This window comes from Ceratotherium simum, chromosome 10 (assembly GCF_057802395.1).
Source record: "Ceratotherium simum simum isolate JZ-2026a chromosome 10, ASM5780239v1, whole genome shotgun sequence".
In the NCBI taxonomy this organism is placed as follows: domain Eukaryota; kingdom Metazoa; phylum Chordata; class Mammalia; order Perissodactyla; family Rhinocerotidae; genus Ceratotherium; species Ceratotherium simum.
This window is the reverse complement of record NC_141909.1, coordinates 15,983,549-16,560,264: the sequence shown is the minus strand read 5'-3', so window position 1 is coordinate 16,560,264 and position 576,716 is coordinate 15,983,549. Positions and strand designations below refer to the sequence as shown.

Genomic DNA, 576,716 nt, shown 5'->3' with positions numbered 1-576,716 from the left:
TTTATATGTCACCTTAACCTGGGGACAACCTCAAGTCGTGTGAGTGTCAGTTCACCTGCTCAGAACGATTTCAAGCTCTTGAAAGCGATGTCTTCTGGGTCTCTTGCACACACAGTGTGACCTCAGTTCTCATTGCCTGAAATATTGGTTGTAATGTTTTTTTAGGAGAAACAAAGAAAAGCCTGTTGCAGAAGACTCTTTGGGAATCACAGGACAAGTAGGTCGGAGAGCATCAGTTAATCCTTGGGAGCTCCTCTGAGTGATAGCTGTCCAGTCGGGTCATAGATATCATGGGGAAGCCTCTAGTTGGTGCCCAGGGTCATGCCAACTGTAGAGGTTATCATTTTTGCCTCTGGCTTCCACAAACAATGCTAATAATGCACAAGTGGCCTGGATTCCTGTTCCCCCATGAAATTTTTTTAAAAAGAAGAAGAAAAGAGAAAAAAACATAGACAAAGAAAACCTAACATCCTCAACTATCTAGTGTTGCTTTTCTTACAAAGTTGTGCTTTTTTTTTCGTGGGTCTTGTCTGAAAGTGGGAGGAAAGTGGGGGAAGACAGGAAGAGGTATTCTCTCCTCAAACGCCTCTAAGGAAGGTTTTTCACTCCTGTGGTGATGGCATGTGAGATTTTGAGTGCTTGATCTCGAGACTCCACTGAGACAGAAGACTCTACAGGGATAACTCCTGCAGGGATACAGTGAGTTGAGGTGAACTGTAAGAGGGAAAGTCCCTTGAGATGAACTGCACTTCTAGCTAGCATAGAGCAGGGAAGACACTATCTGCTTGTTGTTTTTTTTAAACCACCAAAGCCTCTTCAGGGCAAGGTACCTATATTCTAATCAGAACTAAAATGCAACAGAGAATCAAGAGAATCACCTGATGCTGCCCCATGCCTGGTGTACCATGCCTTACTCCCACTTGAGTCTACCATAAATGCAAAGAAGGGTAGAGCTACACACTTCTGAACACTTAGATGGAAATTATAACTTAGGTGATAAAACAGTTGTGCCTACTTTCCCTTCAGCCTCTCCACCATCCCACAGCCATGCACAAGAGTTTCCTCCATTGTATTCCTTAGTCTTTATGGGTGGAGAGTAGTACCATCTTTCCCTACAAATGATTTTCTCTAGCATTTCTCCTTCTTTAATTATATCTCTATGGGATTGGTTGAATTTAACTGAGCCCATTCACACCAAATAAATTCCCCTTATAATTTGACAGGCCAATCACCCATATGGGTTGTCCCAAATTAAAAGGACCACAATGGACATACTATAGCAGTTATTTCCATTGGCCATCAAACTCCAAATATCTTATAACCAAATCATATCATAATTGGTATTTATTGGGCATGGCAGGCAGTGAGTGGTGGTGGTGATTATAATGAGAGGGAGATATAAACATGAATCCGGAACAATTCCTGATCTTAAGACACATATAGTTGAAGTAGACAGAAAACACAAGCACTTCAAAAACTAGATAATAACTCATGACAGGCTATGATATGGGGCGTTGAGTATTCTAGGAGCTCTGAGGAGGACACAGTTGCCCAGGGAAGAAGTCTCACAAAAGGAAGAGGACCTTGACATGGGCCTTAAAGAAAGAGCACAAATCTCAGTTAGAGGTTGGAAAAACCATTCCAGGTGGATGAATGGAGTGACTAGACTGGTGTTAGTGGAGTCTCTGAAAACTGTGGGGAAATAGAGGGCAATAAACTGGAAATGTGGATTGAGGCCAGATAGTGGAAGGAAACTAAGGCGCTTGGACTTTATCCTGGTGGTAATGAAGAGATAATGAAGATTTTTAATTAAGGGTTTGGCATGATTAAATGGTGTTTTAGGGAGATTACTGTGGCAGCAGTGAATTGGACGGGGAGAAACAAGTAAGCGATTAGTTAGGAGGCTATTCTAATCATCCAGGCTTGAAGCGGCAGGGGTCTGGGGGCAATGGGAATTGAAAGGAAGGGTGGGGTGTGAGAGATAGTACAAGGGAATGCCCAACAAGCCTCTGAGACTCATGGATATTCTGGACAAAGGAAAGGAAGGTGGCAGTGAGCTTTAGTACCACAGACAGTGAGGGAAATCGGGAGGGGGAGCCATTGGGGAGCAAAGGGAGAGATTGGAGCACAGAGTAAGCAGACTTTGGGGTAACTACAAGGCATCCAAGTTCAAATGTCCAGCAGGTAGGTGGGGATGCAAGACTGAGGCTCTGGAGGGCAGCAGGGAGGCAACTAGACCTCTCTCTTTTATAAGTCCGTATGACTTCTTTCCTCATCAAGAACTGAAATTCCATGACTAAGCAATTATGATAGGATGTGTGTATTTTAGGATGTGTCTCTACATATCAACAGGAAGGAAGAATCCAGGTCCTTCTTTGAATATTGTAAACTTCTGGAGAAGTACTTTTTAATAAATTACCCAAATATTTACAATGAATGTTTTCTAAAGCAAAATTTCCCAGATAATATTTCCAAATGTTCAGATTTCTTCCTTCAGGGAAGCTGAGCCTTAGTGTCTAATAGAGTTCAATTACAGAATAATTTCCGTGTTGAATGCAGTGGTGATCGCGCTATCTACACGGGGTTCTGTAACTGCCACGTGACTCAGATGAATGGTACAAGAGCCCTTGTAATCCTTGCAGGCCCTCTGCCTAATTCTCTCATGCAAATTAGAGAGAAGAGAGGTTTCCAGATTTCATTTATCAGGAAAGTGCATCCTTCTAGCAAAAGGAATCAGCAAGAAGAGGCACACGTGTCCTTTAATGTGTGCTGCATAATCATGGCACGTGGCCACTTGGAATTCCACCAGAGTAAATGCTAACTGGCCGTTTCCTTCAAACAGTAGCACATCATGGATCAAAATGTGACCATGATGGGAAGAAAACAGATTTGGACTTCACCCTTGGATGTGTGAACTCAGCTGCCAAAATCCTCCCCACACAACTCAGATCTTAGTGGTCATTGTTTGAGTTTTGCTGTGAAACTCAAGGGACCAAACAAGTCAGTCAAATCAGCCATTATCTGAAAATCAAGGGGAAAACATTTTTTTTAACCTGAAAACCAAATACTGGTAAACAATCGGCTTCCAAATCTAGAAGACTGATTCCTCTTAATTCACAAATGCATTTGAGTAGTGCTTGCCCTCCCGTGAGACTTACAGGGCAAATTGGAAGGCTCTATTGTCCTCTGTGAATTTAGGGGCTCCATGGTGTTTTTAATGTAGGGGGTCCAAGAGCAGAATCCCAGTTTGTCAGGGGGGTTATAACCACTATGTCTGGTTATCATCTGGCCACAAAGAGCTTAAAATCCTGTCCACTATCATTGATTCCATCAGCAGAGCTTGTACCTGCCTTCATCCAGAGGCAAGCTCCGCAGACTGCTCCAGGAGGGCACCCTGAGCCATTTCTAGTTGGACTAGGGAAGTGGTGATGTGAGTTTCTCACCTACAAGAGAAGAGTTTTTAACTGAAGCCTGAGCTCAACTTCCCAACACCCCCAGGAAACCTGGAAGTGGATGTTGAGATCTCTTGGGCATCACCATCTCTCCATCCCCTACCCCTCCTTACTCAAGAAGCATCTGAATTTAGTGAACACTCAAATTTCTCAATCCTATGCATTAAATTGAAGCAATTAACAAAGAATCCCATCTAGGAATTCTGCTTTATTTGTGAACAAATCTTTTCATTGGTAGATAACAGATAATACTAAGTAATCAAGAAGTTTTATTGTACAACCAGCCAGACTGGATCAGGTTGGGGAGGAAGTGCTTCCTCCTCCGCCCCTCATAAGATAGCAAGCTATCAGTAGAGCCTTTTTTTGAACACAAGGAGGTAGGATTAGATGATTTTTAAGGGCCCTCCCAACTCTGAGATCCTATGCCTTTGATTAAGATGGATATACTTACACGTTGTGCACTATCCCATGGGTCTCTACTCAACTGAAACACTGCCTCAGACCTCCTCAGTAATGGCTTCAGCACTTGAAGCCAGCACTTGGGAAACCCTCATAGGTAAATGTCTGCTGGATGCTCCAAGCCTCAAAAAATAGTGGGAAACACACACAAACACACATACATTTAATTTAAATTTTAACTGAGTTGATCCAAAATTTTCTGATGTACGTAAGATTTAACTTTCTCCATATTTAAACAATAGCTTTTAAATTCTGGTATTTAAAGTACATACACCTGTATATGTTTTAGCTTGCTAATAATCATTCCTTAGCAGCATATAAGAAGACACTATGGAAAGAAATCTAATCTTGGTTAATTCAAGGTAACCAAGGTTGATAGTGTGGTCTTAGTTCTCCTTAGGCAAAGAAAGACAAAGGTCAAAAAAAAATCTTTTTCAGTTGTTCTTGGTTGAAAATAAATTCTGAATTTCTCTTTTATTAATATGTTGCCCTTTATTATGTGTCAGAAATAGAAATGGTAGAGGGTTGGAATGTGATCTTGATATATGACTTTACTGCTCTTTCTACTAACTGCTGAATTATTATCATTTCACAGAAATTACATCTGAAAGGGAGGAATGTGTTTTTAAATTGCATGATTCCAAATGAATAACCTTTGCTGAAGTGATAGTAATTTCTCCAAGTGATGAGCTTGAAAATACTCAGTTTCAAGGATCTACACAACCCTTTCTTTCGTCCTCTACTACTGTCACATGCTAAGCAGAAAACACAAGGAGGATGTCTCCAGTACATGGAAAGCGTTCGACTATACTAGGTATCAGGAAAAAGAAAAAATACAAACCAACCAACAAGTTACTCTGGGGAAGAAACAGTGGAGGGTGGAGTGGGATGGAGATACTGTTAAATACTTAAATTAACAAAAGTTAATTTCCTAGTGGTGCCTCTATACATTAATTGTATGAGAGTGCCGCTCCACGGGCAAATTTAACTTCAGGAAGTGACTTAGGCACTGGGAAGAATAGGCCACAATATTTCATCAAATACAGCAAAAACAAATTACCTCAGACTCAGGAATCCTGAGACCACTTTCTAAAAGTGTGTGTTGCTTGAAGGGGAAGGAAATTACTTTCTCATGGAATGATGGTGGCAGAGGGTATGGCAGGGAGTGGGGGTCTGGCTTCCCAGGTCATTTACACTCGCTTTGTGAGGGGACCTTATAAATACCAAATTGACAGCCTCTGGGCACGCCCCACTTGCTGCTGAAGGTGACTTTATACTGCTGCTGTGAAATGGACTTTCTTTTGCTTTGTTCTGTGTGCGAGGGAAGATGAGGGTGACTTTCGCGTCTGCTCAAAATCCCTGGGAAGCATTTATGAGCACGTTTGTCAAAGTCAGCTGCAGGCTTGACTTGAAGACACAATGACGGGTTCTAGTAGGACATGAGTGGATTTCAAATGGTTCTGGCAATCCACTCATATTCCACCTTCTGTATTTAAGAAGAGACCCCAGTAGGTTGTTTTATCTCCTTGTGTTCCAGGAGGGGTCTCCCTTGGATCTAAGAGAGAAGAGCCACCCTGTGTCCTCCTTTCTCTTGCCCTTCTGGTCTCTAATTTCTGTATAACCAGGTCTGTGCCTGGTGGCTGGAGAAAGGCAAGATGTGATAGCGGTTAAGATCATGAACTCTGAAGACTGACTGCCTGGGTTCAAACTCTGGCTCTACCACCTATAGCTGTGTTACCTTGGCCTAGGGACTTAACTCTCTGTGCCTTACTTTTCCCATCTGTAAAACAGGGATTCATTTGTTCATTTACGTTTACAAATGTTTATTGAATGTTCTAGGCACAGGGGTGAATAACATAGATTTTGTATGTGGAGTTTCCGTTACAGCAGGGAGAAAGGCAATAAACAAATTAGGATGTATCAGATAGTAATAAGTGCAACAAAGAATTAAAATAGGTTTATGTGGTAGAGTGACAAGATGGCTGCTTAGCAAAAGCCTCTCTGAAGAGATGACCAGAATGAGAAGGAGTAAGCCATGAGAAAATCTTGGGGAAGAGCTTTCCAGGCAGAGGGAACAGCAAGTACAAACTCTAAGGCAGAATGATCTTGGTGTGTTCAAGTTAGAGAGAGGCCAATGTGGCTGGAGCATTGTGGGTAAGCAGGAGAGGTGATGAAGTGAGGCCAGAGAAGGGGATGTTAGTGCCTGGTAGTCAGGGTGTTTTATTCTGAATATAATGGAATTATATATATATTATACATATATATATATATATATATATAAATGCTTAAAACAGGGAATGACATGATCTGATTTACATTGACTGTGTTGTGTGGAGAATGGATTGCCTCAGGGCAAGAATGGAAGCAGGGACACTAGTTCGGAGCAGCAGTGACTCAGGGAAGTAGAGAGTGGAGCTGGAGAGAAGTGAGTAGATTCTGGATACGTTTGGAAAGAAGAGTCAAAAGAAGTCGTTAACGGGGCCGGCCCCGTGGCTTAGCGGTTAAGTGCGTGCGCTCCGCTGCTGGCGGCTCGGGTTCGGATCCTGGGTGAGCACCAACGCACCGCTTCTCCGGCCATGCTGAGGCCGCGTCCCACATGCAGCAACTAGAAGGATGTGCAGCTATGACATACAACTATCTACTGGGGCTTTGGGGGAAAATAAATAAATAAATAAAATTACAAAAGAAGTCGTTAACGGATTTGGATCCAGGGATTAAAGAAAAGATGACTCCTAGGATTTTGACTTGAGCAACCAGGTACTGTAGAGGACAGTTTCATTTATTACGATGAGAAGGACTTGGGGGAAGAGCAGGTCAAGGTGGGGGAGGATCAAAGTTTGGGTTTTTTGACATGATGCTTGAGATGCATATTAGATGTGCAAATAAAAAGAAATGTCAGGCAAAAAGTTAGATAAACGAGTCTGAGTTCTGGGAGAATGTCAGGGCTGGTGATCTGCGGATGGCAGGAATATGTGTGGCATTTAAAGCCACAGGACTGGCTGAGATCAGCAGGCCAGGGATTGCAGAGGGAGAAGATAAGAAGAGGCAGTAGAGGTATGAGGGAAGAAGAAGGAGCCATGGAGACTGAAATAGAGAGAGAGGAAGAAAACCAGAAGGGTTTAGTGTCACAAAAGCCAAAAGAAGTGTTTTCAGAAGGAGGGAGCAGTCAACTGTGTAAGATGCCACAGAGGGTTGAGTAACACAAGGACTGAGAACTGACCCTTGGTTGGATTTGCCAATTCAAGGTTGTTGATAATCCCTAGAGTAGTGTCTGTGGTGTGGTGAGGGCAAAGCTTGTGCGGAATGGGCTCAAGCAGGGGCAGATCGGATTTAATTATAGACAGGTCTGCGCCTGGTGGGTGGAGAAAGGCAGAACATTATGGTGGTTAAAAATCACTGACTCGGAAGACTGACTGTGAGACCTGAGGTCTCTACAACTTGGGGGCTCTTCTCAAGAAAAATAATACGAAATTAACACAAATAAGGTGTGAATGTAAATATCTGTTTAGAATGAGAAATCACAAAATAAATTAGAAAATTTAAAAGTCTGGCAAATTCCATATACAACAAAATACAGAAAAATAACGATATTTTTATTAACTGCCAGATGCACTTTTATATTTTTCCTTCTTTTTTGTCTAGATATTCTTCTTGATATGACAGTGATTTTTACACAGATGATACATCATCTGTGTAAAAATATGGAAAAATCATCTATATAAATATATATATGCTATATAAAAATATATATATGTCAACCTCTTCACTTACCCTCCGGATCCTATAAATATATATTTTACACATGACTACAGTTCACTGCAGTCACTGGTAGGATTTTGAGTACTACTTGTTAGGAGGATAGAAATCTGAACTATTCGCCACTATCATCTGGAAGCTCAGCCAGAAAGGTTGAACCAAAAAGGTTCAACCAAAGCCTGTGAAATACGCTGAAAATCAAAGATAGGAAAAGTCCTCTTTGGTATCCTATTACACCGAGGTTTACCTTACACATTGTTTTAATTCAAGAATAATTGACATACAATATCCTATTATTTCAGGTGTACATCATAGTGATTGGATATTTATATACATTTCCAAATGATCACCACGATAAGTCTAGTTACCATCTGTCACCATTCAAAGTTATTACAATTTTGTTGACTATATTCCCTATGCTGTACATTACATCCTCATGACTTATTTTATAACTGGAAGTTTGTACCCCTTAATCCCTTTCACCTATTTTGCCTACCCCCCAAACACCTCCCTTCTCTGGTGTCCACCAGTTTGCATCCTGTATCTTTGAGTCTATTTTGTTTGGTTTTGTTTGTTCGTTTGTTTTGTTTTTTTGGATTACATCAATAAGTGAAATCATACAGTATTTGTCTTTCTCTGACTTATTTCACTTAGCATAATACCCTCTGGGTCCATCCATGTTGTCACAAGTGGCAATATTTCATTCTCTTTAATGGCTGAGTAATATTCCATTGTATGTATGTGTGTATATATACACACCACATCTTCTTTATCGATTCATCTATCGATAGACACTTAGGTTGCTTCCATATTGTGGCTATTGTAAATAATACTGCAATGAACATAGGTGTGCATATATCTCTTCGAATTAGTGTTTTTGTTTTCTTTGGATAAATACCCAGGATCAGAACAGTTGGATTGTAAGGCAGTTCTATTTTTAATTTTTGAGGAACTTCCATACAGTTTTCCATAGTGGCTGTACCAATTTACTTTCCCACTAATAGTGTACGAAGGTTCCCTTTTCTTCACATCTTCACCAACACTTGTTATTTTTTGTCTTTTTGCTAATAGCCATTCTGACAGGTGTAAGGTTGTATCTCATTGTGGTTTTGATTTGCATTTCCCTGGTGATTGGTGATGTTGAGCATCGTTTCATGTGCATGTTGGCCATCTCTGTGTCTTCTTTGGAAAAATGTCTATTCAGATCTTCTGCCCTTTTTATTAATGCTAATAAATAAATTAGCATTCAATAAAGTTGCAGGATATAAAATTAATAGACAGAAATCAGTTGCATTTCTATACACTAATAACAAGCTATCAGAAAGAATTATTAAGGACTGTTAAGAAAACAACCCCATTTACAATGGCATCAAAAAGCATAAAATACCTAGGAATGAATTTAACCAAGGAGGTGAAAGACCTATACTCTGAAAACTATGAGACATTGATGAAAGAAATTGAAGACAACACAAATAAATGAAAATATATACCGTGTTCATGGGTTGGAAGAATTAACATTGTGAAAATGTCCATACTATCCAAAGCAATCTACAGATTCAATGCAATCTCCATCAAAATACGGCACATTTTTCACAGAACTAGAACAAAAAATCCTAAAATTTCTATGGAATTACAAAATACCCCAAATAGCCAAAGGAATCTTGAGAAAGAAGAACAAAGCTGGAGGTATCACACTCCCTGATTTCAAACTATGCTACAAAGCTATAGTAATCAAACAGTGTGGTACTGGCATGAAAACAGACACATAGATCAGTGGAATAGAATACAGCACCCAGAAATAAACCCACACAGATATTCTCAGTTAATCTATGACAAAGGAGGCAAGATTACACAATGGGGAAAAGACAGTCTCTTCAATAAACGGTATTGGGAAAACTGGACAGCTACATAAAAAAGAATCAAACTGGATCACTATCTTACATCATATACAAAAATAAATTCAAAATGGATTAAAGACTTGAAAATAAGACCTGAAACCTTAAAACTCCTAGGAGAAAACATAGGCAGTCAGCACTTTGACATTGATCTTAGCAATATTTTTTTACACCAGTCTCCTCAGGCAAGGGCAACAAAAGCAAAAATAAACAAATGGGATTACATCAAACTAAAAAGCTTTTGCACAGCAAAGGAAACCAACAACAAAACAAAAAGACAACCTACTGAATGTGAGAAGATATTTGCAAATCATATATCCAATCAGAGGTTAATATCCAAAATATATAAACAACTTACACAACTTAGTATCAAAATATACATAACACTATTGACATTTGGGGCCAGATGGTTCTTTGTTGTTGGAAGCTGTCTTGTGCATCATTGTAGGATGTTTAGCAGCATCCCTGTCCTCTACCCCCTAGATGCCAGTAGACAACCAAAAATGTCTCCAGATTGCCAAATGCTCCCTGGGGGGCAAAATCGTCCGGGTTGGAAGCCACTGTGTTATACTAAGTATGTGTGGTCCTTGGTTGATCTTTTCCCACAGTGAATTTGTGGTCCAGGATTAGTTGCATTTATCCCAGAGTTCTTTTTGGTTTTTGCTCTTTGACCAGGCTTGACTTTTAACTCTACGTGAAATTACGCAGGAATGAAAATGTCATGGCATGCTTTTGCCCTCTTTGCATCCCAGTTCTGACCTAGAAACTCTCCCTGCAGCCAGAGCCCTCAGCACACTGAAAAACTCAGAACTCTTGGACGACAAACCCTGACAGGATGCATCGTGTCTGCAGAATATTAAAGAGTAAGGAGGGGTTGAGTATGAAAAGCCTCAATTAATGGATGATTAGGCCTAAGAAGTAATTTGTGAAAGTTGAACTAATTAGTTATTTTTTTTAATGACAAAAGCAAGCATTATTTTAGACAGAGAGTACATTTAACAAACTTGTTACTCCAAGATGTGGTGCAAGTTGAAAACATAAATTAATTTTAAGAATTGTTTAACAAATGTATGGCTAATATTAAGAGAAAGAAGATGATAGGAACATTGGGAGGGAGCATCACTAAACTTTCTGATGTAAAAGAGATAACCAAAAGCAAATCAAATACCACTTCACACTCACTAGGCTGGCTAGAATCAAAGAAACAAAATAACAAGTGTTGTAAAGGATGTGGAGAAATTGGAACCTTCATATATTGCCAGTGGGAATGTAAAATGGCACAGCCACTGTGGAAAACAATTTGGAAGTTCCTCAAAAGTTTAGACATAGAATTTACTCTATCACTCAGCAATTCCTTTCTTAGGTATATATATATTTACCCAAGATGATTGAAAACATATCTCCACACAAAAGCTTTTACACAAATGTTGATAGAATATTCATAATAGCCAAAAAGTAGAAACAACCCAAATGTCCATCAACAGGTGAGTGGATAAACAAAATATGGTATATCAATACAATGGAATATTATTCAGCCGTAAAAAGGAATACATTCTATGACATGGATAAACCTTGAAAGCATTATGCAAAGCGAAATAAGCCAGACACAAAAGGCCCCATATTGTATGATTTCATTTATGTGAAATGTACAGAATAAGCAAATCTATAGAAACATAAAGTAGATTACTGGTTGCCAGGGGATGGAGGGAGGAGAGAATTGAGACTGACCCCTAATAGGTACGAGGTTTCTTTTTGAGGTGGTGGAAATGTTCTGGAATTAGATAGAGGTGATGATTGCACAACCCAATGAATATACTAAATACCACTGAATCTTACACTTTAAAATGGTGAATTTTATGTTATGTGAATTATACCTCAATTAAAAAAACATGCAACAACCAAAACCTAGAACGGGAAGAGTCCCTGGGAATCATATGGCATAAACTTCAAGTTTTCTAGTTGAGAAACTTTGAGGGCATTGTCCAAGAAATTATCTTTAAAACTAGTTTTAAGTGGATTCCTACTTTACTTAGAACCCATTGAGACCTGAGAAGGACAGCTGGCATTAAAAGCAGTATGATCCCCAGAACAGGACAATATAGACCACATCCATAGAGTCATCATTTAAATAAGCAAATCTTTATTGAGGGCCTACTATGTGCTAGGCACTTTTCCATGTTCTGGGGGTACATCAGGAACTAAACTGACAAAAAAAGTCCTGTCTCCGTGGAACTTATATTCTAATATAAGTCCTTCCTAGACAGCACATTTCAGAGGCTGTGTTGTCAAACTAGTGAACATTTGGAAATCAAAACCAGTTTTCATAAGGAATGGTTGAATGAACCGAGCATTTTCACCTTTAGAAAGAGGAGATTGAGGGAGGACATGATAACTGCCTTCAAAAGCTATTTGGAAGGGAGAGTCGTTTCATTCTCCACTGCTCCCAAGAGCAGAGCTCGCGTTAAAGGGTAAACAGTACAGAGGTGGATTTGGGGGTCTCATAGAGGAAGGGAGGAAACACATTATTGTGTACCTACGCAGTAGCAGGCATTCTTCTGGATCTTTTCACCTGTGTTATCTCATTTAATCCTCACAGTATCCCTACAAGGTGCTATGAATAGCCCCCTATTTTTAAAGAAAAAGAAATAGAGGCTTAACAAGGTTATGTAAGTACCACAGGTCACACAGCTGGTCAACGGCAGAGGTGACAGACCTTTTCCTGCTGACTGCACACTCTTGCCTCTGCGCCATGCTGTCTTCCCAACAATTAATGCTGTCAAAAATGTGCACATTTGTGGAGGGGGAGCCTGCACGGGATGTAAAGGACTGGATGACCCCAGGCTTCTTTCTGGAAATATTTTGACACCTCACAGTGGACTCTCTCACTGTCATGTCTCATTTGGCTCACTCTGTGAAGAGGGTTAAAGTGGAAAAAAATTAATAATAATGCACAGTTTGTATGGGTCAGATGAGATAATGTATGTGCAGAATCTAGCACAGCGACATCAGCATTATTCAGCAGATATTTACTGAGAATCTGCTCTGTGTCAGATCTTCTGATGTGACACCAGCCTGGTCTTCATGGAGGTTACAGTTTGTTTGACAGATAGAGGACGCTCCGTAAGACGTAAGGTCCGACCCCTTCCCCTAGTCCCAAACCCACATTTCCTCTACGTAGGGGGGCCCACTCTCCCCATTTCATACTCAAGTGTTCAAATCAAATTCAAAATTCACTGGGTGCCTTCTGTGTGCCAGGCATGTTCTAGGCATTGGAGATAAAGCAGTGAACAAAACAGACAAAGATCTCTACTTTAACGGGGCTTGCTTTGGTGCTTACAATAAACAAATATACACAAAATATTTACTGCTTTTGACAGTGAAAAGTAGAGAAAAATAAAGCTTGGAAAGGGAATAAGGGGGTCCTGGGGAGTTTGGAGGTTGCACTTTTAAATAGGTGGTCAGGAAGGGCCTCGCTGAGAAGGTGGAATGTCGGCATTGACTTGGAAGAGATGAGGAGTGAGCCATGCAGATATTGGGGGGAACGGGGGGTGCACTTGGTGTGTGAGCGACAACAAGGAGGGCAGTAAGGGAGACGAGGTCAGAAAGGTAATGAGGAACCAAACCATGCAGGTTCACGGGCGTTGTGAAGATGTGGATTTGCTCCGAGTGAAATGGGAAGTCATCACAGGTCTGTCTACTGTGTTGAGAATAGGCTGTAGGGGAACAAGTGTGGGAGCAGGGAGACCAGTGTAGGAGGTGGGGCAGGCAGAATGATCCCCCAAAATATTCACCCCCTAATCCCCGCAATGAGTGAATATGTTACAATGCGTGGCCACAGGAACTTTGCAGATGCAATCAGGGTTATGGACTTTAAAACAGGGAGATTGTCCTGGATCTTCCAGATAGGCCCAATCTAAACTCAAGAGCCCTTAAAAGCAGAGAGTTTCCTGCCCCTGGAGTCAGAGACAGCAGCAGAAAGAGAAGTCAGGAGGATGCAATGCGTGAGAGGGACTCGATCTTCTGTCGCTGAAGGAAACCATGAGAAGCAACTGAATCCAGTGGACAATTTTAAGGAAGTGGGAAGTACATTCTCTCCTCAGAGCCTCCAGATAAGAGCCCACACCAGCTCACACCTTGATTTTGGTCTTGTGAGAACCTGAGCAGAGAACCAAGCCAAGCCCCCTGGACCTCTGACCTACACAACTATGGGATAATGAATGGGTATTGTTTTAAGTTGCTAAATTTGTGGTGGTTTGTTAGGGCAGCAATAGAAAACCGAAACAGGACTTGTTGCAAGAATTCACATGAGAGATGATGATGGTTTAGACTTTTGAAACTAGATTCCAGAGGATTTCCTGATGGATGAAATGCAGATGTTAGAGAAAGGGAGAAATTAAGGATGACTCCAAGGGTATTGGCCTGAGCAACTGGAAGGATGGAGTTGCCATTCACTGAGGTGAGAAAGATTAGGGGAGGAGCAAGTCTGGGGGGGATGATCGAGAGTTTGGTTGCAGCTGTAAAGTTTGAGATGCCTATAAAATATCCAAGTGGAAATGTCTAGGAGGTAGTTGGATAGATAAGTCTAGGCATCAGGACAAGTCTGGACTGGAGAAATAAATCTGGGAATCATGAGCATGTAGATGATTTTTAGAACCATGAGACTAGAAAAGATTACTGTGGTAAACAGAATTCCAACATTACCCCCCATGATATAGCCCTTTTAAAATCTTCTCCCCTTAACGGTGGATGAAACCTGTGAATATGATGAGATTTCACTGCTGGGATTTTGTTAAAATATACGCAAAAGGGGTTTTGCAAGTGTAATTAAGGTACTGTATTAGTCTGCTTGGGCTGTCGTAACAAAACACCATAGACTGGGTGGCTTAAAAAAAGAAATTTATCTTCTCACAGGTCTGGAGGATAGAAGTCTGAGATCAGGGTGCTAGCATGGTTGATTTCTGGGGCGAGCTCTCTTCCTGGTTTATAGACAGCCACCTTCTCACTGTGTCCCTACATGGCAGAGAGAGAGAGAAAGCTCTCTGCCATCTCTTCTTATAAGGGCACTAACCCCATCATGAGGGCCCCACACTTATGACCTCTTCTAACCCTAATTACCTCCCAAAGGCCCAATCTCCAAATACCATCTCACTGGGGTTAGAGATTCAACATATGAATGGGGAAGGGAGACACAAACATTCAGTCCATGACAGTTACTAATCAGTTGACTTTGAGTTAATTCAAGGGAGGTAATCAAATGAGCCTGACCTAATCCCATGAGTCCTTTGAATCTGGCTCTAGAGGGCAGAGACAGAAGAAGAGAGAAATCTGAAGCAAGAGGGATTGCATGCACAAGAAATTCTCCAGTGCTAGCTTTGAAGTTGGAGGACAAGGGCCATGTAGCTGGGAATGTGGGCAGCCTCTAGGGGCTGAGAGCAGCTCCCAGCTGACAGCTAACAAGAGAATGGGGACCTCAGTCCTACAATCTCGTGAACTGAATTCGGCCAACAACCTGACTGAGTCTGGAAGGAGATTCATCTCTGGAGCCTCAAAATGAGAACTCAGTCCAGCTGACCCCTTGACTTCAGTTTTGGAGACCCTGAGCAGAGGACCTAGCCACTCTATGCCTGGACGTCTGACCTAGAGAACTGTAGGCTGAAAATGGGTGGTATGGTAAGCCACTTAGTTTGTGGTACTTTATTGTGCTGTAATAGAAAACTAATGCAATCACCAAAGGAATGAGTGTAGACAGAGAGGAGGAGAGGCCTAAGGGATGAGCCCTGGGGCACCCTAAGTGTTAAAGATAGCAAAAAGAGGAGAAACCAGACAAAGGAGATAGGAAGGAGAAGACAGGAGGAAAGCCAAGGAAGAGTGAGGTCCTGGAGGCTGATTGAAGAAAGTGTGTCTAGGAGGAGAGAGTACTCACCTATGCCAAAGACTGCTGATAGGCCAAGAAAACAGAAACTCGGAGAGGGCAAGTGACTTGTCCAAGTTAACATAAATGGAAATCTGTGGAACCTGACCTTCTGGCTTCTAGTTTTGTTCTCTTTCATTCACACCATGTTTTCGCCAACACAATTTTTAAATTTTTTTAATTGAATTGAATGGAAAGGCAAGATATTTCATCTTCTGTTTATTTATTTATTTGCCAAAACAAATTCATAAAAGTTTACTACAGCATAAAACATTACAATTATCTGAATGTGGGTATTACTGGATACTGCTTTCTCATGTCTGAATAATGGTTATCAATCCTGGGTATGCACCAAAATCACCAGGGGAAAATTTTAGATATATAGATGCCTGAGCTCTAGTCTTAGGAAATTGTAACTCAGTAGATCTTCAGAGAGGCTTGAGTGCCTGTAATGGTTCAAAAGCTCACATTGATTCTGATGCTCTGCTAGGTTTGAGAAACACTCTCCTAGAACATTTCTTGTAGCCTGGGTTCAGGGAGAGAAGAGCAATATCTGATGGAAAGAGGATCCCTACGTAGCTCCTCATTTTTTTTTTTTTTTTGGCGAGTGAGTGAATTCTGGGTTTTATAGGAAATAGAGAGGAGTAGAAATTAATTGTTGTTATTGGAGAACTCCCCATACCGCCTTTATGTGGATTTATATCTTCCTGTTCAGGAAAGTGTTGGAGCAGTGTCTTGATATTATAAAGTGAAGAAATGACTTCTTAGTCCTTTGGAAGAAACGGCTTAGATGTTCACCAATCTTCTTTTCTTGGTCTTGGCACACTCGTAAATTGTATTTCTCAGCATTCCTTGTAATCAGGTTGGCATGTTGGCTAGGGGAATATGGGCTAAAGTAACCATTGTTCAGGCTTGGCCATAAAACTCCCTGCAAGAGCCATTGGCTGTCTTTGCTTGTCAATCAGCTGAATGCAGGGAATCCAGAAGGCCCTAGGTGATGGCCTTGCAAGAAAATGGAAGAAGTCTGGGTCCTGAGTCTACTTAGAAAGGAGCCACATGTCCTGCCTTGGACTGTGATACGCTTGAAAAATATACTTTTATTGTGTTCAGCCACTGAGATTTTGGGGTTGTTTGTAATGGCAGCTCACACTAATCACCCCAACTAATACAGGCTCTTCTTGTGTTGTATGTTCAATGATCTCCTTCCTTCAGTCCCTTCTAGGCCCAACAAGATACAAACAAGAAAGACAAGATATGACCTCAGAGGATTTATGACTTAATCAGGTATTTAAAGGCTAAGATTTAGGCTTCTTTGACATAGATCTGGCATTTAGATCTGAACTGACTGAAGAGCTCACAGTGAGACTAGACATAGGAAGATCGGAAGAGGAGAGAAAGCTGAGACTGATTAAAGCTAGAAGTGTCTCCAATTGTTTGTAGGTCCAGAGGTATTAGAAGATACTCCAACATAGAGCAGAGTAAATTATTACAAATATTTGTTGAGGGCCAGAGTCTGAGCTAGACACTGAGGGAAGGGGAGGGGGGCCATGCTAATATAAAAGGTAAGAAAGACCACCTCTGCTGTACACACAATTGTGTTGATACAGACACATATAGAGAATTACTAAATTCAGTTAAGCCAGTAAGTGCCTAACGGAAGACCAAAAACAGCAACAACAGAAATACAATGAAAAACACAAGGAAAGAAAAATTCCAAATGGCATCAAAAGTTGGCAGGATGTGAGATCTAGAAAAAGATGAGATTTGAGCAGATCTTTGAAAGATGTGTAAGACTTCAGAGGGGGGGACAAAGGCAGGAGAATTACCACACAAGTTCTTGAAAGAGAGTCATTTAATGGGACGTGTGTATAAGGATGAATGTGTACAGGAAGGACAGAGATAAGATTAGAAACACGGAAGGAATAGCTGAGGCTATGTAGTTTGGCCTTCTTTTTTTTTTTGCACAAGCACAAGAAATAAGAAACTCTTTAAAGCCCTGCAGAAGTACAGTTTCAAATCCCGTGGTGTGGTTATGGACCTTCCAGAAATCCTCAGCAGCAACAGACCTGCCTGGCAAGCTGTGAATTCAGAGAGGAGATGGAAAATTTTTATCAAAGACTGAGATGAAAGGCAGGGCTGCAAGCATCACAAGGCTTTCCCAAATTTGGCTACACCTGCAAAGCAAAGGGAAGTCTTTTCAATTACGGAAGGTGAAAAGACCACTGGTTAAGTCAGGAGTGGTTCAGTCACACTTTCTTCCAGATAACATTGTCTCTTAATACAAAGGAGCCCAGTTGGTAATGTTTTGTTTTCAGATTGAGGATATTTGACATAAAACCTATTGAGGTGGTCAACAGTGCAGTTCATCAAATATTTGTGGCCCTCCACCTTCTGGGCACATAGTAGGATTGTATGTCTATGCCCCCTTTGAGGTTTGGTGTGGCCATGAGACTTACTTGGGCTAAAGAAATGTGAGAAGTGATTTGTATAATTTTTGTTGAGAAACTTTAAGAGCTAGCATATGGTTGTTACGTTGTATTTTTCTGCTGAGGCAGTGAGAGAAACATAGGTCACAACGGAATCTCTATCACCCTGGATGAGCACAATCCCCCTGCTAACCCAGGTGGGAGTGAAACTAAACTTTTCTTGTGTTAAGCCACTGAGATGAAGGGTTTATATGTTATTGCAGCTTACTCTTGCTCATACTGACTGATAAATTTATATTGCCAGTTATGAAGGTATGTAATTGACATTATATGTGTTCCTACTGAAACTGTTACAATAACATCAGAAGACAATTGTAGCTTGTTTAAAGATTGGAGAATGTCTTAGTATGTTCCAGTTGCTATAACAAAATACTATAGACTGGGTGGCTTATAAACAACAGGAATTTATTTCTCACAGTTCTGGAGGCTGAGAAGTCCAAGATCAAGTCCAGATTCTGTGTCTGGTGAGGGCCCGCTTCCTGGTTCACAGACAGCTGTCTTCTCGCTGTGTCCTCACATGGCAGAAGGAGCTAGGGACCTTTCTGGAGTTTCCTGGCACTAATCCCATTCATGAAAGCTTCACCCTCGTGAGCTAATCACTTCCCAGAAGCCCCACCTCCAAATACCATCACATCGGGCATTAGGATTTAACATATGAATTGAAGGTGCGCGGGGGGGGGGGGGGGGGGGGGGAGGCACAAACATTCAGTCTATAGCAGAGAATATTGAATGAATTGCTATCTTTCCTGATAAAACTTGATAAGAGGTTGTAGAGAAGTGGAACCAGGAAGGGAGAATGGCAAAAAGTGTCCAGTGTGGTAGTAGAAAATCCAGGTGAGTGTGGTGCCCTGGTAGCCAAGTAGCTTCCAGGAGAAGCAACCAACTCTGTTAAATGCTGTAGATCAAGGAAGATGAAAACTGATCAATTTAGGAAGTCACTGGTGACCTGGATCAGAGCAGGTTTTGGTGGAGGGTGTTGAGGGAGGCGGACAAACGCTAAACAGAGGGAGTTTAAGAGAGAAGAGGAAACACGGAATTAAAGATAGGGAATACAGACATCTTTTGTTTTTTAATGAATTCACTGTAAAGGGGAGCAAAGAAGTTGAATGGTAGCTAAAGGGGAAAATCGGGTCATGAGAGGTTTTTTTAAAGAGAGAATAGCATTTTTTTTAATATGCTGACAAGAATGACTCAGTAGGGAGGGAAAATTTTGATACTACAAGAGAAAGGGGAAAGCTTGTCTGGAGCCCTATCCTTAAATACGTCACATGGTAGATTAGTTATCTCTTGCTGTGTAACAAATCATCTCAAACCTTAATGGTTTAAAACAACAAACATCGATTATCACATGATTTCTGTGGGTTAGGGATCCAGGGGCACCTTATTGAGGGCCTGTGATTCAAGGTCTCTCCCAAGGCTACAACCCAGGTGTCAGCCAGTGCTGCTGTCATCTCAAGGCTCGACTGGGTGAGGACCCATTTCCACATCACTCACTCTAATGGTGGCAGGCCTCAGGGCCTTGCTGGCCTTTGGCCAGAGACATCAGTTCCTCACTGCATGGGCCTCTCCATGGAGCATCTCACAAAATGGCAGCTGGCTTCCCTCAGAGAAAGAGCTGAGAGAGAGAGAGAGAGGCAGAAGTCATTGTTTTGTAACAATCAGGAAGTGACAGCCCATCACTTTGCCATATTTCATTTGTTAGAAGTGATTCACCAGGTCCAGCTCACACTCCAGGGGAGAGGTTTACACAAACGGTGCATGCCAGGAGGGGAGGACCATTGAGGGCCATCTTAGAGGCTGCCTACCAGATAGGGGATGGGATCTAGTGCCCAAGTAGAGAGGCTGGCCCTACCTGGGAGCAGGGATTGTTCATCTCTAGTCGCAGGAGAGAAGGCAGTGTTTATGGGCACACAGAAGCTAGTGGTAGGTAGCCGCAGGAGTAGAGGTGAAGGTATTTGCTCATTATCACTGAATACCTTGCAGAATGCTGGAGATGACAGGAGGAACCAGGGCTCTGTTCCTCTGTTGCATCCTTCGGCATAGCCAGAAGGATTGTAAATCCAGCACAACACAGCTCTCTACCTTCTCAATCCTTAACAATGAAGCATTTAAAGCATCACTCCAGGTTTACTAACACTTTTACTTACCTGGACTGAGAAAAATGTCAGAAGACCCACAAGGAACTAGGAGCAGGAGAAGGAAACAAGGAAATGGGGAGAGAAGAAAAGATGAGGCATCATCTGAGGACTCTGCTCACCAGCTGGGTTTTCATGCATAGGTTTCTCTCACCTCTCAAAAGTCATATTAAGCCAGAAGCCTTTGCCATTGAACATCAGTGGTTCCAGGGAAAAGGCTTTTAGGTGGTTTGTTTCGTTAAAGCAGAAAAGTGAGACAAACTTTTTTTCCTTCACTAACAGCATCCCCAGACCCATCTGCTGGCAGTCACGATAGAATGGATTTCAACTTGGAGAGTGGGGTACACCAGAAATAGCAAATTATCAAGGAGCTTCTGTTTTGATTTTCAAGGATGTCAGGGGAAATCTTACTGTTGCTAAGATTGTGGAAGGTTTCTTCCTTTGGTCTGTAGTGAGGGGCAGCAAGGCGAATGAAAGTGTTTAGGCTCTGGGGCTGCTACATATGGTCTGGAATCCTGGCTCCACTACTTACCTTGGGAAAGCCCCTCCCGGTCTGTAAATAGGAAATACTTATCTGGAAGGTTAGAGAAAAACCCGAGACACGGCTTCCAGGGGGCGCCATTCACACAGAATGCAAGGTGAACCATGCTTCCGGCCTTGCGCATCTGAGAGGCTCACCTGGCACAACGCAGGAGCTCAGGAATAGCAGGTGTTATTGGGGGCACATCCGAATCCCCTCCGAAGGGCTTAGAGTTCTCTGCCTTGTATTGTATAGATGAAACTTCTCCCAGATGCGTTCTGCCCAGCTCTGCCCCGCTCCCTATCTTTTAGTCCAGGATCCCAAGTGCCTTCTCTTTGCCCACTCCCGACCGTCTTGTGAGAGCATTTTCCCAGCAGGGAGCTCTCCTTAGCTGACGGAACCATCTGGAATTCTCCAAACCTCCTTCATGGCTTGCCCTGTACGCCTAGAACCACCAGCCTCTTGTTCTTCCTGCAGAGAAAAGAGCTTCCCGTTGCGGACCACCGCGGCCTTTACGCCCGCTTCACTCTTGAAGATGGCCCAGGATGTAGGCTGCGGCGAGTGGGTAAATAGATGCCCCAAGCCAATGGTGCGCCTGGAGAGTCCCGAGGCCGACTTGACTCTGCTTACACTCAAGGAGGGGGCGAGGGTGGCAGCCCTGGGTGCGACGTGGGGCGCTGGCGTTCCCGCAGCTGCCGAGGCCTGGATCCAGGCTAGTCCCCGAGGGCCTGCGCCAGGGCCGCCAAGCCCCGGCCTCCTCGCTGAGCCCCGGGGCTGCGCTGCGGGCGCCGGCACAAGAGTCGTGCCCGGCCCAGGCCGGTCACCCAGGGTGTGCGTGAGAAGAGCCAGACGTGGGGCCCGGGGGCGGGTGGTGAAGCCGCCGAGGCCTACGTGTACTCTCAGCGCTGTCACTTCTCGCGGCTTCCAAAGACCAAGGCGCCCGGGCTCCAGGGAGACAGAGGCCGAAGGGCGACTTTTCCGAACAGGAGGTGGCGGGGGCTTTGGAAGAGTAGTGGGTGGGTGATTATTCCCCACGGCCGCCCATCCGCCTGCGGACATCAGAAAACAGTCGCCTTGAGCGAGCGCGGTGCCCTCCCTCGAAGCCACAGCTCGACGTTTTCTTTCCCGAAGGTGATCACGACCTCCATCCGGCGCACCCGAGGATACCTTCAGGGTCCCCTAGTTTTGCGCAGAGACTAGTGTTGAGTAACGCTCGCCCAAAACTTGGGGAGGAGAGCACCCCCAGGTCCCCAAAGTCTGCATTCCTGTAAGAGAAGTCGAGGTAGCTTTCTAGAAAGAAAGTAAACGGTGTCCAAAGACCCCGGGGAGTGGGTGCGCGCGGATCTGTGCCACCCGCCGTGCGCTCAGGCACTCAGGTGGGGTGTGTGTACCCGGGTGTGGGGGAGCAGAGAGACTCAGGCCAACCTCCGTTCCCCGCCGGTATCGGGAATGCGAAACTCGCCTGTTCCGGCTCCCCGCGCCCCACGGAAGCGAAAGGGAGTGGGTGGGCGCTGCCGCCGCCGGCTCATGTTTATTCACGCGGCCTTAAACAGACCGTTCGAATACATATTAATCAGCCGCTCCACTTACTCAAGTCTAGGTTTGCGGGAGAAAACCGAGTCCCTGAAAAGGAAGAACAGCAACTTGGGCTCTGGAAGGGCAAGGAAGCCTTGGTTTGGGGCAAAGCGGTCGGTGCCTTCGTTCCGCCAGCCCGCTCTGCAAGCGGCCCCGAGTGGCGCAGTGGCTGGCAAGGGGGAGGGCGTCGATTAGCCGAGGGCCTTATTTACGCCCCCAGGCTCTCGCCTCACCGTTGCAGCTGGGAACAAGCTCCCGACTTGTCCTAAGGGTCTCTCAGGGGCAGATTTCCCGGGAAGGAAAAAGACCTCTAGCTTCAGAGTCCCTCCCTTGCACCGACCCCTCTTCTAAAGTGCTATCGTAAGTGAAATTTAGTTTTCTTAAATAGGTCCCCACGAATACATTTCAGACTGCACAAAATATGTTTTCCACTGTGGGTCTGCAGGGGTTAAATTAGTAGGGTAGAAGCTGGCCCCAATTTCAGAGACTCCTCTTTCTAAGGTAGCTTCTGCCCCAGAGGGAGGGGTGGCCGAGGTAGGGGGGAGGACTTTCAGAAGGCTCCCTGCCTCCAGTCCCTCAGTTCCACGCGGAGCCCGCCGGAGCCCGCCGGAGCCCGCGTGATCCTCGTCTCCCGCTCCCTGCCCTCCCCAGCCCGGCCAGGCTCTTCTCTCAGCTGAGGCTGAACAGGCAGCAGCCTTGCGGAGGAGTCGGGCTTGGGGGGAGTGGGGAGGTCCGGGTCCTCCACCACCTCCTGCTGTTGGACGTGTCTGGTCTCCCATCAGCCCTTCGCAGCGCCTTCCCCAGGTGTTGAACCTGAAGGCAGAGGGACTGTCAATAGTGCTGCACTTCCCTTCTTTCTCTCGTGCTGATTTTCTTTTTCTTTTATCCTCCGTCTCCTCCTTCCGTTTCTCTCAGCCCTCACTTTTCTTACGCTTCCCCGAAGAGGTTTTCCGTCTCCTTTCCCGGGCTCTACGAGCATAGTCTCATTCCCAGTCAGTGAGCGGGTCTATGCAGGCAGAGTGAGGCCATATAGGCCACTATTCAGATGATCCAGTTTAAAACAAACATCCTTACCAAAACTTCAGCTAAGTGGGAGAGAGCAAGGGAGACCGCGCGCAAACGTTTGTAGGGCAGAATTTGCACCGTTTGCGCGCGGTCCTAATCCCACACAATTTCCCCCGATTCCTGATGCCCGCGCGTGTAGACCTCCAGTCTGTGGCAATCTCGGCGACGACTCTCAAGCCCAGGGTTTACCGTATGGTAATAAATAAACCAGGGTCTGCTCCAGAGTCGGTGTGTGTGTGTGCGCGCGCGCGCGCGCGTGCACAAGCTTTTGGACAGGAAATACCCGCAGGGCAGATGGGGAAAGAGCTAAAGGGTTCCTTGAACTCAGCGGCAGTACCTGCGGGAGACTCTAGGGAGGACAGACTGCGCTCCCTGAGAGTGTTACGGTGGTGACATTCTAGGAAGCTTGCCTCCCCCGGCCCCCCACACGCACCCCTGAGCTCCTGAGAGCCCTTTTAAAGGCCTTCCCTCTTCTGCAAACAGAATTCTCTCCCCTCCTGACTTTATGAAAAGGTGGCACCAGTGGAGCCAACCGATCTGAAAAGCCTCTCTCGGTTTCTGTTGTCCCAGGCTGCGCCTCTCCTTTCGGGATTTCAAGCTTTCTGCGAGCAGCTAATTACCTTGGGGTGATCCTGAAATAAAATGGTGGGGATGGGGTGGGTAGGGAGGAGGGTGCGGAAGTGAAATTGACAATCCAGTAATATCATTCCGTGAAGAGAATCTGAAGACGTCCTCGTAATTTCCCTTAAGAAATCTGGTTTTACTGGTCGATCTCAGTAGGAGAATTCTTTGCCTAGAGGCTCGAAATGAGTAATAGGCCGTGTGTCTCCAAGTCCTCGGCTGATAGATGATAAGTACATTCAAGGAGAGCAACGGGGTGTTTACAATTACTAACTTCTGCTGTTTGTCAAAAAGTCCCTAAATAACCCCTCCCCCAATCAAGCGAGGAGCCCAAAGGAGGTAGAAATCAGGTGGAGACATCTTCAAAAGGAATTAAAAAGCCAAAGCCGATTTTATTTCCTCCAGTCAAGTGTGAATGACGGGGCGGCGGCGGCAAGGGTGACGGAATCTACCTGACAAAGCGTGCGGTGAGGGGCTGGGGTGGGAAGTGGGAGGGGTCACATTGCGCTCCTCGCCTTTCGAGTACCACTTCCCTGCTCTGCGCCGAGGCCGTCGCCAAAGGCCCAGCGGCCACCTTGAACCTGGAAACACAATCCAACGGGTCGTTGCCTGCCCACAAATGCCCATCACCCCGAATCGCTGTGCGTTTTATCTCCTCAAAGTGACTCCCAAAGGGTTTATCCGGATAGAGCTACTCGCAAGTTTTTCAGATTTGTCCATTTCTAGGAATTTGCGTGTTTTAAGTGAAGCTGAACCCGCGAAAGCTCAGGTTACACTTTAAAATCTGCAATTCTTCTGCGCGGCCCTCTTCACTTGGTAAGGCTTAGTTGCTTCAAAAAGAAAAAAAGAACCCTGCTTTGCGAGTTTGGGATTCTACCCCCCCCCCCCCGCCCTTGTCACAATTCAGAAACAGTTGTCTCTGCTTCTCAAAACCCAGTTTCCCGCCGGCCATCGGGCAGGTCGGGAGATCTGCCGCTCCGAGTGCCCTCTGCGCCTCGCATGTTCACAGGGACTTGTCGGCTGGGCCATCTATAATTTGCATTATTCATTTAAGTCAGGGGCTGCGCTGAAAGTGACTGGAAAGTTCGACGGCTGGGTGGCCCCTACAGCGGCTGGGTAGGCCTGGCAGTCAACCATCAAAAAGAAAACAATTGATATCGTCGGCTGCAAAGGCTGCTACGGACGCCGGCCTCCAGGGCAGTGCAGGGAACCCGGGGACCGCACAGATCTCCGCCGGTTCTCGCCCTGCCTCCGCCGGCAATTCAGCCAGGAGGTTCTCTGTCCCATGGTTCAGTCAAAGACGTACAGCCAAGAGGGGAAGGGCGGCAGGGACGAAGAGGAGAAACCGAAAGAGCCAAGCTTTAAATGTAGTCTAATTCTTTAAGGGGGTGGGTACAATGTTTCTGGGCAACCAGGTGAGGCTCCTCACAAGCCCTGGCTTTAGAGTGGATTGGGAGTGAGGACAGAGATGGAATGGGGGTGGGGGGGGGCAGTAGTCGGTCGTCGCTTATTTGGTCTTCACATCTTTTCCAGCAGCCCAGGTAGGCTGAAGGCAAAATCCTGAGAAAGGTGGTGGCCACCTTCCCGCCTGGACCACTTCCCTAGATAAGGGGGGAGGGGCGGTGAAAGGCAAAACTGGGCCTTGATATTCCCCTCCTCCACATCCATAGGACGCCCGGGTTCCCCATTAAATTTATATTTATTCACTCATTCCACAACAATTCATTCAGCACCCAGCATGTACCAGACACTGTATTAGACTCTCAAAAACGCAGTATAAATGAAACCCCAGAGCCGAAGGATTTGCTCCCCGGAATGTTTTAAGATCAGCATGCATCTTGGAATCGCCAGACTTGCTGCTTCACAGATTCCAACGCTGGGCAGTCGGACACAAGGAAACATAACTTCTGCATAACTTTTACTTCTCCTTTCCTTTTTTCTTTTTTCAAGTAGCAAAGGACCATTAATTAGAAGAATAATTACTGCTACCCTGTATTATCCCAACCTGTTCATTTTCTATCTGCTGCAGACAATGCTAATAATGGCAATTATTGCTTCTATAAACATCCCGAGGCCGCACTCTTCTCCCGCAGTGTGTGTGTGTTTAAAGAATATATATAAAAAGTTCCCCCGCTCATTTGCATAGCTTCATCTTTACCTTTTCCCATTCAGCCCTTGCAAAAAGCATATCTATTCAAAGCCCCTGCAAAAAGCATATCTATTCAAAGGGCATTTAGTCCATTTCTTTCTTGGCCGGTAAACCTATTCATCAATTGTTCTGCCTTGTAGATCGCATTCTAATGCTAATCTAGCGTGTTAAATATCTTTTTGTTCCCCTTTCACCGTTTTGTCATTCAGTTTATCCAGTTTTGGTCACCCATTTTATTTATTTATGCGCCTGCTCCTATTCAGGGGCTCATGTATTTTTTATTATGTTGTTTCACTGTCACGCAGTGTCAACTTAGTCTATTCAATGGGGGCTACTTGAAGGCCGGAGGGACAAAGCGTGTACACATTGCACCGCTATTCATTCCGGCCAGCTGGATCGGCTGAAAAAAAAACCTTGTGAAAAGAAACGCCTCACAATGGACACAGAAGAAGTGCACAATGCTAACAGTTTTCCAAATACCACTGATTGGTTTCTTCACAATGAGGAGAAAGCCGCGGCTTTTTCTTAGCTCCACTTCAACAAACAACACTCTCACAAAACCTCCCAACCCTGCGTTTTGTTCCCGGACAAAACCTCCTCGACTGTCTAAACGCTCCCACTGAAGGACAAAAAAGAAAGAAAGAAAAAGGATAAAAAAAAAAAAAAAGCTCTTTTCACTATTTCCCCCCTTTTTTTCCTGCAAGAGAGAAAAAAGAAACGGGGGGAGGAGGGATTGTCAGTGAATTAATAATATCAGTCTTTTAAAAGAAGAGGGCTGACCTTTGAGATGCACTGGGCTGAGGGAGAAAGAACGGGGGAGAGATTAATAAAGTTTGGACGGCGCTCCCGGCCTCCGCTGGGCTGCGGGCGCAGGAGGGACATAGACACTCCAGGCGGGCGAGTTGCGGGAACCTCGCTGGCCCGGAGGTGGCGGCGGCGGCGGCGGCGGGGAGCGCCCGCGCCGAGCCGCGTTCTGATTGGCTGGCGCGCCGGTCCCTATCTGTTCCGGGAAGACGGTGGAATCTTCTCTCCATCTTCTGCGCCCCTCGCCGAGGCGGTCCCGAGCCTGGAGTGAGAGGGAGATCCGAGCTGTCTTGTTCTAGTTTCGGGGAGGGGCGGGGAGGGGGGGAGAGGAAATTGTCAAATGAAGTGACAATAGCGGCCAGCTCCCCTGCTCCCCGGAAGCCACCCGGTGCCCGGCAGCGTCCCGTCCTTACCGCTCAAACAGAACCATTCCACCTGTTTGCGCAAAGCCCGAAGGCGACACGCGCCTGGCCCCTCGGAGGGGAAGCTTGTTTAAAGCCCTTAGGCAACCGTGACTACCTAAGAAAAGGCGTGGTGGCTTTTTTAAACCTTAAAAAGAAACGAAAACGGAAAAACAAAAAGAAGGAAGGGAAAGAAGCAAGGAAGGAGGAGAGGAAGGGGAGAAAGAGAGAGACAGGGATGGGTAGATGTATACACAGAGAGAGAGAGAGATCTCGAGCCAGCAGCAGCTCTTTGCCTAGTCCCAGCGCTGGGTTTGTGGGGCCCTCCTACACACACCCCTGGCCCTTTCTCCACGCCCTCTTGCCCCAGAGTCGCTCCCTCTTAATTCTGCACAGTCTAACTTGGCGGGAGGCTTGCTCCAGGCGTAAAACCCACCAACTTGTTAGCAAGCCCACTGGAGTCAGAGTGGTGATAAACGAGTCACCCCTCTGGGCCTGTGGGCTTACTCAATCAGCCGCACAATCTGTTGGCGATGTGACCCTGTGTGCTCACCCCTGGCAGCCTCCCCCCTCCTCTTCCCCATCTTTCTAGTCTTCTTCTCATTCATCCACACTCCGGAGCATTGCTCCCAGAAAACGCTGATCTTTGGGAAAAGGGGAGGGGGCGGGGAGTCTTCAGGCCGGTGGGGCCGAGCTGGAAGCCTCAGGGAGGTAACTAAGATTTAGGGCTGGGGTGATTTCCAGCGAGCTGCAGGAAGTTCCGTGTTGAGAAGTGATGGGCTGCTACAAAAGGGAAAGACGAAGCCCTGAAAGGATTTAATTAACCGTGTCAGGGATAATTACCCCTGGACAGTCCAAATTAGTTTTGCATAATCGCTCAGAACCATATGAATTAACTTATAATATTGCAAAGAGCTCGGGGAATAACAGGAGAGGGATCGTTTTAATTAGTGAATCAGGGTCAAAACCAGCAGAGCCTATTTCTCACATTTCCAAAACTTTTCATGGTTTTTAAAATATTATTCCATTGGGGGAAAACAATGACTTTAAAGAGTTGGGACGCTTACAAAGACATGCAGCTCCAGAGATGGTCTCTGTCAATGGGGAAACTAGTTTAAGACTAGTTGAGTCTTGTATCTTGAGAATTTGTATCTCAGTTGGGGGGAAAATAAAGATCTCCCTACAGTTAATTTTTTTCTCTCTGATATTCTTTACAGTGCCCTATAATTTCTTTTCTAAAATTAAAATCCTTTATGATTTCAAAACTTTCTCCAGTGGAAACTTGTCTAGCCCTGGAAATTCAACCCTCCCCATTAGAATTTGTTATTCTTCTGTTTAATGCCATTAGCATGACAGAATAAAGCCCGAAAGAGGCCAAAAGTTTTACATTGTCGTTAGCAGTGATTATCCTGCCAAATAAAATCTTCAGGTGTAAATAAGGAATATGCCAAAGATCCGTGAACAAATTACACTGATTTAAGTGGTGGGGCTCTCCTACTAACAAGATAAAGTGGTCGGGCAACTTTCTCCTCTTAGAATGTTACTGGAAACTAGTGAAATGCTTTGAACGGTCTGGATGTTTTCAATGGACTCTGTTCTACTGGTTCATGAATGCCTTTTTTTCCCCAAGATAATACAACTACTTGGGTTTTTTTTATCTTCTTTCCTATTCACGATTAAAAATGTGATAAATCAGGTTTTTGGCTCTGAATAACAATGGGTTGATTTAGATTTCCTAGTAAATCTATTCAAAAGTGAAACAAAGGCTGCCTTTGGAGGATACCTTACACTTCACCTGGACCAGGCACGTTAAAGGCAATTCAGATAAAAATCTTGTTAGGAACTCAAGAAATAGAGGATTTTCTCTTTTCCCTGGTTCAGGCTTTATTTAAACTCTTTGTTCAAAAAAAATGAACAGAGTGATAGTTGGATTCTAATTTACAGATATAGTTTAGACGTCTAATATTAAATTAGATCACACAAGAAAATCATTTACACATAAAGGTTAAAACCAATACTTAAACTTTTAAAAACTTTATATTACATAAAGCCAAAATGAAACTAAATACATGTTAGCCAACTTCATTCACAAACATTAGTCAAAATATATACATTTAAAAAGAAACAAAAAAAACCCTATAATTGATGGTTTCTTTTCTCTAAAGTGTGTTTTATCATAACTTGCAAACGAATTGCAGGTGATCTAAAAAATAAGCTAATTGGGGAGGGAACTCCAAAACACATTTGAACGGTTCAAGTTGGTGGAGAACTGCTAGCTGAAATTGAGAGACATCTGTCAAAATAATTCTGGGTTTTTTTTTCAATTTTGCTAAATAATAAATATATAATTACCACTCAGACAAAAAAGTCTGATTTAATCTTAGATAAAAATTGCGATTCTGAAATAGTCCCGCAATTTTTAAAAGTTAACTTTGACATTTGCTCAAAACGCTTTAGAGTCTAAAACCGACTCAAATTTAGGGCAACGCAAATACATTTTCAAAGACTCAAAGTTTTCACTGACATATACACATTTACATCTTAAGGTGAACTCAGCCATAAGAGGAAAACAGGAACCGTGCCTTTCCCTTTCTGTAAACCGTGTCAGAAATCCAGGCGAGCGGACTCAGGGAGACTTCTAGTAGTTTTGTTTTGTTTTTTAAGGGAGAAAATCCAATTGATAACTTTTCATCTCACACATTTCTTGTTTGCGTTCCTTGCTCTTGAGAAAGAGCTCTTGCTCTGATTTGCAAATGGCGTGATAAACAAAAGAAACCGTGATCATCTCACATACAAAGGGCCAGATTCGAGCCGGTCACTGGTCAAGAATGGATCCGGTCTGGGGGTTCTGCTTGAGAGGACAGAGATTTGCAAAGTTCAAATAGTACAAATAGGGAGCAAGGCTGCTCAAAGCCATCCCGCTCCGAGAAACTAATGACACTGATCAGCTTTTCCCTTGTGCCAGCCATTTCAGACCTAAGATTTGAACAGATGCATGCAACACAGACCAGGAGGGGGTAAAAAAGGAAGATAATGAGAAACAAAAACAAAACCGACAATAAACTTCCAACAAACGAAACTGGAAAGCCCAACATGTCAAAAGTTACTCCTCCACCTCTATGGGCCAAAATGCAACAGGTTCCGAAGTGCAAAGCAAACACCAACTGCTGCCGGATGCAATCGCCCTCTTTCAAGTTGGCTGCCGAAGTGTGGGTCTGAAATGATCCTGTGAATCCACACGCACACTCGCCCGCGCACTCGCGCGCTCGGCCACTCGCGCCCCGACTGGCATCTCTGCCTCTGCCTGGCACCTATACATCTTATGTACATATAAACCGGGGCCCCTGTCGCGGGAGGGCGCACGGAGAGGCCGTAGAGCTCGTACCTATACATATGTACACGTGTGCACACTGGTCCTCGCAAGACAGCCCCGCGGGGTCATAGCGCAGCGGCGTAGGCTGCAGGGTAGGGGTCCAGCTGAGGCTTGCCCATGCCCGGCAGCAGGATGTAGGCGAGCGGCGGCTGCAGCCCGGGGCTGGGCCACGCGCTGCAGTTGCACGGGATCATGTAGCCCGGGTTGCCCGGACTGGGGTGCGAGTGCGTGTGCCCCCCGGCGGCCGCGGCCGCCGCTGCAGCCGCTGCTGCCGCGCCGTGGAAGGCGCCCGCGCCGGCGGTCGGGTAGCCCAGCGACGACGCGTACGAGAGGCCGGACGACGACGACGAGATCTCTGCCATCTTAGAGCCCAGGTCTAGCAGCGAGTAGGGGCTGCCGGCGGCGGCGGCGGCGGCGGCGGCTGCGGCCGCGGCGGCCGACTGCGGGAAGAAGACGCGCGCGGCGGCGGCGGCAGCGGCGGCGGCCGCCTTCTCGGGGTTGGCGAGCAGAGACTCGGGCACCAGGCCGCCTCCCGCGCCCGCGTGCAGCCCGGCGCCCGCCTTGAGCGCCGGGTGCTCGGCGTCAGCCACGCCGCCCAGGCCGTAGGGCACCGGGAAGGCGAACTTGTCCTTCTTGAGCAGCGTCTTGGGCTTGCGCCGCGGCCGGTACTTGTAGTCGGGGTGCTCCTTCATGTGCATGGCGCGCAGGCGCTTCGCCTCGTCGATGAACGGCCGCTTCTCCGACTCGGTGAGCAGCTTCCACTCGGCGCCCAGGCGCTTGCTGATCTCCGAGTTGTGCATCTTGGGGTTCTCCTGGGCCATCTTGCGCCGCTGAGCCCGCGACCACACCATGAAGGCATTCATGGGCCGCTTGACGTGGTCGACCGGCTTGGACATGCTCTCGCCGTGCCGCGGCTGCAGCCCGCCGCCGCCGCCCGGGCCGTCGCCCTCGGCCCGGAGGAAATCAATGTTGGCTGTCCGCGGGGACCCGTTCGGCCCGCCTGCGCTCGCCGCGCCCCACTTTGCACCCCGGCGTCGCTCCCGCCCGGGAGGAGGGGGCTGGGGGACCAGGCCAGGGCCGCGCCGCGCTCCCTGCCGCCCTGGTCTCTGGCCAAGCGCTCGGGAAGATCCTCTCCCCGGACCTGTAACTTCTCGGCGGTGCCCCCACCCCACGGTGACAGTATGCCCTTTGCTTTCTTTTTGTCCTTCCGCTCCAGTTGCGTTTGCTCGCGAACTCCCGGCAGGTAGCCGCTGCCGGGCAGAGCTCTCCCCCTCCCGGGTCTTTTCTCTCTTAAATGCACAGCAGCCCGGAAAGTTGCGTCGCGGAGGCTCCACCAAGTTGAGTCGAGGAGCCCGCCGCCGCGTGCTGCCAAGTGCCAAAGGGGGCTCTCGGCGGCGGGAGTGTTTGGGTTCTCCTCGGTGACTTTCTCATTTGACAGTAGCAGATGGGGGTGAGAGGAGGAGCGGAGGTGGCCCCCGAGGAGGAAGAGGAGGGGGAGGCGCAGGAGGGTCCGGGAGCACTACCGGAACGCAGAGCACAGCAATGGATATAAATACAAATACAGCAGCGCCAGCCGATCTTCCTGGTTAGGGGCAGGGCGCACTGATGGAACCTCCCCTCCCCCCCGCAATCGGCTGGGGTTTTTGGGGGGGAGCTGTCCGCGCCACCAGCACCTGCCTCGCGGGTCTTCCTCTCCGGCTGCCGGGCAGGGACGGAGGGTGAATGAGGTTTGAGCAAGCTTGGGGTCGCCGGGCCTCAGAGGAAATCCTCCCGGCTCGCCGAGGCGCCGCGTCTCGCCTTCCCCCGGGCCATGCTGGCTCCTCTCGCTCCGAGCACCTCCAGGCGCGCCGGCCGACTCGGGCTCCCGGAGCGCGCCGGGCGTGGAGGGCGGCGCTGCCCCAGCGCGGGGCGTCTAGCTGGGCACCGGCCGCGTCCACTCCTCGCTCCTCTCGGCCGCCGCCCGGCACTTGCAACTAACTTCGCGCAAGTTTCCTGCGCCGGCGCCGCCGAGCCCCTGCGGTCGCGCTCTGCTCGCAGCGTCTGCCCGCCTGTGCGCCGCGCACGGGCCCTTCTCTCGTCGGTTCTGCGGCCTGAGCCGAGCAGGCGCGGAGGCAGAGGTACTGGAGGAAGGGATTTAAGGAAAACGCGCCATCACCTCAGTTCGCAGGTCCGCTCTGGGGCCGCTCCCGCGGCGTGATGGACCCCTTCCCGGCCCAGGCCGCCACTCCGCCGCTCCAGAGGCGGCAGGAGCCCTGTGCACGGGCTCAGGTGAATGTTGCTACCTGCGTGTGCACGCGCCCGGGGCCGGTGCTGGGTGTGCATGTCCAGCCGCGGCTGAGTGTGTGTTTATCTGGGGACTTGAGGAGGAGGTGGAGCCCAGGACTCCGGGAGGGAGGAGGGACCAGCGGAGCCTCCTCCTGCTCCCACACCCCCAGGACCTCGAATTAAACAGGATCCCCTTCACCCCACCCCCCCATACTCCTCCTCCCACCTCTTTCACTTGAGAGCAGGTTTAGGCGAGTGGAGATCTCGGAGCGCGCCGTGGAGTCTGCGCACTGTTTGGCGTTGGCAACCCTTGGTGTCATCCTTGCTACCCTGGCCGGCCCGAGCAGCGCTGGTCGCGCACGGCTCTGGGATCCTCCGCTCGGAGGAAGGAGGCACGCGCGAGGAGGAGAGTCTCGCGAACATCGGAGGAAGAGGGGACGCACCCTAGAAAATGTTGGAGACTTTTCCCAGCAAGCAAGTGTTCTTTTCCTTGGAGGTCAAGATGTTACTCGCAGCAGATGCTTCCTGCATTTTCTTGCACTGGTGATGCCCCTAGTCAGAGGTAGTGGAGTGAAAAATAACTGAGGAGGGAATGAGCGCGCTCTCCGAAACCCTTTCGAAAAAAAGCTAGCTGAGGCTGAAAGTAGGCATCTTTGGCTGACTTTTCAGCTCTTTAAAAATTCTGGGTGTTTTGTTTTGTTTTGTTTCTATCTCTGGTCGTCAGAGCCATCTATAAGCTGATCTCTTTCAGGTACAGTTAACTTACAGTATCTCACTTAAATTCAGAGATAGGGTGAAGGTGTTCAAAGTCAGTAAGAAGTATAAAACGTTTCTCTGAAAGAAAAAAGTAAAACATACCAATCAGTCTCTACTGAAATATTTTTAAGCTGTTAAGCACAGTTGTCTTTAGTAAGTAAGAACAGTTTTTTCTTTATAATTGACATGATGCAAAAATCAAACAGCATAATTTTGTTTGCATATTTTTCTCATTTCTTGGTATGCTGCAGCACACTCACATCGTGATCAGTCTGGCGGTTTTATTCTCAAGCTGGCCTTCCCTTCAGGGAGAACTCGCCTGCCTTCTTTCTTTGGCAGTTTGGATGTGACGAGCCATGTGGTGTGTGCAAGTAGGAAGTTCTATAAGTGGTTAACTTTTTAAGTCTTCCCTGGAATTTATGTTCTGCTCATACACAGACACACAGATACAACGCCATTGATTTTAACTATGAACTTAACTATGAACTTAGGCCATCAGATTTATTTAAAAGTTAGGCTTGTTTTATTGCTCATTTTAATAAAGAATAGTGATTATTGCTTTAATTTTAGTTGCTGTGACATATAGAAATGTGAATCAGCAGTGAAATGTATGGGAGTCTATTTTTCTTAAAATGTCATATTTACAAATGTTTACTTTGTATCAGTTATGCTCTTGTATTGCTAAAACAATTGGACTCATTTCTCTAGAACCATGTTCCTTTACAGGCTCTATAAGACACTGTCATTCACAGACTCAGGGTGGAGCAACTTTAAAACACTGGCAGGTATAATTACATAGACTAGAATATTAAATATACTGTTTTGTGATGATAAACTACAAAATTATCATCCTTGAGCTTTTAACCTACTACTTGTGTAATAGATTTGAGACAAAAATGTTAGACACTGTCATACAAAGAACATATGTAAGAGGGACGCAAGGTATGAAAAACTGTTATTCACTAAACATTGGGAATAAAGTTCAGTCTAATCATGAAAATTATCTTGACATATACAAAAGGATACTGATTGAGAAAAGATATTTCATATTGGTGAGTTAAATTAGAATATACTCTTCAAATTTAAATTTAAAAATCGATTGCAATAAATTATCACCATAGAAAGAAATGTTTGTGTTTGTGATTGAAATGTGTGCTTATATGTGCAATATCTTATAAAAAATAAAATACATAAGCTTCCTTGGATATAGTTTTGTAACTTGTGCAATATTGCCTGCTTAGTGATATTAAATGAACCAAATTTGAAAGTTCTTAAGTCCAAGATTGTTGAACTGTGGAAAACAAAGGTGCTTTCCACACCTAAAAAGAATATTGCCATTTGTATGTTTGTCTATTCACCAAATAAAATTTCATACATTTCAAAATAGGAGAGACGTGGTTTTCAATTTCGGTTTTTAGGGGATCAATATTCTTGGCCCACACCCTTCCCAGCCAAGGCGAGGCCCTCACGGTAAGCCGTGGGTGAAACGAAGGCAGCGTGGCTCTGCTGTTATCAAGCAACCTGCACACCTCTTGCCTGAATCTGGTTAAGCTTTTCACAAAGTAAGTTTTTGTGCCGTTCTCTTTCTTATGTGCCAAAATGTAAATTCAGTTTTAATTTCCACAGATCTTAAGTTTGAATTGATAGAATGTTGTATTTTTGTTCTTGTGCATTTTTGACCTAAAGATGGAAAATACCAAGATATAGGAAAGAGCACAGTCTGCGTGAGTGAATAGCGAAGGAAAAATAAACTGAAAGAGAAGTTTAAGTTAGATGGGCTTTCTATTGTCAGCTGCTGATTGTGAGCACCAGAGACCAGTGTACCTTGATCAGTAGAGTCTGTGTGGCCTCTGGATTTGCCTGGTAGCCACAGTAACACTTGTGGTCACAAATATATCTAATCAGAAACTGAGGGACAGACACTCTCTCAGAAAAAGTTTGGGGGGCTGTGTAAATTGTTTCTTCTTTTTCCCCGTTAGTCCTCCCCGGTAAGTGGTCTTTTTTCAATTCTAAAACTTTCACTAGGAGGCAGCAATGAGGTTATTGAGGAATAAAAAAATACCTTGGCAACTCCAGACCGACTGGCTTTCTTCCTTTCTCTCTCTCTTTCTCTTCCATAAGATAGGAGAATATTTGAGTCCCAGTGGAAGATGAGGGATCAGAGTGAACTAAATCATTTTCCCCCATCCTTTCTGTGTCCACTCTCTCACTGGATTTTCACCCAGATGGCTGACGATCATATTTTTCTAGAACCACGGAGGTGGTAAATTACAGCAAAGAGAGCAAACCAATGGGGTACTGGGAGATGACCAGATGGTAGTGACTGAACAGTAAAGGTGATGCCTTCAAAGTGCAGGGGCCAAGTCATGGAACCTGGAACACCGAGAACAGGCAAATATAATCAGGGAGCTTTGGGTTCTGGTCTTAAGCAAGTGTAGTGAAAGAGTTCAGAAGCTTTCATACCTGCATAGAAAAGTAATACAGCCTGTTTGTCCTGTTAAGGAGGAAACAAGCAAACTGTGACAAAACCTAATGTTAGGCTTTTGTCACAGTTCTCTAGTATTGCTCCTGTAGCTCCCTAGTTGTACTATCAGCCCCCACAAGGGGAAAAATCCCCAAAACACGGCCCACATAAAGCGTGAGAGACAAGCAGAGCAGTCGAGTCCAACAGTCATGGCAGGGGCGAACAGCTGCAGAAGGGGCCCCTTCCGGTTACTGCTAACTTGTCATCTTGATTCTCACTGCACCTGCCATACTTGGACACTGGGACTATACAGATCAATGATGAGAACCCCTTCCTCATTTCTCCATAGCAGCTCTCATACAGGCTGGCATTTTCAAAAGGAGCTTTACCTAGACAGCAGAGCAAGAAAAACAAAATAAGAAACAGCTCCTTCCCACCCACTTCTTCGCCCGACCCCCCAAAAAAACACCTAAGGGAAAAGAGACAGTACAAATAATCCAAGACAGACAGCTTCACCAAGTCCTGATTTCAGATCCCAAGAATCCCGTAAAACCAATGGAGAGATTTCTTTCTCTAAGGATAAGTTTTTTTTTAAGTAGGAGTAAGCTAGTGGTGAACAAAACCGGAAATGAATGAGGAGAGTTGGACAGTGGGCATATCACATTGCCTGTGTAATGAAAAATCCTGCCAACCCACAGTTGTTAAATGAGGAGACTGGGTTCTGGTGTGGTGGGGTGACTTGTAAATTTCATCACCATGCGTGCTTTGGTTGATTTTGAGAACAAACCGGAGAGAGGGAGTACACCTTAAGTATTCCAGCAGGGTGGTGAATAAGCCAGGCTTATGGCTTTACAAAGTCCCTCTGTCTGGCAATCCTCCCTTCTAGCTTCCAGATCACCCTGCCCAGTGTTACTTGCTCTCAGATTCAGTTTCCTATCTAAGGATAGGTCTGCTGTAGACATCATTTGCTGAGCAGTTTGATTATTTTATAGCTATCATTTATTGAGTTCTTAAGATACCATACCTTTTACATACATTATCTTACTTAATTTTTAGGAATACTCTATGAGGTCACAGTTACCACAATTTGCAATTGGGTAACTGAGCCTTAGAGCAGATGGTTAAGTAACTTGCCCAAAGTCACACAACCAAAAGTGGAAGAAATGGGATTGAACTAAGCTGATGTTCTTCATCACTACCACTCTGAGTTCCAGTAGAAGGCTCCGCCCCTTCCTGGCTCAGATTCTCAATTCCACCCACTTCTTCAAGCCTTCTGTGACTCACCCAGTGCCCCACTTCCTCTCTGAGGGAGTGCCCAATGGCAATCTCTCCAATAAGGTGTTCCAAACCCACAACAGCACTCCAATCACCAGAGGTAGTCTCTCAAAGTCAGGTCCTGGCTGCTGGGCAGCCAGGCTGCCCCTGGCTCTCGTCATTGTCAGCACAGATTTGGTCTCAGCTGCAATCCACTAACCCTGACTCCGGGGGCCTCCCACTGCAAATACTGGAGAGTATTCAGGCTGAATGAATCTGATCTCTACTCTTTCTCTGATAGCTCAGGGCTGCTAAAAGAGACTCTCATAACAATAATATCTTTATGCTCCCCACAACCCTACTTTCCATCCCACCCTCTCTCCTTTCCTCTTTCCTTCCCTTCCTCATCCCTCTCTTTCATAAACTCCAATACCCAAAATTGGTTTGATCACAATTCCTGGTTCATGATACATTCTCATAGTTGCTCCATCAACGGCCCATTTATTTACTTATTTATTTAATAATATAACAAGTACCTCTGAATCCACCACCCAAAATAAAATCTGCTGGTAAACCTATAGCAAACCAAATGATCTCCCCTGTGAACTATAACAGTTACCTCCTTAACCCAATGTAATCATTTTCATTTCCTTGATTTTTTTTAATTTAGCTACATAGCTTTTCTCATCTATATGTATCCTTTAAAAGTATGTTTTTAATTTTTTTTAACTTATAAACGTTTTTAGAAGTTAAAACTTTTGTATGTAATCTTTATTGATGAATTTCATTTAATTATATGGTTTGGATTCAATATGACTGACTGTCACTGAGTTTATTCATCATAGCTGCTATCTAATGTTCAGGGGTGTAAATGGACCACAGTGCCATTGCTTATACTCTCTTGTTGATGAGCATGTGGGTTGTTTCCAGTTTTTAACCGTGTGTACTGGCTGCTATAGGCATTCTTGTTCGTGTCTACTGTTGTACACCTTCAAGAGATTTCACAGGCAAAAAGCTGTAAAAATGGGGAACTCGCCTAGTACTGTACCCTTTTTCCATTGTGTCCCTTTGTGTTTCTGTTCACTTTTGGTTTTTAACCAGGCATTCAGAGAGTTGTTTTTTATATTTTGTCCCAAGTTTATGGTTATTATCTATGGGAAGGTTGGTCTCATAGGAGCTATTTTTCTATTTCCAGAATCCATCTGAAATTTATGTTTGTGTGTAGTATGCGGTTTGATTTCTTCCCATATGGATACTCAATTTTCTAGAACCATTCATTGAAAAGATTTTTTTTTTTTTGTGAGGAAGATTAGCCCTGAGCTAACATCCGATGCCAATCTTCCTCTTTTTGCTGAGGAAGATGGGCCCTGGGCTAACATGCATGGCCATCTTTCTCCACTTTATATGGGACGCCACCACAGCATGGCCTGACAAGCACATCGGTGCACGCCCAGAATCCAAACCTGCGAACCCTCGGGCCGCAAAGCAGAGTGTGCGCACTTAACCACTACGCCACCAGGCCAGTCCCAAGATTGTTATTTTATACTGCTCACTAGTGCTGCCTTCACCATATGATGTGAGTTGGTTTCTGAGCTCTCTATTTTGCTTCATATTTTTCCATTTTTCTATTTTTGCACTAATATCGCACCATTCTAATTCTGGAGAGCAAGTCCTCTCATCTTCTTATTCAAAAGTATCTTGGCTACTCTTGGCCTTTGCATTTCCATATAAAGATTAGAACAGATTACCAGATTCCAAACAGTCTTTAAAAACCCAAGTATTTTTATTTTTAAAATTGAGGCATAATTAACATATAACATTATATTAGTTTCAAGTGTACAACATAATGATTCAATATTTATATACATTGTGAAACGATCACCACAATAAGTCTAGTTAACATCTGTCACCATACATAGTTACAAATTTTTTTTTTGTAATGAGAAGTTTTAAGACTTAGTAAAACCCAAATTTTTTTAAAAGTCTTTTAATTAAGATTTCTATGAATCTCTAGGTCAATTTAGGGAAAACTAACATCTTTATGATTTTAACACTTCTAACCCGTGAGCCTAGTATCCCTCCGTTAATTTTGTTGTTCTTTAATTTCTCTGAGTAATATCTTACAGTTTTCTGGTAGAATTCTTACTCATTTATTATTCTTAGGTTTTTAAAACTATTTTTTGATACTATTATAAATAGCATATTTTTAAGATGGTATCTTTTTAAAAAGATAATATCTTTTAAATCATTTTATTTTCTAACTTTGTTGCTGGTATATAAAAATACAATTGATTTTTGTATACTGACTTTGTAAGTAGCAACCTTGTGAAACCATTTTTAATTCAAATAATTTATTTGTAGGTTCTTTTGGATTTTCTACAACAAAATCATATCATCTGTGAATACTGAGAATTTTCTCTCTTTCTTTCCAATTTTTATACATTTTATTTCCTTTTCTTGCCTTACTGCACTGTCTAGACTCTTGAGTTCATTGTTGAACAGAAGTCATGATGGTGGGCGTTCTTGTCTCTTTCCTGACCAATGTATGGCATAGTGGGGGGAGGGTCACTGTACTCTTTGCAGAGCTAGGGGCTTTTAATGAGTTAGTTCAGCCCTGGTCCCACTGCCACCCAATCACACACATCTACATGTGTTTCCGGGATTCTGCTTGGTTATGCTTTTCTTAGTTTGGACAGCTAGTTGACCAACGAAGCCATCCAGTCTTTATCTCTAGAACAAGAACCCCACCTAATTGGGTCCATGAACCCTGCACACTGGAGGAATAACTCCATTGGTATAAATTCCTCTGTCTTCCATTCCTTCATCAGCCTATCAGCCTAGCAGAGGTTTTTGCCAAATATAGTTGCTCATCACTTGCCTGGTTATCATGTTAGACTATTTGCCCCAACCTGCTTTTACACCACTGTGTTATTTGCATCTTGCAGTAGGAGCCATAACCTCTGTGCCTGCACCATTAGGGGCTAGGTAGTGGGGCCGGTTTTCTGAAGTTTCTTGCACAGTCTATGGAGAGGGTGACTGCTTGGTCCAGCCCCATGCTCAGTGTGCTGAGGACAGGCCAAGCCCCCCAATCGCTCCACATGGTCCATGCCTAAATGAGGACCTTTGTTTTACCCCGCAGCACAATGTTCCCTTCCTTTAGAGGTGAGGTAAGATAACTCATGAGCAAGCAAACGCCATAATTTCTTCTAATTTTTGTGATTTGAATGTAATAAGAGGGCACAAGGCAGGAACCCAGAAGCATTAAAGCATGGTGCTTAGTCAGATAGCAATCTGCACCCAATCATTCCAGCTGTCTGAAAAGTTCACTCGTGACCTTAGTGGACTTACAGCCCCCCGGTATTTGTAGAGCGCATTGTATTTTAATGCTTTGTTTGTGCACTAAAGTGTTTCTATACACTAACTTCCTAGCTGACATGTCCTTTTGTTCATTATCAGCCTCCAATTGCACATTCCAGTCAGTTGTCAGAGTGGCCAGACTCCATGATCGTAGGCATGCCTGCAGTGCCCCTTTTCAATGCACTTTTAAAACGGTATCTGACGTTATGCATGTACATTGTCTACTGGCAAGTACATCTATTGCTGTCAAAGCCCTGTATTTGATGAAATTTGTCTTTGCTTATTTCCTTGAGGTAAAAGGGGCTTTCATTGTGTCACAGGGTTTACTTTTTAATAAAATTCTGCCTTTACTAATAGGACACATGGGAGTGAGTTAAGAGCCTGGAAACAACCTGACAAGAAAATATTATCCAATAGATTCATTAATAGTAGTTTAGAGTTGTTTCTTCTATAAACATACCTCCAAGAGGCTGGGTTGACTACTCCAAACTTCTTTATGCTTCTCCAAACCCTGGACCAACTATTATTCTAGCGCCAGTACCTCTTGGTTGCAACTATTAACTCATTATGTGTTTCCTTACTTAACTTGAAACATCCTAAGGGCAGAGACCATATCTTATTGATCTTTATACCTCAGCACCCAGCAAGGCCCTTGGCATCCAATAGGAGCTCAATAAATTGTTGATGAATGAATGAATCAGCCACATGCTCTAAGTCTGTGTGTGCACAGCCAAGGAGAAAGGAGAGGTGGAGGATTTAACCGCATGCTTCAGGTACCAGATTATTAAGCAAATCTTAATTAATTATTTAATTAATCTTAATGAAGTCTCGAGTAGAGCTGGAAATGAGATGACTTAAATAAGGTCTCTGATACCCCAAGTAAAATTCCCACAGTCTTACCTTCTATCATCAGGATATTTCATGTATAATCTACTCCCCTCATCACCCAAATAATATGGTCATTATTTAAGTCCTTAATCTTAAATTGCTATTTGAGGACATATCTGTAACAGCGGCTTTTAAATTTCGACTATAGAGGTTGTTTCACCTGGTTTTTAAAGTTCCTTGAATATAAAATGAAAATTTACAGTAGAATTGAAGCAACATACACTTTTGTATTTTTATAGAATGAATGGAATAATTAAAGGACGTGATTGTACATTTCCACTGGATTTGCTAAAGATCACATTGTTTTTTCAGTGCTTTTCCTGTGAATGGTACAATTTTGACTCTAAGAGTTCTTTGGACCTGGGGCCATGAATCCTCAGGGAGCTCTTGAGTGTGTCAGACTCTCAGGTGTTCGAGGAGTAGCCCTTTTCCAAAACTACATTTGAGTCACAAAACAGGAGCTTGGAAAGAGGGCAAGTGAAGGAGGGTTTAAAGGTTTTGTTCTAAACTTCTGCTATGGGCTGAACTGAACTCCCAAAATTCATATGTTGAAGCCCCAACCCCCAGTGTAGCTATATTTGGAGACGGGGCCTCTAAGGAAGTAATTAAGGTTAAATAGGTCATAAGGGTGGGGCCCTGATGGGATTAGTGTCCTTGTAAGACAAGACACTAGAGAGTTCGCTCATTCTCTCTGCATGCACCCAGAGAAGAAGCCTTGTGAGGACAAAATCACTGTCTGAAAGCCGGAAAGAGAGGACCCTGCTGGAACCTTGACCTTGAACTTACCAGCCTCCAGAACTCTGAAAAAATAAATTTCTGTTGTTTAAGCCACTCAGTCTCAGGATTTTTGTTATGGCAACCTGAGCTGACTCAGGTTCTATATATACACTTCAATAGCATTTGATATTTTACACCAAAATTTATTTTTGTCACAAAAAAAGCCCATAAATATAACCCTCAGCCACTGACACCTTGGCTCTACCTCACCTCAGAAATAAAGATTTTCAGGGGCCGGCCCCATGGCTTAGCGGTTAAGTGTGCGCTCCGCTACTGGCAGCCCAGGTTCAGATCCCGGGCGCGCACCGACGCACCGCTTCTCTGGCCATGCTGAGGCAGCATCCCACATACAGCAACTAGAAGGATGTGCAGCTATGACATACAACTATCTACTGGGGCTTTGGGGAAAAAGAGGAGGAGGACTGGCAATAGATGTTAGCTCAGAGCTGGTCTTCCTCAGCGAAGAGAGGAGGATTAGCATGGTTGCTAGCTCAGGGCTGATCTTCCTCACAAAAAAAAAAAAAAGAAATAAAGATTTTCATTCTGGGGTAGATAATGTCCTTCATTATCCTCAAAGTATACTGGTTCCATTTGTATGTACAGAATAGTTTGGTGGCATAACTGTGAGAACTGCTCATGTTTTCTATCTTTTTTTCTAGACAAGCAGAGGGCTGGGCTTTTGAGCTGGGACTGAGGAGTTCTATCTGGGAGTCTGAGACAGGGATCTTCGAGGCGGAACTATTTTTGGGTGACTCTGCAATGCTTAGAGTGATGATCAGAGAGGCAAAATTTGCTTGTGGGGGATGGGTGAAGAAAGCTACTATGAGCATTCACACTGCACTACTTTTAAAGAATTATTGTGATTAAGTCTACATGGAGTTGGGATGACAGGCTGAGGATTACGTGTGTGAATCTTTAATTCCGTGTTACTGTAGAAATTCAATTGGCTGCTTCCAGCAACCTGTGCTCAATGGCTACAGTCTTCATGGTAAATTAAAGATTGAGGCAAATTCTGTTACTCCTTCATTGAGAGATAAAGTCTAATAACTAACCCTATGAATCTGGGCTTGGCTTACTGACTTGCTTGATCAATAGGACATGGCAAAAGTGTCATTCTGAGACTTCTGAGTCTAGGTTGTAAGAAGGCTTGCAGCTTTCACCTGAGTCTGTTGGTCTCTGGGAGCCCTGAGCTGCCATATGAAATTCCAACTACCCTGAGACCACCACTTTAGAGATATGCTTTGATGGACAGGACGAGTTGATTCAAGCCTTCTGGCCATCCCCACCAAGATGCCAGACAGGAGAGTAATGCTGTCTTGGATCCTCCAGAGCAGCTCATCCACCAGCAGAATATCACCACATGACCTTTGTCATGCCATGTAGGACAGAAGAATCGCCCAGCTGAGCCCTTATACCTGACCTACAAAATCATAAGATACAATAAAATGCTTGTATTAAACCACTAAGTGTTGGGATAGCTTGTTATGCAGCAATAGATAACTTCATCTGGACATCAAAGTCCAGAGTTATAATAATTAACTAAACAAACCAATCTACTACTTTATGAGTTGATTCTGTTGATGATTCCTTAGTTCCTTCAACCTGGAGAAGCCAGATTTAATATATCAAGTAAAAGAGGAAGATGGCTTGTAAAGCCTGCAAGAGGAGACTTTCTCTTGGTGCAAAGGGTATGGCTCAATAGCTGGAGAAATTCTGTAGTTGACAGCTTCCTCCCCACCATCCTCAACCCCCCACCTTATGAAATTATAGATAGTTTTGGGGGGAGGAGGAGAGAGAAGCTAGGATCCCCTATGCATAGCTGGGACCACTCTGTCGTAATCTCTTCTGGTTTCCAGTAATGGACCTTACTTTTCAATCTTGAAAGACATTAGCCTTTTCTCACTCACTGCCTAGATAAAATCTCTTCTAGATTTTCTGGGAGTAGCCAGTCAGGAATAAACCCTTTGCTTTCCACAAGGAGAGAGACAAACTTTCTATGACCATATATGTCACTTTTCACCTGTACGATTATAGTTTAAAGGAAATTCTTTAAAAAATCAATGCTCCAAATCTAGAGTATAAGAATATCTTAATTAAAAAGATGAACCCACAGACTTCTAATATTTTATATTCCTTGGTGATATTTGTCTATGTCATGAAGATTCCAGAGTCGCTAAACATAGCCCTAGTTTTAGAAGTTATGTTCAGGATTACATTTCTTTTTCTTTTTAAACTCTTAATTTCTGATTTTATTATTTTGAATTACATGTGAATAAATTCCCTTCATTGGACTGAGAAAATAATCTGTTATTTAATGAGAGCCAATTGCACATCTAACAATGATACTGTTCAAAACAAAACAAGAGTAGAAGCAGAAGCCGTCACTAGAGGACACAAAACCTTTACTGAAAGATTCACATCTAACGATACACTTCGATGACATTTACTTGGTGGGGTTCTACCCCATGAGCTTTCTGCTTTCGTCTCTTTTCAGGGATACGTTGTTTAAGGAAAATATTAGTAATGTCTGCAGTAACAGATTAATAAATTCCATAGCTGACTGAACTCCTACTCAATCTGATGAATCAGTGGTTTTGTGGTTTCTGACATCAGCAGAGCCTATCAATTAAAATACATGCTGCAATTAATGAGTTTTTAATTATAAACACTCTGAAGAGGACACTGTCATAGAGAATCAGCAATATGTGTTAAAAAGGCAGGTAGGAGGAGCACAATATAAGGAAAATGAAACTGAGAATCAGACGTTCAGCATTGGAGCTCCACATTCACTTTGTGCTAGCTGCGAGCTCAACTTTTGGAGCTTCAGTCTTCTTATCTGTAAAATGGAAATAATAATGCTTGTCCTAGCTAATGCATAAAGTTACTGTGAAGACTAGAATGAAATGAGGTAATGCAAATAAATGGTAAAGTGTTATTTTTCAGAAAAATATCTGTTAACTGGCCAAACCAAGAGTCGAGACAGAGGTGTATCCAGTTGACATGGGACAGTGGGAGGAGATGGCTGGACAGTAGGACCAGTAAGGAGAAACCTCTTGATGTTGAGTTGGCTAGAACTGTTAATGCTATTTTTCCCCACAGGATTTTTTTTAAGGCACATTATAAAGCTTGTTTACTCTGTTTCCTCCACAGTCACTCTGATTCTCAACACCCTTCTATTTCACTCTTTCCAGAACTCAGTCATCTATCAAAGTGAACTGTCATGTCATATGAGGATTGTTATTTTTTATAACTTCTTTTTAAAGATGTAATCGACATACCATACAATTCGCCTGTTAAAGGTACACAAGTCGATGTTTTTTGTATATTCACAGAGTTGTGCAACCACTACAACAATCAATTTTAGAGCATTTTTATCACTACGGAAAGAAACCTTCTATTCTGTAGCAGCCATTCCCCATTATTCCCTAGCTGCCTCCCTCCACATAGCCCTAGGCAACCACTAATCTACTTTCTGTCTCTGTAGATTTGCCTGTTCTGGACATTTCATATAAATATAATCATAGAATCTGTGGTCTTTCATGAGAGGCTTCTTTCACTTAGCAGGATATGTTTTCAAAGTTCACTCATGTTGTAGCATATTTCAATGGTTTATTCAGTTTTATTGTTGAATAATATTCCATTGTATGGATATACCACATTTTATTTATCCGTTAATCAGTTGATGGACATCTAGGTTGCTTCTACAATTTGACTATTGTGAATAATGTTGCTGTGAACATTTATGTAGAAGTTTTTGTGTGGACATATTTTTTATTTTTATTGTATATATGCCTAAGAGTGGAATTGCTGGTCATATGGTAACTCTGTGTTTAACCTTTTGATGAACTCCTCATTTGTAGAATGATAATAATAACTGTCTTAGCTAACTGTTTAGCTATTTTCCAAAGCAACTGTATCATTGTAAATTCCTACTAGCAGTGTGTGAAAGTTCCAATTTTTCCAAATCTTTGCCAACACTTGTTATTATCTGTCCTTTTGATTACAGTCATCTTAGTTGGCATGAAATGGTATCTCATTATGGTTTTGATTTGCCTTTACATGATAGCTAATGATGTTGAGCTTTTTCTTATGTGCTTTTTGATCAATTGTATATCTTCTTTGGAGAAGTGTCTGTTCAGAGTCTTTGTTCACTTATAATTGGGTCGTCTTTTTTTGTTTTTTTTTTGCTGAGGAAAATTAGCCCTGAGCTAACATCCCTTGCCGATGTTCCTCTTTGTGTATGTGAGCCACTGCCACAGCACAGCCACTGACAGACAAGTGGTGTAGATCTGTGCCCAGGAACCAGGCCCAGGTTGCCAAAGGGGAACACACCAAACTTAACCACTAGGCCACCAGGGCTGGCCCTAGGTCTTCTTTTTATTATTGAGTTGCAAGAGTTCTTTTTGAAATAGGGAAGTGTGATCCTCCAATCTTGTTTTCTTTCAAGACTGTTTTGGCAATTTAAGGTCCCTTGCATTTAAATATTAATTTTAGGATCAGTTTGTCAATATCCTCAAAAAAGCCAGCTGGGATTTTCATATGTATTAAGTTGAATTTGTAAATCAGTTTGGGGACTATTGCCATCTTACCAATATTAAGCCTTTGGAACATGAATATAGGATGTCTTTTCATTTTTTAGGTCTTCTTTGATTTCTTTCAATAATGTTTTGTATTTTTTAGTGCACAAGCTTAAGTTCTTTTGTTAAATTTATTCCTAAGTACTTTATTCTTTTTTTTTTTTTCTGAAGAAAATTCACCCTGAGCTAACATCTGTTGCCACTCTTGCTAATGTTGCTTGAGGAAGATTTGCCCTGAGCTAACATCTGTGCCAATCTTCCTCTATTTTGTCTGTGGGTCACCACCACAGCATGGCTGCCAATGAGTGGTGTAGGTCTGCACCCAGGAACCAAACCCTGGCTGCCAAAACGGAGTGCACCGAACTTAACCACTAGGCCAAGGGGCCAGCCCCAGTACTTTATTCTTTTTGATATTGTTATAAGTTGAATTGTTTACTTAATTTAATTTTCAGATTGTATGATGCTAGTGTATAGAAATATGATTGATTCTTGTATACAGATCTTGTATCTTGTAATCTCGCTGAGCTCATTTTTTAGTTCTAACAGTTTTTAGTGGATTCCTTAGGATTATCTGTATACAAGGTCATGTCATCATCAAATGGAGAAAGTTTTACTTCTTCCTTTCTAATTTGGATGCCTTTAATTTCTTTTTCATGACTTATTGCCCTGGCTAGAACCTCCAGTACAGTGTTGAACAGATGTGGCATGTTTTCAGTCTTTCACCAATAAGTATGATGTTAGCTCTGGGTTTTCCATAGAGGCTCTTTATCAGGTTGAGGAAGTTTCTATTTTTAGTTTATTGAGTTTCTTTTTTAAATCATGAAGGGGCATTGAATTTTTTCAAATGCTTTTTATGCATCTATTAAGATAATCAAGAGATTTTTGTCCTTTTTTCTATTGACATAGTATATTACATTGATTGTGGAACCAAACTTGCATTCTTGGGATAAATCTCACTTGGTCGTAACGTATAATCCTTTATATATGTTGCTGGATTCAATTTTCTAGTATTTTGTTGAGGACTTCTGTGTTTATATTCATAAGAGATATTGATCCATAGTTTTCTTCTCTTGCGATGTCTTCATTTGTTTTTGGTATGAGGGTAATATCAGCCTCATGGAATGATTTGGGGAGTGTTTTCTCCTCTTCTATTCTTTGAAAGTGTTGTGTTAAGAGTTGGTATTAATTCTTTAAATGTTTGGTAGAAATCAGCGGTGAAGCCATCTGGGCTTTTCTTTGTGGGATGTTTTAAAATTATTAATTCACTCCTTTTATTTGTTAAAGGTCTACTCAGATTTTCTATTTCTTCCTATATTGGTTTTTGTTTTTTTTAAGACTTTTTATGTCTTTCTAAGCTTTTTCCATTTCATCTAAGTTGTCTAACTTGAGGGCATACAATTGTTCATAGTATTTCCTTATAATTCTTTTAATATTTATAATCCATTACTACTGTTAGGATGGAAGTACTATTCCTCTCTTATTCTTGATTTTAGTAATTTTAGTCTTTTTTTTTCTTGGTCAGTTTAGATAAAGGTTTGACAATTTTGTTGATGTTTTTAAAAAGACAACTTTTGGTTTTGTTGATATTATCTATTGTTTTCTAGCATCTATTTCACTAATTTCCATTCTAATCTTTGTTATTTTCTTCCTTGTTATTGCTTTAGGATTAGGTGGCTCTTCCTTTTTCTACTATTTTAAGGTGGAAAGTCAAGTTACTGATTTGAGATCTTCCTTCTTTCTCAATATAGTCTTTTATAGCTATAAATTTTCCTCTAAGCACTGCTTTAGCTGCAAGCCATGTTTCAGTATGTTTGTATTTACATTTTTATGCATTATAAAGTATGTTCTAATTTTCTTTGCAAGTTTTTATTTAGAAATATGTTATTCTATTTCCACATATTTGTGAATTTCCCAGTTTTCCTTCTGTTAGTGATTTCTAATTTTAGTCTATTGTGGTCTGAGACACACTTTGTGTGATTTCAGTCCTTTTAAATTTATTGTGGATTGTTTTATGACTTAACATATGGTATCCTGGAGAATATTCCATATGCATTTGAAAAGAAGGTATATTCTGCTGTTATTCAGTGGAGTGTTCTATAGATATCGGTTTGGTCTAGTTAGTTTATACTGTTATTCAAGTTTTCTATTTTCTTGCTGATGTTCTATTTGTTCTATCCATTATTGAAAGTGGAGTAATGAAGTCTCTAAATATTATTGTTGAATTGTTTGTCTCTTCCTTCAGTTCTGTCAGTTTTTGTTTTACGTATTTTGGGCTTTGTTATTAGATACATATATATTAATTGTATATAATTGTTACATCTTCTTGATTGATCGACCCTTTTATCATTATATAATGTCAATATTTATTTCTATTAACACTTTTTCCTCTAAAATCTATTTTGTCTAATATTAATATAGCCACTCCAGTTTTCTTATGGTTGCTGTTTGTATAATGTATCTTTTTCAATCTTTTTACTTCCTCCCCATTTTAATCTTTGGATCTGAAGTGTATCTCCTAAATACAGCATATACTTGTGGTTTTTTTTTTTTTTTTTTAGTTTTTATTTATTTATTTTTTCCCCCAAAGCCTCAGTAGATAGTTGTATGTCATAGCTGCACATCCTTCTAGTTGCTGTATGTGGGACGCGGCCTCAGCATGGCTGGAGAAGCGGTGCGTCGGTGCACACCCGGGATCCGAACCGGGGCCGCCAGCAGCGGAGCGCGCACACCTAACCACTAAGCCACGGGGCCGGCCCTACTTGTGTTTTTTTAAATCCAGTCTGACAATCTTTGCCTTTTGATTGGGTCATTTAACCAATTTGAATTTAATGTTATTATTGATATACTTGGATTTACGTCTGCCAATTTTCTTTTTATTTTCTATATATCTCATGTCTTTTGTTCCTCTATTCTTTCTTAACTACTTTCTTTTGCACTAAATGAATATTTTCTAGTCTAGCATTTTAATTCCTTAAGTTAAATTAATTGCCAGTTTGGATGGGGCTAAGAGAGGATGGTGTATATGTATAAATTTATCACCACTATTGGGTGAATTATTCAGGCATTTTCTATCAATGAGGAGGGAGATATTATCAGATACATAATAAATAAGAGAGAGCACTATACCCATGGCATGAAAGAATGCAGAGAGGAAATACAGACCTTATTATATCAGACAGAAAATTCTGCTTAAAGATTAAAAATATATGATTGAATGTATTGAGAATTAACTTGAGAAAGAATACTTGTCTGTGAAAGGCTGACATATAATTTATAAAAGCTACAAGAACCCAAATTATTAGTTGATGCAATTATTTTCTTAGAGCTGGTGTAATTTATCAATGTCCATGGAATTATATGGAATCTCCAAGGATAATATTTCAAAATTAGAGATATCTTCTAGATCGCCCTCTGCCATTATTCTCTCATTTATTTATTCATTATACATCAAATACTTTAAAGCTGTGAGGAATTATATGACTTTTCTTAGACAAACTATTTAATTTCTTTGTTCGTAAAATAAAGGATTGGATTTGGTCATCTCTAAGGATATTTTTCCTCTTCTAAAATCCCATGATTCTAAAGGGCATAGTTGAAGTAATTATTCCTTCATTAATTAGCAAATATTTATTGATTATCTACTAGGCGTGAAGCATTGTGTTAGGAAGAGTCAACATAATAGACATAGTTCCTGCCTTCATGAAAGTATTAGACATTTAAACAAATAATAAGAGAGTGATGGCTTTCATGAAGGAGAAAGGATAGGGTACTGTAGGGATATAAGTTAGGATTTTCTAATCAACCCTGGTAGGATAGAGGATGTTTGAAAGAAGGTTTTCCTGAGGAAGTGAAATTGATGCTGAAACTTGAAGGGTGAGTAAGAGTTAACTGAAAAAGAGGCAGTTGTGGGGTTGGCCCAGTGGCATAGTGGTTAAGTTCGCGCACTCTGCTTCAGCAGCCTAGGGTTCGCTCGTTCGGATCCTGGGGGTGGACATATACACCACTCATCAAGCTATGCTGAGGCGGCGTTCCACATAGAAGAACTAGAAGGACATACAACTAGGATATACAACTATGTACTGGGGCTTTGGGGAGGAAAAAAAGGAAAAAAAAAGAGGGAGATTGGCAACATATGTTAGCTCAGGGCCAATCTTCTTCTTCTTCAAAAAAAGAGACAGTTGAAAAGGGGATGGTGTGGGAAAGTTCTAGAAAGTGGTAAAAACATGTTCAAAGCTCAAGGACAAGGGATAGCCTAAGGGGTTTGAGAAACATAAAAGTCCAGTATGGCCAGAATTCAATGCAGAAAATGGGTAGAAATGAGGTTGGAGTGAGAGGAAGGAAAATCACAGGGAGTCTTATATCAGCCACTCAAAGAGGTTGGTACTTCACCATAGCTTTCTAAGCTGAATCAGATTTGTCCTTAAAACAACGTCTGGCTGTAGAGCAGAGGGGAAATTGGAGGTCTATGAGGTATCCAGATGGTCTGGACTAGGATGTGTGTGACGATGGAATGAAGTGAATGGTTTGAAAGATATATAGAATATTAAGTGGATAATATTTGCTAATAGATTGGATGGGGAAGCTAATTAAATAACTAATAAATTAAAACTTTACTCTGTGCCTAAAAGATTTAATGCAACTTATAAAGATGCTTACAACTTAGCCAGACAAAATATATTTATATGCTTTCTCAAATGAGGACAAGGGAAAATAAGAATAAAAAAAAATAGCAGCCAGGAGGAAGATTAGTTCTTGAAATGAAAGCCCTAAATGCCTACTTTTTAAACAAATGAATAACAAATTTTGGAAATTTGGGCATATTTATGATTATCTCAAGAACTGAGAAGCAAGAAAATGTATTTGTCTGAAGAGATGGGTTTTAATAATAGTATAGTTGGTTTTAATCTCAATTTGCATTCTCAAGTGTGTAAGAAATTCTGCTTCTCTTTATTTTCTATGAGTGAACTTGATCTAGACTTTGAGGGCAGCCAGAATGACAGAATATTTAACATCAGTTGTTCTGGGGTTCTCATCAAATTGCTGGGTCTTATGCAGTGCCATTCGACCCCTCAAGCCCAGGGGCCCTCTGTGACTTCCACGCTGTGCCTGGGACTCAGGAATCTGAGTCAAGTATGGGACCTGGATGTCACTCAGGCCTCATTAGGAAAACAGAAACCACACCAGGTTTTTCAAACAGGAGGGATTGATATGGAATTTGTTACACAGGTGATGAAAGACTGAAAGAGCAAACAGGGATCACTGAGCAACCAGAGATACTAACTACAGGAAGCCACTACCATTCCTAGCACTAGAAAAATAAAAGGAAAATGGGGGTTACCAGAATCTGAGAGCCCAGGAGGGGTCCAGCAGAGTTTGATTCTCAGACCTCTGAGTAGGGGTTACCACTCTTCTGCTTCTGGTATCTCTGGAATGATGAGGCTGGTTCTGGTTGCATAAAAAAAACGGAAGCCGAAACCAACTGTTGCTGGGGTCATGCTGACAAGATAAAATAAAAAAGGGAGGGGAAGGTTTTTCTTTGATCTTTGAATCTGCTCCTAGAGCCTCCTATTGGCAGAACATAGCAAGGATGCCAGATGACAAAGGAGTCTGGGAAATGGAGTTTGCAGAATCCCAGGTGCAGCATCACAGGTAGAATATAGGGTGATTTAGAGCTGAGATGCATTAGGTAAATAACAGGCTTATGAGGGGACCGTGTTCCTGGCAGCCTTGCTACCCCAGGGCTCCTGAGTCTGTCCCCTTCCTGCAGGCCACTCTCTCTCCCTAACCTGTGGTCATTCCTTTCTGCTATTGGCCTTTCAAAGTCTCTCAAATCCTGCTCCTTCCTCATGATCATCCACAATAAATGGTGATGTCCATTAGAAGCAGAGCCTAAATCACTAACAACCACAAGACTAGTTCATTTTTACTTGAGGACAGATCTCCCAGGAGGTGAGGGTGAGTGTTTGCATTCTATCCTTCTTATACAGAAAAGAAAAAGAAGAAAAACGAAGTTACCTTCTGTAATAATAAAGCAGAACAGCCAACGGTGGCCACCATCATAATACTGACTGTGGTGGGCTGAATAATGGCCCTGAATGACCTCCAAAACTTAGTCCCTGGAACTTGTGGATGTGTTACCTTACATGGCAAAAAGGGCTTAGCAAATGTAGTTAAGTTAAAGACCTTGAGATAGGAGGTTATCCTGAATTATCTGGGTGGGCCCAATGTAATTACAACAGTCCTTCTAAGAAGGACACAGGAGAGTCAGAGTTAGAGAAGGAGATGTGACCACAAAAGCAGAAGTTGGAGTGATGCAGGGCCAAGAGTCAAGGAATGTAGGTGGCCTCTAGAAGCTGGAAAAGGCAAGGAACAAACACTTGCCGAGAGACTCCAAAAGGAATGCAGCCCCGCTGACACTATGATTTGAGCCCATAAGACTCCTTTCAGACTTCTGACCTCCGGAATGGTAAGATAATAAATTTGTGTTGTTTGTGTAAGTTTGTGGCAATTTGTTACAGCAGTTATAGGAAACTAATACACTGACCATTTACTGTGTGGCTATAACTGAGCCTCAGGCCTCGGGCTGGAACCTAGGCAAGCACCATTTACACTCAATTCACTCAACAACTCAATGAGGTTGAAGATGATTATTCTCGTTTCACAGGTGAGAAAAATGAGACTCAGAGAGATGGAATGAATAGACCTCATATACTGCCTGGGAGGTGTGGTCAGTACGGATGGAGCTGCCATTTGGAGGCTGCGTGTCTGACTCCAAAGCCTGTACTTTTAACCATTGTGAAAACTGCCTCCCGACTGGAGCCTGTTACAGAGCCTCGGGAAGAAGTCCTCCCACACAGCCTTTAAGGACTGTAAAGGCAAATAGTTCTGTGTCTATGTGTACATATTTGCATACTAGCAATTAAAACAGCAAAGTGCTAAACATATGCGTTGAAATGGCACCTTGAAATTTTGTTTACAATATTAATTTTTGAAGATTTTTCTGAAAGATAGTTGCAAAGGTAAATTTTAATCAGTGTGGATTGATCTATAAATGCAGAAATAGTGGAATCTAATAAAGTGTAACTCCATTTTTATGGACTGACAACATACTTCTTAAGAAGACAAGTCTATGCAGAATATCATTACTTTAAAACTTATAGGAAATGAAATATTGGTATAAATCAGGAGACTGATAAAGATATTTTGAGGATTACAGGCTTAAAAAAACTACTTCTTAATCCCAAAGTGTGTGAATGTGTTTAGAAAACAGGAAAAAAACAAGAAAATAAATATTAATTACTTATAAGTATGTGCCAAAATTAATACAAGATGAAAGATTTTGAGATTTGTGATGGACACAAATTTACCTACTCTACAGCATAGATGTACATAAAAATATAGTTTCTTTATTTTGTTTAAAATCAGTCTGATTTTCCTAGTGAGCTCTCACCTCCTAGGATATCTCATTTATTTTAGACATTTGTCTGAACCAATAATTTAAACAATTCCTTTAGATAATGCTCTATCTTTGGAGATAATTACAGATGATCCCACTTCCTCTGCTTGTCTCTAGAATGAGTCTGAGTATATTGGGCAGCAGGGCTTGCATGATCTCATAGAAGCCGAATGAAAGGATTCTCAATCTAGGCGGTGTCCTTCAGTCTTCACTTGAGCAAAGAAATTTGAAGAGACACTTCACAAAGAGGAAATCCAGAAGGCCAATAAACATATGAAAAAGTGTTCAAGGTCTTTAGTACTCAGGGAAAGACAAGTTAAAAATGACAATGAAAGAGGAGTCAAGATGGCGGCGTAGGCAGACTCGGAACTCACCTCCTCCCGTGGACACAGCCAATTTACAACTACTCGTGGAAAAATTACCCCTGAGACAGAACTGAAAACTGGATGAGAGGAACTCCTGCAACAACGGACAATCCTAACTGAGGTGGAAGAGGCAGAGACTCCCTTCTGGAGAGGAAAAACGCCGCCTTCACAAGCCGCCAGCTTCCCGGCCGCCGGGAGCAGCTCACAGGTACGCAGCCTCCCTGGAGGCGCGGGGCCCTGAGCCGGGGAGCGCCCCCGCTGTGGGCATTTTGTGGACCCAGCACAATCGAGACAAGTGGCATAATATCTGACTTTGCTGCTACTAAAGCATTGGGGAGCACCCCCAGAAAACCCGGTTCACAAAGAAACTAAAACTGGCTCTTAAAGGGCCCACGCGCAAACTCACCCATTTCAGAAAGCATCCTAAAATCACCAGAAAGAAAGGTGCACAGTGCTGTGGTGAAAAGAGACTCACCTAATAGGCCCTGTGTGCATCTCGGTGAGGGGTGAGACCTCTCCAGGGACTGGGACATTGGCGGCGGCCATTGTTGTGGCCTGGTGTGAGCATGCTGACACAGACGCCATTGGAGTTCTCCCTGAGGCCTGCTAGCCCAGGGTCTGCTCCACCCGCTAGAGCACCGATTTAATCCAGCTCAGCCAGGGCAGGCAGCCCACCCTAGAGACTGGCCCCACCCAACAACAAGCCCTTAGGCAACTTGTGGGCCTGCATAGATTGGTGACTGGATTCTCTGCAGCCTGGCAACTGAGCCGACTTTAGTGGGGCAGGGTGTCCACAAGGAGCGGGTGGAGAGTGTGGGGCGGTGGTGGAGTGTGTGGGCCTCCCGCCGTGGAGAGACTGGGTACGCTTGGGGAGGTCGGGGCGTGCACACAGGGCAGGATGGTGTTGACTGTGTGTGTGGACCTGTGGGCGGCAGGGCTTGTCACCTGCAGAAGACTTGTGCTTCTCAAAGACCCACATAGGAGGTTTGCTCCACCTTCCAAAGCCTGAAACAATTGGGTGCTCCTGTGCCTGAGGCCAGCACCACCCAGCTGCAATCCTCAGAGAGCTGACAAGAGACCTAATAGGCTAGAGGCTTACAGCAATTGTAAGGCCCTGAGCCTAACGACCTGCCACACTGGGGGCCTACTCACTTAAAAGAAATACTGCAACACAAATGTGGTATTAGAACTTGCAGCCAACTGTGCTGGGGCTCTCCACACCTGATAAAGAGACTGAAGGGCCCACAACAACTACAAGCAGCTGAGCATTACAACAGCTGGCCAGGAGCATAACTCAGCCTCCCTGGGTGCCTACAGGGAGAACAAACAGGCCACAACAGAAGGACACACATAGCCCACATAGGGGTCACCCCTGGAACATTGAGAACTGAGGGAAGTACACTGGAAGCCTCCTAAGGCATCACTTACATAAGGTCACCTATCCAAGAGCAGGAGACGTAGCTGACCTACCTAATACGTAGACACAAGCACAGGGAAAGAGGCAAAATGAGGAGGCAAAGGAATACATTCCAAGTAAGAGAACAGGACAAAACCCCAGAAAAGGAACTAAGTGAAACAGAAATGAGCAACGTACCCAACAGAGAGTTCAAACAAAGAGTGTTAAGGATGCTCACTGATCTGGGGAGAAGAATAGATGAACTCAGTGAGAATGTCAACAAAGAAATGGAAGATATAAAAAAGAACCAATCAGAAATGAAGAATACAATACTGGAAATGAAAAATTCATTAGAGGGACTCAAAAGCAGAGTAGAGGATACAGAAGAGCAGATCTGTGAGCTGGACGAAAGACTAGAAGAAATTACCCAAGGTGAACAGGTAAAAGAGAAAAGAATTAAAAAGAGTGAGGACAGTCTAAGGGACCTCTGGGACAACATCAAGTGCACTAACATCCATGTTATAGGTGTCCCGGAAGGAGTAGAGCGAGACAAGGGGGCAGAGAATCTATTTCAAGAAATAATAGATGAAAACTTCCCTAACCTAAGGAAGGAAACAGACATCCATGTACAGGAAGCACAGAGAGCCCCAAACAAGGTAAACCCAAAGAGGCCCACACCAAGACACATCATAATCAAAACGTCCAGAATTAAAGATAAAGAGAGAATTCTAAAAGCTGCAAGAGAATGTCAAGTTACATGCAAAGGAAACCCCATAAGGCTATCAGCTGACTTCTCAGCAGAAACCTTACAGGCTAGAAGAGAATGGCACGATATATTTAAAGTGCTAAAAGGAAAAAACTTACAGCCAAGAATACTCTACCCAGCAAGGTTATCATTCAAAATGGAAGGAGAGATCAAAAATTTCCCAGACAAGCAAAAATTAAAGGAGTTTGTCACCAAGAAACCAGTGCTACAAGAATTGTTAAAGGGACTGATTTAAGGGGAAAAGAGAAGACCACAAATAGGAAAAATTATCCCTTTCCATGATAAGAGGGTAATGGATACAGAAGCACAAAAAAGAGGTTTGATATGATATCAAAAACATAAAAGGAGGGATGAGGGGAGTTAAAGAGTACAGCTTTCAGACAGAGGTCAAACTAAAGTGACCATCAATTCTGTATAGAAGAAGAAAGGAACAGAGGACTACTAAAACACTGAGAAAAAAAAAAATTAAAAAATGGCAGTAAGTACATACTTATCAATAGCAACTTTAAATGTCAATGGACTAAATGCTCCAATGAAAAGGCATAGGGTGGCTGACTGGATAAAAAAACAAGACTTATGTATATGCTGCATACAAGAGACACACTTCAGACCTAAAAACACTCACAAACTGAAAGTGAAGGGATGGAAAAAGATACTCCACACAAATGGCAATGAAAAGAAAGCTGGGGTAGCAGTACTCATATCAGACAAAATAGACTTTAAAACAAAAACTGTAAAAAGAGACAAAGAAGGGCATTACATAATGATCAAGGGAACAATCCAACAAGAGGATATAACACTTGTAAATATCTATGCACCCAATGTAGGTGCACCTAAATATATAAAGCAATTATTAACAGACATAAAAACAGAAATAGACAGTAACACAATAATAGTAGTGGACTTTAACACTCCACTTACACCGACGGATAGATCATCCAAACAGAAGATCAATAAGGAAACATTGGCCTTAAACGATGCACTAGAACAGATGGACCTAGTAGATATATACAGAGCATTCCATCCAAAAACGGAAGAATATACGTTCTTTTCAAATGCACATGGAACATTCTCCAGGATTGATCACATATTAGGCCACAAAACAAGTCTCCATAAATTTAAGAAGATTGAAATAATACCAAGCATCTTTTCTGACCACAACGGTATGAAACTAGAAATCAACTATAGGAAGAAAATCAGAAAAGCCACAAATACATGGAGATTAAACAAAATGCTACTGAACAACGACTGGGTTAATGAAGAAATCAAAGAAGAAATCAAAAAATACCTGGAGACAAATGAAAATGAAAATACGACATGCCAGAATTTATGGGATACAGCAAAAGCGGTTCTAAGAGGGAAGTTTATAGCGATACAGGCCTATCTCAACAAACAAGAAAAATCTCAAATAAACAATCTAACAATGCACCTAAAGGAACTGGAAAAAGAAGAACAAACAAAGCCCAAAATCAGTAGAAGAAGGGAAATAATAAAAATCAGAGCAGAAATAAATGAAATAGAGACCAAAAAAACAATAGAAAAAATTAATAAAACCAAGAGCTTGTTCTTGGAAAAGATCAACAAAATTGACCAACCTTTAGCTAGACTCACCAAGAAAAAAAGAGAGAAGGTTCAAATAAGTAAAATCAGAAATGAAAGAGGAGAGGTTACAACAGACACCTCAGAAATACAAAAGATTATAAGAGAATACGATGAAAAGCTATATGCCAACCAATTCGACAATCTGGAAGAAATGGATAAATTCTTAGAATCATACAACCCTCCAAAACTGGAACAAGAAGAAGTAGAGAATTTGAATAGACCAATCACCAGTAAGGAGATCAAAACAGTAATCAAAAACCTCCCCAAAAATAAAAGTCCAGGACCAGACGGCTTCCCTGGTGAATTCTACCAAACATTCAAAGAAGACTTAATACCTATTCTTCTCAAACTCTTCCAAAAAATTGAGGAGGGGGGGAAGCTCCCTAACTCATTCTACGAAGCTGACATTACCCTGATACCAAAACCAGACAAGGACAACACAAAAAAAGAAAATTACAGGCCAATATCACTGATGAACATCGATGCAAAAATCCTCAACAAAATACTAGCAAATCGCATACAACAATACATTAAAAAGATTATACACATGATCAAGTGGGATTTATTCCAGGTATGCAGGGATGGTTTAACATTCGCAAATCAATCAAAGTAATACACCACATTAATAAAATGAAGAATAAAAATCACATGATCATCTCAATAGATGCAGAGAAAGCATTTGACAAGATACAGCATCCATTTATGATAAAAATTCTGAATAAAATGGGTGTAGAAGGAAATTACCTCAACATAATAAAGACCATATATGAGAAACCCACAGCTAATATCATCCTCAATGGTGAAAAACTGAAAGCTATCCCTCTAAGAACAAGAACCAGACAAGGATGCCGACTGTCACCACTCCTATTTAGCATAGTACTGGAAGTCCTAGCCAGAGCAATCAGGCAAGACAAAGAAATAAAAATGATCCAAATTGGAAAAGAAGAAGTGAAACTGTCACTATTTGCAGATGACATGATTTTATATATAGAAAACCCTAAAGAATCCACCAGAAAACTTTTAGAAGTAATAAACGAATATGGTAAAGTTGCAGGATACAAAATCAACATACAAAAATCAGTTGCATTTCTGTACACTAACAACGAAGTAGCAGAAAGAGAAATTAAGAATACCATCCCATTTACAATTGCAACAAAAAGAATAAAATACCTAGGAATCAACTTAACCAAAGAAGTGAAAGATCTGTACACCGAAAACTATAAAACATTTCTGAAAGAAATTGAAGAAGACACAAAGAAATGGAAAGATATTCCGTGCTCTTGGATTGGAAGAATTAACATAGTTAAGATGTCCATACTTCCTAAAGCCATCTATAGATTCAATGCAATCCCTATCAAAGTTCCAATAACATTTTTCACAGAAATAGAACAAAGAATCCTAAAATTTATATGGAACAACAAAAGACCCCGAATAGCTAAAGGAATCCTGAGAAAAAAGAACAAAGCTGGAGGTATCACACTCCCTGATTTCAAAATATACTACAAAGCTATAGTAACCAAAACAGCATGGTACTGGCACAAAAACAGACACACAGATCAATGGAATAGAATCGAAAGCCCAGAAATAAACCCATACATCTATGGACAGCTAATCTTTGACAAAGGATCCAAGAATATACAATGGGGAAAAGAAAGTCTCTTCAACAAATGGTGTTGGGAAAACTGGATAGCTACATGCAAAAAAATGAAAGCAGACCCTTACCTTACACCATACACAAAAATTAACTCCAAATGGATTAAAGACTTGAATGTAAGACCTGAAACTGTGAAAGTTCTAGAAGAAAACATAGGCAGTACGCTCTTTGACATCGGTCTTAGCAACATCTTTTCAAACACCACGTCTGACCGGGCAAGAGAAACAATAGAAAGAATAAACAAATGGGACTACATCAAACTAAAAATCTTCTGCACAGCAAAGGAAACCATCAACAAAACGAAAAGACATCCTAACAATTGGGAGAAGATATTTGCAAACCATACATCTGATAAGGGCTTAATCTCCAAAATATATAAAGAACTCATGCATCTCAACAACAAAACAACTACCAACCCAATTAAAAAATGGGCAAAAGACCTGAACAGACATTTCTCCAAAGAAGATATACAGATGGCCAACAGACACATGAAAAGATGTTCAAAATCACTAACTATCAGGGAAATGCAAATCAAAACTACAATGAGATATCACCTCACGCCCGTCAGAATGGCTATAATTAAAAAGACAGGAAACAACATGTGTTGGAGAGGATGTGGAGAGAAGAGAACTCTCATACACTGCTGGTGGGAGTGCAAACTGGTCCAGCCACTATGGAAAACTGTATGGAGATTCCTCAAAAAATCAAGGTTAGAACTACCATATGATCCAGCTATTCCACTGCTGGGTATTTATCCAAAGAACTTGAAAACACCGATTTGTAAAGGTACATGCACCCCTGTGTTCATTGCAGCGTTATTCACAATAGCCAAGACTTGGCAGCAACCTAAGTGCCCATCAAGGGACGAATGGATAAAGAAGCTGTGGTATATATACACAATGGAATACTACTCAGCCATAAGAAACGATGAAATCCAGCCATTTGTGACAACATGGATGGACATTGAGGGTATAATGCAAAGTGAAATAAGTCAGAGGGAGAAGATCAAATACTGTATGATTTCCTTCATTAAGTAGTAGATAATAACAACAATAAACAAACACATAGGGACAGAGATTGGATTGGTGGTTGCCGGGGGGGAGTGGGGGGCGGAGGGGGGGGAAGGGGATGGTTCAGTACATGTGTGTGGTGATGGGTTGTAGTTGGTGTTTTGGTGGTGAACATGATGTAATCTGTGCAGAAGTGGAGGTGTAGTGATGTACACCTGAAATTTTTACAATGTTGTAAACCAATGTTACTGCAATAAACAAAAAATTAAAAAAAAAAATGACAATGAGATACCACTGCACACCTACCACAAAAGCTAAAATTTAAAAAGCTGACAGTTATCAAGTATTGGAGAAGATATAGAGTTCTGGAACTCTCATTCACCCTAGTGGGAGAGTAAATGGATTCAACTACTTAGAAAATTTTTGGTTGTATCTACCAAAATTAAACATACACCTACCATATGCCTCAGCAATTTTTCTTTTAGGTATTTATTCAACAAAAATAAGTACATATGTTCACTAAAAGACATGTTTATGAAAGTTCATAGCAGCATTATTTGTAATAGTTCAAAACAGGAACAATTGAAATGTTCATCAACAGTAGAATGAATAAATAAATTGTGATATAGTCGTCAAATGGAATCCTACACAGCAATGAAAAAGAATGAACTCCTGCTACGTGCCACAACTTGGTTGCACGTTATAGACATAACATCGAGCAAAATCGTTCAGCCACAAAAGAGTTCAGACACACAAAATTCCATGCTACATATGAAGTTTAAAAAGCTAAGATATGGTGTTACAAGTCAAGATAGTGGAAGGTGGGAGGGGGTATTGATGGGGAGGGTACAATGAGGGCTTTTAGGGATGCAGATGCTTGTAATTTCTATTTCTCTCTCTCTTTTTTTTTTTTTTTTGTGAGGGAGATCAGCCCTGGGCTAACATCCGTGCTGATCTTCCTCCACTTTATATGCGACGCTGCCACAGCATGGCCTTACAAGTGGTGTGTCGGTGCGCACCCAGATCCGAACCCAGGTGGCCAGCAGCAGAGCGCATGCTCTTCACCGCTACGCCACAGGGCCGCCCCGGAAATGTTCTGTATCTTGAGCTCGGTGGTGGTTACACAGATTGTTTATTTTGTAATAATTTATTGAGTTATATGCTTAGAATTCGTGTTCTTTCGTGTACACTTCCAGGGAAAAAGTAAAAAAAAAAAAAGAAATAACTGGGCCGGGCCTGGTGGCATAGTGCTTACATTCGTGCTCTCCACTTCGGTGGCCCAGGGTTCACAGCTTCAGATCCCAGGCGTGGACCTACACACCGCTTATCAAGCCGTGCTGTGGCAGGCATCACACATATAAAGTAGAGGAAGATGGGCACAGATGTTAGCCCAGGGCCAAACTTCCTCAGCAAAAAGAGGCAGATTGGCAACAGATGTTAGCTCAGGGACAATATTTCTCACCAAAAAAAGAAAGAAAATTAGAAAAAGAGAACGCACCATCCATAATCAATATGTAATTTGGGGAGTGTTTGGCTACTGGGAAACATTTTTTGTTTGTTTTTTTGGTGAGGAAGATTGGCCATGAGCTAACATCTGTTGCCAATCTTCCTCTATTTTGCATGTGGGAGGCAACCACAGCATGGCTTGATGAGTGGTGTATAGGTCCACACCTGGGGTCCAAACCCACGAACCCCCTGAACCACAGGGCTGCTGAAGCGGAGCATGCCAGACTTAACCACTACGCCACCAGGCTGGCCCCTTGGGAAGCATTTTTTTAAAGTTCATTCTGTTACGCTCGTTGTGTCACATGGCTGGAAGGGGTGTGCCACAGTATTTCCATGTGATGTGGTACAGAGAAGAGCTTCTGACGCAGAGAATGTTCACACTGTTCCCTGCACAGAAAGAGCTTAGTTCTGTGCTTCATTGCAGAATGTGACAGTGCATCCAGCTATTGATGAGAATGGCTTGAAAACTTTTGGCTTCTCTGAAAATTATAATGAAAAAATCCTGTTGCCGGACAAAATAAGTTTTGTTATGATAGTTGTGACACCTGAACCAATTATCTTTCTTGTATTTTCTGGATGGGTAAGTTTTCTGCTTCTTAGAATGTTAATTATGTAAAAGTTTGGGGAAAAAAAACCCAGATGTCTCTTTACTCAAAAAATGATTCACTGATTCTAATAGCCATAAGGGCCCACCTCCTCTCCTGTCCTTCCATTCCTTTAACTCGAAGCTTAGGCCACTTAACTCCCTACCAGTAGGTTCAGCTCAACTCCAGAATCTAGAATAAATTTTACTCCTAGGCAAATATTAAAAGCCATTCCATTCTTTTGCTTTTGATTCTTCTCCCACTTCTGATTCTCAGCAACATTTACAACAATAATAGTCATAGCCACCTGTTATGGCTGAGGGTTTGTGTCCTCCCCAAGTTCACATGTTGAAGCCTTAATCACCACTATGATGGTATTTGGAGGTGGGGTCTTTGGTAGGTAATTAGATTTAGACAAGGTCGTGAGTGTGCAGCGCCCAAGATGGAATTTGCGCCTTTATAAGTGGAAGAGACGAGAGCTGGCTCTCTCTTCACTTGTGAGAATACAGCAAGAAGGCAGCTATTTACAAGCCAAGAAGAGAACTCTCACCAGACACCGAATCTGCTGGTGCTTTGATCTTGTATTCCCCAGCCTCCAGAACAGTGAGAAATAAACGTCTGTTGTTTAAAGCACCCAGTCTATGGTATGTTGTTATAGCAACCCGAGCAGACTAGTACACACCGTATACTGATCTGCAAGGGGAATTCATCACAGATTCAACTCAAGTCATGCACAGAAAGGGATTTCTTTTTATTGCATTGAAGACGGATAAGGGTGAGGTGAGAGAAGAATTTAAAAAGATACTTAGCTAGGCTTCCCAAAGTTGAGTTCCCCCAAATAACTTCTTACCACAGTCCCACTGTCAGGTTTCTAGCAATGGCTATCTGTGGATTTTTGTGATTCTTTTTTTTTTTTTTTTAATTTTTTATTTTTTTTATTTTTTTATTTTCCCCCAAAGCCCCAGTAGATAGTTGTATGTCACAGCTGCACATCCTTCTAGTTGCTGTATGTGGGATGCAGCCTCAGCATGGCCGGAGAAGCGGTGCGTCGGTGCGCGCCCGGGATCCGAACCCGGGCCACCAGCAGCGGAGCGCGCGCACTCAACCGCTAAGCCACGGGGCCAGCCCCCGATTTTTGTGATTCTTCAAGAACTTTTCTCATGGTTCAAAACTCAACCTTTTTCCCTGGTACCAGTGCTGCTATTTTGACTCAGATAAGGAATATTTTTTGCAAGAAGAGGATGATTTCACTTATTAATGATCAACCAGATATTATAATTTATTTCTATTTATTTTAGCACTTATATATTCTTCTTCTCCTCCTCCTCCTTCCTCCCCTTCTCTTCCCCTCCCCCCTTTCTCCTCCTCCTCCTTCTTCTTCTATATTATTGATAACTATGTGTTGAAATCTGTGCTAAAAGTTACACTTGAATGAGCTCATTTAATACTCATAAGTACTCTAGAGTGTATGTACTTTTTCTTTTTACTTTTTTTTTTTTTTCATTTTAAAGATAAGGAGACCCAGACTCTGAGAGTTCAGGGAAAAACTCTAAAAGATGGAAGGGAAAACACAGTTCATGCTGTTTGTATAGGATAGCTCTAAGTTCACCCATCTACCAAAGCCTCGGCAATGAGATAATGAGCTACAGCCTTTCTTCTTTTTTGACTCCTTTGACAGAACTATTGACCAGGGTATGGTCAAACAGGCAAACAAACAATCAGGGCATGAACCAGACAGTTACTGGGGAAATTTTTCTTCCTCGGTGTGTAGGCGTCTTAGGGAAGGTGAAATGAGGCATTAGATATGAAACCCTATGACACTTTCTTCATAGTGAGTGCATTCAGGATCTCAGAGAGGGAAGGTATGGTCATCTGTATTCAGCCTCATGTGGTGAACATCACAACTTTCTTTAGTACGGCCCACGGCTTCAACCCTTGAGAGGTCAGTAGCCAGACCTTCTGTCTTCAGAGACAATAATACACACCAAATGCTGCTATACCCACAAAGGGAGAAGCTTTTAAAGACAGAAATACCATACACAAAGGCTCAGAGGTTAAACTGTTATAAGGAGGGATGTGGAAGCCTAGAGTGAGGATCAGTAGGCATAGGGCAGAGTGACCTTGTGTCCTATCCACAAGGTTTCGGGATGGTCTACCAGAGTCCCTAGGTGTTTGTGCATACACTAGAGACAGCTGCAGGTGTGAACACTTTTGAAGGTGTTAACCTTTAACCTCACAGCTAGTTCATGTTCTCCGTGTTCATTCAACTATTTTATCCATTACCAGCAAGTTGTCTGGTAATGCAAGCTTTGGTTGTTCAGAAGCAAAGAGGCATGGTCCTGGAGCTGGAGGAGTGCTAGAAATGTATCCCACGATGACGCCAGAAGAGGAAGAAGCTGAGCACTGGCTTGAGGAAGGCCAGCCACTTGGCCCTTGTGCTTCTGTGCCCTCATGACTGACCTTGAAATAATCACCCATCCTCCCTTTCCTGCCTGCACCATGGGACTCTACTTCTGGCCAGGAAGATTGTCAAGAGTTTTGGCAATTGTTTATTTTTCATTCTTGTATTATGAAAATCTTCAAACATAAATAAAAGCAGAGAAAATAGTATGATGAGCCCATCATTCAGTTTCCACAATTATCAACATCCTGTCATCTTTTTAATCTAGTTGTCTCGCATCTTTTTTTTTTCTTACAGTATTTTAAATGAAATCCAAGAGATCATGTAATTTCCCTACTAATACTAATACTAATACTTCAGGATGTATTTCTAACAGATACAGGCTCTTTTTTTTCTCCCCAGCAGAACCACAATATCTTCGCACATCCAACAAAACTAGCAATAATTATTCAGTATAATCTAATACTCAGTCTATATTCATTTTTCTCTCAAAAAAATTTTTTTTAATTGTTGATTTGCTCAAATCAGAATCCCAACAAGGCCTGCCTGTCGTATATGATTGCTATGTCTCTTTAGTGTCTTTTAATCTAGACAGTTTCCCTTCCTCTTGTTTTCACGTTGCTTGTTTTTTTTTCATGTTGCTTGTTTCTTGGTTGCTTGGTTTGGAAAGGAAGTGGGGCTGGAGATGAGAACCAAGCAATGATATCACTGAGTTCTTTTCTCATTTTTAATTTTATATCTTTATCTGATAAATAAAATTATTTTTCCTATTCACATCTCAAATATTATGCACTTTGCCATCACATGAAACAGCACATAAAACATTGACCAGCTTGGGGCCGGCCCGGAACACCGCTTGTCAAGCCATGCTGTGGCGGCATCCCATATAAAGTAGAGGAAGATGGGCATGGATGTTAGCCCAGGGCCAGTTTTCCTCAGCAAAACAAAAAGGAGGATTGGCATCGGATGTTAGCTCAGGGCTGATCGTCCTCAAAGGAAAAAAAAAAAATAACATTGACCAGCTTAAACTAGTTTTGCTTCCTTAAAACTGGTTGTTGATTAATCAAACCTTGCTCAATAACAAGGAGGGCACTGCGCATGTGCCTAGCAGGAACCCATAGCCTCAGGATGACCCCAGCCTTCAATACGGAAAATCTGGCTTCCAGCAGCCCAAGTAGCTAGATTACCATGTATGGACTGATTTGAAACTAGCCAATCGGCTTACATGGGCCCAACTGCAGCTTAGTAGCCCCTAACTCCTTAAATTTTGCCCCGAACCTTGGATCAGGAGACAGACTTGAGAGCTTTGCCTCCTGTCTCCTTGCCAGTCGACCTCACAATAAAGCTCCTTCTTTTCTCAAAGCCAGTGCCATAGTATTGGCTTCTAGGTGTATCGAGTAGTGAGCCTTTGCTTGGTAACACTTAGAATTCAATTAGTATTGCTATGTTACTTTCGAGACCCAATAACAGCTACTTGAAAGGTATTGTTTACATTCTACAAACAAGTTTTGGTAAAGTGTTTTGGTGCATTGCCACATCTTGAGTTTATAACCTTCTTTTTTTCAATTTCCATGTAGGTATTGAGATTTTTTTAAAAAAAAACATAAATTATACGGTTTAATCACGTTACTCTTTATTGATCCAAATTCCACCAAATCATTTGGATGTATCAGTTGTCACTGTTTCATATTTTCTTAATTTGATGACACTGAATTCTCTCTTTAGATTGCTCAGAAGAATATTATGAGCAAATAAGAATGCAAGGCAGATGGTCTCTGAAACACATACATGTATAAAGATATTAAATGGAACTCCTGCTAAACTGATGGTATATTTAGATTTGATATGGAGAGATGCAAAAATTATGGAGTTTTTATTTATTATTTTTATTTATTATGAGGATTCACTTGTGTACTAAACATAGAACATGACCAGGATCTGCAGAGACCTAAATCTGTATCCATTTCCTCCTTCACCACTGTCATAAGTACCTGACCATTTTATTCCAGTATGTACTATGCATGTCTACCCCCACTTAATAGCCAGGATCTATTTCTGATGCAGTTAGCATTTATGATTTTATTTCTTTTGATAAGTTTTCAGACCATGAACTTTTCCTTCTTTTATAGGCAATAACATTATCCAGTAAAGTAGTGAAATCGACACAACAGCTGGGATGTCCAACTTTCACACAATTGGCTTTCATTAGGTACAACACTATTGATCAAATAACTATAATATGTATACTATATATGCTGCTGGGAATACACATATAAAACATATCTGAACTTCCTTACTTATAGGGAGTTGAGAAAGGGATCACAGGAAAGTAAGGAGGTGCAATTCAGAAGCATATTTCTCCTTGGCATTCTCTTCTGTATCCACTCTCCGTATATTTCTGGTACGTTTGGACAAAGGGATTTAACCTGCAAACTAGGAAGGCAGTGCTGTTGAAAGCTGATGAAATGATGTTTGTTATGACTTCATTCAGTTGTGGGGTGGGAGGAGGGTTAAAGGAAAAAAGAGAATAAGGGAAGGCTAAAAAGAGGAGAGTCAAGAGAGAGTATGGGTAAACAATGAGAAAACCAACGGAAACAAGGAACATGAGGAAAATAAAGCACTGTTAGCGTGGAATTGAATTTCAGGAAGAATAACTCAAAAACTCACTAACAAAAGTTTATAAATGGCAAATGTTGGGTTTAATTGAAAGGTAATTCTTGCTCAAATCATAACAGACTTCTCTTTATCTTATTGTCCTATTTTAAAGTCCCACTGTGTTCATTAGCTCAGTTTTTCGTTATTCTTATAAAGAAAAAAGTCAAATAGTACTTTCGTTGGTTACAAGGTTATTTTGTTTTGTGGATATTATTTTATAAATGTAACCTTGGCTATCTTTTATTATTTTTATTCACATAAAATAATAAAATATTAAAAGGTGACTTTTTGCTATTTCACATTATATTCTTTCATTTTTACTCTTTGTTAGACAAACATATATATGCACACAAATGCTAATGCATGCACAAATCGTTTTCACCCTTGCTGAAATCAAGAACTTGGTCTTGTACTATTTTAAAATATTTAGGTTATTATTTATAAATAATCTCTTCTTTAGGTATAATCCATGATTTATTTTTATGTAAAAAATTAAATAATAATTTGTATAAACTATAAGTTAGAATTGAACACTTTTAACTGAGCCAAGGGTATAAAGTTAAGTTTATGCACTCTTGAGCTATTCATAAGCCAATTTTCAATACCCTTGTGTTATAGAAGGATTAAATTACAGCTTTGCAGTAGATTAGGTTTCTTTGTATTATTGTACTTATACATCTGGTTGGTCTATTATGCATTTTCTCCATACTATCTTATAAACTGATTAGGACATAACTCCTTCTCTATTGTATTCATAAGAGCCCACCATAGCATGGATTTAAAAAGCAAAATTAAATACCCAATATCTCTGGCTTAGAAAATCATTGTTTCTCAATTGCAGCATTGTAATTCTGTCTATAGATCTGCCTACCTACGTTGAGCTTTAAAAAGAAAATGCAATTAAAGACACAGATTGCCATGAATGAGGAATTATATTCTGCCAATAATAATGAGTAAACTTTCCCCGTTTCTGACCCCGGATAGGCCATCTTTGAGCTTTACCGTAGAAAGACTTGGATGATACTCTTATGTCTTAATACAATACGTAATATATAAGTATGTTCACAGATCAGTTGGCATTTCTTTTGGCTTTAAGAAGCTGAGCCTTTGTGTCCTAAAATTATAGGCACATAATCCTTGAATCTGCTATGCGGCCAAAAAAAAAAGTCGAGCATGCTCTTTTTGTTTGCTGAAGACTGGCTATGCAGTATGAAAGCAAAATATTTCTTATTTTACTAAGCGATAAAATGTCATTCAAGTGACAATACCCTTCACCACTTAGCAGTTTCTGGCTTTCGTGTTTAAGAAAAACAGACTAGAAGGACTGGTTAAACCCAGCCAGAGGTAAGGAGGCTTTACAAGCTCTTCTCACAGTGTTGAGGATCTGGCTACAGTCTGCCGAAACGGGTATACACATTTAGAACTGCAAGTTGGGCAGAAACGGGCACCAGTGAAGGTTTGGATATGCAGGAAAATATGCCTAAAACTTGGCCCAATTTGTTAAATCCAGTGGCATTTTCATTTGAAAACAATGAGAAGTGTAAGTTAAAAATGTTTCTGATATCTCTCCTCTGAGCTTCCGTAGTAACCAGAGCATCTTACTCTCTTGTAATTGTTTCCTTACTTGCCCCTCTGCCCCGTTATCTGTGAACTCCTTGGGGGCAAGGACCCAGTTTATATAGCCCACTCACAGTGGCTGGCTCAGTGCCAGGCACTTAGTAGGTGTGCAGGAAATGTTTGTTGAATGAAACAAGGGAGTGAATGAATGAGTACAATGAGCTTCTTTTGAAATATTCTTTTACTCCCATCTATGAGCTCCATGGACCAAGCCTTTCACTGTACCTAGCACATCATAAATTCCTAAGTTTGTTGCCTGATTGACTGAGAGAAGAATCCAGAAGCATTCAGATTTGTAGACTGGAAAATAAAAGTGACCAATAACTTATATTTAACATGCTTTTGCTTTCTATGACCTCAAATATCTAACTGTAATTGTCCCAAAGGCATTTTAGACCATACTTCACAGACACTTACATTCTTAGAAGGGAAATGTAGAGGCTATATTAGGTTATATTGCTTTCCTTGGCTGCGTGGAAAGTCTAGAAAATTATAATTAGTGTTGAGAGGTATAAAAGGAGGGTTGCAGATCAAGTAATAAATCATCCATATTATTTTCTTTTTTCTCGGTCTTCCTCCTTTCTCCTCTCTCCCTCATTTCCTTTCCTATAACCTCCCTTCCCACCTTATCTCTTGTCTGCCTTTGACTGCAGGAGCTCCTCTACCTATGAAAATGTGCGTTGGACCATGACCTGTACAGTCCCCAGAATTGTTCTAAGGGTGAAAAACCTTTATGAGTGTTAGAAACAATTAACGTTTCCATTTACAACTAGACTTGAAGCTTTATGAGTGGCAAAGATGTAAATTTATTTTAACCTTAAATCTAAAGTATAATTTTTGTGTGTGGGAAACCAGTAGTTGCAGACTAGTGTGATTGGGAGATACATTTCAATTAATTCTTCCTCCAACACCTTATCTCTTCTGCATCAGAACCTTTTATAGCATTAAAATTAACAATTATGCAGCTGATGGCTGGCTAAATCCGCCAGGGGACCCGGCGAGAGCCTCAGATAACACGACACATATAAATCATTCAGGAGAACAATTCATGAAAGAAAAGTTATCTGTGTTTGGGATGACATTGGAAGAACCAAATAGGAGTCAATTTGAAGAAGGGACATTCAGTCCCATTGTCCAGCTTGCCTTTTTCTTTTTTTTCTTTTTTTTTTTTTTTTTTTTTTTTTTTTTTTTTTTAAAGATTTTATTTATTTAATTTTTTCCCCCCAAAGCCCCAGTAGATAGTTGTATGTCATAGCTGCACATCCTTCTAGTTGCTGTATGTGGGACTCGGCCTCAGGATGGACGGAGAAGTGGTGCCTTGATGCGCACCCGGGACCCGAACCCGGGCCACCAGCATTGCAGCGCGCGCACTTAACCACCAAGCCACAGTCTAATTGTGTCATAATATACATTTTAAAAATTAATTATCCATTAGTGGCAAGATAAATGTCTCTTCTTGTGCTAAGGAAATAGTGGCTTCAGTGGTGAAAGATTATTTCACGTGAGTAGCGTTGGTAAAGAAAGCTGTGACGAGATAAGGTGGCAACTCTTCTTTGAAGAAGCACAATGAAAGGTGACAGGCAAGCCCATGTTTACCAAACTGAATAGAAGATTGGCGGATTTCAGGCCACCGATCAGTTACATAAGCAGAGGGAACTAGGTCTGGAATGATGTTATACCAGAACACATAGATCACCAAGTAGTAAGTACTTCAGAATATGACAACCCATGAAACTAGGTCCTAGGGAGTACCAAGCACTATTTTCAGGGTTTCTTTCCCTCACAAAATGTTTTGCAAGTACCTCTAGAATTGGCTTCATGCTTAAACCTTCAATCACCATAAAAGATGTCTATTTCAGGGCATTTTGTAAATATATTGTTTTTGACGCAGGGAAAATATATACTCATAGATACAGACTGGAATAAACTGGAATTTAATAGGACCAAATGCCAAATACTAGCCTTGCAAGTGATCTATTTATTTATATATGTATACATATTTTTTTGTGTGAGGAAGATCAGCCCCATGCTAACATCTGCCAATCCTCCTCTTTTTTTGCTGAGGAAGACTGGCCCTGGGCTAACCTCCGTGCTCATCTTCCACTTTAGATGGAACGCCGCCACAGCATGGCTTGCCAAGCGGTGCGTAGGTGCGTGCCCGGGATCCGAACCTGCGAACCCCCGGCCGCTGCAGCGGAGCTCGCGCACTTAAGCGCTTGCACCACCGGGCCGGCCCCTATTTATTTATATTTTTATTTACATTTTATTTTTATATACAATTTATTTCCTTGATACTTTTAAAAATCATATCCGTGTGGTTTTGATTCATCTTTCTTCGCTACTGGTTTTGAATTTTAAACTTCACTCGTAGTCAACAGAAATATTTAACTTGCAGTTTCCACATATGGAATAGTAACCAGGTTAAAAGCTTTACTAAGCACCTGAGTGACAAAATTGTCATATAATTTTCATTTCTTTAAAGTAATTTATTCTCTTCCCCTCACTCCCACACCTTGCTACTAACCTGCAGAAGAAATACAAATCATGAGAGGAGAAAAAAAGATATGGCTTTTTGACAAGGTTCAATAACCATGTCACAGTTTAGTGAACTTTTTACTGTTTGTTATTCTTTAGTGAAGTATGAATTATAGTTGCCTTAATATTTATTTGCATCCAAAATACCTGGATAAAAATTTATTGTTTTGTTTTTATAGTCCATTAAATTGTGCCTAAAAGCATTTATGATGACACACAATGTTTTTAATGATTTGCTTTGATGAGCCTATCAATTAGAATTAATATAGGTTACAATTATAATTAATACAAGGTTACAAAACTCCTCCAGGTTTTGTCATTGAAGAATGGTGAGACTGGGTAGACCCGCCAGAGTGCTTCACCCCTTGGCCAGTGAGACCTCTTCCACAGAGGTCTTTCTGGTCTTACACTCTATTCAAAGATGATTTTTTAAAAAAAAATCTAGATATTATTCACATATCATAAAATTCACCATTTTAAAGTGTGCCACTCAGTGGATTTTGTATATTCACAGAGTTGTGCAGCCATCAGTGCTATCTAATTCCAGAACACATTCTTCACCCCGAAAAGAAATCCTTACCTGTTAACAGTGACTCCCCACTTCCCCCAACTCCCAGCCCCTGGCAACCACTACTCTTCTTTCTGTCTCTAAGGATGTACCTGTTCTGGACATTTCACATAAATGGAATCATACATTATGTGGCTTTTTGCGTCTGGCTTCCTTCACTACGTGCCATTCCCTGTGCTAAAGTAGATGAAGATAAAAAGAGGGAAAACTTTTCTGCCCTCATGGAGGTCATAATATTGTAGGACAATCAGGCTAGATAAATATATACTATACACAGTGTGGGCAACACGTTTTCCTCTTGATTCTGTCTCCAATTTCTCTGGTGTACCGTTTACAAATACAAAATGATGGCCCCTATTGTGGTCTTTCGAGGATGACATTGCCTGCACAAACCAGAACTGGGGTCAGCCTACACTTCATCTTTACCTTCCACTTTCTGCTCAATTTTTACACTCAACTTTTCTTTATTTCTTAGTCAAGGGTCAAGAGAACGTAAAGACCCAGGATGGATTCATGGGTCACTTTCAAGTCGCCTTTAATACAGTGGGCAGACTTTCTTTGCGTTCCTGTTCACAGTTTAATTTCCTATCCACTCATGGAGCATGAGGATGCTGCCATACGAGCTGCCAACATTAGCACACATTATTACACGGACCCCCAGGGTGCCATCTTTTTGTGTGATTGGAAGACAATATTCTGAGTTATCTAACTAAAATCTGTCCCTTAAAATCCACGCAACAACCAAAAATCCTCTCTTGCCTCCTTTAAAATGTTCTGTGAACATCTTTGATAACCCAAGTAAATTTTAAAATTATTTTCTTTACTCATAAAAGTTATAAAAATTCTCTGTAGAAAACCTGAAAAATATATTGTGCAGAAGAAAATAAGAATCGCCTATAATCTTGCCACCTAGAGTAAACTAATGTTGATATTCTGTATTTAATTTTACTCTCTTTGTGCACATATATTCTTTCAAATTCAATAAACATTATTAAATGGTTCCTTTGTGCAAGGAGGAAATCAGTGGTAGATAAGAATAAATCTCTTGGAGTTTGGAAATTTATAAAAATTACGATCACTCTGGTTGTGTCTTCCCCTCCCACTAATAAACATTAAAGCAAGTATATTTTCCCGCATCCTGAAATAGTCTTCAAAAAACATGACTTTTCATACCTGCATATGAATGGGCCATAATTTTAAGAGTGTGGCTTATTTATGTTGATTTCCTTTTCTTTTTTACTATTTAAAATAATGCTGTGTTAAAAATACGTTGAATAACCTTTTACATAAAATTTTGGAAGAATTTGTAATTAAATTCTTAGAACAGATTGCCGAGAGAATTAGCAAGTCAGGATATTTTTGTTTTATCTTCCAGTGTATTTATACCTATTGACTAAATTGGCTCCAAAATATTACAACAATTTATATTCATCCCAGCTTTGACTAAGAGTGCTCATTTTTCTATTTCCTTGACAACACTGACATTATAATTATTAAGATTTTTAGCTAATTTCATAGGCAAAATGCTATCTTTAACTATTGGTAAAGTTGAATGTTTTTATATGTTTATTTGCTATTTATGTGTATGTGTGTCTTGTATATGATTTGACTATTCATGTGCGTGTGCAGGTTTTATGTTGCAGTGTTTCTTTTTGTTGATTAACAAGTGCTCTTTATATAGCAAATAATCTGTCAGATATGATGCAATATATCTGTACTTTGTTTTTTGCCTTTAAATGAATTATGAATCTTTTAAAAAATATAGGAGCTTTAAATGTTTTCATAAGTTACATTTATTAATATTTTCCTTCCTGGCTTTCTGCCTTTGATTTTATGCTTGAATGTCCTTTTCCAATGTAAAGTAAAAGAAAAAAAGTCATATTTTTTCTTCTTCTTGCTATGTTTATTTTTTATATTTAATCTATCTGAAATTTATTTTGGCATGGGGAGATGTAGGCATTCAACTTTACTTTTTCTCCAATAGCTATCCAATTGTCTCATTTATTGCATAAATCATCTTTTTGTAAGTGATTTATGACATCTTTATAAAACAGAAAAATTGCTACATAAGCCAGAATATGTCAGTTATTTTCTTTCCTGGGTACACTGAAATCTCATGCATTTTGCTATTCTTGTCAATTATTCCAGGAAGAGCCCTGCATAAATCTTACTGTGAAAAATATAGTGAAATCAGTGTCTCCAGATTCTAATGTTCTCCATTCCTATCCTTAAAAAGAAAAAAAAAAATGTGAACACTTTTAGCTCCTTTCCTGTAGTGTCCGATACAGAGGAACGCCTAATCTATATCCATTGAACGCCCGAGGCAACAGTCTGCATGACAACTTCCCTCTGCGGGACACCGAGGACCCCGGTTGGAGGCGTGCATTAGGCAGTCTTTAGACATCTCCCAGAGCCCAGCACTGAGGCCCTCAGACCCAGGCACACTTTCCGTTTTCCACAACAGAATCATACAACTCAGGTCTTGAGTTGTGTTGTCTTTGGTTAATTTGTTTCCCACCTTCTCAAAATTCCAGAACTTCTTTACTTTTGAAAAAAAATCCTATCAAGAATGTCTCCATTGCTGAGTTCACCTCAGACATCATCTCATGCATCTCGTTTTTCTCTCTCAAGTCCACCCCACCCTCTTTTTTCCTGTCCTCTTTCTCCTACATGCTAAGAGACTGGGTCCCTTGGAAGCTTTCTTTGTCATTAAAAACAAAGTCCTTGACAATTTTTCAATACATTAAATTCTAAATTTTTGTCTAATCATTACATTGAGAGTGAACAATTTTCTGGGCCCCTGACAAATTTTCCAACTTTTAAGAAATTGGTTTTAGCTGTTACCACGTATGAAATAATATATGCAGGTGCTTGCCACACTGCACATCCTTGTCACAGAGTAGGCACCAAAAATACGTGTTTCATTCCTCCCTTTCCTATATTGAAGTGTATCTATTTCTCCCCATGAGACCAGGGCTTGGTACAGGTCAACCTCAAATAAGTATTTGATGACTAAATAACCGGAGGAATGAATAAACAATAAATAAATAATAGGATTAGAGAAGGCAGTATCTTACTGCCTTACTTACTTTACTGCCTTCTTATACGTCCAGTTTTCAACCTTAATTACTATTTGTCAACAAATTTTACTAATTCTGCTGGCCCACTTTTCTTTTCTGTACATATGTTCCATATATATATATGGAAATATATATATATATCCTTTAATTCCATTCTCTTTCACATTGATTCTAAATATTTGATGCTTCAAAGGTTACTTTTAGGTTACTTCCAACTCTATCATCATTTTCCAATGATGCAATTCCTTTCCATATGTATGTGTGTCCTAGCACAGACCTGATATATAGTAGGTGCTTAAATAAGAGTTATTAAATTTTGGGGCCGGCCCAGTGGCGCAGGGGTTAAGTGCACGCACTCCACTTTGGTGGCCCGGGATTCACAGGTTCGGATAACGGTCATGCACCAACACACTGCTTGTCAAGCCATGCTGTGGCAGCGTCCCATATAAAGTAGAGGAAGATGGGCACGGATGTTAGCCCAGGGCCAATCTTCCTCAGCAAAAAAGAGGAGGATTGGCATCAGATGTTAGCTCAGGGCTAGTCTTCCTCACAAAAAGAAAAAAAAAAGTTGTTAAATTTGAAATCTGATTCTTTTCTCTTCCCCAATTCTTATTAATGATCTTATCTCTTCTTTACTTGACCCAATATATTTTGAATAACTATATTACCTTCATTTCCTATACTAAAGTTTACACTGCTTCTTTTCTGAGTACTGCAGACATCTTCAGCTTTTATACATAATTTTTACATAATATTAATATTAACATTAAGACAGATTGCACTTTTAAATTATTCCTTTACCATATTTTGTGATTTCAAAGAGCTCTCAAAATTTCTTTTTGCCCTCTTCTTCTTCTTTTTTTTTTTTGTGAGGAAGATCAGCCTAGAGCTAACATCTGCCAATCCTCCTCTTTTTTTTTTGGCTGAGGAAGACTGACCCTGGGCTAACATCCATGCCCATCTTCCTCCACTTTACGTGGGACATCGCCACAGCATGGCTTGACAAGCGGTGCATCGGTGCACGCCAGGGATCCCAGCGGGCGAACCCCGGGCCGCCGCGGCAGAGCTCGAGCACTTAACCGCTTGTGCCACCGAACGGGCCCCCGACTTCTTCTTCTTAAGACTAGCCTGGGTACAGCATCTTTTCTGTTGTTGTTTTGGTGAGGAAGATTAGCCCTGAGCTAACATCTGTTGCCAATCCTCCTCTTTTTGCTGAGGAAGATTGGCCCTGGGCTAACATCCGTGCCCACCTTCCTCTACTTCATGTGTGGGGCGCTGCCACAGTACTGCTTGATAAGTGATGCGTAGGTCTGTGCCAGGATCTGAGACCACAAACCCCAGGCTGCTGAAGCAGAGCACCCGAACTTAACCACTATGCCACCACTATGCCACCGGGGGCTGCCCCATCTCTTCTCTGTGCCTAGCAGCATGCTATTTCCTGTATGCTGCCTTCTTCTGGGACTCAAATTCTATTAGACTTGCTTCTCATGTTCTTTGGTCTTTCCCTTTTCTGATCACTTCCTTCCTTCCCCTCTCCTCCCCTCTTCTTTGCTTCTCTTCCTTTTCCTTCTCCTCCATTTCTCCTTTGGGAAACTTCAGATAAAGCTCTCCCTTCTAAGGAAGTGTTCTGTATCTTGTTCTCAGTAACATGTATTACCTTCTATCTGTTGTTTCCTTGACTAGTTTCCAAACCATCATTTGTGTTTCATTTTCTCCCATGTCCCGTCAAGAAATCTATTTTATTAACATTCCCCACCACTCCATTCCCATCCTCTTCTCCCTGTTTCCTTCTCTTATACCCCAGAGAACTTCCATGCATTTATTTGGGCTTATTACCTGTTTCAGTTTTTCTTCAACATTTTCATTCTGGGCCCTTAGAGCTGGCCCAGCAAACCCGCCTGGGCTTAGCAGTAGTCCTGGGTCCTTTTTCATTTCAAAGAGCAGACACATCCCCACAGCCAAGACGTTCTGGCAGAGGAATTTTTGTGTGTGGTTTTCTGTATCAACTTTAATCTTTTGCTGACTCTGAAAACCAAATCAAACAAAACCACAAAATAACAAAAAAATGACAAGTTTTTTAAGAGTAATTTTCTCTCTTGCCTCGTTTCTATTTTGTGTCTGTGTTTCCGCACTCCAATCAAAAGCTGACTATTATTTTTACTGAAATTGTCAATGCAACAAAAATATCTTTTTATTGAGGTCACAATGTTTCCCATACCCATAGTTTTGTTCTTAAGGAGAATGAATTGCATTCTGAATTATTATGAATGTCTTTCCAAAGTACTTATCCTTTTCTCTTAATGCTGTGTCCAGAATAAATGCTTGTATTTTTCCCTGATTATATGAATCACCCATTAGACTCTTTGCTTCCTGGGATTTGAATTGCAAAGTTTCTTGTAGAAAGAAAAAGTTTTTGTTGGATGAATGGTTAAACCTTATCTGATGCCAGTTGTAATAATAATTAATGTCTTCATCTCCACCATTGTTACATCACCTTTACCACAACAGCTAACGTTTACTAGCACTTACTATGTGCCAGGGACTAACCCTCCAGAGGCATTATCTAATCATAGCAGCTGCACGTAACTTTGTTTTTCTTTAGAATAACTTAATCTAGATTTCAAGACCCCATTCTACCATGATTATAGATGCTTTATCTCAGATACTTGAGGGTTCCCCCTTTTTCTGGGGTCATTTCTAAACTTCAAGGTTGTGATAGACACTGTTATTAACCAATATAATTCACCAAGTTCCTTATTAACAAAATGCTTATATTATACTGGGCAGCAAAGTGCCCAGCTTAATACTCCCTTTCTCTGCCTCCTTTGCAGCTGGAGTAGCAATTCTGGCCAATGAGACATAAGAGGAAGCCAGCTGGAAATTTCTAAGAAAGCTTTTGCTCCCACATGGGCTGACGCTGGCTCCTCTCTGCCTCCTCCTACTTCCTGCTTTGATCTCAGATGTGATGCCTGGAGTGGGGGCAGCAATTTTGTGACCATACAGGAAAGGCCCAAAATTGGAAACACAGCATTGAACTGTAGAACCATTTTGAGTAATCATCTATTTTTGGACTTCCTATAATATGAGGAAAATAAATGCCTATTTTTAAAGTCCCTGAAGTTGTTTTTTATGCTCTTTGTAGCTGAATGTATTCCTAAGTAATACAGGAGGGGCTATAGAGTACTGTGGGTGTGAGGGGCCTATCATTCTTCAGTCACTAGCATCCCATCTGGTCCTCCATTGTCTTTGCATGTAGGTGATCACTGAGATCCCTTGTACTTGGCTAGTGATTGTTTTTAGGTCCTGCAGCTTTCTATTCTAGTTCTTTACCATGATGGTGTTGGTGGTGGTGGCAAGGGTCTCAAAGTTTTGGTGCCACTCTGCATTATGATGATATTTGCACAGCTAGTTATGACTCTGTGATGAGCTATTACAATGGCAGCTCCCCTTTGACCACCCCTTTAGGTATTCATGCCTTGTCTAGACCTTCCCACATTGACTCTAGGCTTAGTCTCACGACTTGCTTCAGCCAAAGGGACATTAGCAAGCATAGTGCAAACAGAGGCTCAGTAAGCTGTTTATACATTGGAGCTTGTCTGGTTGGAATGTTCCCAGCCACCGTGGTCTGAGAAGCCAATCGTTGCATAGAGAGGCCAGTGGAAGAGAACTGAGGCACTCCAACTGATCCTCATCTGAGCACCCAGCCAACAGCTAACACAAACTGCCAGCCATCCCAGTGAGCCATCTTCGGTATTCCAGCCCAGCTGAGCCTCCAAATGACTACAGCCCCAGATGAACCATGTGAAGCAGAAGAATTGCCTAACTGAGCCCAAGCAACCCACAGAGTCATGAGACGTAATAAAATGCTTGTTGATTTAAGCCACTAAGGTTTGGGGTAGTTTGTTACACAGTGATGGATAACTGGAGAAGGTCTCTTCTTCCCGATACATCATGATTTAGAGAATTGCAGTATTATAATGAATAGCACAGCTATAAAATTAGAAAAAGAGATAAGTATTTGCTTTTACATTTTTGCTTCAAGTCCTAAATATAATTTTTGTGTGTTTGGAACACAAGAAGCCTGATACATTTATGACCCAATTCAAAACATTACATTTTCTATTTTATTCCACTTAGCATTTATATAGTGCTCATTATCACAGAACACAGGTACTGTATAATATTATTATTTAGCATTTATAGAACACTTTTTGCTTTCAACATATACTACAAATTATTTTAATTTTTATATTTGCAAAGTACTTTATAGTCATTTAAATTTTAAAATTATTTCATAACCCTCCTTGCGAAGGAGAAAATATATTACCAATATTGGGCCCAAATTTGTATCTTCCTTGAGAATGTACATATGTTGTCTGCATAGAGGGCTGGGTCCAAGACAATGAGTAGAAATGGAGCATAAATACCAACAAAGGCCACACCAGAAAACCTGTATTGAAAAAATTAATCTCAGCCAATTGCTTCCTTCAAGCAATATTTGACACAAATGTCCCAGAAGCCGTAAATATATTTGTACAGCAATTCAAGTTAGAGGTAGTGCACTATGGTAGACCAGAACAAAAGCTTTGGAATGAGACAGTTGGACAAGGTCTTCAACCTCTCTGATTATTAGCTTTTTATCCATAAAATATCCATTTTATAGGGTGATTGTGAGGATTAAATGAGATAACACAAGTAAAAACACTTCCTGTAGGCTGATACACTGAAAGTGCATAAAAAATCAGAGCTATTCTTATTACCAAGATTGTGTTATTAAGATTATTACTAAGATCTTATTACTAAGATTGTGTATTAGTTGAGAATTAATTTCTTAGTGTCACAAAGTTGTCTTGGTTTGAAGTATGAAGAAATGCTTCAGCCCTTTTAGCTTATGAATTCAGTAACTTACTACTTTTCTCATACTTTCCACAAATAGTCACAAAGAGTGAATCCATTGCAGGGTTTATGAATCCTGTGGTCTTCCTTATCAGCAGGGAAGAGTGTCTGTCTCACCCCTACTAAAGAACGTTCTTCCTTTTTTTTGGCTGAGGAAGATTCACCCTGAGCTAACATCTGTGCCAATCTTCCTCTTTTTTGCAGAGGAAGATTAGCCCTGAGCTAACATCTGTGCCAATCTTCCTCTATTTTGCTTGTGAGCCACTGCCACAGCATGGCCATTGATAGACAAGTGGCGTAGGTCCGCACCCGGGGAACTGAACCCAGGCCGCCAAAGCAGAGCATGCTGAACTTAACCACTAGGCCGCCTGGGGCTGGCCCAAGAGTGTTCTTCTTTATCATTATGAGAAGAGATGTGGTCTAGGATTTCTCTACAGAGGGGAGGCGAGGGCATCTCGCGGTTCTGTTGAACCAGGGCTACCATACTCTTTCCTGGGGAGACAGAGGATTTTCTTACTTTTCCAGCAGAGTCACCAAGATAATACTTCCTTCTTAACAATGCCTTGGGGTGGCGTTGGCCATTAAAATTCCCTGTTGCTCAAGAGAATATTTAGCTGGTGCCTTCCACGTTCAAGGAGGAAAATGGAGCCACCGTCCTTTTGTTTCTCACAAAAAGGAAGTTGATGAATGGCTGTCAAATGGCTGGTTATACCTCCTTAGTGGCAGAGTTATAATTTGAACTCAATCTTACATTCTAGAGAGGCATATTATTTACAGAGCTGCACAGACAGTTTTCCCTTGTAGCCTTATATTTTGAAATTATACAATTATCTCTGTATCTGTAGAGCGAAAATCTGTACAGCAAAAGAACAAGCTCAGGCTTGTTCCCAGACCGTTCATTCAGTCGCTTTGATTATAGCATTTGGGGGCTTGGTTTCCTAAGAGAAATGCATGTTTCCAGCTTGTTCTCAGATATAGCAAGGCAGAAATCTGGGCTTAAAAAACGACTTGTGTTCCTGAATGCCTTCACACTTTAAAAACTCTTCAAAACTGGAAGTCAAATAGAATGATAATGTAGCAACTACCACAAAAAAAAGTTGCCCTTTTTTTTTCTTTCAGCGATTATGAACCAAATATGGACAATTTTCTAAAATTCATATATATTTTCAAAGTGAAATGTAAAATATAAGGCCCATGCATTTGTTTCAGAAGGACTGGCTGTCTTTAGAAGGAGCACAGTTTTATTACCCTTGTTGTTCTATCTCTGTTTCGAAATTCATTGGCCCTGAAAAGCTGTGGAAACATTTATTTGAATATTTTGTTGATTCTTATATATATAACAGATAAAATTGCCAAACTTTTCTGAGGTATTAGATCTTAAATATTCTTGAATCACTAGATTTAATCATTCTCAGGAATTTTCAAATCATTTTACTTAAAGATTTGGCTCCGGTATCATTCTCAAGTTAATTCTCCCCTAAAAATAAGAGCTTTGGGGGAAAAAAAGAAAGTACTAAAAGTAAACCGAAAAATGAGCCTTGAACTGTGCTATGGGCATAAGTGTAGAGTGTCAGGAGAAGACGATATTCAAGCTTGCTGCTCATTTTACGCTTCTGTAAGAGCCTAAAGGCCGATTCCTGACCAAGTAGGGCAGGAGAATCTGGATAATTTGAGGGAGGTTCTTGTCAGAAACTGATAAACTGCAAATGCTGAAACACAATGAGAAGAGAAAGAGTTGGAATTCAAGAATAGCTAATAAGGAATATTTAAGAGGGAAAAAGATGAGAGGAAAAATGTTTGAAGTGAAAAAAAATTGATTCTTGAATACGACACATGCAAAAGGAAAAAAAGAAGCCCACAAAAGAGGTCTTAAAGAAATGTGAAAAAGCCCTGGAGATGAAATGTTATATAAATATTGCTAGTCAGTTATAATCAACCATGGCAAAGCCGCATGTTTTGTAACTGAAAGAACTGACAAAAGCAAAACCACCACCTCAGCATTGGATAAAGGGAATTGGGGAGAAGAGCATTTATTAATTGCAAAAACAAAATGGAAGAGGGCCGGTATTTAGGACAGCTGAGGTAAAATACAAGGAAATCGTGGATGGCATGAAATGTTGAGAAAGAAGAATAAATGCTAAATCAAAAGAACTGGAAAATGATCAGTTTCCCCCTTGGAGTTATGCTGACATTAAATAGAAGCTCATTATAATGAACGATTATAGCCAATTTCAGTGAGACAGAAAAAGAAGAAGCCACATACATGATCTAAAAAGTAATACTGGTGGCAGGTAGAGGACTACAGATAAAATTCTTAATACCATTCTTCTCGGGTCAGTCCCCTGCTGAAAGCCCTCAGTCCTCCCCACCACCTGCAGGATGAACCCACCCTCAGGGTGTCTGCATGACAGCCTCCCGTCCCGCTTCCTCCAGGAGCTGCCATTTCCACCAGCGGGAACCCTCCAAACCCGCAGAACCATGGCTGGCCCATCCCTGCTCAGGGCTCTTGCCTTCTACCTCTCCACCAAGACCTGTCCCTCCACCTTGAATAAATGTCCTCTGCTCATTTCAGCCTTTTTATCTCGTAGATCAACTATATCTCACATCACATTCTCCACTATTCATTTGTTCAGCAAATACTTATGGACAGCCTACCACGGACCTGGAACTTTTCTATAGTCTGGGATGCAGCCGTGAAACAACAAACAGAAATCCTTGCCCTCATGGAGCGCATTTTATTGAGGGGAGGGTAGAGGAGCTATCCCATGTATAAATAATTAAAATAATAGTCATGAAATGTTTCCCCATCTCTCCTGTATTAGTTTCCCATGGCTGCTGGAACAAATTACTGGAAACTAGGTGACTTAAAATAACAGAAATTTATTATCTCACCGTTCTGGAGGCCTGAAGTCCAAATCGAGGTGCTGGCAGGGTCCTACTGTTTCTGGAGGCTCTAGGGGAGAATCCCTCCTTGCCTTTTCCAGCTACTGGTGGTTGCCAGCATTCCTGGAGGCAACATCACTCCAATCTCTGCCTCCGTGGTCATATTGCCTGCTTCTCTCTGTCCGTGTGAAGTCTCTCTCTGTCTCTCTCTTATAAGGACACCTGTCATTGGATTTAGGCATCACTCTAAATGAGATCCAGGATGCTCTCGTCTCAAGATCCTTAACTTAATTACATCCACAAAGACGCTTTTTACAAATAAGGTCACTTTCCAGGTTCCAGGGATTTGCAGTGGATATCTTCTAGGGGACTATTTTTTGGACTCACCACCTTTCCCAATTCTATGTAAAAAAAGTTTCCAATTTTCTTTTTGAAATCGCACAATCCACTTATTTTGTTTTTTTGAAAAATCATCTTCTACTTTGTATAATGACCATCTATGAACTTGTTGTTACTCTCTTCTTTGCTTTCTCTTTTTTCCACACCACCTGCACGTAATCCAGCAGCAGCTCCTTTCGAAATAGATCACAGTTCTTTTATGTTGGTCTCCGCTGCTTCCACTCCAAACAGCATCTTTTTTTACCCATATTCTAGCCATAGCCTCCTCTCTGTCTTCCCTGACCCATCCTGCCCCTTTACAGATGCAGCTCACAGCCAGAGTGGAAGCTCTTCTAAGACTAGACCAGAACCTCTGTAGGTCTCTCTGACTAACGTCACCTGCTCAGAGATGCTTTCTGGGACGACCTTGGTTAACATTCAATGTATCATGATCAAAATGACTATGTGGGGCCGGCCCCGTGGCTTAGCGGTTAAGTGCGCGCGCTCCGCTTCTGGCAGCCCGGGTTCGGACCCCGGGCGCACACCAACGCACCGCCTCTCCGGCCATGCTGAGGCTGTGTCCCACATATAGCAACTAGAAGGATGTGCAGCTACGACATACAACTATCTACTGGGGCTTTGGTGGGGGGGGGAAAGGAGGAGGATTGGCAATAGATGCTCACTCAGAGCCGGTCTTCCTCAGCAAAAAGAGGAGGATTAGCATGGATGTTAGCTCAGGGCTGATCTTCCTCACAAAAAAACAAAAAAAATGACTATGTATTTGCAGTTTACAGGTTTACTGTCTGTCTCCTCACACCGCACTAGAATGTAAGTGCCATCCGGGCATTTTATTTTCTGAGGAAGTTAAGATGGACGTCAGGAGTGTAGAATTTAACATGAACTTCCCTAGTAGCTCCTGGAATCTGAAGCAAAGCAGCCCACTTAGGGCATCATTTCCACTCAAAATTTGGTGAAAGACTGGTGCCCTTCAGAAGGATCGCCCTGGGGCATGTCAAGACCCTCACTCAACAAAGAAGCCCTCAATTAGGCTCAGAGCACTCGGTTTCCTTGGGCAAGAAGAGGATTAACACCTTCTGGAAACAGGGATCAAATAAGGAATTTCTGGCTGTCCTTTAATGAACCTAAATTTAAATAGTTATTTTATGTAAATCTGCAAGTGCTCAGAATTTACTCTACTTTAGTGGTTCCTAAAGTGTGGCCCCCAGATCAGTGCCGTTAAATTCACCTGGGAGTTCCATAGAAATGCAAATTTTGGGGTCCTACCCCAGACCTACTAAACCCGAAACTTTGGGGGTAGGGCCCAGTGGCTGCGGTTTAACAAGCCCTCCAGGTGTTTCTGATTCTTGATAAGTTTGAGAACCACTGCTCTAATTGATTTTAATGGCTTTCACCACTCTCACTGTGTTAGGCTTGTTTTAATCCCATCTTTGTTATTTGAGTATTAGGCAGCCTCCTGCTATGTCATGCCTTCTTTCTCTCCCTAACTGAAACTTCTTGGAAAAATGCTTTCTTAATAGTTATATATGAATATATATGCGATATATATGTACACTATATATATATGAATATATCTAATTATTTATATAAGACATAGACAATATATATCAAGGTGTTACCCATTATAATGCAATTTAGGTGATTTTTATTTTTTTCCTTACACTTAGAAAAATTTAATATTATTATTTTTTTTAAATGTTATTTTTCTCTGTACCACAGATTAGTTGACCTGAAGGAACTCTTTTCTTGAGCTTCCATGGAGCATTCTTTCTTTCTGAAAAATTATATTACTTTAAAAAAATTATATGAAAAAAGTGGAAACTCAAACAAGTGTGATAAAATGAGGGTTTTTTAAAATTAAAGGTTAACAGAAAAGTCCCTTCTTTCTAATGATTTTAAAAAGACTCCTAAAGTAACTGAAGGACTGTAGCCTTCACTCATCCTTCCGTTCCTACACATGGGGCACACGCAGGACAAAGCTTCCAGGATGTGTTTGACAGATGGTTCCCTTAGCCAGGCTAAGATGCTGTTTTGCCACCATAACAGGGGGCACCGTGGCAAACATTCTGGAAGGCTTGTTAAGAGGCACATTCATTTAACACACAATTCCTGAACTTCACCAGTGCCCATGGCTATTGCTGTTGATGACTGGCGGCCTTGACAGTGTTGGGATATTTCACTATCTGTGATTTCATATCTGTCCTTTTCTTGTCAGCAGAACTGGGGAAGGAGAGGAAAGACAGGACGATGTCAAGAGGTGGTCCTTGTTTCATACCGGGCTCTTCATAAGCACATTCATGACGTAGCCCTTCCAGCACGGTGGGAGGGAGGATGTCCAGTTTTACAAATGAAATAAACATATTTGAAGAAATTTAGCAAGGAGGTACCATAGTCTTGTGGTTAGGCATGGAAGATTTGGAGTCAGAAAAATTTGCATTTGAATCCTGGTTCTTTCTCTAAAGACTGTCCTTCGTTTACTCCCTGGGGGGAGGGGCGGGGAGGTGCTTCCTCCTTCCTACTCAGGGCCCTTAGCCCTGCTAAACTCCAAACTAAAGAGTCTGAACTAGATTTGGTAGGTGTCTCTTTATTTTTAAAAGATTTTTAACAGGAGTATGACATGATCAAAACGAGATTTGGCAGAGATTAATTTGGTGATGATCTGGCAGACGGAATGGAGAGAAGAGAGACAAGCAGAGAGGAGGACTCGGGCTGTTGAATCATTTACATAAGCGCCTTCGTGAACGTGAACGTGAACCTGAACGTTGGGAATGATCCGAGGGAACAGAAAGGAGGGAATGGAAATAGGAGAGACTGAAAGAAAACGAGATGGGGTCTGAAAATTGCTTTAACGCCTGGGGCAAGGGAAATGGGGAGGGAATCAGCAAAAAGACCTAAATTTAATGAGGCAGGGTGTGAAGAATTAGTTTGGAGGCGGGAAAGGGCAGATGATGAGTTTGGTTCCAAACAAGCTGAGCTTGAGACGCAATATACAAATGAAGAAAGAAGGGAGGGTAGTGACACGGGCAAGAAAGCTTGAATATGTGAGTGAAAGAACTGAGATAGACCAGAGCTGGAGAGAAGTGGGAGGGATGCCTAGATGGTCTGGCAAAGGTTCTTTTTGGATCCGGAAGGCAACAGGAAATACAGATTATTTAATGGAATTGAAACAATAGGCAGATAATTCAAATATGAGGCCAAGTTCGACCAAAAGCACTAGTCTATTCTTGTCTTTGTTTGAGTCCAGACATGATTATGGAGTGGTCTTGTTTTTCTCTTGATCTATCCTGGTCACTAGGTGGCCTTGAATGACATTGGTGTCCTGTGAAATTGTTTATGTTCAACAGGAAAATACCACATTCGCGTGTGAGTGCCAGGCCAGCTCGCAGCAACACTGGGCAAACTGATGGGACCAGGCTTGCTCCCACTAGCGGGGGCTGCTTTTCTCTTTCTTAATACGAGCTCTCCCCAAATGCTACTAAGTCCACTGTTTCTCAGTAATTAGCAACATGTGTTTGTTTGTTCATTCAACTAACATTTATTGAGGACCTCCTACGTGCTGGGAATACAATAGTGTCAAAGCAGACATGGAGTCTTTTGGAAATTAGAGCCATGGTGGGTAAAAGGGAGAGGGAAACACATTAATTTAAAAAACGAACAAATATTTAATTACAAGCTGTGATAGCTATTATGAAGGAAAAGCACAAACAATTTTCAGATGTACCACAGAGCTAATCTAGCATAAAGAGTCAGAAAATGTTTGAGCAGAAATCCAAAGCATAAGTGAGAGTTACCTGGGTGAAGAAGGTGGGGATGGAAGGTGGGAAGGGCATTCTGGGTAGGCTGAATATCAGCTGCAAAGGCCCTGAGGCAGAGAGACTTTGCAGAAACCAAAGAAGGCCAGTATGGCTGGCTCCCTGCTCATCTCAAAGCTACTTCCAAGTCTTCTCTTGGACCAAACAATATTTATTATAAGATTCAGCATTTTAAATAATGAGTTTAAAAATCCAACAGGCTGTTTAGAAGCCAGTTGGCTTTAGCTGAGGAAAGCTGCCATACGAGTTTGTACGAGTTAATGCAGCTTCCAGAAGCAATGGTTTTATTATCTGGGAATTCATCAAAACTTGAGTGTTCCAATTTGAACCTAGAACCTTGGTGTTTTCACACTGAACACTTGGCCCATTCCATCTTCTCTCCCCTCATTTCTTAACTACTTTCTTGTGTTCTATGTTTCTCATTAAATCCCTAGCCCCTCTAAGGGTGAGAGTCTATCCTATTCATCTTGCCAAGTCCTCTTAGCACCTTGGCACTTAGTGAGTTTTGTTCGTTTAACTAACTTTTACTGAGCGATGTGCCCAGTAGAACTCCACTAGGACACAAAATCTAACAAGGTGGATCTCTGCCCTCTGGGAGTTTAGAGTTATTGCAAAGATCTACCCACCAACCTAAAAAATAAAGCACACTTTTTGACCCCTTTACCAAATTACTCCACATAAATTTCTACAAGTGCTTCTCCTATGATAAAATAATCTTTATTTTATACTTCAGAGTCTAAGAAACTACTTTTAATAATATTTAGATATTTTAAAATAAAGTTTGAAGATTACAAGATGGTATTACTGTTAAAATCAAATGACTTAATTGTGATCCCATTTATAATTGATGCTTTCACCTTGGGGTATTTGAAAATGAGGTGCATTTCCTTTTATCTTTTCAATGGCAGCCCCTCGTAAAGCTTGTATGAGCACAAGACTAAAAATTAGGAACTCTTCTTTCTGCCCCTGACTCACCAGGTTACCCAACTTAACCTCACCGTGTCCTCTATTGTAAAATGGGGATAATAGTGCTTACCTCTCTCACTGAGGTGTCATGAGTATTAATTAGTGTTTGTCAAGTGCTTTGAGATCTTCAGATGAAAGGCCCTGTGGAAGCCCAGTATAAAGTATTATTATATAAAGCCTTCTCACCTCCCACTTTCACTGAGCAGTGATTACCAATTATGGCCAACTCTAAATGACAGTAATGCTGCATTCAGACACGACAAGGCAAGTTTTATTGGTCCATTAGGACATGCCTGTTTGAGGGAATTAGTTTTGTGAAAATGGTTATTATGCCAAGGACTTTTATTTTAGGCAGTTGTTGGTCTTAATAGTTAATAGTTAAATATTAAGCCATTTGGAAAGGCTGGTTTCACATTTCAATTGGGATGACAGGACTTCATGACCATGCCATTTACATCTAAAGAAGCTTAGGCATGTGGTGTGGGAGAACTTACTTCCCATAAAATGAAATTATATTTATATGGAAGGCCGACTTCAGTTTCTGAGAAACCAGCTGGATAGTGAAGACAATACTACTTACTTAATTAGGAAAGGAAGAAGTGTCTCCCACGTATAATTTTCTGGATTCTGATTTCAAAGGATTCATAACTTGCAAAAAAACATTAATTTTCTCATTAGAACCCTGTTTAATACATGGCAGCAAGCTAAATCAATTCTTGGTAACTAGTTTTTTTTTTTAACTCTTTTTTGGATCAGTTTTGATGACCCAGTATTTGAAAATTAGCAGATTGGTTTTGGACCTCAGACAGGGAACACAATTCTTACAGGTGATTGCTGATTTGAAATAGTGTATATTCTTTGAAGAATACAAGCACCATTAATATATCTTGTTCCAGGTTTATCTGGTTTTTGTTTTGTTTTTTGATCTACCATCAGTCTTAGCATTTTCCTGATGCATAAGTAACTGTTAATTTCTTCTTCAGGAAGCAGAGTGTTAGCTGGATAAGTCTATTTCGGAAGCTACCTGAGTTGTTAACATGATGATCTTATCTAAAAGATAGATGATGTATTCACATTTTTGTGACTACAAATTTCTCTTTAAAAATACAAAACAAAAATTCTATAAGAGCCAATAATCCTCAATCATTGCAGAATTGTGTTTTTGATTCGTCTGAAAGGCAAGACAGAAAAAGATGAAGTGACAAAATTGTACTAAGTTTTTCTCATATAGAAAGTAATAAACTATTTTCCTATCATGTAAATCACGAGGTAACATTTCATCATGAAATGAATTCATGTCATGTTTATAAACACTGTATGACCTCATTTCGATTCATTCCTGATTTGTGATAATGTAGATGTGAAGAGAAGTGAAACCACCGTTGTTTTGCCCATGAAAACAGAGCTCCTTAAGCAAATTTGTTGTGTAAACAAGGAAAACACTTTCTTTACTCAAGAGTGAGGCCTGACATTGTTCAGGGCCTGAGAAATCTGTGAGTCGCATTGCTGGGACACAAAGAGCACGCCAATTTCAAATGATTCTTATCTACCCATTAACAGACTTAGCAGTCACTCGGTAACACTTATAGTTCATTATCTTGACCATAATTTTGCTATGTTTGCTTACTAAAACACACGCACACACACCTTTTTAAAAATCACTGATTTAAGTGATCTAATGAGTTTTCTTCTATGTATATTTTGTTATTTAAAAAATCTTTTCATTAACACTGAATATCATTTGTTCATTCATTCAGTAAACACCACACCACTGAGAATGCCATTGTCCCTGACCTGGAGATGGGAGGGAAGAAAGACTACTACAGAAAAATTGTTGTGTAGTGTGGCAGAGGAGGAGAATCTTATTTATTCTGGTGAATTCTGGGGAGGGCAGATGGTAGAAAGGGTGATGCCAGACTGCATCTGCTGGAAAAATGGTGCGCAGTTGTGGAGAGGGGCTAGGAAGGGGGCAGGAAGGAGGAGGGTGGAAAGAAGTGGAGGGGTGGCTGGAATGCCTGGTGGGGGTGGGCGGAAGTGGGGAAGCAAGGCAGGTCTGATTAAAAATGGCTTCACCACGGATCAAGCTAACTAGGTTAGATTTTATCCCAAAGATGCCTGGACGTGCTTGGAGGGCTGATGTGATCAGATATAAGTTCAGAAAGGGCTCACAGATAGCCCTGCTCAGTGTCTCCCAGACCTGGCTTATCATCAGAATGACTAAAAAACACAAAACAAAAGCAAAAAACATTTATTTTATTTATTTTCAAAAAGTTACACATTCAAACATTAAAATCAAAAGCATTTTATATGCACTTAAAAGCATTTCTCCTTCACACCGTCATTAATATAAGAAAGGTTCCTTCCACTTATTTTTATGTTTCCTTCCCATCTTTAGGCAAATACAAGCAAATATGAATATAGATTCTTATTTTCTTCCTTTTCTTAGCCCAAAAGCAGAACACTATAGTCACTATTCCACATCTTGCTTTTTTGGGTTTTTGTGAGGTTTCATTTCGAGTGGGTAAGCTCAAGAATCTGTATTTTTGCAAGGCTCCTTGTTGATGCTGATTATCAGGTGGAAACCGCTGACCTAGGGGATGAATGAGAAGAGTATAAGTTTGGAAGCAGTGGTAATGGAAAGGAAAGTACACTTCCAGAGACATTTAGGATCCTTAGTATGGGAAATTCCTATTGTCCTCAGGATAAAATTTCAAAAATATTCAACCTAGATGTATTCTACTCCTGGTAAGTCAGGTTTCACCACTACAGCCCCAAAGATGGAGAAAGGGTAGCTATCGCCAAGGGGAGGAGCCGGACCTGGGGCAGGGGAACATTGAAGAGGTGGAGAAAGAGCAGGCAGGGAGGAGCTTGGCCCCACTTCCTGCAGGGTGGCAGAGGAGGGCCTGGCTTTGGTCCCCAGGGTGTCTCTCAGTCAACTGTCATGTGGGGGCCTGTGGAGGGATGCACATGTTGGCAAGCCTCCTAGACGATTACTGCACCGGGGTCCTTGACCTTGAGGTCTCCCAGGGGAACCACCTACAACAGAGACCAGTGGGGGTCACAGCCCAGTCTCAGGACTGCCATAGCACCCGGAGGGTTGAGGTGGGCTCCTCAACAGGAGGGAACCCCAGGCCCAGGCTGAGCCAACTGAGCCCCCAGTGCCAACAGTGGCCATGGGGTCAGGAAGAGACCTGCACTGAGAGCCACAAGCCCCACTCTTCCCCATCACCTGGTGTACACTGAGCCACCATCTAGGCCAGGAGCAGAGGGAGGGACAGGAAATCTGGAAAAGTGAGCATTTATCCAGAAGAGACTAGGTTACCTTAAACATATGCTTAAGTTAGTGGGTCGGGCTGAGTTTAATTGTATTGTCAACAATGAAGAGCAGGTCAATTATAGTGGGGAAAAAAGCAGCCCGTCTTTTCTTTGCACACGTAAGTAGTATAAGTACATTTGCACCTCCACTACAATACTATTTACATTTTTTATAGCACGTGGAACTTCGTGCTTCTCCCAAGATTAGAGCATTCAAAGATAGCTAAGAGAGTTTTGCCCAAGGATCAGAAAAGTGCTTTGAAAATATGCAGGTCAGAGAAGAATTGAGTTGACGGGTACATATATTGACGCCATTTTGTGAAGCTGGGAACTAGGCCAGTGGTAGAACTGGTTTTAGAGCTGCTGCTCATGAGGTTGGGCTTTCTCTCCTTAAGACCGTTCTTTTCTTATTTATTTATCACTTTTGTGTCTTTTACTATGAAAGCGCGTTAACAGATCTTTGCAAATAGCAGTAGTTGTAGATCCCTAAATGACAAGGGCAATGAGAATTAGGCAGCCTAAACCTCTGCAGCCCGGCTGGAGAATTTGCTGCATTGCTGATGACAAATCGTTGATAGTTTTTTTCCAAAAAGTGAACTGCCTGCTTTGATTGACATGTTAGAGAAATCATTATCCCTTTAAGGCTGGAAGAATACTTGCTCTCAACAAGGATATGATTCCTTGGTAGAAAAACTTGACCCCTGAGAAAAATCACCTTTCAGCAGAGCTGGTTTCCTGGATACATTCCTTCCTTCTGAGTGGGAGAGCTACAGTGGCATTTTCCAGATCAGGGTCCAGAAACCATTTACATACCATTAAAAAAAAAAAGCAGATCTGCAGTGTTCATCCCCAAATGGTTTATTCTGTTAATTGAGGTACAAGATATAGTATGATAAACAGACAAAAACATTTTTTTCTTGGTCTCCTAAATGTTTCTGTGGTCCAGAATTCATCAGTAATGAGGTGTGCCTCATAAAGAGTTTGATATAAATTACTTAATCACAAAGTTCATGTCATTCTTAGGTAAATGGTTTAATTGCATAGTATTTTTTATTAGGTATAGTTGAAAGATTTTGTGTTATATAATTTGGTTGCTGTTGCTTTTCAATAAAGACTTTTACTAGTTAATATAAGCCCTGAGTACGTGGTGATGCCAAGGGCTTTAACCATCAGATGCAAGTATTATTGGACCAACAAAACATGCCTCTAATGTCTCCTAGTATAGATGTTACTTTTTCTTTTTTTCCAGGAAGATTAATTTTAAGAAAAAATTTAAAAAATAAAAACTATTTAAAATAACATTTTTACTGTAGGACAAATAATTCAAAGAAAAAATAAGTAATTATGAATTAAAACATTTCAAGTGCAGTCAAGAATTTGCTATAGAGAATAAAAGATGGACCAACTATATTATTTATAATTGTTGAATTTTGATGTTCTTTTTATATAGGTGTTTTTATGTTTTGAGTTCTTTTTTGGGAAAATTTGTTTCGTTTCTTAAATCCTCTCGCCTCCGGGATCTCCTTTCACCTTAACTTGAATCTTCCCTCCCTTTTCTAAAAAGATGCTAAGCCTGCATTTTCAGTTTGTTTCCTGGTAAAGTGAAAACAAACAAATAAAATTTTAGCTGTTTAAAATTAGTCAAAGTTGCCCAGATGCTATGAAAGTTGACTGGATAAACATTAGGGGAAAGTTTTCCATGGCTAGCATTTCAGAGACTTCTCTTAGCTTTTCAATTTTCACAATGGATTTCTCCTTTTCAGTCCACTTTTGGAAGCATTTGGGTGGAGATGGGAGAAATTGAGTGACTTGTCAAAATTATTCCCTGCAAGAGAATACGGTGTTTTAGGATCTCTACGCCTTGGCAAGTTTCTACAAGTTGGGCGGAGGCCCAGAACTCATATAAGGAAATGGATAAAGTACCTGCCTACGGCCTTTGCGTGAACCGATTCATAAAATAACATATTTATTAAGTGTCTATGACTTGCCAGACCTGTCACGGTGTTGAGAACACAGCAGTGAACATGGGAATTCTGATGGGATTTTACTCAGAATCATGCATGTTAAGTTCATATTTGATGAATCAAAAAGCAGGTTTGGACCTGGAAGCATCAGTTCTCTCCTAATCTTTGGGAAAAAGAAATGTAGCTTCTTTTTAAAAACATAATTTGCAATGCTACCAAATTTTCATCTTTTTTTCTAGCTCACATGCTCATCTGGGTGATAGTGGGAAAACAATTTATTTACACTGGGACTTGGTTTCCTCATCTAAAATTAGGGAGTTCACCGCAACGGAAGATGTCAAAGGGCTTCTCAAACTTTCGTGGGTGTTAGAGTCACCGGAGGGCTTGCTGAAACTCATATTGCTGGGCCCCACCCCTAGAATTTCTGATTCAGCAGGCCTGGGATGGGCTGAGAATTTGTATTTCTAACAAGTTCCCAGATGATGTGCATCCCAGGACCACTCTTTGGGAACCGTTGGTCTAAAATACTTTGATCTACCCATAACTCTGACTTATAGTGTGTTTCAACATGATATGAATGTGAACTTTCCCATTTCTAACTTCCTCAGAAGATTTTACTTGTGATAATTCCATTTAAGGCTGTGCAAACTAGCACCTAGAAAATTTACTTGATCACCCTTCGTGCCAGTGTAGATTTTCAAAATTTAGATACTGTGAGAGTCAGAGTAACTCTCTTACATCCAAGAACGCATGAAAGTCATCTTCATTTTTGGATCCATGGCTTATTTGTTTACTGTGAGTAATAATCCAGCTCCACTCACTAAATCTTTCAGCCCCTCTTCCTTCTTTTCCTGTCTTCTTGGCAGATATTAAGTTTTTGGGGGAGGGGTGGAGTGAAGAATATCTCCTTGATACATAAAGTCAGGCAGGTACATGAAGTCAGGCAGATACGTAAAGTTAGGCAGGAATGTTGGTAAGTGGATGGGCCAGTAAAATTCTGGTCACGTTGATGAGTTTTTATATAATCTAACAGGTTCTAAAAGTCTATCTGTGGGCTCTGTGTGTAGAAGTTTTGATATCTTTGTGGAGAACAGTAACTCTAGAACGAACCCCTTATATGTACCACATGTGAGAAGAAATTGGAGAAATCATTGTGACCAGATCAATGTTCTTTGGCTTCTAGTTTTGTTCTCTGATTTTATCCCCACATCCAATCACAATCTCCTTGATCAACACCTGCCATGAAAAGTCTTCGGCTTTCCCCACATTCAATCACAATCTCCTTGATCAACACCTGCCATGAAAAGCCTTCGGCTTTCCCCACTGGAGGCCCAGAGGAATCTAGAACCTGAGCAAGTGGCAGCGACTTGTTCTTGGGTCCCTGGATCATGCCCTGTTGGGCTGTCTGGGCCTTTGGGTGAATGGAAGAGGTGGGACCTCCTCTCGCCCCCCAATACATCCAAAGCTGCTGTGAGTGCCTGGTCAGCCCGTGTCTGGCTGCAACTGCTCAGTTTTATACTCTTCCTTCCTAAGTCTCTACTAGACCACATATTTATCAACAACAACATACATGATACTGATATTTGCCTCTCACCTTACTATTTTGCTTTTAAACAGGGAAGGAGGGTGTTCCTTTGGGGATAGTTTAGAAATTACCTATTCAGGGAATTTTCCACTTTGTCCAAGAGCACCACAGTTCAGAGGGTGCCTTTGGGGCTGCCAAGGACGGGAGTAGGGAGAGGACTGGACAGACCCTTCACTTGGCTTTTGTCTGTTTTATACATTAAGGTTCTACGTAGGATTTTGTTTAAAAGATGTTAACAGCTTTAAAAATAGCAGTTTGAAAATCACTCATTTGGTATAAGATCCCATTATACCATCGAGAAAACAAACTCAGAACTTAGCCCAAGATCATGCAGTCACAGTTGGCTAAGTGAAAGGTGTGGCCTCTGCAAGTTCAGGTAATCTGCTTTTCATAAGTCTGCCCTTGGAACCCAGGTGGTATTGGTAGCATTCATTTTCAGATGCTCAGATTATTTATTTATTATCTTTTTATTCAGATAAAATTTACATAAAATGAACCATTTTAAAGTGTATAATTCAGTGGCATCTAGTATATTCACAATGTTGTACAACCATCACCTCTATCTAGTTCCAGAATATTTTAATCATCCCAGAAGAAAGCCCTAAACCCATTAATCTATTACTTCCCATTCCCCCACCACCTCCAGCCCCTGGCAGCCACAAATCTGCTTTCTGTCTCTGTGATCTTCCCAGTGCTGGACATTTCATATAAATGAAATAATACAATATGCAGCCTTTTGTATCTAGTTGCTTTGACTTAGCGTCATATTTTCAAGGTTTATCCACATTGTAGCATATATCAGCACTTCATTTTTTCTATGATTGCATAATATTCCACTCTATGGATTTGCCACATTTGTTTATTGTAGTTTCTTTATTTTTATATTCTCTGCTAAGGCACCCTATTCTTGTTCCTGGAATCATGCTCCCTATATTTCTGAATCCATGGGGTGGGAACAAATAAAGATAACAGCTAAGTCACTGCACTCAAGGCCTTGTCCTCAATCCTGCAGTGGCCATTGCTGGTCCCTGTAGCAGCTAGCTGGGTACTGACCTTGAATCAGTCCCTTAATCTCCCTGTGCCTCCGTTTCCATCTATAAAGTAGGCTTGATGACTGCTTGCTACCCACCCCACAGGGAATAAAGAGTTAACGCTCGTTAAAAGTTTTGAGGTTCTCAGATGTTAGGCACTATATGTTGTGTGTAAATACAATGTAGCAATATAATAAGCATCCACCAGGAGTTCAGTTTGTTTTTTCTAGCTGCCTTTTTAAAAAAATGACAAACATAAGTCAATTTTCCCAGGCATGCTGGGTGTACTCTTCCTTTCTCCAGAACATGCCTTACTCCTTAAGTATACTGGGGTATGCTTTTAGGCATGCCTGAAAGGGCTCTTGTCTCGGCTTCCTCTAGTACATTACCTGCTCATGAATTCTTGAATGAGTGTAGGATGGTAAAGTTACTGAGCACACCATATGCTGAATGTAAGACATTTGGTCCTACAATTTCATTTGCTCCTCACTGTAGCCGTGTGATAAACATGTTACTACAATCTGAATATGAGGCAAGTGAGGCCCAGGGAAATTATGTGACTTGTGCAAAGTTCCACAGCAAGGAACAGGTGGAGGTAGGATCCAATCCTCCTGTGTGAACTCTACATTCTGTCCTGCTTCACCTTCTAAGTTGACAGAGTCTTTTCCTAAGAAGCTTGAATGCCTTGTTGGACCCTGAGCAAATGAAAGGCCTCAGGAGAATTGTAAAATGGACTGGAAGAAGCACACTGTACTGGGTTGGATGGTGTCCTCCCAACGTTTATATTCACCGAGAACCTCAGAATGTGACCTTATTTGGAAATTACAAATGTAATTGGTTAAGATGAGGGTGTATTGGATTTGATTGGGCCCTAAACCTAATGACTGCTGTCTTTATAAGAGAAAGGAGAGAGAGATTCACACACAGAGATGCAGAGACAGATGGCCACGTGATGACAGAGGTAGAGACTGAGTGATGTGGCTACAAGCCAAGTAACACCAAGGATTGCTGGCAACCACCAGAAGCCAGGAAGAGGCAAGAAAGCATTCTTCCCTACAGCCTTCAGAGGAAGCAGGGTCCTGCTGAAAACTTGATTTCAGGCTTTCAGGCTCCGGAACTGTGAGCCAATAAATTTCTGTTATTTTAAGCTGTCCAGTTTGTGGTAATTTGTTATGGCAGCCTTTGGAAACCAATAGACAAACCTTCCTGCATTGCATATAAGTTTGTGTGAGGACTCTTCCAATGGACTCTGCATCTCATAAAGTTACAGTTAAATGAAAAGATGCTCTGAACCAACTGCCCAGATGGTTATATACATAAATATACTTTTTTTTTTTTTTTTTTTTTGGCTGAGGAAGATTGCCCTGAGCTAACATCTGTTGCCAATCTTCCTCTTTTTGTATGTGAGCTGCCGCCACAGCATAACCACTGACAGAGAGTGGTGTAGGTCTGCCCTGGGAACCCAACCAGGGCTGCCAAAGCAGAGCACGTCGAACTTAGCCACCAGGTCACCGAGGCTGGCCCCTAGATGGTTATATTAATGGAAAATTGAAACTTTGTGAAAAAAAATTCACTGCACATGCACATCTTTTAGTCACATTGCTATGAGGCTTGTCAAGAAATGCTGAAGATATAAGCAGAAAAGAAAACGAGTTTAAAAAGGAATAAAACAATATATATCTGTAAGTAATGGGCTTAAAGGGATAGACGAGAAACAGATTTTGATGACCAGGTAAGTGAGGATTTGAAACAGTTTATTTAATGAAGGAAGAGAAAGAGCTGAAAACAAAACATTCAAGAAATAAATTGAAGAACAAGAAAGTGTAAAAATTTGGAGGGACTTAAAATCTTGATTAGCGTATATTTACCAGGACTAGTTGCCTGGTTAATGAGTCTGGAAATTGAACTTTTCCTCTCTGGGACAAGTATAGGGATTAATGGAAGGCAACACTGATATTATTTATCAAAATGACGTAGATCGGCTACTGGGGCTTTTGGCTGATTTCTGCTTGTGTTGCTTTTTATTAATTGGTTTATCTTATTCTTTACTAATGAAGACTATGGAGAGGCTGGTTGTCAAAGTTTGGCTAAAAAGAGCCTAATTTCCAGGTTGAGGGTTGGCAGTCAGCAATGATGTTCATTCAGTAGATCTGAAAGAGCAGAGGATGGTTACCTGAAGGTCTGATTTCTAGTACAAATTCTCACCAACTGGCCTGTGGCTTGAGTAAGACCCCAAACTCCACAAGTCTCAATTTTCTCTTCTGTTCCACGAAAGTACCAAGCAACATGATGTATAATATTCCTGCATACGCTAAAATACCCCTTCCAGGTAAATGAAGAAGCCAAGAATGATAAAGTTGCTACAAGATGCGCAGACGTTGGGGCAAGGGCCAGAGCAAAGAGTATGGGTGAATGTGCTCTTCATTCTAAGCAGAGTTAAGGATTTAATGAGGTTTCATGAAAACCTAAGCACATATGTCAAATGAATTCTATCAATTAACTTGATAATATTCCATTCACTGTTGTACATGCAGAGTCCAAGGATGTATCATATCCCCTTGATATCCTGCATCAAGAAGAAACTGACATAAAGACAGAAAGAATAAAAATGCCACTCTTAAGGAAACAGATTAATGCATTGATATTTTGTACCAAAACATCTGACCTAAACAAAAGCTGCTGTCCAAAAATAGGGAGAATGGAACAAGACCAATGCATTTAATAAAAGGATATGGTATTGTTTTTATAATCATTTATGCACAAATACATGCACAGAAAACTTTCAAAATGCCTTGCTTTTGGTAGATGCTCAAAAAAGATTGGTTGGATGAACGAATGCTTTCCTTTTGCATTACACCAATCGTCTCCCTTCCTTTCCCATTTTTGGTTTGTTTTCATTTTGATTTTGTTGGGTTTTGTGTTTTAGATTTGAGAGGAGCATCATAAGAAATGGATCACCTAGGCACCTTCCTGCTCCTTCCCTGACGGTTCCTAATCCATCCATTCAGTTAAACTTTTGATGAGCCACATGAAACTCTTCCATTAAAGATTCCCAAGATCTCATTCTGAAAATAAAATTGTGTCTGTTCATCCCAAGTGCAAACTAATTAAAAAAAAATACTCAATTCAATTTTTCCTTTAAGTTAAGCCAACGCCCAAAATCATTTCTCAAGGCCAAATTTTTGGTTTACTGAAAGTTGAGGGCATCTACAGGTTCAATTTGGGCCAGTAAGGACAAAGTTTCATTTCCTTGGGAGAACTGCTTGTATGGGAAACTCTCGTAATCGGGATTTCTTCAGCAATCACATCTAACCCCGGAATTGCCCAGAAGCGCCTGCCTTTGTCTCTATCAATTTATAGCATCCTGGCAATTACAGGCCATTCAATATAATGGAAAACAGAGTTTACAGTTAGAATTTGGTGGGAGAGCTAGAGCTTGTCACATCCCTGTTGTGCCATGCTATCTTAAACCTGCTTGGATTATTGTCATCGTCAACAGTGGTTCAGCCTATTTTCTGGACACTATGAATATTCACCTCACAAGAATGTTGGTCATAATGACTATAAAAAGAGCTTTCAGATCCACAGATGAAAGGCATGAGATAAGTACAGAGTATTGTGATTATTAATCACAATTGTTATTATTATGATTGCTGGCTATTATTATAGTTTTGTTGGAAACTCTCTGGAATAATGGTTGTGCTGATGATCTTGAAGTTTCTTAAGAACAGGATTCTTAGCTCCTTTATCAGTCCTAGTTAATCTATAGCTTCATTTAAACTGTTAAGGATTTAAGCCAATTGAATTATTGGAGCTTAGTGAAAATAGCTTCCGCAGAGTTGGAGGGTAAATCATATCAGCTTCTGTGAAAAAGATGCAAGATAAATCTCAAAAAAAGTGAAAAATCTCTCTTTATTTATGCCTCTCCTATCACTGTGCCAAGACAGAACATTTTCGCTCTATGGAAATCAACCTTCTCATAAGCAAGATAGTTTGGCAAAATCTACTCTACTGATAGTTTATAGATTTTGATCCTAAGTTCTCTAAATATATCTATCCAATTCAATGAGACATTTTTTTGATGGAAATTTTCCATGTTTCTGTATTTCTAGATTATCAGTCAGTCTACAGAGTGAAAAATAGTTTATGTACATGTAGTTTCTATCCTCAGTAATTCCCAGGCTAGTTGGGCAGAAGACAAATAAATCAACAATTAAAATACCTTATGATAAGTGCAGTGATAGAATACACACAGCACACTGATGGAACTCAGAGGAGAAGCACCTCGACTCTGGAGCAAGGGTGCCTGGTACAAGGAGATGGTGGGAAGGGAGAAGGAAGAGAAAGATGTTCCCAGAGTAGGTGGACCAAGTAATGAAAGATGTGCAAGAGTCAACTAGGAAAAGAAGGATGATAAATTTTATGATATATTTTAAGAAATTTGGAGTGTCTGGAGAATAATGAGCCATGGGGGAAATGGTAGTATATGAGACTGGTCAAGCAATATGGGCCAGAACGCAAGAGCTTTGTATGCCATACCAAGGAGCTTGGATTTGATCTTAAAGGTAACAAAAATTGTTAAATTATTTTAAGGGGAGACTTAGAGAACACTATTTGAGAAAGCCAATTTCAGTTGTAGAGTATAGGATGGCTCAAAGAGGGTGAGAATGGTGAAAGATGGGGAGATGTATATAGGGATCTTTAGGGGAGTAAAATCAGTAGAGCTTGGTGATTAATTGGATACAGAAGGCATGGGAAAGAGGGGATCTAAGATGACTATCAGATTTCTGGCTCGCATGCCCCTGTGGATGATGGTATCATTCACTGAAATGGAAAATACATAAGGAGGCACAGGTTTTTTCAGGGAAGATGATAAATCCTGGTTTTGAAACATTAATGTGATAGTGTGGTAATTGTCTTTTTGGTTTACTTCCTCCATTCACTTCAGTGAAGACAGTGGAGGAGAAGAGAACTGTAGGCAACTATACGGAGAAACAAAAACCATTTGACTCTTTTTTTCACTAAAAAGATTATTTTTTAATGTTGAGTAGATATTGCTCTAATGTCTCTAAGATTTCCCTTGACAATTAAGAGATATGCCAACAAACTTGAATTAAGGAAAGAAAAGAAAAAGAATCAATATCCAAATTAAGTTGCTCTAGGTCAATATAGAAATTCAAGCACTATAAATGTTTAAAAACCCATAATGGGTGGCAGTTTCTGTATTCTAGATGCTTGTCCTGTGTGGTAATATCATGGCAGGCTATGAAAAGAACAATGGGAGACACAGGTTGCAAGTTTCAGCTCTATCATTGACTACCTGTGATTTAGAATAAGGAAAACTGTCTTAAGTGCAAAGTGATCTTAATAACCTTTTTCACATGTAACATTTAATAATTTTACAAGATTCCATAGAAGTTAAGAGCACCCACAGCCTGAGTTCCAATCCTGAGTTCCACTACTTCTTAACCATATGATTTGCACAAACTATTTAACTTCTGGTATCACGGTATCCTCATCTAGAAAATGGAGATAAAAATAGTAACTACCTCATAGGATTGTTGTGAGAATTGAATAACATAATGTACGTAAAGTACTTAGAACAGCACCTGGCATATAAGTTGTATGTAAATGTTGGCTGTGATTATTACCGTCATCAATTGTTATTTCTCATGAGGAGCACATACAATTAATTGGCTAAGTATTTAAAACTTAAGAAGGTTAAACAACTTTTTCTTTAGTCAAATATAATTTTAACTTTTAGTTGATTAGAGGAACATAATCACAATTTTATTAAAAAGTCAAGGCAATTATTTGTGCTCTGAAGTCTGTACCTTCTCCTGAAATCAAATACGGTTGTACATGAGTATCTTGAGGGCAGAATGTAGACTTGAGGGAAAAATTTGTTCCTGTGTAAAATGTATTTAAAAGAGAACTTTGGCAAAGTACCAGTGAAAGAGTGGTGAAAAATTGTGACATGTGTGAAGATTTGCTTCCTCAAGAGAATACCTCAGAATATGACCAAGGAAGAAAAATACGAGTTTTGAAAGAGAAAATAAAGCCAAGGGAGAGATTGTCATTTGAGTTTTGGAGGTAAGGATTCATTTTCTTAAATATCTAAAGGATTTATAAGATGACACATCTTTAGGAAGGCAAAGATGAAGAGTCAGTGGAATGATCACTAATTCCTGTCCTAGACCTCCAGCATTGCTTTACAATTCTTTCCATTAATTGCTAACAATTGTGTGGGGGTAGTGTAGTGCTCATTTAATAAACAAGAAAACTGAAACTGTATAGATATGCAGAGTTGGTTTAAAGTTTTGGAAACTCGGGGAAAATAAATTTCTCTTGGTTTAAGCCACTCAGTCTATGATATTTTGTTATGGTAGCCTGAACAGACTAATACAATTATAATGATTTTGTAGGGGAGGAAGAGATTTCCTCTACCCACTCTGGGTCCTTCTGGCTGAGCTATGAATTAAATTCACATGAGACAGAATAACAGGAGAAAAGCAAACAAAGTTTTATAACATGTATACATGGGAGAGACCCAGGAAACTGGGTAACTCAGCATTCTGGCCGAGGTTATCGTCTTAAACAGCATCTTCAGCTAAAGACAAAGGATGGTGTTGGGGGTAGTGGTTTGGGCCTTCAAAGAGGAGGAAGGCAATTCACATGGAAATGGAAAAGCAAATGTTTGGTAGACAGAACTTTGATAAGGATGGGCTTAGCAAGGACCCTCATAGTCTACCGATACCAAGAGTTATCCATGGTGATGGCCAGTCCTGGGGACAGGCCTTTTATCTTAAATTCTTTTAGACAGTTAGGGGAAAGGCCAAAGTTTCTTTCAGAGTCTTTTGTTCTTAAAAATAATCAAGCCAAGGCAAAGAGACACATTTTGGGGTGGCCAATTCTGACCCCCCACAATTTGTTCAGAAGCCTTCTCTCTCACAATGTTGTGAGCATCTTCAAGGTTGTAATGGTGTCTTAGTCCCCTCTGTACCCCAGGAGTTCAGTTCATAGCTGCCACTATGTCGGAGTAACTTATTATATGTATCTGTTTAGCTATGAGAATTTCTCTCTATTTGGATTTCAATGTGGAATCCAAGTTTTAGACTTTGTCATTTAGAGCCCAGTTCAAAGAATTTAAAATTTCATTCATTAAAAATGAATTCCAAAAAATATAAAACTCTTAGAAGAAAACTTAGGTGTAAATCTTTGTGACCTTGGATTAGATAAAACACCTAAAGCACAAGCAACTGAAAAAATATATATAAATTGCACTTCACCAAAATTGAAAGCTTTTGTGCAGCAAAGGATACTATCAACAAAGTGAAAGGAGGGGCTGGCCCCGTGGCCTAGTGGTCAAGTACTCTGCTTTGGCAGCCTGAGTTTGGTTCCCAGGCACAGACCTACACCGCTAATTGGCAGCCATGCTGTGGCAGCGACCCAAATACAAAATAGATGAAGATTGGCACAGATGTTATCTCAGGGCAAAATCTTCCTCAAGCAAAAAAAGAGGAAGATTGGCAATATATGTTAGCTCAGGGTGAATCTTCCACAGCAAAAAAAAAAAGTGAAACGATAACCCACAGAATGGAAAAAAATATCTGCAAATCCTATATCTGGTAAGAGTCTAGTATCCAGAATACATAAAGAACTCTTACAACTCAACAATAAAAAGACAAATAACCCAATTTAAAAATGAGCAAGGGATTTGAATAGACATTTCTTCAAAGAATGGCCAATAAGCAAATGAAAAAATGGTCAACATCATTAGTCATTAAGGAAATGCAAATCATACCACAATGAGCTACCACTTCATATGAATTAGGATAGCTATTAAAAAAAAAATGGATAATAACCAGTGTTCGTGAGCATGTGGAGAAATCCCAGCCTCTATACATTCCTAGTGTGAATGTAAAATGGTGCAGCCACTGTGGAAAATAGTATGGTGTTTTCTCAAAGAAATTGAAAACAGAATTATCATATGATCCAACACCACCACTTCTGGGGATATATACCCAAAAGAACTGAAACCAGGGTCTCAGAGAGATATTTGAACACTCATAACCATAGCAGCATTATTCACAATAGCCAAAATATGGAAGTAACCCGAGTGTCCATTGATGAATTAGTGGATAAACAAAATATGGTATATGTAAAATGGAATACTATTCAGCCTTAAAAAGGAAGGAAATTCTGACACATGCTACAACATGGATGAACCTTGAAGACATTATGCTAAGTGAAATGAGCCAGTCACAAAAGTTGTGTGATCCTATACATACGAGGTATGTAGAGTAGTCAAATTCATAGAACTAGAAAGTAGAATGGTGGTTACTGGGGGAGGGGTTACTGAAGGAGGGAGAGTTGCTGTTTAATGAGTATAGCGTTTCAGTTTTGCAAGATGAAAGGAGTTCTTCTGATTGGTTGCACAACAACGTGAATGTACTTAACACTAGTGAACTCTACACTTAAGCTGGTAAATTTTGTTATGTGTATTTTATCACAATTTTAAAAAATGTAAAAAGGACCTTAGCCATCACGTGTGTGTGTTCACACACACACACAAACATATGTACACGCATGCACACACGCACACACTTTTTTCCACCTTTGATTTCATTCATCATCAGTGTGAGATTCAAGACGGTTCCAAGTAAAACAAAAATGTACAAGCAAAATTAATCCAAATTCAGGCCCATGTGAAAGACCAGACTTACCTTGCTTTAGATGACAAAATGACAAAAGTTAAAACACCTCAACTTTGGTACAGGTTATTTTATTTTAAAACTCTGGACCTAAAATACAGCCAGAAGACGTCTTTTCCTTACACCTAATGGATTGTCTTTGGCCTGTCTTCTGCTGTAATCAAAGTTCGACTCAATAGTAACAAGTCTCGAGTGTTCTGAAGATCTACTTGACAGACTATAATTAGAAATACTTTATTCACCTTTTATAAGCTACGATCCCCCAACAAAATGGTGCCGAATCACATTTTAAAAACGCTCTTGCATCTTATGTGAGTACGGGCAAGATTACAGGATACTTTTATTTTAGAAGAATTACATAGTGACCTTCAGAGTTATTTGCAAAGGTCATATTCTCTTCACATACTGTTGATTTCCTTTCAGTTTTTCCTTTTGTCCCACTAGACATAAATTTAGCGAAGGAAGAAGAAAGAGAGAGAGCATTTTTTCTGTGGATGAAAACTGAAGAAGATAGTTCAAAGTCCCCGTGGGCCCCCGGAGGGCTGTGGGCTATGATAGGCCATTTTCCACCATTTAGCCCCTGCATTATCGCTCCTCCTTTTTCTTCATTATTCTCCACTTATCACATACAGCATCGCTGCAGAGCCCAAATAGAGAGTTGTAATTACCCAGCTGCCACCTGATAGCGCCCCTTCTATCATCTTTATCTCGCCAGGCCTTGCTGTTTCATCATTGGATAAAACTTGCCCATGGCAATGCCTGCGATAGTGCATCTCAGAGATACATTTAAAGTTTACTCATTTATCGCAGAAAAATGCTGAACCCAGGCAATTATTAGATACACTTGCCAGTTTATTTGTTCAGTAAGGTTGCTTTCACTTCCTTTTGTGTCAGCCATTTTCTGCTTTTCTTCTGGGAAGCACCGAGGTCACCACTGAATACTGAAATGAAATTTTAATGAAATTGTCCAGCATCAAGAATACTGAGACTGCCTACGTGTGTGAGTATGTGCGTGTATACCCGTGCACACACTCTGACACCAACACGCTGGCATTGAGTGCAAGCATCTCTCTCATCAGGTACACCTACAAAGGGCAGCACACTGCTTTGAAGGGCTGCTTTGGCACTGGAATATTTGCTGTGTGCCAAGACCTTAGGAAGCATCACATTTTGTCAAAGGTTGGCCTGCTGAGGATTGCAAAAATCAGAGCACGGAAAAGATGATTTCTAAGAAAATATAAAAACATGTAATGGGCACCTTTTTTGACAGATTCCTTGAGCTTTTCCTGTACTCACCGTCAGGGAATATAGCCCAAGGGCAGGTTTCAAGAATGAATGGTGTGTGTGTGTGTGTGTGTGTGTGTGTGTGTGACATGCACTCTCATTCTGGTTAAGTACAGGGATGTGCTTATATGCACGTTTCTATTTTATATGCAATAATTTATTTAACTGATGACGACTGTCCTCATTAAAGTCTATTGGAAATTCAAACGGGTATTTTTTAACAGCTTTATTGAAACATAATTGATATACAAAAAAGCTGTCCATGTTTAATGTATACAATTTGGTGAGTTTGGACGTATGTGTACACCCATGATACTATCACCACTATCAAGGTAATAAACATATCCATCACTTCCAAAAGTTTCTTTGTCTCTCCCCTTTTTTAATTGTTTATAGTAAGAACACTTAACGTGAGATCTGCCCTCCTAACAAATTTTGAAGTGCACAAAACGTGTTGTTAACTTTAGACGCTATTTTGTATAGCAGATCTCTAGAACTTATTCATCTTGTATAACTGAGACTTTCTACCCATTGAACAACAAGGGGTATTTTTTTACTCTGGCAGAAAGGCCTATTAGGAAGAAAAGAAATTTTAGGGCTAATTTTTCTAATACTTTTATATACGCCGAGAGCATTAGTAGTGAAACTGGTTAATATTAAATGACCTTAATTTAATAAGAACGATATGAACAAAAATTATTTACATTCATTTCAACAAAGGCAACTACATTTAAGTGGACTTTAAAAAAAACCTCAATGAAAGTTCATCTTAATAAATAACAGCTTGAAAACTCCTCCTTTACCTTGTCAGACAATTTTGAAGGCAATCCTGCCCGTTGTGGGAAAGGCAGATTTGTGTGTATGTTTGGACATCCATGTGAGAGAAAATGTGCCACTCATGATACAAACACAAGGTGCACACTTCCCAAGTATAGGATTTAAAATGTGGTTTTACAGATGTGGTTTTTAAAATTACATCCTTCATGACTATTTAATCTGGCTTGATTAATTTACTTTATGGGATGATCAATTTAAAACAACAAACAGTAATTCCTCATAATAACCACTCCCTGTAAGCTCACTGTGGATATATTCGCACACACGCACGTGCACACACACACACACTGATAGCAATGTACCTTTACACAATTTCACACTTTGTTTAAAATTTCTTCTGTCTTAGTATTTGGTTTCTCTTTGACATCAAGATAAATTAGAATTGAGTTCTGCATTTCTATAAAACTGTTCTTTCACAGAGTGATTCTGAAGGGAACAGGCACAAGAGAAGTTGTGTGGCAGCACCACGAGAAATAAATCCTATGACAGATATGTGAAGTTTTTTATAATTATTCTAAAATTCTTTACTATTTTTTTATGGACATAGTTTTCTACAAAGAAAGTTACAGAGACAATCAGAGTAGGTGCCCTGTGAAAGGGAGAGGCCACATGTTTTTAAAAAGGAGTAATAAGAAAATAATTGGGTCTCGGGGCTCATATAGAGTAAGGATAAATTTTGTTGAATCTCATTTTCCTTGTATTTTAACCTTTATTTTTTTGTTTATGTTTAAGTTACTCTGTGCTATTTTTGGATTGCCTTATACCTGTTTCAGGAAAAAAAGGTCTTGAGATTATATATCCTCAGTTCAAATATAGTTTAATCAATGAAAAGACCATTTAGTTGTTTACCATGACTTAAAAGATATTCCCTGTAAAAAACAGAAATAGCAAATTAAAGCCTTCCATAGGGCATCCAAAACATAACTATAAGTCGGGAATTCTATTTTTATCTTTTACCAAATGGAACTAGAAACTGACACAAGGTCCACCAGGATCGCCCCACCCCTTATGTCTGTGGTTCTCTGCTGGCTAGAAGAGAAGATCTGCTCAGTGCCTCTGCCAATCTTCCGTGTGAGCCACTGCAAGTTGATCATCTGGGACTGGAAGCCTGGACCAGGGAAAGCATGGGAAAGCAGCACAGTGACGGCTAAACATGGTTCAAATCATACAACCTCACTTACTGATGTGGGATCTTGAGGAACTTACCCTCTCTAGTTTTCTTATCTGTACAATAGGCAGAATAATACCACCTACCTTCCAGGGAAGGTAGTAGATTGAGTATGCACATTAAAGCACCCAGCACATAGTAAGCACTCAGTAATTGATCACTCTTAGCTATTTCCATCTGGTATTAGAATGGTGGCCTGAGATGAGGGGGGAATACTACATGGGCCAGTGAAATCAGGGGGCAAGACATTGCTCTGCACTTAATCATGTTGTGGTCTCCACAAGCGAGGTGGGTTTTCCTGTAGTACAGTTTTTACTGAATGGCCGGGGTTGTTTTGCTTACACTGAGTCACAGAAACAAGCTCATTCCATGAGGTGATTAAGTCAAACATGGTTGTTCCTCTGGAGGTAAGAACATCCTGGCAGCCCATTTGTTGGTTAAGCAAAGAATTTTGTTGCATATGGTATATGTATAAGAAGAAGAGAACACTGGCTTTTTTATACTGTGAAGCCAGACCAACACCAGATGTTAGGATTAGGAAACTGGATTTTGCTTTGTGTTTAAGATTCAACCAGAAAAGTTTACACTAAAATTGAAAGCTCTTTTTTTTAATCTAAAACTTCGTCCAGAAACGCTGCTTTCGGTGAGTAAACAGGATCCTAACTAGATACATACTACGATGGCTGTTAGGGGAAGGGCAATAGCAGGCATGGCTCAGAATAAACTTTGTTATGGACACTGCCCGAAGACGAGGTAGAGAAATTTCCCCAATACATGAGACTTCCTCCAGAGTTAGGATTAACTTTAGGTAAAGCAAGACTAGGCATACTGACCAGTCAGATAGCGATGAACTCCCTCCTCTGTTTAAGTGAGGGATCACAAACAAAATGCCTTTCCGGTTTAATATATTTCTAGAGCAACTTTAAAGACCTGTCCTTTTTCTTTGTTCAATGTCATTGGAGAACATTTCGAGGGCTTCGTGATTGGAGGTCTACATGGGTTTCAGGGGATTTGCGGATCTTCTGAAGATTTCTGCCAAGTTTTGAGATTATGGTCATTTTCCTGGGAGAGAGTGCATCGTTTGGATCAGATTTTCAAAGGGGTTTGTGTCCCAAGAATAGGTGAAGAACCACTCTTTTGCAACTAATTTTCCAAGAAAGAGGAGAACAGAAAATCTGATAAAAGAAAGATAGAAGAGTGTATATAAAAGAGAAGAAAGAAGGGACAGAGGTTTTCAGAGAGGAAAAGTGCATGCAATCTTATTTCTTTTTTGGTGCTATCTTCTTATACCCCTTGGTTGGCCTTTGCCAAGCTCTTTGGCTGCAGTTCAGGAAGCCCAACACTTGGGTGTTCACCTTGTTCAGGAGCAGCATGAAAAGGTTTCATGTAAATCCCCACCCACTTCAGGAACAAGAGCCAGGTCATTAGTTTGAATTGGCTCAGATTTTTCTTTCTGTTTCAAAGAGCTGGGATTTGTGTAACCTGCATCTCAACACAAAATGGCATGTCCTGTCATGCACAGTTTAGCTCAAACTTCATTCAGCCGCCATGTGTCATCCCTCCTGACTACCCTTTACCACTTTGAATAAAAGCCTAGGTGTCATTATGGCAGCTCCTAAAAGGAAGTCCGTTGATCTATTAAAAGAAGCACTTTTAATTAAGCAATGATATGTGGTTGCATCAAGATGCCAAGTGGTAAATGTCTATGAATGACTGCCAGGGGAGGGCATTGCAGAAACTTATTTGAGTTATTTTCCAAATTTGAAAGCTATTCTTCCAAGAAAATTTCTCCCCCTCATTGGGAAGCCAACATATTTGTAATTTTTATATTGTTATGTTTTAAAGACATCAACCCTGAAATCAGCCACATTTCAAAATGGATGATCTCATTTGACTTCTGCTGGGACGTCACCAGCATTTGCTTAATTTTGAGAGGTATTTCTCCCTAGTGGAGAATTTCTCCCTGTTCCCTTCCTAAACAGAGAAAAGGCTAGTAAAGAAAAAATTAAAATAATCTCATGCTGTCACCTATTTTAGAATTTCAAAATCCTGTACAACTAGAATGGTAGATCTGCTGGGTGTGGAATAAATCTAGAACGAAGTCTTAGAATCATCTGGTTCTTTCCTGGTTGCCCGACTCCTTTAGTTGCCTGAGTGCCCCTATCTGTAAAAGTAGGTTTATTTAATTCCATAATGTCAAGGTCTTTCCCAATCTTAAGTCCCTGCCCTGTCTTACCTTGCAATCACCTCCCCGGCTGGTAGGTTCTTCCATTTCTCTTCCATCCATCCAGATTTCAGCCACCCTTAAGGCCCAGCTCAAAACCCACCTCCTTCACCAGGCTTCCCCTGAGAGCTTGACTGATTTTATTCTCTTGTCAAACTTGTTTACGTCACAGATCTGTCTCTGGTATGTATGGTTGTGTGTCATCGCTGTTTCACAAGTGTTCCATTTATGCTTCAACTGTGTTGAAAATTCCCTGTGGGACCATGTCTTGAATGCTTTCTAGCACAGTACTGGTCATATGGTAGATGCTCACTAAATAATAATGATAAAACGAATAGCTGCTTATTTCCTTGATGTGATTACCTGACATTGTAAGTTGGATAAAATTGGTAAAGCAGGTTCCAGCATGTGGTTGGGAATTTCCCTCTATATTTGGTTTCCTGCCATGGTTTAAAAAAAAAATGGAGAACAAGAAAAAAAAGAAACTAAGGCTATACTAAGGTTTAGAAATTTAGTTAATAAATACATATTGTGAGCTAGAGCATAAATTTATATACCAATCAGCAGGTCTCAGCCACAATATTGGGATTTATTAAACTGGACTCTCCAAATAAAATAAAGCAATTAATTCAATACAGAAACATTTACAGCTCAATCTCAGGAGGAAAAAAGCGTGTATTGAGCTTCCTCCTAGCTTGATGTAGCAGCTAATGGTTCATGACTCTTAGTGGAAAACGATGGGGACGAGGATTGTGTCTGAACTTAGACTGGAGCTGGTGTGTCAGCTGGACACACTAAGTCTAATGGGGAAGTGTCTCTGGCTTGCACTGGATGATGTCATCATGGTCATCACCAACATCACTGTAGGTAGGGTGATCATGCAGCTGGGTTTGACCAGGACAATCCCAGTTTAAGCCTATTGTGCTGACATGATTATTTTATTCATTTATTTTTTGAGATATAATTGACGTATTAGTTTTAGGCATACAACATAATGATTCAATATACATTGCTATTGCGAAATGATCACCACAAAAAGTCTAGTTAACAACCATCACCACACGTAGTTACAATTTTTTTCTTGTGATGAGAACTTTTAAGATCTGCTCTCTTAGCAACTTTCAAATATACAATATAACATTATTAACTATAGTCACCATGCTGAACACTGCATCCCCAGGACTTATTTATTTTATAACCGGAAGTTGGTACCTTTTGACCCCCTTCACCCATTTTGCTTGCCCCCTACTCCTGCCATGTTATTAATAGCACACATTTTCACTTTCAAAACTGTCCCAATTTGATGATAAGTGCTATAGTCACCTGAATCCTAGATAACATTTATTGAGCTCTGATTTTATCCCAGGAGTCTATCTAATATATTATTTGTTTTGAGTTCACGACAACCTTATGAAGTAGGTACTCCTTTTAGCCCCACTTTACAGATGATGAACTTGAGGCAGAGAGTTTAAGAAACTTGTGCATGGTTACCCAGCTTGCAATTGGCAAGCTGGGATTTGAACCCTACTAGTCTAGCTCCAGAACCCAAGATCTTAATCACTATACTACTTCTTCCACAGACAATACAGGAATCTGCACCCCATGATCTCCAAATATCAGGTCCATCTTAGGATATTTCCATTTCAGTGGGAATGCCTGGATCCCTGGTGGTTTTTTTCCTGGGGCCAGGTGTAGGAAAATGGGAGTCTAGTTAATTGCAACATTTTAATCTTTACTTTGTTGCCCATCTAACTAATAAGTGAGCTTCTTTTCTTATTAGGAGCCTGGCTATAGAGAGCTTAATTCAGTTAAATCACAAGAACAGCATTAAAAAGAACTGAAAAGACTGCAAATTATTCAAGTTAGCCCACAGGAGTCATTCTGCCACACTGTCATCTGTTAAAAACCAACCTTGTGCTGGTCTAAATTGCTTTACATTTGCATCTTGCCTTTAATCGTCACCCCACCCATGAGGTGTATTATCCACATTTTACAGATGAAAAAGTGTACTGGAGGGCTTAACTGACTTGCCCATGGTCAACTAGCTAATACAACTCAATGCTTGGGTTTTAAGCCAGGTATCTGACTTCAAAGTCCACGATTTTTCAACCTGCTACATTCTACCAAACACTCAGTTTTTGATTAAATGATATGTGAATAGTATACATACATACATAAACATTTTCCTGATGGTCAACACAAAATTAGGCACCACTGCCTTTATTCACTTATTCAGCAAATATTGGTTGAGTACTTTCTAAATACCAGGTCTTGTGCTTGGTATTGGGGATGTGATATTGAACAAGGTGAGATCCTTTCCTTCATGAACTGTACATGCTTTTGAAATGGGAGAGACAGACACACAGAATGATATACTATAATGTGACAAATGCTCTAAGTGATGATGAAATGAGAAGCTAATGGTGCAAATGATTACTGTTCTCTGGGAGAGGATGGGCAGAGGTGATACAGAGTGATGGTGGGAGATGAACCAAAATATAGATCAAAACTAGATTGTGACAGAAGTTATATGCCACATAAAATTTTTAGATTATGTTCATAGGAAGACACATAAGGTAATTAAGCAGAAGAATGACCTGGTTACATCTGTAATCAGGAAAAATGGCCAGAAGCAGTGAAGAAGATGAACTGGAAGCAGAAGATAGGGAGGTAAACACCAATTAAGGTTATTGCTTAATAAGGTAGTGCAGCATAGAGATTATCAGTGCTTGAATTGGTATAAGAGTACTGGACACAGAGGGCAGGAGACGAATTCAAGGGCCAGTTCAGTAAAATTTATAGGATTTGTACTTAGTGTTGGATTTGACATTAGGTGCAAAGGGCCTTGGTTAATTCCCAGGTTTCTGGCTTCTGTAACTTGACAATGTGGTGCCCTTTAGTAAGATAAGGAAGAAAATGTGCTTTGCTTTAGTCCAAGTTGGAAATATGAATCAGGTGCTAGTAAAAGAGGCAATTGCTGGAGATATGGGTTGGAAATCACTTCCAAAGAGGTGGTATTCAAAAATGTAGAAGTGGATAAAAGTTCTACCCTGGTTTTGATTAGTGAATATTCCAATATGGCAGACTAGTTGGCCAAAGGTGGCCCTTATTTGGGTTAGTTTGCATGAGCCTGTCATATTATTACTGATTCCTTCAGGGACTAACTTCCAGTGGAGAAAATCAGGTTTGTTTTGTAGCCACACTTCATGGTTGACAGTTCTCACAAGCTGTGGGTGCAGCCCAAGCAACCTCAGACAGGCGATCCAGTTCCAATTTTGAGCCACTGCAAAATGAGACTCTAGACTTCAGGTAGAGGCAAGAGCTGATCCAGGAGTTTGTGTCCCATCCAAGTTAGGCCTAAAGATCTGAGCTGATCTTCTAAGAATCAGCCAATGTACTATAAAGTACACCTGAGGTTGTGAAGGCAGTTTAAGAGCTGTCCTCCTGACAGCGTTGCTGAATCTTAGGGCCCACAAGCAGGCTCTAGAGTATCAGGACACTTTCCTTTGGACCTTCACAAGACAGAAAAGCATATGGTCACTTCAGGTGCCATGAAACCTGTTGTTTATGCTTATTGGAGCCTGAAACTATGGCGTCTTCACTGGTTCGTAGCCCATGCCTCCAAAGATGTTCTTTTCAAATACAAAGTATGGGTAGAAGTTGACTCATGTTAGCCCGGTATCAGAGATCTTGGCAGAGGGGTTAGGAGACTAGACTCAACCTAAATCTCTAAATCCTAGCTCCACTGTTTGCTGCTTCTGGGTTTCGGGCAAATAGCTTAACTGCTCTGTGTCCACATTTTCCTATATATGAAATAGGGGCAATAATTGCACTTAACTCATAGAATTAAATCGGACAATCCATGTAAAGTACTTAGAATAATACCTAACATGTTGTAAGCACTGGTTAAATATTGGCTATCATTATTTTTTATACCAAATTTGGATTGATTCACTGAGTGAAATAGCCAGGACTGACATTTTTTCAGAGTATTCTTTCTGAGGATTGCAAGATTTCTGTGACTCTGGAGACCTTGTACACTGCCTTCACATTTTCAGTAGGGATGTGCCTATAGGACAAGGAGGACTTTGGTTGTGTGAGGACTTTGAAAAGACAGGTCAGTGTATTCATTTTTCCAAAGTACTTTAGTTTGGCAATTCCTCCATCACAAAAAGAAGATTAACACGACATGATAAGAAAGTTAGATCAACAAAACCTTCGATCCAGGAGATAGGATAAGATAGAAAGTCACAGACATCTGTGGGCTGGATGTTTAACAAGGCTGACTTCTAGCAAAATGCCTACTGATGACTCAGTTTATCTGTAAAAGACAAATCAAGCAGAGGCTAATCATGAAAGAGATGGATTAATAGTGTTAAAGATTAGGTAGGAAGGAGAGGCATTAAAGGGAGAGATTGTCATGGTCAATAAGAATAAGGAATAGAATGATCCCAGCCTGAATAATCTTATCCAATTGTTTGGTTGATGTGCTGCTGAAGGGAAAAGATTGAAAGACAAAGAAAAAGAAGTCAAAGGACAAACAAGTCTCCACCTGTCTGGCTTTCACTCTTTCCTTGGCAAAATGTAGGGATTGAACTAAATGACCTCTATGGCTCCTTCCAGTGTTGCCATTGAATAACTGTACAATTCTACCCTGGAGAAAGAGAGAAAAGTCCAGGGTTGGAGTTATTATTTATGTGCGCACACACACACGCACGCACACAGAATATCCATTCATGCAAAAACATTATGGCTACTTATTATTCTCTCCATTATTAAATTTTAATTTCACATCCCTTGTGTGTTGATGACTCTTTAACTTTGTTGCTTCTCAGCCTTACTTCTCAGCAGTTATGATTTTAATCACTTAGGAGCCGTATACTGTAAGACCTTCCCAACATTTGCTCTTTTTGTCATTCTCTTTTTCTTTCACTGGAGCAACTAGAGGGAAAATCCTGCAAATGAAGTGAGACCTGTGCTTGTCTTTAGAGGCAGCTGGGAAGTGGGAAATACGGGGAGACTGGCTACCCTACAGCCAGGTTGGGGGAATAGCACCTTAAGGGAAGGCTGGGTGGTGTTAGTTACCAAGAAGAGAAGAAAGCAAGTTCTGTCCGAGGATCTACGGGTAAAAAAAAAAGAAAATAGGACATGGATCACTGGTCTGTTCTACACCAGGGCTCTGGAGCCAAGGCCTATGTGTAATGCAACATCATAAAAGAGTCAATTGTGAGCCTCAAAAATATCCCAAGAAAAGTTGCTTTTGACAATTTTGAGGAGTAGCCACTTATCAGAGACTGATGTTCTCTGGATTTGTTTTTGTTTGTTTTGTCTGACACATTGAGAAATTTAGCTTTTTCTTGCGCGTGGATTGACCAGTTAACCATTGGACGCTGGAAATGGTCCACTTCTAATTTTCTACTATTTCGAACTCGTTTTTGCTTACAGCTTTCCATTTCTTCAAAAAAACCTAGACAGATATGAGATAAAATATTGGTAAACTGTAAAGCACTCCAGATCTAAAAAGTGAGTGTATTAGTTTCCTATCGTAGCTGTAAGAAATGGACACAAATTTAGTAGCTAAAACAACACAAATTTATCATCTTACATTCCTGTAGATCAAAAGTCTGACTCACCTCTCACTGGGCTAAAATCAAAGTGTTAGCAGGGCTGCATTCCTTTCTGGAGATTCTAGGGAAAATCTGTCTCCACGTCTTTTCCAGCTTCTCATGGCTGCCCGCATTCCTTGGCTTGTTGCTCCCTCCCTTTATCTTCAAAGCGAAAAACATTGCGTCTCTTTGACCTGTCTTTTCGTCATCACATCTCTCTCTGACAACAGCCAGGAAAAAGGTTCTCCTTAGGATTCAAGTGATAAGATTGAGCCCACCTGGATAATTTCCCCATCTCAAGGTCTCTAACGTCATCACATCTGAATGTCTCTTTTTCCTACACATGGTAAAATATCCAGATTCCAGGGATGAAAGCCTGGACATCTTTGGGGGGGGGCTGTTATTCTGCCTATCGCAGTGAGTATTCTAATCATTCTATATTAAAATAAGGCATAGTGATTTTTTTTTGTTTGACGAGGCCCTTGGAATGCTAGATGGGCTATACGAAGTTTCTACCTAGAATCCAAAATTTTGCTTTTTACAGTCATCGTTAATATGGAGTGTACCTATTTCAACATTCCTCTCTAAATTATTACTTACCCTTGGGTTATACAGTTGGACAACTCATTCCCCAGGTTGCACGTGTGTGCACACACACACACAATATCACAGTACAGGCTTCCCCAACTGAAGGGCACATTTCTTATAATCCAACACAATGTCCAAAATATTTTGGCTAGAAACTTAAGCAACAGGAAGTTAACAGGAGTGTGATTTATTTTTTAATTTTCTGTGCTCCATGATCTTGCACATGGTCTGTGCTTTAAATTATTTGCCAAAAGAACAGTTCAGTGTCTACTCTAGAGAAATTCAGGAGATGTAAAGGAATCTCAAAATGGATCCAGAAGGTAGAACAATTGATTATCCTACATACAACACGTGAGGAAAGGGCTTGTAATACGTCAATCCCAAACAGCTTCATTGTATGATGCATATTTTTCTGTTAAAAATGTGTTAAGAAAAAGTTTATCATGATCTAAGCAATCCTTTTATTTTCAAAATGAAAAGAATTGTATCTTTCTATTTATAAAAATAACACATATCCATATAGAAAATATACAACCCCAAAATTATCTCCTATTAATATTTTAATGAACATTCTTCTTTATATTTTTCTATGCATACAAACTCAATTTTATGTACACAACATTATGCAGATTTTGCTTTTGTTCTTGTCATCAAACAACATGTTTGGGAATTCTTTCTGTCGGTGACTACAGATATACATAATCTTTTTAAATGACTATGTAAAGGGCTATGTAATATTCTACAATTAACAAATCTTCTATTGATAGAGTTTAGGTTGTTTCAAGTTTCCTAGTGACAAATAATACTATGATGAATATCCCTGTGCACCCAAGCTCGCACATTTGACCTGTTATGTTCTTGGGATAAGTTTCTTTAGTGGAATTCTTTAATAGGTCAAACATTATACACATTTAAATATGTTTTAAATTAAAAATATAATATACATAAGAATAGTGCACCAATTCTAAGTGTACAGCTCTCGTGAATTTTTGCGAATAGAGTACACACAGGTCAATAAATAGACATTACTCACACCTCAGAAGCCATCCTTCTGCCCTTTCCCAGTCACTCCCCACCCTCCCTGAAGGTGACTACTACCCTGACCTCTGACAGCATAGACTGTTCTGCCTGTTTTTGAACTTTTATAAATGGAATCAGGCACTGTGTGCTTTTTTATGCATGGCTTTACCCTCAACATTTTTGAGATTCATCTTATATTTCTGAGTGTAGCAGTAGTATGTTAATTTCCATTATTATTCTATTGTATGAAATACCAAGATATATTTACGTATTCTACTAGAAATATAGATTATATCCAGGTTGGAGTTAAGAACATTCTTGTGCTTATATATATACACATATATATACATTTTTTCTGGGTATATACTGAGAAGAGGAATTGCTGAGTCGCAGGTTATGTATAAGAGCAGCTCTAGTAGATACAGAAAAAGAGTTTCCATTTGTACCAATTTTCTTTCTTATCAGTGGTGTATGAGGGTACTAATATTTTAAAGTCTGATAAATATTTCCAGGCTGACGTTTGGAAAAGTTATGCTAATTTATATTCCCACCAAAACTGTATAAGTTTGTGTCCTGCTACACTCTCACCAACACAGTAATTGTCAATCTCCTTAATTTTATCAATCTCATAGGCAAAGATTTGATTTTCATTTGCAATAGGAAGATATAACATGCTTTACTTTGTTCAAATCGTGGAAAGTCTCTCTCTCTCTCCTCCTGGAATTGCTATATCCACCTTGCCCTTTATCTATTGGGTTGTCCAATATTTTTTAACTTTGTCTGCAGTCTCTCGGCCTTGCTAATGGTGCTTTCTTTGTCTCTACAAACACTTTATGTTTAAATGTAGTTAAATACACTGATCTTTTCTTTATGTGTTTGTGCCTTTCTGTCATATTTAGGAAGGCTTTCCTCACCCAATATTATAAAAAATAATTTTTTAGTTATTTCATGGGATTTTTAATACCCAAAATTTTGATATATACAGAATTTATTTTGATATAATGAATGAGATAAGGTACAGTTTATTTCTTTTTCAAACGGTTAGGCAGTTGCCTCTTTTATACTACTTCTACTTCCTATTTTGTTCTCTTGTTTTATTGAATTGGCTTAAACTTTCAGAACAATGTTAAGTAATAGTGGGAATAGCAGACATCCTTGTCTAGTGTTTCACCATTCAGCATAATGATGCTATCAGTTTAAGATATATGCTTTTTTCATACTAAAACACATGTTTTATCTTCCTGTTTTAACAACATTTTCTAGCATCTGGAATGGATGACACATTTTGTCAAATGTCTTCTCAACATCTAGTCAGACCTCCTATTTTCCTTTGATGTTGTAGTATTGGGAATTACATTAATCTTTTTTCTAATATTGAATATTTTTTAAATTTTTTGAATAATACCCACTTGATATGGTCTATTATTCTTTTGATATATTGCTGGTTTCTGTTTATTGGTACTTTAATTTGAATTTTTGCATCAATAAGTGGAATTGATCTGTACTTTCCCTTTTTTAAACTAAGTTTATTATTGGCTTCACAAAGAGGACTTAGGAATTGTCTTTCTTCATACTCTGAAAAGTTTAAGTAACAAAGGCTCCATGAAGGTTTGAAATTATTCAACTCTGAAACAAACTAGACCTAGCACATTTTGGTGTGTGGGGAGGGAGAGGTAACTCTGACAATATCTTCTATTTCTTCCATGTTTATTGATCTGTTTATTAAGGTTTTGCTCTCATTTTTGTTTATATTTTCCTAGAAATTAATACATTAAATACAAATTTTTAAAGTTAGCATGGATTTATTAAAATTACTTTCTCATAATTCTGTTTTAATTTGCTTAGCATCTGGGAGTGACTCACCCATTCTTTTTTTTTTTTTAATTTTTTGTTTATTGCGGTAACATTGGTTTATAACGTTGTATAAATTTCAGGTGTACATCATTATACTTCTATTTCTGCATAGATTACATCATGTTCACCACTCAAATACTAATTACAACCCATCACCACATACATGTGCCGAATTATCCTTTTCGCCCTCCTCCCTCCCCCCTTCCCCTCTGGTAACCACCAATCCAATCTCTGTCTCTATGTGTTTGTTTATTGTTGTTATTATCTACTACTTAATGAAGGAAATCATACGGTATTTGACCTTCTCCCTCTGACTTATTTCACTTTGCATAATACCCTCAATGTCCATCCATGTTGTCACAAATGGCTGGATTTCATCATTTCTTATGGCTGAGTAGTATTCCATTGTGTATATATACCACATCTTCTTTATCCATTCGTCCCTTGATGGGCACTTAGGTTGCTGCCAAGTCTTGGCTATTGTGAATAACGCTGCAATGAACACAGGGGTGCATGTATCTTTATGCATTGGTGTTTTCAAGTTCTTTGGATAAATACCCAGCAGTGGAATAGCTGGATCACATGGTAGTCCTATCCTTGAGTTTTTGAGGAATCTCCATACTGTTTTCTATAATGGCTGCACCAGTTTGCACTCCCACCAGCAGTGTATGAGAGTTCCCTTCTCTCCACATCCTCTCCAACACCTGTTGTTTCCTGTCTTGTTAATTATAGCCATTCTGACGGGAGGTGATATCTCATTGTAGTTTTGATTTGCATTTCCCTGATAGTTAACGATTTTGAACATCTTTTCCTGTGTCTGTTGGCCATCTGTATATCTTCTTTGGAGAAATGTCTGTTCAGGTCTTTTGCCCATTTTTTAATTTACTCACCCATTCTTATTCCTAATTTTATTATTTGCATCTTTTCTTTTTATTCTTTATTGGGCTAGATAGTGATTTATTTATTTATTACTTTTCCAGCTTTATTGAGATGTTATTGACATATAACACATGTAAGTTTAAGATGTTCAATGTGATGATTAGATACATGTATATATTGCAAAATGATTACCACAATAAGGTTAACATAGCTAGTGATTTATTAACTTTCTCTTTTTTCTTATATAAGCAGTTATTTGACTTATTCCATAAAAGGTACAGCATGATGAAATCCAGTCAAATTTACATTGGTAATTGAAAAGAGTCTTATTAAGGGGTGAGATTAGGGGACTAAACAGTCCAGGAAGATACTGGTTGGGCTCAAATGGCCCCAGTGGGAAAATAGACATTCTGGGCTTAGCTATTTTCTCCAAAAGACAAGTCTATAGGGAAATAAGAATGGCTGGTTTAGAAATGAGTAGGGAATTGTGGCTGCTCATGGAGTGTAGGTATAAGGGCAAGATTCACTTTGAAATCTAAATTTTTTTAACTTTTTCTTTCCAACTTCTCTTCCTTGTGCACTCATCTTCTCTCCATCTTCTTTGGCCACATCATTCATCCTTTTCATGTATTTAGTCGATCAGAGCTACAAGAAAAGTTTGCCATCAGCTATTTTATAGAATACCTAGGTACCGCTAAAACATATTCAACCTGAAGATTCTGTATAGTTGGGGATGAAAGGAAGCATTTTAACAAAGTACACAATGGGTCGGGGAGAAGAGAAGTGAATCTGAAACATTTGGAAATTTGAAACAACATTTTGACAAATATCTTTTTAATTTTCACAAAAGAACATGAATAACCTAATGATTTATCATTTCTTTTGTTATGAATATCAAGGTCAATCAGATGTAATATTAGTATTTCTGAGACAAAACTCTTATTTTTTAGAAACATGAAAGGAGTTAGTCTTTTGATCAAGTCAAGCTCGTAGAACTTCTTTTGGACTGGCAGTGAAGTTTGATTTTTACGTGCAAGCCCTTGTTCTTCTGACATTTTGCTTTATGTGCACATAAGTTGTTGGGTCTTTTAAAATCCCTTGTCCATCACATGAATGCTATCTAGCATAAAATGAACACAAATTCATTTTCCTAGAAGATTCCATCTTTACCCACTAAGTTTGGAGTCCATGTGGTCTCTTATGACTTGGAAACATGTAGTGGCCCCTCAACCAATCCCTTGCTCCCAGGATCATTGCCCCTGATACAAAGATTTGAAAATCTGTTAGACATGAAGTTAAAAACTAAATGTGTGCATGACTCTACCACAGCATCCTGCATCAGGACAAGGTACCCATTTAGCAGTAGACAGTCTCAAATGCACAAAGATCATTTGAGGTTTTCTTGATCTAATTATTTCCTTCAGTTTTGAGATGAATTTTAATTTTATAGCACTGTAGTTTTGTTTGTAGGTTTTCAGCAGTTCCCAGATAAGTATGCAAGAAACCACCATTTTGTGTATTTGATCAACAGCCTTTCTTGTCCCGTTTATCCATCAATCATCTAACCATTGTGTGATAGAACAGAAAGCAGTGTCAAACACAAGCAGTGAGAAGTATTTGTCAAATATTCTGTTTCCATGATTCTATTCAGGCTTAATCCTGGCTCTTGGATAGGTGTTTTGTAATATTGATAACCATTGATCTAAAGTTCAGAATGTCAACAATAATAATAGCTACAGCTTAGTAAGCATCTACTAATTCCAGGCTCTTCTCAATGCTTTTCACATATACAACTGGGGGCAAATACCACAGCACACAATCTCACAGCTCCTGCACCCCTAACTGTAGGCCCTTCTAAGCCTGCAGATGTTAGCAGCAAGCCTGCTAACATGTGCAAAACTGTCACTATGTCAGGACTTAAGTTCTCCCTCAAACTCCATTTTGCCCTGTAGCAGAAAAATCTTATCTAGTTACTTCTAGGTAAATTCACCCCATTCAAGATTTAAATGTAAGGTTCTGCTCCTCCCTCCTACCCAGAGTGACATCTAAATTCCAGGAGCTGACAGGCATCATGGTATCTGGGGAAGAGACAGCTGACCAATATTAATTTTCGATCCATCACTGGGATCAACTTCTTCAGTCTTCTTTGTGAATGCCCTGTGTACCTACTGTTGAAGGCCACCGGGCTGCCCTGGCTTCTAGCTCGTGATGTTTACTCTGCATTTGCTGATGATGTCCCCTCAGCACAGCTGCAAGACACTTGCAGTCTGCAGTCCTCCATCAGCCTCTGTGGGACCCTCTCAGGGCACAGCACACCCACAGGTGCTGTTCCACTGCTTGGTGGAGCTGTGGGAGAGCCTCTCTGGTTAGATAGGCCTGGCTACCAGTTGTTCCGAATGGCTTCCACACTATCCCAGGCTTCACCTGGAAAGCAAGGCCCATATTCTCACTGCTCTTGGAATCCCCAAATCTGTTTGAGGTTTTTAATCTTCTCCCTCAGGGCTTGAACAGTATTACATCTCAGAGAGCCTCCCCAGCGTTTAAATATATTGCTTTCCTTCTCCACCTCAACTCTCCTTCCTCTACCCCACTGCTTCAACTCTATATCCTTAGGGGAGAGAAAAACTAGCCCCTACATCATTAGGCATCTTTTTAACTCTCCTGTTTATGGTACAAACTTTATCTCCCTGAGTTCTTCAGATCCTTAACCTTTTTGCTCATCAAAAAACACGTTTCTCTCTCCAAAGCAAACAAAAACAAATAAAATATCTCTTACGAGCAAAAACCTTGGCTCTCAAAACTATTGTTTCTGCTGTGGGTTTTCAGCATCTATTCTGGGACTCAAAAGGCAATCACCTGACTGTTTCTCATGTGGCCTCCAGGAGACAGCGAACCTCGCTGTCAGGACTATGTTAAAGGTAAAAGAGATGATGAGCAGAAGTGAGGTTTCCTGTGAATGAGATACCAATGGTTACTATTGCAAAATATTGCACTGTTATAAATACAGTCGCTCATTTAATTCTTACAGCAACTGAGCCAGATAAGTATTACCATTCCACGTTTGTAGATAAGAAAATGGAAGTAACCGGCTTAATTAAGGAAGCCAAACATTTGGGTAGCAGAACCAGAAGATGACCCCAAGTCCTGCCGACTCTGAAGGTTTTCTTTTTTCCATCATGCTGTATTGTCTTTCTCCCAGAGATCCAAGAGGGGTAATTGTTCAAGACACTGTGCCACCATCAGAGTCTTGTAAACAAAGGCCATCATTAGAGTCTCTGTAAACCCCGTTGACTACTATCAGTACACAGCAGTTTGTTGTCCCTGAGACACACTTGGCTTTAGTACAAATCACCTATGTGTATATGATTCGGCAACTTTAACTATCCCGTGTGTATACATACAGTAGACTTAGAAACATGACTGTTTGTTAGATATCATCAGCTGGGGAAATTGTTTCCTGACATTTCTCTCCATTCTCCACCGGTTTGCCCCATCACAGGCCAGATGGAAACCCCCCCTTCTCTAATACAGCATTTTCACATTTTATTATATAATCTGTTGTGCCCTTGACTTTAATTCTTACTAGAGTAGAAGCAACTAAGTATTTCCATCTTTGTTGTTCCAGCATTTTGCACAGTTTCTGGCACACATTGGAACTGAGTAAGTATATATTTGGATGGATAAAGCATTTCTTTTACGGGTTCCAATACGTCTTTGAAATCAAATTAGAAAGACAAAAATTTAGCTTTCCATTTCATGCATTATATACAAAAAATTAACCGAAAACAATTCTTTCACACTAGTGACATTTATGATTATTTACAAGCTACAAACCAATTAAGAAGAAATGCAATAATCATTTTTAATTTGGAAAATCCAATCTGTAGAGGAAGACTAACTCAATATGACATAAACCAAACTCTTTGCCAGCTTGGGATCTATTTCCATCCAAATAGTTAGAGCGCACAAGAGCTCAGTAACCCAAAAGCATCTACCAGTTTGGTAAGATCATTTGAAGCCTCAGACAGTGAAAGGCCTGACATGAGCTATGTACTATAATTGCATACCTGCCAAATCTGTGAATGATATAAAATTGATCATCTTTTCCCCACTGCTTTGAAATGCCTCCTTAGCATATACTAATTTTCCACATGTTTCTGGGTCTATTTCTGGACTTTGTTCTGGTCCATTGATTTGTTTATTCATGCTAATTATACTAGCTTAATAATACATTATAATGTCTGGTAGGACTGGTCCTTCCTCCCTACTCTTCTTTCAAAAATTTCTTTAGTATTTTTAAACGTTTACTTTCTATATGATATTTGAAAGTAGCTTAAATAGCTTAAAAAATCCTGCTGGACTTTTAAGTGGGATTGTGATGTTAATAGTTGAATTAAAAGAGGATGATTATATTTAGAATAATGAATCTTTCTGTACAAGAAGTAGGTATGTCTTTCCATTTATTCAAAACTTCTTTATGACTCTCAGAAGAAATTTAAAGTATATATACTTTGCACACACACACAGCCCCCTCAACTTATCAATCAATACTTATATTGTATTGTAATTTTCTGTTTACTTATCATTTTTCTTCAATAGACTGTAGTTCTTTAAGGGCAGCTCTTTATTAATATTGTAACCCAGAGTCATGGGCAATGCTAAATATGGTGGATGTTCAATAAATAAATGGATGATGCGACTGAAATTAACCATGAATTTTCTTTGACCGTTCAAAGTGACAGAATATGAACGTGAGGAGATAGGGAGAATAAAAGCTTGTGTATGATTACTGTGCATCAGTTCTCAAAACCAAATTTTGGTCTCGCTCCTCTGACCCCTCATCCCACAGTTCCCCAAGAGAATTGAGAGGCCAAACAAATAGCTAGAAACAAAGTGACACTCATTTCTCTATGAAAATAAAAATTTTGGAAGTACTGTAAAGAAGTCTCCCTTTCATATTCCCTTTCCTTTAAGGGGTGGAAGAAAATTGACTGCCAGGGAAGGACTCTAGTACATAAATTCTTTATAGCAAAGGCACAGAGACTTTAAACAATGTCCTCAGCTCGCTTCTCTTTTGTCTGTAGTGATAGAACGGGGATTCTGTGCTCAAACAGCTCTTTAGGGGAAAACATAAACACTCCAAAACGTGAACTTCTCATAGCTGCATTCAAAGTAAAGAGAGCTGGAAGTGTCGCTGTTCTCAGGCCGGGGTGGCTATTGTGGAAAACGCCTTCTTATGCACTTCTGGCAGCCGGTCTCCTGCACGAGGCAGTCCGGAGAACACCCCTGCCTTCCCAGCTCTGGGGTCCATGTCCCGAGGGGCCAGTGGGCTCACTATTAAGCGAGGAGATAAGTGCCCACAAGGGTTCTCTACCAATGCAAACCTCTTGAGGCTGTGTCTTCAGAAGTGATAGCTACAGCGTAAGAATGAAAATTGACCCTCTGTCCTACTGGGAAAAAAATAGGAAAGGAAGGTCACTGCTTCCGACTTAAGCAAAGTCGGAACAGAGCCTTCCAAAGATGTTGGACTGACCATACATACATAATGAAATTGTGTACCATACTTTATTTTGAATTTTTGCAAACAGGTGTTGATAATTACATATATACTTGTTCAGTCTCTTTAATTTATTTATCAAGAAGCCGAGACACAGAGACTAATTAGTAGTTAAATGGCTCGTTAGTAGTTACATAGCTAGTTAGAGACATAGTGAGAATGAGAACTTGGGTCTTCAAGCAAATAGGCTTATGTCCTTTCCATTTTGTTGCATTGCCATTATTTAATCCCAATATACCTTATATTTGAATGCATTTTTTTATTTAAAATTATTTGCTGTTAGATTAAGTAAAAAGAAGTCCAAATTCCAATTTTAGTGTAAGTGTACATTTAGAAAAATTAGCACTTCCCTAGAATTTTTTCAAAAATGCATTTTAACATACTTTTTCAGCTTAAAGTGTTTTATGTCAGGGTCAAGAGAGGTAGCAACTGTTGGTCAACACTATTATCATCTAAGAGAAGTTCAGGCTAGCTCTCACTTTGTGCCTAGCACAGGCATACGGTTATAAAAATCACAACTTTAAACTTTTTAAAAAAATCACAAGACTTGTGTGAAAGTCTCTTTTGGGCACTTTCAATGGTGATAACACACCTTGCCTCTCAACCGTACTCATGCAATTTTTGACAAATTTAGGATAGTCTGGCAATTCATTTTGGAAGCTTTTGGTGCCTGGTCCATGGAAGTTTTGATTGTGGGATCTAAAATCATATTGCAAAATATTACATAGTGAACTTGTTTGCAAAAATTCAGCTTCAGTTTGCATTCCCCAAGTTATAAACATTGAACCTAATAACAGATAGAAATATAAATGGCCAGTCGCCCATCACTTCTCATTTATCCATTCAAGGTTTGTTTATTCACGATTTAATTATGCATTTATTCACTTCAATGTGTCAGATTCTGTACTAGGGATAAGGATTCAGTGGTGAATAAAATAGACATGATCTCTGTCTTCAAGTTTACAGTACGGTAAACTTGAGAACTGTTACAAAGATGGATTATAACATGGGACTGAGGAGAAGACTTCTCTAAGACTTGAAGGCTGGGTAAGAATTAGATAAAGAAGAGAGGTAGGAAACAGAAGAGAGAGTGACGCAGGGGGAAAAGTAAAAAACGTGTTTCCCTCTCTCTCCATTTGAAGGGCCTTCCACTTCCTCCCACTGTGGACAATGACCGCTTGAGGCCGACGCAGAGCTGTCCTTCACCTACTTTCTGCCCCTCGGGGGAGAGACGCTCACTCCATCATCCCTCGCTCCTTTCACGCTCATGGCTCAGTTAATCTCATCCCACGCAGCCTCTTAAAGAGTCCCCAGATTCTTTCTCCTCTTCCTCCTCTTCCTTCTCTTCTTTCTTCTTCTTCCTACAACTATTATAATACAATTAATAGGGTAAAATATTAAAATGAGTTAAAAATTCAAATTGTGTAAAATTATATAAAATAGTCTTTTTTCCATCCATCGCTTCTCACACTTTTTCTGAAGTAATCCTTTCCCCTTCAGCTTTTAAAAAATATTTAAAATATGTAATATTCAATACATATAAAAGAAAATATAAATGAAAATCCATACTATGAAGACATCAATAAAATAAACACTCATGAAACCCACCATCAAAAACAAGAAATAGATTTCTGATCATATCCCTCTCCCCCATCCAGAGGTAGTCATAATTCTGAGTTTTGTATCTATTATTCTCTTGCTTTTCTTTGTTGAGACCATAAAGAATACATTTCAAAATTTTGAGATTCATAAAATGGTGTCAAACTCTACAGCCAGCCCTGGGGGTCTAGTGGTTAAGATTGGGCGCTCTAGCCACCTGGCCTGGGTTTCTTTCCTGATCAGGGAACCACACCACCCATCTGTCGGTTGTTAGACTGTGGTGGCTGCATGTTGCTGTGATGCTGAAAGCTATGCCACCAGTATTTCACATACCAGCAGGGTCGCCCACGGTGGACAGGTTTCAGCAGAGCTTCCAGACTAAGACAGCCTAGGAGGAAGGACCTGGCCACCGACTTCCGAAGAAATTGGCCATGAAAACCCTATGAATAGTAGCAGAGCATTGTCTGATATAGCACTGGAAGGTGAGAGGATGGTGGAAAAAGACCAGGCATGGTTCCACCACTAGGAATCAGAATCGACTTCGGGGTACTCACAGCAACAAAATCAAACTCTATGCTATCTTCAGCTACTTGCTTTTATCACTCGATACTATATTTCTAAGACATTCATGTTCATGAGTGTAGCTGTAGCTTGTTTAACCTTGCTGCTGTATAGTATTCTTCCATGGGAATATGTCATAATTATTTGTTTCCCTGTCAGTGAAGCAAACATTTGGTTTCTCTCTCTTGACCTCTCTCTTTCTCTCTCCATCCATTCACCTACCCATCCACCCAAACACCTATCTATCTATCAATGTATCTATGTATCTATCTGTCCATCCTTACAAACAAGGCTGCAATGAAACTTCTTGTGCATTTCTCCTGGAGCATATATTTTCTCCAGTGTATACACATGTTTTCTTTACAGCCTATACTTAGGATTAGAACTGGGTCATAAACTGCATGCCTAATCAACTTGACAAAAATAATGCTAACTGATTTTCCAAAATGTTTTTGAGTCTTCATACTCTTTCACATTGTTCCACTTCCTCACCAGTAATAGGTATTGTCAAATTTTTATTTTTGCCAATCCAACTGTTATAAAATAGTATCTCATTGTGTTCTTAATTTGTATTTTCCTTATTGCAAATAAGGATGAGACGTTTTTTACGCTTATTCACCATTTTTAAAGTTCTTTATATATTCTAGAAATTAATTCTTTTTTTAATAAATATGCTGCAAATAGCTACCCTCCCTCCACCCCCCGGTTAGTGGCTTGTGTTTTCGCTTTCTTTGTAATTATTATTAAATGAACAGAACTTCTGAAATTTAATATAGTTCAATTTGTAAATATTTTCCTGTTCTTTATGATTAGTGCTTTTCCTTGTTTTAAAACAAATCTTTATGCTCCCTAAGGTCATAAAGATATTTTATATTTTATTTCAAAAACATTGAAGTTTTGTATTTTATATTTGTAATTAATTCATTTAAAATTGATTTTTGTGCATGGCATAAAATAGAGATCCAATTTCCTAGTAGTTAATTAATTGGCCAACACCATTTATTGATTATTTTCTTTATTCTTCTATAACTTTATTATAAGTTTTGGTATATAGTAGGAAAATTCCCCCCACTTTCTTCTTCAGGATATCTTGGCTATTCTTGGCCATTTGTTATTCTGTATAGATTTTAGGATCAAGCTTGTCAAATTCCTCCAATAATTCTGTTGAAGTTTTGATTGAGATTGCTTTGAATTTGTAGATCAACTTAAAGAGCATTGATATCTTTATAATCTTGAACTTGTCCTATCCATGAATATTATATATTTTCCCATTTATTTAGGTTTTGTACATCTTTTAATGGATTTGCTCCATTTCTTATTACTGTAAGTGGTATAGCATTTTTTAAAATTAGGCTTTTTAATTAGAGTTACTAAGTTATTAAAAGGCATTTAAAATGTTTGATCATATATCCAGACACCTTTATAAATGCTCTTATTAATTCCAATAATTTATATATTCTTTTGAGTTTTCTATGTATCGGTTCATATTATCAGCAAATGAGAGGTTTATTTCTTCTATTTCAATCTTTTAAACTTTAATTTCTTTGTCTTGTTTTACAGCTCTGGTTAGGGCTTCAGTCAATGTTGAATGTGAACAGTGATAATTAGCTTCCTTGTCTTGTTTCTAATTTTAAAGATGTATTAAATATTTTGCCATTATAAAAAATGTTCACAGTAGATTTTTGCTAGAGACTCTTTATAAGATCTCTTCGTAAGATAAAGGAAGTTTTCTCATATTTATATTTTACTGAGGTTTTTTTCTCCACTAAGCATGAATAGGCACTGGGTATTTTCAAACCCGCAAAGGGAATAATTTCAATAATAAAATTTCTGTGTTAAATCATTTGTACATTTTTGGTATAAACTCAGTTTGTTCATGATATATTTGCATTGTGTAAGATTTTTGCATCCTTATGAGTGAGATAGCCAAATGATTTTCCTTTTTCATACTGATCTTATCTAGTTTCTTATTAAAAGTCTGTTAACCTAATTAAGTTGGGCAATAGTTTCTCTTTCCTTTTCCCTGTTAGGAATTGTTACAAAGTTGAAATGACCTGTTACTTAAACGTCATGTGAAACGCATCTAAAAAAATTATCTGGACTTGATTTTTTCTGTGTGAACAGAAAACTTTAAATTACTAATTCATATTCTTTAATAATTACAGGACAACTTGCCCTGTCTATTCTCCTTGTGTCACCTTTTCTAAGTTACATTTTTCAAAGATGTATATGATTACATCCAAGCTTTCAAATATATTGACAAAATAATTCTTAGAGTTCTCTTATTTTCATTGAAATCTCTTCTTATACCTATAATTATGTCCTCCTTTTCAGTCCTAGTATTTTTATTGGTATAGTCTCTCTCTTTTTCTTGAATAATTTTACAAGAGGTCTATCAATTTTATTAGTCTTGCCAAAGAACCAACATTGGACTTTGTAGATCCTTGTTTTCATTCATTTTTTCTCTTACTTTTACTGTATACTTTCTTCTACTTTTGGAGGGGGAGGACAATTCTACCATTATTTTTATAACTTGAATTAGATGCTTACACCTTTAATTCTCAGCCTTTGGTTCTTTCTAACACAAGCATTTAAGACTAACTAATAGAAAATGTACCTTTTCCTCTAATACTACTTTTTCTGCAGGATAGATTGTGCGTGTGTGTGTGTGTGTGTGTGTGTGAGCGCCTTCTGTTTCTACCATTTTATTCTCCCTTAAGAAAAACCTTGTTTATGGAAAATTTTAAAATTATAAGAAAGTACACAGAATAATATAATGAATCTCTATGTATCCATCACTCAGCTCCAAAAATTATCAACTTAATGGCCAATTGTGTTTCCTCTATCCTTCTTCCCCCACTACTCCCTCCCTAAATATTTTAGAGCAAATTCTAGATATCTTATTTCATAAATATTTGGGTATATGTCTCTAAAATATCAGGATTTTAAAAATACATATAATTTCAAATCCATTATCACACCTAAAAATTATAACAATTTATTAATATCAGTCAGCATTCAAAGTTTCCTGATTGTCTTATAACTTATTATTGGAGTTTGCTTATTCAAACCAGGATCCAATTAAGTCTATACATTGTAATTGATGAATGTCTTTAAAGTCTCCCCTCCATCTGTTGTTGTTGTTTTTTCCCTTGCAATTAATTTGGAGAAAGTGGATGGCTTGCTTGGTAGAATTTTCCACAGTCTGGATTTTGCTGACTGGTCGCTGTGGTGTTGTGTGTTCTTCTGTTGTTTATACATTAATTTGGTAGTTGGAGCTAGAGGCATAGATCACACTCTATGTTGATTTTATGGCAAGACTATTTCACAGGCAGCAATGTTTTCTTTCTGTGGGAGATATATAATGCCTAAGTCTCTCTCTTTTTGTGATATTATCAACCATTGATGACTATTTCCTAGATTCATTAATTCATTAGGGGGTGCAGAAAATTTTAATATTCTAATTCTATTCTTTTGTCTTCATATGTTAGTTGAAATTCTTCTATACAGAGAAACTTTCCCTTGTGAGTTTTTGTTTATCTTGAACTACATAGAATACACATAGAAAGGCATGACAAACGCTTGGTCCTTTCCCTTTATGTTACCAAATTTCAAAACAACGGCGCAACAAACTTTGAGTAAGTAGCTTTAAAAGTCAATCATATTTTTATTACAAAGATATCCTTCCATTGATAACAATTGTTCAGATGGATCTCCTCTTTTGAATTTGCCATCAGAGTAAATTTCTAAGACATAAAAATCAATTTTGTTTTTTTTATTTACATTGGTTTTCATTTCCTCCCAATAAAAAAGGATTAGTCACATTGTTTACCCAACATATTTACTTATGTAATTCTGCATGAGTTTTGATATTTTCCAAAAATCAAATCCATTGTCCAAAGACGAAGTGTTTTCATATAGTCAATGAAACCATTCAAAATGATATGCAGAAAGTTACAATTTTTTCTCCATCCCCAAACTCCTGTTCTAGCTATGTAGCTATCTAGCTATCAACATCTACCTGTTCTATGCTTATATGGTGATTAGCACATATTACTTCATATGGTTCAAATAAGGTGGCCCCTTGTTGTCTGGTGTCAATACATGTGTCAAGGTCACATGTTAAACTGGTTGAAAACAGGTGCTCCCGCAGATGCTACGATGACTCACTCCTTGCAGCAACAGTTCCTCAGGAGGCCTTTTCCCACCAGGTATGCTCACCTGTAGTTACTCTCTGACACTTACGGCCTGGGCCAAAGCTAGCTTTAATCTAGCTTTAAAGCTAAAACTCCTTAATTTAACCCACTTTGTCAGCTGTTGCTGCCAAAACATGCACCTGTGCTAGGGGTGCTGGGTCAGAGGGCCCTCAGACTCAGTCCTTTGCTGTTAGAACAAGGCTGCCACACAAAGCAACCGGAGTCCTGGCAAATGCGCCCACCCCTCTTGGGCCACCTTCCTAACAAGGAATATTGAAGGAAGTATGCTTTGTCAACACACAAAAAAATGGCCTATAGTATCTTTTTTCCAGGGCAGTAAGTGTCTACTTGGCTTACATTTACATAACTAAGAAAGGATCACTAAAGTGATTCTTCCCAGAACAAATAATATCTCCCACGTGACTAACTGAATCCACCTCTAGATATAAAGCTGTTGACAACTTTTAAATTGAGCTTTTCTCAGCAGATAGTGCTTTATTTTTTCTTTGTAAGGGTATGTTCTAGCTTCTCAACTTTTTTGTGTGTGTGTGTGAGGAAGATCAGCCCTGAGCTAACATCCAGGCCAATCCTCCTGTTTTTGCTGAGGAAGACTAGCCCTGGGCTAACATCTGTGCCCATCTTCCTCCACTTTATGTGGGACGCCGCCACAGCATGGCTTGACAAGCGGTGCCTCAGTGCACGCCTGGGATCCGAACCCGGGCCGCCAGCAGCGGAGTGCGCGCACTTCACCGCTATGCCACGGGGCTGGCCCCAAGATAAGTTTTTTAAAGTTGTAAATTCTTTATACATAGTAAGTGCTCGATAAATGACTAATTATATTAGCAATGTGGGTGGAGAAAAATTGCTCAAGATTCAGAAGGGTGGGTGAATGGATAGATCTACCCCATGAAAATCTCCTCTGTCATGGGAGGCAGCATGTAGCTGAGCTCAGATAAGACGGACCCCAGCAATCAACAGCACTGCTACTCAGCATGGTCTCCAGACCAGCAGCATCAGCACCGCTGAGAAATTAGGAGCAATGCAAATTCATGGGCCCCACCCCAGACCTACTGAATCAGAATCTGAGGGTATGGGAGAGGAGAAGGCAGGATTTGTTTTCACAAGCCCTCTGGGTGATTCTTATAGATGATACAGTTTGAGAACCACTGCTCTATAGTAGCCCAGCGTGGGCAGGGTGCTATGAACATGAAATGAAACAATACCACTTCTACCCAACAATCCACCAACTATGCTAGTTTTAGGCCCGAGCAACATGATAGAAGCTGCTTATGATTATTCTGCCCCTGAGTAATCAAGAGAGGGGCAAATAGTTCTATAAAAATAGACAGGTGAGGTTACCTACAAGTGATCATTGTCCATGACCCTCCATAATTGATTAGAAATATATTTCTAGGACCTCAGGCTTAAGATGGTCTTTAAAAACAAAACCATAGTTGTCCATTGTTCTATAGCCTTTGACAAGGAACCTGGTTTTTCTTCATCAATAAAAGCAAGAAAAGATAAGTCCGTCTACACTGAGCACCTCTACATGTTTTTGCTATGCAAAGTAGGGCCTAGAGATGGCTCCTGAAAACAGCAGACTTACCTGAAACCCAGGCCTTCTCCAATGCTCTAGACCAGCAAACGTTTTCTGTCCAGGACCAGATAGTAAATACTTTAGGCTTTGCAGGCCCTAAGCAACTGCTCAACTTGTACTGGTGTGAAAGCAGCCACAGATAGTATGGAAACAAATGAGCATGGCTGTGTTCCAATAAAACTTTGTTAATGGACAGTGAAACTAAAATTTATGTAATTTTCACACGTCACTAAATGTTATTCTTCTTTTGGTTTTTTCCAACCATTTAAAAATGTGGAACCATTCTCAGCTCAGAGGTTGCACAAAACAGATAGCAGCTGGATTTGGCCCTTGGTCTGTAATTTGCTGACCCCTAGTCTGGACTGGAGGCTGTCAATGGCTGCAGAACATATTTTGCACATGTCCAAGAATGTGGAGAAGAATTAGAAGCCAGATAGAAATAATTAATACAAAGTCTTGGAGGGAGATGGTCTCCGCCAACTACCCATACACAGGAAAATCTAGGAGTTGACCGCCACTAGTGACCACCATTCCCTCTTGAGGCTAGTCAGCCACAGAAAACTTTGGGTGGCCCCCCTACTTGCAAAGCATTAAAATCACTAAGGTTATAAACTGAAGTTCCTTCTTCTGAGGGTGATGATGAAGATGATGACAACCACAGCAACAGATTAGAGGGGAAGAAATGAAGAATCTGTTAGTAAGATCCCAAAGCATGATCACAGAGTCCTATCCCCACCCCTTTTTTCACACTACCACAACTCTGTCCATTTTTGCTTTGTCCTTCCATTGCTTTAAAAAACAGATACATATACACACAAGAGGCAAGCCCCCACATTTTTGATAAGTACTGTACCGTTTACACTTTTCTCCACCTTGCCTTTTTTTCCCTCAACGATATATCCTGCAGGTCACTCCACAGCAGTATATAGAAATGTTCTTTGTTCCATTTACAGCTGCACAGTACCCAAGTGTGATGGCGTGGATTTACCATAGTTTATTTAACCAATCCCTCATTGGTGGACGTTTGGATTGTTTCTTCCTTTGCTATTACAAATATAGCCCACAAATAATAGCCGTAGCCAATACTGATCTGTACTCATATGTGCCAGTACTGTGCATTTTACATGTATCATCCCATTTAATTCTTACAGCAATCTCGTCAAAAGGAGTCATGATCTCCCCTTTACAGTTAAGGAAACTGAGGTTTGGAGAGGTTCAGTAACATGCCAAGGGGCAAGCAGCCGTAAGCAGCAGAGAGAGGATGCCTGCCATCCTGACTGGGTTCCTAGGCACTAGGCCTCCTTCCTCCCCTGACTCGGGTCCGTGGGAGGAGCAGAGGAGAGCAGGATCCTCTCTCCCTGACCCCCTCAAGCCTCATGGCACCAGCTCATATTCTTTCCAAACTGATCAAGACCGAGCTTCCTACCTCTTCCCAGCTATCTCGGCTGGGAGCAGATTTGTTAACAGCTGCATAAGGTTTGGCACGTTGCCCAGGATGTCCCCATCCTGACAAAAAGAGATGAATGGGACAAAGCCGAGATCCTGCCTCATTTGCATTCTCTCTGGGTCTGTAAGGATTGCCCTGTATGCCTTAGGCTCCTGTGTTTCCCCAGAAGGCTTCGTTCTGGAGAGAAGGGAAAAGCACGAGTGAGAGGCTGGGCCAACCCCTCCCTTCTGAAGTCAGGGACGCACAATGGTTTTTAAGGCTGTGCTGCGTCTCCCTCCTTGTCTCTGTCCTCCGATGACCTATTCCCCGCCGGCTGATCTGCGACAGGAGGGTAAGTTTGGGGGCCTGTGAAGCAGGGAGTAGGGATGATTTGAAGCTTTTTCCTTTGCCCCCCTAGTCGGGCCTGAATGTGAGCAGAGCCAAGACATCAGAGAATATCAGCCCAGGGGGGCCCGCAGAGTCCTGGCCGTCACAGGGGGTTAAATGTCAGCAGCACTTGGATACAGGTCACAGAGGCCAAGGTGGAAACCATCCAGGACCTCGGAATGCGGGCAGGGGGTACACTGAGGCTGCTTCTCTTAAAGCAGTGCTATCTATGGCTTACGGTGCCTGAGAAGGAAGCCTTGCGTCTGTACTAGATGATGATTCTTAGTGGTGAGCTGGGCAGGAAAGAGGAAGAGGGAAGTTACACATTTCAGAAGCACACAATTGGCCTTAAAAATGGGGTCAAACTGGGCTGGCCCCGTGGCGTAGTAGTTAAGTGCGTGTGCTCTGCTGCTGGAGGCCTGGGCCCGGATACCGGGTGCCCAGTGAGGCACCACTTGTCAGGCCATGTTGTGGGGGTGTCCCATATAAAGGGGAGGAAGATAGGCACAGATGTTAGCCCAGGGCCAGTCTTCCTCAGCAAAAAGAGGAAGGATTGGCATGGATATTAGCTCAGGGCTGATCTTCCTCACAAAAAAAAAAAAAATTGGGTCAAACTAATATTCTATTTTTGAAGCCAAAAAAAGAGTAATAGCTCATATTTGTTAAGTGTTTAGGCACTGTGATAAAGAAAATAACCTACATCATTTCGGTTAATGCTTATGATAAACCTAAAAGATACAGTTCCCATTTTACAAATGTGAAAATTGAGGCTCCAAGAGCCTAAATGATTTGCCCAAGGTTGCAAACCTAGTAAACAATGGAGTCTTGATTCAAACTCAGACCTGCTGACTGCAAGGTCCAGGTACTTAGCCCTTTTACTATACTCGAGCCTCTTCCTTCCTTCTTTCCTCTATTCACTCACTCAAGAAATATTTAACATCTGCTATGTACTAAACTCATGTTATCACAGGGGTACAATAATGAATGAGACAGACATGGTCCTTGCCCTCATGGAGCTTATCTTCTGGTGGGGAAAAATAAACAAGTAAATAAGTAAATAACGTGATTACAGACTGTAATAAATCCTACAACTCCCAACTAATATCTGCGATTGTTTTAAAACGAAGTCTTTTTTTAAGAATCTAGTGATCAATGGAAGGGAAGGAGTCCTATATAAGCTCTCCTTACATTGAATTTGTCTATTTAATGTATAGTATTTTAAGGGGGTTCCTTTACACTTAGCCATTTTATTTAATCTGAGTTCTTCCCAGGTTGAGCCAAAACTAGTTTCATTATTAGTAGTATTTTTTTAATATTTTGAATTCAATGTTTCCAAAATCCAAAAAAATCATTACAAAGGATCCAGATTGATATGATCTAACTCTGTGAAATGTTTAGAGGGGTGTCCCCAGGAAAGTTGGAATTACACCCTAGGAGGAATAGGGGAAGGAACTATGTGAGGTTTTTCAGCAGGGGGGATGACTTTCTCCCACAGAACATAACCATCTCTCCTTCCATGTGCTGGAGCTGTGTGAAAATCTCCCACGAAAGAAGACAGGATATGAATTCAACCCATAATTTGAAAGACAAGTATATCAGATGAAAAGCGATCTAAACAGTATTATTATATTCACTTATTATCATTGTTCTTCCATGTGGTTAGAAGATTTAAATCTGAGCTATCTTTTTTCTTTATGTTCACAAACACCTAGGAGGAAGGGAGGTAGTAGATGCTAGTATTCCCATCATTTCCTAAACAGTATTTGAATTGGAAATACCTGCCCCCTACTTGTCTGACAGGGACCTGGAGTTTAATTAGATTAGCATCTCTCAACTGCTGTAGGTTTCCCAGAGATGGGCATGAGGTAAACATAAGGTATTATTATTATTACGTGGTGTCATTATGTTATTGTAATTGTGTGGATTCTCCCATAAAGCTACACAGGATGGGATCCCAGCCCAGAATATTATTTTTCTAGTGCTTTGAGCCTAGATGAAAGGCACGTACATGTTGTCTTGTGTCAGCATCATTGCTGTGATTGAAGTTGCATTTATGATTATTGAAGAATGAACCAATTTTCAAAATCATCTCAATAACGCCCTAATATTTTTGATGTCTCCTGTGTGATTGCAGTGGTGCACTCTTCCACATCTGTTTGATGGCCTGGGGTAAGACAGCACCGTGGGCTTCTGACATCACCTGGGGCAAAGAGGAAACCGGTGGGATCTCCTAGGGTGGTGCTTTCTTATCCCTATTGGACTGGAGCCCCGTAGAGGGTGCAGGGCCCCAGGCTCATTGACAGCCACACGCAGGTGAGCCATTCTGGTTAAAACCAACTTTCAGGGACTCCTCTGTCACATGTGCTACATTGAGGAGCCACAGATGGCTACTCCGGAAAAGATTAAGATGAGATCCATTTCAAAAAGAGGAAGGAGGGGCTGGCCTGGTGGCATAGTGGTTAAGTGCACGTGCTCCGCTTTGGCGGCCCAGGGCTCTCAGGTTCAGATCCCAGGCGCGGACTGATGCGCCGCTTGTCAAGCCGTGCTGCGGCAGCATCCTGTATAAAGTGGAGGAAGATGGGCGTGGATGTTAGCCCAGGGCCAATCTTCCTCAGCAAAAAGAGGAGGACTGGCAACAGATGTTAGTTTGGGGCTAATCTTCCTCACCAAAAAAAAAAAGGAAGGAAGAGGAGCTATACAGCCAAGTGGCCCACGAGAGAATCATTTTATGAGATTAAAGTAGTTGATTTGTCACTAAACAAACCATCTGGTAAAGTTGGATGGTTTATTTTAGGAGGGCATTAGTAAATCCAAAGATTTATGTTATCGGTGATGAGAATTTTATTTTGGAGTTTGTGAGTTTGAGCCCTGCCTTATTTTATCTTGCTGTATTCTGATCATGTCACACTCAAAGGTCCTTCTCATTCCATTGTATTGTTTCTTTCCCCCCGTGAATTCTACTATTATTGATCTTCTCACAACTTACTGATGTGGCCACAATTATTTACTAAAGCCTCACCCTGAAGGTTTGCATTGCCTTTCATTTCCTCCCCTGATAGTCCCACGTTTTATAAACCGGAGAATCTGAAAAACTGCGTATTATATAAACGTGAGATGATGGATCCCTTTAGCTACTTCCCATCTCACAGGTGTAGGGCTGAATATCATCACATTCAAATGACGGGAAAACCTCCCAATTGATGAGCCAGCTTCTCAGTGAAATTTTTATATCTATTCAGGCTTCAGACTAATATCGCTCTGCATAATTTATTAAATGTGTTTGTAATAACAGAGTTATCATCTCTCTCTTCAAATTTGATGATTGGTTCTTGGGATGGTGTTTCATGTGGTGCTGAGACTGTCGTGGCAGAGATAGTGTTTTGTTTGTCTCTGATGAGCAATCCCCACCTTGTCCCATCTGTGGAAAGGCAAGGCTGCTAGGGTACTGAAGAGGGGATATGTGTGGTTGCTGTGCAGACCTTGGCTGTGGACACAAATCATCTAGCAAAACAGTGACTGTGACTTAAACTGCTATTTCTCATAGAATCTGGGGGAGCATTTCCTGGGCAGCTACAGGTTGCAGCTGGTCTGGCTGGGATTTTGTGAGCCTGAGTGCTGAGGCCGGCACTTTATTATCAGAACAGAACAAATCTAGGCTGATGCGCGTGGTATAAAGAATCCCAGGGAGCCCCCGCGCCTCATTCTCCAGCCATTCTTCCCGGTTTTTCTGCTGTTGCACTCTGGATAATTGCAGTTTAATTGGGTGACATGAAATGAAAACTGTGTCCACATTATCCAGGATTATCTTTTTCCTGAAACCTGCCACCAGTTGAAAGGAGCCCATTTATCAGACCAAAGAGCTGCACTCGGCTGCTTTTACGAGCAGAGAAGAGTGTGAGAACAGTCTGGGAAAGGGAGAAAGGGAGCTGACAGCTAAGAAAAATTATTTCAGTTGTTTATCATGAGGAAAGTTTATCTGATTCTTTACAAAATGATACGGAGGCCGGTGTGTCGAGCCATGAGTAATGAACATTGACCAAGTTTGCTTTCTCAACTGGTCGGACCCAGCACTGCCTCTCTTTTGTGTGGGCGCAGATCAACTTTAAAAGCTTCTTTCAAGCAGCATGAATGCACTTCATTTTACCAAAAAGAACTTTGTATTGATAGCTAGAAAAAAGGAAGGTTGTTTAAAAAGGAAGGGTAGACAATCGGGACAGAATGAGGAGCTTTCAGTTTCTATTATGAGCATGTCGCTCCATTCTTCTCATCTGTTTATACATTCCCTGCACAATAATGTCTCTTTGCAGTAATATGTTTCCCCTTTTACACTATTCATATTGAAAAAGCCCTCACATCATGACCATGTAATAAATACCATAGAAATGTGGGTATAATGTCAATTTGCATTCTGTGAGAAGATCAAGGTAAACCTAAAGGGCCAAAAGAATATTCTGCTAATGCTCATTCATCATTCTCCAGATCCAGGTAAAAGAGAGACCTTGTCGCTACATTGCAAACCCCTTCTGTTGCTATTGCATTTGTGTGAACATTTTAGCCTAATGCACCAATTGTTAAGTAGAAAGAGCAGTCTTTGAAATTGTCTATTGCACTCAAATCCCTAGCTGCACAAGGGCTGGGCAGGAGGCGTTTCTATTCAGAAGGAAATAGAAGGCTTTAGTTCAGTGAGCACAGAGTGGTTGAAGGTTATGGGGGATATTGTACGTTTTTTAAATAAAAGTTTTCAAATGGGAGAAAACTCATTATCTCTAATGGCAACAGTGAATATGGAGTCAACATCTGGTGGAACAGTATGCTATGTAGCTGAAGTCCTTGCGTTTGGAGTTACCCGTCAATGGCTGGATGACATCGGGTTGTCCTAAATATGCTAGGTGGAAAATTTTTTGTGTTATGGAAGTAAACAGTTAGTCACACATCTTAGTCATTTAGAAGACGTACCTTGTGTTGTCACACACATGGATTCAGTATTCTCTGTAATATTTGGTGTTCAATTTGATATTGACCTTCAAAAAGAAGTACAGGAGGGGCCGGCCTGGTAGCGCAAGAGTTTAAGTGCGCGCGCTCCGCTGCTGTCGGCCTGGGGTTCGCCGGTTTGGATCGGGCGCGCACCGATGCACTGCTTGTCGAGCCATGCTGTGGCGGTGTCCCATGTAAAGTGGAGGAAGATGGGCACGGATGTTAGCCCAGGGCCAGTCTTCCTCAGCAGAAAGAGGAGGATTGGCAGATGTTAGCTCAGGGCCAATCTTCTTCACACACACACACAAAAATAATAGTAAGGACAGGAAAAGCTGTAAGTTAGTATGAAAGATCAAAATTAGATATTATACACATATTAGGAATAGACTATTAATTCTCTTGATTGATTGTATATTGAGGTCATATGACTCAGCTCCCTCTAGAACACCAGCCTTTCCTTTCTCATCTCTCAGAACAGATATTAAAGTGTCAGTAATGTTCCCAAAGTGATGACTTTCTGCAGGATTTAGAAGATCTCTTTGTATTTTCCATACTGACTGGGGAGTATATAAGTTTAGAGAATCAGCCATTTGGAGGATAGCTCTAATTACCTTAAGACTACCTTTTTCTCCTTTTTAAAAAATTACTAGAACAATAATTTTTGAATGAGGGGTATGGTTTTTAAAATTTTTGTTAAGTTTATTATTCTCATGCTGGCCTACCACCTTAAAGAAGGTTAAAGTCAAATCTTTTTTCTTGTGATTTGTTTCCCTTTATCCCGCATCTATGCTGTATGTAATTAAATATATTCCCGGAGGCTTCTCTACTTTTACTGATTTTTCTTTCCGTTTGAATTATTATCCTTTTATATTTATTTTAATAATGTGTGATTTATTCAGAAAGAAAAAAGTTATATGTCAATTATATCTCAATAAAACTGGTGAAAAAAAGAAAAAGAAAGAAAGTTAAAAAGGAAGAAATCACATTTAATATTTGCCAAAAACCATGAGCACAAAACTAACTCTACTTGAAATCTCTGAATTTCATGTAGAAAAACTCAAATAAAATGGGAATTTGACAGTCTCTTCATGAGTTAGGAGAATTGACCCCACCACATATTATTATAATCTTAATTTAAAATTTTAATTTGTTCCCTTGCTCTTAAAAAGGATCTTCTAGCCCATATGCCGCATTTACAGCCATAACCCTGGACAAGGAAGTTTGACATTAGGTTATTTTAAAAGAGTCCATTCACTTCTTTCCAGATACAGAAGAAATAATGTCTGCCTGACTCTTCTTTGCTACTCTGGCAGAAATGACGAATACACACACAGGCAGACAAACCCCACGTCAGACTGATTTATAAAAGCCTGAAGATGAGTGTTGTGGAATCGGAAACCTATTTGTCAAATAGCCATGCCTACTTATGCTGCCTTCCTCCCAGCCAGCAAGGAAGACATCTCGGATTAGGCTTATAACAAGCACTGGAATGCTTTTCTTTACGTTAGGTATCAGAACTCTGGATGTATGTTCAAATATACTGATCCTCTGAAAAAGAGATGGGTACAAAATCACAAAAAGTAAAGATGTCACACACAGACTGGCAGGACATGTACGATTACTGTCCATCAAGGAGGCAAAAAGAATCCCATCCAATGGGAGCACAGATCTAGATTACACACTCCCTGTTTGCCAGTACGTGGGACGGATATGAAAAAGAAAAAGACAAATCATAGCAAAACAAGACACAACAAAGCAAAACAGACAGATAAACCAACCCACAAAATCCAGAAAACTCAAAAGGCTGAGTGAGAGGGACCTGGAGCTCTCCCACCCATTTCCTCTACGTGTGGGTTTTAGGCAAATACTGAGTGGTTTCTTATTTACTATTTCCACTAAGCTACCCATTCAAAACTCAACTGGGAGAAGAATACAAATACCATTTTTTGAATCTGGATAAGGAGACAACAAAATAGTGTGTTTTCATGCAACTAAAAGGTAATGATTATCTAAGAAATCATCTGAGGGTGTAGGAAGTCACTACAGATGGTTCCCCAGGGACACAGACCCCATATACTGCTGCAATAAAACAGTAGCAAGTGGGCTCTTTAAAAGAAGTACTGCAAATGAAACAAAAAACATGTTCATAATAATAGCTAACATTTATTGAACGCTTACTATGCTAAGCACTTTACTTGCCTTATTATTTCATAAGACCCCTAAGTAATAGGTATTAGAAATTAAGGCATAGAGAGGTAAAATAATTTGTCCAAGGTAATAGAATGTTACAGATTACTAGTGTGTTTACCACCACTCCAGCCCCTGATTCATATGTTGAAGTTCTACACAGACGCACACAGGGAGAAGACCGTGTGAAGATTAAGGCAGAGATCAGGGTGAGGCTTCTACAAGCCAAAGAATGCCAAAGATTGTCAGTGAACCACCAGAAGCTAGGGGAGAGGCCTGGAACAGATTCTTCCTCACAGCCCTCAGAAAGAATCAACCCTGCTGACACCTTAATCTTGGATTTCTAGCCTCCAGAACAGAGAGATAACAAATTTCTGTTGTTTAAGCCACTCAGTTTTGGGACTCTGTTTCAGCAAACTAATACATGGAATTGATAGGTGGTGAAGTTGGGACTTGAACTCAAGTCCTCTGCCTCAAGTCATAGGCTGGAATCACTGTACCATATCATCACTCCTCTGGAGTTCTGCACACCTTAGCTAGGTAGGCTCCAAGGGAACCTGGAGTTCCATTTCAGCATGAAATCCAATGTGACCCTTGCTCTCCAGAGCAAAGAAAGAGTTCCCCCCATTACTTGATGTCATAGAATGTTAGAGCTTGAAGGGATCTTAAAGATATTCTAGGGCAGTTGTTTTCAAATTGTGTTCCATAGAACCCTAAAGGCCCCTAGGAGTGCCTCAGGGGTTTCTGCATTATCCAGGGAGGAGGGGGAGCAGACAACTTCCAGGACCCCCACTCCTATTTCACCCTGAGCACTGTGCTTTTATATGCTTTGCAGTTTGGACTTCCCATAGATTTTGTTTGAAGAAAGAGTTTTGCAGCTTAAAAGATGAAAACCATTGATGTAGTCCAAATCTGTCATTTTACCCATGGAGACATTGTGATCCAAAAAGGCTGAATGAAGTTCTCAGGGCTGCAGGTGAGCATGGCAGAGCCAGGATTGGAAGTCACTTCTATTCTGCTATACCTCACTGCTCATTGGGGTAGGAAGAAGACTGGATGTTCCCTGACCATGGAAGATCCCAGGAGGCATGGCTGACCTTGGGGTCTGGCCAAACAAATATTGGGATGATCTTTAGCCAGTTTAGTAAGTAAAAAGGAGCCTAGGTACCTTGACTCCCAGGAGGCTCCCCTGGCATAGTCTCTCACACCCACATAGGGAAAATAATGGCCCTGACATGGAAATTGATGCACAGGCTTAGATTCTAGACATTGCCCTCTTCATAGCCCAGGTGGGAGCACTTCAAATAATGGGGCTCTTTGTCTCTGGCTGCTACTGGGCTCTCCTGATATTTGAGAGTTGCTTTTTGATTCAATTATCCCACAGAGTCAGGGAAAATTGGTAATATATGGATGATATCAAGAGGAAGAATAAATGATGTCTGGAAAAGGAGAATCTCCTTTCAAGACTAGGGAAGCTGCATGTAGCCTAAAGTGACACTACCTTCTCTCAGAATCTATTTCCATCTGCTGATTTACATGGGACTAAGGAAGCTCCTTTGGGGGTGAGGGACACTTGAATCCCACTCATAGTTAGTGGTTAGACATATCAACACTGACGGTTTGGGGGAGAGAAAGGTGACAGAAGCCAGTTTTTGTGCGAAGGGAAGAAGAGGCACAGAATGAGCCAGACTGAGCAACAGATCTAAGAACTAGACAGGGGTTGGAATTCCTGTCTGTGCTGCTACCACGAATGAACTGTTGTTCCTGTGAACTGGAAGAGTTGCTTCACTAAACCCTTCAGTGCATTGGGCCCAAGCTATCCATTCTGAGACCCCTACTCCCCATCTGACCCTCCCTCTTTTCAACCAGCAGAGATTAACTGAACAAAGAGTGTCTGTCCTCTCCCTTCATAAGAGACCGCCAAGCAGTCTCAGCACTGTGCAGGCAAGCACATCATCAGTCAAATGGTGAATCTTAAAGAGAATCAGCACCAAGATGGTGATTCCTGCCAATGTAGAAGTGCCGTGGCTAGCTCACGTTTGAGAAAATCACTGTTCCTGAAAATTCTCTTAAAATTCTGGGGCTAAAGTAAGCCTGCTGTGAGAGAAACTCTTTCTAATTGAGAATGACAGTGAAGGAAGGAATGTTTGCCTTCCAACTTCACAAGATCCTCGCCGGCCAGCAGGAATTGGCAGGTGTCCCCTCTAAGGAGGTGGTGGAATGCCAGCTCTACTGGCACTAGGACTGAAGTGGCTCAGCCCCAGCTGTAATAGCCCCGAGGCAGCAGTGCTGTTATTTGGGCAGGGCCAGCAGTAGCAGAGCCTTGGCTTGGCAAAAAACGACTATGCTGATTCAAGAAAACATGTCAAATGCCTCTTGCGAATGAGCAGAAATGTTTGGAGGAGGGTGAGCCCCAAGGAATTGGGTTTCCCTGCATGTGCAGGTCAGGGATTAGAGCTTCGGGAACTTGGATATTCATGTTGAGAGGACTGTATTTGTATGTATAGGCCAGTGAAGCACGGGGCACTTGTTACTATTGCTTTCTAATGGGTATGATTACAGGACAACTTGCTCCTTAAATACTGACTGCCAAGGGTTCAGTGAGAAGAGTGAAATTCTGATTCCTTCTCCCCATAAAGTCTCTGTATTTCTAAAAATCAGTTCTGGCTTCTAAACACAAGACAGCAGACTAAATATAAATATTTACTCTCCTTTCTCCCCAAATACCATGGTGATGACAACAAAGAAGAACAAAAGGGAATAACTGGACTCAGGAGAGGGGAAGAAGAAGTATCAGTAGACCAGAAAGAGTGATGAATTTCTGGAAGATGGGAAGCAGAAGGAATCATATTGAATGATATCCTGGAGTGGGACAGCTCAGCTAGTTCCTGAAGGAGCAGTGGGCATGGGCGGCATTCTTGGTCGAGGAGACAGAAAAAGGCTCCAAGCACGAGGGTGGCAACAGAGAGCAGGAGTGAGTGAAAAATGGGCAAAAACGGAAGTGGTTTACTGAAGGATTGTTTCTGGAACATTTACACAAATGCACCCTTCCTCCTCCACCATTCTCACCTCCCCCCTGTCCCCCAAGTGTGAGGGAAGGATCTTTAGTCTCAGATTAAAGTCAGATGGTTGCTCTCTAAAGAAAATATTGCCCAGGGAGATCTAAGGAACTGAGTGTGGCTGTGGGTATCCAGAGCTCAGACCTCTTTATTTTGGCATAATAAAGAGAGATGTTTTGCCAGATCCCTGCCAAGTCATCCTAAAGAGAGCCTGCCAGTCAACGTGCCCTACAGGCACACACATTTCTTACAGTCAGCCCTTTCTTTTAGGGGAAAGTCCTGGAGGGAAAACAGGACTACCCACATCTAGAAGCCATCCAATCCACACAAGCTTCTTTCTGAGGATGCTGGGTGAGGAACGGTGGGATGAGATGCGGTGACAAGATGCCTAACACTCATTCAGTGGCTTGAGAAATGTAAAAGTTCATTTTACTATCCAGCAGCCACCCAGTCAGTGGATGACTCTTCTCAGGAATCATTCTAGGAGGGCAGCTCAGCCGTCATCAGTCCATGGTGTCCAGGGTCACTTCGGCCTGCAGAAAGAGGGAATGAGATCACCGAGGGGTCACGCTCGTGCTCTTGAAAGCACCCACCTCAAAGGGGCTCATTACCTTGGATGGAGCACTTAACTGCAAGTGCATCTGGGAAATAAAGTCTAGTCGTGAACCAGGAAGAAGAACAGATTTTGGTGGACAGATAGCAGCCTCTGCACAGATACAAGAAGGACCACTAGGCATTCAACAATAAACAATGGCACTAGAAAGAAGGAACAAGGCGGAAAAAGAGAACAACCAACCTCAGAGCTTATTCAGTGAGCATTAGAGAAGCTTCAGAAATTCTGTTTAGAGCTTTGAAAACATATTGCATCCATTGAAAAAAAAATAGGCTGCTATGAAAAAGAAGTACCCAAAGAACAAAGAAGTTATAAAGTGTGACAACTGAAATTTTAAAATTCAATGGAAGGGTAGATGATAACATTTGTCGCTGGTTTTGAATTTTTTAAATGGACAAGCACATGCTTAATTATAGTTAAAGAACAGAATATAAAAGTCATGGATGTTGCAGGTAGAGAGGCAGGAAGGTGGAGGGATAAGTAGGGGCTCTAATTTCCTCGAATCACACAGTAGGAGGTCAAGACATATAGTCTAAAGCTGGTGGATTAAAAAAATAGAGGATTAAGTATGTTATTTTAATCGATGAAATTAACTAATAGAACTGAAAATAAGCGTGTGAGGTTGGGAGGGCTAGAGAGAGAGAAGAGAAAGTAACTCAGGTGAGCTCTCAGCTCTCAGTCACTTAATACAGCTTCTAGTTGACAAGTCAAGAAAGACAGGTGTAAGCAAACTATCTAGGTATATGGAGGTAACCACTAGCAAAAATAAAAGAGAGAAGTGGTTGAAAGTGGTTACCTTTGGCAAATGGAACTAAAATACAAAGAGGGTGGAAGGTTTTGATTTTTTATATCCTTGGATATTTAAAATTTCATTATCATATTTTTCTTGCATCGAATAAGTTCTGGAAGGACATAAATGGCTAACAGTGGTTATTCTGTGAGTTGGAGTGAGGGATGTAGGAGGCGGGATGGGTAGGAAATTTTAACATGTTTTTTTCATTCTCTACTTACCTAGGTGATATTTTTACAATAGCAATTAAATTTGTATTAAAATATCTCATTAAAATTTTAAATATCACCCTCTCCCATATTTCAGGTGGTTTAGGAGAGGAAAAAGCCCTTTTTTTTTTTATGTTCAGCTTTTTTTTTTTTTTGAGGAAGATTGGCCCTGAGCTAACATCTGTTGCCAATCTTCCTCCTTTTTTCCTTTTTTTCCTCCCCAAAGCCCCAGTAGATAGCTGTATGTCATAGTTGTGCACGGCTCTTTCCAACTGTACAGTGCCTCAGTGACAAATCACAAAGCTGTAGACAGTCTATCCAAAATGCTGTCGTGGGGACTCGGCACTTCAACATCGCCATGAACTGCGCCTATTTTGGTATTTTTGTACAGAATGGATTCCCCAAGAAGGCTGAGTCTAACTTCCTGTAGGCATACTTTACAACTTTAATTGATTAGTTTTGCCAATATAGCTTATTGCGTTGTTACGTCCTTTAAAGGCTCTCTCGGTGTACACTGTTCTTTTCAGGTGCGATCGCCCAGGGACATTTAGTACAAGATTTTTAAAGAATTGTATTTAAAGGACATTACTAATTTTTCAACATTGTTACCTTTTAACAGTTTATTTCAAGCTGTGATGTGCATGAGCAAAATTGAATGCCAGAGGGCTAGCTTTTATGGTTCTTGTTTTAGTAATCATATGGTAATATTTTTCTTAATACCATCTTTGTAACCAAAGCTGTGACTCTGACTGATTTAGCTTAATGACTATATAACTTCCACAGATACCAGCACCTACCTTAGGCCAGAAACGATTGGAGAGTTCAGAAAGGAGAAGCTGCAGGAAGCAAGAACACATTTTGTTCACTTAAAAATGTTTCTTGCTTGCTAGCAAATAAAAATTATTTCTATTTTATAGCTGTCAAAAGTGGAGTCACATGAGGGGCCAGCCCAGCGGCGTAGTGGTGAAGTGCATGTGCTCCGCTTCAGCGGCCCAGGGTTTGCAGGCTTGGATCCCGGGCACGGATCTACGCACCACTCATCAAGCCATGCTGTGGTGGCGTCCCATATAAAGTAGAGGAAGATGGGCACAGATGTTAGCCCAGGGCCAGTCTTCCTCAGCAAGAAGAGGAGGATTGGCAACAGATGTTAGCTCAGGGCTAATCTTCCTCACCAAAAAAAAAAGTGGAGTCACGTGAGATCATGTGACTCTCCACTATACTGGAAACCCTCTGTGGGCTTGGGGGGAGGTGGCGGTGGTCTGCTAATCTCCCTGGTGCTGGCACTGTGGACATTCAATAAATATTTGTTGAATGAATACATATGCATATGAATGAACAGATGAATCAATGAGTCATAGGTAGACTTTGGTTTTCACAGTCTCTATCTGGTTCTCATGCAGAAGCCCACACTATCTCTCCTGTCACAGCTGCAAGATTACCAAACTGAAATCTTAGAAGTTTAAGGCCTCCAAAGGCAAAGACTGACTCCGGAAGACTTATTTTCCAGTTTTGATCAAACGAAACCATAGGGACAGCCTCACCTCCTCCACGAGTGGCATTTATGCCAAATAGATTTCACACGCTAGACAGTCCATTCTTAAGTGTGTGAATTTATTTCAAAGTTTAGACGGTAAATAGGACACCATGGAAACCATAAAAATGAAGATAGGGTGATTTACAGGAAGATGTATGTTAAATCAGAATATCTCCCTAGGTGAAAACATATCACCAGCCAAACAGATTTTATCAAGGGGCAGATTCAGAGGTAATGATGGGCTGACTGGTGTGAGAGATAAACCTGAGTAGTGGCTGGCATGTCTATTGAATTTGGACATTCATGAGGATTTTCTTCCAGCAATTCCTTCTGGAACATGCCCCAAAGGGAAAACTGCTCTACCAGCGTGGCATCTGTGAACCTCTGCAGCTTTGCAATACAGTTTTTAAGAGAGCAGTACTAAAATAAACTCAACTCCTCTGTAGCCCCCATTTCCCTCTCAGCATCACAGACCTCTCCTGCCAGGGACGGGAATGGAAATTATCTATCCCAGGGACCTGACAGCCACAATGGAACTGGAGACCCCTTTCTCCACAGCTTGGAGGGGAGAGAAGATGTCCTGGAGCTTCATTTGTGGGAGCCTCAGACTTCCCTCTGGGCCCCTTCTTTAGGTCTCCAGTGAGAACATGACAACATGGGCTTTGCCCTGCTAGGGACCCCTTGGTTTGCCTTTCATAACCGGGGAACCTGTTGGTGGTATGTCCTGGAGAGAAATACTAGATCTGTGATAAGTGTTTTGAGTTGTATTTCAAGGTTGCACCCCTTCCTCACCCTCCCATCCCTCAATTAATCTGTAAGGGGGGATCTGACAAATTTCCCTCTACACAGAGGCTCCTTGGCATGGCTCCAAAAGATGCAGAAGGGGACACCCTCAAATATAATGTAGTCAAAGTGCTATTAAACTAATTATAGCATTTAGTGTAGAGCTATTTACAAGGCAAAGTCATGCAACGTAAAACATTAAGAAAATATAATTACACAGAAATGGAAGGGAGACAGTAGGCTGTCACATACGAGGCACTGGGTTCATCAGCTGGCTCTGAGAATGGGTTAGTTAGGCTTATCCAGATGAGCACAGAAATGGAGCCTACCTCCTCGGGAAACATCAGGCATCTTGAGATCTAGGGGCCTGCAAGTTCTTTATCTTCTCTTCATTTTAGGGATAAAAGAAAATACATTTTTTTTAAAGGAATGGAGGCTTCACACAGAATCATTGCAATTGTCAATCATTTGTATCTCTCCAAATCAAGATGAAGGATATCACTAACTGTTAGCAACTGTGATAGTGTCCTAGTGCATAGAATAGATACCAATCTTGCTATTCTTCCATTTAAAGGAAATGCTACTGACTACATTGCAGTATTTCCTGTACACAACTTCCAATAATTTGCAGGGTTTGTTTAGAATGATGAGGACTTTTGTTGCACCATTCACTCTGTCTTATTCATGTCTCCAAATCACTCAGGATGAGATGTTTAGACTTTATTAATTCAATTCACTCACAGAAGGACTATTATCTCCTTCAATTTTTAAGGCTTTTCAAGTATGTCTCCAATTCAACACCTTTCTTCCTGTTTTGATCCCATTCAGTCATTCATTCAAGGGATAGCAACTCCACTCTTCCAGTTGCTCAAAAATGAGGAGTCATTCTTATTTCCCCTTTTTCACAACCTACATCAAACCCGTTAAGAAGTCCTATTGGGTCTACCTTCAGAATATACCCAAAAATGTATGGGTAAGTTACTTCATCTCTTGGAGCTTCAGTTTTCACATCTGCGATATTGGGATAATAGTGTTGCATCCACCCCAAAGAACTGTTGGGAAGATTAAATGACATTGCAATAATGTAAGGTGTCAGGTACCTGGTAAATGTTCCTTGAGTGTTAACACCTATTCTATCACCATTACTAGGCTTACACGGCAACTAAAACTATATCGTTTGTGTCATACTTCTGGGGAATGCTGAAAAATTCAGAGGAACAGCAAGAAAGAGACATCAATAAAGCATCAACTAATGAAAGAAATGTTAGTTGGATAAAAAACATGAAAACAAGTGCAATACTATTTGAAGTTTGGAAAACAAAATTAGCCAAGAGAAGTACATAGATATTCTTAAAAAGACAAATGAACAAAACGTTAAAAAATAATGTTGGCAGCCAGGTATTTGCATGTCCAAGCCAAGGACATTTATGGAAAAGCCAAAAAATTTCGGAATTTTAACAAATTATTATATTTTAAAAGAATATATCCAAAATCTGAGCACCTCTCATCACCTCAGTTTATGAGTTATTGTTGGAAAATCCTACTTCTCCACACTTTCTCCATTTTCTATAAAGAGTATGTGTACCTTTTACAATCGGAAAAATATTATTTAAAAAATCCTTGCTTTAATGAAAAGGTAATGGCAGCCCTATATTTTTTAGTTAACAAAAATTCTAATGAAAGAATTTGAAAACTTCAGGTTCAACCTAGTTTGCATTTATCATATTAAGGTATGAAGTTTTCAAAGCTTAAAAGCTGAGCCAGTTTCCACTCAAGAAAATCAAATTTCAATTTACTTGTAATTTGAAGGTAAGTGAAAAATACCAGCATTTAGGAATTAGTAATTTATACTTATTTTAAAAAATGAAACTTATCCATACACATACACAATGTTATACAAGTTTCCAGGAAGGAGGGAAAGGACTGTTTTTATAGTGTGTTTAGCTGTTTGGTTTCGGCTTGTAAGTTATATTATTAAATATGTTTATAAAAGTTTGGAGTATATAAAACTAATAAAAGTGATCCTCAGCATGACTTTTCCCATAGATTGGCCTTTGAAGTACAGTGCTGTGGTTTAGGTAGTTTCAAGGCTATATTTATTCTATAATTTTAAAATATAAAAATTAATAACTTAATAGTAGCAACTTGAACTATAATTTTAATTGTGAAACTGTTCTTCCTCTCGACATCACGATTCAGTATAGGTAGGGTTTGCCACAAAAATGCACAAGTGCACTCAGATTCTATCCTCAGATACTATTTTATGGCAAATGATTTTCATGCCCTTTACCCTCTGTCCTGAGAGGACTCATCAGGTGCATTAGTAGCCTGAACTTGCTGGCACATATCCCAATGCAACAGCATCAATGCTATGTGTATACTATGTTGGGTGCCTGCAACTGTGAAGGGATAAGAGGAGAAAAATGCATTCTGGGAGCTGTTCTTTCAGAAACATTTATGTCACTCCCACTCTGTGCCAGGAGCTGTGCTGGTTGTTTCTACTCACAATACATCATTTAATGCCTAGGAGGATTAAACCTGGGAGCAAGGAGTTAAGGCCACCATATTCCACAGAGGGACAAAGGAAGTGGCAATACCAGGATTTGAACCCCAGTCATCTAATTCTAAGCTCACCACACACCATTCCAAAGTTTGAGTGAAAATAAATTTAGGAAGAGGAGATGGTATGACAAAAATGTAAGCCACATTCCAACAGAACACAGGACAGAGCAGGATATACTATCATCCTGAAGATAGCAAAGCAAAATAAATTGAGGTCTTCTGGGCTTGTGTGGAGGGATGCCGGTGCATTAAGCTATTAGACTGCTTCACTCCCAGCTCTCTTTTGGTTATCTTTGTGGCAGCAAGAAGACAGAATCAGGGAACGGAGCACTCTTCTTTAGACAGTGACACACTCCCATTAGAGGACCAGTCTGAGAAGGGAAGGGGCATATTTCAGGCCCCTCAGAGCCTTGTGCAGCCCCTGTAGGTGGGAGGGATGGGGAAGCCCACGGCCTCAGTGGCCCAGGCATTGGGGTGAGTCCACTATAGGATCAAGCTATAGGATGCAGAATGTGAGGCCCAACTGTTTGTTTTTTGGGTGTTAGAGCAGATCCAATTTCTTTCTTTCTAGCAAGAATCTTGGTGCTGCCAGTAGGCACTTTCTTGGCAGAACTGTGAACGGTAGAAAATGGCCTTTTATTCAATCACTGAATAAAAACAGACCCCGATGAGACTCATGCTGTGTCTATTTTGAGGCTATGGGTAAGGATATTGTCCACCACACTGCACAGAAAACAATTTTCCTAGGTAGGATTTTTTTTCTGCTCTAATATCAGAAATGATTGGTTGGTTTTTACAGTGAATACTGTAAATCATACAGCTGCTCAGGGTTTCTACTCACTTTGGAACTTCGAGAAAGATTAGGGCTAAATTTAGGGCATTTGCGGCATTTAGGGCATTGTGTATTAGCAAATACACAGAATTTTAAAATAAGTATTTTTATATTAGCCTCATTCCTAGCTCCTAACTTTTTATTTCTCATCTAAATACATTTTCCTTTATTTTGTTGTATTGTTGGAAAATCCTTAAGTTGCTGTGGATCCCTTTGGAAACAAGGCAAGATACAAATGCACACAAGCAAGCACGCTGCTGGTCAGAGAAGGTCCATGGGAGTGAGAGAGGTTGACGTCCCCTCACTGTGTCCCTCCTAAAATGCCTTCTTTAGGAAGCCTGGGCATTTGCACTTAACTTTCTAACACCCTGGGAGGAAGTCATCCATCTGATGATCAAGTGAGATAATCATGTCCCATAGCGTCATAGCATTGAATTTGGAGACCACTGCGGGGAACATGTGAATTACAGACAGGGCATAGCAGGAAGGCTCCCACGTGGCTGTGACTGAGCCTGGTGTGAATCTTGGCTCTACCACTTCCCTTGAGGGTGACCTTGAGGAAATTCCCTAACCCCTACTAGCCTCAGTCTATCCATCTCTAAAATAGGAACAAAATAGGACTAATTGTTATCTCACAAGGTTGAGATAAATGAGATAATATTTATAAAATACTCACCCTGGTGCCTGGTTCATGGAAAGTAATAAATACATATTAACATTATTATACTATCAGCAGCAGCAGCATCACTAGTCCAGATAAGAAAAATTGATGTTGCAGAGTCCCAGTGACTTTATTTTATTGTATATGTATAATTGTGTTTATAAGTGTCTGTGTACACACACACACACACACACACACACACAGAACATCTCCTAAGCTGTCTACTCCAATAGGAAGACCCATCTTTTTCCTCAAAGGTCTCCCAGTGGTGCAGAGAAACAGATAAGCAAACAAGTGTGCTCCCATAAAACAGAGCTGTGAACAAGCGCTCTGGGAAAATAGTGAAGGAAACAAGTCTTGGGAACAAGGCTGGGCGCAATTAGCTGAAGCAGAAACAGGACAACCCAGATTCCTTTTCCAGATATGATGTTTAAAAGTATGGCTATTTATATATTTCGGGGACTTACAGGGAGAGAACAGGCTAACTGGACCCTCCTGCTCCCTGATTCTTCGCAAGGTCTGGCCCAGGTAAAGCAGGAGCCCTCTTCCTCCCCAGGCCCTGCCACCTCCTTCCTGCTGAACCCAGCAGACAGGACAGGGTGCAACAGCCAGATGGAGACCCCCCCAGTCCGGCTGGCCTGGTTGCCCGTTCCCCAGCCTGCCAGGGAGGAGCCTCCAGCACAGGCCTGCCTCCCTGAGGGCTCTACCAAGCACCCCTGTAGTTTGCTGAGGAGCGAAATCAATTGAAACACATTTTCAGTTATCACAGCGAGAAATGTACCTCTTGGCATCAGAGGCACATCCTCCAGAACTTTCTTCCCATGCATCCTGCCATGCATACCCTCCACTACTCCCCACCATGTCCCAAATTCCTCCCCGTCAATCACATAGAAATACACAACAAAATTACTGCCTGGTGTCTCATCTTGTTGCTCTCTCCATTACACTAAAATCAGTAGACATTAGTTAACTCATTCCTAGCATTCCTGAGAAATTCTTTTTCTATTGCTTAAAACCTAAATCCCAAGTGCTTTTTTCCTATTTTATGGTGCTCAGAAATAGAGAACAGTTACCCACTTTCTTCCGCCGAAGATCTCTTTGAATGTGGCTGCACTGATTTTAACAAGATATGTTAGGCTTTGGAGTGCTTTGAAGGAAAAATTACTACTTGACATAAGATGTTATAAATTTGCTTATAAGAGTGGAGTGGTTTGAAATATCTGATGAGTTTCTATGTTTTACACACACAAACACAGGCAGACACATGTTATAGCTACACACTCTAGCAATATCATTGGATTATGGAGTTTGAATGGGAGTTAAAAAACCTGGCTATAAGAATCAAGATATTAATGCATATTTACCCATCTCACCTACGTGACTTCAAAAATGTAAACTTTTGCTTTATATATTTCCTGGAGAAATTTTACAATTTATGAGAATTTAAAAAGTTGAGACCAAAATAGACTAGAAAATATTGGAGGTAAATCAACAATTTAAAAGTCATTGCAATGAAGATAATTAAGAGTGTTATTATGTAGACATTGCAATAAAACAATATTTGCTTTGGTGACTCATAATAACATTGGCATTTGAACTGAAACCAGTGAAATGTTATGTGATGGGAAAACAATTGATCTTAGTTTTATGTGCGCATTCTCATTGCTGGGAGTTTCTTCATGTTAAATAAAGTTCTTCATAGCTTTTAAAGAGTTTGTGTTACATCTTGGCAAATTAATAGTTTAAAATAATTATTGCCATCACAAATGTAATATAGCTCTACTGCATAGTTCTATGCGATTTTAGCCATAATAATTAACACAAAATATAACAATATATTTAAGCAAAAATATATAAGAATCGTAAGTAAATTTTCTGAAATTGTTGGGCTATGTTAGACTTTTTTGTGTGTGAGAAAGATTAGCCCTGAGCTAACATCTGTTGCCAGTCCTCCTCTTTTTGCTGAAAAAGATTGGCTCTGGGCTAACATCTGTGCCCATCTTCCTCTACTTTACATGTGGGACGCCTGCCACAGCATGGCTTGATAAGCAGTGCATATGTCCGCGCCTGGGATCCGAACCTGCAAACCCTGGGCCACTGAAGGGGAGTGTGTGAACTTAACCACTACACCTCTGGGCAGACCCCTATGTTAGCTTTTTTAAATTGATTTATGGCAATATATTTTCTTCTTTTTCCCTATGGTTTTGTTTGAAGAACTCTGTTAGATTTTATTCTATTTAACTCAACTTAGTTTTTAGCAGGTCACCATGTATCAGAAATAATAGAATTTTGTGGTTATAAATGGACATAGTGATCATGATGTGGGAACTGAGGCTAAGTTTGCTTACAGACTAGAAACCAGATCTTTATCCTCTAACAATTGGTTGTGTATATCCAAAACTCTTAACCACGGCTTATTAAATGTTTAAGAAAATCTGTAACATAAAATTGATGTAGAAGGCTAGTTGATAATCTAAAGGATCAAAGTAATATATCAAGTGACAATATGAGAAAAGACACATTGTTTCTGCATTCTAGTGTGTGTGTGTGTGTGTGTGTGAAAATACTACTGCAACAAAATTTTGGGTTATTTCCTATAACTGGTAGCTAATAACTTACCAGAACTAACGTTTATAGACTGATACTTATTTTCCATATTTTTCAAAAAACAACATTATTTACCTAAAGGTTGATTATGACCTCAGAATTCTATCCAGAGTTTAGTTGCCCCAAACACTGATGAATGATATAGGACAGTTGAGCCTTTTCAGCCAGCACTTACTGAGCGAACAGACAGAAGAAATTGTTCTAGAAACTGGTTAAGTTTGACGGACTACATTTCTGTAGTCAAAGGAAAAGGAAAAGTTAGGCAGTTTTTCTAAGCAATTTAAGCAGAAGTGATTGTGGATCAGGAGGAAAGAGGGCACGAGAGAGAAGAGCAGAATGCTGAGGGAAGGGAAAGTAATCTGAATGATTTATTTGACTGTTCCTGGTGCTTTGGCTTTGGAAACCTGGCCTCAATGTGGCAAATGGGCAGCATGTTAAATATCCTTTTGGACTCTAGGTCCGTTGCGGTTTCCATCAAATTCCACAGCCTTCGGGGAAGGCCCATTCATTCAGGGGGTTCAATCTATTCAGTGGGCGCCATTATCCAAGCCCATTCATTCTAGAATTGTGACTGGGAGTACTCAGTCAATATTTGCTCAGTATCCTTTCAGTTATACGGTGGGGGCTTGATATCAGAAAATCTTGAAGCCAGGCACAGTTCATCTTGGGCGATTTTCATAACACTTTCTTACTGTCGGTTTATTTATTAACGTAAGCACAGACACTGTCTGACCTGAGCAGTGTATTGATTGCAGATGAGTACTCATTGTCTAACTCAGTGCCAGATGCACAAGAGGAGTTTGATACATATTTGCTGAAGGAATTAAAGAATAAAACTATCACATACCCATCTCCTTATCCTCTTCCCTTTCCTTGCCTGAGAGGCAGTAGCAAGTGGCAGTGTTCTCTGTGGAACACATCTTTTGGGGTATAGTTCGGACATGACATGTCTTTAGACTGGACACCTATCTTGGGTCTATGGTCTCAGGGTCATGATAGCAGTCTATGATAGCAGCTTTTTGTTCAAACAGCTGAATCCATGTTCAATTATTAATGGGTGACAATATGTTGCCATATTTCCCCCTTCAGTCATGCCCACTGTAATGACAGTGACAATTCAAGTTGGCATTGAGAAGCCACTCAGAGCTGATTGCTTCCTCCACTGAGTTCACTGAATAGTCATTATTCTTTGCCTGACTTTCTTTGCCACCTAAATCGGGAGCTCCTAAAGAAGACACTACTTTTTTTCGGTTATGTTTTAGTCATCTGCATAAACCCCGAACACAGCTCTCAGTCTATCAGGAAATAATCTTAAGAAACCACTTCCTGAAAGGTTGTGACGTACCTGGCATGTACCATCTACTCTCCAATCCAGTCAGCAGTACCCTCAGGGAGACATTAGGACCCTCATTTCCAGATAAGACAACTGAGACTCAGAGGGTGTAAGTAACTTGTCCAGGGTCAAGTACACATAAGAGCTAGGACTAAAATCCAAATCTATCCAAGTCCAAAGCCCTTGCTGTTCCCACTGCGTGGTGCAGCCATCTCTATGTCATGGATGCCTGCCCGCAGAGTGTTTTTAAGACGTGGTACATTCTAGGCACTTAGGGATTACATGTGGTCATCCTCAGAGAGCTTGTATGTTGGCCATCTTTGGCAGGCTCTGTAACTGGACACTTAAGATATAGGCCAGTGCCTACCACAATATAAGCCTTCCACAAACATTAAATTGCTGAACCAAATCCTCACTAACTATTGGAGAAAGCAGCTGTGTCAAGAACCTGAGTGTTATCAGGACTACCTGGATAGAATTATATTTTGATAAGGAAGCCGTGGGCCATGGTTGAAATAAACCTCTAACTCAGGATGACTGTGGGAAGAAGCTAGCCTTGTCAGCTCTGTGCTACTATTATCAACCCCACAGGGTTTCTTAATCATGGCTACTGAACAGAGATCATGACGGTGATTCTGCAGCACAGTGAGAGCATTGTCCCGAATGAGTGACAGTGGTTTAAGTCTGTACCATATGTTAAGACTTGATCATCACTTCCCGGATGCTGTATGAGGGAGCCAAACACTTGCTATTGTGTACCTGTTGCTTTTGTGACTCAGCGTTCTTCACTGGGGAAGAAAATAAACCCTAAAAATAGATGTATATCCAACTTCAACTTCAAGGCTTTTAACTGAGCGCAAAAATCAAGGACATACTTGTACCTGGACGCTGGCTTGATTCTTTTGACTTCTTTTAGAGAGCCAGAATTTTTTGAATGAGCTTTTAATTTTAGAATAGTTGTGGATTTACAGAAAAATTGCAGAGATAATTACAGAGAACTCCCGCCCACTCCTCATCCAGCTTCCTCTTTTGTTAATATCCTATGTAACTGTGGTTAATTTGTCACAACTATGGCAAGAGTTCCTACCTGGTAATAAAAATCTGCCCAAAGGATGGGGTTTATTCAGGGGCGATGACTGACAGACCCAAGCAGAGCCTCTTGCAGTGAGTTGAAATGTATGGCAGAGAGAAAAGTGTTCAAAATAGATACAGGAGAGTGACTGAGAAGTGGAGAAGGCTGAAGGTAAAAGCCACAAAGCAAATAAGCTATGAGTAAGCAGAATTCAAGTCGACTGAATATCTATATGGAAAGATGGAATCTTGGCAGCTACCTCACATCATCCATGTAAATCAGTTCCAGTTGATTTTAGAGATAAATGGGAAAATTAAAACAATAAAACTACTACAAGATAACATAGAAGAGTATCTTGATTTTGGAGAGGCATAGGTTTCTCAAATGGAGCATAAAAGAAAATATTAATAATTTGGACCTCATCGAAATTAAGAACTATTGTTTATCTGAAGGCATCCTTCCTAAAAGTGGAGAGAAAATATTTCCAATTAGTATATTTGACAAAAGACTTATATCAAGAATATATAAAGAGCTCCTGCAAATCTATGAGAAAAAAAAAAGACAACTTAAATTTCTAGAAAATGGACGAAAGACTTGAATAAGTGCTTCATAAAATAAGGAAAGCCAAGTAACAAATGAACATTTAAGGTTCTCAACCTCATTGTTCATCAGAGAAATACTAATTAAAACCACAATATGATGCTATATGCACCCACCATATTGACAAATTGTTTTGAAACCGAGAATTCTGAATGTGGAGCACCGATGTGGAGCAACTGAAGCTCTCATACACTTCTGGAGAAAAGGTAAATTGGTTTATCACTTTAGAAAATTGTTATACCATATCTACTAAAGCTGGTTATATGTATAATCTATGATCCAGCAATTCCACTCCTAGGAATATACCCAGCAGAAACATATACCCACTTGTACCGAAAGAATGTTTAGAATGTTCATAGCAATGCTGTTCCAAACAGTGAAAATAACCTAAAGTTGGAAATAACTCAAATGTTCATCAACCGTAAAATGGATAAATAAATTGTGATTTATTAGCATAATAAATTAATGAAAATAACCCACAGCTACACACCACAATATAAATGAATCTCACAAACTTAGTGCTGAGTGAAATAAACTAAACAAAAAAAGACTACATATTGTATGCTTCCATTTACATTAAGTTCAAAAATGTGCAAAGCCAATGTATTACAGTGGTAGAAGTCAGAATAGTGGGTACTTTGGGCAGTAATGATGGAGAGGGGACACGAGAGAGACTCTGGGATTCCAGTAATGTGCTATTTTTTTGATCTAATGATTACATGAGTATTTTCACTTTATAAAAATCCATCAAGCTGGACACCCATGATTTGTACACTTTTCTGTTGGTACTTGTAGTCCCTGAATGCTAGGGTCAGAATTTGACACTGATTTGTGAAAAACCTCCAACTGAAAAGTCTATAAAATTCATTCACCTCTGTTAGAGTGATCCGGAAAGTATATATTAATGGCCATACCTTTTAAGAACAGAATAAAGATGATAAACAATGGGTCAGAGATCTCTTCATTGATAAACACAGAGCAGTAGGCTGCTGAAAGCCTGAAACAGTCAGCTCTGAGGCAAGTGCCTGCAGTCCCATCCATTAGGCCTGAGAGAAGAAGAGGAGACCACCTCTTGGGTGGGATAGCCCTTGTTCCTAAGCCCAGAGGATCCCAATGACTCCCATCTCTTGTAATCCCAAAGACTCAGAAAAGACAGTCCATAGACACAGAGACCAAGAGAAGCTGGGTCACAAAGATGACAGGCTAGACCTAGTCTTGTCCCCTGAATTGTTTCCTGTGCTTCTTTCCTTCCCTTACAATCAATGCCCATCATCTGAAGTGACTCTAGTATGTCATCATTTCCTGAACTCTTAAAAAGCCTCACTAAAACAGAAAGCGATCAGAGTTGGAAGAAGGAAGGTTCTGAATCAGATTCTGTAAAGGATAAACCTGGAAGCCTAACACTTTCACAAGCAGCCCTGATCATCATGGCTCTACTCAATTTCCATTCTATACCCTGAGGAAGTTCTATTCCTCTGCAAGTCTCCATTTCTTCACTGTCGAAAATAATGCTCCAATAAATAGTCTTGAACATTCACTTTTGTCATCTCTGATTATTCCCTTAGGACAGATTCTTAAAGAATAAACTGGTACAAAAGGCACAAACATTTGCTTTATTAAATGTTCAAAAATATGTTGTATTATTCCTGGATTGCTTTCTTTAAAAATTGAACTAATTTATAGACGTACAAGTATTTAATGAGTGTTCTTGTTTCACTATATCTTCACCAACACTGAGTGTTAACATTTTAAATGTTTGCTTATGTGAGACCTCAAATGGCATGTCATTTCTTTGTTGAATTTCTTTCTTTATGGGTTAAGTCAGACACTTTAAGAAACTTTTTTGATGTTGTTTAAGGAAATGATTGAAGCATTATTGTATGATGTTCTCATAAGGATTATTTCAGTCAGAACTGATAACTCAACAAGGATAAAATGGAAGGAAGGACTCATATTTGCACAATAGCTGTAATTCCAGGGAGAAGATAATTTTAATTATTTACTGAAATTTATTCTTTATGCCTGGACAATGACCTCCAGCATTAGATGGGGTCACAATGACTCTTCTAAATACTTCACCGGAGGTTTTTGCCTGGTCTGCTTAAATTGTGGTGGATATTTTTAAATTCACCCTACAGAAAAAAGTTGATTTATGCTGTTTTCCATTTCCCTATAATTTCAGGGTTCTGCAATTTAGCTGAGAACTCAGAGAACTAGCAGAAATACAAGAAAATGCTGCCCCAAATTGCCTTCTGCAATTTACTTGTCCATAGAAGACTCCCTTCATAAGACCGTTGCTCTCGCATTTTGGACAGAGAGAATATGGACAGCTGTTTCTTCTCAAAAATTCATAAAACAATCCTAAAAAGGAGTTGACAGTTTCCTAAGTAACTTACCTGTAGAATGTAGAAAACTCGCAAACTCAGTTTTTAGAGTTATTTCCCTGGGACTGGGTGGCCAATGTATTCAGCGTTACGGAAAGGGTACAAGGCATTCAAGGCCATAACAGCCTACTTGACGGTGAGAAGTGGGCTCTGGTGTACTTGTGGATGGAGAAGAGGGGTGGCTGCTCCCCTGACCACATACTTCACGGCTTTGCAGGTAAATGTGTCATCTGGTCTGATCCCATGCTCGAAGCCCCAGAAATCCTTGATCCTGGGTGTTAAGTGGAGGAACAGTTTGGGACAGGGAGCAAGTCCCAGAAAAGAGAAGCTGGTGCTTCTTCTGCCCTGTTTTCCTGGAGGAAATAGCTGCTCATGCCTGAAGCTCCTCTCTTCCAACCACCTTGCTCTCAGGAGGACTGCGATGTAGAAGGCTTGAACATTGCATCAGTGTACGGAGGGAGACACAGAAAGTTCTCTTCCTGGTTCCATGAGCGGTGGCAATCCAACCAAAGCCTTGGAGAATAGGATCACTTTATAGGCAGGATTTTTAAAATCAAAACTTCGTCGATTGTATCTTCTCAAGAAACACACCTACACATACACATACACGTGTGTTATCTACCATCATTGGAGTGATTCATTTGCTTCATATGGGGTTGCCCCTATGCATTGAAGAGCTTGCAGCTGTCTTTGGGATGTGATTTGAAGACTGAGAAGGACATCCAGTAATAACTCCCGTTAGAGTAATACCTTCTAGTGAGGGTGTTGGCACCAGAGAATCTTCTCCAGGTGTAAATCTGCAAACCAGAAGAAGGGGGTAGTGCATTTACTCATCAGCATCTACTACGACCATCTTCCCTGTTAACACAATCGATGTCTCAGCTTATCTAGCTGCCACTGGGCATGAGGAAGGACAAGCAACTCCTCCTGGAGTTGGGGCAGACCCTGCAGAGATACTAGGCCCGTGGAGCACCAGTGGGAAACCTTCATCAGACTAACTTCTCCTTCATGATTTTCTTTGGGCCAATTCTAGATATCCATTTTAAGTCCATCAAGTAAATAAGGAATAATCCTGAAACATACTGTTAAATTATTCTACTATATGAAAAGGTAGACTCTATGTCCATCTTTAATACAAGCAAATTCTCTAGAATCCATTAGAATCTGCTCAAGCAATGAGCACAGTGGGGCTGTATCCCTGGATAGTTTATAGGATTCTGGGATGCTTCTGCTCCTCCTGTTGTGTGTTCCCACCCCCATTCAATAGAGACACACATCTCGTTGTAAAGTACACTGTGCGCAAAGCCTGTATGCACCTTTGTCTTATCATGCTAACATGCAAACATGGCCCACTCCCTGTTCCCCATTTCCAACCACAGCCAATCAAGCTAGGCTCCTGCCAATCCAGTTCCTGCTCTTGGTGGAGAAGGGAGACAGGTTGCACAATGCACTAAGGGACTTTGGGCTTCACCCTTGGGATTTATTTAGGCACCTCATTTGCCCTGGGCATAGCCATTAGTAGACAGGAACTACTGAACTAAATTCAAAACTATTACCAAATGTAACTAAGGGCATCGAGTTCTCTGGTCCATCCACATTTACTTGTTTTTATTCTTAATCCCGGGTTGCCTTTACCTAGCAGTCAGCAAGCTTCTGAGTTACCACTGCCTCCCTTCCCAGCCAAGATCATTACAGAGGAATGCTATACTAGCTGAAAAACAATATCATTCTAAAAACAATCGAGTTCAATAATAAACATTTAAAAACCAGCTATAACAGTCTTTTGTTATGTAGTCTAGCTTGGTGGCGTATCAACCTCAATTTCTAAAAATAACTAAGGACATACTGGACTAAACCAATGGATTTAAATATTTTCCACCTCAAGTTTTGTTTTGTTTTTATTTTGCCAATGTGTCAGCGTATACCGAAATATGGTAGTTTGCCAATACTGTAGTCAGGTAAAAAGGTAATTTATATACAGTCATGCAAAAATTACTTGTGGAAGAGCTATTGTAGAGCGTGGGCTCGGTGAGGGCAGGGACGGGGCCTGCCTTGGTCACTGCTATGGATTCAGCACTTGACAGTGTCTGGCATTTAGGACACAAACGAGGCACACAAATAGCTTCTGAGTAAACAACAGAGTGTAATTGGCCCTGTGCAAGTGCCAGGGAAGAAGAGATAGATGTTCTCAGGAGGTCCAGAGTCTAGAGACTCTCCAGAGTCTAGAGAAATACACTTAGAGCTAATTTTCCAAGCTTTCCTCAGGAAACCTGGAAAACAAACAAATCACAAGGATCAGAGACAGGGATGCCAGATCTGCCTCTGCTACAAACAAGTATTGTGCCGCCTGACCCAGTCAGTTAATAAGGTCCAGTTTTCCCTTTTTAAAAATAAGAGTGCTAGCTTTAGATAAACCCAAAGAACTCTTGTAAACTTTTTTGACTGCATGAAATGAGGCAAGTTGGACTCAAACATATTTAGCGACTTTTCTGCTTTCTGTAGCATTTGGACGGATTTGCAGGATTTTGGTCAGTGGATAAAATGCTGGCCTGCAAGCAGAGGCACGTGTGTCTCTTGGCCAGGACATTCAGGGACAAGGGGCTGCTGCCGTGTCCTGAGGAAGCCGCTGGCAGGAAGGAGTTATGTAAGCCCTTTGTGGAAATGTCCGTGAGGCGAGAGGTTTTCCGTCCTTCTGCAGATTTGCATTGCTGGGCAGCAGTTGGCTGGCTGTTATCGTGCGGTTATCACGAAGGACGAGTACTAGACTGTCCACCCCCAACTGTAGCTGTGTCCATGAAGACGATCCACAGGATCTGTCTCAGCCATTGGAGTCAGCCCACGGCTGTTCCCGTGGGAGATGCATTTCCCCACTTGCGTCTTGTCCTCAGCAACTTCCCGTTGCTGCTGCCCCAGAGATAGGAGACCCTATAGAGACAAAAAGCCTCAGTGGAGGAGTGTGGCAGGCCAGGCTGTCTGGAGTGCAGGCTACAACAGGCTGAGGCCAATGCTTTCACTCCCATTAGCATCCAATCACACCAATCTAATTTAAAATAAAAGGCTTCGAGTTCGCCATTCTTATACTTCTGCCTGACAAATGCTCCCATAAAGCTGTATGCAAGGCATATTCCAAAATAGACGGCACTGTGCTTATTAGGAATTCAGCCCCTAAATTTTAAGTTGAATGCTGTGTGTGCCACCTCATCTGATGCCTATCACCTCACTTCCAAAATTGAATTTTGTCCCAGCTTGCCAAACGAGCCCATTAGTTACAACATCAGGAAGTCCTGAAAGTCCCCGTTACTTAAAGTGTGTACATTAAACAAACAGGAAGAATCAGGATGGTGTCTGGATTTGATTCCTGGCTTTTAACATCTCACTTTCACCATTGGTAAAATAATGACCAAAGCATCTTGAAAATCTGAACAGAAACCTGCCACAGATGCAGCTATTGTTGTCGTGGTCTCATTCCAGCAAGCATCAAAACCATGAAAGAACACCAAATTTTCATTCGGACAAGAGTTAGGTTTAGCAGTGTCGGCATTCGGAGCCATGGCTTAGGTTCCGCCGCGGGATTAAAATGTGATGGCTGCAGAAGTACCAAAAAGAGCCACAGAACCAGAGGTAAACACACACACACATCCAAAACATACACGCATGTACCTCGGTGTATTAAACCTGTGGCAGCGCAGACAAGAGATTGGAAAGGTGGCAAAGGAAAAGCCATATGGAAAACCTCAACTTCAAACTAAGCATTCCACGTCTGGGTTAAACATATAAGGAAAGGTTGGTGAAGTCACTCCCGAAAAGCCTTGCATCTTGAAAGAGACTAGTGTAATTTTAGTGGTTCTGTGTCGCCTACATTTAATGACATGCGAGATGTGTCAGTTCCACGTTACACAGTCTCTGTTTTTTTTTAATTTTTTGTTTATTGCAGTAACATTGGTTTATAACATTGTATAAATTTCAGGTGTACATCATTATACTTCTATTTCTGCATAGATTACATCATGTTCACCACCCATATACTAATTACAACCCATCACCACACACATGTGCCTAATTATCCCTTTCGCCCTCCTCCCTCCCCTCTTCCCCTCTGGTAACCACCAATCCAATCTCTGTCTCTATGTGTTTGTTTATTGTTGTTATTATCTACTACTTAATGAAGGAAATCATATGGTATTTGACCTTGTCCTTCTGACTTATATAAGAAAAAACACCTGCAATGCTGGTTTGAATATAGCCATCCTCACAGGCGATGTGTGGTGGGAGTCAGAAAACGTGGGTTCGAATTTCTGTACCAGTTTAGTAGTTGTGTTCTGTGGTTCATACACACTGTTGACTTCTGCCCGGGGGCTCCATGGTGTGTGTGTGGAGATCCTTTTGCAGAAACAGCACAGTGTGTCTCTACCCTACTTCTCTTTACACTTCTTAAGCCTTTGACACTAAAAAAATTTGGCTGGACCTCCCTATTCATCTTTGTTCCCTTCGTCTGTTGTTTTACAAAGTTTTGTTTTATGTATAGCAGACTTAACACATATCCAGATAGGGAGGGAGGGAAGAACAGAGAAAGAAGAAAGGAAGAGAGAAAAGGAGAGCTCTAGAGAGAGAACAAGTCCTCTCTGTTCCTCTGGGGTTTTTTCTGGGGAAAATCAGCAAGGCTGCCTACTTTTATTCAGTGATGAATCAGCACCATGAACTCTCAAGCTACTAGAAATAAAAACTAAACTTCTTGTATAATTAGAGACTACTTCAAAAAATTATTTATACTTGTTCCAGTGTCAGCAGCCACCAGAGAGAAACCAGGGTCATCTGCCAAAAGTCACAGGTCTAAGGGACCAAAGGGGCTGAGCGGGGTATACACTCTGTGTGCTTCTTGGAGCTTCTGAGGAACTCTGTGAAGGTTTGTGTTCAGGGTATACTGTTGCACTGTCAAGGTCAAGAGCAGGCAGACGGGTTGTTTTTTGAAAAGTGAAAGCAATCACTTGAATATTATCTTGATGATTTTATCAGAGTACAACTGGAAGGCAAAGGCAGTAGGCTCTAATTCTAATTTTATAAGACACATAAGATGACTCCCAACTTTGTGTGTTATCAAAATAACTCATCCTTTAATTCAACAATTTTAAAGGTTTAGTTATGGGAAACCATCTTCCAATAGCCACACGTAAGTCACTTCAGTGGATCACTACCTCTGATTCATTTTCTTAGTTGGATAGTATGAAAAATCAGTAACTAAACCCTATTAATACGTATGTTTCCCAAGTAAGTGATTTTTATGATATTCGAATACAGGACTTTATAGGTTGGAAATAATACATATGCTACTTATTTCATACATGGCACTATAAAATTAGCCAGTCAGCACACTTTGTAAAAATGCATAACATGAAACAGGAAGACCTCTGGGACGTGGGGTAGAAGTAAAACCAGATCCCGTCCTTTGTATTCAACGTGAAAATATTTTACTTGTGCCAACAAAGCATTACTCATGAGACAGTTTCAGAGCTGTCGCATTTGAGATAAATTTCACATCTTGTCCCAACTGTGCATTTTCCCTGAAGGTGGGATAATTTAAGAATAAATGTCCAGAAAACATTGTATATATTCATAGTGCCTCTGAAATGAGTTGTTAATAATCGTGTCCCCTGAATTTTCTTTGATATGTATACTTTTCTTTGCCTGCTCTTACAAATTATTATTCTGAATACAGAATAAGATAAATCTGAATACAGATTTGTATATTTGTAATAATATACAAATTATTATTTCACACTAGGAAAAGTTACAGGTACTAAGAGTGTCACAAAATGAGAAACCTGGCAAAAAAAAAAAAAAAAAAAGAAACCTGGTCGTTCAAAGAAAGCTATTGCGAAGGTTCCTGGCGAGACACGAATAGGGGAAGAGAGAAAGCAGTCTAGTTGAGTGTGCGCACTCCTTCCCTCTCTCCTCTGGTTCTCCTGTGTTTGTTGGTTCTCTGCACAGCTGCTAATTTCCATCCCAGGCTACCTATGTATGATGTGTTCTTATTTCAGGCAGGGTGGCTGCCTGAGCCCCATCCCTCCAGGCTCAGGACGGGACCAAATTAAAGGCGAGCATCAGAGACCGTCTGCTGACACTGGCTCACCAGGGCCGCTTCATCTTCCCTGCTTCTCCCCGAAAGACTAGTTCTATTGTGACGGTACACAGAGGACTGTTATAGCCCCCCACTCTGCCACTCTACTGTGGCTCTTGCCATAGGACTAGGTTTACATAGCGACCCGGGGTGGCAATCCTGGTTTATGGTCACGACTGTTAGAGAAGACAGCCGGCTTTGCTCACTGGAGGCGGCTTTGGTGTGGATGTGCAGGTGTATTTGCAGCAGGGGTTTGTGTCAGTGGCTGCTCAGGTGTGCCCTGCTATCTTTCCACGTGTTCTGTGTGTCAGAACCTAGAAGCAAATGGACAGTGATGGTAGCTCGGAGGCTTGTGTGATATCAAGTTTGTTTGTTTATTTGTTGCTGTTGTTGTTATCTTTTCTAAAATCCATAGGCAGAATTTATTTTGTTAGTGGAGTTTTAATATGTTCTTTAAGTGTGTTTTAATTTCGCTGTTTTCTCAGGCTTGATATTAGAGTGTTATTTTTATAACCAAAACAATGAAGAACAGATTTTGGAATGGCTTTTAGTAATTCTGTGATTTCTGAATCATTAATTAATTTCTAATTCATTAATGAATCATTGCTATAAAAGGAGATGGCAAATCAAGAAGATGTTCCTTGTAAGCTGTGTGCTGACTTCTAATCGTTAATATAAACCCTGCCCATTAGGTACAGCACGCACGCACATGCACGCACACACACACACCCCCCACACACACACACACATACACCCACACACACACATAAGCCATTTGGGAAGAGTCAGCTCAGTCCTATGATATTGTACTTTCTGCCTCCAAAATTTTCCCTGATTCCTGGAAAGAAAAGAATGTACAACCCAGCTCCCGAAGCTTTGAGTCCAAGTGTCTGATGTCATTTCCTACACGGTCTGTGGATTGTAAATTACGAAGAAAATTAGCAACATGGTTAAAAATTATGTTGGCTTTGTTACCCTGAAGCTTCCTGACTTTGAGAAATAGTCTTTTTGGGCAGCGAGAAAATACAAAACGCAGTCCTCTCCTCCAACCTGCACAGATTTTGGGTGTAATTGGTAAACCACTTACGTTTCACCCAAAAATGCTCTACAAAGAATTTACCTAAATGTGGCCCTTTTGGTGGAATGCCATCTGCATCTTTTTAAATCACATAGAAATACTCGCCATGATAATTTACCTCTGCTGTCCTGGCATTTTTCAATTATCTAGCTGAAGCCTGGGAACATATTTTTACAGTGTATGGTTCTTAAAGAGTTAAGGCCAAAAACGTCTGAAGAAAATCAGCTTAAATATGTTGTACAACAAAACATGTCATTGTGGGTCTTGGAGTTAGGCTATAATGAATTTCAGATTCAAATATTTTCTTTGATTGTCACAAAAATATGTGAGGAGCTGAGGGCTTGCTCGCAGTGTTCAGCATGGAGCTGGTTGCATTTGATTACCAGAGGCTAATTGTATGAAAACTGTTTTTTCAGTCCAGAAATCCTGATATGGTAAAGGAGGAGGGCAGACTAGTGGGAATCCAGACACTCTATGTGGATGATTATTTAAAAGAGGAAAGATTCATAGTGGTCATTGGTATTTAAACGCTTTTTTGAAGAGTGGTTCAGAATACTCGTCGCCAAAATCTCACCCATCTGTGGTTAAAGCCTTGCCCATGGACTGCCTGCTTCTAAGGACCCCTATAGCCAGCCCTTTCCAAGAGGATATGGAAATTTCTTTGGAGGTCCAAAAGAGTTCTCCATTAGGTCATTAAGCGTGTCAATAATGTTGAACAGTCAAACCGGAAGAAAATATGCTATTCATCCACTTCTCCTAGAGTGTTTATTTATTGTAATCATTCATCACCATAAGCCTGCAAGGTTACTTATAATTTTTTTTAAAATTGGTTGAGATGCTACGCCTTGGTTAAATACCACACAGTACGTGAACGCAACAAACCTAAGAGAAAGATGGGCTTGTTGCCTGATAAAGGATTACTGTGGAAGTGAAAGGCTGACCTACAGTCAGGAAATGTTAATCATTTTTACGCCAAAGTGAGTGTAACGTTTCTATAGGGAAATTACTTCAATCTGGTCAGTGCAAGGAGCAGTTTGTATAATCGGATTGCAAATAAGGTTTGATCACATTCCAGCTTAATCTACTCTCTGAGCACCATTTACGGCACTAAATCAACTCTGGGAAGCTGCTGGCACAGTTTTACAGTCATTACACCCAAGGGGCAGGGACTCAGTAATAAACAGCAAATAAATTGAAGCACTGACTTGCCTGCTACAGGGCATTTCTAATTATCCTCTAGTTTAGCTGGAAATTGTCATGCTCTCATCACAGCCTATTTTAACTGCTGCTGAATAAAAGTGATACTTTTAGGCTGAATTAATTGGGAATATGAGGAAACGCAGATTGTACCTCTGTCTTCCCCCTCTCCCCCCGCCAACCCCACCACCCAACCCTGCCAGCTTATTGTAGGCATTTATGAAGACCTGAGCAAACTATGCATTCTGTCTTCGTCTGTCTCCCTCTTCTTTAAGGGAATCAGAAATGTAATGTAACGACAGCATGCCTCGTTTATTTCAATTACGGCCCGAGAAACCAGCGGCATGGACAGCACTAATAAAGATAATTTGCAAGTCCTCCCAAATGAGCTGGTAAAGTAATGATGGCTGGTTCCATCTCTGAGCTGACAGGCAAGTAGGGTTACCAATCTGTGACATCACGTGATAGAATCTGATTGAGCCAGAAGAAGTAACTTGGCCAGTGGGGCCCCATGGTGGCCTCTGATCAACCTCTACACTGACATACCCAACCATCCTGGAAGCAGAATCAGAAAAGCTGTGGCCCCGGGGATCTTAAGATGAACAAGCCTATGATCGGGCTTTGAGCACCTTGAGAAATATTTGGTTGGGTAAATTCCGTTGGGAGTGGAGGACCTGGAAGGATTCATATCCTATCATTCATTTGAAATGTAAGGTATTGAAACCATCCTTTATGTAAAATGACCACAAGGGTTGAGGCATTAAGGTATAAGCTAATCATTTCTCTTTCAAGTTCAAGGACTGTGACTCTAAGGTAAGTGCTCATTGAGATGGATGTTCTCGGTGCCCAGGCAGACTTAGTAGTATGGAGGCAGTCTTCCTAAATAGGGGGTAGTCTTGATTATTCTTTCTAACTGGGCTTTTAAAGTGAGGAGAGAAAAGAGGATATGACCTCCCCAGGAAAGCAGAAAGTTCTAAGTTACCTGGGTTCTGCTCCCAGCTTCTGCTGTCCACCAACCTCCGCCTGCCCTCCTACCTTTAGAGTGAAATTTTTAAAATGATTTTATTGGCTCCCCTAGCAATCTTAGAATCAAGGATGAATAACATCCTGTATCTGTGAAGTTCTCTGACTTCGCTCCATATCACACAGTACAGGATTCTGCCCAGCCCACCCCTTTCAGCCCAGCAGAGCAATTGTACAGCCACTTGGTGGGAATGGGAAGAATTTCTCTCTCTGTATTCAAACCAGCACGACGTGAGAATAAGAGGAACTTCACCACTCATGCAAGCCCTAGGGCAGGGTTTTCCACAGAGGTCGCCTTGCATTATAATATGCTCTGCTGATGGATTTCAAAATAACTTTCATTACATTTGTATATTTTTCAAAATGTGAAAATACAAAGTATGCAGGTATTTTATTATCTGATGCTTTAACTACAAAGAATTTCCCCAGAGTGTATTCATTCTCTCCCTGCAGGTGGTAGGAAAGCAATGCCCCTACAACTTCTCTTTTGGGGGCTCAGAGGAGCAATCATGACTCCCAGCCTCCCTCCCTCCAAACTCCCCCTGCCTGCTGTTGCAGTAGGAGGTGAGCTCACGACTGGAGTGTCGTCATGATGGGGCACCTGTTATCTCTTTCTACGGACTGGGACAGTCAAGCAAAAAACCCAGGGCACAGGGGAGTCCTCATTAGAGACAGACCCTCACAGGCTCTTCTCCCTGAGTCCAGCCCTGAGAGTGATATGAGTCCTTGTTCTTAAGGGCTGTCATGGTGGCCCTCAGTAATACTAGCAAAATTCTTGGTGACATGTGGGAAAAAAATAGGATTTTCTGAGGGGAACGCAGTACTCCCATATTTTGAGAGAGTCTGCAGAAATTTAAAGCCAACGGTGGTACTAGGCAAGCTGACCTAAATTTAAGGGAATTAGGACCATCTGGACCTAGAAAAAGATGGAAGGATATTATATATTTAACAAAAGGATTTTAATCTATAGAAAGGTTAACCACAGAATTTCCTTAAATAGACACTTCCATTATGGATAACATAGTTACATAGCCCGGTGCCCCCACTCCACAGTCTACGTCACCTTGGACAGTTTTGTTGACTCAATTTCCTTATCTCTAAAGTCAGGGGCTGATAATACTCAACCCACAGGGTTATTGTGAGCAATAAAACTAAATAGATACAAATCAAAACCACAATGAGATACCACTTCACACTCATTAGGATGGCTATTAATAAAAACATGGAAAGGAAATGGCGAAATGGGAACCCTCGTGCATTGCTAGTGGGAATGTAAAATGGTGCAGGGGCTATGGAAAATAGTTTGGCAGTTCCTCCAAAAATTAAGCATGGAATTACCATATGATCCAGCAATTCGACTCCTAGGCATATACCCAAAAGAATTGAGAACAGGAACTCCAACGGATACCTGTACACCAATGTTCATAGCAACATTATTCACAATTGCCAAAAAGTGGAAACAACTCAAATGTCCATCAATGGATGAATGGTTAAACTAAATGTGGTGGTTGCACACAATGGAATATTATTCTGCCTTAAAAAGGAATGAAATTCTGATTCATGCCAGAATGTGGATTCGAGGACATTATGCTAAGTGAACTCAACCAGTCACAAAAGGACAGCTATTGTGTGTTTCTATTTATGTGAGGTATCTAGAGTAGTCGAATTCTTAGAGACAGAAAGTAGAAGGGTGCCAGGGGCTGTGGGGGAGAGGGGAGTGGGGAGTCAGTGTTGAATGGGTACAGAGTTTCTTTTTGGGATGATGAAAAAGTTCTGGAAATGAACAGTGAGGATGGTTGCACAGCACTGTGAATGTTCTTAATGCCACTAAAGTGTACACTTAAAATAGTAAATCTTATGTATATTTCACTACAATAAAAAATATTTCCAAAAAATACTAAATAGATTTTAAAAAATAACTTCTGGGACAGTTGTTCCATATACGTCAGTGGAATCTGAATACTTCAACATCTATAAAACAGTAGACCTCCTTTTACGGCAAGTAGGTGGGTGTCACCCCTGACAACACATTAGAATCCCCTGGGGCACTTTTTAAATATACCGGTGCCTGGACCTCAGCCCAGAGAGTCGCTTGTGAGCAGTAACATTTGTTTACCCCAGGGTACAGCACAAGTATTATCATCTCTATGTGCCACGATGTGAAAATGCTGGCAAGCACTGCTCAAGTCAAGTCTACCACTATAAGGAGCAAGGAAGGGCTTTCAGCTTCAAGGCTTCTGGTAATCGAGTCCTCTGAGGCCTAATAAATATTGAGGTAAACTTGGGAACTAACATTTATGGAGCAATTGCATCTGCCTGGATACATATATCATCCCACTGAATGTTCTATGAATCCCATTTTACAGATGAAGAAACTGAGGCTCAGAGATACTAAATAGCCTGCCCAGGTTACCTGTTACATAACAAATTATTAGCCTGAATTCATGTCCAGGTCTGACTCCAAATTCTTCGGTGTTCCCACTCCCGTCTTTTTCAGCTGTCATCTCTCTTAGCCCCAGCAGTTGTGTCATGGTGCAACCTGACCTCAAAGTGGACTAGAACCAATTCCCAAATCATGGCACGGCCAGCAATGGGGAAACGCCGCTCTGGGGCCCCGGGGAGGAGCTGGTGCTCCTGCTTCCAAAGCCTGATGTGCTGTTTCTTGTGTCTGGGTCACAGGCATAAGACTCCATCCCAATGTAGCGCCTCTCCCACGTTGGTGCCCTTTTCTTTTATAAAATAGCTAAAACTAGGTCACCCTGAAAAGTGAACCTGCACGTTCCCAAGACCCCGTGACCTCTAAAACACTGCTTTACCCATCTGACTCCTTTTACAGGCTGTCTAATGAATATATGTTTACTTAGCTTCAATATTAATTATCATTCTTCCCTTGCTGACAACATGTATAATGGCCATTAATTTAGCTAAGTTTAGAAATACACACTCCTGGCACAGACTGTACAAAGAGATGCCATTTATTTAGGTCTCAGAAAGGAGGGAAGTTTGTGCAACATATTGCTTAGTGCAGGATGACAGACGTAACTACACTCTATAACCAACTCCACATCCACCTCCATTTAGTGCTCTTTTTTTTTAGGTGTATATTTTATTGTATTTTGCAGAAATCCAGAAGAAAGTTTGCAAAAGGGTATGTTGTACCTCTCAGTCAGGATGAGAGATGATGAATGCATCAAGATGAAACTCCCCCATCCAGTTCTCCCTGGCACAGAAGCACCCATTGCAGGGGCAATACCCATTTTTTTTTTTAATAGTATATATATTTTTTTATTGATGTTTTAATGTTCTAACATTGTCAAATTTTGGGTTGTACATTTTTGTTTGTCCATCACCATATATATGACTCCCTTCACCCCTTGTGCCCACCCCCCACCCCCACGGGGCAACACCCATTTTTATGCCAAAGACAAGCCTTAGACAGAGTCACAGTTGAGAGTCCAAGTTCCTGGGGCACTCTCGTCTACAGTATTTGAAGCTATGGAAACACTGAGTCAGACCAGGTCATTGTCCTCTTGGACTGCCAGCTGTGTTCATTTTCTCATCCCAGTTATATTTTAAAGTCACATCATTTCCTGTAAGATGCTATCATGGAACTCCAGAGCTCTCTCCGCAATGGCACAGGCAGCAAAGACTGCCACCTGGACCAAGCGGGGGATCATTCAGCATTAGCATAAGGAACAACTTTACCTTTTACTTGGAAATTCATAGACTGCCTATTATGGTTTGAATTGTGCCCCCATCAAAAGATATGTTGAAGTCAGCCCCCAGTTCCTGTGAATGTGACCTTATTTGGAAATAGGGTCTTTGCAGGTATAATCAAGTTAAGATGAGGTCATTAGGGTGGCCCAAATCCAATATGATTGGTGTCCTTATACGAAGAAGAAAATGTCCTGTGAAGACGGAGACTCACAGGGAGAAAGCCATGTGACAAGGGAGGCAGAGATTGGAGTGATGCAGCTGTGAGCCAAGGAATGCCAAAGACTGACAGCCCCCACCAGAAGCTGAAAGAGGCAAGGAAGGTTACTTCCCAAAGTTTCAGAGGGAGCGTGGCCCTGCCAACACCTTGATTTAGGGCTTCTAGCCTCCAGAACTGTGAGAGAATAATTTCTGTTGTGTTTAGCTACCCAGTTTGGGATACTTTGTGATGGCAATCCTAGGAAACTAACACACTGCCCTTTCCGTAAGAGTCCATTTGGTATGGTGTCTGCATTTTAAGTGTCTACATATTGCAGATGAGCTATGCTGTTCCATATTGTGTTCTTTCTTTTGGTTTTGAGGCAAATTAATTAACATGATACAGAAAAGGGAGAATACAAATGCTGAAGCCCTCACTTTAAGCCCTCATACTCTTTTGTTCTCCATTATTGCACTAAATTATTTAATTGGGTCTCTCTGATTGTGCTCAGACACAGAAAAGAACACAGTCTATTGTGAGACGCCCTACAACCATAATGCAATATCAAATTCAATTCCCATCCAAAGTGCTCGCTGCTAAAAGCCTGTTCTGTGGCTGCAGATTAATGAAGATCTGCATTGAGCAAAGTGGTGGTCGTAGAGACATTATTTTCCTCCAATAGAAGGCCTATTCTTGAAGAACAATAAAAGCATAGAGAAGCGTTAGTCTGCTTATGGATAGAAATAAATCAAAATGAATAAGAGGGTTGATGGAAACAGTCTGAAAGCAGCAGAGTGCAATTCTGAAAATACTGTTTTTGTTTTGTGAGGACATTTTCTTTCCTTCTCCCTCCCCCACGCCACCCCCCACCCAAGAGACCCTCATAAAATTCTGCTGGGTGCAGGATCAAAATCCTGGAGTGAAGTACAAATCTGAACATTTAAAACCCAGTTATAGATCATCAACATTTCATAAATGCAATCCAAGCCAGCCTTGCTGTTTATACTCATGGTGGGGAGGCAAAGTGAGGGGACTTTGGTGTAAATTTGGGCAGAGGGAAGCCGCACCTAACAAGGCAGCAATTGTAATGATGGCAAGCAATAATTATGCTGCTTTCGGCTGATTATACACTGGATCGATTCTGGATTCTCTGTGCTCCCTTTGTCCTTAGATTGTTGGGTTCTCTACTCCTTTCCCTTCTTTGCTCTCTCCCAATATTCCCAAAGCCTTTTTCCCTTGGAATGGCCTATTCTCACCTCCCTCCCACCCTTCCGAATCTTAAACCCCATCTTAAATTCCCTAAAGGATTCCTCAACCTGACAACAACAGCCTTCATTAACCTCTGCCCCTTCCTAATTGTCCAAGGTGTATATTATCTATCCTGCACCTTTGACACAGGTGTGTCTTCAACTATATACCTGAGCTGTCCAATATGGTAGCCACCAGCCATGTGTGGCTACTGAGCACTTGAAATATGGCTAGTCCAAATCGAGATGTGCTGTCAGTGTAAAATGCACACTGGATTTTAAAGACTCAGTACAAAAAAGAAGAGAATAAAATACCTCAATAATTTTTAAAGTTTGGTTAGACGTTGAAATGATATTTGGGTTATACTAGGTTAAATAGAGTATATTATCAAAAATAATTTCCCTATTTCATTTTAATTTTTAAAATGTATCTACTAGAAAATTTAAAAAGGCATATGTGATTCACATTTGTGACTTGCATTATATTTGTATTGGACGATGCTGCTATGTATGACTGAAGATGTCGGTCACCTATGGCCATCTGAAATGGGAGCAATCTAAGCCACTGTTATAAATGCAAGAGGACTGGCTCTGGTATTCCAATAAGATATTAAGATCTCCAAATGAAAGTCAAATCCCAAGCATCGTTGCACTCGCCTCTCCATGGCGCCTGCTCTTTCGAAGACCTGCTAAGACTGCTTTTCCAGGCCAGGCAGATGGGCCTGCCCACACCTTGCTTTTCACACCTGCAGACTTCCTCTTTCCTCCTTTTGCCTCTTGGGGAGGCATTTCCACCCTCCATCCTTTGGTGCCCAGTGTACTTTTGCGCTGTCTCCATTGCATCCTATCAAAGATCCATTCACAGTTAGTGTGAATGATTGATTGTACTTAACACACAGCCTTCTCAGGGCATTGTCTTTTTAGCAAAGGCAGAAACCTCTGAGTTGGCTTAAGCCAAATGAAGCTCTATCTGAATGACAACACACAACAGGAGACCAGTGAGGGAGGTGCTGTTTTAAGCATCAAATCTCAGGGAAGCCTGTGAAGTCCACCACTCTTCATTCTCCCAACTGTCCTATGAACCAGATAGAGGCATTCACAAAGGATTCCTGAATGAGCCGTTGATCAGAGGCTGTTCTACCACAGATTTTTAATCACCCTTGCTCACCTATGTCTTCTCTCTGCCCACTCTTTTCACAATCACTACCAATCTTTTAGACAATCTCCCAGCCTCCTCAATGATCTCAGCCTTGGCTCTTCTTCGTCTCTTGTCCTATGCTCTGCTCATTGTTGGTGACATCATTCTCCTCACTGAGAAGCCTTCTTTCTTCACTGGCATCGTGGTTGTTTCACCATCTTAACTCTGAAAATCTTCATCTCCAAAGAGATTCTAATTCTCAAGGTGTTACCACACGGAGGACCTCAATTCATGTGGTTTTGTTCAGTCTCCAAGATTTTGAACTCAGAGCTTCGCCTTCGTCACCACAGCCCAGTTCTTGTCTACCTAGCCCTCCAATCCCTCCCTGTTCTGCCAGAACATCTGCCTTCCTTGGCTACGCCTCTAATTCCTATCCTGTTTGACTTTATGATCAGTCTCTGCAGTAGACTCCTTTCACTTCCTCAAACCTCCTTCACCTTTGACCCTCTACTGAGCCTGCCTTGCCTATTTCTGGCCTGATAATATTACTTCTTGTGTTTCCATGCCAGGCTGCTGAGATTTTTAGGTAAAACAATGCAATCTATACAATGTCATCTACCACTAATACTTCTACTATCTTATATTTTTATTGTATATATTTAAGGTATACAACTTGATGATTTGATATACATATACATTGTGAAATAATCACTACAGTCAAGCTAATTAACTTAGCCATCACCTCACAGTTAGCACTTTTCTTTTTTTGAAGTGAGAACACTCAGGATCTACAGTGTTAGCAAATTTCAAGCATACAGTACAGTACTGTTATCTATAGTCACCATGCTATACATTAGATTTCCAGAATTTATTCATCTTCCCAGTTTCTCCTTCCCCCAACCCCTGGCAACCACTATTCTACTCTCTGCTTCTATGAGTTTGACTACTTTAGTTTCCACATATAAGAGAGATCATACAGTATTTGTCTTTCTGTGTCTGACTTATTTCACTTAGCATAATGTCCTCCAGGTCCATCCATGTTGCCACAAATGGCAGGATTCTCTTCTTTTTTAAGGCTGAATATTATTCTATTGTATGTATATACTACATGTTCTTTACCCATTCACCTGGCTTGGTAGCTGATAACCTCTTTGAGGTATCTCTTAATTAGTTTCTAGTTGCATTCCTACCCAAGTCATTTCTTCTCTGAAGTTGCAATTTGACCCTCACCTCACAACTCTTGCTGCATAAGTTCACCTCTTATAGAGGAAATCGAGACCACTCAATTCCAACTTCCTTAACTTCCTTCATGTCTACCTCAACCCTTCTGTCTATATCATCATAAATGCTTCCTTCGTTTTCTTCTTTTCCGAAGAAAAATGCTCTTCCTCCCTTAGAACATGACATATCTCCTGCCGCTCACCCCCCTTCCCCAAATTTTCTTTACCAATTTTACATTCTCTTTTTCAAGCATCTTTAATCTCTCTCTTTTTCCTGGCTCTGCTTACTCTATTCCAATAATCTTTTCCCTGACACTTCCATCCTATTTTAATTCCACTTTCACTGCTAAATGTATTTAAAAGAGATCCTACACTTACATCCATTTTTCCTTAATTCTCTTTAATCTTGCAATTGGGCTTGTTCCTCTCATCCCTCTAGAAATTTTCATGAAGACGACCTCCTTTTCAAACCCAATGACTAAGACATCATACTCTGTCTTCACGTTCAGCCTTTGACATCACTGACCTCTTACTCTTTATTACCTTCTTTTTAGGATTTACCTACAGTATGCTTTCCTGGGTTTCCTCTTAAGTTCCTCAAGTTCCTCCCATATATTTTTATGACTCTACTTTCTTTCCTCACTCCCTAAACATAGGTGCCCAAAATTCTATCTGAAGATCTGTACTCAGACATTTACTCTTGTTATTCAACTGTCAGCTTGGCACAGATGACTCCTAAACACATACACACACAGACGCACACACACCAAACACACATTGGTGAAATCTCACTCCCAAGCTCTAGACCTGGTAGTTACATGGCCCACTACATGTCTTCCAAACTGTGTAAAGAAGAATCCGCCTTCTTCTTCTCCAAACCGCCTCCTCCTTCTGACTTCCCATATCTCTTCTCTAGCCACTAGTACTTGAAATTGCAAAGTCCCCTTTGACTCTTGATCTCATACCTAATCACAGTCTCTTGATTCTGTCCTAGTGGTGTTCTCTCTGTTGCTATCCCTTTCTATTTTCATAATGTTACCTCCATTAAGGCCCTAATAATGTCTTTCTTAGCTTGTTGTGATATCTTCCTTTCTGTCTCTTCACTACCAGTCTTATTCCTCCAATTAACTCTGTAATCATTTAGATCAGATTTGTCTTCCCAGACACATGTCTAAGCAAATAACTATCTGGTTCAAAATTCTTCAGGGACTGTACATTTCTACCTAATGAAGTCAGTTTCTACCTACAGTTTAATATTTCAGGTTAGCTTCCATACAAGTTTTCCAGGTTTCTTTCCTACTACTTCTCTTATATTTTTCTACATTTCAACCAAAGCAGACTATTTGTCATTTCTTTCTTTTCCCCACATCTATGCCTTTACTCTTGCCATGAAAGTCCTTACCTTAGTGCTCTGTGTCTTGGGCTTCTTTATAATTTGAAGCCATTCTTCAAGGCTCACACCGATACCATCTTTTCCACGAGGCCCTCTTTCTCTCTTCCAATTTGCTGGATGAAATGATTTCCTTGCTCTGAATCTCAAAAGTTTCTATTGTGTCCCCTTATACTTATAGCACAAAATAATAATGTCTTATTTTTTTATTGATATCACTTTTCCTAGTATTTTTACATACAGCAATTCATTATATGTCCATCCATCACTGTGAAGTGAGCAGGGCTTATTATTCAAAGTCTACAGAAACTGAAATCAGGAAGTATTAATTGACTTACCCAAGATCCCATAGCTGCAATTCAAACCCAGATTTCTGGACTTCAAGTCCAGAATTCATTTTAGAATACTACACTGCTTCATTTTGTATGACAGTTATTTGTGTACTTGCCTTATTCTCACTAAAATACATTAGGCTCCTTGAAGGTGGGATCATGAAAATAAAAATTATCCTTATAGGAAAGTATTGATTATTCTTTGGCCAGAACAGCAAATCACCACCAGAACTGGGTTTATGTGTATGCTAATTGATCAATGACAATTTTGCATCAGTACAGAGGCTTCTGAAAATCAACTGATTAACAACAGCTTCACACTAATGGGTACATTTCATATCAATCAATCAGCAATAGTCTCACTGGAGTATCCACACTTCCACAGCTAAAGGTCAGGCAATTGCTAAACACTCCTACTATGAGAAAAATCCACCAATCTCTGAACACCTCCATTCTTCCCAAAGTCCTATATAAGACCAAGTATCAGCCTTATATTCAAGTCATTAATGGATTTTCTCAAAAAAATCCCATGGTAAATGTAGATATGTCATTTTTTTCCCCTTGTAATTCTATCAGTTTTTACTTTATATGTTTGGAAGCTATATCTTTGACGCAAAAAAGGCTCAAGGTCATTTCCTCTTGTGGTTGATTGTACTTATATCATATGAAACATCCTTCTTTGTTCCATCTAGTGTTTTCACATTGAATTTGATTTGGTCTGATATGTTGCCACACCACTTTATTTTTCTTCCCATTTTCCTGGTATATATATTCCTATGACTTTTTTTTTAATGTCTTCATGTATTGTTTTAAAAGATGTTTTTCTTATAAATAACATAGAGCAGGCATTATGTTTTTTTAACTCACTCTGAAATTCCCTTTCAGTTAACAGAGAAATTTAATTCATTCATATTTATTGTGATTTCTGATATCTTTGAGTTAACTTGTGCCCTCTTATTTTATAATTTCTATGAGGTATATTTGCTATAAATATGCCTCAAGCAAGGTATAAATCTTGCTAATTTTCCCCTTTTTCTGCTGTTCATTTGTTCATTGGACTGAGTTTATTTTCTTGTTGTTGTTTGTTTCTTTATTCCATCTCCTGCAGTGGTTTGGGAGTTCTAGAGAGAACAGGGAAAAGATACAAATCTGGGGTTTTTATGGTGTTTAGGGGATGGGGCCACAAGGTTCCACATGTGATTTGAACTTTTTGCCTGCACCAAAGGAGAGTGCACCCATACTTTCCTATCAGTTTTCCCAGATGTGGAGTAGAGGGAAAGAGGAAGGACCGAGGTTTAAAAGCTGTCAGCAGTCAAACAGAAGATGGACCCAGATTCTATTATATTGGTGATGCTCACTTTCTGGGTATACTCTTTGGAATCAAAACACTTAATCTCAGCACCAAACTCTAACAAGGCTTATCACTTACATTCTCTGCTTTTCATCTACTGACCACACTGTGTCTGAGCAGGGAGTTTAAAGCCTCCTGCATATTCTTGCAAACTCCATCTCAAAATGGTTCTCTAGAAGTGAGTTCCAAGAATCCACATCTCTCTGTTCTCCAGCTCTTCTTCACTGCAGTGCCATTGCCATTGCCATTGCTCAAATGGCAGCTTTAATTCTGGGGTTTGTAATCAGTCCATGGTGCAAATAGCTACAGACTGCACAAGGATCCTCAGCAATCTCAGATGAGCCCCAACATGTATCAGGATGACTCAGTCCACAAACTTAGGAACGCAACACATTTAATTTTTTTTTTTTTTTTTTTTTTTTTTTTTTGTGAGGAGATCAGCCCTGTGCTAACATCTGCCAATCTTCCTCTTTTTTCTCTCAGGAAGACTGGCCCTGGGCTAACATCCGTGCCCATCTTCCTCCACTGTATATGGGACGCTGCCACAGCATGGCTTGACAAGCAGTGCGTCAGTGTGCACCCGCGATCCGAACAGGCGAATCCCGGGCCGCTGCAGTGGAGCGCGCGCACTTAACCACTTGCTACACCAGGCCGGGCCCCTCAATTTCTTCTCTATAAACTTAATTTCTATTTTAAGTTCCCATTCCATGGGAGTGGTAGAAACCTAATTTCAGTCAATTGGAGTCTCTTCCCTTTCCCAAGGGCTATGGCTAAGCTCTCGGAGACTTACATTGTGCCCAGAGATTGGGTCCCCATGAAGTACACTTAAATATCCTCAGCAAAGCCACTGTGGAAACATTGTTTAATGTTCTTTATGTAATAACTAACATTTATCTGTGTTTTGATGTCATATGCATTCTCTCACTTAATCTTCTTGATGTACATGGCTAGTCTTTCCCCAAACATTTTATCACACTAAATGAAAACAACTTATCCTAACGTGTTTTCCTTTTTTTGAATTTTGAAATCTCAGAACCAAAATTACTGTTCAATTAGTGACACAATTTTATTCCACTAGAATGTAATCTCCATGTGAGCAGGATCATACTACCTTTTTGTTCCTGATGCCGAGCACATTGCCTGGCACATAGGTGATCAACAAGTATTTATAGAATAAATGAATACATTTTCTGGTTGTGGTACAATTGTCTTACTCTTTATGCTATTTCTTTTCTACATTTGTATATGTTTTATTGTGCATCACTTCAAGTCACTTTTTGGAATTATGTGGGAAAGAAGGAAGAAGGAAGATGAGAAAATAATGGAGGGAGGAAAGTAGGGAATGGAAGAGTAATGTGAAAATGTTCTCTGTGCGACTCCATTAGTTGACAATTTAACGCTTTTCTTTTCTTCTCGCTTTTTTTAAACTATATCTTTTTCTATATCCTTTTCTGCTAATGCATTTTTTTAAATGAATCCATGCATTCAGTATTTGATACACGCAAAACAAATCAAAAATAAATCTAGGCAGAACAGGGGATTCATCTATTCATCCAAAAACCATTAACTGGGCTACTATCACTAGGGGATACAAAGCTAGAAATGAAGAACATCACAAGTGCTTACTGTCTACTTCTACGTGGGCAAACATACTTCTTTGTATGTTTATACAAACAACATAGACACAGACATATGTATAGGGTACAGGGAGAAGATAACAGGATCATGATATTGAGAAGATTATGTGAGCTGAGTCCTGAAATATGAGTAGATACTTGCCAGGCGGTGAAGGTTGCGGAGCCGCTGGGAAGAGAATTCTAGAGAAAGATGTGTTTCTTTCCCCACTCTTTAGAAGCAAGAAATATTTGGAAGTTTTAAACTTAACATACAAGACTGATTGCCTTAAAACAAGAATTGTTCAAATTTAATTTAGTTCTGTGCTATGTAAAGGTATACTTAGATTTTTAAGGGACCAATTCACTTGGTCAACAGATTTGCTTCTGAAACACCATGTACAAAAGACCCAAACAGCTGGAGAAATGGTTTCCTTTTGAAAACTTTCCAGATTGTACCCTAAGCGCTTTGAATTTGACTAACCATGAGAAATCTCCTTTTTAAAATGAAGTCATTAAAAGTTGCATAGTGTTACTGTTGAAAAATATTTTTTATGATGAAGTTGATTTCTTTGATATAATAGTCATTTCTCTTGGAGAAACACCCTGGATAAATGAAAATATTTTTAACAGCAAATAATCTATTGCTTTAAGTTCATTTAAATTGATTTGATGATCTGTTTCAATTCCTGTGGCAATTTTCTATGTGGAAAGAATTTTAATTAAAATAAAAGTAATATATGCATATGACTAAAGAAAAACCCAAATAGAAAAAGAGTTTAGGGGCCGGCCTGGTGGCTTAGCGGTTAAGTGTGCGCGCTCCGCCGCGGCGGCCCAGAGTTCGTTGGTTCGGATCCCGGGCGTGCACCAACGCACTGCTTGACAAGCCATGTTGTGGCGGCGTCCCATATAAAGTGGAGGAAGATGGGCATGGATGTTAGCCCAGGGTCAGTCTTCCTCAGCAAAAAAAAGAGGAAGATTGGCAGATGTTACCACAGGGCTGATCTCCTCACAAAAAAAAAAAGAAAAAGAGTTTATAATGGAAAAAAAGAGTTCCTTGCCCAACCCTCCCCATCGCCAGAGAGCTACCTCCCTAGAGAGGTGGGGGGATTAAACAATCCCTACTTTTAGTGCTTTCAGTGGTTACCTTCATATCTGTAAATGATATACTTCACCTCTATTCTTTTATTTCTCAAGGAGATTTGGCTTCGCTTATACCCCTCATCTCCATATTTCAATAACACTATGTTTACTTCTTCTATTTGTTTACCTTTATAAATTAATAAATATGTTTAAACTTAATATTTCTCATTCTGTCAACTGGAGACATCTTAAATCCTAAGTTTGTAAGGTAAGAATACTAGCTCCTCTAGCCTTCTCTCCAGTTCTCCTCCCCAACATTATTTCCCAACTTATGCTGATCATACTGTGTTTTTAAAAAATAAAAATTTTAAAAAACATGGTCAATATGTAAATCTCGTTCACTGCAGATTCAAGTGCTGTGGTATGATTATATTTCCTTCTCCGTGGTTCCAAAGTGATTACCCCAATTCTATTCAACAAATACTGTTGAAATGGAATCATCTTTACTAAATTCCATCACTTATTGAAAAGTCTGCTACAGTTTTGTTTGCTTTGGTGTCACATCATGCTTTGCACAGCTTTTTGTATTTCCGTGAGATTCTGATTGACTCTTTTTTCTGATTGACAGAAGAATCATGTACCTTCATACAATGTCCTTAATATCTTTTAGCTTCTTACTCTTTCTATTACGTGGAATCAATTTCACTCTTTTTCATGAAGTCTGACTTTCTCTTTTAATTAGGACCAGTTGCTTCATATTTTGGACCATCACTTTCTTATATGGCTTTTTTCCCTCCCATGAAGTTTTTATTCCCCCTTTTATCTCACATTCTGTGCCTTTAGTAAATTCTCAAGTTCTTCCGACATCTCAATTTTTCTACCATCCAATGGAATCCCTTCATTCCTGGAGACCTTCGTCAAGGAGCTCTCTATCCACTTGCATGATGAGTCTGGATTGATTATTTTCTAGGCCTCTTGCATGATTGTCTTCCTGGAATGTCCCTTCTTGGCTCTTTTGGGTTAGAGCTACAGTTTCCTGCATCTCATGTGTTCCCTTTTTTGGGTTTAGTCTCTCATTTTACTGGAGTATATCCTCAAATAATTTCCCAGAGAAGAGTGTATGAAAAGTAAACACAAGTTTTCATGTGTCTAAAACTACATTTATTCTGCTCTCCTCCTTGATGAATACTCTGGCTGGGTATAGAAATCCATTAAAATGCATTCTTTTTCAGAACTTTGAAGGCACTGCCCATTGCCTCTTAACATCCAGACTGCTGATAAGTCTGATGATAGTTTAATTGTTGGTCTTTTGTAGGTGATCTACTTTTTCCTCACTAAAAGTTTTATACACATGCTATTATTTTTGTCATTCTGCAATTTTATAATGATTGTCTAGGTGTGGGGATTTTTTTGTGCAACCTATTTAGTACTCAGTATCCCCCTTCAATTTGAAGATTTGTGCCCCCATTAGCTCTGGGAAATTTCATTATGCTTTTGTTGTTATTGTTTTGATAATTTCCTCATCTCCAGTTTATCTGTACTTTCTTTCTTGGAACTCGCCTTAACCGTATGTTGGCTACCTGAATTGATTCTTTATGTCCTTATTCTTTCTCTCATATATCTTGTTTCAGAATTTGTCTTCTACCTTTTTTCTTCAATTTTTTATTCTTCAAATGTCCTTCAAATGTCCAATTAGTGTTTTTTTTAAAGAAGTACTTCAAAGCTTTCTTTCCACAAAGTGATGTTGTATAGCTTGCCCGTCTCATTTCATCTGTGTTAACACAAGCATTTTCTTTTCTTTTCTTTTTTTGAGGAAGACTGGCCCTGAGCTAACATCTGTTGTCAATCTTCGTCTTTTTCTTTTTTTCTCCCCAAAGCCCCAGTATGTAGTTGTATACCCCAGTTGTAGGTCCTTCTAATTCTTCTATGTGGGATGTCGTCTCAGCATGGCTTGATGAGCAGTGAGTAGGTCCGTGCCCAGGATCCGAACTCACGAACCCCAGGCCACCAAAGCAGAACATGTGAACTTAACATCTGCACCACCAGGCCAGCCCCCCACCATTAGTGTTTTTACTTCAACAATCAAGAGTTTAATTTTCAAGAGTTCTCTAATTATTTATTTTCATGATATATTACTTCTATTTTCTGGATGTATTATCTTCTGTTTTCTTCGGATTGGTTTTTCTGTTTGTTTACCTTTTGCTTCTTAGACTTTACTCAAATATCTAGTGATTCTTGGTTGACGATTCCTATTTGAGAATGAGGCCACAAGAAGGCTTGTGGGAATCAGTGTGCACAGACAGTGCTTGTCAGCTGGGAGACTTGTTGAGTCAAGTGGACACACACCAATAATTAATTCCTGGCTGTAAGTCACACCTCTCACAATAGCCCTCTTTTGTAATTACCTTATCTAAGTGTGATGTCTCCCCAAGATTCTACCAGGTTGGTTACTTCTCCCCCTTGCTCCACATATATTATGGACAGCAGTCACTTATAAACTCCTTCAGTTTCTCTTCATTGCATAGGTTTACACTTTTAAAAAATTTCTTTGCTTTCATTTTAATGGAGTCTGGGAGTAGGAGTAGAAATACACGTGCTAAGTTCAAAATCTTCTACCAAAATCTTAAAAAATTTCTAAAATCTTAAAATTTTCCATCTATGCAGATATTGGATGTGGGTAATTAAGAAAGGAATTTTGCGTTCTTTTTATATTTATTTCTTTTGCTTGAGAGTATATCAGTTAGGCATGTCTTTGACCATAAGTAACAAAAACCCAATTAACGTTGGCTTAAACAAGCAAAGGGCTATTCTTGTCCGTGAAAAGAAGTTTGGAGGCAGGTAACTGAGGGTGTTCATCTTCTCAATGATGTTATGAGGAAACCAGACTCTTTCTGCTTTTCTACTTTGCCCTTTCTAACATGTTGCTTGTCACCTCAGGCAAATGGCCCTTGTAGCACCAGGCACCACATTAACATCAGAGGCAGGAAAAAGCAAAAGATTGCCTACCCCTCCCCCATCAGACATGCGCTCACCTCTAATTGGGCAAAATTGTGTCACGTAGCCAGTCTTATCTTCATGAGATCTGGGAAACTGAATACTATCCTTCAGGGGGCATATTGTTCTCCTGAACAAAATTGGAGTCAGCAAGGAAGGAAACAGAATAGATATTGGATAAGCAGCCCACAGTGTCTGTAGCAGGGAGCAAAATATGATTTCTTTTCTAAATAGAATTTTGAAAAAAGCTGTACAATCAAATGTAAAATATAAGATGTAATGTAAGTGATCAACAATAAAATTTCAAGAGTATACATGCAAATAATATATGATACAATTTAAAACTTTTTTTTAATTTTATTTATTTATTTTTCCCCCAAAGCCCCAGCAGACAGTTGTATGTCATAGCTGCACATCCTTCTAGTTGCTGTATGTGGGACGCGGCCTCAGCATGGCCAGAGAAGCGGTGCGTCGGTGCGCGCCGGGGATCCGAACCCGGGCCGCCAGCAGCGGAGCGCGCGCACTTAACCGCTAAGCCACCGGGCCAGCCCCAATTTAAAACATTTTTAAATTTTTAATTCAAGTTTGTTGTATTCGTTGAAACCATCTGGCAGTCCAAAGTGCAATATGAAAATCTGTGATTAAAATGTATCTGGGTTATGATCAAATTGCGTAATGGTCATTGACGGACCATAGACTTCTACCTCCTTACACAATCAAAAACAATGTTTTCTGAGAGAGAAATGGTCTCAATTTTTCTTGAAAGTTACTACCCCTTACAGCTCGGCACTCATTGTACCCAGGGTTAGGACTACCCCCTAGGCGAATGCAGGGCCTGTGGCTGTCAAAATTTTTTAAAAAGAGAAGGAAGGTTAAAATGAAACTCAGGGGTTGTTCTTAACTTATAAATGCCTGGCATGTTAAATATTTTTTATATATTAATATATAAATGTCTGTCTCAGCCAAGGCCTTATCTGTTAGAGATATCTGCCACAGCAGGTATGCCTGGGACTCTAATGCCCTGACCAGCAAGCTCCTTTTCCCTTTAAAAAAATTTTAAAGGACATTTAATTTCAAAAGGGTTTTGCTGCATGTGACCTAAACTCAAAATAACAATGGCTTAAATAAAATAGAACTTTATTTCTCCAACATGAAAGAACTCCAGAGATAGGAAGTCGAGGGCTAGTAAAGCAGTTTTGTGCTGTTGTCATGGTCCCAGGCTTCTTTTATGCACTGCTTTACTCCACATGTAGCTTCCCCCTGATGGTACAAAATGGCTGCTTGAGTTCCAGCCATTGCAGCCACATTCTAGATAGCAGAAAGAAGTAAGGGACACTTTAAAAATACTTCCTGGAAGTTGCACATGATAGTTCCTATAAACCATTGGCCTGACACATGGCCACACTTAGATGCAAAGGAGGCTGGGAAAAAATCACCCTGATTCCATGCAGCCAGTTAAAAATCGGGTATTTGATTACCAAGGAAGAACAGATATTGAGATCAACTAGCGATCTTTGTCACAATAGAGAACCAACCACACTTAACAACACTTTCTACCCTATGGCACATAGTGTGCCCAGCCCTGTCCTAAGTGCTCTGCATATATTCACTTTAATTCTCATAACAACTCTGAGAAGTAAGTGCTGTTATCTCCGTTTTACAGCCAAGAAAAATGAGGCAGACAGAGATTCGTCTATTTGTATGATACCTAGTACACAGCTTAACACAGCACCTCTTGCCCTGCAGTATTTAATTAACGCTTTTTGGTGACCTTGACTGACAATGAAAATGCACAAGTCTGTAAGAGGCTGATTTAAAACCTGTTACTTTGGGTAATTATGTTTGCAAAGGGTTTTAAATTATTGATGTTTATTTTCTAAGATTCTGTGCCAGGAAGCATGCACTGCAAAGCCGTGTGCTCGAATGAAGAGCCCTCATGATTAGACTTGTTGGCTAAATATCCCAAGGGAACTGGAACCACCAGTCGGTGATTTAAATTGCTGAGCCTCGGGGTGCAGCAAGTCCTGACTTTGTGTGCTGTTGAACGGTGAGAGGTCTCAAGGACTTTGGGAAATGGCTCTAGAACTGAGAAAGACCAGAATTTGGAGGTGGGTGGGGGAGGACACTCAGGCCACAGTGGCTAGTGGAAGGCTCACTTGTCATCTTCTTTATGTTAGTGTTTTCTCATTACTTCCTGGGATGTCCCCTTAAAGTCCTGGAAATATAATATGACAAATGGCCTTTCATCATCACTAGGCCAATTTGACCAAGAAATATACAAGCAAAATCTCCATTTCCAAAAAGCACAATCATGTATGTTTATCCATTTTCTAATTTGCCATTTCTATGGGTTATTCTTGCTACAGCTTTCACATTACACTATGATGACAGGTCATGAGACTTCAGATTATTTTGCTTTGAATTTTTTAATATTTCATGTTAACCATAGACTGTAATGTTTATTACGGTTTCCTCATCCTGTAGGACGTTTGCCAAATCAGAGATCAGGAAGGAAAGTCTGAAAGATTTTTACGTGCGGACTTTTTTTAACATTCCTTAAAATATATTTCCTCTCTGAGCAACAAAGGAACTTTAGCTATAGGAAGCTTTGTGCTGTGTTATAACTTTCATATTACCCTTTCCTCGGCCATTTTTCGTTGGCTGCCTGGTGTATATCATTCATTGCAAGTTTACTTCATTCCCCTGGATTCATAGCTGATGCTCTGTGGACCATAAAATTTCAGCTGCAAAACCAGAACATCTCATTATTTCTGAAATATCAAGCTTGTATCTTCTTGATAAATAATTCCTGCTAGTATAATGTATCAGACTAAAACATATTTTCTGAGGCCAGTGAGGTTAAAGCGGCAATCTCACCTTTTTTAATTTTTTTGCCTTGAAGACAGAGATTTCCATACGTAGAGTGACCCCAGTTTGTGTTGAACATGGGGAATGAGGCTGAAGCATGAAACGACACATATTGCTGTCAGAGATTTGAAATGAGGCCTGCTAACCTGTAGGCAGCCTTCCAGACTAATCAGCCCCTCGCATTACCAATGTAGTCAGATAGCGGCGTACCTTAGCTAGCAATGGGCTGGGAAGTTTTCCCTTTCTTCCTTCTTCTCCATTTTTTTTCAATCACAGCCATTGACCAACATTACATTTTAATGCAATTCTTCCTTCCCTCTCCTACTCCATCGCAAAAAAAGAGAGAATGTATCCATTGACACCGTATCTCTGAGACACTGGTCTCATCTGGTTTCCTTGATGCTTGAAAAGTGGGTGCGACTGTTTGGATTTGCTTTTGAATATACATCAGTCAGTGGCGCTTAAACAGGTGATAACATTTTGACTCTTACTTGACGACAGTCAGCGCTCTGGAATTCAGCCACTCGCCAGAGCTGGCTGCCCGTTCTAGCACGAGAAGTTTTGTAAGGAAATCATGTCACCACTCTGAGTTTTGTTTGTTGTACACTGCAGGGTAGCAACACTGGGAAGAGGAAAGGTTTTTCAAAAATGAATAATTTGTTTCCTGCTTCCTGAAATCCTCTCTTTTAGTGTCTGTTACTCAAAGAAGGAAATCTGTCCAAGTCTTGCCAAAAAATATCTGTGCCCTAGGTCTGCAACTGAATGATGGTAGAATTGAATATACGTATGTATACATATATAAATTTATGTGTATAAATGTGTATATATATAAATTTAACATGTATATATCTGATATATGTATATGTGTATGTATGTACACACACACACACACACACACACAAGCACAACTCAGGTGACTTAAAGTAAGTTGTTTCAGCTGCCAGTTATTCCGCTATCACTGGGGCTGCCCTTCTGATAGCTGTTAACGATGTCAAGAAGCACCGTGGTGACTGTCTCTTTGGTGAGAACTCATTTTCCATGCTGAAACTGTAAGCAGTGACAGCTACGACAGTGGCTCCAACTTGTGGGCCTTGGACCCTCAGTGGACCACGAACTGTTTCAAGTGCTCCTTGCATCCATATGAGCACCAAGCCTTCTCAGGAGACTGAATCAGCAATATTCATGCAGATAAGGACCATTTTTTAATGCCATGTAAGTGCCATTATGATGATTAAAATTCTAAAATTCATTTAATAGCATTACCGAATTTATGGTGTCTATGTAATTATATATTTCCTCATTAAAAGTACAATTATCTTTCAAGTAAGGGATCTGATATTTTTCCCTTGAAAAAATGACCTCATGCAAAAAAAAGCTCAGAAACGACTGAGCCAATGAAGACAGTGAGTTACCGAGATCCGCATCCACGGAGGAGGCGCTGCTGCAGGAAGCCGGGGCTGGAATAGAGCGCACTGTAACCAGCTGACACGAGTTGCTCTGACTTTTGACTCTTGGGGCCTCCATGGAGTCAAAGCCCTGTCACGTGTACCCCTTAATAGAGCTAAAGTGTCAGGTGACCAAATCATCCAGTAAGCATCCCCTCATAGAATCCAGGCAGCCGTGTTTTCTGACTGGCTTTGTCATCGTACTCAACAGAAAATACATCAGCTTGCTGAAGAGGAATTTAGATTAGTGCTTTTCAAGCTTAAGTATGTAGAGGTTTCTTTTAAGGGAAAACTATATCATCAAAGGTTGACATATGATTTTGATTATTAATGTTACTCGAAAATATGCAAACATAAAACCAGGTATAACTTCCTAATGCTAATGGTCTTGTTATAAATCAAATACAGTAAAAAACAATAAAATTCCAATTAGCAACATTAAAACATGATGTTATTTTGCTAAAACACTATTGCAAACTTGTAATATGAAAATATGCTGTTTGCCACAACACAGAATTTTTTTTTAATTTGGCCTGTAATGCCTACCATATGCTTTATGATAATTCAACTTTTCCACCATTTTTCTTTTCTTAAGATATTCTAATTTTACAGTACATTCTGTTATCATTGAAAAGAAAACATCAAACTAGGAATTGTTGTGAGTATGCCCAGACCATACACCTCCAAGCATCTGAGGACCCCAGATAGAAAAACACTGTTGCAGATATATAACATCCAATAACAATGAAGGAAACATCAAGGGCAGCACGCTGAGCAAATATTTTAGGCAGAATGTCATCCAAGATAGCAGCATCTTTTTTAAAAAAAAAAAAAAAATTCACTGACAGAGTTCAGCACCAACACCCAAAAGTAAGGGAGTAAAAGCAAATCAACCTTTAAAATAAAGATGACGTCTTTTTCTGGGTATGAGATAGGAATTTGTGATAACTTGATGAAACATGTTTTTAAATAATAACTTTTCCCATTTACCAGAAAGCTTGCTCAGTCTGATAGTTTGCATTTTTTAACTTTGCCAGAAACAAAAATTTCACGAGAGAGAATATTTTCGTTGCTTCCTTTTATACCCATGAACGACTTGGTTTCTAAATTGTGAAGAGCTCGTTCAAACCACCCCACACCAAGTTCTGCACCGGGCGCGATTCGCTCGCAGTGTGAGAAGCAGTCACGAGCTCACCAACTGGCAGCTGCACCAGTTTACTTACAAAATTCAGGCTGATTTGGCTTGAATGAGCTTTACAAATTGCCAAGGATGTATATGTTCACTGTTTTACGTTTCCAGAGAATTGCTAGCCAAACACTGCTACCTGTACTGCCCAATATTAATGTAAATGGATTTTGACCTTTTGACAGCCATTCATTTTATTTGCTTTCACTTGGGAAATTTTTATTGGATGCTTTCCATAACAATCTTTAATTCAAGCGGACGAATACTCAAGAAATTTCCATCCCTTTTTTGCTGTGGTTGCTTTGGAGTTTTCCCCCCTTCCTTGGAGTTTTACTGGTATTTTTCTGGAATTAATTCCACAAGGAAGAAACACCTCTCAGGGACCCACAATTGCAGCCATAAGAGATGTGTGTTTTTATTCTCATTCAAAGGCGTTATTTAAGAACATGCTCAGATTGGTATTTTATTCTACCAAATTGAGTTATTGCATTAATAATCTAGAAGGTGCTCTGAACATATGAGTGAACTACCAATTTACATTTACTGTATGTAAGACACCTGGGTGAACTTTGTGAAATTATTTTCCTACCATTGTCCCTACAATGTGTTTAGCATTTTTGCATGTTTTATTTCTAATTCTACCCATAATCCCCTGAGAAAGATTTTCGTCAACATTTTTAAGAAGAGAAAGCATGCTCAGAGAGATCAATTGGTTCGGCTTATGACATGTCATGAGTTGCTGAGCTGAAATTCAAACTGAAGCCAGATTCCCAAGTGTTCTCACTGTACCTCATAGAATATGGACGTCTTCACAGGGGATTCTGATGCCCTGAGCACGGGGGCAGCGAAAGGGTAGAAATAGACAAGCATAAATTATTTTGTGACTTTCCATTAATTCTTTCAACAAATATTTGCTGAGCAACTGTGACATAGAATATCCTGATCTAAATGCTGCAATTAAATAAGCCATTTATGCGGAGCCACAAATCAAGTCTTGGAATTACAAATAATTGATGTATGATGTATGTAGAACACATATGTAGTATGTTCTCTGACAACAGTAGAGCTAAAGCTCACAAGAAGTTAACTATGAAATCCTGAAGTATTTGGAAACTAAGAAATACACTTCAGTTGGACATTCAGGTTTTCCCTTCAGTGAATTGCCTGATCAAATCCTTTGCCCAATTTTTAGTATTTCAGTAGTTTGTCTTTTTAACATCAATTCATGCAAGTTCTTTATATATTCAGAATTCTAATTTTTGCCTTACATGTATGTTTAAAATCATTCACCTTAGTTTTTGACTTTTAACTTTATATTTTCTTTTGTCATTCAGAAGGTTTCAATTTTTATGTAAAGTCAACTTTGTTTTCTCACGATTTTTGTTTTTTTATATCTTACTTAATAAATCCTTCTCTTCCTGGAGGTCATAAAATAAAACAAAATTCTTCTATAATGCTTAACTTTTTTTTTCAGATTCAGGTCATTAATATATCTGAGGTTTGTAATGTATGGGGTAAAGTAGGAACTAAAGTTTATATTTTTTCATGTGGAAAACCAATTGTCTCAAGACCCTGTTGTAAAGTCCTACATCTACTTCTCTCTGTTTCCAGAATCTCCAACCCACTGATTCTGCTCTGTGTCCATTCTCCATCCTTTCCACTGATTCATTTATTTATCCTTGCACTAATACTTCACCCTTTCAATTTCTATAGCTTTTTAATAAGACAATAACTTGTGGCATAAGTCTTGCCCTATGTCAGAATTGTCTTGGTATGGTGGCAGATGTGAGGGAGGAGAAGTGTTCTATAAATTTTATGATTAATCTCAGTCTTTTGGGGGGGCTGTGCCTCTGGATTGTGACCTTCACAAGTGTTTCTCAAGGGGTACAGCTTTTCTCCCTCTTAAGTTAGACAGGAAGTCTAGAGGGCATTGAAGGGGAGGAATGCTCTTCCTCCGCTGGGATAATTCTCTGCGCAAGTCTTCTACTCTGAAGAGAAGACCTTTGTTATGGGGAATGCTCTGGGTCTATCTCACAAGGATTACTCTTCCTCTCCCCTTGGCAGAGCCTTGGGGAGATCTTTCTAGATCTTCACTGTGAGATCCTGATGGACTTCATGCAGGTAATGATAAGTGTTTGCCCCTCCCCAAGACATAGCCCCCAGGAGTTCCTTGCTCTCACATTAGTCCACCTTCAGCCTCCAGAAATTTGTCAAAATTGTCATTTAAATGTTCCTACCGGTGTATGACTCCAGAAGTCTCTGTTCTAGGTAAGCAGATCTCAGCCATGACTCTGGATTTGCCTGCCTCTCCACGTTTCAGGGGCGTGGGGTGCCCTGCGACCTCAGTCCTCTGATGAGTCCCAGTCAAGTCATTGATTATCAGTTTGTTCACCTTTTTTGTTGTTGTAAGTATGGGAGTGATGACTTCCCAGCTCCTCCTTATAGAGCTGAAACCGGAAGTCACCTAATCTTATTTTTATTTTCTCCTTTCAATGCCTTTGCTTTGTTTTGACTTTTATAGATTTTATTTCTATTTTTATTTGAGGGAAATATTTATTTGTAGTTATTCTCACTTATTTCATATATATCCTTAACTTTATATTTTTTTAATAAAGTATAAAATCATCTATCTTTATCTTTTTATCAAACAAAACAAGAATTTCAACATTCTTTAACTGTACACTGAACTCTTTCCTCTAATTTTCTTGTTATTGTCATCTTAAAACACACACACACACCAGTCATTATTTTCTACAGCCAATATTTAATTTTGTTTACCAATTATTTTAATATTTTCCTTGAAGTTACCTTTTTTCCTCTAATTTCACTTTTCATACTATGTAGATAGTAAACTCTCTCAGATTTTTTAGGTGTAAAAATATCTTTTTCCCTCCTCACTCTTGAATGATAGTTGAGTATAGAAGCCCTATTTGAAAGTCATTTTCTTTTAGCACTTGAAACGTACTTGTCTGTTGTCTTCTGATATCTATTTTTGCTGATGAAGAGCCTCCTGTTAATCAAATTGTTATTTCCTTGAAGGTGATTTCTCTTTTACGTTCTCTGGTACCTTTTAAGATCATTTCTTTATTCCAAATATTTTGTAGTGTTTCTATGATGTACTTATATGAATATACTTTTATTTATTCTGCTAGATACTCAGTATGTATTTTCAACCATAAGACTCTAGTTTTTCAACTCTGGAAAATTCCCAGTCATTTCTTCAAATACTTCTTTTCCACCATTCTTTCTATTACTTATCTTGAATTTCTGTGAATGCATGTTGGAGTCTTTCAATTTGTCCCCTGTGTCATAGCTGTTATCTTCCAACACCTCTGCGCTGCATTCTGATAAATTCCTCAGGATTGTCTTCCAATTGACTAATTTTGTCTTTGTGTCCATTATAGAGTTACGTCATCCACTGACTACTTTCTATCTCATCTCCCCAACCTCAAAGTGCCGAAGTGCCCCGGGGCAGCCCATGGACTTCTTTGGTTTTTTATCACACTCATTACTTGGGAGATCTTATCTAGTTTCATCGTTTTAATTACAGCTATATGCTGATGACTCTACAATTTGTATCTCCATCCTGGACCTCTCCTTTGAGTTCCAGATGTGGATATCAAACTGCCACCTGGGGCATCTCTCCTGGGATGTTTACTAGGTAGCTCAAACTTAAAACTGAGCTCCTGATCTTCTCCCGCAAGCCTGACTCCTCCACACCCTTTCCATCTCAGTAATAGATACTCTGATTTTCTACTTACGCAGGTAAAAAATTTAAATCACTCTTGCCTCTTCTTTTTTTATTTCACATCTCGTATAGAACCCATCAACAATTTCTGTCATCTCTATCTTGAACAAATATCAGAATCCAAAATGTTCTCACGACCTCCATTGCTACCAACCTAGTATAAGCCATTGTCATCTTTTACTTGGATTATTGTAATAGACTCCTAACTGGTCCTTGACCCCATTTAGTCTATTCCCCACACAACGGTGACCCTGTTACAACATAAACCATATCATGTCATACCTCTACTAAAACCTTCCAATGGCCTCTCATCCGACTCAGAGAAAGAACCAAAGTCCTTCCAATAACCTACAAGGCTTTACCCTATCTGACCCTCACACTCATCTCCCCTTACTTGTGCCATTCAGTCATATTGTTCTCCTTGCTATTCCTCAAAAACACTAGACATGCTCCTGCCTCAGGTGTTTGCATTTGCTGTTTCCTCTGACCGGAATGCTCTTCCCTCAAGATATTTACATGACTTGTTCCCTCCCCTCCTCCAGATCTTTACTCAAAAGTCATTTCATTCAGACCATCTGACCACTCTATTTAAAATTGTAATCACACACATACTTAAAACTCTATCCTTATTTTGTGCTTTTCCTTTGTCATTAGGACTTGTCACCAGCTAACATATATGCATCTTACATTTTTATGTTATTGTCTGCCAGCCCCTCACAAAAATGCAAGCTTCCTGAAAGCAGGGATTTTTTACTTTTTTCACTATTTTGTTTCTATCACCTAGAACAGTGCCTGACACACAATAGACATTTAATAAATACATTTTCTATTTTATTTATTTACTATATTGCAATTAATGAATTAATAAATGCAGTTAATAATGAGTTAATAAAAAGTGCAAATAATGAGTTAATAAAAGCCTTCTGCACCATTGCTTCTTCTTGGCGTATTGTCACGTCTGTTGATAAACGTTCCAAAATTCTACAGGAAACATAGAACTAAGATTTATATAATATAAAAATGGGAGTATGCATCAACAGAGACAGAAACCAAACTGTCAACCAGTTGAAACCAAGCTACCAATCAGTTAATTTATCTTTTATAGCAAAATTGCCTATGGTCAATTAGTCATGCAGCAAAAATGTTTGCAGCAAAAATGATTGGGGCAAAATGTCTAGCCAAAGATGCTTACAGTGAAAATACCGAACACGGTTACTGAAATCCATAAATATAACTCAACCTCTGCTCTAGTCATGTGAAATAAAGTTGTTTCCATCTGTGAGTTTAGTTGTGTTTATGCATATACATGTATATATATATCATCATTTTCTGTAAATAACTATTGAATTTAGTTGAGGCAGAAACAAGCAGACGAATGGAAAGGACACTGATCTGGACAATAGGAGATCTGCATTCTAGTTCTGGTTTATCTGAAAGTGAGACCCCAAGTAAGAACGTAGCTAGAAAAGGAGGGTTTTGGCTAACTGAATGGTTCTCAGTTATCGGCACAGGCACCCTGGCATCCTGCCAAATTTCAACTTACCTTAAAATTGAACTCCACTCACAATTTATGTTTTGTACATTACAGAGAAGTCTTTCACATGGCATGTTGTGCTGAACATGTCATGTGATAAAATAGAGAGGGGTGTGCAAGTAACTGATCAACACATTACACGGCATCAAGCCACCGTCAAAGAAAATCATGTGTTTCTAGAATTTAAGAGAATTTTGCCTCACGAGTACTTAAGATATCTTGGTTAGGGCAGTAAACAGCTCTTTTCAATCAGTAACACAGGAATGAAGGGCGACCATATGTGTGGATCTCTTTACATCCTCTACAAGAGACTGATCTTCTGTAGCTGAGATTATAGTTGGAATTATTGCTGACTTGTTTCATGTATTTAATTCACTCAATTCCCTTAAGTACAATAGCCACAATTCCAGATTTGAAAATGTGTTATGAACACAAGAAGATTCAAAACTGTTGAATTTAATCACCAGTGAGATCCCTTCTAGTCATTATATTCTATCATTTTAAAACAATGTGCTCTAGTTTTGATGTTCATTAAAAATCAAGCCTTCTAAGGCCTGCCCGGTGGCACAGCGGTTAAGTGTGTGCGCTCTGCTTCAGCAGCCCAGGGTTCGTGGGTTCAGATCCTGGGCGTGCACCGATGTACCGCTGTCAGGCCATGCTGCGGTGGCGTCCCATATAAAGTGGAGGAAAATGGGCACAGATGTTAGCCCAGGGCCAGTCTTCCTCAGCAAAATAGAGGAGGATTGGCATGGATGTTAGCTCAGGGCTAATCTTCCTCACAAAGAAAAAGAAAATCAAGCCCTCTATTTCAAAAGACTGAGATTGATCTTTAAAAAAATTTTTTTACCTTGATCAATTTAGAGCATTTAAAAAGTCAATTCCAAAAATATTTTCTGGCTCAGGATCTATAACATTGTCATTTGATTGAAAACAGATTACTTTTTTTTTTTTTTTCCACTTTTTACTCTTGCCTTGTGTTTTTGTTCTTTGGAGACATGCTAACACATGTTAATAGCTATGTTAGACTGCTAATATTACCACTCTTTTTGAAAAAAGTGATCTGTTATTTGAAGAGACACTTCACCAAAGAAGATGTATGCAAATTAAAACCACAATGAGATACCACAACACACCTATTAGAACGACTAAATTTTTTTTTTAAATTGTTCATTCCAAGCATTAGCAATAATGTGGAGGAAATGGAACTCTCATACACTGCTGGTGAGAACGTAAAATGGTGCAACCACTTTGGAAAATGTTTAGGAAGTTTCTTAAAAAGTTAAACATACACCTATCATATGATCCAGTCCTGCTACTCCTAGGCATTTACCCAAGAGAAATAAAAGCACACGTCCTTAGAAAAACTTGTACACAAATGTTCATAGCAGCTTTATTTGCAATAATGAAAAACTGGAAATAATCCAAATATCCATCAACAGGTGAGTGAATAAACAAATTGTGGAATACCTATGTGATGGAGTAATCCTCAGCAATCAAAAAGAATGAACTATTGATACACACTACAACACGGGTGCATCTCAAAATTATGCCAAGTGAAAGAAGCCAGATAAACAGTGTGTATGAGTATGATTCAATTTATATAAAATTCTAGAAAATGCAAATTAATCTATAGTGACTGAAAGTAGATCATTTGCTGTAGGAGAGAGTGGAGAGCAACAGAAGGCAGGATTGATTTATTTATTTGCTTACTTGTTTGTTTAATTATTTTTAAGTTATCAAATTTGAGGGCATAGAATTGTTCATAATATTCCTTTGTTACCCTTTTGTTAAGGAGGAGGAGTTTTTAAAAGACACAAGAAAACTTTTGTGGAGGTTGATGAACATGCTCATTATCATGACAGTGATGGTGGTTTCCCAGGTATATACATGTGTCAAAACTTACCGTGTTATGTATGTAATTTTGTGCAGTTTATTCTATACCAATTATACCTCAACAGAGCTGTAAATGAAGAATCACCACTTCCGAGTGCTGCTGTTAAGATTAAATGAGTTAATACTGACATGTGTAGTACAGCCCTCAGTACATAAATGTTAGCTGTTATTATTATCAGCCAAATGGGGATCAGGGTCAGTCCTACCTCGTTGGACTGAAGGCAGAATTGAATGAGTCAGTGCGTGTCAGATGCCTGGCCCCATGCTAAGCCCCTCACAGGGCTCCACAGCTGTCCCCAGGAGGTGTAGGCAGTGGGAGGAGTGGGTTTTCTGTTGTTATTATTGTTTGTTGTTTCCAATAGTTAAATAGTCCCTTTACCTTCCAAGGACTTTGATGAATATTAGCTTTTTTTAGCTTCGCACTAGCCCAGTGAAGTAGATCCAGACAGCCACAAATAGTACAGCTAGATCCCCATAGGTGCCCCACTGCCAATTTTTGTTCCCGACTGCTGGCTTCTCCTTGTGATGAAAGAAGCAATGTTTACTCCTGTTGAGAGTGTTTATTGAAGATCTACTCCATTTCTGGGTACCGTGGGGCACAAAGGAATAGACTCTAGTGCTGCCCTTAAAAAAATTTAGCCTCGTTGAGGAGACATGGCACACACTTCAATACCAGTATTTACCAGTGTTTATCCCATGCCATGGTGTTAAACACTTCATGAGCATTTCGCACTTAATCCTCAGAACAAACCTACAGGTAGGTATTATTATTCCCATCTTACAAATAAAAGAATTGTGGACCTCCGAACAACAGTCCTAAAGCCCTTCTACTAGAAGGCTGGTCCATTGGCTCTTACCAGCTTCTTCCCTGTTACAAGTTATTGATTTGGGTTTGCGACCAAGCAGAGCCATGGAGGGAGCAATCGAGCTGCATTTCTCTGTGAAAGGCTGTGGTGGAGAGAATATCGCTTCGTGGAGCAGAGTCTCAGGGGGGTGGCAGACCATGCTTGGGCAGGGTGGGCAGAGCAGCCAGGATGCAATAGGCAGGCCTTTCCTAGGGAGGGTCCTGCTCCAGGCCCTGAGGGAAGAGCTGTCCCAGGGGCCTGTATGGGTCAGTGGCCGTTCTGTGAACACTGGGGCACTCAGAAAATTGCAGACCTTCTTGTGAGTGCCTGTGGCTGGTTATGTGATAGGTCTTCTGAGGGCAAAGGAAAGAGAATCTTGAGCAAATCCATTCTGATTACTTTTGTCTATGCAACTGGTACTCTTGTTGTTGTCTGATTTTACCTCTTGGCCCCACTCAGATTTAATTTCTAATCCCTCAGTCTCCTTAATCACATCCTTAGGTGGTTCTGCTCATTATTAAATGTTCATTTTGGTTTATAATTTTCTATTTATTATGAATGTTAAATGTTTAGCATCTAATATAATGTAGGGGAAAATTAATATAACCTCTCAAAGAGGATTGTGACAAACAAATGCAACCTTTGACTGAGAGAGTAAGTAAAAAGTAAAGTTCTGTGTGAGACAGTGAAATAGAAATTTTGGTTTTGAAACATATTACTTAGCAGGTTAAAAATTGTTTAAAACAAAAGAATTCTACTCCAGCTAAGGTCTCTCTTAACAAGACAGGAAATGGTTTACCTTTGAGAGTAACAATAATACCTTTCCACCATTTTCTCTACTATACGGTTCTCACCTCTGGAATGGGGTGAATTCTGTCTACCGCACCTACTTCACATGGATGTCAACGAGATCATACTCATGGGAGTGCTTTGAAATAGAGAAAACAATGTAGAAAAATAAGACAGCATTACCGTTGTTGATATGAAGAACAATGGTAAAGATGATTGTGCTGTCTTTTTTTCAGGGTGAACGATCTGCCCCACCTTCTACCTGCTGGCTGAAGACTGACAGTGCACTATGGGAGTGTGATTCCTTTTCTTTAACACTTTTAGCTTTAATGTAAACATCACCTTGAGCACATGTTCAGACTTAACCTATTCTTCATTGTTTATGTCTCTGTAAGGATGAAATGGGGTGGGGGCCTGCCTGTTCCCCTTTCTTTTCCCTCTGAGGAATCATGGAAAAGAGCAGAGGATGGCATGAAAAGAAGTGTCATCAGAACCTGGATTTTAATTTAGGTGCTGACATAGTGAGTAAGCCCTTCAGAAAAGTCCCTTATTCTTGTTAAGGCTCAGTTTGCTCATCTCTCAGTTTCAGAGAGAAAACAGGTATGACCCTCCACATCTCTAAACATTCTAACCTCCCGTGACAATTATGTGCCAGGTAATAATTACAACAGCTGTGGAAGAAGGTTTTCTCACCTCGATTTGCAAACAGGGAAGCAGGTAAGGGGAGCCAAGTGATTTGCCCAGAGTTCATATAGAACTATACGGTGCCAAAGCTAAGTCTCCATCCTTTAGTGTCTCTGGAGGATGGAGTTAGGCCATCATGTTAGCCAGATGTCCTTACCTGCTGCACCATCAACTTCCCTCGAGCCATGGCTCTCACCCCGTTTGCAGATTAGAATCACCTGCAGGGCTTTTTAAAAATACTGATGCCTCAAAACCACAATGAGATACCACCTCATACCCATTAGGATGGCTGCTATCAAAAATACCAAAATAACAAGTGTTGGTGAAGATGTAGAGAAATTGGAACTCTTGTGCACTACTGGTGGGAGTGTAAAATGGTGTAGCCTCTGTGGAAAACAATATGATGGTTCTTCAAAAAATTAAATTAATTTAAATTTTTAAATTAAAAATTGAATAGAATTACCATATGATCCAGCAGTTCCACTTCTAGGTATAGACACAAAAGAATTGAAAGCAGAATCTCAAAGAGATTCTTACACACCCATGTTCATAGCAGCATTAATCACAATACCAAAGGTGGAAGCAACCTACATGTTCATTGACAGGTGAATAGATAGAATGTGGTATATCTATACAATGGAATGTTATTCAGCCTTAAAAGCAAGGGAAATTCTGACACATGCTACAATATGCATGAACCTTGAGGACATTGTGATAAGTGAAATAAGCCAGTCACAAAAGGACAAACACTGTATGATTCCACTTACATGAGGTACCTAGAGTAGTCACATGCATAGAGACAGCCCCTGGAAAGGAGAGTTATTGTTAAATGGGTGTAGAGTCTCAATTTTGCAAGGTGAGTTCTGGAGTGGATGGTGGTGATGGTTACACAATAATGTGAATGTACTTAATGCCACTGACCTGTACACTTAAAAATGGCTAATATGGGGGGCCAGCCCAGTGACGTAGTGGTTAAGTTCACATGCTCTGCTTCAGTGGCCCAGGCTTCATGGGTTTGGATCCCAGGCACAGACCTATGTATCGCTCATCAATCCATGCTGCGGCAGCATCCCACATATAAAACAGAGGAAGACTGACATGGATGTTAGCTCAGCAACAATCTTCCTCAAGCAAAAAGAGAAGGACTGGCAACAGATGTTAGCTCAGGGCCGATCTTCCTCACCAAAAAAAAAAAAAATGGCTAGTATCGTAAATTTTATTTTATGTGTATTTTACGACAGTTCAAAATAATTTTTAAAAATACTGATACCAGGGCCAAACTAATTAAATCAGACTCTCTGACAGCAGGGCTAGGACTCTGGTGTTTTGTAAAAGCTTCTTGGAGTTTTCTGCTGCACCATGAGCACTGAGAAGTTTCCATCTGGAACCACAGGCCCCACCCTGGCCCTACTCCCTGGAAACACTCATCTTCAGGACCAAAATGTCATTTGCTAATTTGAGTCAAAATAAAACCCAAAATCACTGGCATCACCTCTTGAAAATATTCTCTTGAGCATATTCTTGGAGAAAAGAAAAGAAGCTTCTGTCTTGGGTTTGCCCGCAAGAAAGAGTCTTCTGTGTGCTTATTCTATTCTGAAACAAACCTCGCTCTGAATTCTCTGACCCAGGAAAAAAAGCTCTGGTATCTGGAGAAAGCAAATGGATCCCAGGCTCCAATCAAGGGAAGCACGCCTGGGGAATCAGAAGAACATTACAGTGTTATATAAATTTCTGGTGAGGTTTCAGCCTGCAGCATTGTCCTGAATTCTATGCTAAACACCAGGGATGCTGGTGAATTCGAAGGTGACTTGGATAATCATGGGCCTCCGGCCTTACTGTGATGATGAAGTTAGAAAAAAAAATAGGTTTACAGTCAGAGGAAGAGAGGACATGAAGGAAGAAGAGGTTTATGGAGTGTGCCAGAGGACGGAAGAGAGAGTTTGTTGCAAAGCATCTGAGAGGACGATGATACTGTCTAAAACAGTTAAGCCTGCACGCACTTCTGCAAAGAAGACCTAAACCTAAATTTGGTTTAGGTCTGAGGAAGGGAAGAACTGATGGGGAGATTATGATCCTTAAACTCGTTTGTCTTTGCTACCAATGCAGGTGTTGGGGGGGCGGGGTCTCATTCTCAGTCTGGATATTTCTATTGCCACACTCGTAAGTACATTATTTGAGGGGTTATTCTCCTATAGAAACATCTGTGATAACTAACGGAAATGTTCCAGTGGTGTGCTGGAGCTGGTTTGTTTGTTTGTTTGTTTGTTTGTTTGTTTGTTTGTTTGTTTTGATGAGGAAGATCGGCCCTGAGCTAACACCTGTGCCAGTCTCCCTCTATTTTGTATGTGGGTCGCACCACAGCATGGCTTGATGCACAGTGTAGGTCCACACCAGGGATCTGAACCTACGAACCCAGGCCACTGAAGGAGAGAGGCTGAACTTAACCACTACGCCACCGGCCAGCCCCCTGGAGCTGGTTTTTACTGGCTTGTGGAGTTGGTTATTTCATTTTCTGGAATTTTGTGAGCTGGTTGTTAAGCACCGTTATTATTAAAAAGTTAGATTGTATAGACTGATCTTAAATATTATATTAAAAATAGAGGTAATAAATACTCAAAACTCACCAATTCTGAATCCTTTCACTACATTTTACTCTTATGTATGCACTGAGGTTTGCACTGTCCAATATGGTAGCCAGTAGCCACAAATGACCATAGAGTACTTGAAATTGACTAGTGTTGCTGAAGAAGGGAATTTCAAATTTTATGTAGTTTAAATTAATTTCCATCTAAACAGTCACAATGGCTAGTGGCCACTGTAATGGAGAGTGCAGGTGTAGGGTTTTTACAAAAAAGCTATATATCTCATTGATGACTGTTATCAGAAGAGTATTTATTTCAGTTTCTAAATGAGTGTCTTTCTGTTTCATTTCAGTGATTTTGGTTTTTATCAGATCATTTGGATCTGACTTCAAGTTACTTGGGAAAGCAGTGATGGAGGGAGTAGCAGAGAGTGATGGAGAGAGAGAGAATTTGTTCTAAATTGAATTCTTGGTTCTTTGTGAGGTTGCATGCTAATGCCAGCAGAAAATGCTTTCTCTTGCTGTTGTGTGATCCCATGAGCAGAAGCCAAAAGACAAACATACTTGCCTGCTCCATAGCTGACTTTGGATGCTGGGTGACATCAACAGGCATTTCTGGGGTTCACTTATTGCCCAGGAACAACACTAGACTTCTCAAATTGACAGAGGACTCCATCCTGGATCCTCTAGTTCCAATACCACCACAATCAGACTCAATTTGCAAGGGAGTGACCTCGGCTCACCCAAGCTGTCCAAGGTCAGCCCTGGTCAGACAGCTGGGAAGTGCTGGACAATTAGGACTTAAAGGTATTGCCTCACTGTGCCCAACCCATGTCCCTGTCCCATTCCCTCCTGGTAGCTCCTTGCTTTAATTTCCCTGCAGGTTTCAGAAAGGATGCATTAAATTATAATTACCAGCTGTTTTGTGAGCAGTCCTTTGTGACCAATAATGACTGTGATGAAAGAAAAGAAAAAGGGAAAATGGGATGATTGAAGCTCACTGGCATGCTTTTGCTGAGCCGTTTGTAAAGCAACACAAATAGACAAATGAGGACCTTCTTTGCCCATTAATTCGTATCTGTGTTTTCATTTGTCACCGAGGGATGAGTCTGTTTATTAGGCTTCCACTAGACAACAGAGACCACTTTACTTAACCTAAGGTGGGATCTTAGAGACAGCAAGAGTCACGTGACTCTGCCTTTGCAATCTTGTTTATCAATGAGTCCACTCTGCGTCCTGCTATGTGATTAAACTAAAACTACAGCTGGGACTCTTCCCGCTAAACCTTTGACATCCTAATAAAGCCGCCCCCTCCTTCCTAGCCCCAGAGCTTCAGGCTCTTGGTGCTCATCTGGACACTTCAAACAGCTCCTAATATCTTCTTGAGAAGGTAGAGAACTAATCATAATACTCCCATGGTCTAAAATCTTTAGCAGTTCCCCACTATCTGTGAGCAGCTGAAAATGACCTTAGAGAAACTTTGTCTGGCTGACTTCATGTGACTATGTAATTAGACGATAAGTTCTCTGAGACCAGGGACTTTATGTCTTGCTCAGCTTTTTAATCATAAGAATAGGTAGCAATCATTTACAATAACATGGATGGACCTTGTTGGGTACTATGTTAAGCAAAATAAGCCAGACAGAGAAAGACAAACACCGTATGATTTCACTCATATGTGGAAGATAAACAAGCATGGATAAGGAGAACAGATTAGTGGTTACCAGAGGGGAGGAGGGGGGAGGGTGAAAGGGGTCAAGGGGCACATATGTGTGGTGATGGATAAAAACTAGACTATTGGTGGTGAGCACAATGCAGTCTATACAGAAACTGATATATAATAATGTACACCTGAAATTTACACAATGTTATAAGCCAATATGACCTCAATAAAATAATTTAAAAAAAAATAAGAACGTGTAGCAAAGAGCCTTGCACTTAGGAGGTCCATAAGAGTCTGTTGGACTCTATTGAATCTAAAGCAAAAATAAAGAGAAATTCTAATCTTTTCGTTAGGTGCTGTTACTTGAATATGCAGACTGTAAAAAAGTAAGAAACACTCAGAAGTTTGCACTCTTTCCTAGAGGGCTCATTTTCAATTTTTTTTAATTGCAGTAACCTTATAAATTTTTGATGCCAATTGTCAAAAGTTGTATGTCAGAAATTCCGTATCTGGGACCAACCCTGACCCAGGTACCAGAGGCACCTTGGAGACCACACCAATGCCAGGAATTCCTATTCGAAAACTGAGATGGAGTAAGAAAGGGAACCAGTCAGGAGGTCCAGATTCTGCTCCTTGCTCTGCCGTTAACCAGCTGTATGAGCTTGGACAAGTTGTTTCACTCTCTGGGTCATATTTTATCTTATGTAAGAGGGAAATGGGGTTGAATGGTCACCAGTGTCTCTCAGCTCTAATATTCTATGATTTTAAAAGCCGGAATAAACTTTTCCAAGGACATAGAGACTCTAAATCTATTTCTTTCCATTTTTTGCCTGTGAATCTTACAGATCAAACATTGTAGCACAAGTTCCACTGGGGTTCGTTCAACAGACATCTTCTGCCCATCACCGAATTCGTATATTTGAAGGGCAATCCTGTGTTATTGTTGATAATGCTGCTAACTTCTGGGTGACCACCTCCCCTTCATCCTAGGCCCCCCTTGTGGAACGACAGTAGGAAAGTTGCTTAGACAAGCCTTTTGTCAATCCTTTTTCCTCCTCAAGATATGATTCAATGCTAACTGTCCATTGGGGCTAATTCTGAGGAATATATATCACTGCTCCTGCAGTGGACGCTGTAGTTAGCTACCAGGTCCCCTCTTTAAAACCTGCACGTGTAACCCCCAGCTCCTGGGAAGATCAGCTGCTGATGGCTTACAGCTGCATTCCTCACTGGAGATTGCCCAACTTCATAGGGAGTTGCCTCACCCAAGGTTATGCCCTGTGGTAGAATTAAAGATGGCAGCAAATTCTTTGTTACTCCTCCCATTTAGAGGTTGAGTTGAATCCCACCCACCTTGAATTCTGGGCAGATTCTGTGACTGCTTTGATCAATAGAATTCAGCAGAAGTGATGCTTTGCCAGTTTCTGGGCCCAAGATATAAGGGGCTAGCAACTTCCATTTTTTGCCATTTGAAAGACTTTCTAGAAGCCCTGAGCTACTTCTCAAGAAGCCCAGCTACTCTGAGACCACCACGCTGGAGAACCTCATGTGGGTGATCCAGTTGACAGTCTCAGATGAGCCTAGCTTTCCAGTCACCCCCGCCAAGGAGCCAGACATGTAAGTGAAGTTGTCTTGGACCCTCCAGACCAGCCCATCCACTAGCTCAATACCACGAAGCAACGCCTGTCAATGATGTACAGATCAGGAGACTCACGAGCTAAGCCCTGTCTGAATTCCTGATCCACAAATTTGTAGGATATAATAGCTGGTTTGTAGTTTTAAGCTATTAAGTTTTAGAGTAGTTTGTTCACAGCAATAGATAATTGGAACATGTGCTCTTCCCCAAGGGCAGTTCACAGCCAATGAGTAGCTGATGAGGGACACTAAAGCCAGACCCCTTGCCACAATGTCGGACTCTCTGAAGGGCTGTCCCAGCTCCAAAGCTCCCTAAAGGATTGGCTGAGGCCTCAGTGGCAACTGCCCTGTGAGTCAGCTTCTCCTCAGCCTCATCCTGCCTTCCTCCTTTCTTTACAGGTGTATCTCCCCAGAAAAGCATGGACAACACAACACTCCATCTCAGTGTCTCTTCCCAGGGAACCCAATCTGAAATAGCTCCACGTTTTGCTTTCTTCAACTGAATTTTCTGAGGTCCTTTTTCTCTTCCTCTTTTCCCTTTGGGTTTGAGTTGTGTTGATAGAATAAGAAATCAGCAAGATTCTAATTGCTATAATATTTGGTGTCTTTGGGGTCCTATCTGGTGGTCAATTAATATTTCTTGAATGAATTTTTGTTGAATGGGAGAATCAGAGGAGTTTGTAAAAGTAGGAAATTACTTACTTTTTCATGGTTGCTGGTGGGGCAGGCTGAGAGAATTCTAACTCCACACAATCCAAGCCATGTCCATGAATCTTTCATCCGTCTAGTAACTTCAAATGTTAGTTGAGAGCTATAGGAACCAGTGCCTCATTGATCGAAATAAATGCGGAAAGAAATGTGGGCTTTTCAGTGTAGAGAGTTCCAATCAGGGTAACTAGATTTTCCCTCTGAGTAGAATGAAATCATTGGTTTAGCAGAGTAATTAGTAAATTCACAGACAAGCAGTTGGGCTCAGCTAGTTTGTTCCTCTCTGCACACTGAGCTAAAGCAGGTACGACCAGGAGATACCAAATTCAAGTAAGAGGCATGATCTTTGCTTTCTAAAGCTTTCATCTAAATGCACAAAGCAAGAAGAGAATAGTTATAGAGTAGCACATTACTCAAGGAAAGAAAATATAAACATTTGACAGAAACTTGAAAATGAAGGAAGGATATGATCAGCGTTGTGTGGGTTTCTCACTGGATTTGAGTGGATAAAGTCTACCTACTGCTTTATTTCATTTATATAGTCACAGCCGCCACGTCCTGAAATGATTTCCTGAATCTATTTCTTAACTCCTTTTCTTTAGCCTCCTGTTCACTGTTGCTTAGGAAGCACCTACGATGTGATGGGTGCCATATAAATTCCTAGCAGAAGGACCAGAGAGTGAAATGGCTCCACATCAGCTCTGCAGCCTTTAGGCAACAGATCCTTCTTTTCATTTTCCCTGCAATTTTACACACGTTCCCCTAATGTCAATAACTTAAGACTAGAAAAATCCCTAGAAATAAAAATAAAATTTAAAAGTTGATGCTGTCTTTCTGCTTACCTCAGATCTTTTCCCCAAAGGTTCCAGAACACAAATTTGGTTCTTACACAATGGAACATATATGTAAAATATTAACTTTTCATCTTAAATTGAGGGAGAGATGCTAAGAAAATAAGTCATTGGTGAATGACTGGAACATAGCCTTCTGGGGCCTTCCAGATGCCCCGGGTTATTGTTCAGTTGGGAGGTAGAGGAATGCTCAGGGCAACAGTGAAAGTGCATTTGTCCAAGGAGCTAAATTCTGAGGAACGACTTCCATGGCATTTTTAGGACGTTGACGGTCAGTGTTCTAGCTGCTGCCACACTTCATTTCGCCTCTTATAAAAGTTTATTTAGTATGAATCCTGAGTAGGAGTTTCTTTTCTTCCTTGGCTCAGAAGATACTTGGCTGCATTTTCTGCAGCAACTCTGAAGTGTACCAGTTCACACCTGTTCTCTGGGGTTATCTCTGAAGTGTTTCTTAGAGAATAAAGAACTACCTTCCTAGGCTGCATACTTGGCTACTCAAAGTGCGGTCCCAGGACCTGCAGCACGGGCATCGCCTGGGAGCTTGTTAAAAACGCACAATCTCAGTCACCACTCCCTGCCTCCTGAAGCAGAATCTGCAGTTCACAAGTGCCCCGGATGAATCTTTTGCACAGTAAAGTTTGAAAAGCACTGGCATACAGGATCCCTCCTTACAAACGACTGCTACGGTACTTAGAAGCCCGCAGTATCTCCGACAGTTGCCTGTATTGCCGCCTCCCCTCCGGCCCCGTCTTCTCCATGGGGCAATCTACATGACTTTCTGCAGCCTGATATTACTGTTCAGCTTCGTCATACGTGAGCATCCTATTATGTCTCCTGAGCCTGACATGCAGGGTCCTCTGAGATCTGGGCCAGCCTTATCTGTCATCATTCCCAGCATGACTACAACCTCGCGGCCCCACACATTCTATGCTGATTCTGGCCTTTGTGCCTTTGCTCCTGTCATCTCAGTCTAAAGTGCCCTTCCTACCGATCCTGCCCATCTTTTAAGACTCAACTGAGGTCTCACTTATCTTAGGAAGCCTTCCCTAGCCTGTGTCCACCTAATCACCAGCGCACACACACTTACACACACGGATTAGGCTCCTGTCCTCAGGGTCCCACACCGATCCTGAGGCATAGCCCTCTTACCGCATCCCATATTGTTCCACAGTAGTCTAGCTCTGCCAAGAGACTCCGAGGGCCTGGAAGCATGAGACAGTCTTAGGGTCAGTATACTGTAGGGATGAGTATGGACTCTGAAGCTAGCTGTCTGAGATCGTATCCCAGCTCTGCCACTAATCAGCTATGTGACCTCGGACAAGTTATATAACCTCTCTGTGCTTCAGGTGCATCATCTGTGAGAAGGAAAATAAGTAAGTATCTACACCATGAGGTCGTTGTGAGGATGAAATGAGTTGATATGAAATATGTTATGATATAAACATTTTTGCTATCATTTTTTAATTATTTATTAATTTTTAAATTATTTGGACCTCCAGTGACTGGCTGAGTGCCTGGCATAAAGTACATGCTCCATAAATAAAATATTGAATAATCGAATGTACTACAACGCTTGTTTGAGTTTTATCTTATTTGACCAACCAAATCAAGTACCTCCGTGAAGTCCACAGAGTTTGCATTATTAGCCCAGGTAGTAAGTGAGGAAGGGTCCTGGAGAGGTTCCCTGGCCTAAGACCTCACAGCTAATTCAAAGTAGGGGCCAGGCCAGAGCCAGAGCTTGTGGCTTGTTGCTTGTGCAGGATCAATACCCCTGACGTTAAATCTGCCAAATGGGAACACAGTGGATTTCAAAGGTGGGCGTCCTAAGTATCTTATTGCCAAAGACCAGTGACCATGCCCACTCACCTGTAGAGAGCAGTTCACTCCATTCCATCACCCAGAAGAGTCTTCCGCCAATTTCCTTTCCAATTTTATAGCGTCTGGCAGACAAAGTCCTTAGGATGCACGTCAACTTGACAGTTATTTATTAAAATGCTAAGAGTAAGAAAAAAACATTGCAGACTGATAAAAACTGCTTTTTCTAAATATTCATGGTTTACATTTTCAGTATGGCAAAGAAAATTCTTCTCACAAGCACATTGACCAAAATAACCCAGACCTTCTTTTTAGTTTATTTGCCTTCAATTCGTTTTTGTTCTGGGTATAATAATGAACACTCACACAATATGACAACAGCTGTAAATACTTCGTTTTGTTTTTACTGAAAGGGAAAAAAAATCAACTTTAATTTGAATATTAAACCATCCAGAATGTCTAGCTGAAAACATGTTTTTATTATTTGCATTCTTAGGTTCGGCTTGTTATGCTTTTGGCATATCTACTGATATCACTTGCAATATTTTTTCATTTCATATATTAATATTTAATATTCTTTAAACATTGTTCAACCTTAATGGTTGTCTAATTTCTGTTTTTCATCCACAGAGAAGCTATTAATTTATGAGCACATACGGCAGTAAGTAATAATTTGCATGAATACCTTGAGCAGATATGCTTCCATAGGTCGCCCATAGCATAGACTCTGGAAGGGATGATACCATCTATTGGCTAAGCTCCAATGAACACTGCTTTACAAGAGGCAGAAAAAAAGTTTTCAATCCATAAAGAAGTCTACTAGGTGAAAAATCAACAGAGATGAGAGGAGCCGGTTTGTTTCTTTTTTTCTTTTGTGTGCGCTCTGCAGTTCCCTGTTGGGAGAGATTTATGAAACGGCAAAGCAAGAAGCTGAAGTGCTTTGAAGAACTGGAGACCAGCCCATCCTTATCTGTGTCCAGAACCTCGCTCTTTTTCCAGTAACTCTGTCGACAGAGCTCCGTGTCCACATGTTGCCAGCTGAGCTAACCCAAAATAAGGTCAGTTGGGTCAAAAAAATTCATCGATGAGTCAGTCAAACCAGGGGTTTAGCAGTATCTAGACCGCTGAAATCTGCTCCCTGCCCCATCCCATTGGTAATGGTAATTCACACTGTGTAGATTTGACAGATGGTTTGAGGCAGTACAATAGCACCTGTGTTAAATGTTCATCTTGGTGCTGGAGGTACAGTTGCACATTCAGAGGAGAGAGGATACTTTATATTTGAAAAGACATTAGGTTCTTTGCCCTCAAAGCAATCTCAATACTTCCTTCTTCCAAAAAGGTGTGGGATTGGTTCCCCTTGGGCCAGGAAGTCAACGATGAAGTCAATCATCATCATTGCCATAAATTCTGGGCACAGAATTTATCCTCTTTGGCGCTAATGTCAGTCTCCTACAGTCACCTTTCCCAAAATCTGGGATTTACAGTCACCTCGGGACAGATGCCACACTGGCACCCTGCAGTAGACAATTAAGGTAGTTACCCAGACAATTTGGAATATTCTAAATAATTTTTCCTCAATTATCTGCATATTACAGATAGTCTTTTCTTTTCAAGTAACTATGTGATTGTTGTAATTCTCTTTTTAAATTTTTTTCCCATCTTGAACAAGTTTTATAAATAATAGTAGAAGTTCAATAAGATTTAGAATTAGTGCCCATGCTAATAAAATCTCATCTCATAACCTAGTATTTTGACATTCAGAAAACATATTTAACAGAAGCAACAATTTTCATTGCTTTCAGGAAGTTAAACTATCTAGTCTGATACAGGAAATCCAAGCCCCCTAGCTTTAAATCAGACTGTAAAAAGTCACCCCTGCTCTTTATTTTTCTTGTGCTAAATTTACATCATAGCTACAGACTTTCCAGATGTGTTTTTCCTTATCAAAATACTGAGACAAAATTAGTAGGGATTAAATTATGGGCATATATTTTTAAAGCCTCATTATTTTGGATTGAGGGTGGTGATTTTTGTTGGTTTGTGGTTTTGGGATAACATATTTATGAACCAAGAAAACATATTTGGGTATAAATTTATCCGTGGATGAAGTGTATGTTGTTGAGTATACAGTAGACTGTGACATTACTTTCTCAACTCATTGCCGATTGATTAATAAAAGAGTTTTGCCACTTGCCGTTATGTAACATAAATAGCCGAATTTAAGACTTATTAAAGATTTAGGGTTCTATTATTGAAAACATAATTATTAGCATATGATACTAATTTAGCATAATTTATATAAACTGGACATATTTTCCTTCCTATAAGTAATAAAAATTTAAAACAGCTGCTTCTGAGATAAGCTCATTTGTCAGTGTTTCAACTTAGGACAGTGGCATCTTAGGTTTTGCTTGTTTAGAGTAGTGATTGTCACACAGAGTCATGACACACCAGGGTGTCAGGGTCGGTGTTGTTGCTAAATAATAACAAAGAGTTATGAATTATTTTTGCAGGCGAGAGGGTGGCTTGGGTTGGGGGGTAACAAAAGCAAAGTCTGGACCATTCCATAACAGCGTCACTGTCTCTCTCCCACATTCTGAAATGTTGCCTTTAGTGGTGTCCCAGCCAAGTGCCCAGGGTCTTGCAAAGGAGGCAAGAAATGACACATTGCCTGAGGTCCAGGTCACCTTGTCTGGGGCCAGTGAGCCAGGCGTGGGGAGTGCAGTCAGTGGTTGGGGCCCCTGTGCGTGGCTGGGTGGGCTGCATGGCCTGATTTCAAAGCTACTTCCGTGTTCTTTTTCATTTTACTGATGGATAAAATTTTAATAAGGAAGAAGCCCAAGACAGATAAAAAGACCCAAATAATGTATCTACATTGTGCTATGATCAAGAAAGATGCAATAAACATTTCTCTCAGTACCAACAGCAGCGTGACAATCTAGATTGAGTTTGTAACCATCCTCTGAGTATGAATAAAAATACATAAGAACAATAAACTCTGTGTATTATTTTAGCAATTAAATGTGAATTATCTGTGTTTATTTTCCAATAATATATACCATATTCCTTATTAATATTACCTAGAGAAGGGAGGTCTGGGGGAAAAAAATCAAGATTCTTTTTATAAAATAAGAATCAACATTTTAAAATTTTGGTTAGGGTATTTATTTCTTCCTCATAAATTGACAGGGTTTTGTTGAGATATGAAAATTGATTAACTTTATTGCAAGTGATTTTATAAATATCAGGTCAGGGGAAAATGCTGTGGCTTTCTCTGGGAATTGCACAATCTGGATGCACCTATAGAAGCATGAGTGTGAACTGTCATACCAACTGCAAGATCAAAAACGTTAAAGAATCCCCAACGTAGGGCAAGTGGGTCAAATTAGAATCAACAGTTCTGATTCCACGAGGTCAGCCTAGTTCTTCCATATGTTCGAAATAAACCAGAATTCCCAACTGCGGTAAGTAACAAAGAAAACCCAAACAGCTAGCATGTATACAGTGTTTGCTAGGTGTCAAGCATGTTATGTACGTTAATACCTTCAATCCTCAGAGCAGTACTGAAGTGGATTATTAATATTCCCATTTTTTCACATAAACTTGCCCATGATCACACGGATAGTAAAAGGCAGAGCTGAGATTCAAACTCAGGCTCTCTGGCTTCAGCATCTGTGCTCTTAATATTTTGTGACACATAAAAATTACATAACATGTAAATTTCAGTGTCCATAAAGCTTTATCGGAGTACCAGCCTCGTTCATTCCTTTACATATTGTCTAAGACTGCTTTCGCGTCAAAATGGCAGAGTTGAGTAGTTGCGACAGAGACCATATGGCCCGCAAAGCCAAAAATATTTGGCTCTTGAAAGACACAGTTAGCTTGAGATCGTCACTGAGCCACGAAGGAGAAGAAGCAAGAGTCTCCAGAAATAATGTGAAGGCTGTCAGAATGGGTCGAACCAGCCATTTGGATCCCAAATTCATCCATATACCTCAAGTATGGGTATAGAAATTACCAGTTACAGCCTCGTCCAATGCTGGTCTGTTGGAATGTTCCAGGACACCGCAATTCTGGAATCCTCCACGGAAGCTTCTTTCTTACAAGAAAGATAAGAAATGACAGGTTAAGGAGGGGACAAGATGGTGAAAAGGTGACTTCGTGTAATGATTTTAAACACTTTACAAAATCAATATTTGTAATAAACTACTTTCAGATGGGGGGGACATAATTCACCAAGGTCATTCCTACGGCATTCCTACCTGGTGGTGGTTCAAGACAGGATAGTGTTTTCTGGAAAAATTAAGATTTCCAAATTAAACTCTTAAAAAAAACCTCTTTCAAAATGAGCAAGAGAGTTCCATGATTAATTTTTTCTAAGTGTAATAGAACTTTACTAAATTGCACTTGCTGAAAATAAAACCAGACTAGTTTAAAAAAAAAAAAAAGATTAAACACTTTTTTTGCATAAAGTTAACTATTTTCAAGTATAAACTTTATTTTAATATTTATAATTAACTAAATATTGCCTCAAAGGCACCAAATGTTGGGAATAGATATATATGCCTGTTTGGGAAGCAAGAGTGAATAAAACCATTTGTTCTTTAAAATATTTTTAAAACTCTCTCTGGAATAACAATTGCACTATTATTTTGCATAATCTCTATAAAATGAGTTTGTTCAGCAGAGAGAAATTTAAAGCTAGTTATACCAAATCTGAATTAGTGATTTTTAAATAAGTTTCAACAACAAATCTTTCATCCACCACCCAAAGGCAATGATATGCTTCAGGAAATGTCTACATATAGCCAGGCAGCTCTGGATTGTATAGACCAGAACTGAGATGTGCCAAATAGCAAATAAAGCCAAAGAGTAAGTGTTCCACTCTGCCCCACTAACATTTATCAATTCCTTCCCTCTTAGTGCCACACTTTCTGTTAGATCCTGAAGCTACAAAGATGACAGAGACACAGTTACTACCCTTACTTGGCTTTTCAACTATAATTCTCACACTTTCTACATTTCTACTTCCAGAGGCGTTTTTCTCCACCTTTCTGATTATTCTGTTCCACCTGGTTATGTCAATCATTCCCGTTGATAGTTTTACATTCACTGGAGAATTTTTAGGGCCTCATTCCACATATCCTTCCTGGTCTCCTGCATAGAAATGTGCATCCTGCTGACATAACAGCGTGTAGATCAGTTATCTATTGCCACAATAATGCTGCACAACGAACAATCATAACACTTCAACAGATTTTCACAATATACATTTATTTAGTTCATGACTCTATGAGGTTACGCTGATCTGGCCACACTCAGCTGAGGGCTGGCTGCAGGTTGGTACCCATATCTACTGGTTTGCGCTGGGCTTCCATATATGTCTGGGGGTTGGCTGACTATTGGCTGATCCATGATGGCCCAGCTCATCAACCTGCAGGCTAGCCCAGGCATGTCCTTCTCATGGAGATGACAGAGGTCAAGAGTGAGCAAGCCCAAGAAGGCAAGGCGCTTTTCCAGTTTCTACCTGTATCACATTAGCTGACATCTCACTGACCAAAGCAAGTTGCATGGCCAAACCCAGTGTCAGAATGGAAGGGTCATACAAAGTGACATGGCAAATGGTATGAATGCAGGGACTGGCAAAGGTCTGGGGCTATTTTTTGCAATCTACTACATGTGTGAGCAAAACTAAGAAGCCCAAATGTAAGTTATTTTTATTATAAAATATGTAAGTGGAAATATATGTAAATCAATGAACAAGAATCATATTGTGCAACAATTTCTATACAATACCCTATATAATTAGAGGATATTAATAAAGTGATAAATTCCATCTGCTGAATTTAGTCCTGCTTAGTGCTTTCATGATACCTCCCACAGTTCAGGAGACACTTAGAGACAGGGGCAGTTACAGCCGATGTGGGTCCCAGGATGACAATCACTACAGGACTTGACATAGAGAACGGCAGGAAATTTGTCACTTCTAGCTTGGTTGTTGGTCAAAGGTAAATACAAATACCCTCAATCACCAATTAAGTTAAAAGAAAGCTCACATTGTACCCACCTGCAGAAAAATACCGTACTTCCTCTCCCAGCAACAGGAGCATGCCCAGTAAGGGTAACTAATACCCCTACCCCCACACATTTTTGGATATAACTGTACATAACTCCTATCCTCTGGATAAAGTAAACCTAGGCTAGCTAAAACTAGACTAAAGTAATCCAGTGTGTGTGTGTGTGTGTGAATGTTGATGGTGTGGAGGAAAGAGGCATCAGGGTACGCCACAAAAGACAGTGAACAGCAGATGGGCACAACTTACGTGGCCCTTGGTGACAGGAATTGACTATTCTTTTTTAAATTTTTTTATTTGTGGTAAAAAACATATAACATGAGATCTAATCTCTTACCAAAACTTTAAGTATATAGTACAGTATCGTTAACTATAAGCACAATGTTGCATAGCAGATCTCTAGAACTTTTCCATCTTGCATGACTGAAACTTCACAGCCATTGAACAGCAACTCCCCATCTCCCCCTCCCCTCAGAAGCCACCATTCTACTTTCTGTTTCTATGAGTTTGACTGTTTCAGATACATCATATAAGAGGAATCATGTAGAATTTGTCCTTCTGTGACTGGCTTATTTCACTTAGCATAATGTTTTCAAAGTTCATCCATGTTGTAGCATATGACAAGGTTTCCTTCTTTTTATGGCTGAATAGTATTCCATTGGATGTATATACCATATTTTCTTTATTCATTCATCCGTCAATGGACATTTAGGTTGTGACCACCTCTTGGAGATTGTGAATAATGCTGCAAGAAACTTGGGAGTGCAAATCTTTCTTTGAGCTCCTGATTTCAATTCTTTTGGATATATACCCAGAAGTGGGATTTATGGATCATATGGCAGTTCTATTTTTAATTTTTTAAGGAATCTCCATACTGTTTTCTATAGGAGCTGTATATTTTACATTCTCACCAACAGTGCACTAGGGTTCCAATTTCTCCACATCCTTATAACACTTGTTATTTCCTGGTTTTTTTATAATGACCATCCTAACAGGTGTGAGGTGATATCTCATTGTGTTTTTTATTTGCATTTCCCTGATGATTAGTGACATTGAGCATCCTTTCATCGACTATGCTTTCTTATCCACATAATGGGTAGGTACCACATTTATTTTAGATCATTGAAAAAAGAATAGGTTCTCTTGGTATATCTTCCTAGGAGACCCAAATACTAAAGGCGATTTCACTTTTTAATACTTATTTCACATTTTAATAATGATAAAATACTTAACAATACAACAAAACTGCATATATTGCTTAACAGAAAAATTCAAAAATTCCTATTCATTCTCTTAGAATAGAGAGTCTGCCTTTAGTTAGGGAATTTTATACCCAGTATCAGCAAAATTAATACTCAGTATTTAACCTCTCCTCACTCCTCAAAGATGTGAAAAGGGCTATCACAAGCATTTTTCCATTATTGCAAAAGGGAAAGGAGAGGAAACAAGAAATTCACACTACAGAGGAAGTGGTCATTCCACACCTAGACTTTGACTTGTGCAAATGGGTTGTGCTTATTGAATCAACAAGATCACTTTGACACGTAACATATGCTGCTCACTAGCCTTCTACTCAGGACAGGCTACATAATTTGTGGGCCCAGTGCAAAATGAAAATGCCTGGCGCCTTGTTAAAAAATGATTAAGAATTCTAAGACAGCAACTGCAGAGCATTAAACAAAGTGTCAGGACCTTCTAAGTTGAGGGTAGTCACATGCCCATGAAGCCAGCACTGCCTTCGTAATAAGAAGAAAAGATCTTTTTTGGGTACCTGTCATATGTCAGAAAAATATGCATAACCAGCCTTGTGTTCCCAAAGTAACAGTGGGAGTGATAGTTAAAGCCCTTAAAATCTTATGAGGAAAGAGTGTCTACAAGTTGCACTTATTGATATCAAATTTTCTCTAGAAAATTCCAGATCACTTTTTCAACACCCAGACATTCACTGGAAGGCTGGAGTTTTGCAGTCAGCCAGAGCCAGGCTACAGACCAGAGTTACTTCCATGCCTGTCATAATTAATTTCTTGGCAATCATTGCCAGAGAAGAGAAAAGTTATGGGAATTAGACAAGCACACAATGTCCCCAGTCAATATGAACACGTAGTTCAGAGGAGACTTCGGGGACACCCAAACCAAGCCTGGCTCTATATAACTTACTAACCTTAAGCAATGAAATGGTTATGAGAATGAGAAAGGAATTTAAACGAATAATGGGAAGTCATCTTTCCTAAGTACGTGCAATTAGCAGTAAGGCTAAGAATTTCACACTATGAAAATAGACGTTTTGAGAAACTCAGCTCTCCAGCCCTCACAACTTAAGTAACCAGAGGAAGTTTCCTTTAGCTTGGGGTGATTTATAAAGTGAGCTGTTGGCCTTTTCATCTATTATTGTTGTCACAAGATTTATTTCCTCTACAAATGCTTTCATTTATTAAAATACATAACCAGCAATACAGTCAAAACCTGAATCATTTCTTCTTGATTCTGCAAATGACATTAATAACATACTAACTTTAATATAAAAACTATGGCTGTCAGATAGGCACATCATCCAATCAATGGAAACAAATAATTTTCTCTTATGTGTAATGATTCTCTCAAGAAGTGACTCTCAGAAAACAGAACAGTCAATCAATGAAGAGGTCACATATATTGTCTCTCTTATCAGTAGAATTGAAAACAAAGGTTGCCTTTACCGTGTAAATTTCAACCATTGGAAATCAATTTTCATACACAGAGGGAGGGGATGTATGGGGTGGACACCAATGTCTGATTTTTATATTGTAAAATCCCAACAGAACCTACAGTTATTGTTTACCATGGCTTTTCATGATTGTCCAAATACCCTGCAAATCAAGATTAACTTATTCTTTCCAGGAAAATTCTGCTTCTTTAAACCATGTCATATACAACAGGGAGCTCAGAGAATCTGAGACCCTACTATGGTCCCAGCCTAACTTCGTCATGTGTCAGTTGGGTTCTTGGAGAGACTAGAGACACCCACAGGACAGGGTGGGGGCCGTCAGTGAAGAGGTGATGTATGCAGACTTGGAGTCTTGTCTCTGGTTTGAACTGGTCTGCAGAGCTGTGGGTGGCTACTTTGAACTTTGCAGCTACTCATGAAGAACAGGAAATGAAACCACTAGTTTTCTCTGATTGCTCCTTTTAGACACAGCCTAAGCACAAATGTTGTAATGCCACCTGCACTGTTGCCACCAGCTTGGGGGCGGCTGGAAGAGCCATGAAGGAAATAAGACAGAAGCAGCAGCATCTTGAGCATAAGGCTAACATCTCATATTAACTCATTAAAGACATAGTCTTCCTTCTTAACTTCCTGTTCTCTTTAAGCCCATCCCATCTCATAAAATGCCTTTACTGCTATTTATGGTGTGAGGACCACTCCCTAAATTCTATCTTAACTTTTTCGATTTGCAATATCATTTGATTTCGCCATTCCTTCAACACCCCTATTAGCCCAAGATAAGGGTTTCATTGTCTTCACACTTGTCTCCTTGTCCCCACCCTCCCCATGCCACACACCACACACCACAGCCAGATTAATCATCCTAAAACACAGCCACTCGTATGCTCTTCCCCTTCAAACACCCCAGAATGGCTCCCATTGTCAACTGTCCACTTTCCACAACTCCACTGCCCTTTTCCTCATTCAGGTCCTCGGGGAGCATGGGTTCAGGGTCAGGACCTCAGTTTTGCATTTTCAGGAATTTGATTTTATCAGCTCACCCAGGGTTTATTCACACCAACCAAACTCATGAGACTGCGTTGTAAGCCAGAATACGTTTTCAAGGAAAATGTAACTACGAAGTAACTAGAACGTTTCACCAGCTGGTCAATGTTTTCTTTAGAAACAAACTGAAGAATGCCCAGTAGTTGGATAGCTAGAGCATGGGGAATTGATTGATGTTAATGAACAGCATAGTCGTGTGATGATAGCCACTATCAGTCAGAAAATATTTACTGCATCTCTACCAATTGTCAAGTACTGTTCCAGGCCCTTGGGGTTCATCAGTGAACAAAAATGACAAAAACTAAATTCCTTGTGGAGCTTATATTCCGGGGAGAGACAGACAATAAAAACAGAAACTCTAATAAAATAAGTAAATTATATAGTATGTGTATGGGTTGAATTGTGTCCCCTAAAAAGATAACCTAATCTCCAGTATCTCAGAATGTGACCTTATTTGGAAATAGGGTCATTGCAGATGTAATTAGTTAAGATGAGGTCATACCGGAGTAGGGCGGACCCTTAATCCTACATGACTGGGAAAGCAGTGGAAGAACACCACGTGATGATGGAGGCAGAGACAGAGGGATGCAGCTTCGAGACAGGGAATGCCAAGGATTGATGGCCCCCACCAGAAGCTAGAAGAGGCAAGGAAGGATTCTACCCAGACTCTCAGAGGGAGCATGGCCCTGCTGACTTTTGGCCTCCAGAACTGTGGGAGAATAAATTTCTGTTGTTTCAAGCCACCCAGCTTGTATACTTTGTTCTGTCAGCTCTAGCAAACTCATACATTATGTTAGAGGGCAGTAGATTCTGGGGAGGTGGGGATGAAGGAGGGATTGTGGTGCAACTCTTCAGGGAAGGGGGTGGGTTGCAATGGTAGAAAGAGTGGTCCAAGTAAGCTTTGTGGAGAAGGTGAGATTTGAGCAAAGACTTGAAGGAGGTGAGAAATTGGCCATGTGGGTATTTGGGGAAGAGTGTTCTGGGCTAAAGAACAGTAAATTTAAAAACCCTAGGCAGGGCCGGCCCCGTGGCTTAGCGGTTAAGTGCGCGCGCTCTGATGCTGGCGGCCCGGGTTCGGATCCCGGGAGCGCCCCGAGGCACCACTTCTCCGTCCAACGCGAGGCCGAGTCCCACGTACAGCAACTAGAAGGATGTGAACCTATGACGTACAACTATCTACTGGGGCTTTGAGGGGAAGAACTGAATAAATAAAATCTTTAAAAAAAAAAAAAAAAAACCCTAGGCAGGAGCCAGCCAGGCATGTTTGAGGCCAAGCAAGGAGCCCCTTATGGCCAGAGCAGAATGAGGGGGAAAGTGTTAGGGGCTGAGGCCAGATGTACGAAGAAGGAGGAGGCCCTTCCAGGCTACTGTGAACACTGGAGCTTTTGCTCTGAGTGAAACGGGAAGACTTTGGAGGATTCTGAGCAGAGGACTGACATGATCTTACACTTAAAGGGTTCCTCTGGCTGCTCCGTTGAGAAGACTTTGTGGGGAAGGGCAGAGAGCAGCACTATTGCAGTAATTATTCCAATAATCGCAGCAAGCGATGACGTGGCTCACTTGATGGTGTTGGCAGTGGGGCACTGAGAAGTTGTTGGATTCTGAATATAGTTTGAAAGGAAAGCCAACAGAACTTAGAGATGGATTGCATGTAGGATGTTCCATACCTCCCGAGAACCAGAAGACCCCATTACTTCTTGTAGAGTGTTAGAGACACTCAGAAACGTTTTTCCTCGTTGGTTTTCCCTTTCCTGCATATTATATTCAGATGCTTAGTCTTCTTTCATGAAAAAATTATTTTGGGTTTATTGCAAGAATTAGATGGCAGCATATAAATTTTTTCAGGATGAAAGTACTTTATCTATGTGATTTTTTAAAAATTCAAACCGTGCAGAGGGATATAAAATGAAAATTAAAAGCATTTCTTTCCCTCTCCAGTGGCACAGTTCAGCTAAAACCACTGTTAATAGCCTAATCTTACAAATAAATGTAATGCATATACAACATATATGTGACATATTCTATTTTTTACACAAATGTGATTGTATTATACAGCAGTCTCTGCTTATCCTTGGTTTCGCTTTCTGAGGTTTCAGTTACTGGTAGTCAACTGTGGTCCAAAAATAGCAAATGGAAAATCCCAGAAATAAACAATTCACAAGTTTTAAATTGTGCACCAGTCTGAGCAGCACAATGAAATCTCAGGCCATACTGTTCTGTTCCCTCCAGGACGTGAATCATCCCTTTGTCCAGCGTAGCCACGCTCTACACGATACCTGCCCGTTAGTCACTTAGTGGCTGTCTGGGTTATCAGATGGACTGTCATGGTATGGAAGTGCTTGGGTTCAAGGGACTCTTATTTTACTTAATAATGGCGCCAAAGTGCAGGAGCAGTGATGCTGGCAATTCGGATATTCCAAAGAGAAGCTGTAAAGTGCTTTCTTTAAGTGAAAAGTTGAAAGTTCTTGACTTAACAAGGAAAGAAAAAAAAATGGTATGCTGAGGTTGCTAAGGTGTATGGTATCTTTTATTGCTGTATATTGTTATAATTATTCTATTTTAGTATTAGTTATTGTTGTTAATCTCTTACTGTGCCTAATCTATAAATTAAACTTTGCCATAAGTACGTGTGTATAGGAAAAAACATAGTATATACAGGGTTCGGTACTATCTGCGGTTTCAGGCATCCACTGGGGGTCTTGGAACGTATTCCCCATGGATAAGGGGGGACTACTGTGCATACTGTTCTGCCTTGCTTTTTTGTCTTACTTAAGTGTGTATATAACTTGGACATTGTTTCAAATCAACACTTACAAAACTATCTGATACTTTGTAATGGCTGTACAATATTATATTGTATGCATATGTCATGATTTAATTCATCTATCCCTCACTGATAGACACTTTTTTAGGTTGAAATAGACAACTCTCTAAATGACAGCAGTAAGAAAGTGAACACAAATACAGTACTTACTATGTGCTCAGCACTGTTCTGAAGAACTCACTTATTCCTCATAACATTCCAATAAAGCAGATAGTATTATTATCCCAAGTCTTTGGATGAGACCACTAAGGCACAGAAGGGTCAAGCAACTTGCCAGAGGTCACACAGCTGACAAGTGATAAATCCAGTCCATCCTCTACAACTTCTCTATTTCTTTGTAACTCATGGGGCTGCATTTGTAGGATAAAATCCAGATGCAAGATTGTTTGATCAAAATGTACATGTATTTTCAATCTTGATTGCTAATTTAAAGTTGTTTTCCACAAAGATGGTACCAATTTACAATTTATCGTGACAGGGCTTCTCTCTACATGCTCTTAGTAACATTGCCTACAATCAGATTTTTTAATCTATACCAAGCTGGTTGATGAAGAATAGCATCTCATCTGTGTTTTAACTGCCATCTCTTTAGTTGCGAGTGAGGTTGACTATTTCTTCCTGTGTCAATTGGCTATTTGTGTGTGTGTGTGTGTGTGTGTGTGTGTGTGTGTACGTGCGCGCGCGCGGGTGCGTGTGCACTGCCTATTCGCATCCTTTGCCCACTTTCTTTAGGGTTACTCATGTTTTTTGTGTGTGTTAACTCATATGAACTCTTTGTATATTAATGAAATTAGCCCTTTGTCATATATGTTCCAGATAGTTTCCCCAGTTTTTTACTTGATTTTTGCCTTTAAGGTTCTTTTCCTATGCAAGGAAAATTTAACATATTGATCACTTTTTCATTTTACAGTTTCTATTCTTACTGATTCTCTTAGCAAGAACTCCAAAGTCCTTCTTTTCTCTGTATAAGAGTACTTTGAACTAATATGGCATCTCAATTTGCATTTCTAGAAGAATTTTATTCCATATGAGTTGCATATTTTGACTTCCAAAATGATACTGTTTCAAACATATCATTCATGATGTTTCTATGGCCAAGTGGAATAGATGACATTATGGTTTGGTGGATTCATAATTGGTTAAAATATTTTATACTATTAATATTAATTAAGATCAGCGCAACCTAGAAGATGGTCTCTAGGGGTATACCACTAGTCTCTATGTTTAGTTCCATCCTGTTTGATATTTTGATTAAATATTTGAATTAGAATAAAATAGGCATGCTTACAAGGTTCAGTAGTGGCACAAAGTTGGAAGGATGGTTAACATACTGGATGTCAAATACATACTCAAATTGATTTTGACAGCTTAGAACAATCAGCAAAACCAATAAGATGAAATTTGATAGGGATAAATGCAAAGTTCTGCAATGAGGTTAAAAAAATTCCTGACCAATTAGAAGGTGAGAGACACCTGAGCCATTGGCAATTCAAATAAAATTGTTTAGGGGGTTTAATTTGATGAAAACTGCAATACTGGCCAATAAATAGAATTGCCAGAAGAGCTAATGAGATCTTCAACTACATTAATAGAAATATTTCACCCAGAATAAAAACCTAATAGTGCCAGATGTTTGCTTTGCTGGTATCCCTGCCCTGGGATAACTGCTTTAGTTCTGAGTGTCATATTTTAAGAGATATGTTGACAAAATGGGGCTCCTGCAAGAATGGAAATGGTGTCATTTGGATCTTTAAACTAGAAAAAGAAAACTGTTATTGTGGATAGAGTAATCATCTTTAGGTATTTAAAAGACTGTCATGTGGAGGCATGATTATATTTATTCTGTGTAACCACAGAGAGTGGGACTGGGATAAATGAAGTCATAAAAAGGGAGACTTCTACTTTAAGAAAGAATCGTCTAATATTTGGAGCTGTCCACAAATTAAATGATTGCCTTACAAGAGAGTGAGATTGACGTCATTAGGAATAGTCAAGTTGAGGTTCAGGGCTGCTGTAAGAGGAGTCAAGTGTTGGTTGAGATCAATCACAGGGAATCTGTTACATGTGGTTTAAACAGGGCCAATGTTTGCGGCATCGATGTTAGTCCTATAATAATGTCACTTTCCATTACTAGCACTCCATTAAGCATTAGTTGAATTGGAAAGAGAGGAACAGGGTTTCAGCCTCTGTTACTTGTGCTGCCACCAGTCACGTGGGTGCACCCTTGGAATTGTGTCTTGCAGGAGAAAATCATCCATCATGTATGTTAATGCAAAGAAAAAGATGAAAAACCACCAGTCTGATGATCCTAAAAATTCCTTCAGTTCCTAAGAATCTAAAATTCTGCATCTGGGAAAGCTGGTATAGCTTCAATCAGGAGAAGTTGGCTGGAGGCAGCTGGCAGAGGTTTAGGAAAGAAGTAGCTGGCATCTGAGGTGAGGGGGGTTTGGTCACACGCAAGTTTTCAAGCGCGGAAGGTGGGAACTGGGTTAGTAAACAAATGAACCAAGGTAAAGGTAGAAGGTGGAGTCTGGTCACGTGGAAGGAAGCAAGAGATTAACTTTTGGAAGTAGAGTTCAACGAAACCAAGACCCCTCAGGGTCTTGACCCAGCCTAATTTTCCAAGTGTCGTCCCCCACCCTTGCCTGGCCAAGACCAAACTGCTTGCAGTTCCTTGACCACGTGGAGCCTTCTCATGGTCCAAGCTGTCCCCTCTGCCTGGAATGCTGCTCCCTCCCTTATCCACCGGGGTCAACCAGTCCTTCCTCCAGACATCCCTTCCACATCAGCTCCTCTGCGAAGTCTTCCCAGGCCCCTCCAGGCAAAGGTAAGCGCTTCATCCTGTGTTCCAAAAGCACCCCCGCATAAGGGTTACATTAGTATAATTATTCTCAATACGTCTGCCTCCCTCACTAGACCATGTGCCCCTCAAAGATAGGAAGCATTCTCTATTGATTTTCCTGTCATCAGAGTTTAAAATGTGCCAGGTACATATTTGTGGCTCAATAGATATTTGACAAATAAATAAATGAGTCAGTGAATGAGTCAGAAAACAGCAGCACAGCTGAGCCCATGCTATGGATGCAGATGTTGTGTTCCTTTGGTGAACATGAAGAGCAATGAGCCCTCATGTGACAGCTGAGCGGTCCCAACTATGGAGACTGAATATTTCTGGGATAGAGAGCCAGGCATGCCATTATAAGGATTCTCAAATTTTTCTGAAATCCACTAGAGCCCCTGGCACAATGTTTGCCTAACAAACACAATGGTATGCACTATATGTACTTGTGTTTGTGCAAATGATTGAACAAATGTGTGAATAAATGAATGAAAACCCATTTCCTCCAGTGCAGTTGTTTTTCCTGAGTCTGGATGTCTCCAATTATCTGCCCAGGCCCCTGCCTTACTTCACTTCCCCCTAAGACATCTTCTCTCCTCTCTCGGTCTGGTCAGATAGATGGCTGATTCTGATGGAATGATCGCCCCCACCCACTCCCCACTGGTCGCCAGCTTTGACTTCACCCATCTGTTCTTTCTCTCTCACTGTGTCACCACCCCCATTGCTGTTGACTTTCCCAACCAGAGAAGAACTGCTATTCAGGAAAGGGTAGGTCCTTCTGGACTCCCCTGCTCCAGGCTCAGGTCCTCTCCCAGAAGTTTATTCCTGTCTCTAGGCATTGCTTTAGCTATTTCCTCACTTGTAATGACCTCTCTTTCCCTTCCCTATTTAAAAAAAAATTTTTTTGGAGGGGCCAGCCCCATGGTGTAGTGGTTCAAGTTTGGCATGCTCCACTCCAGCAGCCTGAGTTTGCAGGTTCGAATCCCGACACAGACCTAGAACACTCGTCAGCCATGCTGTGGCGGCGTCCCACATATGAAGTGGAGGAAGATTGGTAAAGATGTTAGCTCAGGGCTAATCTTCCTCGAGCACAAAAAAGAGGAAGATTGGCAACAGATGTTAGCTCAGGGCAAATCTTCAGCAAAAGAAAAAAAAACAATTTTGTCCTTCCAGCACGACACCTAATGACCTAAGACATCTAAATGTGGCTGATACTTACCTAGCACCTGTCATATGCCACCCGCTGTGCTCCGGCCTAAAGACACAAGGACGAACAATTCTTCAAAACAAGAACAAGATGAACAATACTGCCCTGCGCTCCTGTCATTCCAGCTCACAGCTGGCTGCCCTGCCTCCACGCTTAGCCTCATCATCACTCAGCCTCACTAGTACCTAATTCTCCCTGATTTCTTTACAGTGTTGCTTTTCCCTCAAGAGACTACAAACTCTACTTCTTGGAAACCTACCACAGCAACTAACTCCATGCTAGATTCATACCAGGCACAACAAATATTTGCCACTCGAGCTGGAGGGGGTGGCTTTTCATGGGTTGACGCGGCTCGTCTTAGAAAAGTAACTTCCAGATCCTTTGAAAAGCAGCTCTCCTGCTTTCTTGGATTGAAGGTGAGTTGGAGGATGCTACTTTTTCTACTTTAACATTCTCATTAAAGAAAAGAACTAAATTTTCAGAATTTTCAACAGAAATTAAAACCATCCCAATTTGTCAGTATTTTTCAACGTAATAATATAGTTTGCATTCTTTTTCTTCCAGAAAACTTGGACTCTGACACTCTTAAGCTATAGTTCCTGGTTTCTTGTTCCTTCTTTGTGCCTGGATTCAGTTTTACATTGGGATGGTTTTGATGTCAGGGAGTGGAAAGATGAGGAAAACAAGCTGGACTCATAATTCAGAAACACATTTCCATGCGGGAAGACGTGTACCATCAGCCAACAGTAAAATCTTTCCCTTTCTGTGCACCTGACCCTTTTTGTCTGGGAAGCACTTCTCGTCTCAAAGGGAAAAAAAAATAAACTAAAATACAAGCCACCATTAGGGGTATAAAAAAGATTGCAGATAGCTGGAAAACGGATTACGCAGCGCAACAGGATGAAATAACCCACAGCACCAAAAGCCAGGCCTGCTAGGGATCAATTACCACTGAGCCCGTAATGATCTTCTTACATCAAAAGCCCTTTCAAGACATAGCAACATACCTGCCCTGCAAAGACTCTTGAACCAGAGGATAATGTAATCATCAATACTATATCCTTTCTCTTTTGTGAGCACTTTAGAAAAAGCCCAGCCGAATAGTGACTCTGATATTAAGTGTCGTTTTAAACAATACCTCGAAACCATAATGCAATCTTACTCCCGAAATGTGAAGTATTTGCTGCCACGGTGGGTACACCTGGCATTTCTCTTTACTAATAGAATAAATCTGTGATTTTCTTTTCTCACTTCTTGCTTGGCTAAGTAGCAAATCAGCTGAATTTACCCTTCTTTTCTGTTTTGTTTCAGGATCTGGTATTTGTTTGTGCTTTATCTTCTCCTACCTCTTAATAAAAAGAGTAAACCAGTCTGCCTGTGAGAGTATTGACTGTGCTAAGAATGCAGGATTGTATTGCAAAAGAGCTCAGGCCTGCGACGTTATCACTCAGCAGGACTGGGTCCCATCAGAAGGCACATGGTGTGCCATGACGTAGCTGGTCTTCGACCACAAAAGCAGACTTTTCTCTGTGAATTAGACAAACCACACAAAAGGCAACAATAGCTAGCATAAACACCATTTAATACTATTCACAGGCTATTGAAGAGATGGGCGTTAACTAAGAATTGCAGCAAAGCCAGGACATTGTGGTCAGATGAAAGGGAGCCTAGTGAACAGGAAGCATCCCCGGAGCAGGCTGACAGTAACCATATAACGGCGGATTGTGGGGCTGGCATTTACCCCAAGGGTCTTTACAGTCCGAAAAATACAGAGAAATTAAAGCATAAGGAATCCTCTTTGTGGGCACTTAAAGCCCATGAAGCAACACAAGAAGCTATACAATTGTCTTTTCAAGACTCGGCTGTGCTTTAGATAATTATGAAAAGGAAACATTTGGGGTGTGCTGACTTGTAGGATTCCATATCACCCATTGGGAAAACTCATTTAGAAAAACAAATGAAATTTTCACAGCAAAATGAATAGTTGTAGAAGCTTTCGCCTCATTTTAAAACAGGAAGAGCTAACTGCAGCTGGATTAACCAAGCTATTTGCCATTTCTGGCAGCCTCTTTTCGGTACATGGGGTGTCCAGGGCAGGACACTTCTCATTTTTCACCAGGTGCATAAAGAAAAATAAAATTAAATAATTTATTAAATTCAATAAACCTCGGAAATATTATGCCTATCTTTAAAATATTTATCCCTCTGTCTAATAGAAATTAATTTATACAGACGTTTTTGAATAGGCATTTAAAATACTTAAATTTTGAAGCAAATCTGTAAGAATAATCATTCTTTGATGCATATTGAGCTGCTTTTTTTTTTTAAAGCATAATTGTGTACCAAATACATCGAGGAAGATTAGTGATCAAAGCACAAGGAGATTTTAGAAGGGACCCTAGAATGTTCTGGAATGTCATTCTACTGAGGAAGAAACGAGAGCCAGGGAGTTAAGTGACCAGCCATAGTCACACAACTGTACTAGAAGCTCAGGCTAGACCCTAGATCTGCCTGCCCAGTGCTCTTTCTACTATTTTGAATATATAAATATAAAATATAGAATTTTTTTTTTTTGAAAAAAGAAAGTTATTTTTGATTTAAAATGAACTTTTGGGTTGCTTATTTAGCTGTTGAACATTGAGCAGTTCCTTAACCTCCCCATGCCTCAGTTTCACTGTCTCTACAATGGGGTTAGCCTACCTCATAGAGTTGGTGAGAAGGTTTAAATGAGTTAGTGTATGTGAAGCAATGAGAATAGTCCCTGGCCCTGAGTAAGCTCTATAGAAATGCTTGATATTCTTATGCTTTGTTTACAAAACAGCAGAGAGGGTTTTAAATACCAAGCCTCATTGAATTCTGGAGCCATAGGGACCATCTGGATCATTCAGAAAAGCCAGCAGCTCTAATGGCAGGTGAGGGGTCCGCAGACCAAGGACACTTGATTGACCCAAGGAACAGACACTGACAGGACCAGTTCTCAGGCCTGTAATGCAAACCAGAGCTCCTTCTCTAACACTATTATGATGTCTCTTAAGACCCTAAAAAATACTCTCTAAAAACAGTGAAACTGCCCAATGTCACAGACCACATAAAATAAGGCTCTTGGTAGAAGTTCACTATACACAATAAATTCTCTTTTCTTTAGAGAGTGGTTCTCAAATTTTAGTGTGTATTAAAAAAAAAAAATGAAGAAGCATGGGGCGGTCTTTTCCCAACATATTCTAATTCCTTAACTGTATTTTTAAAGAGCACATGCCCCAGCTCACTCCAGGTGATTCTCAGGTAAGTTGTCCAAAGACCACAGTTTAAGAAAAACTACCTTAAAGTATAGATTCCTTCCTTCCTCCCCACCTCCACCTCCTGGTGAGTCTGCATTTAATTTTCTTATTTGTCCTTTGGGTCAACTGTTGCCAGTTAACTTGGTTTGCTAGCAGTGATGCTAGCGAATAGGAGGATTCTTTTATACCAGTAAAAATTAACTAGCAGAAGCTAGTTCTGCTGGAGCTGAACCCATTTAGTCATCTCAAAGCCCCAAATTCTGACTCGAACTCTAGCCAATTATCTTGCCAAAGTGATTACAATAGATATGTGACAGAGAGTATAACAGATCATCACCAATATTCCACAGGAGGAAAGTTCCATAAGACACGCTCCACTGGATGGCAGGTCTATCAACATCAGACACTCATTTATTCATCTACTGATCGTCAATGTCAAGAACTATGGTTCTAGAGAAGAGAGATTTAAACTAAACAAGCCACAATACCTTCAATCCTCAGGCAGGTTGTAATCTAGGAGGGAGAGTCAAACATAGACACACTTATCTTTGAATAAAAGGCACTTGATATCACCCAGGTTGTTCTCCATCTAGTTCAGCTGCTGATTTCTATTTTCTTTCTCCTAGAGTTTCTTGAAGTAACACACAGATCAGATAATGGGAGAAAAGCCAGAGCAAAGAACATAAAGCAGGAAGAGGCCATCTGCTGGCAGTTTTCTTCCCGTCCACTTCTTCTTCCCTATTCATGTTTGCTTGACTCCTCTGCGCATCCTGAAAACTTTGTGTACATACATCTTCACTATATCACTTTAGCCCTATCCAAAAAGGTGTACTGAGGAGTGTCCTGTGCCAGGCACTGTGTGCAGCCCCAATAATGGGAAAGGAATGAAATAGGACCTCTGCGGTCAAGCAGGCAGAGAATACTCCTTATAGGACGATTTGTTAGTGTTTTCTCTGCCCCAAACCTTTCTGACTCTAACTCATAAGACCTTTCGAATAATGACATCATTTAATCTGTACCATAAGCCTAATGGCATTATTACCCCATTTACAGTGAAGACATTGAGGCTTGGGGAGATCAAATAATTTTCCGGCATCACACAGCAGGTAAGTGTTAGAGAATGAAGCCCAGTCTGATTCAAAAGTTCTCAGTCTTCTCTGCATGTTTGAATTCATATTTTCTGTGCCAAGTACAGTGCTAGACAGATATTATGTTAATACAGTGCAATGAGCTCTGTAATGAGGATGCCTGAACTGATGATAAAAGCGGTCCTCAACCAGAGGCAATTCTGTGACCCTCACCCACCAGGGATATTTGTCAATGTTTGGGGACACTTTTGTTAGGAGCAGAGCATGCGTGGGCAGAGAAGGGCACAATGAGCCTGGAGAGGTGGCAGGCGCCAGGAGGGAGAGCGAACCTGTGTGCCAGGCTGAGGGGCGTGCCTTCATCCCATCGAGGGAAGTAGCATAGGCAGGGATCAGAGTGGGAAGAGGACTGGCGGTAGAGAGACCATTGTAATGAAGACAATCCAGGGAGCAGAATCTGTCCATGCAAACAGAGGGGAAAGATGCACAAGATATGGCAGATGTGGAATCAACTAGCTTCGGCCACTTAGTGAGGTGAAGGAGAGGGAGGGGTCCAGGCCCAGGTTGATAGTGTGCGGGATTGGGAGATGTTGAAGTGAGAGAGAAGAAACTGTCAGAGCGGGGTAGGCTGGTTACTCAGGATGAGTCTCATGTTGGCCTTGTATTGTTTCATTCAACCAACAATGGGTAATGATGAGTATGATACACAGGCCCTGTTTTCATAGATCTAGAAATTGAATCTACAAATTTATCTACAAAGTCGTTTCCCTCATTCTTGGGGCTATAGGAGTCCACGGGAAAGGGGAACCCAGCCTTTCTTTGAGACTGCTGACTCCTCTACCATTCTTTCATCCTCCCTTCTCTACACGTTTCTCCAAAGGGTGGTTTATAATCCTTGTTTCCAATTCCAGTAGCCCCTGACAATTTGTTTTTACTCCAACACATTACTGAGCCGAACTTTCTAAGGTTATTGTTGATCCCAGCACTGAAACCCAACGGCCTCCTTCAAGCTTCATCTTCTGTGACTAGTTTGCAGTGTTTGACACTTTCAACCTCACCGTTTCCCTTGAAATGCTCATCCCCCTTGTTTCCACAGCACTGACTCTCATGATTCCATCACTACAACTTCTCAAACTCTGGTAGGGCCCAAAATGGAATGTCCCCAAGACACCACCCCTGACCCTCTTCTATCTTTTTTTCACTCTTTTCCTTTGGAAACCTCATGACTCTACTTAATATCTCTCTTAAACACACTCAAATACAATGTATATGTAGTTCTTGTCCTGTCTTTTCTCTCAATGTCTAGTTCCCTGCATCCTCAGGGAGATTATGCCAGTGCCTCTGGCTGAGAAATGCAATGGCGTAGGAAGAGCACTTACTCCACTGTTTGCCATCTGTGTGGCCCTGGGTATGGTTCTCATGGCCCCTGAGCCCCAATTAGCCCACTTGTTAAATGAGATAATATGCATCAAATGACTATTAGAGATAGAATCACTATAACCAAAAAAGCAGTCAATAACAACTTTTGGTGAGGATGAGGAGAAATTGAAATGTTCATACATTGCTCATGGAAATGTAAGACAGTACAGCCACTTTGGAAAACAGTTTCAAAATTTCGTAAGAAGTTATACACAAATTCATCATATGACTCAGCAATTTCACTCCTAGGTATCCTCCCAGGAGAAATGAAAATATATGTCCCTACAAAGACTTGTATATGAATGTTTTTAGCAGCATTACTCATAGTAGCCAAAAAGTGGAAACAACATAAATGTCCATTAATTGGTAAATGGATAAAGAAAAAAAGTGGTATATCCATACAATGAAATGTCATCCAGCAATAAAAAGAAAAGAAGTACTGATACATGCTACAACATTGATAAACCTCAAAAACATTATACTAAGTGAAAGAAACAAAATTCAAAAGACTACACACTTATTGTGCAGTTACATTTGTATGAAATGTCCCAAAAATGAAAATCCATCCAGACAAAATATGGATTGGTGGTTGCCTGGTGAGGAGAGAGCAGAGATGGACTGCAAACACCCAAGGGATCTTTTTGAGTTGATGGAAATATTTTAAACTGGGTTGTAGCGAGGTTTGCACAACTCTGATTTACCAAAAATTATTGATCATGCACTTAGAATGGGTGAATTTTATGTTATGAAAATTATATCTGTTTTTGTAATGATTATTTAGTGATAGTTTATCTTCCGGATAATGCTCATACTTGATGCCTCACTGTTAATTAGTTAGTATCACTATCTAAAATAAGATAAGCTATCCCCAGAATTTGGACATAAGCCTGCTCTTTGAGAGTAAACAGGTAAGAATCAGGAGACAACGGGCTAGTCCAAGGAGGCTGAAAGACAATCAAGTGTGACTCGGAGGAATGATTGCACCCTTATATCAGAAGCTGTAATCTCATCACTGTGGTTTATACATCAGTCTTTCATGAGTTTGGTTTGCATGACTAAATCCTGCTATATTTGTCCAACACTGGGCCCCCGGCAAGATTCATTTGGTTTGCGAAAAATATTTTTTATAGGCTATACAAAGGTAAACTCTAGCTCAGCTCTTGCTTAAGTCATTACAATTTCCCAATTATCAATTTAAAACAAATAAAGCTCCGGGGCCGGCCCCGTGGCTTAGCAGTTAAGTGCGTACGCTCCGCTACTGGTGGCCTGGGTTCAGATCCCGGGCGCTCACCAACACACTGCTTCTCCAGCCATGCTGAGGCTGTGTCCCACATACAGCAACTAGAAGGATGTACAACCATGACGTACAACTATCTACTGGGGCTTTGGGGAAAAAAAAGGAGGAGGATTGGCAATAGATGTTAGCTCAGAGCCGGTCTTCCTCAGCAAAAAGAGGAGGATTGGCATGGATGTTAGCTCAGGGCTGATCTTCCTCACAAAAATAAATAAATAAATAAATAAAGCTCAATTAGACTTTAAAACACAAGATTATTCCCAGAATTTTAACAATTGTCAATGTTAACAGATAATGACAGACAGATAATAGAATTGACTATTATTGTCTATATTTTTGTTCTCATTGTAATATGAGAAACCACTAAAACTCTAAAAATAATTCTAACCTCGTAAACTTTGAAATCCACTCAATGAACTTAATATAATTATATTCACATGACACAACAGATTTATTTTAAACACAATCAGAAACCAAATATATGCACAAATTTAGATAATATTCACGGCTTAGAGCAAATTAAAGAAGATTAGTAAAATATTCCAGGCAACATTTTAAAGAATCCAAGACTTAAATCATTACTTGTTTTGTTCTTGGTATTTAAATAATTATTGAGTGCAAAGTCTTGATTGAGTGTATCCTCATCATTGGCATATATTAGACACACAGGTCTTCATTTTGTAGGTCAAATTACCCCAACTTTGATTACAAATCGTCACAGCATCATTCAGTTAACAGTGACTGTCCAGTCGGTAAAACTGGCACTTGCCCCTTTATTGGTGTCTTATAACAGCCAGTGGCCCCAAAAAGGAGGATACTTGCTTTTTCTCTCCCTATGCTGAGGAAGGAAGCTGTGATCTGAGTAAAAGAGGCAGAAGAGCCGGGCACTCGCTCCTTTGGGGTGTTTATCATGACAGCAGCCTCCAGACGGGCAGAGCTGGCAGCTTCCTTGCGGCCCCTGTGAACTGCATGATCTCATGCCTTTCTGAACCCGGGGACAGCACTGAGGGGCTTTATTTGCACTGCACCTGCCCGGTAAGCAACAGCATTGATTTCTGCTCCCACAAACCCTCAGTCAGTGGAACTATTCACGGGCTAAGCGGCCCCGTTTGTCACCCGGGGAGAAGGGTCCAGGTTCTCTGCCTCTCATGCAAGTGATAGAACTTCTATCTTTATTTTTTCAGGGTATTTATTTTTGTAAGATACCGAGGAGACCAGAAACCCACACACAGCCTTTAGTTCTGGACCTATGAGAAATGATGCAACATAATATTTCATTATTTAAAAAAAAAAAGATAATGCATTATGAGTCTGCTCCTGCCCACTGACTCATAGTAAATTTCTCACAACTCAAAGAAGCAAGTCAAAGGAAAGCGTTAATATGACACTTTCTTCTCTGTTTTTTTTCGTGTGTGTGTGAGGAAGATCAGCCCTGAGCTAACATCCATGTTAATCCTCCTCTTTTTGCTGAGGAAGACCGGCTCTGAGCTAACATCTATTGCCAATCCTCCTCCTTTTTCCCCCCAAAGTCCCAGTAGATAGTTGTATGTCATAGCTGCACATCTTTCTAGTTGCTGTATGTGGGACGTGGCCTCAGCATGGCGGGAGAAGCGGTGCGTCAGTGCGCGCCCGGAATCTGAACCCCAGCCGCCAGCAGCAGAGCGCGCGCACTCAACCGCTAAGCCACGGGGCCAGCCCCTCTTCTCTGTTCTTTACTGGAAATTTTCTTTCCTTTTTTTCTTTCTTTCTCTTGTTTTTTTTTTTTTTTTTCTTTTTTTTTTTTTGTCTTTTGTTTTGGTAGTTTTAGTTAATTAAACTTAGCAGGTGGTCATAATAATTCATAGAACCAGAGAAATGGAAGCTACTTTACAAGATCAGCTTACCCTTGACTTAGTTAAGTTCAGGACTTCCCAGAGGAACAATTTTTTATTCCCTCTGCAAAGATCTCTAAGCGCAGGACTTTCCCAAGCTCACTTCATATAATGCTCATGACTGATGTTCCCAACTGTTCCTGTGCCCAATTAAAGCTAGATTTTTTCTTGTAGCCCTGGACAAGTGGAACCTCCCTTCAGTCTCTGCCTCCTACAAAACCTTCGCAATTCTGAACATAGTCCTCATGTCTCTTTGTGGCAAAGAGACTCCAAGTGACTGGCCTTCTGGGTAACTGTTCTTTAATTATTATAAAATTACAGACTTAAGAATTGAAAGGCACATTAGAGACTGTCTGCTCCAACTTCCTCACTATGTCAGAATCTCTCTACATATTCCCAACAGCTCCAACCCCTGCTTAAACAGTCCCAGAGATGGGGGAATCATTACATCAGAAGACAACAGTCTGCTGTGGGGCAGCCTGTGTTGTCAATAAATCCATAAATTAAAATGTCCTTCATTGAGCAAAGTTTGCCTCCCAGTAACTTCCACTGGATTCCAAGTGTTTTTTCTAGAAAGAAACAGAACAACCAGGAGCCCCTACCTATTGACCTTCAGATAGTTGACAATACTCCATGTCCTCCTCTCTCCACTCAAACACCAACCCCATATAAATAGACCTTCTGATTACACACACTGCATCACACTTCACTTTAGATCAGAGGACTGGATGACATTTTAGCCTTTAATGCTGTGGCCCTCATTTGCATTTACATTGCAATAAAACTACATAAATACAAAAAATCACAGTTAAAAAGCTATATATGGGGGCCGGCCCATGGCCTAGTGGTTAAGTTCAGTGTGCTCCACTTCGGCGTCCCAGGTTCAGTTCCCAGGCGTGGACCTACATACTCATCTGCAGCCATGCTGTGGCAGCAACCCACATACAAAATAGAGGAAGATTGGCACAGATGTTAGCTTAGGGTGAATCTTCCTCAGCAAAAAAAAAAAAAAAAAAATGCTATATATGTAACTTAAGTACATAAATGATAAAATATAAATACACTAAAAAAAATCTCCACTTGAAAAGTAGAAACTCTACAATGGTTTACATCAGTTGTCTCCAAAATAGGATACACTCAAAATCATCCTTTAGAGTGCAGGAAGAGAAATGTAACTTCTACTGCTATTTCTTAACCTAAAAGGTAAGAAAAGAACTAAACCCTACTGATATTTATTACATGAAGTAATACATGTGTATACTTTATAAATAAACATGCATAGGTTGGGGGTACATGCTCAGATTTCCTTAATTATAAGGATACATTATCAAAAATGTCTGGGGACCTCCAGCTTAAACTATGTTCATTATCTATTAATTCATAATCTAACTTGCAAAATTCTGTAAGGAAAGTAGAATATTAGCATCTTACAACATAGGAGAGATATTTCACAAGGAAGTCTAAGATTATGTCAACAAAAAAAATCAAGAATGGATTTTAATGTTTTTTAATTGCATTAGCTATTTAAATAACTAAATCAAATAGATACAGTTTGTCTAAAGCTCTCCAAAGTAAGACAAATGGAAACAAAATTTAGTTAATATCCTAACAGAAACAAATATTCAAAGGTGTATTCTAATACCAATATAACCAAATTAGAAATCATTGATTTAACTTCTCTATTTTAACGTTGTTGTTGCTATTGTAAAAGTTACCTGAGTTAAGATAACATTTTTTAAAAGAGATTGTTGGCAATGATTGTTTGGGGACCACTTTTATCCTTTCTGGAGCAATGTGCATAAAGAAGACATAGACTGTTTCATAGATATTACAAATCTATGCTATGGGATTTTTCTTTGTCTTGAATAAAGTGCTAATGTTTTATATCTTTCTCCATCTTTCAAATGGGGACAGTGGCATGAAGGGACAAAGAAACATCTGGTTTAAAAGAAGAAAGCAACAAAAACCAAAAACTTAGGAAATAAAGGAAATGAACTTAAAAAGTCTGAGATAGAGAACTTATGAGGTACAGCAGAGCCAGGTACAGTTCCTCTCAATCTACCAGCCATATTTACACACAGGAGGGGCAGTAATATCGTAGCAGATCATCCTCAAAATGGAGAGTTCACTGTGATAGGAAAAAAAAAGAACACTCCAAAATCACATTATTTAACTATTCAGTGGATTTGCAGCACTTCTTACTTAAAGAATAACACACACAGACACACACATGGTGACACAAAAAACCAAAGCACTGAATAGCTATATGTTAGTTTTTCTCTGATTTTTAAAGAACAAGCTGCTGTTATTGGAACTGATGAGTAATAGGAGATAATTGCCCTTATTTAATATGTATTTTAATAAATGGTCAGCTGCTTCCTTTTTGTATGTGATTACTGAGCTGTATTGCTTCTCTCTCCATTCTCTGAGAGCTTTCATAGGGGGGTGAGGTAAGCAGAGCGGCAGGGCCCACGGACAAAGCAGAATCCTGAGGATGCTAACATGCTCCAGAGCATTAGTGATCTTTGCCATCCTCCGTTTTGCCCATTCCCCTCAAAGTCTGACCAACAAACATTGCCCAGCGCGAATGCGCCTACCACCCGGAAATTCTCTGATGAAGCTGCCTGATTTGAATCCTAACTAGAAAACCAAAGGACTCCGGCTCAGACTCCAGGGGAAGATGAATAACAGAAATGGCCTTCTCCCCTGGAAAAAAAAAAAATCTAATTATATGTGTATAGATTTTTTTAAAGGTTGGCACTGAATACTCAGAAATATATTTGAATCATATTTACCCTCAATAGGAAAATTGAAAGGGAAATAATATTCTGAGACAAAAGGCCAGCTGTAAACCTTGGAGATGGCGACAGTTACAAAACGTGGGCATGTGATGAAAGTGTATCCATAAGATACTGACAACGTCTTTCTCATCAGACGTGTAGGCAGAGCTTAGAAGCCAAAAACCATCTTCCTTTCACTCTTCCCTTCTATCTTCTAAGTGGAAGCTCCTTTTCTTACCTTGAGCTTAATAAAAAATCTCTTTGAACACGAAGATTTTTTTTGTTGTTAGTGATGGTTATGGATTTGCTATAAACCTGTACTAAAGAATTCAACAATTGCTAATATATTGTCAGTACTAAAACTAATATAAATAATAATATAGGAAGGCAACCTAGCATAGTACTAAGAGCATGAAGCTTGAACTCAAAAGGGCCTGGCTTTGAGTCCTGGGTCCATTATTATGAGCTGTGTGACCAGGGCAAATTATTTAAATCCTCTCATCCTCAATACTGAACTCATAAAACGGGATAATAATACCTGTTATTCAAATTTAATCTAAAGGGAGATTGGAATTAGATGTGAAAATGTGTGCGTAAATCACATAAGTTCTTTGTAAACGGTCACTATTAGCATTGTCATAAATTCATAGCTACTGTTTAATAATCAGGTTAAGATGATACGGGGAATATCTTATATTCAAAGTAGAATTGTTTTCTAGTTCTCTACTTTGAACAAATGTGTTATATTTATTCTATCAAAACCCCAGACCAGTTGCATATTTTTAATTTGTTTGTAAATATTTGTCATATTGTCATTTTTTTGGAGAATTTAAAAGGAAAAACAGTCTTTTGAATAATATCAAGGATTGCGCTTACAACCATGTCTTGCTTTTAGCACCTCTTCTCGTTCCATGTGGGTCCATTATGCTTATTTTCAAAATGTAGTACGAAATGAATGACTGGTATCCATGAATGAATATCTTATAGTTTTTCCTGTTCTCATTCAAACTGTAAGTCTATTGGATACATGCATAATTTTTTTTAATTGACTAGAGAAATAGTTTTTGATGTAGGTCAAATCTCTATGAGATTTTATAAATATAGGTCCCAGCAAAGCAGTCTTCAAACTTAAATATTAGAGGCATAATATCAAGAAGACATTTTGCCACAAACTTTAAAAACAAATATCTTGACTGTGCAGCCTCCACATCTTAGGGTACAATTGATTTAGATTCCACAGCTTAGGATATTTAGACTCACATTACTAAGGAAGGCAGAAAAGCTTCATTAAAAATAAAAAGGATTCCCAAAGATGTGCAATTGATAGCATATGATGCTGAGGTAAAACCCTTGATACTTGTATTTTGATACCTGGTCTGGCTGTGTAACAAATTACAACAAAATTTAGCAGCTTAAAACAACAAATTTATATGATCTCACAGTTTCTGTGGGGAGAAATCCAGGAACAGCTTAGCTGGGTGATTCCAGCTCAAGAATCACCTCTCTTGAGGTTGTAGTCAAGCTGTCAACCACGGCTGCTGTCTCATCTGAAGGCTTGACTGGGAGAATATCTGCTTCCAAGCTCACTCATGGGGTTATTTGTGGGCCTCAGGTCCTCACTGGCTATTAACAGGGATTTCAGTTTTCTGCTTTGTGGGCCTCTCCATAGGTTGCCTGAATGTCTTCAGGACATGGACATGGCAGCTGGCTTCTCCAGCTCCTTGTGGGCTCTTGGACTGAGAGCTGCTCTTCCTTGCCATGTGGGTCTCTCCATAAGACAGTGTCCAACATGGCAACTGGCTTCCTCTAGAGCAAGTGAAGAGAGAGAGAGAATGAGCCCAACTCTGAAGCCACAGACTTTTATAACCTTATCTAGGAAGTGGCATGTGACCAATTCTCTGTATTCTATTGATCACATAGATAATTCTGGAACAATATGGGAGGGGATGACACAAAGACATGAACACCAGGAGGTGGGGATTATTGCAGGCCATCTTGAGGGCTGACTACCACAATACCCATAGCAGTTTACAGCAGAATGGGCTCTTCTCTGCTTTAAGGTTGCGGGTTTTCTCTGGCTAAAAGAGGGCAGACAGACCACATGGTTATGAGAACGGTCTCGATTAGAGCAAAAGCAAATGAAAAGATTTATTGATGGGCATTTAAACCCTTTTGGGGTTTGTTTCCTTAACACAAAATATATAGGAGACATTAGGCTTCCTGGCAGTGCCCCAAATTGGACTTTCATTTCCAGAGTCTGTGATAAGTACATCTTCTTTCTTCATTGGGTCACTAGAAACTGGTATTGGACGGATCACCTATAGGAAGTAATGGCTACTCATCTGTGCACGTGTGTGGTTCATTGGAATATCTAGGTTTTCCCAGGACTGGCATATTAATGGCTGAATGAACTAAACGCCAGTCAGGAGCAAACCATTTTTTTCCATGAATACTTCCACTTCATGTGACCTAGAGCCTTCCCTCAAATCCCATCTATTTAGGGAGAATTTGGGGACAATGGATTAGTGGCATTAATATTTCCCTCTTCACCTCCTGGAGGGCTCCCATTTTTCAGGCGAAGGTGACATCAATGTGAAACTCACCCTTCTTAAGCTTTCAGAAACATGTCTCCTTATTTAAAGATTAGATTATCCTTCTCTCATTGTTTTCCATGGGATTTTTTTCCTTTCTCCTTTTTGGGGAAGGCCAGCTCACTATTTTTAAAAGGTGATGGACCATGTCAGGATTTAGAAAGTGAAAGGAAAAGAGATTGGTTTGGATTTTCTCAGTCTCTTTGTGTGCTCCAAAGCTCAATAAACTGTGAATGGTGACTGCAGGTACAGGGGTAGAGGGAAGCTTTTGTATCCTTAGAAAAACCTAGGTTTCAGTTGGATTATAGAGGTAGTCAAGAGATAGGGAAAAAAGTTCAAATAGCACTTTGACTACCTTCCGTGTCAATGAATATGTATCAGCTATATTCCATGTCTATAAGAATCAGTATTTTTAAGTATTGATAAAAAAAATTTTAAGGACACAATACACATTATCAAAAAATTGGATGAGTTTGTTGTAATGAAGACAGGCCTGTGGGTAGTTTATATTCAAGTTTATGGATTTTTCTGAATACTGAATAAATTGTCAAAATGGCACTAAAACTCTGTGTGAAAGAATCAGGCAAAACTGTTAAGATTCCTGATACATCTTTTTGTGATTTTTTAAAGACTCTAAGCAAAAATTTTAAGCTCATTTCAGCACTACTGTATAGATTCATTGGGACTTGACTATATTCATTTATTGTGTAGATGCAATGTCACCTTTCTTTAGAGCAATTTACAAAATAACACAGCATATAGCATATCTAAAGCAAGTGGTAAAACCGAGATGTGCAGTTCTCATTGAGGATTTATATAACACGAGGGAATTTCTGTAGTCTATGCTTAAAATATGAAATGAAGTGACAGTCATCAGTCAATATTTCTCCGCATATATGCCTTTGCATTTCTTTACCCAGTAAATACATGTAGCAACAGCAGAGTTGCCTGTAGCCATTCAAGGGTTAAAATATTAATTTATTAAAACTTTCCAATTTCAACCACTTGACCCTATGGAGAAGTCAGGGATTTGGGGGAGGGACAGGAATCAGGAAGTTGACAAACTTGAATTCACAACCAGTCATGGAACTCCTTCACCTCTTCACGAAGTTATTTGGCACTCTCCGTTTCTGAGTACTTTGCCTATCGCTCCCTTTCCTCCACTAGAGTTGTGCAAATCAGAAACGACTGAGAAAAAAAATAAAGCTATTATGTGCATTAGGAATTGAAGACAATACAGCTACCCGAGGTTAAGGAATGAATGAATGAGGCAGGGCACTATCGGTTTTTTGTTGTGACTACTCTCCAATTTGGAAAAATAAATGCTGTGTAATAATCTATTATCAGATAGCCAGTGCTGCCCCTCACTCTTTCTCTTCACGTCCTTTTATTTGGGTCCACGCATGTATAAAGGGAGGATAAATTAATTAACTATGCATAATTACCAAATTCTCCACACACACGAAGACTTTACCCAGTGAAAGCACCAGTAGGCTGTACATGGCAAGTTGTTGGTGTAGATGGTAGACAGCCATCATCTATTGTCAACCTATTCCCACAGCAGGATTAAGTGAATTCAAACTCGAATGATGCATCCATAATACATTGTCTAATGTGAAGCATTGTAAATTTCCTCATTGCAGAAATGGAATAATGCTTTCAATATAGGGTATTTGTCAGAACTATACTAACCACAAGGGGCATTTAGATATCAAAAGGTAATGAATTTAGAGAATATAGGATTTATTTAACTTTAAAATTTTGTGATTGGGTATTTTTGTTATTTGGCTAGTGGTATTAATTTAATTAAGTGTACAAGAGGACTTTCTCCCAACACCCAGAGAAGACTATTTGCATTTTAAAAAATTATCACAGCTTGTTATATAATTGCAGCCACTGGGGCCAGATGCCTTTGACGACTCCCCTGGTTTTCTTCTGTCTACTGCTTCTCCAGTGATAATACACTTTCCCTTCAAAGTTTCCCAGCGTATGGCTTTCTATAACTCACATCTTCCTGTAAGAAGCAAGTTTGTTGGCTCATTAATACAAAACTTAGAGGATTCCCTACATATGGATCTAATTAAACGTTTTTGAGTCAGGACAACAATAATAATGGGATTAATTATTGTAATTTGTGCAGCTGAATAATATACATAAATAGATAATCTTTATTTTTCAATATTGCCGATGCAAAATGAATTTCAGACAGTAGGACCTGAGAGAGCCAGGAGCTACAGCTGCTGAGTGAGTGCCCCTCCCCTGGTTCTGGCCAGCAGCCCCGACATCCTTGCACAAAGTAATCACAGATCACAGCATTTAATCACTGAAAACAAGCACTCCAGAGGACAGCAGTGTCAATATCCCACTCTCTCATTATCTGTTTGGATTGCACATCCACACTGTCAGATAAACAGAGTGGAAAATTAAGATTAAAAATATGGTAATTTCATTTCAGGCAGCAGGCACCACTCACTGCCCCTATTATGCTATTGATTACCTCTGAATTCAATTTTTCTTTCAATGCAAACTTTAATCTGTTTGCTACCCAGCAATTCAACTCCCCAAGGGCTATTTGAGAGTAAGTAACCATTTAATCTGATGCTAACTGAAAAATCACCGTCCTTAATGAATTGTGTAAATCATTCAGCTCTAAAGCACCTTTGACTTCTATTTCATTTTTTATTTTCTACTCAATATAGGAAAGGATCGGCGTGTGAATAATTACAAAGTAGCAAGTATTTTTACATAGAGCAAATATGATAAAAACCCTATTATAGTGGGGCATGTGTAATGAACAGCACTTTTTAATTTCAAAATAGCTATTCATTAAAAAAGAATGGAAGATTAAAAAGAGAGGCTCAAAGCTCAAGGTAAAAGTTGATAGACATTGTAATTACATGGTTAATTTCAAAGATTTATATGCTGTTATGATTTAAAAGGAATTTTTATGACCTGACATTTTCATTTGAGAAGATTTTTTATTTAAAATTAATCTTCGAGCTCCTATTCTTAATTATTTCTTGGCAAGCGATAAATGGGAATACAAAAAAATGCCCTATATCAAATTTTAAGCAGAATAAATGCATGCGAGTTTTGGAACAGCAATAAAGTGGTTTTTACTTATTTGAATTGCTTTACATTGAAATCCCCGGTTGGAGGAATTTGTGGGAGAGAGCTGGAAATTATTGGCCCATTTAAGGGAGGCGCAATCTTACTGCAATGCAGCGTTTATGACATTTCAAAATATCGAATTGGAGAGAGGGTTTTGCTCCGGCAATTTGATTGTCTTTCAAGCTGGCGTTAAGAGTTTTCAACAGGTCTCTCTCCCAGCTCGTCCCAGACCCCCAGGGCTCCCTCGGAGCGGGGTGGGGTGGGAAGACTCAGCCTCCCCGCTCCACCCGCGCGCAAGCCACAGCAATAGACCAGGAGCCGGAGCCGGAGCCGGCGGACGCCCGCGCCTGGTGGCAGCTCGGCCTGCTCCGCGGGCGCCCGGCGGGGCTGCGCGGCCGAGACTCGGGCGCCGGGGCGGCCGAGTGCTCTGTCATTTGGCCGCTCCCTGCAGACTGATGACACTGCGCTTCGCAATGGCGAGCCCCACAAAGTGTAGCGCTGCGGGGACAACATGGCGGGGTGCCTAATTACCCGGCCCAATGGGCACCGAGCGGCCGCGCAGGAGCGCGGGCCGGGCCTCCGCTGCCCACTCACCCCTGCGGGGTCGCAGCCAGGGCGCCCTTCACACCCTCGGCCTCCCTGCGGGCGATCGCAGCTGCCCTCGGGGCCGGCCCCGAAGTATGGGGGCGAAGGCAGACAGGCATTTCCTTCCCTTCTCTCCTTTTGGCGCTTCCACGCTCCACCGGGGCAGGGGGACTTCGCAGGCCCCGCTCCCCGATCTTCACCTCCCCTCCTGTTCCGCTGCAGGGTTTGGGCACGGTCCCTGGCTCCCCCTTCTGTCGTCGCCCCAGCACCGTGAGGTCTCTCACGCGGGTGGGGTGTCTCGGGCGCTTTGGGGGCATACATAGAGGGGGACCGCCGTCGGAAAGCAGAGGGAGGCTGGGAGCGGGCAGCGAGTTAAATCTCCGAGTCCCAGGAGGAGCGAGGTGGCCCCCTCCCTGGGCGAAAGCGGGGACCCCGGGGGAATGACCCGAGCCAGGCCGCGCAACTCCAGGGCGCGCGGGAAAGAGGTGAAGGCGGCGCAGGGCGCGCGCAGCCCGCTCGGGTTCTAGCCATCAGGCGGGGGCTTTGGTTATTTCGCTCGCGAATCCGCCTCCGCCGCCCCTTCGCCTCTGCACCGAGCTCCGGGCCTCTGCGGCCGCCGCCGTTCGCCCGAGGGCGGCTCTGTAACCCGCCTGGAGACATTTTCTAGGTCTCCCCTCCCTCTCCGAGCGCCCGGGAGCGCCCGCTCCGCCGCCCGCAGACAGGCCTCGTCAAACCTCGGCTCTGCCGGTCTGCAGTCACGGACCTCTCATCTTCACCCTAGAATTTCCTTCTCAGCATTTCACTTCCCTGGGGAAGGAAGGGAGAGGGGGAGAAATGAAAGACTACCTTGAGCGCCTAAGCAAGGAAGGCATTTCAGCTCCGTCTGAAATACCCTTTTGCTCTAACTCCGCGTAACTTAAGAAGAGTCGGCACAAAGCTCGGGGCTCGGGGCTCGGGGAGGAGTCCTGGGGTGGAATGTACAAAAGTCAGTTGTGCCGGCCAAAAACTGAGGTTGAAATTCTATCTCGTACCCAGCCCTGGCTCTGAAATTCTGAACTTGAGCTGGTGGGTGTTATTTCGGGCAGGAGGACAAACTTCTTGCTTGGTGCGTTTTGCGTCTTCAACCTTAAGTACAATCCATTTTCACCTACAGGATGGTCAGGGGCCCCCCCATATCAAAACCCCTTCATTCGCTCTGTGGATTTCCACTTGCTCAAAGGTGTAGCAACTCTGTAGGCTTGGTTTTAATTTTTTTTTAATCAACATTAGCAAAGATTTATTTCATTCATTAGATGTTAATTGAGCATCAGACACTGTGTTAGGCAGAACCCCGGTCACGGTTCAGGGACTTTTTAAAAGCATTTTATTTTGTTGAAAGTAGTGAGTGGCCACATAACAATACTTAATGTATTTTAAATACCTGCATTACTTCTCCAACTGGCTATAATAGCTTCCTCAGAACTCATCTGAACTATACTGTCAATGATGGTTTAAGGACCACCAGTTTAAAACTGTAGCCCTTAATAGATCATAATGCTAAAATTCTGATGAGTTTTTATGTACAGCATATTTTGATTGCACATTCATTCCTATATTGCACACCTACATTTTAAGAAAAAGTTTTCCTTTATTTGCTCTTTCCAAAATTTCCAAAGGCCACGATCTCAGCATGTCCATGAGGCAACACATTTTTCAATTTTAAAATATTGAATTATATGCAAACCTCAAAGGGAAAAGAAAAGAAAAAGCAACGTTTGTTCTGATCTTTGCTCTAAAAATGCCTGAGCCAATTTATTTTTTAGCTGTTGATTTTTAAAGAAACGCTTTCACCGAGATGGAGGTAGACTGTCAAGAAGCTGAGCCCATTAGGTTTGCATTTCCTCAATCTGAAAATACGTGCAAAGCAGCAACATTGGTAAATGGGGACCTATGACAGTATATGTAAATGGAATACTTAATACATGCGAAACCTCTTTAAAGTAGTAACAATTAGTCTGATGTGTCATATAATATAACAAAAATGCAGGTTTATGTTCTTCATTCTCTCTTCTCCCACATCGAGTGAATTGTATTGAAGTCTTGTAATACTGAACATACACCATTTGCACTGAAAAACTGAAGATTTCCTACCATCGCCCTATATTTTCTTGATTTTTTTTTTGAAATTATGTTTTGTTGTTTAAATGGTCATTTCATCTGGTTGGGATATTGGGTGGCAGGAATCAGAGAACAGATTTTTAGGACTACTAAAACAATCAACAAATAGGTGCTACTCTCAGTATAAGGCTTAGTTCCTTTACTAGTGAAGTTTTCTCCCCTCTGTCCCTCAAATACATTTTAAAAACAACCACGTGCATGAGTACATTTACCGTACAAATATCACTTTCCCTTGATTTGTAAAACCTAACATTGGGAAACAGGAAGTGGCATTAAAGGAGTTGTCACTTCTCATGTAACTGTTAGAGTTAATTTGGAAAACAGGTCCAAATTGTTCTCCTGGTGAAACATTTCTGAATCAAAAGCTGGTTTGACCATCAACCACTGGGACCAGGAAGCAGTGAAGTCTCCATCAACGAAGGACTGTGTCAATGGCATTGACCAGAAAGGAAGTGGGGAGTCCATCTGGGGAAGACGAGAATCATGCCAGAAACTCTGCAGAGGGAATCCCCTGCATTGAAGCTCCCAAGGGCAGGACCAGACAGCTTGCTGAATGTTCATCTGTAGAGAGCAGTTGTTCTGCACTGAGAACATCTACAGAAAATTAAATGACAAACCTGTTCATTGTTAGTCTAGATGAGGAAGTTCTCTCAACCTTTTGCAAAGAGGTAGGAAAATCCATGAAAAAAAATATTTTAAAGGTATGGGTGTAAATTATAGGAATGCTCAAAACTGGATGAAAAGGGTAGAGAAGAAAAAAGACATCAGGGGTTGGGAGGCATTTATTCCTTTATTTGTTCAACAAATGTTTATTCAGCATCTACTTGCTCCCGGCACTGATCAAGCTTTGGGGATACAGACCCTTCCTGAATGGGTTATTAATGGGTCATTAATATTAATGCCTGCCATTAGTTGCATTGCTAGGAGAGAGAAAAAGCAATTCATAATTTTTATGAGGTGCTAACTCTATACTTTGCTTTAGGACTGTAGTGTCCCTCTGATCAATGGAACCAATGAAATTCCATGTGGAGTTTTGCCCATTGATTCATTCAAATTCAGTTTCCAAAGGCTGTCTAAACTCATCAACTTTCACAAAGGGATGGGAGAATGAACATTTCAAGCAGCTACACCTGTGCTGGGGGTAGTAGAAACATTAGCCCATTTAATCGACAAAATGACACACCAAGGCTGTTATTATCACCTTCTCACGGATGAAGAAAACTGAGGCTCAGAGATGTTAAATTTCTTACTCAAGCCATACAGCTATTTAGTGGGAGAGGTAGATTTTGAGTCTAAGTTGGTCCTCCGAAGCCCATCCTCCTCCGGCATGAAAATCCATTGAACTGTGTGAAGTCACCTTATAAACTGCAAGGTGTTATAGAATTGTAAGTTACATATCTCTATTGACCGTTAACTCTTAGTTTATTTTTAAATATCAATTCTTATAGTGATGAAATAACAAGACATGACTATCATTTAATTGTTAGTGAAATGATTCCTAAGCATCTTCCTCCCGTGTAATTTTTTTTTCATTTGAATTAATAGTATAGAAATGGGTCAAAAATAATAATTTATCTTTCTATCTATAGATATCTATCATAGTGTAGTTCCTGTCCGGAGGTGGTCTATACCAAAGAATATGTGTCCTCAAGCTAATACCTCTGATCCAGGCTCTATCTGTGTTATTCTACTATGTTAAAATTGAGTTTCTTCTAATCACTCCTCTAAAAAGAACTCAGTTAGAATGAAAACATCAGAATCATTTCCAGCTACTTACGTATTGCACCTTCTGTACAAACCCACAGTTACTAACTAAATTTTCTTTATAATCACTTGCTGTAACTCTCAGCATAGTCAAGCATTATCTGAATGTCAAGGAGCATCCTTGGGACAGAAGGGATCTTTCTAATTTAATTACCACACTCCAGAAAAATACAAATGATTCTTCGAAACCTGGGCAAATGCTACTGATGCGGGAAGTTTCTCCACTACGCATTGATTGGTGGAGCAGGCAGTGACGTCACAAGTTTGAACGAATAAATGATAAGCTCCTTAAAACTTATCCATTGTTTCCTTTTTCTGAGGAAGTTAGAATCAAACAAATTGAAAGAATCAGCTGTGGAGATTTTCAGTTATGTAGAATGAAGAGTTTGTTTAGGAGAATCAAATATCTCAAAGGTAATTTGAAAGTGAGGCAGATGCAATATTGAATGATTCACATAAGTTTATAAGGCATTAAAGGAAAAATAAATTTTTAAATATTTCTTTTCTTCTCTCAAGTTTTCTTGCAGTTACATTTCCTTCCTGTGTACCTGCTATAGGAAGTTGTGCCCAGAGCAAAGGTTACTTTGCAGGTTGGTTCTTAATCATTGTTGTTGAGATTCACTCTGTCTATGCTTCCAAAATCACCGTATTCCTTTTTCAACATCCACCTGAAGCTAAGAGTTTTCTGTCAACCTAACAGTTTGTTTTCATGGAAGCCCTTCATTTGTACAGTGTTTTGCAACTTACAAAGCACTTCCACAAATGTTCTCTCATTTTGATCTTCACAACACCATTAGGAGGTGGGAAGGGCTGCTGGTGTTTCCTTTAATCTACAGATGGAGACAAAAGACACCTGAGATGCGGAGAGATGACAGCCAGGGAGTGCCACAGCCAGAGCAGCACCTCCTTCCAATGGGCCGGTAGTCTTTCCACTAACCACACTTCCTCTCAGAGGAAACCAGTTTGGGTTCCACAATGGAAAATTCCACATCAAATTTTCCATTTTAAAGTTCTATGATCTGCTCAGACATATAAATGATAGCATGATCAAGCTTTATTAACAGAAAGAGAGAAAGTTCAACTCTGCATTTCCCATGAGACCTTTTAATGCGACCTTTAATTCTTCAAGTCATTTTTTATTTCTGACCAGATGGCATAATATGCAATCTGTGCCTGATGGAAACCATGTTTATTTTCAGTCAGCTTAAACTCCTGCTTCTACTCTGTAGGATATTTCAGCTTCACGTTCAAAAGCTGCTTAGCTGTCTAGCTATTGGTCTATTGGTCAGTGGGGGTGAGCGAATTATGCTAAAATAGTGCCAGCTTAGCTGAATTTTAAGGAGTTATTCACGGGAACAAAATGTTTGGAGCTTGCATTCTACTGGGCATATGTATCTGATGCTAGGTGCTGATTTTTTTTTTTTCAGTTACTTAAGGGATTCTTTTTTTTCTTCCCTTAAATATGCATCTTTAGCTGGTCTGTCGCCATCGATTTAACACTTTTGAAGGATATTCCACATCCCTGCCATAAGATGATGGACACTGCTGATCCTGTATCCAGCTGCATCTGTAGCATCTCAGCCTCCACCTGGAGTGTTAACCAGATTATTTTTCTATCACTCTTGCCCATACTGAATATGCTGAATACTGTATCTCTAAACTGGCTAGCCCACTCTCACAGCCCGAGTCTCTATTATCGGCAGCCACAGCATGCATATTTTTATTTAGTTTCCAGTCCTTAGGGAATCCTCTCTCTGTGCCCTTCCTTGAGTAACAAAATCTTTGGATTTTCCCTTTTCTGTTACATCTCCTGAAATACTCATCTTTGAATGTGTATTCAGAATGGCTACAGAAAGCTCTCCCACAACAGTAACATGCCCCTGCCTGCTTTGATTCCGGCACACGACGACAATGCGATTATTTTATGCATGCTGGCCATGTGTCTTCTGGCTGGTTTTAGTCCCAGTGCATCTCTTGCTGCAGTTTCCATAAGCACAGCAGCTCACAAGCTGTTCTAAGATGTGCCTCCTTCTTCATTCCAAATCCTCGCCTGTTTGCTTTGGATGTGCATTTCTGTACCAATCTCTCGGTTAAGGCCTAGTGAACTATTTCTAAGCTGCAAATATCGGGTCAGTTCTGTAAACCATCTTATACGAAGTAGCAGATTTATGTCTGTACGCTGAGCCCTTTAGGATAGACAATAACAGAGGCGCTAAAATGCCATTGAGAATTATGGCTTGGGTGTTGCAGGTGTGCAATAAACAGACTGGCTTTCCTATAAACAGCACTTAATCACAGGGGCAAACTTGGGGTCAGGAAAGAAGGGCAGGAATGGGGGTACCTGCTCAGCCCAAAATGCCCCTAGAATGACACATCTTTTCTTTCCAATTGAATCTGTAAAATGACAAAGTTATTCCAGTGTTGTTTAAAAATAACTATTTTTTATTCTTATTTATGTTTTTCAGACTACTGTAAAATTGCTAAAGGCATATGTATAATCTATTCTATTTATCCTGATGATTTTGATCCTTTGAAAGAGAGCAGTTGATGATCCCTCAGTAGGGATCTGAGATATGATTTTGTGTACTTTCTAGACAAAGTTTCTTAGGAACAAACCAGCCTTTTGCCAGCTATGGTTTACCCAGGAAGAAGCGTGACGAAAAGCATCATAAGCACAAGAAGCTTTCTCTGACTAAACAGTCGCAACAGGCTTGCCTTTCCCAGGGAGCAGACTCATTCAAGGAGCTCGGCTTATCATTACTCTTAATTAGGAATAATTTGCACTTAGACTTGGAAAAGAAGGATGTCAAAGCCCTTGACAAATCATTATCAGGATTCTAATTTTAGAGGCAGAGCAAAGGAGGCACAAGGAGGTCAATGATTTGCCCAAGGTCAGGAAGGAAGCGTATCTTTTCATCAGAGTGTTTCCCCAGCACCTGGTATCATAGGGACAACATGTGTTCCCACAGAGCTACTAGCAGAAGGAGAGGGCAAAAGAAAGAGGGTGGTGGAAACACAGCTAAGACCTGAGGAATGCCTTATGATACAGAGAAACAGCCAGGGCAGCTTGGTGCGAGAAGAAAGCGGTGCAGGTAGAGCCTTCCTTTAAGTGGGCAATGGCATTGATCAGTAACCAAGCACCCATGTTTACTCGCAGAAAGGGAATAACAGAAATATTCATCCAATTACTGAATATATTTTTACCTAGGGGCTGTTATGTAAGTGGCATTGTCCCAGGCATCCTGTGGAAAAATGCAAAGAAATATTAAATTGGTCTTCTAGGATCTTTCCATATAGGTGGGAAACAAGGTATACACACATAACTAAATATGTGCATAGCACACAACCATGAAGTCCTAGTACCTGGTGTAATTAGTGAGGCGTAGTAGATGCTCAATAAATGTTTGTCAAATTAATAGTTATTCAATCACTACCAAGCCTGAACTTACACTCTGCCAAGGTGGTTATGTGTGTGATTTGCCTGTCTAAAGCTTATATAGCAGGTTTCAAGAAGGTAAGATTTAAATTGGTTTTTAGAATAAGTTAAAAAAAAATTTAACCTTTAATTTTCAAGTAATTTCTGACTGTCAAAAGTTGCAAATACAGTGACAGAATTCCTACGTACACTTCACTAATCTTCAAATGTTAACATCTTACATAGCCACAGAATAATTATCAAAGGCAGAAAATGAACATTGTTGCAATACCATTAACGGGTCTACAGACCTTATTCAATTTCACCAATTGTCCCACTAACGGCCATTATCTGATCTAGGATCCAATCCAGGATCACACATTGCATTCGTTGTCGTATTTCCTTATTCACTTCTAATCTGAATCAGGTCCTCAGTCTTTTCTTTGTCCTTCATGACGTTGACACTTTTGAAGAGTACTGGCCAGTTACTTTGTAGAATGTCACTCAATTTGTATTTGTCTGATGTATCCTCTTGATTAAATTTAGGTGATGTCTTTTTTGGCGAGAATGCCGCAGAAGCGCTGTTGTGCCCTTCTCAGGCATATGATGTCACAATGTCTCACTATGGGTGGTGTGAGCTGCAATTATTTGGTTTTGGTGGTATCTGACAAGTTTCTCTACTAAAAGGTTGCTATTTTCCCTTTGTAATTAATAAGTTTCTTATGGAAAGATACTTTGAGATTGTGCAAATATCCTGTTTCTCATTATACTTTGCCCACTAATTTTATCATTCACCCATGATTCTTGCCTACAACAATTATTACTGTGGTGTTTGCCAAATGGTAGTTTTCTTTTTCCATCATTCCTCCCACATTTATTCATCGGAATTCTGCTATAAAGAAGAGCTTTCTTCTATCCCATTCATTTATTTATTGAACTGTTTTTAAAGTAAAGAATAGGATTTCATGATGGCAGGATGCTAGGCACTAACTCATAGGGAGGAAAGAGCAAGCACTGAGTGAGAAATGATAACCAAGTTGAGTGAAACAGAGAACAGAAGCTGGGCCTGTGATCAGAAGTGTCATTTGCTGAGAGTAGAAAAGGGAAAAGCCTTTTAACAGGTTCTGAGAAGGCAGGAACACAATCAAAGGGATTGTCAAAGATGGACATCTTAGGTAAAATTCATGACAGATGGCTGGCAATGAGGTACAAGGTATTTAAGGACAGATTGGACTGGAGAAGGATGAGTTAATTCATAAAAGGAGAAAAAGATGATTCTGCAGACCTTAAACCAGTGCAAGAAGAGAAGTACTCCTGATGGCGACTGGATGGGTGGAAAGTGCTGAGGATTTTTTAGGAAAATACAAAGTTATTCCCCTTGAGTTAGAATTAGCTCCACTGTAAGGCATCTATAAGATGTTCTGGAATCTGAGAAATGAAGGAGTGTAAGCAACCAGTGATGCAGGGCAGGGCATTCCCAAAATCAATCTGGGGAGACATTGATGCCTTATTTCTTGAGGCCACCTCAACCAAAGTGAATCACGTTCTCTTGACCAGGTCACATTGGGCAGGACCAAACCAATCCTGAGAGTATTTAGCTATTTACCTAACTTTCTGCATTCCCTGAAAAGAAGAAAAGAAACATCCAGGGTCTACTGTAATACCCTGCTCCCCCACCTCTCCACCCCCACCTCCACTCACCCAATGAGCCTAGCACGCGGGAATCTGCTTTATGTTTGCAATTCTCCCCAGCAGTGGGCAGTGAACTTGGTGATTTGGAGGGCCCACACGAGGTTATTCTCATTCCAGCTTCTCTACCAGCCTCTCCCTAAAGATATCTGGTTTGAGCACCACCTCAGACTTTGAGTCTCTCTCCTAGTATCGTGGCAGGGCCAGCCCTAGTCTCCCATGTAAATATTTTTGAAATATAGCTTTGAGGACAGTGGGGACCTGAATAAACTAAAACTACTTTCTGTTCTTTCTTTGGCTGATGAGAGCTGCAATCACTTCCGTAAATCCCTGTCCTGAGCCTTGCAATGGCATCAGAGCATTAGCCCATTTTCACCTTGAGCTCTTGTAGGGTGGCTAAGCTTGTCTGACAGGCAGCAGTGGCCTGGAACAGCATCTCTCTCCTTTCTTTAATCCTTCATTGAGAGCTACCCCTATCCCAGAGGCAATAGGAGAACCCATCTTTCAAATTGGCACGGCAGCAGTAGAGAGATACTACAGGAAAAACTATAGAAAAACCTCCCAAATTCCTTTGCTGGGACATGGAGCTCTGAGTCACTGGCTGCACTTTTGTGTGGCAGGGAAGGTCAGGGCATTGGCCTGAGACCTGCAGCAGAAGAGAGAGAGGCAGCCCCACCTCCACTGCACAGGTCCCAGCCTTCCAGAGACTGCATTTTCATTTTCCTATTGAGGGAGAGTACAGTGGTTTTGGTTAACAGTAAAGCTTCAGATGCAGACCTATCTGTGTTCACATCTCAGCTCCACCAATTACTATGTGACCTCAGACAAGTCATCTATCTTGCACCTCTGTTTCTTCAACAACAAAATTGCACTTGGGTAGCACTCAATGAATGGCGGCCATGATCAATATTATTGGTAAAACTGGACGTCTCATGACCATGTTCCCATGCTCCTTGGCTTATAGTCCAGTAATCCACTTTTTCTCTCATGCTTACTCGGATTGTCTTTTTGCACCACTGCCATCCACTTTAATTCTACTATTCTCAGGAAATTAGATAATGCCTATTAGCTACAATGTTATGCACATGGGTACAGATTATTAGGATATAATCTATTAAAAATGTCATAATATTATATTTAAGTATAAGTGAACAAAAACCAAAGCAAAGTTCAACAAACCAAAACTACTTCTTGCAAATGTGAGTGAAACTGTTCTTGACTGTCGGTTTCTTGCAACACTCATTTAACCCTTTCCTAATTCACCCCTGTATCTGGGAGAATCATCCTGTATGACCACACCACAATACGTACTTTGTTCCTTTATTTTTACAAGTGTAGTTTAGTTTCAATTATTTGTGATAATTCTTAATAGCACGTATTATCCAAATAATGATGACCTAGTATTATGAGACCTTACTGAAGATCACTGTTATTAAGTCTTGCTGAGAAGTCGGGCATGACTGCCAAACTTTTTATAAGAGTTACAGGGTTCTGGGGCTCAAAGCAAGGAATGGCAGGAGTTGGCAGTTCAAGACAAATACATAAGACTGTCAGAGTGAGTAGAGGCTAGAGGCAGATCTGAGGAAGGAAGTGAGTGGACAGAAAGTATTATTAAGGGGCCGGGTGCCAAGAATCTCACAGAACGTCTATGAAAAAAGCACTTGCATTAATTATGTACTGTGATGCGCTTAAACTAAGGGTAAGAAGTCTTTCCCTATTCCAAATATATGCCTAGATTGAATGAATGTGTGTGTTGCCTCTAATTACACATGGAAGATCAGAACAAAGATGGAAGGTCAGAGGCCCTGAGCCTAAGAACCTTCACCAATAAGTGGCACTTTTCAAAGCCCAACCATGTGTGGAGTTTGGAATCTTGCCCTAAATGTTTTTCAGGATTCTATTGAAATATCCTCCTTGTCAGTGAATTTCTCTTACAGCCTATAGAAAGAATTTATAGGCATGGTTTTTAGGCCAGTGAATATCCAGAATGGCTCCAGGTGAAAAATGGCATGTGCTCATCTCTTTAGTTTCTCCCTAAAACATAATTTGTGGCAATGTACTCTTGCCTAGCTTCTTAACATCTGCCCAATAAGCCCTTAGAGAGTAACCGCTTATGTCAGGCAGGTAGAAAACAATATAGTTTTCATTATTCTATTACATGTGAACCTCCTGGTGGGTGGCAGGGTGATTAAAACTTTCTATGGCCTGATTCATTTTCATACTGATTTGCAAGGCTGCCTTAGCACTTCCACGTTCCTTATAATTTGGGCGTTTATTACATACTTTACAAGGCACTTGTGTAATATGATATCAAACTTAAAAGTGGTATTGTATATACAGAAACTCTATTAATAAAAATTACTGTGTAGCGCTATTTATTTATAGGTAAGGAGACTCGCTTATAAGCAAGATTCCTCTATGCTTAATAACTTAATTAGCAATTTGGAGATTAGCCTTTCTTGTTTAGCTATCTGAGTGACTGATTTCTACAAAATTCCTTGGACAGACTTATCTCAATTATGAATCTGTTCCTCCCAAACCAGGTATTTTGGATTTGGATACATGAAAGAGTCTGTATATGAGTTTTACAAAACTTGCATCAAGATATGTTTTTAAATCACTGTCCTACAGAATGTTGACCTGGTCGATGCAAGTGTTGTGTTGACTGTGAGGACCATATTGCAATTATATCTCTCACCTCATTGATAAACCGAATGGATTCAGCTGAGCCCTAGTTGTCTCTCTCACAGTACATCCCTCTCAAAGCCTCAGGAGCTGTCAAAGAACTTTTAACATCCCTCCCAGACCCCAAATTCCATGAAATAACTGGAACCTAAAGTGATCTCCGCATTTGTCTCTTTCCACAAGCAATCCAAATTGCCATCTTTACCTTTATCCCGTCACTGTTGCAGAAATTAAATCAGCAAGAAGGGCTGAGTGGACGCTAGCACAGCCAGCGGAGTGACCAGGAACAGATACAACCTGGGTATGAAGTCCAGAAACATTTATTTAGTGCACTGTTTCTCGTTATCACCTTCATTAAGTCCTTTTTGTAAAGAAGGATCTAAAACAGTGGTTCTCCAAGTTTGGCCCTCAGACCAGGAGCAGCAGCAGCACGTGTTAGCAATGCAAATTCTCAGGACCCACCCCAGACCTACAGAATCAGCATCCCTGGGGTAGGGGCACCTCAGCTTCTGTGTAATTCGGATTCACCTTGAAGTTGGAGAACTACTGACGGAGAGAAATGCTCCCATGTACAGAGGCTAGAAGCAAAGCTATCAATTGTTTAAGCCTTTGATGGCTTCTCCTTTTAGGGGGTATTTTGCCACTAATGTTTCTTCTTAACAGCATTCTAACCCTGTGTCCAAAAACTAAGACTCTAGGATTTTCAAAATATTCATGAGATTTTGTTCATTTGTACATGTTTTTTCTGATACTCGGCTAATCATGCCTAATTCCCATTTTTTGAGTTTAAATTGCAGAGAAATCCTTACCTAATGCTTTTTTTTTTCTTCTCAGACAATTAAACATTCACCTATTACTCCTCTGACTAATCCAACTCATTTCCATCCTCAGAGGAAATAAAAAAACAAAAATTAAAGAAAAAATGACGGGAAAATGCCCAAGACCACAGACATACGATACAATACACAGTCTACACATCTGACAGATTTATCTATACTCTTCCATGGAATTTATCATCCTGCCAATTGTTTTACATGTTTACGTGAAATGTATAAAAATCAAGTATTTAGTTGTTACATGGTTCAGCCTTGATCAGAATATCAGATTTATTTGAAGAAACAAAGTATCTTATAAACAAGTACCATAATCCCATTTCTCAGATGAGAAATTCAGGCATGGAAAGATTGATTGACTGTAAACATTAGCCAAAATTCTCTCTTGGTTCATTCTCCAAATGAAATTCCCTTTAAGTCGTATTTCCAACTCAAATACATTATAATCAGATAAATTATAATAGAGAATCTATCTCTTGTATTTATGAATAAAATTCAGATTATTCATGCACACAGTTTGAGATGTGAGTGTAAACATTATTATCACCAGCATTTATTAAGCAGCTAGATAAGATAAAGCATTTACTTTTAGTTTACCTGAGTGACAAAGGAAGTAAGAGTTTTGATCTGTGATCTGAAAAAGGCTAGAGAAATGGAGGGAAATGAAAATTATATACACACAGTGATATGCAAATAAACACAGACTTGAGTGGCAGAGAGATAGTGCTCACCAAATATTCTATGTCCTTCCCCACATTCTCAGGCTCCCTTGCAGTTAGATTAGCCACATGATTAGTTCTAATTGACTATGTGCAAAGGTCAAGAAAGTTAAGACCCGAGGTTTCTCCTCCATCCCTTCCCTCCCTTGCTATGGCAACCTTGGAGGCCACGTAGCTACAAAATGAGGAGGGAGGACTGCCCAACCCACATAAGTGTTGACCTGAGAGAAAAATAACACATTATTGTATTAAGCCTTTGAGATGTAGGGATTTATCGTTTGCAGCATCTTGTGTTAATAACCTTGACTAATTTAACCTGTGAATTGTGAAGCTGTGCTATGCACCTGTGCGTCCCCTCCAGTTCGCACTTCCCTCATCAGGAACGCGCCCACCTCCTCCCTTGTCCGTGCAACTGAATCCTAATCTTTTTCCACCTAAGTCAAATGGCAAGTTATTCATTCATTGGACAAATATTTTTGTGCCCCTAGTGCGTGGCAGGTATGCATTCATTCTTGAGGATTCAACTAAGACAGACACACCCATGTCCTGATTTCGCAGAGCTCACACTACAGCAGGGAAGAAAGAAAATCTAATAAATATGATCCACTCCCCAAACAGAAGTAATTTCTTCCTCTCTGAGTTTTGGCAGGCCCTCAGTACACGCTTAGCACTTTCTACCCCCAATGACTGTTGTAATTAGTAACATTGTCTCCTTTTCCCACCAGGTGGTAAGCACTTTGATGGTAGGAATTTATCTTATTTATCTATGAATATTCCACAGCTTTTTGTACACAGGAGGCTCTCTGTAAACAGTTATTGATGACATATACGGAGGGATATGTTACATGCGTGAAAGCAATTGCTAGAATTAGTTCCAAGAATTAAAATTAGGAGGAGGTGTGTCCAGGAAGGCTTTATGGTGACTTTTCAGGAGCATCTGATCATGATCTAGGAATTCATAAGTAAATATTTTCCTCCTGTGTGCCTGCCACATAGGAGGCACTCCATACATATGTCGGATGAATGAACTGAAGGAATGGGTTTCCCACTTTCTTATTGATCAATGGATCTCCTGATTGAATGAATTCCTACCCTAAGGTACCTTCAGTAATTGAATGAGACATGCTATGCATTTTTGTGGCAAATAAAGACATTTCCAAGTCCAGCAGGAATATTTAATTATTTTCTTTTTAACGCCGTGAAAAATCAATAGACATATTATTTCTGGTCTTTTAAACCACCTCAAATGTAATTTTCCTTATAAATTAGAACTCAGGTGGTGAAGTTAAGAAGGCTACTGTTTAAAGTTTAGTGAACTTATATAAAATATGAATTGCTGATCTTCTTAAGATTCTGCTAACTTAAAAAAAATTTTCCAGGATTGAAAGAAAGTGTAGACTTTCACAGTAATTTAACGAGTTCAGTTTTCCAAAGCTTCTACCTTTCATAAAGAGCAAACTGAAGACTAAAAGAAAATGAGGTGATTGTATATTTATGCTAAATTTAATTCCATTCCATAAAATGTCTTGTTAAAAATTATAAAACAAGGGCTGGCCCGGTGTTGTAGTGGTTAAGCTGTATGGTCCACTTTGGCAGCCCGGGGTTTGCAGGTTCGGATCCCAGGAGCGCACTGACGCACCGCTTGTCAAGCCATGCTTTGGTGGCGTCCCATATAAAGTAGAGGAAGATGGGCACAGATGTTAGCCCAGGGCCAATCTTCCTCAGCAAAAAGATGAGGATTGGCAACAGATGTTAGCTCAGGGCTAATCTTCCTCACAATAAAATAAAATAAATTAAAATAAATATATTAAAAAATAAAATAAAAATTATAAAACAACTGGGGAAAGTATATTTTTACTTTGATTGTTTCCCACCGTCTCTCATTTTTTTCTGTTGAGGACCACCAAGGATATGCCATCATATTGTATCTGTTATATTTTCTTATATTATTTTTTGTCATTATTGTTCTAACCATGATATGATATTCTAGGTGAAGTTTTTAACCCCTAGGTAGTAATGTCACTTGGGGGTATTGATTAAACAGCAATTTTCATGTATTGATTTTATATTTCTAAGCTCTAATGTTTTTACTTTTGAAGCATTATTTACTCTGCATCTTAAATTTCTATAAGTAGTGATTAAATTATTAAAGTTAGATTTGTTCTCATACAGAAATAAAGAAATTACCCTTGCTCTATAATAATACTATTCAGTAAATATAAAACAGAAACTGCTGGTTAAAAAAAAGACTCAGATGAAGTAGACAGTTTAAGCTGGCATAATGAAACAAATACAAGTTACATTAAGGAGAAGTACAGAGTAATAGTAGTAACATATGCTAATGGCTTCCAACTTTTAATTAATAGAGTTGTTTATCAGGCTCCAGACAGCCAGGCAGGAGTCTCCTATTATTTTTGGAGGTGTACAATCTTGCAAATTTAAAGTTGTTAAGTATGGAATGAATCCAGTGATCTCCGTGTAATTCAGAGGAGCCTTTACAAGCCTGAAGACTCATTTTAATTGCAGATGTTAATAAGATGTGTATTTTTGCCCATGTCCTCGTTCACCTGGTCTTTTACGTTGCCTGATTTCTGTGTCACTGTTGAAATTGACACTCGTTGTGTTGATTTTGGTCATTCTCAATGATATGACATGAAGTAATTTAGAACTTTCTTGAGTGAATGTGCAGTAAAGAAATCAGGTTTTTCAAAACACTTATTTCTACAAGTGAAAAAATTAAAACAAATAGTTTTTCTTCCTGAAGAGGTCTATTGAAGTGGGTTCAATTGAACTCAAATGACTTCAATTCAAATCAATAAAAAATAACTCATTAGGCACCTACTAAATTACGGGTGTATAAAGAATGAATGGATTGGTAAGGAGCCTGGATGGCCAAAATTAGGCATTTTGGCTTAGTAGAGAAGATCATAGAATCCCAGAATCTTAAAGCTGGAAGGACCTTAAACAGCTAAATGGATCTATGATTTATAGACGAGCAAGCAAGAGACCATAGTGAAGTAATGACACGTGTTCAAGGTCACCAGCTAATAACTCAGCTTGAACCAAAGTCTGAGAACTACTCCAGTCCAGGGGTCTCTCACCCACCGGGCCTCCTCCTCCTATACCTCGAGTGAAATCTAACTGTCGTGTGGGAAATCACCATCTAAATGTGTTTCAAATACTCTGCTAATAGGTCCATGGTTAACAATGGCATATCCACTCAATGAAATATTATGCAGCCATTAAAGATAATATTTATGAAGACTGTGTAATAACATGGAAAAGCGGCCGGGAGGTAACGATAAAGGAAGAAGCAGGAAATAAAGCTGTGTATATAGCATAATGACAATTATTTTTTAAAAGCCTTCAAATAGAAAAAAAGAATGGAAAAAATATTGAAGTTATATACATGTATATTTGAATGGTGGGACTAGCAAGAAATGTTTCCCTTATTCCCACTTCCAAAACTTTTCAATTTTCTTTATAAGCATATCTTATTTTAAAGTGGAAAAATGGAAACAACTGTTCTGCTACGTTCAAAGATAGCTAAGGCAACACCCTTTTGCAGTGAGTTTCAAGATGTTTCTGGAGCAGAATAAACACTCTGACACAGAGAAGAGCAGGCTATCCACTCAAGGAGTTGGATGAGGGTTCACACGGTCCTCCTCTTGCCTTTCTTCCCTAGGGAAACCCAAGCCAAGGGGGCAAGAGAGCTCTCCCCACCCTGCACTCAGCCTGAGCCATGGAAGAGGAGAGGAGTAATTGCGAGGGCTGCCAGCATCCGAGGCTCTTCTTCCTGATAAGACAAACCCATAACAAGGATCGTCTCCCAGCACCAGGGAGCAGACTTGAGCAACACCCAGGAAGGCTCCTGACTGAGAAAATGAGAGCCTAATTGAAATGCGGAAACCCTATGCTTCACTGCACCACTCAGTCACTCATTCAAATCATTATTATGAAACATTATGAAATACATCATCTTTCACTATCCCTCTGATTACACTGACCCAGAACATCTTTCCTTCTATCACTCCTTTCAATCAACTCTAAATTCTCCCAAGTTTGGATTCCCACTAGCCTTTGACTTGGCCCACTTGCTCTCCTAGAGGTGGGTGCTGAAATTTCCTTTTTAACAACTTTATTGAGTCATAGTATACAAGAAATAAACTGCACATATTTAAAGTATGCGTTTCAGTGTTGACAGATTTGTACACCCATGAAACCGCAACCACTAATAAGATACTAACATTTCCATCACTCCAAAACTTTCCTTGTGCCCCTTGGCATTCGATCCCTCCCTCCCTGCTCCATCCAAACCTCTCCCCCTATCCCCAGGTAACCATTCATCTGCTTTCTGTCATTATAGATTAGTTTTCATTTTCTAAAAATTTATATAAATGGAATTATACAGTATATACTCTTTTGTATCTGGTTTATTTAACTCAGAATAATGGCTTTGATATTCATTCCAGTTCTTTGGGTATCAGTAGATGGTTCCTTTTTATTGATAAGCAGTATTTCAGTGTATGAATTGACAATATTTTATTTACCTATTCACCTGTTGATGGACATTGGGGTTATTTCCATTTGGGGGGTATTACAAATTAGGCTGCTATGAAAATTCAGTACAAGTCTTTGTGTGGATGTGCGTTTTCATTTCCTTTGGGTAAATACCTAGGAGTGGAATGACTAAGTTACATGTTAGGTGTACGCTTACCTTTTTAAGCAAATCCTGAACTGTTTTCCATTTTATATACCCACAGCAGTGTATCAGAGTTCCAGTTGCTCCACATCCTTGCCATTACTTGGCATATTCAGTCTTTAGCTGCTCTGGTGGGTGTGTATAGATATGTCATTGTGGATCCGCCTCTGCATCCCAACCCAGTCTCATGTGAAAGCAAGCCTGGAGGAAGACGACTAGCGCCCTCACTACTCCAACTTTTTGAGTGGATGGTTTGTTCTTCTCTGTGTTTCAGCGTTTATTCTGCTCCAGAAACATCTTTAGACCCACTGTAAAAGGGCTTGGCTTCTGCTGAAAATGCTCCATAATGCTTCCTTTCCGGAGCTTCCTAATCTGTCCTGATCATGAAGCAAGCCAGCATTAATTAAATTCTTACTATATTTGTTTGCTAGGCCTGCCAGAGTAAATTAGCACGAACTTGGTGCCTTAAGACGACAGAAATTTATTCTCTCACAGTTCTGGAGGTCAACGTCAAAAATCAAGGTTTTGGCAGGGTTGTTTCCTCCTGGAGGTTCTGAGGAAGAATCCGTTCCATGCCTCCTATAGTTTCTGGTGGGGCCCACAGTCCTAGGTGTTCCTGGGCTTGTGGCTGCATTGCTCCAATCCTGCCTCTGTCTTCACATGGCCTTTTCCTCTGTGGGTGTCTTCTCCTCCGTGTCTCTCAAACCTCCCTCTGCCTCCTTATGAGGATACTTGTCATAGGATTTAGGGCCCACCTGGATAATCCAGAATGATCTCCTTAGCTCATGATCCTGAATCACATTGGCAAAGACCCTTTCTCCAGATAAATTAACATTCACAGATTCCAGGGATTTGACATGGATATCTTTGGGGGCGTCATTTTGCAACCTCCCACGCTTGCTAAGAACTAGGTACAATGCTAGATACTATGCTAACTATCTGATTTCCTCATAAAAATCCTGTGAGGTATTATTCCTATTTTTCAGGTAATACAGGTTTGAAGTAGTATTTTGTCGAAGTTCAGCACCAGTTAGAGACAGAATCAGTCATCAAGTCTAGTTTTCCCTGCCTTCTACATTGCCCTTTGCTTCTCTGTCACAGAGATTTAAAAACTTCCAGCATGCTGAAAGTCCCACCTGAAACATGTTGGCTAAGTGGATTCTTAGAGTTAGAGCCACAATTTCCCTTCATTACTGAATGTTCTAAGTGATCTTTGGGTCAGTGATTCTTAATCCTGGCTTCATATCAGATCCACATGGAGAGCTTATAAAAAATCATTGATGCCCAGTTCACCCCTGAACCACTGAGCTAGATTTTTTTTTGGGGGGGGGTGGGGTCAAGCTTTTTGAAAAGCTCCTCAGGTAATTCTTTTGTGCAGCCAGGATCAAGGAACCCTGGGATTCTCAACCAAATCTGTGGCTTCCATGCTGTATACCGTTTTCCTTGGAAGTCCTCTAAATAGATTAATTCCATTCAATAATCAGAAATGACCCTCCAGATCTTCCAGTGTCAAAGCCCAAGTCATGTTTTCTACTTACCCACCAAGTCTCTGGAAGCTGCAAGATGAGTGATTAGATTTATCAGCTCATTTGTGATCAAGTGCTCTGTATAGGAATGAATGAATGAATGAATGAATGGATGAATGGATGGATGAATGAGCTTATTCTACATCTCTGCCCACTTTCTCCGGTTCTTTTGGTCAATAATCACCCAGGCGCTTCCTGAAGAAAGAGATCGTCTAGACCTTTGTCTGTACAAAGTTACATACCAAAAATACATCACCAAAAACTTCACACACAGAGACAAAAATGAAAGACATTATTTCCATCAAAGGAATATGGAGTCAATTGTAATTTTTCTTCCTTGTATTAAAAAGGCATATTAGTTCCTTCCTTTGCATAATTAGAAGTGGCTGGATAGATTTCATCTGATTTTTTTCTCTAAAAACTGCCTAAGGATTAAAAGCAAGCATGGAAAGATTTATTCCCAAAGTAAATATTTAGGAGACAGCTATGGCACCTTAATACTTGCTTCTTTGAACACAGTAATTAAGGAATTTAGATAACTATGCTGATATACTTCAAATGTTCATTTAGAATATCTTAGTGTTCTGTATTTGTCAGTGCATTTCCCACAAACCATGTGCTTTTAAATATGAATCTATTGGGCTTTCTTGTACTTGATGTTTCATTATGATTTCTCTCACCTGACACAATTCGGCTGAGAAAGTCCCAGTTTTCAGGTTTGTCTGTGAAAAACTTACATGCAATGCTTATCGTTGTTATTGTTTTGTGAGGAAGATCAGCCCTGAGCCAACATCTGATGCCAATCCTCCTCTTTTTTTTTTTTTGCTGAGGAAGATTGGCCCTGAGCTAACATCCATGTCCTTCCTCCTCTACTTTATACGGGACACCGCCACAGCATGGCTTGACAAGTGGTGCATAGGTGCGCACCCGGGATCTGGGCCTGCGAACGCCAGTTGTCCACAGTGGAGCGAGTACACTTAACTGCTGCGCCACCAGGCTGGCCCCTGTAATGCTTATCGTTTTGCTCTTTTGTATTATATTAGAGTCTGTTTGCATATTTTCCATAGAGAACTAGGGGCTACTCAAGGCTGTTCTTGGGATTCACCTTTTATATGTGTAATCTACATGCTTTAGGAAGAATAGGACGAGAAATCTGGTGTGCTTGCCAAGTAATCTCCCAGTTTCTTCCAAATTGGAGTCTCGTTTGCAGAATACTCAACTGATAGTAATAAGTCCTAATCAAATCAAATACCTGAGTTTGGGTCCTTCCAAATGGAAGAAAGGGTCCCTGAGAGGGCCCTTCTGTGGAACAACAAAAGCCTCTGAGTTAAGGATGTGTCACAGATCTGTTCTCTGCCTACGTACACAGAAAAATGGGCCAAGGGTCCTGCATGGTAATCATACAAACTTGTTCTCTTGTGCAGCTCCAGGGAATTTGAGCAAGTTCCTGAAAACAGCAGCTCCCCAGGGAACTATCTTCTGAAAGAATTGTGCAACTTCATATTTTCCAGAAAGGACTCAGCAGGGAAATTTTTTAAATTTCCCCTCTGATGTGCTGAGAGAGAGGGCAGTTCTCACCTGCCTGAATGGTTGAGGAAATGAGTTCCAAAAGTAGGACTGGAGCCTTGCCAAGAGAGTCTGCACTGTAACTCTGTCCTCAAATGCCCCATAGGTAGAGGGTGTGGCCTGGAAAAAAGTTTAGACATAATAATTTTCCATTCAATCATCATAATAAGTACAGGTCTCATAGTCAGTTGATTTGGGTTGCTTGGGCCATTGTAGAACTGATTGGAATGCCACATATCTGACCTGATTAAGAAGGCCAAAAGCAAGGGAAAGCCACTAACATTTCAGAGATCAGTGATTTTGGCCAAATTTATGACTGAATCAATGTCTGCGAAGGGTTCCAAATGACTGTTAGGGCATCAGACTTTATAATGCCCAGAAGTCACTGATCAACTATTGAATTAGTGTAGTTATGCTCTTAATTGATCACAAACTATGGATATTTCTCCACTTTATTTGACTTGCAAGAGTGTTATCCAACATCTAGGGAGCATTCATTTTGGGGAAACACACTGCATCCAGGGAGCAATGAATATTTATAAAATATGGCCTTTGCCTTAGGGTATTTCACAGTCTCCACTAAGAACACACTCTCAGCTCATTGATGAAGCTTGAATAAAGAACAAAATGTAGAGCAGGAAGATCTTTCTTTGGGAGTCTTGAAAGGAAGCAAAACATCACTGGAAAGGAAGCATCAGTGCTCCCAGTCTCTGAGGGGCCAACTGTTGATGTCATGGATAACTGAAGGGAACCAGAGTCTCACAGAGGATGAAAACAGGAGGCAGAATAATGGCAAAGGGTAGATATTTACTACAGGTTTGCCAAATAATTATAATATCAAGCCACTGTAGTACGACTCATTCAGTAAGTGTCAAAATCCCCAGGCAGGAATAAAACAAAAGAGTATATGAAAAAGAACAGATAGAAATCTTGGAAATAAAAAAGAATCAATGTAATAAAAAAATTGTATTAAACTCTAGACTGAATTAAATCTACTAGTTGGGAGAATCATCCAGAATGTAGCACAGAGATAAAGAGATGAGAACCATGAAAATGCATTGAAGACATATATGCAAGATAGATTGAGATTCTTTAATGTAGGCCTAATAGGAGTGAGAGAAGTCGAGAATGATCTCTGACATGGCAACAATATTCAAAAGAATATTTGATGAAAGAGATGACTTTCCAGACCCAGGAAGCAGAATGCTAAGCAGGGTAAAATAAAATGAATTCACATTTTAATATATCATAACATAATGGTATATCATCAAAGATAAGAATCATAAAAGCTCTCATGAAGAAAAGACAGATAACTTACAACATAAAAACAATTAAACTTAAAGGGGACTTTTCATCAAGACTTGATGCTGGGAGACAACAATGAAGTAAGATCTCCTAAATGATGAGGGAAAATAATTGCCATATATGAGTCCTATACCCAGCTAAACTATCATCAACATTGTTTTTGTTGTCGTTGTTGTCGTGGTGGTGGTGATGGTGGTGGTGGTGGTGGGATTGATGGGGGAAGGGGATGGGAAAAATTGTCTTTTCCCCCAGATATACAACAACTAAGAAAGTTGACTACATGTGTCTAAGTCTGCTCGAGCTGCTATAATGAAATACCATAGGCTGAGTGACTTAACATACATTTATTTCTCACAGTTCTGAAGGCTGGGAAATCCAAGATCAAGGTGCTGGCCAATTCAGTTCCTGGTGACACCCTCTTTCTGGCTTGAGATGGCCATCTTCTTGCTGTATCCTCACAAGGCTGGTAGAGAGAAAGAGAGAGAGAGCTCTGGTGTATCTTCTTATAAGGGCACTAATCCCTGCATGAGGACCCCACCCTCATGACCTAATCACCTCCCAAATACCCCCACCTCCTAATAGCATTACACTGGAGGTTAGGGCTTCAACATATGAACTTGTGGGGGACACAAACATTCTGTCCATAACACTACCCCTGTATCCTCAATAAAAGAATGTAAATAAAGTACTTTATAAGAAGAAAAATAAATCCAGGATAAAGGAGTGAGGCTGGAAACAATGAGAAGCCCAGAAATTGAGTAATGTATATTGGCAAAAGTTAGTAAATATTTATTGATAAATTTAACTAATTTTTGTAAAATAAAAATAAATAATTAATTGCATTGTGTTTTTTAAAAGATGGAGCTTTAAATAACAATAATAAAAAGTATTTTATATCTAATTGCTGCTAAAATTTAATTGACTATTGTCTGATTTTTTTCATGGCAGCTGTAATTTCTTAGCCTCAGGCTCTATACAATAAACACATCCATTTTCATGACCAGTTGTTTTTTAAATAAACCTTTTATTTTAGATAGTTTTAGATTTACACAAAAGTCACACAGACCCAGACTCCCCTATTATTAACATCTTACCTTACTATGGAACATTTGTCACAACTAAGGGACCAAGATTTGCACATTATTAGTAACTAAACTCCATACTTTATTTGGATTTCACTAGTTTTTTCCTAATGCCCCATTTCTGTTCCAGGATCCATCCGGGATAACACATTACACTTAGTAGTCACGTTTCTTTAGCCTCCTTTGGTCGATGACAGTTTCTCAGATTTTTCTTTTTTTGATGAGTTTGACAGTTTGGAGAAGTACTGGTTGGGTACTTTGTAGAATGTTCTTTAATGTTGGTTTGTCTGATGTTTTTTTCACAACTAGACTGGGGTGATATGTTTTGGAGAGAAAGACCACAAGGCAAAGTGCCGTTGTCATCACATCAGATCAAGAGGACATACTAGCACATGACAACATGACTTATCATTAATGATGTTCATCTTGATCATCTGGCCCAGATAGTGTTTGCCATTTTTTTCCACTCCGCTTTCCATAATCTCTTTGGAATCTAGTCACTAAGCACGGCCTACACTCAAGGAATGGGGAGTTAAGCTCTGTCTCCTTGAGGGAGATATCTACATAAATTATTTGGAATTCTTCTGTACAGTATATTTGTCTCTTATCCTCATTGACTTATTTATTTATAATCATTCATTTATATCAGTATGGACCCATGGATATTTATTTTATACTTTGGATTATAATCCAACTCTATTTTGTTACTCAAATTGTTCCAGCTTTGGCCACTGAGAGCGCTGTCAAGTTGGCTCTTGTGTCCCTTTTATGTGGCCCCATTGTTTTGTTTTTGCACTTCCTTACTTTCTGGTACTTCAAGATGTTTGTGCTCATCTTATACATTCCCTGCCCCAGCCCTAGAAGCAGCATATCTCCAAGGAGACTGGCTCCTTTATCATGACCAGTTTTCAAACAACCCCCATACAAAAAGAAAACCAAACTCCTGTGATTAGAAACACATTATTTCTAGCTCCTTCTTTGCCAACAGAGCTCTGTCCTACCAGAAAATGTGCTGCTGTGAGCTAGCCCATGAAGAGCACCACTGACACAAGGGTTTTTGACCTGAGAAGCTTTTAAAATATCAAGATGCTTGGGCCATGCACTTGGGGATTCAGATTCAGGAGATCTGAGAGGATGTCCACACACTTTCTGTTAAGTTTCATAGGTGGCTATGGTGAGCCACCAGGGTTGAAGACAATGTATAAATTGTCCAGCTTTAAAATGTTTAACATTTAATAGTCTATCATTCATTGAGTAACTACTATGGGCTACATATATGATCTTATTTAATCACCACAACAATCTTAGAAATTAAGATTATCATCCTGTGTTAACAAAGATTGAGTAACTTGCTTAAGGTCACAGAATGTGTGTGTCTGTGCTGAAAACAGTTTTAATTGAAGTCACAGCTCATGTTCAATTTTTTACCATATTGCTTCCCATTTAACAATGTTTCTATAAAGTGGCTTATATAAAGGTAAATGGCTCTTCATTCTCATAGTTTGCTGGCCACTGGAAACTGTTTACTTTCCCATATTTCATAGCCATTTATCCTTTTTCACAGTAGCTGAAATAATACACTGTGTACAACTGAATAGCCAAATCAAATTATTCTGGACTTTGATAAATTTGCTATTAAAGGCTATTCAGTGGAGGGGGAGGAAAGCTAAAGCAAGAGAGGATGGAGAGAGAACTTACATTATATAATTGTATTTAATATTTGGCTTAATTTCATCCTAATAGCAAGGCAAAATATGAGATCCTTAATTATGACTGAAGTTGCAAAAATACAACATGGATTTTAAACAAAGTCTCTAAAAGGCAACAAATTTAGGGATCAACCAGTTCTAAAACTTCTAATCTTCAGGTGAGGATTCTTGACAAAAACATAGATATCCACACTAAGCTACAACAAGAGACAGAGAGTGTGTATACTGTTTTCCATTGCTGCATAACAAATTACCACTAACTTAGAGGGCTTAAAACAACACCCATTTATTAGCTCATGGTTCTGTAGGTTAGTAGTCTGTTGAAACATCATTAATAATGGTGTCACCAGGCTGAGTTCTCATCTGGAGGCTTAGGGAAGATTCTGCTTCCAAGCTCATTCAGATTGTTGGCAGAATCCAATCCCTTGTGGTTGTAGGACTGAAGGCCTTGTGTCCTTGCTGGCTGTCAGCTGGACGCTGTGCTCAGCTCCTAGAGGCTGCCTGCATACCATGCCATGTGGCTTCGCCATGTCCCTCATGTCCAGTCCCTTCATGCTTCAAGTTTCTCTGACTTCCCTCTTTCTGACTTCTAGACCCAGAGATGGGGCCCACCAGTAAATCCCCTTATCTTAAGGTCAACTGATTTGGGACATTAATTACACCTGCAAAATCCCTTCACAACACCACCTAGATTAGTACTAGTTATTGAATAACTAAAAAAGGATGTATGTACACTAGGGAACAGGAATTTGGGGAACACCTTAGAATTCTGCCTACCACAGAAAGAAAGGGAGAGAGAAGAGAAGAGGGGGAGACACGGAGCATCACGAACAAAATCATTTTGTTTTCATCTCTCTGTTTGGTCTGTCTTTATTTCTACTTCTATATTTCTTTCCCTTTTCTCTCAGTCTCCTTCTAACCAAAATGTTATCTGCATTGAGTTTTACATTGCAGGTGAAACTGAATTGTAAAGTCGAAATGCCCTTAAATTTATCTAATCCTGGGGTTTGCCAACCTTTTTCTGAACAGTGGGGATTCTAATGTGGAGTCAGCTACTTGCTGACTTTGTCCCTCCTGTCAGGAATCCCAGCAAACCCTAGGAAAAGACCTACAGTATCAGTCAATCCAAACAGCCCCCAGAGGACCCAATCTGCTAGGAGGGATTCCCAAGCTATTCCTTTCCATTTGGATCTGAGGAGGTCATGTAAGGCCACACAGGCCATTTGTGTTAGGTAAAGGCATGGAACCCAGATTGTCTCATGCTAAGCCAGCATGGTTCCAACAGGACCCAAGGGGTTTGTACTTCATATTCAGTGCCAATGTGTAGGACATACAGTTGCACTCTCAAAAAAAAAAAAAAAGTTAGATTTCTTGTTGTTACATGGTCCTTGAATTATGCCCTTTTTTCCTGCTTGTTACTAGATTTTTTAAAAAAAATTCTCATCTCTGTATCAGAAGAAAGCCTTATCAGAAAATTTAACAGTCCTAGTTTGAGGGCCTTGTGCATTGGTTCTCAAAGCTTGACAAACTCCACAGAATTACTTGGGGAGAATGAGTAGGCCCTACCCAGACCAAATGAATCAGAACTCCTGGGGGACTGTGACAGGAATCTGCACTATAACAAGCCCCTTCCCCAGGTGACCATGACACTTGCTAAATTTGAATTCAACTGATCTAGAGTTTAAATGAAATTCAGTGAAATAATGAATGCGAATTTCCTTGGTACAGGGTTTCTCAGACTGTTCCATGACCTTAATAGGCAACTCTTTAAAAATAAAATTCTACACAAAGATGTATCTTCTAAAATGTATTTAAAATATATATGTAAGACCAACATTAAATATATTTATACAGAGGTTATTATTAAAGTAGGGTAATCTCCCTTTTAAAATGGTACAACACACTTGGGGAGACCAGGAAGTAAGGTCACCTGATGCATTAATGTACGACACCTGTGGGCATGTAGGCACATTTGTCAACACACTGTGACATGCTGTCTATTCAATAATTACCAGCCTGTTATGACTCCCATAATCTCAGTACATATTTGTGACAGCATTCAATGTTCATCGTATATTAAAACACTTATTCTACTCAACTTTTCTCATTCATGTATCTAAAAGATGGCAGTTTTAAACAAAAAGCCAATCTTGTGGCTCTGAACAAACAAAAAGTTGAACCATTAAGAAGGTAGATGAATAATTTCAGCCTCCAGATCCTGAAAAACTGGAAGGTGAGCTATGCAAGATGAAATAATTAATGATTTTTGGAGCAGCCCATTGCAAAGATACCCAAATATTGCAAAACATACAGTGTGTGCTCTTCTTCCCTTTGCTACAACACCCTCTGTGCTCCAACAAAAACAAAATAAATGAATAGACTAGATGTTGCACCTGATATGAAGTTCTGACTCAGCCCTAATGTTCCAAATGTTAATAACTGATGAAGAGAGAGATGTAAAATAGAGTTCATTAAAAATTTATTCAGTGTGGTGCGATTTATAATACACAGTGTAAACTGAAAGATGCTTTATTTTAATCTTTATATCGTTTGTTCTCAATGAAGTTGATTTGTATGTTATTATTATATTGTATATAAAAAGCACATAAATTATCAATAATAAAAGACAATTCAATAAAAATTGAGCAAAAGATTTGAACAGACCTCTCACTAAAGAAAATCTACATGGCAAATAAACAGATGCAAAGATATTCAACACCACTAGCCATTAAGGACATGCAAGTTAAAACCAAATGAGATACCACTACACACCCATTCGAATGGCTAAAACTAAAAAAGACTGACAATACCAAGTGTTGGTGAGGATGTGGAGAAGCTTGAATTCTCATTCATTGTTTAACACAAGAGAAATTTATTCTCTTACAGTTCTGGAGGCCAGAGGTCCAAAATTAAGGTGCATGTAGGGCTGCACTCCCGGAGGCTCTAGCAGAGAATCCTTCCTCTTTCAGCTTCTGGTGAGTGTCGGCATTCCCTGTCTCCTGGATGCATCTCTCTCTGCTCCGTCATCACATCACCTCTGTTCCACAAGACTATCTCTCAACTCCCTCCGCCTCGCTCTCATAAGGATACATGTGATAGCACTTACGGCAAGCCCAGATAACCCTGAATAAATTCCTCCTCTCAGTCTTTAACTTAATCACATCTTTTGCCGCATCAGGTAATTTTCACAGGTTCTGGGGATTAGGATGCAGATGTATCTTCAGGCCACTACATAACCCAAATGTCCATCAAGTGGTGAAAGGACGAATAAATTCTGATATATCCATACAGTGGAATATCACTCAAGCACAAGTAGGAACTAGCTATTGATAAATGTAACAACATGGATGAATTTCAAAAGCACTCTGCTAAGTAAAAAAACCCAGATTCAAAAGACTACAAACTGTATGATTCCATTTATATGATATTCTAGAAAAGACAACACCATAGGGATAGAAACCTGATCAGTGGTTGCCAAGGGCTGGAGATGCAAGAAGGGGAATGACTTCAAAGGGACATGAGGGAATTTGGTGGGTGATGGAAATGTTATATATAGTGATTATGGTGTTGGTCACAGGACTATAGACATTTCAAAACTCATGAAACTGCACACTTAAAATTGGTGAATTTTATTTTATATAAAACTGCCTCAATAAACCTACTTTTAAACAAGCATATCCATCAAATTTTGATAATTTCATGCATGTAATCTGAGAACGTTTTTTGAGCTCCTGATAATGTTCTGTCAATATGTTATAATTTTTCATTGTTCTGTGGTTTAAAAAAAGTTGGGAAAATTTCCTTCCCTCCTTCTGTCTCTCCTCCTTAGAATACATTATCAGGCACTGTGGTGAAGAAGATTAGAAGAAGAATTCTATACCAAGACCACATTTGTCCAAGTACATGGAAGTCCTCTAAGCTTCTGGAATGTCTCATAACTCACCAGCCCTACAGAATTTCTTCGCCAGCCCACTGCACCCATCTCTTAATCAGTTCCTGGCCTTCATCTCTCTCCATTTAGATCCCTTCTCCATAGTGACACCAAAATTACCTTCCTAAAAACCAAATCTGATCATGTAAATCTTAGGCTTAAAAATTTTTTTTTCCCCCTGTAAGATAAATTCATAGGCTGTGCCAGTTAGACCTCTTAATAATACACTCTTAAACCTGTCTACCTGTCTTCCAGCCTCATCATCTTCCACCTTCCATAATGTACACTCTTTGTTTCTGACTTCTGAACATCTTACTATTTCCTATATCCAGTGCATTTCACACTCCTGTATTTTTGCTTATATTCTTCCTGGTTTCCAATACCCGCTCCCTGCAGCTCACCTCATCATATGATGATCGTTTTAGGCCTCAGGCCACTGCCTATCTCTCAACCAATATGGTGGCAAGGGAATGAGATTTCGCTGATGGTTTGGACCAGCAGTTCTCAACTCTGCTCATTAGACTCACCCCTCACTTCAGAGATCCTGATTCAGTTGCTGTAGGTGTGTCTGGGCGTTAGAGCAGCTCCCCACGTGACTTTAATGGGTAGCCGGGTTTGTGAACCATTGGCTTCCGCCAAGCCAAGACAACTACAAGTGGCTGCCACTCGTTGGGGGAGGGGTTGATGGATGCCGGGAGACAACCGGCACAATTGCAGTTGCACTGCTGCGTTCTGTTGAGGCAAATGCTCCTTGAAGAGAGCTACCTTGAATTCAGTAACACTTTAAAATGAAATTGTTTTTACGAATCCCATCCCCTACATAAATTTGAAAAACAGAGCTACATGTTTTCTGGACATTCCATTTGGTTTAGTCTACAGGTAACGCTTGGTGAGCATATATCCAGGAATCGCCTCCCAACAGTTCTTCGTGGCCTTTGTCCACTGGACGGGAACCGCTAAATTCATATACCAGCTGCCAGCTTTCCTGGGCCTCCTGTAGAGACAATAAGGGACAGGATGGTCATGGTAGGTATACGGGCCATCGATAGAGGTAAAGAGTGCTAGGCACTTCCGCTTCCTTGCAGCGCCCAGAGTCTCGGAAGGTTATCTGTGATTGTGTGTGAGTGTGTACACACACACACACACACACATTCAGGCTGCCTTGAGTGCCTGCGGGTAACACGAGGGAAGCCCACCTACTGCGCGCAGGTGAAGAGTGGCGGGCCAGGTGAGAACAAATAGGCATCATCACATTCCCTTTTGTGGGCAGGACGGGATCTCTTCAAACTATATCCAAGCCTGCCTTGCCCATTCCATGCGTGCTTCGTTCTTTCTTTTCTTGTGGCCAGGGAACTAACAGAGTGCAGTTTCCCCTAAAAACATTCTAGAAAAGCCCATCCTCAGCGCGCCCTTGGTTAGGAGTCCATACTCATACTCATGGCTACAAGGTAGCCATGACTGCGGCGTCTACACAGCCCTTCCTGGGGCCGCTTATCCCTTCCACCTTCCCACCGGCGGAGGACACCCTGCGGCAGAGCTGGGAGAAGCCCTCGCTCAGCCCTGGACCTCCTCGTGGGAACGCGCCGGAGATCGCTCTCCCCTGGGGCCCGTGAGGCGCCCCTCCTCGCCCCCGGGGCCCAGAGGCAGGGCCTGTGATCGCGTTCCAGGGAGCAGGCGGGCTCCCGGGCCGGCCCGGCAGAGGGCGGGCGCCTGTGATCTGCGGCCAGGGAGCGCGCGCGCCGAGCGTCCTGGGGCGCCCGCGCCGCGCCCGCCTCTGATCCCCGGCCAAGCGCAGCACGGAGCCCGCGCCCGATGCGCCTGCCGAAAGTGGCCGGGACAAAGGGGCCAGGGATCCGGGCTCAGGCCGGCGGCTTTGGTCTGCTGCAGTCCCCCGGAGGCCTCGTGCGCCCGTCTGCGCCCTGCCATTGACCAAGTGCAGCGAGGTTTCTCTAAAACCTTCCCAGCAGGGATCCCTAGTGTCCACTCGCTGCCAGACAGATCCGGGGGCCACCCAGCCCGAAGCCTGTACAGAACGCGGCTCTTGGGCTGCTTGTGGTGTGCGTGAGAAAAGGGGAAAAGGTGCTATCGGCTGTGCCTCTGGCTTGCTGATCATGTGTCCAGTTAGAGGAAACCTCTCTGGCATGGTGTTTTAGTTCAACACAGGGTGGTTATCAGAACAGGTGTGAATAGTTTAGCGAGAAAGAAACATTTCTTCCCTAAACGACTCCCTGTGCAAGCTCAAAGCAGACAAAAGCCCCACATTAGCATAGGTTATGCAAAGCCACCTGTTCAAATAACTCAGGCAAATAGTGAAAAGCAGCCTTGGAAAGAAGAAAAGAACTCAAAACTAAGGCAAATACTTGAACACAAGTCGAAGGATTAAGCTTCATCGCAGTAACCGGCGGGGAGGGGGAGAGGTGCTGTCCATTTGCAAAACAAACGTGCAGGGGTTATTTTTAGCAGCCTATTTGATTCCATTAGATGGTGAGATAGCAGGTTTCATAGCCTTGTCAAAATAAAAATATGGGAGAAATATCTACTCTGCTCTAATCCAGCAAGAATTTATTTTTGGAAATCCTGACTCCTGGTAATGAGTGAGCAGATATGATTTTGTTCTCAAACAATAGCTAGGCTCTGGAGAGGCTGTATCTCTGATTGTTGTTACTGCTTGCTGACATCCCAAGAAAACAAAAACACGATTTCATCATCATTCATTTTCAATATTTTTGAAATGTTATTTTTACATTTGTTTCGTGGCATAGAGCAAAGTGGGGGAAGGGGTGGGAATGCTGCAGAGAAAGGAGCCAAGAAAAACTTGACTTGGGGAGAGTGGGTGGGAGATCAAAGGGCTGCTGTGGCTGAGCGGGTGGGGAAGGACTAGGGCCCAGCAGTGCGGGAACTGAGCCCACTGATGCAATGGGAACATAGGCCAAGAAGGGGCTAGAACTGCCCTGAGACCAGGGCAAGAGGCCTCTGCCCTGAGCCACATATTTTAGAGGACTACATTGTGGCCCTGTTGACCTAGCCAGTCCCCCTGAGGTGAAACATCTGAGAGCCAAGGGAACACACCCATCCAGAGCCCATTCCTTCAGGTGTTCGCTAAGCAAAGTGTCATCCACAAACCACCAGCAGCATCAGCATTGCCTGGAAGCTGGTTAGAAATGCAGGCTCTCAGCCCTGCCCTCCGACATATAGCATGTTAATAACAGTCTACAATTTAACAAGACCCCCAGGTGGATTCTATTAAAGATCCAGATGCACTGATCTAGAACACTCAAGGTACCCAGGATCCCAGAATGGCCTGCCCAAATAGCCCTAGCCCGCTTTAAGAACCTGTATGGGCCTGTTGCCTGAGTCCATCCTTCCAAGGGCCACAGCACCAGGCAACATCGCTGGCTTGAGTAGTCCTGGGCCTGGGGGGCCCACTTGTGAAGGTCAGGAGGGGTAGACAGAACTTGCCTGTGCCATCTGGGATGTCCTTACTTGTGCACTCAAGGCTCTTTCAGGCTTGGGCTGTGGACATGGGCCAGCTCTCCCCATGCCTCCGTGTTTCAGCACAGAACTCTGAGAATCCCAGAATTCTAAATTTGAATCAGAGCCTTCCAGGTAGTTCCGAAGGATTATCGAGGTGGGAAGATAACACATATTTTATCGAACAACTTTGTCAGCTTGATTTTTACCTATTCAGACATGGGATATGTGGGCCTCCATTTGTGCTCTTGCTCTGGTTGGGAAAATATTAGGAGTGGGTCCTGCCAGTAGTAGATACTTCCTACATTAAAGCAGAGAAAAACCAGGAAGAATTGGTATAACATAGCACACTTAGCACACAAAGACACTGTCTCCAATCAATTACCTAAAAGTTTCAACTACGTCTGAATTTTTGATTTTGAGATATAGGTGACACTTGTTTGCCTGAAACAAGGATCAACCTGCTCAACTAATATTCAGTATGAAAGCCATTCATTCTTTTGACCAACAATGATTATTCTGCTCTGGTCCAGATGCCGTGTTTAGCCAGGCTCTGATGGCCTCAGAAACTCCCGTGGCACCTGAAGCAGGCTAAACCTCTCTACTAAGCAGGCCTGGTTCTTCAAGTTCCTTCCCACCAAGAATGATGAACTCCAAGTCAAATCCTACAAGATCCTTCAACCAACTCTGATCCACAGTGGATTTAAGAGATAATTTGCCTTAATAGGCAAGACTGGCATGTGGGTGATGCTCCAATGCGTATATCTGGCTGCACGAAGTGAAGCCAAATTCAATTGCCTATGTGTTATCCAGGATATTGGTGGTTTCCTTACTGTGATTTGATATTATTATTCAACCTGGTTGTTGAAATACCTTGACTGGTGAAGTTTCTGTCACGTTTACCAAGGATGAGTTCTTCCCTTCCAGATGGGTCACAAACACCCACTCCCTCAAATCATGGGTGGCATCCATTGCTTCTTCTATTAGGGAGAAAGCAATATGATAAACTCACTCGCGTTAAAGTGTTAGTGATTTAATGCTTTATACATTCATAAGAATACAGCATCTTATTTTTAGAAGGACCTCAAGGAAAGAGCACAAGGTATCCACATGAATGCATCACCAATGATGGCCCTTCAAGCCTCAGTGGGAAGATTTTCCCAGGGCTCCTTAAATCACAATACCTGGTCTACCTACTCCAAAACCAAGCCTTGAAGAGAGCTTCCTAGGACTGATGAAATCAATTGCTGACTCCAATATAGAACTTGTTCTCAAAAGGCTATACTGTCTCTATCCCAAAGACTAATAATCAGGAAATCCTTTCAGCTGGAGTCATGTTCTAATTAAGGGGAGAGGGAAGAAAGGTGAGAAAGCAAAGGAGAGAACCAAAAACTACCTGCAGACAGCTAACCTGTCCTCCTCCACGGGCCGGGCATTGAGGCTGGGCTGGCTTGTTGATACAGTCCACCTACTAGTCCTCACCTCCAGAGCCCAGATGCTTGAGAAAGACTTGAAAGTCCAAATTCCACCGATTCAAGTGAGTAATTGCCTCAGGTTCCTAGTTGTCATCAGCATCTCTGCCCATACATGTAAATCAGAAGCTCAAATGTTATGACAATATGGGGAAACACCAAGTTTCTCAAGGAAATTTGCCTAAACATTTCTCTTTGCCCTATTTTAGCTGCCTCCCCAAAAGACATATGGCAGCAAATCTAGACCCACTCTGTAATTTAGAAGCCAAAATTTCAGTGAAAACCAGATCTGGTATAGAATAGAACATTATTGTTGCTGTGTGGAAGTTGCATTGACAAAATAGGCTGTGTTCATCACTGTTAACTTCGTTTTCTTCTTAACTCTTTTGTAGTGATATTTACATATTTATAAAAAATATGACATTATTCATAAATAAAATATATAAATATATAAAAAATATATATTTATCTACATAAAATATAAACTCACCAATTTATCCTAACTGAAAGAGGCACTATGACTACTCTTTACGTATCTTCTGAGCTTTAAAAATAACCATGCTCGTTGTAGGTAATTTGGAAAATCTACAGAAATAAAAATCAGTGATAATCAAACCAGTCAGAAATAACTGTTAACATTTTGATTATTTAATTTCAGAGTTTTAAAGATACAAATGTGCTTTACAAAATGTTAAAAAAATTAGATAATTTTTCTCACATTAATATTATAAAATGAGTATTTACCCCACACCATTAAATTATCTTTGGAAAGACTATTTTATCGACTGCTTAATACGTTATTGCATGAGCACACCAAATTTGGACTCTTTTTGAAATTTAGCTTATTTCTATTTTTGATATTATAAGTAAATTGCAACAAGTATCTTTAAATATATTTTTTGTTGGAATTTATAGTTGTATCGTTTCAGTAGATTCCTAGAAGAGAAATTTTTGAGCCAAAATATAGGAACATTTTAAGGACCTTGACATGTGTTACCATGTGACACTTCAGAAAGTGTGTCCAATTCACACTTCCACTAGCATGTTTGAAAGGGCTTGGTTTGCTGTATCCTTGCCAACAGTAAGTACTGCTGTAACACTTGTAAATTGGAGAACACAATGTACCCTCATTATTTTCATTGTATTCACTATAAAACAACAGGGGAGAAAATCTGGAAATATTTAGTAAAAGAAATCAGAACATATCAATAGAACTTTAAAGTGATCAGAGATGTTAGTCTGTTTTGTGAAATCAGACATCTCTGTTTCTCAGCATTATTTCAAGTTGCCAAGGTGAAATTTCTTGAAAATGGTTTCCTCTTTGGAGGAAAGGAATTCTAGAATCAATATCCTTCTCTCGTGTGCTTGGTTACTACAGTTAAAAGGAGCATCAAAACAGCAATGGTGCTTTCTTATTAAGTTCAGTAGTGGCAGAGTCAGATCAATCATCAAACCAGGTGCTTAAGAAAACTAAGAAGGAGTTAGTTTATTTTCATATCAAGAAAATGAACACCAGAATAAACCTGACTGGCACAACTCCAGATAGAAATATCTATGTATCACTGGGAAAAAGAGAGCCTTCTGGATAAAATGAATTTACACGGGAACACATAGTTGGGGATAGTCTACAGTGCTTCTGCTAAGCAGCGATGAGCAGGCTGTGTGTTTCCAGCTCGTGCCCCTGAAGGCCCCAGGCATCCACTCCTAACAGCAGCTCTGTCATTGCAGAACCTCCACTCAGAACGCAGGTGGATCCCACAGGCGGCCACTGCCTTCAACAACAATGGAGTGAGTGACACAATCCTGGAAATTTGGCTCATCAGTGATCCGCATTTGGCATTTTTATATCCTTAAAAGATCACATAATGCTGTTTCTTGCCTGTGTGAAAAATAATTTTGTTAGCAGGAGGCACCTTGCCTCCACACGCTCCCTGGTGAGGGTGAGCTTCCGTCTCAAGCTAGACCGGAGCGCCGCAGCTGGGAGGAAGTTGTGAGAATCGTTCTCAGTCAACTCAAACTGGTCTGACGATTTTTATCACATCAAGTCACACATACCACAGAGGCAACTCTTACTTATCTGGATGTGGATTCTTCACTCTGTGGTTGAGCTGTGGAAAGTTTTTTTTTAACTTTTTATTTTGAAAAAATTTTAAATCTACGTAAAAGTTGCAGTAATAGTACAATAAACTCTTGTGTATCTTTCACCTAGGTTCACTCGCTCAACGTTTTTCCTACATTTGCTTTCTCTCTTTATAGATGGATAAACATACTGTTTCTGACCCAGGACCATATGCAATAAAAATGATTATATGTTATTATATGTTATATATAATATGTATCACATATATATGTAATAATTTTTGCTGAACCATTTGAGAGTAAGTTGCAGACATCATAACTCCTCACCACTAAAGACATCAGTGTGTATTTCCTAACAATAACAACATTCTCTTACATAACCGTGGTATAATGAGTAAATTCAGGAAATTTAACATTCATATAACTGTATTGTCTACTATACAATTCTCATTCAAATTTTACCAATTGTCTCCATATTGTCCTTTGTTTTGTTTTGTTTTGTTTTTATTTTATTTATTTTATTTTTTTTTTGTGAGGAAGATCAGCCCTGAGCTAACATCCATGCTAATCCTCCTCTTTTTGCTGAGGAAGACCGGCCCTGAGCTAACATCTATTGCCAATCCTCCTCCTTTTTTTTCCCCAAAGCCCCAGTAGATAGTTGTATGTCATAGCTGCACATCCTTCTAGTTGCTGTATGTGGGACGCGGCTTCAGCACAGTGGGACAAGCAGTGCGTCGGTGCGAGCCCGGGCATCCGCACCCGGGCCGCCAGTAGCGGAGCGTGAGCACTTAACCGCTAAGCCACGGGGCCGACCCCATACTGTCCTTACTGCATTTTTTTTTTGATCCAGCGTCACACAATGCTTTCACTTGTCACGTCTTTTCAGTTTCCATTTAATGTGAAACACTTTCTCAGCCTTTAATGGCCATTGACATTTTTTGTGTGTGTGAGGAAGATTCGCCCCGAGCTAACATCCATTGCCAATCCTCCTCTTTTTGCTGAGGAAGACTGGCCCTGGGTTAACATCCGTGCCCATCTTCCTCTACTTTATATGTGGGACACCGCCACTGCATGGGTTGATGAGCAGTGTGTATGTCCGTGCCCAGGATCTGAACCCGTGAACCCAGGGCTGCCGAAGTGGAGTGCGAAAACTTAACCACTATGCCACTGGCCCAGCCCCTTCCCACTGACATTTTTAAAGAGCACAGCCCAGTTGTTTTGTAGAATGTCTTCGATTTGGATTTGTCTGTTGATTTAGACTATATATATATATATATATATATATATATTTTTTTTTTTTTTTTTTTTTTCTTTTGGGGAGAGGCAAGAATACCACAAATGATGTGTTGTTGTCATTACCTCACACATCAGGAAACAAGGGTGTCAGTTGGTCCGTTGTTGGTAATGTTAACTCTGGTCACTTGGTTAGGGTGATGTCTGATGGATTTTTCCACTTTAAAGATAGAATTCTCCCCTCACGAACTAATTAATGTAGGAAGATACTTTCAGTCTATGAAAATGCCCTGTCTCCCTACCCCCCAAACATTCACCCTATATTCATTTAGCAGCTAAGGTTGAATTTTATCTGATATATGGCAATGATGGCTGCAACATGGTACTTTTTCTGTCAATCCTTCCACATTTATTGTTGGCATTCTACTGCAAAAAAAGAACGTTCCCTTTTATCTATCTATCATCTGTCTTATTAGAATCAGTATGGACTTACGGATTTTGAAAAATTTATCGTTATAAAATGGAAAATTTTAAAATTCTCAATCCTCTGTTGACTGTTCCTTTCTTCCTCACAACACTCCTAGCATGGTATAAACTCTGTCTCATCGAGACTCATTTTAATTTTTGTCTGGGTAGTCTGCAAAACTTAATTTTAAAAATGTTTTTCATGTAATGCCCTCCAAAATGAAATATGATTAACTTTTGGATCAAACACTGTTTTGGAATACCCAAAGCTTCCATCTATTGGGATGGATAATTGTGAGTTGGCTAGTTTTATGAGCATGGTTGCTGAATGAAAGACTGAATTTAGTCAGAAGCGTCCAATGTAAGCTTTCTCTAAAACATTCTTAGTGTATCTAAGTCTTGATTTTGGTTCTTCTTGAAAAATCATACAATCCCAGTGTTGATCCCCAAGGCAAGTTAGATGGGCCTGGAGTATAGATGGAGGTCTTATAGGGCTGGGGCATGTTATTCCTTTTATTAATGTTATTTTTTAGTTTTAAATTCAAATAAACATAGATTTTTTTTGGCTTTTCAACACACACTGCTATTTTAGTTTTTGAAAAAATGAGGTTATTTTCCTTAGATCCTTAGATTTAAAAAGCAAAAGTTGTTAATTCATATTCTTTCCGGTTTTAAAGGAAAGTCAACAGTTTACACATAAAACCTTGTGTTCTCCAAAGGGTTTTTTAAGTGACCTGATGTATTCCCAGCTATCTTCTCTAACAAGATCATGCTGTAGAGTCAAGAATAAAGTAGGTGTAAACATATGCACGGTATTAATTTGTTTTTTAAATACTTTTTTAGACTGAAGGAAAAAAACTCTAACCTTGAGCAGTTTATTTGTAACTTTTTAATGCTATTAAATATTGCTAATGTATAGTAGAGCCTTTTGAATGCCTATGTGGTCTAATTTTAAATATAAATATTATGAAATAACTTTTGCCTGATATGGTAACAATTAATAAAGAGGCTAGTGTTTATTGAGAGCTAACCACATATGCAGCATTGTTTTGAAGCAGTGCTTCTCAACTGTCTGGGATTAAGAACGTTTAATTATTTAAAAGTTTTAAGCCATTGCAAACTAATAAATGATTCTACTGCACATGGCTAGCTTGCAGCTCAAGCCACATGCGCCTCACCATGCAAGTTCAACATTCAAACTGGTCTCGAGTCTGTTCAACAAGATTCCACTGATCCTGAGTTGGGATGTCATGGCATTGTCAAATGGCTAAAAAGTTTCTAGCGTTCTTGAAATTCCTAGTTACAAATAGTTCAGGGACTGGCACTAGCCCACAGACCATATCCTGTCACTGTCATATTGAATCTCTGTATCAGCCCTCTGAGAGAAGTACTATCCCCATCTCAATTTTACAAAGAAATTGAAGCATAGTGTGTTTCCCAAACATAAGAGCCTGCAATTAGCAGGTAGCAGGACGCGTATCCAAACCCACACAGCCAACGTGCAGAGGAGTCAGGATTTGAACTTGGAGGACTGACTCCAGAGCTTGTGTTCCTCCCCACGTGCCTGTTTCATCTTAACTATATGTGAAGTAAGAATGGTTTCGTTTAGGTCGTCAGATGAGGACCTCCTCAAATATACCTTCTAGTCCACAAACCCACTGATCCACATCTATCTTGCCCTCCTTTGTTGGTGGAAGAGGAGACTCTCTTCCTGTCCAGGGTCAATGATTCCATTCTTTCTGTTTCTTTGGAGGCTCTTGGTCCATCAATCATCCCAACCAAAGCAACTGTGCAAGGGCAGGAACTATATCCATTTTCCAGATGAAGAAGCTGAGGTTCAGAGGTTGACACTTACCCAAGCACGTAACTAAGGCTACATGGCTATAAGGTGACCATATCCCATTTTGTCAAGGATGGAGCCAGTTTACTGCCCTGGCACCTGGGCTGATTAGGGCTTTCCTTTCACTTTCAAGTGTCCCACTTTGGATAATACATTCTTTGGTCACCCACATTGCTAGCGAGTGGCAGAGACAGAACTGGCATTCTGATCTGTGTGACTGACTCCAAAACCAGGGCTACCTCTTAAAATTTCAGAATTATAAAGTTTAGAAGGAAGATCTGTTCTCAGTCATTATTCCTTTGGCAAACATTTATTGAGCACCTCCTATGTGACAGACACTGTGCTAGAAGATGTCATTAAAAAATGAACAGAACACGGTTCAAGTCTTTAGAAGCTCATCTTTTAGTGAGGAAACAGACCACCTATAAATATGTATAATCAGGGAAGGCTACATAATTTACAGGGCCCAGTGTCAAATGGAAAAAGCAAGGCCCTTTATTTAAAAATTAAGTATTTCAAGATGGTAACAACAGGACATTAAATCAAGTATGGTTCAGTTTAACCAATGAGGGGGTGGTCAGGGTGTTATAAAAATATGTAAGCGTTACCCAAGATGAAGACTGATCTTAAGATGGCTTCCTACAAGAGATGAAAACTGCGGGGCCGGCCCCGTGGCATAGCGGTTAAGTGCGCGCGCTCCGCTACTGGTGGCCCCGGTTGGGATCCCGGGCACGCACCGACGCACCGCTTCTCCAGCCATGCTGAGGCTGCGTCCCACATACAGCAACTAGAAGGATGTGCAACTATGACAAGCAACCATCTACTGGGGCTTTAGGGGAAAAAAGGAGGAGGACTGGCAATAGATGTTAGGTCAGGACCGGTCTTCCTCAGCAAAAAGAGGAGGATTGGCATGGATGTTAGCTCAGGGCTGATCTTCCTCACAAAAAAAGAAAAAAAGAGATGAAAACTGGGCTGACCTTAGAGAATGAGATCTCTCTCCTACACGGAACTTCTCCTCTATTTTTTAGACCACAAGGTATTGAGGACAATCACTTAATCAGTCATTTTGACTTAAACATCAATCACCATGAGTTTTCTGCTACAGGACATCTTCATGATCTACCTCTGGAGCTGGGACACACAGCGAGGGGACATGGAGAGGTGCTGCCCAGATCTCCCTTCAAGGACTTGTTGCCCCAGCTGCTGGAAGTGCTGCTAGTGGGCAACCTTCAGCCACCAGCCCTTCGGGGAGAATCTATATGCAATGACCAATCAAGGTGGAGCTATAAAGTCCTAGCCATTGGCCCATGGCAGGACAACCCTGATGAGACATCTTAGTCCCAGAATCACCAGTGGGGTCAGCTAAGGTCGTCTGGCCAGCATTCCAGCTTGCTTCTTCCCTCTTGATACCACAGGTGTTTCTCCCAAGGGCACCCCCTCATAAAGACCCCAAATACAAAACACCATCTCAAAATCTGCATCCCAGAGAACCAAACTGCAACACGTATCAAAAAAGACTTCACTACTTGGGGAGGATTGTTATTTGAGACTTATTATATACATACTTAACATTTATTTCTAAATCCTAAAATGAAATATAAAATGGCAGACACAAGGACTCCGTGTGCGTGAATGTGGTTACCCATTGGTTTAAAATCCACAATTTGATAAGGATCCACATGCCCATTAAAATGCATAAACTACATTTTGTGGAAATTCATGAATTTATTGCAATTCTTGAGGAAAACTAACTATTTTTCAGTCTGTACTTGTGGAATAATGTAGTCCATAACTTTTATGGAATAGAATGGAATTTCCTTTTTTTGACACACACATTCAATCTTCAATAAATGAACTTTTGAGAATTACGTCATTTGGTGACTAAACTGGGTTGACCATAAGCATGGCTTTTAGAATTTTTTGTTTTGTTTTGTTTTAATTGGAACTTTCTTAGTTTTCTTCATTCCAAGTAAAGATTTCTTTCCTTTTAGTCAAACATAAGTTCATTCATTCCCTGAACTACATTAGAGGAATTACAAGGAAGTTTTTTGTTGAGATGTGGTGTCCAGGCATCACGCAATTTTCTAGGTAAAAATGTAAACTGAAAACACTCCGAAACAGAATTGATTGTGGAAAGTGACTTACAATTCAGGTGTTAAATCTAACATAATTCAGGGCATGAGATTCTGAACATCATTAAACTTTTCAGAATTTGACATGAAATAAATACTCAGGTTTGAGAAGAGGGGCTTCTAACATCTCCAGTGAAACCCTCTGAAAGAAAACCACAGATTTTCATTGGCTTATATCGAGACAAATTAATCAGCTGATAAGTTAACAACTCACCAAATCGTCACAATAGTTAAGTCTAACTCACTGCTTCATTGAATTGACTTAAATTGTTTCTTCACAAGACACCAACCATTTATGGTGTCATTAAAAGTATTAAGCATTAGATTGATTTTTGTTTGTATCTTTCCCAGTAGTGGAGATTAAAAAATGAAGAGGGCAGGAGGAAACCTTTGGAGGTGATGGGTGTTTATGGCATAGATTGTGGGATTGGTTTCCCGAGTATATACTTACCTCCAAAACTCATCAAGTTGTATAAATTAAATAAGTACAGCTTTTTGTACATCAATCATAACTCAATAAAGTGGCTTAAAAAAACCCAGAACCCAGAAAAACCTTATGGTTCTTCTTGTATTTTTCCTGCAATGGAAGAGAGGAAGTGGGATTTATTTTATTAATTGGTTAGAGAAAAAAGTAGACCTTGACTACTCATGTGTCAAGAGCTTCAAATGAGGTCATTTGCTACGGGCCACAGGACACCCCGTGAACAGCCTCATATTTTAAGAAATCAGCAGAAATAACTTCCCAGATGCAGACTATTCACTTTTAAAGATTTTATTTATTTTTTTATTTTTTCCCCCCAAAGCCCCAGTGGATAGTTGTATGTCGTAGCTGCACATCCTTCTAGTTGCTGTATGTGGGACTCGGCCTCAGGATAAACGGAGAAGTGGTGCCTCGATGCGCACCCGGGATCCGAACCCGGGCCACCAGCATCGCAGCGCGCGCACTTAACCACCAAGCCACAGGGCCGGCCCAGACTATTCACTTTCAGACGGAGCCACTGAATTTGAATGAGATTCTAAAAGTAAAACAAGGCTGAGAAAACTTTTAGGTGACTCAATTGTGAAGGATGACATGCAGAAGAGCACAGCAAATGAATGAAGAGCCCAGTGAATACTGATCAACCACCACCCAGCCAAAAAAATACATTTTAAGCATCCTAGAAGCTGCCCTTTTATTTCTTCCAATACCAACACCTTCCACCTCCCCAAAGTGAAGCACTGTTCTGACTTTGAACACTATTGTTCAGTTGTAACTATGTTTGAACTTTGTATAAAAGGAATCATAAATATTCTTTTGGGTCAGGCTTCTTCCGTTTGTGAGATTCACCGGTGTTGTTGCTGTAGTAGTATCGCTCTTGTTGCTGTGGAGTATTTTCTTACATCACAGTTCATTTTCCTGCTGCTGTTGACGAGCATCTGGATTATTTCCAGTTTGGGGCTATCAGGAATTGTTTCTACCAGCATCCTTGAACACATTTCTTGGAGCACATGTGTATAGGCTTGGAGTAGAATTAATAGGTCACAGGGTGTGCAGCTGGAGTAAATGCTGTCAGACTGTTTTCCAAAGCCGTTTTTTCAATACACACTTTTTTTATACACTCAGCAGTGCATGTGAGTTCCCACTGCTCCATTGGCACTCAACTGGTCTTCTCAATCTTTTTAATTTTAGCCATTCTAGTGGGTGTTTAGTGGTATCTCGCTGTGGTTTTAATTTGCATTTCCCTGATTACTAAGAAGAGTGAGCACTTTCCTATTATTGGCCATTTGGATCTTCTCTTTTGCGAAGTGCCTATTCAAGTCTCTCATCCATTTCTCTAATTGGGCTTTCTGTGTTTTTCCTAACGAGTTTTAGGAGTTCTTTATGTTCTACGGTACCTTCTCAGACTGAATTCAGTCTGCATCAGAATCACCTTTAGGGCCTTTAGACACAGCTTACTGGTCCCCACCACCAGAGTTCTCAGACTTCAGTCTGCATCAGAATCACCTTTAGGGCTTTTAAGACACGGCTTATCGGTCCCCACCACCAGAGTTTCTGATTCAGTGGATCTGGAGTGAGATACAAGAATCTGCATTTCTAACAAGTTCTCAGGTGATGCTGATGGTCCAGGGAGCACACTTTGAGAACTATTGTTCTGTAAGCGTTTTTTTGTTTTTTTGGTGAGGAAGATTGGCCCTGAGCTAACGTCTGTTGCCAGGCTTCCTCTCTTTGCTTGAGGAAGATTGTTGCTGAGCTAACATCTCTGCCAATCTTCCAATCTTTCTCTATTTTGTATGTGGGCCACAGCATGGCTTGATGAGCAGTGTGTAGGTCTGTGCCCCAGATCTGAACCCATAAACCCAGGGGCCCTGGAACGGAGCGCATGAACTTAACCACTACCCCACCAGGCCAGCCCCTCTACAGTGTTTTAAATGTAGCAGCAATAGAAGTTTCTTGTTAGTTTAGGGCAAAGTCACCTTTCAAAAAACAAAAGCTTTAACAAATTAATACTTGCTCAAGTCTGGGGCATAAGCTAATACTCTCCCTTCCTGGAAGGGGTGCTACTGGTCTTGCTACAATGGCAATTGTTTCAATCTGTCTGAAACCCATCTATCTGCTCAGAATATTTGGTACACCTAATTAGCTAAGAGAACCAGTTGATAATGGAAGATATTTTTTGATCTCAGGAAGATTCACTGGCTTTCAACAGCAAAGACACAAGTCAGTTATCCCTCTAAGAACAAAAATACAGATTTCTGAATGGAGATGAAAACTGTCATTTATTTCAATTGAATTTCATTTCATTAAAAAAAATTCTATGATGATGTTAAAACAGAAATAAACATTTATTTAACTGCCTTTAACCTCTAAAACCAAATAAACACACACATTTCAAATATTTTCACTGTTTTAACAAACCTCATTATTATCATTGTCATGTCAGTCTCCTGAAATACTAACCATGACTATTAAACAATTTACTGGACTAAACATTAACTGTATTATTTCTAATAACAAAGAGTGGAACAGCTACTGTACTCAATGTATTTTGGTAGCTTGCTGTGTGTGTGCTTTTTAAGGCTTGGTTCTATAAAACATCTGTTTTCCTCTGTTGAAGAGTCCCAAAACCCGCCCTATGAAGGCACATGTGGTAACATAACGCAATTTGAGTGTAGTTAGACCTTATTCTGAGAGGTCATGGGAGTCCACTTAAAATTCCAACAGGAAAACCTTTAGTAACTTGAATTCAACAGACCATAGCTGCCACCATCAAGAAAAACTAAAGATCCATAGTTCAAATACAGTAGAGAGGGCCCTAGGAAGTACTGTGGTTTGCTGATTCACTCATCAGAAAGACCTACAACAAACTGCTCTTAGTGGTCAGGAGTAAAGTGACCTGGGCAGGCTCATGACAGTGAACCTTCTGCACCCATCCTGAGAACATACTACATAATTAGAGTCAACGTTTGCAGGGACTTGCGGTTCTTGTCACCAAGTCGGGAAAGCCTATGCATGCAATTTGGAAAGGATTTCAGTAAAGGCTTAAACCAAAACGCTTATAGTCAACAGAGGGTTAACCATCAGTAAATCAGAAATCCAAATAGGAATACTACTTCCTATTCAGGAATGACAGCCATTTGGCCTTTTTTGAAAATATTGCCAGGCTGACTCTAAAACTACAGCGGTTACCATGGCAGAGTCATGCAATCTAAAAGTCGATCGATGATCACACTTGTGTCCTTCACTATCAAATCGCCTATAAGGGCTCCTATTTTGAGAATGCATTATTTTTTCTTCCTTCTCTTTTAGTACAATTAAATATTGTCCTTCTGTATTTTAACCATATATCTTTTTGTGTGTGGCGGGGGGGTGGGGGGGGGGATTGTAGTCTCTCCCTACTATAATGTCACTGAAACTAAAGTATATTTTTTTGTTTTTCCTATTAGTTTTACCTGTACTATTTTAACCAGAGGTCTTTGGGGAAAATAACGGATCCTAGTTATGTTAAGGAAAGTGGCAAGACAAAATGGCAACTTCACACAGTCTTCCAGTAAATAGAATACCTGATAAAACTGGAAAGTAATATGTAATTTTGGGGGCAGTAAAAAAAAAAGTCTGTGACAATTTTATCTTATACCTTACAAAATGGGCTTTGGCTCTGGGGTCTCTTAAGGCACAAAACCTGGTAGACAGTTTTTACGGGTGGCCTGCACCTCTGATTTGGATAAGAAAAAAAATACTATAACATATAAATAAAAATAATAAATCATTTTGTTAGAGCTTGAAATCACTGGGTGAAGGTGGAGGAAAAATCCAAATCAACTAACATCTTTTATGCGTAAATATTTGTTGCTAGTGTCAAAAAAGGACAATCTAGTTTACACAGTGCAAAAACGATTGGAATAATGCCTTCAGAATAGACTTGACATTGTGGCAGAATCACAGCGCTGTCTCAAAAATAGTGAAGCCTGAGGGCTGCCCATTGGAAGCGTTCATAACCACATGACCATTTTGAGTAATATCTGGATAATTCCTTTTGAAGTACACCTGTTAAAAAAAAAAAAAAAAGACAAGCATAAAAAGAACATGTTTAAAAGTTTTAAAGTCCTCCTCCCTGAAGCAATGCATTTCTATGTCCACTTCTTCATGTGAAGCCAATCATATATCACTAGTGGAGGCACAATTTAAAAAACAAGGATGTATTTATTCTACCGAGGAAGTAGCCCCATTAAAACCCTCATCAGGGCCGGCTCTGTGGCTTAGCGGTTAAGTGCGCGTGCTCTGATGCTGGCGGCCCGGGTTCGGATCCCGGGCGCGCCCCAAGGCACCACTTCTCCGTCCAGCGCGAGGCCGAGTCCCACGTACAGCAACTAGAAGGATGTGAACCTATGACATACAACTATCTGCTGGGGTTTTGGGGGGAAAAAAATGAATAAATAAAATCTTTAAAAAAAAAAAAAAAAAAACCCTCATCGGGGGCTGGCCTTCATGCCAAACAACCTGTAGATCCACTTTACTTCTGATTATTCTGATTCATAGATATGTTTTATCACTACATTAAATTGATAAGCAAAATCATTTTACTGACTCAAAACCTGGAGATAAATTAAAAACAGGATGACAAAGAGGCTGGGAAATCTAGCGTCTGCACAAGGGTTTCTCATTTTCACACATAAAATGAGCACAATAGATGTGGATGTTAATATCAGGTTGTAATCCCTATATTTTATAAACTCTGATTGACAAGCATTGAAACGCTGGCGTCTATGTAAGAAATGTCCCGGTGTTTAATTTGTGCAGCAAAGCAGTTACAGGGCCTATAGAAATGTGATCTGGGGATAGCGGGCCACAATAATGAAAAGAGAAGCAAAAGCTTTAACAATGACTCAACCAAGCAACTTCTCTAATGTAAGATGATACCAAATAATAGGACAGTTCTTTGCCAAGCCTTTGAGTTCTTGAATTCTACCAATTTCTAGCTGAACTAGAAGAGATACAGGTTTTCTGATAAATGTATAATCAGAACATAAAGGAAATGAAATGCTGTCAAGTTTCTCTGTCCCACAGCCACCAGTTTTTAGTAGCTGTATCATATCTCAGTTCCTTGACAGATGCGCAAAACAAAATGAAATAATGTCAAGACTTGTGGGCTCTTATCTCAAAATGTGTTTGGGTGAAAAAGGACTTGAAATGTAATTTTTTTTTTTTTCCCCAAAAGAAGAATGTGCAAGTTTTGTTTGAGTCTTTAAAATAGAAAATGTACCATCTATCTGAGGCTGGCACGTGTCATGAGCTGGTCTCTTAGATTCTGGATCTATTTTATAAAACCTGGCTTCAAATATATTTGTGGGTGCTGTCAACAAAGTCATCATGGGAGATAATGGACTTTACATACAAAAAAAGAAAAGTGCAGGGACACTTACATTCAAATCAAGCCTACTTTCTTTTTCTCTTGTTGCTTGCATACTTGCTACTCCAAAAACATCATTGCATATGAAATACTATCTATTAAAATGTCACTTGAGGAGGAAAATAAATTTTCCAATAATGCTTGGACACCACTGGGTAAAATCTGAGGCTATTTCCATTATAATGCAAATATTTAAAACTAAGGCCTTTTTGGGGAGCTAATTTCATATCATCTCCCTCCCCCACTTTTTTATGCTAGCCATATTTTGTATGGTTATAAATTTATGTACTCCAAAACAGCTATTTCTTGGTGAAAACTAAAAACAGCCAAAAGAACCAACAGAAACACATTTCATTTTCTACTGCTTGACAGTCCTCCCCAAATAAGCCAGTTCCTTTCCCCATAACCCTCTCAAAGTATTTATTTATTTTTTTTGGTGAGGAAGATTGGCCCCGAGCTAACACCTGTCCTTATCTTCCCCTATCTTGTATGTGGGACGCCGCCACAGCATGGCTTGAAGAGCAGTGCAGTCTGCACCTGAGATCCAAACCTGCGTACCTGGGCCGCCAAAGCGGAGCAAACTTGAACTTAACCACTACACCACCAAGCCAGCCACCCAATGTATTTTTATAAAGAAAATGTTATTATTAGCAACTTTTAACTGAAATGGGCCTTAGCTTCACGGTCTGCAATACTTGAAAATGAATACTGAAAATGAGCTTCCTTGTGTATAAAATCCTTGATTTGACCTTCCTTTTTCTCCCCTGTTGCCCTGTTTTATAATATACTCCACTAACAGTAGAAGCGAGAGAAGGCATCTTTTTGCACAATGCGGGTTATGAAGGTGGTGGAGACAACGGATCACTCATCAGCAGAGTCCTCGGCTAAGCCTTGGATGCAGAGGTCCAGTCCCAGCTCTCTCTCCTGGGTCTCACTGCTGATCCTGGAAAAAAATCACTTAACCTCTCTCCATCCTGGCTGCCTCATCTGTGAAATGAGACAATGGCTTACCTCATAGGAGCTAATTAACGGCTACAAACTGCAGGCTGAAAACACGCCGAGCTAAGCGTGGGGTGTGATTATGAACGCTGCTCAGAGAAGTGGCCCCTTAGTCCACGGAAAGTAGCAGCATCATCTGGATTGAATGATGAAAAAAAAAACATCTGGGAGGCCCTTTTGTGGATCTTGTGATTTTATCTTTACAGAACCCCAGAGTCGTAGTTGAGACACCTTTAATTCAGTGAATATAGTAACCCGGGAGGCAGAAAGGTAGTTAAAAGATTATGGAAGTTGGAGTACTAACACTCACTAACCGGTGACGTTGAGAAGTCACTTAGGCTCCTCTGCCTCAGTTTCTCCATTTGTTAAAAAAGGGATAATAATGGCAGCTCAGAATGGTTGTCAAGAGTGAAGGAAACAATGCCAGAAAAGTTCAAGTTCCAAGCCAGCAGAATATAAGGCTAGTGAGTGTTGGGTTTCTTGTCCCTCTTCCCTTCCTTCTCTTGGGTTTGGTTCACTACAGTTCCTCTAATGTAGACTGAAACTAAGGTATTAAGTATTTAAACTCTAGCTTGTCAATAAAGTCACCATCATGGAATTAGATCGTACTAGAAGCAACAGAGCAATAAAAGCTCCCCTGCATGGATAAAGGCCAGCAACTGAGCTTTTATGTACATTGTATTCATAAGGCATCGTCCAATATGTTCAATTCTGGCTCAAGACTCCGTCAGTTCATTCTCACTGAACTGTACCGCCCTAGTTCAATCCCAGTAACTCTCAAACTCCTCATCTTTAAAACAGGTCTAACTGTGGTGTACATACTGGCAGGTATATTATGAAAGTTAAAGAGTGCTGAAGAGTTAGAGAGGACTTCTGCTTTCAAGTTAATGGAATAATGAATTTTCTCTCCCCTTATCCTCTCAGAAATCACCCTGAACAGTAAGAATACTGGGAGATAAAAAAAACAAGCCCAATCTTTGGTGAAATCCCAAAAGGAAACATACCCAGATGAGCTGCCATATGCAACTGGATCCAGCGGGGCTGTGGCAAGACAGAGAGAGGGTACCTATGGGAGTAGACAGATCTGAGCAATCATGGGAGAGCACAGTTCTCAAACTAACTGGCGAATGCTAAGGTATGTCAACAAGGAATCACAGAATCACCATCTTTGCCTGAAGCATGTACATTGGTGAGGTCCTAGGAGAAGAGAGATTCTGAAATGCAAGTAGCATTGTAACCACCCATCTCTGCAGGTTATGGAGGAATACAGGCTAAATGAACACACATTCTCAATTTCTCTCTCTTGCTTACACACACACACACACACACACACACACACACACACACACATTCTCTCTCTGGGTTGTAAGGAGCTTCTATGTCAAGCAGAGAGAATTCCTTTTAGCCTGAAACGATGCCCTAGTTACAACTATCCTGTAAATATATAGTGTAGGAAAACCTGACTTAATTCAAAAGTGAGTAGTGGAAATGATAACAAAGAAGTAGTACAGGACCTATAAAACACACAAAGTGAGGAAAAGGAACAAAATAAGCACACGATGGATGAATAAATACTCACTACACAGATGAAAATTATGAAAAAATATAATGTAATACATTCAGAGGAAATGTAGAACAATCAACCTGTGGACAACAGAGATGCCAGAGTAAAGGAAAACATGGCACAGCAACAGAATATGATGGAACATGAATTGACAGAGGTGAAAAGTGAAGTAGAAGAGAAAAATGAAAACATCAAAGAAATGACAGTTCTACTGAAGGCACTAGAAAGATGATTAGCTATTGCTGAAAAAACAGGATGAGACATGGAGGACAGGATTAACAAAGCAAGCAGAGGGGCCGGCCTGGTGGCGTAGCGGTTAAGTTCACACATTCTGCTTCAGCGGCCTGGGGTCCGTCGGTTCGGATCCTGGGCACGGACCTAAGCACCGCACATCAAGCCATGCCGAGGCGGCGTCCCACATACAGCAACTAGAAGGATGTACATCTATCTACTGGGGCTTTGGGAGGAAAAAAGGAGGAAGACTGGCAACAGATGTTAGTTCAGGGCCAATCTTCCTCACCAAGGAAAAAAAAAGATATAATTCTAGTAAACTTCCAGAAATAAAAGATGACTTGAATCTAGAGGCCAAAAGAGTACAGGATGTCCTAGGAAAAACTAATGACCTTCAAAATAAAGAATACTTTGGGAATCCAGGAAAGAAGATCAAGTTAGGGCTAACCTGGCCTTAGACTTCTCCATAAGAATAAACAATGCTAGAAGACTTTGGAGCAGATTACAACAAACTAAGTGAAAGAAAGTGTGAGTCAAGAATTTTATAACCAGCAAATTTAGAGACGCAGCAGTCAAATATTTCAAATGTGCAATAAGTCAGGTATTCTAGTTCCAATGAACCCTCCTTTAAGACAGCACAGAGTGTTGTTTTACAGCCCTCCTTTTTTTTTTTTTTACTACCACCCACAATAATAAATACATTTCAGTTTACACTGAGACTCAGTACAGGTTCACTAGCTATACCTCTATTTATCTATACTGAAAAGAATTTCATGAAATATTTACTATTACTATGAAAGATCATGGTCATTTTTTCCATTCCATTCTTTTTAATTTGATTTCTTAAACACACTGGTTATGACTGACTAAACAGATTTCACAGTCCCACTAAGGGATCACAACCTGAAGTTTGAAAAACACCATACCAGAGGACAAACTTCAGCCAACTAAGAGATGGAGAAAGTATCATTTAAAAGCAGTAAATAATAGAGGCTTAAGTATTTTTAAAGGTTGGAAGGTAAAAATTAAAAGAAAAACTATTTAAACAACTAAAATTTGGTGACAGGGAAGATACGTTGTCATTGTTTATAATGGGGAGTCAATAATAAAGAAATAGAGTATTCTTAGAAGAAATGAAAGGAACATACATAAAACAATGAGCAAAGAAACAAAAATTATAGACTACACATTAAAAGATTAAAAAAAAAGAACACTGAAAACTGAAAGCATAACATGACAGGACTGGGATAAAACATACCTATAATCTCAATAAATGTAAATGGACTAGACTCATCCATTAAAAAAAAGGCTAACATTAAATCTCAGAGCTAAACCTAACTACATGCCATTTACAGGAGAAACATCGACAACCTGATATTAAAAATAATCAAAGATATACCAGGTAAATGAAAACAAAGTGAAAGGAGGGGACTCAATCTTAGTTTTGAACCAGCTTGGACTCAGGAACAAAAGCATTAAATGAATCAAAGAAAGGCACTTTAAAGATTTTATTTATTTATTTTTTCCCCCAAAGCCCCAGTAGATAGTTGTATGTCATAGCTGCACATCCTTCCAGTCGCTGTATGTGGGACTCGGCCTCAGGATGGACGGAGAAGTGGTGCCTCGGTGCGCGCCCGGGATCTGAACCCGGGCCACCAGCATCGGAGCGCGCGCACTTAACCACCAAGCCACGGGGCTGGCCCAGAAAGGCACTTTAAAATAGTAGATAATACAATTGTAGTGAAAACCCAAGTCATAAATATCTATGGACTGAAAAATCATAGCATCAAGACTACCAAAACAAAAATGACAGGAACTACACAGTGAAACTTGTTACAGTATGAGACTAATTTACCTCTCTAAGTCCAAGTCACATCAAACAGACCAAAATAAATATGGACAGAGAAGACCTAAATAATGTAACTAATAAAGTAGATCTAATTAAAAGTTATTAAACTCTACACCTTAAACAGACAACAGTCCATCTTTTTAAATGCTCCAAGAATACTCACAAAAACTGCCAATGTACGAGGACACAAAAAAAAATTAATAAATATCACTTATGGGTGGAAATAGTACAGACAATGCTTTTTGATCACAAGGCAATGCAACTCAACACTGATGAGTAAAATGAAAACAAACAAAAAGTTTCAAGATCTCCTTCTCAAATAATTCTCGGGCCAAAGAGAAAATTAAAACCAAAATTGCAGAATTTATATATAAAAACTTACGTATGATGATAGCACTACACACCAGAACCTATGGGATACAGCTAGAACAGTATTCAGAGGAAAGTTCACAGCCTTAAAATATTACAGTAAAGAATGAAAACAAATGCATTCAAGAAGAGGCAACAACAAAATAAACCAAAGGAAGGAATAAAGGTAAAAGCAGAAATTGACAAACTGTAAAACACAATACAAGAGCTAGTAAGTAAATCTGAGAGCTCACTCTTCAGGGGGAAAAATATAAAAATACAACAGCAAACAATTAGAAGGAAAAAATGGGGGCTAGGGAGTGGAGAAAGCATAAATACTATGTAGCCATTAAAAAGAATAACTATATGCATTGATACAATCTGAGATATAATATTAAATGAAAAAAGTAAGGAACAGCTATTATTTGTGCTTAAAAAACAGAAAGGCCATAGATGCACATGTTCATGTTGATGCACAGAAGATATCAGCAGAACAGTCAAAAATGGTGCTGGGGCCCCATCCTGGGGGAGGAGCTGTGTCATGACAAAAGTGGAATACTGACTTACATTTTATTTATAAATTTTAAAAAATTATTTTAAAAAACTGTAAACTTTTTAAATTTTGTAGCATTAGCAAGAGTCATCTATGAAAAAACTGATTGTTAAAATAAATGTTAATTGTTTAGAGTCTCTAAACTACTTAGAAGAACTCTGGATACTTCTTTTGTTATTACTGGGAGTTAAGGGTTCAATCTACAGCCTTTAAAAAAAGATCCAACTTTTATTATCGACAGGTAGGATTCTTTTATATTTGTAAAACGCTCTCCATTCTTCAGAGCCCTTGAACATACACTGTCTCATCTGATCCTTGTAACAACGGTGTGAAGAAGCCAGGCAGTGCTGTCAATCCTCATTACAGGTGAGGACCCTGAGGCTCAGAGACTCTGGGTGACATACAAAGCCACTTGGCTGCTAAGTGCTTCTTCCACCTATTCAAACTGGTCCAGGCTCCTCAAATCTAGGATACCTAGGATTCTGTATGTACCTTTTGGGTTGTATCAGGTGATTTCACGAATAGATAAAATGGCACCTCTGTTACATGCCAGGAACAAAGGAACTTCAAAAAAACCTCAGTTAGATCTGCTTCATCATAAGAAAGGATGAATGATAGGCATTTGTCCCTCTCATAGGCTGAACTGCATCCTCTCAAAATTTCTATGTTGAAGTTCTAACCCCCCACTACCTCAGAATGTAACTGTATTTGGAGATAGGGTCAATTAAGTTAAAATGAAGTCATATAGGTGGGCCCTAATCTAATACGACTGGCGTCCTTTTCAGAGGCGATTAGGACATAGACATACACAGAGAGAAGACCACATGAAGACAAAGAGAGAAGACAGCCATCTACAAGCCAAGGAGAGAGGCCTTGGAGGAAACCAACCCTGCTGGCACTTGATCTCAGAATTCCAGCCTCCAGAACCGGGAGGAAATAAACTTGTGTTGTTTAAGCCCCGTCTTCTGTGGTACTTGGTCATGGCAGCTCTAGCTGACTCATGTGCCCTTCAGCCTTACGAATCTAAAAAGTACTTTCTCCACTGTCTCATGGATCATCTATAAGGGTCAATCAGAGAGTGATTCAGCTGGCTGCACCAACATTTTCAGAAAAGCAACTACGTGGTCAAGAAAATGTGACTCAGAGGTGCCTTTTCCCAGATGTTGAGTTTTCTTTTCAAAGAAATGAATTCTAATCTGTTAGAGTGAAAAGCCTGTTGACTTTCGCTAATCCTCCTGGTGTTAGAGTTCTGAATGATGCATTGATGTTTGATGCCTGCACATTTAAAAAGCTGACAGTCTGACAGCTTGTTCTCCTAAAAGGACCGAGCATATGCAGAAATAATGTCAAAAAGATATTTAACTGGGATGAAAATCAAAATACAGATTTCCTTATGTCTTTCCATAGAGGTGACCTGAGCTAGTGGTAGGACTGAAATCCAGGAGTGATGTTCCGCCACCGTCTGAACTTGGGTGACTGACCCCACCCTGGAGACCAGAGGAATGAAGGAACAGCGTTTTCAAACTTGATATGGAACGCCGTACCTAGGGTGGCACTCAGCCTCGCCCAGCAATTCACCTTCCGCCCTCCACTGACCAGCTCTGTGACCTTAGACGAGACCTTGACCCACTCTCCTCATCCATCAAGTGGGATAGAAAAGAACCACGTGAGGATTAAGTGAAATCATACACACTAGAACTACGTCAACTATGTAAAATAAAGTATAAAGAACTACAGAAATGTAACTTACCATTAATATTGTTAAATTAGGTGCAAGATTATTGGACCAGGAATCATAAGATTTCTAATTCTATGACCTACGTGCTTTTCTGTACGTACATGACACTTGAATTAAAACATTTACTGAAAGAACAGATTTTAAATTCTGTGTGTGCTACAAACTAGTGTAACACTAGTTATATACATAGGGCCACCTTCCTTCTAAGGTGTCTTAGTTTCCTCATCTGTAAAATGAGGGTGCTGAATTATATTATGTTATCTGCACCTATCTAAAATTCTGTGATCTATTTCTCATTCCTCGATGTCTTGATAATATACGATGATAACATATTTTTAAAATGGAGACTTTGAGACGTAGGTGGGGACACATCTCTTTGATGTGAAATGCCTGAGGTCAAAGAACAAAAGAGTCTGCAAGATTCCTGGCTGTTGTGTGACTAGATGATACAGGGAATCCCAAACGACTGATCAGGTCTTATGAGGTAAGCTTTGACTGGGAGACACTCTAGTAGACGAAAGCACTCTGTGAATTTCGGGCATTAAAAAAATATAGCGCTCCAAGGGTAGCCTCTTACATTCACATACAGTATAAGTACTTATGAAAAGTTCAGAATGCAGACTTCATTGTCCCTAAACCTAGGATTGAACTCCAAACTCTGCTAATTATTCAGCTAGCTATGTGGCCCTGGGCAATTTCCTTCTCCTCTCGAAGTCTCAGCCTCTTAAACAGGTATAACAATAAGAGAACCTTTTATCACAGCACAATGCACAGCACGTAAGTGTCAGAGCTTCCTCTTCCTAATCTTCGTAATTGCTCAACATACAAACTGAGCATCTCTGCTCTTCTCAATTCTTTGGTTTATACTGCCGATGACTAGGGAGCATGTCTAACACGTTTGTTAGTACCTAGAATAATACGTGCGCGCACACACACACTTAATAAACAGTTTTGAGGATGGAAGCAGGATTCAAAGAAATATGCTACGAACAGTGGAAGGGACAGCTCTTCATTTCTAAGGAGGATCGAGATGAAACAGTGAAAGAAGGGAAGTTATAGGCTATATTTTAGATAAATCTTTCATATACAAGTATGTTAGATACTGGGACATGTTTTCTTATTTTGTCGTCTTTAAGATATTTTAAATATTACTCAAGTACTTTTATTCTACTTACAGTGAAAATCTGGGAAATGCAGAAAAATATGAAGAAGGAAAAACGCACCCGTAATTATAATGCCCAGAGATGAACAGTTCTGATGGGCAGCCTCAGCACATACAGTTGGAAGTCTCATTTCTCCCCAAGCCATGCATCTCAAGTGGCAAGAACATCAGACTTTCCTTCCCTTCCTCCATCCTTCCATCAATTCAACTCCCACCTTTTCCAGAAAGAATTACAGGTGGCTGTGTGACACTGGCTAAGTCCTTTAAACCAAACCTCAATTATCACATCTATAGAACAAGATACTACATCATCGCTGTTGTTGGAAAGATATCACATAACCTGAATGGTATTCATTGAGCATATACAGTGCTTAGGACTTTCGTACACATCATCTCTGTGAAAATGCTTTGTAACCCTTCCAGCACCATTCAGACTACAGCATTAAGGTATTATAAATTCTTGATTTGTCCTGATGACAATTTCATCTTCTAGAAGCTAGAGGAAGCATAAGGGGAACAACTGGACCTAATTCTAAACAAAAAGAACGAGGGAGAAACCTGGGAGAAAGTGACAGTATTGTATAGGAGTTTTCTTTACAAATTACGAAACAAAAACAATCTACACATTTCCCTGGTAGATCTTTCTAGACCCACTGAACAATATTCCACATTTTTTTCCTCAAAGTCTCAAATTTCCTGGATGGGCTTTGACAGCATTTGCATCTCAAATGTGCTGAGTACCAATTAGAATGAAAAGTAATGGGTCTGCAAAACATGAGTATTCTGAGCTATATCAGAATCTGAACCCGGAGTCCAAATGTGTGAAAAGGCCAATCTGAAATCTCTCTCCTTGCAGACACACCTGTGTGCACATGCGCGTGTGCACACGCCTGCGCCCCACCCCCACCACTTCTGCCGATTCTCAGCAGACCTGACTTCAACCTGGGACGTGTTGTTAAGACCCAGTCATGAAGCTTTGTCTCCGGAGACTTATAATTGAAAAGGGCACAGAGTGCTCGTTACCCTACCCCTGGTGCCAGATTGCGAGGAGTGAACCGGTGAGACAAACGTTAATTACAACTCCTTGGGGCCCGCTCACCTGTTTTGCTGTTTCAGTGAGCGCAGCAGCTTCTGCCTTGCCCAGTTGTTGCACCATCTTGTAAAATAGGCTATCTCTATTTTGCAGCAAAACATACGGCTCATCATATTCTTTCAGCCTTCCTGAATCCAAAACCTGTTAATCAGCAGAAAGAAACCCATTAGCACACAATGTTTTGCAGCAACATATTATAACTGAGACAATATTTCGGAAAGGGGCAGGCGAGGGAGAATAGAGAGAATCTATTTGGGTGGTAGGCCTGGCTGGTGTTTAAATGGTTTGATTACCCTGTTTTCCTAGGCAGACAAAGGCCTAACCCGACCTTTTATTATTATAATGTTATAGGAAAGGAAGAAAATGAAAGTTTTAGACTATGATTATGGGCACTCAGCAGTCCCATGGCATTTTATATGTGCCAAGGGCATTTGGGGTTGTTATCATTAGTTAGTGCTTTTAGCTCTCAAGACTCTGAGCTTTGAGGGCTATTTATACGTACATTCAGAGTTGGGAAATTTCTTGGTTTAAGAAAATCAAACTCAATTTATCTAAAAAGTAGAGTGATGGCGTACAAACCAGACGGCAGTGACCGGACAGCAAATTCATTGCCGAGCTGGTCTGATGGAATCTGAGCAATGTTGGGAAAAGAAGTAAATGCTTCTGGAATCTCCTTAGGGTCCTGGAATATGTCAGCTGGTAAGAGGGGACAAAACTCTTGTCCGTGAGGTTAAGGTGCTCTTAAAGTTGGCTTTGATTGTAGTTTATTATTCTGAGAGTGAAAGGCTGGCTAAGAGAGCTGCTACCTAAGCAGCTTTAGCATAATTGCTCTGCACAGAAGAAATCTCTAGAAATCCGATTTTCTTTTTGGATAAGACTAAAGAAGCAATTGAGAAATCGAGCTCCCAATTCCAGTGATCACGGAACGCAGAGCACACAGGGGCAGCCGGATCTGAATCGCCAAGGATCTGAATATCTGTTTTCACAATTATCTTTCCCTGCTGCTTCTCTTTCTTCAGCTGCCTGCCTTTCAGCCATTTTATTGCTCATTAACATGTCCACTGGAAATTGAAAAGGAGAGGAAGGGCTCTTAACTCTGCATTTCTACTTATTAGTGGCTTTCGTTAATTGTTTCAGAGGGAAGAGAGTCTGAAAGAATTGGCCCAAACGACATATCTAGGAAAACAGTTCTGATGTTAAGTGGTACTTAGTTCTTCATTTAGGCTGTATTTAGAGTAAATTTATCTTAAGAGAATATGCTGAAAGTCTAAGCAGGACACAGGTTGTTTTTTCATATCGAGGTAATGCAGTTAATTCTGTCCCATGGTATCTAATCGGAAGCATTTATTAAGTCTCATAAAGGGCATTTTCCTGTTAATCTTTTGTTTACTACTGTGAATCACTGCTAAGGGCAGCTTTCTCAAAAGAGTTCACGAATAATTGAATCTGTCACATCCACATAATAATTAAAATGTCCTATAATTTGGCATGCCAATTTAGATGCCCCGAATGTGTAATTTTAGTTAAGCATAGCATTATAGGGCATAACCACTCCTCCTGACGTTGAAAAAGAAAAATGCAATTTTAAAATACAGGTCTCTCACATGCTAAAGACTAAGTAAATAAGTGAATCAAATTACTTCATACAATGAAGAACTTTATATTCTGCAAAAGCAACCAGTAAACTTTCAAAAATCATCACTTTGAAGTTGACGGAAAATGAGTTATCTGACTATAAAGACTTTACATAATTTTTAATGGCAGGAAAGTATTACTAGCATTTTGTCCTTGCCCAACTTTCTACTTTATTTATTAGAATTTGAGTAAATAGTAAATCTTTTCATTTTCTCTCATATTGTCTTAAAACACATGAATGCAAGAGATGAGTAGTTCTCAGAATCAACCAGTATCTAAAAAGGCAAAGCCAGAAAAAAAATCAATATTCTCAAAAAGCAATAGGATTAACAACACAAATGACATAAAGATCATTTTGCTCAAAATATTTTGAGCCTTATAAGTATTAGCAGCTTAATGGCTGTGCACTATATTTTACAGGAGGAGTTTTCAATATTTGGGGGGGGCGGTGACAGAACTGTGATAATTTATTAGAAGTTAAATTTTAACTTCTGTAAGATAACACTTTAAAAATGTAAACTAAATACACCTCTTTAACACTCTTTTGATATGCATTAAAACAAAAATACAGTTATCTTAAAATGAACTGCATTAGTATAGCCCCAAAGGGATGAATTCACAAGGTTTGAGAGAGTGGGTGCCCTGGCATATGAATGCAGTGTAACAACGAATATGCCTACTTTAAGATCAATAAAATCACTCCATAACAAGCAGTTTCTCGAATTTGAAAAGGAAAACAAAAGTAGCTATGGGTTGAGCATTCACTGTGCCGCATACTTTAGTCATCACTGTTAATTCTCAAGACAGAGTAGACAAATATAGTACATAATTTCCATCCACCCACCCATCCATTCATCCACCCACCCCCCATCCATTCATCATCCATCCATCTACCCATCCATCCATCCACCCACCCAGTTTTCATCCTTTCACTCATTTATCATTCCTTCTGTCCTCCCACCCATTCAGCCATCAAGTATTAAGTGTGTACCTATTACCAAAGCACTGTTCTAGGAACAAGAGATTCAAAGATGAGCAAGACACACTGTGTCAAGAAGCTCACAGCCAGAGATGAAAACCGAAGTGCAGTTAAGTTAAATAACTTGGCTGAGGCTGCAGAATCAGTAGATGGCAGAGTGGGGATTTGAACCCAGGTCTGAACCTGTATTTTTTTTCTCTCCATCTGAGTTCCCAGAGAAAGACACTGTCAGATCATCTATTATCAGAAGTGAAATAAGGGAGATGGGAATTTTAACCTTCAATTTTGTAAGATACCTTCTCATTGGATAGCATCTTATATAAACTTTGTATAAGTTAACAAAATATGTCTATAAACATACACATTTCCCCTGTCCACTTTCCACTGCAATTTTATAATACTTGGGGATCAAATTATTTACTGTGTGCCTGGTATACACTCACAGAAAGCCAATTTCATTAAACTATCAGGATTTATAAAGAGCAAGTAATACATGGCCAAAGCACATTTGAGGAAAATTTAAGTAAACTTTCATTAATTCCTGAATTTATTCAGCAAACATTTATTGCATACTTAACTGCATTCATGTCATTATGCTAGATGCTGTGGAAGAGGCAAAGATATGTAAGTTACAGCCCCTGCCTTTAGGGAGCCTATATTGAAAAAAAGAGAGAAGAAAATCCTCAAGTGAATATAATGCAAGAAAAAAAGCAAAACAAGAAAGAGGCTAACAGCAGAAAAAATGACTTTTGGCCAGAGGTTCTGAGAACGAGCTTCAAGAAGGAGAGAGAGCAGTGAACTGGGCTTGAAGAATGGATAGACTTGGACATGCAAAAATGGTGGTGGGGTAGGTGGACACGTCATCATTCCAGACACAGGGAACAGCATGGGCCAAGAGGGCTGGAGGTGGGCCTGTCAACTCCTTAAGAGCAAGGTTATGTGGTTTCCATTGTTCACTGTAGCATCTCCAGGCCCTGGTATTGTACATGACAAGAAACAGGCACACAATACATGCTGGTTGAAAGTTAAATATGAAGGAAAGTAAATTCAGGGCATGAGTGGGTGACCGCTCAGTGGTGTAGTGTGGCATGACTACAGGGTGAGATCAAGAGGGGAAAGAGTCTAGCTGGCGGCGGGAAACGCTAAGGCAGTGGGATGCAGGATTATAGAATTAGGGATATAGATTTGGAGGACCACATGCCTCCAGTTGATGGCTATGGGCAAGAGGGGGAGAAAAAGTGAGGGAGAGAGAGATCAGGGTTGAGGACGGAGGCTTGAAACTCATCATGATCAAATATTGGAAAAGAGAAAGAAGAGAAGGGACGGTCAGAGAGGAGGGAGGGCTGAGGGGAGCAAGAGTGCAGTGCCGCCGAGACTAAGGCCAGGAGCTAGAAGAGCTGCGCTGGGATACAGGCTGGAACAAGGCCAGAAAGAGAATTTTACCTGCTTAGCCTCTACATTTACCGGTTTCATCCAAGATTCCAGAACTTTTCCAACAAGTAAACATAAAGCAACTTCAAATTTTCTTTTTGTACAGAAAAACAGGTATAATTTTGAATTTTTATTTTTAACATCCTTTATATCCCTAAGCTGCTCCTGAAATATCCCGCTGCGTCCCAACTCTTCCTGTAACCCAAATTAAACTATAAACTAAACCACACATTCAAGTCAGTGTGATGGCAATCCCTGGGCCCAGGATCTCTCCAGGAACGGCAACCTCAAATCACTTGCAACTCTCTAGTAGGTTAAGTAAAAATACATTATATTGGATGAGTCAGTCAGTTACATAAGCTCAATGAAGATGTGTTTATCGGGCCTGTGCATCAGCAGATATTCCAGGTAGCTGTCCTAGATATAAAAATTAAATGAACCCATTGCAAAATAATTTAATCCATTTTAATTGGCAGGATGCCATCAGTGATAGTGGGGTGGCTACAGGGAGAGGTGAGGGGCAGGGCAGAGGAAAGGCCTGACGACAGGAAGAGATGCCCAGAACGGCTTTCAGCATGGCGACAAGGAATAAAGGGAGATACCACTTGGTGACAAGTCGAGTGGGGAGGGAAGGATCTGAGATTCAGACGTCTGCTTTTGGCTGCCAGGTGACGAAGGGGCACAGGGACAGCTATACCCATCCTCGGAAGTTGGGTCCCTCGTTGGTAAAATGGGTGCCTGTGATTTTCTCTGTGACAAGATACTGTGGCAAGTATTACTCAAAATCCTTCCTTAGGTCTTGAAACGGTAAAGGATTCTTCTCACCCGGGGGAGATAAAGGCTGGGTCACGGTGACCTCCACAGCCGCTCCCCAAAGCTCCTGGGATTGCTTGTGTCCCTCCCCTCATAAAGTGCTTCTTCCCCCAGTTTATGCTTTCTACCTTCAGATTAGTTATCTTTCCCTTTGAAAACGTGAATGAAATCTCTTGGCCTATTTCTAAAGGAGCTTTTCTCTTCTGAAATATTCTAATTGTGGCCATGTAGTCTTATTCAAGAAAAGTTGCATGAAGATGAAAAACAGAATTTCAATAAAACTCGAGTTAGCTTTGAGTTGTTTTGGTGCTTTTCCAGGCGGGTATGTTACAACAGCTTCTAGTTTTGATTTCTCTGGGAAAAAATCTACTGAAAAGGGGTTTGCATGTAGGGAGAAAGGCAAAGATGATACAACCATAAGATTGCCTATAAACAGAAGAGGTGGCATCTGAGTTTAGCCTTGGTTTTAGTTCTCCATAATTCATTCCCAAAGAATTCTCTAACTGCTGACAGTGAAAACGTTGAATACAGGCAACAATATTGTTAGAACAGCTGCAGATTTTCATATTCTCCTTTTGCTCATGCTACCAAGGAGAATGTGGGGGGTGCTGTAAGGACTGGGGTGTGCAGGGATTGGAGGAAAAAGCTGTGCTATTGGCTGAAGAGAAAACAGGTCACGAGTAACCAGCTAATCCTAAAAACTATAAGGAAGAAGCTGTCTTTAATGTAGAGATAGTGGTGAGTATTAGGAGAAAGAGGATTTCTAATTTGTCTGTCTTGCTCCACTGTTTTGTGGCAATTGAGCAAATGAGGAAGATTAAATTAGCTGTCATTATGACTACATCATGTTTAATAAAGTTAAAATTGAGAGAACATCTTTGTAAAATAGAATTCTAAGCCTAACACATTAATGGCGCTTAATGAACCAAAACTGGGTAAATCCCTTTGGAGAGCCAACACATAAACAAAGCTATTAATTAGGTCACAGTTGTTTCCCAACAAGCCTTTTGTCTGATTTACTTACAGTAAACAAAACCATATCCATCCGTCTTTGTGCAGAAGTATTCACCAGTGCAACAAAATGTAATTATTACACCTTAAGCACTTGCAATTACACGACTTTATGATGACAACACTGTTGGTTATGCCCTTCATTAGCATCCGTCACTTCCCCAGCCACTCCCCGAGGCTGGCCGCCTGCCCTCTGGAGCATTAGGCTTTGCAGCTGATTGACTTGTCTTTATGTCCTTAAAGCTTTCAAAATAACAGAACAGACAATCGCTTGCTTTCTGGAAAGGAAATAGATATTTCTAAAGCAAGCAAGAAAAGAAAAATTATTCCAAAAATCAAAGGTTTGAGAAAGAACATTATTTATGGTGTTCTGTCGAATTGAAAGCCAACTGGTAACCAGAAGCTCTAGAATAAAATATAAGCCTTAGACCTGGAGTGGATGGAGTACAGAGCACAAGCACCCAACTCTGAAGCATGTCTCTTGGGTCCCCTGAGGTCTAATCCTGCCATTCCCTACCAAAGGAGTCAGCAACAGAAACCAGCTCTGACCAGGATGTAAACAAGTGGCCAAGTTGACATCTCCTGGTGGGACCTCCCTGTGACATCACTGATGAACTCTTGGTCAGGGAGCCCTAAATAAAAGGTCTCCCAAGACTGGAGTTGGGGGTGGGAAGGGCGGCTCCATGGCGAAATGCAAGGTCCACCACAGACGAGGTCAGCCATCACAGTGGTAACATGCTCTAAAGAGAACTCTCGCGTTTGCCTTCTCCCAACCAACTTCTCCCTCAGTCTTCCCCACTCACCCAGATGCTCAGGCCCCACACCTAGAAACCAGCATCAACTTCCCCTCTTGCCTCTCATATCCTACATTCAATCCACCACACAGCCCTCTTGGCTCTACTTCATTATCGACCCCAAATCCAACCATCTCACCACCTCCTGCGAGCACCTTAGTCTAAGCCACCAACATCTGGTCGAGAAAGAGGGCACAATTCTAAGAGTGAGAGTAAATACTGCATTTGAAGAACCAAAAGATGATCAGGGTAGTTTTAACTATAAAGGAAAGAGGGAGAGCAGAGTGGGACAAGGTTAGAAAGGGAGGGAGGGGCCAGGCTGTAAATTGCTTTGTAAAAACATGTTAAGGATTTGGACAAAGATACTGATCATGAGAGAAAAATGTGAGGTTCTTGAAATTTACCAAGAGATACTGGTAAGCAAACCACTAAACAATTGGACATATTTTGATAATGGCAACAAAGCTGACTGGTTAAGGGGATACAGATGTTCATGTCTGTGGGTTAAGTGCTGATGGATAAGATTTAGGAGGGACCAGCTGACAAGTCTGCCAAATTCTGTCCTTCTTGTTTCCCTGACTATACAATCCCAGGCGACAATATTTCTAAGTATTATATAATAAAAGGAAGCCACTACCATCAATGTTGTACTACCAAAAACCAAAAATAAATCCATATGGTACATTTAGGAGCAAAGATTTTACTTGAATGGGCCCCCAACTGAGCTGCAGATCAAGCCATCTTTCTGCTGCTGCATCGAAAGCCTGAAAGAGTACCTGAAACAGGTACACTTCACAGCATCATTCATTCACTGTGGAAGAAGGATGCTTCTTGGGACAGTATGTGAAAAACAATGCTGAGAGATATGAACAACAAAGTGACAGGTAAAACGTAGAACTTCCAATTACCATTCAAGAACACAAAATGAAGGACTAAGGAGGCTCAATGGTAAACAACGTTTCTGGAAGCTAAAAGTCACTGTCCTGCGATCTTGGAATGTCACATAGTCACTCACAAAGGCCTGCTGGAGTGGCCTGCCTCCTGCTGTGATGTTCTAGTCCAGACGACCAGCTGCACTGCTTAAAGCTTAAAACATGTTTTTGGTTAGGAAGGCCCCACTCCTGTTGTCTACCTCACCAGAGCTCATTCCTCTAGACGTCCGGCTCTGGGGAGTGACAAGGCCAAAGGCACTGCTTCAACGCTGACAGTCTGGTATCTTCTCAATGCCCCCACTGATGATCCCATCTGACAATGAATGTGAAGTAGGGTGGGAGGTAATATTCCAGAAAATGCCCAAGAAGTTAAGAGAGACAGCTGCATTATCACTGGACATGAGGAAGTTTAGATATTAATGACCATTTATTACTGATGTCTAACCTGTTTCGTATGGACCATAAAAATCTAGTTAACTCCATCTGTTGCCTCTCATGCACCATGCAGGTCCTTCTTTATCTACTTCCTTCTTCATCACTAATCAGAGCATCACTGGATACTGTAGTATCTAGTGACAACAGTTAGTGTCCACAAGATGGATGAAAATCTGTCCATTGCCACAGGCTGGGGGTTAGCCTGAAAATAACTTGCATTCTTTGGGCTTTTTTGCAGCCAAAGGTTTTTCCTTTGAGGGATGATTTCCTTTTCATTTTATAAAGCCCCATCCTAAGACTTACTGAAGCTGAGCAAGCAACAGAAGGAAAGGAGAAAGAGAAAGAGAAGAAAAACGGGGTGGGGGGGAGGGAAGAGGGGAGGGAAGGAGGGAGGAAGGAAATAAAGATAAGGAAGGATAGACTGAATTACTAAAGAAGAAAGAGCCAATCAAACCTGGAAGGAAGCTACTAAACACTAAATCCAGAGACCAAAGCTTGGAGCCTGCCCTATGTGCAGTGTCCAGATCTATTGTGAAGAGACTTGCTGGTTATTTACCTGCAGTCTCTCAGCCCAAATCTACCTGTCTTTCTACATTCTCATCCGTGATGCTTGGCTGGGCCACATTTCAGAGGCCCTTTGGCCAGTTGGCTCTTTGTTAGGTTCTGCCAGTAGGGGGCACTAGAAGGAGACTCAAGGTGGGGCACAAAGCAAGCGGTCTACCTGGTTTCTGCTACTTCTGCCATCATCACCCCAGTAGCAGGACCCGGCTCCAGCCTCCATCTTCTACTAGCACACTGAGAACCAGCCTCATTGTGCTCTCGCACAAATATAACCAGCAGCTGGGCAGTGGCCCCTCCTTGGAGGTCTGAGCAATGACTCTTTAGGGCCTCTCTGAGTTCCTAGGTCTGGAGATCTGTCCTAGGGCATGGTGGCTGCTTCCTAAAATTATTACCTCAGTGTTTCCTTTCACTCTTCCAGCCCTCCAATGCCTATGTAACAAATTTCCTATATTAAATCCTTTCCATTGAAATACTTTATTTTTCCAACTAGGCCCTTTCTCCTCATAGACTCCACTCTGACAGCACATCTTATGAACATCCCAACAGCTGGGAAATTCTGCAACCTTAACCAACAGCCTCCTAGCAGTCTAAATGAAAGGCTAATTTTTTGATTAAGGGAATCCAAAATGCTGACACAACTGTGACACGGCAAAAACGACTATGTTCTACCAGTCTGTAATAAGAAGACATATCTTGGGTTTGAAATATTTTCATAGTTGGCCAACTTAAAGAAAAACGACAATTCTAATAAAATTTTAATATGAAAATGTGAAATTACTGGATATATTATTTAATAGCACATTCTGAATGTGTAGTTCAGTACTTGAGTTGCTGTCAGGAATGAAAGGAAAACTTAGAAAATTAACTTACTGGAGGTTTCTAATAAGTTTAACAAGAAAAGATAAACTGAAAAATTGAACATAAGTGGAAATAACTGGAATTCCAGAGGTGAAAGTCTTACCATAATCTTGTCACTGTCAATAATGGTGTTCAACCTGTGTGCAATGGTTAGCACAGTGCACTGGGCAAATTTCTCACGGATTGTTTTTTGTATTAACTCATCAGTTCTGGAATCAAAGAAGTCGAATTAGTTCAGGAAAGACAGACTTAAGACTTTAAAAGATCATATGATAGTTTTATAATGTTTTTAAACATTTTATTTATTTATTTTTTCCCCCCAAAGCCTCAGTAGATAGTTGTATGTCATAGCTGCACATCCTTCCAGTTGCTGTATGTGGGACTCGGCCTCAGGATGGACGGAGAAGTGGTGCCTCGGTGCGCGCCCGGGATCCGAACCCGGGCCACCAGCATCGGAGCACGCGCACTTAACCACCAAGCCACGGGGCCGGCCCTATAATGTTTTTAAAAATCAATATTTTAAGCATGATTTTGTTGTCTAAAAACTAAATATAAAAAGTCTATTTAGAAAAATTATTTTTCACAATACGATGGAAAATACTCTTCCCTCCAAATTGCTTGAAACTATCAGGAGTTAATTTAGGAATCTAGCTCTCTTAGGATGCCTGATAATATCATTAACTCCATATAATATGTTTTAGTTTCTACTTCTGATTTCCAGAATTAAAGCGATTATCAACAGATACCTTTTGGGCAAAGAGAACACTTAGAAAAATTTCTGGGCCGGCCCCATGGCTTAGCGGTTAAGTGCGCACGCTCCGCTACTGGCAGCTCGGGTTCAGATCCCGGGTGTGCACCGACGCACCGCTTGTCCGGCCATGCTGAGGCCGCATCCCACATACAGTAACTAGCAGGATGTGCAACTATGACATACAACTGTCTACTGGGGCTTTGAGGAAAAAAAGGAGGAGGATTGGCAATAGATGTTACCTCAGGGCTGATCTTCCTTACAAAAAAAAAAAAAAAGAAAAATTTCTCAGCATCATTAAATGTTTCCCATTCACCACATTAAAAACTCAGATTCCAGGTTACATGGATCTCAGCTCTGTACCTTGGATCCACATTTGCTGTTGCTTCATCAATTATCAATATCCGATTTTTCCTGAGAATAGCCCTGGCAAGGCAGACCAATTGTCTCTGTCCAACACTGAAGTTCGATCCTGCTTCTGCTAATTCAGTATCCATTTTACCAGGAAGATCTTCGATGGCTTCTTTAAGTTGTACCTGTGGATGTAGAAAGAAAAGTGACATTTTCCTAAAAAAACTACTACTGAAGCAGAGAAGCCTCCTAGAGGCTACAAACATTTGAGTTTGAAGTCCTCAGGACTTCTCATGTATCTTATGTGTACGGCCACGTGATGAGGAGAGTTACTTCCAATTAATGTTCACTGAGAAAGACGGTTGAGTCAACTCAGGACAGAATACTCTGACTTAAGAGCACAAACTTCATGGGAGTCAAGATTCTTCACTGTTGCCATCAGTAGGCACAGTCTGTCCATACTATGCCAGTTTCATTAAGAAATATATACTATGCTAAATAAAATTGTTCTCAAGGCAAAATATAGAAAACTAAAAATGTTTCTCTTAATTTTTAGTTAAAAGGTAACTGCATGAATTTATAGACACAAAAAGCAGAACAGTGGTTGCCCAAGGGCTGGAGGGTTAATTGTAAATGGACATGAGGGAATTTTGGGGATGAAAGTGATCTTCTAAAACTGGATTGTCATGATGACTGTATAACTATAAATTTACCAAAATCACTGAATCACACTTATAATGGGGGAATTTTCTAGTATGTAAATTATACTTCAAGAAAGCTGGTAAAAAGAAATCATCTTAGTGTCCCCCATCCTTGTCATACAACTTCCATCAGGAACCCTTTTCCAGGGATTAGTTAAGAAGTCTCTCAAAAAATGAAGCTACTTCTCCCAACGTAGTCTGAACAGAAAAGTTAAAAAGATCTTTATGGTTGAGTCAAGTTGCCCAAAGTACATTTTGCATAGGAGCTAGTACACTAAAGGGAAAATCTTTTAAAGAATTACTGGAGGAGGTATGTTTCTCTAAAGATACAATCTGATCAGCACTTTACCATCTTGAAAGGTTTTTAAGGTTTAAAAAAAATACAAATTCACACCTTTGCAAATTGCACCTCATATGTTAGTAAACTTACTGCCTATTTTGGGAATGGTTCTTTCCCAAATTTAACCCCATAGTGTTAGACTAGTCAAGTGCATTTACTTCAATCTCATCAATGTTTTGCAGTGAATGAAAAACAGGGCACAACATAACATTTTATTTCCCCCAGACTATGGGAATAGATGGTGTTTATATTAATCTATCTTCATAAAATTGTAATTATAAATTTAAAAAACAAACAACTACGAAAGACAATCTAAAACCATAATGGGTAGTAGCTCAGTTCAATAAATACTTGTGTTGGAGGAATTTTATAGAGGAATAACCAAACTCAGGCTGTACTTGAGAGTTATAGAAGGACAGAGAGTAAATACACTTCACATTATGAAATCAACAGAGGCCGGCCTGGTGGCTTAGCGGTTAGGTGCGTGCGCTGGGCTACTGGAGGCCTGGGTTCAGATCCCGGGCGCGCACCGACGCACCAGTTGTCTGGCCATATTGAGGCCGCGTCCCACATACAGCAACTAGAAGGATGTGCAACCATGACATACAACTATCTACTGGGGCTTTGGGGGGAAACACGGGGGGGGGGGTGGGGAAGGAGGAGGATTGGCAATAGATGTTAACTCAGGGCCGGTCTTCCTCAGCAAAAAGAGGAGAATTGGCATGGATGTTAGCTCAGGGCTGATCTTCCTCACAGAAAAAATAAAAAAAAGAGATCAACAGATTGATGAGTGATGGCCAAGTAAGCAGGGACAAAGAATTACAACGTCAAATAACAAAACACCAAAAGTAAGTGGACAACGTTTTCAGGGTGTCCTAAATCCTGAAGCACTTCTATGCATGTGATCTTGAATTGTGCTCATGATGGAAGTCTAATCCCAAGAAACAGGAATTCTGAGTTAGGGTTAAATATGGTATTGGTGTTTAGCTTTAGCATGACATACCATACTCTTAATTGTATATCCCAGTATTAAAGCTGTTTTGTTTTTTTTTTTTTTTAAATAGAAGCAACATACCGCTGATTCATTTTCAGAGTTTTATCTACTTGGATCTTTTGACCTTTTACTGATAAACTGCTTCATCTCTAGTCATGACTGATGTTATATTTATAGAGCTGCTTCTGCTTTGCAGGTGCCCCAATTGGCATTAATTTCTAATGCACTTTCTTCAGTTTACAGCTGACTAATTTTCAGTATATGAAAAAATAACCAAGATGAGATGGGCAACATCCATCGGACTGTCTCCCTTCTGAATATCTAACTCACCAAGGGAGAAAGGGGAGGCAAAACTAAGAGAACTTGTGAAAAACACACACACACACACACACACCAAAAGAAAAAACAAAAGCATCTTTGCCTATTAATTGAAGTTCTTAAAGAGGAAAAAATAGTGCCCTCTCACTGACTCTCAAGCCAATCCTATGAGTTCGGGTTTCCATTTCCAGTTTGGTATCATTTATAAACCAGCTGATTAGGGTTTTTAGTCCACCTAAAAACTGGTCTCACTGCTTTATATCTTTTTCAATGAAGGATCTGGCATATTTTCTAAAAATTAGGATACCAAACGTTTCACTGAAAAACATACAAAAGTCATAAAGAAATAATTCCTAGAGAAACACAATGATGGGATGATTTCTCACTCTGAGAGGAATCTTGAAAGCAACAAGGTCAATTCCAGGAGCGATATGCAGAAACCACTGACTTCACTTGGTGAAATAAATTCACATTTATTTCTATTTACAGAAAGTTACAAATGTAGTTTAAATAAAGGTAGATCTTGGTATCGTCTACCACTTCCTCCACCTCATCATTTTTAGAATTGAGAGGCTACTAAATTTTATTTTAATTTTGGCTCCTACAGATGAAATAAGTTATGGCCAAGTTCTAAGACAGTTTTTGATATAGAGCTGCTTCTGCTTTGCAGGTGCCCCAATTAGCATTAATTTCTAATGCACTTTCTTCAGTTTGTCTCTCAATTAACATTTCTTCACTGCCCCTGGAACAATGTATTTCTAGAGTAATTTTACTATCTGAGAATCTGTGGGAAGAGATCTCAAGCTCTAAAACAAATAGAAAAATAATTTACCAGTAATTCCTGTTTTTTTTAAGGTGAGTCACAATTTCGCCATTAAATGTGTCCTATGAGTTCAAGAGCAGTGGATCATCCTACCTTTCTTTATATTTGATGGTTAACTGGTCTCCTACCTCTTCTAAATTTCACTGTGGAAAGACTCACAAACTTAAATGAAATCAGAGGTCGACTGCTTTTCAAGGAAGAGAAGGTAAAGTAATCAGCCTGATTTAGGAAAATAAAGTCCCCACAGTTGCTGGAAAGCAGGGTGGGTGTGTAAGGACTCAGCGTCAACAGGCATTCAGAAACCAGAATTACTGGCAGGAAACTGTTGGGCCTCCCACTTGGCTTGCTCACAGTCAAAGCTCGTCTATAAATTAAAGCTTTCAGAGCTATCCTTGGAAGGATGACACTAAATGACAAACACGCCAATTTAAAACAACAACAACGTGTGGGTTACTGGGATGTGTGCCTTTTTTTTTAAAGAAATAAGCCACACTTCTCTGAAACGAAGAGATCCATCAAACATTCAGCATATGTTTGTTAAGTGCTTACTTTTTAAAAGCAAAAGACGGAGCTAGGTCCTATGAGGGATTACAAGTCTGTCTATGGTTTAAAGTCTAGATACGGTTTCTGCCACCCAGTAGCTTAGAATCAATTTGTTGAACTAGGGTGAATACACAAAATAATCAGTATTAAAATATACAAACCAACAGTACCTTAACAGTCAAAATCCTTTTCATGCGAGGGTGAAGAAATTCAAAGAAGTGGTCCAAAGGGAAGCACTACACAGATAATAAATAGCAAATCCTCTAGAAATCAATGTATTAGTATAAAAACTTACAAAAGCTCCAGGGTTCTGTTACCCGGCATTAAAATGACACGTTTGCCAATAAATAATTATCATTACATTCTAACTGTATAATTTACCTTTATAAACACTTTCTTATAACATTCAAAGCATTTTATAAGTATGATCTCATTTATCTTTCAGTTAATAATGAAAAACTATTATTTAGTTTTGTAATGACTCCATTTAGTGGGTGTTCCCTAAGAACAGAGAAGTAAAATCAATGTTGTAGGGTAACTGGTCACTAGCTGAATCTGAACCCATAAATATAACTTCTAGTTTAGAGTTCTCCTAAGGACAAGTAAAAAATGTATGTAGTTGCTTCAGATTCTAGGAAGAAAGTTAAAATGAAAACATGAGACATTTTATTTCTGGTTTTCATCATCATCAATAGGCACATTTTAAGTATATCCATGTCATCAATGTTCTCCTGGGTGGTGAAAAAAGTCAGTTAAACCACCAAGTTCCCCTTCATTACCTGCAATGCTATAAATGTAGATACACATATACTGATGCTAATAAGTTAAAGATAATTACATTTTATAAATTACCTCTTTTAAGGCATTCCACAGTTCCTCATCTGTATGTTCATTAAAGGGATCCAGATTTTTCCTCATTGTTCCAGTGAATAAAACAGGTTCCTAAATATCCCAAAATAGTGAATGTTATTACTATAGCCTCTTTTAATTTTATTACAATGCTAACTTTCAGAAGAGAATTAAAAAAATAATTCACTATAATTATTAATTAAAAGGCTGCAAATGCCTGTTTACAAACAATTATCTCTATTAATTTTCCATTGTTCAAAGTGCACTCCAAAATATCTTCGGGATCATTGAACATTAACAAAAGAAACTGTTGAAGTGTGTCATCTTAAGAAGAAAGTGAAGAAGAAAAAGGAAGATTTTTTTTTTTTGGGTGAGGAAGATCAGCCCTGAGCTAACCTCCATGCCAATCCTCCTCTTTTTTTTGCTGAGGAAGACCGGCCCTGGGCTAACATCTGTGCCCATCTTCCTCCAGTTTGTATGGGACACCACCACAGCATGGCTCGACCAGCGGTGCATTGGTGTGCGCCCGGGATCCGAACCCGCGAAACCTCGGGCTGCCGAAGCGGAGCACGCGCACTTAACCGCTGCGCCACAGGGCCGGCCCCAGGAAGATTTGATTTTTAAAAATGCCTTCCTGGAAATATCTGCTTACCCAGAAAAACAAGGATATAATTATTTGAGGAACGTTACATCAAGAGAGCTATATGAATTAATTGTCAATCTTGGTGTGATACTAGAAAACACCAATAGCATGACTGGTTGAAGTTTATGCCTCAAAGCAAAACTGTTAAATATTTGAACTGAAAAATAAACTAGGATATATTTTCCATTGGCAAAACAGTCTTCCAGGATTGGGAATCTCTCCACATGTGCGAATGAGACATCCTGTTTTTTTGTCCAAAGAGGATGTAAACTAATGGTGCCAGCGGCACCCCTATTCATGAAGAGATTGCCTCTGATTCTGCATCATCTAATCCCCATGTTATCTGGTATGTATCAGGATTACATGCCTCACAGAACCTCGTTATTAACTGCAAGGGAAGGATAACCTGAAACCCATTGTGACGTGCGTCATAATAAAACTATTTTAATTTAAATACCTCTTCCTATCCATCTGCTTTAAGAGGAGCCATAATTCAATTACTCTTGAAACACATGCCTCTCTCTCGGTTTCAAGAGAGAATCTTGTACATATGCTTATATAGGCCATTTAAGTTTTCTTCTGGAAAGTTCTAATAACCCAGGCCATAAGAATATGGGCAGCAGAGAAAAGCCCAATTGGCTACTTTCACTGGAGGTGGTAGAACAATGAGATGCAGAGAAGTGAGAACAAGAGGAGATTCGACTCTTCCACAAGTGCCTGAGAACTGCTCAAGGGAATCACCAGCCTCAAATCTCACCTGGTCTTAGGGACAGACTGTTCCTCCTCACTTCTAAAAAGCCTGGGAAGAAAGATTAAGAAGGTAGACTTTTCTCTAGTCATGAAGAAGAATGACACTTGAAGAGCTTCCCATACCTTCTTTCCCTATTGTCTCAGCTTAAAGACTGGTGAGGGAGAAATGGATGCAGAAGACAGATGGTGTGCCACTAAAAAACATGTATCCCTAAGCAAGATCCAAAATTAAAAAAACATTTAAAAGGGTGCTTTATTTGCACACAGCTAAGTGGCTGATATGCCTCAAAAGCACTGAAAAATCACTTGGTCATACGATGTTTCAAAATGATTACTGAACTGAACTGAATAATCCCAAGACCTAAATTCCTTAAAACTACTGAATTTAGGATCAAAGACTAAAGAACCATGTAAGCAATGGCAAGAGTTCCTTTTCAGGGGAATAACCATCATTCTACTTCAGATTAAAAAAAAAAGAAGAAGAAAAAGAAAAAATTTATCTTATTCTTTGTAATTATCTAAGATTCTAACAAGCTAGGCGATTTCTCTTCCTTTAATTGTTTGCATGAGGTCTATAGATATGATGTGGTCAGGCGAGGGGAGGCTGGTATCCATTACTCCTCACTCTGACTCTCCTCCCGCCTTCCCTCCAAGGCTGTAAACCATGCGCAGTATTTTACTCTGGGGCTCAAACTGACAGACTCCCTGAGGATTGGTGTTTGAGGAGATAAAGGAGCTGAAAGAGGAGAGGTTCAGGAATCATCTTTGAGTCCACCGGGGGAAGTGAGAGGTTGTCTCTGCTTATATTAATGACAGGACCGTTTCTTTGCCCATCAAGGCTTATATGACCTGAACATTTTTTTCCCTCAGGTTCCTCTCATGGAGCAAATTCACATTGGTTAGAAGCGTAGGGTTTGATAAAGTATCCACCTGGTTTTCAAAGTACAGTCTAGAGAGGTGTTATCTACGCTAATCTACATAAAAATTGCTTTGTTTTTAAAAGATGACCTTTTTTCCTTCCTTAAGCCCTGAAAGGGCTCACAGATTTAGCAAGTTGGGGAATGGTGGCTTTGCTGGTTCAAGAGAACAGAGATACACATTCGAAGTTCAATCACCTATTTCATAATCAGGGTCTCTTCTCTTTAGGAAACTTCTTGAAGTGGATGAATCCCTCCAAAGACTGAGGGACTAAAGTGGATTCTTTGCAGAAAGAGGAGTTGTTTACTTCTGAGCCCCCGAGCAACTCCTGCACCTGCTTTAAGCTGAGCGTTAAACAGAGGCCTCAGACACCCTGAAGGGGGTTCTGCTAATTATCACCAAATCACTGCGGACTGTCATCAACAGAAAAAAAAAGAAGTTTAAGCATTTCCTACGGCAATAAGCGTCCCCATTTAAATCTATACTGCCAATCTAAAAGGACATATTGGGCCATTACTCATGTTTACATAAGCAGTATTAGAAAGAAGAAAATAGTTTAGTAAATACAAATATTTCTCTGTTATGACATGCCAACTATATATTCCCAAATGAGTAAAATTTCAGTCTAAATTTGTTGAATGAAAAGAATGATTTATTAAAACATTAACTGACTGAAGCTATATTTTTCTTTAAAACCAGCAGGCAATTTGTTAATAATGTCTGTTTTAACGTGCCAATGTGTTTGATGCATGGTGTGCATTTTAGTTTCTACTCATTCTACTTTCATCCACTTGCCAAATAAAAAACCAGTATATTATCTACAAAAGGTAATAAAAATGCTCACAGTAGACACATACCGAAAGAGCAGATAAGGGTCAAATTAATTATCAATTGTGATAGATATTATTATTTAAAGTACCCACCTCTAAGCAATGAAGTTAATAAACTAATCTTACAAATAAGTGTCGTAAAAATGTTTGCAGGCAGAATATTTTGGTGTAGAGATTTATGGTAGCGCATACAACCTTCATGTAAATATACACTAAATTTATTAGCCTAAGTATATTTTTTCTTACGGTACACAATTAAACCCTATTTAATAAGAGTTAGCTGGACTGGCACAGTCAGAAAAACAAATGTTCTTGTTCAATGTAATATTTTAAATGAAGCATTAGTTTCAAACCTGTTTTTCATCACGGTTTAAAGTTTATACATTTTTTTTTTATCCTTTGTGCCATATTCAGTAGTAATTATTCCTTTGTTACTAACATAACACAAGTTCATATTAGGTGTGTGACCCAAAAAGGGCCAGTCTGAATCAAAGCATTTAGTGTAGTAAATTGATAATCCCTCAACACAACGGCAAGACTGAAAACCACCGTCCTACTAGACCTTGTGTATACGCTGCTGGAAGACAAGCGTCTCATTATCCTAAGAAGAAACCCTACCCACTAACCTTCAGATACTCAACACGACCCAGGACGGAGACAAATACCATACAAGTGGTTACAAACGAGCCAGATAAAACAGACTTGACTTTATCCTCATCATTTCAGTCCCAAACCAGGAAACTGCCCTCTCGCACATACACCCTCCAGAGTAGCTGCTGCTCTGCTTCCTCGAGCCCTAAGAGCTACATTTTCATTTCTAACCTCAGAACTTTTATTAAGGGCAGCTCATCTCCCTTTTTCAAGGAGGGAATCACCTGAAGTCACTTTAAACCCTGGTTTTCCTTTTTTTTTTCCACCTAATCCTGTAGCCTCTGAATGAACCGATCATCATCAATATTCAGAAGAAAAGAACATTGTTCGCCAACAAAGGAAAAAGAATTTAAGTCGTGTAAAGTCCTCTTTCGATACAAAAAGGTCAGGAGAGCCGGGGAGTGGTCCCACCAGCTCTAATGAAGACTTCAGTGTCAGAAACAAAGGGCCAGTCGCATTAGGCTAGAATCCAGTTGTATTTCTTTACTAGTAACAGCATACCCACCTCTTCTCTCTTTGAGTTTTGTTCTCAACAAGAAAAAAAGGGAAAGAAAACCAGGTAATCAAGAAGTCTTAAAGAGATAGCTCTAGTTAATCTTTTTCAACCTCCTGAAGAAAACCCAGGGGATGGAAACACCAAAAGAGCAGAGTGCATTGTTTAAAAAATACCAAGGTTTTGCTTTGATTTAAAAAAATCTCTTAAACATAAAAAGCGAATCTGTTTAATCATGATAAAGATGACAGCTGTTGATCTGTGCCAGCCCTTGGAGTGCTATCATAAACACTGAATTTGCATGGAATCGCTCTTCAATTGAAAACATTCTCCTTGTGCCAATAGGACAGGGGCTCTGGGTGTAGAGAATCCATCCAAAGACGTTTTGAAATCCATTTTTCCAGATCCTTTCAGATAAGCAAGCTATTCTCTGAATATAATCTCATCTTGGTGTTCTCTTTGGGGAACATATTTAACTATTTTGGGTCGGGAACACAAAGGAAGCATACATTTCAGCTACCTGTTTAAGGAAATTATTTAGCAAGTGCTTTCATTTTTCGCTTATTCCTGAGATTCTGAACGCAAATTGAGGAGCATATTCTTAAGAATATAGTATTTGATTTTGAAGGTTCCCTCCAGGACTGGCCCCTGATTGCGTATGTCACCACCCCCCTGCCTCTGCTCCTATCCAGGTCCTTGCTGCTATCACATTTTCCCCAATTCTCACCAGCTCATGGTGGGGTCAAGAGCGACAGGGATGAGCCTGGAAGAGAGAGGGACTATCAGGAAAACTCACTGCTGCACCCAGGACCACAGTGAGCAGGGAGCCAGGGAAGATGATGCAGGCCTGGCTCACCGAATCCAGGAACCAAGGAAGCAGCACTGGGTCCCCCTTGACAGAGTCTGCTCTCAACTTCCTAGGTTCCCTAAATCAAGGTATTGAGACACAAGCAACACCACTTCCTAGGCATTTTAAGGGGAAGACATATATAAGCTTTCTACAGTACAGACAAGTAACTTCAAGTAACTAGGCCAACAGACTCCACCACTGCAGCCAGTTAGACATTGCGAAGAGAAAGGGCTCTTGGCTCCGGCAAGGTAAGATTCTGAGTACCTCCTCCTGATACTTACTAGCCCGTGACACATAAGTTAATAAACTCGTTTCTCAAGTGATTTTCTTTTAGAAACGTGCCTTGAGTTTTTTGGCAAAAGTCACAAACAATTTAGTCTTTCAAAACCACCAAACTGTCCAAAGGAGGGACACAGCACTAGGAGAAATATCTTCTGACTTCGCTCTACATTTATTCTTTTTTTTATGGTTCTCGGGACTCTTTTTTGAGGTGATAGAAAAAAGTGGGTAAAATATCTAAGGAGAATGTCACTTAGTTCAACAAACATTGCCTAAAAAATATATATATATTTGGAGTCAAGAAAGTCCTGAGTTCTGATTCCACTGCTTATTAGCTGTTTGACTCAGGGAAGTTCTTAATCTCCCTAAGCCTCAGTTTCCTTACTGGAAAATGGGGCTAACCTTGTAGGGCTGCTGTGAAAATCTGGAACATACACAAAGCTCCTGGCGTGGTGCTAACAGGTACCAGAAGCCCAGCCACACACGGAGGACAGTGAGGGGCAGTGTTTTTCAAACTGCAGGTGCAACCAATGGATCATGAAATTAATTTTGTGCCTCACGACCATCATTTTATCTTTTATATGAACTAGAATAAAATGGATATAATAGAAAATATCACAGTGCTGAGCACCAAGTAAGAGTAATATTGTTTTGTGAACTCTTTGTATTGGTGTGTGTGCGTGCACATGCATGCACAGAATCATACAAAGCAGTTCTCACTGTGGACCGCAGTCAGCAGCGTGTTCAGGTCCGCAGCAGAGCAGTCAGCTGCTCAAGATCTGCAGTTGGGAATCTCCCTGAAGTAAATTTGAACCCTGGCTCCACCGCTTACCTGGTAAGTGGGTTAAACTCACTATGCCTCAGTTTTTAAATCTATCAGATAAGGATAACAACAGAGTTGTTGAAAGGATTACGTGGGAGATAATAGGGAAAGAGACTAAAATGTATTAAGGATTCCACAAAGATTAGGAATTATTATTAACACTTGTGTCACTTGTCAGGAACTGCAACAAGTACTAGAGCAAGACAAATGAGAGACACAGCCCCTGTCCTCAAGGAGAGGTAAAAAAATTAGCCAGGAATGTGGGAAGGGCTGAGAAAAAATGCCAGGGCTCTTCGTGGCGGAATGCAACATGCAACGTACTGGTGGGATACAGAGCAGTGGTCAGGAAACAACCCTGGTAGGAGCAGAGACAGAAAAAACAAGTGATCTTCTCCCCTCCTGTTCCTTATGGGACAGAGCTGGATAGATTTCTCTGTTACGCTTTTCCCTAGAACTACTGTTGCACTCATTTTCTTTGCTTCACTCTTTAAATTTATGTAAACAATTTGGTTTATATTATAAGCAATAAACGAAAAGAAAATCGCCAAGGACCACAAAAGCATAAATAGAAATTACAGAGCAAAGTCCTTCCAGAATGTGTTGTTATTTTTAACTAAAGTAGTAATAATATCCAAAAGGCCAGTACTGCGATCCTTAATAATACCAGTTACTATTTACTGAGCATTCCTAAAAACCAAGCACGGGGCCACAAACATTTTCTTATCCAGGTAAATCTTCACAACAAATCTGTGAGGTGGTAATTACTAGCCCTGCAAGGACGAGCAAACTGAAGCTTGGAGGCTGAGTGACTTCATCAAGGTCACACGCTCACATGAGACAGAGCTAGAATAAAAATGTGGGTCGTGCTGACACTCCGTCTGCACTCTGAAAGATTCTATCCCTGGCTGCCTCCTGAATGGTTTCCTGAGACCCTTGACACATCGCAAGGTCTCCCTAGATTCTCTTTCTTTTCTCAACCAACATCACGCCTTGGAGACAAAGGCATGTAAGGTGAAAAAATAAAGGTTCTGTGTTTACAATGGTTGGTGATCATTATCTGCATGGATACAAAGCTTAGCACTGTTTTGTAAGCACGCTCCCTGGAGTATATACATAGAGGCTGCTCAAAAGTAGGGTGGAAACCTGTGGAACAGAACCAAAGCCTGGTGATGTCAAGGTATATTTAGTCTTTGCTCAGATGTGCTTCCAAAACATTACCGGCAGAGCCAAGAATCATCTAACGTTATTTCTTTACTTATAAAGTTCTTTTATGTACACAAGCACACAACTATTTCTTATTAAGAAGTATTAAAAGTAACATGGGACACATTTCTAGATCCTTTCATCCAAAGATATGAAAGTACTTTACAGACACACCCATTATTTCTGTTAACTAATCTCATTTGGCCCATTTCAGAGATGGGTACAACCAAAATCTAAAACTTAGGAATTTAAGCTCATATTTTCTACTGTAATCACTAAGTTATGAATCTAATAACCAGAGGGAACCTTTAAATACAGGGATTGTATGTTCTTCCCATTTTTCTTGAAAGAGATATCTTTAAAAAAAAAATTTTTTTTAATTGTGGTAAAATACACATAACAAAATTTACCATCTTCACCATTTTTAAGTGTAGACCTCAGTGGTATTAAATACATTCACATTGTTGTACAGCCATCACCATCATCCAGTCACAGGCTCCTTTCATCTTGCAAAAGTGAAACGCTATATCCATTAAACAACAACTCCCCGTTTGCTACCTCCACATACTCCTTGGCAACCACCATTCTACTTCCTGTCTCCGTAAATCGGAGTACTCTAGGTACCTCATATAAGTGGAATCATACAGTATTTGTCCTTTTGTGTCTGCTTATTTCACTTAGCATAATGTCCTCAAGGTCCATCTATGTTGTAGCATGCATCAGAATGTCCTTCCTTTTTAAGGCTGAATTATATTCCATTGTATGGATATACCACATTTTGTTTATCCATTCATCTATCAAGGGACACTTGGGTTACTCTCACCTTTTTGCTCTTGTGAATAATGCTACTATGAACATGCATGCACAGATATTTCTTTAAGACCCTGCTTTCAATTATTTTGGGTTTATACCCAGGAGCAGAATGGCTGGATCATATGACAATTCTGTTTTTAATTTTTTGAGGAACCTCCATCCTGTTTTCCACAGGAAAATGTGGCTGTACCATTGTACATTTCCATCAGCCATGCATAGGGGTTCCAATTTCTCCACATCCTCGCCAACACTTGTTATTTTCTGTGTGTTTGATAGTAGCCATCCTAATGTGTGTGAGGTGGCATCTCATGGTGGTTCTGAAAGGGATATCTTGATTTCAAAATAATTCCAATTATTTCAGAGGTCAGTGGCAGGTAGTAGTAGCTCTACTTGGTCAGAAGATATAATTCCACATTTTCCTTTCCTTTGGGTGTCATGTTCTGTGTACTTCCTAATAAACAGGCAATTCAGAGCTCTTTACATCCACATGCTGGGAAGCACCTTTACCTGGCTCTCTTTGTCATCTCCTCTCTGTGATTCTCATCTCAAGAGAGTATGTGTGTGTGTGTGTGTGTGTGTTTCTCAAACTCCCTTGATGGCCAGATAATGGCAGAGTGTTAAAAAAAACCCAAAATTTAAAAAGAAAAAACATCAGCAAGTCTGGGGTTGAGTATGTATGTGTCAAAGCAGAGGGAAGGACAGAAGACGTGAGGCCCAGGCCGGTGGGCATAGGGCCTATGTTGCCCTTGACTATGTACATGGAGGGCAGTAATTGGTCAATAAATATTTTCTGAATTTATCTTGAGTGGACGAACCACAAGGAATGACAGGAGCTTCTACTGTGCATATAATCCAGTCTCTAGAACACTTCCTGAAAGTCATACTTCTTTAAGAAGCAGAATAAAAGAAAACAGAATCAGAGCCCAGGAAGACATGGTCAATTCAACCTTCCACTATCAGAGCAACCACGCACTGGGTCTGTGAGAAGCACTCCACACGCACTGACCTGTTTAGTCCTCACACCAGATCTAGGAGTTGACACTGTAAGGTATTAGCTGCTTTGTAAGGGAGAGAAAACAAGTGCAGAGAGATGGAATTCCTGGGCCCGTGTTCTTCCTCACTATTCTGTACTGCCTCCCTGGTTAAAATCATTTACTAATGGCTAGATTCTAAAAGTCTCCACAAAGCATGTACACACTCTGTAATTCTCAAAGCCCCACAGTTTCACAGAAAGCCCTCCACGGAGATAATCACCTTTAAAAAGGTAGCTTTATTTCCTACAGCAAAATTTCATCATTAAGACACTTCAAATCCATGTTTCCCTATAGAAACCTCTTGAGTGCTAAACAAACCATTTATCATTTTGCTCTCAAAATTATGTGGTTATCAGTGGATAAAACTGTGGTACCTGGGGAAGTCTGAGTCCAGAAATCTATCTGGGTAACTTCTTAAATCTCACATATACACACACACAACAAATGAACAAACAAACAAAACCTGGTATCTGATGAAAGTACCTGCTGTTAAAAATATGCTCTATTGGGGGAAAAGGATCAACTCTTTGTTCAATTAAAAAAAAAGCAATAAAATGAAAAGCAATTAAACCTAGGTGCACTTCTAAAAAGAACATGTGAGAATGCTCGGACTTGCATACCTGAGGTATGATTGACATTTTCTTCCTTAAATCGTGAAGTCCAACTTCGGTTGTCAAGATCTTATCAATCCAAATTTTACCTTCGGGTTCTGACAATCTAAAAAGGGCCGAAATGAGGGAACTTTTTCCAGCTCCTGTTCTTCCCACAATGCCAACCTGCAGAGAGATCCAGGAGGAATTAAGAAGGAACAATAATATACAACAGACCCAGGAGAAACTTTGGTTGCTGAAGATGAATTAAGAAAGTCCTATACTGAATGTAGTCTGGAAGAGTTTCTCAGCTTTAGTACTGTTGACATTTTGGGCCAGATAATTCTTTGTTGTGGGGGGCTGTCCTGTGCACTGCAGGACGTTTACCAGTATCCCTGGGCTCTACCTAACAGATACCAGTAGCACCTCCCAACTTGTGGCAACCAAAAATGTCAGACATTGACAAATGCCTCCTTGGCGGGCGGAGGGCAAATTGCCCCTGCTTGAGATCCACTGATCTAAAGAAAAGTTAAAAATAACAGAATCAATCTACTGGCAGTGAAAAGCCAGCAGCCTCCCAGGTGGTCAAAAAGAAGTCAGCTTTTAAACTAGCTTTATTCGTAGTGTCTTGGTATTTTGAACCTTGAGAATTGCTTGTATAACTTTATATAGATGTCAACAAGTCAAGTCAGAAGTGTTATACATAAACAAGTATTCATTTTTCCCAGAGTTCTATCATTTAAGAGGAGTTATTCTTTGGTAGAGAAACTATCAAAACTACATCACTTCTGGATGTTAAATATCTGGTTATGTTCTCTCCTGAAAGGAAACATCTTCAAATTTTAAAATGCAGGTCTAAGTGTCTTAAAAGACAGTAGCAAGTAGCCAAAATACACATAATGAGATCAACAACAACACCATCAACACAAATAACATTTGCTATTTACACGGGGCCTTTCATCTGAGCAGTTCAAAAGGCCTTTACAAACCAATTAATACCTACAACTGCCCCTTGAGAAAGATACGTTTCAAGTATCAGTCTAGTTAATAAAACCAAAGCAGAGAGAAATTAAGTATTCTGACAATAAGATCAAAGATCAATATAATGCAGGTAAAATGCTGATCAGGAATGAAACTGTATTGTAATAACTGGCTTTTAGCTGTGTGCCTTTAAACCTGGATGCAGAAATTGGCCTTTTTTACCAATGAGCTTGCCCAACTGCAAATTCCCTAGTGGGAGCTTCCCAAGCGATATCATGTCTGCTTAGGAATCTAGAATCAAAGAGGGGCATAAGACATGCTTTCAATCATTTGTAAATTAATTGAGTCAATTTTAAAAACTCCTGGCTTTAAAGAGAGAAGAACTAAACCTTTCTGAGCACTGATTATATGGTGGGAACTTGACATATTTTCTCATTTGAATACCGCCAAAGTTTTAAGGCTTAATCTATAAAATAATAATGGCATTTCAAAAAGGAATTTATCAAGATGCAATGTTAAAGAAAAATGGCTTTAGCTAATTCTATTACCTTCGTAGCCATTTTGTACCTTATGGTAAGGCCTCATTTATATCTCACAGACGGGCCAATTTCTGCATACAGATAGGTCCTAGTACGTACATGCGCGACTCCGGCGTGTGTCTATGTACTTCTGGGTGTTCTATGTAAATCAACACACATCAAGACAGAGACAAGAACCATGTCTCCAAGAATGTGCAGATGTCCCTGTGCCATCAGCGCTACTGAAACTGATCCATCTGTGCAAACTGGAACATTTGCAGACTGTTGGTAAACAGCCGAGATATGGCAGGGGGCACTGAGGGCTGCCCACGACCCCCAGACTGTGAGCTCCAAACTCAAGTGAGAATAATAAGAAAAAGGCAACTCACAGCAAACCTGGCTCTGGCTATTTCTCTCTGCTGTTCAGTCATCAAGGCTATGGCCTGAGTCTCTCACATGTCACCATGGGTTTTACCAATTGCCCATGGAGCATATCATCAACATCAGCAAGTTTACACTCACAACCCCAAAGAGACACTTTGAGACAGTCTTGTTATTTTAGCTGCTTTGCAACCACCCCTTTATGTTTTCTCAACTAGGCCAAGGTTCTCTGACGACCACACCAACACGTTAGACATTCGTACCCGGATCTCGCTTCACACATCAAACTCAGCATGATCAATACCCAATGCCCCAATCAAAACAGCTGCTTCTGCTGACTTTTCCATTTTCATCTCATAATTTCTTTCCCAGGCTCACGGGCTCAAAACGTCCACCTTACTTCCAGCTTTCTCCCAGTCCAGGATGGCGCCAAGCCCTCAAGATCCTACTTCTACCACATTTCATGACAGTCCCCTCATTTTAATGCCTACAGTGCTCACTGAGTACAAGGCTGAATTACCTTTTAAAAAACAAAATCAAGTCTTTTCTTAACCATAATCAGTGCAAATGAATATGAAGTCAATAAATATTAGCCATAACCCCTACACGCTGATATAACTATTCTTAAGACATTGATGTATTTTCTTTCTGGATTTGTGTGTGTGTGCCTAAAGACACAAGCTCATATATTTAAACAAAATGGGATTAATATGAACATATTATTATAATCTGTTTTCATTTAATATTTCATAAAAATATTTATTCTAATGGCCACATAATATTACAGTATATATGATCATTTACTTAAACTCCGTATTTATGGATATTTAGTCTGTCTCCAATATTTTGCTGTTATAAATAACTCTGTGTTAAAACATCCTTGAAGCTAAATCTTTGCAAGCAACCTTAATTATTTCCTTAAGATAAATTCTTAGATGTGGAATTGCTGAGAAACAGGTATGAACATTTCCAAAGGAGGCTGTTATGTACTGCCAAACTACCCTCCAGAAATACAATACCAGTTTCAACTCCCACCCATTTCCCTGCATATTCACAGACCTGGTGTTTTAACTTTGTTTTAATCAACATCAGCTTGATTCCAAAAAGTGGAATCACTTTCCCCATTACATCTTGCTAGGAGTACACAACAGCTACTGGCTTCCTGCCTCCCGCATCTTCCCACGACAGTCCACGTGCACTCACTTCTCAGATTAAACTTCTGAAAGACAGCTCTCTGCTGGTCACACCACCCCAGGATGTCTCTTCTACTAAACCATCCAGCTAACCTCTCTAGCATTAAGCTCCACCAGTCAGCTTCCTTGGGATTACTAGTAGTTGTGAGGAATGAAAGTGGAAATGTGCGTTACACACCTGGCAGTTCATTTCCTTGTGTGCTCTGCAGGCGCCTAATCCTTCACTTGCTGATTCACAGCATTCTGCCTTTGCTTACGCTGGTCCCACCACCAGGAATGCCTTTCACATGCATTCCCACCTGCGGAAATCCTAACCGCATGTCACAAAGTCTGTCTCACAGGCCTAATTCTTTGGAAATGCTCTACCTGTTCCCTCATGTGGACTTCTCTCGCCCTAACAGATGTCATGTCACCTTTTTCTAAACTTCCATAAGAATTGTGACCTCCTTCCATCTAATGTAGTGGTCATTTTTATACTACCTTGTTTCTTCTACTGGACTATATGCATGAAAAGCGGGATCCATACTGGATTCACCCTTGTATTATCTGTATTACCTGTGGTGTCCTGTGCAAAATAGGCATTTCATAGAGAGTTGAGAAGTTTAATTCAGGCTGGAGAAATTTATGGAAAATGTATTACCATATCATTTAGGTATACGATAAGCTGGACAGAGAACACAAACATGGCAGATAGAGCCTATAACCATAAATACATTTGCAAATGGCCAATCTCTCACGTTCACAGGGCAGAGAATTTACGCAGCATAAGTAGTTATGGTCATTTTACTCCCTATGATAAGGACAGCTATCGTCCCGGCGCTTAGTTAGTGCTGGTCTCGGTACTAGGTGCTTTACACGTCTTATCTCGTCTAAGTTGTACAACAACCCTAGAGGCTAGGTCCTATTACTTTCATTTTGCAGAAGAGACAATCAAGGCTTAATAAGATTAATTAGCCTGTCTGAAATAATAGAGCCTGTTAAGTGCAGGATGGGACTCAAACCCAGGTCTACCTGCCTCTTGCCCACTCTGCTTATGGCTTCCTTATCACTTGGATGGCACCTTATCACGGCCCTCTGCCTAGCAAGAAGAGCGAAAGTGGAGAGAGGTGTGGTTGTGGTTAAAGGAACTGGCCTACCATACAGATCCTACTGTCAGACATTTAAAGCATCATGTGGATGCAGGTGGGTACAATGCGGCAGGTGGGACAAGAAAGCCAACATCTCTGAGCAAAGAGGGTACCCGAGGTGGGATGGGCTAGTTGTCAGCAGGAAGAAGTGGCACCCACAGCTGCGACTAGGAGAGAAACATGCAGCTAAGTGGGGCACATGGTACCTGGGAAACAGGCCAGACAGACCTACTGCCCTGCTTGGGGCAGTGAGACTAATTTTTGATCCCATCAAGTGGTCAAAGATAATGCTACGCTTGGCTGTCTCTGACTCCGGGCCCAGGCGGGGCCCAGCCCGTGGTGAAATACCTCTAGCTTCTACAGGAGGCTGGTATGAGGAAGGCTAGACAGCAGGAAGAAAGCTGTGTGTGATGAAGACAGACTAGACTAAAAAGACACAAACACACAAACTTGGAATCACACATTAAGTAATAATGTAAAGTCACAATGTGCAGAATATAAAAGTAAATACATCTGTAGGGTGGTAAGTGCCATAGAACTTTCTAGAGCCTCCTGCTCAGTCACAAGAGGGGCTGGGGTAATTCATGAGCTCAATTTCAAATCGTCAAAGGACATTTCTTGGAAATCACAGATTATCAGTCATTAAAAATTGCCTATGGGGGAAAGATGACTTTACTGGGGCATCCTCAAATGTGATTCTCAGTCAAGAGGTCTGGGTGGGCCTGAGATTCTGCATTTCTAAGAAGCTCCCAGGTGATGCAGGTGTTGCTGGCCCTGGCTACACAGTTTGCATAGCAAGGAACCAGAAAGCCGGCAGGGGCAGCGGGACAATCTGGGAGTGAGGGGAGGGGTTTCTGAGAAAATATTATGTAAAAGAAGATGAAAATGTAGGAAACTAATATTTTTGCACATTATAGCAAGGTCTAGTACACATCTGTAAAAATGTATTATCCAAGTAATAGCTCTGAGCAAGAAAAAAAATAACAAACCAAAACCAATCTACCTCTAGAGCTGGAAAATGCTTTAAAATGGCCCAGTACTCTCTAAAATGATCAAATCAACCACAAAATCATCTAAATGAAAAACGCAGCCAGTGTTTAGAATCTAACCAGGAAGCCTAGGGTGCTATTTACCTCATTCTGGTTCTTTATTTTTACTTGCTATTTCTTCCATGAATTAGAAACCTGCTTCATACCCATGACATTTTCCTGTTTACTGTAACTTCCAGGAGTCTGGACAGCAGAGGAAAAGACTGAAAAAATAAAGCATCATTTCTGCTGGGTTGGCACATTCCCATGTCCTCCCCTGCAAGCCTGTCTCAATCAAATTCGACACCAAAGCGGTGTCCCAGAATAACGGGGGCTGGGACAGGTGTGGAGGAGACAAGCCTGGGACCCACACAGGCAGAGTAAAATCATTTCATGACGACGCTGCCTGGATATAATCTCTCAACACATAAATGGAGCTAAAGGTGATACTGCAAATGGACCAGAACACAAATCAAGAGTCGAGTTATTGTAGTTCTTATAATTCAGTCTCCAAGTTCAATTTTCCCTCATTTTAGAATCTCAGATAATCCAATGATCTGGGGGTTTAAAATTGAAGAATACAAATCTGTTATGTTTCTAAGTTGTACTACACAGTTTCTTTGATAATTTATATTTTATGGCTTCCAGGGAAATTTAAGACATGTGCACATTAACAGAATTACGTTTACAACGTGAAATCTGAGGGACACACTGTCTGTGAGTACACAAACATCCCTTACAGTGTGCTTGGGGACAGAGTTACATCAGGAGCTGCATTTAATGTCTTCCTGACACAGCTGTCCTCACCTTCTTACCCATCTACAATGAAACTGGAAATAATTAGGAGCCAGCTTTTGCCATGTGACTTACTAATGCTGCTCCCTGGGTATCATTTGGGCATTAAGTTGAACATTTATTCTTTCATGTCACAAGGGTATCATCCATTAAATTACGGCTGTAGTCCACTAAATGGGTCTGTGGTAGAGAGAGAGTTTAAAAAGAGTAGTTCTTAAAGTATTTAACATATCTAGGTAATTGGTTGTTTACAGGAGTTGTCTTGTGGGTAAGTTTCTGTTACTGGTTGCTTCATATCTGCATGTTACTCACTCACTCTCCCAGCCAGCAGCCCCTCAGCACCCACTATGTGCCCTGCAGAATGCCATTTTCTGGGGAACAAAGATGAAAATAAGATGCTCTCTGACTTGAAGAAGCCTCAGGGTACAGTGAGATACAGACCCAAAATTACAAAGCATGCCATAAGTGCTATTGTTTTTACTTTATTTTATTTTTTGGTGAGGAAGATTGGCTCTGAACTAACATCTGCTGCCAATCCTCTTTTGGCTGAGGAAGATTAGCCCTGAGCTAACATCTGTACCCATTCTTCCTCTATTTTGTACGTGGGATGCTGCCACACATGGCTTGACAAGTGGCGCACAGGTCTGCGCCAGGGACACGAACTCGCAAACTCCGGGCCGCCAAAGCGGAGCGTGTGAACCTAACAACTACGCCACTGGGCCAGCCCCCATTTATTTTTTAATTGTGATAAAATACACATAAAATTTACCAACTTAACCTTTTTTTTTTTTTTTTTACTAAATAAACATTTACTGAATTTAATAAACACAGTCAAAATAATGTAAATTACTACCCACATGAAGAACATAAGAGTTAAGAAATACACAGTGAAGGTAAGATTAGAGTGGGATAGGATAAATAGGCAAGTTTTTTCTGTCTTTCCTCTGGATCCCTGCTCCCATCTCCATCCAAGCTATCTTGGATTTTATCAAAAACCTGGGATAGCAACTTAACCATTTTTTAAGTGTATAGTTCAGTCATGTTAAGTACATTCACACTGTTGTGCAACCAACTGCCAGAATTCTTTTGGCCTTGCAAAACTGAAACTCTGCACTCATTAAACAACGACTCCCCATTTCCCTACCCCCTAGCGACTACCATTCTACTTTCTGTCTTTATGAATTTGACTATTCTAGGAACCTCATATAAGTGGAATCATACAGTACTTGTCCTTTTGTGTCAGGCTTATTTCATTTAGCATAATGTCCTCAAGGTTCATCCATGTGTCAGAATTTCCTTCCTTTTTAAAGCTGAATAATATTCCACTGCATGTATACACCATATTTTGTTTACCCATTCATCCGTCGACAGACACTTGGGTTGCTTCCACCTTTTGGCTACTGTGAATAATGCTACTTTGAACACCGGTGTACCATAAATACTATCTTAAAAGAATAGATAAGATGCTGTGGAAGAACTGAGGGTCTCACAGAGGCAGATATGTTAGAGCTGGCTGAAAACGAGGAGACTCCCCAGCCAGATGACAGAAGGGAAGGTCTCTGAGGTAGAGAGGCACGTGCACACACTGGGAGCAGGGGGGACATGATGCTTTGGGAGAACCTATACCACCCAACCGCAAGGGTGTGCGCATGTTAGGGGTCGAGGCTGGGGAGGCAGGTGAGAGAAGAGCTTCCTGCTGCCTTGTCCAGGTGAAAGGAACACTGGCGGCAGACTCAGACACTGGCAGGACCAGGTCACACAGCTCTCAGCCCTCTCCCATGTGTATCATCTCCTGCCCCTTTGGGTTTCCTTTCATCGACTTTGAGGGGGTCTCTGGGCCCTTTACTGCCTCCAACTGGGGGCTCTGGTTCCTCAGCCTGACTGGGTCACGGATTCCGGATTCTTCTCTGGTGGTGAAGCGCTGGGCTTGCAGCCCCTGCTCGAGTGTACCCGGGGCCATGCTCTGGTTCCAGCAGCAGCTCGCCCAGGCCAGGAGCTAGCAAGGGGCCGCGGAGAGATCGGATCTGTTTCAGAAAGAAGCAGTCTGTGGCGGGGAGGGCAGGGGAACGACAACAAGGTATGGGTTAGAGGAGGGCAGGTCTGTGGAGAAGACCAAGGGATGGAGGAGGAGCGTTGCCATCTCAAGGGCACCACAGAGAGGAAGAGGAGGATTTGAGAAATACACAGAAGTAAGAATCGACAGCAAATAGATATTGGAGGGTTACTGACAAGGAGCAAGTGTTGACTTCCAAGACTCAGGCATGAATAAGTGGATGTCGGATAGAGTATCCTGGGTCAGGTTAAGTTCTAGCCCTGGGGACCAGGGCCCACCAACTACCATGAAGCAGCTCACAACACAGGAAAGAAATGTGGGTATCCACATTCTATGGTCAGTTTCCAAGATTCACCTATAATATCACCCGTCTAATCTGAATCCACAGAGGAGCCAAGAGTCCCCTGGACACATTCACAGGGAAGCCAACAAGAAGATGCTATAGTGCTAAATCATTAGACGAAATTTTAAAGAGGCAAGGCAGCTGAAACAAACCTTTTCTTTTGATTTAATGAGTGCTGTCAGGTGCTTCAGTACCAGAGGCCCATCTAAACTGTACGTGAAGTTAACGTTATCAAAGATAATCACTCCTTCATGGGGCCAGGTCGGTGGGGGGCGTTTCTGGTATTCCCAAGGTGCTTCTTTCTCAAGGTCTGTATACTCAATCACCCTTTCCACTGAAATCATCTGAAAAACACAGGACATCACATGGGTTAAGAGTGGAGGGTCTTGTTTACGGATGTTAAGAGATTGTAAATGAAATGTTGTGCTCAGGATATCTCAGGTCTTAATATCCCACAGGAGGGAAGTAGGAGTCTGAGGAGGACTTTGATGATTTATAAACCCGTTCGTCGTCTTTTAACACTTTCACTTACAGCTACTTCCTTCAACATTATATTAAAACTAGAAGAATTCGAGAAACGAATGCTAGGATTTTATTTATCTACTTGTCACAGCTGAATAAAATACACGAGGATTTTGTCAAAAAAAAATAAGAATACTTATGGCCACCCGTCATAGATGAGTAAAACTGAATGGTCATCAAACCTCATTTTAATAATCAGTCACTTTCTACTCTATTAGAAGAGCAAAATGGAAAGATTTCGTTTTCACTGTTTTTCCACCTTTAGGAGAAGGTGCAAATATTCAAAAGAGGAGATGATTTACATATTGACTAAGGCCTCCTCAACAATCATGACTCAACACCTTTGACTAGCACCTTCCAAGAAGGCGCTTACTCTACCAGAAAGGGACACCAGCAAATTTAGGCCCTCCTGTTTCTGTTCAAAACATACAAGAATAAATGTTAAAATGTGTGTGTGTGTGTGTGTGGGGAGATACCTATTAATTAAACAAAAAACCTCCAAACACTGAATTCTTCTTTTACCAGGTATAAGGAATTATTCATTAAGAAACAAAAATCAACAGGCCTCCAAGAAATTAGCTTATACCCTCTCCAGGATTTCAGAACCTCCCTCCTACAGAGACATTTATTACATTTGAAGACTTGTGATGAGTATAAAACCCGCTGACACTGCATACATAAGACTGAGAAAAAGATGTATATATTTTATTTTACATTAACTTTAAACAGATGGAGGAAGGATCTAAAAAACTCTGTTAGCTACAAAGTAAAAATAACAGTTTTAATATTTTACATAAGAATTGCCTTTATGCCATTTAACGGCAAAGCAACTTGAAAAGGCTAAGGAACGTTAGGATAAACAGTACCAGATTCTCAGCTTCGGCGCTCTGCCTGACGCACCACTGGAACATCCCCATGAGCGTGAGGGCGTAGGACAACGTGAGGCCCACCTGCCCGGCATCCAACGCTAAATGAGGAAGAAGGGGAATAAAGTCAGTCCCATCCTTAACCCTGAGCCCAGCTCCTTGTGTCACTTCACCCAGAAAACTCTTTGATTATATTTAAATAATTTGCATATAATGATTGAGACTATGATACAATGAAAAATAAAAAATTATGAATTAGAAAGATTAAATGAGTTTACTAATCCCAAGAGGATCAACATACACTTGACAGTATTATACAGTTGAAGAATAATGTCATTATTCAGACTTTCATCATTATGGTTTTGAGGCCCATTACATCATTGCACTTTCTACGTCTAATGCAACCGCAGTTGGAAACCACTAAAAATAAGGCAATGGGTTCTAAAAGCCAGTGCTTTTAAATCTAAAATACTACTCTCTTTGTTCCATTATTAAATATTGTGATTCATTGTTGCTACTCTGGAATACTTAGGGGTGGCAAATTCATGCCATACATGCCAATGCCTGCTCATCTGGTACCCATGAGCAGTGAGGATAACGTTCTTTCCTGCTGAGAATCTTTCTCAACCCAGTGCACCAGGCGCCTACAACCAAGAGATCCGAGTAGGCATAAAGCTAAAACCTAAAGTCCTAAGCTGGACAAAATGCTTAATAGTAAACTTGGTTCTCTCCTCACAACTACCAGACACTACCAGGAAAGTTCAGAAGGTCAGCTTGCTACACTGGCATAGGCCTCAAACCATTAAAGAAAGATAAAAGGAACTCATCAAGACCCAGTGACTCCTCTACATGGGCCACACTGTGCAATCACACCCAACCTGACCACTGCAAATGCTTTAATACAATTCATTAGAACTAAACAGTATACGATGTTAGACAAGGTGGCAAGAGTTTAATTTAATAACTGTAAACGCAGCTATAAATTGTAAACATACCACAAATAGTTATTCACATCTGCACTTACTTTTTGCCAGAATCAGGGACCCAAAGGTAATAACAATGACAAAGATGGCACAGATGGCATCCAGACGCACGGCGAACCACCGGGATGTAGTCAAAAACAAGAACCAAGCCTCTGGATTTGTGAACCGTAGCAAGCATAATGAATAAGTAGAAAAACCACGTTAACTGCTTCGAACGAGGAAGAGCATTTTGCCCATTTGAGCTACAGAAGATTTCTACACAAAGCAGGACAGCAAAGTTGTACCCCCAACGAACCTGAAGATTCCAGAAAGCTAAGCTGTGACACAAGACAATGTGTGGTACACATAGGAACGGTGCAGTGGCTTTGTGGGAAGCATGCATTGAAAAATTCAACCCAGAAGTTATAAACAGAAATATGATCATCATACAGAACATGGAAAAATGGTCTCTTCAGTGCATTTCTGGCAGTGCTGGGCCTCAACGTGAAGCTCACACTCTCACACGGTTGACTGTTCCTAGTTCTCCGACAGCAGAGAACACAGCTCCCATTTTGTTTCCAGCACCTTCCATATTTACTACAGGCCCTGCACGCAGAGTTTATTCCTTAGGAGCCAGTATCTAAATGACCATCTCACTAAAAGTATCTGCACGTGGCTTTCAAAATGCCATTTTATCTTCAAAGTACAATAAAATTAGGAAAGGTGGGCCAGGATTTTATAGACTTAGAGGAAATTCTGAAATTTCTACATAGAAAAAAACTTCACTGATACAAAGAATAATACATATCAAGTGGGTGGCAAATCTGATAATCAGGAAATTGATTTCCTCAGTCACTTCTGCCACCCTGCATGCTCTGAAAAAAGAGTCAGCAAACTACAGCCTGTGGGCCAAGTATGGCCCACTGCCTGCTTTTGTAAATAAAGTTTTATTGGAACACAGACATGGTCATTTGCTGATATATTATAGCCATGCATTGCTTAAAGATGGGGATATATTCTCAGAACTGCATCATTAGGTGATTTCCTCATTGTGTGCACAGCATGGAGTGTACTTACACAAACCTAAACAGTATAACCTACTACACACCTAGGCAATACAGTACTAATCTCATCAGACCACTGTCGTACACGCAGGTCGGTCATGACTGCATTTACCTTTGCCTGCATTCATGCTACAACAGCAGTTGAGTAGTTGCAACCAAGATAATATGGTGCACAAAGCCTAAAATAGATACTATCCGGCCCTTTACAAAAAAGGTCGCTGCCCTAAAGGGACAGAAAGCCGCAGGGCACAGGGATGCAAGGACGATGCAAGCCAGTCAGGGCGAGCCAAGCAGTGTGTGCTGGGGCAGAGGGGAGCACAGAGGGCATTATGAGAGGAGTCATGGCCATGAGGAAGGAGAGGGGAGGAAGATGCGCAGAGGCAGGATGTGAGGTGGGGTTGGGGGTGGGGGGCAGAGAAGGAGAGGTGCTGGCCAGCAAGGACACCTCAGAGGGAAATCAAGCCGCAGAAGGCAGCATATCCCATCCTCTGAAAGCATTTTCAGAAACTTACAGACCTGAGTGCAAATCCTGGTGTGCATCAAACAGTTCCTGAAACCTCTCTTCAGCTTTGTACGCCCGGATGGTCCAGAGTCCCTGGAGAGAAGCCGATAAGTGGGAAAACACTGGGCTCCGTGCTGCGGAAGCAGAGTCAGACGAAAAAGAGAAAGTCAGTGAGGCTGGATACAAGGAAACGAACTGCCTCTCGTGCTCTGTGGTCGCACATCCCGTGGAAGCGTACACCCGGAGCCTCCTGGGCTGCCTCGGGAAGAAGCGACGATGCCCGTGCTGGAGAAGGCTTGATCTCACCCCTCGACCTCCTGGTCATGTTACACTTCACTTCAATGACCTGGAAATGAAAGTTTCTCTTTGAACCTATCTTCGACAAAATTCAAATCATAGCTAGATTTAGATAACAAAATTCATTCTTCGCCCACTCATTCACCAAGATCCTCCTCAAATATGGCCTCCCTCCATATTCTTCTCTGACATTCCTCTGGGTGGAAATTATCATTCACTAATTTGAGTCAGTAGCATTTTTAAGTTTAATTCTGTGTTAGAGTACTCACCACATGGAATTATGATTAGCTATCATGTGTCTGTCTCCACCTTAGGTCATCAACTTCTTGAGGGCTGGGATAAAGCCAGCACATCCCTGAAAGGAACAGTGCCTGGCACAGGACAGGTGCACGGTAAGTACAGTGAATGGACAGGCCGCATCGCCCTGCATCCTGGGGAAGTTCCTGGTGCCTGCTCCTGCACCAAGAGTCTCTCATGGGTCATGGGGCACCTGGGTATTGCGCTGTCCTTGTGGCCACAGGACCTGCACAGCCAAGGTGCCTTTGAATAGTCTTGACTTCAGCTCTGGGAACCTGATGGATGTTTTTACAACTGCCCTGCTGGACACTTGTCCTGGCCTTTGGAGGTCTCTCTGGCATGTAACAGTGACGCTGCCCTTTCAGAATCTGACTGTGGCCTTGGCGGCCACTCTCTTTGGAGTAACTTCACATTGGTTTGGGGCCTGATGCCACAAGATCAGCCATTCATTTCCCTGCCGTCTTCTCTAAGAGCACACTGTGGACAAGCACCGGGGTCTGGCTCCTGCACATCGGAGAAGAGGTGGGCTGCACGCTGCTGGGCAGGGATGATCCCTTACAGTTTTCATTCCCCACCACAAATGAGGCTGTAACTAGCTATCGTCAGGGACAGACTGCGAGCCTGCGACCTCTGTCTGTGATGAGTAATAATCTGTGCTTCATCAGCAGGAAATACTGACTTATCAACTTGTTACCTGTGCCTCTCCTAGGGAAGACCCGTTAGTAAAACCTGGGTGTTCAGGGGAAGTTAAGATCACATATCTTATAGGAAGCTGTAGAGATTTTATAAAATGATAGAGGGGGAAAAAAAAAATTAAAGGAAAAACTCACTTATTTTCAGGCCTGACTCCCTAGCCCGGCATCCGAAAGCCTGTCTAAGTTCAGTCAATACCGACGTGCACATGGGCACTGCGTGGGGGGGGGGGGGGCCCTCTGGGGTACAAATGTGTAAACACAGAACCTCTTATTAAGCTTAGTGTCCATGGCTCCTCAAGCAAGGAAGCAACCAGCTTCCACGTGTGAGACACGGGTTCAGACAAGGTGGGAAGCCCGGCTAGGGGCGTGCTGAGCATCCACTCAGCTTTCTGGCCCTTTCCTGACTGGGGACATTAACCGTTAAGGGCCCTCATCTGTGATTCTGCTTTAAGGAAAAAAAAAACCTCTGAACCGAGATACGATCTAACATCTGCTCTTGTATCTAATTGAGGCAAAGACCCTTAAGTGATTCGGTGGTGGTTCTGCCCGTCCACTTATATGTTTGTGGTCGTACTCTAGTATCCATGCTGTTCTGTCTCTTCATTATACTGAGTGACCTTTGATCTTTCTTTATTTTAGCTTCCTTTAACTTTGTAATTTTAAGACAGTAACATGAACATAAGGGGACTGAGCTCATGCTCCAAATAAGAAAGGCTGGAAGCTCTGAACAGGCCTTTCCTGCACTCCCCAGCAGATGTCCAATCCACCCCAGAACATAGTCAACATGGAAACGGGGTGCTCACAGGGAGGACTCAGGAGAATTCCAGTCTCCAGGACCCTATCAAGAAAGTGCCCAGAGTCCAGCTCCAGATAGCCCAGAGAACTCACCAGAACCATGCTCTCCTTTCCAGAGCAAATGCTGTGCCATAAACACAATTTCATCAGCGACAATGCTCCTGAGCAGGAAGCAGATGTGGCTCTCCACCCAGGGAGAGCCCGGGAATGAAATTCTTCAGCTTGGCCATCCTCCCTTGCTTCCCTCACCAGGAGGTCAAAGTTGCAGGGGATTATCTCTGGCAGGATTTTAGGGCAGCGTTGACTTTAGAAACCAGGCTGCGTCTCAGCCTTGAACACCAGCGAACCCAAAGACCACATCACCTACTTTACCTCATACCCAAGAGTTACAGCGGTCCAGCAGGAATCTGTCTCTGTGAAAAGCTATCCTGTTTCTTTCACAGCCCACTAGGGCCAGCATGAGTGAACTGGAGGGTCTGCAAAGAAAATTAACTGGTACAGAGGGAGAGGGGGTGCCAAGGCTCTGGCATTACCTCGCCCAATGTAATACCCTTTTTCCCATGAAAACTGAGCTGGCTATCCTGAAGTAGATCTGTATGACACCCATGGCCTCAGTCAGCAGTCACAGACAAAGGTAACCCTACATTTCCCAAGGCTGACAGCTGTGTTTTCCATGACCCTGAGGACTTTTGGGGACATACCCCCCAAGGACTGCAAATCTTCCCTGGAAGTGGGAGGGCAGGGACCTGGGCTGACAGCCTTGCTGCAGCTTATCATTAATGCTATGTGAGACCTCCTAGTTATTATCTTCTTAATTCCCTTGTGTTCAAGGTTCTAGAGCCTTTTGTAGTGGCCAGCAAGCACTGTACAAGCATCAACTCAGGCATCCTCACAAGAACCCCAAAGGGCAGGTATTATTATACCCTTGACAGAGGGAAAAACAGATTGAGGGATTAAGAGCACTGCCCAAGATTAAGTTAGTTAACCCAAGTAAGTAGTAGAGCTGGGTGTCAGACCCAACTGTCTTGTGCCTAAGGCTGTGCTTTTAGTCACAGCCAGTGTCTCAAAGGGAGCATAATCAGGGTTGAAGATGTCCACGTGTGACTAAATGCATTTGTCTCCAGAATTTGTAGTTTATGTTTAGAAAACTCCAAAATCTTACTTAGCTATTATCCAAGAGCATTACCCATCATTGTACATCTTATTAAGCACCTTAAGTTGAACAGAGTCCCTGGGAACCTGGCATGAGAACACCTTAAAATAGCAGACTTGAGGATCTATGGTCTGAAAACACGTGGCACACATGTTAACCCTCCTCTAGCAATGCCCGTGGCAGGCATTGCTAGTTGATCACAGCACCCTTAAAGACAGAATTTGGATATGGCTTCATAATTTAGGCACTGCCAAATGAATAGAGTCAGCTAGAGCAATGCAACCAAATGCCATCCCGGTTTTACACACTTCTCTATCCCTGACCATTGCTAAGCTCACTTTTACAAAAATGAAAAACCATCACTATCAATGGCGTTTGTCATTAAGACAGCTTAAACGTCAGCCTAAGTTTCCAGAGGCACCAGCAGTGGCCTCAGGAAATACTATCAACTACTGCTTAGGGGAAACAGTGGAATTGTTACTGATGGCACAGGCCCACCACCCAGATAGATAATAAACAGTTCCAGTCAAGTGGCCATTGGATTATCTGGGAACATGGATGAGGGAGTCTCCACCTTTAACTTATTGTCGCAGCCTACTGGGGTGCAGAGAAACCCAAATATTCCACAGGGGCTATGCCAAAGTTCTCAGAATCTCCAAATCTAATAATGAGAAAATCCTATACTGCTTCTTGAGAAAAGGTTCACGAGGTCCCCTTCTCTCCACTTCCATATGGATGGGAAGCGGCCCTTGTCCCAGGTAAAAATCTACATCAAGTGTTCCTTCTGAACAACCCTTCTTTAAATATACCAGATTCCTCCTTTGCAACAAGACTGATGAATAATTCCACTTCATGAGTGGCCAACAAATCATAAAGTGTGTGAAGCCTTGCTGTCTACACAAAAGACTGGTTGGAGCTCATCATTTATTCTTCTGCCTTCTCCAAGTCCTATCATAGTACCAAGTCATAGCAGCAGAATGTTACACGTGCCTGGACTCCACTGCTCCACCATCCCATCGAAACAACGCACAAAACCAGACCTCATGGTAGTTTAGCTGGTTCTCTTGATGACTGAAAAAATTTTTATAGCTTTTATGAAACTGCCACCCACTATCCTTTTATGCAAATACTTATCATAAATACTTCTCAAGAGTTTATTATTAAAAAAGACACACACATATGCCACAACAAAAAAGTCCTTTGTCCTGATGAACTTATATTTTTCCACTTAGTAGAAGTGGAGGATCATGGGACTCAGTATGTTTCTCTCCTTAGGCTGGCTTCCAGAAAGCTAAGCTGGTGTTAATTTGAGTAGCTATTCATGATTGAGGTTTCTTCCTTCTTTACATTTTGACTATTGTCCTTATACCTTTTTTTAAAAATATAACAATTCTACTCTCCTTAGGATTTTTTAATTTTAATAATAATAAAATGTTTGTGCATTAACAATGAGATAAACTGTCAATTATTTCGCTCTCTGTGATTACCAATAGAATAGAATGATTAATCATAAAATGTTTCCCCCATTCTTCCAAAACTAGGAAGTTGAATAGAGTAACAGACTAAATGCACACTGAACGGATTCCTCTCCCCTGTCCTCCTAAGGGGATTACTTTCAGCATCCATTTATATGAACAGCTTAGGGGGAAAAAACATCAAACAGTGTGGCATTACACCAAATATTGGTGACAATAAAGAAAAAAACCGAAAATAACAGCGCTTATCTTTTTAAAACATTTAACAACTGCAACTTGTGATTTTTTGAGTATGTGGAAATAATCTATTTTTCACATGTATCACTTCTGATATATATTTCCTGACACCTCCTTGCCTTTCCTTCATTCTTCCTTTCCTTGTCATTTCTAGTAACTTCTGAGGAAGAAAAATTCCCTATTTTCCTTCCAAAAACGTTCACTGAGTGCCTGCTCTGTGTTAGGGAGGATGTCATGAACAAGACAGAAACGGTCCCAGTCTTCACGGTGCTCAAGTTCCAGGAGAGCATCATTCCACAGATGTCCTTCACTCCTTCCTCACGCAAATCTGCAAAGCTGCACCTGGCATGCCATCAGCTCCATCTGCCCTAAGGGCCACACTGACTCACGGTGGCCACAATATTCAATTACCTAACTTAGAGAGAAATTCCAGAAGACAGAGTCTCCACAATTTCAGGGGTCTCCTTAATTATGGCATAAATGGAAGTTAGCTTGCATTGCCATCCCAACCTGAGAGCCCCGGTACTCACTTGTAGATTCCAGGCGTTTGACATCTCTTGACGTTTCTAAGAAATATCGCCGAAGAACAAAGAAAATGATGACCAGGGGAATCAGAGGTATTGCCATCCAAGGAATCACTGCCACCGCCACGCCCACCACACCAATCACTTGTAGAAATGACTGAAATAGTGAAAACACATACAGAGGCCTCCTTATCAAAAATTCTTTTCAAAAACCAGACTTTAACGGGTTGTTTTGTTAGGATTAAACTCCTTTCCTAAAAAGGCTTGTTGGAATGTCAGGGAATGCTTTCCCATCCAAAGATATAACAAAATTATAAGTGGTCCTGATGTTATTTACTGCATGCTTACTATGTGCCAAATAAGAACTTGCTAGGTATTAGCTCTTTTTTGATACACTCAGTAGCCCTATGAGGTAGGCATTACTATTTTCCCTATTTAACAGATGAGACAATTTGAGACTCAGAATAGGACTTGGATCCCAAACTATCATTAGTCAGTAGATATTACGAGGGAAATTAGCAAGCAGGTATCAAAGATAAGGAATGCAGAAGACTCAGCTATATATGTAGGGATAAGGAAGAGGTTAATTACAAATTCAGCCTTCAGAAAAGGAGGAAAAGGGTTAAACATTTACCTTTGGAAGTGGGGATTCCTCTTGGTTTTCTATTCATAGTTAACATTTACTGAGAGCCGGCCGCACATTAACTACTTCACATTTATTAACTCATTTAATCCTCATAATAGCCCTATCAAGCAGTAGCATTACCCCATTTTACAGATGGGGACACTGAGGCACAGGGAGAGGAAAAGCAACTTGATCAAGACTGGCATAAGTCACGGAGCCAGGGAGCCCATGTCATTAGCCATTACAATATATTTAAACTTGTCCCCAATGTACAGCCATCTTTTTATTGTTCAGGAAAAACATTTTGACTTATTTGAGTTTCCTAATTTGTCTTTAATTTTTCCTCTAAATACCTTAAGGAATTTCAGAGTTCATCAGTATGCCCAATAAAGAATAGACAAGAGACAAGAAATATGATGAAACAAATTTTTGATATTTCTTAGAAATCTGAGGAAGAGTTTTGATAATAAGGAAACAACTTACAATGTCTAAAAGGGTTTTTTTCCCATCTGGATATACATTAAATTTTCCATCATTAGCATAAGTATTTAATATCTATTTCAAAGGCTGCTGCTGATAACAATGGCAGATGCCAGCTGTCAGGCGTTTACTGCATGTAAGGCACTGTGCTAAGAGTTCTATCTGCATCTATCCTATGAGGTGATTTTATCTTGGGAAACGATCTTGGTCTAAAAAGACAGCAGGCAGAACAGAAACCCAAGTCCCTGGATGATGCTGATTTAAGTATCCATCTTTATCAGGAAAAGTACAATATCATGGTGTACGGCTTCAGGCAATATGAATGCAATTCACCTCCTAGTGTCTGCCGGCTATGAAACTGGGGTCGGATGGTGCGGACAGGCAGATTCACATGGCATGGGCCAAGGGCTCCAAAGTTTACGATCTTAGATGGAGACAAATACATGACCACCCACACAAGGCACAGAGCACTATGGAAATACAGGGAAGAATACATGAACACTTTCTAGAGGTTTCTAAGAGGAGGCTTATGACCGAATTTCACAGGCTGGCTTAACAGAAAGAATGGCACGAATAATTTGCAGGTAGTAATCACCAAGAGGGAGCTGGGCTGCAAAGGTTAAGTTGCTTGCCCACATTAACACAGGCTGTTCTGTGACTTCCTAGCACCCACACCTGCATCCTCTGATCACCAGCCCAAGGCCTTCCCCACCAGGCCACCCAGGGCAGCAGGCCCCCGGCACATCTCCAACGGAAGGATGAGCAAGGTAATGTCTTAGGGAGACACAAGTTACCATCTCACAGTTCTTCCACATCAGTTTGCTCAGAGGATCCTCCCGACCATGTTGTGAGTGAGAAAAGTAAGCACTGTCACTTCCGTTTACGGATAAGGAACGTGAAGCTGGGAGGTTAAGTGGTTGTCCTGAGTTCTCCTAGGAAGTTACTGTGCTATGGAGAAAGCCAGGAGCGGTTCATACACAAGGACTCCAAGTGCCACAGCTGTAGGCAGGATGAGCATGGAGAAAGGAGGAAACTTCCAGAACCTTGACTTTTTGGCCAGGAGCCCCCGTGAATGAGACTGCATTATCTTGATGTAGACCAACGTGCTTTTACCGTTTCTCCCAGTATCTGCTGTGGTATCAATACAAAACCCAGAGTGAAGAGGAATGGAATTCTGAAGGAAAAAATTCCACTCATAAATGGAGGAAAACAGGGCTGTCAGACCTCCCTCCTTTTATACCTACAGCTGAACAATCTCTTACAGCTACTGGATTAACTGATGCATCTGACCCTGCTATACTGATTAGGAAGCCAGGCTTTCTCCCTTCACGCACCAGCTCCTTCTATGACCGGTCTTATATAAAGTCACTAGGCTTGCTATCATTAGTTGTCAGGGGAAAAAAACCCTGCTGAAATGTCAATTATGAAAAAATTCAAAATTACAATTTTTTAGCAGACTCATGTCACGTGATTGGACAATATTCACCAGTTTCAATTATCCGGCTCTCCCTGGAGTGAAGGCTTTTTATGGCCAACCCAGCCTGGCAGATGACCCGGGAGCAGAGGTAAGCTCAAAACTGAAGGGCTCCACTGGAACTGTGCCAACACTCTTTTCCTGGGGACCCAATCAAGACTGGTAACTGTTACTCTCAGCAGCTCCCAAGTTAGGTTAGCTCTTTCAGATTTGATGCTCCAAAATTCTGAAGCAATTCAAAGAAGCCTTTTGATAAATTTTATTTCTGCTTATAGGTCTTGCCAGAGTCAGCCTCCCAGTGAATTGGATATGATCTGATCTATTATATTATAAAAAACATATATACAATGTATGGGTATATATTTATATGTATTTATATATATACATATGTGAATCTTTTACTGCCAGCTGTCTCCAACTCTGTATGGAAGTTGGCAGAGAACAAAAATAATATACAAGCAAAAAGCTAACACTCTGCAGGGGGAAACAGAAGATTCTAATGCACAACAAACAACAATTCCTTGAAACCAATCTCATCTCTTCCTTCCACATTCAGAGATTCCAAGGAGCCTAACCCAAGCTACACACAATGCCCCCATTTGGTTCAATTCCAAGCCCATTTGATGACCCATGAGCCATGGCCAGTGCTTCTGTCCCTCTGTCATGCTACGGCACACAGAGAAAGATGCGTGCACAGCAAGAAAAATGCTGACCCAGAAGAAACTCGTCCAAGCCCTACTGCCCCAAGACCTAAGGGGAATCATTATTTTGATTTGCTTGTATCCCATTTGGAGCATACCAGTTGGGAATTCTCTCCCAACTTTATGAACCCACATGAACAAATACAAAAGATTCTTAGATGAAGTCTTTCACCTGGGAGTATATGCTGATTTTTCATAATTCAGAGTAATTCTGTAGTTTGCAGAGAATGACAATCTAGACCTGGAGGGGAAATTCCACTAGCCTGGTATTGTGCTATCTGACAGGGTTTAGGGCCAACTCTCTTGAATATTAACAGGGAGGGTGAGACCCTCCACTACTCTTAATCTTAGTAAAAACTGGGATATATCAACAACATAAAAGGATGGTGGCGGGAATTAAGTGAGATAATGTATATAAAATGCTTAGCTATTCATGCATAACAAATACAAGCTCCAGTTATCACTATTATTACTACTACCCTTCAGTGTGCTCTGGAAGCCAGAGCCGGGGGTGGAGAGATGATGCACTAACACATTTATGGGCCCAAAGAATCTTAACAATATCCTAGAAGTTGGACCCTGATAGGTAGGTCATTCCAACCACTGGAACAGCTTAGTACTATCCAAGAATGTATCAGAGCAGGTGGTATTGTTTGCTAGATGTGATAATGATGTCACATGTACCAAAGTATGGCTTTTCTCTGGCTATCATATCTGAGGTCTACTTTGTTCAAAGATGCACTTTTAAAATAAAATGGCCAATAAACCTCATGCCTACTGCAATTTCTGTCCTCTCTGTATTTTTTTCCCCAACTCAAGGCCTCCCAAAGATTGATAACCTTAGGGAAATGGAAGTAATTCAACATTTTTTGAGATGTTTCTTTTCTTATTCCATATCCTTTTTCTGTCTCAAGCCTTGTTTCTTCTTAGTGAAGACTTACTTGCTCTGAAATTGCTGAGCATTTCTGGGAGACTAAGGAAAAAGGTGGTGGACCTCCGATTCAACAAAATCAAACCAAATGCCTCCTTATCAGATTATTCAAATACACCCCAAAGAGAAGATCAATTTGACATTTTCTATTTAATACATCATGAACTGGTGTGTCAGTATCAAGGAAGATACAAAAGCTAGGTTTTGTACACTAGTGAATCCCAGGAAATTCAACTGTGTCCACTCTGGGTCCATCTTTTTGGTAAGCAAACATCGTGATTTGGATGTCAGAATGACTGAGGTAGAGGGCCCTTTCACCATCACCTACAGAAGGACTGTCTCACATACGCTTCTCATCCTCAGAAAGGATGCTGTCCTGTGAGCAGCTATTTCTTGACAAACCATACTGGCATCTAAGTGAATTATTAATAAGGTATACAAAATCAATGAAGAAAAAAATAATGCTAATGAAAAATGTTAATTGTTTTGTTTAAAAAATTGCCCCATTAAAAAGTTTGAAAAATAAAACATTGTTTTGTTGCTAGTACCCATGGCAAACTTCCTCATAATACTGAAGAAATTCCACAATTCTCTATATCTAGTTGACAACCAAAGAAAGGTACAATTGCCCCACCTTCCCAAATACGAATAATGGGTAATATTTCACGAGGCTTGCCATGTGCCCAACCTCTTAAGTATTTCACATGCATTATTTAATTTCATTCTCACATCAAATTTGAGTAGGAGGGATTATTATCTCCATTTACAAAGGAGGAAAGTGGTGCTCAGAGAAGTTTAGTCATTTACCCAAAGTCAGATAATTCAGAGTCATTCTGACTCCAAGCCTATTCTTTTAATTTCTGCATGATATTATATCCCATATACACATAAGATTCATATTTGCAACAAAATTAATACCTAAATATACTTTTTTTATATATTTTCCCTTTTGACTGCATTTTCTAGTTTTGTTGGGTTTCTTGTGGTTGTATCTGGCCTCTCCCATGAGATGACCAGTCCCAGACTCCCAGCTAATTACAGGAAAATAGTCTGCTCAGCTCACAGAGCTGATCAGCAAAAAGGTGACTTTAAAATGCTTGCTAATAGAATACACTAACACGTTTTAACTAAAAAATTGTTTTTTAAAAAGAAAAAAAAAACACAGGTTCATAAGAAAGATGAGTTCTAAGCCCAGAAAGCAAAATGACTTGAAGAAAAAAAAAAAAAAAAAAAAGGAGCTAAATTTAATTTTCATAAACACCTAAAACCCAAGGACACAGAATGAGACTAAGTATTTTACATGTTCAATATCTGTATTTGGATGGTGGTAAAAACATTAAAATTTCCCCAGAAATTCTCTTCCTCTAGAATTAACATTGTATTCTAGTATTACAAATTCTAACATACTCCTTTCACAAGCAGAATTTTAAATACAAGGACCTGTTTGGCATTTAACTACCAAACTGTTTATAGTCCTGAAGGAACTCCTAGGTATCTACCCTCAATTTACTTTACACTTAATTCCATGGGATTCTGTTCTTGCTAGTCTTGGTGAAGCTTGTGCCAAAAGACATGTTTTCTATAAACAGCAGTAAAAATGTATTCTTCATATTTTATGCAAATAAATATGTCATCCATACTTTTGGCTCGCTCGATTGTTATTTGAACTCTCTCCTGCTCACTCTCATATAAGGCACAAAGTGAAATATGTATCGGGCCGGACCGTGGCTTAGCGGTTAAGTGCGTGCGCTCCGCTGCTGGCGGCCCGGGTTTGGATCCCGGGCGCGCACCGATGCACCGCTTCTCTGGCCATGCTGAGGCCGTGTCCCACACACAGCAACTAGAAGGACGTGCAGCTATGACATACAACTATCTACTGGGGCTTTGGGGGGGAAATAACTAACTAAATAAAATTAAAAAAAAAAAGTGAAATATGTATTTAATCATAAGGCCACAATCAGTAGACAGTACTTTTATTATTTGTTTACAGTATTAAAAAATAGAATCATGATCATTAAGATTGCTAACACCCCAAAGGAATTTCAAAGCTTGTAATTCTTCTGTCAGTCAGACTCTTAAGAATTCTGTTCCAAGTTGTGATAAGTACAAATCATCCAAATTGCCTTAAATGATTACTGATTTTGCAGAAGATATGACTTAAGTGCAATAAACAAAGCAAGATTCACTTCTTGGCAAGGAAACACAGTAAGATTTTCTTCTGATTTAGAGAGAGAAAAAAATTATGCCTAAGTTTTGATCAGTAAGCTATTTACTGATTTGAGTGTAGGAGAGATTCTTCTACCTATTATTCTGGAAAATATGAGATTAAAAAATAACCTTTCAGGGGCTGGCCCAGTGGTGTAGTGGTTAAGTTCGCGCACTCCACTTCGGCGGCCCAGGGTTCCAGGTTCGGATCCCAGGCACGGACCTATACACCGCTTATCAAGCCATGCTGTGGCAGGCATGCCACATGTAAAGCAGAGGAAGATGGGCACAGATGTTAGCCCAGGGCCAATTTTCCTCAGCAAAAAGAGGAGGATTGGCAAGGGATGCTAGCTCAGGGCTAACCTTCCTCACCAAAAAATAAATAAATAAATAACCATTCAATGAAATGACTATCACATAGATTGTGCTGCTGGCTAATACAAGATTCTTGTGGAGGCAGTAAAATTTTGAACAGGCTATGTATACAAGACTTTAAAAGTATTAAGAAACAAAATGTAATTCCTGTCAAAACATACTCATTGCCCTTTAATTACAGGATAAATAGAACCAAAGGGAAAACCGTAGAAGGCCCATAAATGTAAGCTCCTAAACCTTAATATCGACCTAGTTAGTACTGAGTCTACAGATGTTAAGTTACGTACTGATATGGCACCTTATGTGTTTCAGGGAGTTCAGAGATCAATACTTCTTTATCACCTCTGTTTCTTTTGACTTCACTTAACACAGTTAACTCTGTTAAATCAGAACTTTATGGAACTTTAGTGTCTTATTTGTATGAAGAGATCTATACAAACTCTAAGATTAAGCTTTTCTAAACTTGTCCTTTCCTTGAGATATGCAAATCACTCCTTTCATCTCTCATTTGGCTGCCTCCAATCTTTTCACATCCACATCAGCTCTGGGACCTGTGTATCCTTCAGCAGGGTCTTAATCCTGAGTCATAGCTAAATCCGCTGAAGAGTGAACGGTGGTGGCTTGTTTACAATTTATTAACCAACAGAACAGAAATCATTAGGGAAATGTAGTGCACTTCTTCCTTCCTTGGTGTTCAGCATGTCTCATCAATAGCTTCCTTTCTACCTTTTCTCACTGTCAGAGTTTATTACAAAATTCAGGGCTGGAGTCCATCTATATGCTACTTTAAAAGGCATGCCTTAAAAATAAAAGTGGAAATAAAAGGTTGGAAAACAGTACCCCAAGAAAATACTAACCAAAAGAAAGCTCAAGTATCTATAAACAGAAGCTGAAGTTAGGAAGGGTTCCTAGAAGTAAAGGAAAACATTTCATAAGAATAAAGGGCCAATTTACCCAGAAGACATTAAAAAAAAAATCTAAATTTATATAAGCCTAATAACATAGCTCCAAAATGTATAAAGCAAAATCTGACAGAACCCAGGAGAAATAGACAAATCCATAATCATAGTAGGGACAGAAATTGTACAGAATATATTTTGACCTAAGTGGATTGAACAAGAAATCAACACCAAAAAGGTAACTAGAAAGTCACTACATGTTTGGAAATACAGTAATACACTTCTAAACTAACACCTAGTTCAAAGGAATTACAATAAAATTAGGAAGTATTTTGACACAAAAGAAAATGAAAATCTAACAAAATTTGAGGGCTGCAACTAAACGTGTGTTTAGAGGTAAATTTATAGCTCTAAATTTTTTTTAAAAGAGAAAGGGTACAGGGGATACATGGGAAATCTCTGTATCTTCCTCTTAATTTTGCTATGAACCTAAAACTGCTCAAAAAAAGAATAAAGTCTTATAAAAAAAAAGAAAGGCTAAAAGTCAAGGGTCTAAAAATACATCTTAAGATAGAAAAACATCATTAAATTAAAGTATATAGAAGAATAGAAATAAGAGAAAAGTCAACATTAGTGAAACAGAAAATAAACTTCCAAGGAGAAAATCAACAAATCCAAAGCTTGGAGAGCACCAATGAAATTAATAAACTCCTACGGAGACTGATCAAGAAAAAAAGAGGAGAAAATTACCATTATCATGAATTAAAAGGAGATAACACAAGATATACTGCAGGCATTAAAAAGAGGATATAATAAGCCTGCTGATAAATTTTAAAATTTTAATGCAAAGGACAAATTTTGTGAAAAATGACAAAGGAGACTGACACAAGAAGAAATAGAAAATCTGAATAATTCCCTATAAATTCAAGAATTTGAATCCATAATTTTAAATTTTCCCACAGAAAAGATTTTAGGCCCAGATGGCTTCACAAGTAGATTGTATAAAAGAGTTTTATCAAATTCTTCCAGAGAACCAGCCTCGATGGCCTAGTGGTTAAAGTTTGGTGCACTCTGCTTTGGTGGCCCAGGTTCGGTTCCCGGGCGCAGAACTATACCACTAAGTTGTCAGTAGCTATGCTGTGGCGGTGGTTCCCATAGAAGAACCAGAAGGTCTTACAACTAAAATATACAACTATGTACTGGGACTTTGGGGAGGTAAGCAAAAAAAAAAAAAAAGAGAGAGAGAGAGAGAGAGAGGAAGATTGGCAACAGATGTCAGCTCAGAGCAAATCTTTCCCAGCAAAAGAAAAAAAATTCTTCCAGAGATTTTGAGTCCAGCATTATCAAGATATAAAAACCAGACAAAGACAGTAAAAGAAAAATTACAAACCACACTGTCTTAGGAACAGTAAACAACATACCAATAAACTGAATCTCACAATATAAAAAGGATAATACTTCAGAATCGAACTTGGCTAGGCCAGCCCGAAAGCCACAGGGCAGGCTGTTAGAAAGGGTGGGCTGGAACTCTTGGGCAGGAGCTGATGCTATTATCCATAGGGAAAATTTCTTTTTCTTCAGGGAATTCTTAGCTCTTAAGGCCTTTCAACTGACTGAATCAGGCCCACCCAGATTATCTAGGATAATCTTCCTTAAAGTCAACTGCTTAGGAACTTTAATCACATCTACAAAACACCTACACAGCAACACTTTACCATTTGATTGATTAACTGAGGACTGTAGCCTAGTCACGTTGACACATAAAACTGACCATCACAAAGAAGAAACACTTCCCATTTCTTTTTATGAGGCCAGCACGACTCTGATATGAAAAGCTGACAAAATATTTTAAGAAAAACAAAATACATACCATTATCTCTCATTATCAATAGATACAAAAATTCTTGACAAAATATCAACAAACTGAATACAGTGTACATGAAAAAAGATGCTACATCATAGAATTTACTCTATGTATTCCAGGAATGTAAGATTAATTTAACCTGCAAGTACCAATCAGTATAATTCACGACATTACAAGAGTGAAGGTGAATAATCACATGATTATCTGAAGAGATGTAGAAAAACTGTCAATTCAACATCTATTCTTGATTAAAAAAAAAGTAAAAACTCCCAGCAAATTAGGAATTAAACGAAACTTTTTCAATCTGATATCAGATATCTACCCCAAAAAATTGCAGTTAACATCATTCTTAATGGAAAAATATTGAAAGATGTTGCCCTAAGAGTACAAGAATGTCTTATCTCATCACCTCTATTCAAAATTATACTGAAAGCTCTAGCCACAGCAATAAGGAAATACAAGTCATAAATATTGGAAATGAAAAAGTAAAACTGTCATTATTCACAGCTGACATGATTGTACATGTAGAAAATTCTACAGAAATTTTTTTAAAAAACACCAACGCCAAGAAATGCAAAACAAATTCATAAGTTCAATGGCACAATGCCAATATATGTAAATCAATTGTATTTCTATATACTAGCAACAAGCAATTGGAAAATGATATTAAAAACAATACCATAAATAGAATTTAAAAACATTAAATACTCAGGAATAAATTCAACCAAAACAGTGTAAGATGTCTACACTAAAAACCAAAAAACACTTCTAAAATTAAAGAAGACCTAAATAAGTGGAGAGATAAACCATGTTCACAATTGAAAGATCAATATTGTTAAGAATCACAGACTCCTCAAATTGATATACATCTAAAAGGAAATATTAATTAAAATCCCACCAGGCTTTTATTAGAAAACAAATTAAAAGCCTTCTAAAATTTATACAGAAAAGTATCTAGAATGATCAAAACAACCTGGACAAAGAAGTACAAAAGTTAGAAGACTTAAACTACTGGATTTCAAGTCTTACTAAAACATATAATAACCAAGACTGCACTCCTGCTAAAAGGATAAACACATGGAACAAAATACTAAAGTATACAGATGCAGACTTGCTCACATACAAATGATTTTTAACCAAGGTGCCAAGTCAGTTGGACACATAAAAGCCTTTTCAACAAATGTAGGTAGAGTAACTGGAAAAAAAAGAAAACCTCAACCACTAACCCCTCATTCCATACACAAAAATTAATGCAAGATGCATCAATTTTTAAAAAGGTAGAACAACAGGAAAGTATCTTCACACACGTTAAGGATATATGCAAAGATTTCTTAGGACGCAGAAAACACGAACTACAAGAAAAAAAATTTTAAAAAGGTAAACATTAGACTTCAACAAAATTAAAATTTGCTCTCTATTAAGAATATAAACAGGCAAGCCACCGACTAGAAGAAAATATTCACAAAGGACTAGTATTAAACACATATAAAAAAACTAGCATTAAAATATATACACATATAAACTCTATAAATCTGACAATAAAAAGAATTTTTTTAAGTTTAGAAAACCAGCAAGAGATCTGAACCATTATTTCACCAAGCAAGATATCTGAATGGTCTGGAAGCATGCATGAAAAAGAGCTCGATATCATTAATCATCAGGGAAATACAAATTAAAAACACAACAAGGAGGCCGGCCCCGTGGCTTAGTGGTTAAGTGCGCGCGCTCGCTGCTGGCGGCCCGGGTTCGCATCCTGTGTGCGCACCGACACACCACTTGTCCGGCCATGCTGAGGCCGCGTCCCACACACAGCAACTAGAAGGATGTGCAGCTATGACATGCAACTATCTACTGGGGCTTTGGGGGGAAAAATAAATAAATAATAATAAAAAAAATTATTAAAAAACACAACGAGGCCAGTTATATGCACTAGAAAGGCTAAAATCAAAAGACTGATAATATTAAACGTTGCAAAGATGTGGAACAACTGGGTAACTCCCATATATATACATATATTTTTTTTAATTAAAGTATAATTGACACATAGTAGTATATTAGTTTCAGGTTTACAACATAGTGATTCAATATTTTTATACATTATGAAATGATCACCACACTATGTCTAGTTACCATCTGTCACTATACAAAGTTATTACAATATTATTGGCTATATTCCCCATGCTTTACATTATACTCTCAGGACTTATTTATTTTATGACTGGAAATCTGTACCCCTTATCCCCTCCACCTATTTCACTCACTCCCCTATCCTCCTCTGCTGGTAACCACCAGTTTGTTCTCTGTATCTAAAAGTCGGTTCCTGTTTTGTTTTGTTTTTTAGATTCTACATGTAAGGGAAATCATACAGCATTTGTCTTTCTCTGTCTGACGTATTTCACTTAGCACAATAGCCTTTAGGTCCATCCATGTTGTTGCAAATGGCAAGATTTCATTCTTCTTTATGGCTGGATAATATTCCATTGTATACATATACCACATCTTCTTTATCCATTCATCCACCGATGGACACTTAGGTTGCTTCCATATCTTGGCTACTGTAAATAATGCTGCAATGAACACAGGGGTGCATATATTTTTTCAAATTAGTGTTTTTACTTTCTTTGGACATATACCTAGAAGTGGAATTGCTGGACCATATGGTAGTTCTATTTTTAATTTTTTTAGGAACCTCCATACTGTTTTCCAGAGTGGCTACACCAATTTACATTCCCACCAACAGTACACGAGGGATCCCTTTTCTCCATATCCTCGCAGATACTTGTTATCTCCTGTCTTTTTCATAATAGCCATTCTGACAGGTGTGAGGTGGTATCCCATTGTCGTTTTGATTTGCATTTCCCTGATGATTAGTAATGTCTGAAACTCTCATATATTGGTGGTAGGTGTATAAAATGGTGCCAACTATTTTGAAAAACTTAATGGTAATTTTTTCTTAAGTTAATATACACCTACCTTATGACTCAGCAATTCCACTTCTACGTATGTGATCCAAGAGAAATGAAAACCTGTGGCCATATGAACACTTGTGCAAGAAGGTTCACTGCCAAAAACTCTCAACAACCCAGATGTCCATCAACTAGAGAACAGATAAATTGTACTATCTTCATACAATGCAAAAGCACTCAGAGAGAGAAAAAAAAGAAATGAACCACTAAAACGTGCAACAACATAGATGGATCTTGAAAACATATTAAGCAAAAGAAGGCAGCCACAGAAAAACATGTGCTGCACTGTACTGCTTCCATTTACACATATGTAGCCCAAGAACAGGAAAACTGATCTATGTTGATAAAAATCCAGGAGAAGTGAGAGGACTGTGGAATTTGACTGCAAAGGGGCAAGAGATTTTGAGGTGATGGGGATGTTCTACATCTTGTTTTGGGTGGTAGTCACAGGAATGTACACAATTACCAAAACTCATCAAACTAAAAGAAAAAATGATTATACTGTATGTAAACAGTACCTCATTAAAAATATCAATAGGTTAAAAAAAAGATATGACACCAGAATTTCATTTCCATTCCTTAGGTCATGCTCGGCCGGGTGTTGGCAATGTGTCAAGTACAGCCATAACGTCACATGGTGATTTCCTTGGGTGCACTGGGCATAGGGAAGCGTGGAGGAACACATGAGGGCTGATGGTAACCCACCTGTGTGCCTCAGACAAAACATGGCTCCTGAGCCACCTCTGACATATCTCCCATGGGGTGCTGGCCCTGAGCTTCGATGCTAGAGCTGACTGCTTCACGACTCAATGCAGATGACAATCAGAGAACACCAAGTCAACAAACCCAGAGAAAAGGCTGCAAGAAACACGTGAGTCATGAAACTCACGAGCAGAAGACAACCACAAGACAGTATAGATTATAATTAATCATGTTCCTCATCAGATTTAAGAGATACATCCACACAGAAAATAGCAAGTGAAAGATTTTATTAAAACTCAAGCAAGTTCTCCAGCCCAACCCTTTCATCATCATCTTATCAAGAAAACTCATTAGGTGGGTAGAATTGAAAGAATGTAATCAAGAACAGCATATGGAGACTCTAGAGGTCCTCAATGTAAGTAAATATTTAGCCATTTTCCTCTCTCTAGCAACAGCTGTCTATTTTATCATTCCTAAAGATGAAAGATGGCAAGGAGAGAGAGCCCCGTGAGTGGTCACTATTGCTCTGCAATGGACATCATTCAGTAACGCCATAAAGTAAAGGTCTATGCTCTGCACAATACCACCAGGCTTGATAAAAATGAGATTCTTATTTTTTGTTTCCTTTAGGTCTTAATTAGCCTCTTGTTAAACTACAAACATTATCATTGGAGCACACATGCTGGGACAGACAAATTGGAACACTGGTTGCCAGCCTGGGAGGGTCCCCGGTGATTAACTGTCACCATGCTGATGTTGACGCTGCTGCTTTCTAAGTGTGCTAACTATCACGCTGGAAAAAGCCCAACCATCTCATCTTTCATTAGAAAAAAGAAAGGTAAAGGAATCGTATGAGTGGGCTTGCGTGAATCCTATCACCCTGATCTCAGAAACCTGAGGGTCAAGTGCTTGTAAATATTTCCAGTAACCCATATCATCAATTCTCCCTTCCAATGACAAGGAAACCCACTTTAACTTGGCAGTTTGCATGAATCGTTATCTCTGGGACTGGCATTTTCACCGAATATTCCATCCTTGCAAATGCCCTAAAACGCTTTTGTTGATTTTAAAAGCATGAAAACATTGTGTTTCAGTTAAAATGGAGGAGTTTACTTTTAAAGAGTCGGTAAAACAGAAATCTTTCAAATGAGGGCAAGGCAGCCTAACTAACAGTCTCTTTTGTCCAAGAGGGATTTGAGGGAGGGTGTGGGGGAAGGGGTCAACACACCATAGAAATCTCAAAATGACAAAGTCATTGTTCACTGAAAGAGGCTGGAATGCTTTCTACACACTTTCCCTGACATCTCTACACAATGAAATGCAAGGGCCAGTGGTACTGAGACAAGTAAAGGCAGTTCCACTCTTTTGCTTCTATAAAAGCAAGTGACCCGCCCTATTATACCCAAGTCTTAGGATTGTTTTGTTCTCAATACCCAGATGCAGCAGCTCTTTCTTTCGCACTCCCTCTCTGGAAAGAAATGACTAAGGACACCTCCTTCACATTTTCTTTTTCTTGGGCATTTTCACTTCATAAAGCTGCAGTCAATGTGTTTTGTGTGTGGTGAGGAGGGAATGACACGTTCCATGGTGGTCCCCACCACGGCCTGCATTGGTGGCTCAAGTAGGCTCAGGATTAGCCCTTTGTGTTCCATGAAAGGATATGAAAAGTCAGTTATTTAAGCTCAGTCAAGCTGTTGATTTTTTTTTTTGATGGGGGGTGTGTGGGGAAGAAAGGTTTTGCAATTCAGTTTTCTTCAATAAATTACAGCATTTTGCTGAGGGCAGCTGTGTGCAAGTTCACTTGCTCAAGCAGTCTCAAACGTTAAAAAAAAAAAAATGCCTAAATCCAACTTCTGCATCTTACATTCATTTTCACTTGTTTTGTCAGTAGGAAGACATCTTGGAAGTGATGATTTTAATGGCAAGAATTCTACATAATTGAGACTCCTTAACGCAATATTATCTGGGACCTTGAAGGCTTCAGAAATTATATGGAAGTCACAATAACATGAAATATTTAGTGCTCAATGGTCTATTTTGATTCTGAGTCTACATTGGAAAATATCCATTAAAATCTTCAAGGATAACAATGAATCTCTGTGATACAAACTTTACATGGTGATATTTATGGACCTGAAAACTATGTGTGACAATTACTTTCATGCAACTTAATGCCATTATCAGACTATTTCTCCTACTCAAAAATATATGTAGTGTTTTAAAAATAACTACCCACTATTTAGTGCTTAACACGTACTTAGATGTTTTGCTAAGAATTTCATTAAAATGACTTCATTCTATCCTAACAACTCTTATGAAGTTGTTCCTATTTTCTCTATTTTACAGATAAGGAATGTGGGGCTCTTTGAGGACAGAGACAGTAAGACGTAGAGCTAGGATTCAAACTTAGAAAGGGAGACTGCAGGGCTCTCCCTCTCTACCACTCCACGATACTTGAAAGCTATTTCCATTATAAATGATATCCGTTAACACACAATCGTATTTACAGGAGCACATTCAACCCACATCATTAAAACACGAAGCTTTTCCTAGAGAACCAAGAGCACTGGCAAAAACCACTTTCAGGGTTCTTACATCCTCAGGTAGAACTGCATTAAATAGACTACATAAATTAGTTTTTTTATGCTGCCTTCCTTCTTCCTTTGGAATTATGAACAGCTCCAATGTGGCCAGCAACTATCATCTGACTGGACAGGCAACCTATCTCATAGCTATGAGAGTTGGCATAAAAAAACATCCATGATGGTGTACAAACACGCAATTGCCCCTCTGTTGGGATATGGCTTTATGAATGACATCACATGAGGGCATGAACTATCCTGCAGTGGGGACCCACTATTCGGAATCATGGGTTTTCATTAGCCACACTTGGCATCACTACTTGGACGCCCCAAATAGAAACTTAGGCAAACCAATGTCTCTTCTTGTCTTCCCTATGTTGGCAAAACCCCATCCTTCTGGTGGTCTATTCTTCCTCTTGGTAGCCCTCTACCCACACTCCAAACCCAAACTCCTGTGCTTGAGACACAAGTCTCCCCATCATCTGCCTCCTCTGTGCCTATCCATCTTTATCTCCTCTGATGCTTGATCTCAAACTTCAGGGTCCAGCTGTTCTACACTACGGTGTCCCTGCAAACACCCTACGCTCTCCTGGGCTTCCAGCTGTTTGTGCTTCCTCCTCCCCTACACGAGGTTCAGCAATCACTGGGAAGTCGTCCTCCACTTCCGCAGACAGGGTTACAGAAGAAACCCTCCTAGCTGTTATAATCTGAACTAATAGTTGGCCAGCTCAGAAATAAATAATAAAAATCTTAAAGTTTTGCTTTAATTTAAAAGTATGTACAAGGTCTGGTGTTGGAGCTTCTCATGGTCTTTTTTGTATAAATCATACCCGTAATGCATCATCTATGACTTATAAGACACTCGGGAAGCTCTGAGCACAGAATCCTCCTCTGTTTTTCCAATTCCTTCCCCACCAGACTCATTTGTTATTATCTCATCTACACTTCCTTAGTTAGCTGTGTTTTCTTTTGCTGTAGTGAAGCCTTTATTTAAGTCTTTCCAAAGCATTCAACTTGCCAAACAAACAACTCTTCCCTTTGACATTCCTATTTTCCCAGTTCAGATGATAAGTTTTGTCATTATGAACTTACAACGGCAAGTAGCACAAACTAGCTTAGGAAGAATCACAACTGACTCTAGGGAAAGATGACATGGCTAAAGTTTGGAGCAGAGAGTGTGGGCACACCAGAGGCTGCCACCAAGAAGCACATTTTACAGAGGGAATGGAGAGGACCATGTAATGCAGGAGGTAAAAATGAAGGAATGGATTAAACAACCAGAGGCTGCTGATTCTGACATCCTATCTAGAGCACTTAATAGGAAGGGAATTAAGAAACAAGTAAAGGCTAACATTTATTTACCTCTGGAGGTTCAAGGACAAGTTTGGAGTTAATGTCTTAACTTTCAGCTTCACTCAAATATGTATAAAGTTATATTAGTGATGCCACTGGTTTCACTAGCTTCATTTATAATTCTCCTAAAAACAGAAAGCCTCATAGAATGAATCAGATCGTGAATCACTGTCAAGTTTCCAATAAACCTGGGGACCTCAGCATTGCCATACACTAAACTGAAATGGGAAAGCACAGTCAAAAGCCCAGGGCAGCCTTGTTGAATCCCAGTATGGAACAAGGTGGCTTGCTATCCATCTTGAGCTGCTGGTACAAACGCTGGGTTGAACCAGCAAGGAAGGAGGAGAAGTCCTCTGCTACAAAGACTTTTTCAGGGGACCACAAATAGGCGAGAGAAATCTGAAAACATCCAGATCATTTTCAGGAAGCAGCTATGGGCACAATTCAGGGGCAACCATCATGTGTGTGTGACACAAACCAGATTATCCGTCTTGCTGATTTTCAGTAAAGTCCACCAATTGGGAACAATAACATCTTCAAAGATGAGAGAGAGACACAAACACATATACTTGTTTTCCCTTTAAATTACACGGTGAGCAGCCACCGTGAGGTCCAAAGACCTTGGATGGGGCCAATTGTCTATAGGTTCAAATATGAATTCCTTAGATGAATTTCAAAGGTGGTCTAAAATGTAGACCCTGATTCACCTAAAGCCACATAAACCCTATGTTCCAGCCACAAACATTATTTTCCTAGCTTTACAGTTTAAGATGTGCATCAAGCCACTTGATTTGAAAGGGTGACATATCCACAATGCAAATGCTCCTTGAGAGTGTATGTCTCTGTATTTGTGTCTATACATGCAAACACACATATACATATAACAAAGCATTGACAAGCTCTGTTGTCTGAAATCAAATACATCAGAACTCCTATCTTCACAGAAAAGAATGTTACTGCCTACAATACAAAATCTTGGGATTGGGAGTTTAGATCCTTTACTGCTAGTTTCTCAGAGTACTCAAAATTTAAACTGCTACTTGGACATTCGGTTTAATTAAACCATAAAGTGGTTTTTTTTCATAAAATGATAGATTATATGCAGTTTATACATTATTTCTATTTAAATTTAACAAGTTAACTTTTAACTTTATTATACTTTTGCCATTTTCTACAAGAAATGCATTTCCATTTACTAGTATTAGTACAACGTAGAGTCACTTGCTCACAAAGTTTTAATGTAAAGTTAAGCTTTTATTTGTAAACAAAACCTCAAGAAATTTGCTTTCGTCACAGCCAATTCTTCTTCCTTGTTTACACAGCATTACTACAGAGTTATATATGTCACAACCCAACAAATGTGCATCAAAATGTGTGTAAATATGCTCATAAATAAAAAATAGTCACAATTTCTCTAGCACTCGGGTTTGAGATCAGGCTTATCACAAAGCCAAGGAAGAAAGTTCCTGAAATTAGTAGTTCTTTGACTGGATTTTACAACCAGCAAAAATTTCCAAAAGCATTTTTGGAAGAGAAAAGTGGTTTGTTCACCTTTAGTTCTAAAGACAGAGGGGGAAAAAGGGGCTAGTACCACAACTTCAAAAAAGTTTGTATTTCAAATACCCCGGGGTCATATCATATGAGCACTTCTATGACTTTTGCTAGGGAGGAGGTGCAGGCACCAGATGACAAATAATTTAATGATTATTACAGATTCCGCCTGGGCCCTCCCTCAACGAGAATACTCTGGTGTGATCAAAACACGGGAAGGGGCAGTTTGCTTTTCCCTTACAGGCATAATGAGTATGACTCAGAATGTATGTAAAAATAAAAATCTCCAACTGATCACTTACTAGCTGTGTGATCCTGGACAAATTACGTAACTTCTCTGGGCCTCATTTCCCACATCTGTGAAAACAGCACAGCAACTCTATGTACCACGTGGTGTTGCCAGGAAAATGAAACGAGAGATTATACAAATAAAGGATTTAAAATGAGGCTTGGCACCCAGGAAGCAGTCACTAAATGTTAGCTAGGATTACTGTTATTTATGGGTAATTTGGACTACAAAAGACTTCACCCTATGTGCTGACTCCAAACTCCCAGGTAAGAGCCTCTCCACTGTATTTAGAAAATCAAGACATTCAAACAGAAACACTGAGTAAATTCAGCTGTGTGAAAAAACCCTACATCAGCCTTATTTTTTCATATTGACTCAGGTAGGTGTAACGTGGTGTTGAGAGCCACTGCGCTAAAAGGGTAGCTTGTTAGAAGGATCAGACGCCCATCCTAACTGCACAGAACCATTTTCCTGTCTGCGGACTGACTCCATACAGTTTGCATGACCTCGATGACTGAAATGCTAACTATTCATCTGCCTGGGTGTAAGAAGCTGTGCAGTGGCTGAGGAGATACCACAGAATACAGCCCCAGAGCCCTGTCTTTAACGGATTATGCATATTTTGATGATTTAAAACATTGAAAACTTTTTTAAAAACTTATGGGAAATGTCAAATATAGTTTTTTTTCCCCAACCTAAAATGTGAGCATGATGTCCTTCTTCTGTTTAAAATGTTCCAGTGGTTTCCCATTGCATCCAGAAGAGAACCCAAACCCCTTAACCTGGGTCTGGGAAGCCTACGTGGTCCAGACCTGCCTCCGTCTCAAGCCCCCTCTTCCTCCTGTCTCCGCTCTGTTCACCCTTGGCGTTCTCTCTCCCTGGGAACATGCCACCTTGTTCCCATCTTGAGCTTCTGCAACTGTTCCTCCTCCTCAGAATGCTCCCCTACTCACCAGCCCCCAGATCCTTCTGCATGGCTTCTTATTTTTCAAACTCAAGTGTCACCACTTCCTTGACCACCATGTTTCAAGCGGTCCCCGAAGTCACCCGCAAACACCTTCTTTTCCTTAATGCACTAGCAGTTGACTGGAATTATCTTACTACTCTCTGTCTCATGCACTGGAATGCAAATTCCTGGAAGCCAATACCTGGTTCACTGCTCTACACACCAAGCCAGCAAGGTGCCCGGCCCATAAGAAGTGCTCAATACATGCTGACTGGCTGGCTGTGAGACTTAAATGAAATATGCTCAGCACAGCATACGGCCCGTTGTCATAGGATCCCTGGTTTTCTGTAGGGCATGGAGATTGTTTTGCTGCAGAATAGAGTGCTCAAGGAAAGCTTCACTGATGGGGAAGAGAGGCTTCTGCTGATCCTTAAAGGCTGAAGAATTAAGAGGGTACATGTGAGAATGGGCTAAAGGTGTGCGAACACACACACACACACACACACGAGCACATCAACAGTCCATCTAGTGGGCATGTAAAGTTATCTTCCAGGAGTTGTAGAGATTAGATTTAAGGGCTAGGAAATTTGAATTTGACTCTCTAGGCCTGGGCTCCTCTAACACAAATCACTGGCAAGTAAAGCAAAACAAATCTGTTTAGATATATATTCTAAGGTAATGTTGCATTGTGAGAAAGGACTGTGAGCCCCTGCTCTAGTGTTAGGGGACTGCTCCATGGCCACTCTCGGAGGAAGCCAGAATCTGACGATCCCTTAGAGTCTCACCTTCTAGGACATATTAGAGTCTCCAGTTCAGAGACGAAAATATACTTAAGTTCCAAAATAAGCTAATATACTGGCATGTGAAAGCAAAGAACAAAGGCATCTGCTGCTCTCAGAGGATCATGGACAGGTTAACCTATGATCCATGGTACTCACAAGGCCAAGACAGAAGAAACAAATAATAAAAGACAGGCCTTTCTTATAATTACAAAATGTTAAATAAATTATCCGAGATCTAATTTAAGGGAATGAGGAATCAGCTGAGGGAAAGTATACAGAATAAACACTTCAGAAGTGACAAAAATTAAAATAATCAAGTATATTTTAAGGTTTCTCAAATATACCAAGGATGAACAGAATTAGCGAAACTGACTTTGAACACACTTGGCACTAACTATATCCTTTAAAACAAAACTAAACAACTCTTTTCGAGCTCCTCCCCTTCCTGACCCCACCCCCAGCTGACGACAGAGAGAAAAGAGTGGCTCCCAAGTGGAAACTCGGATTCTGGCAGCACTTCCTGCCTCACCAGGCACAGTGGCCTTTTCCTCTCATCTCGGATCAGAGGTCACTGCCTAGAAACTCGGCCCCGCCTCCTGGACCATGCTCCCTAATTGCCTCTAGCCCCCACACCCAGTTCACCTTCCAGGACTTCCTCTGTGGCACTCAGCAAAATTAGCATTCCAAACAGCAAAGGATGAATTTCTGGATGTGTCTCTCTCTTAGGCAGCTGGAGGAGATCCACGAGGGGAGGCTTCATACCTTACTCATCGCTGTGCCTCAGGACCTCAACCGTAATCCCTGTTTATTGATAGGAAGGAGGGAGAAGGGATATACCACCCACACCCCACATGTAAACTAAACAGCCGAAGCAACCCATGGACACCTCCCCAGACCCTGCATTCCAGATGGGCCGCTCCTCTTTCAGTCAAACTCCTTCCAAGAGCAGCCTGCCCTCATCTCAACTTCCTCCATTCCTCTTGGCTTTTCATCCTTTGCAAACTGGCCTCCTTCCATCCTAACCCTGCTCCGGCTGGTCACCAGACACCTCCTACTCACTAAATCCAACTGACAACTTCCCACTTCCCCTCTCCTTTGCATTTAACACGCCTGTCCTACTTTGGTTTAACTCAATTCCAATTTTCCTCCTCTCTTCCTTGCTGTTTATTCTGTGTCTCCTCTGCTTGGCTTCTCTCTCTGCTTTCTCTTCCAATAGCAAAGCTTCCATAAGGTTCTGATCTTAGCCCCTAAAAATGTCTCACTCTCTCTGGGCAATTTTAGCCACCTTCACAGAATCTACTACTACCTGCTCAGTGAAGAATATGCAGGCTCTACACTCATCCCAGGTCTGGCTCTTTAACACCAGACTCATACTTCCAACTACCTATAAGCCTCCACCTGGAGGAACCATAACTTCCTCAAGATAATTGAACTAAACATGGCAGAGCTGGGATTGGAAATCAGATCTGTCTCATGCTAAAGCCTTATCCATTCTCCTATACAGTATTCCTCCTATTGTAACTCTTATCACACAGCATTGTAATCGCTGACTGTCTCTCCCAGGACCCTGTGTCTCATGGAAGACGGGAATTAAATTTCACTCAGCTCCAGATCCCCAAGCCCAACATGGTGTCTAGCACTCAAGACACACTCAATAAATGCTTGTCGGATAAATGAAAATAAAGCCTCCACTTTTTTCATCCCCAGCACATAGTAGGAGCTCAATAAAAGACCGGTGGAAAAAACAAAAAGGAAGACATTACAGGAATGAAAAATATCAAAAGAATTACAAATCCACACATCACAGATATAATAGAAATAATGGTTTCCTTTTGGCAGAAACTCCAAGATTTTCCATTATATATCTTGTTGCAAATACATTCATAAAACAACCTATCTGCCTATCAAATATTACAAATATATCAGTATTATAAAAATTACTAATCATTAAAAATTATTTTTAATCATTAATAAAAATTTAAATTTAAAATATTATTAAAACATTACAAATATTCCATATCTCTGGTACCTTTATTAATTAAATCCATCTTTGTTTTAAGAAAATAAAAGACTAGAATCATGCTGCCGATATTTGTGCTACAGTATTAGGAAGTCAAACACTTAAAAACGTAAATTTTAATTACTATGTTTTTGTTTGTTTACCCAAATACATTATGTTTTCACGGCCAAGGTCCTATTCAAATAATTCCCCCCTCGCTGATTTCTCATGTCTGAGGTCTAGATGAAGGTCTTTATACTATTTGTATTTCAATCCCTATTTTCAAAAAGATATTTAGTTTTAATGTGTGTAGAACTATGTTCTAGCTTGATAGATGACTTGGTTTTAAATGTATTGTTACTAATCAAAGCTGTTATGATTTCTGAAAAAGCAAACGTGTTTCAACAACACTTTGATAAGCCAGACGTGCACTGCCAGCCATTGGCTGACTTATCTGATAAGCCCAGGGCAACCCCAAGGGAACCTGCAGACTGTTTGTTATTTTATATTGGATAAATTATTTCTTTCCTATGATATATTCAAAAACTTCCCTCATTTCTGGCCTACCCTTCCAAAATGCCTCGTCAGTCAAAAATTGATCTTTATTCATTACTGTTCCACACCTGTGTCAATTCAGGTTCCAAAATCCCACACATGAGCCCCTCTGTTCCTGTTGATTTCTCACTCTAGTAGGACAACAGTAAATGACATATTTTCAAAATTAGCTGTGTCACTGCTTCCCATTAGCATAGATACGAATAGCTAACTATCCAAAACAAACAAAACAAAAAACCCACAAATGTTCACACAAATACAAATCTTTTGTTGAAAAGTCCAAGGGACAAAGTTAGGTAGATAATCTCTATCTGGCCAGGAAATTTGCTCACATTTTAAACAGAATTTTCTGACCTTAGTCATTTAGTCAGAGGAGTAACAAAATCTGTCCCTGATTTCTGACTTCCTTCTACAGAGTATACCAACTCCAGCCATTATGGCACAAATGGAGGGTCTGTTCTTAGGTCTCTCACTTCCTCAGCATCAGACTCAATGGGAAACACTATTAAGTTCTAACCCAATGATCCACATTTCTGAACTCTTTCTTACGAAACCAACAAAACTATCATTGTCTTACAGAAAAAGTAATCAAGCATGCATACTCTGGATTAAAAAGTTCACATGGATAAATGTAATTACATTATTTCTTTATCTATTCGATTTTAATTCTCCAGAAAAGCATGATCATATGCAAATCTTTAGTAAGAAAAAAACATTCAACAGACAGTCTTTGTTTGAATATTCTGACAAGTGGAAAGCTTAACTCTCTATTCATAAAGAGATCTCAGCTTCGGTTTCGGTTTGCGTTCTATTTGTTACATAAACCCTACCAAGGTCTCTCCAGCTCAAGAAAACCAGATGATATGTAGATCAGCAAGGACCCCAGCCTCTGCGAGATAACACCAAGGGTCATTTCTTGACAAGGAAATTCCCAGTCCTTTTTAAAACTCTTTCAATTAAACTCAGCTGTTAGGTTTAGAAGGACTCACGTTCTGTGAGCTTCTCTGAGCATAGGAGGAGCTGCTAAGAGTCATGAAGATCCTTACCCAAAGAATCTGATGGGAGACACTTAAAACAGAGTGCCTCCTGATTCAGCAGCAGGTTTTGTTAACAACACTGAAAACAAAGGCAGACAGGAAATTTTCTACTATCTCAATTCTGAAAGGGGCTAAGAGAACTCTTTAGAAAAGTTCATGAGCTAGACCAGGGGCCTGAAAGTCATTTCCATCTCAGATTCCCATGTAACTGAGAGGGTGCTATTGTTTATACAGACAATATTCATGATACCTGTATGATTTACCTGCCTAGTACTTCATTTTTTAAAATTTATTAGAAGATAGAGTCAAAGTAGATAAAATTTCCTTTAAAATAGCCCCCGGCCAAAAAAGCCCCAAAAGTAGATCAACTACTTAAGCAAAGTCATAAGGTGAGTCAAGCTGATTGTCATTTTGACCTTGCTTTGCTTTAATTCTGGAGCCTATTTAAAAATGTAAGGAGCAACCCTCTTCATTCGGCTCAGCTAGCAGAGCTAATAGGCTTCTAATTAATTTCCAGAAGATTGCTGTTATAACTAACAGGTTTTAAACATTTGGTTGATTGGGGAAAATGAATTGAATATAATGTATTTGATTTGGAAAATTAGTTTTCATTCTATATGCTTACCATCATAGTGTTTATTTTAAGTTTACATGATTCCATTAAGAGTCCCAGAACACCACCGGGTTGTTTTCATCCTTACAGAGCCCTATCCAACTTAAAAAAAAAAAAAAAAAAATTTACATTTTGATTTTTGTTGGCCTTTATTTGAGGGCAGGTTAAATTCATTTTTGTGGATTTAATAAAAATCTTTGCTTGCTAATACAGCAACAGGCCCAAATACTTTAAAATGATCCCCAATGATACCTCAGCGAAAAGCCCACGCATCGAATGCAAATCCTCCGGAGAAAGGCCTCTGCACACACGGTCAGATGAACCGGTTACTGCATTGTTTAGGAAGTTTCACTTGATTCCTCCTGACAACCATTTAAACAATGGATGTTGGGAAATGTCCCTCAAAGAATCACCAATAATGGCCAGGATCAGAGCTTTTCTATTTTGCTAATACTGCTTTTAAAAGGAAAAAATATTTCTTCCTGAAGGGATTATAGGAAGGCTTATTAAAGACACCCACAAACAAAACAAGTGACAATCGATTTTATCATAATTGATAACTGAGTTATCCTTTATACAAAACTCCTTTCTTGGAGATAATAACATCGAGATTTACTTTTGCTATTAGATTCAAGAAATGAGCTAATTGGGGCTACTGGTATTCAACAATGATGAGTTTCACCACGATTGAGTGAGTGGATAATAAAAAGACCCTTATCTCTTGGGTTAATGAGAAGTACAGCAAGACTAGAATTTTCTCTCCTCATGCTGCTAAAAATGTTTTATACTGAAATCAGGTAACATCTACCCCGTCCCTCCATATGTCTTACAAAAATGTGTGAAGGATTCTAATGATGAGGGCTAACTATGTGGTAAGCACAGGCCAGCCAGCTTTGGAAACCCAACTTAGCCTAGCTTGCAGCTGCAAAGCAACAGAACCTTCCATAAAAATCTTCACAAAGTAATTAACAATTGCATCAGAACTGTTTTTGGTGAAAGATTGCTTTGGGGGGATAAATTGTACAGCTAAACCCAGTAGGAGACATTTACAAAATAAGCTTGCAGAAGAGGGAAAAAAAATCAGACAACTTTGTTTGCAGTAACAGTGCTCTGCCTCTGAGTCGCAGCCTGCTTTACGTCGGTAGACAGATGCCTCTGCCGATGGGCTACGCTGAGTGCGGTCAGATATTCATTGCGCTGCACGTCTGTGTGACTAACAGGAACGACTGTAACCATTTCAGGCCTATTACTGATTTTTCTGATACAGCTAATTTTCCAAATTAAATAATTCTGGCTCCTTTTATAACAGTGGCTCCAGAAGAGATCCTAAGTTTTGACTTGAAGAGCATTTGAGCATGGAAAGAAAAAGAAGGAAAAGAGGGGGGCGGGCCATCGGGATCAAGCCCTAATTGCATACCCCAACTGTAGCACTGCTAACTTCCTAGCCTTAAAATGAGTTCATGATTAGACTGCTGTACAGTGGCACTTAGGGAAAGTGAAAAAGGGTCGTGAAGTGTTAGCAACAGCAGCAGCAATTTTAGCGCATGTGCAGCTTTTGATAAATGCATTTCATTTCCAAAATAAACACTTGGAAATGAAGAAGTCCCCCAGCCTGAACCACTGAAAAGTAGACAGAATTAAATAACAGAAAAAACATCCCACATGAGCAACAATACTGAATGAGGAGATGAGAGATGAGATCGCCCAACATTATTCTTTAGAACCTCAAGTTCACAGACAAAATAAATGATTTAGAGAAGGTATTTCTGTGGGATTGTTGGTTTAAAAAAAAAAAAAAAAAAAAGACACCTTAAGACTTGGAGCAATCAACGTGTGAAAAGAAAAGCTGCCCAGACAAACAAAAAAGGCATTTTCTGAGATGACTTTGATCCTGCACTCAAATTATTGGCTTAAACCTACTTGCCTTTCAAGGCTTTGTATCTGCAGTAACTGCTCTCTATTGTCCTTGTTAACAAAGTATTATTTTCACCTTATTATTACTAATCTTTTCTTTGTACGTAACCACACCTGGTTTTATCCCAAAAAAACGGTGCGGTAAATATTTGTCCTTTGTGGTAATACAATGCATAATTTAGTTAATCTAGGCTATCTTTCCGTGAGAGGTGATTGTTTCTATATTATGAAATGTGCTCAGAGTCAAGTGAAATCCATGCCAGATACCTGGAAGGCAGATGGAGAGCCACTTACCAAGCATGTAGCTGCTTCGAACCAACCTTGACATGACTGTGTAGCCACTCCTACACACGAGGTATTACTCATGTTAACTTAGCCTCCAAATCATAACCACACCTTTCTTTTACAAACATGGCCTTTGACTAAGATAACATGACACACAGGCAGGCTGAAAGGCCCACCTTTAGCCGCCATGAAAGGGCCTTGAAAAAACAGGAACTTTGGTTTTCCCTTTGAGAACTTGACATTACTGTTACGTTACCTGGATGAAATCTAGACAGGTGAAGGGCAGCAAGTCATCCATATGCCCAATGTCTTTGGAGAAACGATTTAAAATTCTTCCTGCAAGAACAGGATATGAGAAATTACTCATTTCCCCAGATAGGCCCTTTAAGAGAAACAATTTACAAACAAATCAAAACAGTATTGTAAATGCATATGTATTTAATATATCATGCATTCATATGAAAGAAGCCAATGTCAGTGGTAAAGAAAAAGAAAGTATGATGATACCTACAGAGAAACAAAAATACCACCAAATGGCAGTGGGCAGGGAGTTGAAATTTGGCCCTGATTTTTAAAAACACATTGCGGGAAAATTTGGAATCCTGCCATTTTCAAGTTGTGAGTTTACTACCCAGGGTAATAAGTCATTATTTTCAGAGGTGCATTGGGTGTGACAAACACAGACTCATTCCTAAACATCTAAGAAGACAAGGGGAGGGGCCGGCCCTGTGGCTTAGCGGTTAAGTGCGTGGGCTCCGATGCTGGCGGCCCGGGTTCGGATCCCCGGCGTGCACCGACGCACCGCTTCTCTGGCCATGCTGAGGCCGCATCCCACATACAGCAACTAGAAGGATGTGCAGCTATGACATACAACTATCTTCTGGGGCTTTGGGGGGAAAAAATAAAATAAAAAAAAATAAAAGTTTAAAAAAAAAAAAAAAAGACAAGGGGAATGTAGGCAGGAAGATAGAAATATCATTTAATGATTCAATCATTTAAATCACCGTTAATTTAATCATTTGCTCGTTTCTTATCGTTGATTTTATTTCCTCCCTCAGAATTCAAGAAAACAGCATATCCTAAAGGCTTCAGAATTGGAAGATCAGAACTAGTTTCTAATAAATATCTAGTCTTCCAAATGATTTAATTCAAAAAATTTGAAGCTACACACACACACACACACACACACACACAGCCTATTTTGGTGTAGGCAACTCCTGAGAAATGTGTTTAGCTAGGCCCTGAACTTCTTTCGTAATAGATGCTTCAGGAAGCCAGACTGCAGGTGACATGTGGGGCCAATGTCTGTCGGAGGTGACTTCTCCCTGAGGCCCTTCATACCAAGCCACAACTGGACCGTGAATGGCCAGGGGCTGGGGGCTGAGCTCCCACTGCCTGGGAAATACTGCCTCTGCAATCCTTTCACCAGGCACCTGGGCTTGGCTGGGAAGCACAGGGTGCGCCCAAGATAGAAGCTGGAGCAACTGGAAGCTCCGTACTTGGCCAGGTCACACCATTACAATCTGGGCCTCAATTTTCCTGAATAAGGCTTAGGAAACACAGACGCCAGAAACTGTCTTTTACTGACATCTTTGGCAGGCCTGGTGACAACTTTTCTGAGCCTCTAATAGTATTTCCTTTAGAGGGCGATTCTGAGGATTAAATGGGCTCATGCATGTGAAAGAACTAGTCATAATGCCAGGCACGCTAACAGGTGCTCAAAATAAAAAAAATAAAAAAAAAGCCCAAGGTGAGACAATTACTGTCACCCACAGGTTCTGCAGCAGGTCACCTGAGCAAATCTACCAGGCACTGCCACAAGGTTGACTTGTTAAAATGAAGATTCTGATTTGGTAGCTTTAGGCTGGAGCTGGAGATTCTGCATTTCTACCAAGCTCGGGGTGATGCCCTTTCCGCTGCTGCCCAGACCATGCTTTGAGGGGCAAAAGGTTATTTAATCAGTTATAGTTTAGGAACATGAAAATCAGATGCACAATTGTTCAGATATTCTTATGGATTTCATGGACTACCTGGTTATCTTTTAACATCTCAAGTTCTCAATAGCAAAATAAGGAAAATATATGTCATAAAATGTTAAAGACATAGTTTAAATGCTTGTTATTTCTTCAGTGGAAAAGTACAACTTTTTAACATAGGCAGGACTCAGAAACACTGCAAGTATGGTTCAGCTTTAAAAATGCTGAAAGTAACATTCACATTTTTAAAAAAACACAAAAAAAGCTACACCGAGATGAACAGTATGTGAAAACCACCCTTTACCTTTTACCAGATGCAGGAGTCTTAAGGTCTGAGAGACCCATGGTTGACAAACAGCATAAAATACAAGGAAAACACTACTGGAAAAAACACCATCTCCCTGCATAGTGACTACAGTAACTGAACTGAATGTTAAGATCATCAAAAAACTAAACTCTTATTCACCACTGAGCTGAGTATAGAAAACGTGAGATTAGAAGGTTCAATGATTACTTCCTTGGTCTCAGAAACAATTAAGAGAACAAATGGTGTTTGTGGTATATTTCATCTGGCTTTGCAATAGACCATTGTCATCAGAGCTGTGATTTCAAGTTCACAGCCTCGTAGACATAACGTTTTCTCAAAGGTCTCCAAATCAAATCCTTATGATGAATTCCCTTCACACATATGCCATGGCTCCTCATCCAAATGACATCTGGCCCTGTTGGAGTATCTCCAGGGATGTAGAGGGAAGGGGTATTCACTGTGAACAGGAGGAACCCAATACGTTTTCAGACTGTTCTGTCAGACAGGGCTTTCTTACATTAAATCGAATCTTGCCTTCCTAGAACCATCTCTGCTGTTTATTCTCCCTTATAACTACATGAGTGAATCTAATTTCTCTTGACATGACAGCCCTTCAAACACTTGAAGAAAGTTGATCATATCCTTTCCGGACTTCTCACAATCAACTAGTCCTTGGTGCCTCCATTATCCCTCAGAAGGCACGGTGTCCCATCTTGGCCACTGCCTCCTGCCCAGACTCAGATGGCCAGTCTCAGTTAACGTCTTGGGCCCAGGATTAAAATCAATACCCCAGGCATTGTTTGGTGACCTTGGGGTAAAGTGGGGTAAAGTGGTAAGATCATCTCTCCCCTTCTGCACAGAATATAGCCAATTCTGAAGCTGACAAACAGTAAATTTTGGACTTGAATATAATGAAAATCCACACCACTCCCATCTATATTGCACAGGTAGATTTTTGGGAAGGGAACAATTGGGCAATATGTATAAACAACTCTAAGAGTACATTCTCTTTTGACCTAGAAATTCCATTTCTAGGAACGTATCCCAAGGAGTTAAGAAGTGCATCAAAGATGTTCAATACGGCATTATTTGGCAAGTCAGAAGTAGGGAAGAATCTAAATGTCTGAAAATGTCTATAAGGTATTACAGGCAATTTTAATTTTTTCTCTATGTTCCTATTTTTCTAAAGTGACTATGCATTGTATAAAAAAGTAAAGTGGGGAGGGGAGAGAAAGACTCAGAAGAAAGGAGAGGAAGGAGGGGAGAGGGAGAGAGGAAGAAGAGACAGAGACAGAGATCACCTCGAAGTCGATATCATCAGAGAACCAATCAGCGTCCTCCTAACTGCTCTGGTTCACATTTTTCTATCTTATCCACAAGACAGAATATTATGAAAGTCATCAAACTTCTTGTCAAAATACAAATTCCTAAGCAATCAAATTTTAAGAATTGATTCTACGATCTAAGCTGGAATCGGTCACTGCTAGAATTCTGACACCTCTCCCATATCCAGGATTCCTCAGCTTACTTATAACCAAACTGTAATGTAAAACTTGGAGGTTCCCATGTTTAGTTTAGGCCCTATTCTTCCTCTTTTTTTTTTTTTTTAAAGCCAAAAAAGAGGCATATTACATATCAGAATATTGAGGTATATTTTTACTGAGGTATATTTTATATCTCATAAAACTCGCCCATTTCAGGTGGACAATTCAATGAATTTTAGTGACTTTACTGAGTGATGCAAACATCACCAAAAATCAGTTTTAAGACATTTTCATCCTCCCAATAAGATCCCTCATGCCATTTACAGTGACTTCTTATTCCCACCCCCAGCTTCAGGCAACCACTAATCTACATTCTTTCTCTATAAATTTGCCTTTGCAGGACATACCATACAAATGGAATTGTACAATACATGGTCTCTTGTTTCTGGCTTCTTTTACTTAGCCTAACGTTTTTGAGGTTCATCCATGATGTACCTTGTGTCAGTAGTTCCTTCCTTTTGAGCCCCGTTCTTTACCACAGAAGTGGTCTTAGGCACCAGCAAAAAAGGCCCCATCAGGCCACACCACACAACCTTGAGGGTAAAAGTGGATGTTTCATGAACTCTTCGATATTATGAACTTCTTTATATGTGCCCATGTTTAGCTTCATTGATGGTTCTAGAACTAATGCTTTTCATAAGACTGGTTTGATAGCCCTGCAGAGTCAGGCAGGTGCGCTGGGTCTGGGCAGGGCTCTGAGTCCAGGGGAGTGTTGAGGGGGGCCGGGTGGGGGGGACAAGTAAAAGTGGTGAGAAGTGGAGTCTAAATCCAAGCAGCCTATCCAAGAGTAGAGTCCCTCCACAAGAGCAAAGGGAATGGACCTGTACATTCCAGGTACAATGCAACATGATGGGGCAAAGATTGGTCCCATGGAGAGGGTGTTCAGTGGAGCCCAGAGATGTCCAGCAGGCTGAAAAGGATCACTGTACGCATGAGGGTGCTGAGCCAGCCTGGACTTTCTGCATCATCCTACACAAACTAATTCAGCTTAGACTAGTACAACAAGAGGAACAGGAGCCACAGAAGTCTGGGAGTTCAACATTATCTTGGTCTTCATTGTTAGCACAGGTCATCAATATGGTGGCTGTTCAGAGAACGGCATGAAATACAAAGAGCAGCAGGAATTAGGGAACCATCAGCGGAAAAACCACAAAGTTCTCATCCTCCTCTGAAACTCAGCAGCAATATTTTAGGCAACTCATCCAAGCTCCACTGAGACACAAGTCCTTTATCTGTAAAAGGGAGACGATAAGATTTGCCTCGACTACTTCACAAGATAAAGGATCATGAGGATAAAAGAGTTCAAGTTGATGAAGGCACCTTCTAAACTGTAAAGTAGCACACATGTGCCAGGTGCCATTCATATTATCATTAGGAGATTTTAGAGATTTAGGGGCATGAAAAGTCACCAGGGCTAGTAATTACCAAACTTTGTCTTGTGAAGATTCTGAGATTCTACAGAGGTGCCTTGAAGAATGAGGAGGAGGAGGAAGCGAAGGCCAACTCCACCCAGCTCCAGACACCACACCCTTATCCCCTGCTCCCCATCCCCTCCCAAACAAAGACCCTTATATCCATCTGGATGTCATATAGAGATGGCCTTTGAAGAAAAGGTTCTGCAGCTAACAGAAACGTTCAAATCGCTTTGTAGACCAAGCTCCCTGTGATAGAGACGAGGAGATGAGGTCCAACCTTGCTCAAGGTGACACAATAAGATTTCATAATGGGGTGGGTACTACTGCCAAGCCATCCTGGGATTTCCACACAGCAGAGAGAGGCGGCATGAGAAACCCCATTTTCAGGACAACTTCCTTCAATGTTCTTTGCTGGCTCTTATTTTTTTCTAAGAATAGAGGCATTGACCATTTTTTTCCTTTTTCTGGTTCTCTTCCTAAACTTTGCTCACTTTCATGACAATGATTTCCTGTTTGCTTATGCATCCTGAATCTTATCTCCACTCCTGATCTCCCAGGGCTTCCTCTGGCACTTGACTGTCCTACAAAACATCTTAAGCTCAACACATCTAAACTGAACAGAACCCTTTGAAGTTGACCCACAACTACCCAGACCCAACTTCTCAAACTTGGTCTTAGACCTCTGCCCAAACACCTAACATGAAAACTTTTAAGTCATTTTTGACTTATCTTTATCTTACATAATCACCAGCAAGTCTTATCATTTAAAATAATCTCATTTACCCTCCTTTCTTTATCTATCAAATCAAATCTATCAAGTTTTACGAATAGTGAGGAGAGGACACAGAAGAGAGGTACCTACCTAACCCCCTTCCATCACTCCTGCCTGCGTATCCTTGTTCTGATGGGGGGGCCTCCTCTCTCTTCTATTCACCTGCCAGGACAGCCCTCAATCTCTGCTTGGCTCCATCTATCCAGATATCAGTGAACATCAGCAAACTTAACAGGATATTGCGGGCTGATCAGAAATAGCAACACTCATAAGAACACTGCTTCCCAAACTTTAATCTGTACACAAATCTCCAAGGGAGCTGGTTAAAATGTATATTCTCAAGAGCTCTGGGTGGGGTCTAACAGCTCCCAGGTGATGCTGATGCAGTGATGCTGATGCGGCTGGTCCAGGGACCACGCTTACAGTAACAAGGAAGAATCTGAAATTTCTAATGATGTTCCTTCTGTCACAAGAACCTATAAGATAACCTTGTCACATTTACACGTGTAATTACTGCCCTTTTAAATTCCCTTCTTTGCTTCCAGGTGCTAAAGACCACTTGTTTTTTTTTTTATTCACATAAATTAAATTAGAATATAGGCATTGTTAGAGCAGGGGTTTTTGTCTCTTTTGTTCATTGCTATTTCCCCAGTGCCTGGACCAATGCCTAGCATATAGAAGGTGCTCGAGCGTATTCTAAATGAGTAAATAAAACAAGCCCTTCTGCTATAAATAACAAATGCTTGTTTTCCAATTTCAGTCTCTATTCCCAATGCTTGATATTTCATGCAGTCTTTTTTTTGGCAGTTGTTTTCCAATCTGGAGAAATTCATGTTGCAACATGAGTGTCTGGTTCATCATATGTGTCACTTTCCTTGTGTTGTTGTTGAAGTGATTTATGTGTCTGTGCTCCTTCAAAGGGCTGGAAGTTGCCAGTCGTGGACTGAGTTTGGGTACAGCAATTTACAGGAGCTAGCCCAATGGCAGGAAAGCACTCCAAGAAGTGAGGAAGCCAGTGTCTCAAAGAGGGGAAAGAGGGGCTAGGGGGCAGCAGTCCCTGGTGCTGGGTGGGTGGCAGCTGATAGAGAAGGAGCATGGGATGGGTGTGGAGCAGACACAAATCACGTGGGGATTAGGGAGCAGGCAACAAGAGCAGGTACGAAGGATGGAAAGAACAGACAGGAGAGGAAATACAAGGCACACATAACAATGTTATAGGTAACCAGATACTGAGGGAAAGTTCTGGTCTACCCATGGCCTAGCCCTATAATTCCTCCAAAACTGGGAACTCCTCCCAGAACTTAAAGGTAAAACCATGTAACAGGTGGCATTTTATTTAAATGGTCGACTTAAAAAAGTACATCCTAACCCAGACCATTTTCTTAAGGCATTGAATTTGGCACCCAGGCCTGAGAGGGTAAGTTTAACCCTGTGATGAGGAAGAAACCTACCAAGTCTTCTAGATAGCCCTCAAAGGGCCCTTCTTCCTTGCCACAGCAAATATGGGAAAAATGCACCTACAGTTGCTGGTTTTCCTCAGCCCACCCCACCTACCTGCCTACACGCTGGGGAAAGCCAGAACTGAGGTCCAGGGGACAGGTCCCACAGATGTCTTCTGCTTGCAGTTTGATGGGGGAGAGGGTAGAGAAAGCCACAGGTAGACTAACCTAAGGGATACGCTGGTAGAGTGGAGCCGGTGGTGGTGATGGTGGTGGCAGGCGGACACCTAACGTTCTGGGATGGTTTTATCTCCTCGGAGTTAAGATAGAATCAGGACTGCAGTAAATCAACTAGGGATGTGGGTTCTCCTCTAGTGACGTGAAAGAATGCCTTTCTAGAATAATTATGCTGTTTTTTCAAAATCCAGTAGTCTCTTGTCTTTTCATATAATTAAGACATATTAAAAATCGTAGTTTTAGGGTTTCATTATGTGACACGACAGATCGGAGGAAATGAGTTTCAAAAAGATGTGTGTGCTCTTTCCTTGTCTAATAAGGTCTTTCTCATTTTTTTCCCCACCTGGAAGATACCAAGTGGGATTGTCGAAACAAGAGGACTTGTAAAACTCAAATGTCTTCAAGATGAAGGGCAATCTTTACTGGGGTGTTTGATAATCTAACGTTGATGGCAGGTTATAGGATACATTGAAGTGAATACAGTACATACAGTGTCACAGAATGCTGCCAGCACACAGCCAAGTGGATGGAGCACACACAAGACAAGTGGTGATGAGAGAGCCACAGCAGCAGTGGTGTTACCAGATGGTGTGAGTTACAGGGTTAGGCAGGGTTAGCCTAACAGCTTTCACGGTGAAAACACAGCCTGAGAATTTGGAAGGAGGGCTGATTTGATGGAGAGTGGAGAGTTTGTTCAGGTGGGAGGAATGACATCTGTGAGGACTAAGAGGTGGGAAAGGCAAAAGGATGACAAATATTTGCCTAGTTGATGGAAAGAGCATGACCTAAGGTGTGCTAAGACTGGCGAGCACTTGGGTGTGGAACGGGAGTGGAAAAGAGGGAAGCATTAAGGGGCCTTGACTGAAAATTCTCTTTAATCAGAAAGAGGTCTAATTTCCCTCTTTCGCCAGCGTCTCTTCAAGGCCATGGTTGTAAGGAGGAAGTATTGAGGAGGGGGCCAAGTGGAGTGAGGAGGGAAGGGCACCCTACACATCTGACCTAGGCTGGAGAAAGTCTGAGGAGCTCTACAGAAGATGGCCAAGGACCAACTCTGTCTCAGCCTCTTGGACACAGACAAATCCCCACATCAACTCATCACTGTGCCTGCGGTACACACCAGAGAGCCAGGCAGGATTTTTTCTCGTGGTTTTTGTGGTTCACTCACGCTTGGTTTCTAGAATACCAAGCAATTGTGTTAACCACAGCATACACATCATCTCCAAACTATGAGCAAGATACTGTCCCCATTTTACAGAAGAGGCAGTTGAGGCTTAGAGACAGGAAGAAAAACTCAAAGATACTCAGTTGTAAAGTAGCCAAGCTGGGACTCATACCCAGCGTTACAGAGATTCAAAAAGCTCATGTCAACACATCATGACATGGAGCTGCTTCACTGGACACGTTGGAATGCTCTATTAAATACCTACTAATAAAGATAAGCCAATAAATTTATAGGCAGGGCTGGTGTTAAGCTGGTATGAGTGGCTATGGCCAAACGAGCCACTGATGGCTCAGGCCCCTTCTGATTGGCTAAGGCTGCTCCACCGGATCATAAGTACTTTGAATATCACCCTTGGTTAAAAGAGTTCCAGGAATTGTCTCTTGGCTAACCATAATTAAGGTAAAGCAATTTAGAATAACTCCACCTCAAAATTAAATCACATAAATTACTGTAGGTTGAATGAATAGATTAACAAGTGAATGAATGAATGAATGAGGACATACGGTCTGATAAAAGGAATAAATGATTGGAAAGGCAAGGGGCTCCAGCTCCACCTCATCCCAGGCCTTAACCTGTTGTGTGACCCAGGGCAAGTCAAATTGCCTACTGCTAAGTATGGTAGGGGATTGACCTTGAAAGAGTGGATAGACCTGACAAATTGCCCCAGGAAACCACTTTACTGAAGCAGCCATAAATGCTTTGATCCAGTAAGTAATCATTATTTTATATTTCCTAAGCAATAAAAAGAAAAAAATTGGGAAGCCAGACCAGGCTACTTCCTTTTCCCTGGAGCTCACATATATATCATGCAGGAGTCTGGCTCACGGCTCACAGATGGTCCAGGATGTACAGACCAGTGAGACCAATGGACACCAACAGGGAGAAGAATCACTGAGGTGGTAGCTCTGAAACACTGTGGGTCTGACGAAAGCTATGGAGCCTTTCCACTGCAAAATGCCCATACATAGAGTTTCCATGATTTCAGGAGATTCCTAAAATCCTGTGCATGAACCACAAGAAGTGGAATGGCCGTGGAGTCCTGCTAAGAACCTCTGATTCTAAAAGAACTGGAATCCACCAATCACTTGACTTCTCCTGCTGTAGTAACGCACCATACTTTGGTCTAAGAAGGAATTTTTCCTGGCCCATTGTACCTCGACTGTGTTTCAAGACTAAATGGACAGTCTCTATTTCACATCTCCAGAAGAATGAGCACTTTGAGGGCTTCAAACATCAAGTAGTCTCACCTCAGGAATGTGCTCCCATAGAGATGGAGGCAGCAATACCTGTTTATAAAGCATTCATCTAAGCCAAGAATTCCCGCCTCCAAAAAGTCAAGTATCCGACTCAATAACTGAGAAAACCCTCACTGGAAATTACCATTCGGCATGTGATATCAACTCTTCCTGTCTCCAATTCACATACAAGTATATGTAACGCTCAAAAATAGGACAGCAAAACATTTGGTGTGAGAACGTGACTAAACTTGAAGACAATGGGCCTTTCCACTCCCCACCTTATGTAAAATAACTGAGGGTGTGCTGGAGACGGATCAAGCAACACCCAAATCTAATCGTCAGTTCTATCTCCAGAGCATCATTTTAATATATGGAAATCGCCAACAGATGTTACAGAAAACTCACTGGGCTGTGCTAAGTATAAATGCGTGGACCTTTGTTGGAGTTAAAAAAAAAAACACTATTAAAACGGAGGAGAAAAAAAGCACTTTCAAATACTGCATTACTTCTTTCAAAAATTCAGATAAAAGTTGTAAGAACTGGAAATATTGCTCTAAGTGTTGTAATTCTACTTGTCGGTTACAAAAGCTTAGGATTTACATTATCTCTCAGCCAAACGTCTTTTTCTCACATGGCATCACGACCTATTCAAATACTCCACAACCCCCTCCAGTCCAGCTTCTGACCTCTTCACAGCACGGTATACACCAGTCATCTAGTCTCTCACACCAACAGCCAGCTTTCCCCCGATCCATTCTTCTTGACTTTTGTTCTGCAGCATCTCACACTTTTAATAACTCTCTTTTTGAAATAGTCACGTATGCTGGTTTCTGGGATCTAATTATTTTTTCTTTTAATATCTGTTTCTTTTCATTCCTGCTACCCTGCTCATTCCCCAAATACAACTGCTGGCTTGGTATTTCAAGGTTCTCACCTCTGAGGACCTATCCCCCCCAGCGGTCATCTCATCCTCTCTCACACTGCTGGCTATTCTCCTAGAGACAGAGACTCCCAAACCAGACCCTGCAACCCTGTCTTTCCTCTCCATTGTCAATGCATCCGGCTGGTGGACCTCTCCCCCAGACATCTCATATGTGTGTAAACGGGTCACACATTTTAACTGTGAACTGAGGAAGCCAATACACTTGCTTAAAATGTTTAACATAGTCCAATAAATAATTTAAAAAGAATTTCAACATGAAAGAAATGCTTTACAGACTTATGCTGTTAAGTTTAAGTTCCCAAAACAATTTTATATATTAAAAAAATTAAAATCCAGATTCTGTATGGGTTTTTGATACTCCAGGACATTCCATCAGCTTTGAGCAACCACAGAAGTTGGCCTGTCGGTAGCAAGGTGTAGCAAGGACTGAGCTGGCTTCCACAGCGCCGAGCGTGTTTTTACATCAAATACCTTAATCAGAACACACACTGTTCTTAGATTTCTACGGAGGTAATTAAATAACAATTCAATGCCAATTAATCACAGTCAAATAAGAGTCTGTCAGAGAAGAACTCTATACACATTGGAGGCTATTTAATGGTCAAACACTTGGCAGGATCTTAGTTAAACAATGATTCATTAAACCTCCTCTGCCACACAATGGGCCAGGCTGAACTCCAAGGGAAAGAATCGAAACTCTTTTGTTCTCCCATAAAAAGACATCAAACATGTGCGTGATATTCTTTCCTTCCTCACTTAGCAGACTGCTCAACTGCATGATTCAGAATGTGCTCAGCTGCTCCTAGGCACATGGGCGTGTGCAAGTCCTCCTTGGTTCTCAATACTGTAGCTAGGCAACTCTTTTCCTCCCAAATGAAAAAGTAAAGAGCTGGACAGTTGACCACACCCACTTAAAATGTTTATTGGGGGGCGGGGGGGGAGATAGGGGGGACGACCCGGGATGGCTGACAGGCTTGAAACCTACCTTCCACCTCAAGGAAAGGCAAGCTCTGGCCATTTCTCCAGCAGCAGATGATTACCCACTATAAACCCCTTGATGAGCACAACTGTCTGTCCAGCAAAAACCCACTCAAACATTTTTGGTTTCCTGCACCTTCCTTATCAGCTTGGTTCCTTTAAATTAAACGACCCCTGGGCCGGCCCTGTGGCTTGGTGGTGAAGTGCGCGCGCTGCGATGCTGGTGGCCCGGGTTCGGATCCCGGGTGTGCATCGAGGCACCACTTCTCCGTTCATCCTGAGGCCGAGTCCCACATACAGCAACTAGAAGGATGTGCAGCTACGACATACAACTATCCACTGGGGCTTTGGGGGGAAAAATAAAATAAATAAAATCTTTAAATTAAACGACCCCTTACAACACAACTCCCCATGAAAACCCAGAGGTCCATTTTAAGTTCAGCTGATAATTCCCAGACTTTTCACCACTTTTCTCAGAAGGACTCTATTACCTTCCTGCAAGTTCATTTCTTCCTATGGAGAACGTATCAAGGAAAACGACATAGCTCTGTATTTGCTGGGTTTTGCCTACACTAGCACTGTAAGCACTTGCATCATTTCACTAATGCTATTTTTAAAATGCATGATTTACGCCCTTCATGGGTGATTCGAATCTGAATTAGAGTCGCAGAGTTGGCTGAAAATGGGCTTTATGGTGTTATATTGCAGACGCTGTCCAGGACTCTGTCTGCCTCTCTTGAGAGAGGGGTTCCTAGCCCAGCCATTGTTAAATGCTAGGTCATCACTAGTTTTATCATGCATTTAAAAATAAAACTTAAAAAGTAACATAAAATTGTATTTCTCTTTATTTAAGAACAAAATATGTACTAAGTAATTTTTTTTCGGGGGGGTGGGGAGGAAGATTGGCCCTGAGCCAGCATCGTGCCCATCTTCCTCTACTCTGCATGTCGGATGCCACCACAGCATGGCTTGAAGAGTGGTGCGTAGGTCCACGCCCGGGATCCAAACTCTCGAATGCCAGGTCGCCGAAGCAAAGCATGCGAACCCAACCACCACGCCACCAGGCCAGCCCCTGTACTAGGTAATATTTTTAGAAGGGGAGGTAATGTTTCACGCAAAAATTTTCTTAAAGATGAGATATATATATCATCTTCCTCCCAAACTGAATTTATTATAATCAGTCAAAAATAAAATATGTGACATTGTTTTCAAGAAAAAGTTAAGAAACTTCATGGAAAACTTACTGGCAAAGTGTACTTTAACTTTGCTCATAAATTGGACAACAGAAAATAAAGATCCACTTTTATTGGGTCTCATTGGACATAAAATATTAAACTCATATGCAGACCATAACAGTGAATGTAGGATATACTGTATATTTATTATTTCAAAAAATATATAAACTATGAATCAAAAACTGCAAAGTCTTAACATGGTAGCAAAAACAAAGCATTAAAAAACTGACTTTAATTATGAACATTAAGTCTATTTTTGTGATTCCTCAGACATAAAACCCACATTTTGTTTTATGCTGCACTAACAGTACACAATGGTAACAGCCTTACACATGTCTATTTCTCAGCTAAACTATGACATATAATGATTTGGGGCGGGGAATGGGGGGTAGGTCACACTATGTCTGTACATAAACACACTATAGCAAAACAAATTTTCCTGCAAATATAAGCAGTGTTACAGTCTATCAAAGTGGTGCCAAAAAGTAGATTTATTTGCATTAAGTGCTGACAGGAACGAAACATTCTAGCGGTAAATAAAGTACACTGTAACCCAATCATCAAATCAATAAAGTCATTAAAAATAGACCACATTCTTCAAGGAAATGGTGAGTTTAAGGGAAAAAAATCTTTGGTCGCAACGGAGAATGTATCTCCAACACAGCTGACAGTTACTGATCTGAACCCGCTCTTCTCCCATGTGCCTACAAATGTCTTTGGCTTTCTTATCTTTTTTCGTGTTTATTTAGCCACATAAACTGCCATATGGCATTTCCAGCTTCCCCACAGGCATCCTATAAATACAAATAAGAAAATATGCCCTGTTTTTTCCCTTCTTTTTCTAGGCCCCAAACTGACAGAATATTATCACTTTTGTAGACTGTTGCAAATCAGCACAGTAGCGTTGGGCAGAAATGTGCTGAAATTATAATATCCATTTATCTAAGCTGCCAGCATGGAACAAAATTCAGGTGGGGTGCTTGCTACCTAAATTAATTTACTACTTGGAAAAGACTTCTTACACCAAGCCTGTCAAAAGGAAAACAGGAAAGGAGTTAAGAAACTGTAAATAGATCTAAACACGGTTTGTGTTTGATTTAATTTTCAAGTGTAGGATTAAAAAAGAGGAGGCATGCCAAGGAAAGGCAACAAGAGGAGACGAGCAACAAAGAAGCTGCCCTCTGAGCACAGGACCCACACGGCCAGCTGTGTTCAGGGATGTGCTGCCCAGGTGTTCCAGGGGACCTAGCGCTTGCTGCCACCAAGGACTGGTGCCCAAATCCACCTTCTGTGACTTTACTCAAGAAAATAAAGGATTCGACCACTTCGCACCCATTAGGATGGCTACTGCCCAAACAAAACAAAACAAACAAATGAAAAAACAAAACAAGTGTTGGCAAGGATGTGGAGAAATTGGAACCCTTGTGCACTGTTGGTGGGAATGTGAAACGGTGCAGCCTCTGTGGAAGATACTACCAGTACATGAATGTTCATAGCAGCATTACTCACAATCGCCAAAAGGTGGAAGCAACCCCTAGTGTCCACTGATAGATGAATGGAAAAACAAAATGTGCTGTGTATGTATGTGTGTGCACGTATATACATACATACATAAAATGGAATATAAGCCTCAAGAAACGAAATTCTGACACATGCTACAACATGGATGAACCTTGAGGACATTATGCTAAGTGAAATACATAGTCACAAAAGGACAAATACTGTATCATTCCACTTACATAAGGTACCTGGAATAGCCAAATTCATAAAAATAGAAAGCAGAATGGTGGTTGCCAGGGGCTGGGGAGTGGGCATGGGGAGTTATTGTTTACTGGGTGCAGAGTTTCAGTTTGAGAAGATGAAAAAAGCCTGGAGATGGGTGGTGTTGATGGTTGCACACCAATGTGAATGTACTTACTGCCACTGACTGTACACTTAAAAATGGTTAAGATGGTAAATTTTATGTTATGTGTATTTTACCACAATTTTTAAAAATTAAAGAAAGTATTCAAACTTTACAGCTATCCTTCTCTCAGAATCCATGCTATTTGTCACACCTATCTACTCCTGGTGACCCTATAGAATGGTTAGCTCCATGGGTTAGCCCCTAATGATTCAGGGACAAAGAGGAAGTGACTGTTGTGGCAGCCACCTTTGTCACGATCCTGGTGAGGAAGACACAAGACCTGTGCACTTATGGGGACCAGAAGGTTCCAGAGACCCAACCAGCACCCCAACAGAAGAGAACTTTCTCTCTGTAGGATAAGGAGACCAGAGTGAAGATGAAGAAGAACTGTAGGGGGGTGGAAATGAGCAAAGGGAGAGGCTACCTGCTGATGGCAGAGGGGTGCCGAAGAGACACAAACGCCACCCACCACACAGTGAAGAAAGAAAGAGGGTAGAATGTGTTAACATTTTAGTCTGCAAAGCATTGGCTGACCTTTAGAAAATGCTACAGCAATCTACCTTTCTCAAAAATATTTTACACAATCAATAGTCTTGACCCCCTCCTGTCCACTCCCCAACACCTTGAAAAAACTTTCAATTTAAGATGCAAAAGATCAATATAAATGGAATTCGGCCCCGCTGAATGATGTGGCTAAATGAACACAACTAGGATTCATTGAAAGCCACCCACTCGCTACAATCTCAAGCCAAGGACAGCCCCATCAGAACCCAGTAAATAGTAATCTAGGCTGGTCATCAACACCCAAAAGCTTGACTAAGAGCCTTTTAGAAGCGCTCACGGCCCTTGCCCTCTCTGAGCTTATATAACATAAGAACAGGAAGCTAAGTGGAAACACAAAAATAAAACAAAAGTGGATCCGAAAGGAAGAAGACAGTGAAGTGTGTACATTCTCTGCACTTCTAGGGCATGTGTTTCTTGGAGTGAAAAGCAAAGATAAATAAATCATTGGATCAAGGGAGGTGAAATGAGTTCATCTTGAGTTAAAAGAAGGAAAATACCACAGAATATTCTAGAAAAGAGTATCTAGGAATAAGTATTGAGGGAAGTGCGATCCTTAGAACCATTAAAGTGATGGAAAAGAGCCTTGAAGCTTGGAGGGCAGGTATAGATGCAAGAACCCTCCAAGCAAATGTGGGGGTGTAGTGTGGCGGGGGAAGGAGTGAGGGAGACAGCACCAAAGGCCAAAGGGAATGCCAAGCAGGGTTCAGCTCCCAGGAGCTTGAGGCCTCTGTCAGAGTATACGTAACTGGTCTGGTTATGACTAAACTTGGGGGGCCGAGGGGGGTGGGTTGCCCTACATGACTAGCCTAGAATAGAGAGAGTCCTGTCCCCAGAGGATCATTTCATGGTGGACAGCAAATAGCATCTTTTTTAATTTATAATTTTTAAAGGCAATAAAGTAAAATCATTAATGTTTTTTTTAATACCACAATAAAAAAACTAGTGAACTGTTTTCTCCCTTATGCAGAAGCTGTTTGAAAACCTCTGAATAAGCCTTGACAGAACTCAGTAGAGATCAGATCAAGCGATCTCACAATTCATTCACCTACTTCCTTTACCACTTAGCATCCACCAGGAGACACCGGCATGACTCTGACCATTATGCCATTTTAAATTGTTTCCATTTTTGCTCATATGATATTTAATTTAGACCCTTAGCTAAAGATCCAAAAGGAACAATGATGTCAAAATCAAAAAGTTAAATGAGGAGCACAGAAATTGTAATTTCATAAATGCAACTCAAAGTTTCTTTCCCTGAACCCTATGTTTCAGGAGCAGGTAAAATCCCAATACCCATAATTCTCATGTAGAAAATCAAGATGTTGCTAGCATTCTATACACCAAAGCTAGAAAGAGAAAATGTTTTGACAATTTTCGTTTCTTAGGCATAAAAACTACCTGTTCCTACCGTGTGTAATTGCAGAGATGTGCTTGTAAATAACAGCCTGAAACCAATACTGATCTCATAGATATAAAACATAAAAATTATATTTTAAAAAATACCCCTCAGTTTTGGGGCTGAAAGAATTCCAAACATTAGGTCATGAAAGCAGCTTCTATCTCTAGCTAAATTTCAACTTGTGTTTTAAAATGTATTTAGCAAAATCAAAACACAATAGATTTTTTCAGTATCAGTAAATCATGATTTTTCAGATATAATTTGATGCGAAATTCATTAAGTGAAAGAATAATCCAATAATTTTATAAATATTTAAGGGATAGTAAGGCTTTTATTATGGGAAAGGAGATCTCAAAAACAAAAGCTGGGTAACTGGTTTGGGCAGACAGTAGCATTTCTGAGGGTATTCGCGGCGTAGGGAGCCTAAGCCAAGTCATATTTTTTTTCTTTTTTTCTTTTTTTTTGCTGAGGAAGATTCACCCTGAGCTAACATCTGTTGCCAATCTTCCTCTTTTTGCTTGAGGAAGATTTGCCTGAGCTACCATCTGTGCCAATCGTCCTCTATTTTGTATGTGGGTTGCCACCACAGCATGGCCGCTCACGAGTGGTGTAGGTCCACACTCGGGAATCGAACCTGGGCTGCCAAAGCCGAGCACGCCGAACTTAACCACTAGACCATGGGGCCAGCCCCCCAAGTCATATTACTAAAGTCACTGATTACAAGGCTGTATTCCTCAAGGGAGATCTAGCCTCCAACTGAAGGGTTCCTCTCCAAACATGCTAACTTGGAGAAGACACAGAATTCCACAGCCCTTTGAGCTAAATTCACCGAACTGAAGTACAACTCTTTTCTCTCACCTCAGGGTGGTCGACACGCTGGGGAAAAGAAAGGGGGTAGAGAATGAAACACCTTAAAATGTGACAAGTCATGGAGAGTGTCCAAGAGCAGGCCTGCCTAACGCCCGACCTGCAAACACCCTCCCGGGTTAACACTATACGTCACTAAAATTGTATGCTATTGCAAAAGGGTTCCCATGTGAGTGCAGAGAACACCACGTACCTCTGGACAGGTGAACCCTGGAGACGGGCCGGGGTGAAGGAAAGCAGGTTCAAAATAATACTTTACATGGGTTGCTCTATGCAGAATCCTGTGTGCATCATTCAGGACAGGCACCAAGGTAGGTGAGGTGGTTCCTTCCCAAGGCTGTCACTTCACACACCTATTCCCTCCACCCTGACCCCCAGCCAGAAGAGAAGATTTGCAGTAAGAAGTTGAAGCAAGAAAATATCTCTTGATTACTTTTATAACATTTATCAATGATTCATTAAACCAAATCCATGGTCCTCACAACACTCAGGTAAGAACATCAAAGAAGGCCACTTGTGTTTGGGACTTTACTACTCAGAACACAAGAAGGCTTCCGTGTTGCCCTGCCTCTGGCTGATCTCTGTCGGGCCTCAACTGCTCAAGGCACTTCCTATTTCAGAGATATCAGTCACAGCGCATTAATTTGTTACTACAAAAAGTCTTGCTGTTTCCCATTTAGATGGCAGATATTACATATTTTTAAAATAATATTAAAAAACGAAACCCATACTTTCAATGGGCAGTCTTTAAAATTCTATGTGGTAGGATTAATACAATTTAAGGAGGGTGGAGAAATAATTAATTCCCGTGTTTTAAAGGAAGAAAGAAGCAACAGAGATATCAACAATAAAATGTGAAAATATAAGAGACTGGAGGTGTCCCAGTGAGCTAACTGAAGTCCTTGAACTGTAGGAAGGTTTCAGATGGAGGCCCCTCACTCAGCAGAGAGGAAGCGTTCTTCACCAGGTTCTTCTGTCCCCTTCTGGAACATTCTTCAAAACATGATGTGGACAGTAAGACTCTTACTCAGTTCTTTTCATATAAATCAATTTAGCGACTGGCCTAAAGTGCTGCAAAGAGTTCATAAGACACAGGTCTTTGATCTTTGTGGCTTTGCCATGTATGTTTTTAAAATTTATGGAATGCACCCAGGGAGGCAAACTGCTTGACAGAAAACACTATAAATATCCAAATAAATAAATACATACAAACATCTGGAACCCTGATTAAGCACCAAAGTTTTATTTTTTTCAGGGAAGGAGGGGTGGGGGGAAGAAACATCACTGAATAGCATTTTTTATTTTTACGGAAAAATGTCCTATTCTTTCCTTATAATAAACCCCCTCTGACACTAATAAAACTTTTAAAAAGTTCAAGTCTGTAAGTTGCATGGAAAGTGGAGCTGCTGGTGTTCTGTAGCTGCCTCCCCACAAGAAGGCAACTTAAATGCCATTCCAGAACCAAAGCTTTACTGCAATTCGCTTTTTAAATAACCAGCAGCACATGAGTATCTATGAAATATTATTCATTATTTATAGCTACAAAAATAAATCCAGGCACTATATTAATCTGTCCTGGAGTTTTAATTAAGTGTGCACAAGTACAGATTTTAACTCATTATGCAATAATTTTCTGGGTTAAAGGAGTAATAAAATATGTTGGTTTTCTCCTCTTTGTGAGGTGCTTTGAACAGTAATAAACAGTGTGAAGACAGAATTTGCCACAGTTATACCGTATACAATTAAATTAATATCAAAGAATCTAATAGCCACAAACCATGTGGTTAAGTGTGAAATAGGAGTCAGATAGTTACAAAACTTCTGACATGTTAAAATACCTTTAAGTTTAAAAGAAGAAAAAACACCCAAACTCCCATTCTGTTCCATTATGTGGTTCCCCGATGAGATGGAGCTTTGGCAAGCTCAGAAAGGCTGTGTGATCACGCATCTAACCCAACAGAAAAGCATCCTACTGCTTTAGGGATAGACTTAAAAATTCTTCACACAACCTGCACCATTGGACCCTGGCCGAGTTCTGCTGGGCCCCCTCCCCACCAGTCCCGCCCACATTCACTCCACTCCAGCCAAGCTGCCTTCGGCCCCTGGCTGCCAGGCCCAGTGTCACCCCAATCATCCATTCCCATTTCCTGGATAACTCCCACTCATTCTTTGGTCAGTTCCACTGGAGAAGATCCACAAAGCCCCTCCTCCAATCTTCTTAGGTCAGCTTAACACTTGCATGTCCCCTGGGCCTCCTCTTCCACAATGCCGATCACAACCAGATCTTATGGTTACTAATGTGTCTGGCAGAAGATATACAGGTTTTGGTGATGCCATGCCTGACTCTTCATAAGTGTTTCTCAACAGATGGATGGAAGATTAAGTGAATGTGTTTAGAAACTGGCATTCTCAGTATTTGCCCTGTTTAGAAAAGGGACATTATGGGAACTTCGTTATGAGAACTGACGCCAATTTGAGACAGACTGGCACTGACCACCCAAAGGAGTGATGAAAGAGGTCACCAAAGGTTGGTGTCAATAAAAGGTAGGGCAAAAATAACCATTAGTCAAATTCAAAACAAGAGGAATGTTCCAGCTTGTTCCTGTGGCAGCTGTAACCCAGAAACTTGGCCCTGTGACAAAAGCATGAGGGTAAGCTGTGTGGGGGGTGGCCGAAAATACCCCCAGCTCCAGGAGCATCCCCTGCCTGGGCACCCCCACCGCCCAAGCCAAACGGGGCCAGGAGTGCTGGGAAACAACATGCACATTTACATTGTTCTTGTTTGCCTTCACCTCCAGACAGGCAGGACTTAAGGAGATTGTTTAAACTCAACAAATAAAAGAATTCATCTTGTTCTTCATTCTAGGTTCTTTCTTTGCAGCTTTAAAATATTTAACCATCCCAGTGTCATATTCAATTGCACTTCCCCACTCAGTTCATACCCGTACAACTCCCCATCCCAGTAGCTGTTATATAAGGGAAAGATTCCAGTGCCAAATATTTGAGCAGTTAATCACATCTATACCAACATGTGCTTCCATAATGGCCACAGCACAAAGATGGCAACAACTCAGACGGAAAACTTTTTGTCAACTCCGTGCTGACCTCGCAGCCTCTAGTGCTCATTCTGATCTGTTCTACAATCCACTGCCAAAATTGAATTCTGTATGTTGCCTCAATTATCCCCACACCCCATCTCTCCTGGCTCCACTTGAATGGTTCAACTTCTTCAGCCTTACCTCAAGTTCTCCTTCGTCCAAAGTCTCTCCCCACCATGATGTTGGCCACTAAAAATCTCACATATCATCACCAGCCCAGTGCAAGCCCACCATCCCCCATAATGAACACACCCACTAGGCTCTACATTTCCTCAACTGTAGGGAGGGGTTGTCTCCGTTCTCCAGTCTCCCTCAGAGGCGAGGACAGTCCATGGATCTTCCATGGCCTCTAAATGATAGGCTACAAAGATAGTCTAACGGCAAGCTATTGATTACCCAAGGAATTTGTATGTGTATCAAAACCTGACGTAGAACCAAAATTTCTCTTTGCACAAGTAAACAATGCAAACAGCAAACCACCGCAGTAGCCCAGGTTACCGGCCCTGAGAGTCAATATGCACTTCTTTATGGACAATTAAAAAGACATCAACAGAATAATGGCCTTTCATGTGTTCTTTCAACACAAAAATCTAGGAACTACAGACAGAGTAGAAATTTCTATGTAACGCGAAAAGGGCTTGAGAAAGGTTTGAAGTCTATAAGGAAATCACCTAGCTGAACTTTTAAGAAAACCAGAAATCCTCTAGTGGCAGGATCTGCAAAAGTGTCTGTCCGTTATTCCTGGTAAAACTCAGCTGACATGTTTGCAGGAATATTCTTGGCCTGGTATTTATGAATTTCCATGGCTAATTTTTGCATACTAGTTCTTCTTTTTCCTCCAAACGCATATTCTGCCCAACATTTCCATCGCTCTCAGGGTATGTCTGCTATTGTAACCTACACGAACAAATATTCATCTCCTAAGAGCTGTACGGCACGAGCTTTCCATGCATATTAGGGGAAAATCAGGCTTCCACAGGACATCAAAGTCCTTTCAGACCATGACCTTAATCATGTTCCTTGCCAGCATTCAGAACTTGGTCGCATTAAATAATACTGGTGTAGGCTCATAATGAAGCAAAATCAGTACACAATCCCAACCTCTCATCCGGTCACAGGCTCCACAGGCCTCAGATGAAAAGTCGTGTTGCTCCTCACTGAAAGGTTTAGTTCTGAATAGATCCACTAGTCACAAATCTGAAATTACTAATACTTTCATCAGAAAGGAGTAAGAGAGCTTTAATTCACCAAGATGTTACAACCTGGAGGCGGCAAGGCAGCTCAAGGCTGAATGGGTTGAGCTATCGAACGCCCTGAGACGTCATGGAAACACGAATGGAGACGAGAGCCCAACACAACGTCTTTCTTTTCTGGGTCTCACTTCGTGTCTCTAACTTCTTGTCCAGATGCATTCTTTATCATCCAGTTGTTTTTGCCTAGCATGTGTCCTCAAACTTAGCAAAGAGAAGGGAAAAAAACCTTCAAAAGTTAAAGAATTTAAGACTCCTCTGAGGTACAATATAAAGACTGAAAACATAGACTATACCGTGAATATAAAACTTCATATATATTCTCACTAAATTGCGTATTACAAGGGGGAGTGAGGAGGATTAATAACATTTCTGATAAACAAACCTTAATATGTTTTAGCCAATACTTGAAAAGAACCTTAGAAGTGAGGCTGAGGGGAGGTGGTAAAAAGACCACAACGTTGTTACTTTAAGGAGAAGCCCGTCCAATCATCCAGGGAGCCGGCCACACCACGACGGCAAATGGCAGGCTTTATTCAGAAAACTGATACCTGCATTTCTTACTTCTTAAAAAGACTATCAACACATAAAAGACACTGGAAACAGTTTTTCCCAGAAGTAAAGGAAAAAGTGATACATCTAAGTTATACACCTAAGTTTACAAAAAAGGACAAAAAGATGGCTAAAATTAGCATTAGATTCTATCCTTATACTATTTGTGATAAAGCAAATGAGCAAAAATAAAACTGTCTCACTATAAAATACTGAACTCGTAAAGATTAAATAATAAGATTTCCTGTCACTACTTTCCTGCAGATTTCCAAATATTGTTTGACTTCTGTAGAGGACAAAAAAGTAAGAAAGCAAAACTCTAACATTACTGCAAAAAAATTAAGACACAGGCAGTAAAACAGATAATGGAAGAATCTCTTTGTCTTTCCCATCACCATAATTTTTGAGGGGGGGAGGGTAAGTAGCTGAAAAGTGAGCGATGTACCAAAACTTAAAGAAACATAAGAAAGAGAAAAGGTGTTTTTAAGTGAAAATTCATCTGGATTGATACATCTATGGCTCCAGGCTGCTATCATAAGCCCTAAACCCATGTCAAGAGCAGAAATGAACCACCAGACATTGGGGGTAACATGGTTTATCTGAACTTGGTTTATCTAGACCAACAGGAGAATTTCCTCAATCTCCTATAGCCCCCACGTTTCTTTACATCTTCAGAACAGCTGGATGGGATTCCTACAACATTGGAAGTCATTTTGCTGTGGTTCTCCCAACAGGAACCTTCTCAGATCTCCATTCTGTCCACTCCAATTACTAAGACTTCTAACTGTGTTATTCTCCCATTCAAAATCAATATGAGCCCTATTAAACATTGAACTTCATTTCCAAAATAGCCTACATAAAGGCAATTTGATCTTTACGCAAATGATTAAAGATATCTTAGAATGGTTAACAGTATTTCTAATTAGATAGGAATTGAGAACTAACACTCTGTCTCCTTCTCCCTCTTTCCCTCTAAGTTATTTTTTAAAAAAAAGCTCACACCAAGTGCTGTGTTGTTTTTGCTCCCAGGAAGGACTTGAATGCCAAAGAACAGCTCACTACGATACCACGATCCCACCTTATCTCTTATAACACCAAATACTATATATTTCAGAGCTAACATTTTCCTAACGTATGATCAGTTACAAAATTACAGAAACCTTATTTTAAAAGTCCTGGCAATGTCCCGGTGAAAGTCTCTGAAAAACTGAGGGCCATAAGGAGGACGCTAAAGTGATCATCTAGTTCTCAGAAACAGTAACCTTTCCTACAGATGAAAGATCCACACACCCCCATTCTGGGACTAATTCATTTTCAAATGCAAAATCCTCCAGAAAAATGATAAAAGCAAGAAAGCTCATGTAAAAGTTGAGGAAGGTGAAGACCAAAGAATTTCAAATATTTCTTACTCTCATATTTGTAAATCAAATTAAAATTTAGGTATCAACACACATATTCAGATACACATATCCACCCATTATATACATATTGTAACACTTGTTTTATAGGATGGATTGTCCAGGTCATGCAAATTTTCTTAATTTTTGAAACTACTTCTGATTAATATGATGTCCACATTAATTTCATAGGAAGTAACTGTGCTAAACATAATTTAATCTTTACCTGAAGAGCCACCATTATTGTGTAAAATATTATAATACATTGGAATGGGTGACATGCCTTTAGAAAAGGCCCATGGAGAATTTAAATACAGTACCTGGTTACCTTATGCAAAATTCCCAGCACACTGACATATGGAGATGCTTAATAAATGTGGAGTTAGAATCTGCATGCTGATTAATGATTTGGGGCAATGGGGTTCTTTAATTTTCAATTACAGGCAGCATATCTCTATGGTTCCCACAGAAAAACTAACGCGGACAATAACAAGGGGACTGAGCACGAAGGTAAAGAAGAGCACGGAGCTGCTGTGTACAGGCTCGAGAGGAATAAGAGACTGCAGCAGATTTCTTGTTGCTTTGTTGCTATCAAAGATGAAATGAGACAATGCACGTGACAGTATTTTGGTAAGTTTAAACCGTCAAATTTACGATGCTATAAAATGACAAGACATAGGGCAATATTCCAAATTTATCATACTCCAGGCTGATCTTCAATTTGATAGGGAACTATATTAACTGCCAACAGATGAAACCTCCGTCATGCAACAGATCTCTAAAACATTAGGGAGTGTATGGAAAGTAATACCATCATAAAAATCCTCTGAAGTCTTTACAAACAACCTATTTTTGGTTTTCTTAAGCTTTTATCAAATTATTTCTAAGCAAGTACTGCAGGATGATAGAATCATTGAACTTCAGAGCCCAAGGCCTCTCAGACATTATCGAGGTTGAATACTAAGACCCTGGACTAGTTAGCTGCTCCCTGCCTAACTACTAACACAACTACTTGGCAGATGTTAAACTCACAAGCACTCTGTCTTCACTTAGGTCTCTCCACCCAAAACTATACATTTCTTCATATACCTCAATGCTATTACACACAGCCAGTAATTTATGCCATTTAAGTTCTTAGTTCGTTAACGTCAATTAGGCAGTATTGATAAAAGAGTTGTATTTCTTCTGTTGAGTTTATTATTCCTTTAACTGCTTTAAAAATATAATCTATGGTTTATAAGAACTAACCGGGAATCTCATTTTCCTCCCAGGCTGCTTTAACCATATTTTGCGCAAGAGGAAGTTGTGAAGTATCAGGACGTCCATCTGATAGAAATGCAGAAGGATTGCCCAGAATTAAGTGGAGTGAACAAACCACGAAATGTCTCTACAAAACATCCCATGAATAAAATTTGAAGGCTTGACAATCTAAAATTGCCTTAGGTCAACTTTAACTTTCACTTGTGAAATTTGTCATTTTTCATGCTTTTTGAAAAAGGGGAATACATAGAATTTCTACATTTTGACCAGTATATAGCATTTTTTAAAAAATAATAAGATACTGCTACTCCTAAGAAGTATATCCACTTCCCTGGAATAATTCCAATGTTCCATTTAAATAGAACTTATTTTATAAAATTTCAAACTGTCTTTCCTTAATTACACAATAGACTTCTGCAATAAACTTCAGCCGTATCCTTTTCAAACAAAAAGTAAACCAGATGTTTGGTACATATATGCAAAATTGAGCTCTCATTGTGAAACCAAATTAAATTAAAATGAACTCCAGAATGAAGCTAAGCCCCGATGAAAACAAAAACAAAACAACAAGCAAACAGTCCAAAAACACGCTGTTGATTTTGTTTTGTGGCTTGTTAGTTTCGGTCATTTATCTATTTTTCCTCGCATCTGGAAAAACACAGGCACCCTTCCCCATCTTCTCCCACTATTTTATCAAAATTAGCATATTCATTCGGATTTTGGAAAGGGGGGGCAAAAAAATACCCCCAAAATTTTATCATGTCACTTAATCAAAAATCAATGTCAGCTATTTGCTAGGCACTGTTTTAAACGCTTTACGTATATTAATTCTCACATGCATAAAAATCGTTAGGGCTATTACTGTACAATCATCCTCACTGAACAGATAAAGTTGAGGCAAAAAGAGGTTAAGTAACTCGGCAAAGATCTGTCAGGGGCAGGGCTGGGATTCACATTCTGGTGGGCTGATTCCCAAGTCTGTTCTCTCTACCACTGGGCACCACGGATCCCGAATTACACAGTGGTTCAAAACCACTGTTGGAAAATAAAAGAAAACAACTCAATTTGGTATTGGTAAAGTCAAAGTTCACTTTATTTGCTGGTTAACTTTCAAACTTTAAATTTCACATCTCTTTAATAGAATCCAATAATAGAGGTCTTATGCTGGTGTGACAATCTAACTAAAAATAAGTCTGCCTCTCTCTCTCTCACACACATACACACCACTCACATCAATGCTGCTGAAGATAACTATGCTTCAATCCAGAGGATCTTCTCTACGAGAGTGAAGAGATTGGCACAGCTATTCCAAAGCTGTGTAATTGGGACATCAAGACATCTCAGCCCACAGCTCAACTCCCTTTCCAATAATAGTTTAAAAATGTCTACTGATGACAAATTTCTCCCTCATCTGGCACCAAATAAAAAAGAGACATATGAATTAAGGACAGAGAAAAGATGAGCTATATCTTTTCAAACTTGAGTAACTCTGAATACCAAGAACCAAGGGAAGACGACACACCTGAAGGCCAGGTCAGTTAAGCATTAAACTCCTACAGTGTCTCGCTTGTGAAAGATGTGAGTAGTTAGAAAATTTGGCATCGAGGGAAATTAAAGTTTCTTCCTTCAACTTTTAGAATTCCCTAATGTATGAGTTAAATCTATTCACCTGGTTTAAGACTTGACAATTCGTTAGTAAACAGCAGCATATCTGATGGCATGATAAACTGACAATTGTCTGGATTACACAGGTGCTCCATTTTATTACTCTGGCTATTTATGTCAACAGCTATTTATTTAATCCCGAAGTCAAGGAAGAATAATTTTCTAGTAACACTGATTACTCATCATCTTGACATATGTGTTTCTTTTCCCTCCACTTACAGGGCTATGTCAAGACAAACAGTTAAAAAGTCGGCACCAATAAGAAATACACGTCTACAATACAGCTCATTGGTGGAACTCATTAAACCACATTTGACTCCCTTTTCATTTTTATGCTAAGTAAACGGGGGAATATAGAGAAGATTTATATTAGCGTGAGATATAATTTTAAGATGTTACTACCATTTTATTCTCAAAAAAGAGAATAATAAATTTATAGTTCCCCCAAAGGAAAGAAATTTTATGAACCCCAGGCCATTGACAACAACAGGAGAAAAAAGAAAAAGATTCTAAAAATAATGACTACTGGAGAGGAGTCAAGATGGCGGCGTAGGCAGACTTGGAACTCACCTCCTCCCGTGGACACAGACAATTTACAACTACTCGTGGAAAAATTACCCCTGAGACAGAACTGAAAACTGGATGAGAGGAACTCCTGCAACAACGGACAATCCTAACTGAGGTGGAAGAGGCAGAGACTCCCTTCTGGAGAGGAAAAACGCCGCCTTCACAAGCCGCCAGCTTCACGGCCGCCGGGAGCAGCTCACAGGTACGCAGCCTCCCTGGAGGCGCGGGGCCCTGAGCCGGGGAGCGCCCCCGCTGTGGGCATTTTGTGGACCCAGCACAATCGAGACCAGCGGCATAATATCTGACTGTGCCTGCTACTAAAACGCTGGGGAGCACCCCCAGAAAACCCGGTTCACAAAGAAACTAAAACTGGCTCTTAAAGGGCCCGCGCGCAAACTCACCCGTTTCAGGAAGCACCCTAAAATCACCAGAAAGAAAGGGGTACAGTGCTTTGGTGACAAGAGACTCACCTAATAGGCCCTGAGTGCATCTCGGTGAGGGGTGAGACCTCTCCAGGGACTGGGACATTGGCGGCGGCCATTGTTGTGCCCTGGTGTGAGCGGGCTGACACAGACGCCATTGGAGTTCTCCCTGAGGCCTGCTAGCCCAGGGTCTGCTCCACCCACCCGCTAGAGCACCGATTTAATCCAGCTCAGCCAGGGCAGGCAGCCCACCCTAGAGACTGGCCCCACGCAACAACAAGCCCTCAGGCAACTTGTGGGCCTACATAGATTGGTGACTGGATTCTCTGCAGCCTGGCAACTGAGCCGACTTGAGCAGGGCAGGGTGGGCACAAGGAGCAGGTGGAGAGTGTGGGGCGGTGGTGGAGTGTGTGGGACTCCCGCCGTGAAGAGACTGGGTCCGCTTGGGGAGGTCGGGGCGCTCATACGGGGCAGGACTGTGTTGACTGTGTGTGTGGACCTGTGGGCGGCAGGGCTTCTCAGCCGCAGAAGACTTGTGCTTCTCAAAGACCCACATAGGAGGTTTGCTCCACCTTCCAAAACCTGAAACAATTGGGTGCTCCTGTGCCTGAGGCCAGCCCCACCCAGCTGCAATCCTCAGAGAGCTGACAAGAGACCTAATAGGCTAGAGGCTTACAGCAATTGTAAGGCCCTGAGCCTAAAAACCTGCCACGGTGGGGGCCTACTCACTTAAAAGAAATACTGCAACACAAATGTGGTATTAGAACTTGCAGCCAACTGTGCTGGGGATCCCCACACCTGATAAAGAGACTGAAGGGCCCACAACAACTACAAGCAGCTGAGCATTACAGCAGCTGGCCAGGAGCATAACTCGGCCTCCCTGGGCGCCTACAGGGAGAGCAAACAGGCCACAGCAGAAGGGTACACGTAGCCCACATAGGGGTCACCCCTGGAATATTGAGAACTGAGGGAAGCACACTGGAAGCCTCCTAAGCCATCACTTACACAAGGTCACCTATCCAAGAGCAGGAGACATAGCTGACCTACCTAATACGTAGACACAAGCACAGGGAAAGAGGCAAAATGAAGAGGCAAAAGAATACATTCCAAGTAAGGGAACAGGACAAAACCACAGAAAAGGAACTAAGTGAAACAGAAATGAGCAACCTACCCGACAGAGAGTTCAAACTAAGAGTGTTAAGGATGCTCACTGATCTGGGGAGAAGAATAGATGAACTCAGTGAGAATGTCAACAAAGAAATGGAAGATATAAAAAAGAACCAATCAGAAATGAAGAATACAATACTGGAAATGAAAAATTCATTAGAGGGACTCAAAAGCAGAGTAGAGGATACAGAAGAACGGATCTATGAGCTGGAAGAAAGACTAGAAGAAATTACCCAAGGTGAACAGGTAAAAGAGAAAAGAATTAAAAAGACTGAGGACAGTCTAAGGGACCCCTGGGACAACATCAAGCGCACTAACATCCGTGTTATAGGTGTCACGGAAGGAGAAGAGTGAGACAAGGGGGCAGAGAATCTATTTCAAGAAATAATAGATGAAAACTCCCCTAACCTAAGGAAGGAAACAGACATCCAGGTACAAGAAGCACAGACAGCCCCAAACAAAATAAACCCAAAGAGGCCCACACCAAGACACATCATAATCAAAATGTCCAGAATTAAAGATAAAGAGAGAATCCTAAAAGCCGCAAGAGAATGTCAAGTTACGTACAAAGGAAACCCCATAAGACTATCAGCTGACTTCTCTGCAGAAACCTTACAGGCTAGAAGAGAAAGGCACAATATATTTAAAGTGCTAAAAGGAAAAAACTTACAGCCAAGAATACTCTACCCAGCAAGGTTATCATTCAAAATGGAAGGAGAGATCAAAATTTTCCCAGATAAGCAAAAATTAAAGGAGTTTGTCACCAAGAAACCAGTGCTACAAGAAATGTTAAAGGGACTGATTTAAGGGGAAAAGAAAAGACCACAAATAGGAAAAATTATCTATTTCCATGATTAGAACGTAATGGATACAAATGCACAACAAAGAGGTTAGATATGATATCAAAAACATGAGGGAGGAGGGGAGTTAAAGAGTACAGCTTTCAGACAGAGGTCAAACTAAAGTGACCATCAATTCTGTATAGAAGAAGAAAGGAACAGAGAAGGACTACTAAAACACTGAGAAAAAAAAAAAAAGTTAAAAAATGGCAGTAAGTACATACTTATCAATAGCTACTTTAAACGTCAATGGACTAAATGCTCCAATTAAAAGGCATAGGGTGGCTGACTGGATAAAAAACAAGACCCATATATATGCTGCATACAAGAGACACATTTCAGACCTAAAGACACTCACAAACTGAAAGTGAAGGGATGGAAAAAGATACTCCATGCAAATGGCAATGAAAAGAAAGCTGGGGTAGCAGTACTCATATCAGACAAAATAGACTTTAAAACAAAAACTGTGAAAAGAGACAAAGAAGGGCATTACATAATGATCAAGGGAACAATCCAACAAGAGGATATAACACTTGTAAATATCTACGCACCCAATGTAGGTGCACCTAAATATATAAAGCAATTATTAACAGACATAAAAACAGAAATAGACAGTAACACAATAATAGTAGGGGACTTGAACACTCCACTTACACCAACGGATAGATCATCCAAACAGAAGATCAATAAGGAAACATTGGTCTTAAACGACACACTACAACAGATGGACCTAGTAGATATATACAGAGCATTCCATCCAAAAACCGAAGAATACACGTTCTTTTCAAAGGCACATGGAACATTCTCCAGGATTGATCACATATTAGGCCACAAAACAAGTCTCCATAAATTTAAGAAGATTGAAATAATACCAAGCATCTTTTCTGACCACAATGGTATGAAACTAGAAATCAACTATAGGAAGAAAATCAGAAAAGCCATTAAAAAGAGATTAAACAAAATGCTACTGAACAACGACTGGGTTAACAAAGAAATCAAAGAAGAAATCAAAAAATACCTGGAGACAAATGAAAATGAAAATACGACATGCCAGAATTTATGGGATACAGCAAAAGCGGTTCTAAGAGGGAAGTTTATAGCGATACAGGCCTATCTCAACAAACAAGAAAAATCTCAAATAAACAATCTAACAATGCACCTGAAGGGACTGGAAAAAGAAGAACAAACAAAGCCCAAAATCAGTAGAAGAAGGGAAATAATAAAAATCAGAGCAGAAATAAATGAAATAGAGACCAAAAAAATAGAAAAATTAATAAAACCAAGAGCTGGTTCTTTGAAAAGATCAACAAAATTGACAAACCTTTAGCTAGACTCACCAAGAAAAAAAGAGAGAAGGCACAAATAAGTAAAATCAGAAATGAAAGAGGAGAGGTTACAACAGACACCTCAGAAATACAAAAGATTATAAGAGAATACTATGAAAAGCTATATGCCAACCAATTCGACAATCTGGAAGAAATGGATAAATTCTTAGAATCATACAACCTTCCAAAACTGGATCAAGAAGAAGTAGAGAATTTGACTAGACCAATCACCAGTAAGGAGATCGAAACAGTAATCACTAACCTCCCCAAAAATACAAGTCCAGGACCAAACGGCTTCCCTGGTGAATTCTACCACACATTCAAAGAAGACTTAATACCTATCCTTCTCAAACTCTTCCAAAAAATTGAGGAGGGGGGGAAGCTCCCTAACTCATTCTACGAAGCTGACATTACCCTGATACCAAAACCAGAAAAGGACAACACAAAAAAAGAAAATTACAGGCCAATATCACTGATGAACATCGATGCAAAAATCCTCAATAAAATACTAGCAAATCGCATACAACAATACGTTAAAAAGATTATACACCATGATCAAGTGGGATTTATTCCAGGGACGCAGGGATGGTTTAACATTCGCAAATCAATCAACGTAATACACCACATTAATAAAATGAAGAATAAAAATCACATGATCATCTCAATAGATGCAGAGAAAGCATTTGACAAGATACAGCATCCATTTATGATAAAAACTCTGAATAAAATGGGTATAGAAGGAAAGTACCTCAACATAATAAAGACCATATATGAGAAACCCACAGCTAATATCATCCTCAATGGTGAAAAACTGAAAGCCATCCCTCTAAGAACAGGAACCAGACAAGGATGCCCACTGTCACCACTCCTATTTAACATAGTACTGGAAGTCCTAGCCAGAGCAATCAGGCAAGAGAAAGAAATAAAAGGGATCCAAATTGGAAAGGAAGAAGTGAAACTGTCACTATTTGCAGATGACATGATTTTATATATAGAAAACCCTAAAGAATCCACCAGAAAACTTTTAGAAGTAATAAACGAATATGGTAAAGTTGCAGGATACAAAATCAACATACAAAAATCAGTTGCATTTCTGTACACTAACAACGAAGTAGCAGAAAGAGAAATTAAGACTACCATCCCATTTACAATTGCAACAAAAAGAATAAAATACCTAGGAATAAACTTAACCAAAGAGGTGAAAGATCTGGACACCGAAAACTATAAAACATTTCTGAAAGAAATTGAAGAAGACACAAAGAAATGGAAAGATATTCCGTGCTCTTGGATTGGAAGAATTAACATAGTTAAGATGTCCATACTTCCTAAAGCCATCTATAGATTCAATGCAATCCCTATCAAAGTTCCAACAACATTTTTCACAGAAATAGAACAAAGAATCCTAAAATTTATATGGAACAACAAAAGACCCCGAATAGCTAAAGGAATCCTGAGAAAAAAGAACAAAGCTGGAGGTGTCACACTCCCTGATTTCAAAATATACTACAAAGCTGTAGTAACCAAAACAGCATGGTACTGGCACAAAAACAGACACACAGATCAATGGAATAGAATCGAAAGCCCAGAAATAAACCCACACATCTATGGACAGCTAATCTTTGACAAAGGAGCTAAGAACATACAATGGGGAAAAGAAAGTCTCTTCAACAAATGGTGTTGGGAAAACTGGATAGCCATATGCAAAAAAATGAAAGTAGACCCTTACCTTACACCATACACAAAAATTAACTCCAAATGGATTAAAGACTTGAATGTAAGACCTGAAACTGTGAAACTTCTAGAAGAAAACATAGGCAGTACGCTCTTTGACATCAGTCTTAGCAACATCTTCTCAAACACCACGTCTGACCGGGCAAGAGAAACAATAGAAACAATAAACAAATGGGACTACATCAAACTAAAAAGCTTCTGCACAGCAAAGGAAACCATCAACAAAATGAAAAGACAACCTAACAATTGGGAGAAGATATTTGCAAACCATACTTCTGACAAGGGCTTAATGTCCAAAATATATAAAGAACTCATGCATCTTACCAACAAAAAAACTACCAACCCAATTAAAAAATGGGCAAATGACCTGAACAGACATTTCTCCAAAGAAGATATACAGATGGCCAACAGACACATGAAAAGATGTTCAAAATCATTAACTATCAGGGAAATGCAAATCAAAACTACAATGAGATATCACCTGACGCCCGTCAGAATGGCTATAATTAACAAGACAGGAAACAACATGTGTTGGAGAGGATGTGGAGAGAAGGGAACTCTCATACACTGCTGGTGGGAGTGCAAACTGGTGCAGCCACTATGGAAAACAGTATGGAGATTCCTCAAAAAATCAAGGATAGAACTACCATATGATCCAGCCATCCCACTGCTGGGTATTTATCCAAAGAACTTGAAAACACCAATTTGTAAAGGTACATGCACCCATGTGTTCATTGCAGCGTTATTCACAATAGCCAAGACTTGGAAGCAACCTAAGTGCCCATCAAGGGACGAATGGATAAAGAAGCTGTGGTATATATACACAATGGAATACTACTCAGCCATAAGAAACGATGAAATCCAGCCATTTGTGACAACATGGATGGACATTGAGGGTATAATGCAAAGTGCAATAAGTCAGCAGGAGAAGGTCAAATACCACATGATTTCCTTCATTAAGTAGTAGATAATAACAACAATAAACAAACACATAGGGACAGAGATTGGATTGGTGGTTACCAGAGGGGAAGGGGGGAGGGAGGAGGGTGAAAGGGATAATTCGGTACATGTGTGTGGTGATGGGTTGTAATTAGTATTTGGGTGGTGAACATGATGTAATCTATGCAGAAATAGAAGTATAATGATGTACACCTGAAATTTTTACAATGTTATAAACCAATGTTACTGCAATAAACAAAAAATTTAAAAAAAAATAAAAAATAAAATAAAAAATAAAAAAAAATATTATCTAACAGTAGCTCATGCTTCTTCTGTGGGACATAATTTTTTTTAACCTTTCAAAGTTTACTTTTTTCCTCAAGCTTTATTGAGGTATAATTGACAAATAAAATTGGAATATATTTAAAGTGTAAAAAAAAAATAAAAATAAAAATAATGACTACTTACAAGAAAGCAACCATTTCCTTCTGAATCTATTTTTAAATATTTGAAAGTAATGAATAAAATTAATCTATGATTCTATGTCTCAAAGCACTGGTACTGATCTAAATATATGGAATCATATAGGTGAGAAAATATATTTAAGGACAAATTCACATACACTGCAGTATCTGTTCAAATATCTTTGTGCAGAACAAAAAGAAGTGGGGGCATTGCTTTTCTTACCACACCCTCAACATGTCTATACTTTTTGATCATATGCTTCAATCAAAGAGTGAAGGATGAGATCTGTCACTGAATCAAAAGAACACTTCTAAAAACTTCCACTTGAAGTTCAGAGAGAAATCATTAACTAATTATTGACTTAAACACCCCCAAATCAGGGACGTAGGCTGAAAATCAACCAGGGCAGATTCACTGGTTTCTACTGATCTATTAACAACACGTCGCTCTATCGCTCCACTTTCTACCAACAGCAGACCCGGAGGCAAGATGTTCCTATCATGCGGAGCATGACTGTATTTGGAATAACGTCTGGATTAAGATTCTTAAACACATAACAAGTCTAAAATAGACTTTCCAGGTGTTCAAGAGGTTGAAACATTCCCCATGTGATACAATCTACTAAAATGCAAATGCAAAAAAGAAATGAAAGGAAAATATTTCCAGAACAGAGAACTTGATTTTACGATAGCTTTCCATTTAACCACAGTATTTTAATAAACTTCCACTCAAAGTATACTTTGAAGCTTGTCGTGTTTCCTTTAGATATAAAAAGAATCTACTTAGATGAGGGGGAAATTTCTTAAAAGATTAATCCCAGTTACCAAGAATGAGAAGACCATTCAACAGAGCACAGTTGATTTCATGATAACAATACTTATGGGGAAAACGTCACTGCTTATGTTCTACCTACTGTCAAAGCATTTGTAACACACTTCTAAAAAGCCCAAAGAGAAGCATGTGTAGATACTTATAAAGGGCAACAGTGGAAATGCTGGCTTCTCTCTCCTTTCTCTAACACGCTTTTCGGAGATGAGCCCTAGCACCCAAACTGTTCCTGGTAAGTCAGAAAAGCATTTGAGTAGTCAAGAGTCTGGTTAGAAACTGGGTTGAGTTTGCTGTAAGCTAAGAGATTGTGATCTTAAATAAAGAATCACTTACTTTTGCTTCCTAAATTCCTCTCATACTCCCACTGGTGTGACTTCATTTTGAAAACAATTCGTCTTGAAGTTTCACGAGAACAGTTTTTGGAAGTTTTATGAAATCAAGGCCAATCACTTACGTAATTGATATGGAAAATAAATACACCATAGGGCTACATTTGTGTGTGTGTGTTGTGTATATACATGAATCAAGATCTCCGTTCTATAGCTGTATTAAATTCTGAATCTGTATCTTTTCTATATGGAATCACAGAATACTGACAATGGATCATTTGTTCATTTTTTTGAAACAATCCACTGTCTGCAATTATTTAAGTTTGTAAATGCCTTGAAGACAGGGTCTTTTTGTCCCAAAGCTTGGTACCACAACTGACAACTAGTAGATAACCAATAAATGCTTGATGAGTGAAAAAGCCCCCTCTCTTCACCTATTAGAAACCTGAGGCCAAGAGAAGTAAAGTGACTGGCATAGCTATTCCAAAGCTATGTTTCCAGCAGAACTGGGACATCGCAACATCTCAATCTACATCTCAATTCCCTGTCCAATAATAGAGTTAAAATGTCTACTGATGTTTTAAATTTTTATTTATTTATTTATTTTCCCCCCCAAAGCCCCAGTAGATAGTTGTATGTCATAGTTGCACATCCTTCTAGTTGCTGTATGTGGGATGTGGCCTCAGCAGGGCCAGAGAAGCGGTGCGTCGGTGCGCGCCCGGGATCTGAACCCGGGCTGCCAGCAGCAGAGTGCGCGCACTTAACTGCTAAGCCACGGGGCTGGCCCCTCTACTGATGTTTTAAAATGGATTAATTCCTCCTTTTACTTAAGGGCATGTAGTTTAAACGGTAAAACGATAAGGTACCAAATATTTAACCCACAGAGCGCCAACATTCATCTTCAGTGTGCAATTAAATCCCAAGGAAATGTATTAGGTGTTTGACAGTTTCATGTCCTTAATTGGTACCCAACAGGGGAACTTGGAACCTTGCAGAGTCTGGTTCCAGGAACTTCCAAAGAACCAATATATGTGGTTTTCTCTTCATGTCATCACATACCAGAAACAAAGTCCACGACAAATAATCTATTCTACTTAGTAGAATCTATCAAATTCTACTCTGGAACAAAAAATACAGGAAAGAGTTCAAATTTGTTAAGACAGAAAAGCTCAAATTCAACTTCAACACTGTGAAGTTCCATTGTTCTTTACGGGCGTGGCGTGGAGAGATGCAAATAACACTTCTAAAACCATCCCTTCTTTCATCCAGCCAACAAATATTTACCCATCAGCTACAATGTGTCCAATCCTGGCTTCAGAAGATTTCCCAGTAATACAATAGATATGTCCTATGAGGGCAGAGAGCCCAAGGCTAAGAGGAGACAGGCAGTCAACACCTAATGACCTAAATTATAATTCAGCTGAAATTGTGACAAGTACTATAAAGATGTGATTAAAAACACAACCAAATTTTCAACTCTATGTGAAATAAAATGTAACAGGTTCAATGTTGCAAATATCTGGATTTTTCCCCGTTTTCTTTACGGCAAAATAAATAATAATAATATTTAAAATAAAGGAGGCAGGGAAGAAATGGTAACAGAAGACAACTCCAGTTGTAAAATGAAAATCAAAGTTCACCTCATGGTCTTATAGGAGAGCTTCAAAATCAAATCTTTGAGGGGAAGCACTTGGCCTTAGCAAGTGTACAGACTCGCAATCCAGCAAATCCCTATCGATTCCCACTTAGTGTCAGAAGACTAAGCTTTATATATTTTAGGCTCTCAGTAATATACTTATCAATATTTATTCATGTTGAAACTGGCAGAAATACTATTCCAGTTTCTCTTGAAATGGTTATACCAAAGCAATGAACTACGTCATAAAGACATTTTGATGCGTTTTCTGACTGTCACAAAAAGCTAAAATGTTGAAGTAATAATTGGGGGGAGACTTCTAGATGACAGTATTTGAATTACTATAAATTATATTATTTATAATTTTTGTTATTTATAAAATCATTTAATTTATAAATTATAAATTACTATAAATCACACATCCCATATAATGCCAAATTACTGAGCATACTAACACCAGAAATTGGGGTATACCAGTGAAGTCATGAGTAGCAAAGAGCCCCCAGCTCTAAGTTCTAAGACAACACAGATATCAAACCAGTAAAAACTCAGGAGTTTGGGGGCATTAACATCATAGCCACAAATATTAGGATGAAGTAGAGAGCTTATACATGAGATATGTATCACTATATTCACTATTGGAAAATAAAAAAACACAAGTGAAATATCATCCTTCCATTTTCCTGAGATATTACATGATTACCACTTTGAACAAGACACAAGCTTCCCAAATCTTACCTTTTTAACATTTTTATTGGATAACCACAAACACAGTCTTACTCAGCTGCCAGTATTTCCATATATGATTATTATGAGAAAAAAACACGAATAAAGAGTAATCAGAACATTCTGATAGATTAAAAATGTAGACCTAAATGGTGCAATATTTACCAGCTGTAGACAAGTGCTATAACAATCACCTTTATAGAGATTACTGACAAAATAACAATAGTAATCAAATATATACAACTATGTAACTATTTAAACTAGTAACAAAGGCTTTTATGATACTATTAGCGTAAATGAGCAACTCCCATAAAAATATGACTTAATATCACCCTGATAAGGGTTTAAGTACATATAACCATTGTTATGTGAAAAAACATTATTTTTAATATGTGACAACCCGATAGGATTTAATTACCACACCTACTTCAAACTATTAGCTGTTTCATTCAAACCTGAAAAAATAATATTTATGTGGCTATTGAGAATCATTATGATTGATGCAATCTTTTGTGTTAGTCCCTTTATAGTCACTTGCATTTGTTATTACTAACAAGGAAAAATGAAAGAGGAAATGTGTGTTTTTGTTTTGCAACAAAGCTTTTCTGATGATGACTAACTTCTTCCTTTGAACACAAAAAGCCTCTTTAACTAATGTACATACAAATATGTTCTTTACAATGTGCACTAAGCAAGGAAAGGAAGAAAAAAAAAGCCTGTGGGACTTCAGCCAGAATTAAAAGCAACGTAGGCAAGATGAGTACATGAAAGCCGTCAGGACAGTTGTTATTCTTATTCTCGATTTCTTACAGCTCAATTGCTCTCAAGGAAGAAAAATCATAGTTTCTTTTAACCATATCCACAACAGATCTCACTTGAAAGGAAACATAGCGAATGATTTGGCATGAATGGGCATATTACCCATTTTCCAGCCTCACTACTGAATATTTATGTCGGTGACGAATGATGACACTGGTGAAATATTTTAACATGAAGCCTTGCCTTGTGAATCGTCTGAATGATGCTGTGTCAAAACACCCACCATAAATCAGAGGTTTTAGGACCAGTATTTCTTGTTCTAACATGCTACCTGCTCAGCAGAATCACTTGTGTGAACAGGCATAGATTAACGTGTGCTAAGCAGAGCCATCTCACCTCCTAACTTATAGAGCTATAATTTAACAAGCCTATTATCGTCAAGGTAATTTTGACAGTGCTAAAATATTATACTTGTTAAAAATATGCATTTAGCACTAACTCCAGTGGTCATCGGAACTGAATAAACAGATAGGTATCCCTACAATTATCTTTCTTCTCTACTGATGACTGGCAAGGCAGTGGCATGTTGACAATTGATGTTATGAATAGCATAGCAAGACAGTTTCTCTGATAGTACAAAAAGCTCACCATGTTGCTTTTGGCTCACTTTTCATTTCTCCACGAGTTATTCAGCAACTTGTGCTGGATGCTAAGGAGCATCAAGTAACAGAACCATAGTTCAAATCTCCACCACCCTCCTCTCCCCAACCCTCAACTCCCACACAATGCACATCCTCATTCAGGATATTTTAGATTTGTGAAATCATCTACAGAGCCTCATTTCCCACTCAATCAAACTAGAAATCCTACTCCTTGGGGCAATTCTAGATTTTCGATTAGGGAAGATACAAGAATATGTCTCAAAGTCTAGTGCTACAGTTCCTCTTCCATATCTCAATCGGCACAGTCCCTTCCACTAGAGAATAAAAATGACAAAAGAAGAAGTTTGTACATTTCTTTCTCTCTTTTTATAGTGCTTTAGCCTTAAGTGAATTTGATGTGTAAAGAGAAAAACAATTTTACTGATTTGTGTTTTTTTTTACACTGGATGCATAAATAAGTGACCCCACACACATACGCATGCACACCCCACTGAAAAAAAGCAGTCATGTGAAATGAACATACTCCACAACCCATATTAACTTTGCGCTTCCCTGAGAGAATAAACAAATACAACACCTACTGACGCCAGCGGCTCAGGTTCTTAAAGCCAAATTAACAAATAGAGAGCAAATAAACAAATATTTATCTGGAATCATTACAGTCAATGCACTCGACCAGGTGTTATGCCATTTTTTTATCACTTGAAAAAATAGGACAACTATCCACTCATCTTGCCTCCAAAACGAAGAGTGAAATTCTAGAGACTTGATAAGAATAAAATGCACCTGCTGACTCTGATGGCATGGAAGAAAATTGAAGAAACTGTGGGGTCATATTGCTCCCTAAACTCATGTTTAGGAAGAAAACAGAAACAGTTCACAGAAGCGACCATAATCTACCATGAGGAACTAAAATACATTTAGTCAAGATGTCGGTGACTGCCTATTCCGGTTACCAGGTAAGGAGTCAATTAAGAAATCCAAGTGACCCTGTTTGAAACGCTAGATATTCCGGGACAACACTGTGAGTAATTCTTTAGTAAAGAGTTTAATGTTTCAAACATAATAAACCACGACAATACTTTTAAAATTCTGTATAAACACTACAAAATACAAAGACCCAAGCTCTAAAAATGAAGTTTCCAAGAAAGCTTTAAAATAAAAACCACCAGGTTTTGCAATAAGGTGCTCTTACATTATATCCCCAAAATAAGGTAGATCATGCTGCCCCCTTGTGCCAGATGTAAAAATAAAATGAATTCAGCCCATGCAAGGAAAACATGATTTACATTTAAAATAGCATCATCTCATAATTTCTGAATGACTTACAGTCATGCGCTGTATAACGACATTTCAGTCAACGATGGACTGCATATATGATGGTGGTCCTATAAGCTTAGTACCATAGAGAACAGGTGTGTAGTAGGCTTTACCATCTAGTTTGTGTAAGTACACTCTGTGATGTTCTCACAATGACGAAATCCCATAACGAGTTTCTCAGAACATATTCCCATCGTGAAGCTACGCGTGACTGTCCTGTTGATTCGGGATTTGTGTTACCCGTGTATTAAGATCTGATAGAACTGAAATGGGGCTAGGATAGAAGACATATGTTGACTAGGAAGTGGCAGATGCAGCAAACAGCACAGGGACACAGACTACATCTGCAAAGGCACTATTCAACTCAAACAAAATGTGTAGGAAATGTCAGGGTCACTGAAAACATGCGGCTCTTTAATAGACGTGCACAATACTGTTACCTAAACACATCAAAGGAGAAAAGGATAAGAAATAGAGATGGGTGAGAGGAAGGAAAAAGAAAAGAAAACTAGCTTTTGCCATTCTAACACCACACACTAGTTGATTCCAATTTTACCCAGATAGCTTAAAATTTACCAGGTTATGAAAGATCAGTAGACAATACGGTATACATTAAACAAACTAATTAAACTTCATGCAATCCAAATTTCATGGGTTCAAAATGGAGAATAAGTCATGCAGCTTGGAGAGCTGGAACTTTCTCAAAAGTCAGCTCTCTGGAATGGATCAACTGCAGTCAGAGAAACTTTGCTATTGAGAAGAAACATGCACTTTCCAGTGTACCCTGCCTTTATCCTTAAATCCAAGTAAGTGAACTTGGGACTTTGGCGGGGCAGTGGTGTTTCAGGACCCTCCACTGAAGGCCTGGTTCTCTGCATAAGTACAAAGCGTCACCCACTGGTTAACAAAATGCATGAGGATCTGGGAGGAAGCATGAGAAGGGAGACAGCACATCTGGCTGTGAGCACCATGAATGAATGTACAAGCCATTTCCAAGATCCAATTCAGGGTCACTGAGAATATTCCAGCACAAGTGGGAAATGGAGATGGGTACAGAAAGGAACTCTGGCAAGACTTCTGCAATTCCAAGCCAGGCTGTGGTTCAGGCAGGTCCAGTGGGCCTCTGCCTCGAGTTTCTAGTTTCTGCACCAGTCACCACTCCAAGTCTAGTTTGCTGGAAACTACACACTGGCAAAAGTCGATCCTGACCCCTGAATTTCCTAAAATCTGGGAAGCTGTCAAGATCTTGAGCCCATAGGAAACCCAGGGACCCCAGTGTCTCCCTGAGAGTATGCTCTGAACAACCAAGTATTGAGAAGACAAAGACATGCTTCCTGATCTCTCCATGCTGCTCAGAGAACACACTCTGTGTGCAACTCAGGGTCGTCACATTATGCAGGGCACTTGTATACATTTAACGTAGATATTCAATGGAACTTAAACATCGAGCATGTCTGCCTCTCTACTCTAGAAGGGAATTGTTTCTTTAATGTTTTTTTTTTTTTGAGGAAGATTGGCCCCATGCTAACATCTGTTCCCAATCTTTCTCTTTTTTCTTTTTTTTCTCCCCGAAGCCCCAGTACATAGTTGTATATATCATAGTTGTAGAGTTGTAGCTCTTCTGTGTGGGACACCAGCTCAACTTGGCTTGATGAGCAGTGAATAGGTCTGCACCCGTGATTGGAACTGGCAAACCCTGGCCCGCTGAAGCGGAACCCGTGAACCTAACCACTATGCCACCAGGCGGGCCCCCATGGGGGGAATTTCTTTACGCATCACATAACCGTTAAAGTACATACAATCAATGATGTCAACTATGAGGCATGATCCATAGCTCTGGCTTGTTCTTCCCATTGTAAAAAGTGCAAAAATTATATCCACATGGAAACTTAAAATCTACCACTTAAAATTTATTTTAGTTAAAAGAAAATGTTTAATCTACCACGAAAAGAGTAAATAACTCATGGCCCCTAAACATTTTGGGCAAACTAGGCCTATCTTTGGAGTACTGAATTTGGTCTTCTATTTTCTTGAAGGACGAAAGTACTACTAATAGATATAGGAGGGGAGGCAAGATAAACACTAGAGTGCTGCTCTAAGATTAGCGACCTCAGAAATTTAGACCTGGTCCCAAATCCTTGAATAATAAATAAATCAGCATGTGGAGAAGCCTACAGGTCATGAACACAAAGAGCCTGGTTAACTGTGGTCACGAGCATTCAGAGGCTGTGATAACAGAAATTCAGGCCCACTTAATGCTCCAAACTTTATGACTGTAGTTTTCCAATTAACTGGCAAACTGGAGTGACTTTACAGCCTTAATAATACATAAGTCCTCTAATTGCTTTCTAACTACAGCTATAAAAAGACTATACACTTGTGTGGGCCTCTGCAGTTTACAATTCCTTGTGCTTCCCAGTGTCTAGACTAAACAACGTTTGTTGAAGAAATCTACACAACATGCTTTCCAGAACAGTCTTATCTAATCCTCACAACAGTCTTGTGAAACAAGAAGGGCAGCAGTGTTAGTTCCATTTCACAGGTGAGGAAGTTCGGAGATATCATGTTGTCATTGTCGCCAAGACTCATTAGGCACTTAGTGTGCTAAGCCTTACTCTAAGCACTGTGAATGGATTAACCTGCTTAATTCCCACAATATCTTAATCAAGTAAGTGTAAAGAGTATACCCATTTTACAGATTCGAAAACTGAGGCAGAGAGGTAACTAGCACACAAGTATTAATATAACTATAACTAACTATTACCATTAGTAATTAGCACCAGGACCGAACCCAGGCAGCTGGCTCCAGAGACCACACTTTTAACCACAACCACCCCCTACTCTGAGATTTGCTTGCCTACCTGTATCTACGTGCTTTAGCTAGTTACATCACAAGGCTAGTGAACGGCCAGGCCAAGGCTACTCCTGTGCTCCCTCCAGCCCACCTCCCTGCCTCGACAGGCCCTGTCGAGTATCACCTACACAAACAAAGCCACCCTGGGCTTCACCACAAGTCTAACCAACTGACCAGGTGGGGACGTATGTTGATGAACTAGCTCTTCACAGGAACCCAGGGCAGGAGGCTACCTTCAGAAGCAAGACAGGTGAAAGGCCTCAAGGCAGAGGCATCAACCACTTGGAAATCACCAGGGAAACTCACTACTAAAGATCCACCTGGCAGGTACAACAAAGCCTCTAATGTGTAAGCAAAAGTCTACTTTAAAACTATCGAGTTAAAAACTTGCATTGAAGAGGATGCTTACATTTCACCAATCTTGGGTTTTAATTAATCTTTCATTACCATTTTAGGTAAACCTCATTGTCAGGGCACGCACAAGAGCTCTGTGGTTTCACAAATGGATGGGGAAGGGAAGAAAGAAACACCCAGGCTGTCTTATGTCAGAGAGATTCCTTGTAAAAAGGTCCTTCCTAAAGGATGGACCTTAATGCTATATAATAGCGTTATGCTATGTAATACAGCCAGTGTTGCAGCAACTAGCCAACCACGTTTAAAGATGTTTGCATTGAAGGTGGGGTGTTTCATATGCCACCCAACAATGGACTCCTAAACCATTCTGCAAAGCGAACATTCATTTATTTTTCCACACACACATAAATTGGAATAAAAGCTTGTATGCCCCCTCTATTCAGATTCTTTCTGGTAGGAGAAATGTATCAGTGAAGCTTTTTGGAGAAAATGAATCAAAACACGCACAGTGATTTTCTTCCAAGCGTCTCCTCCATTTTCAAATACCGAAATGTAATCAGATACTAAATGTGTTAATAAGACATATCCATGGAGAAACTTGGTGTCGGACTTACCTATTGGATTTCTATCAAAGAACAATACCGGAGCTTTCAAAATGGACTCAAACATTCTGTTGTGCAAAGTTTGTGAAGAATTAACAAGGACGTAGAATACCAACAGACATCTTGCTATGCCAAAAATGACGGTAGCTACAGTTAAACCTGAAATAAAGAAATATCACTTAGAGACACAGGATCTCTGCCTTTTCTTCTATGATGCTGAAGCATGTCAGGCAGGTTTATAAAGAAAGTATGTATTTTATTCCATAAAGCATCTGGATTCTATGAGAGTTTAATGCATTCACAAAACATATTTATAAAGAATATAAAATAATTTATTTCTCTCATTAAATAGAAACTACATGGAAAAAAAGAGGTGTAAACTAAAATTTCATTCTATGCTTTCCTAATTCAATTATAAGTTCTATTAAAAACTCAGAAAAAAGACAATTATAAAAAGTAGTTTATCTTCCCTTCTCCATATTCCAAATCTTACTATTTACATGTCCCATGACCTAAAATTATGTTTTGCTACCAGCGTGTGATATTAATAGGAAACAGGAGAAATGAGTTACCATTTCCTTGTAGAAAATGCCCAAGCAACTTTAAAAAATACGAATACCACATTAAGTTGCACGTAGAAAATCCCTTAAATAACTGAATTGCAAGAAAAAACAAATTACCCCTGTGTTCACTGCAGCGTTATTCACAACAGGCAAGACTTGCAAGCAACCTAAGTGCCCATCAAGGGACGAATGGATAAAGAAGATGTGGTATATATACACAATGGAATACTACTCAGCCATAAGAAACGATGAAATCCAGCCATTTGTGACAACATGGATGGACATTTCCGGTATTATGCAAAGCGAAATAAGTCAGAGGGAGAAGGTGAAATTCCGTATGATTTCCTTCATTAAGTAGTAGATAATAACAACAATAAACAAACACATAGAGACAGAGATTGGATTGGTGGTTACCAGAGGGGAAAGGGGGAGGGGGGAGGGCGAAAGGGATAATTCGGCACATGTGTGTGGTGATGGGTTGTAATTAGTATTTGAGTGGTGAACATGATGTAATCTATGCAGAAATAGAAGTATAATGATGTACACCTGAAATTTATACAATGTTATAAACCAATGTTACTGCAATAAATTAAAAAAAAGAAAAAAATCATATTTTACTGTGAGATAATCTAAATGAGCAACTAATCTTTCACTGTTTTATATAAACAAATCATTTTTGAATGAACATAATCATTTAAATTATGTTTCATTAATGACATAAATGAATACCTACTATGCACATAAAAAATAGCTCTCCTAACATCTCTTGAACTCACACTGTTAAACAGAGTGGGGAAAACCTCTATAATAAATATTCCATCAACTACTTTTCCCCCTTCAGATGATACATCACTGTTACTTAAACTCTAAAAGCTGCTCAAATTCCTAAATTCCAGCAGCAGGCATTTTCCTTAGCCTGCCATCCTACATAAACGTAGAACACCACCGTTTTCCTTCTCCCTTTAGGTCTCGCATCGGCCACCAGTTCGGAAGGTAAACAGCTAATGGATTTCTTAGCAAGTGATCAACAAATTAAATACCAAATTTCAGTGAGTGGGTTCTTAACAAAGATAACTCACTCTATCTTCAGAGAAAGCTTGTATGAGCGTTTCCTGCGGGAATATTTAAAATTTTAGATGAGGATTTCCTTTAAAAAGTATGTAATGCTACACACATGCTAAGCACTCTTGTGAAAACAGAGCACTGTGTTAATATCAGTCTGGTGAGCCAAATGTTAAATTAATCACGCAGTTGGGAACGAGATAACATTGTGATCTCGAGGTAAGAAAGAGAAGGAATCCTAATTCCCGGACACTGGATTCTTCCCTGCTTAGCTTCTCTCTTAAGTAATTAGTGAAGCCCAAGAGAGGAGCAGTTTGGTGAAGGGAGCTTTGCATACCTGCAAGGGAATAATGCTTTTATTTGGGGGGCCTGGCTGCCAAAGGATTTCATCCAAGTTCAATAAAAGCCAGGGTTTATTCAGATAGAATTGGAACAATCTGAACCACAGGGTGGGGATCCGTTTCTAATCCCCTTGCCCATCCATATAATAATGTAAGATTTAGCTAAAGCAACCTATTAGAATAGACAATAGCCACATATTTCCAGTGGCTGATTTTCTGAATGCTCAATCCTGGTTTAACTTCCAAAATGCAGTATAGAGCAAATTAAGAGTCTTCATTCAACCTCTTTCTTCTAGTAGATTTTAAAAATAATTATTCTAATTAATTCACAGAGTAAATGCGACTCAGACTCTTAATCTGTTAAGACATTACTGAATTACTCCTGGAAGCCCTAGTTACTCACACAGGCTCATTGTAAGCACCTCCGACTCTCGGATAATAGACCAAATGATTAAACTTTACCTGAATAAATTCCTAAGTACCAGTTAAGATCGAGCGTCTCAGTTACATTTCCTTTTCCATTTACAGTGACGTTCAGGGCGCTTTGCTCATTTGCCCTAAGGAACAAAAGAGAAAAAGTACTAAGTTCTAGATGGAATTTAGATAAATGCAAAAGAAAAAAATTAACCTTGATTTGGGAGACATGTTTTATGCTGGAAAATGATTCCTAGCTCACACAGTCCTGTGTACGTCTACCTTAGAAAAACTCCATTTGAATCATGACTTTTAGTTCTCACAATTGTGAAGATGCTGCTGAGCATCAGACATGGGGAGAGACCATTATGGGTCATACTCCACCCAGCAAGAACTTTAATTTTTCTTCAGGGAAACTAAGTGAGGATTAGAAGTGGAGGCTGAACAAACCCCACCTTTCCCCAACTCTGAGGGAAAGGGAGGCTTCACGTCGATTTTACAGCACTTCACGTCAGACTAGAAATAACTCACCAGTATGAAAGCCACCAGTCCTGAAGAATGTAGGCTACCTAGAGTAGGGTAAGAAACAAAAAAGTCAAACACTAACATTACTTACCAACTCAAAACTCTCACTCACTAAAATGGATAATCAAAAGTCTCCAAGAAACAAAGATGATCCTTCCATCTCAGGTCTGTCCCAAGCCCAACATCCCAGATAACAACAGGTCAAGTAAACGCATATTACATTTTAAAATCTTTAAAAGACATCCTTTTTTTCCTAGAAGTTCTTTGTAACACACACACGACACCAGTGAGCATCATTTATTTTGTTCCCCACAGACAGCACATTTCAATGCAAATCCAAGCGGACTGCAAAACACAGTACAGTCATGGGTCGCTTAACGATAGGGATACGCCCCAGAAATGTGTTGTTAGGCAATTGTGCTGTTGTGTGAGCATCACAGAGTGTACTGAAGGAGAACAAAATTTCTGCCCCCAAAATGTCTCTCTAACATGAGGATTACTTTAGGCTGATTATTTTTAAGAAACAAAAGACTCAGAAAGTTTTTCTTGTTACCTCCCCCTTAACTGCCTAAAAGAACACAGATTAAAAAACCTGTCTCAGGAAGCGAGCTATCACCTTAGCATAATAGGAACTAGGCGGTAGACGGGGAGGAACCTAGAAAAGCCTGTTTGTTGGGCTCCCTCTGTGTTCTTCTATGTCTGTTTGGAAAAGATGTCTTGTTTTCTAATCGTTTGCTTCTTTTCACCTACCTGTGAATTGCCTTCCTCCCTTTGAAGTCCCTGACTCTCCCCATCCCCAGCACCTCCTTTTGTCTTTAGCTGAGGATGGTATTTAAGGTGAGGGCTTTGGCCATTTTGGTTTTCCTGGCTTTCTCCCATCTATACATAACATTAAACATTTGTTTGTTTTTCTCCTGTTAATCTGTCTGATGTCAATTTAATTCTCAGACCAGCTAGAAGAACCTAGAAGGGTAGAGGAAAATTTCTTCCTCCTCTGTGGCACTTATACAAACCTGGATGGTATAGCCCACTACACACCTGGGCTACATGGTACTGAGCTTATAGGCCCATCGTCATATATGTGGTCCACTGTTAACCAAAACGTCATTATGTGGCGTGTGACTGTATATAGTATAAACAGTACTGTAAATATCAACTGAGGGTACAAAACAAAATGTCCTTAGTTACCTGAGCTATGACGTTTAGCAGAATAAGGAAAATGATGACAAGCCAGTGAGCACCAGCTCTGAAGTAATTCTTGTAGGTCTTAAGACCAAGTTTTCCTTCAGAACGGCTCTCCTCTGACAGCGTAACCTGTGCATTCTCAGTCTAGAAAGGAAAGAAGGCAGTGAGAGACAAAATTTTAAACGATGAACCCAAAAATTTCAGAAGGTAAACAAAGCGCTCTATTGGCAAAGCTGTGGGAAAACAGGCACTGGTTTCATACGTTGGTAGGAGCACAAAATGGTACATCTCCTATGGAGAAGGGTGTGGAAATATCTAGCCAAACCATACATGCTTTTACCCTTGGACCCAGCCACCTCACTTCTAGGAATCTATTAGAAACAAGGAAATATCATTCGCACACAGTTATTCATTGTTGCTTTGCTTAAAGTAGATCATGATTTCCAGCATGTGCACAACATACTCAATTCAAGTATAAACGCATGAAGCTTGTACCAAAATAATACATAAAATGATATGGACCTAATGTATTTTAAGCTAATTTAGATTTAATTTAATAAGCTAACCTAGATTATTTGTGTAGCTTAATGATGGAAACATAAAACATAGTAGGGGCTCAAAATATTGGCTGAATACAGTAAACTGAATTCAACAGCGAGTCGGAGTAATTAGAGTTTAGATAGCAAGGGAGAGCACATGATCCGAATCTATTTGGTTCCTGAATTTCAGAGAGTGATTTCTGAATTTGGCATGTGAGGGACTAACCTGAACACTTATCAGATCATCCAGGCTCCTAGATTTTGATAGTAGAATTTAGATATTGAGGAATACCCATGTATATTTTTAAGGAAGATCTAGTGCGTTTCTGTCTGGAGGACTTAGAATGCATTATAGATTCACATGAGCCCAGGATGTCCTTGGCTCTGTGCTGGCCATTGGGGAATCAACGAAGGATAAGATGTGGTTCTCCATCTTGAAGGGTAAGAAAGGAAGATGAGAACTAACTCTACAGTGTCTACTGGGTTCCAAGTCCTTTGCAGATCCTACTTCTGGCCTATCACAAACCATCTGACAGGGGGCAAAATAACACCAGCAGTCACCTGCAGTGCCAGAAATTCCAACATATAAGAAAAGTAGTTGATTTAACGTGGGCCACAGAAGGACTCAGTCTGAAGGGGTCTTCAAATTAAGCCTCTGGATGCAAAAGAGAAACCTAGGGCCATCAGAACAAGCAGGAGTTACCTATAATAAATTCAAGAGTTCTAACAGGGTGAGCCACATAGACCTAGAAATGTATAGCGGTACACCCACTACTGTCCTCCATGAGATTCTTCATCTGACACCCAAAGGAGAATCACAACCAGGTTTGCTCCCTTTGTTCTATTTCAATTCTACCAATTCCATGGAATAAGGCCTTGGGACCTTAGAATCTACTTTGGGACCGACAAAGATATCATGAGCGGTGTAGACTGAAGATCTTGAGGCCACTAAGAGCGGGAATAACCAGGGCATGTTGCCAAGATGAGAAACTTACATCTTGGCCCTCTGGAGTGCCGTCCTTCAATGAGGGTCTAGAAGACTGTTGAGACCAAACCGAAGACTCCGAGAAGGTCCGATTCCTGTGGGTGGGAGTTGCTGGAACTGGAGATTGTTCAGTCTCCTCATTTTCCTTCTTTAAAAGGGAACCAAAATCTACCCCGGATTTCAGAAACTCAGTGTAAGTCCCCTTTTGCACCATTTTGCCCTAAAACAAAAATAAGAATTTGAAAGGAGAACATTTGCATTTGATAATAATAATCTAATAATATACTAATCAAGAAAAGTTAACTGGTCTTAAATTATGATTTTTGTGAGAAAATTATCCTTAGGTCTGAAATCCTGGTTGACAAATCTAGCTCAATTCAACTCGACACAGAACTGAGCGTGCTGTTCTCTGCTGAACCCTATGTTGTGTGCCGGGGGATGTAAATGTGGAATCACGCGTTAAAACTGGAGGTCACTAACACAACTACCGTGGGCACTTAAAGAAGAAAAAGCACAGATGTTGGTGAGAGTATCAGTACAGGCTTTTAAGGTAACATGGAAATTGAGATGAGCCTCGTGTAACAAGAAGAATCTAAAAGAACAGAGTCAACTGGGGAGAATATTCCAGGGAAGAAACTTGAGATAGACACAGAGGTGGGCAAAAGCACATCCACACAGGTAAGAGTTACTCCTCAACTCTTTGCTGACCGTCATCATAGATCATGTGCCCCGCTGGGATAAGACATGTGGGAACCAGCCCTGGACACTGGACCCATGAGTGGCATCTTCATGGTCTTTAATCTAAAACTGCCCCACAAATTCAGGAAATTCCCAACTGCAAATTCAACATTCTACATGTTCAAGTAATCAAACAACGAGGCCAGCAGGCAGAGGTGGCTATAAAGCCTTGATACCTATGAAAGCAAACCAAAACCTGAGCCAGAGTCAACGCACTCAAATCTGAGAAAATGAAACTTAAGAACAACCAATCACAAGCAGCCAAGGCTTTCCCAAATCAGGCAACTGCTCAAGCTATAGCCAATCAAATCCTTTCCTCTGAACACACGTGACACTTCATGGCAAGGTTTCCCTTCCTCACGAAGTTATATAAAATAATGTGCAGGTGTTTTCACTCTTTTCTCACCCCATGAAACAAGACTCAGCTAATTTACTCAGTGGCAAACAAAATATGAGGCAAAATCCCAGGATGCAAAACAAATCAAAGGAGGGCAGCTCTGGTTAAAGCAGGTCAGGTGGAGGAAGGGCCCACGACCCTACCTGGTACCACCCTTGTCCTATTCCCTGAGGTGGTCGGTCCACTGAGAAAACCCAGTGAAGATTTTGGGAACCATTTGATACTGCAGAATTAAAAAATTATTCATGATACACTGTGTCTTGTTCGACGTGGGACGGCAAAATTCATACACCTTATTTGACGAAATTACCACTTAGCATCCGTAAGATGCACAGGAACGACTAGTGTTTTAGGGAGAAATTTTACTCAGCAGCCAAGCACTGACAATTCCAAGAGGGGGCGAGGGGGCAGCCATTAAAATATCCTCAAAAGAAGCAATAAGGGGACCCCAAAATACCTAGGCACTGGCTAAACAGGTTATTCTTCTGCTCATAACACTGCCAACACTGGGGTTTTACCACGCTAGTTTCACCCCTCTGCATGAGATTAATTGTTCTCAACTTTGAGGACTCGGAGCTCCCTACTCCTGGACGAGAGGGGGAGGAGTCGATACATGGAACTGCTTCTAAAGAGACAGAGGTTCCGCATTTTTATAATCTTTCTTCGGGCAGAAATTCACCTGATGAAGTGAGGGATTTGACCAAGGGCCTGTTGAAACAGACAAGGTGGTTTAACGACGGAGGCGCTGAGGCACAGAGGCAAAGAGGCTGAGCAGCGATGCATCAAGCAACCAGAGCCCAAAAAGTTCTCACCAACCTCCACCTCCCCAACCATACTAGCTGTAGTGGGTTGAATGGCAGCTCCCTCAAAAAGATGTGTTCAAGTCCTCAACATGACACCTGTGAATGTGACCTTATTTGGAAACAGGGTCTTTGCAGATGTAATCATGTTAAGTAAGATCAGGTCATATGGGAGTAGGATGGGCCCTAACATCCAATATGACTGATGTCCTTATAAGAAGAGATATAAGACTCAGACAGACACAGGGACAATGCCATGTGACAACAGAGACAGAGATTATAGTGCTGCAGTACAAGCCAAGGAATGCCAAGATTGCCCAGAAGAGGCAGGGAAGGATTCCACCCTAGAGCCTTCAGTGAGAGCACGGCCCTGCCAGTACCTTGATTTCGGATTTGTGGCCTCCCGAATGGTGAGACGATAAATTTCTGTTGTTGTAAGCCACCCAGTTTGTGGTACTTCGTTATGGCAGTTCTAGAAACTGATACACTAGCCTAAGCCCATACTTCTTTCTGTCTTCTGCGCTTTACTTAGACTTCTAATTGCTTCTCTTGTTGCCCCTCCAGCGAACATCAAGAGGGGTCTTTTAAAATCACGCGTCAGACCATATCACCCCTCTGCTCTGGACTGTCCAGTGGCTTCCATCCCATTTCCGGGACTGCTGCCCACTGCTCTGAGACCACCTCCCTCCATGCTCCCCCTGCTCACTCTGCCTCAGACACACTGGCCTTCCTCCAACATGCCAAGTCAGTTCCTTCCTTAGGACCCACCGCTGGACCCTCTGCCTCAGATGACACTCCCCCAGGTGACTGCATGGCCAGTACCTTCATGTCACTCAGGTCTCGTGAGGTACCACCTCCTCAGGGAGGCAGTCATGATATCAGCCCCTACCCCTCTATCTCTTTCGTTGCATCTATCCTCATACGTATGGAAGCCCCATGATGGCAAGGACGTGCCTTACTGCTGCACAGGCTCTCATACATATCAGACATGGAAAAAGACCTGTGCAGTAAGCTAGCAACCGGCTCTGCCAGGAGGGTGAGCACCTCTGACCAAGGGGTGCTGGGCTATCCAACCATGCTTCTGTTATTAACGGAAGATGCTCTTTAGGGAAACTGCATATGACAATCAAATGGATACAATCACGTCTTAGCATCTCTAATTTTCAAATAATGAATTAAGTAATGGAAGAGAAAAACAAAAGGTTCTAAATAAAATAGCATCATTATCCCTAACAATTTCACTAGAACAGTTACAATTTAGTAACGTTGAGGTAGCAATTTTATATACTTCAGGGTTTATATGGCTTAGAATGTAATAGTGACATTTCTACCTGTCTGTGGATTAATTCTCAAAGGCAAAAGTGCCAGCTCTGAGAAGAAAAAAATATAAAATTGAGGAAGAGGAGGGAGTTTACATGAACCCAAGGAGAGTGACCTGCTGGGAGGCCTTGCCTTCAACACATCTGAGTGCTAGCAAGTTCTACAGACTTCTAGAAATTACTTACATCTTTCAATATCAGAATCTGACTGGCAGCTTTTAGGTACTGCAACTGATGAGTCACTAAGATTGTGATCTTCTCATGCAAGGTTTGACAAATACACCTATAAATGTAAAAGGTACAGCATGCAAAAGCACATTAATAGGGGTGCTCCAAATTGAAAAACATACATTTTGAAAACATAACAAGACAAAGACAAGACAGTCTTCAAAAACCTGTGGTTTAAATACCAACAAAAATACAAATCAAATACAAATATAAATCAATTAACCTGACTAAATCCTCAAATTCAGCAGTAGCAAACTTGAGTCTAGCTCCACTAAGAAATTCTAAAAAGCAGTCCAGGGCAGGAGGCAGCAACCACTAAGATTTTTTTCCTAAAATTCAACTTAACAATTATTTATATAGTTCATTATGAAAAACAATTGACCAATACTGAGATTCTAAAACCTGACTGGACTAAAATACTAATTATTTTATCACTGTAGAGGAATAGGAGAGGGAGGGGTTTGTCATATAAAAATGTGTACATTTTTCTTAGACAGTTTCCTAGATGATTATTTATGATAATTTATGATGCACATATTAACCAAAATTAAAAAGCCTCAGCTTCTCGGTAACCTTTGCCAAAAAATATTAGGTACAAAATGAACACTAGCACAGCCTCGGTCAGTCCCTACAATATTCCCAGTCCCATGCAGGAAGCAAATCTTTCATTAGGACTGATAAACCTCCTGAATATGAAAATGAAAGAACAGAATCCAAATGGCCCAAATCATAGTAGAAAATCATCCAATGAGTCAAAGGACACGCCAATTCTCTTAGCCAAGACCCACCTTAGTATTCAACCTTAGAGTCTTGTTTTTACAGTAACCCCTCAAAGTGCTCCTACGTTTTAAATGCAGACCCCCGGGAACTCAGCCCCAGCCTGCATCCCACCATGGTCTGCAACCCCTCCAGGCACACAAGTAGCCAGGTGCCAGGCCCCAGTGACCACAGGCCGGGCTCCCCAAGGCCCACGCAGAGTAAATCTCAGGAACACAGGGCACAACTCAACCTGCTGACGTGGGTCAGATCAAGGGTTCTGGGGGCACCTGGACTGGAGTTCAAATCCCTGCTCTACCTCTAACTAGCCCAACAACGTCAGATGAGCTACTAAACCTCTCAACCTCATTTTCTCCATCTCAAACTATGGCTAATGTCAACTCACTGGTACGTTCTGAGAAATAAAAGCACTAATCCCTCAGTAAATGTTGGCTCCATTCTCCACTCTCCCCCTAACCCACAAGAGGCCATTTGCTTTGGATTCAGGATAGAAAGTTCTAAGGGTACACTTTTGAGACTGGGCCTATGATCAGAATGTAGATGGACCAGGATGCAGATGCATGTACTATAGCTTCATTCAAGTCCAAATGGATTACTTTTTCCCCTTTGACACGTCTTTGTTTGGCTTTCATACCTAAGTTTCTTAACCCAGTAAAGCCCTCTTCAGGCTTAGTACTAAAACTTTTAATGGAATTGTTTCTCTTTAACTCAAAATTACCTGTCTTTAATCCCTGAAGGCGGATGTTAACCTAATCTGATGGGTTGCTATGCCAGAGATGGGTCAACTCAAAAGTTTAAAAATGTTTTCTTCTTAACATTCCATCACAGATGAGGTAATATAAATAATTACAATGATGTTATCAGTTGATGGCTTTCGATTTTTTTCTATATTATGCTGTTCATCAAAAACTCCAGGAAAATACTGTATTTTCCTAATTTTAAGAGTAAAAATTTCCAAGTCAGGCCATATAAAATAACTGATTCAGCAACGAGTTGTTGAACTCTTATCCTACACAAGGACTGTTATGAGGTATCACATACCATGGTGAAGGTGATACATATAAGAAAAACAGAGTCACTACCTTCATTCATTCAACCAACCAACATTTGTTGAGGTGCCAGGCACTGTTCTAAGTGCTGAGAATACATCCACTGGTCAAGAAAACAGGCAATATTCTGCATCGTGGAGAGGGAGACACATTAAACGAATACAGAAAACACACTAGCGGGTTGTGATGCGTGCTTGAGAGTTGCTATCTTGGATGGAGGTGACACGTGAGCCATGAGACTATCTAGGGAAACATGCCTGGAAGAAGGTACAGCAGGTGCAGTGGTTCTGAGACAGAAACATGCTGTGCAAAGGCGCCTTGGTGCATTCAGTTTAGTGGAGGATGCGTAAATGATCAAGTATAACCACTGAGGGCAGTGGGAGGTCAGGAAGAGCATGATTCCCCCCAGAGGGAAAGGCAGCAAGGTGGGGTCTGCACCTTTCATCTTCCTTCATTGCCCTACACACTGTCCCCTGGCTCTCAGACAGAAAGAACAGTTTCTGTACAGACAGATATGAGAAAGGGCTCACCTCATTCAGGGCCCTCCCCAAAGCCAGCATGGCTGGAATACTGAGTTTGTGTGAGGACGTGGTGGACGGGCGAATGCCCGTCGGGCAGACAGCAAAGAACTTGTGTGCCTTTGAGGACTTGGAGCTGCATTCTGAACGTGAAGGGGAGTCTGTGAATGTTGAAGCAGGAAGGGTGAACTGAGTAGGCAGCAGTGAGGGAGTCTGATTACAAAGAACTGATTCCTCAGGAGGCGGGGGTGTCTGGTGATATGGGGAGTCTGGTCACATGGGGCTTTCTAAACTACAATAGGATCCATAGCTAGACACCAATTCCAGTGGAATCAGTTCATCTAGGGGCCCCTAACACGCTGTATGTGATAGAATCCACTTAACGTTTACAACATACAGTTGTAAAACTTACAAACCTTAATAACCTCGGATATATATTCACGACTGAAGTAAACTGTTAACGGCAAGTGGAAGTGTAATTCATTCACTTTTAATACAAAACACTTCACATTACCAAGCTTCCACACAACCGCCATCTTTCATAGCATATTGTTCAATCCAATTTTCTAACTCGTTGAGAACATTCTCCAGTTGCTGCTGAGTGATTTCCTAAATTGCATTCGTGCTCCCTGCCCTAAGTTTCCCCAAAGAATGTGGTTCTGATTAGCAAACAACAATTTTAACAAGCCTGCTTCTATCAAGTGTATATCCAAAGTTGTTAAACCCGAAAGGTGCGAGAAGACTTGATAAATACCTCCTGTGTTCAGAGAAGAACTTGGGGGAGCTTCTGTGATAAGCATGCTGATATTCAGCAATTAGAATGCCTTCCTCTCTCGTTCCTACTGACACGAATGCAACGGCCAGCAGAAACCGTTTTCGGAGTCATGGCGAACTCGTGCAGACAAGACCGGGTGACAGACATTCACGAGTTCAGGGTGGGGCATGGGGACCAGGGAGGCTGAGCTACTCACGATGCCGAGGGTTGGGGCGGGGGTGGGGGGGGGGCCCTCCTCTGTTACCGCAGTAGCACCCTGTCCCTGAGCTCAGTAACAAGCCACAAGGCACTTTTCTGCCAGAGGAAAAATTCATCGAGTCATAATCAGGAGGAAGCAGAAAAGGGAGTCAGATCAGAGAGCTGGAGGCCACACCAGCGTCAGCTGCCCTGTTCTCTGCGTTCTGAAAGATTCAACACTACTGTGCACTTTTTTTTTTTTATTGTGGCAAAATATACACAAGATAAAATTTACCATTTTAACCATTTTTAAGCATCCAGCTCAGTGGCATTAAGTACACTCACACTGTTGTGCAACCATCACCACCATCCATCTCCAGAGCATTTTCAGCACCCCAACACTATGCACATTGTACATACACAAGCTGGTGGAGAAACGGCCAGGACCCCTGCTTAGTGGATGACGGGGAGTCCCAGCGCCCGGGATCCAGAGCTCAGAGCCACCTCACACTGTCTCACTCTCACATCACTGACTGCTCAGATCTCTTGACTTTGCTATTTAGGACCTGTTGTGAATGAACTGTGTCCCCCCAAATGCACACGCTGACACTTTAACCTCCAGGACCTTAGAATTTGGAAAAGGGGCCTTTAAGGTGGTAATTAAGTTAAAATGTGGCCGGATGGGGGGGGGGGGGGTGCCTTAATCCAACCTGACTGGTGTCCTTAGAAGAAGAGATTAGGCCGTAAGGAGAGAGACACCAGGGATGCACGTGAACTGAAGAAAGACCATGTGAGGACACAGTGAGAAGGAAGCCAAGGAGACAGGCCTCTAGGGAAACCTGTCGACACCTTGATCTTGGACTTCCAGCCTCCAGAACTGTGAGAAAATTGATTTCTATTGTTTAATCCACCCTGTGTGTGTACTTTGTAAAGGCAGCCTGCTATAGACTGAATGTTTGAGTCCTCCAAAATTCAAATATTGAAACTTAATCCCCAGTGTGATGGTATCTGGAGGTGGGGCCTTTGGAGGTGATTAGGTCATGAGAGTAGAGCCCTCATGAATGGGATTTGTGCTCTTACAAAGGAGAACTCAGAGCTGGCTCCCCCCTTCTGCCATGTGAGGACACAGCAAGAAGAGGGCCATCTATACACCAGGAAGCAAGCCCTCACCAGACACCAAATCTGCCCTGATCTTGGACTTCCCAGCCTCCAGAACCACAAGAAATAAATTTCTGTTATTTACAGGCTACCCAGTCTATCCTATTCTGTTATATAGCAGCCCAAGCAGACAAAGACACAGCCCTAGCAAACTAACACAAGACCTTACCGTGAGTATTTCCAAATAGCTTTCTGTCTGCTGTACAGCCTGCATCCTCCACTTGAGGAGGCCCTGCCTGCTCATCTTTTCACAGGCCTTGCTTCTTCCACACCTTTACATCTACTATTCGCTTTATTTTTTTTTTTTATAATTTTATTTATTTATTTTTCCCCCCAAAGCCCGAGTAGATAGTTGTACGTCATAGCTGCACATCCTTCTAGTTGCTGTATGTGGGATGCGGCCTCAGCATGGCCGGGCAAGCGGTGCGTCAGTGCGCGCCCAGGATCTGAACCCGGGCCGCCAGCAGCGGAGCGCGCGCACTTAACCGCTAAGCCACGGGGCCGGCCCTACTATTCGCTTTAGCAGAAGGAACTAAATCCATTCCTCAACCTCTACAAACCCTTCCCAGCCTGTAGGACCACAGGGCACTTCCTGCCAAGCCCAGCCCATAGTGAGCTTTCCAATTTAAGCTGAATGCCTATAGCTACCCACTTCTACTTCCATATAGCATTCATTAACCTATCAGCAAAACCCACTTCAGCCTTGAGTATGCTGAACTTTTCCCATGCATTTGTCTTGACAAACTCCATGTAGGGACAAATTTCTCAGGGGCAGGAACAAGATCTAAACCTGGTCTCCCTTATTCTGCCCAGTATGGGTCCTTACCCTCTCTTGGCTTATTGTCCTCCTTTGTAAGCTAAGATGTTTGTGCAACAACATTTGTAATAGCGTCAATCTCAGTGCACACAGTAGGGCTTCAGTAAGTGCAGCTGAAAGGGCTCATCGGCTTTAACAAAGTGAACAACAGCAAGATAACTGTGGGGTACATGTGGTGCTGTTTTAGCAAGAGCAAGTTCACGATGCTTTCACAGAGGCCAGTCTAGACTACATAGGAAGCGTCCGTCAGCATACGTTAGGTTATAATATACACAGAAAAGACTCCACTGTTGTTCTACTTCAGTGGCTCAGTGGCTAAGCAAGAGCCAAAGAAAACAAATTCCAGAACACAAAGTGAGAGTCGGAAGTTAAGCCAGATTTTAGACACCTACTTTCAAATTCAAGTTAACCCTACATTTGTGGGTCTTAAGTAGTAACTTGAACAAGAATCTATGAAACAACATTAAATTCTTGAAGCCATACTCTGATAAGGAACAAACCATTCTTAAATTCTAGACTTCACTAAGTATTTCCAAACCTTCAGCATAACAAGCGTAACAATGCCTTTCCATGGAAGCCGTATAGTGGGACTGAAAACTTCACTTCTAATGTGCCACAAACAAATGATGGAGGAAAAGACTGGCAGCCAAGTCCCAGGTTACTGCGTTCCACTCTTCAATTTAAAAGCTGCACCTCATCTTTCTTATTCCTGGGGTCTGACCCATCCACTGCGTCCTGGATATCAAGTGAAAGGAGCAGGAGTAAATTTGCCATCTATGTCTTAACTCCCTAAAGCACATTCTCCACTCACCTCCACACACTGTAAGCACCTTCTGTATTTTCCTATCTTGACCTTATATTTACGCAAAATTATCCTAAAATGGATCTTTTGTGTGAGGGAAGGGAGGAGAAAGAGGGATACCCGAGTAGAGCGAGCTGAATCTTCTGAAGCACAAGGCCTTCCTCAGCCCACTCTACAGGATTCTTGGAAGTAGAAATGACAGAAAACACGAGCAAACTCACAGTTCAAACAAGTGCCTGCTGACTTCTGCATCTACGGCACTGAGAGGATCGTCCAGGAGGTAAATGTCTGCATCTTGATACACTGCTCTAAAAAACGGAAGGAGATATCAGACAGAAGAATGCTTCACACTCCCTGGATTTCAGCTCTCAATCATCATAGTGTTCAACAACTCAGATAATGTTCATTCCAAGAGCCAACGAAATAATCCAAAACTAGGGCTTCACACAGTGCCCTCCACCCAGTGAGCGGGGTCTACAAGTTCACCACCACTAGAAGCAGCATAAGAGGCATGTGCAGAACGGCAACTGAAATGCGATTTACCTTGCCAGGTTGACCCGGGCTTTCTGCCCTCCACTCAGCGTGGCTCCTCGATCTCCTATCACAGTTAGATCTCCATTTTCCAAAAGCTGTAAATCCTATACGGAGATAGAAAAAAAAGAGAAAGAAAAAAACTTAAAATACGTTCTTCTGTCATCCTAAACTTTTGGCATTAGTTCTTAATACATGTATTTGATCAATGGCAATGGAAATACTTCATAGTGACTAAACGGTAACCTTGAACCTTTCAAAAACTCTCAGGACTTTTTGTTGCTATTCTATAGTTCTCTTCACAGCATTTATGCACTTAATCATTTTAATAGATATTTATTGAGCACCTATGTCAGGCATTGTTCTGGGCACAATGAATTCAGCAATGAAGAATACGAAGTCCCTAGGGTTTCCATGGTGGGACATTAACAATATGAAGAATTACTTAGTACTTAGCACAAGTACTAAGAAGAAAAAGGGGGCCGGCTTAGGGAGACAGAGTGAGGCAGAGAAAGTACATTTACGTGGGGGTCGGGAAGGGCTCTGATCAGAGGAGGTTTAGCAGATACCTGTTGAAGGGTAGAGTGGGCCTGCGCAGATCTGGAGAAAGAGTGTTCTGTGTGGAGGGATGAGCGAGTGCAAGGGCCATGGGGCAGATGCATGCCCAAGGTGTTCCAAGATTAGCAAGGAGGCCAGTAGAGCTGGAACAGAGTGAGTAAGGAATGGGGGGATGAGAGCAGAGACATAAGCAGGACGGGCCATGGATTCACTCCAAGTGAAGTGGGGAGAGACCTCGGGGGAAGACTGACATGATCTAGCTTAGGTTTTTAGGGAATCACTCTTGCCTCTTTTTGGAAAACAGATGGTAAAGGGGAAAGATGAAGGCAGGATACAAGTGAGGAGGCTACCGCAATAATCTAGGCGACAGATGACAGCAGCAAAGACCAAAATGGAGCAGTGGACACAGGGAGAAGTGGTCACATTCTGGACAAGTTCTGAAGGTAAAGTCTATAAGACCTGCCAATGAGATGAGTTTGGGTTCTAAGAGAAGAGGAGGAGTACACTGTTTTTGGCATGAGAAAGGGGAAGAAGAGGATCGCCATTTACTGAGTTGGGGAAGATGGTGGATGCAGGTTTAGGAGATTTCAGTTATGCGCAAGCTGAGATGCCTACTGGTTGCAGCTGGATAAACAAGCCCAAAGGTCTGTGCTAGAGGTACAAATAGGAGAGCTGTTAGCACGTGCATGACTTTTAAAGCCACGGCACTTATTTTATGGAGGAATAAGTGAGTCTTAGCTAGCTATTTTACTGACCTCTGCCTCAGCTTGCCACAGAGAAGGGATGACACCTGACCCAGGTCTTCACAGTGACACGTAAGGCACAGTGATAGGGCGACAGATAAGATCTGTACAAGAAAGAAGAGCAGTCCAGGCAGGAAAAGCCAAAGGGAAAGGAACAGTGTTCGAGGGACACCGAGCAGATCAGCTGAACTAAGCAGACGCTCGTTCTGTGCAAGCCAGGAAAACTCAAAGCCAAGGAGGAGAAGTTGTTCAGATTTTAGGATCTACTAGGAATCTATCAAAAGTTATATTTGAATATTACTTAAGAAAAAAATGGACAAATCACAGTACCTGGGGAAAAAAAGATGACAACAACATCCCCAAAATGACAGGATAACAATCACGTTTAAGTTCCACAATATTATACTAGAAATCTTTACTTATATCGCCTATAATTGTCACCAGGCAGATGCTGGCAGAGACAAGCAGAGTCTGGGGGAGATGCTGGTTGTCTACTAAAACTCACAAGTATCAACACAGGATACACAACAGCAGTGCTTTCCACAGATGAAGGCCTCATTTCTTTGTTTCTACTTGAGCAGATTTCGAGAGAAAGCAAATGGCACATTACGATCTCTGTGATAAGCCCTTTGACCTCCCTAAGTCTCATTTTCCCCTTCGACAAAATGTGCTGGAGAAACAAGAATTCCTGAACTCAAGGATGCTGAGACTCCAAAGAAGCAAGCACGTGAACAGGCTCCATAAACAGAAAAAGGACATGATTAATTGTAATTTGCTGTTGGTGACTGACATTTTCTGATCAAACAGTAGGACCCCATTCAGTCTGATTCAGTGTGAATCACCATATGCAAAGCACACCACCAATGGAGAAGAGAAAACAAGTATCTCCATCATAACCCATCCCAACAAACCACAAAGACACAGGCACACACAGAGTTCCCTGCATACTCAGAGCTTAACTGGACTGCATCAGCTGAAAGAGAGCTCTATCCTGAAAATTCATTATTTCACACTATTTCTCTGCTGAGCTCAGAAGTTAATACCATCTCGTGCTTTTGGTTTTCATGAAAACAATGAGGTATTTTAAGCCAGGTTCCCAGCCTTCCACACCCACACACACTCACACACTATTTACTCAGCATCCGTTACACGGTTGACACTCCTTGCAAAGTGTTCCCCTTAGTTTTTTATGCCTTGATTTCATGCTGTTTTGTTTTCCTTCTCAAATAGCACCATGTTCTAGCACAGCAATCTTAGCCATTTTGTAGAAAAGGCACTTAAAATCCACTCCTTCGTTTAGCCCAGTTAGGGAATAAGAAATAGACTCTCTCCACATCTGACAGAACTTCAAGTGTGTTGTTGACTCTGCAAACTATTTATGGACAAGCCTCAGATGGGAAAAACATGTCAAAGGATTTGAAGTAGAATCCCAGTCAGGCTAATTTTCTAATCACGATTTTCTGGTTTGGATAATGGGAAAAGCCTGAGCTGAGCACATATTACAATTCCTCCCAATGAGAGGAAGGTATTCTTACTCATGTTAGTCACCCCTCAGTTAAATTTAACCAATTATCTCATCTACGACCGCTTTCACTGAAAAGCAGACATGCCAACTAGAGGAAAACCAGGAAATGGCTGTGCTGGCTTGATGCCACTGGGCCAGAAACACATCAAATGCCCTTTAGCGATCAATGGTGGAGACTTCCAGTAGAAACACCACTGAGCAGACTGTTGAAATAGTTAATGGGGGCCAGACATGAGGCCCTGGCAAAAGAGGGCTGGACCCCAGAGTCAAAGAGCAGGAGCCCCACACCTTGTTCACAGTTTTGCTTCCATTTGGAATTGGCTTCCTATCATGTCGTGTCAATATCTCCCCATCTCTCCAGGCACAGCTCAAACACTCTCTCCCATGAAACCATCCCTGAGTTTCACCAGTCAGAAGTCATCTCTCCTTCTACTGGGTTCCTAAGGCTTTGTTTATATTTCTCATGAAAGATTCATCTTATTGTGCTGCATAATTTGTGTGCGTGTACACAGCTTCTCTCCCCATTAACAGCTCCTGGACGGTAAAGTCTATGCACCAAGCACGGTTCTTGGCGTGATACATGATAGGATGCCTGATACTGATAATCTCTAATCCTCACAATAGGCTACAGAGTGAGTATTAGCCCCATTTCACAGATGAGGAAACTGAGGCTGAGGTTACATAATTGGTTTGAGGACTCTCAGCTGTTAAATGGACCGGGTAGAATCTGAACCAAGCTCATCTCAATTCACAGCCTTTTGCTCTTTCTTTCAACACCATGCTGCCTCAAGTGGTTACTGAAAAATATATTCGAAATAAAGGCAATACTAAAATAACTCTAGACACGAAAGTTTCAATAAATTAGTCTCCATATTTCGATTAGCCTCATGTATCCCTTTGTACTCATGATTTCTTATCTCCTGTCACAGTGAGTGATATAGTTATCCAAATTGAGAAATGAAAAAACAAAGATATGACAATAATTATTCTATGATTGTCAAGGCAATCTGAAAAGAAAATGTCCAAGTTGGCAGAAATGTAGTAAATACCAGAAGAAACTATAAGCTTGTGGGCACTGCAGAGCGGTTTGTAAATTCAAGTGATCTAGGTGGGAAAATATTAAACCAGAATTTATCAATGCTACACCTTTGAATATGTATTGCCTAAAAAAGTCATCAACTGGTAAAAGCTAATGTGAAAACAAATGTTACATAAAATATCGCTTGTGTTATGCTAACAGAATATTTTTATTGTTTTATATATATATATATATATATATATGCAGAGCACCTAAATAAATATCGACTCAAATAATGGACATCACATACATAGATACTTTCTAATGTGTCACATTTTGTGGATATGATTTTACCCCAACCTGGCTGCTCTTGATAATTAAAAGCTAATATTTTTTTAACATTATTCTAACATTTATAGAGTGCTTATCTAGCAATCTGGCGCTTTAAAATCCTTACTGCATTTCATCCTCAAAACATCCTTATGAGGCTGACAGTAGTATCATCTCCATTTTACAGATGAAGGAACTGAGGCTTTATAAGGTTCAGACAATCAGCCAAAATCACACACCTACTCAACAGAGAAACAGACTCCAACCCAAAGCTGTCTGTATCAGGGGCCTTGGAGTTTAACTATCACCCCTGCAGGGCCTAACGTTATGACGCTGTTTCCTAAATTTCATTCTACAACTCACTACAATGTCACCTTGAATATGTCGTCAGCCTAAATCGATGTTGCTAAATGTGATGACTTTCTATGTCCCTATTTTATTACAGAAATGTTTTCAGCTCAATGAACTTTAAAGTTTACTTCAATTAGATCTAGTATAATACATCTAGTTGTAATTAATATATGTAATACAAGAAATGTTGCTTTTTTCTGTTTTTTTTTCCTCCAGGATTTGGGGGCAGGGGAGGGAGAGAACTACAAAGAGAAATATTTATTTTATTTATATGAATGTATGTACGCATTTAGAGAAAAGGACTGTAATGGTGAGAATAGCTACCATTTACCGAAAACCTGGCATGCTTGCATTTTACAGGCATTGCCTGTAGTCTTTACAATAATCCCACACCACCCTCCCCCACCCATTTAATAAGAAAAGAAACTGAGACAAACACCTGGAGTTACTACCCAGGACTGTTTCTCTCCAAAGGCCAAGTCTTTTCTACTATACATGCAGCCTCTGCATCTACAGGCCAAAATAATTCCAGGATGCCCCTATTATCTGTGGCCGTCTTATGCCCATCCACCGACACAGGGATTCCACAAGGAGATAAGCAAAGGATCTCACAGCTCATTAAGTGGTTCCCTGCTGTCTTAAGGACCTTGCTGATCCCCTGCTAACCAGTCACAGATGGCATTTCAAAATGGCAGCAAAACCTCTCGGAAACCTTATGACCCAATGTCCACATGTTGCAGCACGAACATCAGAGGCCCAGGCAGGCAACAGGCCATGTCCAAAGTGACGGCAGGTAAGCGATGAAGCAGGGGCCAGGACTCCACTCTTGACTCTCTCTCCACCCTGGGCCTCCCTTCCTGCCAACGAGGGAATGAGCACATGGGAACACCTACTTTTCTCCAGAGACATTCACAGGTGGGAGCATAGAAAGGTGGGGCTGAGCCACAACTAGAAACGCAAGGTCATGCAAAGAAGTAGCCAAATGCCGGCCTGGGTCATTGGAGTCTGATCTGGGCACCAGGAGTTGAACCTGATTAAAGTAAAGAGGAAACGCCCGAGATCTGTTTACTCTACATACCACATTCCACCTTTCTCAGTCACCCAATTTTTATTATAGCTCTTTCTTATAAACTTCCTCCATCGAGAGCAGCACGGCACCATGGAAAAGTATGGAATCTAGAATCGTGCAGAAATGGATCTGAACTTGAGCTGCAAATGTTTAGGTGAGTCGTTTCACCTCTCTAAGCCTCAGTTTTACCAACTATAAAATGAGGATGGTAATATTGACAACAGTGGCAAAAGATTAAAAACTCATGTACCTTTGTGCGTGTTTGAGAGACAGAAAATGATGAGCACTTGGACTCTGAATAAATGGGAGTTATTATTACTTTTATATTTGCTTTCCCCCTTTTCTTGTACAGCATACATACTACTTAATAAAAATTTAGCTCATGATGCTAACTTCATGTCATTTCTAAAAACATACCATCTCTCATTAACAATAACCCAGGAGAAAGAAAGAAAAGCCCACTAAAGAAGCAATCATGTTTTGTCCACATCATCCTAAAACACTACTCACCTGATACAATCTATGCTGTTCCAGCCACTGTTCAAGCAAAATGCCTATTTCCAGACAAAGCGAGCGCAGAGCCCTCACCACCACACCTGCGAAAGCCCGCCCAGCCTTTCCATACAGTATAAAAGAACAGTCGGACGTCCAGGCTGCTCTGAAGAGACCCCGGGGAGAGCCCTTTAACGCTCTTATTCACTGATTTTTATAACCCAAAGAGAGTAACATAGTATTTATCAGTATTTACCCTTTTTTTCTCTCTTTGCTAAATTATATTCTCCTTTCAGGTGTAAGTTCAGTTTTCATCATCTTTTCACCCATTTTATTTAAATCCCAATGTGCAATTAAACATTTCATCTTGCCATGTTCTTTGAAACTCAAAGTCATTTAAAACAATCTCTCCCCCTAGTACAATGATGCAGTATTAAAAAGAAATTTTAAAGCATTCTGTTTTCTTTAAATAATAAAATACAAGTCAAAAACGAAGTGGAGAGAGAAACCTATAGACTGAAAGGGACCTAGGAGACTATCAACGAAGTGCAAAGTACAGACTTTATCTAGAGGCTGATTCAAACCAATAGTTGCCAAGATTTCCTAGATAATTAAAGAAATGTAAAACACTGACTAGAATGTTCATGATATTAAGGAATTTTGGTCACTTTTCCAAGTGTGATAATGTGGTGTTTTTTTTCAAAGGCATTGTTGTGTTTTAGAGCTAACTAACGAAATATTTATAGAATAATATGAGATCTAGGATCTGCTTCAGAATGATCTGGGGTGGGGTGGGGCTAGCAGAGGGCAGGGGCAGAGATGCAACAAGACCAGCCACCAGCTGATCGTGGCTGAAACTGAGATGGGTACATGAGGGTTCGTTACACTATTCTCTCTACTTTTGCAAATTCTTGTAATTGTCCATTAAAAAAAAATAAAAGTTCGCAAACTAAAACACCCCCCCACACACACACACAAAAAGCATTCTGTGAATGTCATTATCACATCAGGATTAAAACAGCAGTGTGTGTGTCTGCACATGTGTATTTACCCAGAAGACTAACTTAAAGTATTAAATAACACTCACAGATCGTGCAAAAAAAACTTTTAACAAACTTTATAGTTTAACCCAACTCTGCTGTTACTTGAAATTCGAGTGTATGCAAATCGAAAGTCAACACTCACCTTTTTCAAAGCACAAGCCTTTATGACTTTTTCATATCGTTCCTTTTCATATTTCTTCCCAAATAAAATATTACTCCTCACGGTTCCTGAAAACACCCAGGGCTGCTGAGAAACATATGCGATTCTTCCGTGCACACTGACCAGCCCGTGGCTCGGGGGCAGTTCCCCCAGCACAGCACTTAACAGTGATGACTGAAACAGATCGTAAACAAACACGTGTACAGGCAACACTCAGGACAGAACAAGCCACTGCAATACAGCCTCCCCCTACCCACGCCCCCTGTGTGTGTTGGGGGGGGGGTTGATAAACATTACAATTCTGGAAATTGCAATTAAAAAAACAGAAAATGACACTATTGGTCAATGTAAAGTAATGGCTGATAAGGATCATCAACAAAATAGAGTATAATCCTGTGCCCAATAACGCCATTCAGTCAAAAATGGACCACATATGTGAGGGTCCCATAAGATTAGCATCACACAGCCTAGGTGTGTAGTAGGCTTTACCATCTAGGTTTGTGTAAGTACACCCTGTGATGTTCTCACAACGACAAAATCGCCTAATGATGCATTTCTCAAGAGTGTATCTCGTCGTTAAGCAACACGTGACTATATAACAATCTACTCCACCCAAGAGTTTCCCCCAAATGAAATGCTACGCTCAAAGACTAATTCAGAATGTTTAACATTCTTAACTAACAGAGTAGCCCCACATGACATATATATATATTCCATATGCCTGACGTTTAATGCAGTTGTTCCTGCATCCAGGTATCCTTTACTTAACAAAATACTTGTTCCTGAAAAGCTATGTGTACATAATATATCCAGTGCACCAGGAAAGATTATTAAAGGAACTCTGAAGTGAGTCATGTTTCCAAAGAGAAAAATCCATCATAAAGGAAATAATCCTCCTATCATTTATACACCCTACGTTTAGATTTCCATATTTTGTTGTTTCAGAACACACAAGACTAAGGGTGCATGCACATATCCTTCAAATCTTACAACATACAGACATGATACGTCTGTGCCTACTACTTATAACAGCGCTTATAACTCTGAGCTGAAGTAATCTGTGTGCGTCTCTGTTGCACTGCAGCACCTGACTGCTTCTGGAGGGCAAAGACGTCTGGGTCTTGCTTGTATCTGCATCTTTAGCTCCCAGCATAATGCCACACACAAGGCTGCACACTGACTACATGTGTGTTGATGTGACTTGGATAAGTCACATGAAGAAATGTTTAAAGCTTTCTGGAAGAGGCTTTACAAACTCCAGACTTCTTGTAGGGTGTACTATGACAAAAAGAAGTCCCCATTTTCTCAGTCATTCTATCCTGAATAGTTGTCACGTAAACAGTTTCCTTCCCTGAGATGTCCAACTTCCAGACAAGCAGTGCCCAACTGTGCAAGCTGAAGCACCAAGAAGGAAAACAGAACATGCCTTATCCAGATTTATCTGGCCATGCAACCTTCTCGCAAAACTAATGTCCCATGGAACACACTCTGAGAAATGCCATTCTAGATACACCTAATTCAAACCTGTGCTACACACAGCTTTGGGCTCAACCCCAAGAATTTAATACGGGATTCCATATTCCAAGCTGCCAGCCAAAAGGCATTAAAACTTACCTTTCCTGCTCCCACTGGTCCAACCACAGCTAACAACTCACGAGGCCTGACAGTGAAAGAAAGGTCTTGTAGGGTTGGAGTTTCCAATGCCTACAAATGAAAGTTTACAAAAACGTGCCCATTTCAACAAGGTAACGCAAATCACTTTAAAAGGTGGAGAAAATAACATAATAGTCATTGCTACGTGAACATAACCCACATCTTTCTCCTTCCTATTTTAAGATATTGTGTCCTGGCGTCCTTTTCATCCAATCATATTTCTTTGGGGGTTTGAGACAGCATTAGCTGCCTTTAGGAAGGCCCATTCTTTTACCAGATTTCCATACGGACACAGCTCTAGATATCCATAGATTTTAAGTGGTAGAAATGACAAGGCACCTTCTTGCAATGAAAGCTTCTTAGTGCACACTAACTTATTAAAATAATATACTTAATAGAATATTAAGTATGGGAGGTTTTTAATCACGTGGAAGTTTTCATTATGACCTCTGGTTTTAATCTTCTATTTCATTAATGTCCACAAGGTGGCAGCATAAGTACATGGCATGAAATCACTAATCTCCATTTTCACTTGATAAAGAATGAATCTCAGTAAGGCTCAGAAAGCAAAAGGGCATTTTATATTATAAGCCACTCTTTGCAAATAAACTCCTGTAAATGATGGTTAAGGCTGCAATCAGAGCTCTAATTTAACACCACCAACAAAAAAAAATATGGGAATAAGGAAATTAGGTACCGTATCACGGGTCAAAGTGATCAAGTCTCAAGTTTATACCTGTAGCGTGCATGACCTGTCCTGGTTAAACAGAGACAGAAAAGTACCTCCACTGTAAAAACCACAGACGTACATGTGACAGCATACAATCCAATGCAATGGGGAAGAAGGATAATAGAACTCATGCTAATCAGAGGTTGTATTCCTGAGCAATCTATAAACTCTAAGATAAAGAGACTGAAGGGTATATGTACGTTTTCATATATACTAAGTGTTAAGAAAATTCTCAATAACTGCTAATGCTAAAACAAGTGGGTCCATATGATTACTAAAATGCCTAAAAGACTAAACACACAGCGAGAAGTAAAAGGTCTGGATAATCTTCAAAATGAAAAACTTCTCTGGAAATAACTTAATGACAAGTATTTCTAATCACAAAAAACAAGTCCCAGATTTTATGGGAATTATAAAAAATCTATCAAGAGGAAGCTGGATTTTAATACATGAGAAACATTTTTTTAAGCTTCTCCATTCCTTTCTTCATGTCTAACAACTAGTTCCTATTTTACTACTTTTTACTCAGTTTTGACTGTAAAATAATGACCCACAAAATGAGCTTCCTATCACTGCACCTCCCAGTTTCTTGTCAGGGCCAGACTGGGATTCCTCCCCCGGTGCGGGCTTCAGGACCGGGCACGGCGCAAGTGTGACCAGAAGGGGGCAGCACTCAACAGCTCAGGGGTGCTTGGCCCCTTCCCCTCATGGTTAACCTGACTCAGTGGCTGAGGCAACAAGGATCATCAACTGAGCTGCTACTCTGTGCCAGACACATTCTGGGCCCTGAGGATACAGCAGTGAACCACACAGAGGAAAGTTCTGTCCCACAGAGATTTAGAGGCTCCCACAGGACCATAAATTTTAAAGCTTAGAGATTGAGACCAAGTTCCATCATTTCACAAATGACACCTGTGTGGGTGAGAAGGAAGGCCTTCCCCACCTACCCACCTGGCTCTCTAGCAGAGCTGGTGAGCGAGTCCATGTCTCTCTCTGACCTTCCAGCCCAGAGTGCGCTCCATTCGGCCTCAGCTTTTCTCCAAAACCCCAATGTCTGTGCCCCTCCCCCACCCCAGGGGTCTCGCATCCGCGGCCTAAGCTGACAGGCCCTGATTACCCCCTAGCACAGGGCACAGTCCTTCCAGAGACAAGGCCAGGACAACAGAATGGGGTGTTCTCTACTACAATGCAAGGTGCAAAAAGGTCTGAGAACATGTTAAGTCCTTGGAAGAAAAACAAAACAGCTCATTTTACAATGTTGCATAGTTTGGTACAAAAGAAATGTGGTAATGGGTCATACAAACTATATGGTAGCTACCTCAGTACTTTACCTAACAACGGCATTCACAGAGAGTACGCCTTTATCACGGAATTTTAATGGTGCTTTCTATAAATGCTTACAGTGTATTATGATGAGACATACCAAGCAGGAGGTAAATCTGTATTAAGGTAAGATCTGTCAATCGGTATTAAGGCAGGGAGAAATTGTCAGGTTGGGTAATGCACCTGCGTGAGCTTCCACGTGCAAAGGTGCAGTGATGTGGTTTTATGTATTTGGGAACACACTATTGTTTTCTTGGTGGAGATGGTGGGCACTAAACTAGAAGTAAATGAACACGATGCAGGTGGAACAATACTTAGAATCACAGGCATGAAAAGACAGGACGAGTTCACGGAGTCTGGACACTTGCACCACTGGAGAAGGGAGAACCTGAGTGGAGGTGGGAAGGAGTGCTTGTCGAGCACCTGCTTGCTCTTGGCTCCATTCCCCACCCTTCCGCACTATGCTCCGAATCGCTGGCTCCCGCAATCTTCCCAGCAAACGCCAGTTCAGCCCTGGAGAGCAGCGGCTGAGGCTGGAGAAAGGAGAAGCTGGTACCCACCAGCACGCCCCCGCTTCCAGCAGCCTCCCCACAGTGGCCGCATCCCCTCTGCAGTGCCACTGCCCACACAGAGCAGCCCCCGGCACTGCGGTCCCCACTCCTGCCGGCAGCTCCTGGGATCCGCTCCCAACAGGGGACCCCTGGTAGATGCCACCTCCCCCAGCATCCCTCTAGCCTAGGGGTGGGAGCAGCTTCCTGCCAATGCTAATCTCTGGGCTGCCTCATCCACTACCGTTTGCCCTTTTGGCTCTTTCATCGCCTTATGTAACTAATTCCCTGCATGAAATCCCTCTCCCATGGTGTGAGTTCTGCTTTCCTGACTAATCCAGACTGATACGGGAGGATGTGCAGAGAGGACCACAGAACAAGGGGAAAAGCGTTCTAGCTGTCCATAAAGTGGGATGCACTGAGTTGAGAACTTCCTGAGAGAGGTCCCTGTTGGTTTTCCCATTTGCCTAAACGTCATAAATAAACCAAGTGCTGGAAAATCCTGTGACCTCACCAGTTCTATCTGTCAGCTTGCCACACAGTGAAACCCTTAAATTAGGAATCACTGGCACACACTATGCCCACCTGCTGCCTCCTCCCTGCCCTTGGCAGCCACCAAAGTAGCCAGCGCCACCCAGAAGCTAAGAATAGGGGAGCCCCCACCTTTCCCCACAGCAAAGATCCAAATCAGGGCTTTGCTCAGTATGTAATACGATGGTCTGATAACATCAAGGTAAAAAACATAGCCATTCCCCGAAGTCTCTCGTCTGTAACAATTTGTAACGTATTTGTTAGTTAACCCAATCCATACTGCAGCACTTGTCTGTCCAATCCTGCAAATTCTAACCGTACAAACTTACACATTTTAAGTTCAAAATGTGGTGATACGTTGAAAGCTCTCTTGAAAAGGAAATAACGAACAACATGCCAAACGCCTTAGGCTGATTTTACACTTAATGTCTATTCATTGCAAACTTTATTCCTGATTTTCAGAATTTTTATAACATACTTTCAGTAAATGAGCAAGTCTCATCTTATACCATGTGTGAAATCTCAAAATTCTCTATTAAATCTATGTCACCAGTCGTCTTTTAACAGTCATGATCTTGTAATGGAGGATTTGTTACCTTATCCCAAAAAGCAGAAAAATCTTGCACATGCACTATCGTTTTACCGTCTGATGGCAGCTGAAGGTTCTGCTGTGATATCTCATCAAGTAATAGAAAGTTCTACAGAAAAAGGAAAAACACGTTTAAAATGCAGAAATAAAAGCACAAACAAAACTAATTGCTTTCCTGGATCTTGCAATGAAAAACTTTACACAGTCTACATGTCATTTTATCATCTGTACTTAAAATGCTGGTTCACATCAGAACATACTAAATAATATATAGTATATATTACAGTCTAATATATATTATTATAGTATATAATTATATAATACAGTATACATAGGGAGTTTGTATATACATAGTATTAGAAAGCGAGGGAGAGCGCTCATGGCCACGAGGCTATCTTGGTAACTTTCTAAACAAGCGTACTGGTTCCTCCCTAAAGAGAAAATACGGCTCCAAACTTGAACACATTTACAACCTGGATAGTTATATTGTTTTACTTTTGTGTTACTAACCATAAACATGGGAGTTGGTAGGAAATGACCCTATAAATATTTACTGAATCCCACCATGTGCCAAGTACCATGCGACATGCTAGAAACACAAAGATGCAGGCCCCTCCAGGGCCTTCAGGGATCAAGCTGGCACAGGACAGACTCAGGACACAAGACCGACGGCCGAGACTGAAGGAGAGCCCGGGCCCTGCCCATATATCTGCTGTGACCTGCAGCTGAGCTGAAGTTCCCTGTGCTCTTCTCCTTGTGTGGGCCATGTCAGTGTATCACTACCCGTTATTAGCTACCACTTGAGGCATCGTCTAAAAAGAAAATGCTCTTATTAAGTTTCTGTATCTTAAAAAAAATGCTTTAGAAGCGTCTTTTCACAGTCACTCATCCTTTCCCCTTAATAAATGACCTCTCCTCGACAGCAGAATGGCCGTTGACGATCATCCACTGCTTGCTATTTTCCACACTAGTTAGCAGCTATTCAATACAATTAACTGAATAAAACAAAGTCCTGCTATCATTACAAATCTAGCATAAAGGTATATAGGAAAACTCCCTCTTGCTCTGCAACTGCTAGACATAATTCAATGAGAAAAGCTACAGTGCTACAGAAATTGAATAAACAACCAAGACCAGCCTCACCCCCCACCCAAACTTTGAACGTGTGGCAGAGACTGTAAGCTGCCCTCACAATCTGTTCTCATTCTTCTGTGTCACAAAACCCCTGATTTTTAGGTGGGGCATGACAGCCTAAAATGAGAGCCACACTTCCCAGCCTCCCATGCAGCCATGTGACTAAGTTCAGGCCAGGACCACATCCAGGAACCTTCCTCCACCCAGCAGCCCAGGGCTTGGAGGCTGACAGCTTGGTCACGGCCACATGCAGTGGCGTAATAACAAAGAAAGAGGCCGGGTCCTTAACACCCTGGAGCATCCCACTAGCCACAGAACTTGTTATAGGGTGAATTGTGTCCCCCCAAAATGGATGTTTTTTTCCTAACCCCAGTCACATCAAAATGTGACTTTATTTGGAAACAGGGTCACTGCAGATGTAATTAATTAAGGTGAGGTCATACTGGAGTGTGGTGGGCCCTAAATCCAATATGATTGGTGTCCTTATAAGAAGAGAAGGGAGATGCAGACAGGCACACAGGCAGAAAACGGCCATGTGACGATGTAGATATTGGAGTGATGGCAGTTGTAAAATGAGATTGGCCAGCAACCACCAGAAGCTAGAAGAGGCTAGGAAGGATTCTCCCTTATAGATTTCAGAGGGATCATGACCCTGATGACGACACCTTGACTTCAGACTTCTAGCCTTCAGAACTGTAAAACAATAAACGTCTGCTGTTTTAAGCCATCTAGTTTGTGATCATTTCTTACACAGAATACAGAACCTTACAAGGATTTTTGCATGAGAGAAAAAGAAACTACCTTATTTAAGCAGCTTTTTTTTTTTTTTTAAAGATTTTATTTATTTATTTTTTCCCCCCAAAGCCCCAGTAGATAGTTGTATGTCATAGCCGCACATCCTTCTAGTTGCTGTATGTGGGACTCGGCCTCAGGATGGACGGAGAAGCGGTGCCTCGGTGCGCGCCCGGGATCCGAACCCGGGCCACCAGCATCAGAGCGCGCGCACTTAACCACCAAGCCACGGGGCCGGCCCTAAGCAGCTTTAACATGGCTATTCTAGGACCCAAAGGCAAACCTAATCCTAACCACTAGAGGACACAACTGAAATGAGCATGTGGAAATGTTTGAAAAGGAAAACAACACATAAATAAGCAAGCCGCTACTCTTAAAATCGTAAACATCCTTCAAGTCCTTAGAATCCTTGTCTATCATGACATACAGCAACAAACCTGACTATAACATTCTACTTCAAAAGAAAAACAGGTAAAAACTGCAAATGAAAACTTTCTTCTGTGTAGGAAAAGGAGAATGTGTTCCTATGCATTTCTCTCAAAAACTCAGCAAGTATCCAACAAGACCTGAGAACCTTAAGATCAGGCATGGCTTTTCCTACCTGTCCCACACCCGTGTCTAGCAAGGAGGCAGAATAGACAGATGGTGGTCTGAGGACTCCTTTGCAGGCTTTAAACCCCGCACAGCCTGAAATCTCTCTCCACACCACCTCTCCCATAGTCAGCCAGGTACCAACTCCTGCCCATTCTGCCACAATTCATCTCTGTCCCCAACTCCCCAGTCCTCTCGAAATAACATCGTTTCAGAATCTTACTTCCTACCAATCATTTGAAATTCTGATATAATACTGATTTTTTTGCTGTCCCTCTATTTCCCAGTTCCTTCCCCAGCACTCTCCAACACCGCCAAATCCACCCCAGACACCACTCCCTACTGATCTCCTTAAAACACCTCTAAGAATGGCCACCATGCTTAAACCCTTCAGTACCTAAGTCCATGCTCCCAAAGTGGCACCTGCCTGGATACCCTGAATACCAAAACCACCGATCCTTCCAGGCCCATCTCAAAGGCTAATCCTACTGGGAAGAGGCTCAGCACGGCACAGCTGGCACTGCCTTCCCGAGTCTGAATCCTCAGAGGGATATTAAGTCATGTAGAGGGTAGACACTGCGTCATTCACCCACTGACACAGTCCCAACTCCAGCTAACACCGAGCCTTGCAGAGTCAGCACATCACAGACATCTGCTGAAGGAATGAACAGACTATACAGCTGGTTCAAATTAATCAAACCATTGACTACATCGATACAGCCTTACATAGCTTAGGTTAACACACCAACAAGCAAAAGGTTATGTTATAAATCTTGTCTAGACAGAATAAAACTCCTATTTTAGCTTAAGCATATTACCAAGACATAAAATTCAATATTCAGTGTGTGCATATTAGAATAGAAACTCCCCAGCCTCAAAAAAAAAAGAAAGAAAGAAAAGAAAAACTATGCCCAAAGTGAGGAAGTAAATCTGTCGAGCATTTGCCCAGAAGCAATAGGTCTGAGTGGAGAAAGCAGTCACAATCTCCAGTGGTTAAATGAGACTCCATTCAACACACAACAGCTTGTAAAGGTGCCAGAACCACTGGCTGGATTCTTCTCTAGTACTCGGGCTGATGAAAACGCTAAAATTAAATTGCCATTAGAGCCATGGAGTGCATACCCAGAACAGGTCATGCAGGAAAGTATCAGACGTCAGAACTCGAGCCAAAAAGACTGACTTCAGAGTGGCTGGTAGGCAAAAACCTAAGCAGCTTTGTGAACAATATGACCTCAGAGAACTTTTTATTCGATGTAGGAGTCGCTGAAGACTTTCATTGCTTTGAAGTTAAGACAAGATCTTTCATAATCCTATTGGACCCGTTCAATGCCAAGACCATCAGTTCTCTTTCTTTACTTAGAGAAAAATATAGAGGGAACTTCTTGGGCCTGTAACTTCATAATAAATCCTTCAATTTCTGTACATGGAAAAAAAGGAAATTGAAAAGCATGTGTAAAAAAGAAGACACTACCCTATAAGTTATAGCCCACATGTAGGTTTGCCCTGTGGGAATGGACGACAGCACCATCTCAAAGGTGGAAAAGTGCAGATTTACTTCCTGGGGCTCTCAGACACGATCTTAGTGGAAATCACACAAGATGGCCCACCCAGTCTACCGAGTCCCAGGCTGCAGGAGACAGTGTTGCAGCAAGCTTTAAGACGACAGTGTTTTCTAAACTCTATGTGCCTACCAAGCTTCCAGCCCATCTATGGTCAGGGCCAAATCTTGCCTAGTTCTCATTAGCTGGTCACTATACTCAGCCAACCTTTCCTTCCTCTCCTGCTGCCATTTTCACCTTCTAATTGCACATTAACACATCGAAGTGAGAGGCAGGGAAAGGAAGAGAAGTGAACATCAGATCAGTTAATTATATTCATTGCCTACTATCTGTCAGATAATCAATGCCCATCATTGGGAGGCGAAATCAATACCTATCAGTGGGTCCTATGGCAAACACCTGGGTATTTCAAAAGCCTCTCAGACTTCAAAACCAAATTCATGCTCTTCTCCTCCTCAAATATAGTCCTCTTCTAGCACTCCATATTTCAATGAATCCAGGTGATTTTTTGCAGCCAAAAAACCCAAAGCAACCCGTGATCCCTCCTTTTGCCGAACGTCTCTCCGCGCCCCACCCCCAACTCAAGATGTGCTCCAGAGTGGCTCTCAAATCTGGCCAAGTCTACTTCACCCTAATACAAACCACATCATCACGTTCCTGGACTACTTACTGCATTAGCCTCTTGACACATCTCCCCGCCTCTAAGCTGGATGCCCACTGCAACCTCCCTGACCTGTTCCCCAGGCTGCAGCCAGAGTGAGCTCTGAAAATCTAAACACCTTAATGTCGTCCGTAGGGCCTGCGGAGTCCCCCGCTCAGGTCTCCAGCGCTCTCTGCTCTGCAGCATCAGACATTCTTGGTTCCTCATATACGATGATCTTCCTGTACCCTAAGAGCTTCTGTCACATAATTACCACCAGGAAAATACAAAGCATCAGCCTCCTACCTCCCCCAACCCACCTGTCCTTCCCCACCCCCCACACAGGTAAGTCTCCAGGTAACTTCCTCAGCCTTCTCAGGAATCACTAACTCCAAAATTACACCAGCATCTCTGCCAAAGCACCTCATAGCACCTCGAACCTTTCCTCCCAAGGATTAATGACACACAAACACACATCAACAGTGAGTTTAATTATTTGATTCTTTAACCCCCTACTTGATGATACATAAATTCCAAGCGGAAATGACTCCTGTGCGTCTGTTTATTGTTCTATATACGCATCTAGCACGGCACCTGGCTTAAGGTAGGTGCTCAATTATTTTGCAGAATAAGTGATTGAATAAAAATGAATAAATTCCAAATATGCCCCAAAAGTCTAGCATAGACCAAGACACGGGGTTGCATTTTTCCTCTCAACTTATTTTAGTCTTAACGTGATCCTGACGTCTTTTGTATTTGCTGAGCACATTTTGGCTTTGCGTGCTTTTTTCTGCAACTAGCGCAATGTTTCCCAAATGTGGCACATTTTCAGGTACACGGGGGCACTTAATAAAGATATAGATACCTTGGGCCCCAGCCAAGACCTAGCAAATCAGAATCTCCAGGGGAAGGTGCTTTCATAAGCACCCCGGGTGATTCTGATGAACTGGAGAACAAAATTTAAAAGGGTTGTAGAAACCATTTGGGCTGAAAAAAAGTCTAAGACCTAAAAGAAAAAAAAATATTTCAACAATTACCCCAACCCCACCATGAAGCAGTATGCCATGCTCACACCAACCCCTTCTCGCCACCCATTCTCTGCCATTTGTCCCGTCTTTACTGAAAATTACGACTGCTGAACAGATCTCTCAATTTCTAGGTCTACCTTCCTGCCAGAAACTTTACGTACAGGAGGGAAAATTGAGGTTTCCTGCCCAAATCAAAGATGCTTCCTTACCAGGACACAAAGAACTTGACAAGCTAGGCCCCAGGAAAATTCACAGTTTTCAGCAGGGCCTAATTTTAAGGTTACTGCACACATCTACACGGGAATGAATCTCAAGCCTCAGACACAGTTCAGTTGCATTTTGGTGGAAATCTAAAATCCTACCCAAATATTTGACCACAATTTCCTGAAAACCTTCTACAAGACCCCTTTTGCACTACAATCTTTGATGCATGACGTAATCCATCAGAGAATGGAAGTTATTGCTTTCCACTAAAACAATGCTCAATTGTTCGGTATTTGCAGAATCCCACAGACACAATAAAGCCAGAAGGCTCCTTCTGCTGCACATTTTCTGAGCACCTGCTATCTGTGAGGAATACAAAGAAGAACGAGGCACTGTATCTGCCCTTTAAAAGTCTGGAGTTCAGGGAGGGAAAGAAACCCACACAGATGGCTTCAATACATGGGATGAGTGAGGACACAGTCACCTCCAGGTAGGTAAAAAGAAGAGATGAGAATTCAAGAGGATGTGATGGTTAATTTTATGTCACCTTGGCTAGGAAATGGTCCCTGGATATTTGCTCAAACACATCTGGATTTTACTGTGAAAGTATTTTTCAGATGAGATTAACATTTAAATCAGTAGACTTTCAGTAAAGCAGATTATGCTCCATAATGTGGGTGGGCCTCATCTAATCAGTTGAAGGCCTTAAAGAGAAAAAAGACTGACCTCCAAAGAAAAGAGAATTCTGTTTCCAGACTGCCTTGGGACCTGAGATGCATTTTAGCATAAAGCCCCAGGGTTTTCTTTTTTTTGTGTGTAAGGAAGATCAGCCCTGAGCTAACATCCATGCCAATCCTCCTCTTTTTGCTGAGGAAGACTGGCCCTGGGCTAACATCTATGCCCATCTTCCTCCACTTTATATGGGAGGCCACCACAGCATGGCTTGACAAGTGGTACATCGGTGCGCGCCCAGGGTTCTGAACCTGGGCCGCCAACAGTGGAGCGTGCGCACTTAACCGCTACACCACGGGGCCGGCCCCTAAAGCCCCCATGGTTTTAATCTTCTTTTATTTCACAGTGGCCAGTAAGATAGTCAGACTAATTTTGCTAACCAAGTAAGACTGAGTGTTTCTATTCCCTACAAGGTCCAAGGAAAGCCAGGCTGTCTACACAGCCCAGCAGCCAGGCTGGCAGAGTCTACATTAGCACCAGGCTGTGCAGGGCACAGGTCCTCTCTTTAGAGAACAGGTCCACCAAGTCCAGTCAGGCTGGTTTGAGATACACAGATGGACACACAGAACAAGGAAAATTCAGAGATCCATCCCCACTCTGGACCAGATCCAGCTCCCCTGGGTTAAGACCCCCGACCAAGGCCTGATGTTTCAGGAATGCCTAACTCCAATCTGCTCCCTCACTCTGCATTTCTCTGGCTTCTAGCACAGGTTGGGCCCCCTGGGACTCTGTCAGGTCCCAGCCTTTTCCTATACATGTTGTTTCGGTCAATGCAGTATTTATTTGATGCCCATTGTATGTCCAACATGGGACGGGCACTATCAGATAGAGTCTGCTGTCAAGGGGCTTAGAATACTTCTGGGGAGTCAGAATCACCCTCCTTTGACGTGATCCTGAGTGGTGCGGCACCCGCCTTGAGAATAAGCAGAAGCCTGAGATCAGCATGAACAACAGTGCTGGGAGCGGGTGGGGGGGCTGGCCAGAGGGCTCAGCAGCATTTGCCTAAATCAAGGACAGAAGAGAAAGCAACTCAGGGGGCCGAACAGAGCAAGCAGAGACCCACAGTGGGGATGAATGTGGCATGCCGCAGAGACAAGACCCCCGCCAGAGTCCAGTGTCATGTGCTGGGAAACAGTGTGGCCAGTTGAGCCTTAACCCTAGAATTTAAAAATATGATTCTGCAGGAAACAGGGAACCTTTGAAGGTCTTCAGAATAAGACCAGATGATGAAGACCACACTTTAGGAAACATTCCATGTGTCAGAAGGTACCAGGAAGGAAATGCAGGAATGTAACAATGGTTAAACTGGGTTTGGGCAGAATCCTAGTTCTACCATTTACAAATGTGATATGGGCAAGCTATCTCACCTATTCCAGGAACCTGACCCCTTATCAGTAAAGTGGGGACACCAATGTTGACCTCATTCACTTGTCAGGATTACATGAGATAACGTGTAAAGGCTTCCAGAGTGCCGGGACCATCGTAAGCACTGGTAGTAGCATCAAAGAAGGCAGCTGCAGCAGCATCGACAAAGTCATGGCAGCACAATATATACGTGAAGGCCCCTTCTGGAAAGTGACAGTGTACACTGAAAACATCACTATGGTTGAAGTACATTCCTAAATGTTTTCTTTCAAGATGTGAAAGCTACATAAAAGAAATTTTATTGAACTGCATGAACCAAACCCTTAACAACATTGCTAGAAGCCCTTGTCAGAAAGAAGGATAAACTCAGGGACCAGGACTGACCCCGTATGACTGATCTGTCTTATGAGTAATACTTTTTTTATAGCATGGACATTTCACAACAAAAAAATCTCAGCTTTTATGACAAGACCCCTTCCCCCCACACCCAAAAAAATAAATCACATCCAGAGCTATCTAACTTCACTTAGAGACCTATTCCTGGGCATCCATCACCATGCAGAAGCAGGAACAAACCAAACTAGAGTTTTGGTAAGCCCAGACAGGTTCGTGCCCAGGCCATTCACAGGGCCAATTCATCACCATTTTAGATCTATTCATAAACACACAAATACCTGAGCACCTACTGTGTGCCAGGCCCTTATCTTGGTGATGTAAACCATGTGCCCCTGGCAATTTAGGGACAGCTAGTTAGGAAAAGGAGATAGTGGGTATGGTGGAAATCAGCATATTTAAAAGGAAGAAGCCTGCTAGAGAGAGCTTCAGACAGCAAGAAAAAGCGAAAAGAGGACAGAGGCAGGGACGAAAAGACAGAGACCCAAAAGGCATACTCAGAAATCAACATGCAAAGCACCTACAGAGGAAAGAACCCATTTTTAAACAGAGAGAAGCAGGTGAGGTTGAGGCCATTTTTCCTGCCCGAGGAGCAGGAACCTTCCAGCAAGGTCTTTCGTTCTCAGCCCAGAGAGGAATCCTACTCACCCCAGGACTGCGCGCAGTCGCTACCTAGTAGTTCAAGTTGGCACAGGAGATGAAATTTGTTTGCTTCTCCTGCTTTTGGGCATTTTAATTGCCCTGCAGTTATCACTTGTACATCAAGAGCCCTGTGCCGCTGCCATTGACATTGCTGCCATAAATGATCAGCGAATCTTACGTGATTTGTAGTGCACTCTACCTAAGAAGACAGGGGGTTCGTACGACGGTTTGGAACAACTGCTGGCTTTGGCACTGAGCGAGTTAAACCTCACCTAACTGGAACACAACGACACTAAATAAAAGGAGGCGTAATTTTACCAACAACTTTAAAAAGTTCTTTGTCACCAAACCTTGATTCTTCGGATGCTGACGATTGCCTCTGACACCCTCTCGATGGCCGAGGGGAAGAAGAGGGTGACGGTCACACGCACAGCCCCGTACAGCGTCATCGCCACGAACACACGGCTGGCTGTGATCACATTGCCCAGGAGCACATAGGTGGTGAAGGTCACAAAAATGATGATTTTGCTTGAAATGAAAAATGATGCCAAATTCATTCCCCTAAGATAGGAACTTCTCAGAATCTTGGAAATTTCCTTCCTAGAAGAGACAGTAGGATTATAGGTTTCAAAGGCAGTATCAACACCCAAGTCATGAATTCAAATGCCTTTTGCATGTGGTCCCTTTCTAAGGAGTGGACATAGATTAAGATAAAACCATCCCTTACATCGTGGAAATATTCTACACACACCCTGGGGCCAGCTCCAACACAAGGACCACACACTTCATCATGGCTTGACTCATCCAACTAAATGGAGGCTTAATATCACCCTATAACATTTTGGGTCAATCAGACCGGGTTTGAACATTCATTCAACAAGCATTTGTAAACACAAGTCCAGTGCCGGGCACCTCACTGATGACAGAAAGACACAGCCCATCCCTTCTAGGAGCTCATGAACTCGTGGGAGAAGAGAATAAGCAGCCCAAAACTTGTGAGACACCAAGACATTAGACAGAAGCAGCCAGCACAGGCCCCACAGGAGCACAGAGAGGAGGCGTCTACCTCGGAACAGCGGAGTCAGTGCAAGTCGCACGCACAGGGACCCTGAGAGGATGAGTTGAGTTAGTCAGGCCTGGCGGGGGCCAGAGAAGAATGAAGATGAGAGCACATTCGATGCACAGGGAGGTGCACCCACAAAGGTGCAAATGTGAGAGGCGGCCCGGCGCTGTCAGAGAACTGTAACTACCATGTGCTGGAGAACAAAACTCATCAAATACTTACATTGAAAGACTGAAAAAAATTCTACAAGTATAAAGCAAAACAAAAAGAAGTAGTATTTCCATGGGTCTGTTTCAAATGAATAATACTGATTCATAGAGTTTGGCCCGATACAGGTATACCCCAACTCTATAATCTTCCTATTTGTGCTCCATTAATATATATTATAGTCACAGTTTAAACGTCAGAGTCTCAAATACTAGCATCATGGAATCATTGTTTGTTTGGGATCTGGGGTATTAAGAAACATTTGGGGGGCCGGCCCCATGGCTTAGCAGTTCAGCGCTTGCGCTCCGCTGCTGGCGGCCCAGGTTCAGATCCCGGGCACGCAGCGACGCAGCGCTTCTCCAGCCATGCTGAGGCCGCGTCCCACATACAGCAACTAGAAGGACGTGCAGCTATGACATACAACTATCTACTGGGGCTTTGGGGGAAAAATAAATAAACAAATAAAATTAAAATAAAAAAAAAAGAAACATTTGGGATTTCATTTCTGTTTAAGTAAGAAGCATATACATTTTTTCCTTTAAGAAGATGGCAAAGGGAAGAACAGGTTAAAATGAGGTACTGTGCTATTCTACTTAACCCTGCTGCCACATGGGGTGGGAGGTGGAGCGGATAGTATTTAAGTTCATCCTAATGTGAAAATTTAGTAAGACTTCTAAAACCATTTAGTAAAAACAGGAAGTAGAAAAGTATGAAAATATGGTGTGATATATTACAAATACTCACCTTCTCAAACTGCTAATAAGCTCTGCAAATGGCTTTTCCCAAGCATACATTTTTATTATTCTTATGCCAGTTATAACTTCATTCATGGTCCTGATCCTGACATCTGTGAAAGCTGCAGTCTTACTCCTAGGGGGACAGATGTGAGAGATGAGCCACAGCGACCACAGCCCAACCTCCTTATCAGCAGGGGGCACAGGCAGAGACCAAGGATCAAAGGAGTCCCTATAGCTCTTTCACAGTGACAACACAGGTGGGTCCTACTCAAAATACAAACGGAAAACGATTTCAGTTAGGAAGTCAACAATTCATCCCAATTCAAGAAGTCACTTGGAGAACTTGGAGTATCTGCTAAGGAAGAGAGGAAATGAGACAGTTGCAAGCTGTCACTCAAGCAGGTCGCGGTTGGGTAGGGAAGGTAGAAAGGCACCCGAATCTAACAAGAATACAGTTGGCGGTGGTGTAATAAAACAGGAATAAAGTGCCAGGGAACAGAAAAGAAAGGGCTGTTAATTCTACTAGGAAAGAGGGAGCAAGAAAAGCTTCCGAGTTCTGGTAGCATTAGAATGGGCCTCGAAGGATAAAGAACATTTCTCCATGGCAAAGAGGGGAAAGGAGACTCCAAGTAGGGAAGACACTGAACGTAAAGGCACAAAAGAAAACTCAATGTGCGTCCAACAGCACCACATCTCCATCCTCCTAACAACCTTGACAACAACCCACTTCCAACCCTCTGCCCCTACTTTAGGTCTAATTTACTCCATCACCCTTAGGCTCTTCATCAACGGCCACTTTTCTATCACATACGCTGCCAGGACGGTGGGACTTTATAAGACATAAATTATGATCAACTTTGCACTTGGGGAGTTTATATACTTAATGGAAACATTGAATTAAAAACAAGACACACACATACACACTTGAAAAAGGCTCTAACACAAGCATAACAAAAATATATGCAGCTAGAATTGGGCCTATAAGATATGTAAACGTATTATTACTTAAGACATGTTTAAATAACTTCAACATATGTAAATCCTGCTTAAGGACGCTCTAGTTACTGACGTACGGTGTCTGAAAAGCCAGCTGGGAGGAGCCAGCGAATGCCTCCACCTTTTCTGCTTCAAGATCAGCCTTCACCTTAAGGCTGAGCCTCCACTGGCTAAGCCTGAAGAGTCTACAACACACGCAAAGAAGAGAGCACAGAAGGCATGTGTTTTGGTTTTGAACAAAACCATTGGACAGACTGTGGATGTTACCAAATACACATGACCTATTTTTTAAACCAGTGTTTCTCTTACCGGAATGACGAGAACAACTTCCCAAGGCAGCTTTGCAAAGGCAGAATAATAATTAGAACAGTCATCCCAGCAAGACACGAAATTCCTATTTCCATCCAGAGCAGAGCAGTCACTGCGATAGCCTGCAGTGGTCCTGCCCACAGAAAGTGCAAGAATATTGTCACCTTAAAAGAAAAAGACAAAGCGTTCTTAGGACTATATAAAAACAAAACCAGTAAGAACATAGTATAGAAACAGTCATCTCCAAAAGAACAGGTAGGAAACTGAACATAAATGATCACAATGGGCTTTAAACCTGTTAAAGCAGCTATCCAAGCTTCTACCATTCCAGGGTACCACAGGGCAGGCTTCAGGAACTTCCAGGGAGTACTTGACCAGCAGGGTTGGAAAAAAGATCTCAATTTGTCTATCCCATGGATGAACTCAGGGCTTCCCTAAACTCTCTCTGCCAGAAAATTCAGACCCCCGTCCCCTGTGGCTCCCCAGGAAAAGCCTGTATTATGATGCCTACCACATTCTCCAGTAATTACTTGTGTATTTATCTCCCTGTCAGGCTGTACTTTCTCCAGGGCAGAAACTAAGTCTTATTCATCCCTGAAACTGAGTCAGGGCCTTAGTTCACGTTTGATGAATGAATAATTGAAAGAGAGGTAGTTTAGTCCAATACAGATCTGACCAGCAGTTACAATGCCCTGCATGACGTGATATATTCATAGGGTAATTGTAAAAAAAAGAGTGTGGTGGAATAGAGGACAGTAGGTTATTTCTGGCTAGGGACCACCCATTAAGCATTATTTATTGAAGGCTTCCTATATGGCAGCACTGTACAGGGCACAGGAAAAAGAACAATTCCCACCCACCAGGAGTTCATCAGCCGGAGGAGAATAAAGACAATTCCGCCAGCAAGACCAACACCACGTGCTTCAGGGCCACTCCAGGAGGACTACTAGATATATTTAACCAGCCTGGGCAAGAACACTGCTGTCTTCCCATAGTTACGGAAGTATGTTGCAGGCAGCACTAGAAAAACACACCGCTAGCTGACAGGACAACACGTATTATTACATCTAATAATAGATGTAATACATCTAATAATAGAAATGAGAGTTGGATAAAAAGTTCCCTTGGTCTTATGTCTTCAACAGAATCCTGGCCTACGCCAAAAACTGTCACAGGACATTCCAGTAAGTTAAACTAAACGAGAAGGGCAGGAAATGAAAATGGATCCCTCAGGTGCAGCTTACCTGATCAAACTTGTTCACATCGTTGGACAGCAGATTCACTATCTGGCCTGTGGTGGTCTTCCCCATGGCCACGTTACTAAGGCGAAGCGCCTAGAATAAGAGAGGGAAAGAGAGAATTGGATTCCTACAGCGATAAGTCAAGCTGAGAACATAGCAAAACAGAGAGCATCTTCACAAGGTCTTGTGTTATGTGAAGACGAGCAGGAGGACCCATGAGAGCCGGGTTCTGGGGACCCACGTTCAGGCTTCAACTCCTCAATGTGGTGGCAGCCACGACCCACAAGGGCAGCAAAGGGAAGAACAAGGGGTAGGAGCAAAATCCCCACCCGTTTTTTGATGCCTTTAGACATGCCCAAAGTATCAAGAATGTAAGATCATACTTTTAGGAGCCAGTTGAAGTAATTTTGAGCCAAATTAGATGACACTGAAGGGACTACCTAAGGAAAAGAATTACAGAACTTGGACTGTAAATCCGGACTCAGTTGTTAATTCTCTGCGTGATGTCATTTAAACACTCCGGGCCTTTGTTGCCTCGCTCTGTGAATGCAAATAACCCCTCACTCTGCCTAGATCATAAGGTTCCTGTGAGAGTGAAATGGCAAATATTTGTTATCTACTAAATGAAGGACACCAGGTGCTTCAGCAGATACGATGAATGAGGAGTCATATCTTCATGTCTTGAGAGATAGACAGATATGTACAAACACCTGTAATTCAAGAGTGAATTGGAGAGGAGGACACTACTGGCACAGGGAACTGGGGAAGGTTTCGACTGAGTGACATTGTGGGGAGGGACAGACCTTGGACAATGAAGAAGAGAAACTATATGGAGAGGAGGGTAGGGCACATAGTGGGTGAAAGGTACAGTGTGCAGAAAAGTCAAGGAAGGGAAACTGTGGAGGCAGCCGAGTAAAAACACCAAAATCCAGCCAGAAAGGTGGATTGGAAAACAGCTGAAGGTTTGGAAGGCAACACGGAACAGTGAATGCTTTTTTACGCTAGAGTGAGAAACTCAACCTTAGGAAGATTAAACTACAGGGTGATTGGCCAGAAGATTCTTGGAAGAAGGGAGAATTAGGGGCTACTGAAACAGTCCAGGCAAGAGGTAACAAGACTGCACAGGGTTGTGTGAATGGAAAGGAGGTCCAGAAGTACAAGAAAGTACCTGGAACAGTAAAAAGTGCTATCCAAATGTAAGTGAGTCAAGCACAAAATACACACACCCCCTCCCAAAAGAAAGAAATGCCCCTACAAGAAAGAAACAGACCTTACTGTGCCTTAATGACTGAAATTTATCTTGAAAATATTTTTAAAGCCAATTTTACATACAAATACACGTTAATCCCTCATGCAAAAAAAATACATTATGGAGCAGATACGTGATACCTAATTTTAATAATTAAAATAAGGCAAAATGGCACACCAAAGTCTGATTCTAAACCGATCACTTTCAAAAAGTCTCAAGACAACTGCACCCAACTGGAATTATCATTTACAGACTATCACTGCTGCTGACAATGAGAACTACAAGCTAAGACAGTGCAGATGACAATTATGCAAAAGACAAAGTTCCTTTGGGAGCGCCATTAGGGCTACTGGCCATTCAGGTATGTCTAAGACCAGGAATAGTGATGGACTAAAGGGCTGGGTTCTGGAAGCTCAGACACTTGGCTATTAACAGAAGTTAACAATAACTCTGCATCCAACACAGAAATAAAGGATCTGTCCAAAGAAAACCAGTCATACTTCAGATAGAATTAAAAAAAATAGTGAAGTTTCATTATTATTATTATTAATGAGGAAGACATAGCTTACAAGCAAACTGACAGACTTCTGCTCCCAACCATGAAAGAATAATTGGTACTGGGACTTGCCCTCTCCTGTGAAAGCATAAAACTGGACACAATATATGTGGCAGCTGTTCTCAGGCACTGACCCACAGGCCTGTGAGCCTTGAGAGAAAGGAAATACAAGAGCTGACCCGGTGATAGGCCTGGCTTTCTGCCTGGGTCATTTTCTGCCCGGGCAGGACTGCAGCTTCCCTGAGCCAAGGAGGAAGAGATGGATGTTCCAAGTTGCAGAAACACCTGAAATTTGTGGGCCAGAGGAGCAGCAGCAGGTCCCAGAAAGTTTTTGTGGGGATTTACCAAGGCTGCTTAGCCAGGGCTTCACTGTACATGGGCAGTGGGGCTGACTGCTGAAGGGAGACTCCAGAGATCATGCGGTGCTAGGAGACACTGGAGCTTCGGCCCAACTAGAAGAAAGAGATCTTCATAAGTGCCTCAGACATTCAATTTAGACACAAGGATGCCCACGCCTTAGTAACAGAGATCACGCTCCAGAGAAAGAGCCATGCACTTAGAGTAAGTTCAAAGTGGAAATATCTGCCCTAGATAAATAGGCAGGTAGGTAGATAAACAGAAAAACAGAAAGAACAAACCAATGTTGGCAGGACCAATCTGTCAGGAATTGCTTACCAGAACAAAACTCAGCGCCCTTTAATCCTGACTCCCTATAATGTTATCCCTCTAACAGCCAACATAGTAAACAATTATTAGACATGCAAAGAAGCAAGAAAATGTGACCCATAATCAAAAACTATAAGAATAGTTTTTGAGAAAACTATAAGCAATAGAAATAGATCCTGAGATGACCCAGATTTTGGAATTAGTAGACAAGAACTATAAAATAACTATTACAAATATATTCGAGTAGTTAAAGGAGAACAGTTATAATAAATGAATGGACAGGTAATTTCAGGAAAGAGATGGACACTATCAAAAAGATGCAAATGGAAATTCTAGAACCGAAAAGTACAACACAAAAAATTTCCTAGATAACTTTAATAGCAGATAATGTCCAATGATCTGTTCCCAGATTCATTAACCCTTTCTTCTATAGTTTACAATCTGAAGAACAAACAGAAAAAAAGAGATATTGAAGAACAAAACAAAAAACTAAACCTGAGGGTTCAGTGGGACAATATCATGCCATTGGAGTCCTGGAAGGCAACAACGAAATAGGGAAGAAAAAAATATTTATTTAATTTAAATAATTGCTGAAATTCTTCCAAGTTTGATAGAAAATATTAATTTACGTACCTAAGAATCTTAGCAAACCCAAGAAGGATCAAAACAAAGAGACCCATGCCTAGGCATATCAGTCAAACTGCTGAAAACAAAAAAGTAAGAAAAAGTCTTGAAAGCAACCAGAGAAAAACAAAATATTACATGCAGAGGAACAACAATACAACTGATAGCTGAATTATCAGAAATAAGGGAGACAAGAAGACAGTGGAACAACATTTAAAAGAGTAACTGTCAACCCAGAATTCTATAACCAACAAAAATGTCCTTCACACGATGAGAGTGAAATTAAGACATTTTCAGATAAACAAAGTCTGAGAGAATTTATCACCAAGACACTTGAACTATAAGAAATTATAAAAGATTATTCTATAAGTTAAAGGGCAATGATACCAGATGGAAACTCAAATGTACAGACAGGAATAAAGAGAAATCAAAATGGCAAATATGTTTAATATCTTTATCTGTTTAAATATCTTTAAAAGATAAGTGATTGCTTAAAGCAAAAAGTGGTAACACCACATTGTGTATGTAGATATAAAATATATAACAACAACAGCACAATGGATGGGGAAGGGTAACAGAATTTTACTATCCTTGTCCAATATTACACTAAAAAGACTGTAATAAACTGACACCTATTTTAGTCCCTAAAGCAACACTAAAAATACAAAAAGACATACTGCTAAAAAGCCAATTAAGGAATCAAAATAGAATACTAAAAAATGTCTAATTGACCCAAAAGAAGTCAGGAATGGAGAAAAGAAAAACAGACAAATAGAAAATAACTAACAAGCTGAAAGGCTTAAACCCAATCACATCAATATGTACACTAAATGTAAACAGACTAACACTCCAATTAAAAGCCAGAGACTGTCACAGTGGATTAACAAAAGAAGGATCCACCTTGCTGTCTATGTGAGATGCACTTTAAATACTGATAGGTTGAAAGTAAAAGGATGGAAAACGATATGCCATGCAAACAGTAGGCACAGGAAACCTGGTATGGCTATATTAATATCAGACGATGTAGACTTTGAGACAAGCAATATTACCAGAGATTAAGAGGGACATTTCATAATGATAAGAAGGTCAACTTAGCACTCCTAAATGTGCATGGATCTAATCACAGATCCATGTGAGACCAAAACACACAGAACTGAAGAGAAAAATCAGGAAACTCCACAATCATTGCAGGAGGTTTCAACATCCCTCTCTCAGTAATTGATACAAGTAGACAAAAAAAAAAAAAAAATCAGTAAGGATACAGAAGATTTGAACTAGCAACCACAACTGCAGGAGTTTTTTTCAAGTACACGTTGGAAGTTCACCAACACAGACCATAAGCTGGGGCCATAAAATAAATCCCAATAGATTTCTAAATATAAAAATGTTACACACAATGTTCTCTGATGACAATTAAATCAGAAATCAATAATAAGATATCTCTAAAAACCCCAAATATTTGGAAATTAACAACATATTTATAACTAGCCATGTGGCAAAGAAGACATCACAAGAGAAATCAGAAATAGTTTTAAATAAGTGATAATGAAAATAAACCATATCATAATTTGTAGGATACAGCTGAAGCAAGTCTTAAAGGCAACTTCTGGTTTTAAATGTTTTACATTAAAAAGGAAGAAAGATACAAAATTGATGATCTAAGATTCTGCCTAAGACCAAGACCAAAGAAACAAAAACACAACCCACAAAACAAAACCAAAAAAGCCACTCTCTTCACACCTCTAGCAGAGAATATAGTGTAATCAATTACATCTGTTGACCTCGGGAGCTACCAGCTCGTTGACTGCACCGACTCTGTCATATTCATTTGTCACCATGATCATTTATTGAGTACCTACTGCAAGCCAAACAACTGAATAGGAAACAACTTCACTACGTAAGAATTATTCCTATTTTGCAGATGAGAAAATAAGCTGAAAGTATTCACGCCTGACAGAGAAAACACTCTCAGTATTTTTTTTTAATGAAGCAAATTTACCACTATTCTTCATTAATGTAGAAAATTAAAGTTTGCTTCTAATAAAATGTATATGTTATAGTTTAAAATAATTGACCTCCAGTGTCAGAAAAACAACATATAAATTAACGCATCATTGCTCTGCTAATGTTTTGGTTCTACATTTCCTTAAGTTGACATGTTATAAAAAGGATACTATTTGCTTCCATTTGTTCCTTGTGAAAGCAAAATAGTTCCACCATGAGAACAATAAAAAGCAAACAAAACAAACTAGAGTCAATATATTGCACTATATATGCCAGACTCAGGGTTATTAAGTCAAGAGCACCTAAATATCAATAAGAATTATAAAAGCCTAGCAAATAAAGGGGGGGAGGGTGCACACAAAGAACTCGTGCAGGAAATTCACTAAGAAAAATACAAATGGCTAATGAAAATTTGCAAATACTCAAATTCATTATTACTCAAATGTGTAAATTAAAACAACAAAGCAGTATTATTTCCCACCCAGAAATTAGTGAAACTGGCAAAGATAAAAAATACAACATCCAATCTTAGCAAGGGTGTGGGGCCTTCTCATTTCACTGGAATCTTAATAGTTAACAACTCTTTAGGAGGAAATGTGGCATATCAAAAGCCTTGAAATGTATACTCCCTGAGAAATTAAGGATGTCTCCAAAGGTTTAGCTTTAATCATGTTCATTGCACTGCGGTTTGTTAATATACAAAAACTCAAAAACAACCTAAATATCTAATTATTGGTTATAGTAGAATCTATGTGGCCATTAAGAACAACATTGTGAACTATGGAATATAAACTCCATCAGAGCAGAGATCCACTTACGGTTGGTTCCTACTGTGGAGGATCATGAAAACACATCTGGGGTTATAAGAGAACTCTATAACCTAGGCCAAAACATTAATTTTGTTCAATTTTTTAAAAATAAATGCAAGTGATATTTGTCATTTATTTGAAAAATAAACTGTTTTTCCTTTCTCAATTATTTTAATCAAGAGAAATGAAACACAAAACCCAAGTGTGGGCACATAAATATCATCACCAAAGGAATGGGAAGAAAAGAAAGTTCTTTCTGTAGAAGTGAGTCTTCCAGACTGGTGAAAAGTATTATCCCTTTAAGAATCCAATCTTCATTTTAATAGAAACTCTCCCCAAACCCTTCTCTAACAGTCCTTTAAAACAGAAGATGCAAACTGTAGTTCACCATCTGCATGATGCAGATTCCTCGTCACCAACAAGACCTTTACCCAATGTCAATGACCCTCAGCGTGTCTGGACACTCCTCCCACAGAGGGCCCCAAATGGCGATGCTTTTTGGGTTTTGCATACTTTTATAATTCCGTCTTGTCCCTTGCTGTCAAGCTATCCCTTCAAACTTTCGTCAGACTATCTGATGATGGTAGTACCATTACCTACTACTGTTTCTAAACTAGGATATGGCTTCATAATACTGTAAGTCAGAGTAAATAGGCTCCAAGAACCTAAAAGACTTTCAGAACAGAAAACAGGTACTTGTGTCACCTATTTTGCATTTCTGGCTTACTTCCTGGTTCATGGCTCTACCCCAGAGTTGAGTTTGTCAGGTAATGCGGTTTCCGGGTAAACTGGGTATTCCTACAACAAGCAACTACAACGAGTATGTTTAGCTTGAAGTAGAAAACGGCCTGTATTTTTCCAATATTAGTGCCCCAAGTTGCTTAGTAATGCTGCCACACGTACTTTCGTGATCGCATAATCTAAAGTCATTAATCTCCATCCCCATGAACACGACTGGATGACAACTCCATAAAGTTAGTCAGATTCCTTATATGGTTCTGTAGAAGTAAAAAGATTCAAGGACATGAAAAACAAAATCCATACAAAATCAGCAACCTGTGCTCTCTGTAATCTGACAGCTCCATTGCTGTTTTCTTTTCTTTTGGGGCTGGGGAGGGGGGCGGGGTGTTGCTGATTTTCCACGGCTGGCACACAACCAAACTGTCACCGTCTAGGTGCCCCGAGAAAAGGGTGGGTTTGGAAGCATTTAACTATTTTTCCAAGTTGTTTTTTTCCTTTTGTTATGTTACAGAGATGCAACCACCAAACACCCTGAACCAGACCGAGCCTCACCACAGGAGGAAGGCCTGTGACTTTTGCCTTATTTTTAAGGCTAAGAACTCTCCAGTAGGAGCTTAGGCATCATTACCATAACCTGCAGTGTATGTGGAAGTATGTTTTCCAACTGAGCCTGAGCAAGCGAGTACCTGTCTCTTCTTTTTTTTTTTTTTTTTTGTGAGAAATATCAGCCCTGAGCTGATGCCAATCCTCCTGTTTTTTTGCTGAGGAAGATCAGCCCTGAGCTAACATCCGTTGCCAATCCTCTTTTTGCTGAGGAAGACTGGCCCTGGGCTAACATCCATGCCCATCTTCCTCTACTTTATATGGGACGCTGTGACAGCATGGCTTGACAAGCGGTGCATCGGTGTGTGCCCGGGATCCGAACCTGCGAACCCTGGGGTGCCCTGGCAGAGTGCACACACTTAACTGCTGTGCCACTGGGCCAGCCCCTACCCGCCTCTCCTTTTGAATATTCATTCTTCATCCGAAATAAAGGTCCCTGCTTCCCTTTGCTCGAGGACGCCATGACTTTAGAAATGATTCCTCACGGTTTCCTACTTGCTGCAAATACACTTTACTTTGTGAGACAACTTCCACTGGTGTAGAGTCTTATTTAACTCACCAGGAGGCGAACCCACTTGCTTCAATAACAAAACTGTACAGAAAGCTCTCTGCAACCTTTGAAGGATTTGACATTTACCTCCTGGAGGTACTATTAGCTTTTTTTTTTTTACCTCTGTTGGTCACCTTTTAGCATTATACCACTACGATCTATTAGACTCAAGAGGCCAGAAAGATATGCACAGAGCTGACTTGAGGGACACAGTGCGGACCCCTGAGAATCACTAGAGCATTGGAAGCATGAAATATCTGCTCTGAGGTCAGGCTGAAGACTTGAATTCCTCAGGAGGAGTTCCTCCACATTCCCAGACCTCATCAGCACCGAGGGCCACGGGTCATGAGTCCCTGACGGGGGCCTCTCCATCACCCTGGGAACCCCGAGGCTCTATAGCCCCTGCAGGATGAAGACAAGCAGAGTATGGCCAGGCCTCATTCCTGGCGATTACCACACAGAGTACCCAACAGTTTGCTTGTGATGATGCTACATAAAAAACACTAGCCCCGGGCCGGCCCCGTGGCTTAGCGATTAAGTGCTCGCGCTCCGCTGCTGGCGGCCCGGGTTCGGATCCCGGGCGTGCACCGACGCACCGCTTCTCCGGCTATGCTGAGGCCGCGTCCCACATACAGCAACTAGAAGGATGTGCAGCTGTGACATACAACTATCTCCTGGGGCTTTGGGGGGAAAAAAATAAATAAATAAAATCTTTAAAAAAAAAAAAAACACTAGCCCCCACTGTGGGGGCCTGAAGTGTCCCCAGATCTTTGGGAACATTTCAGAAAATCTAATCACTGAACTAAAAATAGGTGCTTCAAAGAATGAGGAGGTAGTCAATATTTACTTTTAGTTTTAGAAAAATTACTACAATTTAATTAATGAAGTCTAATACCGATGCAAAGAATATCTAAGGCAATTTGATGGTAGTATGGTCAAAGCAAGATCACATTCCTAGATAAAGACGGAAAGACCCCTCACCTCAGACCCTGCCTTCCCCAATTTCTTTGTTTGAAACCGAAGCACCACCTGACTGGTTTACCAAATAAGAGAGGGTACAGAGAAATGAGCAACACATAACAGCTGTGGCAAAGGTGAGCTGGCAGGGCAACAGGAAGAAAGAAAAATAGAGAGAGTGTGAAAAGCCCCATGATAGAGAGAGAAAGGAGAGCGAGACCACACACAAGTACAAACACACAGTTCAGGGTTAGATGAGAGAAGATAATCTCAATGAGAATATAAATGACCTGTGCCCCCAACAGAAGCGAGGAAAAAAACAAACGTTAGTCATAAAAATTTACACATGAGGCCATAGGCTAAGTCTTTTATAGCAACTATACTTATAACTATGCTGTCTATTAAGAAGTTTCTCATGATTTTGTTTATCGTGTGCCTTCTTTCAGACCAAACGAGGACAAGAGTGAAGCAATATGCCCACCACAAACTAACCCACTCTACATAATTTTACTAAAAAGTCATCAAAATGAGGATATTTTACAAATGGGATTTTCCTTTTTTCCTAATGGCTTATATTTATCAAAGTATTGGACTTGAGGAGGCTGGATATGCAGCAAACCTAAAGTAACAGGGCACACTTTCGTAATATTGCAAAAATTGTTGCATTACTCATTGCCTTTTAAACACTATCTTGGAAGCTTTCAGAAAACGAAGAAATCTGTGCGGCAGGAAGAAAAAAAAAATCACAAAAGATGCTGTCTAAATTATGATTTATTCACAGCATACATTTTTCGAACAATTTCTTTTTTTGTGTGTGTGTGAGGAAGATCAGCCCTGAGCTAACATCCATGCCAATCTTCCTCTTTTTGCTGAGGAAGACTGGCCCTGAGCTAACATTCGTGCTGATCTTCCTCCACTTGATACCCTCCACTTTATGCGGGACACCGCCACAGCATGGCCTGACAAGCGGTGCATTGGTGCGCGCCTGGGATCCGAACCCGGGCAGCCAGCAGCAGAGCATGCGCACTTAACCGCTAGGCCACCGGGCTGGCCCCCAGAACAACTTCTATCATCCATATATATAAAGGAATTAGGAGAAAAGTGCACAGAGCAATGAGGAAAACTACATCACACTCATCAGATTCCATTTTTCTAAATCCCACATGCTCCTACTCACTGGAGGGGAGCGTACCAATGAGCAGCTGAGAGCCAAGAGCTGTTACGATGCAGAGAAAGCGAACAAAGGAAATGACCCGGTTAGTTCAGCTAATGGGTCCCAGAGGGAGGAGAAAGAAGGAGATGAGGACTTCAAAACATACCCAAGACAGAGCTGCTTGCTCAGAGCAGGGAGCCAGAGAGGGGTGGAATCCTCTGAAATGCCTTCCTTTTCCTCCACAACTAACTGAAAGTTCAACAGAGCTGAGGATTAGGGTGAAGGGGAATTTTTTCAATAAATACTGAGTAAATGTATGACCTGTACCTCTTCAAAAAATTAAATTAACCTTGAGGACATTATGTTAAGCGAAATAAGTCAGTCACCCAAGGTCAAATCCTGTATGATGCCATTCATAAGTACCTAGAATAGGTAAATTCACAGAGCCAAAGCAGAATGGAGGTTGCCAGGGGCCGTGGGGAGGGGGGATGGGCAGCTGTAGTTCATGGGCACAGAGTTTCAGTTTTACAAGATGAAAAGAGTTCTGGAGATGGATGGTGGTGATGGTTGCACAACATGAACGTATTTAATGCCTCTGAATTGTAAACTCAAAAATGGCAAACGGTCAATTTTATGTTATGCGTATTTTACCACAATTAAAAATACACAAATCGTTAATTTAAAAAACAAAACAATTACTTTTAAAGACTTGAAAGAAACTAACCACCAACCAAAATTCTCAATCTAGAGAAACATCTTAAAAGAATGAAGGAGAAATAAAAATATTTTCAGACAAACAAAAAAAATTTTAAATTAAACTAATTAGAAACTGGCACCACATCTACCTCTGCCCCCGTCCCTGGCTGTTGCTCCTTCACCCTTCTCTGGTACAGTGTTTTCCTGAAACTTTCCCCACAACAGGAATCTTTAACTCCTAATAGATTAAATATACAGATTAGCAGCCCTTTTCCTTAGAAATTCCAAGGAAGTAGGTCTGGGATTAGACCAAGGTTCTGGGTTTTTCTTAGGCATAAAGCTGACCTGTGACAGAATCCAGGGACCCTCAGCCTAGCACACGCCCTCACCGTTCACCTGTTCAATGACCAAGTTGAACAGGTATGTCCTACAGCTCCATACTACCACGCCCTGTACGGTACACACAGAGCTCCCAGCTGTGAGGCTCGTAAACATCCAGCTACTAAAAGCAGTGAAGAGACTGCTGCTCTGACAAACGGCTGAGCAACTGAGAGTGGACTAGGCCCCGTCTCCACCTCTGCCATATGCAACCGTATAGCTGGACAAAATTACGCTTTCAGGCATCCGATAACAGGCAGTGCAAGACTGATCCCTGAGAGAAGGGACACTCACGAGGTGAACGCCACCATCACCCTGGTTCTCAGCCAGGAGACCATTTTCCAGTCGTGGCCACAAGCTCAAGTCCAGACAACATAGCAACCCCACTGAGCTGAGGCAGCAGAAGTCGGAGTTTGAGTCAGCTGAAGCAGCTGGCATCTTCAAGGCAAGGCACCAGACAGTAAACAGGTGTACAGAAAGTAAGGGTCTCCAAAGTCTCGGGGAGTGGAGAGGGTGCTGCTGCAAGCCTTTGGCTGAGGGGTGGGCTGCAAAGGCCCAGGTCAAGACTGCCCAAGGCTTACCAGAGAGCTGGTGCTATCAAGCAGGTCACCAAGCAGAACACAGATGGTGAAGGCCAAGCAGAGTTGGAACACTGGAGTTCTTGCCCAGGCAGAGTGGAGAAACCTGACTAATACATCATTAACAAGCCTGGTATACAGCTGAGGCACCAGAAAGATCATGCCTTAGAATTAAAGACCACTCTCTGAGCAGTGATTCTCAACTGGGGAGATTTCACCCCCACCTCAACCTTACTAATACATCATTAACAAGCCTGGTATACAGCTGAGGCCCCAGAAAGATCATGCCTTAGAATTAAAGACCACTCTCTGAGCAGTGATTCTCAACTGGGGAGATTTCACCCCCACCCCAACCCCAGGGGACATTTGGCAATGTCTGGAGACATCACTGGTTGTTACAACTAGAGGGGTGCTACTGGCATCTAGTGAGTAGAGGCCAGATATGTTGTTCAACATCCTACAATGCACAGGGCAGCCCACCCCCACACTCTCCACCCCCTCCACACACATCCAAGAATTACACAGCCCTAAACGTCAGTAGTGTTGAAGACTGAGAAACCCTCTGAAACAGACTTACTCTGGACTTGTCCTAGAAAAGATTAAGACCAAGGCCTAACAAGACCACAAAGGACTTAGGACTTTAAGGTTGAGTCCCACCAAGTTAGAGAAGCTTGGGAAAAACACCTTAGGATTTCCGAAGATTTAACCTAACAAAGCATAGACCAAGCCTACACAAGTTCAAAGTGACCAGCCAGTAATTAAGCTGTCTATTGGTGCAAAATTCAACACTCTTCAGAACATCAGAATGCAGACCCCTCAAATGTAGCACTCATAAGTGTCCAATAAACAATTTAAAAGTCCTAGACATACAAACAGGAAAATGTAGCCCACAGCAAGAAAGAAGTCATTACAATAAAAAGAAACTCTCCAAAATAAGCAAATAATAATAAAAAACCCAAGTTGACTCAGGTGTTGGGTCTTAAAAGATTTAAAGAAACTATTATACATGTATTCAAAGAGTTAAAAGGAAATATGTTCACGAATTAAGGGGAAATATGAGTAAACAGAGATTCTCAGCAGAAAAATGCAAACTCTAAAAAAAAGAGCCAAATGGACATTCTAGACTGAAAAGTACAACACTACTGGCTGGGCTTAGTAGCAGTTTGAAGATAAGAGAACAAAGAGTTAGTCAGGTTAACCAGAAGAAACTATCCAATCTGAGGAACAGAGAGAAAAGAATGAATAAAACGAAAAAGATTGAGTGACCTGTGAGACAATTTCAAATGGTTTAACATAGAAATGAGTGACAACAGGTCAGAATAGAACTTTTTTTTGGTGAGGAAGATTGGCCCTGAGCTAACACCTGTTGCCCATCTTCCTCTTTTTGCTTGAGGAGGCGTGGGCCTGAGCTAACAGCTGTGCCTATCTTCCCCTATTTTGTATGTGGGACGCTGCTACAGCATGGCTTGATGAGTGGTGTAGGTCTGCAGCTGGGATCCAAACCTGCAAACCCCAGGCCACTGAAGCAGAGCGCGCCCAACTTAACCACTGCACCAGCAGCCAGCCCCCAGAATAGAACATATTAGAAGACATAATGGCCAAATATCTCCTATATTTTATGAGAAAGAATCAAATTAAAGATCAAAGAAACACCAAGAGGCATAAACACAAAGAAAATCACATCTGGGATCAATATCAATCATCTGAAAAGTTGACAAAAAAGAGAAAAAAATTTTCCAAAACCAAGCCAGAGAAAATAGAAACATTACATATGAGGGAACAAAGATGCAAAGTAAGAGTGACTTCTTATCAGAAACAATGGAGGACCGAGAACAATAGAACAGCATCGTTAAAGCGTTGAAAGGGGTGCGGGAGAACTATCAAACCAGAATTCAATATCCAGCAAGCAAATCCTTTAAAAATGAGGGAGGAAAAACAGATTTTCAGATAAAAACTGAGAGAATTCTGCACTAGCAGACTCATAGTATAAGAAATGCTAAAGGATGTTTTCAGGCTGAAAAAAATTATACCAAATGGAAACTTGGCACTACAGAAAGGAACAAAGAGCACCAGAATGGTAACCAGGTGGCTAAATAAAAACTATAGTTCTTTTTCTTCTTAAATAACAACATTGTATGGTAGTGAGGGTGAGGGGTCATTAAATAGAAACGAACCTTCAATGAAAACAAATGTAATAAGAGACTTCAAAAGCCAGGATGCAGAAGCTGCATGACTAAAGGGAAAACAAACAAATTCATTGTTAGGGATTTTAACAGCCTCTCTCTCTCCCTCCCCCACCCCTTGTATATTTGTATACTATTCAAAGACAACATTATCTGTATAGATAACCTAAAGAATCTACAAAAAAAAATTACCACAATTAAACAAAGTTTAGCAAGGTATCAGGAAACAAAGCAAAAATATAAATCAATTGTATTTCTATATAAGAAATGGAAAGTGAAAATTTCAAATAACATTTATAATAGCAACAAAAAACAAAAAATGCTAAGGAATAAATTTAGTGAAAGATCCGAAAGACCTCTATACTGACAACTACAAAATATTGCCAAGAGAAGTTAAAGAAGATCTAAACAAATGATAAGCTACACCACAGTCACAGGTCAGAAAACAGAACAGTGTTAAGATGCCCATTCTCTCTAAACTAATCTATAAATTCAATGCAATTCCAATGAATATCCCAACAGCCTCTTCTGTAGAAACTGACAAGCTGACTCTAAAATCTCTATGAAAATGCAAAAGACTTAGAATAGCCAAAACAGAAGAACAGGTTGCAGACTTAACACTACTTGATTTCAAAACTTATTATAAAGCTAGAGTAATCAAGAAAATGTGTCATTGGAGAAAGGACAGACATAGAGATCAACAGAAACAATGAGAATCCAGAAACAGATTCACACATAAATGGTCATTTAATCTCGGACAAAGTCTCCAACTTAATTCAATGGGGAAGGATTGTTTTTTCAATACATTGTGCTGGAACAACTGAATATCTGTATGGAAACAGAACAAACTTCAACCCCCACCTCACACCATATGCAAAAATTAATACACTACGAATACAGACCTAAATTTAAATCAAAACTATGAAATTTCTAAAATAAAACATAGAAGACTGTTTCTTGGACAGGACATATGAAGCACTAACCATTAAAGAAAAACATTGATAAACAGGATTTCATCAAAATTAAAACATTCAACTCATCAAAAGACAGTGTTGGGCCGGCCCTGTGGCTTGGTGGTTAAGTGCGCGCGCTGCGATGCTGGCGGCCCGGGTTCGGATCCCGGGTGCGCATCGAGGCACCACTTCTCTGTCCATCCTGAGGCCGAGTCCCACATACAGCAACTAGAAGGGTGTGCAGCTGTGACATACAACTATCTACTGGGGCTTTGGGGGCAAAAAAATAAAAAAATAAATAAAAAAAAAAAAAGGATGTTTCTTTAAAAAAAAAAAAAAAGACAGTGTTAAGAAAATAAAAAGGCAAGCCACAGACCAAAAGAAAATGTTTGCAATTCGTCTATCTGACAAAGGACTAGAATCCAGAAGATAAAGAATTCCTACAATTCAATAGTAAGAAGACAAAAAAAAAACAAATATAAAAAAGGAGGGTGGCAAACACTTGAACAGATACATCAAAAAGAAGATGTATGAACAGCAACAAAGCATATAAAAGATACCGAGCATCATTAGTCACCAATATAGTGAAAATTAAAACCCTTATGAGATACTACTTTATACCCCAAGAATAACTAAAAATATTGACAATACCAAGTCTGGTGAGGATGTGGAGCAACTGGAACTCATATATTATTGGTGGGAATGTATTATAGCACAGGTACTTTGAAAAATCATTTGGTACTTTCTTCTAAAGTTAAACATACTTACTATATGGACCCAGCAATTCTATTCCTACGTATTTTTACTTAAAAGAAAGAAAAACATATCCACAAAAAGACATGTATATGAATGTTCATAGCAGCTTTATTTGTAGCAGCCAAAACCTGGAAACAACCCATATAACTATCGATAGGTGAATGGATAAACAAATTGTGGTGTTTTCATACAATGTAATCCTACACTTGGCAATAGAAAAAAAAAACTACTGCTAGAGACAACAGCGTGGAATAATCTCAAAAACATCATGCTGAAGGAAAGAAGTCTGTCACAAAGGTGCATACTACATGATTCCGTTTATATGAGGCTTTAGAATGGGCAAAACTAATCAAAGATGCTAGAAATCTGATCAGTGGTCGTCTGGACGTGGGAGGCAAGATTGACTAGAAAGAGGCGGAAAAGAACACTCTGAGTGATAGAAATGATCAATATATTCACTGCTACGTAGTTACCCAAGTACATACTTTTGTCAAACTCAAACACTTAAGATATGTGCATCTTATTTATGTAAATTACACTGTTAAGTTGATTAAAAAGTAGTAGTAGGGCGGGCCCGGTGGCACAGCGGTTAAGTGCCAGCACTCTGCTGCTGGCGGCCTGGCATTCAGATCCCAGGCGCGCACCGATGCACCACTTGTCGGGCCATGCTGTGGCAGCGTCCCAAAGTGGAGGAAGATGGGCACGGATGTTAGCCCAGGGTCAGTCTTCCTCAGCAAAAAGAGGAGGATTGGCATGGATGTTAGCTCAGGGCTGATCTTTCTCACAAAAAAAAAAACAACAAAAAAGTAGTAGTAGAGAAATAGAATTTTAGTTATATGAAAACAGAAGACTCTCAGTATTAAACAATATGTCATATATCCAATATTTTAAAATGTTTTAGGTATAGTAACTTTTGACGGACATGTGCAAGAATTTTTTTATATTGTTGGGGAATTTTTGAAAGAAAGCAATTATTACCAATTTGCTTTGAGACTAGCTAGATAGTAAAAACCTATTACCCCAGATCACACACAGCCCACCTCCAGAACTACTCACATTGTTGGATGAGATCAGCACAGCTGGATGGCACCGTGCGCTGCCATTCTCAGCCACCCGTAAAGAGCTACAACAAAAAAAATCCATCTGAAGATAACTTTAGGCATATGCAGCCCAAAACATGCAGCAAAGAGGCAAACCATGTAAGCAAAAGTAAGGTCATGAAAATAGACATCTTAAACCCTGAGATTAGCAGACACAGGCGCTCCATTGGATGTACTATCAATGCAGCCAGTGAGGGGGTAAGACTGAAGTCATTCAGTGACAAAACTGTATACAAACTGTGATCATAATAAGATTGTAACTGTATAAGTATGTGCGGCTAGACAAAGACTGGAAGAATCTGCAAAAATAATACTTGCCATTTTAGGATGATAGGGTTTGGCATATTTCCTCCCCAATTTTTGGAACAATAATAGTAAGCAAAAACAGCAATGCTTAAGAAACTGCTTGAGTTTCAAAACTGACTGGCTTTGGAGATTTCTATCACAACTATGGTTTTCTAACCATGACTCTTCCCTCTTCTAATTAACCCCCAGGACTGGCTCCTTTCTACTCTTCCTTTCTCCATCTGTCATATTTACAAACTAATTCATTTTGCGAATTTATTTAACGTTTATTTCTATATATTATTTTACCGGATCTGTTCACCTGTCTTAGATGAAACAAGACATTATTATTTTCTTAAATTGGCCTACAACTCTCATTTGCTGGACGTCAGGAGCAGTTCATGAGAACTAAATGCTTCACGAAATGGGCAAAATAAAGCAAATGAATGAATGGCCCGTAAGATACTGAGACTGCACACCTCCCAGACCTGACTTCTCCTTTCCAATTCTCTGGTTATCTCCACGTGGGCCTCTAATCACTTCATGCGTCACATGCAGTAGGCCATCAGTAGGTGTATTTTCCTAAACCACTACTCTGATCCTTTACCTCCTTACTTAAAAACTTCCAGTGGCTCCCCTCTGCCAACTAAACAAACCCAGGGGCCTTAAGCTCACGATCAAGGTCCTCCATCACTTGGTCCCAACAAGCCTTTCTCGATTCACCTCCTAGTGCTCGCCTAAATTCTTATGTCAACTGTACTATTACCATTCCCTGAATAAACCTTTTCTGCTTTTCCATGTCAACATGGTTCAAGGCATGGAATGCCTGGCGCCCCCCGCCCCGCACACAGCTCCACCAATCAGAGGGATCCTTTCCTAAGCCATTAAGTCTGCACACTTTTGCATCACTTAGCAATGATGCTGCCATTTTCTCTAATTATATGTATTCAAGCCTTCTGTGATTGAGTGCCAATAATAAAGATGATAGGAACGTTTGAACACTAGCTAAATGCCAGGCACTATGTTAAATACTTTACACAGATTGACTCATTTAATCCTCACCACAAACATGAGAGTTGGGTAGTATTATCTTCATCTTACAAATGAGGAAATTTAAGCCTAGAGCAGTTTGCCTAAGGCAAATAACTAGAAAAAGGAGAACTAGGATTCATACAAAAGCAGTCCAACCACAGAGCCTTGTTATGTTTATGACCTCCCACCTTCCTAAATTTAATAACTGTCTTCTGAACGAAGTGCTTTGTGAGTTATCTTATCCAGCACTCATAACAATGGCCATGAAGCAGATAGTCTTTATGCCCATTTTAAAAGATCAAGAAACTGAGGCCCTGTGAAGTGAGATCACTTCTCTAAGATTTTACAGTTTAGCAAATGACAAAAGCGGATTTGAACTCAGGTCTGACTGTTCTCAGAGTCCACGCTCACAGTCTCTACCCCATCCGACCTGCCGCAGTGTCTTCCATGAAGTCCTCGTGCACCTGACTCAACACCTGAGCACTCCATGCATATGAGATTCCCAGCCCAGATTCTAAGACTCAAGGGGACTGATGAATGGCTACCATCCTTTATACCCACAATTTCAAAAGGGTTATTCACCACTGGGAAGGGTTAAACTTGCAACCCATATGCTACCCCCATGTAATGAAAGATCTCGGTGATAAGGCAGAAAATAAAATTAACCTGAACGTGTGTTTGAGGCCTATTATTACTACTTGGCATCTTTTAAAACTCCCCCATACCAATTAAAACAAAATGTCTGGCGACAGGGGCCAGGCATTAGCGTTGTTGTAAAGACTCCCCCACATGAATCCAACGTGCAGCACAGCTTGGGAACCACTGAACTAACGCACTCCCTTCCAGGTTGCACCACAGCCCCACAGAGCAGATGAAGTATCAGATGGTAGAAGGCAAGTGACGTGCATAACCCTCCAGCAGCAGACATTTCCCTCTGAAGAAAGCTAAACCAAACAGCATCTCCTTCCTTACCTGGCTTTGTTAGCTCAAACTCCTAACTACAGAAAATTAAAGCCACACCCTATGACTCCTCTCAGCTCTTCCCTAGCGAACTAGAACACTGACAAATCGTCCCTCGATGAGATTAACTTTTCACAAAATGCACCAATTCAAGTTTATATCAGAAGTAAACAGAAAAATAGAGAGGAAAAAATGTGTTTAAAAGAAAGATTTTAAAGTGTTAACCAGTGTAAGAAGCATTACTAGTTCATTCTAATTTTGTCAGGAGGTTAGAAAATACCATTAGAAGAGAAAGGCCAACCCAAGTATCACAGGCCCCCAGGGAGACACTCTATTTACACCATACCACAGTTTCCCTGTGGCAATAGTCTCAAGGTGCTCTTCCCAGGACATCTTCAGAAAGGAAATGTAACCACAGACTAATAGGCAAAAGATTGGATTGAACTATATGAAACTGCTGTTTTTGAAAGCCCAAAACAGTTGAATGTCTGCAATTTCATATTGTCCAGCCTAAACATAAAGGCACAGAGTCTACACTGAAATAAAATTCGCTTTAAAACAAAATAAAGCTCTGTCTGAGAACTATGAAATGACATCTTATGGCTGAGACACTGACAAAACTTTCTATCAAATCCCTTTCCACACTCCGAGGAGTAAATTCAGAGGGAGATCAAGGGGGTGAGGGGGATGGAGTGGGAGGGGCTGCAGGGGGGTGAACCCCTCCCTTCTCACAATCGGTACTCTGTAGTGCAGAGATTTTTTTGAACTCCTGCTCCATTGCTCAGGAGAAATCAGCAAGCTTAGCCTCTCTCTGCATCCTAGAAAGGCGCCTTCACTCCGTCTCAGAGTCTGTGATTAAGGAAGCCTGCTGTCCTGACCACTGATCCTAAAATATAACTGAGCTGGAGAAGTGTCTGGAAAGGAGAAGTAAAATAGTCAAGAGAAAAGGGGTCTTCAGAGAAAGGATTAAAGGAGAGGGGAGGAGTCCTTCACTCAGAGAGATGAAGAGTACCTAAATCTACGAAATCTAAATAGTGTGGATACAAGGAGGGTACGTTTTCCCCCCAAATCACAGAATTCTAAAAATAGAACTACTACTAGTTCTACTACTTAAATGCTTAAAAATGCACGTAAGTAAAAATACTTCTCTAAACAGGATATTGATCTACAGAAGTCATCCCTCTAAGATGTACTGCATAAATATCAATAGTCGATTCTCATTATTCGCAGTAGTTATGTTCTATAAAGTCACTTTGAACATGAATTAGTGACTACTGAGTGCTCCTAGGGGAAATACAGAGTTGGGTTTCTGCCAGCCTTTGGTAACAATATTTTCATCAACTGATCAATATATACATAACCTTGCTCTATGTGTGTTCCTACTTAAAGACATCTTATTTAATATCTATTGTTGATTCATTAACATTGGACTCATGGCCAACAGCACTATAACTCACGCCTGAAAAAAGCTCACCTAACACACGCATTTCTCCATACAGCACATCACAGTCTTCCTGTGCTTAGAAACACTAGACAGCACTCCAGCACTCCGCTTGGGGGCCGTTTTAAACAGCAAAATCACCAAAAAAAAAAAAAAAGCACAAAAATGTGGAAAACCAGGCACTAAACAGACTGTGGAAAGGACACTTGTTCATAATATGAGAGCTGAAACAAGAAGACAGAGTGTCATCTTGTTTGACCCCAGCTGGGTATGGGTCAGGTGACTCAAAATTTTAGGACTCTGTGCACACACACAAATGACCAACAACGAAAGAGCCGAGTATTGATTGGGGAGTTCCAAACAAATTTTAGCAAGTAGGCAAATTCGCAAATACAGAATCTGTGAACAATGAGGATCGATAGTATGTAAATTCTTGTAAGATAGATCTACAGTAAAGGATCAAGGGAAACTAGGATGTTCACATGCAGTCAACTCATCTTACAAGTTGAAACAAAGAAGGACAAATGTTCTCTCACAAACTATCCTTTGAGTTAACTCTAGAGAGAGCGGAGTCGACGATTTTAGCCAGAATAAGAAGTCTGGCCAAACTGACCCGATTCTGCACGGAAGTCCACATCAGGTAACAAGCGGCAGAGAATAGGGTTAGTGATCTCAATGACTAACTCCTCTGGCTTTACCTGCCTTCAGAGCAAGTCAGCCCATCATCAGGATCCACTACGGGAACTGCCACAGTTCTTCAAAGTGGACACAAAGTCAGGAAACCCAGAGCCCATTAGGCTAAAGATCTTAAAGAAAAATCTCTATGCCACATGCATTTTATGATACAAAAAATCTCTGTGCCATACAACACGACCATTCTGATTACTGAGACTGATTACAAGTCATCCTGCCTGCCCCCGGTCTAGAGACCCGTAACATTCAGGCTCACTTCTACCCAGGCCTGAACCCGTGGTCAGAGCTGGCCAATGGGAGATGCATTCCCACTAGTGACTGGGGCTGGAGATGGTCAGCCATCTTCAATCCAGGCTCACCTTGCCTGAAGCTACCATCTTCCCCAGCCCGGCTCCACTTCCTGTGCTCTAAAGCTGGGGAAGTTAACCCTCGAGGTTTGAAGCTGGACATATCCTCCCTCTTCTGTGTCCCGGCCAAGAACAAGAAAGAAAGTAAGCCACTGGTCCCATTGTAGAGGTGATAGCAACCCATGCCGGGAATATGACCAGTGACTAGCAGTGACCTTCTAAAACGAGAAAGTATAATGTTCAAAACGCTGTTGCTGTGAGGAACCTGGGTTCTTTCTTAATGCCAATCTGTTGACTTTACAAAAAGCGTAGCCTGTGCTGCACAATCCCTTTATTTGGTAAAATGTTCTGAAAAATGCCCTAGAGATTTGAGGAACCTGAACAGACCACCACGAGCTGTTTCAACAGACTGCCAACTGCAGCCGCTGATCCAAAAAAATGTCATAGTTCATAAAAATTTCTCTTCATTGAGTCCTCAAGTTAAACAGAAAAATCAATGATCAAGTGGGAATGTAAAATTACATAGCTGCTGTGGAAGAGAGTATGGCAGTTCCTCATAAAATTAAACATAAAAATACCACAGGGTTCACCAATTCCACTTCTGGGGATGTACTCACAAGAACCGAAAGCACAGACTCGAACAGGTATTTGTACACCCAGGTTCACAGTAGCATTATTCACAATAGTCAAAAGACGGAAACAACCCAAATGCCCATTGACAGACGAAGAGACACACAAAACGTTGTATATATAGCCTACAAGGGAATATTATTCAGCCTTAAAAAGGAATTAAGTTCTGACACATGCTATAACACGGATGAACCCTGAAGACATTATGCTACATGACATAAGCCAGACACAAAATGGCAAATATTATAGGATTCCACTTATATGAGGTACCTGGAGTAGTCAAATTCATAGAGACAGAAAGTAGAATTGTGGTGGCTGTGGGCAGAAGGGACTGGGGAGTTACTGTTTAATGGGCACAGAGGTTCAGTTTGGGAAGATGAAAAATCCTGGCAATGAATAGTGGTGATGGCTGCACAACAACGTGAATGTACTTAATGCCACTGAACAGTACACTTAGAGTTAAAACGGTAAGTTTTATGTTATGCATATTTTACCACAATAAAAAAAAAAAATCAATGATCAATAGCCAAAAGTACTATTACCAAAGCTGTGCAAAGGTAAACAAATGAGAAGTCATTTTTTTATATGACACATCCCACAAGGTCATTCAATAACACAAACTACGACTCTGAGCTTAGCAGCCATTCTACTTATAACACCCAACCTGATTTTCTCCCAGGACCAGGGATTGGGAGGTGGGGCCTGAGCACAAACCACAAACGTTCATGGCGGGGCCTTTCCAAGCTGCACTGCAGGCCGGCTCTTGCCCTAAGGAATCAGCCCACTGTGAAGGACTGTCTTAACTCTCCACCTCAGCAAAATTCTAGATACAAGGCAGCACAGGAGGAAATCTGTCTTTCCCACGTTCCTGGAATTTCAGGTTATGTCTATGGTTTGACCCAAGCAATTCTCGACTTCATAAAGCGACAATCCTTTTAGGCTAACCAAGCTGGCAAATTAACACCTTTGGGAGTTGTTTACATTCAGGTAAGAAAATGTGCCAAGTCAGAGAGGATTCCCCAAGGGCAATGGTTCAAAGAGTTAGTGGGGAAGGGGAGAAAAACAGGTGGACAACAACTCACATGAGCAGCAAAGAGCTTTGTATGATTGAACCATCGTCACCTCAGACCTGACTTCAGTGTTTAAGGTTTTCACAGTGGAGATGGAGTGAAATTCCCTATTTATTTACGGGAGCTAAGTATGATCTGGAAAGAGAGAAATCTAGCTAATTTGTAGAGAAATCTGAATACTCTTCTCCTAAAAGGTAGAATGGAGAGCAACAGAATAACAAAGATGATGATGATGATGATGACAATGAAGACCCCTCGATGAGAGCCAAGACCCCCTGACAAAAGTGTATAGGCACTGCTACATTTCCATGTCACAAAAGAGGAAATCGGGCTTACACGCTGTAGCCTACCATAGACAAGGCGCCAGACCTCCAGGACTCACAAAATTCCGAGATTAATAAGACTCTGCTCAAAGAAAGATGTCGGGGGGACATCTTGCATTTTGCTGAGAAAAGTATTCACCAGAAACAGAAGCTCTAGATAAGCAACAACTAGATAAAAGAAGCAATACTTTAAATTTCAATTGCTTGGCTTTATCTTTCAACGATGATTTTATTTATTTCTTTAATAAAAATTGTATATTATTTAAGGTGTACAGCGTGATGTTTTGATATACATTGGGAAATGATTACTATAGTCAAGCTAATTAACATATCCATCACCTTTTGTGTGTGTTTTTGGTGAGAACACTCAAGATCTACTCTCTCAGCAAATTTCAAGTAAACAATACAGTTAAACGAGATTTTTGTTTTTTTTTTTTAAGGCACACAGCCCAGGTAAAGAGATATCCAGGATGAAGCTCATAACGAGCCCTTCAGCTAATGACACTGATGTATCTGTGGCAACTCCTTTGTGAAGACCCCTGAAATCCTTACTCTTTCTACGTTAGTTAAGACGAGGGTAAACTACGGGATAATTTTATGGCATTTCTCAATACAAAAAAACTGAACACATCCAAATCAGGTCTTATCCTTAAAACTGCTATAAGGCACAATAAAGGGAAAGAAAATATTATATAAAAAAATAACTCGAATGAACAGCAACATAAAATAGACGAAACCATAAGTTCTCTCCAAATTACTAAAAACAATGTGAAATTTAAAGTCTTATCCCAAACATCCAACTATTTTCTTTAATATCATTAAAAACAACCTTCACTATGGAATACAGTGAGTGAGTCTGTATTGGGCACAAATTCCATTTATATTTTTCTTTCGTTAACAAAGTTATATTGAACATGATTAAACAGTTCATTTAAAAAATATAATCATTCCCTTTCTCAAATACAATTTTTTCTCCTAGATTTAATTTTATAGATCCGATTTCAGTGAAGGTCACTCATAAATACACCTTTAATATAAATGAAGGTTTTACTGACCAACCACCAAAAAATTTCCATAAATACAAATGAGATTTAGGCATGAAACCTTGAAAATCAATTTGATACTTATTTTTTAACTAGATTTTTACAAATTTAGTATTTTGCAACAGGCTGTAGCCAAATGTTATCAAAGGCAACCTGATGTGATCTCAGCAGAAAACTTTCATATATATATATATATATATAGGTAAAGTCTGCTTAAAAAGAAAAATTAGTCTGATACAAATAGCAAGCTTCTCTGGTAAAGTTTAAATGATTCTATTTACAAAATTTTTAAGTCACATAGAACTTTCCCAAAATGCTTCTGATGCTTTGGGTGAGATACACATTTTGATACCAAATGACACCTACCTTCCGATAAATCATATGGCACATGGCTACTCTTAGCCTCATCCCAGCACACTGAACGTGATAAAAATATAAGTGGTGCAGTAGGGCCAAGATGAGCGTGCAGGCAGTCAGCACCACCGCATAGGCGTACACTTCATGCAAAGCCACAGAATCAGTGGGATTATAGCCTTCAAAATAATCAATAATTTTCCCCAAAAATATGGGCTGGATTACTTTGACGACTTCCTAAAAGGAAAGGAAAAAGACTACATTAGAAATACAAGCCAGAGCCAGCCCTGATGGCCTAGTGGTTCAAGTTTGGCGCACTCACCACTTTGGCGGCCCGGGGTTCTGTTCCCGGTCGCAAAACCCCACCACCCATCTGTCCGTAGCCATGTTGTGGTGGTGGCTCACATAGAAGAACTAGAAGGACTTATAAACAGAATACACAACTATGTACTGGGACTTTGAGAAGAAGAAGAAAAAAAAAAAGACAAAGATTGGCAACAGATGTTAGCTCAGGGCACAAATCTTGCCCAGCAAAAAAAAAGAAATACAAACCATACCAGTTTCTCAACACAAACTTTACCTTTTTTTTAAATTTAATTATTTTATTGAGGTCATACTCATTTACGACATTGTGTGACTTCAGGTGTACATTATTATACATCAGTTTCTGTATAGACTGCATCATGCCCCACCACCAGTAGTCTAGTTTTTATCCGTCACCATACATATATGTCCCTTTATCCCTTTTGCCTTCCCGCACTACCCCCAACCCCTCTGGTAACCACTAATCTGTTCTCCTTATCCATGTGTTTGTTTATTTTCCATAGATGAGTGAAATCATACAGTGTTTGTCTTTCTCTGTCTGGTTTATTTCACTTAATACCCTCAAGGTCGATCCATATTGTTGCAAAAGGCACAATTTAGTCTTTTCTATGGCTGAGAAGTATTCCCTTGTGTATATTTATACCACATCTTCTTTATCCATTCATCAGTTGATGGCTACTTGGGTTGCTTCCACGTCTTGGCTATTGTGCCTAATGCTGCAATGAACATAGGGATGCATAAATCTGTTTAAATTGTTTATTTCATGTTCTTTGGATAAATACCCAGTAGTGGAATAGCTGGGTCATATGGTATTTCTAATTTTAATTTTTTGAAAAATCTCCATACTGTTTTCCATAGTGGCTGTACCAGTTAGCATCCTCACCAACAGTGCGTGAGGGTTCCCTTTTCTCCACATCCTCTCCAACATTTGTTATTTCTTGTCTTGTTAATTATAGCCATTCGGACAGGTGTAAGGTGATATCTCACTGTAGCTTTGATTTGCATTTCCCTAACGATTAGTGATGCTGAATATTTTTTCATGTGTCTGTTGGTCATCTGTATATCTTCTATGGAAAAATGTCTGTTCAAGGTCCTCTGCCCATTTTTTAATAGGGTTGTTTGGTTTTTTTGTTGTTGTTGAGTTGTATGAGTTCTTTATATATTTTGGAGATTAACCCCCTTGTCGGATATACGATTTGCAAATATTTTCTCCCAGCCGGTAGGTTGTCTTTTCATTTTGTTCATGGTTTCCTTTGCCTTGAAGAAGCTTTTTAGTCTGATGTAATCCCATTTGATTATTTTGTTTGTTTTTTTCCCTTGCCTGAGTAGACATGGTATTCGAAAAGATACTGCTAAGACCAATGTCAAAGAGAGTACGGCCTGTGTTTTCTTCTAGAAGTTTTATGGTTTCAGGTCTTACATTCAAGTCTTTAATCTATTTTGAGATAATTTTAACACAATAATAATTGTTATTAGCTTTACTTTTATTATTAGCATGTTAATAAGGCATTTTGACAAAGTGCTATATTCACCACCAATCTAAACAAAAAATACAACTACTTTCTTCTTTAAGACAAGCAGATAATAGGTTTAACCTTAAGCCAAAATTATAAGTGCAAAAACAATAAAGTTTTAAGTATATTGTGATTGGTACACTGTGAATGCTCAGCAAATATGACAATCAGGGCTTTAAAACACATCTGGCAAAACACAAAATAAGTCTTGGCCTAAGATGAATAAGGAAAAAGTGGCAAAAGAAGGGTAAGGATCCTTGGAAAATCTGAACAAAATGAGTGAGAACTCACTACCGTCGTTCTCATCGAAACTGAGGTAAAAAAAAAAAAAAAGAAGGGTAAGGAATTTGCTTACATATGGACAGCCCAGCTCGCAGCCTGCCCACTTCCTCTGGTACTCTCAATGTCCCAGCCCTAAGTCAAGATGGATCATTTACAGGAGGCAAGCTCTTGCCATCTCCTTCTACTTTAATAGCCTTTATGAACTGAGATATTGGCACAAACACAGATCAGAAGAGAGAGCCCTCCAATCTTTCCCAACTCAAACTCCAGGTGTTGGAGAACGGAGTCCAGCATCTGCAGGAGTATTAAAAAGAAACCAGGCTTGGGAGGTTCCCAGGATCTTGGCCCCGGGGGGCGTTGCTTCAGTATGTCTCTACCTCCTAGAAGCTGGGATATGCCCAGAAGTACTGCCTCCTTGGAGTCAAAAATTAAATAGCAGAAGCCAAGCTAAAAAATAATGTCATCAGTGGTTCTCCATCAGCCATACACTGCAGGTCACAGTTTTGAAGAAATACTAACAATCATCTATTCCCTGAGGCAAAACTTAAAATCCTAAACCAATGAATTGGGAGGCACTGGAGCTTACCTCCTGAATAAAACTTAAGGAAAGCAATTTTCTTTCCCAAGACTAAAGGCCAAGAAACAGTAAAACTTGCCCCTCCTTGCCAAATGGCCACTCCACCCCACAACCTACTTCCTCCCTGTAGTAATACCTTATAAGGTACCCTCCTCTTCCATCAAAGAAAACCAAACACTCAACACAAATCCAAGTCACCGAAAGTAAACACATAGGTCCTCGACATCATTTCCTCCACAGACTTCTCAAAAGACAAAATGCCAAAAGTTAGGAAATCTTTCAAGGACTGGACTTTGAAACAAGCATTTCCTTTTAAGCAATCCCTCCATGTTAATAAAGAACTGGTAAACAACTGACAAATTTGCTTTTGATAGCTCTCTTCTGTCTGTCTGTCTGAAGTGAGGAACCCATGCACAAAAGGGAGGGAGAATCCAAAACACCAAACACGAAACAAAACTAACATGCATTTTCTTTCACAGGCTTCACGAACTGCCTCGCCTTCCACGAGGTCATGGAAGTTTTCATCTACTATACAGAGGTAAGGGAACACTGTTTAATTGAAGACTTATGAGTAAGATGATCACATCAGCGTAAGATGATCAGATCAAGAACACAAAGGCCCACTGTTCCATTTCCAGCCTACTCCAATCATTCATGCCAAGAGGCATTAAGAGTCTATGGAGGGAGGGGCTGGCCCCATGGCTTAGTGGTTAAGTACGCAAGCTCCACTGCTGGCGGCCCGGGTTCGGATCCCAGGCGCGCACCAACGAGCCGCTTCTCCAGCCATGCTGAGGCCACGTCCCACATACAGCAACTAGAAGGATGTGCAGCTATGACATACAACTATTTACTGGGGCTTTGGGGATAAAAAATAAATAAATAAAATCTTTAAAAAAAAAAAGAGTCTATGGAAGAGTCCCTAATAAACTAGGTCGTAAAACAGACTGTTGAGAGTTTACCGCGATGGAAATCTGGAGGCTTACACAGAGAAGCAAGAACATCAGACTGGACATATGCACAGTCCCAGCCCAGGTGTGGCCAAGGGCAGCCCAGGCAGCAGCATACAAACCTGGGGCTATCCACTAGAAGCCCAGCGGTAACACCTGCCCTCCCAAACTTTCCTAAAACTTATGATTGTCTCTGCAAATCACTGCTGCCTGTTACTCAGCTCTCCATTTGAGCCTAACATGGGTGTAATTATAAGAGAAAGTAAGAGGGATGTCACCCATCAAAAAGAATACTGATAGATGCAACAAATCCAGCAAAAAAGAGTACAAAATGAAGGCAGGTCACTACTGCCTAAGTGTCTGGATTTTTCTGCTAAGAGTATTTAATAATCCAGTCAAGCGAACAGGCTCATTAATGAGCAATGTAAGTTCATGGCCCACACTTTCCCACTCATCTAGCCATTCCTGATCCTAACCCTCAATCAGCAAGAAATAAAACAACTGCAAAAATACTCATTACTGAACTTGAAAACTAACCAAATTAAAACTTTCTGGATAGCAGGAACAAGGTCAAAAATTGCTCACATAAACCCTTCATTTGTCACACCAATGAGCTGCTGAAGATTCTTTCCACAAACGAACTGAGAATATAGTCTTTATTCCTTCACAAGAATTCTTCTCAACTGGGAAACTACAGGGATTTTTAAAAGAGCCCAATATAATACCACAACGCCCCATGACTCAAGGTTCTACCCAAGTCTCAGTCTTTGAGGCAGGTGTTTCTTTAGGGAGTATTTGGTACTCAGTCTCCTTAAAAGCACCTGACATTTGAGCCCCACCCCTTGCTTCTTAGGGGAACTTGCTACATAACTAGATGCTAAAACTTCCCCAGTGGGCACAATTCCTCCACCATGTCTCCCCACATATTTGAAATGTGTCTTGCCCAATTCCACCATCACTGATTCATGAGAAAAAAAAGAAGATAACCATATAACCATACATAGACCTTAAGTCCTCTCTTAATCAGCTGTCTTTGCCCTGATGGCATGTTAGTATCATCTAGGAGGTATTAAGAGCACTCTGATGCCCAAGACCCAGCCTCCAGAGACTGGAGGTTCAATCAATCAGGGACAGAGCCTGAAGTTCCCTCTCCCTGGAAGCCTCTATGGTGCAGAAACTAACCTCATGCAAACATCTGCTATTTCACTCTCTGGTACCATCACGGCATCTGAGCCTGGAGAGGCCACAGATCTGCTTTGAAGGACTTACAAGTACCTCAAAGGGTTTTTTTTCTTTTCTTTTTTTTTTTTTTGTGAGGAAGATCAGCCCTGAGCTAACATCCATACCAATCCTCCTCTTTTTGCTGAGGAAGACTGGCCCTAAGCTAACATCTATTGCCAACCCTCCTTTTTTTTTTTCCCCCTTTTTCTCCCCAAAGCCCCAGAAGATAGTTGTATGTCATAGTTGCACATTCTTCTAGTTGCTGTATGTGGGACGCGGCTTCAGCAAGACCGGACAAGCGGTGCATCGGTGCGTGCCCGGGATCCGAACCCAGGCCGCCAGTAGCAGGAGCGCACGCACTTAACCGCTAAGCCACAGGGCCGGCCCCCACAAAGGGTTTTAATCAGTTACAGGCCACATTATCATGCTTCCAAGAAAAGCCGTTATGAACTCAAAGTCCTGAGGTTTCAATGATGAAACTAAGACCCTCCGTTCTGCAGAGTAGGAAAAATTAAATGTTCAGAAAAGACCATATTTACAAAATGAAAAGATGAATCATAATTTGTTTTTAAAGTTATCTCTAAAAGGAGAGACGGAATAGAGTGAAAGGTACAGAATAACAGCTTTCTTTAAAAAAGTCTCTTGTGTTGATTTGACTTTGAAACCATAAAAACACAAAATAATTAAATTTTTTAAAAGGAATTCCTAAAATTTTAGAGTAAAATGAAGCAAATGTGGCTAAATAAATACCCATCCAGTTGTTATCATAACCATACAAACAAGAACTATTAAAAGTGGTTTTAAACAAAATAACTTGAAAATACGTTCCCTGTGTGAAATACCCACCCTAAGGACAATATGAACTGCAAAAAAATCTTAAAACTGTTTTCAGAAGTCACATTATGGGTGATATGATAGTGTTGACATTATAAGATAAAAAGAATGAATAATTATGTTGATATCATTGAGAACTGGGATTAGGCACATGAGAAAAGAGAATAGATGGGGCAGAAAGATACAGATGTAAGAGTAATGAGATTAAGTAGTAACACTAGTGTCTCGGACCAGCCCCGTGGCTTAGCGGTTAAGTGCGCGCACTCTGCTGCTGGCGGCCCAGGTTCGGATCCCAGGCGCGCACCGACGCACCGCTTCTCTGGCCTCGCTTCTCTGGCCATGCTGAGGCCGTGTCCCACATACAGCAACTGGAAGGATGTGCAGCTATGACATACAACTATCTACTGGGGCTGTGGGGGAAAATAAATAAATAAATAAATAAAATCATTAAAAAAAGTAATAATAATAACACTAGTGTCCCGAATCTGATTGGGATTGGCAATACCCATATAAACTCACGATATGTTTATTTTTTTTAAAAAATGTATTCCAGCTTTGTCCAATCAAAAAGCCAGAAAACTATAACTAACCCAGCAGCGACGGCCACCTCCAGTGCCCAGACTATAGTCTCTAAATACCATTTCCCATGAAAAGGAACAAGGGCTGCTTGGAAATGGCTAGTTCCAGGGCTGAGGCCAAAACTGTACAGGAAGAGCCAGAAACATCTTGTCACACCAGAAAACAAGGAAACTAGCAAAGACTACTAGAGTATGTGCAAAAGACTGAGGACCCAACCTGAACAGACTCCCACTGGCCAAAGACGGCCAAAGTTGGGCACAAAGATAACTGTAATGGACTGAAGCACCTCAGAAATGTTTAAATCCATGAGCTCATACTGATACTCATAAAAACAAACAAACAGCAAAAACTCATTAGCCCCAGAGAAGAATGCTGAAGAACCAACTCACTATTTTGAAAACTAGTTTTAAAAAAAAAAAAGTTAAAAAATTAAGAATTCTCCCTGCCCCTCCTATATATACTGTACCTCAGAGTAACCAAAGATTTGACAATAGCAAAGTTCCTCCTTATGGAAATATTTCAGCTAATAAATGAAGAAGGGGAGACTTAGAATATCAGCATTTTGTAACCCCCTAATGAATTAATGGATCTGAAGCAATGATCATGAATAGCTCCTAACATCACACACACGAAAAAGACAACCAGCCGTTATGCCCCTCATAAGGGAGGTTCACAGCCCTACCTGTGAAGTAATCCTGTCAAGGGGGGGGGGAATCAAACCTGCATCAGATCAAGCTTCTAGATCTAACTACCAACTTACCGTGCCAGAGAAACATGTTTAAATGACACAATGGGGGAAGCAATTGGCCAACTCTAGATTGTAGGGATCTCTACAGGACAAACAACCTGATTTCTTCAATTAAAAAAAAAAATCACATACACAGCTGGTGGGAATGCAAACTGGTGCAGCCACTATGGAAAACGGTATGGAGATTCCTCAAAGAATTAAAAATAGAAATACCCTATGATCCAGCTATCCCATTACTGGAAATCTATCCAACGAACCTGAAATCAACAATCCAAAGAGGCTTATGCACCCCTATGTTCACTGGAGCATTATTCACTATAGCCAAGAAGTGGAAGCAACCTAAGTGTCCCTCGACTGATGATTGGATCAAGAAGATGTGGTATATATATACACTGGAATACTACTCAGCCATAAAAAAAAAAGACAAAATTGTCCCATTTGCAACAACATGGATGGGCCTGGAGGGTATTATGTTAAGTGAAGTAAGCCAGAAAGAGAAAGACAAACACTATATGATCTCACTCATATGTGGAATACAAACCAACACATGGACAGAGAAAACTGTATTGTGGTTACCAGGGGCAATGGGGGCAGGGGGTGGGCACAAGGGGTGAAGGGAGACATGTATATGGTGATGGACAAACAAAAATGTACAACCCAAAATTTCACAATGTTATAAACTATTAAAACATCGTTAAAAAGTAAATAAATAAACAAAATAATAATAATAGTAGACAGAGAAGAAAGAGGGAAATAGAAAAAGAACCCATACAACCTATATCAGATGCACCTTATACCGATTCAAACTGCAAGGAAAAAAAGAAAGACATAGAAATGTGAGCACTGGCTAGACATTGATCATATCAAAGGATTAGTGTCAATGTTAATGCATAATAACGGTATTATGATTATTTGGGGAAAAGATTACATATCTTTTAAAGATACATGCTAAAATATGTATAGATAAAATGGGGAATGTCTAGGAATGGCTTCAAAATAATCTCGGGAAGGGGGAGTGAGTAGGCGTTCAGGTGAATCAAGACTAGTCAGGAGTCGATAATTATTGAAGCTGGTTTAGGGTTACACAGGGGCTCATTATTCAGTAGGGGAGGAAAAGTAATTTTCCCTCTACCCTTCTGAGTTCTTGGTGAGACCCCCTGTAATAAAAGACAGATTAACAAGAGAAAAGCAAACAGCAGTTTATTAACATGTATACCTCCTGTATATAAGGGAGAGACCCAGAAAAACTGAGTAACTCCCTGAGATGGCCCAGGCCACCACCTTAAATACCATCTTCAGCTAAAGACAAAAGAGAGAAAGGTGTGTGTGTTGCTGGGGGGCAGGGTGTCGGTTCTGAGGGGTTAACAGGAAAAGCACAGTAAACAAGAGTAAGGTTTGCTGTGCAGATTTCAGTCTTCTTAAAGCCTTTGCCATTGATAAGATGCTCTTGTGATTTAGAGCCATCCTTCTCCTCCTGGCACAGAGAGGGAGATGCGCTTATACATGGAGATTTCCTTTCTAAATGTAAATGCCACTACAGAGGGGAACTTCTACTCTGTTTTCAGAGCTTCTCCAGGGTCAGCTGTTTCTCAAAAATAATCAACTCAAAAAATAATCTTTAAGCCAAAGAGGCATATTTTGGGGTGGCATATTCTGCTGCCCTTCAATCCTATTCTATTTTTATATTTTCGAAATGTTCTTAAAAACCTAACAAAGAAAACACTGCATGAAGCAGTTGACAAAGGAGCACAGAGCTGTTGTCAGAAAAAACACCTACTCTTGGTTCTCTGACCCTTCAGTGGGTCAGGAGAGAAAGCGTCAGCACAGAATGCAAAGAGTACTGGCCTAGGAATCAACATTTTGCTTCAGAAACCAGGTAGACCACTTGCAAGTCACAAGACGCTAAGCCAATCACACGCCCTCCTGTGCCTCCACACAGTCAAGGCACAAACTCCACTGTGGAACTCAAGAGGATCTGGGTTGTTTACTTCCTGCCCATCACCTGGGTTCCAAAGTGAAGATTTAGGCAAATATCTGGCTTCCTACAACCTCCACCTAAACCAAAGACAATCAGCCCAAGTGGCCATGGACAAAGGCCAAGTCACTGGACAAGGCCTGCAGCTGCCCTTCAATCTGGGGCCATTGCTAAGGGTCACTGAAATAGGACCTTGATGCCTAGCGCTCCTCCCCTCTCCGGGAAGGGGGCTAAGTGAACCTACACTGGCTCCTGAGACCCCATTAACATGCCAGCAGGCAGAGACCTCATCACTCCAAGAAAAGGCCCCGGATGACACAGGGAGGCAGCCTCTGTGTCGTTTGCGCCATGCAGAGGCTTCAAGCTCCTCCTCTTTTACCCTGAGGGCTCTGGGCACATGGAGACTTGCTCTGTCCCAAAGGCAGCTCCCGTGGAGGTGCACACAGGGGCACTGGGACCTAGTTGGCTGTTCTGTTCCTTTTGTGAGGAAGATCAGCCCTGAGCTAACATCCGTGCTAATCCTCCTCTTTTTGCTGAGGAAGACCGGCTCTGAGCTAACATCTATTGCCAATCCTCCTTTTTTTTTTCCCTCCAAAGCCCCAGTAGATAGTTGTATGTCATAGTTGCACATCCTTCTAGTTGCTGTATGTGGGACGTGGCCTCAGCATGGCCAGAGAAGTGGTGCGTTGGTGCGCGCCACGATCCGAACCCGGGCCGCCAGTAGCGGAGCGTGCGCACTTACCCGCTAAGCCACGGGGCCGGGCCCTGTCTGTCCGGTTCTAATCAGAGTTGGCCTGCAAGAGCACCACGTTCAACAGCAGCCTGGTATTTGCTTCTCCGAGCGTTACAATCATTCCTCAATCCTCATAGGACAGAGGCTTTCACTACTTCAAAATCCCAACCTTAAAAGCCTGGCCTGGCCTGGCATCACCCTGCCTCTTCCCGCTGGCGCTGCCAGTAGTGCCCAGGGAGGGCGCTTCCCACACTCTGTTTGGAAATCATGGATAATCTGCCAGGCGTTCTGTACACCAGAGGAATTAAAAGGGGGCTGGAGGTCACAAAGGAAACATTTGCTTTTTAGAAAACTCTACGTTGAGTTGAGATCTTGTACTATCTAAAATACAAAGGCCAACTAGCAGCACAGATACAAGATCACAAAATGGGAAGCCACTTCAAAAAATCAATTATTGAACTAACGTTCATTCTATCTAAGTCAGCAACTAGCTTTAATCATGGAAAACCCAAAACAGTACCTGAAAATGATTTTTGAAATGTAACAGATCCTTACTAGCTTCACCATAAGAAATCATTTCTCTCTAACTTCTCCAAAACAGCAGAGCGTCAACAGGCAAAACTAGAAAAATAAGAGTGTCTGTGTTGGATTTTAGGCTTCTTTTGGCTGCCAGAAAAAAACGCAAGGTTTACTTCTAGTTCAACTCTAACAAACTTCAGTTCCCTGAACTTCACTGCATCAGAACTAAGAGTTCTGCCAATTATTATCTTAAAGACACAAAGTCAGAAAGAGTGTCATATGCTAGTGACCACACTCATCTAGGCCACTGTCTAACTTTATACTGTAAACCAGCAAGATATTGCCCTGAACACAGCACACGTACCCTCGTGGGAGAAAGCCCAGCTCCACTTCACATCTGATTTATCTGCTACCAGCACTGTCTGGTTCCACCCAGCTGTCACCCTAATACCTCAGGCCTGGTGCACACCCTGCCTATGCAAAGTGTGTTCAGACACCAGAACCGGAGAACTGCCCCCTACACTAGTGACTGACCTGGGGTTCTCATCCGTGCCAAGCAAATGCACACCCACTCCAGGATTCAGAGATAACACCTCTCAGCAGGGAACCAGGCATACTCACCAAGTAACAACATAGAGAACTCCACCTCTGCCCAGATCATCTGAGTCCCCTCCAAGACCACTACCTTCCCACTGGTCCGTCTCAAGGAGCCAATCTGAAATGGTGTCTTAAGAGTGCGGATGTTTAAGAACTTCAGTCACCAGGATAGCCACAACCTCATCTACTCGGAGATGGTAAGGAGTGGAAGGTGGCTTTCTAAAGGACTCCTGGTCCATCTGAACGCACCATGATGCTGCCCTGTGCCAATGCCCTAGCCACCTCCAGCACCCAGGGGACGTGTCACCTGGACTCCACCCTAATTCACAATCCCCAATCTGACTTCCTGCTCCAGGGAGTTCTTCACATCCTACTTATTATCCCTAGGCCAACTTCAAGATGCATGTATCTGAGACCCTGAAGACAAAGTTCTTGAGACGAGCCTTCGGTGACACTGGACAAGCTACCACAGAGATGGTCAGGCTTGTAAGTCAGAGCACGTGACACTGAATCTCGGCTCTGTCCTTTATGTTTAGTGTGACCCCGGGCACATTATGTAACTACTTGGCACTGTGTGTCCTCTTTTCTAAAAACGGGGATAATAATACTTTCCTTGGCCAAAGGAATAAAAGTAATATTACATGTAAAGTGCTCATAGCAGTTCCTGACACATATTTTTCACGTACTTACTATTGTTTTTACTACACTACAGCCAGTACTGCTGCTGCCGCTGCCACCACCACTGAGTATGAGCCCCTACTGCTGCTGCTGAGTATTACTACTACAGAGGAGTACTACTACTACCATTACTACCACTACCACTGAGTATGAGCCCCTGCTGCTGCTACTACTAACACTAAAACTACTCAGTATGAGTCTCCATGTTGGTCAGGTACTCTAGTCTCTACTTTTCTCCCATGACTTCCCGATAACCAACCTCCTAAAAGAAAGGCCAGCTCTCCACTAGTTGCACCTTCATTCAGCCCCCAATCCTGGCCATCCTGGATCCCCCATCAATAAGTATTACCGGGGCTGCACAACTGTGAAATCAACACTCCCAGCACCACAGTGGGGCCTATCCCCTCTCAGGAAGAACCCCAGCTCCTGCGGCCTCTACCTCTGTGTCTACTTATCCCAAATCTTGCCCTGCAAAGATGGACAGCTCATTTTGAGATGGGTTCTAGTCACCATCTGTGGTTTAGAGACGCCACCCCAAGAAGCCAGCAGCCCGTGACAGTGAAGAAAACCAGCAGCTCAGTTCAAACCCAGCCACATGGGCCACCTGTTGAGATCCGCCAATCTTCAGCTTCTTTAGCACCTGGTAGCAAAGGAAAACTGGAGAGCCAGGGGCAGCAGAGGGAGGCCACTCATCCCTGCCCACCCCCAACCAGACACCTGGCGTGGACCACAGGCACACAGGGAGGCTCTGGGGCTTCCTGAGAAGCAGAATGCATCAGAGCTCTGCTCCCTGAGGCGAGCCACCACATTTGGTCAAGGAATACTGCACACACAGGCCACAGTGACACCAGCTTGCCACCCTGCTTATTTCAAACTGAGACTTGTGACCGTGTAGAAACACCATCATTGGGATACCTGTGCACAGGTCAAAGTCAGGCTGGCACCCCCCACCCTGGAGTCAGTCCCACTGGTTTACATCTCTACCCTGCCCTTCACAAGGCCACAGCAGTATCCACGTGGCAATTAGTGCCCTCTCAAAGGTGGCACTCTGCCCCATATACCTGTCCCCACCCTCTGGCACACTGGCCAATGTACCTTTGTCATCAATGAGCACTTCAATCTCCCAGGACCTTCAGTCACCTATTAGCTGACAGATTCTCGGTTTTCTCCAGTTGTGTAGGGCAGAGTTCACCTACCTAGCTATCCGCTGCCCACAGTGCCCTTCAATACAAGAGCCTTTTAAATAGGAGCTACACCTCCCACATACAAATCAAAGAGCCCACCCATCTCACCCCCAACAAAATGCATTTATGACAACTCACCACACTTCTGCATCTAAAACAACCCTTTCATAGCACCTGCAACTTACATCTCTATTACTCTCATACACTTGCAGGGCCACCAGCGTCCCTAAGGTAGTACATAAGGTACCACAGAGGGCACAAGCCACCCAGGCAGGTTTTCAGCATACCTCCAGCAGGCCGCAGCCTAGAATAGGTAGGCGAACTAGCACTGTACCTCCAGGTAGAAAGCTGTCTTACTGGAAGATCTTGACTGAGGCCCTTCAGGGTAATAGAGTTCATTGACCTCATGGCTCTCTGCCTTTCGTTTTCCATTGCACATCCGCCTCCACACTCCCTGCAATGCCAGGCTACCAAGACTCCACCTTCCAACCACCAATCCACCCCGACAACCAGGGACAAGAAACCAGAATGGGTGATGCACGGGTTCACCGGGATTCATGGTGAGGCCGGAGCTCCTCCACAGAGGGGACGTTGGCATGCAGTACCCAGCCTACTAGAAAGAGGGTGCGTGCTCTTGGGAGCTCTGGTCAACTCCAGCCCAGACTCAAGGGCCCCAGTTTCTAAGTGGAGGCGACAATACCCAATACAAATACTTCGGAAAGCATTTATCAAGATATGGCATGGTCAAGTTAAGTTTTTGTTGAGCACCTGTAAAATGTCTTATTTTTCTGGGTTCTGGCCCAAATTTACTTCCTCCAAACCACAGGGCACATATTCCTCAAGGTTATAGGATCTCCTTTTGGTGAAAGATCACTCTTAGCATTTATCACATTTACTGAGCACCAACAATGTCCTAACATGGTATAAAATGTCTTTTCTTTTCAGTGCTATCCTTCCACGACATTATATTTTAACTGGTTAAAAGAAAAATAATAATCTCCCTGAGGTCCAGTCATTTAAGTATTCGCCCCTTCCAAAGATAAATATGACCACTGCGCCTCATCATGTATCCTAGATGTGTTTTATCCTCAGACCTTAAACTATGAGCCTCTCTCCCCAATAGTCCCACCCATCTCAGTACCGTTCTGAGTACAATGAAAAGCAATGCACTGTATGTAAAAGCTTTTACCTCAATTAACGTAAAAACTCCCAAAACTAAATAGGATTTCCAGTAACACTTTATGATTGCCCTTGTTAAAGAAGGCTTCCGTGCATCTTTCTCGGCTCTCAAAACTTCTTTATCCCAGTACCTGCAATGAGAAACAAAGCAGTGAAGGGCAGCGTGCCCGGCCATAGGGAGAGGCGGCAGAATGAAAGACAAGCGTTTATTACAGGGCACTTTGTGGCTGTCCCATAAATGCTAACTGTTTGCAGGGCTCCTGAAATATGTGTGGTGCAGAATCTAAAGCACCAGAACAGGCCTTGAGGGAAAAAGTCCCAGTCTCGGGAAACAAGAAGTTACTGCCAAGCTCTGCTGGATGTGGAGTGCCGTGAGCAGCCCAAGAAGGCAGACATGAGCACCGACAACCTCCTCCAGGGATACCGCCTCCAAAGACAGATCTCGGCATCCAGGGCCTTCGCTGCTGGCTCCCTCCACTTCCACAAATGCACAGGACACACAGTGTCCCTCAGCCACCAAAGTAGGCCAAGCCCGGACAGCCTGAGGGGAAGTAGGCTCCAGAAGGGCCCAAAGGCAGAAGGCAAACCCCATTCTAAACCATTAGCCACACCCTTAGAAGTTCTGCTACTTCTTATCCTTCTCATTACTGCCTGGTGCTTACCCTTGCAACTCTTCTCCAAGGTGTTTTGAGCGATCTTCCGGAAGCACTGAATACATATCATCTTCTTCTAATCTCCGTTTGTGACCAATTTTAAACAAGGGGTTTAGCCACCTGTTAAAAATTAAGAGAAAAGGAGAATGACATAGATCCAGAATTACACATCTGTGTGTAATTAGAATCCTACACGCATGGGTTTCATTTAAAAGGTCTACATATTTTTTTTTTTTTTTTTTTTTGTGAGGAGATCAGCCCTGTGCTAACATCCGCCAATCCTCCTCTTTTTTTGCTGAGGAAGACGGCCCTGGGCTAACATCTGTGCGCATCTTCCTCCACTTTATATGGGACACCACCACAGCATGGCTTGCCAAGCAGTGCGTCGGTGCGCGCCCGGGATCCGAACCAGCGAACCCCGGGCCGCCGCAGCGGAGCGCGCGCACTTAACCGCTTGCGCCACCGGGCCGGCCCCTAAAAGGTCTACATTTTAAATAGAGAGATACAAGGGAAATACAAGATATGTGCTTACAGCGAGACAGACACACAAACACATACTCCCCAGCTCGATCCACTGAGAAGCCCTGGAAGCAATGACACACCAGCAGCAAAGAGCACTCCAGCACCCAGATCTTCGTCTTTTTAGTATCCTTCTTCTTTGAAAGGAACCAGAGCTCCTTGAAGAAATGGCTGATTCTCAGGTTGGGACACAGAAAGTACAAGACGGGCTTGGAACATCTTGTGCCGTAAAATAAGGAAGCGCTCGAGGAGCCATGAGGATGTGTCCAGAGGACAGAGGAGCCAGCCAGCTTAAAGGGTTCCTACCAGACAAATCTGGGATACTTTGGGCATCAAAATAAATAAATAGCAATGAATCACAACCCATTAAATAACAAAAGAATCCATGAATCTCTACTGCTACATAAATAGGGAAGAAGGGGAAGCTCTTTCATTCTACAATGTAAACCAATATGGAAGGAACAACGGACTTAGAAAATTATCAAAGGAAGTTAAAACAAGTGGGCAAAAGTTTGATGAGGAACAGGACATTTACGTAATCTCAAATTATCTCTACTAATTATTAATTATGAAAGGATAAAAAAACAACCACAGAGGACCAAAAAAAACCCTATTCAAATAAACTGTCACTGTCCATCATGCAACATTTAAATGATAATTATTAATATGCAGAGATAGCCCAAAGAGTAACACCATTTTACTGATTTTGCCAGGGTAAGGAAATTTCCAAGGCCAGACAATAACCCGTGAAAGCAGGGATCATGTCTCTCTCACTCACTGCTTTATCCCCAGCACAATACCGGGTACAGAGGAGGTATGCAAGAATTATTTCTTCTATAAATGAGCGTCTACGAATCATTAAGGAAGCAATAGGAGAAACTGAGCTTCAGATCTTCAGAACCCTGGTAGCCTGGCACTTCTGAAGAACCCTGGTCCAGAAGCTGAAAGAGTGAATTCTAGTCCCAGCAGTGATACTGAGGACCCCCGAGTTCCCAGGGCCTCGACCATTCCCCCCTCCACTTCTTCAAGTTCAGCACCTCCATGACCCTTCACCAGTCACTTAATATCTCTAGGTCTCAAAGTCCTTCCAAAACAAAGGGATAAATCTGTGAGCTTTACCACTGGACAGGTTTGAAAACGTGTTGGGCCATTTATTCTACAGTTATTCCCTGCAGAAAACGCTCAGGCAATCAGCACTGGGACTTACCCAGATGATGACACCCTGCCCTGAAAGGACCTCTTTAAAATTCTGCTTGCACAGGAAAAGATGCTCAACATCACTAATCATTAGGGAAACGTAAATCAAAACCACAATAAGGCACCACCTCACACATATTAGTACGGATACTACTAAAAAAAAAAAAAAAACAGAAAATAAGTGTTGGCAAGGATGTGGAGAAATGGGAACTCTCGCTCCCTGCTGGTGGGAATGTAAAATGGTACAGTGACAAAAGGACAAATATGGTATGATTCTGCTCACAGGAGGTACTTAGAGTAGTCAAATTCAGAGAGACAGAAAGTAGAACTGTGGTTGGCAGGGGCTGGCATGAAAGGGGGGTGAGGAGTTAGTGTTTAATGAAACACTAATGCAAGATGGAAAGACTTGTGGAGACGGGCTGCACAACGTGAGTGTACTTACTCTCGAACTGCACACTTAAAAATGGTTAAGATGGTAAATTTTATGTTATGTGCATTTTACCAAAATTTTTAAAAATTTATGAGTTAAAAAAATATTTTGCTTCATGTGCCTCAGGTGGAAATCATCCTGCATTAGAGCCTAGACTTTGCCACTTTCTGGTTGTAACAACACTGAACTAGCCATAAACAGTAATCTCTTAGAATTGGCCTCTGGTAAATGGGAGAATACGTGAGGATAACACCTCCCAAGGCTGCTGAGAGGATCAGCTGCTGTTGATTTGAACCCTACAAAGTCCACCAGACAAATACCAGCCATGACGATGACACAGCCCTTAAGTCATCAATTTGTGCCCCATTAGAAAGCCTCTAATAACTTTGATAAAGTTACTCAATTAAGCAAATTTCTCTCATCCTGACTTTTGATTTAAGGACTCTCCTAATCCCCTTCACTGCCCAAATCCCAAAAAGCCAGGCTGAGCCTTTTGGGTAGCAGCAAGGGCTGAAGGTTTTCATTTCCGTCTGATGGCAAGCCTACTTGGACAGGAGCCTAAATTATCTATCACCTCCTAAGTAAAGAATTAGACATGGAGACCCGAGTCAACTGACACCTTAATTCCAACTGATCCCTTAGGGAGTTTACTCAGCAATTCCAGACCACCGCCTTCACCTTCCCTCAACCCAGTTCTGCCCCAACAGTCCTTCTCTCCATGGTGTTACTCTCTCCTCCCACAACACTGGATACAGCAGCAGCACTTCCCTCCTGTCTCACTGTAACTCGTTCAGGGCAGTGACTATTCACACACTACTTGGAAACTCCTTGACCAAACACAGTGCCTGGTACGTCATGGTGCCTGGGCCCGGATATCACTGGACTCCATTTAGTGTGGGATCAAAAGCCTCACACCACAGGTGAGCTATCTCAAAACGGGTCACCACCCCAGGTTTCCTAAGCAAACCATAGCCAGATCAAATCAAACGTGGATGGCAACTCTCAAGCTTGAATCTTTCCTCATTCCTCTGCGACTTTCCTCTGTTCCTAAAACTTGTTCAAAATCCATTTTCTCTTCTCTTCCCCTTCCATCTACTACCTGTCCTTTCCACGTCAACATAAGCAAAGCAGGCATGCAGACTGCATGCCCCCTCCCTCTCCAGTGCTCCCCAGCTCCCTCCACTCCTGCTGCCCAGGTCCTCCCAGGCTGTGAGCACTGCAGAGACTTCCTACCTCAGAGCTTCTGGGCCCTCTCTGGTTCATCCCCGGCCTTCTTGTCTCCCTTTTCTCCCACTAGCTAACCCATGCCTTTTACTTCTTCGTGGTGTCCCTCTCCTATCACCTCACATCTTCCCAACACTTTTTCCCACACTACAACCAACACCAAGAATCTACAACTATTGTGCATGGATAACTGTCCTAATCCTCTTCTTTTTTTTTTTTTTTTTTTTTAAAGATTTTATTTATTTTATTTTTTCCCCCCAAAGCCCCAGTGGATAGTTGTATGTCGTAGCTGCACATCCTTCTAGTTGCTGTATGTGGGACTCGGCCTCAGGATGAACGGAGAAGCGGTGCCTTGATGCGCACCCGGGATCCGAACCCGGGCCACCAGCATCGCAGCGCGCGCACTTAACCACCAAGCCACAGGGCCGGCCCCAACCTAATCCTCTTCTTAAAAAAAAAAAAAAAAAAAAACATACATTTGACACATTTGCACCCAATTTAGTAACAGTGAGAATAAAATGAGGAATCCTGAGTAAGATACTATTCCTGCTGGCCAACTCACAAGGTTTCAAGGGATTAAGGCACCGTTGGTTGGAACTAGCAAGCAAGGGACCTTACAACCAGCAGGTGATACCCTATCTAGATAGCCCAGGCCATGTGGCCACCACTAGGAGCAGGACTCAATCATCACCAAGGTTCCTTCTGAGCCCATGAGTGCCTGGTGCTGACTCTCCTCTGAAGATCTGGCCATTAGTGCTTGTTCCAATCAAAAACTTTCCTCCAAACTAGTAAACCTCATCCCCCTTAAGGGATTACACAGCTTTCGCTTCCAAGCTCAAGATTTTCCTCCTGAGTGTAAGGGGTATGACTGCCTAACGAAGCAAGCCTTTGATGCCACTCACTGGGATTTGTGAAACCACGAAGCACAGAAAATACCTTACTTGGATCAAAGAATTGTTTCAGAAGCTGAATTACATGCATGTGAACATATAATTCACATTTTCTTAATTAAAAGGACACCTCAGGGGCCGGCTCCGTGGCTTAGCGGTTAAGTGCGCGCGCTCCGCTGCTGGCGGCCCGGGTTCGGATCCCGGGCATGCACCGACACACCACTTCTCCGGCCATGCTTAGGCCGCGTCCCACATACAGCAACCAGAAGGATGTGCAGCTATGACATACAACTATGTACTGGGGCTTTGGGGGAAAAAAGTAAATAAATAAATAAAATTAAAAAAAAAAAAAGGATACCTCAAGGCTAATGAACTGATATAATTTCATCAGTTATCTTGATGCTTCATAGATTGCTCAAAGTTTATCAGTCCATGGAAATAAACACCTGTGCATTTAGGTTAATTTAGGAGACATGTCACCTCATGCAGCTTGCCAAGCTGTGTCTCGGTACAAGCATCACCAGGGTGAGTGCCTGCATATCTGCAGTGGCCCCAACCTGCTTTTCCAGTCACATATCCCTTTGTCCCAACAGAAACCCTTTCTCACAGCCAGGCTGCCTCTTATCCCCTGAACACACTGACACTCCTACCTCTATCCCCCCCACACCACACCTGGTAGACCTTCACCCCTTTTTTTTTAAGACTATTTTGTAAATGCAGTTTTAGGTTCACAGCAACACTGAGCAGAAAGTACAGAGAGTTCCCATATACTCCTTGCCCCCCGCACACACACAACCTCCCCCATTATCAACATCCCTCACCAGAGTGGTACATTTGTTACAACAGATGCACCCACACTGACACATCATTATCACCCAAAGTTCACAGTTTACATTACGGTTCACTCTTGGTGTTGTACATTCTATAGGTTTGGACAGATGTATAATGACATGTATGTACCATTATTACATCATACAGAGTAATTTCACTGCCCTAAAAATCCTCTCTGCTCTGTCTATTCATCCTCCCCTCCCTGTAACCCCTGGCAACCACTGATCTTTTTACTGTCTTGATAGTTTTGCCTTTTCCAGAATTTCATATAGTTGGGATTGCACAGTATCTAGCCTCTTCAGTCTAGCTTCTTTCACTTAGTAATACATACTTAAGGTTCCTCCATGTCTCTTCATAGCTTGATAGCTCATTTATTTTTAGTGTTGAAGTATATTCCATTGTATGGACCCCAATTTATCCACTCACCAAGGAAGAGTATATTGGTTGCGTCCAAGTTTTGGCAATTATGAATAAAGTTGCTATAGACATCCGTGTGCAAAATAATTTTTAAAAAAAAGAAATTAACAAGGACAAAAGAATAACATATATCCTATTAATATCTATTGGCATACATGTATATTCTATGCATAGCTATTAAGTTGACTTTGTTGATTACATTTGTGTGTGTACTTAGAATGGCACCTGACATGTAGTTATTACCATGTGAGTATTTAGTGAAAGGCATGGTTTTAACAAGTCTTTATTTTATTTCTAGTTTTTATTTATGTATTTGCCATGTTGTATAATGCATAAAGACTTATGACTCTTAAAAAAAAAAACACTGTGTGCAAGTTTTTGTGTGGACCTAAGTTTTCAACTCCTTTGGGTAAATACCAAGGAGCGCAATTGCTGGATCATATGGTTTAAGAGCATGTTCAATTTTGCAAGAAACCATCAAACTATCTTCCAAAGTGGGGTCACCATTTTGCATTCCCACTAGCAATGAATGAGATTTTTAAAATCTGACTTAACCAATCCCTATTTCAAGTTCTGGCTCCTTTGCGGAGCCCTCTCTGACCTCTCTCTCCAGCAAACCTCTCCTTCCTTGGATCCATGGGCAACTTATGTGGTACTTATCAAAAATCCCTTATACATATCCTCTCATGCCTGAAGTCACCCACTGGAGGCCCACATACAAGATCCCAGCAACAAACATATTTGGTGTGGCACACATTATCATCTAAAAAAATAACAGCTAAAAGAAATAAGATCATTTCCCATAAAAATCCAGATTCCCGAGTGCTCTTGAAACTCGGAAGGTCTGCCCACACTACGTACACATTTCCCCATGCTACTCTGATATTTTCTATTCTACTCCACTTCATTAAAAAAGAAATGCCAGCCATTGTGAGCCCATAATCATAACAGTATTATTAGATTATTACATTATTACAATAGCCAAAAGGTGGAAGGAACCCTAGTGTCCAATGACAAATGAATGGATAAACAAAGTGTGGCATATACATACACTGGATTTTTCAGCCTTAAACAGGAAGGAAATTCTGACACATGCTACCACACGGATAAACCTTGAGGATATTATGCTAACTGAAATAAGCCAGTCGCAAAAGGACAAATACCATACAATTCAACTTATATCAAGTATCCAGAAGAGTCAAATTTATAGAGACAGAAAATAGAACGGTGGTTGTCAGGAGATGGGGGAGGAGGAAGTTGTAGTTTAATGGGTAGAGTCTCAGTATTATTGATGAAAAGAATTCTGTGGATGGATGGTGATGATGGTCACACAACAGCATAATGTAATTAATGCCACTCAACTGTACACTTGAAAATAGTTAAGATGGTACTGTGTTACATGTATTTTACCATGATTTTTTTTTAATTTTTAAAGAGAAACACCCAGTTGAAATCCACTAAATTGGTTTCCTGGTGCACTAATGGGTTGAGACTTTATTTCTGAAAAACATGGGTGTAGATGGCTCTCTACTGTGCAGACACTGTCCTTACCACCATCATCTCCACAGCAGACCACGGGTCACAAGAGGGCAAAGTGGCCTCTAAGTCATTTTTGCATACTCCGTGCCCAGCACAGTTCCTGGGACACAGTGGAGCTCAGTGAGTATCTGAACCACGTGGAAATAACCCATAATGATAAACCAGCACTTAGGGCTGCAATGAGGCTTCTGTTGAGGCTTTCCTCCTTGCACAGCTCAGACTTGGCTGTCACTCTTGCGTACCTTGTTTCCCATAAACTGAGAAGGAAGTGAAATGTAAAACGACTAGAACAATACAAGTAGCTCCCTATGCTGAAAAGGCCAAGAGCCCTATGGAGCAGCACGCCCCACGGAGCAGCATGCCGCACTGGGGGCCTTCACCCCAAGGAGTGTTCACAAGTGTCCTGGGAGTACACAAAGCCACAGAAACACTTGGCACAACTTCCTGAAAGGAAGTTTTAGTAAACTGTGAAGTTAAAGAAAATTAAAAAACACTGAATAATGGAAAAGTTGGCAAAGAAATGTCATACTTGCAGGGAGCTGCTTCAGCTAACACTCCTGCACTCCTTCACCCCTTTCCCCTCAGGAGGCTTTGGGGAACAGAGTTGAAAAAGCAATGGCTTCACTGTTACACTTTCTGAACACCAAGTGGGTACAGCTTCCTAATAATGGAGCCCCATGAAGGGCTTGGTTATTTTGACCCCACGTCCAACCTTTAGCAACAAGCCACCCAAGGGAGCGTTCTCCATGTAGCCCCTGGACTGGACCACCCACTGAAGACCACAGTCACCCACTTCTCTATAAGTCACATCCTGCTCCCCTCTACCAGCACCAGGTGACCAGCCTCCCTGGTTAACCTCTACCACCCACAGTCTGACCTCCATCCCCAACCCACCCTCCCAACCCTCCCATGAAACTCCCTGGAACTCCCTCTATGATCAGCAAACTCCCCTAAGCCCTCAGCTCCTTGCTCTTAGCAGGCGCCTGGTTGGCCCCAGGGAAACAGCTTTCCCACAGCCTCAGGGTGGCACTCCAGTTTCTCCAACTCCATTTTCCTGCCGCATATCCCCCCTACCTGTAAACACTCCTGGCACCTCCAAAGGCCATGGCATCTCACTACTGCATCTAGAAAATTCTATCACTCTTTGGCAACTTTAGGTGCTGGATCAGGTTTCCCCTTCACCTCAACTCCCAGCATCACTACTACAAGTGACTTCTACACCCAACAAAGGGCACCACAAACCCCAGCTGTTCACTTCCTTGTTCTCGTCTCTTCTGGAACTTTCCTTCCTCTCTGTCTTCTGTTGAATATATTAAGAATGGGCTTTCCAACCTCCATGATACCCACCCGATGGCTGTGACCTTGTACTTGCCATCCTCTTATTTACTCGGCTGATCTGGCCCCAGCAGGCCACTGACCTGAGTGCAGACTCACACTTTCCCTTGGGGGATACCTGTCCATCCCCTGCCTTCAAATACCATTTAAATGCCGACAGCCCGGCCTCTCCTCCGAAGTGCAGACTCCTAGAGCTAAGTGCCTACTTGTCATCTCCTCTCGGATGTCTAATAGCATCTCCACTTTAATATCCAAAATGGAACTCCTGATTTCCCCACCAAAACTGCTCTCCCCGTCTCCATAAATGTCAATCCCACAGATCCCACTGCTCAAACCAGAAACCTGGAAGCTGCCCTTGATGCGTCCCTTCCCTCGCCCCCACAACCAACCCATCAACTAGTCCCACAGCTGCTACCTCCAAAACGCAGCCTGACTCCCATGCACTTCCCCTGCATCTTTGCTTCCCCCACTGAGGCCCAGGCTGCCATCCGTTCTCAGTGCTCCAACAGCCTGCTAACTGACCTGTCTGCTTTCACTCTTGGTTTCCCTACGATCTTTCCACAGAAAAGCCAGAACGATTTCTTAAAAATGCAAGACCATGCTGTTCTCCTGCAGTAGAATTACACCTAAATTCCTGATGGGGTATCATGAGTGACTGGTTAGCTCGCGAGCCTCATCTCCTGCCCAGTTCTCCTTGCTCACAGCATTCAGCCACGCTGACCTGCTGTGGTTCCAAGTGCCTGTTGGCTATTTCCTTCGCTGGGAACAAATGCTCTTCCCCATCTTCTCCCGTGATTACACCTTCTCTCCTCCAGTTCTCAATCTGTTACCTCCACAGCAAAGCCTGGGCCACCTTGTCTTAAAAAACACACCTCGAGGGCCGGCCCAGTGGCTTAGCGGTTGAGTGCGTGCGCTCCGCTACTGGCGGCCCGGGGTTCGGATCCCGGGCGCGCACCGACGCACCGCTTCTCCGGCCATGCTGAGGCCGCGTCCCACATACAGCAACTAGAAGGATGTGCAACTATGACATACAACTATCTACTGGGGCTCTGGGGGGGGGGGTGAAAAAGGAGGTGGACTGGCAATAGATGTTAGCTCAGAGCCGGTCTTCCTCAGCAAAAAAGAAAAAAAAAAACACACACCTTGATTCTCTACTTCTCTAACTTTCTTCACCCATTTACTACAATCTATTTGTTGAGAGAAAAAATAACCCACTTATTTAGTCTCTGTCCCCTCTAGAACAAGGACTCCATGAGAGCAGAACCTGTCTTTCTCCGGTGTTCACTAGGCCTGGCACACAGCAAGTCACTTAAAACTCGGCTGAATCAATGAATGAATGACTCTCTCCTGGTTGAGAAGCAGCAGCAGAGAACACTCACACCCTCTCTAAACTCCTATATGAGAAAGGGAATGTGCAGGTCAGCTGAGGTCAGTAAATCATTCAACAAATGCCCTAGCTCCACTCAAATAAGTCATCTATTGTTGAAAGAATAAGTTATTTTAAAGCACTTTTAGCTGTGGCAAATTATTAATCGTTGGTTAGTTTTCCCTGGAGACTCTGCCAGCCCCAGTCACCGGAGGCTCCTGTGGCCCAGCCTGGGGCCTCCATCAGGGCAGGACTGGGGGTACAGGGGAAGAGAGGGAGTTGGGTGCTCAGGGTCAAGGAGTCCAAGAGCAGAGATTGGGATGAGGGACAAATGAGAGGCATACAGACAGATCTCATAGCAAGACACACCCTACCTCATTAGAACCCCCTTCCCCTAGGGCAGGATTTCTCAAGCTCAGTACTACTGACATTTTAGGCTGGATGCTTCTTTTGTTGTGGGGGGCTGACCTGTGCATTGCAGGATGGTTAGCAGCATTCAACCTGGATTCTATCCTCAAGATGCTAGTAGCATCTCCCCACCCCAAGTTGTGACAACGATAAATGTCACCAGACATTGCCTAGGTGGCAAAATCCCCTGGGTCAGAACCAGTGCCTTAAGCTTTTTGTCTTTCTGGAAAAGCCACAGAACTTTACTTCAATTGTTGGCCCCAGAGAGTAGCCGCAGGGCACTAACAGCAGTACCTTAACCACCCAAACACGGATAATGGCATAAACCCATTACTATATTCATTGATTCAATTTCTCTCCAACAGCTCACCGCCCAGTGAGCGAGGGATTTATGTTAACAAAGAACTGCAATATGAGGTGGCAAGTATGGTCATGAGCTATGCACAGGATTTGCTTCTTGGCTTTTTTCAGGTTTCAGTAGGGCTAGGGGATCAATACCCCACTCACCAATGACCCATCTCCTGTATAGTAGAGATTCTCAAAGTGGGGTCCCCAGACCAGCAGTATCAGCATGCCCCAACTTGTTAGAAATGCAAGTTTTCAGGCCCCACTCCAGACTCATGAAGTAGAAACTCTAGAGTGGGACTCAGCAATCTGTATCTTATCAAGTCTTCCAGGGGATGCTGATATAGGCCTAAGTTTGGGAACCTGCTGGAGAGTACACTTTGACATGCCAAGTGGGAAGCTCTCATGTGGTATTTATACCAAACAGTCCCAACCCTGGCTAAATACCAAAATCCCAACCTTAGCCTGGGGAGTTTTAAAATCAAGACCAACAGATACCTGGAACCCCATCCCAAATGACTGAATAAGAGTGAATCAAGATGGAACCTAACTGGTGGTCTTTTTAAAAGCTCCCCCTCCTCACCACCACCAATTCTGGTCATGGGCCAGGTCTGGGAACCATTTGCACAAACAAGAAAGAAAAGTGTGTGCAGCTGCCTGGGGGGCCTCAAGGGAGGTTAGAGAAGGTTATCAGGAAGAAACAAAGCTTGACTGAAGTCCAGGAGAATCATTTGGAGTTCACTGAGGAGACAAGAGAGGAAGTGGAGGGAAGCTTTCCAAGAAAAACAAAATCAGACACAATGCCTGGGGACAGCAGGTTCAAAACTGGGTAGGGGGCGGCCCCGTGGCATAGCAGTTAAATGTGCGCACTCTGCTGCTGGCGGCCCGGGGTTCGGATCCCGGGGGCACACCGACACACCGCTTGTCAGGCCATGCTGTGGCGGCATCCCACATAAAGTGGAGGAAGATGGGCATGGATGTTAGCCCAGGGCCAGTCTTCATCAGCAAAAAAAAAAAAAAAAAGGAGAATTGGCATGGATGTTAGCTCAGGTCTGATCTTCCTCACACACACACACAAAAAAAAACTGGGTGGGGTTTGGTGTGGTAATGGGGTATCCAAATCTCTCCTATTCCAAACTTAAGAATTTGGACTTTATCTTGAAGGTAAAAGGGAAATAGTTTAAGTTTTGTAGATGATGGACTGTGGAAGCCAAGGAAACCAGTTAGGAATTGGATTTGAAAGAAAGCATTACCAGTACAATTAGCCACATTCCTTCAAGTAAACCAGATCCAATTCGCTCTCCCAACCTGACTCCCTTCTACTAACACTAATCTCACCTCCCCTTGCTTGGTCCTAATCCTGACTCTAGCATTCTACCATAAAGATAACCCAAGTGAATCAGAGTTTAAAATTCAACATCCTATTACTAATTTACTCTAGGAAGTCAAAACAAGAAAAAACATTGCAACTCAAATCATCCTTTAAAAAAATTTTTAATATCCTTTTAATATAAACTGAAGAAACAATTCTATATCAAATTTATTCTTAAATTCTTTAAATTAGTATAGCAGTAATTTATATATTAAAAAACTCTATAACATATATTTACTATACTAAATATATAACAAACTATATCCATGAGCAACTTTGCTTCCCAGCAAAACACACATTAAATTCATTCCCATTAAAGTAAGATACTAGAAAGGGATGGCTCATCAACATACTAGTAATGACGGGAAATAACTATCAAAGGAGAAAAGGAAGCACAGATAAAGAAAAGTAATAAAATTTGTATACAGATAGTTTTACAAAATTACAAAGTCCAACTCAAAATTACTACAGGCAATAAACTAGTACATTACTTGTAAGATGTATAATAAATACACAAAAATCAACTGCATTAATGCATTCTAATGATACTGCAGGGGTGGGTGGCATCTGTTGACAAATTACTTAAGATATTGACTTCAAAGAGTTAAGTGGTCAAAAAGTTAAGAAAAAAATTAGTAATTAACTTTGGAGTGGAAAAACCTGGCAGACACTATCTAACCAAGTGGTAAAAGTTACCATCACCAGTAATGAGACAAGCAAACATCAGGTATCTATTATGTCCTGAGCATTAACTTCCTGGTATTCTTACTATGAGGAAACATCAGACAAACCCAAAATGAAGAACATTCTACAGAGTAACTAACAATCTACACAGTCTTCAAAAATATGAAGGACATGAGAGACCGTAGAGCTGTTCCACATTGAAGGAGAATAAGGAGATACGACAACTAAATACAACACACAGTCCTAGGCCTAAAATGGGTAATATGGGGGAAGTGGCTATGCAGTCTGAGGACTAGATGGTAGTAATGTATCAACTCTAATTTCTGAATTTTGATGGGTATTCCATGGTTATGCAAGTTAAGTGTCCTTATATTTAGGAAATATGTGCTTAAATGTTTAGACGTAATGGAGCATCATATCTACAATCTACTTTCAAATAGTTCAGATAAAAAAGGAATAATATGTATAAATACCATGGCAAATATGGTAGAATCTCATGTCAAGGAATCTGAGTGAAGGGTATATTAGTTCTGTGCACTGCTCTTGCAACTTTTCTGTCAAGTTGAAATTCTCCCAAAATAAGAAGTTAAAAGAAACTACCAGATTTTAAAATATTTCAAAGACAATAATCAAAACTCTATGGCCCACAGCCAACATCATACCCGGCAGTGAAAAGCTGAAAGCTTTTCTTCTAAGATCAGGAATAAGATAAGGATGCCCACTCTTGCCACTTTTATTCAACATAGGATTGGAGGTCCTAGCCAGAGCAATTAGGCAAGAAAAAGAAAAGGTATCCAAGTCAGAAAGGAAGAAGTAACACCGTCACATTTGCAGATGACAAGATACTATATATAGAAAACCCTAAAGACTCCACCAAAAACCTGTTAAAACTGATAAATGAATTCAGTAAAGTTGCAGATACAAAAATCAATATATAGAAATCTGTTGCATTTCTATACATTAATAACAAACTATCAGAAAAAGAAATTAAGAAAACAATCCCATTTACAACTGCATCAAAAAGAATAAAATACCTAGAAATAAATTTAACCAAGGAAGTGAAAGGCCTATAAGACACTGATGAAAGTAACCAAAGACACAAATAAATGAAAAGAGATTCCATGCTCATGACTGGAAGAATTTATACTGTTAAGATGTCCATACAGGCCCAAAGCAATCTATAGATTCAATGCAATCCCTATCAAAATTCCAATGGCATTTTTCACAAAAATAGAACAAACAATTCTAAAATTTGCATAGAACCAGAAAAGATACCCCATAGCCAAAGCAATCCTGAGAAAGAACAAAGCTGGAGGCATCGTGCTCCTGGATTTCAAACTATATCACAAAGCTATGATAATCAAAACAATATGTCACTGGCATTAGAAACAGACATACAGATCAATGGAACAGAAGAGAGAGCCCAGAAATAAACCCACATATTTATGGTCAATTAATTTTCAACAAAGGAGCAAAGAGTGTAAAATGGGGAAAGGACAGTCTCTTCAATAAATGGTGTTGGGATATGTTCATTGCAGCATTATTCACTATAGCCAAAAAGTGGAAGCAACCCAAGTGTCCCTCGATTGATGACTGGATAAAGAAGATGTGGTGTATATATACAATGGAATACTATTCAGCCATAAAAAGACAAAATCGTTCCATTTGCAACAACATGGATGGACCTGGAGGGTATTATGTTAAGCGAAATAAGCCAGATAGAGAAAGACAAACAGCACATAATTTCACTCATATGTGGAAGATAAACTAAAACATGGACAGAGAGAACAGTTTGATGGTTACTGGGGGAAGGGTGGTGAGGGGTGGGCACAAGGGGTGAAGGGACACATTTACATGGTGACTGATAAACAATAATGTACAACTAAAACTTCACAATGTTATTAACTATGATGACATCAATAAAATAAAAAATAAATCACAAAGTCATGTACCTTTTCACCCATATCCAGGACTTTATCTCACAGGTGTATTAACATGTGTGCATAGTTACAACGTACAAGGTTGCTCTAGGGTCCCAGTAATTGTGTTACTCATGCAATGTCATTCAGAATAGCAAAAGATTAGCAAACATAGATATCCATCAATAGGAGACTAGTTCAAGAGACTACAGTTCATCCATAAACTATATGCGTGTGCCATAAAAAATATTGTGGTGCCATAAATATAAGGAAATTCTTTATGTATGATATGGAGCTTCTCATTAATATATATTGAATGAAAAACACAAAGATGCAGGGCAGTGAATGTAGTATTTTATTGTTAGTGTACAAAAATGGAAAGGTTTTTCCCATTCTTCCCTTTTCTTCCTCCTTCCCTTTCACCCCTTTCATCCTTCCTGAATAATTTATTCCAAAAGCCATTAGGTAGAGTCAGGCATGGTAGGCTTGAGATTGAGGGGGAGGCCACAGGGAGGGGTGGCTGCAATGGCCAAGCACGACATGGGAGCCTGAGTGAAGTGAGGAGGTTGTCTGCACAGGGGAGTGGCCCAGCGCAGGGTGTCAGAGCCCAAGTAGGGTAAGGAATGGGTCCACATAGGCAGCAGTGTGGGTGTCAGAGTCCACAGGGTGAGGGTGGCATCTGTACTTGCTGGCTCTGATGGGAACCAGGTTTCTCACTGTCAGAAAAGGGAGTTCCAGATATGAAAAAATAAAATAAAATAAAAATAAATGGTGTTGGGAAAACTAGACAGCCATGTGCAAAAAAGAATGAAAGTAGACCAATATATTACAACATACACAAAAATCAACTCGAAAAGGATTAAACTCTTAAATGTAAGACCTGAAACCATATAACTCTTAGAAGAAAACATAGGCGGTAAGCTCTTTGACATCAGTCTTGGCAATAATTTTTCGGATTTGACACCAAAAGCAAAGGCAACAAATGCAAAAACAAACAAACGGAAGTACATCAAACTTATAAGCTTCTGCACAGCAAAGGAAACCATCAACAAAATGAAAAAGCAACCTACTGAATGGGAGAAAATAAATGCAGGTCATATACCTGAAAAGGGGTTAATATCCAAAGTATATAAAGAACTCATACAACTCAACAGCAAAAAATCCATCCAATTAAAAAATGGGCAGAGGATATGAATAGACATCTTTCCAAAGACTTACAGAGGGCCAACAGGTATATGAAAAGATGCTCAACATCACTAATCATCAGGGAGATGCAAATCAAAACTACACTGAGATAGCACCTCACATCTCTTAGAACGATTATTATCAAAAAGACAATATAAGTGTTGATAAGGATGTGGAGAAAGGGGAATCCTCGTGCACTGTTGGTGGGAATGTAAATTAGTACAGCCTCTATGGAAAACAGTATGGATACTCCTCAAAAAATTAAATACAGAACTACTATATGATTCAGCAATTCTACGCCTGAGTAACTATCCAAAGAAAACAAAAACAGTAACCCAAAAAGCTATCTACACCCCCATGTTCAATGCAGCATTATTTACAATAGCCAAGTTAGGGAAACAATCTAAGTGTCCTATGATGGACAAATTAATAAAGAAAATGTTACACACACACACACACACACGGACTATTATTCAGCCATAAAAAAGAATGAAATCTTGCCATTTGCAACATTGATGGAACCTGAGGGCATTATGCTAACTGAAACAACTCTGACAAAGACAGACAAAAACCACACGATCTCACTTGTATATAATATCTAAAAAATACAAAAACAAAGCTAAGCTCATAGATACAGGCAACTGATTGGTAGCTGCTGGAGGTAGGAAGTCGGGGGTGGGCAAAATGGGTAAAGGGAGCCAAGAGGCACAAACTTCCAGTTATAAAATAAGTCATGGGGATGTAATGTACAGCATAGTGACTATAGTTAATAATACTGCATTGCTAAGAGAGTAAATCTTAAAAGTTCTCATCACAAGAAAAAAAAATTCTGTAACGTATGGTGACAAATGTTAACTAGACTTATAGTGGTGATCATTTCACAATATATACAAATATCAAATCATTATGTTGTGCATCTGAAATTAATATAATGTTATATGTCAATTATACAATTTTTTTAAATTAAATTTTAAAAACTCTATGGTATCAATTTTAGAAAACCTCTATGGTACTGGTTTAAAAGTATGACTCTACTCAAAAAAACAGAAAAATCACAGAAATAGATACAAAGTATAAAAATAAAATATTAAAAAGGCAAAAAAAATAAATAAATAAAGACAGGAAAAGAAATCTTAAAAGCAACAAGAGAAAAGCAACTTGTTAGATACAAGGGAACCCGCCTAAGACTGTGAGCAGATTTTTCAGCAACAACTTAGCAGGTCAGAAGGGAGTGACACGACATATTCAAAGTGCTGAAAGAAAAAAACTGCCAGCCAAGAATACTCTACCCAGCAGAGCTGTCCTTCAGAATTAAAGGAGAGAGAAAGCATTTTCCAGACAAACAAAAACTAAAGGTGTTCACGACTACTAGGCTGGCCTTATAAGAGATGTTAAAGGGAGTTCTTCAAGCTCAAAAGAAAGGACGGTAATAAGTAACAGGAAAACATACAAAAGCATAAAACTCTTTTGGAAAAGAGTTTATATATAGTTAATATATAGTTAAATTCAGATACTCTAATGTTATAACGTTGGTGGGTAAATTACTTATATCTCTAGTAGAAAAGTTAAAAGATAGGGCTGGCCCCGTGGCTTGGCGGTTAAGTGCACGCGCTCCGCTGCTGGTGGCCCGGGGTTCGGATCCCGGGCGCACACCGAGGCACCGCTTCTCCGGCCATGCTGGGGCCGCGTCCCACATACAGCAACTAGAAGGATGTGCAGCTGTGACATACAACTATCTACTGGGGCTTTGGGGGAAAAAAAAAAAAGAAAATACAGTTTTAAAAAAAAAAAGAAAGAAAGAAAAGTTAAAAGATAAAAGTATTAAAAATAACTATAACTACAATTATTAATGTACATAGTGTAAAATGATGTAAATTTTGACATCAAAAACATAAAATGTGGAGAAGAATAAAAATGTAGAGCTTTTGCATGCATTTAAAGGTAAGTTAACAGCTTAAAGCAGACTGTTATAAATATAAGATGTTTTACATAAGCTTCATGGTAACCAAAAAGCAAAAGCCCATGGTAGACAGATAAAAGAGAAAGAGAAAGGAATCAGAGCATATCACTACAGAAAATCAAACCACAAAGGAAGAGAGGAACAAAGTAATTACAAACAGCCAGAAAACAATTAACAAAATGGCAATAGTAAGTCCTTATCTATAAATAATTACTTTAAATGTAAAAAAGACTAAATCCTCCAATCAAAAGACACAGAGTAGGGCCGGCTCTGTGGCTTAGCGGTTAAGTGCTTGCGCTCTGCTACTGGCGGCCCGGGTTCGGATCCCGGGCACGCACCGACACACCACTTCTCCGGCCATGCTGAGGCCGAGTCCCACATACAGCAACTAGAAGGATGTGCAACTATGACATACAACTATCTACTGGGGCTTTGGGGGCAAAAAAAAAAAAAAGGGAGGAGGATTGGCGATAGATGTTAGCTCAGAGCCGGTCTTCCTCAGCAAAAAGAGGAGGATTAGCACGGATGTTAGCTCAGGTGTGATATTCCTCACACAAAAAAGAAAAAAAAAAAAGACACAGAGTGGTTAAACGGATGAAAAGCTCCAACTATACGCTGCCTACAAGAGACTCACTTCGGCTTTAAGGACATACATACACTGAAAGTGAAGGGATGGAAAAAGATATTTCAGGCAAATGGAAACTGAAAGAAAGCAGGAGTAGCTATATTTATACCAGACACACTTTAAGCCAAAGACTGTAACAAGAGACAAAGAAGGGCACTGTATAATGACAAAAGGGTCAATTCATCAAGAGAATGTAACATTTGTAAATATTTATGCACACAACATAGGAGACTAAATATATAAAGTAAATATTAACAGATCTGAAGGTAGAAACAGACAGCAATACAATAATAGCAGGGGACTTCAACACCCCACTTTCAACAATCTATAGATCATCCAGACAGAAAATCAGTAAGGAAACATTGGACTTAAACTACACGTTAGACCAGATGAATCTAACAAACATATACAAAATATTCCATCCAAAAGCAGCAGAATACACATTCTTCTGAAGGGCAAAAGGAATATTAAAATCATATCACGTAACACGATGGTATGAAACTAGAAATCACAAAAAGAAAACTGGAAAATTCAAATACATGGAGAATACACATGCTGCTGAACAACCAATGGGTCAAAGAAGAAATCCAAAGAAAAATCAAAAAATATCACGAGACAAATGAAAATGGAAACACAACAGACATATCAAAATTTATGGGATGCAGCAAAACCAATTCTAAGAGGAAAGTTCATAGTGATAAACACCTACATTAAAGAAAAGAAGAAAGACTTCAAACAATCTAACTTTACACTGCAAGAAACTAGAAAAAGAAGAAAAAACAAAGCTCAAAGTTATTAGAAGGAAACAGTCCTGTGTTGCTTAACCACAGGGACACGTTATGAGAAATGCATCGTTAGGCAATTTCATCATTGTGCAAACATCACAGAGTACACTTACACAAACCTAGATGGTATAGCCTACTACACACCTATGCTCTATACTAATCTTATGGGACTACTGTCATAGATGCAGTCCGTCAACCAAAAGGTCATTATGCAGTGCACGGCTGTAAATAAAGATGGGAGCAGAAATAAATAAAAGACACTAAAAAGACAATAGAAAAGATCAATGAAAGTAACAGCTGGTGTTTTGAAAAGATAAACAAAATAGACAAACCTTTAGCTAGACTTACCAAGAAAAAAAACTCAAAATTATAAATGAAAAAGGAGACATTACAACTAATACCACACAAATATAAAGGATCATAAGAGACTACTATGAAAAATTATACGCCAACAAATTGGACAAGCTAGAAGAAATGGATAAATTTCTAGAAACATATAACCTACCGGGACTGAATCACCAAGAAACACAAAATCTAAACCAAAGGATTACTGATTCAATCTTGTTACTAGTAATCAAAAACCTCCCAACAAAAGTCTAGAACCAGAGAGTTTCACTGTTGAATACTACCAAACATTTAAGAAAAATCAATACCAATTCTTCTCAAACTCTTCCAAAATATAAGAGTGAACACTTCCAAACTCATTTTACGAAGCCAGCATTACCCTGATACCAAAGCCAAGCAAGGACACTACAAGAGAAAAAAATTACAGACCAATATACCTGATGATGTAAAAAGGCTCCACAAAACACAGTCGGCCCTCCACATCCTCCAGCTCTGCACTCACAGATTCAACGTGCGGAACCCTCAGGTGCAGAACACACAGATACAAAGGGCCAACCAAGGGAATTGAGCATCTGCAAATTTGGGTATCAGAGGGGAGGATCCTGGAACCAAACCCCCACAGATACCGAGGAGTGACATATCAGCAAACCAAATTCAACAGTACATTAAAAGGATCATACACCATGATCAAGTAGAATTTATTCCAGATACAAATATGGTTCAACATGCACAAAATCAATGGGCTATACCACATTAACAAAATGAAGGATAAAAATCATATCATATCAATAAATACAGAAGAATCTTTTGATGAAATTCCACATCTTTTCATAATAAAAAACTCTCAACAAACTGGATAGAGAGCAAATGTATGTCAACATAGTTAAGGCTATATATGATAAGCCCACAGCTAACACCATACTCAACGGTGAAAAGCTTTCAGCTTTTCTAAGATCAGGAACAAGACAAGAATGCCTACTCTCACCACTCAAATTCAACACAGTACTGGAAGTCATATCCAGTGCAATTAGGCAAGAAAAAGAAATAAAAGGCATCCAAATCAGAAAGGAAGTAAAACTGTCTCTACTTGCAGATAACATATTATATACAGAAAACCCTAAAGACTACACCAAAAAACTGTTAGAATAAGCAATTTCAGTAAAGCTGCAGGATACAAATCAATATGCAAAAATCAGTTGTATTTCTATACACCAAAAACAAACTATCAGAAAGAGAAATTAAGAAAACAATCCCCTTTATAATTGCATCAAAAACAATACACTTAGGAATAAATTTAACCAAGGAGGTGAAAGCCCTGTACACTGAAAACTATAAAACACGGATGAAAGTAATTGAAGAAAACACAAATAAATGAAAAGATATTCCATGCTCATGGCTTGGAAGAATATTAAGATGTCCATACTACCCAAAGCAATCTACAGATTCAATACAATCTCTATCAAAATTCCAATGACATTTTTCACAGAAATAGAACAAACAATCCTTAAATTTGCATGGATCCACAAAAGACCCCAAATAGCCAAAGCAATTCTGGGAAAGAACAAAGTTGGAGGCACTACACTTCCTGATTTCAAACTATATTACAAAGATACAGTAATCAAAACAGTATGGTATTGACATGAAAAAAGACACATAGATCAACAGAATAGAATAGAGAGCACAAAAATAAACCCTCACATATACGGTCAATTAATTTTCAACAAAGCATCCAAGAATACACAACAGGGAAAGGATAATCTCTTCAGTAAATGATGTTGGGAAAGCTGGATAATCACATGCAAAAGAATAAAACTGGATCCGTATTTTACACCACATACCCAAATCAACTCTAAATGGATTAAAGACTTGTATGTAAGACCTGAAACCATAAAACTCCTAAAAGAAAACATGGAGGTAAGCTCCTTGACATTGGTCTTGGCAATGATTTTTTGGATTTGACATCAAAAGCAAAGGCAACAGAAGCAAAAATGAGTGGGACTATATCATACTAAAAAGTTTCTGCAGAGCAAAGGAAACCATCAACAAAATGAAAAGGCAATCTATAAAATGGGAGAAAATATTTGCAAACCACATATCTGGTAAGGGGTTAATATTAAAAATACATAAGGAACTCACACAACTCAATAGCAAAAAAATAAATAACCCAATTAAAAAATAGGCAAACGACTTAGACGTTTTCCCAAAGAAGACATACAAATGGCCAACAGGTACATGAAATAGTACTCAACATCACTAATCATCACGGAAATGCAAATCAAAACATCTGTTACAATGGCTATTATCAAAAAGACAAAAGATAACAAATGCTGGCAAGCATGTGGAGAAAAAGGAACCTTCCCCTCACTGTTGGTGTGAATGTAAACCGGTACAGCCACTATGGAAAACAGTTATGGAGGGTCCTCAAGAAATTAAAAATAGAGCTACCATACGGTCCAGCAATCCCACTTCTGGGTATATATCCAAAGACATGAAATCATTATCTCATAGAGACATCTGTACTCTCATGTTCCTTGCAGCATTATTCACAATAGCCAAGGTAAGGAAACCTACATGTCCATGAACAAATGGATGGATACAGAAAATGTGGTGTGTATACATACACAGTGGAATATTATTCAACCTTAAAAAAGAAGAAAAGCCTGGAGCCAGCCCTGTGGCATAGCGGTTAAGTGCTTGAGCTCTGCTGCTGGCGGCCCAGGTTCAGATCCCAGACGTGCACCAACGCACAGCTTGGCAGGCCATGCTGTGGCGGTGTCCCATATAAAGTGGAGGAAGATAGGCACAGATGGTGGCCCAGGGCCAGTCTTCCTCAGCAAAAAGAAGAGGATTGGCAGGGATGTTAGCTCAGGGCTGATCTTCCGCACAAAAAAAAAAAAAAAAACAAAAGAAGAAGAAAATCTTGTCACTTGTGACAACATGGATGGACCTGGAAGACATTATGCTACGTGAAATAAGCCAGAGAGAGAAAGACAAATACTGCACAGTATCACTTATATGTGAAATCTAAAAAAAAAAAAAAACGTCAAGCTCATAGAAACAGTAGAACAGTGGTTGCCAGGGGCTGGCGGTGGGGAAATAGGGAGAGGTTGGCAAAAGGACACAAACTTTCAGCTATAAGATGTATAAGGTCTGAGATCTAATGTATAACATGGTGACTATAGTTGATAATAATGTATTGGCATAATTGAAATTTGCTGAAAGGAGAACTTAAATGTTCTCTCTCTCTCTCTCCATCTCTCTCTCTCTCTCTCTCTCACACACACACGCACACAAAAAGCGTTAAATATGGGAGGTGATGGATGTGTTAATTAACTACATGGAGGAAGCCTCTCACAATGTACATTTACCAAATCATACTGTACACTTGAAGTATCATACAATTTTGTCAATTATACCTTACCTCAATAAAGATGGGGGGGGAAGGCTTTGGCTGGCATTTGTCCCCAGTTTCTGGACTTTGTCCCAGTTCCTCTAAATCCTTGGAATTTTCCAAGTAGCAAGAGTGTGGGTCCTGATGGTTATGCTAACAAGGTGACTCATCCTGGCCCCAATAAAGTTTATACTAACAGATGACTCAGGATGTGGGCTGGCTAGTCCAGAAAGAGCAACCAAGTGATTAGAGGATTGGGCCTTTGAGCTAAGCGACATCAGCCTGACCTCTGTGGAGCAGGGCTGGAGATCAAGATCGATCACAGGGCCAAGGCTTCAATTGATGATGCCTACATAATACAACCCCAGTAAAAACTCTGGATACCAAAGCTTGGGGGAGCTTTCCTGGTTGGCAATACCCTGACTATTGCCACACTGATGTGCCAGGAGGGTGACACGTCCTGATTCCATGGGGATAAAACAAGGAAGTTTCGATTTGGGGACAGTCCCAGACCTCAGAGGGTGTTCTGTGACTCTCCCTTTGAATGGTTCTGATTTGTACCTGTATGCTGTAATAAATCTGTAATTGTAAGTATAGCACTTTCCTGACTTCAGTGTGTCATTCTAGCAAATTACTGAACCTGAGGGGGTCATGGGAAACCCGGAATTTGTAGCCAGCTGGTCAGAAATGAGGGTGGCCTGGGGACCACTGAACTTGCAGCTGGCGTCTGAAGGGAGAGCAGTCTCATGGAAGGATGTGCCATTCACCTGTCAGGTTTGGATCAACTCCAGGTAGTTGGGGCCAGAAGTCAGTACAGGAGTGACTCGTCCTAGAGCTCAGTAGCAGGCACTCACATCTCAGGACATCACCTCCTTAGCTTCTGTTGGCCTTGAGGTCAGCTTCCCTACAGTGGTTGGGGGAAGCTGGCAAAAATCCTATTCTGTGACCTAGGTGGCAGTTACAAGGGTGTTAACCTTATAATAATTCTCTAAACTATGACTTTGTTTTGTATAATTCCATGCCTGTTTTACAACATAAAAGTTAAAATTCTGAAGATATTCAATGGATAACTAACAGTGTGTATAATCATATACTGACCGTTTCCTAGAAATATTTGTGAAAATTATGTAACAAATGTATACGGTGATCTAATAACAAAAATGGGTGTCACTACCCTCCCTTTAAAAAAAACAGCAATGAAATGAAATATCATTTTTATTAATTGGCTAGAGGTGTCATAACAAAATACCACCGATGGAGGCTGAAACAACAGAAATTTATTTTCTCACAGATTTGGAGGCTCGAAGTCCAAGATCAAGGTGTCCGCTGGTTGGTTTCCTCTGAGGCCTCCCTCCTTGGCTCGCACACAGCTGTCTTCTTGCTGTGTCTTCACATGGCCTTTCCTCTGTGTGCATGCACCCTGGTGTTTGTGTGTCCAAATTTTCTCTTCTTATAAGGACACCAGTCAGACTGGATTAGGGCCCACCCTAATACCCTCATTTTAATTTGATCACTTCTTTAAAGGCTCTGTCTCCAAACACAGTCATATTCTGAGGTACTGGGCATTGGGGTTTCAACATGAGTTTTGGGGAGAAACAATTCAGCCCATAACACTACTCTCTTCACTCATCAGACTTGCAAAAAAAAATGGACACTTCACATCCAGGACAGGAAGTGAGTAAGAGTAGAGTTGTGGCAAGATTGCTGACACTCATAGATGGGTACTCAGGGGTTTATTGTACCATATCCTCTACTTTTATATATGCTTGTCATTTTCTATCATAAAAGGGTAGGAGGGGGCGAGCCTGGTGGTGTAGGGGTTAAGTTCTCGTGCTCCACTTCAGTGGCCCGGGGTTCGAAGGTTTGGATCCCAGGCGCGGACTGACCTACCACTTGTCAAGCCATGCTGTGGCAACATCCCATAGAAAGTAGAGGAAGATGGGCATGGATGTTAGCCCAGGGTCCATCTTCCTTAACAAAAAAAAAAAAGAAGGGGGCGGGGGGAGAGGGAAGGAAGAAGACCAGGGGGAAATCCACATTTCTGTAGGTCTTAGATGTTAGGTATTTTCTCTATAAAAGTGAGTCACCCAACTACTAATATTGGTGCTATCCATGGTTAGAAATAAAATTAATCTTTTTCTCTAATCAGCAGTATTACTTTTTAATCTTTTAATTAATATAGTGATTTAAGAAAAACAAATAGAAAAGCAGCAGCAAAAAGAAAGGTAGGCATAATATTGACCACTAAACTACAACCCACAGCTTAACTTACCTAATCCATTCCTTGGCCCATTTATGAGTCTGACCCTTCCTTCTCCCCTTATTCCTGGCACATGGTTTGACTCTATTTCCTAGCCCCCCTTGCAGGTAGGTGAGACCATGTGGCATAAGAGAGGAAGGGATGTGTGCTGCTCACATGTAGATCCCATGCCTTAAAACCATGAGCTGGGCCGGCCCCGTGGCTTAGCGGTTAAGTGCGCACGCTCGGCTGCTGGCGGCCCGGGTTCGGATCCCGGGCGCGCACCGACGCACCGCTTCTCCGGCCATGCTGAGCCCGTGTCCCACATACAGCAACTGGAAGGATGTGCAGCTATGACATACAACTATCTACTGGGGCTTTGGGGGGGAAAAAAATAAATAAATAAAATCTTTAAAAAAAAAAAAAAAAGAAAAACCATGAGCACACCTCCTTTGTGCTCTCCTCTTCCCACCCTCAGACCCCAGATGAGGTAGCAACCCAGTTTTAACCCCGCAGACGACAACAGGGTCCTGGCCTAGGTCCATGCATACAAATCACCTGGAGATTATGTTAAAATACAAATTCTCATTCATTAAATCTGGGGCGGGCCTGAGACTCTGCATTTCTCCCAAGCTCCAGGTGATGGCATTGGGGCTGGTCTGCAGACCACACTTCGAGTAATGAGGTTCTAGGCAGAGCCACCCACTAAAGAGGTTCTCATTTCTGATGCCTCAGAGATGGTAGTCAAATGATGGGCAGTGAAGACACACCAAAAAAGACCCAACCAGATATAGCCAGCTGGCCTTTCTCTCTTGACCCATAACAAAGTTTAACTCAGACCTATGATTAGCTCCAGTCTTAAAGTGCAGCTAGCAAACGAATCCGGAGACAGCTGCAGAGAGGTTACATTAGTGTATGCAACGTGTTACGAGTTGGCTGGATTCTATCAAAACAGTATCTGCCACCCTGAGTCAGAGGACGGGCTGTAAACGGTGAGATCTCCAAAGGCGGTCTCTGCCACAGCACGGGAACAGTGACCCCTGGCCTAGCAGTAGTGGACAAGAAGGTCACGTGTGGACCTTCAGGTCACTCCAGCCCCCACCAGCCACGCCGCTCTTACGTAGAAGCCCACGCAGAGGTTGTGTACTCTGAGACCACAGCTATGATTCACAGATTATTATTCTATCAAACCTCGGCAAATATTTCCATCACCTCAGCCCTGAACATCCTAGCAGTCCAGTGTTTATAAAAGCTGTGTACAAATATAACCATGTTTGTTCAGAATTTGCAGGAAGCAGATGAGAACCTGGCAGTAACCCCAAGGAGACTCGAGTTGCTCTGGAACCTCGCTGGGTTTAGGTTTAAGTTTACTCAACTTTATCTTCCTTTTCTATTTACATAACGACATTGGGCCTAAGAAAAACAGAGCACACAGCATGCCGTGGCTTCACATGAAACTGCAGGAGTGGACCAGGACTCCCTCAGTCTTCAATCACCGTTAGTCAAAAGCCTGGGAAATAGGCAGAACATCCCAAAAACTCCTACCCACCCAAACTCCCATCACAAGCCTCTGCCCACTAACTCTAGGAAAAAGCCATTTGACTTCATGAGAAATCTAAATTATTGAATGCACTCAAAGAGGTACAGGCTGATTAATCTCACGGACTTGAGATAACTTCCTTTGGGGAAATGCTCTGGAGGGCAGCTGACAATGATGCTCCTGGAGCACATGGAGTGTGTGCAGTGAAGCATGTGCATGTTATAGCACCCTCCAGACCATCTCATCTCCACACCATTTATGCTGTCTACGTGCCTTAGCAGAACCTTTCACAGGCAGGGGAAAAAGCACTTTCCAGTGCAGCCTGTGTTGAAATCACCATCAATTTCATGTTCAAACCCATGAAATCTAAGTCAATCCCCTCTACTTTTGGTGGACGATAAGCCCCACAAGGCCACAGGTTGTTTTTACTTTGTTCGTTTCCCCCAACCACCTCGTATAACGGAAAGTATGTGTTGGGCAAACCTAAATACTTGCTACTTAACAGAAAATTCACACACCCAAAACATGTGACCTCATTTATTTTATGTCCTCAAAAAAGACAAGAAAGGCAAACAGATATTAGCCATAAAAATTCAGGAAGATGCATCTATTGCAATCAGTTTATTCTCCTAATGGAAAAGCAATTTATTCAGAACAAGGTCCCTACTTATTTGGAATCTCCCCGAAACTTCTAGACTTTTTTTCCAAAGTCTCCAAACAGCACGTATGTTCAATTTTTCGACACTTTCTTTTCCTGATGATTCCTTCGACTTTGACAATCTAGGGCCACCCACAATGTAGGAGTGAACTTCAGGGCGCAAGTCCATCTTGCCCAGCCTCAATGAGGCTCTCTCAACTTGGCTCAGGTGTGAAGTCCTGAAGACCATCCCGTTATTGCTTCCTTTGGTTCCTGGTCCCTCCCCTTGGGGTCAGGACTCTTCAGGTCCACCTACCAGACTCAAGTTGCGCCTTCAACTCCCTGGAGGAGCAGGTCACTGAGAATACAGAAAGTTACAATTCAAGGCAACATGCCCACTGAGGTAGCATTTGGTGCATTTCCACTGTTCGGCTGAGAGAGTTGAGGACCCTAAGCTAAGACTTAGGTTTAGCACCATGGACCCTCTTGCTCTCTCCAATGCCTCTTCCAGCTGGCTCCAGGTTTTTCTTAACAAGCCTGTTTCAGCTCTTCATATTTCTGCCCAAGCTCCTTTCTCCTCTGGCCTGGCCATCAGATTTTTCTCTATATCATCATACAGCACGGCAATCCCTTACAAGGTCTTCCATTTTAATTCTTAATATTTAAGGCCCCAGAGGAACATTCTGACAGACTTCAGCCCCTGGCCTAGGTTGCCCTACAATCCAATATTAATTTTTGGCAAATGGTTTGAGATTTGAAGACGAAAGGCAGTTGGTTACACTGCTATGATTTTACTTCAAGTAAACAGAACAACTATTAAAGTAGATGAGCCTAGGGGCCAGCCCGGTGGCACAGCAGTTAAGTTCACTCATTCCGCTTCCACGGCGCGGGGTTCGCCAGTTCGGATCCTGGGCACAGACCTACTCACTGCTCATCAAGCCATGCTGAGGCGGCGTCCCATATAGAAGAGCTACAACTATGATACACAACTATGTACTGGGGCTTTGGGGAGATTAAAAAAAAAAAGAAAAGAGGAACGTTGGCAACAGAGGTTAGCATAGGGCAAATCTTCCTCAAAAAAAAAAAATAATAAAATAGTTGAGCCTAGTTTTTTCAATTAATTTTTATAATGTCACCACCTTACATTCTTAGGAGAAAAGGCAAAGGGTTAAATAAATAAGCACTGGTTTGAGTCCATATTTCTGGTAACTGTCCATGAGCTAATAACTGAGATTGCTTAAGCTCCCTAAACAAAACACCAGGTCCTTGCAGCCCTGATGCAGAAGTGAAGGTGTGATGGAAAAATCCCCAGTGCCCGTGCTAGCTCTGACCCTGAAACCACTCTTCCACACCAACCTGTCATCCTTAATAGCCATCCCCTCCATCTGTCTTCTAGGCAACTGTTGAGAGCTCTCAGCAGTGATTCCAGATCTAGAATATGGAATCTGTTGGCTGCATTCCGAGGAGCCAAAACCATCATACCAAAAAACGTAAGACCAGGGTACCATATTTTATACAGAATATTGAGAACAGCTGTCCAAAACGATAACACCTATTTAAAATGTAATCAAGTTTCTGCCTGTTATTCAAAGTTAAGGGGGGAAAGCTAATTATAAATCATACACTTCTCTATTTGGGCAATACTATGTCAATGGGACAGATTTTAGGAAAATTACAGCTGAACCAGTTCATTCTCTGAAGCATTAGGTCAATTACAAACAAACCAACCCTCAGCTTGAATGGCTGCATATTCAGAAAGAACAAAAACATTCTTTGAAAGGCCTCTGTACATAGTCTATTAAAGCGCTTATTTGGTAGGAAATAAATCAAGAGAGGGAAAACTCCACAGTGAATCTCAGGACACCCTAAAACAGCTTTCTTAATCATCTTGGTATCTTCTCCCATTCGCTTTAAAAAATGTTTCCTATAACCACAAAAACTCACAGAGGTGGAAAAAAAAGCAACTAAAAACAACACAAACAGGTTTTGTCAGTGAAGGGAATGCTACGTAGGAGAGACTTTACAGACAGTCTGTCACCCCCCACTTTGGCCTGTCCTCTGTCTCCCCACAGTCCTAAAACCAACCCCAGTGATCTGAATGCTGTTTTCAAGCTAATCCAATTCCCTCTCACAGGCTTCTCTGCTCCTCGCCCCTCCGTGGGGGTCAGCTGTACCTCACCAGAAGGCGGTGGATGGAGGGAAGACAGACCACAACACACACACACACACACACAGACCCTGCAAGAGTCAAGAAAAGTGAAAAGGGCAACCCCCCAATACCCAGCTGTGTAACTCAAGAGCAGCGGAGGTGCCACCCACTCTTCCTCCCTCTAAAGAGGCCCGAGCCAAATGGGATCTTCCTCCCTCATCCCCAAGGAAGCAGCCCTCCAACCCTCTCAAACCACAGCATATTGTATAAGGCCTTTATTAATAAAAAAGGATGCAACCCACAATTCACTTTTACCAGGAATCTCAACAACGGGACTGTAGGGAAGCTGGAATTATAACATTCATTAATTTGAATTAACTCTTAAGTGCCCACCATGTAACTAGGTTCCAGACCTCAGATGGGCTCTTTTTCATGGAGCTCATCTTTGGGAGGGGAAGATGGAAGCCAACCAAACTAAGAAGACAAGTTCAGAACAATGATAAGGACCAGACAGAAAATAAAACAGCAAGACCTGGCTGAGGGTGGGGGCAGCTATTTTAGAGGACGTGAAGAGGCCGAGCTCACCAAGTCTCACCAAGACTCAAAAGACAAGAGCAGGGCCCGCGTGTTCCAAGCAGAGAGAACGGCAAGGGCAGAAGCCCTAAGGCCTAAAGCACTTACAGAAAAATCCGGAAATACCAAGTATTTGCCTCTAATTCAGCAGAGATCATAAAAGAATGCCCTGCGGGAGGGAGAAAATCAGGGAACCTGGGAGAGGTAGCTGGGCTCCAGATCCTGGAGGAAAGCAGCAAACGTGGCTAACATCTCCTTCCATCCACCCCGCAGGGTTAATACTAATATGTTCAACTGACGAACAAAGACTGGCTCAATTGGAACGGGACCAAGATCACATAGCTGTTAATCAGCCAGGATGGGGCCAGCCCCATGGCTTAGCGGTTAAGTGCGCGCGCTCCGCTGCTGGTGGCCCGGGTTCGGATCCCGGGCACGCACCGACGCACCGCTTCTCCGGCCATGCTGAGGCCACGTCCCACATACAGCAACTAGAAGGATGTGCAGCCATGACATACAACTATCTACTGGGGCTTTGGGGGAAAAAATAAACAAATAAATTTAAAAAAAAAAATCAGCCAGGATGGTCAACATGGAGCGTGAACTCGCCCACTGAGCCCGATAGGTTCTCAGACAGAGTCCCTCCATCAGGGCTGAGGATCAGCTTCCTCAGCCTCTGCCCGTCTCAGCAGACTCCAAGGGTACAGGAGAGCCACCCAGGCCCCTCGGAGCCCTCGGCCCACTCTTTCTCCCAGCCCACCCCAAACACACTGGAATCAGCTTATCATCTAAGTTAGCTAAGACGGTGAAGGTCCGCGTCATCTCAGAGGCCTTCCAGCCTCTCCACCTTACCCAGGACTTCTCACCATGGTCCCCTCGCCTTGGCTTTCTGTTCATCTCATGCTCTCTGCCCCATACCTCTGAAGCTAAGTGCTCATTTACAACTGCCTTCGCTGGGTGGACTCACACACATCTTCAGGAGACCCCTTTAGGTATGGTTCTCCAGCCCCATGAATTGGACCACAAGTGAGAGATGTGCCCAGTGACTGTCAACTTTCCCCCAGGTCCCACAACCCGGCAGGACCAACCAACCCAGATGTCCACCACCCAGCCCGCTGGGCGTCACCTCAAGGACCACACTCTCCCTGTAGCTTTCACAGGCGTCATTCTTACGCACAAAGCACAGGTCAGGGGTTATTTTCTGAGGATACCTGCTCAAGTGGGGCTAAGAATAGGTTTTCACTAGTCATTCCTCTCAGTAAATGTTCAGCAAATATTGGCACCACCCTGCCCACGCTCCACAGTGGGCAGGTGGGTCAGGGCGCATATTTTATGGACTATGAACTTCAGCTCAGTTAGAGCAATCATATTATTTATCATCCAACCTAAGATACTCTTAGGAGTGAAACAGGGTGCTGTTAATAATTACAATGTGATAAGGGGTATAAACCAAGACTGTCCTGGGCAAACCAAGAGTTAGGGTCACCTGGTACAGGTGGGGGGGGACAGAGAGTCTGACAACGGCTCCACTACCTCAGGCAATCAAAAATTTGACTACTGGGGCCGGCCTGGTGGCTCAGCAGTTAAGTTCACACACTCTGCTTCAGTGGCCCGGGGGTTCGCTGGTTTGGATCCTGGGCATGGACCTACACACTGCTCGTCAAGCCAGGCTCAGGTGGCGACCCACACAGAGCAACTAGAAGGATGTACAACTATGACATACAACTATCTACGGGGCTTGGTGGGGGGGGGAGGAGAAAGATTGGCAACAGATGTTAGCTCAGGGCCAATCTTCCTCAAAAAAAAAATTTGACAATCTGATTTCATATCAAATCAAAGTATGATTTTTTTTCCTTCTTTGGAGAGAGGGGTTAAAGGGAGGCTGCTACACCAAATCATTTCCTTCCGAAAGAAAAGGACGCGAGTACAACACACGGGGTCATGGCCTGTTAGGAAACGCAGATAGAAAGAACACAAGCCCTTTTCTCTATAATCTAACCAAATGCTAACACCCGTCAGGAACCAGGGGACACTTCAGAAATAAACATCCACACCACATTGCTAAGCCTAGGGAAACAAGTCACCATCTGTAGTGCAATGCACTGCTGGAGGCGCATTTCTTAAGGGATCTAAGGACAGAAGAGAATTTCTGCACAAGCTAAAACACAATGTAGTTTCACGAGCACCAAGCCTTTCCTGGATCACACGAGCTCCTCATGCAAACATACACCTGAATGTAACTCTCCTTCCTCTGCTTTCCAAGGACCTTTGCACATGACTTTCAACATTTGAAAACAGAGAAGTGGAGAAACAGAAAGCCCCGCCCCACTCCATTTACTAAGTTGTCCTGCTTTGGGCCAGAATTTAACCTCTCTGCACCTCAGTTTCTTCAGCTGCAGGCAAAGAAAGTGGCGGCACTTCGCAAACCATTCACAATGTTAATCAGGGTAATGGTAGCATTCTACCTCATACTGTAGGATTTTGCATAATAAGATAGAAAAAAGTTCATGCAAGTCTCAGCGGGCCCTACAGTGTCGGAATGGCTGTGCCCAAGATGAGGGGAGAAACTGCCTCTTCAGAGAGGAGGGGAGCTGAGAGAGGAAGACTGATACTCCTTGATACTCCTCAACCCAAATCTTCACATATCTCCAAATCTCACTGTGCATGGATTTTTGTGGAAACCAGTAAACAGGGCTGACTTTCTGAGGTGGGGGCGAGCAGAGCTAGTTCAAGAGAACACAGGAGAAGGCAGGAGCATGAGGCCCAAAGAGGCCTGAGGGCGTGAGCACAGAAGTGGCAGGATGTGTGCAATGCAACCTCCAGCCAGGGTCCGCAGGAGCCACAGGACCGAGCCAAGGCGGCTGCTTTGTTTCCTGCCCCGTGACTACCATTCTGGAAGGACACACAGCCTCACTCATGTCTACATTCTCCACAACGCTTGGCAAAGTCGGTCCTTCAACACACAGCGGCGCTGCATCAGTGTTCATGTTCACCTCTTCCTTCCTTGAAATCCTTGCCAGGAATTCGATCTAAATATGTGAGAGGGAGGAAACCGCATAATGGCTTTGAACCAAACCTTCTGTCTGTGTGACTCTGCGCTAGTTTACTTCAACCTGCCTGGGCCTCCCGTTTTTCGCCTGTCATCAACTTCTCAAAGTAAAATTTTCCAGAGAATTAGCCTGAGGTGACAGGGAATGAAAATGGCTCAGCCTGTCTCGGGTTCATCTGAAGTTGGCCAGGCAGAGTCCAATCCAACCAGCACAACTCTCACCCGACTCTCACCCACCTCACAAGCTACCTTCCCCACAGCCTAATGCATTCACTAGGAGCTGCTATTTATTCCCTTTGTTCTGCCCCCAGAAAAACACCAATTCCCAGAAATCAAAAGCGATTAATTCCCTCTTCTGTGTGTCGGCTGCTCCATGGGAGTCCTTCCTGCTGCACCTCATCCTTCCTGGAAGGGTTTCTTAGAAAATGTGCCTCCCCCTTCCAGGAAAGGAATCACTCCCGAGGAACTGTGCAGATGAGGCAGCCCTGTGGAATTTCCCTTCCAAAGACTTCAGTTTAACTTTCTGAGTGGCTCCTAGCAGAGATGACCAAAATCCACTCAAGAGAGCAGCAGAGGGAGGAGGAGAGGAATCCTAATTTGGCTTACTCAAAGGGACTAATTTTCTCTTTAAAATACTTGTTTTAAGCAAAAACTAGGACTATAATATATTCTAAAGGGGGAGAGGAAAGAGGATTTTGAGTTTGCCTGAGAACAGAGCCACCTCTCTTTTTGGCTTTAATAATAGATACAATAAGGACTTGCATGGGGTTTTCCCAAAAGCAAAATGATTTGGCAAATTTGCATGTAGACGTAAAAGAGAAAGTTCAGAGCACGCGTCTCATTGCCTCATAGCCTGAAAGAACAGATCAGCTTACACGGGACAACCTCATGCCAAAGAAGCACCCACCTGGCACTGGGGCACTAATAGCCACAATACGAGCCATCTAATGTCAAGAGCAACAATTACACCTGGAAGGCCGGGCCTGCCTGTCCAGGGACAGAAGGCGCTCTCCTCCCCAGTAAAGCACTCTGAAGGGTTTATGGGGACTGCCTCCACATCTGAAGGGTTTTAGAGACTTTACCTGAATTCAACTCCAAAAATATGAGGTGGCAAGTCTATAATGAGTAAGTAGGGTAGAAGGTAAGGCTGTGGGGTCAGCATCCCTGGCGAGTTCAGTCTAATGGAGGACAAACTACCACAATACAAAGCAGCTCAGATCAAAGACAACCAGTGGCACTAACTCCAACCGAGACCTCTGTGGGCATGTGGGGCGCTTTAGTCTGCTCGGCCGCCATGACCAAGTACCACAGACACGGTGACTTCAACAGAATTTGTTCTCGCACAGTTCTGCAGGCTAGGAGCCCGAGACCAAGGTCGTCCGCGCCATTAATGGGAAGAGGGAAGCTGCCAGGAGAAGCTGACTTGTGCAGTTTCAGCCACACTGCTCCACTGTGAAAGTGCTTTCCAGGAGACTTCTGACAGATGTAGTATCAGCACCTTATAATTTTCAAAGTGCTTCCACAGATAGTGGCCCGGTTCTGGGTATAAACTGCATTTCCCTTTGTTGCTTTTTTTAATAGCTCTTAATTTCTGTGGGGCAGTAAATAACAGGTCACTTCTCCATTCATCAGAGATGAATACCATATACTGCACTACTTCCACATTACCTCCCTGCTGACTTGCTCTGCTTGATTGGAAGTGGGGGAGACAATGTGTATAGAACTTTATAATTTTTGGAACACACCGTGAGTAGGTTTAATTTTCCCAACTTGCAAAAGAGGATATCGAAGCCCAGAGGGGTTAAGCATCTTGCCTAAGGTCACACAGCAATAAGTACAAAATCATGGACTAGGACACTGGTCTTCTGGCTCCAGTCTGACACTCTCTCCATAATACCCAGCTTGCTCTTATCTAAGGTAGAGGTGTCAGCAATTCCAAATTAGAGAAACTCGAATTAAGATTAAAGTAATAATTTACAGTCACTGAATAAACCTATTAAGTGCAAGATTGCAACATGCTCAGCTAGGCACTGAGAGAGAAAGTTGTAAAAGACATTGGTTCCTGCCCTCAAAGAGCTAACAATTTAGGTTTTAAAACAGTCATAAAAGAATAAAGACTTAACACTTGATCATTTAAAGCAATAAAAAAAGTCATGATAAAAGGGTGAATTTTGCAATAATCCTCACTTCCCCATTTACTGAGGGCCTAACATGTGGCAGGCACTTACATGTACTATTCCAGAGAACATCTATTAAAAATACATTGTCTGTTTTACAAGTGAACAAACTGCATTGCTCAATGAACACTCAGAATTCGTATAAATGCCACATTTGGATTCTGGGACACTGAGACCCCTCCAGGCCCAGCCTAAAGTTTTAGGCCATTGATAAATCTCCCTTCTACTACTGAAAACAGGACAGACACCTTTCGTACCATCTATAGAGAGAAAGAAGAGTGCACACTTCCTAGTCAGTGAAGGATCTCTTCAAGAGGAGACGTTAAAAGCAGCAGCCAATTGGGTTTATCACATAATCTCACATTCTGACCAATAAAACACACCAATAAAGGTCTACAAATAAAAGCATTAGGTGACCAATTTCATACTCATGAGATTTCAAGTTGTCACCGACTAATTGCCCCGAGGAACTCAAAAGGTGGGTTCGGAAGCATTTAACTGCTTAAGAGATGCAATCACCAACCACCCTGAACCAGACCAAGCCCCACCACAGGAGTGGGGCCTATAACCTTTGCCTCATTTTTAATGCTAAGAACTCGGTCCCAGGACGGAGCTAAAGCCTTATTACCATAACCTGCAGTGTATGTGGAAGCATGTTTTCCAACTGAGCCTGCGAAAGTGAACGCCCACCTCTCCCTTTTGAATATTCATTACCCATCGGAAATAAAAGGTCCCTGCTTCCCTTTGTTCCGGGACAACCACGCCTTTGGAAATAATTCCTCGTGGCCTCCTATTTGGTGCAAATAAGTCCTACTTTGTGTGACAACTACTTCTGGTCGAGAATCTGATTCTTTTTTTTTTAATTTTATTTATTTATTTTTTTCCCCAAAGCCCCAGTAGATAGTTGTATGTCATAGCTGCACATCCTTCTAGTTGCTGTATGTGGGACGTGGCCTCAGCATGGCTGGAGAAGCCGTACATAGGTGCGTAGGATCCGAACCTGGGCCGCCAACAGCGGAGCACGTGCACTTAACCGCTAAGCCACGGGCCGGCCCCGAGATTCTGATTTTAACTCTGCCAAGGAAGTGAACCCACTTCTGGTTGGGTAACAAACTGACAAGTGTGAGATTTCCACTCAATTACCCTTGTAAGGGCTACCAATCCAGGCATCCTTGTCTGACCAGGGTGAGAAAATACATACAGTGACAGGGAGGCCCAAGCTCACACTCTGGAATTTGTCAGCCCTCACTCAATTCCGAGCTCCATGATGTCCTACCTGGGAACAGTGAAGACAAGGCCAGCTTCAACAAAGGGTTACTCTAAGGATCCGAGGACCAAGTATCTCTAAGATCCCAGCGCACAGGAAGCCCCCTTCCTCCCCAATCCTTTGCTGAGTCCCCATAGGGATGAATCCATCCTGCTGCGCCCGTTGTTCTCATGCTTGAGAGGAGCCTGAAAAGGAAGTGGGGATGAGGGCCATTCAGAACCCTTGGCCAAAAAAATGGAAATATGCACAGAAATGTGTCTGATCTTTGGGAAGCTGTTTAAAAATACTGAGGCCTGGGTTCCACTCCCAGAGGGGATGATTCACACTGGTCTGCAGAGAGACCAGGCAATTCAATCATAGTGAGAGTTGAGAAACGGCTGCATATTAACTAGTAAGAACTTAGGCAAAATAGAGCTGACAAGCTTAACAGAAATAATACACATCAGCAATCATTTGAAGGAGGCAATTTGTGACTATATTAGGAAAGACAGCACCAAGAGCCAGCCTGGGCTCATTAAGAGGAAATCGTGCCAAACGAACCTCAATTCTTTGCAGGGTTTCAGAATGACTGCCCAGTACATATACCTGTGGACTCCCGTCAGACAGATGACACAATCTCTCCCAACACCTGTGGCCAACTTAATCTACTGCCCATGGTGTTCACTAGCGGATCAGCCACAACCTGGAGGACCGGCCCTGTCTTTTCTGGCTTCAGAAGACAAAAGTTGTCAAAGAACTCTCATTAGGCAACAATGAGATGCTGAACTTTGACATCAACAAAATGAACTTTGGGGCCGGCCCCGTGGCTTAGCGGTTAAGTGCGTGCACTCCGCTGCTGGCGGCCCGGGTTCGGATCCTGGGCGCGCACCGACGCACCGCTTCTCCGGCTATGCTGAGGCCGCTTCCCATGTACAGCAACTAGAAGGATGTGCAGCTATGACATACAACTGTCTACTGGGGCTTTGGGGGGAAAATAAATAAATAAATAAATAAATCTTAAAAAAAAAAAAATGAACTTTATAGGGATAAAACAGCAGTTTCTGTGGGAAGAACCCCACGGACTGTGAGGTCAATGGACCATGTGTCCAATATTTCTCAACTGTATGCACTGCTGATGATGCCCAAATTTTATCTCCAGCCCAGACTCTTCTCTGAGCCCCTGACTCATGACCAACTGCCTACTCAAGCTCTCCCATGAGTAGCAGGCATCTCAAATTTAACATGGTCAAAACCAAACTCCTGGTCTTCTCCAACCCATTCCACTTGCAGGCTCAGCATCTCATTTAACGGTGACTCCATCCTTTGAGGTGCTCAGGCCGAACCCACAGAGGCAACCTTGACTCTCTCTTCCTATCGAGTTCCAGTCTGTCTAGCATCAAACTTCAAATAAGCTCTTCTCTGAATCCACCTATTCACCACTGCCCCTCCTACCACCCTGGTCAAAGGCACTATCATCTCTTGCCTGAACTGCTATGAAATCTCCTGCTGGTCTCCCTCCTTCTTTTTGCCCATGACTTTCTTTAGTCTGTTCTCAACACACTAGCCAGAGTGATCACACTAAATCCTGAGTAGACCATGTCATATCTCTTCTCAAAACTTTGCAGTGGTCCCCACTTCACTCCAAGTAAAGCCCAAGTCCTCCAATGGCCAACAGAGTCCTCAAGATTTCTCCTCTTGCACTGGCCATTCCCCCAGAATCTGCATGACTCACTCCCTCACCTTCTCTGTGAAGCTCTCCCTGGCCACCCTGCCTAAAATTGTATCTCCCTTCCTCATACACACACCCCACCCCTTTCCCTGCCTTATTTTTTCTCCTTCGCACTGAAAACTATCTCACATACTATACTCTACTTATTTGTTTAGTAAACAAATAAGTCCAGCAGTGAAGCTGCTGACTCCTCACTAGAATTGTTTCCTCACTAGAATGTAAGCCCCCTGAAGGCAGGGACTATTACCTATTTTGCTCACTGCTATATCCCAAATGTCTAGATCAGGGGTGGGCAAACATTTTCTGTAAAGGGCTAGATCATAGCTATTTTAGCCTTTGTAGGTCATACAGAGTCTGTCGCAACTACTCAACTCTGCTGTCGTAGCCCATAGACAATACATAAATAGATGAGCATGGCTGTGTTCCAATAGAACTTTACTTATAAAAACAGACAATAGGCTGGATTTGACCTGCAGTCGTAGTTTGCCAACTTCTGGTTTAGAACATTACCTGGAACGCAACAAGCACTCAAAAATATTTGTTAAATATCAAACCTGGCCAGAACAAACCTGGAATACTATGCCCAGTTCTAGATGCCACATTAGAATCAAGACATTGATAAACTAAAGAGTATTCAGTTCAACCAAATGGAAGAAGGTCTGAAAACCATGCCATTTAAAGGCAGCATGGGAACTAAAGACATTTCTCTGACAGACAAGATTCAATGGGCCCATGATCGCTGTCTCTGAATATCAAAAGGCAGGGGAGTCATCTTGTACCATGTCAACAACAAATAAAAAAGGATATACAGTGGGTAGAAATTGCCCGGAAAGAAAACTGTGGCTCAGTACAACATAATTCTGGCATTGTAATATGAAGACATGAGAGTAGTCAATTTCCCCATTGCACAATAGCTGGAAGGGATTCCAGTATTGAGTATGAACTAGATCTCTCCCTTCCAACTGTATAATTCCATGACTTTGAGGAAGGAGGGCAGACAGGAGCTAGCCTGGGAAAAAGAGGAGACAGAAACTAGCATCACAAAGAGGCCAGCACAAAAGTGGCCATGGGGCCAGGAAACAGAATAAGGAGCTAAGCCAGAAACCATAGAAGGGCTGCAGGTGTTCACTGAGCACAGGTGGGGACATGGAATAAGAGAAGTCTAAACATCCGCTGGGAGGGAACAGGGGAGGAGTGTGACCTTGAATGATCATATCCACCACCACCTGCAGGCAGGGAGGGGCATGACGACCAAGGGGTATCCACTTCACACTTCTCGCTGGTCTCAGGACACACTACCCCTCTGCACGATTCTGTGTCCTGCACTACCTGTCACCTGCCTGAGATGACTCTCCTCCTTCTCCATCCAGCTCCTCCTCGGAAACTCCCCGTCGGCACACACCTTATTCACACCTCTACTACAGCACACTCTGATGTGCTGTGATGAAATCCTTCAGCAGACTGCTGACACATGGACCACTCTCATGGTCAGAGGCAACCACGTGACTGAGACTTGGCCAACAGGATGTGAGTGTAAATGATGTGTGGCACTTCCAAGCCTGGAACACAAAAACCAGCCACAGACAACCTCTTTCCAGCTGAACAAAAAGGACTCCATGGAGAAGACTCAAGGACCGAGCCACGAGACATAAAAAATCCAGCTACTGAGTAAGCGTGTGGTGTAGTTCCCCGCTACAAGCCGATCCAAAATGGACACAACATGAGAATAAAAGTGCTGGGTTGTTGTTTTTTTTTTTTAACTACGCCACTAAGATTTGGGGCTTGTTTTTCAGCAGCTAGCATCATTTACAGAACCAATACAATGACTGCCTCACCCACTAGACTGTGTGAGCTCTTTGAGAAGAGGAATGTTGTTCTTATGGACCTGAACCTGGCAACAAAGGAGGCACTCAAATATTTGCTGAATGAATAATCCAAACCACAAAGGGGTTTGTACCCCTCTGTACCCTTGGCGTCCCGTTGTGCCCTCAAGTAGAAATGGACTTTGAGGACTGAGAAAGGCCTGAGAAAAGTGGTCCCACACCTTACTTAGCATCTGAATCACACAGGAAGCATGTTTAAAAATTAACAAGTCATGGGCCGGCCCAGTGGTGTAGTGGTTAAGTTCTTGTGCTCTGCTTCAGCAGCCCAGGATTCACAGGTTCAGATCCCAGGCAGTGACCTACACACCGCTTATCAAGCCATGCTGTGGCAGGCGGCCCACATATGAAAAATGGAGGAAGATGGGCATCGATGTTAGCTCAGGGCCAATCTTCCTCAGCAAAAAGAGGAGGACTGGCAACAGATGTTAGCTCAGGGCTAATCTTCCTCACCAAAAATAAATAAATAAAATATAAATAAACAAAAATTAATAACTCAGGATGCCACCTCCTCTCCCCGACCAGGACCCCCGAGAGATTATGATCTTATGGGTAAGGAATGAGACTCAAATTTACATTTTTAACCTATCTGGGAAATAAACCATGGCAATTTACAAATGAAAAGGTTAGCTTATAATTGCTAAGTAACAAGAGGAAGGTGATATGACTATCTTTTAATACTTATTTATTGCTTCCTATCTGCTAGACACTATTCTAAATGTTTTACAGTGTTTGGTTCATTTAATGCTCTCAACAACCCTATGAGATGGCTACAACAATTAGTCCCATTTTACAGATGAGGAAACTTGCTGTGGTCAGATAAGTAGAAAGCTCCGATTTACACCCAGGCAATCCAGCTTCAGACGGGGCACTGCTCCCCTGTACCAGACCTGGATCAGGGGTCAGCCTTGTAGAAATGTGCCTCTGGCGATGGTGCTGGGAAGGTGACATGGGCCTCGGCCTGCTTTCCCACTTTTACTCCTGACCCTGGTAACCCAGCGGCTCACTCAGAGGCAGCTGCCTTTCATCGGTCAGGACCCCAGTCTGGCTCTGACGCCCCTGCAAAGGCAGAATACTCACAAGATCTGCCTCAGCTCATCAGAAAAGTCCAGTTGTGTGAGAAATGATGGAAGGTGAGGCTCAGAACGCAGATTCTGAAGGATCCTGGATGCCACACTTTAAAGAATTGTTCTTGAGAGCAGGGAGGAGGCAAGAAAGGTTTTTAAGCAGGAAGATGGCACGGATTTGTTTCAGGCGAAAGACTGGTGGCAGGAAGACCCACTGGGAGGAAGAGAAGGCAAGAGTGTGAGCTGAGGTCAGAGCAGGGGTAGGGAGGGACACAAGCTCCAGGAGGGTGGGCATCTTTGTGTGTCTCCTTCCCTGTGGATCCCACACACTCTCATTCAGGAAACATTTGCTGAATAAATGAACGACTCCAAGGTCATGTCTAAAGTTGAATCAATAGGATTTGATGTCAGCAGATAAAAGTGAAGACAAGGAGAACTGACATGGGCATGTCTTAAGAACTAGATGGATAACGATGACAACAATCCACACGGCAATTCAGAAGGCAGCATAATGAAGAGAAGATAGGAAAACATGCTTTGGATGCATGCTTATGTAAAGAGCATATTCATTCACTAACATGACTTTTAGATGTCTGCTGGATAGTCAGCATATTCCTTTATTAACTCAGTCAAGCAACATTTATCTGTCAGAGCTAGAGCCAGGCAGACAAGAGCCTGAGCACAGCCAGCCTCAGTGTGTGCTGAGGGTGTGGGTGGAATCCCAGCTGGGGCACTGTGACCTAGCTATGAGGCTCCTGACAAGCTGCCCAACCTCTCCAAATCTGAATTTCCTCATTTGTAAAACAAGTATTCACAGGATGCCTGCCTCAGAGGATTGTTTGAGGATTAAATGAGACCAAGGTAAACCAATGAGAAAATTCTGAGCTCACAGGAAGCATTCAATAGGGGTTAGTGATTATCAGTATTGTTATCTAAATAGATCCATCTCGAAGACTAACTGCCTGCATAAGAGCCCTGAAGTAACTTAAAATGCAGATCCCAGGTCCTACCCAGACAAACCAAAACCAGAATAACCTGGGGGGAGGGAAGGAGAGGACCCTGCATCTGCATTTTTAATAGCATATCAGAAAATACTGCTGAAATAGGTAAACATGAGTTTTAACCTCTACAGAAAATATTAAGCTGACCCTCTGCAGACTCCCATTTTCAGTTACTGTATTTCTATGTACATACATAATATAGATAAAAAGATCTTAAAAGGATTAATCTTTAAATGGCTCTAACACTTATCTTCCTGTCTTCAGGCGTCCCCTGGCCATGATGACCTGAGGCCTTAACTCAGGGAGCTGCATCTCCAGTCTCCCAGTTTTAAGGCTCAGATTCACTTGCATGTAGCCACACAGAACTTGCAGGGCAGAAGATAAAACCCAAGTCCACTGGATTCCAAAGCCCAGACCTTCCCACTGCACTGCTGGCATCCACCTTCATGCTATTCATTCACAGAGAAAAGACCCACAGGGGTTTGGAGCTCACGCAAAGAGGAAACCCACAAAGGCATCCTCATAGTAAGAGGGGTCACTGACGAGGCACCTCGAGAAACTCAAGGGTGGGTTTGGAAGCATTTAACTGTTTTTCCAAGTTGTTTTCCTTTTGTATGTTAATGAGATGCAACCACCAGCCATCCTGAAACTGACCTAGCCTCATCACAAGAGCTACGCCCATGAATTTTGCCTTATTTTTAATGCTGAGATCCCTCCAGGAGGAGCTTAGGTCTCGTTATGCGGAAGCATGTTTTCCAACTGAGCCTGTGCAAGAAATACCTGCCTCTCCCTTTAGAATATTCATTTCCCATCCGAAATAAAAGTTCCTGCTTCCCTTTGTTCGAGGAAGCCGTGACTCTGGAAATGATTCCTCATGGTCTCCTATTTGCTGCAAATACACTTTACTTTGTGAGACAACTTCCACTGGTGTAGAGTCTTATTTAGCTCATCAGGAGGCGAGCCCACTTGGTTCGCTAAGAGAGGGACAGGGTTCCCTGGCCCCAAAGAAAAGTTACAGGCAAGACGTAGGATGAAGGCTCGTGTTGCACACGGTGCCCCTGCACTCCATACCCCACAGAGCCTGGGAGATACACCAGGAGGGAGGGGAGTCCCCTGGAAGACTCAGAAAGGCAAATTATCCACTTGACACATCTGAATGAACACTAGTTACCACCTCAGGCTGACCAGATGCAGGACTGCAACGATCATGATCAAAACAAAACAAATAAAATCAAGAATAAGCTACAGGAGATAAACTTATAAAATTCGTTACACTATTTCGCTGCAGGGACTTAGCAGTAAATTGTAATACGCCTTTGGGGTGTTCTACATCTTGCTTGGGGGTGTCGTTACTGCGTAAGATTGCCAGAATTCATCAAACTAAAGGCTTAAGAAACAAGAACAGACCTGCGCAGGCCAGAGAAAGAGGCCTGGAGAGCTAACCCAGCCTCCATCTGCAACATCTGGGTTTCTGTTAATGAAGAATAACAAAGAGATTAATATAAGAAGTATTCTGAAAATGATGCAAAAGTCCTAGTTTAAAATAAAACATTTATATGCATTCACAATATTTCCTGAGTGCCTACTGCAACCAACCTCTCTACACCATCTCAGCACTCAGCCATTTGCATCTCCCCCTTGTGTCATCAGCTTTCTGTGACGAGAGACTCCAGAGAGTCTGTCCTGACACCAGTGGCAGTCTCCACAACAGCATTCGCTTTGCAAAGTAACAGGTCACCGACTGAGCCGGCATCAGGGGAGCGAGGATTTAACCATTCTCTGGTGGGCCAACCACATCTGGCCCAAACCCTCCTCAACCTCCATCTCTGGTGACTGGTCCTGCGCTGCTAACCCCCAACCTGGTGACCTCCAGGAGGAGGGTGGGCAGAGGAATGCAGAGCACACCCACCCCCGGCATGATGTGCAGCAAGAGAGCGGGGACATCGCCAGGGAGAGTCCCGGGGGACTGGACAATCTAGCACCCAGCTAGACACGGTTCACAAGCTATGCCACTTACTTCCAATAATGGGGAAGAGGAAGAATTATTCAATAAACCATGACGGGAAAATGGGCTGTTTTGGAAAAAATGGGGCCTATCACATCAAATACTAAAAGAAATTCTAGCTGCTTTTATTGTCAGAAATGAAACGAGAAGAGAGTTAAAGAAAATGCTTATAGAGATTTAGATGACACTAGGATTAAAAAAAGATATTATGGGGCCGGCCCGGTGGCGCAGCGGTTAAGTGCGAGCAATCCACTTCAGCGGCCTGGGGTTCGCAGGTTCGGATCCCAAGCGCGCACTGACATGCCACTTGTCAAGCCATGCTCTGGCGGTGACCCACGTGGAGTGGAGGAAGATTGGCACGGACGTTGGCCCAGGGCCAGTCTTCCTCAGGCCAAAACAAAAAGAGGAGGATTGGCACTGGATGTTAGCTCAGGGCTAATCTTCCTCAAACAAAAGATATATTACAAAAGCAACAGGAGAAAGTAAAAAGAAAAGCTCAATATAATTAATGATATATAAATTTAAAACCTCTGACCTAAATTGAGACAAATGAAAATCTGGAAAATATAAGCAGTACAGTCATGTGCCACTTCACCACCACTTCTCAAATATGTACTGAGAAATGCGTTGCTAAGCGATTTCGTCACTGTGTGATCATCATAGAGTGTACTTACACAAACCTAGATAGAATAGCCTACTACACACCAAGACTAATCTTAAGGGACCACTGTTGTATATGCGGTCCTTTGCTGATGGAAATGTCATTATGTGGCCATGACTGTATTACAAGTTATTTCAAAACTATAAATGTCTCCTAGGAAAAAAATCTATTAATAAGAATTCAAAGAAATACAAATAAATGATCAAGAAACAAAAAAAAGTGCCATCTATAAATCAAATAAATTAAAATTGTTTAATATTACTTTTAACCTTTCAACTTAGAAAAATTTTTTTAATTTTTTTTTGTGTGTGTGAGGAAGATCGGCCCTGAGCTAACATCTGCCAATCCTCCTCTTTTTGCTGAGGAAGACTGGCCCTGGGCTAACATCCCTGCCCATCTTCCTCCACTTTATATGGGTCGCCTGCCACAGCATGGCCCAACAAGCGGTGCATCGGTGCGCACCCGGGATCCGAACCAGCGAACCCCCGGCCGCCGCAGCGGAGCGCGCGCACTTAACCGCTTGCATGACGGGGCGGCCCCCTTTAATTTTTTTTAACTCAACTCAAAGTTGACAGTGAAATAAGCACACAAAGCACTACTAAGAGGGCAAACTGGTCCAATCCTGCTGGAAAACAATTTGGCCTTTCACCAGTCATTCTGCTTCTGGGAACACAGAAAAACTATGCACCCAACTATATGGGCATGGATATACATTACATCATAATTAGAAATAAACTGTGTTCCACAAAAGTGAAAGACTGCATAAATCACAATCATTAAATATCATGTTTTGAAGATTTTTTAATGCCATAAATAAATGTTAACCATAGAAAATTAGGAAGGAGTCAGGATTCAAACCTATTTAGTTTTATAGAAAAGATGTGTGTGTGTACGAAGGTATATACAGTTTTAGGGGAAGACTAAGAAACAACCAAAATAGCAGATGTACTTGGCTAATAGAAATAAATCATCCTTATTCCTTTCTTTTCTAGTTTTAAACTTCTTACAGAAATAGAAAAAAATATATTCTTTTCAAAAATCCACAAAAATTACCAATAGCCATAATGCACGACTCCTCTTAGACCCCACGTCTAAACAGAGCTGTGAAAACACCAAATCCTGGGCCGGCCCGGCGGCTTAGCGGTTAAGTGCGCGTGCTCCGCTGCTGGCAGCCCTGGTTCGGATCCCTGGCACGCGCCGACGCACCACTTCTCCGGCCATGCTGGGGCCGCGTCCCACATGCAGCAACTAGAAGGATGTGCAGCTATGACATACAGCTATCTACTGGGGCTTTAGGGGAAAAATAAATAAATAAAATCTTTAAAAAAAAAAGAAAACACCAAATCCTCAGTAAAGTATTTGTATAAGGTCAGTAAGCTAGCTATCAGCATCATTTGGGTAGGGAGCTACCAGGTCACAAGTTTGGAAAGCACATGAAATTTGAGAAGAAAAGCAAATACCCAATGAGAAGATGAAAACGGTTTTTCTCTACAAGGTGGGCCTTGTCTCCCGGTGGCACTCCCTGACTGGGCTCTTTTCAGCTTGCCAGCCTACAGCCAGAAGGGTACACAAGGAAATCACTAAGGTGCCTCAGACTTTAAAATTCGTCACACTGCAGGGCCGGCCCTGTGGCTTGGTGGTTAAGTGCGCACGCTGCAATGCTGGTGGCCTGGGTTCGGATCCCGGGTGCGCATCGAGGCACCACTTCTCCGTCCATCCTGAGGCCGAGTCCCACATACAGCAACTAGAAGGATGTGCAGCTATGACATACAACTATCTACTGGGGCTTTGGGGGGAAAAAATAAAATAAATAAAATCTTTAAAAAAAAAAAAAAAAATTCGTCACACTGCAGAAGGTAACTAACTACAGGATGGTCATTCTGGTCAACAACTGACGTCGCAAAGTCTTGCCCCTTACTTAAAAGTATAATACTGGAATAACAATGCCAATGGGAGGGGTGACAAAGCATTGAGTGAGCCTCAACCTTCCGTCAGAATCACCTGAAGCTCTTGTTGAACCACCGCCCCCCACCGCCCAGTTTCTAGTTTTACAGAATTGGGCTGGAAAGGGTGGCCGAGACTTTGCATTTCTAACAGGCTCCCAGGTGATGCGGATGCTGCAGGTGTGAGCATCACACTTTGGGAACAGCTGCCCTAAAGCATGGTAATAAATGTTTCACGTGCACTGTCTCCAATGGCAGGAACTTGAAGAAACTCCCACCTACAAGAACAAAGGTGTGTGTGGAATAGCCTCCTCCATGCATTGAAGAACAAGTACCCCTACAGGAGCAGCTCAGCAGAGGGGATGCGAACACAGGAACTCAGGCTCCAGAGCCAGACCGCCTTGTTTGGGATCCACTCTACTACCTACTAGCTGTGTGATCCCAGGCAACTTAACCTCTCTTCCCTTAAGTGCCTTCACGTGGGAAACCGAGCTAAGCGCTCCTTTCCCTCCAGCAGGGAAACCGAAAATAAGTGCCTACCAAAATGAGCAATGGGAAGTCCTCACCTCCCCATTTCCACGCACAGACATTTTGAAAATCCACAAACAGAAAGTGCTTCCAGAGTTCCAAGCCCTGCCTCCAACAAAGGAGACGTTTGCCTACTTCGTTATTATTTACAGTAGACACATCCATATTCCTTCTTCTGCGCCCTCTTTCCTTAAGAGAAGGGCCACCATACAGCCAAGAGATGTCCCTACACCTACTGAATACACCACCATCAATCATGGGAGCACCCTTCCCCTTGGGATCCCCTAGGCTCTCCCATAAAACAAAGGAATGATCACCCGAAATTTACACAGTGTTATAAGCCAATATGACCTCAAGTTAAAAAAAAAGGGGGGGGGAATGATCAGAATACGTGGGAAAGATGAAACGGTTAGGGTCGAGAAACGCAAGACCTAATAACCAACCGAGTGTGATTAAAGCCCAAAGGTTCACGCCCACCTAGTTAGTAGTCTCAGATACTAGATGGAAAACTTTTAATTAAGAGCCTCATCTCTCTGAGCGGATTTTCACCTCTGTCCGTCTTCCCAGCTCAGGGACCCCTCAGTGGTTTTAGGACCATAGGACTCCCGGGCAGGAGCACCTGCATCAAGACCATGGATCGCTTCTCTAAAGGCTGGAGATCCCGATAAGACCCCACAGGCTTCAGGGACACCATCCCCAGAGTGATCCTCAAAGGTGGAAGTGCAAATATTATTTATCAACAGGGAAAGGGGCTGGTCGAAGACATACCGCAGTCGTGGCTGTGTGTGTCCCAGGCAAAAGCAAAACTTATTCAAGAACAGTGTCCCCATTCACTAACTAGAAAATAAAGTGTTTTTTTACCCACATGAAATTTGCCACAACTAGGTACCAGGACACACAGTGAGAGGCATACACAGGAGGGAGACAGAGAAAGACAGATGCAGGCAGACACGGTCATAGAACACAGAGAAAGGCCGGTGGAGTTGAAACGCAGCTGTCACGTAAGGAATTTCGGAAGAGGTGGGGACACTTTTGGGAGATGGCAATAGTCCAGGGCAGTGCAGTAAGTAGGCTTTGGTTGACATTAGATAAAGCAAGCTGTTAATAAGCTGCTTGGTTAAGAAAAAAAAAGGGTGCAGCTTTAGTTCAGGAGAACTGCGAATCCCTACGCGGTGCGGGGGCAGCCGGCCAAGGGCGGGGTGTGGGAGGGGCAGTCGGTCCTCCCGCTGGGCAGTGATTTCCCCCAGGCAGCCTAGGTTTTCTGGCTCCCCACCTCCCGGGCACTGGAGGCTGGCGGAGCCGCGAGTGGCAAGGAAGGGAGACCCTGAGCCCACGCCACCAGGTTCCCGGGTCCCCCTCCCTGGCCCTACTCCTGCCCACCCCGCGCGCCGGGGCGCAGCCGGGGACCACGCGGCCGGCGTGGGGTGGCCCCACCGGCGGCAGGAAGCCCCGGCGGTGCGGGCGGCGGCGGAAAGCCCTCCCTGGCCCAGACCCTCGGCCCTCCACCGCCAAAAGGCGCCGGCAACGCCAGGCACAGGCACGGGCCGGCGGCGGCGGGGTGTCGCAGCCCGAGCCGGGGTGCTCACCAGAAGAACACGCGCGAGCAGATGTTCGCGTCCCGCAGCGGGTTGGGCTTCGCCTCCGGGCACACAGACAGCATCTTGCCGGCAGAGGCGGGCGCGGGCCGGGGTCGCGCTGTGCGGGCGGCCGCGCCGCTCTCGCTGCTCCTGGAGGTGCGGGCGAGGATGCTGGAGCTCGATCCGCTCGGCGGGAGCCTGAGAACCACCCGCTTCCGGGAGCAAAGAGCCCGCGGCCCGCCCCGTCCCCGCCTCCTGGGCCGCGCCGCGGGGACCGGGGAGCCGGGAGCCGGGACCCGGAGCGGGAGCGGCGCGCCGCGTGCGGGGCGGCGGGGGCGGCGCTGCCGGGAGCCGCGCACGTGCGAGGTGAGGGGGCAGGCGAGGTTGGATGGAGGTGGGTAGACTGACCACGCGGCACGCTCGCCCGGCGCGGAGGCGCCCACGTGCTCGCACCTGGCTGCAGACTTGCCAAGTTCGTGCTCAGAGCCAAGGCACCCACCCAGAAGGTGGAGGGGGGAGGCGCCGGCTCTGCCCGCCCTGCTGCTCAGAAACGCCCCTTTGGCTGCGGCTTTCAGAAGACCGGGCTTTAGCAGCCCGCCTTCTAGGCTCGCTGCCCTCATCAGGACCAAAAAGAGAACTGTGGAAGGCTCTCCAACCTGCGGGCCAAACATTTGACCTAAGACAACAGCAGGATTTAGCACAGATTATCTTTGTAGAGCTGCAAGACCTAAAGAAAGGTAACAGAAGATTAGAAGAACTCAAATGATTTTGGAAGATGAGTGCACTGACAGGCTTTTGGCGTCTCACATGTTGCGTTATACGGGGGACCTCTGCGAGATTTTTGCTGCCCTCTTAGACTGGGAAAAGGGGATATAGGGAGAAAGAGACTGCCTTATTATTTCCTTCATCCTGCCCTCAGAGCCTAGCAGAATAACAGTGGCACACGAAACATACATTACAGAACACCCGTTATGCACATTCCTGGGGACCTTACCTCACTTTGAACTCTAACAATGCCCGAGTCAAGAAGGTATCCTTATCCCTATTTTACAGATGATAAAGATGAGGCTCAAGGACAGAACTTGTCCAAGGTCTTAAGAGTCAGTAAATGATGAAACCCGATTTGGACTCGAGTCCGAATCCAGCGTGGTCTGTCTCACTGGTGGGTGGTCAGTGAGCCTAAAAAGTGTCTAGAATAGCTGGTTGAATGAACGCATGATTGTAGGACTGAATGAACAAAATCTTGGACTCCCACTAAGTCTTCAGTTAGTTGTGAGGCCATCTTACCAGCTCAGGAAGTTCTCTTCTCTTCAACCCTAAATGAAGAAAGATCAAAGGTTACAAGTTCGTGGGGCTTATTACAAGATCACTTTACTATTCTCTGATAATTTCCCATGTATCTTGGCTGAAATGATGTTATTACTAATGGCTTTTAGTTTCAGTTATGCAAGATGAATGAGTTCTGGAGAACTGGTGTACAGTAATGTGACTGTAGTTGACAATATTGTATGTGTTCTTGAAATTTGCTAAGAGTAGATTTTAGGTGTTCACATAAAAAAGAAAAAGGAAAATGGTTAAGGTGTGAAGTGGTGGTTATGTTGATTGTCTTGGTTGTGGTGAATATTTCACAATGTATATGTATGTCGAGTCATCAGGTTGTACGCCTTAAATATATACAATTTTTGATTGTTAATTATACCTCAGTAAAGCTGGGGGGAAATGGCATTTTTGTGTATGTGTGTGAGATCAGCCCTGTGCTAACATCCACCAATCCTCCTCTTTTTTTTTTCGCTGAGGAAGACTGGCCCTGGGCTAACATCCGTGCCCATCTTCCTCCACTTTATACGGGACGCCACCACAGCATGGCTTGCCAAGCAGTGCGTCGGTGCGTGCCCGGGATCCAAACTGGCAAACCCCAGGCCCCCGCAGCAGAGCGTAAGCACTTAACCGCTTGCGCCACCAGGCCGGCCCCAGGAAGTGGCTTTTAAAGAAAGCCTTCCTGTATTCAAACACTTTTTAACAGTCAAGCATATAATGATGGCAAAATATTGATAATAATTTTCAACTCATGGGTGATGGGGGTTTACTATACTATTTTCTTGCTATTTCATGATGTTTGAGAATGTGTTACTAAAAGGAAAGACAATTAGAGCTGAACATTGTAAGAAAACTGATTGTTCAATTACTTACTTTTCTGTACTAGCTCTTTCTCAGATATTGTAATCTACAACCTAAATAGTCAGCCCTCACCTTATTTACAGTTCTCTTTGAAACTCCTTAAATTTTCCAGCCCTGTAAATGCTCAGCTATCAGTTCTGCTTCAAAGATGAAGAATTTGCTCGCTCAAGTTAGAAGTCTAGTGCCTTCTCTTGTCAGACTGCCCCAGACCACTCTCTCTAGTCCCCACAGTTCTCAGAACCATAATTAGCAGTCTCCGAACTGCCAGAAACACTAGTTCCTTCAGCTTCTGCTGCGTTTTTTTTAACTAAGATCTTTTGAAACTTCTTAACATTTTTTTCCGACATTAACTAATAGGATATTTAGAAGAGATATTGAGAACCAGTGTTGAATTGTAGAGAAAAGACTGGATTTGGAACCAGGGGACCAGTGATCTAGACTTTTCACTTATTACCAAATCTGTCTGACCTTTATTGTCCTCAGGTCTAAAATGGGAATCAGAATTCCCACTCTTCCTACTTCCTACAGGGTTAGTGTGAGCCTCACAACTTGGGAAAGCACTTTGTAAAACCTAAGGCAATGTACAAATAAAAGGGTGGTTTTTTCATTCATTCAACAAATGTTTAGCGAATGCTGTCTAGGTACTTGATCGCTAGGCCAGGCATGGAGCTTGCAAAAATGGGGAAGATGTCATAAGACCTCTATCTGCACTTGTTTACTGATCTTAAGTGGTTCAATACTATAACTAAAAAGACAGTAATAAGTATTAGAGAGGATGTGGAGAAATTGGAACCCTCATACATTGCCGGAGGGAATGGAAAATGATACAGCGGCTATGGAAAACAGTGTGGCAGTTCCTAGAAATGTTAAACATAAAGTTACCATCTGACTCAGCAATTCCACTCCTAGCTGTTTACCCAAGATAAATGGAAACATAGGTCCACGTGAAAATTTACATACAGATGTCATCACAGCACTATTCATAAAAGCTCAAGTTGGGGGATGGGGGGGACCAAGTGTCCATCAGCTGATGAATAGATAAATAAAATGGGGCATTACATACGATGGAATATTATTTGGCATTTTATAAGAAGGAATAAAATACTGATGCATGCTACAACATGGATGAACACTGAAAATATTATGCTGAGTGAATGAAACCAGTCATTGACTCTAGTAGGGATGAGCAGAGAATACCTAGGGAGAGATTCAATCTTGTTGTACTTGATGATTCGTTCCCAAACAAACCTCGGGGCACAAGAAAAAAATTTGTGCCTTGCAAAGTATAAATTACTAAATGATCTACAGGATCCCTCTCAAATAGTCAAAGCATTGAGTGTTAAATCTGCAGTAGGTATAAGAGCCAACTAAAATGGTCCAGCTAAATGCTGGTCCTCAAGCATTTTTCTACCAAGACATATGGGACAAATGGCATTCACAATTTAAACATACTCCATTGGGTATCCGTAGCTCCAAATATGGTGACAACTGTTCTGTCACTCCACCTTCTAGTAATAGTCTCCACCTCCATAACCTCAGGGGTGGGCACATGACACAAATCTAGCCAATCGTAAGATACCATGGCCGTCTCCAAAGGGACTGGCCCAGAGATAAGCTCATGGCCCAAGCCAAACCAACTGGCTTTCTTTCTTTTTGTTTTTTTGAGGAAAATTGGCCCTGCACTAACATCTGTTGCCAATCTTCCTCTTTTTTCCTTTTTCTCCCCAAAGACCCAGTACATAGTTGTGTATCATAGTTGTAGAGTTGTAGCCCTTCTATATGGGACACCACCTCAGCATGGCTTGATGAGCAGTGAGCAGGTCTGAACCAGCGAACCCCAGGCCTCCGAAGCACAATGCGTGAACTTAACCACTGCGCCACTGGGCCGGCCCTGGCTTTCTTTTTTTGAGAATTTTTTGGCTGGAGCTAGAAAGAGAAAGCCTCATTTTCCTTTCTGATCAGGGAGTTCTAAAGATATGACCCATAACTGGTGGTAGCCATGTTTCCCATTACGATGGAAAGGCCTGAAATAGTAAAGCAGGTACCCAAAGGAAAGTCATACAGTCGATTAACTTACAGTCAACAACTATTTTTTAAACACAGACTGTGTGCCAAGAACTGTTCCAGGAGGTAGGGATATGTAAGTGAACACAATGAGTGTAAATGAGAGTCTTGGTGGCATCGAGTCTCTGGGGTTCCTGAAGCTAAAGGATTAGAAGCTAAAGCTTAGATTGTGTGACCTGCTGTGGCAGAAGCTATTACTTTTCAGCTCATCCCCCCTGGGCACCTCTCCAGAACTAAGGCAGCTTACTGTTTATCTGCAACTCTACTTAAGGGTCTTTTTCTAGCTATGGAAGCACTTTGAGGCCATATGCAAGGCAAGCCGAATGCTGTAAACCCTCAATCAATGATGGATGGGGCGTTGGTAGATAAACGCCCCAGTCCCCTTGCCTGTCAGTTGAAACAATTCTGTCTCCCAGTGTTACCCAGCAGGGGGGAGCCCAGTTGCCTAAGCAGTAACTTGCTTGCTAATGCACCTCTTATTGGCTTCCTTCCTTTCTCTGTCTCGCTTCTCCACTCCCCACAAACGTTTTCCAAAACAAACTACTTCTACTCAAATCCTCAGAGTTTGCTACTGTGGGAACCCAAACTAAGACACCTACCATAAATGTCTTTCCAAATACTGAAAAATATCTTCATTGCTTTGCACCCATGAAAGTCCTAATACTGTAAACCCTGGGTTGTCCGATACGGTAGTGCTATCCACATGAGGATTTTGAGGACTTGAAATGCCTGTGGTCCACCTTGAGATGTGCTGTAAGTGTAAAATACACAATGGATTTCAAAGACAGTACAAAAAAGAAATTTCTCACTAAGGGATTTTTTTATGTCAATTATGTGTTGAAATGATAGTGTTTTGGACACATTGGTTTAAAAATATCTTGCTAATATTAATTTCAATTTCACTTGTTCCTTTTTACTTTTTAACATGGCTACTGCATAATTTAAAATTACAGATGTGACTCACTTTATATTTCTGTGGACACCACTGCTGTAACCAGTGGATACGCTCCACACCACTAATTTCTGTCCCACTCAAGAAAGCAAATGAATAAGGTTCATGTTATTATACAAGTAACCTTGAATGTGCTCTAATTCATGAAAAGTCAGCCTCAGACTTCAGAACTTTGTTATTAGTAATGAATTACTTGCTTCACGCTTCCCATCTGATCTCAGTCATATCTGTGTTATGACACTATCGTAGAGAGCCACTGGTATAAAAAATTAGGCAAAACTGCTCACAAAGGCCAGTTTAGGTCAATATATTCTATTTGGTCATCCTTTAAGATGTGATAAGAATATTGGAAGCTCAAGTTGTTTTGTTTTCAGTCTCTTGGGAAACTAGTCCGTTATTGAGATGAGTTGTCCAGAAACTGCTAAAAGTTGATAAAGATGTCCTCAAAAAAGGATACACCTAAAAAAATGAAATCCCTGCTTTCAGTAGGCTCACAATCTAGAAAAAGAATAGGTAAAAAGGGAATACAGCAAAATAATAAAATAAATATAAATATACAAATATATTCATTCTTACCCATCAAATTAGCAAAGATTTTTTAAAAACAGGATGCTCCCTACTAATGAAAGCAAAGGGTGATAGGCACAGTAATATATTATTGGTAAAATGTAAGTTAGGGCCAGCCCCTTGGCATAGCAGTTAAGTGTGCACGCTCAGCTGCTGGCGGCCCGAGTTGGGATCCTGGGTTTGCACCTCTGCACCGCTCGTCAGGCCATACTGTGGCGGCATCCCATATAAAGTGGAGGAAGATGGGCACAGATGTTAGCCGAGGGCCAGTCTTCCTCAGCAAAAAGAGGAGGATTGGCATGGATGTTAGCTCAGGGCTGATCTTCCTCACACACACAAAAAAATTGTAAGTTAGAAAAGCCTTTTCAGAAAATAATTTGGCAATATTTATTAAGAGCCTTGGGCCGGCTCCGTGGCTTAGCGGTTAAGTGCGCGCGCTCTGATGCTGGCGGCCCGGGTTCGGATCCCGGGCGCACCCCGAGGCACCACTTCTCCGTCCAGCGCGGGGCCGAGTCCCACGTACAGCAACTAGAAGGATGTGAACCTATGACATACAACTATCTGCTGGGGCTTTGGGGGGAAAAAATGAATAAATAAAATCTTTAAAAAAAAAAAAAAAAGAGCCTTAAAAATGTTCATCCTCTGACTCAGTAATGTTACTTGTCGGAATTCCATGTATAAGATTATTAAGGAAAAAAGTCAGTATAGACGATAATTTACATACAAATTTATTTATGTTCAAATGTTTATCAGAGCAGTGCTTATTATAATAGAATTTAGAAACAGCTAAATGTTCAGCAATAGCAGAATGATTAAATAAATCATGAATCATTTTTAAACAAGTACTTTTTGAACACCTACCATACATCAGATACCCTTCAAAGCACCAGGGATCAATGGTAAACAAGGTGTATAAAGTTTATCTTCTCACGGTGTTTACATTCAAGTAGTGGGAGATAGACAGTAAAGAAGCAAATAAATGAACAAGATAATTTCAGATTTGGTGAGGGCTGTGAAGAAAATAAATAGGAAGTGAAAGAGAGTGCTTGAGGGTGAGCAGGAAGCCCTGATTTAAATTGAGAAGTCAAGAAGGATGCTTAGAGCAGAGACTTGAGCTGAAACATGAAAACCAAGAAGAAGCCAGCCTTGTGCAAATCTGGGAGCAAAAAAACATGGCATTGGATAAGATAACTTGGCGGAGAGTGTATATTTAAAAAAAAGAGAAGAGGGCCGGCCCCGTGGCTTAGCGGTTAAGTGCGCGCGCTCCGCTGCTGGTGGCCCGGGTTCGGATCCCGGGCGCGCACCGTTGCACCGCTTCTCCGGCCATGCTGAGGCCGTGTCCCACGTACAGCAACTAGAAGGATGTGCAGCTATGACATACAACCATCTACTGGGGCTTTGGGGGGAAATAAAACAAATAAATAAAATCTTAAAAAAAAAAAAAGACAAGAGAGAACTCTTCTTGGATCTCTGAGAGAGAGAAGGACACAGGACAAACCGCCACTCCGAAGACTGGGGAGGCAGACAGGTGAATACAGGGAGTTGAGGCTTCCCAGAGCAGACTCAGAGTGGAAACCACCAAGGGAACCACCCACTGTCCAGGGTAGGAAAACTGGAACTATAACTGACAAATTACTGGCTCAGTGTGAACAAGTCTGAGAGGTAAAAACTCCAGGGGGACCCAGTCTAGGGGAGACCCCACAATATTGTGAGATTTACCTCCAGGAGCTCCACCAGGTTCCTACTGTGAATATCAGAGAACATCCTCTCAGGCTTCCTGCAGGGGGAAAGGAACCATTTTGAAATATACCAGAACATTTAGTTCTGCTTAACAAGACCTGCCCTCAGGGGAAACTAGTTAACTAGAGCCTAACCTGTTGGGGTATTACCTGAGCCTAACTGACCTGGGGGAAGGGAAATACCCAATTCCAGCTGGCTCTAGCCATCCTGTCCCACATAAGTTGAGGGGGGGAGGCTTGAGAAACACTTGTGAAGTTCACAGTCCAGAGGCACAGGCTCACTGACAGACTGAGACCTAATCATAGGACTATAGCATTGCCTCCCCCCACACCTCACTGCCACATTATGAACACCTCATTACAGCACTTCCTTTTACCCAGTACATCATGTCTGGATCTCAAGAAAAAACTACAAGGCATACCAAAAGGCAAAAAACACAATTTGAAGAGGCAGAGCAAGCATCAGAACCACACATGGCAGGGATGTTGGAATTATCAGACCAGGAATTTAAAACAACTATGACTATTAGACTAAGGGCTTTAACGGATAAAATAGACAGCATGCAAGAACAGATGGGCAATGTAAGCAGAGACTTGGAAATTCTAAGAAAGAACCAAAAAGAATGAAAAGAAATCCTAAGAAAGAACTAGAGATAAAAAAACACTGTAACAGAAATGAAGAATGCCTTTGATGGGCTTATTACTAAACTGGACACAGGTGAGGAAAGAATCTCTGAGCTAGAGGATATACCAATAGAAAAACCAAAACTGCTGAAAAACCAAAAAGCAAAGAGAACAAAGACTGAAAAAAGCAGAATAGAATATCCAAGAATTGTGACACAGCTACAAAAGATATAACATAGCATAATAGGAGTACCAGACAGAGAAGAAACAGAGAAAGGAACAGACAAAATATTTGAAACAATAATGACAGAATTTCCCCAAATTAATATCAAACACCAAACCACAGACCCAGGAAGCTCAGAAAACACCAACCTACACCTAGGCATACAATTTTCAAACTACAGAAAAACTCCTTGCCTGTAGAAGAACAAAGATAAGAATTACATCCACTTCTCCTCAGAAATCACACAACCAAGAAGAAACTAGAGCGGAAAATTTAAAGTATTGAGAGAAAAAAACCACCAGCATAGAATTCTGTACCCTGTGAAATGATCTTTCAAAAGTGAAGGAGAAACGCTTTCTCAGACAAACAAAAATAGAGGGGATTTTTTGCTGGTAGACCTGCCTTGTGAAAAATGTTAAAAGAAGTTCTTTAGAGAGAAGAAAAATGATATAAGTCAGAGACTCAGATCCACATAAAGTACGGAGGAATATCGAAGAAGGAGTAAGTGAAGGGACAGTAGGGGGAACAGATAAAATGGTATTGCAAGGTTTGAACGGTGGCCAAAATGGAAGCAGGAAAACTTACGAAAGTCATAGCTTGAGAGTGTGGTGATGAAAGCAACAGAGAAGTTGTGAGGTATTCTAGCAGAGAGGGTATTAGACTCTGCCTGCCATTTCTGTTCCTTCACTTCTCTTTCGTGACAACCACGTGTTGTCTGTCACCTCACCTATAGACTCAGGATCAGCCAGCTACTTGACTGTATATTGACTTATTTTTACTGTGCTGACGGTTAATACCTCTCATTAACTCAACTGTGGGTTGTTTCTGGGTTCCTAACATTTGACTACGTCTGAGCTCTGATAACTAGGGACATTATTCTTTTTTATTGCCTGCAGTGGGTGTCACTGGATTCTGCCTGGTGACAGTATTTTACCACTGACCACAGTCTACCAAAAGGAGGAACCAAGAGAAGGTGGTAGCTTTGGATAAAAAGCAAGTGGGAACACATAGCTGGCCTTTGGCCCAAAGCTAATAGTTTTGGTCAGAAAGCCTGATGCATCACCTCTTCAGATGAGCTAGTCTGTGAGGGTACATTTAACCCCATGTCATGTATCTATGCCAAGTTCGGAATCAAACTATGTGGTATAGTTTGCTAGTACCCAGTGAGAGATGCTGCTTTCTCTGAATTGAGACTATTGGGGTGGGGGAAAATCCCCTTTCTTCTCTTCTTGTGTTCTTGTGGCTGGACTAATAATAAAATTGACACAAGATCAGATTAACGTATTGCTTGCTTCTTATCCAAAGCTACCATCTTATCTTGGTTCCTCCATTTGGTAGACTGTGGTCAGTGGTAAAATATTGTCGCCAGGCAGAATCCAGTGACAGCCACTGCAGGCAATAAAAAAGGATAATATCCTCAGTTACTAGAGCTGAGACATAGTCAAATGTTAGGAACCCGGAAACAACCCACAGTTGAGTTAATAAAAGGTAATAGCCATACATAACATATTGGAGATCATAAAGAAATGATGCTGGGAGAGTGAACAAAGCAGGCAGTATATATATCTTTTACACAAAGAAACAATAAATTTGTGAAGAATTGACAGGACAAAGAACTTAGGATTGCAGTATGTAAATAGTGAGGAATTTAAGAAGAGTTTAGGCTTGAGGTAGTAAATTAGCAAGGTTTGTTGATGCAGGCTTCTCGGCCCTGAATTCCCTAGCTCTGGTGATAAGGATGTAGGGAGAGCACCTTTCACATGGGAGATTCATTTCCTGCTTTCAGGGGGAACAGAGACAGGAGGGTCAGAAAGCCCTTTTTTGGGGGGTCCGGGGGAGGAAGACTAGCTCTGAGCTAACATCTGATGCCAATCCTCCTCTTTTTGCTGAGGAAGATTGGCCCTGGCCTAACATCCGTGCCCATCTTCCTCTACTTTATATGTGGGACACCTGCCACAGCATGGCTTGACAAGCGGTACATAGGTCCGCGCCCGGGATCCAAATCTGCGTACCCTGGGCCGCCGAAGCAGAGCACGCAAACTTAACTACTATGCCACTGGGATGGCCCAGAGAAAGCCCTTTTTGCTTCTCAAGTAACTTTGATTCAAAATAATGGGCCGGCCCCATGGCTTAAGCAGTTAAGTGTGCACGCTCCGCTGCTGGCGGCCCAAGTTCAGATCCCGGGCGCGCACTGACGCACTGCTTCTCCAGCCATGCTGAGGCCATGTCCCACATACAGCAACTAGACGGACCTGCAGCTATGACATACAACTATCTACTGGGGCTTTGGGGGAAAAATAAATAAATAAAAAAAATTATCAAAATAATCAATATTCTATTGTGGGATATTTTGGGGTGGCCTGCCCTGGGCCCCAAAAAAAACCAAATTCTGGACCAGAAGTTTTCACACCTTTCACCAACAGGTGTGTATGTGTGTGTGATTTTTCATTTTCCAACAGCTAGGCTACTTAAGTCTTTACTCATTAGCCAAACCAGCCAGGCAGGCTATTTCTAGCACACATCTGTGTGTCCAAGGGACCTCAGCCTTTACTCTGCTAACCTCAAACCACTTTTGTTATTTCAAACATAGACTTTCATTCAGCAACTGAACATCAAGCATTGCCATCCATCTCTGCCTACCAGTCAACTTACTGAGTTTCCATAAAACAACCATCTCTGTACTATAATGACATTTGTTGGTAGATCCATTTGAGCATTTTATTACATTGTCCTGCATTGTTTACAAGAAATAAATGGAAGATGGGGAAAATTTATATGCCAATATTAGCAATAATGTGATTAAGGCAAAGATGGAAAGACCATGAAGTAGACCAAAGGAAGTGCCTCTGCAGTCTGATTTGGATGCATATTGAAAGTAAGCTGGTTGATTCTATGTTTAATTCTAAAGGGAAAGAAAATAATTTTTTTATTAGAGTCATAAGAGTTTATAACATGAAATTTTACTTGTACATTATTATTTGTCAGTCACCGTATAAATGTGCCCCTTTTGCCATTATGCCCACGCTCCCAACCCCCTTCCCCTCTGGTAACCACTAATCTGTTCTCTTTGTCCATGTATTTGTTTATCTTCCACACATGAGTGAAATCATATAGTGTTTATCTTTCTCTGTCTTGCTTATTTCACTTAACATACTACCCTCAAGTTCCATCCATATTGTTGCAAATGGCATGATTTTGTCTTTTTTTGTGGCTAAGCAATATTCCATTGTGTATATATACCACATCTTTATCCATTCATCAGGTGATGAGCACTTGGGTTGCTTGTACATCTTGGCTATTATGAATAATTCTGCAGTGAACATAGGGGTGCATAAGTCTCTTTGAATTGTTGATTTCAAGTTCTTTGGATAAATACCCAGTTGTGGGATAGCTGGGTCATATTTCTATTTTTAATTTTTTGAGAAATCTCCATACTGTTTTCCATAGTGGCTGTACCAGTTTGCGTTCCCACCAACAGTGCATGAGGGTTCCCTTTTCTCCACATCCTCTCCAACATTTGCTATTTTCTGTCTTGTTAATTACAGCCAATCTGACGGGTGTAAGGTGATACCTCATTGTAGTTTTGATTTGCATTTCCCTGATGATTAGTGATGTTGAACATCTGAGAAAAGAATTAAAAAAAAAATCTATGAAATACTTACAGCAGCTGAGTTACCGAGTTCTTATCGACAACAGATGAGATGATGACATCTTGACAACAAACTTCATACTTATATCAAAACAACTTTTTTTTTGGCCTTTGTCATAAAAAAGTGGATTAAAACAACATCACTTAAGTCATAAACAAGTGGATTTGAAATCATGTCAAATCAACACAAAACAATTAGAAATATGTATTTGGCTTTCATGCTGTTCCTGGCACAGAGCCACTAAAACTCTTAGGAGCTCTAAGATAAGAGTGATAATAAGGTGTCTTTTGTTATTCATAACAGGTCCCTTTCAACCACATCTGAGTTTATGTTAATGAGATGACTTTTGGAAAGCCCCTAAGGATGGGGGCTGGTTGTCAGGGAAACCAAACACGTGATTAGAAGGTTGGAACTTTCAGCCCCACTCCACATCTCCAGAGAGGAGGGACTGGAAATTGAGTCCAATCACCAATGGCCAATGATGTAATCAATCATACCTGTGTAATGAAGCCTCCATAATATAGCCCAACTGAAGGGGTTCAGGGAACCTCTAGGTGGGTGAACACATGGAGGTGCTGGGAGAGGTGCGCCTGGAGAGGGCTTATGCGGAAAGAGGGCCCTTTCCCCATACCTTGCTTTATGCATCTCTTCCATTTGGCTGTTCATGAGTTGTATCCTTTTATAATAAGCTGGTAATCTAGTAAGTAAACAGTTTTCCTGAGTTCTGTGAACCACCCTAGAAAATTAGGAACCTGAGGAGGGGTCGTGGGAACCCCAATTTGCCAGTTGGTCAGAAGCACAAGTGACAACCTGGAATTGCAATTGACTTTTGAAGGGGGGGGCAGTTTTGTGGGACTGAGCTCTTAACTTGTGTGGTCTCACACTAACTCCAGGTAGATAGTGTCAGAATTGAGTTAAATTGTAGGACCCCCAGTTGGTGTCTGGATAGTTGGAGAATGGCTTGGTGTGGGAAAACACCCACACATTTGATGGCCAGATGTATTGAGTCACAAAAAGACAAATACTGTAAATCCAGTTAATAGAGGTATCTAGAGTAGTCAAATTCACAGAGACAGAAAGTAGAACGGTAATGGCCAGGGGCTGAGAGCAGGGGCGATAGGGAGTTGTTTAATGGGTACAGAGTTTCAGTTAGGGAAGATGAAAAAGTTCTGGAGATGGATGGTGGTAATGGTTGCACAACAGTGTGAATGTACTTAATGTTGTGGGGGACCAGAATTGGCCACCTCAAAATATGTCTCTTTACCTTAATGATTTTCTCTGACAGAAATTCTAACCATCCCCCCCCCAACTGCATAAAAGAATTTAAGATAGAAGGCCTGTCTCCAGGACAGGCCATCATCATAGATAACTCTGGGTCTGGATAGACTGGCAGAGTCCTTGCTAAGCCCATTCTTATCAAAGCTCTGAAAACCAAGCAAAAGTAGAGGTTATCCTTTGTAAGAGATATTTACATTTGTAAGAGAAATCTCCATTTGTAAAGGTATCTCCGTCTCTATACCAGGAAGAGGGGGGGATGACCTTATCTCTAGAAACTCTTATCAATGCAGAAGTCAAGGACTTAAATCTGCATACTCTTGTTTACTGTACTTTTCTGGTAATCTCCCATAGCTGACTCCCCCCACCCCCAACATCCTCCTTTGTCTTTACCTGAATTTGCTATTTAAGATGACAACTTCCACCATTTTGTACTAGGTTCCTCCCATGTATACATGTTATAAAGCTTTGTTTGATTTTTCTCCTGCTATTCAGTCTCATGTCAATTTAATTTGTAGCCCAGCCAGAAAGGACCCAGAGTGGGCAGAGGATAGTCTTCCTCCCCTACAGTTTGGCGATGAGGATGGGATAAAAAATCCAGCTCCTGGACTACTGCAGCTGAGAGGTCCTGGACCCCTGACAAGAGCCAGCAGGAGGTAAGAGTTCTTACCATGTTAGCCTCCCTGGTCTCTGCCTGCAGGGTCCAGTGGAAGCAAGAGTGGTGAGTTTTGTTTTTTCTTTTCTAAATTTAGATTAGCAGGAGAAAATATTGGTGAAGCTAGCTTCTCGGACTCAGCAACTCTAGGATCTGGTTGAATATTCACTGGTTAATTGATCCTTTTCCTCCCATAAATAGTCACTATTTCTCCTTGTCTCTGTCTTTTTTGGTCATTTGTCATAAGAGACAGGCATCTCTATAAGCCTGTTATCTGGGAATATGTGCATGAAGTGAAAAGCTAAGGGCATCTGGGAAGCCAAAAAGGCCGCAAATTTGGTGAGCATGGGTCGAGCAGTTAAGAACCATTAGGGCACTTGCCACCTCAAGAAGTCTCCCGTGAAAGGAAAAGTTGAGTCACAGAATGGGGTAGATGACACAGGTCCCCTGCCAACTTCAAGAAAATGTCCATGCAATGACAAGGTACTCTGTAAATCACACACAATCTCTAACCCCATGGCACCTCCTCCCTAGGTACAATTCTGGCTCTGAGAGACCCAAGGCTTAGCTAAAGCTGTTAATGCACATATCAGAAGAGGTTTTTTTCCTTTTGTCTTCTATGTCTTGAGAGCTTGGCTTTGTGACCTTTCTGGCCTCCGCCATTTGGAGGATGTGTGTACCAGCATGCATCTTGGTGGCCAGTCGAGTAGACTGGGGTTCTGGGACACCCTCTTTGCCTGGCTGTGTCTGCTCTCAGGGGTTTGTCATAAGGGGTCCTATTTGCTTTCATAAGAAGACTTTGTCATCTCAACATTCATTGCTTGTTGTACTTTCTTATTTTGGGGAGTGAATTCTCTGGATCTCTTTTGGGGAAGCATCTTGCATCCGTGGTTAAGCTTTGGTATGAGTCATTGTTAAGATCCTACTCATCAATGTGGCCAGATGATGGATCTTTTAAATTGGGAAAACTTCTAAATTGGGGGGAAAAAATTGTGAGAGCTCTCATCATAATTGTTTTATTGGTACCTATGAAAAGGCCAAATTAAAAAAAGGGGGAAAAAAATGACTAGCCTTAAGACTCCAACTCAGGTTAAAATTAAATTGAAAAAATTGTTGGGGGCAGGCCTGGTGATGTAGCAGTTAAGTTCGTGCGCTCCACTGCAGTGGCCCGGGGTTCAGATCCCGGGCACGCACCAATGCACTGCTTGGCAAGCCATGCTGTGGCAGCGTCCCATATAAAGTGGAGGAAGACGGTCACAGATGTTAGCCCAGGGCCAGTCTTCCTCAGCAAAAAGAGGAGGATTCACATGGATGTTAGCTCAGGCTTGGTCTTCCTCACAAAAAAAGAAAACCAACTTGGAAAAACAGTTAAATGCTTCCAAACCCACCGTTAAGTTCCTCGGGGCACTAGTCGGTGACAATACCCCACTCAGCCCTCCGTTCCAGCTTAGGCTGGTCTGGCATTTCTCTGGCTGTTGAGGGGAAGCTGGTGCTGATGAGCTTACCTTTAAAGTGGAAAATTACAGAGATTTTGGCTCTAGGGCATCAGTGTCATGGAGTATCCTAAAACAGATTCTGCCCTGAGAATTATGGAAGAGGCCTGATCCTCTGCTTCTGGGGCTACATCCACGGCTGGGTGGAACAATTGTACAGAAATTTTAGATGAAGGCTTTCCTCCAAGTCAAATTTGCCTCACACCAAAATAATCCTGGGCATACAGCACAGCGTAAAAGCCACAGGCATCAACTATCTCACTTCACAGACTCAACCACATTCCGTAATACTGGCCAGTTTCTGAAGGGCTGGGTCTGAAATCTTCTAAAGTCTGTTGCCTCTCAGACCAGATCCACTTTCTCCTCTTCCTCCACAGCAGAGACTTGAAGCCACTCGAAAGAGAAAATGTCTAGTTAACTTTTACTCCCTGAAACATGGGTATAGTCACCTTATATAACAACTCATGTGGTTCTAAACTGAGCAATCAGTGTTACCACAAGATAAATCATGTTACAGGACTCTGAGGCCTACTAGCCATACATTTATATAATTAGGAGACAGTAGTCTTGCCACTCCTCCCTACACAATGGAGATAATTCCAAGGTAAATATATTTCTCTCAGGATAATGGAGCCTACCTATCTACCTAAGGAGTAGTCTCACCCTGTGGGGACGAGCCTCCGTCAGAAATCACTGACAGTATATGTCAGTAATCTGGAATTGATACTGGCTCAACATAAGGTTGACATAAGGGAAGTCATATTGTAGAAAAGAAACCCTATTGTAACTTTGAATGACCTCTGATTAACTAACCCAGACAGGCTGTGTGGATTTTATGACCCCCCCCTCCTAGCTGCTACCCAGACAGGCTGTGTGGATTTTATGACCCCCTCCTAGCTGCTATAAGTTGATAACTTTCTTCTTTTGAGTTCCTTAGGAATGTGATGACCCCTGGGCAGAGAGTCTATGCTGATAGCCATCATCAATGACAACTGAAAGATCAGGGTATAGGGCATTGCTCCGGTCTCTGATGCATATCCAGTAAAACAAAAGACTACCAGAAACTAAGAACAGATGTCTGCCCCCACCTGGAGATCAGATGGATGCCCCCACCCTGAGATGAGATGTCTGCCTCCACCCTGAGACCAGATGCCTCCCCCACCTGAAGACCAGCCCCCTATATAACTGGACTGTAGTTTTTGTTCTGTAAGGTGGTTTTTTCAGACATTAGTCAGCCATCTTCCCTCTTGCTAGCAAGCTGTAATAAAGTCCTTTCTCTCCTCCCACCTTGCCTCTTAACTACTGGCATGTCTTGTGGCTGGCAGATGACGCCCCCCTCCTTTGGGCAGTAACAATTTGGCACCCCAGATGGGACATTAAGTCCTGCTCGTGGCCAACTGACCTTGGACAGGCAACTTGTTGGGTAAGTCCCTAGTGGCTGCAGAGGCTCTCTTTGTCTCGGGTAACTTCCCTTCCTGCTTTCTTGTACCGATGCTGGCTGCCTTCTAACATTGATTGTGGTAGGAAGAGAAACAGCTATATCTGGTGAGTGGACAGGCTCAATCGCGAATAGGGTAAGTCACCTCAAGGATACTTGTGAACTTCCTTCCCCACCATCTGGGGTACTTCCATTTATGGCAGGGCCATCTGGGGTCCAATATGACCATCTGGGCACACACTCAGAGTGGGAACACTTGTAGTACTTTATACCCTAAATCTGGGAACTAGTCCGCTTGTGTCTGGTTTTTCTGTGTCTGTGTCGGTAAATAGCTTAAAATTGGCTGTTTGGGGATTGAGTTTCTCAGTGGTCATAACAACTCTCTTTATTTATTTATTTTTTTTTATTTTTTTCCCCCAAAGCCCCAGTAGATAGTTGTATGTCATAGCTGCACATCCTTCTAGTTGCTCTATGTGGGACGCGGCCTCAGCATGGCCAGAGAAGCAGTGCGTCAGTGGCGCCGGGATCCGAACCCGGGCTGCCAGCAGCGGAGCGCGTGCACCTAACCGCTAAGCCACGGGGCCTGCCCACAAACTCTCTTTAGAAATTACCTTGTTTGTTATAGCCACCTTGGGAAAATTCCCCTAAAATGGAGACAACTGTAAACAGCTGGCAAGACAACCCAGGATAATTTAAAGTTACAGTGGGCACTTTGGGCTCCTTTTGAGCTTTTGAATCAAGAAACAAAGAAATCTTTAAAGAGTCAAAGATTCCCCGACTGGGAGCTCTCCTCTAGTTTCTGGGCCTGATCACCCTGGCAACCCCAAGTGGGGTGCCCTCTCTTGGTGATTCTGGTTTCTGTTAATCTGTTTGGGCACCTGGAATGATTCCAGGTTGGCCTGTGGGTCAGTCCTTTAAATGACAAGGCTGCAGTTTCTTGTTTCAGAGAGTCCTTGTTCTAATCCTAGGACCAGAGCTCCTAGGACCTTGTTCTACCAGAGCTCTCCTCTGGTTGGTTTCAGAGAATCCGAGCTCTACCTCTGGGAGCTCTCATTTGGTTTTTCGGCACCTGGAGTGATTCCAGGTTGCCCCTGTTCAGTCATTTGACTGAAATCTGGAACTCTGTTTTGTCTCCTGTCAAAATACTCCTGTTGAGTATTTTAGGTGCCTACTGAGTCAGTTACGGGGACAGGAGACCTGTATTTTGTAAACTGTCCTGCCAGGGTTGTATGCCCCAGCACGGGACCTGTTGTTTGTGTGACCCTTATCTTGCTAATCCTTGGGAAGAGGCCATGAGGGCAAGGCCTGATCACCTCTTTCCCTTCTTTGTTTTTCTAATTTGTCACCTCCTCTGTTGTCAGCAAGTCCAGGTTAGGTTCAGGCTGGACCTGAGCAGAAACTGGACCGTCTGTAAAATCAAAAACTTGAAAACTTTTTGCCAGAGACTTAACTTTCAACCCCAGCATTGGGAGACCCGGCCCCCAGCCTGCTCCAGGCTTTTGCCTCTTGCCTCCCTGGCTTGCCTTGTGCTGGCTCAGGGAATAAGTGTCTGGGCTGAGAGGGACTTGGCTAAATCTTTTAGCTATATTGGCACCTGCAGTTGGGCTCTGCATCCTTCTGTGGGCCGCTGTTCATCAGACACTGACTTTATCACAAGGGGGAAGGCCCCAAGCATCCCTGGAGACTCACCCCTCGGATGCATCTTAACTAATTGGAAGCACTTTCAGTTGGATGGGTTATGCCCCAGAAACTCCATCTGGGAGAAAACTTGAGTGGTTTCTCTGTGCCTTTGTGATGTAGTTGGACAGGTAGATCAACCTATAATGTCATTTGAGTTACAACCCAATTTCTGAGAAATCAAGAGCAATTGTCCTTTAAAAAATCCTTGTAAGACTGGAAACGCAGCTGTAGAGGCAGTTCAGATTCCAGCCAGTTCCTTTATCTCAGAAAAACTTATCACCTTGCCTCTCTGGGAACTGCTAATCTAGCCCAAGAGCACCCTTACAAAAAAATCTAGCGTCTTAAGTGTCTTCTCCAAAAATATTAGTAAAAATGTCTTAAAACAAAATTTGGATTTGTAACTAGGGAGCTTTATATTACTGTACCTGATTCATGACAGTAATTTTAAAACGATAGCGGGCCGGCCCCGTGGCTTAGTGGTTAAGTGCGTGCGCTCTGATGCTGGCGGCCCGGGTTCGGATCCCGGGCACGCCCCAAGGCACCACTTCTCCGTCCAACGCGAGGCCGAGTCCCACGTACAGCAACTAGAAGGATGTGAACCTACGACATACAACTATCTACTGGGGCTTTGGGGGGAAAAACATGAATAAATAAAATCTTTAAAACGATAGCTGTGGAGACTCTGTGTATGTGTGTCTATATGTATGTTGTATATGTGTGATATTTTACCTCTGGATGGTGTGGCCAAAATTAAGAGTTCTGTTTAATTGGCTTAAAGTAAGCACTTACATAAATTCTAAATGTAATAGAAATTAACCCAAATGTCTTTCAGGTTAACATGATGTAAATTAATCTTTGGTAAATGAAAGCTGGTTTAAGTTTGTTGGTTTGATTGAAATAGGAAAGTCCTCAGAGTCGGCAGTATTTGGGTATGATGCAGACACACAGCCTGGGTTTACTGGTTAAATAAGTTCACGTTACCTGTTACAAATTTGTCAGCAATAATAGCTTTAAATGGTAGCTAATTTTGTCTAATATCTCATGAAGTTTTCATGGGTAATCTAAACATAATTGTTGGAAACAAATGATTTAGATAGATGAAAATGGGTAAGAGTTTCTGGGTACAATAATTATATTTTATTGTCTGTATACTTGAAAAAAACAGCTTCCAAATTCTTTTTGTTTTTTTGTGTTTTTTGTTTTTTGTTTGTGAGGAAGATCAGCCCTGAGCTAACATCCGTGCTAATCCTCCTCTTTTTGCTGAGGAAGACCGGCTCTGAGCTAACATCTATTGCCAATCCTCCTCCTTTCCCCCCCCGCCCCAAAGCCGCAGTAGATAGTTGTACGTCATAGTTGCACATCCTTCTAGTTGCTGTATGTGGGACGCGGCCTCAGCATGGCTGGAGCATGGCTGGAGAAGCGGTGTGTCGGTGCGCACCCGGGATCCGAACCCGGGCCGCCAGTAGCGGAGCATGCACTTAACCGCTAAGCCACGGGGCCGGCCCTCCAAATTCTTTTTGATGACTTAAAACTTTAGAGTTTCGCTAAATTAAGTTAAATGATAAAAATTTGTTGAGTATCTAGGTCATTTTCACATAAGATAAAATACTGAAACATTATTGCTAAATATATCTAAGTTTATATACTTTTGGCTTCTTATTACAGAGAAACTAAAATATGTTTGGGTCTATTAGTGAACATGCCTTGTGTTTTATTACTATGAAGTAGCATATTTCTAGAAATTATGAAAAGTGGTTAGAATGCTGATATGAAAGACAGTTCATAATTGCTTACTTTAGTTTTTACCAAGGTCTGTAATGGTTAAAAAATTCTAATTAATATATGTAATTAAAGCTACTAAAAATTAATTAGGAAAACAGCTCTGTATACAAGGAAAGTAAGATATGTTTTCAGTACAGAAGGTATAAGGAAAGAAAATATTTTTGTTTGTTTTGTTAAGCAAGATAAATTTGTCCTAAAGTACTATAATGGAAGAAAGGAAGACATGGGACAAACTCTGAATGTAAAAAGAAAGTTATAGAAGGTTTGTAGAAGAGGAACTCTGAGGAAAGAGTTTTATGCATGGTCAAGTTGGCTAAGACTGGAATGAATTTAATTAAGTAAATGAGTTTTAACGTCAAAAGTAAGCTGGTGCAAAATTAAAATTTAGTCTTCTTTCTCTTAAAAGGATAATTTTCTTGAACTTGATAAAGAGGTCATAAAAGGTTTTTCTTTACCTTTGAGTAAGTCTACCTAAAAGACAGAAAAACTATTTTGTTAAAATAATTTCCTATGTTCAAAAAGACTGAGGTCTCTCTATTAAGTTTTTTAAAACTATTTGGCTCTTTCTGTTTGCCTTTGAGATCTTTGATTGTCACCATGGTTAAATGGATAGCTAAGCATTGTTTCACAGGGACCTGTGATATTGTGTTGGTGAATGTTATTGATATAGGTGTTTTGAAATTGTATAACATTACTGAAATTCTGATCTGTCCTGGTTATCAGTCTGGTTCTGGTTATTATTTTAAAGTGTTGTATGTCACAAAATTAACCAAATTTCTTTGTCAATTGCCATTTTGGTGTCTTGCTGTTTACAGATAATTATTGTTCTACTCTGATGCTTTTGCAAATGTTTTCCTCTTCAGAGAGATTCATGGAAAGGACTCTGACATTTACTCTGGAGTGCAGGTTTCTGATAAACTTTCAGATTATAAAACTGAACTGGGTTAAAAAAAAAATCACAGAACTCTAATGGAGAAACTGATTTCATGAAACTGCTAACAAGATTAAGATCAAGAGTCAATTACACAGGACTGAATGAACTAATGAGGATGATTATACTTTTTATGACTTTTGTTTGAAATATTGCTGATTTTTTAATGTTTTGTTTTTTTCAAATTTAAGGAAATCTTCTCTTTTCTCTCAAGTTAACTACGATTTATAGCAATTTGGTAAATTATACCATTGTAAGCAGAATTGAAACCTTTATCTTTTTCTCCCTACCTGATCCCTCCAGGATTTGGAAACTCTTGGTGAGTGAGTATTGTTTTCATGGCAATGTAGTTATTTGCATAAGTTCAGTAAGAATCTGTTCTCCTTATAACAGGACACAATTGGAAACATTGGTTATATTATCAAGTCTGACTGGAATCTTATATTTGAGAAAAACATATAGACTCAGATATGACAAGACAGCTTTTGAGGAATAAAGGTTGACTTTCTAGAATAAAGCCGCTTGGAAATATTGGCCTAATACCTTGTTTATAGAAGTTCTAAGCAATCTTACCTGGATGAGTAAGGAAGGTCACTTATCTGGCAGGTGCCTGAAACCTCAATATTTTGAGGAACCTCAAAAGAAGAGAGGAATTCACCCAAATGTGTATGTATTACAGGCTAGTCTGATGACATAGTCCTTGGCTTGGCTTTCCTGGCCTTAAGAGGCCTTTAAAGTTCAATCTGAGACTCCTTATAAAGAGTTCCAGCAAAGCAAATTTAAAAGAGCCTATATGATCAGTTGCTATTCTTGCTGTGCTTATGTAAATAATTGGGCCAAATTTATTGAAACTAGACTTATTTTACAAACTAGTCAGTCTTAATTTGGCTATCTTTGGTAAAAATGAGGGTGACTTTAGAAAGAAAAACTATGTTTCAATAGAAACTATAATACACATTTGTGAATGTTGGATTACGGTTCTGTTAATTGTCTTTGAGGTTTTTGTCATATCTGTTAACTGGACTGGATCCTGAATTCTTCTAGCCTCCTGAAATATCTGGCTACAAATCTCCAAACTAAAAGTTTTCAATTATTTTTTCCATCATTTTCTTTTGGAATCACTGAGAACTGAACCTGCCCTTTTTCCTGAAGCCTTGCAAACTGAAGCTGGTGGATTTGACATAAAATGAAGAGAGATTCGTGTCTGTTGCCATGTAAGCCACTCAGAAAGATACCTGAATACCCGATGACACCACCAGAGACATTTCAAACTGCAAAGGATGCTCTGACTCTGACGTCTAGAAATCTTTTTGACTGGCTGCACCCTGTCCTCAGAAACTGGTTTATAATTTGCCCCTGCCATTAATTTTGTTTTTCTTTTTGTCTTATTAAATACTTGGTTACTTTCTTACACAATATAGGCCTAACTTTGGAAGCTCACCTGCATCACCGTCTTACTAAGAGACTGGTTCAATGCAATGGAACAACCTATGCCCCTCATCAACAGTATGTCCCACAAGATTGAGGATGAACAACAAAAGAGGGGAATTGATACTGGCTCAACACAAGGTTGACATAAGGGAAACCATATTGTAGAAAAGAAACCCTACTGTAACTTTGAATGACCTCTGATTAACTAACCCAGACATGCTCTGTGGATTTTATGGCCCCTCCTAGCTTCTATAAGTTGATAACTTTGTTCTTTTGAGTTCCTTAGGAATGTGATGACCCCCGGGCAGAGAGTCTATGCTGACACCCATCATCAATGACAACTGAAAGATCATGGTATAGGGCATTGCTCCGGTCTCTGATGCATATCCAGTAAAACAAAAGACTACCAGGAACTAAGAACAGATGTCTGCCCCCACCTGGAGATCAGACGGATGCCCCCACCCTGAGATGAGATGTTTGCCTCCACCCTGAGACCAGATGCCCCCCCCACCAGGAGACCAGCCTCCTATATAACTGGCCTGTAGTCTTTGTTCTGTAAGATGGTTTTTTCAGACATTAGTTGGCCATCTTTCCCCTTGCTAGCAAGCTGTAATGAAAAGACCTTTCTCTCCTCCCACCTTGCCTCTTGACTGTTGGCATGTCTTGTGGCAGGCAGATGATCCCCCCACTTTGGGTGGTAACAGAATGAAATTTAGGGGAAATACTAATTCATTAAATCAAATATGGCCTGTCTGAAGCAAAACCTCCAAGAAGAAATTCAAGGGCTTAAGGAATAAATGTGCTTAAAGATAAGACAAAGTAGAAAGGGACTAGAAGTGAGTTGACACCTCAGAGAAGAAATGCAAAAACCTGTGCTAAAATAATTAGTCTGGCACCAACAGAGTAATGAAACACAATAGACTCTAATTTGGGATGACAGTGTATGAAGGAATTTTCTGTATGATAAAGGCAGCAATTCAAACTATTGAAGAACAGATACACTCCTCAATAAATGGTGTTGAGGTAACAGGCTATTCAGAAAAGATAAAATTTGATACATATGTCCCACCTTACACCAAAAAAATATATATCAATCAAAGATTTAAATATTTTGGGCCGGCCCCGTGGCTTAGTGGTTAAGTGCATGCGCTCTGCTGCTGGCGGCCCGGGATTGGATTGCGGGCGTGCACCGACGCACTGCTTCTCCGGCCATGCTGAGGCCGCGTCCCACATACAGCAACTAGAAGGATGTGCAGCTATGACATACAACTATCTACTGGGGCTTTGGGGGGAAAAAATAAATAAATAAAATTATTTAAAAAAAAGATTTAAATATTTTTAAAATGAATCTATAACAGAAATAAACATAGGTGATTTCTTTCTAATAATCTTGGCTTAGAGAAGACTTTCTAAAAGAGGCATAAAGCCAGACACCATGGAAAACAAGACTGTTAAAAAGTCACATAAAGAAAAGTCAAGGGGCCGGTCCGGTGGCGCAAGCGGTTGGATGCGTGCGCTCTGCTGTGGTGGCCTGGGCTTTGCCGGTTCGGATCCCGGGCACGCACTGACACACTGCTTGTAGAGCCATGCTGTGCAGTGTCCCGTATAAAGTAGAGGAAGATGGGCACGGATGTTAGCTCAGGGCCAATCTTCCTCAGCAAAAATCAAAAAAAAGAGAGGAGGATTGGCATCAGATGTTAGCTCAGTGGTGATCTTCCTCACAAAAAAAAAAAAAGAATAGTCAAAATATAAATGACAAGCCAGGAAAAAATAATTGCAAGCTATGCTGCAGATAAAAGGGGTTGTTCCTTTAATTTACAATGATATCATATAAATCAGTAAGAAAAATACTAACAACCCTATTGAAAATTGAACAAAAGATCCAGAAGGCTGTTCATAGGGGGAAAAATGCAAATCATTTGTTAACTGGAGAAAAGATATTCAGCCTTGCTCATAATTGGAGAAATGCAAATTTAAGCAGTAATGAGATACAACTTTTCACCTCACAGAGTGCGAAAGATCAAAAAAAATGTATATTTTGGCTAGGGTATGGAACCAGGCACCTTTATAAGTCTTAGTGAAAATTTTTGTAAAAAGTAATCTGTCAAAAATTTTATTTATTTTTTTTGGTGAGGAAGATCGGCCCTGAGCTAACATCTGTTGCCATCTTCCTCTTTTTTTGCTGAGGAGGATTGCTCATGAGCTAATGTCTGTGCCCATCTTCCTCTGTTTTGTATGTAGGCTGCTGCCACAGCATGCCTTGATGAGGGTGTGTCAGTCCTCACCTGGGATTCAAACCTGCGAACCCCAGGCCCTGGAAGCAGAGCCTGCAAACTTAACCACTACGCCACTGGGCCGGCCCCTGTCAAAATTTTAATGGACATATGTTTCAACACAACAATGTACTCGGGAATACATCTTAAAGATACAGTGGTGCATTTGTGTCAACATCTGTGAAGGAAGATGTCATCACAGAATTGGTTGTAATAGCAAGGACTGCAAACGATACATGTGCTCATCAGTGGAGGACTGGATAATTAAATATGGGGCATGAATACAGTGGAATACCAGAGAATCAAAAAGAAAGAGCTAGATCTCTGTGCTGATATAGAAAGCTGTCCAAAATATATCATATATTGAAAAAAGCAAGAGGGAGAAAAGTATTTATATATGTCTCATTTGTGAAAAACCAAAACCAGTAGCATCCACCGTGTGTGTGAACAAAGGACTTTACAACACTTAACAATTGCTGCCTCGGGAGACGGTGACCAGGAGCTCTAGGATGGGAGGGAAACTTACCTTTCCTTCAATAGTTTCCTTGGATGCACTCAGAAGGTCTAAAGTGAATCATCTCTTTAATTTAGAAAGGATTGAGAACATGCTTTTCTGTAACCATCTTGTAGCAACTATCCAAATAAGATTATTTTGATCACGCCTTTATCAAAAATGTGTGTGTGTTGGGCTCTGGGATGGGTGAGGTGTGGTGGAGTGGGAACGTATGCCAAGAACACCAAGGAATTTGGAACAACCATCTTGTTGCAAAATAGATATAGATACCAGATAATTCCTGATAACTACTGTTCATCTGTATCCCTCAAGATTTGCTATGTAATATTTTCATTTTTATTGAGATCTTATTTTAGGGATAAAATATATTTCGTATGATATGACTATGGCTACTGCTTTCTTTTAGCTGGTATTACCTGGTATGTAATTAAAGTTCCTTTTTTTTTTTTTCTTTCAACTTTATGAGTCCTTATGGTTTAGTTTTGTCTCTTGTAAACAGCATAGGTCTGGCTTTTGTTATTCAACTAACATGACAATTTCTTTCTCTTATTTGTTAAAATTAATCAATTTTAACTTATTATTACTGATATATTTTGACTTATTTCCACTATCTTATTTTTTACTTTTTATTTATCCTGATTGTGCTGTGCCATTTAAGAGGAAAAAGGAAACAAAATTATATATATACAATATGAATATATATTTTACACAATCCATATAAAAATAAAGAATATTGTAGAAAGGAGACCAGAAGGAAATATACCCAAGAATTGATGGTGTAATAGTTTCTCTTAAAGAAGTGAAATTATGGGTGATTTCTTCTTCCATTTTTTCTATATTTTCTAAATTGTGATGAGCAGATATTATTTTTAGAGTAAAAATATTAGCCAGCATATTAAAATAAATCGTATTTAAATAATAAAACTGATGAGGATGATGGCGAATGACACCACCCCCACTGGCTACCCATCCCTTGAGCCTGTCCAAAGAGCACTGGAGACTTCTAGGCGTGTGTGCTCGCTCGCCAATCCCTAGGTTGGGCTTTCCTTTTATGTCCTCAGACGGCAATGTCTTCACCTGGCTCTTGACTCCTCAGGGCGTGGGAGGAAAGGGGAGGGCTAAGTGCGGTGTGAACACTCAGGGCCTTATCCTGCCATTGAGTCTCCTAGGATATCAGCAGGATGTGGCCCCAAGGTTTTTCCTCCCCTGGCTTCCCCAAACAGAAAATGCCGTCCTTTGTCTGGACAGCACTTTGATGGATTGTGGATCCAACCACTTTAAAACTTTATCTGAACTAGATGAAAATGTCCTGCAGCCACTTAAAATTTAATTTGTGGAGGTAGTGTTTGTTCACTCTTGGTTCCTAGCCTGGATGCAATTTGGCCTCCAGTACCTTTGGAAGTCCTTAGTCTGGATTTAATTTTGAAGTACCCTTTATTGTTCATGAATTCTTGGCACTGTTTGTAATGCCTCCTGATGTTGGTCTGTGTCTTTGGTTAATGGGAATCTTGTCTTTTCATGTAGAATAAAGCGTCCCCAACTTTTAAAATCTGGGCTACCCTGTAAGAAATACAAAAATCTCAAACATTTTTCAAATGAATTAAACACAGGAGCTAAAAACAAGCCAAAGCAAAAGGAAGCAACAGCTTTATTGTTTTAGAATGATACATAGCTCCACCCAGGGCTGTTTTAAAACCTTATTAAGTTCTGGACAGGACCAGCTACATAACTTGTAGGGCCCAGTGCAAATGAAAATGAGGGGCTCATTGTTCAAAAATTATTAAGACTTCCAAGGGCTGGCCCCATGGCTTAGTGGTTAAGTGCGCGAGCTCTGCTACTGGCGGCCCGGGTTCGGATCCCGGGCGTGCACCAACGCACCGCTTCTCTGGCCAGGCTGAGGCCACATCCCACATACAGCAACTAGAAGGATGTGCAATTATGATATACAGCTATATACTGGGG

At 41.0% G+C, this 576,716-nt stretch overlaps 2 protein-coding genes and 1 pseudogene across 7 annotated transcripts; 1 reads left to right on the top strand and 2 right to left on the bottom strand.

Annotated features, from left to right (window-relative positions):
- Positions 1 to 27,742: 27,742 nt before the first annotated feature.
- SOX21 (SRY-box transcription factor 21) lies at positions 27,743 to 32,998 on the bottom strand. Its single transcript, XM_087435924.1, has one exon. It carries the CDS (start codon positions 31,496 to 31,498, stop codon positions 30,668 to 30,670), a length of 831 nt encoding a protein of 276 aa, XP_087292050.1. The 5' UTR covers positions 31,499 to 32,998; the 3' UTR covers positions 27,743 to 30,667.
- A 241,995-nt stretch (positions 32,999 to 274,993) lies between these two features.
- On the bottom strand, positions 274,994 to 549,723 carry ABCC4 (ATP binding cassette subfamily C member 4 (PEL blood group)). Of its 6 annotated transcripts, XM_087435919.1 has the most exons (32): positions 549,295 to 549,722; positions 500,530 to 500,640; positions 499,878 to 499,998; positions 485,989 to 486,213; positions 461,246 to 461,335; positions 460,002 to 460,165; positions 458,704 to 458,829; positions 457,040 to 457,289; positions 447,617 to 447,718; positions 443,850 to 443,939; positions 442,218 to 442,409; positions 434,959 to 435,053; positions 434,637 to 434,723; positions 428,301 to 428,397; positions 424,871 to 425,080; positions 423,340 to 423,480; positions 422,158 to 422,195; positions 421,675 to 421,769; positions 419,259 to 419,405; positions 374,714 to 374,793; positions 347,336 to 347,486; positions 341,871 to 341,990; positions 340,353 to 340,463; positions 339,329 to 339,429; positions 338,093 to 338,284; positions 329,552 to 329,707; positions 319,648 to 319,737; positions 315,089 to 315,261; positions 314,081 to 314,186; positions 304,535 to 304,669; positions 296,995 to 297,056; positions 291,842 to 293,628 (listed from the first exon to the last, which is right to left on the bottom strand). In XM_087435919.1, the coding sequence occupies exons 1-32, from the start codon at positions 549,366 to 549,368 to the stop codon at positions 293,574 to 293,576; spliced, it is 3,987 nt and encodes a 1,328-aa protein (XP_087292045.1). In that variant the 5' UTR covers positions 549,369 to 549,722; the 3' UTR covers positions 291,842 to 293,573. The 6 variants fall into 6 exon arrangements, with proteins under 6 accessions (XP_087292044.1, XP_087292046.1, XP_087292047.1 ...); XM_087435918.1 differs by lacking the exons at positions 291,842 to 293,628; positions 296,995 to 297,056 and adding an exon at positions 274,994 to 277,405; XM_004423112.3 differs by lacking the exon at positions 296,995 to 297,056 and having other exon boundaries at positions 549,295 to 549,721.
- Positions 488,064 to 488,129, top strand: LOC147916065 (small nucleolar RNA SNORD116; annotated as a pseudogene).
- Positions 549,724 to 576,716: the final 26,993 nt, after the last annotated feature.

What these genes read in the sequence shown, in the direction of transcription:
- SOX21 (XM_087435924.1), bottom strand. Translation starts at nt 31,498, where the DNA reads ATGTCCAAGCCGGTCGACCACGTCAAGCGGCCCATGAATGCCTTCATG.
- ABCC4 (XM_087435918.1), bottom strand. Translation starts at nt 549,368, where the DNA reads ATGCTGTCTGTGTGCCCGGAGGCGAAGCCCAACCCGCTGCGGGACGCG. An exon ending in CTTTGATAGAAATCCAATAG is followed by an intron (nt 374,794 to 419,258) that starts GTAAGTCCGACA and finishes CTGTTCTTGCAG; the next exon opens with GAAGAATTTTAAATCGTTTC. An exon ending in TCATTAAATCAAAAGAAAAG is followed by an intron (nt 329,708 to 338,092) that starts GTTTGTTTCAGC and finishes ATCTCTCTGCAG; the next exon opens with GTTGGCATTGTGGGAAGAAC.